Raw genomic sequence first — 532,919 nt, forward strand, 5'->3', positions numbered from 1 at the left:
TAAGAGTAGTAAACAGTAAACTTAACATGACTTGACGTGACAAATATTTAGTACAAGATGCCAGAGTCATCTCTTGAGGCAGGGGAGGTTACAAAACGTTAAAAGAGAGAAAATATCGCCCCTTCTTAGCCTAGGGCTGGCGCCGGTAACATATAAACCAATTTTCAGGAACCGAAAGCAAACTTGGAAGTGCCCACAAGAGAAGGGGTTGGTTCAAACTGTTGTTCTCCTTGGACTGCGTAACATTAAAAGTTCAATATGATACTTGTTAAACTTCTGATTCTGTCCTTAACTTTGTCAGCAGGTGAGTTTTTGTACTTGTTGTTTTTTTTAGTAGATTTGAATTTTTCAAATGTTTACATGCTTTAATATAATCAAGAGTATTCAAGCCGTAGGGTGCAAGAACAGTTAGATTTATCTGCTGCTTTCTTCTTTTTAGGCTAAAGGGAAAATAAGGCTAATTTATTTTTCCTTCTTTTAAACTGGAGCAGAACTTTTTTCTACATTTGGATTTAAATCCATTTTAGGAACATACTTGTTATATTATATCACAGTTTAAACAAAACAGTGTAAATGTCAACTGTATTAGATTTTTTTTTCTATAATTCTTTTTTCTAAACTTCTGATTCTGTTCTTAACTTTGTCAGCGGGTAAGTTTTTGTACTTTTTAGTAGCTTTAATTTCTATCAAATGTTTACATACTTTCATATAATCAAGAGTTTTAAAGAATTAGGGTGTAAGTTTGATTTGTCTGCTGCTTTCTTCTTTATGGGCTAAAGGGAAAATAATGCTAATTTATTTTGCTTCTTTTAAACTGGAGCAGTATTATTTTCTTCATCTGGATTTAAAGATACAAGATACTTGTATATTATACAGCAGTTTAAACAAAACAGTACCAATTTCAACTCTATTTGTTTTGTTTTTTCTTTTTTACTTCAGAATAATTCTTTACTTCTTACACTTCCGTGAAAGTTTAATAGCTGTGTTATAATTCTAAGCCTTGGTGAGCCTGTGGCTTCTTTTGAACACTTGCTCTGTCTTTGTAAAGCATGTGGATTGAGATGCTACTCATGCACAGCGGCCGACCCCAAATCCTGCATGGACACCAAAGCCTGTGCTGCCCTCTTCAACCGTTGTTTCTCACTCAGAACGGAGGGTAATTTGTAATTTTACTTATCACATGTTGTATATAGCTGCTGAGAAATCAAAGCTCACACACAGATGAAAGTAGAAACATAGACATATTTCTAAGTTATTTCACCAAACAAATGTCCTTGCTTGCAGGCTATGACATCGTCACCAAGGGCTGCCAAACCAGTGCATTGTGTGTTGGAGCCGTGAAATGCTGTGAAGGGGATCTGTGCAACAGCAGCGCACCACCTGGATCCAGTTCCCTTTTGATCATGCTGACTGCAGCTATGTTCATACTTTTCCTCTGAGAGCCTAAAATTTGAGATTTAAAATGTTTTTCATTGATATTTCAAAAAATTAAAAGAGAAATGGAGACATTTTTCAAGTGACCCATTCAAATGAAAATTAAGTTTTGGTGTTCTTAACATATTCTAGTCGCATGTTTTCATTATGGACAACATAAATAAAAGTATTTAAGATTACAATTGCTTTTCAGAGTAAATTTTATTCAATATGTGATGGATCAAGAGCTGATAAAAACCCCTTGTTTGAAAAAGCTCCCTTTTCTGAAGCAGTAACTGAAATAGGCGGGTGAAAGTGTATCAGCTCACCTTCAATTCTTATGCATCCACCTGCACAGAAATAGATCCCTCAACATCTTGAGTTTACTTGTCTTAGTTGGCATCTGATTCAGAACTGCACAACTGGATAGCTCCAATGTTGCTCACTATTTTTGTTTTGCTGGTAACGGTAGCTTGGGGTTGTAAAGGGCTGTAAGCTAGCGGAAGAGAGTGGAAACAAAGGCATGATGGGATATCAGCAGAGGCTTACTTTCCCATCAACAGACATGCCCACAACTCAGAGGGGAATTTCTGATGAACTCCTGCTGCACTGCATAAACTTTGCCCTAAAAAATTTGATTTTGCCTAAAACTTGCGTAATCATAATTAAAAGATATAATTGGACAGGGACTATAAATGTTTCAGCATAATCATCATCGTCGTCGTGGCTTCATACCGTTTTGGTGTTCTTTACATGTTCTAGTAGCATTTTGACAACATAAATTAAATAAATTTAAGATTACAATTGCTTCTCAGAGTACGGTATGTTTTATACAAACTGATGGATCAAGAGCTGATAAGAAACCCTTGTTTGAAAAAGCTCTCTTTTGTGAAGCAGTAACTGAAATGGGCTGGTGAAAGTCTACCTGCTCATCTTCAATTCTGATGCATCCACCTGCAGAGAAATAGATCCATCAACGTCTTGAGTTTACTTGTCTTAGTTGGCATCTGATTCAGAACTGCACAACTGGATAGCTCCAATGTTGCTCACTATTTTTGTTTTGCTGGTAACGGTAGCTTGGGGTTGTAAAGGGCTGTAAGCTAGCGGAAGAGAGTGGAAACAAAGGCATGATGGGATATCAGCAGAGGCTTACTTTCCCATCAACAGACATGCCCACAACTCAGAGGGGAATTTCTGATGAACTCCTGCTGCACTGCATAAACTTTGCCCTAAAAAATTTGATTTTTCCTAAAACTTGCGTAATCATAATTAAAAGATATAATTGGACAGGGACTATAAATGTTTCAGCATAATCATCATCGTCGTCGTGGCTTCATACCGTTTTGGTGTTCTTTACATGTTCTAGTAGCATTTTGACAACATAAATTAAAAAAATTTAAGATTACAATTGCTTCTCAGAGTCTTCTTTCTTCCACTTTCGGCTTCTCCCATCAGGGGTCGCCACAGCGAACAAGTCGCATGGTAAATTTGGCAATGTTTTACGCCGGATGCCCTTCCTGACGCAACCTTCTCAAACCGGGCTTGGGACCGGCACAGAGGTAGAGAAGGGAACAGGGAGCAGCCTGGAGTCGAACCCAGGTTTCACAGACGGAAGGCGCTGCAAACCAGCACGAGCTAAACCGGCTCTCACAATTGCTTCTCAGAGTACGGTATGTTTTATACAAACTGATGGATCAAGAGCTGATAAGAAACCCTTGTTTGAAAAAGCTCTCTTTTGTGAAGCAGTAACTGAAATGGGCTGGTGAAAGTCTACCTGCTCATCTTCAATTCTGATGCATCCACCTGCAGAGAAAGAGATCCATCAACGTCTTGAGTTTACTTGTCTTAGCTGGCATCTGATTCAGAACTGCACAACTGGATAGCTCCAATGTTGCTCACTATTTTTGTTTTGCTGGTAACGGTAGCTTGGGGTGTAAAGGGCTGTAAGCTAGCGGAAGAGAGTGGAAACAAAGGCATGATGGGATATCAGCAGAGGCTTACTTTCCCATCAACAGACATGCCCACAACTCAGAGGGGAATTTCTGATGAACTCCTGCTGCACTGCATAAACTTTGCCCTAGAAAATTTGATTTTGCCTAAAACTTGCGTAATCATAAATAAAAGATATAATTGGACAGGGACTTTAAATGTTTCAGCATAATCATCATCATCGTCGTGGCTTCAAACCCAGGCCGAGTCATACCAAAGCCTTTAAAACTGGGACCCATTGCCTCCCTGCTTGACACTCAGCATTAAGGGGTTGGATTGGGGGTCAAATGCGGAGAACAAATTTCCCCATTGTGGGATCAATAGAGTCAAGTCTTTTTTTTTTATTATTAGGATTTTGGAAAGATTTGCATTGTTCATTTTTATATTTCATAAAACATGTTCTTTAACATAATACACAGGAGGCTATGTGTAATTAGAGTATAAAAAGTTATTTTAAAACAAAACATTTATTTATCAATAAAAATTAGAATTTGACTCCTTCCCCCAATAATTAGTAAATGAAAAAATGTAATCTTTAATTTGCTATGACCTTTGCAAAATCTATTTTAAACATATTTTAAAATATACATCTGTTGTTTTGTTTTTTTGGTTCTATGATGAAACAGTTGTAAAATGAGTCATCAATGTGGCATTGTTTTTAAATCTCTGCAATGGTTCAGATTTTTCCCCCCGCTTTGAAATAATTTCATTTGTGAATCAAAAGATGCAGTGGGGGAAATGTGAAGTAAAAAAAAAAAGATGTATTTTTTTCAGGGCAGCTGTGATTCAGAGGTATAGCAGTTGATTTATGTGTTTATGACACATTTTTATCCAAACACAATGTGGCGCTCACAGGCAAAGGGTCGTAATGTGCAGCAGAACATGATGTGTTGTATTTTTTTTTTTGTCCCGTCCAACAGCTGAGCAAATAGAGTAGAGCTGAAGGCCTCTTGTGTTGGACAGATTGTTAAAACATGGGCTTCTGAATCTTCTGACACACAAGGTGTATATTTAAATAAACCCTTTAATTGCGAAACGATAATTAAGAAATAACTTTCTTCCATTAAACATACAACTAATTTTCAAAGACAGAGTTTGGTGTTACAAGTTAAGAAATCAGCTGAACTTCAAAAGCAGTGCATTTGTTCTACAAAACAGAAAATGTGCTTATCAATTTGTGCTGTGTATTTATGGAACGGATTGGTTGAAGGTTTTGGGTTTCCATTGACAAGTGTGAGAAGGTTTAAGTAGATAAAGTTTGTGTGTGTTTGGATGTGTGTGTCTGTGGACACATGCCCTTTTGGTAAACATCTAATGATAATCCTCCAGCCACTTGTTGCCTTTTCTTTTTATAATTTTCCGTTTTATTTTTTCTATAATCCTCCTCTTAACCACTTTAGCCCTCTTCTCTTCTTTTCTTTTACACTCAACTTCACTTACCCCACTCTCTCTCTCTTTTCTGTCTGGTCCATAAAAATGTGATAACGTTAGTATAAAGTTTGGCCTCTAACACCAAAAATGTCAAGTTAAATCAAATTTTATTCATAGGAGCGCTTTTCAATCCAGATTAACAAGCTCAGAGTGTTGTACGTAAAAGCAACTGGTAAAAACTTTATGGAACATAACAAACACTAAAAACGAAGCCATTCTTGTACACATGTCCCCACAATTCAGTGCCCACATGCCTGCACACGCTTAGTTTTACCAACCTCAGTCCCTCAAACTGAAGCTAAAGAAAAACTGTTGCTGTCAGAGAAATGTGGGACTTGGCTGTGCCTTGAGGAAAATCCCCTCAGCAAATCACTTGACACAAAAACATATTAAAGATCATAAGGACAATTAAAAAGGAAAATGAAATAATAAATAAATCATTACATTTTAAAAAATAAAAAAATATAGACAGCTAAAATGTGAAAGAAAAGAAAATTCAGAAAACAACTGTAATTCTGGGCAATTTCCACCACCTACAGATGAAGGAGCACACATTCTGTGTTAGCAAAATCCCATCAACTATGACTTAAATCACCAGGTGTTGAAATCAGCAAAGTCTCATCCATTTCTGTTATAAACACAAAGGCAAACCTTTCAAATGTTTGTCTTTATTGCCGTCTGGTAGACATACTAGAAAACGCAGAATATCTGTGTACATTCTCTGCCATGTCAAAATCAAATATTGCAAGATTTTTTCTAAAGTTGAAATATTCTTCAAACTTTTCTGTCAAAATAATAATAATTATGTTTTCTTCTAATCAGTTTTGTTTAAATTTATTTAATGATTTATTTACTGACATTTTTCTGTATTTTATAACTACACATCCTTGTTGACACTACCTGAGCTCTACAGTAGTTTGCAAATGTGTTTAAGGCGCAAAATAAAGATTTGTGTGCAGTATATAAAAAGTAAAAGTCTAATCACAGACAGACCCGCAGTTCTTGATGCCCCTGATAGATAAGTGTCCATCGGATTTCCACACAAACTACACTGTGATTGTTTAATTTCCTCATTTCTAACAGCCAGAATGTAGACAGGAAGTGAAGACTTATCATGTGAACAGCACTAAGGGGCTTCTTGTGCAGTCCACTAGATTTGGAGGGATGGGAAAAATGACAAATCCATACAGCAAATCAGCGTTTAACTGACTTAACCCTTACTTTACCCCTACGTGTAAGTGTTCACTATGACCCGTCACCCGCAGTATGCCCTTTGAAAAAATATGTGTACCTTTTCTCTTTACTGTCTGATCAGGCGGACAATGACTTTGATGTCTCATGCTGACCACCTGTGTGTCCAGTGTACAGTTACTGCCAGCAGATAGCTCATATCCCCCCTGTAAGGGCAGTTGTGTCTAAGGCTCTTGTAAAACTGAAGAATATATTTAGCCTATCATCCAGATGTCGCACCTTCTTGCCTTACAATCACTAATTTTGACCTTTTTTACATAAATCAAGCTTAGTAGAGCACCAAGGTTACTAATAGACTTTTACTTTTCGAAATGAGACCTGACAGTTAGTGTAAGACAAGATAAGAGAATGCTGAAAAGTATATGCAGGAGGCATATAAATTTGCAGCAGAAAACAGACAGGAAAACTCAGCAAAGGTGAAAAAGTACTACAATCAACATTTAAAAAGCATCCCTTTGCAACCAGGAGATCGAATACTGGTCAGGAACCTCTCAGAACGTGGGGGTCCTGGTAAACTGCGAGCATATTGAGAAAACTGTATCTACCGTATTGTTAAAAAGATATGAGATGGACCTGTGTATCAAGTACAAGCTGAGACCTGAGACCGTAATCTTCTAGTCTTCCACAGAATTCTTCTTCTGTCAGTAAATAACCTGGAGCTGGAACAATAACAAAGTCATAAAGAAAACCCGACTGGAAAAACACAAAGGAAAGATCAAATGTCACTTTAGGCAGCTGCTGGGCCAGAGTCTGAACAATCTGTCGAGGAGGAAGAAAACTCTTTTTACTGGCAACGGGTACCTGTGTATCAGTGGAGAACCACAGCTACTACTTATGTACCATGTCCCATTCCCTGTTGCCATCGCAACCTGTCATGTACTATTTGCCCACACCTGTGGGGACATGTTAAGAGTAGTAAACAGTAAACTTAACATGACTTGACGTGACAAATATTTAGTACAAGATGCCAGAGTCATCTCTTGAGGCAGGGGAGGTTACAAAACGTTAAAAGAGAGAAAATATCGCCCCTTCTTAGCCTAGGGCTGGCGCCGGTAACATATAAACCAATTTTCAGGAACCGAAAGCAAACTTGGAAGTGCCCACAAGAGAAGGGGTTGGTTCAAACTGTTGTTCTCCTTGGACTGCGTAACATTAAAAGTTCAATATGATACTTGTTAAACTTCTGATTCTGTCCTTAACTTTGTCAGCAGGTGAGTTTTTGTACTTGTTGTTTTTTTTAGTAGATTTGAATTTTTCAAATGTTTACATGCTTTAATATAATCAAGAGTATTCAAGCCGTAGGGTGCAAGAACAGTTAGATTTATCTGCTGCTTTCTTCTTTTTAGGCTAAAGGGAAAATAAGGCTAATTTATTTTTCCTTCTTTTAAACTGGAGCAGAACTTTTTTCTACATTTGGATTTAAATCCATTTTAGGAACATACTTGTTATATTATATCACAGTTTAAACAAAACAGTGTAAATGTCAACTGTATTAGATTTTTTTTTCTATAATTCTTTTTTCTAAACTTCTGATTCTGTTCTTAACTTTGTCAGCGGGTAAGTTTTTGTACTTTTTAGTAGCTTTAATTTCTATCAAATGTTTACATACTTTCATATAATCAAGAGTTTTAAAGAATTAGGGTGTAAGTTTGATTTGTCTGCTGCTTTCTTCTTTATGGGCTAAAGGGAAAATAATGCTAATTTATTTTGCTTCTTTTAAACTGGAGCAGAATTATTTTCTTCATCTGGATTTAAAGATACAAGATACTTGTATATTATACAGCAGTTTAAACAAAACAGTACCAATTTCAACTCTATTTGTTTTGTTTTTTCTTTTTTACTTCAGAATAATTCTTTACTTCTTACACTTCCGTGAAAGTTTAATAGCTGTGTTATAATTCTAAGCCTTGGTGAGCCTGTGGCTTCTTTTGAACACTTGCTCTGTCTTTGTAAAGCATGTGGATTGAGATGCTACTCATGCACAGCGGCCGACCCCAAATCCTGCATGGACACCAAAGCCTGTGCTGCCCTCTTCAACCGTTGTTTCTCACTCAGAACGGAGGGTAATTTGTAATTTTACTTATCACATGTTGTATATAGCTGCTGAGAAATCAAAGCTCACACACAGATGAAAGTAGAAACATAGACATATTTCTAAGTTATTTCACCAAACAAATGTCCTTGCTTGCAGGCTATGACATCGTCACCAAGGGCTGCCAAACCAGTGCATTGTGTTGGAGCCGTGAAATGCTGTGAAGGGGATCTGTGCAACAGCAGCGCACCACCTGGATCCAGTTCCCTTTTGATCATGCTGACTGCAGCTATGTTCATACTTTTCCTCTGAGAGCCTAAAATTTGAGATTTAAAATGTTTTTCATTGATATTTCAAAAAATTAAAAGAGAAATGGAGACATTTTTCAAGTGACCTATTCAAATGAAAATTAAGTTTTGGTGTTCTTAACATATTCTAGTCGCATGTTTTCATTATGGACAACATAAATAAAAGTATTTAAGATTACAATTGCTTTTCAGAGTAAATTTTATTCAATATGTGATGGATCAAGAGCTGATAAAAACCCCTTGTTTGAAAAAGCTCCCTTTTCTGAAGCAGTAACTGAAATAGGCGGGTGAAAGTGTATCAGCTCACCTTCAATTCTTATGCATCCACCTGCACAGAAATAGATCCCTCAACATCTTGAGTTTACTTGTCTTAGTTGGCATCTGATTCAGAACTGCACAACTGGATAGCTCCAATGTTGCTCACTATTTTTGTTTTGCTGGTAACGGTAGCTTGGGGTTGTAAAGGGCTGTAAGCTAGCGGAAGAGAGTGGAAACAAAGGCATGATGGGATATCAGCAGAGGCTTACTTTCCCATCAACAGACATGCCCACAACTCAGAGGGGAATTTCTGATGAACTCCTGCTGCACTGCATAAACTTTGCCCTAAAAAATTTGATTTTGCCTAAAACTTGCGTAATCATAATTAAAAGATATAATTGGACAGGGACTATAAATGTTTCAGCATAATCATCATCGTCGTCGTGGCTTCATACCGTTTTGGTGTTCTTTACATGTTCTAGTAGCATTTTGACAACATAAATTAAAAAAATTTAAGATTACAATTGCTTCTCAGAGTACGGTATGTTTTATACAAACTGATGGATCAAGAGCTGATAAGAAACCCTTGTTTGAAAAAGCTCTCTTTTGTGAAGCAGTAACTGAAATGGGCTGGTGAAAGTCTACCTGCTCATCTTCAATTCTGATGCATCCACCTGCACAGAAATAGATCCCTCAACGTCTTGAGTTTACTTGTCTTAGTTGGCATCTGATTCAGAACTGCACAACTGGATAGCTCCAATGTTGCTCACTATTTTTGTTTTGCTGGTAACGGTAGCTTGGGGTTGTAAAGGGCTGTAAGCTAGCGGAAGAGAGTGGAAACAAAGGCATGATGGGATATCAGCAGAGGCTTACTTTCCCATCAACAGACATGCCCACAACTCAGAGGGGAATTTCTGATGAACTCCTGCTGCACTGCATAAACTTTGCCCTAAAAAATTTGATTTTGCCTAAAACTTGCGTAATCATAATTAAAAGATATAATTGGACAGGGACTATAAATGTTTCAGCATAATCATCATCGTCGTCGTGGCTTCATACCGTTTTGGTGTTCTTTACATGTTCTAGTAGCATTTTGACAACATAAATTAAATAAATTTAAGATTACAATTGCTTCTCAGAGTACGGTATGTTTTATACAAACTGATGGATCAAGAGCTGATAAGAAACCCTTGTTTGAAAAAGCTCTCTTTTGTGAAGCAGTAACTGAAATGGGCTGGTGAAAGTCTACCTGCTCATCTTCAATTCTGATGCATCCACCTGCAGAGAAATAGATCCATCAACGTCTTGAGTTTACTTGTCTTAGTTGGCATCTGATTCAGAACTGCACAACTGGATAGCTCCAATGTTGCTCACTATTTTTGTTTTGCTGGTAACGGTAGCTTGGGGTTGTAAAGGGCTGTAAGCTAGCGAAAGAGAGTGGAAACAAAGGCATGATGGGATATCAGCAGAGGCTTACTTTCCCATCAACAGACATGCCCACAACTCAGAGGGGAATTTCTGATGAACTCCTGCTGCACTGCATAAACTTTGCCCTAAAAAATTTGATTTTGCCTAAAACTTCCGTAATCATAAATAAAAGATATAATTGGACAGGGACTATAAATGTTTCAGCATAATCATCATCGTCGTCGTGGCTTCATACCAAAGCCTTTAAAAATGGGACCCATGACAGTGAGTGTAAGACAAGATAAGAGAATGCTGAAAAGTATATGCAGGAGGCATATAAATTTGCAGCAGAAAACAGACAGGAAAACTCAGCAAAGGGGAAAAAGTACTACAATCAACATTTAAAAGGCATCCCTTTGCAACCAGGAGATCGAATACTGGTCAGGAACCTCTCAGAACGTGGGGGTCCTGGTAAACTGCGAGCATATTGAGAAAACTGTATCTACCGTATTGTTAAAAAGATATGAGATGGACCTGTGTATCAAGTACAAGCTGAGACCTGAGACCGTAATCTTCTAGTCTTCCACAGAATTCTTCTTTTGTCAGTAAATAACCTGGAACTGGAACAAGAACAAAGTCATAAAGAAAACCTGACTGGACAAACAAAGGAAAGATCAAATGTCACTTTAGGCAGCTGCTGGGCCAGAGTCTGAACAATCTGTCGAGGAGGAAGAAAACTCATTTTACTGGCAACGGGTACCTGTGTATCAGGGGGGAGAACCACCTCTTGAGGCAGGGGAGGTTACAAAACGTTAAAAGAGAGAAAATATCGCCCCTTCTTAGCCTAGGGCTGGCGCCGGTAACATATAAACCAGTTTTCAGGAACCGAAAGCAAACTTGGAAGTGCCCACAAGAGAAGGGGTTTGTTCAAACTGTTGTTCTCCTTGGACTGCTTAACATTAAAAGTTCAATATGATACTTGTTAAACTTCTGATTCTGTCCTTAACTTTGTCAGCAGGTGAGTTTTTGTACTTGTTGTTTTTTTTTAATAGATTTGAATTTTTCAAATGTTTACATGCTTTAATATAATCAAGAGTATTAAAGCCGTAGGGTGCAAGAACAGTTAGATTTATCTTGTGATTTCTTCTTTTTGGGCTAAAGGGAAACAGTTGACATTGACACAGTTTAAACAAAACAGTGTAAATGTCAACTGTATTAGATTTTTTTTTCTATACTTCTTTTTTCTAAACTTCTGATTCTGTTCTTAACTTTGTCAGCAGGTAAGTTTTTGTACTTTTTAGTAGCTTTAAATCTATCAAATGTTAACATGCTTTCATATAATCAAGAGTTTTAAAGAATTAGGGTGTAAGTTTGATTTGTCTGCTGCTTTCTTCTTTATGGGCTAAAGGGAAAATAATGCTAATTTATTTTTGCTTCTTTTAAAGTGGAGCAGAATTATTTTCTTCATCTGGATTTAAAGATACAAGATACTTGTACATTATACAGCAGTTTAAAGAAAACAGTATCAATTTCAACTCTATTTGTTTTGTTTTTTCTTTTTTACTTCAGAATAATTCTTTACTTCTTACACATCCGTGAAAGTTTAATAGCTGTGTTATAATTCTAAGCCTTGGTGAGCCTGTGGCTTCTTTTGAACACTTGCTCTGTCTTTGTAAAGCATGTGGATTGAGATGCTACTCATGCACAGCGGCCGACCCCAAATCCTGCATGGACACCAAAGCCTGTGCTGCCGTCTTCAACCGTTGTTTCTCACTCAGAACGGAGGGTAAGTTGTAATTTTAATTATCACAGGGTGTTTATAGTTGCTGAGAAATCAAAGCTCACAGACAGAAGAAAGTAGAAACATAGAGATATTTCTAAGTTATTTCACCAAACAAATGTCCTTGCTTGCAGGCTATGACATCGTCACCAAGGGCTGCCAAACCAGTGCATTGTGTGTTGGAGCCGTGAAATGCTGTGAAGGGGATCTGTGCAACAGCAGCACACCACCTGGATCCAATTCCCTTTTGATCATGCTGACTGCAGCTATGTTCATACTTTTCCTCTGAGAGCCTAAAATTTGAGATTTAAAATGTTTTTCATTGATATTTCAAAAAATTAAAAGAGAAATGGTGACATTTTTCAAGTGACCCATTCAAATGAAAATTAAGTTTTGGTGTTCTTAACATATTCTAGTCGCTTTTTTTCATAATGGACAACATAAATAAAAGATTACAATTGCTTTTCAGAGTATATTTTATTCAAACTGTGAAGGATCAAAAGCTGATAAAGAAGTGTTCACTTATTATCAGTTTGGTCAACCTTCTAATCAGTCATAGATGTCTACAGTAAACATGATGCTTACTTAAATATAGAAAAAACCTCCAAAACAATGTATGGAATGGTATTACACTGCCAAAGATTAAATAAAAAAGCCAAATCTTGAGTAGTAGCACAAATTGAAATTTCTGGTTAGAAATCATCTTCCTCTCCTTTCTGTCTTTTCCCTTTAAAATGTGATTGCATTAATATAAAGTTGAGCCTCTAACACCAAAGAGCTTTTTTAAAAATATCAAGTTAAATCAAATTTTATTTACAGGAGCGCTTATCAATCCAGATTGATTCAGAGCGTTGTACATTAAAGCAACTGACAAAACTCCATGAAACATGAAAAACACTAAAAACAAACCCATTTTTATACACTTGTCATCACAAATCAGTCCCCACATGCCAGCACACGCTTAGGTTCACCAACCTCAACACTCAACCCAAACCCAAAATAAAATGGTTTTTTTGTGTGACTTGGCTCTGCCTTGAGGACATTTATTTGACGGGAATCCACTGACTCCAGGGCCAGGCCTGACCACGGGAGGGATCTTCAGCTGTTGGGCTACAGTGTGAGACCCCAGCCGGCAGTAACACCTGTCCAACACTAGAGGTTTTCAACCCCAATTTGTTTGCTCAGCTGCTGAACCGACAAATTACTTATTTTTTTTAAAATAACTTAATTTAACAAACAACATGTATTGTGGCTGTTGTGTGAAAAAAATGTGTAGTCAGTAAATGTGTATATGTAGCTCAACATAGTGAATTTCTTTTGTGACAAAACAAAATTTCAAGCTTCCACAAAGGTGTTTTTGTGTTTACTTAAGTGCGGTGGGTAGATTTGATTTGTCTTTGGACTGTGGGAGGAAGTCAGAGTGATCGGAGAAGTTAAGGCCATTATGCTTGACCTTTTTAACATTTGTTTCTATCCACCCTTCCCTCTCTACAAATGTCTGCAAGCCCTTTGTGGGATATGAAGATTGTACTACAGTAATAAGTTCCAGCATCCCCAGAAAGACAGTTTACTTTCCCTCTTGGTAAGAACATAATTCTTTATCATACAGCTGAAGGTTTCTGTCATTCTTCTGGAACAGAGGAGATTATTTCTACATGCAGTTCTAGTATATATTATGTGCTTGTAAAATGCAAATAAATGAAGATGAAAAGTTTGACTGTGATCCTGAAACAAATGAAGGAAAATGTCTGAGATCAACTTGGAGTTTTTTTTCCACACAGGGATTCATCTTTTAAGTTACATTCCCAGAAACCTCACCCATTAGCTGTTAAAAGCTTCAGAACACGACTCCCAACATGACTTTTACACTGATGGCATTATGGTGAAATAAACAGCATAATTAACTATTTTGTGAATAATTCTATTTCAGTTGATCTCAATCTTAGATTCTTCTGGGACCAGTAAATATGCTGGCATTAAATATATGTCAGTATAACTGAATGTGTTTGTTTGCAAAAGTTGTATTCATCCTTTTTTTTCCAAAGAAATTCAGCAAGTCCTGCTTGAAACTTTTTAGAGCTTTATTATGCTTGTGCTTAATTATTGTTTTGTGACTGTGAAAGATATTGCAGCTACTAATTTTTACTGATGTCAACTTAGACTCTATATCTTCTTTTTATAAATTTCCTGGAAACATAATTGAGCTTTAACTCAGTTATGCTGTTTAAAAGAACATCTACAAAATGTTTCATCCATTCATATTCTAAAGCTTTCTAGTCCCGTTCAGAGTCACAGGGTCGTTGGAGCCTTCCCAGCTACTATTTGGTGAGGGCGGGGTACACCTTGCCGGGCCACATAGAGACATACAACCGGAACTTAAACAGAAAATTGACTTCTTAGGTTCTTCTATTATCAGACAGGGTTGTGTTTTTTCACAGATCTAGAGGTATTTTAAAAAAAATATTTTAGCAAACTCTTCAGATAAGCAGTCTTGTGCTTCATTCTCCTTTATTCTCATGTCAGCAGTCACAGTGCAGGAACATTCAAACTCATGCGCTCTGTAAATCATAACGTAGGAGAGGAAGTTTAGATTCATGAGGCGCACACTTCTTTGTTCATTCAAGACAAAAAAAATGAGGCAAAAAACATTCACAATGCAGCTGTGGAGGGCACACTAATGTATGACATTTTCACAGAAATATAAGTAGTGGTTCAATACATATTTACTTGTGCATAAAAATAATTTAAAATATTTATTTTTTCTGCCCTGAGCAATGCATTTTAACTTCAGCAGATGACAGACAGACAGACTGTTTACTTTGGCACTGACATAGAAAGATGGCACAGCAGGTCGACAATCATTGCATGAAAAATATTAGCAGCTATTTGTGCTCAGAACGCTGCTAAACACATGACCAAACATCCGTGCATTATTGTCGTTATTAAACTGAAATTCTAGCATAAGTAAAGTGCAGTTGAATGGTGCATTACTTCCATGGATTTGCCAGCTCAGTGCAGAAAACGCCAGAATGATGCTGATGTTCAGCTGTGTTTATCCAAATCTGTGCATATTTATTACTGGAGAGTCCCCAACCCCATTGGATTATGAGATTAATGTTATGGCACAGACATGTAATCCACCTGGACTGGAAAGATTAATTACTTCAGGCTCACAGAACACCTGACAGCCTAAAACTACAGAATTAAGGTGCCTCGTAAGGAGAAAGACAGCCTTGGTGATACAATCAGGGATCGGTTTTCCTTTTGGCTCTGAAAGGCACACGAGGATGAAAATTATTTGAAGGATGTAAAAGCAATCAGGTGTCGATCAAAGGAACCCATGTAAAGTAAGCAATTTCATTCAGATCCACAGGGTAATCAGTGAGGTACACAGGAGTTTTGTCAAAATGTTCCCCCTTGTAGCTTCTCCATTGTCCTGCAGGTAGATAGATATCTCTCTCTTGTTTTCCCGGTTCCAACACAGGAGCCACCATCAGGTCATCTCCGATCATAAACTGAGAGTCGATCTTATAGGCCACCTCGTCATCGTTAGCGATCCACCACAGCGGCCGTATGATCGGGTCTCCGGTTTTAAGGACTTCATTTGCCAGTTCTAAGACCCTCGGGGTCACCAGAGTTTCATGAAGTTCTGTGAACTTCTGGGCAATTTCCACCACCTACAGATGAGGGAGCACAAATTCTGTGTTGGCACAAACCCATCAACTATGGTTTAAATCACCAGGTGATGGAATCAGCAAAGTCTCATCCATTGCTGTTCAAAACACAACATCCATCACAGAAGCAAACCTTTCAAATGTTTTTCTTTACTGCACTCTGGTGGACATAACAAAAATGGACAATATCCACGTACAAATGAAGATTGTTTCTAAAGTTGAAATATTCTTCAAAAAATTTCTGTCTAATTGATGTTTCCTTCTAAATTTATTTAATGATTTATTTACTTACATTTTTCTGCTACACATCCTTGTTTACAGCACCTGAGCTCTATTCAGTAGTATGCAAAAGTGTTTTAGGCGCTAAAAAAATGTGTGTGCAGTATATTTAAAGTTAAAGTCTAATCACAGACAGACCCATGGTTCTTCATGCAATCAAATTACCGTATACCAAAAACCCAAAGGCGCATGCATTGTTAGATAGTACATGTCAAGACTAAAAGGCAAACTAAGATCCAGTGTGTTTGACCTCACTCCAGTGAGAATCCAAGCTGAACCAAATTTAAAGTAATGCCTAAATCTAAAATCTCTATAACTAAAGATTTGTCAGGACAACACCAAAAATTCAAAGCAGCTTAAAGAAACCAGTTGATTCATCAGAGTGGGTCGTTAAGGAGGTCAAGAAACCACTGTGCACGGAAGTGGATCCACTTCAGATTTGACAATTTCAAAAATGTTCAATTTTAAAAAAGGCAATTCAATTCAATTTTTCTTTTTTTTTCTTTTTCTTGTCCCTACTTCTATCCGTTTTACAGAACCCACCTCTTTGTCGTAGGCCCACGGTGGAATAGAGAACTGCATGACGGGCATAAAAGCAGACAACTCCAACCACCTGATGTACAGCTCTCTGTCTGGAAGAGCATCTTTTCCCTCTAAAGTAAAGGAAATATGTTGAAAAACAGACATTAGACCAACATGTACCTGCACAAAGACAAAAGTGAGAGTATGTGTCAGTCTGGCCTACCTGCAGTGCGGTTGGGATATGCATTCCCACCTATCATATCGGGTAAGACAAACTGGTAACCCAGAATGCTGATGGTAAGAACCGTGGGGATGATGGACTTGAGCCCGAGCTCATAACCCCACACTGAGTCTCTGTCAATGATCCTGTAGAAGCAAGAGACGTTTTGACTCTGGTATCCCACTCGCAGCTCAGCACGGTCGCTGAACGGCAGAGCCATCTCTGCATAGTGCCGGGTGAAGGAGGAGGGGTCGGACAGCGGCATCAGGGTGCTGAAATGTCGCGGGAGGTAGCTGGTCTCTCCGGCATCAAACTTAAAGGAAGCCACTTGGTAGCGAGCTTTGAGCGTGCTCAGGTGTGAGGAAAACCACTCTCTGGCCTCTGGGTTGGTAAAGTCCAAGATGCCTCCGACTCCGTTCCACCAGCGAACCAGAGCAGGCAGCTCACCGCTGGGCTCCCGGACAAACAGGCCTTTCTCCACCGCCACACCAAAATTGATGGAGTCGTAGTTGATGAAAGGATGTGTCCACAGTGTCACTTTAAACTGCTTTTTTCTGAGTTTTTCGAACATGCCGCTGGCATTTGGGAACTTCTGCGGGTCAAAGTCAAACTCTCCATAGTCAGAGGTGTAGCGGTCATCCAGCTCCAGATGGGAGCAGTTGAAGCCGTGCTTGGTGATGTCAGTGGCATAGCGCAGCAGCTTCTCCTGACTTACAGCCGTCTTGTAAAGAGCCCATGTGGACCACACTGGCTTTGCAAAAACCTCAGAAGAAGGGACTTTAATGGGTTTAGGGAAGTACCGCCGTACCTGTGTGACACACGTAAAGAGAACCCAGTGAAAAACACAACATGTCTGCAATAGCCTTAGTCCCATGCCCCTGTACTGGAATGAACCAGCTTTTAGCTTCGGTTTACTTCATTTAACATAAGCAATTTAAAGATAAAAGCAACAACAACCATGCACTACTGTTGAAAGTATTTTGAAACCAATGCAAAAGAAAGTCATATAGAGGAGCGGCTGCATCTTAAAGGGAGAGCAAGTGTGTCTTGCAGTTCCCTTGAGAATCGTACGGCCACCTCAAGATACGTCACAGAAAATGGAATGTGTGATTGTCATGCGTGTGATACATCTATTGTGAAGTATAAGGCAATTGTAAGTTGCATGCACTTATTATATTTTACAGTTCTGATGAGCCTGACGTCTGCATCACAGCTGGTTCCCGTTTCCCTGAAACCCATAACCTTCTTCAAGCAGATCATTAACTCAGTTTTTTGTTATGACTGAAAAAAGAAGAACATATTTAGCCTGTCATTCCAGGTGTCACACCTTCCTGCATTACATTTACTCAGCTTTTTGACCGTTTTTTACATGAAACAACCTTAAGTTAATCTGTTGGGTTGAGTTTGGAGCCATGTTTACTCAATCTAACTATTTTCCCTCTTCCTGTTAGGCTAACTAGCATTTTTCATCATATGAATCCTCTCCAAATCCCCCATGATGTTTATTTTCTATTATTTTTTTGTTTTTTAACTGAACAATCTTTCCTCCTTGGTGTCAGTCAGCAGATCCCCCAAAATGCCCTGATGTTTAATCAGGATTAGGCCTGCACAATAAATCGCAAATTTATCGTTATGGCGATATCAAGCATATAGCAATAATCAGCAAAAACTGCAATTAATGATGACCTTAAATGTGCTAAAACAATCTTATGGCAGCTTGAAGTATTTAATGAATCAAATAAATCCCTTTATGCATTTGACCAATCGGATGGACGCCTTTTATGTTAGATGTTTGCCTCCTATGTTGACGAGGGTCATTTGGAGTGTTTTTAAGTTGTGCAAACTCCTTTTTAAATAAAACTGTTGATGGAAATGGTAATTATGTTTTTGGTTGTTTTGCTGTTTGTTCATGTATCGCAAGTTATATCGTCATCGCAATATTGATCACTAATATTGCCAATCGCGAGTTTTCCTCATATCGTGCAGCCGTAATCAGCATGATGGCCCTTTTTCTAACCTTAACCTCAAAACACAGCTAATTAAAAAGCGTGCCAAATGGACAAGTGTTGAATAGGAGGATCTGAAAAATTATTTTCCATGACAGCTTTATTATCTGTATTTCATCTGCCAAACTAAAAAAAAAAAATATAAACTAAGAGATACTAGATTAGCTCAGGAAGTTCCATCTGTTTAACATCATCATAGGTGTTGCTAAAAATCCATGACGACACTCACCATATATTTGTGAATGGAGGCAACATTGGCCCCCACACAAACTCTGTAGCTGAGCTCAGGAAAGGCCCTCTGTCCTGCTGCTGGTCTGAAGGGAGAGTTCTGGTAGCGCGCCTCAAACCTGAGCGTTCTGTCCTTCTCTGACCAACCCAAATGAAACGGTACCGAATCGTTAATCTTGATCGCGGTTGCATTTGACGACAGCCAGTACCGCTCTAGTATTCCCCCAAAAGCTTTTCGGTTGGAATAGACATCACTGGTGACGAAGGGCTGTGGGTCCTGTTCCCCTTGGATCTTTATGGGCCAGTGTTGCTCTGCGGTTTCTGCCCCTCCATACCAGTGGGAACCGTTGTATGCCATGGCGTGTTCAATTGAGTGATTATTTTGCAGCTCCTCCCAGCGAACCCGGTAACACATCACAGTGTCTTTTGATCGGACCGTCTCGATAAAGAAGTTCAGGTTTCCTGAGTATGAGCGAGTGCAGCTGAGAATATTTTTCTCCTTAGAGCAGGAGTCCAGATCCAGATTGTCAGATCTGGAACAAAGTGTGGAAAGACAAGTTAGGGCCAAGCTCAACACAAATGGCCCAGTGTCAATGCTTCAGACCTCGAGGGTCGGCCTCCTGCTGGTTTTCCAGAAAGCCTGCCTCTTACCTGGATACCTGGATCAGGTGTGTTTAGCCAATAAGGAGCTTCAATGGCAGGTTGGTTGGAAAACATGTTGGACACCGACCCTCAAAGCCTGAATTCTGACACCCCAGCTTTAGACTTTTCTAACAATGGAAACTCATTTACGACAAAGAACGTTTCAGCCTCCAACCAGGGGCTCTTTTTCTGCTCAAGCGCTGACTATTTCTGTCCGTTGGAGCTGTGTGGGTCATTACTGAATCTGCCTCCCCTTAGGGTGCAAGCACGTGTCTGTCTCATCTGGTTTTCCATCAGCAAATACAGACAGGCATCTTGTTATATGGGTCAGCACGCAAAGAGGAACAGCTGTGTTCAGGAAAAGTTATCTCAGTGCAGCTGGCTCGCACAAAGAGCTTTGTTTTCACTGCAGCAAAATGAGATTCTTAATCTGGATTACAGAAGGTAATACAGTTCTAATCCCCATTTAATGTTATTTGCTTAAAAGTAAGAATTAGGTCTTTATAACTGCAGTGCAGATTTGTAATAAACTATCTTTAGATATTTTATAAATTGTAGGATCTCCAAACAAAAGTTAAAAATATATATATTTCTATACTATAGCAGCTGAAAGGAAAAAAAACTAAATGCATCCTTCAAATGCATTTTCTTGTACTTTTATGTAAAGTTTTCAAACTGGAAATCTAACTTATAACGTACACGAGTCTATGAACAGCTGACATGTTACCAAAGGAATCTTCTGACACAGGAAGTTTCAATGACACAAAAGAGGAAATTGCATTTATAAGATTAGAAAAAAAAGAAAGAAACATTGCCAAGATCCCTGCATGCTTTTGCCTTTTATTTAACCTAGAATTCTAAGTATAAAAATAGTAAGTCTTTTGTTTGTTTTTATGAACAAAACATTTGCATTTGGCATCCGGAGAAAACATAAAAACAAACAAAAGACTTACTACCATATCTAGAAAAAAAACTCAAGATTTTATTCATTAATACCTAATTTAACGGCTCACAATATAGATTTGTGTACGGTATTTTTCAGAATGTAAATCGCAGTTTTTTGCATGGCTTTACCATTGGTGAAACCTACGACGGAGTTTTAGGGCCACCCAAAATAAATAAATAAATAAATAAATAAATAAAATTATGAGATTTTAAGTCGTAGATTTACGAGAAAAAAACTCGTAAATTTACGAGTTTAAAGTCGAAGTGAGCATACAGTGCAGCAGCAGAGCAGACCGACTAAACTCAATTAAACAGGTGAGCTGAATGTTTATTGATAATGGAAGCTCATTTGTTTGATTTACGATTTATTAATGTTTTATTCATTGATTGTTAGTTTGCAGGATCTTTGTAGCCCGATGAAGCCATCGGTCTCCCTGCAGCTGTCCACCTGAATCCTTTCTTCATCCACCAAAGACAAGATCTCCACGTTTGTCTGACGCTTCCGTCTGAGGAGGAGCACTTTTTGGCATTTTCAGCGTTCAAATGCTAATATAACAGACTATTTTCATTCATCTTTACTGTTTTATGTTGAAACGGGACGTTTTATCTGGAGGAGTGGGCGCATGGAACACTGTTTACTTCCACATTGGTGTTCGGATGACAGGTTCATGACGTAAGGTGACAAATGAACATCAGGTTATGTGAATGAAAAGGAGAATAAAGGCTGCAGCGGTCCTCTACACCCAAACGTGTCTCTGAGCTCCTTATTTTACATATGAAACTCCGCTTTACTGACACCGAACTCCGGAGAGCCGGCTCCACTGAAAATAATCTGATTTTGAGTCGCCAATCTCTGTTTTCTTTAAACCTATCCGGAAGCTTCACAAAAGGCACCACATATTTCCTTTTCAACCGAGGCTCTGATAAACGGAAAACTTTGGTATTTTTTCCTCGTTAATCTATCACTTTTTTTTAAGTCGTAAATTTACGAGATAAAAACTCGTAAATCTACGAGAAAAAAAACTCGTAAATTCATGAGATTTACAACTTAAAAGTCGTAATTTAAAAAAAGTTTCTCTTTTGTAAACTGGCCCTAAAACTCTGTCGTAGCAACCTGTGTGTGATTTAAAATAATAATAAATAGGTTAATGTGTTTGTGATTTCCTCACTAAAAACCACTAGAGGGCACCGTGGGTGCGTGTATCAGTTTTTGTTCCAAAGCAACACAGAAGATGCAGAATTCAATAAATTTAGTGATTTAAAGTGACTTAAAGAGCTTAGTTGACTAGTTAGCATGTTCTTTAGGTTATGGTTATCTTAAAAATTGCTCAGTTGCTGCAATAATATACTAAACACACAATTTCTCCTGTTTCATGTTCAATTTGGTTACAGTCGTGAATTGTGCATTTAATCAGTGTATTTTTGTTATCTATTCCTCTATTAAATTTCTCCCAAAAGTGCAACTTATACATGATTTCTTCTTTATTATGCATTTTTTGGCGTCTGCAACTTACAGTACGAAAAATACGATAATTGATCTTATAGAAAAATCTGCAGATTTATCAACAATAACAACCTCATCAAACCCACCTGAAGGTCATGGTGAAGATAACGGTCCCTCCCTGGTTGTGTATGACAAAGCCATCTTTTCTCAGGTCAAGCGACTCGTTCTTCAGCAGCTGTGCTTTGCGTAGAGACATGTAGTAGTAGCACCATGCGATCACAGCAGCTAGGCCTAGCACACAGCCTAGAACACCAGATATGACCAATGGCCGCCTTTCACTGGAGCGCTTTTTCTTAAACGGCGAGCCGTGGGATCCTTCTGTGAAATGCTGCTCTACAGGCGTACCGGGGACAATCTGATACATGCTGAAGAATAGCAGGGAAGTCTGGGGAGGTTTTGGCACAAGAGGAGCAGTACGCTTCCTGTCTAACAGAACCTAAACACAAAAATTAAAAATAAATCCATACGCTGGCACCAGTGACGTTGGAGGGAGTGTTTAAATGCAAATCTTTGACATGTTTTCTTGTGGGAGGATAGGGCCCCAACCTGTAAGAGAAAACAGATATTATTAATATTAGGGGATTTTTTTTTTTTGTAATTTATTTTTTTGTTATAGTCCATTTGCTTCAGGCACAAGAGGGAGATGGGTCACCTTTTGCACCAGAGGAATGTTTTCTTGTTTTCACAGTAAATACTGTAGTTATTTTAGGGCTTTTTCATTGCTGCATGTGATAATCTAGGAAAAAACTGAAGATTTGAAGCAGAATGACTTTTTTGCTGTGTGGAAATATTTTATTTATCATCACTCCACCTTCCAAAGACCCTAGAATTGAGTGCTTTGTGTGTGTTTGTGTGTCAGGGTTTGTTGGCACACAGGGTTCAAACACACAACCACACCTTTTGTCTATATTTGTAACAAACTCCAAAACACGAGCCGGATAAAGGGTGCTATGACAAACATGGCACATAAAACACGTGTAAAGTTTCCACGTAACCACATTTTCCAGCATCAACGCAGTGCCACCAGCCGAGAGTGCTGTGCGTTTGTGTGAGTCGTCGTGGAAATCTGGGTTTAGGTTCAACAACCCCTTCATGACCGCGTCATGACGTTCACAATACACAGACGTTTTAGCTGTCGATCTTAACGGAGCGCACAAAAGGTGCTAATCGTCCCGGATTTGTTTTTCAGTCTCAAAAATTTTTTAAAGAACATTTTAGTACCTTATATTTCCTTTAGAGTTGCTGAGGTCAAGGCGTGCCAGTACACCACACAGCTGCGAGTGCGACTTTCCACTGCGCAGCTGCGCAAACTTTTACGACCAGAGCGGATTCGTCCATTTTACCCCTGCAGGGGGTTCTGGGAAATGTAGTTAAAATATTGCTACCAAAAAATGTGAACATATATTACACGGCAATAACAAAACAAATGAGCAAAAGTTAGTTATAGATAATTTTACATTAGGAATTACATCATATTGGCTTATTTTTTGTCTTTTTTTCAGACGAAATTAACCTTGAACAGCTTTTAAATGAATTTGCTTTTTTCAGGTTTTTGCTATGGCAATAGTTGCCAGTGGAGACGACTTCAATATCAATATTTCCAAAATGCCCTTGTTTTGATATAAATTTAAAATTATTTTCAGAATTGTAACTGCTAATCCATAATCTAGTATTAATTCAAAACATAAACAAAACAAAAAACACTTAAATACACACAAAAATTTTTTTTATTTTTTTTTAAATATCCTGAAGTGCACTGTGTGGTAAATTCATCAAGCACAGCCGCAAACAGAGGTAAGAACAAGTAGAGCTTTTAAAATGAAATGTTCTGCCACTGGGTGACAGCAATAAGCTAACTTGCATGTGGACTGTGTCCCAATAACATAAATTTATGTTTGACAAACAGATATTATAGTGTATTTTCTGTTTCCTGTTAAACTACTAATCTAGTTCTACTACAAAAGATAAACCACAAAATGTCTGTTTTTTTCCACGTTTTTATTTACAACATGCTTAATCTTTCTTCTATGTACATCAAAACCATATTTGCTATACAGTTTTATAACTTTACACTATAGTATCAGTATAGGTAGCAATGCTCTGTAAGGTTATCAGGTCGACTGTATTGTCAAATAATTTTCAGAGGAAATCATCAGAACCCAGAGTGACTCATCACGGCGGTGGAAAGCAGAGCAGAGATGTTGCTGATGCTGGTCTACCTGCTCTGCTTTATCCCTGCTGCTGAGACCTGTCTGCAATGTGAGCGCATCATCAGGTTCCTTCATGAAGACTTCATCCTCTCGACTGCAATAAAATATCAGATAGAGCTGAATATGATTTGTGACCACGCATATCAGAACTACAAGCAAACAAGTCGTCAAAGAAAGGGTGTCATTGGTAAGATCAAGGGGAGCTTTTTATATTTTGACAGTCTCATAATATTTTACCACTAAAATGTGTTTTTCTTAGATCCCACTACTCTGTATAGAGCAAGAACTGAGTACCAAAGTGAATTTAACCGCTTCTGGAACATAAATAAAAGTGGTGAGAACTTGAAAATGTTGATTTTACAACAACAGTGGTGTAACATTTACAAGAACTTTACAAATTGAAGTACCTTATAAACAAATCATCTCCTTTCTGAAGGGTTGATAACTTCTAAAACCATTCAGATCCTGGAGAAAGGCAATAGGATCTTGGAGAAACACTTGGACACGTTCATCCGTGATGGTAATCAACATGAGTCACAGTGCATTCTCTGCTCAGTGATAAGTAAAGAGTACTTTGGTAGGTCAGTGTTGTGAATTAGTTTCACATCATTTATCCATTTCTTTCCCAGGACTCTGCCCCAACAAGTGTGGTAAGTTCATTCAGTTTGATCCTATCATGTGTGCAAACACTGTCGACTATGTGTGAATGATTACATTTGTGCTTGCTTTTCAGGATTTCTTAATAGAAGAGTAATTGACTGCCTAACCTGCAAATTCAAGATGTACATCTGCCCCTCTCCATCCGGTCAGCACAACTGTGGTGGTGAGTTTTAGTATGACCTGTTTTCTAAACATATCACATGTGAAGAAAAGTGTTCTTAACCAAAGCGCAGCCACATGCTCACATGAACGTCAAATGAAAAAAGGGATTATTTGAGTAATCCAAATGCAAAGGCAAGATCTCTTGGTTCTTAATCTTGCCTGTTTTCCAGAAAACCCAGTGCGAGCTGAAGAGGGAGGCCAGGTGGTGTTGAACTGTTACCAACCATGGCATTTACTTATTTCAGGAAAACCAGAATACTACTACTCCTGGGCCCCAGGAGTGCCAAGAACTAAAAAGGTCTCCCGATGTTGCTCATAGCAACAAAAAAAAGCATGATTTGATCTACTGTAGCAGAAACAAGTCATTTTTTACATTGTTTTTATGACCTTGAAAGGCAAACATGGCATCATTTACCATTTTTGGCTGTACAGTACTCGCCCAATGTATTTATAGCTTTCACACCCAGTCATCTGTTTTTGTCTCTTCCCGAATTCTATAACCAGCTGAATGAAAGTGACTTTGTGCCCTTGGTGGTGACGCATGAATCCTCTGTGGTCTTAAATCAGCTACATCTGGATGAAGAGGGAACTTATCGCTGCTCCCTGCAGGAGGAAAACAAAACCATCTTTTACCAAGTTACCTTCCTCCTTACAGGTACAACAAACCTTCAGAGATATGTCTAAGGCTACGTTCACACTGCCGGCTGAAACGACCCAATTCCGATTTTTTTGCCCCATGCGACCCAATTCCGATTTTTTCATGACAGTCTAAATGGTCTCTGGAACAAAAAAATAATCTATTTACTATTTACCTTGCTCCTTTAGAGGAACGGGTTGCTAAAATTAAACTTGTTCAAACAGCCAAACTTAGATGAATAAAAAAGAAAGGAATGTAGTGGAACTGGTTCTGTTGCTATTGTTAGGGGATGCCTACACCAAGACTGACAAGAGAAGACTTGATTCTACTCTCACTGGCCTCTTTATTAGGTACACCCATCCAACTGCTTGTTAATGCAAATTTCTAATCCAATTTCTTCCAGCAGGACAAGGCGCCTTGTCATAAAGCTGGAATCATCTTAGACCGGTTTCTTGAACATGACAATAAGTTCACTGGCGCCAAATGGCCTCCGCAGTCACCAGATCTAAACCCAATAGATCATCTTTGGGATGTGGTGGAACAGACAATTGGCATCATGGATGTGCAGTTGACAAATCTACAGCAATCGTGTGATGCTATCTTATCAATATGGCCCAAATCTAAGGAATGTTTCCAGTACCTTGTTGAATCTTTTCCAGCAAGGATTAAGGCGGTTCTGAAGACAAAAGGGCGTCCAACCCTGTACTAGTATGGTGTACCTAATAAAGTGGCTGGTGAGAGTCCAGCAGAGGTGTCAGAAGCCTCGAGGCCTAACAGGTTTTCCAGCCAACCTGCTATTGAAGCTCCTTATTGGCTAAACACACCTGATCCAGGTAATCAGCAGCAGATAAGGGAAGAGTTTCTGTATACCAGCAGGAGGCCGGCCCTCGAGGCATAGAGTTTGACACCCCTAACGTACAGAAAAGTACATTAAGGCAGGGGAAAATTCTCTTTTTAAAGCGATCAATGGGGGGACGCTTTACTGTGAAAGAGAAAATACAAAAACACTATTTATAGTTTAATAAAAGGGAAACTCCATCAAGGAATAATTTTTTTAATTGTTTTTCTAAAAAACTTATTTCTGCTTTCTTGACTGTTTTTTTCTTTTGACACCTCCTTAACTGTTTTTGTTATACTTTGCACAAAGGTCAACGTTTTATTAAATTTAGGAACAATCCACCAAAGTAACTTATTTCAAGCTAAAGTCTGTAAAATCACAGTGTTTATTGAAACAGTTATTTATCATTGAATCTCCTTGATCCTTTCTTTTTATACAGTTGCTCCTTTGCCTTGCCAGACTCTCAGATCTTTTGTCACCCTGCCCTCCCTACCATATGGAGACAGCGACTCACCCTTTCGGCCCACAGAGGCCCGGCTGCTGCCAGTCATCGCCATGGTTGCTGCTCTGAGTCTGATCGTGAGCGTAGGCCTCATAGTTGTTTTAGGGTGAGACTGAGTGGGGGTAGGGGAAAAAAGTGGGGTGTGATGTCTACAGGAAGACTGGAGGTGTAAGAAGTGATGCAGAGCAGACTCAATGATGCAAGACAGTGAACCATGTGTTATATTTTTTTAATTTAATGGACTGGTTGAACGCAAATTTGTTTGATCAGTTTCAAGATATTTAAATTTATGCACACAGAAAGGCGAGCAAGAGGAAGTCATGGTTGGGTTATTTTAGCACATTTATTGTTTGTGTTTTTTTTTATATAGATTAATGATAACGCAGAAGAGAGAAGAAGTCAACAGTCTAAGAAGAAGAGGAGGAATATGAAGGAAAATACAGACAGCACTGCATGACAACTATATCACCTACAGTAAAAAATATTCCCTAATGACTAAAGAGTTTTCTCACAGTTTTTTCACTTCCGGTTGCACATATTGCTCTCTGGTAAAAATGAGTTTCCCTGCACGAGATGTTCTCGGAATTACAAGGAAGTGAACTCCGTCAGAGAAGTTAATTAGACTTCAGGAGTTGATAAGTTTTGTCAAAGTTAAAGTTGACTTTTGCCCCGCGAGAGGGACTAAAACGTCTCACTCAAGACAAAAAATAAAACCTGTAGTCCACTTGAAACATTGCCTTGCTTCTGAACAAAGACATATTCTGCCTGAATGAAGTGATGCCGCTGTCACATGGCTGATCAGGAGAGGATGCAGGGAGAGGGTAAACCTCACATAGATTAGTGTTTTTCAGAGATTTATGACCCCAGCCATCAAATTAATCCTGGATAATCCCCTCTATCGGGAGGGAGGGGCAGAAAAGCAAACGTTTTAATCAAAGCTTTTGCTGATGTTTACTTACATATATTTCTTCTTGTAACTCTGAAGTCAGTGGTCTTACATTTTGTTGATACAAAATGATTCTAACCTACTCATCAATTATTACAAGTCTGCATGTTAAAGTGGCGCAATTTATTTGACTCACTCAATGCGTTGCCTTATGTTCGGCTTACGGTAAAAAATGCAAATCGACAAGTTGAAGCATTATGTCACCAGAGTGATATTGAAACATTAAAAACTAAAAATGAAATTAAAGGTTTACACTGTGTGAGTCATCGTAGACAGGAAGTTACCATCATAAATCTTTTCTGGGGGTTTCTGACAAAGCCTTGAATCAGGGTGGTAGATGGGGTGTGAGCTGTAACAACAAAGGCTTTAAGACATATTGTGAGTGAAAGCTGTGGTCCACGTAGATGATGACAGGATGTGTGTGTGGTGCTGCTTCCTGTTTGCCGACATAGGGGAGAAACAAAAAAAAGAGTAGGGAAAAAAGACACCCACATGACAGTCAATACTTTATCTTCCAGCTCTAGAGAGTTTGGGCCTTCAACATGGGTTTAAATCAGCATGTTGGGGCTTTAAGTGAGGACTAAGTAGTTAGAGCATGCCCAGACACTCTTTTGGCAGACATGACAAACAGAGTATAAGCTGTATAATAATGCTGCGTCGGCAGGGAGAGGGAATGACTCCAAGTTGTGTGGCTGAAGAAAAGCGATACACAGCAGCGTAAAGTAGTAAGAAGGAAAGTTGGAGCATACTGAAAGTGGGAGTCAGAGGTTTGAGGTATGACATTAGTGGGAAAGCAGCGTGGCTTGAATGTGGGCTGAGAGGAAATGAGGACAAAGACGTCACATTACACGTCGTCATGTGAACTACCCCACACTGAACATGAAATACTGTTTTTAGAGTGGAAATACTCCCATCCCAGATGTTCAACTGGAACTGAAACCTGCATAAAAGATTTCTATCTAAAAGCAGTTAATGTATTATTGTAATACACACTTCATAATTCTTTGTGAAAAGTGTAGCAAAGTATTTCTTTTTCAATTGCAGAAGTTAACCAGTCAGCTATTTTAGTGTCTGTAAAAACAAACGAAAGGCTTCGTATTAGATTGAACTGGATTAAGCGTAAATGACTTAAGTTAAATAAATACACAGTTTTATAGGCTAAAATAGGCTTTTAACCTCAATCAAAAAACAATCAGATCAAAACAGATGAAATGTGCCAAAGGATTTCACATAAAATTGTTTTGTCTTTGCATTTTTTAAATTAGTGCAGGTTCAGCTTGAGTAGATGTTAAATTGTAAAGATTTAGAGGAGATTTATAGCAAATAACCTTAGAGGCCCAATGTATGTATGTATGTATGTATGTATGTATGTATGTATGTATGTATGTATGTATGTATGTATGTATGTATGTATGTATGTATGTATGTATGTATGTATGTATGTATGTATGTATGTATGTATGTATATATATATATAGATATATATATAAAACAAATATTGTTGTTTTAAGCTTGCAAAATTACCTAAAAAATACCAACACAATTGTTTTTCCTCTTTTTTGAAACCATCCCTAGTGGTCATTTGAAGAACTGCCACCTTTATTCTTAGAATCAGAATAACAATATGGCGGCCTTGAATGTAACCAGTCCTTATGCAGCAACTTGTTTGTACATTAAAATGTATAAATAAATAAAGTAATAAAATATGTGTTGAAAAATGATACATTTGAAGTCAGTGCCATTCAACAGACGTATTTGTTCTTTAATCAAATTTTCAATATAACTGGGCAACAACACGTTAGGATAATCAGTTATAAGAGGACTTTCATTTGAGTTTTAGAATACATTATTAATTAATTGTGCCCCATGAACACCTGTAGTGCTAAGTATTGCATTAATTTTAGATGGATTGGGGTCAATCAGGTGACAGTGCCAATAATAAGGTTATTTCACAGCTATTTTGAGAAGCTTCTTCTCACTCTACCATCCACGAATCTAAATTTCAAAATTATTTTTGAATTTTTTTTAATTCCAGTTGACATTAAACTTTAAATATATGAGCATAAATAAAGAAAACATTTTTTTTAAATAAAGTATTAATGTACTAGTTGAAATAAATAGGTAATTGATGTTTGATAAACATATTCTTGTTCATTATTTATTTTATTTTATTTTTTTAAATTCAAAAAACACATATAGTAGCACCAAAACCAAGGTAGGCCGTTAGGAGAGGGGATGGATTAGGTTGACCCAGACCGTTTCCTCTGTGGTCGCTTCAGGGCAGCGTGGGAGGCCTGTTTTCACCCGCAGCGTAACGTCCTCTGTCACCAAAACACCGGATTACCCCGAAGACCGGCAGAAAAGTCAAATCTGACGTCACTGCCCATATCTGGAGTGTCGAGCAGACCTTATTTGGTCGTTCCGCCTCTGATGTTGATACACGGAAAACAAGGAGGAGCCGCGTGGCTCCGCCCCCCGTGCAGCTGTTATCAATGAACAAGTGAAACTATGAATCTAAAGCGGATTTAAACTGAGCTGAAAGCTCGCCGTATACTTTACACACATGTTTATATAGAAATACGTCAAGTATTGTCCTTTGTTCGTTTCTTAAACTATCTTAATTTTATTTAGTCATTTGTTTTTCGCTTTTTCGTCATGATGTCAAATAGTGTTTTACTGGAAATTACTGGAAATGAGCTGGTCCACATACTCAGGACCCCCCAGGACCAGTACACCTCTGACGGGTGCGTGGTCCTGGACTGCCGACCCTTTCTGGACTTCTCTCTCACGAACATTTGCGAGTCCAGAAATGTCAACTGGAACTCTATGCTGCGCCGTCGATCCAAGAGCTCGGTGGTGGCCCTGGAGTGGCTCATCCCGGACAAGGCGCTGCTGGGCCGGCTCCGGGCCGGGCTGCTGTCCCCGGTGGTGGTGGTGGATGAGCGGAGCCGCTGCCTGTCCGACGTGAAGCCGGAGAGCGTGGCGCACATGCTGCTCAGCGCCCTGCAGAACGAAGTCCAGGCGCAGATCTGCTTCCTGCAAGGTAACCACTTCTTAGTTAAACCAACTGTTTAAAAAAAAAAATCTTACTGAACATTTCAAATGAGGATTAAAATGTTGCAGTTGAGTTAAATCAGTGTGATCTCCATTTAGGTGGATTTGAGGGATTTTCAGAGGCCTTTCCAGAGCTGTGCCACTGTTCTGCCAGCAGTCAGCTCTCTCTGATGGAGCCAGAGCCAGCAGTGACAGGCCGGAGCACTCCTGCATATGATCAGGTAAGACCCACAAACTGTCCTTAGAACAAAACAAACATTTTTTTTTGAGGTGAGCCAGACCCACTATGGGGTGCAAGTAGAATATCAGGGGTGTCCTATCCCTCCAATTACCTAAAATGCTCAGAAAACAATATTAACATTCAGTTCAGCTGTCCATTTGATGTCTTACAAGTTTTATGTTGAATGCTATTCCTGATGCAACCCTCTGCATTTACCGGGCTTGGGACGGGCAAATCATGTCTATATCCAGCCTTGTGACTGAAGATCTTCTGAGACCAAAAGCCACATTGTGCTTAACCTTTCTTGCATGTTGCAGGACGGTCCAGTGGAGCTGCTTCCCTTCCTGTTTCTGGGCAGCGCCGTCCACTCGTCCCGCAGAGAGATGCTGACGGCAGCCGGTATCACAGCAGTGCTCAACGTTTCCTCCACCTGCCCGAACCTGTACGAGGGGGAGTTCAAGTACCTGCGTCTGACAGTGGAGGACACGCTGGCTGCAGACATCAGAGCATGCTTCAATACAGCCATTGCTTTTATTGGTGAGTCTCTAGCATCCCTAACCGTTCAGAGAGCTTCAAACTACTCTGAACAAATTGGCGTCATAGGAAATGAAACACCTAGACAGTTTATGCTCCTTAATCCATTTTTAATCCCAGACTGATGGACAAATGGTAATAATCTGGTTACAAAATAGGATTACACGGTACAAGTTGCAAGGAAAATATTTTGACACCAGTTTTTCCTCTTTACCTTGAAGTGATAAAACCTGTCAAACTGTTTTAGCTCTGCATGATGGAAATGCTGACCTCCACCTTTCCACCTTTTCCCACAGACTCTGTGAAGCAGAGTGGTGGCAGGGTCCTGGTTCACTGTCAGGCGGGCATCTCGCGCTCAGCCACCATCTGCCTGGCCTACCTCATGCACACGCAGCGTGTCCGTCTGAACGAAGCTTTCGACTTTGTGAAGCAGAGGCGTAACGTCATCTCCCCCAACCTGGCTTTTATGGGACAGCTGCTGCAGTTTGAGACGGACATTCTCTGTCAGGGATGAAGACTCGGACTCTCTGAAAGCTCGTTAAAACGAACCTATTTCAAGAACGCTTTACTCTGCGGGTTTGGAGAAAAACATGTGTTGCTGGCATCACAAGACTGAATTTTATTTTATTTTTTTTAAACAAATCAAATGGTGAATTTGTTGCTGATGCAACAAAGAGCGATGGGCATTGCAAAGCCTCGTCATTAAAAACAGTTTATAAAAAGACTGACTGACTGAGCCAACAGGTTGGAATAGAAGCAAGGTGATTTCCCTGAAGTACTTTCTGAGGAGAAAGATGTTCCTGCTCGTCTTGATTGGTGTGTTTGTGCCTTTTTTACTGGCACAAGTTTCTTTTCTTTTTTCTTCCTTGTTTGTACTTAAGTGTTTTGAGTTACAACCACAGACGTCTCTGAGAGACTCTTACAGCAAGAAAAAAAACAATTTCGTGATTTATGCTGGATTTAGAATGCACTAATTCTGTCCTAGGAAGGAAAAGTGACACTTAAATTCATTTTTGTAAATAATTCTTATTTATTTTTTAGATTCACAAAACTGTAAATGGTACTGACATGTGCTGCACTTTATACCTGCAAGTTTTGACCTGTTTCTGCTGTTATTGTTTTTTTCCACGGAATTAAAACTTGCTGAAGAACACAGTCTGTTTACGTTGTAACGACACAGCAGAAGATTCCAGCTGGAAACTGGATCAGCAGGTAATTGCATATCTTGTCATTGGTAAAAAACATGAGAGCTCTGCATCACAAGTCTGAAGTGGTTTCCCAGAGTGAGTATACACATTTGATGACCTTTTATTTAACATCTTATTGAAGATGTTAAAGGCATTGTAAAGGATTGTAACAGAGTTACAATGTTGAATCAATTGCATATTAATTAGTTAAAACATGCAGGTAATCTAGATTTAAAGGCATTCATGGAGATAAGTTCCTTTTGCCGCATATTACATGAGGATGGAGTGGAGCAGGTAAAAAGTGCTTTTCTCAACTCATGGCTTTTATTTATTCCTTTTTTCCAATTCTGTTGCATTCTAAGATCACCCTCTATGAAATAGAAGTTTACATGGGCTTCTGAAACGTTTTATGCAGAGTTAAGAATGGAAACTCCTCCATGTAGGTTTGGCACAACTCTGTCTTGCTCCTGCCCAAATGTGCAAAATGCTTTTCCTTGGTAATAAGTTCCAAGTTTTGGTGTTAACCATCTTTCCAAAAACAGGCCTCCTTGTGTTAAATGGTCGTATGATTCTTTCATCTTAATTTCACTCACATCAGCGAAAGTTAAAAAAAAAAGCTCCTCTAATTATTAACAAATGTTATGCAATATTGACATTAGCGGAACTGACATGTTTGACTTTTCCATGGCTGTTCTATACAAAAATACCCTTTGGACTTCTTTATTTTATGTCTGATAAGCTTAATGGGAACTTGAGCTGAAAATTGTGTTTTTTTTTTTTAGCCGTAGGCAAAAATGTGAACTGTCGTATGACAGGGAGCTTGTGGGGGTGAATATTTCCGATGAGCTTAACCTTTAAGCTGCAGGGCGTTTACTTACAGCTGTTGAAATGTTTCCATTTCTAAAAGCAGAACCTTTTTTTTTTTCAAAGTCTAATCAAATATCTTAAGAATGATTCAAAGAACAGTATTTCGTTTGCTGTTTAGGCAAACTGGGGAAAAAATGGTTTAAAAAGAGATATTTAACAATAAATATAGTTGGACAATAGGAGCGCAAGATTCAAGATAGGTCATTAGTTCTTCACTTATTTTTGCTATTTGCTCATGATTTTACTTTATATAAATAATGAAGCAACTAATTTCCCAAGGTTAAAAAAGTCTGAGATAGATCTCATCAGACACAAAGCTTTGTTATTTTAAACTCCTATTAGTTGTTTTATTTTCCTTGCTGCTGAGGTTCCACCAAAGATCTACACTTAATGTTTACAATGAATGCAAAAATCAACTTGTAAAATAAAGGAGAGAGCAACATTTTTAAAAATTCGGTTTAAAATCATGAATTTCTTGCCTAAATTTTCCATTAAGCTTCACCAGGTTTGCATAAATCCATGAAGATTACAATAAAAAACAGTAAAAAGAAGAAACAAAGAAATGATTAATTTGCTTTTATGAATGTGAGGCAAATGCAAACGTCTCAGAGATCAATTTAAAAGATGGATTCTTTTCTTTGTTCTTTTGAAACTTGAAAATGACACTTAGATTTATCTTGTATATGGGAAACTTAGCAAAACATTTATTTTTTGTCTTAAAGTGCAAAAACTGAATGAATATTCATGACATGCAAAATGGAAAAGGTTAAAAATATTTGTAAAACAAAAAACAAAACTGTATTTATCCCAATATATATATATATATTTATAAAAAAGTAATCCCTCCTTTTGCAAACTAATTCATGTTTTAGTTCACAGTGGTGAAGGAATTTTATTAATTAAGAATTGTTTTATTTGAGGAATTTAGATTAAAAAAATGTTGCACAGACATAAAACATTATGTAGAGACAGAAATTACGAATAGCTTCAATGCAGATTAGTAACTTGTATTAATAATGATACGAATTGAAAGAATGCAGCCAAACAATAATTTTTCTTTGTCAAAATACTTTTATGTTAAAATTACAGAACTTAAGGTTTGAATTTATTATTAAATAAAGGACATACTTTATTGTAAAATTGATTATTTGAGTAAATAGGGTAAAAAATAAAATAAAACCACCTGTACAAACACAAATCCAAACAAATATCAAGAACAAGGTAAACAAATGAAACCAAAAAACAAAATTTTGGAATCACTCTTTTGTTAAATGAAAAGAAAGGACATGAAAGCGTTTGTTTTATCTCTTTTTATGTCAGTTGCACAACTATCTGTGCTGTGATCAGGAAACCATCGAATGTGGATGAGTTTGTGTTTAAATAGCGCCCTCTAGTGGGAGACACTAAAACCCTCAACCAGAAATGGCTAATAAAGTGTCCAGTAGATGGCGCCAAAAGTCTGTTTATCTTCTAATGATTTTGTACCCTTGTGCTATTCTAGGCACTTTCCCATTGGGTGTGGGGTCATCTAGACCCCAAAAGAACCTTTTTTCTTCAATGATTTGTGATCTTCACTGGTTTCCATGGATTACATGAAATCCTCTTCCCCTTTATACACCTTTGTCATGGTACGAATAACACGTCAGTGTAAGGGTGGGGTCATAGGATAGCACAAGGGTTACAAACAGAAAAAAAAAAAAAAACAGTTTTTACTACTTATCTGCACATAATGTATATATAATAATGTACACACTATTTTCCGTGCTGTTTCATCCTGGTGCCACCGAATCTGTCCATGTTTTCTGTTTTATGTTGTGATCATCTCATATTACACAAAACTGTCTGCCATCTGAGTTTCTCTTTCATTAAGTTTGTCACATGCAGTCCATCCTCAATCACTCAGATTCTTTAATAAAAACAGACTCAAACTATTAGTCACAGTCAGCGTTGAGATTAGACCACTGTCAGGATTGATTACATTAAGCCGTGACACCTGCTCATGACGTATACGTGTGTTTTGCACGCACACTTGTGTGTGTGTGCGTCCCATGAAGTGTGTAAGCTTTGTGACCACTGTCAGTCCTTGAATAAGAAGTGTTTTACCATTGAAGTTTACTGCTCCCACATGAGCACTTTGTCACATTAACAAGAAGTCCCAAGTGGAGAAAAGAAATGTGCAATGCCGTCAACTTGAAAATTACAATGTGTGCACACACACACACACGCACACACACCCAAACAACTAGTGGATTTAAGAATTGACCCTAAGGTCATTTAAGAACGCCTCTTGCATTACCAGTAGTTTGCTGGTAGAAAACCACAGAGGTCATAAGTGGTTCTATGTTGCTCAGTCAATCTGGGCGATAAAGTCATCCTTTGGGATAAATATTCTTTCTCTGGAGTTTCATTGCAGCCTTCTAACCTGATTCTGGATTGAATTGGTGTCTCTTATGTGTCAAATCTCCAAGTAGATTAGAAAGTGTACAGCTAGATAGCTCCAACTAATCTCAAAGCAAAAATCACTGGAAAGTAACAAAATGATCTGTCCATGCAGCAAGTCGCTTTTACTCAACAAGAAATCTAATTGTAAGATATCAAAAGCATTCAAAAAGGGAAAAATGAGCTAAAAAGCCAACTGTTAGATGGAATCACTTCAAGTTAAATGTTATACAGCCTAAAAGAAGTATATTTTTGTTAGTTCTAAGCAAATTGTTTGTTTTTTTGAGTCTTTTTGTGCCTAATTATAGTTCATTAAAAACATTTTAATGAGTAGATATTACTTATTTTAGAACAAAATGTCAACAAACTGACATTATGATCTCAGTAAAAGTTGGCCTATCTTAATAAATCTTCATATCTTTGTCCTCAAAACATCTGTGTGAAATGTTTAAAGCTGTCTGAGAGGATTTGATGAAGCTTCTCCATGTTATGAAGTAATTCTGAATACTAAAATCCATTTAAGCGTCTTATGAACATTTCTTAAAACTTTTCATTTTTAGTTTTTTAAGCCTCATATTGTTGAGTGCAGTGAAAGGATTTTGACTCATTTGAAGAATCATTTGTGTATAATTGTATTATTTATTTCTAGATCATAGCTCTTAAATAGAAACAAAAAATCTTGACTGTGTTGATTTTGAGAAAAGTTTGGAAAGGTAAAGAGCACAGAGAAGTTCAAACAAAGTTTTAAATCTTCGCAAGTATCAAATAGTTTGCAGAGCACGTCTTGTGTGTCTCTGTTGTAATCTCATCCAAGTTTTTAAAACTTGATTTTATGTGTTTTGAGCTGAAACTATTCAAGTGCTTCTCATTGTTTGGATTTCTTCTTCAAATCAGACTTTTCCATTCTCGTTGTAAATGTGGAGTTGTGATCCTGCATGTCTGATCCATGACAGCAGAATTTCGTATGGGTTTGTGTGCTCTGTGTGATTATGTGTAGGATACAAGTTCCTACACAACAAGCACTTGAAAAGCTGGAGCTCTGTGCGCTGAACGCTGCGAGCTGCCCGGCCCCTGTGACCCCTGTCATCGGTGACACACCCCTCACCTCTCGAATGCATTTTCAGCATGTCAAAGCGCCGTTCCCCCCACAGAAACAGACACACTTGATTAGAGAGCTCTCTCCAGCTAAAAGCTTGGTTTTCTCTTTATATTTAGAACGTGTCACAGGAGTGGAAAAATGTACACCAATTATTTGCTGCTGTTGCAGGTCATGCAAACGGCGCGCAGGCTTCCCAACTGTAATTCCACGAGTGGCTGGGTGGGCTCTCTGTCTCATTATAGCTGTTGTGTGTGGGGAGATGGAGATGCACAACAAAAACAAGTAAACATGGCCTGCTGCCCACACACCATTCATGAATCTGCATGTGTGTACAACTGGTTAAAGATCCATTCAAACGAAAATCCTGTTTTTGGTGTTTTTAACATGTTCTTGTGGCCTTTTTCTGATGATGGAAGAGATAGATTAAGAAAATTTGGAGTAAAATTGCATTTCCGAGTATTTCTTTATATAAATCACTTTGAATCAGGAGCAGACAAAAAATTGCAGTTAAAAAAATTGCATATTTAAGACATGAAAAAAAAAATGGGCTGGAAAGAATCACTGCAGACAAATAGATCCATGGATGTCTTGTTTCCTTCATCCGAGCTGACATTTGCCTCAAAAGTGGATAACTCGAACATTGCTCGCCATTTTTGTTGCACCGCTAATGTTGGGTTGGGGTTGTGAGGCTGTAAGCTAGCTGGAGAGCCAGTGAATGAAAGGATGTTGGCAAGTGGGGCTGGGTTTACTCCGCACCAACAGCCACAACTCAGAGGTGAATTTCTAATGAACTCCTGCCGTTCTACACAAACTATATCCTAGAAAATGACAGATTATTTGATTCAGGCTAAAAAAGTCATAATAATAATAATAATAATAATAATAATAACAACCAAAAGAGCACTGGTAGCACTTTTAGGATAGATTAAAAGTTGATCGGAGTGGGACTTTAATGCAGAGTGTTGTTAGTTTATAGAAAACCGTTGGCTTCAAACAGTGCAGCAGAAAGTCTCTGTTTGGTAAAGCAGCCAGAATGATGTTTGTAACCCCGGTGCTAACTATGACTCCACCCTTCCATTGACGTGTTCTCCCTACCATGATAAAGGTGGATAAATGTGGAAAGATTTCATGTAATCCATGGACACCAGTGAAAATCACAAATCATTGAAAAAAAAAGGTTCAGCGCACTGTCTAGTGGGTCTAGATGACCCAAGTTCCAATGCTAGAGGATAGCACAAGGGTTAACTTGATCTCAGATCCAACATGCTTCCAGGAAGCCAACGTGGACACACTGGTCAAGTCAAGATGTGATAGCCTGCAAATTCTTCACCCAAAGGTAGAGGGTAACCGTGCATTTACTCAGAGAGAGAAAATCTCTGGTTTCATAACCAAAGAATTAATTTTGCAGAACCCTTTATTTGATGGCTGTAATAACTGCAATCTTTTCAGAATAAGATTTCATGGGTAAAATGTAACTTCATGAAACTCTGCTCTGCCTAATCAAGAGGATGGACCACCTACGGTTTAATGTATTCATGATTTAGTACTCAGGGGGAGCTCAAACCTCCAAATAAACACCTTCATTTCAAATGAACTTCTCAACTTGTTTTCATTTTGCAACCTTAAAAGGACCTGATTGTTGCAATTGAACTGAGTGTGCCTTTGTGACTTATCTGTATGTTGGTTTTCTTCAGAGGTTTTCACTCCTGGTAAAACATTTAAATATGTGTACTTTCTTCTGGGGGGAAAAAAATTGCTGTGCGGTGTAAACTTTATATACACATCAGAAGAAATGAATCTCATCATTTTTTTCTTTCTTGCAAGAAGAAAAACACCAAAATTAACGTTTTCAATATCAAATGAATTTCAGTGACAAGAATTTTGTTTCTTAAAACAAGAATTCTTAGTAAGACAAGTTTTCTTATCACAATTGTGACTTCAGGAGCCTGTTTTGTAGTGGAAAAAAAACTTGTTTGAACCTTTTAAAAACAGGAAATGATAAGGAAATGATGATGAAGACTGATTATTTTTGCCAAAAGTACAAGTCCCTGAAACTAATTTTCGCTGTTATTCGGATGGTAACTATGAAAGCGATTATGTAGCATAAATAAAAAGCAAAGTCAAAACCATTTTCATTTTCAAAATGAAAAAGCATTTTTTGACTCAAAAATATAATGAAAAAGCAAACCACCAAAATGCTTTTTCATTTCCTTCCTCAACACAGCTTATTCTGTCACTTAATTAAAATTAAAATTAAAATGGTATTTGACATTTCATTTTCAAGACGTTCTCTGGTAAATGTGTAGCATAATTCATTTAGAAATGTCTAATTTGACATTCAAAATGGATTAATTGAAATGCTTTTTAATTTTCAAAATGAAGCTGCATTTTTTGACTCAAAATTAAAAAGAAAAAGCAATACTTCAAAATGCTTTATCATTTTATACTTCAACCCAGCTTTTTCTGTCACTTAATTAAAATGATAAATACAATGGTATTTGACATTTCATTTTCAAAAAGGTCCATGGTAAATGTGTAGCATAATTCATTTAGAAATGTCTAATTTGACAATAAAAATGGTTTAACAGAAATGCTTTTTAATTTTCAAAATGTAGCTGCATCAAATGACTCAAAATTCAAATGAAAAAGCAATATTTCAAAATGCTTTTTCATTTTATACCTAAAACCGCTTATTCTGTGTCATAATTCAAACGAAAATGCAAAGAGGGGATTGCATTTGCATTTTCACATCCACCCTGGGAAACTTGTAGCAATATTCATTTCGAAAAAGCATTAGCAGAGGGGAGGCGGGGCGATGACGTCACTGCTTTCTCCCTGTGTCCGGCTGCTGACTGACGCACACACACACACACCAGGAGCAGACTGTGTTAGCGGCAGAGACGAGGGTTTTATGATGGTTGTGAACTTCTGATGAGTTTCCACAGCTTCTCAGGACTACATAGCAGCATGTCCGCCTTCTGCGGTCCTCCTCCTGACGCACCGCGGACAAGCTTTTGTTCTTCGGACCGCCAGCTGCCTTCACATAGCGGAGCGCGAAGCTCCGACGATCGCTGAAGGCGGAAATGCTGCTGCGATCTGAGAAACCATCATATGAATTTGTGTTTCCAGTGGTGTCCAGAACAAAATAAAGACTGATGTAATTCCCAGATATTTACACATTTATCTGCAGCTTCGCGGTGAATTTACTGTTTGATGACACCTGGAGCTCCATCAACAGACAGCAGATTTCTCCATGCTAAACGTTGCTGGTTGGACCAAAAACACTCACTCAGCGCGAAGTTGCAGGAGACTATCTTCATAATGTGCTTTTATTACAGTTATGCTAATATTTTACGGCCTGCTCTGCTCGATCATATGTTTTTAAATCCGTGAGGTCAGACGACGCTAAAGTTGGCTTACGATTCACAGCTTCTGATTCGCGAGGGAGCTAAAGGAACATTCTGCTGCATTTTTCACATTAAGATTACGTAAAACCGGGTCTTGTTCACAAACCGCTGGACCTGGACTGCTCAAACCTGGATCTTAATAAATCAAACAGTAAATTCACCGCGAAGCTGCAGATAAATGTGTAAATATGTGGGAATCAGTCTTTATTTTGTTCTGGACACAGTCAGCAGCCGGACACAGGGAGAAAGCAGTGACGTCATCGCCCCGCCTCCCCTCTGCTAATGCTTATTCGAAATTAATATTGTGACAAGGTGCGCGGCGTGGATGTTAAAATGCAAATGCAATCCCCTCTTTGCATTTTCGTTTGAATTATGACACAGAATAAGCGGTTTTAGGTATAAAATGAAAAAGCATTTTGAAATATTGCTTTTTCATTTGAATTTTGAGTCATTTGATGCAGCTACATTTTGAAAATTAAAAAGCATTTCTGTTAATCCATTTTAATTGTCAAATTAGACATTTCTAAATGAATTATGCTACACATTTGCCAGGGACCTTTTTGAAAATGAAATGTCAAATACCATTTTCTTTATCATTTTAATTAAGTCACAGAAAAAGCTGTGTTGAAGTATAAAATGATAAAGCATTTTGAAGTATTGCTTTTTCTTTTTAATTTTGAGTCAAAAAATGCAGCTACATTTTGAAAATTAAAAAGCATTTCTATTAATCCATTGTAATTGTCAAATTAGACATTTCTAAATGAATTATGCTACACATTTACCAGAGAACGTCTTGAAAATGAAATGTCAAATACCATTTTAATTTTAATTTTAATTAAGTGACAGAATAAGCTGTGTTGAGGAAGGAAATGAAAAAAGCCTTTTGGTGGTTTGCTTTTTCATTATATTTTTGAGTCAAGAAATGCTTTTTCATTTTGAAAATGAAAAAGCATTTCTGGTTTTGACTTTGCTTTTTATTTATGCTACATAATCGCTTCCAAAGGTAACAGCCCCCAGCTGGACACCTCAGCATCCTGCGGAGTTAATTGACTGAAGCTGAGCCATCGAACAAGACATATAACTGCGATTCATGAGGGCTTGGGTTTAGATTTGAAGGGAGTGGGGGTGGCGTGCAGAGATGAAGAGAGCAAGGATCCCATGACGCTTCTCAGTGACATCAGCGGCTATGAAAGAAGCGCAAGAGGGAGATGGGAGGTACCCATCTTATTAAATTTGGTCAGAAGGTCCTATTGGCAAGACAAGATGCTGCTGCGCGACTGAGAGAAAGCGGTGCTTTGCGCGAGCGGAGCGCCTGAATCACGGCATCCCGTCAAAACTTCTTCTGCCTCAAGGACCAAACAATTTTCTCCGTCACTTTCAGACTTCAGACGATTAACGAGGATCATTTTAATGCTGCAAAGACGTTTTGGTGATACATTTGGCTTTGTGCGCAAAGGTTGGAGAGCTTAAAATTTACTTTGCGCTCTCATTTTTCGGAGCGGCATTGGCTCAGCAGGGTATCCTTTTTGGTAACTATTCTTTATTTTGTAAATTATTCTTTACAAATATACCTTGATGACATTTTCCTAAATAAATCAGTATAAATGCGGATGTATATCCATTTTACGCATCTCTCCAAACCAAAACGCACGGGGAGTGTCAACATTTCCCCTGACCCGACCAGCTATCTTCAAGCCGCCTCGCTGTAAATTATCCCTAATTAGATTATTAAAGATGAAAACCTCCCATTTTTGGAGGACTAAATAATTATTCAAAACAAAACAAAGTTTTCTGGGCTGTTTTTGCAGTACCGGTTGACGCATCTCGCGTCAAGACATGCTTAATCTGTTTCTCTTTTTACATTTTTTTTCATGGGAAACTGCTTTATGAAGTGGCAACGTTTTTTCCATTTCACATTTTTTAAATAAAATACTCGCTCTGCGTTTTGACGCACCTTCCTGGATTGTTTGTGTTTCGTAAAATGGACTTGGCCGAACCGACGCGGAGGGTGCAAGGAAGCAGTCATTTGAAGACAGCGCAGTGACAAAAAAAGAGAAAAAAAACAACAACATCCTGAGGTAAGTAAAGCACAAAACGAACTTTCTCTTTAATATTTTTATTCATATGGTGGGAAAATAGTTGTTTTAAATAGTTAATGTCAACATTTTTAAAAAATGGTGTTTCTCTAATTATTACATTCATTCTTTTTTGCTTTAATGTTTTTTTCTCTTTTGAATCAGAGTGGTGACCCCAGTATGGCGTCAGTTGTGGACAGCAGTTGCTCCATGGAGCTAACGGGCTGGAACAGCAGTAAGAGCAGCTCCGGAGCCTCTGCCCCCTGCAACCAGAGCATCCCATCGTCTGCTCCTTACTCCCCTGAAGCCACGGCGGCTTTTGCCACGGCCATAACTTTGATGGTTATCTTCACCATTGTGGGAAACATCATGGTCATCATTGCTGTCCTGACCAGCCGGTCTCTCCGGGGTCCTCAGAATCTGTTTCTGGTTTCACTGGCTGCTGCGGACATCTTAGTGGCCACGCTCATTATCCCCTTCTCCCTCGCCAATGAGCTCATGGGCTATTGGTACTTCAAGTCTCTGTGGTGTGAGATCTACCTGGCACTGGATGTGCTCTTCTGCACCTCATCCATCGTGCACCTGTGTGCCATCTCTTTAGACCGTTACCTGTCAATCTCCAGGGTTACTTACGGACGTCAACGGACTCCCAGACGCATCAAAGCTGCCATTGTGGTGGTGTGGCTCATCTCTTCCGTCATCTCTTTTCCTCCTCTGCTCTCACTCAACAAAAGTGAGAGCAACAAATCTGGGAATGAGAAGGGACCCCAGTGCCAACTGAATGACGAGCGCTGGTACATCCTGTACTCAACTGTGGGCTCCTTTTTTGCCCCATGCCTCATTATGATTCTAGTCTATGTGAGAATTTACCAAATAGCAAAACAGAGGACACGATGCCCCCCAGGTGAGCCCCGGAAGGACGGGATTGGCAGTGCAACTCCAAGTCAGCCCCCAAGACATTTGAAAGCCAATGGGAAGGATGAGGATGAGGATGACAGCACACCACCTTCAACCAAGAAAACCTCAAATGTTAGGCCTCCAACCCTCGCCGTAACCCCTTCTCCGTCCCTTGGAGACTCTCAAATTTCCCCAAATCCCACTGCCAACAATCTCCTGCAACCCCCATCTCCTTCTTCAGCCCTGTCCCCTGTCACCTCTGTGGAAACCTCACCCCACGGTCCTTCAAACCCCTTCCCTGCACCCCAGTCTGGCCCCATGACGAAGGAGGAAGCGAAGAAAGCTAAACGCCAGAAGGCGAAAAAGAATGACAATAATAACGGTGATAGCTCAAGCACAGACAGCGACATGGAGCACAGCCAAGGAGGAGGTCGAGGCAGCACCAGCATGCCGGGGTCGCCAGCTGGAGGCGGGATCCACTCCCCAGCTTCTTTTAAGCGCATCCTCGCTACTTCAAAGGGGGCTCGACTGGTACCAGGAAGAAAATCCAAACCAGAGAGCAACCCTGGAGCAGCAAGGCGCAAAGCGATGGTCAACAGAGAAAAACGTTTCACCTTCGTTCTGGCAGTGGTCATCGGTGTTTTTGTGCTGTGCTGGTTCCCGTTCTTCTTCTCTTACTCTTTACAGGCAGTGTGTCCAGAGACCTGCAATGTCCCTAAACCCCTCTTTACATTTTTCTTCTGGATTGGCTATTGCAACTCCTCTCTCAACCCAGTCATTTACACCATCTTCAACAAAGACTTCAGGAATGCCTTCAAGAAGATCCTGTGCAGTGGCACAAAGGGCACCTTTTTTTAGGAGATGCACATAGAGAAACAATCATTTACATTTCCCGCACACTCAAAGGGCTGTTTTTAACATACGTTAAACTGTGGAGATTTCTGCATGAAATCCACTCCTGAAAGAGTCTTTGCAGCCTGTGTGCAAAGTTACTCTTTGGACCTTAACAAAATATTCACTTGCAGCAGCTGATGGGTGCAGATTGTTGGCAGGTGTGAGAAGAAAACAGGCCACGTTAAGAGAGGACAAGCAGGGTAACTGCTTAGCAGTTCACTTCTACTGATAAGATTGTGAATGCAGCGTTTTATCTCCATATCAGCCTGACTAATGAATACTGCTTGGAATCAAAGTGGCACAGCATCACAGAGGAAATGTATGCACACTATAAACTTGCAGAACATCTACAAACAAGCAGGAAAAACAGTGAGATTATATATTTAATGTGAATAAAGACTTTTTATATAGATGCATATGATGTTTTTTTTTTAAATCAGTTAGGACTAATGGTTAAAGAAGGCAAGAGACCTCAGGTTTCTGTGAGCCTGAGGGCTTTTATTTATCAGCACAGAGCACAAAGAGGACACAAGGTTAGTGTTAATTTCTTACGTCCGCAGTCTTAATTTGTCCAGCTGCAGGGCAAACATGTGTTCCTCGATTTTAAAGTGCAACGACAAGAAAAGGTTTCTAACGATCTTAGATGTGATAGCACAAACAAGGGCACCCTTTCAGACTCAACCCGTGGACTCTTGAGTGGAAAGCCACCTAGTTCTTAGCTCTGCAGGAGTAAAAAAAAAAAAAAGGATCCTTTTTCTTTTTTGAACTGTAGACTTTAAACTGATTATTTGTAGATTTTGTGAAAAGCTACAGAAATGTAATTGATTTGTTGGAATGAGACCCCCTCCCTCCTCTCCATGGTTAGTTTGGGGCATTTAACTGGCCCAAACTTCTCCTCCACAAAGTGGCTTCATTTGAGGCGATAAAATAATCGAAACTGGATTGAGAAACTTTCCACAGCCCCGGTTCTTCTTGATTGACAGTATTAATAGGTAGACATCTACATGGACTCTGAAGGACAGATGAACAATGGAACACTGGATGTGTGATGTAACTGGCTGATTCACTCTCCTGAATTGGACCTCCATATTGGGACTTCTTTTGGTTTGCTGCTGAGAGGCAAGAGGGGATGCATGGTACATTCAATTTTCTCACCAAGACAAAAAAAAATAAAAAATACGAAGAAACAAAAAACGTATGACCATGACCAGCACACGGTCTTTCTGACTCTTTGGGACAAGGGCTGTCAGCAGCAGTGCATCAATTTGCTAACCTGTAATTCTGCTGACCTGTGTGAGTGTTAGCGCAGGTGTGCGTGCGTGCATGTTAATTTTATTGTTTCTGTAAAAAGGTGTCAGTTTCTCCTCTAGCTGCTATGTACGACAGATCTACTGTAATATTGATGTGAGCAGAGACCTGATTTGCTAGCATGGGCCTCACACTGCAGTCTGTCACATCAATGTTGCACGGAGTGAAGGGATCAGACGAATATCGCTACGATGAGATGCTCTTGTGGTTATCAGTAATACAGTGTACATGGCTTTTCAGTGACCGCCCTCAAGGGAACAAAAAGCCTTATGGGATACCAGCCTGACTCAGTGAAATCTGGCTCGGCTGTTTTCCTGAGATACCTGTTTTTCTTTTCTTTTTTCTAGTGTTTGTGAAACATGGCACAAATTGAAACCGTTGCTATTTATTTGAAATGAACCAGTGTTTTCTTTCTGACATGTATCTATAATTCAGTTACTGTGCTTTATTGCTACATATAAAGCAACCTGATGAAAGAGTGAGAACACTGCACAGACTTTATCCTCTGAAATAAGAACAAAATAGATTGGTTTTGCCATCAAGCTTTTGCTTTGTGAGACTGAACTATATTTAAAAGCTGACTTTGTGTTGAAATGAAGAAAAACCTTTCAGTATTGTGCATAATGCAACCTTAGTCATGTTATCATCCAGCCATGATAGAACCTTTCATCATATATACAAGCACATTCCTGGATGGACCATCTAGAACCCTTGTGCTATCTTAGATGACCCCACCCTTACATTGACGTGTTCTTCCTACCATGACAAAGGTGGATAAAGGTGGAAAGATTTCATGTAATCCATGGACACCAGTGAAGTTCATAAATCATTGAAGAAAAAAGGTTCAGAGCACTGTCTAGTGGGTCTAGATGACCCAACTCCCAATGTTAAAGTGCCTAGGATAGCACAAGGGTTACGTGAACAAAAAAAAAAAAACCTTTCCTTGCCGTTGCAGCAGTTGTCAAACTTCCCCTGGAACATTTATCGAGCAAAAAATAAATAAAATAAAAAAGAAATTATCAATAATACCTGCAGCCAATTTCAGCTGAATGAATTGCAGAACATAAAAGCTACAATCCATTTCACACAGAGCTGCTGGGAGATTTAAATAACTGATTAAATCATATATTTGTGAGCGAGAGCTCAGTTTAACCTTCCTGCACTCATTTGAAATGGTTATTTTCTTAAGAAATGCAAACAGATGTAGCTACAAAAATAAAATACAGCAAAAACAACCATAAAGGTCATGGGTTTTGTTTCCAATAAATATGAGCTGCAGTGATGCCTAAACACGCCGGTTTTAGCTTTGTGTGTTAAGACTGCTGCTTTGTTTGTTTTCCAAAGCTGAATTTATGACTTAAAGTTGACAGATGCAACAATTTGCCTCTTGATCACATCCCTTCCAGCTGAAACAGCCTAAACTGTCTTTTCCCCAACTGTGTTTGGACCAAACTTGATCTCAGCTCTGCAATCTTCCATCTGTCATCCGCCTCCTCCAGTTTGGAAATAAAGCAAGTTGGAAAAAACAAACACCAGTCATTCTGCAGTCCGTTTATTTCATGCATTTTCACGTAATGAGGCGTCACAGGAAAAGAAGGCACGATCATTTCCAGGAACATGCCCAGGAATGCGTGTTTGCAAATATGAAAGTTTAGTGTTTTTCCGCGAGTGCTTTTTGAAGCTAAGTGCAATATAAAGCAATTTGATGTTGTCATAAAGCAGCCCTGAATGACAACACAACTTCAGGAAATAGTCCATAACATTGCGGGCTGAAGGCTGTTCAGGATGTCACGGGGAAATCTCTTATCACAGTGGGAAATGAGAAGTAGGCTGCAGCAGAAACAGCCTAATGTTGCCCACCGCAAACAAATGCAGAGCAGACCTGTAAGGAATTAGCGTATGTTGCCAAATGTCATGAGAGCTGGATTCCATTCAGGAGAAGAGGTGCTTGTTGTGACAGCTATTTGTGCTCCAGGTCATCTGAGCTTTGATGAATTGTGATTGATTTATGCTGATGGGCAGTTCGGAGATTTCTCTGCACCAAGTTAGGTCACTCTGTCTCTGCTCTTCCTTCACAGCAAGCAGTTATTAAACATGTAACTGCAAAGTGGTGCCCCTCCTTTATCTCAAGACAGTTTAATTTCCATATTCATAGCAGTGTTTTCATTCAAGCTGCACGAGGAAGTGAACAGATAGGTTATCAGGGATAAATGCGGAAAGCAGGGAAGTCTAACCTACTTGGAACTATATTAAATATCTGATCTACAGAAAAAAAACCTTTAACTGTTATCTTAAATTAAAGACTAAAATGTCACAAAGCATTCATTTTTCAGCTGTGCAGGGTACTACATGCACAGTGATCTATATTCATATGGACAGTGTCTCTAAGCCCCTCATTCTCGGACTTCAACAAGAATACAAAGCAGTGCCGGTCAGGGCAACGGACACTCTGCCGTGAGGATGGATGGCCTGAGAAGCAGGTTACAAAACACTCACATTAACCTCTGCTGCACTTCAGATAGCAAAAATTCTGCACACTCCAAGTTCTTTGTAAGGAGAGGTGCCTCGAGCAAAGCCAAACATTAACACGTATTTATAAATTTATGATGGATGTGGCATTTTACCATATGAATATGCATGTGTTGACAGGGCATTCTGCCACTGAGCATTTCCCTTTTCCAGTCTCGTCAACGTTGTGAGGCCAGATACATTTTCCCCCTCTGTAATTTGGCTGTGGAAAACACCCAAGAGGCAGGATGAGAAATGAGAGTCGACGAGAGGGAGGCTTGCACTGTATTCAAGATGGAAACATTCAAATGCTCTTTTGCTTTTTGAAGTCTGTGATAAAAATGTCATTTTTAGGGGACACAGGCAATTATGATAAAAATCTTTGTGGCCGCTTGTGTGTGACTGTTTAACAGAGTAGCGCTCCATGCAGACGTGTGTGTGTATGAATGTCTGTTTTTCTGTATTGTATGGAGGGGACTGCAGCCTGATAGCACACTCAAGGTGTGGGAACAAAAAATGTTGTGGAGACCGAAATGCTGGTCCCTACCAAAATAACATTAAATTCAATATAAACATGGTCCAGGGAGGGAGTGTCCTGTCAATCCCTGTCAGGGGTTCTCCCACATTCCACAAAAACTAACTTAGTGTGTTTGGGTGTGTGTTGAGGAGATAACTCAGATCCGGACTCTATTGGTAGGTTATGGTACTACAGGAACACACACGAAGACAAACACCACATTCACAGTTTGGTGTCAATGTAGGGACATTTTGTTGGCTGTTTTATAATTACTGCTTTAATATATTGCAACTCTTTCTATTCATAATTGTTAACAAATCTTATTCCTGAACTGATTAGTGATCAAGATCTACCTGAATTTTGTCACCTATAGAAATTTTTTGTCCCTTGTTTTTAATAATCTGTAGTGTTGATAATATACTTAGAATGCTGAAAATATTATAAAAGATAAACATATGCCATTTGTGCTCATATGCACAAAAAAATTAATAAATTAGAATAAACCTGTTTATCTTGCATCTGCATGCTTTGTCTCTGCCTTAAAAATAGACAATAAAAAGACCCATCTTAAAAAAAGGGGGGGGGGGGAGTAAAATGATTATCTCATAGCACGTGTAAATATATAAATATGGTACAATTTATGTAGCTTAGAATTATGTTATTCGTCCAACTTGCTTTTAGTTTTGTGTTTGAAACATCTTGAATTCCGCCTTTTTGCCAATCAAAGCTTAGTTACTCAATCCTTGTGTGACTGTTGGTCAGCTATGCTCCGAGTAGAAGGTACAAAGTTTGTTACTTGCTCATACCCTATGCTTTGGCTTTGGTTAATGGTTGGATGCATTATCTGTATGTTGTTGTTTCCCTTTCGGCTTGTCCCATCAGGGGTCGCCACAGCGAACGCATTATCTGTATACTCTCTCTATAATCTGTATAAATTATTTCCTACATGAATTTTGTTCTACTTGATGGATTAAATGATAAATTGTTGCGTGTGATGACATAAATGGAGATCTATTTTTTGTTAAACTTGCAAAAGTTGGCTTTTACAGATGCAAGTGGCTGAGTAAATTTTCTGCGGGTGGGTTTCAGCCTGTGCCATTTTGTTCATATTATTATTACAGTATTTTTATTTATTTATGTTTTTTACATTTTTGTCAAGTTAATGTCAGTAGTCTTGTGTTACGACTCGTGGGGGGGACGGACGACTCAAACTAATAGTCGATTAAGGCCGTGAAGACTTCACACCAGATCCAGGTCAGTGGGTCCGGGATGCAGACCACAGAGATGGGGGGCTGCTGGCCAGGATCCTGCAGTGGCTTACGGTTCCCCTTTTTTGTGTGGAACTTTTGTGTTTGTTTTTTTTTTTTGTGATTTCAGTGTGTTGTGCACCCTTTGCGGATTTAAACATACGCTTTAAGCCATACAGACCCTACAGGCCCTGATAGGGTACCAAGAAAAGGGCTCGTGGCATGTGCCAAACAACGAGTTAGTACAGGTCTTCACAAACATTTCCACCTTGACACTGGAAGAACCCTTAATTCCAGCATGGCTAAAATTTGCCACCATCATCTTGGTCATTTTCAAGACCCCTGAATAAAACTTATTTTCAGTGATGAAATTAGTCAATGCGATAATAGATCATTTAATGCGGGGGTTCACAGGACAATCAGGAGAAGAGTGTGAGAGAAGGAGATTCTTGCTGTGAAGAAACACGATGTCGTTCATCACAAGTTGCATTCAAAAACAGAAATTGGTTGGTCCTTAAGTTATTTGTGAAGAATCACATCACAGCCCTCAAAAACAAGTTTTAGAATTGGAATTTAATTTTGTTGAAGCATATTTGCTGTTTTTTCTCTCTATCTTTTCTTCTAATTTGTGCCTTTTTTCTTGTTAATTGTGGCACAACTGGGAAAAAAACATAAGCAAGAAATGTTATTTTTCCTTTAAAGACCTATCTTTTGTCACACATGTGAAAAGGGCAATCTTAAATGGTTTTTACACAACAATCAAGTACTTTTTTTTTAGCATGGAGCATGTGCCAATTCAAGAGATTTTAATCTCCTTAGAACTCAAGTTAAATAAAAGCTGTTTTTTTTCTTAGTTACAAATTCCCGCGCTTTCGTCTCACCCTTTCTGGCAAATGGAAGATGATGTTTGAATAGACATAACATTTTACTTAGTTCCAGTATCACTGCTGGCTATTAATTACACTGGCATCAGCTTACCGTGGTAACTTGCAAAACCTGCTTTTTGGACTACCCCCCTGTTCTCATACAGGCAAAACAGTGGCCTGTCATCAATTCTGATGCTGGTTGATGTTATGATGTGGACTATGTTGAGATTAAATCTGGGTCATTTTTGCTGTGATTTTGTGTATCCTTCTGGTAAGAATAACTTTGTGCATTTTTGTGTGTTCAGGCAGACAAACAGGGTTTGGTCCAAGGTGTAAATGGAGATTATGGTCAAAAATGGGCGGCTTTTTTCAGAGGTTTGCTGGATTTCTTCTGTTTAGGTTTATTTTGGATTTCATTTAAGGACTTTTAGAGCCCCACAAGATCAGGCCCCTAATTAAATTTAAGCTTTTAGAATCTGCCTAACCTACACAATCTCTCAGAGTTTTTCTTTGTTGCACCCGTACATATTTTTAAACCCTTAGGGTCGATGCAAAGCTCTGTCTCACTGTTGTTGTTTTTTAGCTAGTGGCAAGAGAATGTGATTTTATGTTTTAATTTGATTTAATTTCATCTTTGATCGTAATTTTATGTGGCTCCTGCCTTCATTGTTAAATACAGTCATATTTTCTTTCTATAAAAAGGGCTTTCTGTATAGATAAACTCAATTTCTTAATAAATTTTGCAAGATCTTGCTGCCAATTTAATGAGGACCTAAGACCTATAATCAATGCATTTTCTCTGCATATTAATGGAATGCATTAACTAATTAATTAAAAACACTCTCCAACTAAACTTTTCAATATTTGAAAAAATTCTTTCTGTTACATTTACAATTCTACAATTATATAAAAAAACATCTTTTAGAATGCGTGTTTCAATGATAAAATTAAACTAAAGAAGATCCTGTTAAAATAATACATTTCCTACAAATCTGGGAAACAAAACCTTCTCTTTCTATCATGACTAATGAGTAAAAAATCAAATGTTTTTGTTCGGACCACATCAGAACTGTTTATATTTTTATATTTTGTAAAAACTTTCCCTTTCACAGTCATGGCTCACTAACAGATTATATCAAACTTTTTAAATTATTAGTGGTTCTTATAAATACGTGAAATATTTAGTATCACCATTTGGTCTGTCATCTGTGACATGAACTCCATTATTAGGACTGTGTGAAAAACAGGGCTACAATGTATGCTGAAGGTAATAATTTTATTTGGAGGTAAGTCAAATTTTGAAAAGTTTAAGAAGAAAAAAAAGCATAACAATATGTTGTTTAGACTAAAATGATCAGTAAACTGATCAAAAAATGCTCCAGAAACAGCTTTTTAATGTGTGTACTCTTATGCTCTCACTGGAGCGTTTATTTAGTTTTTTCACTTTCAGTTAGATGGAACCTAAAAGGAGCTTTATTTTTATTGCAATGCTGTTGATTTTACTTAGTTTGATGTTGGAGTTTTAGGGGGGTTTTGCAAAGTTTTATGAACACAGATGTGTCCCCGTGTGGGAGTTCAAATATACTGCGCTGCAAACAAAAGCTGCGCAGTTTTCCTGCTGGACTCATGACACTGCGGTGGAAGCCTCTGCATTAGGAATGAGGCTCATTTCTGCTTTCCCTGTGGACACAATTACTCCCATGTTTTTCACAGCTACATAAACACTGACGCATTATTGTGCCTCCTGGTGTTGATAAAGAAAGAGTGGAGAGGCAAAAGCGTCACATGGTTGTCATGGGCAGCATTGGCATCAGCTTAATGGCTCTATTGGAATTGTTCTCAACTGAACTCTGAGGAGACGGAGATCTTAAAAACTCAACAGAAGATATTTGCTGTGGTGTGAGACATACAAGAAAATGTGCCAAGTATAAAAAGGGAAGAATGACATAAGTCTTTTTTTAGCCGGGCCCTCTCGAAAAGGTCACAAATCTTGTTTTGACACACGCAAGTATCCTTTCTTGTGAACCCATTTTGAGATAAACACATACAAGTTGGGCCTTCCCCCAAAAAACAAAGAACACTGCAGCCCATCAAGCAAATGCTGACAAATGGACGTATTTTCTTTTCTGCTTTTGGTCCAAAAACCCAGCTTGACAAGTTCGACGATTTATCAGAACTCTTCCTTTTTCTCCCACAGTTTGCACATTTTGGCTGAAGTATTTGTTCTAAATTACTTTGCAATTTACTTATTCGTCCCAAAATATCACTGAATCATCAGTTTATTCTTTAAATTTATGGTTGGATAGTTTTGGACTCGGAAAAACCGGAATGATTGTGGTTCATAACGAATAGAAGGAGATGGAAGAACGGTGCCAACACAATAACCAAAATTTTACTGACATTCATACTGTTTGAGGTAGTGTGTGTGTGTGTGTGTGTGTGTGTGTGTGTGTGTGTGTGTGTGTGTGCATGTTTGTGTGTGTGTCACTTTTGGCTCAAGAATTAGGACAGGATGTTCTGTTTGGATGTGAAAGTGTCATGTCCTCTCTAAGCTATACAGTAGTATGTTAGTGTACACAACTCTTCATATTTTCCATTGCAAACACATACTAAGTGATAATTACTTAAAAAAATGAGTGTAATCCAGCAGGGCAGGACTGTAACCCTCACCATGTGCCAAATCTTTATCCATTTTCTACTCTAGATTTTACAAATTGACAGGGATCACTTTACATACATTAAATCATAAATGCAAAAGTCTTTTGGGAAAACGAATAAAAAGGAACACTTACTTTTTGGGAGGCAGATAACTTCTACAAATGAAGTTAGAGTGATCCATTTAAACACAAATGAGAGACATACAGTAATTAAGATGACTAAAGATGATTTGTTTCACCAGATTATCATGAACAAAAAGCTACTTTCTTTTTACAGTTCATAGCAAAGGGGTGCTGGTTTCTAATACAGCAATTAAACACTCAAGATGATCTACTTTGCAAAGGGACAAATGAGAAATGTAGAACGATTCTGAATCACCTCTGAATAGCACTAATGTTGGCAGCCAGTTGAACGTGGAAGACAAAAAAATCCTTCATACAAACCTCCCCAAGCAGTGAGGGATTAGTTTAATAAGTGCTTCAGATGCAGCAAATGTTCTCTAATCAGGACTTCCAAAAGCATACAGAGGAAGTGAGAGTTTTGGCACAAGTCCGGTTTGGAGACTCGGTCTCCCAGGAAGACAACAACCAGATCTTGTTTGTTGATTTATCAAAATAAGAGCCCTTTAATGCTTTCCCATTAAATTAGGTATCTCACATTAACTGTTCATGACAAAATAGACTGAGTGACCCCTTGCCCCTTGCATTCCAAACAGAAAGTACCCGCTGGCTCCAAGAAGCCCAAATCCCATGGACTTCTATTGAGAAGTAAACAGCTTTTAGTCATTTTATTTGTCAGAAAAACTATTCTTGCTTTGCTACCTTTTTTCACATGTTCTTGCTAATGCTAATTTTTTTGATGATTTATTATTTGTCTATTCAAGTTATGAACCAGCCAATCAGAGGCCCTAATAAAAGGTCCCACGGCGAACGTTAGAAGCATTTGACTGACACATTCTCCCGAGCCTTCTTTCAACTCCTGATTTGCAAGAGTGGCTGGTTGCCATAGAAATTACGACTCAGACCGACTTGGACCAATCACTGCTAACTGACATTTCTGGCTTAAACATGGAGACGTCCATATCTCAAAAAAATTGCGACTGAACCGACTTCATTTTGTTGGAACCGGAAGTAAGTCAATTTTCTACATGTGACGTCACACTCCCTTTCCATTTCAGAGTAAAAGCACACAGTTTCATAAATAAAGTTTTAATTGTTTGTCATAAGTCTCTGAAGCATGCAGGGACTTTATTGACACTTTAGTACACAGTTTAGGAAAATATTTAAATCGTTTATCAAAATCACAATGGCTCACTTCCATTTCACAGACAGTGGAGGCACACTATGACATTCCAATTCAACTTGTGGTTTTATAAAATCTTAATAGAGTTTCCTGGGGGAAAAAAGGAAACATTAGATTTTCTAAAAATATAATAGATTATTTAGTATCATCTTTGTATTTATTTTTTTTGTAAAAGTTTTGTGTAACAAGTTACTTTTTCACTATTATACACGACTTTTGTACTGTTTGAGCACGCTGGTGGAAAAAATATTCCTCTCTTGGGAGCAGTGAAGAGTTTATCAGCTGTTTTTTTTTTCTTTTCTTACATCACTAAGGAAAATTCAAGCATTACACAAACGGTGCTGCTGACCTTAGTTTCCCTGCATCTTTCCACTGCTTTGAAGACATCAACAGTGACTGATTTCAGTGGCTGACTCTTCATCACTGCTGTGGATTAAGGGCTACATGTGACTAACAGGAGCAGAGCATTCAGCACGGATGATACAAAGAGGCATTTACTTCTCAACACAGACCCAACATTCTATTCTTATTTAGGTCTTTGTATCAAGAGGTTCCTATTCTGCTTCAAGGACTGTTTTAGGCTTAGTCTCTTCTGCTTTTAATCCACTCTGAAGCTTAACAAAATGAGCTAGCTGACAAGAACTGCATGTTTTATCCTCCTGACTTCCATAGATAGATTAATATGCTTTAATTGTGATATAAATTTCAACGTTCTGAGATGATAAATGAGTGATGATGAACATCCTGATGTTCTGCTAAAATTCGTTTTTACAGCTTTGAAGTCTTGGTGAGAAAATACAGCTGATGTGTGGGAGCCCTTCTTTCTGCATGATGTCCTAAGATGGGCAATTTAAGTTTCTCAAAATAAATGTTTCCTATAAGAGCCCCACTGACATGTGGAAACACTATAAAACCGATCAAGAAAAAGGCCTTTCTTCCAGAATGTCAAAGTACACAAACAAGGATCCCATGCTAGTCATCTGTCAATGATGAATGTCAAATGTCAGGGCTCTTCTAAAAAAACACTGGAGAGATTTTCTGTAAAGCACAAACTGCACAGTGAAATCATACTCTAAAAGGGAAATAACTTGTGCATTTCCGGTCTAGTTTCTTCAGCCTTGGGCTTCATTGTACCTGATGGACAAGATTTTTCGAGTTCATTCCAGGAATTATCTTCTAAAAATGTTTCTTTGAATGTAACTCTAAGTCTGGACATATGCATAAGTCTGGACATATGCAAAAGTGCGACAATATAATTTAATGAGTCCCTTCAAGAAAAGACATACCACCTTATTGTTAAGTTAGGAAATATTTTTATTTACTGAGTGATGAAAACATCACAAACAAAGTAATCAAAACTGATTATTTTCGGTCAATAGGTCTTTATGTGAGCATGTTTGAGCGGTTCAGAATCTTTGGTTGGTTGAGAATCACGCAGTTTATGTGTATTTTACACAGTGTTCATGCAATTATTACATAAATCTTAAGCAATTGTGCGTGATTTTTGTGAGATGCATGTGCAAATTTGTGGCTTTTCATGACCGTTCCATGTATGTCGTATGTCTAACGGACTGTTCAAGCATGCACCACCAATTTATAACCTTTATTTTAGTCAGACAAGTCATGCAGTAGAAAAGCTTTATTTTTCCATGTATTCTTTTAGTTTGGCAACATTTTTTAATGTTCCATTCAGATACAATAAAATAAGATCTCCATGGAAAACTTTGGGTATTGAACTAACCCCAACGGAGCTCACAGGTGGATGCCAGTGAGGAGGGTGGGGCGACAGATGCAGCGCTCAAGCAAATGGATGACCGAAGGCGTAGAGCGAGCACACCTGGTTCCTTAAGTAGGTCATGAAACAGGTGAGTTAAATGGCTAAACCGTCACACTTCCCCATTTACACCTCCACGGGGAGGTGCAAACAGATAAACGCACTGCTGAGCTGCCTGCCTGAAATTCTTTCAAGGTCGTTCATATCGCTAATTGGTGCATGAATCCCCAATGAATTGCATATAAACAGCTCGATAATCATACATATTCATGTTCTATGTTGATTTATGTTCTTTGCGTGGTTTATTCGTACTTCTTCTGTGGTTTTAATGTGGTTCATTCGTAATACATCTGTGAAAATTTCACATAAAGACCACAACTTTTCTTACTTTTTCCACGTATATTCATGTATGACAGATTTTCATCTGTGCAATATGTGCTCAATGTAAGTAGTGGCTGTGTGACATGGCCTTGAATGATCTTTTACCATGGCTGGAGATTTCTTGTGAGCTGTGTGAAAAACATAAAAGTTTTGTCCTTTGCTCTGAGCTTCTGTAAGTGTCGCATTTTTCCATTTTATAGGCTGATTGACGTGAAGAAACCCCCACATCCAGCCAGTCACAGAAAGCCATGTAACTTAGTTTCATTCAAAGGAGATGAAAGGACCAGAGACGACAGCAGCCTTTCACTGTTAATTCATAATAGTGTTTATGTGGTACCTGTGTGGTACCTGATTGAAACGCCAAAAACCAAACAGAACTAAGTGGTTCTCGTTGTCAGCTCCCATGTTTTTCTTTTTAACATTTTCTGCTTTTGTTGGGCAGATGTTCTTGTTTTTTGCTCTTCGATAGCCCTTCTTCTGATAGGTAGTTCTTTTTTTTTTAACCATCCTGGTCAAAATTACTCTTCTCTTGATTGTCTTTATTTCCAGTTTAAACCTGAAATTTTGGCACCAAGCTAGTTAAGATCACTCATTTTTTAAAAGTTTCCTCCTACTGCCTTACATCTGACTCTTCAATTAAAGCCCGGATGTTGCACCCCACTTGACTTGCTGGGAAAAAATGAAGATGCCTGCAGAAAAGTGATTTTTATTGGGAATCATTAACAGTGTATGTCCATGTAACAGAAAAAGGAAACAGTTTATTGTGTGACTTATTGTCATCAGGAAAAACAAAAAAAGAACTTGTGTTAATTTCTGAATTCAAGTTTCTGTAGTTGCTGCATTTTTCTAGTACGAAAAATGAACTTCAGATGAGGATACTGCATAGATTTCCAACATAAAAACTCAAATAAATGGGACTGAATTAATGCCTTAGTCACAACTGCCCTTACTGGTGGATACAGGCTGTCTGCAGGGGAAAATGGGCAAATCTGTATGCAGAAGCCCTTCCCTGCTTGTCCAGTGTGAACACCATGGGCCATACCAAGAACGTATGTTTAGTGTGTCGCATGGCTGGTGTGTACATAATTTAGACAACAGGCAGAAGTAAGTGAGGGTAAAGTAGGTGAGATGCAGGTGTGTAGTACGGACTTTTATTTTTTTAACCCCCAAAACCTTGCAGAATGTCCATCAGTGTTGTTCAAGTGAAACAAAAGTGAAAGGTGCGCACCCCTTCTGGCCCCCTTGCATCCAGCCGGACTGTTAGAAATGTGGACACATTTGTTTGTGTGGGCTTCCTACAAGTATCACTGGCACATCTTGTGCGGCATTTTCAAATGGTCAGTAACGCGCCTGTGCACCTCACTAACTAAAACGTGCCATACCCAAAAGTCTTAAGTGTGTGTAACTTCCATTATCCGTACAAATACTTACATGATACACCTAACACACAACGCCCCTTGAGAAGGCCATATAATCCTCTAGGAAACAGCAGGACACACCTGCGCTCCCATTAAGATGCAGCTGCTTTGGGTTACCCCCCAGGAGCCCAGGTAACCCAAAAACCCGCAGCACTCGTATGGGTCAACTCCCCATATGGGTGCAAAGTCCTAAATTTGGAATCTGTAAAGTGCCTTATTCTGTTCCTTGTTTTTTAAATTAAATTACAGTTACACTTTGTATTCAAAATGGTAGTTGTTTACAAACTACCAAGGTTTCCAAGAGAAAAGAAATGATTTTCTTGAGCAAATCCTTCCTGTTTACACATGAGGGATTTGATGCCAGACTGTGCGCTCGAGAAGCACAGCCAACTGCAGAGCTTTCTATCCAAAAGCTGTTATGTGCAATAAGCATGTCCACGGTCCTCCTCCTCAAGAAATCTCACATTTATATTTTAGAGAAAAACACGGGGGTTGTTGCAGTGTATGATTGTTGAATGCAGATGTCCTCCTGTGGTTGTCAGTGTGTGCCAGATGACAAAAGCTGCGTGATTAGAGGTGTGAGGGGAGCCAAAAGAGAAGAGGGTAATTTGATTGGCATTGATGTTACTGACTGACAGCAGCAACATTCCCTAAATTGCTCATTGTGGCTGTTGAGTGTGGAATGAACAATAATGAATCATGACACATGGCTAACACAAAATTGGAATGTATTGGTGCTTAAGGCAGGGTGACTCTTTCACCCACCTACCTGTGAATGCATTTGTACCTCACACCCTCACAGGGACAAAGAACACAGCCACATTATGAATTTTAAGTACTCTCTCAGATGCTAAAGTAACTATGCAGGTCGCTTGCTAGCGCACTACTCTTCCAGTGGGCACAGTGATGCATACTGAGTTTCAAATCAACTCAGTGAATACAAAGCATGCAGTCAAATCTGGATATGGCCGGATGTTCCTGTTAACATGTCTTTGTCTCTCCACGATTTTTGCTCCTCTGACCGTCGCTGAAGTGATACCGTCTTAAAAAGGTGTTTCCTGCAATAAATGGGTAAATATTTGTGTGGTTTGCACAAATGCGTGAACCAAGTTTCTTCCTTACAAGGGAAAAAAATAATTTGTAGCACCTTATAATAACGGTCTGTTATTGCTAGTAACAAATCCTTAATAAATTGTTGATGAGATATTAATGACTACTTAAATGACAGTTAAGACTTTCCTAAAGGTTTACAGAAATGTGCCTCATAGATAGCCAAGATATATTTAAGTTGACTAAGTATAAAGGATCCAATTTGTGTTATATCAATAGTGCTAATAGGTTTGTATGCTGTCGTATATTGCTGTTCTGCCATGTGATGGCTCAGTATGTGTTTATGAAACATGTTGAAAACAATGTTCAGCTTTTCATTTGTGATGTTTCTTTGGTACAATACAGAACAAAGAATAGCCTATGGGTGGAATGAAGCCACATTAAAAAAAATATTGAAATGTATGTATAATAGATACAAACTATACCACATTAATGAAGCAGAGGAAAGGCCTCGCTCAAAATAGACCAATTAAACTGTTCAAAGCAAATATTATTGTAATTTCATCACCAAGAAAAAAACTTTTACCTTAAAATGTTTTTCAAATGTTTTCTGACAAATATGCAATTTGTTTTATTAGCACAGTATTTAAAAACACCTGCAACTGCAAGGATATGTTTCCATTTTGATAAGAGTATTGCTGTTGCTCGGGCAGTTTTTCAATACTTCTCACCATCTCGCCTTATGAAATAAGAAAAATAAGATAAGACGTTGCTGGAGAGGTTTAGATGGAAGCCATTATTTATTTTTTTGTAGACCATAACCTGTTCTTTTATTACCCTTCTGCCAATTACAGTTGGAGGAAAACAGACTCACAGCAAAATCTATCTGTCATGTTTTAGAAAATGCATCCATTCCTATATTTGCTTGGCACCGTGGACCTGAATGTGGTCCTTGGAGATTCCTACTTTTTATGGGTTTCATCTGATTAACAGGCAAACAAAGCTCGTTATTCATGGGTTTTTTTCAGTTTATGGTTTACCTCAAACTTCAAGTTCAAAAGTTAAGGAAAGTTTGTGTGAAAAGTGGCAGGAAATTTGCCATCTTGGTAAAGCCGAAGTTGCTGTGTGTGTGTGAAATTTTGCATTTCAGAGGATTTTTCCAAGGTAACGGTGTACCGTATGCAGTGCCATTATTCCCAAGAGGTCACTGCTGATCTTTGATGCTGGATCTAGATTTTGTTTGTCTTTTACTTTGTCAGTGGCACCCTACGTGATCTGTTGTCCCCGTAAGCCTTTCTGCTTTGAAACTGGAGCCCCCTGATGTGAAAACACCTGCACTTCCTCTGGGCTTCTCCAAGGGGAGCTGCTTTAATTTCTGCATCTATTCAGCCTCACAGCAATACCAGACTGCAGCACCTTGAGTCTCTGAGGGAAAGAGGAACAATTTGGACCTTTGGGGCTCAGTGCTTCTGGCACCACTGATTATCATACCTTCAGAAAAAGTGAGAGGGGTAATCAGGGAAGTTATTTTTGTGAACATCAAATCTTTCAGTGGTCAATCTGCTCCCAAGGAAGACAATAATCTCCTAAGTGACTCCAAAATAAGAGTTTTTTTCAAAAGACGAAGAGAGATTTTGCACTCAGTGAATCATACAGAGTAGCCCAGCTCTTCATTTCTCCGTCTTTTATAACTGACTCATTAATTCACTGCAGCACTGCATGTTTATAAATGCATACAATCCAGGCAAGATACAATCTACCAATTTTCCTCTTGGCATTTAAAGTTGTGGGGAGTTGTTGGCTCCACATAGTTGTGATTTAAAGGTTTCAGCACTTGTGGGTGAGATAAATCAAAAGTCTGTGTTGTTTCATCATATACTTCTACTGTCATCCTTTAGGATTTCTTTAGACAGGCTATAGAGAAGATGCCATGTCTCTATGATTGGCATGCTTCAGTTGACGTCAGACAAAAGTTGAAATGAACAGTAGACAAGCTGTGAGTTCATCAAAAGGCCTAACAAAGTCTCTTAACTCTGGACACTCTTGGTCTGCCGCAAAATTTGTTTCTCTTGAATTTTTTTGTGAATTCTCGTCTTAACCTCACAGAAAACCCTAAAAATTAAACTTTATTCAAACTGAACGTGATTCACGTGGCAGAGGCGTCCAGTTTTAATGTTAAGTCAACGTACAGATGCAATCTCAGGCCTGCAGCACGATTTTGATTAGTGCAGTGCATCCAGAGTTAAAAAATCTGAACTTTGGTGAAGAAGACAAATTGCAGGGACTCAGTGGTGGCCTCTGACATGTTCAATAATGCAATCAAGTTAGAGTTTAAGTTCACTTGCAAGTGAACCCTGGAGCTGATCGGCAACAAAGGGAAAGTAACTAGTGGATACAAATGAACCAAACACAGATAAATCATTTCTTAGTTGATGTACTTGAATCATGTTTTGTGTTCAGGTCATGATCTGTTGCTTTCAATTAGTCCTCAATATTTTTGAGCTCATGGTTATCAGTTGTTATCTGGTTTACCACCTTTTTGTTGTCCCTTGTTTCCTGTTCAAGCTTTATTGTTTCTGTGATCATTTCATTTATTTAGTAAATTTTGTTTACAGCAGCATAATTTTTGTAGGAGGTGGGGGGGCTGTAGTGTCCCGCTCCACAAATCATTGTGCACTTTTGCCTGCAACTCTCTGACCACAATAGCATGTTTTTTAGACTTAACTTTACAGGATATGATAAATATCCTTATATCCTTTATGAGCTGTGAGTGCTCTTAGTAGTAAAATGTTAAATGTCAAGGAAACATCTACAAACTGTATTTCTCCTTTTGAACTTTTTTGGTTAAAGGAAGGAAGAAGAAGATTGAGTTTTATATTTACTTTTAAATCTCTCTTTTAGATTAAAACAGACAAAACACGTTTTCCACAGGCTTGCTGAGTCTGAGACATAGATATTGAGAAAAATAGTTCAAGAAACCAAAAGTGGCATGAACAATGAATTTTTAAATAAAAACAAAGTACATACAAATACAATAAACACTCTTTAAAAGGCCCTAATGTGAGACCCTGTTTTTTCACTTCCTTTTATCATCCACATATTTTCAGAATGCAGCCCCAACCACTGCATTGTCTTTCACATTGTAGATTTATTGGCTTTTAGCATCACGACATAGTTCAGAGCTCCTGTGATTAATCAAACTGTAATAACAGGAAATGTACCCCTTGATACATTTGATATTTATCAAACCCCCTTACAGACACAGTGGAAGTAAATGGATTTCCCTGTACCAAGGCACACTGTCATAACTCTAAGGCAGAGTAGTTTCATAACTCATTAACTCTCATTTCGGTTCCAGAACAATTTTAAACCCACTGTGGTTTGTCTGTCTATAAAGTGTGTGCTATTGCTTATTAAAGTAATATAATATTTGATTTGTTCATGCAGACTTTGGATCTTTTACTTTTGTTGGTAAAAACATAAATCTGCTTCGTCAAGACAACAATTCCTGTTTTAACATTAACAATGTGCAGTAAACTTCTGTGCTAAAACACAGAAAATACACAATAAAGTTAATTTAATTTATTGCAATTATAAAGCGTCAATTAACAACTGATGAAAAGCAAGAAACAAGTTGTTTACATTTGTCATTATCCAACTTATTGAAATAAAAGTACAGAAATATTGGTGCCAGAAGGACTTCTGGTTCCTTTTCTGAAATTGTGATAGCTGATAAAATATTACCACTATATATATATATATATATATATATATATATATATATATATATATATATATATATATATATATATATATATATATATATATATATATATATATATATATATACTATAGTGATATAAATATATCACTACAGTAATTGGAAGTCTATCCAATTTAGAGAGTCTCACTAAGGGTGTATTCAGACTGGAAACATCCGTTGGATGAAGTCCACTTAATTTTGTTCAGGATGGAGTCCTTAACTTTGCATTTCGTCTGTATTCAGACTGCCATCAAGTGGATTTTCCTGCTTCAGACCAAAGCTTGTCAGGCCAATGACTGAAGGAATCACAAGGGCGGGGCAAAGTGACGAGAGAAAGAATAATGGAAGTCCTGCGCTTTGCAATTATAGTCGGGATAGTTAACTTATTCCAACTTTATATTTTGCAGACCAATTTTTAATGTCTGCATCAACGTCAGGTACAACACTTTTTCCATTGGTACAGCGGAGGTATGTTGCACGGTGGTTATTGAGGAGACGTCGGCTAAGAAGGTAAGCACGTGTTTATGACAATAGATTGTCCGAAAATCAGTGCAATGTGCATCATGTTAAAAGTTGTTTGAATGAGCCTTCATTCATCCGACCACATTTCAATGAGTTGCTGTGTCTCCTCTATGGTTGGTGGCACTTCAGTGTACTATCCATATGTCACCACCAAATTCAAGTCCCTAATTGGTCAAAGTTCGATCTGGTTTAACTTGCAAGGAATGTTCAATGGCTGTGCGTTTTGTACATAAAGCTCGAGAACGGTTGTAGAAACTTGCGTAGCTACATGTGAACACGAGAGTTTTGAACACAAAAACACTAAAGTACGCATTTACGCACGTTTACATTGACTTTTCATTGACAGTGATCGCTTAATCGTCGGTTGCTATGGCCGGTGTGAATGTAGCTTAATTGCGTATCAACATCTGCGTTGCTTGGTTTGGTTAAAGCAGACCACAGTTTCTTCCCTACATTAGTCCAGACCTGTCTGAAGAGGTGACCTCCATCTGCTTCCAAATGGATTTGATACAATGTGAACATGAACTGGCCCCAATCTGGCCCAACTATATTCGTCATCAGCGTTTTTGGTACTAAAACATAGCCGGGTGTAAGGGCAATAAACAGCCATGGCAGTGACATTAAAGTGGACAAACCTGAAAAGACAGAGCCACACAAAATGATGGCTGATTGAGAAAACCAAAAAAGTTGGTGGTATTGGTCACATTTAGCTAAACCATGAAAGAACATAGTTTTGAGCTCAAGCAGGAGTGGAAGATTCAGTGAAGAAAAGAAAAAATTGTCACGTAATGTACTTTTTTTTCTGCAGGTGGGATTGTTTATTCCAGAATTTGTCTATTCAATTATGATTTATCATCAATAAAGTAAAACAAACTAATTTAAATTCATTAGTGTCCATTATTAATCTATTATTATTTTTCTCCTTTTTGTTTGATGTGTCACGAAGATAAAATGCAGGATGACACTTCAATGCATTCATCTATTTCTTTGTTTGCCTTAGACTTCATTGGAGGCCGCTTATTTACTTCCAAGTTAGCATAATGATGTCAAAGCACCTTCACATTTACAATCTTCTCAACGGTTTAATATACTAGAAACCAGATAAAGCTGAAACAATTCCTAAAGCAGCACCATTAATAATGTGAGAGCACACACTGATGTGATAATGTCCATCCTCCACACAACAGCTTTACTGAGACCCAGATTGAACTCCGGTGACCCACTATAACATTATTTAGTGAAAAAGAATAAATCATGTGAATGCAGGTTCATGAAACTCTAAAGGGAAGATGATAAGAAAGAAATAATACTCTGCTTTGCGACTCGTAAAGTCTTTTGAGGTCAAATTCAGACAGTTGTACATTATAAACTCAAAATTTAGGAAAGCAAAAGAACCCACAAAGAGATTATTAAGCAACAAACTTTAAAATAGCTCAATCCAGCACTCAATGAAAAAAATGAACTCTTAAATACTTTTTAGGATATTTATAAAGCCAAAAATGCAGAAAGCATAACCCCAATCTTTTTTTTTTTATTTCCCTCTATTATAAAAAAATATTTCAAAACTGGCACAGATATGGTCCTCTTCCACCTGTGATTCCCTCATCATGTTTTAAATAGTATGAGTATCCCTTTGTCCTGTGCCAGTGTGTTTGGTCTTATCCTGTGCCACAGCAAAAGCCTTTATTTGAGATTAAACGCTCTAAACTCTGCATCCGAGTCCAGCCCTTAGTTCTGTCTTGACAATAAGATGTATTCTGTGTGACAATCTGGATAGTCACACAGGATGTTGTCTGGACAAGATGTTCTTCATTATTTACAGGCTAACTATAAAACTTCTAGAAATTATCAGTAAATCAAACTTAAAAAGTATTTTGATTATTTTACTTTGAGCACAGATTGAGATTTACATTTTTAAAATAGTTATTAATCTGGTCCTGAAGGAATTTTGAAAGGGTTTAAAACCTTTTTCTCCTGTATATTTTTCCCTCACTAAAAAAGATGTTCTGCGAAACAGATGCTACACTCGTACTTGTTTAGCAAAGTGCCAAACTTTTACGTGTACAGGTGCCTTGAAGCTCCACAGCAGGCAGGTGAATAGTTGTGTTGACCTCCAAGTTTGTGGATTTTTGTCCCTCTTTGGGTTTTTTATTGTTAAGCCTAACCCTCTTAAGGGGCTGCAGTACCTTGTTTTAAATTGTTTCAGAGTTAATTGAACACAGGGGCCTCAGTTATTAAGTCAACAACAGACAAAAAACAAAACAGAAATAAATAAGAGATTTTTTCCACATTCTAAAGTAAAAATTGATTGGTTGTTACAGACAAGAAAACATTTTAGGATAACTCATAACATGTATTTTTATTTTTTTCCAATCGGCATCGTGATAGCCTGCCAGTTTCCATAGCTACGTGTTGTTTTTGTTTTGCTATTTTCTTATTATTGACCCTTTTTTGACAGGCATGGACTTTTTCTTATATGTAATGAGTTCAGTGGCATGCCTGCTGCTCTGTTTTGGTTTTATTTTCCACCACTTCTGGGTCTGGGGCGGTCTGCAGGTGCATTGTTTACACAATCAGCTGTTGGCGCTTGGCAACAATAAAGAAGCGACCAGAGAGGCTTTGGAGACTGGGGTCCCTTGGAGTTTGCAAGACTTTTAAAGAGTATGATGGCTAGTTGCATCTGCCCTCTTCTACGACGTGAGCTGCTGGGGGGCAGATGCACTGACAGGAACAGGAAGAGGATCGAAAGAAAATGGTGAGGAGGCCTGGGTCCGTTCTGGGATGTCACCCAGAGTCTGTGATTGTGATCGTCGAGAAGAAAGTTCAGGTGAGCTTTCACAGCTGCCAAACTAAATGGGATGAAGAGGAATTGAACTCAAGTGCAAATCAAACCTGCAGTGTGAATGCACTCCCACTGGTATGTCATCAACAACAGAGTGGAGTTTGAGTTGATCTTCTGTATAAATAGTATAGAAATGTATGTGTATAAAATATTAAATTGAGTTTATATAGTTGGCACACAGCTGATAAATGTCACAGGAGATCGCACTTGTGGGATGGAGCATCTGCTTTGCTGGATTTGGAAGCATGGATGAAACGCGAGCGTGTAACCACCGCCCACGCGAAGGAAAGATGCAGCTGCCTGCTGCATAATTGGTGCTACATCCCTGTAACCCCAACAGGCAAACAGCTGATGAACTCAACACGTTTGCTGTAGGTTATACATCTCCCATCAGACATGGGAATTTGTTCAGAGTTTACCTTTGATGCTTGAAAACACCAAACAGAAAGAGAAAGTGTCCTTCAGTTCCTCAAAGGCGCTTTCAGCTGTCAGTATTCCATTAAAGCTTCAATCATTTTGATGATCTCCATGATCAGGTGAAACTGTTTGCAATTTTTTTACAACTCTTTTTTTAGACCTGTACTTCCTTTGAATATTCCATGTGCAATCATTCTGCATTAAAAAAGAGGTTACTTAATCCACTGACTTAATTTAAAATCCTATTCCTCCGTTTGTTTTTGAAATTGTCAGTTTTATGTGATTTTTCATTTACAGCCTAAACATAAAAACATGCATTAAATAAGCTCCTATCAGAAGTTTGTCCTCCTTGTGTTGCAGGTTCACTGTTGTTCCACTCCTTGTTTAGATAGTAAAAAATATTAGGTGGGTAGGTAGGTGGGTAGGCGGGTGGGTGGATGGATGGATGGTGTTACGGGAGAAAGGGAAGTACCCAGGCGCAGAGAGGAGAGGAGGCAGGAGAACGGGGTTTAATAACAAAACTAAAGACAAAACCAAAACCACTGCATACGGCAGGCAAAACTCGAAACACTAGAAAGACTCGAAACCAGGGAAATATACAATATGGACCAGCACAGGAGGAAGGGAAAGACAGCACTTAAATACATACAAGGCAACAAGACACAGGTGGAAACACTCAGGACTGATGGGGCAAGGTAAAACTCGAAACAACAACAAAACAGGAAATACTACAAAATAAAACAGGAAATCAAGGAACAAAACACAAAGTGACTGAAACCGTAACAGATGGATGGATGGATGGATGGATGGATGGATGGATGGATGGATGGATGGATGGATGGATGGATGGATAGATAGATAGATAGATAGATAGATAGATAGATAGATAGATAGATAGATAGATAGATAGATAGATAGATAGATAGATAGATAGATAGATAGATAGATAGATAGATAGATAGATAGATAGATAGATAGATAGATAGATAGATAGATAGATAGATAGATAGATAGATAGATAGATAGATAGAGGGCAGTGCATGGTCTGATGGAGGGATGGGTGGGCGGCCAGACGGACGGACAGATGGATGGATGGATGGACCTACCTTCCTTAACGTTAATAATCGTCATGGTTTTTAAGGGTCACTTTTATAGTTTTACATACATTTTTCTTTAAAAATTAAAAAGGACATTTTAGGTCACAGCTTGGGAAAAAATGAGTGCAAGACAGTAACAGTTGACAGGGCTTCAAACAACTGTCTATGCACACTGTGTCACCTAAATATTTATGCATGACATCAATGATGCTAAATAAACAGATTTTTTTTCATTTGATAATAAAAAAACATGATGATTTATTTATATATTTATATGTGTTGATCTGCAAGTTTAATGTTGTGTTTGATGAAGCCATTTTATTTCTCAACGTCACATGAATCTGAAGATATATTTTTATTTGTGAGGTTCAGAATTACAGGCAGCAATAAATTGTTGAAATAAACTTTTAAATGATTTGAAATTCTAAACTAGGCTCACTCAACTTTTATTTTTTCTTGAAGCATGTCTCATTTTTGTTTCCAATTTCTAAATCAGTTTTTTGGTATGAGCACACTCTTGTGCAATTACTGATACTAAACTTATTGATTCCGTGACGCTCGTGCTGTCCAGTACACACAGTATTCAGCTCAGGAAACCTGGGCCAAGTACCAGAAAAACAAGAAAGAAAAAAAAATCCACATCCAGGTTTCAGCACATTGCTTTCTGCCGAAAAGCCTTTTAGCCCAATTGATGAAAAATTCGATTCCTGTGACTGTGAGAGTTCACTTACGTAGGTATTAGACAGAATAATAACACTTCTTACGTCCTGTTTGAGCTCCACATCTGGAAGAATTATTCCTGAACAAGCCTTAAAACTGGAATGCAGTCGTACATATAGATGTACTCACACATAATCGCTGCTGTAACATCAAATCATCACGGCCTCTTTGTTTTTTTCCGCAGCCTAAAAATAAGATCTAAGCATCGAAAGTACTTCAGCTTTTGCATAGTGTAGTATTGTGCAATCATAATGTGGTCAGTTTCATAACTATACAGGCTATTTATATTACAGAACACCAGTTTTCAGGGCTTGATTTGTAGTCCACTTCATTTATCAACAAATTCAGATTAAATTAGTACCTTAATGTATTAAAATAGGCTGTGACAGCAGAGTTTGAAAGAAAGGCTGAAGTGTATATGTAGTACCTTCAACTTTTTAAATGCTTGGACTGATGTCATTTAAAGAACCACTCTGATAAAAAATTTTGCTTTTGGTGTTTTTCACTTCCACTTGTAGCATTTTTCTTCTGATGAAGCACATATATAAAGAAAATTAAGATTAAAACTGCATTTCTAAGTATTTCTTTATTCAAATTATAGTGAATCAGGAGCAGACAAAAAAATGCAGTTTCACAAAGATCGTAATTGTTACGTACAAACAATAATGGACAGGCACAACCTCCCTGCTCGGCTCCATTACGATACATCCACCTTTAGACAAATAGATCCATGTACGTCTTTGTTTTTCTCGTCTAGGCATCTGGCTCAAAACTGCACGGTTGGATAACTATGATACTGCTCGCTATTTTTGCTGTACCCCTAATGTTAGGTCGCCGTTGTGAGGGGCTGTAAGCTGGTGGGGGATAATGTAAACAAAGGCATGATGGGAAATGAGGGAAGTCTTCCTCTGCACCAACAGTCCCGCCCAAAACTCAGAAGCGAATGCTGATGAACTCCTGCCGCTCTACAGAAACTATAGCCTCGTTTGCACTGAGCGGTGTGAGTGTAAAATGGTCCACGCAATTCAGTTGGTGAACTGTCACAGTGCATGTGGGTGCATGCGGGTGTAGACCAATTGCGTTGCTTTGCGTCATAGAAGTGTGACTACAGCAACATCGAAGCTATCAACAATCCAGCAGCTTATTTTTTTCTGCTTAGCTTGATACTTTGTATATTCAAGTCATTTCATGTAGTTGTATAAAAGATTGCAGGTGGCACAGAGGAATAAAACCAAAAAGAAGGGTGGCTGGTTTGGCGCTTCCTTTTGTGATAATGACCTTCTGCCAATCTACGGGTTTCATTGTTTGATGACAGTAGCTCTGCCCTAATCGGCCCGTTCCAATTTTTTTGGGACCTACAACCAACGAGGGCCCAAAAATGGTATGAATCAGTATGATTTATTGGGTTCATTTTAAATGGGAATTGCTCAAATTACCGTACTACGGTGGCCCAGAAGGGTCACAACACAACACATTAACTTTATACACAACACACTAACTTTACACACAACACATTAACTTTACACACAACACATTAACTTTATACACAACACATTAACTTTACACACAACACATTAACTTTATACACAACACATTAACTTTACACACAACACATTAACTCACAACACAACACAATAGCTCACAACACAACACATTAACTCACAACACAACACAATAGCTCACAACACAACACATTAACTCACAACACAACACATTAACTCACAACACAACACAATAACTCACAACACAACACATTAACTCACAACACAACACAATAACTCACAACACAACACATTAACTCACAACACAACACATTAACTCATGGCCCAGAAGGGTCACAACACAACACATTAACTTACCTCACAACACATTAACTCACAACGGAAGTAAAGCAGCAATTGAAGTGCTTTTATTCTGAAATTTCTACTGGGCTGAGCAGCTAACTACCTAACAGAAAGTAATGTCACAGTGAGCTGTGGAGGGAGCATGTTATTGCTACAAGAGAAGCTAGCAGCAGTGTTGCCAGAAACTTTGTCTTTACTACGGTTCTCCTTCCTCTAAACACACACAATATGAACACACACTCCACCCTCCGCTCTGACACCCCCCTCTGTCGCTGCACGCGCGCTCCTCTCCTCTCCTTTTTTCCGCTCCGTCCTGTGTGTGCGTGTGTGTTGGGGACTGCACGTGCCTGTGTGAGAGGAGAGGAGCGCGCGTGCAGCTCCCTCCACAGCTCACTGTGACATTACTTTCTGTTAGGTAGTTAGCTGCTCAGCCCAATAGAAATTTCAGAATAAAAGCACTTCAATTGCTGCTTTACTTCCGTTGTGAGTTAATGTGTTGTGAGGTAAGTTAATGTGTTGTGTTGTGACCCTTCTGGGCCATGAGTTAATGTGTTGTGTTGTGAGTTAATGTGTTGTGTTGTGAGTTAATGTGTTGTGTTGTGAGTTATTGTGTTGTGTTGTGAGTTAATGTGTTGTGTTGTGAGTTATTGTGTTGTGTTGTGAGTTATTGTGTTGTGTTGTGAGTTAATGTGTTGTGTGTTAAGTTAATGTGTTGTGTGTAAAGTTAATGTGTTGTGTGTAAAGTTAATGTGTTGTGTGTAAAGTTAATCTGTTGTGTGTAAAGTTAGTGTGTTGTGTGTAAAGTTAGTGTGTTGTGTGTAAAGTTAGTGTGTTGTGTGTAAAGTTAATGTGTTGTGTGTAAAGTTAGTGTGCTGTGTATAAAGTTAATGTGTTGTGTTGTGACCCTTCTGGGCCACCGTACCGTACCACACGGTACTGCTCAGTTAAAACGTGGCTTACGCTCTAGAAAAACGACATAATCGTGATTAAAAGCCCACCGGGAACGCTTTTTCAATAGATCAAGAGGTGTTTGGAGTGGGACTTTAAAGATTATAGCTTTTTTTCTGGTTTCAGGGATTTCATCCAAAAATTAGAGGAATTAGCAGCGATTTGTTTCATTTTCACTAGTATATGTCTGGATGTTGTCTCTATGTGTGTTAGTTAAGGAGCTGGTTGGAATGGAGTTAAACACAAAGCCTTTTTAAACCTTCCACTGCTTATTTTTAGGCTCCGACAGGATCAGAGGTTTTTATGTCATTTCACTCTCCGATGGAGAGGAAAGCATGCAAAACCTGTTTGTGAGTGTCGTGTTGGTGCATGAGCTAATCCTCCAGGAGTGTCCGTTTGTGCAGCGACAGTTGGCAGAATGTAGACTTCAATGAAAGGAACTGAAACGTCAAGGCGCACTAGTTTTCTGTGTCACTGTGCGTAAATGAGTTCAGGCACAGTAAATCATTGTAGACGTGATGGATTTGTTCACAGCAATCAAATGAGCTCTGAATCATAGATTTTCTCTTGCGTCACATCTCATCCCTCTCCTCTCTTATTTGTCTTGGTTCGCTGCATTGATGTCTTCCCTATTACTACTGATTTGACTTGTCTGCTCGTGAATATCTAATCACTCTGAAGATGCAACAATTTCATTTCCTTAAGTGTTATTGCTTTGGTCCTTTCCTCTCATTTTATAGTCCAGGTGACAATTATTCATTCAACGTGTTGATTTAACTTATCACAGCTGCCGAAAAAAAAAAGTTTTTTGTGTGTCACGACCTTTGATCAAAACTGCTCTGCAGATGGACATGTGTGTTTTCATAAAAATGTAACAGGCTGAGAGGGACAGATATTTATAGTTTAAATTTGTAAATAAATTTGAAAATATTATTCAGTTATCTTTTCCAGGGAACTGTGCTGTGATAGCAAAATTTTAGAACATTTTATGCAAGTTCAAACTAAGTTTAATGTGTCGGTGCACCTTCATTGCTCAAACAGAAGCAGAGCCGGAGCTACAGGGGGCAATGGGGGGCAGCTGCTTTGATGTCCCCTAATGGGTACTATACTAAATAGTGTAAAATGTATTTAAAGGAACTATTTAGGGTAAGAAGCTGCTGATTTTTGATATTTTTGGCTAAAGGAAAAAAGTTTGATCAGCTAAGAAAAAAAGTTGTTTATAATCTACGTTTGCATCAAAATATTAGCCTCCTGTGGTAACTGATAAATAATATTGAATTGTATGAAAATAAAAAAACAGTGTTTAATGCCTTCCCTTTATAAGGGAAGTTTCTTCTTTTTATGTGCTAATGTTCCATTTTCTATCTTAAATAAATGTTGCAATACATAGAATAAACCTTTACTTTTGTTTGCTCCTTGCATAGTTTTAATGTTTGGCTAAATGTGGATTTTAATTACACCAGAAGATTAAAAAAAAAAGATTCTACATTTGGGGGATTTCCAGGCAAGGACCTCAGATGTTCATTTTGCAACTTACCAAAGAAATGACTGAATTGCTATGGAGCTCATAGCCATGACAACCAGACCCTGTCATCACTTTTATGTTTTTTGGTGCTGTTACATCTAAGTACATCTATGGAGTAGGGTAACTGAGATTGATTAATATTTTTAATTTTCTTCTTCTTATTTATGTGTGTCAGCAGCCAGTCTACATACAGCTGAACTACATACTTTGGACACAGACTTTGAATATGTCAGCTCTCTTTCTTTTTTAAGCCAGCTGGGATGTAGCCTATTTGATTTGCACGCAGTTCTTTGAAGTGCGGTGCCTTCTGAATGCCTTGTGTCAGGGGAATTTCAGCAGTTGTTCATGTTGTCTTTGTGATTCCATCTGCTTCTACTAGAGGTTCCAAAGGGATTTGCCACTCCTCCATGCTTGTGTGTTTGTTTGTCAATTCCTTTAAAACTATATCAATTTTCCACAATCTAACTATTATGAATTGTCGAAGGAGCATGTCAATTTCTGCAGGCGTGCTCCTCCTCGGGGTTTTCTGCCTCCTTCTGGGGGATCTTGAGATACTACAAGGCTGACCAGATAAAATATGTAAGTCCTCAGCATGTCCAGGGTCAGTCATGGGGTCTGCCCACCAGTTGGACATGAATAACAACATTCCAGTGGGAAGGCACCCAGCAGGCATACTAAAGTGGACGTTCATACAGCTTCCGATTCTTCCTTCTCTTGTAAATATGGGGGGATATTATCTTAATTTTTTATATAATTTTTTGCATTTTGTACTTCATCTCTCTTGGAGTGACAGGTGTAAAAGAAGGTAAAAAAGCAAGAAGTTTGAAGCTACGTTCACATCCCCCTCGACAAGCAGCCTCTTCCAATGAAAAGTCTATGCAAACGTGCCTGTGTGCGCGTTTCAGGCTTCAACATTCAAAGCTTTTGCATTCACACGTATCAAGTTCCTACACCGTTTTCAGGCTCTAAGAAAAAAACAAGCATCCATTAAACACGCATTCAAGTGAACCAGGTCAAACTTTGACCAATCAGGGATTGGGATATGATGTCTGCATAGCGTCCCTTTTAGCCTCTTGAGACCTGGCATCCACATACGAGGACATCACACTGTGGGTTTTATTACCACTGTAGTTCATTCTGATTACCTGAGGCCCTGTGACAACGAAATAAAAAAGGCATGTCAACCATGAGCTCGGGTCTCAAGAGATTAATTTACGGAAGTGCTAAATGTTTGAAAATTGATCATGGAGGAGAAATTAATAATTCTGGTTTGTGGCCGGCTGGAATTATATGACTCAAAGTCTTTCATATATCAGAACAGAGCTGCAAAAGGAAAAAGTCTGAAGCAAGTTTTATAAGATTTGAAAGATTCCTCCAGCTGTAGGTGGTGGACATGCACTAGTAAACAGTGGAAAAAGAAAAAGAGGTAGAAGCCCCTCCCTGCTTGTCCGGTTTGAACTGCCCTGGACGAGGCGCTGGACGACCCCGTTTGGCGCCTTCTGGTGTGTGGGTTGAATGTGAACGTAGCTTCCGATGCGGGTTTACTAAGCAGCTCCACCTTACTTGGCTTATCACTATCAGCCTTTAGGATTCAGGATTCTTAACTGTCATTTCACCACAGGGATAAAACGAAATTTGTGTCTCCGGTCCCAGGTCAGCCGTTTACAGTAAGAAAGACAGGAAGTAAGAAGTAAGTAGTCTATTGGTTCAGTTTTCATGTAGTCAATCCGTTCTTTGTAGGCAAACAAGACAAGCTATTGATGCTTTAAAACAGCTGAGTTCCAGATTAAGAAGTAGAATTTCTCATGCATTGTATTACCTATTTGTGTAGGTTTTATGTAGAAAAGTTTTCACAAAGATTATTTTGATAAATGTGCAGAAAACCTTTTTGCTTTGACATGTTAGACAAAGCAGCTAGTAATCCAAATCTGAAACAATAACAAGTTATTATCAGTACTCCAAGTACTTTGAAAAAGCAACTAGAGAAAAACAGGATAAACGTCTACTTAAATTGAAAATTACACTGATATTGTGTTTTGATGCATCATTGTTTTTTTTGTTTTTTAAGAAAACTGGCTCTTTAAAGCAGTGTCTTTCATTTGCGGCCCATGGCTCCCTTCATTCTCCATGTTTTCTGCGTTTTGCTAATCAAGACACACCTGAATTTAATGATAGTCATTATGGGGCCTCTGCAGCGCTTGATGATGAGTGAATTCAGTTGTGTTTGGGCAAAGAAGTGTAGACAACATCCAGAATCCGGGCACTGAGGACGGGGAATAGAAACTTCCAAAAGCCTCTACCTAACAGGGAATACTCTTGCTAAGTATTTTTCTAACTATTCTTTCATGGTTCTCACTGTTGCCAACATGTTGTTGTGAAGTTTGAATTGTGGCTAAACATGATTATCTAACAGATTATTTTCTTAGGTTGGAGGTAGAATTCACAAACTTCTTAGCAGTTTCAGCCCAGCTTCATACTTGGTTTTGTTTATGCTGCAGTTTTTGATCAAATGCCTTCAACAAACAGTTTCTCCTGGGCAAATTTTTGTCTTCAGGGAAGGAAGAAAAAGTTAAAAAAGAACCTGCTTCCTTTTGAAACCCAAAGTAGAAAAAATATATATAGATTGAACTTCTATACTGGATATGCTGACTTGAGCAAAATTGAAATCTATACTTTTCTGGTTTTTATCATGATAAAAGCATCAGGTAATAGACAATTAAAAATTGGTCCCGCCCACAACTCAGAGGTGAATTTCTGATGAACCACTGCCGCTCTGCAAAAACTGTCCTGAAAAAATGAAACGGGTTTTGTTGTTGGCTAAAAATGACGTAATAATAATTAAGACCACTGGGCACGCTTTTAAAATGGATCAGAAGATGAGAGTGGGACTCTGATCAAAAGCAAGAATTTTTGGGTAAAGAAATTCAATTGTGTTTTCATGTTTTGGGCTTTTACTGTAAGTCGGTGTACCAAGTTGAATCCAATGTTGCATCAGGAGAATTTTGTAAATATGAATTCCAATGTATTTAATAGTTTAAAAAATAAAAAAAACTATACTTTTTTACTTTAAGCCATAACTGTACCCATGCTTGTTTTTGTCTGACCCCAGTCAACTGACACCACCTTCCTTTTCCTCCCCAAGTGTCACTGACTGCAGAACCACAGGAACAGGCTGGAGGGGGATTGTCAGGATTCTATCCCTCTCTTCTCACTGTTAGCCTTGTTTGTGTCCTCAAGCATATGGTTTAGCACAAAGCTGGTATTCTCTTTCTTAACTGCTCATCGTGTCACACTTTAGCTTGCCAGGAGACAGATGGTGGGCATCTATGGTCTCGTGGGTGCTAAGTTATCTAGAAATATCTTTCTATCTTTTGCAGCTCCAACCACTACTTCCACCATCCACCACAGTCCAGCCCTTTTGCAAAACTGGTAAACAAAATCTTTAGTTTGGTATTGTAGAAGAATGGAGAGGGAAGAATGCACTCACAGTAATAAATATTGTAATGTCTGTGTTGCGGACACCACACACCTGGTCCTCAGACCTACAAAACCTACAGACTTTTTCAATGGCCTCTCAAAGTCCTCTCTGTATCGCACACAGGTGTGTCCATCACTCAGGTCAAGCAGCTTTTTGGAATGTAGAAATGTAGCCAGATCCTCCCAAGTCTGTTTTTCTATCTGAAAACACATTGTTGGCAGCACTTTTTAGCAGCATTCATAAAAGATGCTAGTGCTTTGTGTCAAAAGAAAGAAAAGTTAGTGCTGGACATTAATCGTTGAGGATAAGGGCAACATTTTTTGGCACGAGATGGGGTATTTTTTTGTGGCTGGTGTCCTTTTCACTTAGCATTTCTGAGCTGAATTAATGCTGTCCTGTAAATTACAAGGTTTGAGGCCAAACTGTGAGAAAATCATTTTAGTAGCAAAAGACTGAGTTGCATATTTAAAATCCTACTCTGATCCTCTTTTGAGCTATTTTAATGTTTCCAGTGGCATTTTTAATCACGATTATGCTGCTATTTGCTTAAAAAAAAAAAAAAAAAAACTCACCTCTGACTTGTGGGCGTGACCTTTGGCAGAGAGAAAGCTGCCCCCCTTTTCCCCTGTGTACTTGTGGCCCACCCAGTGAATTTTCTACATCACAATTAAGCTCATTACCTAATAGCCTTTTTTTATCTGCTCCTGATTTACAACAGTTTTAGGAAAGTAATTCTTAGAAACACAATTTTGATCTTATTTTTCCGACATTTTCTCAACCATCAGAAAAAAATGCAAAAACACAATTTTCCTCAGAGTGGGTCTTTAAATCATATGCGTTTTAGTGCACCTCCAATGTTCTTATGTTAATGCAGTGGCAAATAACGACTGAGAGACATGATGTGGGTGAACTTTTTGCAATAATTTGTACAGGTTTGTGAATGTCTGTTTGACTATCATGAGCTTTCTAAGTGGATTTAGGAAAAGTGAAATTAGCTGTGCGTCAGGAGCATGTTGACGTAAAATTCATTTCCACACTGGTGGCCTCAGTGTACCCAAGTGCTTTGTGGTGCTTTGTTTGTTTAAGCCACTCAACATTGTAGAGCACGCAACACCATCACATCCACACAATATGAAGAGGCTTGTGGAGTGTTTATTTGTTTCAATATTTCCCTGCAGGAGTCTGCTTTATAATACTACACTGGCTGCTTCATACTTCTATCAAATTAACACTCCAGTGATGTTTTTAAAATGTTTCTTATACCACCATGGTTTGCATTTTTAGTTGTACTCTCCCTCCCCAGTACAGCTCTCCTCCCATGTATCTATTTGTCTCTTTTTCTTTCATCTTGCACTCCTTTTCTGAAGAATTAAATTCTATTTCACCCCTTTGATCACCACACAGCGACTTGGGAGCTGGACTGCATCTGCAAAGTTCTTTTTTTAATGTCAGATACCTTTTTTTTTTTTGTTTGTTTTTTTTTGGGCTGATCATGAAAAATCAGTTTGTTCTCACAATGATTTAACTGAAAGTTTCCAGGTGTGCAAATATGTAATAATTTCTATAAGTTTTTTTGTTTTGTTTTTTTGTATTTGTGATGTTTTCAAAATGATGTGCATCATCCCTACTCGATGTTAAACAATTATTTGTTTGGGGGGACTTTTATCTCAAACTATGCTTTTTAGGCTGCGTTTTGTTTTCCGATCAGCCAGCTGTTTCTCCACCCATCCGTGTTAAAGTCCTGGGGTTGTCAGTTTGTTTTGGCTTGTCACAGTGACAAAGTAAGCTTTTCAATTGATTGCAATATGGTTAGTTGGCTGGTTAAATGAAGTTTCTGTCCACACTGTTTGGTCTCCTGCATTTAGATCCTCCACACCACCAACCCTTATTGTTTCAAATAAAATTTATTGTGGAGGGATAAAGCTTTAAAAATGTTTGAATAAACATGAGCAAACTGATAAGAAGTAAGATTGGAGTGTCTCGATATTGATATTTTAAAAAGCTTAGGATAAAACCCGTCTGGGCTTTAATTAGTATAAAAATAAAATGGTTTCAAATATTTGTTTGAACGGCTGGACCAGTTCGTGTCAATTTTGTAAAAAAGAAAAACATTCAAAATGTAAAACCATTAAGGACCCACTCCAATGAAAAATTGTTTTATGTGGTTTTAAACGTGCACTTTTAGTGTTTTTCTCACAGTGAAAGATGTAAAGAAATTTAAGCTCAAATCTGCATTTCTGAGTATTCATTTATTCAAAGCGTTATCAATCGAGGGCAGAAAATACGATTCTTCCTGCTCCGCTCCAGTCTGATGAATCTGCTTGTAGTAGATTCACGTCTTAGTTTTCCAAGTCAGAGCTAGAATCCGGCTCAAAACTGTCCGGCTGAACAGGGGGGTATTCCAGGAAGCATGTTTAAACTAGCCTGACTTTAAGCCTGAACTCTGGCTGAAATCCGCCTGAATTTGCTTACTTGGGGTATGTCAGTTCCAAAAGACCGGATATGAGTTGGCGTAATTACGCTCGACTTGGTAACCCTGGGTTAATGCTCGTGCACAGCAGGTACATAAAGACATTCTCAATAGATCGCCGATTTCTGGAGTCACCATGGAAACGCGTGGTGAAAAAAAAGAAAGCGGGACACTTGAGACGGAAGTGAGACGGATTCTGAGATTTAATGACGGTGGATACAGATTATACGTCCAGCAAAAAAGTAACACAGCTGCATCATCAAAAAAAAAAGAGTTTCTGCTTAGAGAAAAAGAACAAAGTTTCTGATCTTGTTTCCATTTTCCTTGTGACGCATATATAAACTTAAATAAATTTCTTCTATTAGTAACAAATAATTTAGTTAAATTTATTCAACCTAATTTCTTACGTCTATAAAACTCAAAAATTGTTAATACAACTCAAATTTACGTATTTCTCTAACTAAATGTCACATTACTCCATTAATGTTTTTTCAATCTTAATTAATTATATTTCTTGAACTCTCATATGTCTAAGTTTGAGCCGGCAGATATGCTCATTTTTATAACAATAAAAAGGACGGAAAAAAATGCACAGGGTTCAAATATTCATTGGCGAATTTTCCATCATTATCATTACATCCCAAATATGTAGGGGTGCTATAAAAACTCATCATCCTCTCCTTTACTCTCACTCATGGTGCAGAGACGTAAGCATAGTAGGACAAAATAACTCGGCAAAACACAGTAAAATAGCTATACAACTAAACACATTCTGTCAACAACCCACACTTAAACCCAAATCCGTCCAGACAGGCAAAGGGAATGATATCCCAGAATCCCTTGCGGTGCTGATCTAACGGCAGCACCAAAGTTACACCTACTTAGTTGAATTAATTTGAATGAAAGGAAAATAATTGTCTGAAAACTAAGTATTATTTTTAAGGTGACCTAAAAAAATGATTTATCTTAACTGAAGCAAATAATTAAGTTAGATCAATGTAAAAAAGTTTATTTTTCCAACATTCATACGTGGTCTTATCACCCTCTCATGTTGGAAAAAGTATTATCTGAACTTCTTCATCCACTAAATCATCTTCAAATGGACACGCCATGCTGCTTCACCTCTCTGTAAACAAACTAAGCTTCAACTAAACCTGCTCCGGACCAGGTTATGTTACGAGCATGAGTTGCCATGGCAACTTGACATACCCTGAAACATACCTCCATTTCTGGAACCGAAAGCTGAGGTTATCAACTTCCTTAGCCTCAAACTTATCGTGGGAGCTAGCATAACCTGCTTTCTGGAATACCCCCCAGCTCTGATGATGCTCACTGTTTTTATTGCAATGTTAGGTTGGTGGGTGTGAAGGGCTGTGAACTAGCAAGAGAGCATGTAAACAGCTGATGGGGAAGGGGGCGGGCTTACTCCATGCCAACAGTTACCCCCCCCACCACAACTCAGAATGTAGGGGAGTTAAATCCTCTGCTGAAACTGTCCTAGGAAACTAAAAAACATTCTTATTTGATGGGTTATTTTCAAATCTTATTTTCTGTTTGTGGTTTATCTTGCTTTGTTGTTTTTTAGGGCCCGAGCACGGAGTGCAAGGACCCTATTGTATCTGTTAGGTTTATTAGGGCCCGAGCACGGAGTGCAAGGACCCTATTGTATCTGTTAGGTTTATTATTATTAGGGCCCGAGCACGGAGTGCAAGGACCCTATTGTATCTGTTAGGTTTATTATTATTATTATTATTATTATTATTATTATTCCGACTTTTCCGTCGCCTTTTTGAGGCCTTTAACATACCCCAAAACTCACCAAATTTTGTATACACATCAGGAGTCGCGAAAAATTTCATATTTTATAGGAGAACGGCATAGGTAAACAAAAATGGCTCGATAGCGCCACCTGCAAAATTTGTTTTCGCGAGCACCTCCATATGCTTTATAGTACAAACCTGATTTTAACAGGGCATGTTCATCGGATAGAAACCTACAAAAAAGTCTCTTGGGACCAAGCTGTCAGTCGCACAGGAAGTCTGATATTTTGATGACAATATGTCATTTTTGCTGTATTTTGGTCATTCGCAGGCCTCGCTCTAGAACGAACTCCTCCTAGAGATTTGAGAGTAATGACTCCAAACTTTGGTTTTGTAAACTAGACACATGTCCGATGTTAAATTGCAAAGCTTTTAAGTTTTTATGGATGTTTGTGACCATGGCGGCGCGTCAAAATTGGAGGTCGTTTCGAAAACACGCCATGAAAAGAAAAATGGCCATTACTCAACCATGCATAATCCAATCTGATCCAAAATTGATGTGCATGGTTGTAGTCTGACTCTGAACACATCTGCAGTGAAAAAATCTGGAAAAAGTGTAGCGCCACCTGCTGGCAAGAGGAAATGACATGTTTTACTTGGAGCATCACTACTCCGAGTAGGATGAGCCGACACACCTGAAAATGACGTCCACCTGTTGAAAAGCCATTGAAGTTTACTCTGACAAAAAACCATAACTTTCAATGCGGGGGTGTGGTCGTGACAGAGCGGCAAAGTTGGGCATCTCGCTATGCACACAAAAGTTGCTCTCACGTGCACATTCCTTGTCCAATCTCACTGAAATTCAATGGATATGATGAAGCTTCTATTCTGAACCCATGGATATGACAATCTTGGACGAGCTCTATAGCGCCACCTAGTTATTGCATTGGGCACATTCTGCCCTGTATTTTCTCTTTGCTTTGTCCGATGTGCATGAAATTAAAACTGGAGATACTCAGAAGGGTCCTCTCTCATCATGTAAAGTTTCATGGGTGTACACCTGACGGTGCCTGCGTAACAGGAAGTGGTCGATTATGTGCACCCAAATAATAGAAATTTATTATAAATCAGCCGTTTGTCTCAGGAAGCTGAGATTTCAGAATTAGATGCCTTTAATAACCTCCAGCTTTGATATGTAACACTATAGGGTCTACGAGAAACTTCATCACTTGATTTTTTTAATGAAATTTTGGACTGAACAAAGATTTTTAGCATAAATTCTGTTTAGGTTATCAGCACCAAGAATTCAACTTTCATAGGCATTTATGTGCTACTGCTTCCTAAAAAAATTCAGAATTATTGAAGTTACAGGTGAACTTTTAGACATCATTTCATCCAAAAAGGTCCGAAAACGTCTTTTTAGGCAAAACTGCAAACACCTATTTTTTTGCATAACTTATCTTTCAAATATCAGCACAAAAAAATTAAAAACGGTAGGGATCTGTGTTTGCTGCCTTCCATATTTTTTTCAGACTTAAAAGTGTAACAGATGATTTATAAAAAATCCTTTTTCATCCAAAAACCTGTGTTAAATCTGTCTAGACTCCAAACAAACATTTTTTTATGGTAACTTATGTTTCAACAATCGACACCAATTTTCACAGACCTATAGCTAAACATGTCCCATAGCTACCTGAATATTTTCATAGATATAAAATGAACTGGTCATTCTAACATCTGGCATTCTAACATCTAACATCTTACATGTCAAAGCCTCTCTCAGCCTGGCTCTGCTGAAGGAGTCGTGTTACAACCCCGCCCCCTCCTGCTGGGACCCCTGCTTCTATGTAAATTAACAAGCAGTGAACAGAGAGATGAGGAGTAAGAATGGCCATTATTCAGGCATGCATAATCCAAAGACAGCCAGTTAAACACTGAAAGACATATTTTTTCGGTATGTCTTTCATACATCTTTAGTATTAAAAACTCTCCAAGATGAATGTGCCTGACTCCACCTGCAGGTGGATCACAGACTTCCTGACGGACAGACAGCAGTATGTGAGGCTGGGGAAGCTCGTCTCAGATACTCGGACCACAAGCACCGGATCCCCCCAGGGCTGTGTCCTTTCACCCCTGTTACTCTCCCTGTACACAAACAGCTGCACAGCTGGTCACCTGTCTGTCAATCTCCTGAAGTTTGCTGACGACACCACACTCATCGGCCTCATCTCTGACGGAGATGAGTCGGCCTACAGGAGTTAAATAGCCAGGCTGGTGTCATAGTGCAGCGCTAACAACCTGGAGCTTAATGCTCTGAAGACAGTGGAGATGACAGTGGACTTCAGGAAGGCCCCAGCCCCCCTCCCCCCTGTCATCCTCTGTGACTCCCCGGTGACCTCTGTGGAGTCCTTCTGCTTCCTGGGAACCATCATCAGCCAGGACCTCAAGTGGGAGCAGAACATCAGCTCCATCACTAAGAAGGTCCAGTAGAGGATGTACTTCCTGAGGCAGCTGAAGAAGTTTCACCTCCCTGAAAAGATGCTGGTAGACTTTTACACCGCCATCATCGAATCCACCCTCACGTCCTCCATCACAGTCTGGTTCGCTGCGGCCACGGCCAGAGACAAGGCCAAGCTGCAACGCGTCATCCACTCAGCAGAGAAGGTGATCGGCTGCCACCTCCCGTCTCTCCAGGAGCTGCACATCTCCAGGACCTGGAGGCGGGCAGCCAGGATTGTAGCCAACCCCTCTCATCCAGGACATAATCTCTTTCGGCCCCTCCCTTCTGGCAAGAGGCTCCGGTCCATCAGGACCAGGACCTCGCGCCACAAGAACAGCTTCTTCCCCACTGCAGCCAGCCTGCTGAACAGAACCCCAACTCCCCCAGGTGACCCCCCCCTCCCCCCCCCCCCCCGCCCACCAAAGGACTGTCGGTGCCACTTACAGGCCCCACCATCCCAGCCCATCTGTGCTCCCACTTTAATTCACCTTACTCTACTGTATATAGTGTGTTGTTGTTGTTAACTTAATTTTTAACTTATTCTTAATTGCACTATACACCAAGTCAAATTCCTCGTTTTGTAAAGTGCGCTCTACTGAACCTGGCAATAAAACTTTTTCTGATTTCTGATTCTATTAATCATTGTTTTTTATTCATTCAAAATGCAATTAAATCAATATTTTATTTTTTTTCTTTTCCTTTTTCTTTTTTTTTTATCTCTTATATCCTTTTTTATAATCAATGTTTGAACTTCTTTTCCTTTCTATTGTCATGGTTTCAGTTTGTTGTCTTGTTTTTCGCTTTAGTTCTTGTTCTGTCTTGTTTGGTTCTGTTTCCTGTTTTATTTTGAAAAGTTTCCTGTCTTGTCATGTTTCTTGAGTTTTACTTCCTTTGGTCCCCATCTGCCCTAATCTTGTTCACCTGTGTCTTGTCTGCCCTGTCTGTATATAAGTCTTGTCTCTGCCTTCCTCCTGTGCTGGTCCATTAACTTCTGCTCATGTTGATCACGTCTTCTTGTCTGGCGTCCATGTCCCTTGCCATGCCACAGTAAGTTTTTGTTTTTAGTTTTGTCATCCTGCTCTGCAGCGCTTTTTGTTAGTTAAATAAACCCACTTGCCCTGAACCCGTTTGCCTCCCGTCTCTGCGCCTGGGTCCTACCTGCTCTCGAGCCTCCCCCCCACACGACATCTATACATCCAATGAAATTAAACTACAAATCAACAAACACAACTGATAACAAATGTCTCTAAAAAATGATGTGTATATTTGCAGAACCTTAAAAACACCAAACAAATAACAAATGCTTCCCAATTAAAGCACAAAAAATGGAACACAAAATGTAAAACCCAAGTTAGAAATTGCAATTTGAAAAAGATACTTTTTTCAGCAGCTTTTCAAAATCAATCACCAATTCTACTCTTCTGTGGATGAAACAAAGAACTCCAGAACAATGAAGCCATTTCTCTAAGTCTCTCTCACCTTCAGTTTTAAACAAGGTCTGTGAAAATCCACCATACATTGGTCACATGAACTCAGAGACCTGCTAAAAGTGCACAATTGTAAAAGCTCTTTTATATAGACAACTGTTTGTTTGCTTAGAGCTCTAAATATAAAAAAAAAATGCTTTTCTATCACCTAGACACAGATGGAGAACCATATCAACTGGATTAATAACAGGGTGGCATGTTTAGACAACATGAAGCTGTCCATCACATTTTTGACCTAAACATGTAAACACATCCTTGGCTCTGCGGTTAGGAAATGGTATTTGGGAATCTCTTTATACCAGGAGCCAGCCTGGCCATTGGAACATCGCCACAGTGCCCATCCAGACTGGGACAGCAACGGGGTCCACTTCAGAGCCGTGAGCTGCTGTGTTTAACTCCAGCTGTCCCAGCAAGGGAGACAACTGCAGCAACATCCACTGACCAAGCTGACAAGCCCTGGCAGAAAAGATCCCCACAAGAAAAACACTGGCTAAGGCAGGCCTGGCAATAAAACTTTTTCTGATTTCTGATTCTGATTCTATTAATCATTGTTTTTTATCCATTCAAAATGCAATTAAATCAATATTTTATCTTTTTTCTTTTCCTTTTTCTTTTTTTTATCTCTTATATCCTTTTTTATAATCAATGTTTGAACTTCTTTTCCTTTCTATTGTCATGGTTTCAGTTTGTTGTCTTGTTTTTCGCTTTAGTTCTTGTTCTGTCTTGTTTGGTTCTGTTTCCTGTTTTATTTTGAAAGGTTTCCTGTCTTGTCATGTTTCTTGAGTTTTACTTCCTTTGGTCCCCATCTGCCCTAATCGTGTTCACCTGTGTCTTGTCTGCCCTGTCTGTATATAAGTCTTGTCTCTGCCTTCCTCCTGTGCTGGTCCATTAACTTCTGCTCATGTTGATCACGTCTTCTTGTCTGGCGTCCATGTCCCTTGCCATGCCACAGTAAGTTTTTGTTTTTAGTTTTGTCATCCTGCTCTGCAGCGCTTTTTGTTAGTTAAATAAACCCACTTGCCCTGAACCCGTTTGCCTCCCGTCTCTGCGCCTGGGTCCTACCTGCTCTCGAGCCTCCCCCCCACACGACATCTATACATCCAATGAAATTAAACTACAAATCAACAAACACAACTGATAACAAATGTCTCTAAAAAATGATGTGTATATTTGCAGAACCTTAAAAACACCAAACAAATAACAAATGCTTCCCAATTAAAGCACAAAAAATGGAACACAAAATGTAAAACCCAAGTTAGAAATTGCAATTTGAAAAAGATACTTTTTTCAGCAGCTTTTCAAAATCAATCACCAATTCTACTCTTCTGTGGATGAAACAAAGAACTCCAGAACAATGAAGCCATTTCTCTAAGTCTCTCTCACCTTCAGTTTTAAACAAGGTCTGTGAAAATCCACCATACATTGGTCACATGAACTCAGAGACCTGCTAAAAGTGCACAATTGTAAAAGCTCTTTTATATAGACAACTGTTTGTTTGCTTAGAGCTCTAAATATAAAAAAAAATGCTTTTCTATCACCTAGACACAGATGGAGAACCATATCAACTGGATTAATAACTGGGTGGCATGTTTAGGTTTAAACTTACATCAATAGACAACATGAAGCTGTCCATCACATTTTTGACCTAAACATGTAAACACATCCTTGGCTCTGCGGTTAGGAAATGGTATTTGGGAATCTCTTTATACCAGGAGCCAGCCTGGCCATTGGAACATCGCCACAGTGCCCATCCAGACTGGGACAGCAACGGGGTCCACTTCAGAGCCGTGAGCTGCTGTGTTTAACTCCAGCTGTCCCAGCAAGGGAGACAACTGCAGCAACATCCACTGACCAAGCTGACAAGCCCTGGCAGAAAAGATCCCCACAAGAAAAACACTGGCTAAGGCAGGCTGGTCAAAAAAAAATAGTTTTGCCATTGTCTTGCAGCTCGCAGATCAAGTGGTTTAGTTTTCCAGTAATGTCAGTCAAGAATGCAAGTTCAGATTCACAATGTTCATATTCACCATATTCAACAGACATATCCTCCAATAGCACCTTAAAAATCCTGTGCTGTTTTGCTTTGCATCTGAGGTTGTTTACGATTTTCAGAATAAGAGTCATTATATGTCCAGAGCCAATCACTTCTGCACATAAGGCCTGCTGGTGAATGACGCAGCAGTAATGCAGACATTTTGGAAAGTCTGGGTCAGCTTTACAGTGAGTGATGAAACCTGTTTGTCTATTGATCATAGCAGGAGTCCCATCTGCAGTCACTGCTACCAGCTTTTCTAATTGTACCTTTTTCTGCACAAAAACTCCTTCACCGTGTTATACATTTCAACTCCTCTTGTAGTTGTCTGTTAGGGCAGATGTGTCAGGAGTTCTTCTCTTGTGGAAACCAAAAGCTATGCTGTACTGTTGCCGTCCACAGACTCATCACACTGGACGTTAACCACCTGCACTTTGCAAGATCCCGGTCCAGCTAATTGGCCAAGTTATCAGACATAGCTGACACTCATCTAGACATTGTAGTGGAAATTGAATGAGTTCTATTGTTCTCATCCTTAGGGACAGTGATAGCAATTATCATCATTGCTTGAATTTTTTTCATGCTATATGCAAAAGTCTTTGTCCCTTAAGGCAACAGATTACAGCCCCCCCCCCCCCCCCCCAGGCTGCTGTCGTATTAACAATAGCTTGGAGCTCCAGAATGGACAAGAAAAAACGACGAGAATGGCTCGAGCAGGGCGTTGCTCACGGGGCGGTCGCCCGTGCCATGCGGTCGCACGTGCTCGGGCCCGCTAAATGCTACTTGTAGCTTTAATTATTATTATTATTATTATTCCGACTTTTCCGTCGCCTTTTTGAGGCCTTTAACATACCCCAAAACTCACCAAATTTTGTATACACATCAGGAGTCGCGAAAAATTTCATATTTTATAGGAGAACGGCATAGGTAAACAAAAATGGCTCGATAGCGCCACCTGCAAAATTTGTTTTCGCGAGCACCTCCATATGCTTTATAGTACAAACCTGATTTTAACAGGGCATGTTCATCGGATAAAAACCTACAAAAAAGTCTCTTGGGACCAAGCTGTCAGTCGCACAGGAAGTCTGATATTTTGATGACAATATGTCATTTTTGCTGTATTTTGGTCATTTGCAGGCCTCGCTCTAGAACGAACTCCTCCTAGAGATTTGAGAGTAATGACTCCAAACTTTGGTTTTGTAAACTAGACACATGTCCGATGTTAAATTGCAAAGCTTTTAAGTTTTTATGGATGTTTGTGACCATGGCGGCGCGTCAAAATTGGAGGTCGTTTCGAAAACACGCCATGAAAAGAAAAATGGCCATTACTCAGCCATGCATAATCCAATCTGATCCAAAATTGATGTGCATGATTGTAGTCTGACTCTGAACACATCTGCAGTGAAAAAATCTGGAAAAAGTGTAGCGCCACCTGCTGGCAAGAGGAAATGACATGTTTTACTTGGAGCATCACTACTCCGAGTAGGATGAGCCGACACACCTGAAAATGACGTCCACCTGTTGAAAAGCCATTGAAGTTTACTCTGACAAAAAACCATAACTTTCAATGCGGGGGTGTGGTCGTGACAGAGCGGCAAAGTTGGGCATCTCGCTATGCACACAAAAGTTGCTCTCACGTGCACATTCCTTGTCCAATCTCACTGAAATTCAATGGATATGATGAAGCTTCTATTCTGAACCCATGGATATGACAATCTTGGACGAGCTCTATAGCGCCACCTAGTTATTGCATTGGGCACATTCTGCCCTGTATTTTCTCTTTGCTTTGTCCGATGTGCATGAAATTAAAACTGGAGATACTCAGAAGGGTCCTCTCTCATCATGTAAAGTTTCATGGGTGTACACCTGACGGTGCCTGCGTAACAGGAAGTGGTCGATTATGTGCACCCAAATAATAGAAATTTATTATAAATCAGCCGTTTGTCTCAGGAAGCTGAGATTTCAGAATTAAATGCCTTTAATAACCTCCAGCTTTGATATGTAACACTATAGGGTCTACGAGAAACTTCATCACTTGATTTTTTTAATGAAATTTTGGACTGAACAAAGATTTTTAGCATAAATTCTGTTTAGGTTATCAGCACCAAGAATTCAACTTTCATAGGCATTTATGTGCTACTGCTTCCTAAAAAAATTCAGAATTATTGAAGTTACAGGTGAACTTTTAGACATCATTTCATCCAAAAAGGTCCGAAAACGTCTTTTTAGGCAAAACTGCAAACACCTATTTTTTTGCATAACTTATCTTTCAAATATCAGCACAAAAAAATTAAAAACGGTAGGGATCTGTGTTTGCTGCCTTCCATATTTTTTTCAGACTTAAAAGTGTAACAGATGATTTATAAAAAATCCTTTTTCATCCAAAAACCTGTGTTAAATCTGTCTAGACTCCAAACAAACATTTTTTTATGGTAACTTATGTTTCAACAATCGACACCAATTTTCACAGACCTATAGCTAAACATGTCCCATAGCTACCTGAATATTTTCATAGATATAAAATGAACTGGTCATTCTAACATCTGGCATTCTAACATCTAACATCTTACATGTCAAAGCCTCTCTCAGCCTGGCTCTGCTGAAGGAGTCGTGTTACAACCCCGCCCCCTCCTGCTGGGACCCCTGCTATGTAAATTAGCAAGCAGTGAACAGAGAGATGAGTAAGAATGACCATTATTCAGGCATGCATAATCCAAAGACAGCCAGTTAAACACTGAAAGACATATTTTTTCGGTATGTCTTTCATACATCTTTAGTATTAAAAACTCTCCAAGATGAATGTGCCTGACTCCACCTGCAGGTGGATCACAGACTTCCTGACGGACAGACAGCAGTATGTGAGGCTGGGGAAGCTCGTCTCAGATACTCGGACCACAAGCACCGGATCCCCCCAGGGCTGTGTCCTTTCACCCCTGTTACTCTCCCTGTACACAAACAGCTGCACAGCTGGTCACCTGTCTGTCAAACTCCTGAAGTTTGCTGACGACACCACACTCATCGGCCTCATCTCTGACGGAGATGAGTCGGCCTACAGGAGTGAAATAGCCAGGCTGGTGTCATAGTGCAGCGCTAACAACCTGGAGCTTAATGCTCTGAAGACAGTGGAGATGACAGTGGACTTCAGGAAGGCCCCAGCCCCCCTCCCCCCTGTCATCCTCTGTGACTCCCCGATGACCTCTGTGGAGTCCTTCTGCTTCCTGGGAACCATCATCAGCCAGGACCTCAAGTGGGAGCAGAACATCAGCTCCATCACTAAGAAGGTCCAGCAGAGGATGTACTTCCTGAGGCAGCTGAAGAAGTTTCACCTCCCTGAAAAGATGCTGGTAGACTTTTACACCGCCATCATCGAATCCACCCTCACGTCCTCCATCACAGTCTGGTTCGCTGCGGCCACGGCCAGAGACAAGGCCAAGCTGCAACGCGTCATCCACTCAGCAGAGAAGGTGATCGGCTGCCACCTCCCGTCTCTCCAGGAGCTGCACATCTCCAGGACCTGGAGGCGGGCAGCCAGGATTGTAGCCAACCCCTCTCATCCAGGACATAATCTCTTTCGGCCCCTCCCTTCTGGCAAGAGGCTCCGGTCCATCAGGACCAGGACCTCGCGCCACAAGAACAGCTTCTTCCCCACTGCAGCCAGCCTGCTGAACAGAACCCCAACTCCCCCAGGTGACCCCCCCCCCCCCCCCCCGCCCACCAAAGGACTGTCGGTGCCACTTACAGGCCCCACCATCCCAGCCCATCTGTGCTCCCACTTTAATTCACCTTACTCTACTGTATATAGTGTGTTGTTGTTGTTAACTTAATTTTTAACGTATTCTTAATTGCACTATACACCAAGTCAAATTCCTCGTTTTGTAAAGTGCGCTCTACTGAACCTGGCAATAAAACTTTTTCTGATTCCTGATTCTGATTCTGATTCTATTAATCATTGTTTTTTATTCATTCAAAATGCAATTAAATCAATATTTTATCTTTTTTCTTTTCCTTTTTCTTTTTTTTTTTATCTCTTATATCCTTTTTTATAATCAATGTTTGAACTTCTTTTCCTTTCTATTGTCATGGTTTCAGTTTGTTGTCTTTTTTTTCGCTTTAGTTCTTGTTCTGTCTTGTTTGGTTCTGTTTCCTGTTTTATTTTGAAAGGTTTCCTGTCTTGTCATGTTTCTTGAGTTTTACTTCCTTTGGTCCCCATCTGCCCTAATCGTGTTCACCTGTGTCTTGTCTGCCCTGTCTGTATATAAGTCTTGTCTCTGCCTTCCTCCTGTGCTGGTCCATTAACTTCTGCTCATGTTGATCACGTCTTCTTGTCTGGCGTCCATGTCCCTTGCCACAGTAAGTTTTTGTTTTTAGTTTTGTCATCCTGCTCTGCAGCGCTTTTTGTTAGTTAAATAAACCCACTTGCCCTGAACCCGTTTGCCTCCCGTCTCTGCGCCTGGGTCCTACCTGCTCTCGAGCCTCCCCCCCACACGACATCTATACATCCAATGAAATTAAACTACAAATCAACAAACACAACTGATAACAAATGTCTCTAAAAAATGATGTGTATATTTGCAGAACCTTAAAAACACCAAACAAATAACAAATGCTTCCCAATTAAAGCACAAAAAATGGAACACAAAATGTAAAACCCAAGTTAGAAATTGCAATTTGAAAAAGATACTTTTTTCAGCAGCTTTTCAAAATCAATCACCAATTCTACTCTTCTGTGGATGAAACAAAGAACTCCAGAACAATGAAGCCATTTCTCTAAGTCTCTCTCACCTTCAGTTTTAAACAAGGTCTGTGAAAATCCACCATACATTGGTCACATGAACTCAGAGACCTGCTAAAAGTGCACAATTGTAAAAGCTCTTTTATATAGACAACTGTTTGTTTGCTTAGAGCTCTAAATATAAAAAAAATGCTTTTCTATCACCTAGACACAGATGGAGAACCATATCAACTGGATTAATAACAGGGTGGCATGTTTAGACAACATGAAGCTGTCCATCACATTTTTGACCTAAACATGTAAACACATCCTTGGCTCTGCGGTTAGGAAATGGTATTTGGGAATCTCTTTATACCAGGAGCCAGCCTGGCCATTGGAACATCGCCACAGTGCCCATCCAGACTGGGACAGCAACGGGGTCCACTTCAGAGCCGTGAGCTGCTGTGTTTAACTCCAGCTGTCCCAGCAAGGGAGACAACTGCAGCAACATCCACTGACCAAGCTGACAAGCCCTGGCAGAAAAGATCCCCACAAGAAAAACACTGGCTAAGGCAGGCTGGTCAAAAAAAAATAGTTTTGCCATTGTCTTGCAGCTCGCAGATCAAGTGGTTTAGTTTTCCAGTAATGTCAGTCAAGAATGCAAGTTCAGATTCACAATGTTCATATTCACCATATTCAACAGACATCTCCTCCAATAGCACCTTAAAAATCCTGTGCTGTTTTGCTTTGCAGCTGAGGTTGTTTACGATTTTCAGAATAAGAGTCATTATATGTCCAGAGCCAATCACTTCTGCACATAAGGCCTGCTGGTGAATGACGCAGCAGTAAAGCAGACATTTTGGAAAGTCTGGGTCAGCTTTACAGTGAGTGATGAAACCTGTTTGTCTATTGATCATAGCAGGAGTCCCATCTGCAGTCACTGCTACCAGCTTTTCTAATTGTACCTTTTTCTGCACAAAAACTCCTTCACCGTGTTATACATTTCAACTCCTCTTGTAGTTGTCTGTTAGGGCAGATGTGTCAGGAGTTCTTCTCTTGTGGAAACCAAAAGCTATGCTGTACTGTTGCCGTCCACAGACTCATCACACTGGACGTTAACCACCTGCACTTTGCAAGATCCCGGTCCAGCTAATTGGCCAAGTTATCAGACATAGCTGACACTCATCTAGACATTGTAGTGGAAATTGAATGAGTTCTATTGTTCTCATCCTTAGGGACAGTGATAGCAATTATCATCATTGCTTGAATTTTTTTCATGCTATATGCAAAAGTCTATGTCCCTTAAGGCAACAGATTACAGCCCCCCCCCCCCCCCCCCCCCCCCCCCCAGGCTGCTGTCGTATTAACAATAGCTTGGAGCTCCAGAATGGACAAGAAAAAACGACGAGAATGGCTCGAGCAGGGCGTTGCTCACGGGGCGGTCGCTCGTGCCATGCGGTCGCACGTGCTCGGGCCCGCTAAATGCTACTTGTAGCTTTAATTATTATTATTATTCTTCCGACTTTTCCGTCGCCTTTTTGAGGCCTTTAACATACCCCAAAACTCACCAAATTTTGTATACACATCAGGAGTCGCGAAAAATTTCATATTTTATAGGAGAACGGCATAGGTAAACAAAAATGGCTCGATAGCGCCACCTGCAAAATTTGTTTTCGCGAGCACCTCCATATGCTTTATAGTACAAACCTGATTTTAACAGGGCATGTTCATCGGATAGAAACCTACAAAAAAGTCTCTTGGGACCAAGCTGTCAGTCGCACAGGAAGTCTGATATTTTGATGACAATATGTCATTTTTGCTGTATTTTGGTCATTTGCAGGCCTCGCTCTAGAACGAACTCCTCCTAGAGATTTGAGAGTAATGACTCCAAACTTTGGTTTTGTAAACTAGACACATGTCCGATGTTAAATTGCAAAGCTTTTAAGTTTTTATGGATGTTTGTGACCATGGCGGCGCGTCAAAATTGGAGGTCGTTTCGAAAACACGCCATGAAAAGAAAAATGGCCATTACTCAGCCATGCATAATCCAATCTGATCCAAAATTGATGTGCATGATTGTAGTCTGACTCTGAACACATCTGCAGTGAAAAAATCTGGAAAAAGTGTAGCGCCACCTGCTGGCAAGAGGAAATGACATGTTTTACTTGGAGCATCACTACTCCGAGTAGGATGAGCCGACACACCTGAAAATGACGTCCACCTGTTGAAAAGCCATTGAAGTTTACTCTGACAAAAAAACCATAACTTTCAATGCGGGGGTGTGGTCGTGACAGAGCGGCAAAGTTGGGCATCTCGCTATGCACACAAAAGTTGCTCTCACGTGCACATTCCTTGTCCAATCTCACTGAAATTCAATGGATATGATGAAGCTTCTATTCTGAACCCATGGATATGACAATCTTGGACGAGCTCTATAGCGCCACCTAGTTATTGCATTGGGCACATTCTGCCCTGTATTTTCTCTTTGCTTTGTCCGATGTGCATGAAATTAAAACTGGAGATACTCAGAAGGGTCCTCTCTCATCATGTAAAGTTTCATGGGTGTACACCTGACGGTGCCTGCGTAACAGGAAGTGGTCGATTATGTGCACCCAAATAATAGAAATTTATTATAAATCAGCCGTTTGTCTCAGGAAGCTGAGATTTCAGAATTAGATGCCTTTAATAACCTCCAGCTTTGATATGTAACACTATAGGGTCTACGAGAAACTTCATCACTTGATTTTTTTAATGAAATTTTGGACTGAACAAAGATTTTTAGCATAAATTCTGTTTAGGTTATCAGCACCAAGAATTCAACTTTCATAGGCATTTATGTGCTACTGCTTCCTAAAAAAATTCAGAATGATTGAAGTTACAGGTGAACTTTTAGACAACATTTCATCCAAAAAGGTCCGAAAACGTCTTTTTAGGCAAAACTACAAACACCTATTTTTTTTCATAACTTAATCATCATATATCAACACCATTTATTTTTTTAAATGTAGGGATCTGTGTTTGCTGCCTTCCATATTTTTTTCAGAAGTCCAGGTGAAACAGATGATTTTAAAAAAATCCTGATTCATCCCAAAACCTGTGCTTTTTCCGTCTGGACTCCAAACAAGTGTGTTTTAAAATTACTTATGCTTCAAATATCCACACCAAGTTTCACACGCATATAGCTGAACATGTCTAAATGCTTCTTGAATATTCTTTACAGATATAAAATGAACTGGTCAACTGTAGGATGTCATTTCCTCTTACATGCTTCAGTCTTTTCCTCATGCTGCAGCCTGCTCCTCAATCATCCCTGTTGCTGGAGTCAAATTCCCCCCCCCCCCCCCCCCCCCCCCACACACACACCAGCTGCCTGTTCATATGCTAACTAACCCAGAAGTGAGGTGACAATAGTTTAGACACAAGAGGGAGGGCAGACTGCTTTTTCATTTGTTTTGTATGTCTTTCATAGATTTTTATGAATAATCATTGCTTTTCTAGTCATGTAAAATGCAATTAACTTAATATTTTATCTTTTTTTTTTACAAACAAAACATATGAATGTGCTCCAAAACAAAACCCAACTCTCAGTACAGTTCTACAGATGTAACATAAGACTTAGACAGTAAATGTCTCTTTTATCCTTTTTTAATCAATGCTGCAACTTCTTTTCCTTAATATAAATCCAATGAAATTAAACTACAAAACCAAAAAACACAACCTATAGCAAATTTCTCTAAATAAATTATGTGTATATACAATATGTAGCACTTTTAAACAAAATAATAACAAATCCTTCCAATACAAGCACAGAAAAATGGAACACAAAATTTAAAACCCAAATTTGAAATGGCAATTTTAAAAAGATAATTTTTTCAGCCTGCTAAAAGTGCACAATTGTAAAAGCTCTTTTATATAGACAACTGTTTGGTTGCTTAGAGCTCTAAATATAAAAACAATGCCTTTATGGACGTGGCACGGATGGCACGGATGTTCAGCAGGGTAAACCCCAGGAAAGCGGCGGGACCTGATGGAGTTCCCGGAAAGGTTCTGCGGGCCTGCGCCGATCAACTCTCCCAGGTCTAAACAAAAATCTTCAACCTGTCGCTAGCTCAGGCTTTCATCCCTGCTTGCCTGAAGTCATCCACTATCATCCCGATACCCAAAAAGTCCTCATCCACAGCCTTCCTCACGGACTTCCGCCCAGTTGCACTCACTGCTGTCATCACAAAGTGTCTGGAGCGGCTGCTCCTGGGACACATCAAAGACTCCCTCCCTCCAATCTTCGTCCCCCACCAGTTTGCTTACAAAGCAAACAGATCAACGGATGATGCCATTTCCATCACCCTCCACACTGCGCTGAGCCACCTGGAACACAGAGACACCTACGCCAGGATGCTCTTTGTGGACTATAGCTCAGCCTTTAACACAATCATTCCTGACATTCTGGTCAACAAACTGTCTGAACTAGGACTCCACCCACTCACCTGCACGTGGATCAAGGACTTCCTGACAAACAGACCACAGACAGTCAAACTTGACCCCCACCTCTCCTCCACCCGGACGCTGAGCACAGGCTCCACACAGGGATGTGTGCTGAGTCCTCTGCTGTACACACTGTACACAGCAGCCTGCAGACCAGCCCACACCAGCAACACCGTGGTGAAGTTTGCAGACGACACTACTGTGGTGGGGCTGATCTCTGGGGACGACGAGACGGCCTACAGAGACGAAGTCCTGAAACTCTCAAGGTGGTGTCAGGCTAATAACCTCATTCTGAACACCACCAAGACCAAGGAGATCATCCTGGACTTCAGAAAAAACAGAACAGATCCACCCCCACTCTACATCGATGGAAACTGTGTGGAGAGGGTCCACAGCTTCACCCTCCTGGGCACCACCATCTCTGCTGACCTCACATGGTCTAACAACACCATGACTGTCATCAGGAAGGCCCAGCAACGCCTGCACTTCCTGAGAAAACTTAGGAGGAACGACGTCAGCCAGGAGCTGCTGGTAACGTTCTACCGCTCAACCATTGAGAGCATTCTGTCCTATGGCATCACAGTGTGGTTTTCCCACTGCACTGAAGCAGAACGGCAGAGTCTCCAGAGAGTGGTAAAGACAGCGCAGAGGATCATCGGCTGCCCCCTCCCCTCACTGAAGGACATTTACCAGTCTCGCTGCATCAGCAGAGTGACTAGCATCACCACTAACTCCACCCATTCTGCTTTCCCTCTGTTTGAACTGCTGCCCTCTGGAAGGAGGTACAGGTCCATCAGAACCAGGACAAACAGACTAAGAAACAGCTTTTTTCCATAGGCAATTATCATACGGAATGCACATACGTCCACCAACCACACCTCACTCTAATTTTACTACAATGCGTGCAATATCCTGACTGTCTAACCGGGTCACTGTGCAATAACTTGATATTTATTAAGCTGTTCCTCACAGCAACTCATGTAATTCCTTTCTATTTTATTCACAAATATTTAATATTTAACAGTTTCTGTCCATATTGTTCATTTTTTGTTAAGAGTTGTAAATACAGTATTTCTTTTTCTATTCTATTTTTATTTTTATTTTATGTAACTCCTTCACTCCAAGGCTGCTGCAATTTCATTGTATCCCCATGTACAATGACAATAAACGATTCTGATTCTGATTATATCACTTAGACACAGATGGAGAACCATATCAACTGGATTGGTAACAGCAACAACCACCGACCAAGCCGGCAAGCCCTGGCAGAAAAGATCCCCACAAGAAACACTGCAGGCTGTTCCATAAAAAATATAGTTTTACCATTGCCTTGCAGATCACAGTTGAAGTGGTTTAGTTTTCCTAAAAAAATTCAGAATGATTGAAGTTACAGGTGAACTTTTAGACAACATTTGATCCAAAAAGGTCCGAAAACGTCTTTTTAGGCAAAACTGCAAACACCTATTTTTTTGCATAACTTATCTTTCAAATATCAGCACAAAAAAATTAAAAACGGTAAGGATCTGTGTTTGCTGCCTTCCATATTTTTTTCAGACTTAAAAGTGTAACAGATGATTTATAAAAAATCCTTTTTCATCCAAAAACCTGTGTTAAATCTGTCTAGACTCCAAACAAACATTTTTTTATGGTAACTTATGTTTCAACAATCGACACCAATTTTCACACACCTATAGCTGAACATGTCCCATAGCTCCCTGAATATTTTCATAGATATAAAATGAACTGGTCATTCTAACATCTAGCATTCTAACATCTAACATCTTACATGTCAAAGCCTCTCTCAGCCTGGCTCTGCTGAAGGAGTCGTGTTACAACCCCGCCCCCTCCTGCTGGGACCCCTGCTATGTAAATTAGCAAGCAGTGAACAGAGAGATGAGGAGTAAGAATGGCCATTACTCAGGCATGCATAATCCAAAGACAGCCAGTTAAACACTGAAAGACATATTTTTTCGGTATGTCTTTCATACATCTTTAGTATTAAAAACTCTCCAAGATGAATGTGCCTGACTCCACCTGCAGGTGGATCACAGACTTCCTGACGGACAGACAGCAGTATGTGAGGCTGGGGAAGCTCGTCTCAGATACTCGGACCACAAGCACCGGATCCCCCCAGGGCTGTGTCCTTTCACCCCTGTTACTCTCCCTGTACACAAACAGCTGCACAGCTGGTCACCTGTCTGTCAAACTCCTGAAGTTTGCTGACGACACCACACTCATCGGCCTCATCTCTGACGGAGATGAGTCGGCCTACAGGAGTGAAATAGCCAGGCTGGTGTCATAGTGCAGCGCTAACAACCTGGAGCTTAATGCTCTGAAGACAGTGGAGATGACAGTGGACTTCAGGAAGGCCCCAGCCCCCCTCCCCCCTGTCATCCTCTGTGACTCCCCGGTGACCTCTGTGGAGTCCTTCTGCTTCCTAGGAACCATCATCAGCCAGGACCTCAAGTGGGAGCAGAACATCAGCTCCATCACTAAGAAGGTCCAGCAGAGGATGTACTTCCTGAGGCAGCTGAAGAAGTTTCACCTCCCTGAAAAGATGCTGGTAGACTTTTACACCGCCATCATCGAATCCACCCTCACGTCCTCCATCACAGTCTGGTTCGCTGCGGCCACGGCCAGAGACAAGGCCAAGCTGCAACGCGTCATCCACTCAGCAGAGAAGGTGATCGGCTGCCACCTCCCGTCTCTCCAGGAGCTGCACATCTCCAGGACCTGGAGGCGGGCAGCCAGGATTGTAGCCAACCCCTCTCATCCAGGACATAATCTCTTTCGGCCCCTCCCTTCTGGCAAGAGGCTCCGGTCCATCAGGACCAGGACCTCGCGCCACAAGAACAGCTTCTTCCCCACTGCAGTCAGCCTGCTGAACAGTACCCCAACTCCCCCAGGTGACCCCCCCCCCCCCCCGCCCACCAAAGGACTGTCGGTGCCACTTACAGGCCCCACCATCCCAGCCCATCTGTGCTCCCACTTTAATTCACCTTACTCTACTGTATATAGTGTGTTGTTGTTGTTAACTTAATTTTTACCTTATTCTTAATTGCACTATACACCAAGTCAAATTCCTCGTTTTGTAAAGTGCGCTCTACTGAACCTGGCAATAAAACTTTTTCTGATTTCTGATTCTATTAATCATTGTTTTTTATTCATTCAAAATGCAATTAAATCAATATTTTATCTTTTTTCTTTTCCTTTTTCTTTTTTTTTATCTCTTATATCCTTTTTTATAATCAATGTTTGAACTTCTTTTCCTTTCTATTGTCATGGTTTCAGTTTGTTGTCTTTTTTTTCGCTTTAGTTCTTGTTCTGTCTTGTTTGGTTCTGTTTCCTGTTTTATTTTGAAAGTTTTCCTGTCTTGTCATGTTGCTTGAGTTTTACTTCCTTTGGTCCCCATCTGCCCTAATCGTGTTCACCTGTGTCTTGTCTGCCCTGTCTGTATATAAGTCTTGTCTCTGCCTTCCTCCTGTGCTGGTCCATTAACTTCTGCTCATGTTGATCACGTCTTCTTGTCTGGCGTCCATGTCCCTTGCCATGCCACAGTAAGTTTTTGTTTTTAGTTTTGTCATCCTGCTCTGCAGCGCTTTGTGTTAGTTAAATAAACCCACTTGCCCTGAACCCGTTTGCCTCCCGTCTCTGCGCCTGGGTCCTACCTGCTCTCGAGCCTCCCCCCCACACGACATCTATACATCCAATGAAATTAAACTACAAATCAACAAACACAACTGATAACAAATGTCTTTAAAAAATGATGTGTATATTTGCAGAACCTTAAAAACACCAAACAAATAACAAATGCTTCCCAATTAAAGCACAAAAAATGGAACACAAAATGTAAAACCCAAGTTAGAAATTGCAATTTGAAAAAGATACTTTTTTCAGCAGCTTTTCAAAATCAATCACCAATTCTACTCTTCTGTGGATGAAACAAAGAACTCCAGAACAATGAAGCCATTTCTCTAAGTCTCTCTCACCTTCAGTTTTAAACAAGGTCTGTGAAAATCCACCATACATTGGTCACATGAACTCAGAGACCTGCTAAAAGTGCACAATTGTAAAAGCTCTTTTATATAGACAACTGTTTGTTTGCTTAGAGCTCTAAATATAAAAAAAAAATGCTTTTCTATCACCTAGACACAGATGGAGAACCATATCAACTGGAGTAATAACAGGGTGGCATGTTTAGACAACATGAAGCTGTCCATCACATTTTTGACCTAAACATGTAAACACATCCTTGGCTCTGCGGTTAGGAAATGGTATTTGGGAATCTCTTTATACCAGGAGCCAGCCTGAACATTAGAACATCACCACAGTGCCCATCCAGACTGGGACAGCAACGGGGTCCACTTCACAGCCGTGAGCTGCTGTGTTTAACTCCAGCTGTCCCAGCAAGGGAGACAACTGCAGCAACATCCACTGACCAAGCTGACAAGCCCTGGCAGAAAAGATCCCCACAAGAAAAACACTGGCTCAGGCAGGCTGGTCAAAAAAAAATAGTTTTGCCATTGTCTTGCAGCTCGCAGATCAAGTGGTTTAGTTTTCCAGTAATGTCAGTCAAGAATGCAAGTTCAGATTCACAATGTTCATATTCACCATATTCAACAGACATCTCCTCCAATAGCACCTTAAAAATCCTGTGCTGTTTTGCTTTGCAGCTGAGGTTGTTTACGATTTTCAGAATAAGAGTCATTATATGTCCAGAGCCAATCACTTCTGCACATAAGGCCTGCTGGTGAATGACGCAGCAGTAATGCAGACATTTTGGAAAGTCTGGGTCAGCTTTACAGTGAGTGATGAAACCTGTTTGTCTATTGATCATAGCAGGAGTCCCATCTGCAGTCACTGCTACCAGCTTTTCTAATTGTACCTTTTTCTGCACAAAAACTCCTTCACCGTGTTATACATTTCAACTCCTCTTGTAGTTGTCTGTTAGGGCAGATGTGTCAGGAGTTCTTCTCTTGTGGAAACCAAAAGCTATGCTGTACTGTTGCCGTCCACAGACTCATCACACTGGACGTTAACCACCTGCACTTTGTAAGATCCCGGTCCAGCTAATTGGCCAAGTTATCAGACATAGCTGACACTCATCTAGACATTGTAGTGGAAATTGAATGAGTTCTATTGTTCTCATCCTTAGGGACAGTGATAGCAATTATCATCATTGCTTGAATTTTTTTCATGCTATATGCAAAAGTCTTTGTCCCTTAAGGCAACAGATTACATCCCCCCCCCCAGGCTGCTGTCGTATTAACATTAGCTTGGAGCTCCAGAATGGACAAGAAAAAACGACGAGAATGGCTCGAGCAGGGCGTTGCTCACGGGGCGGTCGCTCGTGCCATGCGGTCGCAAGTGCTCGGGCCCGCTAAATGCTACTTGTAGCTTTAATTTTTTTTTGTTTTTTTTTTCTTTCTTGTTCGAGAAGAAATAAGATTAAATCAAATATGTTTTTTTCCCTCCCTTGTTTCTGAACTGCAGAGCAAAGTCATATTTGTGGAAAAATGAATGTTTTACAAACGCCACTAAAACTGCTTTAAATTTGTGGTACAGATCCTCACACTGTTTACATTCTTTCCTGGCATTTATCTAACAAAGGACTGTTTGCTGCCTTCAAACTGACATGTTAATGTTATTCTTCTATGGACATGTTGCTTTAATCCCATGACATTAATCAGCTGCTTTGTGAGACTCTCAGCTTTACCCTTGTGTTCATGCTTAACTGACATTAGTGAAGGAAATAATGACACTGTGTAGAGCCCCGCTCAAATGTTTTCATTTCTATTTGACTGACGGTTGTATTTTGAGCAAACAGTTTCTTTAAGGATGAAAATAATTTCCCATAAACCAAAAGCAGTAAATCTACAAATGCAAAATGTTTGGCATCGGACAATATTTGGGAATTATGAATTTGTGTTTTTCACATAAGGCGGCATGCACAAAAGACTATAAAAATGTAATTTGCTCTCCAAAACCTTCCATTAAGCTAGTGTTTTTCCAACGCACTGCCTTTGTTCTTCTTTCCTCTTGTTCCGATGTTAAAATTGGCTCAGAAATTTAATACCAGAAGTTTTATTTAATTTGGTTCTTTTGAGACAAGCTGTAGGCTAAAACCACTTTTCTTTCAAATAGCAAATTGATGATTGCTTTTGGCATTTTTCATCCCAATAATTTTTTTAAGCATCTAATGAAGGAGGCATGGTGCAGTTCAATTGCCCAAGGTAGCATTCTTTTTTCTTTTATATTGGTTTCTATTGATTTTTGTTGTACTGAAGCAATTGTAAAAAAAAAAAATGTGTAAAAAAAAAATGCTGGTTTACAGGATTTTCTCATTTAATTTTCTTTGACTTTCTTTTTAACGGTATGGATATTTCTGTTGGTATCCATGGGAATTCTTCGGTATTGATGCCAATAGTTTTAAAGAAAAATCCTTTTTAATGTGATTTAAGGAGAATGCATATGTGTGACATGGAGAGGTCAAAACTAAGATTTCTTCAGATGAAGGGGAGGAAGAAGCTGGCATGGCACCGATTTAGTGAGGATAGAAAGCTGTTAGAAGAGCATACTGACATTGAAATGGAGCATAAATCAGAGCTCTGAAGGGCTGAGAAATTGCTTAGCTGTTGGGACTCAGTGCAGAGACAGGGCGATGTTGATTCATGGGGGATCGGTGAGTCTGTTGTTTATCACTGGAGTTAAGATTCTGTTAAGTAGCCTTATGCTTTGGTGAAAAGGCAACAAGCCAGAGAGGGGGGGGTTGCAGATTCTGGTTGAGGGGAGAAATAAATACGATGATGTGGAGCTTGACAGCTAATAAGGTTTTGTTTTTTATAGTCATTATACAGAGATACGGTTATTCATCAGAATATCAAAGAAATCTTTTCTTATAACAATTGAGATGCTGTTTCTTTACCCTGAAAGATACTTTTACCTTGTTTTTCAGCTATTTTAGTTTAAATATCTGTATCATTGCCTTCTTTTTGTGTTATTTCCTTAGTGGTTCCATTTCCTGTCAACAATAATTTCAGGTCATCTTTGTCTGTAATAATGCAATATATTTGTCTTGCTTTTTCTTTTTGTTAGGCGGTTGTTTTTCTTCCTGCTTTGGATTTATCTGCAGGATCACGTGATCTATAACTGTTCTTTGAAACAGAATTAATGCAATTTAAGAATAATTTTAGAATATTACTTCCTTCCAGCAGCCCATAAAAGCAAGTTAGGTTTTTTTTTTTCAAGGAAATGCATGTTCCTTTTCTAAAAACAGCTGCATATTTACTCCGAAGATGTCCCCCCCCCCCCCCCCCCACACACACACACAAAATTAACGGTTTCTCGGAAAGTCCTCCCGTCCTATCAGGAAAGAGAAAAGACTGTCATGTCAGGCACAGTGGAAATCCTTTTTACATAAGAAATATATTTCATTTCAATTATCAGTGATAATATAAACACAGAAAAAACATAACTGCTGTTCTAAATATTTGTTACTAAAGTAGGGGCGTTTCCTTAGACTTTAGCTCTCTTTTTTTATTTGATTACAACAGTTTTTGTTGATTGTAGAAAGGTGGAAGTGGTTTGAGGACTTCTGTTATCTGGGTGTTTATCTGTAGAATAGATTCAACTTTTTAGTAGACAGTCTCTTAATATCAAACAGACCTTTAGCAAGCTCTTCCTTTCGATTATTGACACAATAAGTGTGTTGTTCATTGTGATGCAAAGAATTGAAGCTGTAAGGGAAAAATCCTGATGTTCTGCTAAAGACTCTTCTCAAATTCCAGAAGGCTGCTGCTCAAAAAGAATGTTGCATGAGTTTTAAATATAACATTACGCAGAACATGCTGACGCAATAATGGCAACTCTTAACTCGCATTCTTTTTCAGATTCACTCTGAGGCCCGTTGTCCGGAGGTTATTTCAAAAAATGCCATATTCTCCTCTTGAAACGTCTTTATTACTCCTGTCTGCTTTTATTTTGGAGCTTTCAAATATTTTGCACTAAATAATTTGTGGATGCGCCGCCACTTCTATTAGGATCCGGCGGTAGAAAAAAAGCTTTTCAACTGCTATTTTATTTCTAATCAGGGAAGTAAGTTACATAAGCAGCGCAGCGCAAATTATGTGAAGCACAAAGGACGTCCTGAAATCATCTAAAACCCAGGGAGGTTTTCTTATTGTTGGTTTTCCAATGAAACAGGTGCGAGAAGGGAAATAAGAGAACTCCATTCGCTTTAACAGTCACTCTGAAAAGTGAAGGAAAAGTCTTTGTTTCGTCTCCAGTAACGAGGAGTTTTCTTTAGTTATCACTGGATTCTGTTCTTTAATCAATCAATCAATCAAAATGTATTTATAAAGCACTTCTCATATAAAAGTATAACACAAAGTGCTTTACATTAAAACAAAACAAAATAATATAAAAACAAGCATGAAAATTAAAATAAACAATCACAAAAATTAATTACATAAAAATAAAAATAGGGCCCCCCTCCCCAGTACCTACACAATCCCCCCCCCCCCCCCCCCAAGGTCTTTCACAGTGATTGAATGATCTTCAAGATGTTTCGCTGCTCATCCATAGTTTCCTCAGTTCTTCATGTTGAACAGTTGCAGCAGCCTTTGTTATCATTAAATAAGTGGTTACAGCTACTGGATAATATATATTTATATACATTTACATTACAAGACAGTTAAATGGCCAAGGAGATCCTGTTGATAAAAATACTAAAATCAAACAAATGTAGACTTTAATCTTTTGAGTGATAGCTATATTTATTTATTTAAAAATACTTAAAAAAAACTTTTGGCACTTACCTGTAAGAATACTGAGGCAATTCCAGCAAAGCAACTTCTCTGTTGCTGAACTAATGAAGGTCTTTTTATTTGTAATCATTTGTGACGTTTGAGAAAATTGTGCATTTAAAAAAAAAGTGTTCTTTTCAACTTCTATTTTCCATGACTATGATGTTTTTCTTTTCATCAGTCAATGGTAATTATCAAGGACGATTTTGGGGCATTTCAGGGGTGATTGGAATTCCTAACATCTGAATTTAGATCCGTTACATTAGAGTGATGCAAACAAAGACTTTAGGACTTTTTTTTTTTTTTTTTTTTATGATAGTGTGGATTTTACAAATGCAATTTAATTTAACGTACCTATAAAATGAATGAAAAAGCGTGCATGAACCAGTCTGCTCTGAGTGGCAGTAAAACCGTGGAATTCAAACCCAAAGGAGTCACGATTCCTTTGTTAACCTGAAACTGTTTTAGTAAGCTGTTAATTGTTTTCTTTTCTTCGTTATCAAGATCTAAAATAGTTTATATGAAATATGATATAAATTTAACATAAACACACACACAAAGATCAATTAAACTAAGACATTTAGGTTAATTGCTTGCAGCAAAAGTTTGAATGTTTTTAATTTTTTATGTAGCCTCTTTCAATTAATGTGAGAGCAATTTGAACTATTTTTGTTAACTATTTTTGCACAAATATAATTATAACTACGCTTGATGACAATTTAACAGCTCACCTCAAATGACTTAAAATGTTTTCAGAACAAATTTTAGCCGAATTTTTACTTTTTTACAGAAACGGGTTCAGGTTAGAAAGCACCACAGCATTTAGGATACCTAGTGCGATTGCAATATTACATTTAATTAAACTGTACAAGCTTTTCTTAGCGCAAACATAGAAACGTAAAAGCAAATAAAAGCAGAAAACGAAGCTGTTAGAATTCATTTTAAGGGTCAGGAAAATGTTATCATTTTTTTCCTTTTCGGCTGCTCCCTTTAGGGGTCGCCACAGCAAATCACCCGTCTTCAACTAGCCGCATCCTCCTCGCTTACATTACTAGTGTTATTGTGGGTAATGATGTAATAAATACTAGGTTTGCTTAATTTGGCTACAGATGAATCTGTTATCTTTTGATGAATTGTGTGGTTTAAATTCTAAAATTCCATTAGCAGAGTGTTGATATAAATGGAGCATCTCTTGAAAGGGTTTTATTCACAAACAGCCCACTGTTTTCTCTGTTGGATTGTTTTCTGGTTCATCACTGTTCAGTCACAACATTAGATGAACATGATGTACAAAATCTGCTCTCCTAAAATACAGCCCTAATAGAGTTAAAATGGAAAACTACCAGTTATCACACTGACGCAGCTCCAGAAAAGACTCTGACCCCAAGTAGTCAGCCAAGAATTAGGCAGAATCTGTCAAAGCTGTTCTCCAAATCTGGGGAGTAAAAATAAAAAAGAAATCAATACAATATTGTAATCAGTGGGCTTAATTAAGGTTAGAAGACCTTAGAAATTTAATACAAACTTTTGGATTGGTCTATTTGAATTTTTTAATGGTTAAAATAGTTTATTTTTACTTTTTTGTTTGATTTTTTTGTTGTGACATTAAAATGTTTTGAACCCACGAACAGTCACCAGTTTGTATTTGCCTAACCGTTAAACCTTTTCTTTGTGTACGGTGTTGCAGCATCGTGGTGCTAAGGCTCATGGCTGCTTGGTGTTTTGTTTGTGGTCCAAGATTGCACTAATAGTTTTCTTAGAATCTAAAATTTGGACTTGAAAGACAACAAGAGCATGATTGAATACTAAGCAGTACAGAGAAAAAAGCAAGATGGATTTTTCTATCATCAATACAGATTGTCTTGCCACAGCATCTCCATGGTGTGGGCTAATTACAGTGTCCGTCTGTCAGTCAAGAGTATCCTTCATTTTGTATGCGTGTGTGTGACTGCTGTAGAGAATTTGCCAGGTCACACAAGAGCCTGTCAGAGGACTTTTTCTGTAATTAAAGACTGTGTGGTAGCAGCATGTTTCCCATTAGACAACCAGTATCACATCCCTGCCATGTGACTGAGCTTTGGCAGTCTGGCACTCTTGCCTTAATAGAGTTAAGTAGAAATGCTTAGGCTCATTTGTTTATGTAATTATTTGGGTTGTCATATCATAAAAAAGTCACAGTATTTTACTTAAAAAGAACAATATTACAGTTAGTTTAGCAAGAAAAAGCTGTAAAGCTTTCCACAAACCCCTTCACTCCCTAATAAACGTCTTTTTTGTTGGGTATCAATGCTTTATGGTCTTCTTGATTAGCCTTTCAGGTTTTCAGCAACACACTTTCTAAAATATTTCATTATTTTATTTTTATTGACACTGCAAGTGTTTAGCAAATACCATTAGTCCAGTCCCTTTAAACCACTTTTTCTTTTTTTTAGAATACATACAACATTTCTTAAATAGTAAAGCAGAGTTTTTACACTTGCAACTATTATGCATTTAAAAATAAAATCTGCATCTTAAGTGCAGTAAAAACTAAATATTTTAGCATTTTCTATATGCTTTACTGCACAGATAATCTCTGGTGTCACCTATAGGCAGAATGGATAGTTTTCATAAATAGCACTCAGGGAGTATCTTCGAAAGAATAAAACTCAAAAAAGATTTTAAAATATTTCACCCAAATAATTACTCAAAGTAATAAAAAGTAACTGTTGGGGAAAAAAAATCAAGTCTTGAACATTTCTGGTTTACACTCAACAATACAATAAATGTGATTGGGGATACAAAAAAATCACAAATATGCAAAAAAAAAAAGAGTTTCATTTCTTTCCTGTGTTTTTGCCAATATTCAGTTTATACAAGCATTTTTCTGAAAAAATAGCATTCGATACTAAACTATATTGAGCTTTATCTGTAAAATAAAATCCATGTTTCATATTTCTATTCATCCATCTATTCATGGTACCTGCTTTATATCTATTTTATTAGTGTGTATATATAATATACACACACACACACAGTGGGTAGAAAAAAGTGAAACGGATGATTATTCTGAATTCATTCACAACTAGGAATATGATTTTAAAGTTTTTGCGTCTCCTTGAAAAAGTTGAATTCCCTTGACTCACTCACTGACTGCATGTTTTCTAATACACTCTGTACTACTACTTTTGTCAAAGCTGCATCACTGCAGTCATTCACAGCTCAAGTTAACTCAGAAAAAAGTGACCTTGCAAGCTATATGGAGCAGGAGAAAAGATGTTGTAGCTCCTGAATGGAAAAGTGTTTTTCCTCTTTGGATTCTTTATTTTTAGTTTCTTTGTTTATTTCAAACGTAAATTCATTTATTCATTCATCTTCTTAACCCACTTTGCACCTTTCGGGGTCACAGGGCCGTTGGAGCCACTTGTGGGCGAAGGCGGGGGACATCCTGGACATGTCCCCAGCCTGACACAGGGCCACAATCACACACCCATACACTCTCACATTCACAACTAGGGACAATTTAGACTCATCGTAACCATTTAACCCATGAGGCATGTTTTATTTCAGATATATAAAAACAAATTCAGATAAATCAATGTCCTTACTGACAACATTAATCATCCATGCAGTCATGCAATTCTTTTCAGTTAAGGGGGAAAAAAGGAGACTCCACTAGATGGAACATAAGAAAAAATGCTTGAAAAGCTGTAGCTTATTACAGCCAACTCTTTAAGACCCATTCAGCCTTGACACAAAAAGTGTATTTCTGCATATTTATCAATCGCCAGCACATCATTATCGCTCTATAGATACCAGGCATTCATTTTTGGAAAGTAACACAACTAACTTTTAAATAGTTGTGGTAGATTAAAGATCATTGAAGGGGCAAATTTCTATTTTTCAATGTTTCTATGTTTATAGATGCAACTTTTTCTTATAAATATTAGAAGAACTTCAGTTTATCCATCTTAATGAATGTGTTAAATATAATAAAAAGATGAATATAGTAATTCCAGAATCCACAACAAATTTGACTTACGAAACATGTTTTGTCTGTGGAAATGTATTTTTTGTGTATCTGGAACACTGTCCTGCCGAGATCAAATTCGTCAGAATTATATTTATCGACATGACTGCTTCCTGCCTTTCAATACGGATGCCTGGAAGGCTCAAAGCGGGGAGAGCTGACCTCCCCACCCTTCCGTGTGCTTCACTGAATGATAAAACCAGGAAGCAAGAGTCTCTGTGTACAGAACAAGGCAGCATGGATATGAGTAAGATATTGATTAGCTCATGGACAGCATGCAGTGAGGGCTGGGGAAGAAGTGGGCTACAAAGTGCTGCAGAGGTTGGAGCAGCTTTCAGAGGGAAAAGCAGAAGTTTAAAGAGTTTAAAAAGGACACTTTTTTTTTTTTTTACGACCCGTCAGTTTAATGCTTTGAAGGAAATCAGCTGATCATCATTGGACGTTTGCTAACCTTGCAACTGGCAGCTGCTGTCAGGAGCGCTGAGCCTGATTCCCTGACCTGCCAGAACGCTTTGCTCAGTCTAATCTTTTTGAAACAATCAGAGTTTTTTTAAGATTTTAAACAAATTCCACTTTCAAAATATTGTTTAAGGGATTGCGCTGCTGAAAGGTTGGATCACAAGGTTTTGGCTGATATATCCTTCATATAAAGGCTTTGTCACACAGCCATTACGTACATTTTAGAAATGATTTTTTTTCGAGTGAAAAATAAATTGCACATATTTTTGATACTTTTGACACTTTATCTGCATATGCTATGAAGATTTGAGAAACGGTGTTCTGTCTGTTTTTTCTGATATAGTGTTATTTTTAACTATAGTCATGATTTTTCTAATGAATAGAATCTGCATGTATTTTAGATATCTGATCTGCATTTGCTATGTTGATTTCTAAAATAGTTGTCAATTTTTACATAATAATTAACTAATTCATCTTTGTCATGCGATGTATTGATACTTCAGTATTCTTAATTCTGTCTGATAAAATATTATGAACCGGATAATGATAAATCCTGTTATGAAAATGGTACAGTAGAACAGTGTTGGGATTATAAAAATTGGCTTCCTGCTACTCCCTTTTAAGCAATCTTTGATTTAACGTTGAATTGTTCTAAGTTCATACGTCTGTATGAATGTGTAACTGCTGATTGTATTGTTTTGTGCATTACTCTTGCTTTGATTGTTTGAAATAAACCATTTCAAAAATAAAATCAAAAAATTTGGTACATTTTCCATGTCTTTGTGACATACGTAATTCGTAAGTGTTTCTTGCGTTCGTCATTCGTCGATGTGCGCAAATGTCCATCGAGGTTTTCGGCCGCAAGGTCTTGAATTTGGTTTTGAGAATACTCAACTTATCCACATTACATGTAGTTTATACTTAAATCTTACCCACCTTTGGGGCTTTCCACAGCCATTCCACATATGTCCACATTTGTCTAATGGACTTCTCACACATGTAACACCGATGGATAGCTTTTACATATCACATCACGTTGAGATAATTGACGCACAAATGACTAAAGAATTGCAAATAAACAGTGCAATAACCACACATGGTTCATGTTCTATGTTGATTTACGTGTTCTTTGCATGCTTCTTCCTAGGTTTTAACATGGTGCATTCGTAATACATCTTTGAAAATATCACGTAAAGACCACAACTTTTCTCTTCCTTTTCCATGTATATTCACGTATGACCAATTTTCATCCATGCAATATGGGTAAAATGTACGTAGTGGCTGTGTGACACGGCCTTTAGGTGGTTTCTGATAGAAGTAGATGGTTACAAGTTTTAAATGACACGAGTTTTTTTCTTTTTAATAATGTTAGCAAATCACATTCACATTTAGAGGAAAGCAATGACAAAAATGTAAAAAAGCTTGAAGCGCCATTGAGAGATGGTCCATCTTACTCTGCAAAGGTGTCTTAGGCTATTTTATTTTAATAATTAAAATTGAGGAGTCTGCAAAGAACCTCAGTGATCTGGATATTATTACAGAAGATTCCCTGCGAGAATTAGAAAATGTAAAATAAAGGAAAGAGTGTGCTTCTTTTCTTAACTGACATTTTAGATGAGAGGACTTTAAAACATCCAAGGTAAAAATGTGATATTGGAAAAAGTTGAAAAAAAGATACTTAATAAATATCAGTTTTAATCATCGTTATTGGTTCAATTTCAGCCCCTTAACTTGGCCAAAAGCTCCATGTTGGATATGCAATGAATCCTTGCCTCTGACGATGCAGAGTTCTTCAATGGACAGAAATGACAGTTTTTGTCTCCTAGTTGAAACAGTGACAGCATACGTAAAATTGTCAGTGTGCACAGGGGGGGCACCTGCCTTTTCAAGACATGCAAAATACAAAAAAGAAAAAGCCTTAGGAGTCCTGCTGCATGGTTGCTAATTCCTTTTGTGTGCACTAGATGTATGCACATTCCGGAAACATGCTAAATGAATTCTGCACGCACAAATCTGCAGGTTCAACATTCACAGTCCGTTAGGTGAGCTCGCTGCCATGCTTGCAGTAGTTTTCTAAGCAGCCAAAACTCTATTGTAGATTCTGAAATGATCAAATAGATGACTTGGTTTTAGTAAAGTGACAAAATACAGATAACAAAGAGGCTGATTCAGACTGAGTGGTTTCAGGGAAGATTTTTAGTCAGGAAACAATAACTCAAATTCAAGACAGTTGAGAACATTCACCAACAATGCAGAGGACGCATTTAACCCAACCCAGCGTTCTGGATGCTTATAGTGAGATCTTTGAGACCAGCCACTCTGAGGTTTTTCTTTGTCTCTTCTTAATAGAAAAATGACATGCATGTAGTCATATTTAGTAGTGTCAAAGCATTTGGGGAACGGTAAGATGAGGAATGAGCACGAGTTGCTAAAACTGTCAGGATATTCTTTTCCACACGGATATTTTGCCCTTTCCCGAAGGGGCACAAAAGCCTGAAAGTGCAATGATTTGTAGCTGGAACACACGGCAGAGAGGTCGCTGAATGACTGCAGAATTACTCAGCTGCCATTCCTCATCTGTCCAAGCGAGCTGTAGTGAACGCTAGGTTAGGCATTTCCTGTTCGGCAGACTTGGTGCAAATGGATTAGAAGGAGAATTTTACTCATGTGTTTGTTTGGTTTTACTTGGATCAGACCACTCTGCCAAGAAAGGCTGTGGTTACAACTCCTGGCTGTTTCAGAGGTTAGTTATACCAGTCGTTTTCACATATATCAGAGTTGTGAGAGTTACTTCCTGATTATAATTTATTCCTTCTTTTTTTTTCCAAAAATAATCAATTTCCCTTAATAATTACTAAGATTAGTAATGTATGTCATTACTCCAGTATTACCTTTGGTTTTTTTCCTTGTAAGATCTATTCCAATCGTCTTTGGAGCTACTTTAAAAACATTTTCAGAGGTCTTTTAATCATGATTATGCCGGTTTTAAGCTAAATAAAAACATGCTCTAGAACATAGTTTCTTCATAGTAGCATGAGTTAATTAGAAATTTGTAGGAAGGGCCCTTGTGACTGAATAGGAGGGGCCAAAGTGACAGAATAATGACAGAAAACAGATTTGTGGCATTTCATCTTGTCTTCAATTCAATTCAATTCAATTCAATTTTATTTGTATAGCCCAAAATCACAACAACAGTCGTCTCGATGGGCTTCGAAGTAAAACATGAAATCAAAAGGATCACGAATACAAAGAGTTCAATAGAAAAATACTAAAATGAACTAACAAACTGACTAAGCTATACTGGCATCCCTGCCCTTAGACCCCCCTTCGCGGTAAGGAAAAACTCCCAAAAAAACCGGATTCCGGAAAAAACGAAGAAACCTCAGGGGTGCCCACATGAAGGAGGGATCCTCCCCCAGGACGGACAGGCGATTTACCAGAACTCTTAGAGAAGAATTAACTTATCTAAATCTACAACTACATATATAAAAACTGACGGACAAAGTCATATCTAGTATTCTTGTCATACTTTGCTGAAAAGTGCATGCCTTCAAGCATAGAGTAGAAATGCAATTTAATATGCGATCCTCCCTTTTGTTCCAAGCTGATTGGTTCGTGCTTGCTGTCTGTAGGAAGGGGGGGGCACATCTATGGACATGACCACGGGTCTGGATTACAAAAATGCAAATTAATAGAGGGGAAATTTGAAGCAGAGTAAAGAGGGGAGCATGTGGTACAGAAGTAGATCAGTCCCCTCTGATTGGAAGGTCATAGACTTGTTTCCTGTCCTGCTTGCCCATGTGTCAAAGTGTCCTTGAGCATGGCAGCAAAGCTAACATCAGTTTGTGAACGGGTGAATGAAACCATTGACAGTTGGGCCGCGTGGGCCTCAATAAGAGTAGAAAAGGCCATTCACCATATGGAATGTAGCATCTGCCTTTTGTAATGTGGATATTTTGCTTCTGAACAATTAGCCTCAATGTTAATCAGTGAATAACCAGTTTACTGTTACTGTAGGTGAGCAACATTTTGAAATAACTGTTTGTAGAGATTACATTTTCTTAGAAGGCATCCACTGTCTATGTTGGCGTGATCTACATTTTAATTATTTACATCATATTCTATTATATCATTGTAAATTATTTTCTTATTCTTGTTTGATTTTTTATTTTTGTTTAGTAATTTCTTATATTTATTGATTACATTTTTATTTATTATCAAACTGAGACCATTTAAGAGTCTTGCTGTTTCAATTCTCTAAGCATGTGTTAATTGATCTGGGCGTCACATTGGGTATTACCTGTGCTGCTAAGAAAAAAAGTTGCTAACAGTAAAAACTAGGAAGTTGTTTGTTTACGTTTTTTACTACATTCAACAAAATCTTACTTCATAGAATAGTTGCTTCCTCTTTGCGTATTGTATTTATATACAGTCAATGTTGTTTCTCTGCTGAGCAAATAGAGAGGAAATGTAGTGAACACCATGAAACATGCTCATGTCAGGATGCTGGATTAGTATTTATGCTTTATGTTGTTAAGATAACTGTTGTAGTCATAAAGAACAGAGCATGTGCACAGACGTTATTGATATGTGTAATCATGGAGAGCACCGCTCTAATGGAGGAACAGTCAATGCCTTTTAGGAAATGTGGCCTTTTGAAATGTCAGTCGCTTCAGAGGACTCTTTTTAAGAGATTTAAGCCTTTACTCCCAGAGTGTACTTTTTCCCCTTTTTCCTATTTAATGTTCTATCTTTTATAGTTCTCATTTTATTGTTCGTCTACTTTTTTGATTTATCAGTCCTTGAAGTTTGAAAGGGTAGGGCCACAAGCTTTTTGATTCAAGCACAAGTAATAGAGATCCGAACTGCACTGAAGTCAAAGATTTCGAATAGGTTTTCCAGTTTGAGTTTAAGCCTTACAAACCTGGTAAAGGATTTAATATTCATTTTTATCTTAGGAACTAGACACTGATTTTTCCTAAGATTTGTTTGAATTGTATAGAATCACCTTAAGACCACAAACTCTGCCACCTCTGTCAGAATGCACTGAACATCGTCTGCTTTTTAGATGACAGTTGCTTAAATTTGTTATTTTTAGAAAAAAAAACACTTTACATTGAGGCTCCCCATCTGGCAAAAATCATCTTCACTTGAAGGAGATTGATTGGTTTATTGATTGACTGATTTTACACTCAGTTCTGCTGCGTGGGTATAGGTCAAAAATAAGTCGACGAAGCTATTTGCGTTTGTGTGTACTCATTAGATGCAAAGTGTCAGCAGAATACAAAATGGGAGCAATGGAAAGTGTTTAAAAATATGCGTAGGCATTGAAAAAAAAAGTTTTTCTATCTAGAGTTCTAACAATATCATGCACAGAGCAGGAAAACAAGTTTTAAACGTTCTCAGCTCTCATTTTAACAGCAAATTATCACATTCAGAATGTGACCTTAAACTTCAGTGAGTTTCAAGTTTGTTGCTCGCAACTTGTTGCAATTAGCTGTGCAGATTGTTCTATATCGGATTAACAACAAAAACATAAATGTATGTTTCTGTTCCGTACCCTTTCCTTTGTTCACTCACTTTCACCACAGACAAATATTTAATTGATCCTGCTGTGCTAAGCTAACGGAATGTGTTTTCCGATGCTATCCTGACCTTTTTTTTTTCAAGATTGTTTGGTGTTTTCTGTTCACATAGAGTTTTTAACCATGTCATTGACCAACCTTAACAGGAAAGTGCAAGCAGATGTGATCAAATAAATCAAATAAGTTTGAGAAGTAACATTTCCACAAAAAAAACTAATGTATTTTAGGTAAGAATGTTAGGGTTAAAGAAATATTTTAATCATTTTAACAATGTAGATTTTTTTAATGCAATCTTTTAACGGTCATTTTGAAACCATTTTAAACACTGCTGCTCTTTTCAGACAGAGCATCGCTTGTAATATGTACTTTCCTTGGATAAATGCTGACATTCGTTCCTTCAGAAGACTATCGTAAAGTAGAAACTCTATAGAAAAAAACAAAACTGGAAGAGCACAGGCTGCATCTTAAAGAGCTGGTCTCCACCCTGCATGATATGATAAAGCAAGCTAGGTGAACATTTTTTCACAAGCATATTTTAATGAAGAAAAGAAACCCCAAAACTCTTTTTAACACCATGAATACGCTTGCATCACCCTCTCCCTCTCAACACGCCAATCTTTCCCAATCTGATTGTAGCACATTTCTTCAGGCCTTCTCAGCTAGGATCTCGGATGTTGGAGTTAATATCCCTCCTCTAGCCAGTGCTTGGCCAGCACCGTGCCCCCAATTTTCACAATCATGGTCTAACTTTTCTCCAGTCACAGTGGAGGAAATCCATTCTCTGCTCAATAAGATCAAGCCCTCTTCTTGCCCTCTCTATATAAGTCCAAAACCCATTTTTCTTAAAGTGTTTGAATGTATTTGTGCAACTCTAAATCTCTCTTTGATGTCTGGATCTGTACCTTCCTTTCTTAAGCAAGCTATGATAAATCCTGTTCTTAAAAAACTTAACCGAGGTCACTTTGATCCAAATGATTTCCGGCCCTTAAAACGTCATTTTATTGCTAAAATCTTGGAAAAGGCTGTAGAAGAGCATCTATGGGTCATTCTTAGATCAAAACATTATTTGTGACGTTTTCCAATCCGGCCTTAAAAGAACCACTCAGCTAAAACAGCTCTTTTAAAAATATTCAAATGATGTGCTATATGGTGGCAGATACTGGTCAGTATACTCTTAGACCTAAAATATGCATTTGATATTTCAAACCATGATAATATGAACGAGCGTCATCACAACGATTATGCTTTATCTAGGTCAGTCCTAAGCTTGTTTGTCTCCTGTTTCAATGGTAGATCCTATAAAGTCTGTGTTGACTCTTCATCTTCAGAAGCAAAAGTCCTGTCTACTAGTGTTCCCCAAGGTTCTAATCTGGGACCCATTTTATTAACTCTCTATAAATGATCCCCGTTGGGAGACTCATTAGCAAATGTTCCCACATTTCTTATCACCTATATGCTGATGACATTCAGCTTTAATGCTCCTTTGATGAAATAATTTCAAAAATCTTTTTTATATATACTTAGACTTTGTTACCACCATCAAAGTGTGGTTAAATGACAACCCTTTACTTCTAAACTCTAATAAGACAGAAACATCAATTTTTTCACATGATGATAAAATACCCACCATCAAAAGACACCTAAGCACCTCTGTCCAGTTCAGTCTCAGGATTCTTGTTGTCTGGTTTGACAAATCTGTCTCTTGAGACTCTCATTAAAGCTACTAGTTAAAAACTGTTTTTATCACCTAAGGAACGTGGCTAAACTAAAGACAATTTTATCTCAGTCTGATCTCGAGCTGATCATCCATGCTTTCATCTCTTCTCATTTAGATGTAATTCTCCTTTTAATTGTTTTATATTTCTAACCTCATAACTCCCAACACTCATCCACGTTCCGTGAGGTTCATTGATAAGAATCTTTTAAGTGTTCCAAAAACTTGTTTTAAAACTAGGAGAGACCTTGCCTGTCGGTCAGTCAGTCGCTCCCCGCCTTTGGAATGACCTTCCTCTGTCTCTGCGCCAGATTGACTCAGTCGAGTGTTTCAAAACTCAAGTTAAGAAGTTTTTAATTAGAAGAGCTTTTGGTTGACTTTTACTAGTGTTCCCTTTTGTTTTACCTGAATGCCTGAGTGTGAATTATTGGGTTTTACCTGCCATTCTGTGTTCTTTCTCTGATTTTATCTAGTTTTAACATTGTGAAGCACTTTGTGAGTCCCTCTCTCAAAAAAAGGGCTATGCAAATAAAGGTTTACTTACATGCCTATTTACTCCTCAGAGCAACACTGATCACAAATTTGTGAGGCATTCTCTAAAACCCATTTGACCACAAATACAGTGCATATAGTTCACCATTAAGTACCAAAGAGGCCCACCTGATATGAGTCTAATACACTTGACCTTAATATAAAGCTTTTAAACACTGGGAAAAGGGTCGAAAAGCTTTGCTTCATCAAAGGTCACTCCCACAGATTTCTCTCTCTGTTGCAGTGCTTGACAGCGAGACGGAGAAGGGCAAACACAGCAGGCAGTTACCAGATGACCTCAAGGCAAATGCAGTTGTAGATAAATATAACCTTGATCTCGCTTTACATTACAGCTTTAAGCTTTTAAGAGAACAGTAACCAATCTCAATTTGTGTCAGATGCCTGGTGTTTCCTTTTTAAGAGGGTGAGCTTTGACCTGGTTTCTGTTTTTCTCCCTTAATGTAAACCAAATAAGACAGTTTTCCGGTATGTTCAGAGCTAAATGCTTAACAGCTTTTAAAGTCCCACTCTGATCATCTTTTGATCTATTTTCAAAGGGTTTCCAATGATCTTTTGATATTAATTATGTTGTTTTAGCCAAAAGAAAAAACACTGTGTCATCCAGGACATGGATTCTGCAGAGCGTCAGGAATTAATCCTACCCAACCCTCATTTTTCCCTCATCTCTTTGTTTACATGCTCAACCGCAAGCTTACAGCCCCTCACAACCCCGAACTAAAAACAATACCGGTGCAGCCAAAATGGCGAGCATTATCAGATCTATACAGCTGTACAGTTCTGACTCAGATGCCAGCTCGGACGAGGAAAACAAAGACATACGTGGAAATAGTCGTCTACAAGTGGATGCGTCAGAATGGAGCGAAGCAGGAAGCTTGTGGTTTGCCGATTCTAGCTTCCACATCACAACCACAAGCTTTTTTTAACAGTATTTTTGTATCTGCTACTTATTCCAGATTTGAATGAAGAAATAATCAGAAATAAAATCTTAATTTTCTTTATACGTACCCTCCATCCGAAAAATGCCACGAGAACATGTTAACACCAAAAACAGGATTTTAATTTCAGTGTTTTAAACGTGTCACTAGAATTCAAAAGCAGCATTTCAAATAGGGTCAGTAAATAAATTTCAGTCTTTCTCATTAATTGGGAAATATTGCATCGTAACCCTTTAACATCGGAGCTGTTGCCATCATTTAAATGACAAAGGCTCTTTGACAAACGATCAACGTTTATGTTTATGCGATCAACGTGTTTCAGCTGATGCTGACGCAGAAAAAAGCGGCTTTGCATGTTGTCTTTGCACCAATATGCAACACATTAGTCATTATACCGTGTTGCATAATGGCGCAAAGCCACTTTTCTTTGATTGAGAATCGGCTGGATGTTTGTTAATTGCCTAAATGGTTGTAGAGTGACAGATGCACAAAGTATGTCAACACTGGAGCTACAGTCCCTGACAAAAGTCTTGTCGCTTATCCATTTTGTAGAAACAAAAGCGTATAACCTCACTTTTAATGAATCCATTGGTTTTAGAAATGTCTCATGTGAAAGCTAAAACCCTCCCAAATTATGTTTAATATACTAAAATAAAATTGCTTCACTGAAGAAAGATTGATCATTTAATGAACACAGAAAGGTCACATTTTGGCACATACGCTTTTGTTTCTACAAAATGGATAAGCGACAAGACTTTTGTCAGAGACTGTATGTTCTTAAAGGGTTAATTTCCCGCTTAAAAGAGTTTCCCAGTGGTCTTTTATTTATGATTGTACCATTATTAGCCCAAATTTATTTAAAAAAGAAAAAAACAGTCTTGTTTTCTAGGGCAAAATTGATGCAGAGCGGAAAGAGTTCATAAGAAATTTGAATTGTGGCTGAGACTATTGGTGGGGAGTAAGCCTGCAGTTTTATGGTTAATTTTTTATGTATGTCCTCCTTTAGAAAAATGCCAAAAGAAAATGTTAGAAACACAATTTTCATTAGTCTGTCTTTAAACCATAGAGTTCAGGATATTTTTTTCCTCTTCCCTCTAACCAATCAATGGAGACCTATGCAGCTGTTTTCCATCTTTGCGGGTTTGAAGGTGAAGATTAGATGCCAAGCAGGGTCAGTTTCTGAAACAGGTTTTGTTTTTAACATTGTGAACGAACTTAATTTCTCTGGCTGAACAAAGAATAAATCGTGTTTTTAATGTTATGGTTTAAGACACGGCCTCTGCATAAACATACCGTCAGTTTTGTTAATATCACAAGAAGTGCAGCAGAACACACTTGACAGTAAATAAAGATCCTTTTTCCAATAGATGATGGTGTAATTGTTTTGTTTTCCTTCATCAGCTGTGAAAATGGGAGCAACAAATATCTAATTTGCTGAACACCTCTTTAAAGAGTCGAAAAAGAACATTACCAGGTAAAAATGGCTCCTCTGTCATCGACTGTTGTCAAGGAAATGTTTGTGAAACCTCAAAAGCCAAGAGAGAAAAAAGCAACAAAATAGGAAAAAGTTGAAATGAAGACACATTTTATTAATCTTCTTTTAAAAGACATGTTGTCAATTGTAAGATCAAAAGCTTACAGCCTGCTCCCTACTTTGAGGCAGTCATCTATTTGTCTATATCTCTGGATTCTTTGTCTGCTGATGTAACTGATGACTCTTGATTAGCACAGCCAGAACAAAGTCATGTTTAGAATAATTTAGAATATTTGTATTTTTTCAGGCAGTTTGGCCCACTTTAGTCTGAGAGTGTGGGGTGTCAAAGCAAACCAGGAAAAAGTGTGATAGCATTCCCTGCTCAGGTAAAACAGAGTCAAAGTTATGATCTTTATGTGAAAGCACTCTAATGGCTTAGTCAAAACCTCTGTTACAGATGCAGGCTTCCCGTAGACAGAAAATGGGCAAACCTGTACAGGTCACAAAGATCATAGACCGCTCAGTAAACCAGCAGAGCGACAAGTCATAGAGAACGTTTTTACGTGCAAGGGATAGAAGGTGAGATGCAGGCATGTCATACTGATTTACCCCAAATCCTGCAGACAAATGCTGCACAAGTCAGTGCTTTTCACGTGCTAAGTTTACGCTCCTTGCATGTTCCGTACAGCTTTCACCTGCAGACGACCCGTATCAGTTGTGACTAATGCTTTACTAACTACTACAAAAAGGCACAAGGGCACCATGCAACAGCATCACCAGCATGTCAGAAGTGCGTGCACCTTAAATTACCCTAACGAATACCTCACAAAACACTTTTCACATCAATGTCTTTGACTTAAAACGAGCCTCAAGGGAACTACAAGACACACCTGCAGTCCCCAAGATGCAGGTGTGGGACTGGCACACAGGAAACCAGGGTTTGATCCCCAGAGTATGCAGCAATGGGCTTCATCTTGGGACCCTTCCCACCACTGCCCAACCATGTAGAGAGGGTCTATGTCTACGACCCCCTGTGCCGGCTCTGATAAGATACAGGTTTGTGTCAGGAAGGCCATCTGGGGTAAAGACTCTGACCAAACCACCTGTGGGGATGTTCAGAAAGGTGAACAACAACATTCAAATCCTATTTTTGTGGAACCAAATTTATGTAAAAATAAAAATAAATAAAAAACTAAACAGTAGGCCTTGAATCTAAATTCTATGAAAGCTTAATTTTTTAACTGAATTATGGCAATGAATTCACTTTTCCATTATATCGTTTTTTGGAAAGGGTCTATACTGCTGACAATTTTATTTTATTTTTTTGTCCAAATGATTTGAATCTATATTAAAGTATTGTCTTGAAATGAACTTGGAAAAATCCTACACACAATAGTGATTGGATGCTGTATGTTTCCCTTATTTTCTTCTGAATTAGATGTTTTCTTTTTATGCTACAATGATCAGCTCAATATTGAAATTATTCAAGCAGTCCAAACCACAAACATCCAGGTCAAACAAATATGAGCCCGTAAAATAACATTGTATACAATGTGCATGTGTTCTATTGGGACTCACAAATTCATTTAGCCTCTGGCCTGCTGGCCTTGGCGACTCTGCTTCTTCTGGTTTGCGACACATATATCCCCCAATGACCTGAATTGTGCCTGATGCTCTGTCTTTGATTGAACGGGGTGCACACTATGCCTCGGTTACATCACATCTCATTGCTCGCTTGTATGGTCTCCCAGATGGCGCAGTGTGGTGAGATGGAAGCACACAGAGTCACTGTTTACAAAAATGACAGCAAACCTGACATTTTGCTGTCCATCAGCTGCCCACATTAATTCACATTACCCCTGTTTCGACCGTTTGCTTGTCACTTTTGAGTCACATTCTCAAACATAACGTGCTTTTCATCTCTTCCATCTCAATTCCTGTTTCTGCACAGCTTTTAGATGTGAGGGCTTTGGCCATCCTTCTTTTTCAGCCCCCTATTTTATTTTAATCTTATTTTCCTTCACTCTTGTAAATCCTCATCATTGGGAAGTGGAAAGGAGGTTTTTGCTTCTTTAGTTGTGTCTCTTTCCAACAGCAACACATTTGTCTTTCTGTCTACCTGCTCCTGTCTATGAACTCAACTGTCTCTGCCTGCTTCTTTAATTCTGTTTCATCTTGTTTTGTTATTTGTCTCTTTAAAGTTTTTTCGCTCTCAAACTTGTCTGGTTCCTTTTTTTTAATCAGAAATTTTTTACTCTCGTGTGGCACAGTTTGCCAATAAAGTTTATTAAAGTTTACCATGACAAAGGTGGATAGAGGTGAAGAGGATTTCATGTAATCCATGGACACCAGTGAAAATCACAAATCATTGAAGAAAAAAGGTTCAGAGCACCGACTAGTGGGGTCTAGATGACCCAACTCCCAAGGGTTACAGATAAATTATTATGCAACAGAAAAGAGGAATTCTTTACACAGTCAAAACTGAATCTTAAAATAAAAATACCCTTTTTTTTCTAGAAAAAATGTTATTTTCTGTCTTTCAAAAAAATCTTATCAAAGTTTTTCCAATTGCAAAATAATCTGAGTTCAAAAATATTTTGTAGTGACTAGAAATAAGAATTCGTACGACTATTTTTCTTACCCGATTGGAAGATTTTTTTGCCTGTAGAAAGATTTTTCTTTTTTTGTTTTGTTTATAATTTTGTAGCTGTTTTGTAGCGTATTAACTATTCCAATTACTTCCAAGACCCTCCTGGTTCTGCATATATTTACCTGTACATTCATTTTTATTTAACTAGAGTTAAAAAAAAAATCAACAATTAAAATAAATGTAAAAACATCCAGTGTATTTTGACGTTAATCTAGATTACAGTTTAAAGAAGCTCACTATGAGAAACTTCATTTTTAATGTTCATTAGGTTGATGATGTTTGGATCATAGTTTAGTTTGCAGCAGAGTTGGATGTCTCTGATTTTTGCACAGAATTTTGTTTTTGTGCTAATTTAGAATAAGAACAGAAGTTCTTTTATATGATCAAGACGTGAAAGATTACACTCATTTCTTGTTCTGTTTGGGCATTAAAGGCAGCAGTGGGTGCAGTTTTTTGCCATGGAGTGGAGGGCAGGGCTCTATGGTGGAATAGTGGTTTGCGCTCTTGCCTTACAGTGAAAAGATCTAAAAAATAAAGACATGCTTCCTGGCAAGTTTTTTTTTTCACCGGCCACACTGGCAGCTGTTGTGCAGAGGTAGAGCGGTCTACCGCTGATCCTTGGGCAAGAAACCGAACCCCACATTGCTCCTGATGTTTACAGGTTGGTGCCAGTGTTTGGGAGCGGAGCTGCTGTCCGTGTGTGAATGGGTGAATGGAACTGTGACTGTAATGCACTTTTGGCCTTATAGAGAGGTAGAGAAGCACTGTCTAAGTATAGGTCATTTTTCAATTGTTATCTCTAAATTGCCCCTAGGAGTGCATGTGAGTGTTTGAAATTGTGTTGCCCTGAAACGTACTGGTGACCTGTTCAGAGTGAATCCCGTCTTTGCCAAACATTAGCTTCGGATGGATGGACCGACGGACGGCGTGGAAGTGAATAAAACTTATTGTGTTGCAAGATTTTACCTAAAACTGATTCTAAGATCAGGGAGTAAAGATACTAACATGCAAAAGGACTACTGAGAAACCAGCAAGCCCGGTTGAATTTACTGTGGGGATTGGGGCCTCTGTCACTTTAGTTGTCTTGGTTTATTTGCCGTTGTTTACAGTTTAAGTCGTGTTGTGCTTTCAGGTTCTCTGCAACAAAAACCGCGTGTTTTTTCTTTCGACAGGCAGGTCACAGGTTCCTTTTTAAAACGTGGTACTGCCTTAGCTGACCGCAGATGATCACAGATGAGATCATCTGTGTAAATGAGGGCCTTCATTTGCAAACCTTCCATATTAAATGAGTCATGACCATTTTGTTCCCACCGTAGAATCCAAAGTGTGCCTTGCAGCGCTCTGCAGCTGCTCTGGGAGCAGAGTCAACATCAGAAACATGAACAGAGGCTGGAGATTCTGCAGATTTAAACTATGGTTTTCTCCAAGCACATTTGTTGGTTAATGGGAGAGAAAGTCAGATTGAAATAGATGTGCTGCAGTACAATATTAAGGAGGTGAGGTCATTAAGGTACTTTGCATTTAGTTTTATGAAAATTGTCTCTTTTTACAGCTTCAGACTTTTGTTCATAATTAACCTTTGTCCTCCTACTTTCCTCTTCTTCTCTAGATGCTGAAAAACTCCACTGTTAACCTAGGTACTCATAACAATTAAGCAACTCCTCAAATCCGGAATATGTAATTATGCAAATACCACATCTGGTTGAATAATTAAAATGGGATGTGGTGTTCCCATCTCTCTAAAGAGCTCAGAAAGCTTTTTAAATTTCAGTAGCATGAGGTCTCTGTCATGAGTGCTGGCTGAGTTTTGATAGTACATCTTTTATGCAATACTGCGGCAATCCTATTATTGATTACTTTGTCATTTTTTGAAGAGGCACCAGTCTATTTCTGGATATTTCAGTTCTCTCTTTTTGTATACTGTTGAGCACAAAGATGAAATGTAACCAATAGAAATCAGTTGCAGAATGTTTCCGACCTTGTATGGTAACAGTTTTCCTATATAATATTGGTGGTTTTTGCATTATTTTGTGTTACACTCTTTGGATTTAGAGTAAAATCTTAAACTATTCTGAAGTTCATGTATGTTTTTTTTTATTGAAAAATATCACTTTACTTTCTCCTTTGAATTGTTCTGATCTATTAGCATATTTCTAGCCTTAATTTGTTTCCTGGGACACTGTTTAGATTTTTTTGGCTGCGTTTGACATTCTTTTTTTTTTAGATTTTTCAGTTTGTACATTTTTTTTCTTTCAACCCACATATTAGATACATTTAAAATAAAATTTTATAGTCTTCTTTTTGCAGTTTGTGGGACAACTGCATTCAAGCCTCATTATTTGAAATGATTAGATTTTTTTGCCTTAGTTTTTGCTTTTTTGTTTCAGTCATATTAGAGTTCTGCTTCCTGTTTTATTTTGAAGGTTTTATGCTTGTCTTTATTTTTGAGTTCTACTTTCTTGGTCCCAATCTCTCCTGATCGTTTTCTCTGCCTTCCTCTGTGCTGGTCCATACCATCGTTTCCCTGATTGGCTCTGCCCATGTCTGCCTGGTTTGGTTTGGTTTTGATTTGGTTTGGTTTCCCTGCTCAGCAGCGCTTTTTGTTTGGATATAAACCCCTTTGCCTTGGAGCCTTGTGCCAGCCTGTCTCTGCATTTTGGGTCCTTCATCAACCTTTGTACCTGACATTATTTTAAACGTTCTAGTCAAAAATCATTATGAACTGGAACTTTTTCCAGAGACTTTGTGAGCCACTCAGCAAAGCGGCCCAATCTTCCCAATTAAGACCGGGAGTGGCCCTCTTTTTTTGGTTGGGAGGTGTTGAAATAAATCAACTCGATCTCATCAATTAATTAGGCAAAAAAAATATTGTCATGTTTTAAATTATGCTTTAAAATTGTAGTCTTTCTTTACCAAAAATTAAAACCAACATTTGTGTAAAGAAAAAATATATAACTGTTTTTCTTGCGTAAGGCAAAAAGTGTAGAAATGGAAATAATGTTTTCTTCTAGTGAAAACGATTGCGTCTCTAGTTTGTGCCTCTTTCAGTGTGTAATTGTGCAAAAGATTTAACATTTGATTTTGAATCACACGGAGGCTTTGTAGTTTGAAATTACGTCATTTCAAGAAATCAGTGGTAATTTGTAACCTATTTGTAACCTATTTTGATAAAACGTCTTACTTACTGACAATTAAATGATATTTTTGATCAGAAAGACTATTAAAGACAACCAAAATATGAATTAAAATAATTCATTTAAGTAGTAAATGGGATAACAAAGTGTAATCCTTCCTGGTTAATAACTTTTCTGTAAAACATCTGGCTTTTTTTCTTTCTACAAGAAGCTTTCTGGACTCCCTGATAAAGTGGGAGTAAGGAAAATCCACAGGAATATATCAGCAAAGACCACTTGTGCAACTTTAATTCATTTTTCCCCCCATTGGATTTATTTGGTTTTATGTGTTTATATTTCTGACACACGCACCAAGATAAAAAGTAATCTCAAACCTCCTCAATCTAATCTTGGCAAAGGACCAACAGCAGCTATAATGAATAAATCCTAGCGGAGGTTTTTAATATTATTTTTACGTAAGAGATAATTATTGTAATTGTTTTAGCGAGATCTCAGTGGATTGGTGTCCTGCAATCAAAACCATAATCAAGTCCCAGCAATAAATGATGATCAGAGGAGGACTAAAGCTGAATTTGACTCATAACAAAATTATGCTTAAAAAAAAAAGAACATCCAAGAGCTCAAAAACAGTTCATATTGTCACTAAAGGGAGATGTGCATGAACGGTACAACCCAAAAGATAATTGGATCCGTTCAAAAAAGTAGAGACTCCATTTACTTTTGTATTTGTCTAAAATGAGAACATAAGATTAGGACAAATTAGGTAGTTGTTATTTGATGTGATTTCTTTTTTAAGTTTATCTTTTGATGCAATTAAATGATAGTTAATTGTTTATTCACAAGGATTTCTTTTGAGCCATCTAAGGTCGTCAACAAAGCAGTTCTGACAGAAAATTGAAACTGCAGCATAAAGAAGTCTTACAAACAGAGTGGGTTTCACTCTTAAAAAGCTTCAACAAATCTATTCATTTAAACGTTTGATTTAAAGGCTATGTCACACAGCCATTACATACATTTTGCGCATTTTCCACGTGTAAAATGTTGGTGATACGTGATACATGTGTGATATAAGTAATTCCTAAATGTTTCTTACATTTGTAATTAAACGATGTGCGCAGACGTCTGAGGGTCTCGGCCGACAAGTCTTTACGTGAATTCAGTTTTGAGCTGTTCAAAATTGTTGGTTGGTTGAGAATTACGCAGTTCACTTGTTTTTTAAGTACTTTTTACACAATTATTACGTAACTGTGTGTGATTTTTGCAAAATGCATTTGCATATTTGTGGCTTTTCCACAATCGTTCCATGTATGTGTAACAGACTTCTTTTTACGCATGTACAATCGATGTATAATTTTCATATTGCGCATCCGGCGCACATATCACATTCAAATTACGAATCACTAATGAATTGCATACAAACAACGGTCTGCTCTACAATGATTTACATGTTCTTTGCATGTTTTTTTTCTCATATTTCTTTTGTGGTTTCAACGTGGTTCATTTGTGATACATCTGAGAAAATTTCACATAAAGACCACATACTATCTTTTTTTTTCTCTCTTATATTCATGTTTGACCAAACTTAATCTGTGTAATATGCGCAAAATATACACACTGGTTGTGTGACATGGCTTTGAGAAGAGGTGGTTAGTTAATTATTCTCTGTGAACTATGTTGGACTATTCCAGAAGACATTTTCTGCTTTATCACATCTGTAGGAGGACACGCTCCAACAGTCTTTTTTTTCACAGCTCTGCTTTTCTTCACACGTTGTCATGTGCATCTCCTGAAACTAATTCAAACTGTAGAATTCAGATAATGTGTTGCAGGAAACAAAAATGATTTTTTGCAAATCAGTCGATGTTTCACTCTGAAAGTCTTTTCACAAGACCTGTACCAACACTGAGGACTAGAAAATCAGAGCTGTCCTTTTATCACAGTAGAATTATAGAAAATAATAATTACTCAATTATAACTAGATGAGTTGTGTTGACAAAATGTTGTTGTTGCTGCTAAAATGTGTGTCCAGATCCACTTCTATTCTTGATTGCATTGTCGTAAAGATTCAGCAGAACGCTCTGACAAGAGCGGTCGACCACTGATCAGAAGATCGCACCTTGTGCTGAAGTGTCCTTGAGCAAGACATCAAACTCCCACAATGTTCCAGTTAGTTATAGGTTGGGGCAAGTATAAGGCAACAAAGCTGCTGCAAGTGTGTGAATGTGTGTGCGCAAGCGAATGGGACAGTGACTGTGAAGCACTTTGGGCCTAAAGGAAATGGCATTTACCATTTACCTATATGCAAGTATTTCAAAGTGCTGAAATTGTTGCACTTAAGTGACTTCTGCCAGTTACCATAGCTCTGTGTTAGCCTTCTTGTTTTTGCGTGTTTGTGGAAGACCTTGTTCTTCCTGCTTGTTTAGATATGATCGGGACATTGTTATGAGGGGCGTTGGCAAAAGAGAAGAGACATTGTCGAACAATCCTGTTTTATGGCGCAGTAATGCAATGTCAGAAAATGTTTAACAGCAGCTACTCCAGAGCATTTGCCACAGTGAATTTTACACAACACAACTGGATGCGTCCATGAATGTGGCAACTTATTGTACAATTGGGCTACATTCACAAAGAAACTATCAATGAGGACATGCTACATGTGGGACAGATGTGTTGGCATCTGCACCGATGGCCCCAGGTTATGACCAGAAGACACGGGGGTGTGGTAACTCTTGCTACAAAGAGACCTGCCCATCTGAAACAGGTATTGAACGCCACAGGTAAAATGGTAAAGTTTGTTAAAGCCAGACGGTTCAACTCCCGATCATTTTCTGCGTTGTGCAATGAGACAAGAAAGAAGGAAAAACATGTTACATGTGAAGAATCTGGATTTTCTAGAAAGGACTGTATTAAATTTTAGGTTCGTACCCGTCAGTTTCTTGCACACAGAAATAAATGAATAACGACTCAGAGACAGTTACTTATCTTTTGTGGAGGTTTTACTTCGCACAAACACGAAGGGGACAGACATATGAACATGGTACATTCAAAGTCCGAACCAAAGAGTTCAGGGATGGGCATTGGTATAAAAACCCTGCATTTGCATATTCAGAAGATCGTCCAATGGACCTCGTGTGAAAATCACGCCCACAGGTTACTGGTGGAGAGAAGCTCCAAGGCTAAAGTGAAGATAAGTCTGAGGCCTGCTCAGCAGAAAACATGAACAGAAAAGAGGGAGTATGGGAAGAAACTGTTAGAACAATAGTTTGGCTGTGCTTTCTTCAAATGTAATATAATTTTGAGATGACAATACATGCTCAGTGAATTAAGTTTAAACCATTAGTGTAATAAAAGTTAAAGGCAGTTTCTAACTATTCTTCACATACCCCCCTGTTTGTCATATCAAAATTATATATGGAAAGTCAGCAGAACTCCTGTCATCATCAACCAAATACCATTTCACGAAGACTTTCAGTATAGGCAGCATATCGGCTCTGCATCGAAAACAAAAGTGTAGAGATATAGGTAAACACACAAGAACATTAAAATCAACGTGAATAAATGAGTATATCAGAGGTGGTAGGTGATACATGAGTGTTGATGCGAAAACCTCCAGGGCTAAACTTATACCATCTGTGTGAAACATTCAGTGAGCAGTCAGGGAGGGCAAAACTCATCAACGGCTCTGTGCCCCTCAGCAGCCATCACTAAGGATACGCATGCATCACCAGTCCAGACCTCGGCACAAAATCCTTAATTAAAGTTACATAGAACAAGCAACAAATTGAGAAATAAAGAAAATAAAAAAAATCAAATCAAACAAAAGAAAAACAATAAAATAAATCTGTAAAGACCAGTTTCAACCACGAGCGGATGCGAATCAGGTGAATTGTTGGCATAGTGCTGATAGAGTTGGCCTGACAGCGATAATTCATTTGACACATGGAATCCAACAGGTGACGAAAAGAAAAAAAGAAAAACAACACACAGAGGACCGGAGTGACTAGTTTTATCAGTACACTCCACCAGAAGTAAACCAATAAAGTGGGGACCCAGACCAGTAGGCGTCAGTCATCTGAGAAGAAATTTGTGACTTAAGGGCCTTGACCTCACTGATGATGTGAGTGAGATCTCCAGAGGAAGAGGGAATAAAAGTACAAGATGAAACCACGAGCAACAGCTGGACCCATGTTAGCTGGTTCGAAGCTCACTGTAGCTGGAAGAGAGCAGCGCTAGAGGAAACACACCAGGGAGCGCCCCTCGCCAGGAGTAGTGTCACACAGCGGCGGCTTCGTAGTTGGACTTCAACCAGGGATGTGTCTCAAAATGTCAGTCTCATAGGCTCTCAGCAATTTACAGTGGCTTACGTGAATCCAGGAGGGTCGTACAGCAATTCGTACTGCGGTTGGCATGGTGAGGAGAACCTTGAAGGGTCCTGTCCACTTCAGGTGTGACCAATCAGTCCGTTGGATGGCCTTCAAGTAAAGCAGGTCACCGACAGAGGCCTTCTGGTCGGGATGCAGAGTCTGTGGGGAGGAGAGAGCTGGAGGCAGACTCAATGTTTCCTTTGTTCTCACAGCTTTCTTCAAACAATCATGTAAATCATCAATGGTGTCAATAGAGTCACGCATGAGAGTAGAAAAAAAATCAGGAAAAAAATAAAATAAATAAAAATTAAAAAAAAAAAAAAATTGTGAAAAAACAGATTGAAAGTGAAACAGACAAGAACTGCGTCTCATTATAACAGCACGCACCATGAACAGGCCGATAACAGTTTGACTAATGGTAATGCTTGGACGGAAGGGAGTGGAGCATACTGCATGTGATTCTGGAGAATTCGCACAAGAGAATCACAGGTGACATTGTTTCAACTATCAGCCGCACAAGCAGCTGCAGCTTACAGCGAGTGAGTAAAGGTGGGGGGCTGATCAGATAAGGTGGTGAGGTCCGGGGAGAGAAATAATTTTGCTAGAAACGTCATCACGAAGCTGTTTTTCAGTTCGATTTTTCATTTGAGCTGTCAGTCGTTTACGGCTGATAGTAGAAGCTGTGGAGCACCACATCAAAGCACACTGAATCTCTGGATGATCATCCCCATTTTTCTTGCGGCCATGGCGCTGTCTGAGAGCAGACAGGAGGGCCTGCGTTTTCCCCGGATCCAACGTGCAGTCAAACCCAAAATCCTTAACCCATTTTTGCGCATACGTGAAAGGATCAATGCGAGACCCGTGTTCTTTATGTATAGCTTTGCGGACATGAGTAATATGTCGCCTTTCTTTCTTAGTGAGATTTTGTGAATGAGCCCCACCCATCTTTTTGAGGTTTTTGATCGACGATCAGCCACAACGTTCTCAGGAATTCATCGACCACGTCAGGCTTCTACAAAGGCTAGGCCCTTTGCGGACGTGGCTGTCCCGAGAACCAGCTTCTCAATTTCAATCACGAACCAGAGCTCCCACCCAAGTAACCCTTTTTATGGATTCTCCAGCACTGAATCTAATCAGCAGAAAAAGCTTGGAGAATCAGAAAAGAAACCTAATTATTTGTCAACTGAGTCTTTATGTCGTTTTAGAACGAGGCATTAATCAAAGTGAGCGCACGCCACAGAAGCTGTCGATGAAAGCACACTCGGACACAGGCTTGTACACACACACACCATCCGCGACGGTTTGAACCAACGACACCGCGTGTCAAAACAACTTCTTCTGAGTCCCACCGCGTGGGTAATTAATCCACAGCTCCGCGAGCTGGTTTATTCTCTCTCCCTCCGCGAGGGGTCAAACCAATGACACCGCGTGTCAAAATAACTTCATGTCCCACCGCGTGGGTACACCGCTCCGCGAGCGTATTTATTCTTTACTCTTCCGACGACACCGCGTGCCGTTAATATAACCTTATAACCCACCGCGTGGGGTAAGGTGAACACAGCTTCTGTAAGCTGCACTCTTTTTCTCTCCTCCTGCAAAGGAGGACACATGCACCCGCAGCTGTCTGGCTGCAGGCGCTCCTGTGTTCAACGTGCACGTGCAGCACCCTGACCGCTGCTCTACTGTTTCCCAAAAGATGATGCGCGCACACACGAGGACACAGATAAATTCAACATAACATCCTAACAAGTAAAGAGAGGACAGACTTTCTGTGTGGCATACTCACTTCAAGCAATGAACCTCGCTATACGATGAGGGTCCGACGTGGCCGAGGGCAAAACTGGATCCGGGGCGAGGGCCGCTGATCCTGAAGGCGGATGTGTCAATGCTGAGGCTGTGATCTCAGACCGCATGCGGTTTTCAGGCAACCCCCCCCAGGGGTTCCAGTGATGTCCAGGGCGTCAGTCATCCGGCTCGAAGGACCAAATGTGAAGAATCTGGATTTTCTAGAAAGGACTGTATTAAATTTTAGGTTCGTACCCGTCAGTTTCTTGCACACAGAAATAAATGAATAACGACTCAGAGACAGTTACTTATCTTTTGTGGAGGTTTTACTTCGCACAAACACGAAGGGGACAGACATATGAACATGGTACATTCAAAGTCCGAACCAAAGAGTTCAGGGATGGGCATTGGTATAAAAACCCTGCATTTGCATATTCAGAAGATCGTCCAATGGACCTCGTGTGAAAATCACGCCCACAGGTTACTGGTGGAGAGAAGCTCCAAGGCTAAAGTGAAGATAAGTCTGAGGCCTGCTCAGCAGAAAACATGAACAGAAAAGAGGGAGTATGGGAAGAAACTGTTAGAACAATAGTTTGGCTGTGCTTTCTTCAAATGTAATATAATTTTGAGATGACAATACATGCTCAGTGAATTAAGTTTAAACCATTAGTGTAATAAAAGTTAAAGGCAGTTTCTAACTATTCTTCACATTACACAAATAAGATTAACAGAAATCCATAAAAAACCAACAGAACAAAAGCAAATTAGCATTTAAATTAGTCCATTGCTTCCTCCCTTGTTAGATGGCGCTTGGCTGATATATTTATGGGCTGTGCTTCCTGGATTGCCTCTTTTGGCCTCCAGCAGAGCTCCAGGAGCAGAACCCCAACCAAACCCGCAGCGACCAGCATCCTCCAGCACTTATACCTTAAAAACAAATTAGTTATTGTTACAAGGCAAAGTATCTCAAATGTAACTAATTACTGATGACAAACTAAGTTAGGTAAACTGTGCAAAAATGTTCAAATTTCTGTGCAATAAATTAACATTATTGTTTTTTGAAAACACTCAATAGTAGGTATGGGTATCGTTAAGGTTTTAACGGTACTACTACTCTTAGTGATACTGCTTATCGATCCGGTATTTTAACGATAATCTTATCGATACTTTTGAGGACGAAAAATAAGTAAATAAATAACAAATTAAGAACATAAAGTGTTTTATTTCCTCATTATGCAACAATGTATTTTAAACAAAACATTTTACTTTATACATTTTTCCAACTTGAAAAGTAAAATGCATTAAAAGATAAGTTATTTAAAGAAAAAAAAGCAATGTTTTGACATATTGCTGTCATTATGTAAATATAAAACAAATTAAATAAATATTTGAGTTCATATGATCATCCCAGAGAGAGTCTCTGCTTCAACTCCCGCAGTGAAATCTGCATCTAAATCTGACGCCCGTGTTTCCATCTGACAGAGTTGAAGCCAAAGCCCCTCCCCCGCTTCTCTACCTGCTTTTCCTCTCTACCTGTTCACCTGTTCATATCCTCTGCAGCTGAGAGTTGTTTTCCCCCGCGCCCCTCCAGTGTGTTCTACACAGAGAGTGCAAAATACGGTCATCAAAGCAGTTGGTTGACACGATAGTTGGGGCACTCTGGCGCAGATTTAATTGATTTTACACGCGTTCTGCGTGCTGTCTGAACAACAGGCCAGATGTAGGCGAAGCTGCAGCGAGACTGAAGGACAACAGAAAGTTGGAGTTGTCCTTAACATTCAATTTATTTTTAAAATGCCTCTCCCCCTTAGTATGATCTGTGTTATTATATCCTTTATGTTTATGTTAATGTTTTGTAATGTATGTAGCCTTATTTTAATCAATAGGTATTTTAAATTATTTTAATTGATCACTCAACTACAAAAACTGTCAGGACACATTTCACACAATACATTGTTTTGTGGTCTATTGGCGGCTTGCAGTCAGTGCAGAGTTACATTTCCAGCTACGTTCGCGTTGGTTGGCTCCTTGCTCCCGCACCTTTCTGGTGATATTTTTGTGATGATTGACAGGTGATGTTGGAGCAAAAGCAAAAACATACGTCACACACCAGGTGATCTGCGCAGCGTTTCGTCCAACTGGGTGATCTCAAACACGCTTATTGTGCAAGTTGGCTGCACTTATTTGGTGTCGCCAACATGAATTTCCATCCGTTTTTTATAAAAAATATAGGAGTGGATGACCGGCTGCTCTACAATAACTTGTGACCAGGGTTTAAATGTGCAAAAAAGAAAATCCAACAATGGTTACTGAATTTTGTTTCTCCTTTACTGATTTGTGTTTTAAAAAATAAACCTAAAAAAAACATTCAACACAGACTCAAAATTGGGAGCACATACTCTCTGACTTCTCCACCTTCAATTTCATTAAGTACAAGTACAATCCAGATTTACAGACATTCATCTTCAAGCTACACTGAGGGTCTCAGCTGTATGGGAGGAAGTGCTGCCAAGTGTCCAGCAGTCAGAAGAAGACAAGAGAAGCCATGTTCAGAAGAATCCATTGATAGAGGTTACAGAATTGTAAAATTGGAGTCTTCTTTTGGGTTTAATAGTTATAATTCAACAGTGTTCACTGAACTGTGTTAATAAGGCGATTAAATTAGAAAACTGCAGATATAGAAGACTAATTAAACAGAAATGCATTACTGATTTATTTACTTTTTGATTTTTTTACTTACGTTTTTTATTTGAATGAGAATTTTATAAGTATTTTTTGTACAGAAAAAGGTTAATAATAGAGTATAGTTAACAGTATAGTACAGGTTCCATACAAATTTATTGGCTCTCAGACACTCACAAGTTCCGTGTATGTGTGTGCGTTGAAGTTGCGGCCCTCCCTCAGCTAGACCCTGCCTTCAGTGGCCCCAGGTAAATTGAGTTTGAGACCCCTGCCTTAAAGTAAGTTCTAAAGCCACAATGGTGGGATAAAAAAGCCGTGTGGCTCTGGAGCCTCAGTTTGCAGACCCCTAATGTAGAATTTGTAGTGAGGGGTTTTACAGCCTTAAAACATCTATAATCCGCTGATTTTACCTATCTTGGGTTATTTTAAAGCGTGTGTACCTCCACAATAAATGAGGGAATAATGAAGTTTTTGAAAAAACAAGGCAGAAATTGTAAAGTGTGCAGTCCAGTCTTGCCATTGGTACGGAAGGGAATTCCATCACAAGAGTCTATGGTGTTACCAAACGGTGGATTTGCACCCACAACCTCCCGGTCTCAAGGTGGACAAATGCATGCAAGCTGCTGTTCTTTGACTGACCTTTGTTAAGTTTAATGGTTTCTTACAGCAGGTCAACCTGACATTTGTTTCTTGCTGCTTTTGTCCAATTGTCTAAAAAACACACAAAAATATATTTTTTAATGTCTGTACTTTATCACAGTTGTGGCCCCAGGTGAGATGCATCAAATGACAAAAAAAAACACCCAGCCTGGGGACATTGTCACCCTACCAGCCATCACACTTTTCATGCAAATGACATCGATTTTTTTTTTCCAAAGTAAATAGAAATATTTATCATCTTTGAGCTGTAGAAGTGTTTCCATTTATCATGCAGCCTTCTACAGAATTATTCTTTTTGTAATACATTGGCAAACCTCCCTCTTGTCCTCAAGGGTGTCCCTAAAATGCTTAAGTGATTTAAAAAGTGCACTTTGCCTTTTAAATGTTTCAATTTTCTTCACGATAGCAAAAACACGCCTTGATTTTTCTTTCTGGCTAAGATTTACATTTTGTCATTTTTCAACCTGTTGTTGTTGTTTTTTTTCCCTTAACATCCACAGAATTTGCACATAGATCAAAGCTTAAATATGCTGTTAGCTTTTAAGAGCTTTCTTTTTCGTCCATGGACAAAGTTCTGCTCTTAAAGGAAGTGGAGAACTATAAGTGGAGAGCTATAAAAGACTCTTCGTCAACAGTTTTCTTGTTGAAGAAGAGGAGTTTTAGTTATGAATCAAATTAAAACCCCTATGAGAAATCATTAGCTAGTTAGTATTGTGCTCAAATGTAAACAGCAGATATTTGTCAGCAAAAGTTTGATCTTTCATTAATGGAAAAAGTGGGTTCATCAGGACTGTAGAGGAGAGCTACAGTGTTTAGTCCAGTTATTCCCTCAGAGAAAATTCCTGTAATGGTTCCTACAGCTGAGCCTTGGTGGCTTTATCTCCCAATAAATTGATTACGTAACCAAATATGTTTGAAATTAGAGTGACCTCATTACCATTTCCACTGTTCAAAATTGGATTTGCTTGTAATAACTATGAAGTTTAACCACTGAAGATAATCCTATTGAAATAAACCATTGTTTTTTTTTCTTTTTGAGAACCTCAGGGCCGTAGAGACTTTTAAAAAAAAGATTCAAGACCTACTTTTTTAATTTAGATTTTAGTGGAGTATACTTGATAAACTATTTTATGTATTCATCATTGTACTTATTTGATTTTTATTTATCTATTTATCTCTTTAATTCACTCTTAGTGATTTATATCAATCCATTACGGTTTATTTATCTGGTTATTAAAATGTGTTTATTACTTTCATGTATTTTAGTTTTTACATTTTGTTTTAACTCTTAAAAGAGTTTTCCTCAAAAGGATCCTCCTCATCAGTGATGAAGCCTTCTCAGTGAACGGGGTGTTGGAGTCAGTGTCCCCAAAATATCTTTTCCCCACTTAGATTTCAAGCCATGTGTCCATATTTACTTACATAAATCATGTATCAATGGATTTACATTAAATGTCAACAGCAAGGATAACTCCACATTTTAGGTGAATCTGTGAGAAACTCTTGCCCTTTTTATGACATAAAGGTCACAAGCCCAAATCCTCCTGTCCGCTTTGACTGGAATAATCAAAACATTTATCTTGTTTCTTAAAAACAAGGTCTTTTTTGAGATGACATTTTAGATTTTGGCCATCGAAGTGCACAATTATGCTCTGTGGGTGGGGGTCAAGGGGGTTGTGGGCATTGTGTGTGTGTGTTGTTTTTTTATCTTTTGTGTGAAGGTCTTTGTTTTGTTGTTTTTTTTTAATTAAAAAAATATTCTTACTATGTAAAGCACTTGAAAAGTGCAGCAACCAGGAAATGTGTGTTTTCCATAGATGAGCTGACTTGTTAGCACAGCATTAATATTTAATCTGAATTTGCCAAAGTTGCCTAAACTGTTGGCTGTTAAATGGGTTTTTTGTCAGAGGAAATCATTACTGTTTCTATTGCTCTTGATAGTAAGAGGCACTGTTGAAACATGTTCTCCTTTTTGTGATTAAAAGTAACTCTTGAGTTTTAAAATGGCTTTTTTTCCTATTATCTTTGTCTGTATCTTGTTGAAATAATTGTGGGAAGAAAAGCGAGCATGTCATGGTCCAGAGACAGAGATCAACTGTTCTGGCCTTTAAATCATGCTTGAAAAAGTTTCAAAAATGTTAAACACTCCAGACTAGTAAGCCTGTAAAACACTTCAGTTTGTAAATGTAGATGCAATGATGTGGTATAATTAAAGTTTCCCTTTTTTGCTGCAATAATGAAACCACATAAATCCCAAAAACTATACTTTATTGAAGAGACTAACTGAATGTATTTGTTCACTATATCTACTGTATGTATTGATGGTTTATTTTAAAGAAGTACTTTTCTCTTGCTTCTTCTTTTTGTTTTTCTTATCTTGTAAAATTTTTAGGGATTTATGTTTATATATATATATATATATATATATATATATATATATATATATATATATATATATATATATATATATATATATATATATATATATATATATATATATATAAATAAATATACACTTATTAAATATATAGACTTAATTAAATGTTAAATTCTTCCCTGTTATTTATCAAAGGATAGTGGAATTACTGAAAAAAAAAAACAAATTATTCATAAACAACAAATTCCTGTGAATTGTTAGCTTCATAATGCATAGTCATTATTGGTGGCATATGCTTCTGGCCACATGAGATGTAAGGAAATAATGGTGACAGTGGCTCAGATGGTTGTGCAGGTCAGCCAATGATCGGCGGTTCAATCCCCCGCTCCTTCAAGTCAACTTCTTTCTGTCCTCGGGCAAGACACTACACCCTCCCGGCCTCCAGCGTGGCACCACTGGTGTGTGAATGTATGTATGAATGATCGTAGGCGCGTACTGGCAGCCACGCTTCTGTCTGTCTGCCCCAGGGGAAGCTGTGGCTACATCAGTACCTCCCAATCACCATGTATGATTGAGGAATGAATGAAAAATGGAAACACATTATAAGGGCTTTTAGCGTCTGGAAAAGCCAAGAAAAATTCAATCCATAATTATTTATCTAAATGAGGGATTTCATTGATTTTTGCCGCCAATCCAGCATGAATTGAAAGCTGTCGACTTGCTGTGGCACAACCAGGAAGTTATTAGAAAAAAGGTTAAAACATTTTGCCAAAATGCAGTGTATCAGCAATGTTTATGAACTTTATTGAAATGTTTAGATTGTTTTAATATTTTATCATTTAACATGAATAGTCCTGCTGCTGGTTATATTCATATGACATGTGAAGCGTTGATATAGTTTGAAAATTTCCGTTTATATTCTAAGAATTTGAAGATTTTTTTTGTCTAAATATGAGTGTTTCTAAGACTTTTGCTGAAAACTAACATTATTTGCTTCATTTGTATTCAATCAAAGTTATTTTTTCTTACTAAGCAGTTGGCAAAATACAATAGGAAATAATAAACTAATCAGCATTACTATTTAGTTGTTTTTTGTTTAATTTCCACCAACGCAAAGTACACTGTATTTAGCAGAAAGAAGCACTTTAGCATCCGTGCTAAAACAGAATGGTTTGTTTTTGAGAAATGTTTAATCATTCAGTTCAATTTAATCTTTTTGTCAGCACAGTTAAGGTCAGAGGAGGTCTTGAAATGGATGGAATGGAAGTCCACAGATATAGATGTTTTTTACAAAACACTCCACAAACCACTCAGCAGGCCTTGTTTCCATGGTTCTCACATCCCATGCTTTCAACAATTAAATTGTTTGCGTTTGCCCTTTGAAAAATTCAATGAACCGAAATAAAACTGTACACTGGGGTTATTGTAGGGTCAACAAATGTAGTGGAAATTCTATTCGGAACGAGTCCACCCACTGTTTTTATTTTTGCATTTAATGTTTTATGATGTGCGATGTTTTAATGTCATGTTTTATTGATAAAAATGTATGCCATCAAACAAGAACAAATATGTTTAAAAACCCAAGCCAATGAAAATGTTGTTGTTGGTGTTTTTTATAATGATGGTCATGTATAAAGAATAGTAAACTTAAAATTGCAGGAGTAGATCCTGTTTAAAAAAGCCTGTAGTTGTTTAGTACAGACTGCAATCAACGGGGCACAAGCTCCGTGCTCCACTCTAATGCCTCCACTTGTAGACAAATGGCGTATACTTGTATAGCGCCTTTCTTCCTACAAGGACAAAGTGCTTTTACAGTCACAGACCCATTCACCCAGTAACACACACATTCACACACTGGTGGCGGCTCCGCTGCCAAACACAGGCGCCCGCCTACCACCAGAGGCAAGGTGAGGTTCAGTGTCTTGCCCAAGGACACTTCGACTCATGGGCGTGCAGGGCGGGAATCGAACCTGCAATCTTATGATCATGGGTCAGCCGCCCTACCGCTGCACCACGGCCGCCCACATATAAATAAATAGAAACAAATAGATTCACATACGTCTTTGTTTTCCTTTTTCTGAGCTGGAATCAAAATATTGTACAGCTGGATTCCTCCAGTATTGCTCGTCATTTATGCCGCACCCGTAATCTTAGGTTGGAGTTAAGTTCACTCTGCTGAAACTAGGTCCCAGAAAACGACAGACACAGGTTTCTTTTGATTTTACCTAAAAACTGCACAATCGGGATTAAAGGGCCACTGGGACCCTTTTCAAAATTGATCAAAATTTGATCTGAGTGGGACAAGGGGGAAAAAAGATTCTTTAATCAAATGTAGCAGTAGCTCAAACCTGCACAAGCGTGTGCAGATCCTGCCAAGAGGACCCAGCTGCAGACATCATTTGTCAGAACCAGAAGTCCTGGACCGGGACCGGAGGTCCCCTTATATCGCTCCAAAAAGCCTTTTTTTTAACTACCAACCCTAACAGTTACGTTTCTTCCGTTTTAGGCTATAATAAAAGTCTTCCTTACTTCTGGGTTAGGGTTAGAACTAGGGTCAGGGTTACAGTAAGTTACATCCTTTTTGATGATGATGATGATGATGTCAGCCGACATCTTCGCTGTCAGTGTTCTTCCTGTCTTTCTGTCAGACTGTTGGACTTGGAGGGGGGGGGGGGGGGGTTTACAGGAGGGTCTTTATGCATCCTCTAAGTATATTTTTGATCTGGGTGCCATCCTTCATTTTTAACCTGATCAACCTGGTGGACTGTCACATGTCCACTCCAAAACGGGGGATAATGATGTCTGCATTTTGATTTGTAGAACCATTTAGTCATCTTTACATATTCCATGCATCCTGTGTTTCCAGTCTCTCTTCAAATCCTGCACCTGTTTTGGTTAATTGTGCTCAATCTGTTGGCTGTTTGATGGATATTTTTTGTCTGAGGAAAGCATTCATGTTTCTATAGCCACTTGATAGAAAATGAGAGGTACTGTTGAATGTGTTTCATTTTTTGTGTGTTTTTTAAAACTAACTCTTTAGTTTTTAAATGGGCTTTTTTTCTATCACCTGTGTCAAAATGGGGTTGAAATAATTATGTGGGAAGAAAACTGAGCATGGCATGGTCCGGAGACAGAGATCAACAACTATTCTGGCTTTTTAATCATGCTTGAAAAGTTTCAAACGTGCTTTTTATTGTTATACACTCCAGATTAGTGAGCCTGTAAAACACTTGAGTTTAGAGGGAGAAAAAATGATGTAATATTAATAAAAATACAATTTGTTGTTTGCTGCTGTGACAACTAAAAATACAGCTAAATGGAAACAATTTTTTTTGTAGAGACTGGCTGAATGTATTCACTCACCATAACACATTTATGACTAAACCTACTTTCTTTTTTCTTCTTTTCCGTTTAATTTGAAAAAATACTTATTCCTTTACTACCTTTAGCTTTTTAGTGACATTTTTAAAAATATTAACCCTATTTTAGGTCAAAATTTTGTTTTAAAAGTACCATTTTCATTTTTGTACTGCAATAATACTTCATCCATTCCTCAAGCACAACTATTTCAATATTGATTTGTCTTATTTTGAAACAAATTTTTAACTGTATAGTTCAATTTGATTAACAACCTGCCTCAGATAAATCAATCATCCGTCTATCAAACATGATTAGTAAATTTAAACAGTTTTGTAATTATAAACAGGTGGTATTCAAAAAAAGACAGGGGTTAAACATTTACTTAATTAGCTTTAAGTTTTTTTTTCCTGTAATACATTAAAGGGAACTAGAATTAATGACAAAAATGACAAATTATTAATGAAAAGAATCAACTGAAGCATGTAAAATGTTAATTTAGAGGAATTTTCTTCTGTACTTTACCAGTTAATCATTACTCTGGGATTCAATTTTTTTCATTTTCTCTCTTAAAAGTAGTTTTATTGCACCCTTCTTTTAACTTTTACCTGTCCTTCTAAGCAAAATAATCTCTATCTAATCACTGGGTTTTAGTAACGTTTACTATTTATCCTACCGTTGCACAATAATGTAAGCCCATTATAAATATTGGCAGATGAATGCATAAAGAGCAGGGTCTTTATTGGCCAAAATTAAAAAATTGAGCTTTTGACATTGCAATCAAAAAAACGTCAATGGAACAAATTTCAGAACTAAGAAACAGATTAAACCCATGTTCCCCCCATTTAATTTCTCTAAAAATCAGGGAAGCCTCGTTGTTGCCAAAAAAGTTTCATATTTCCCACACAAATTTCCCACTTGAGGGATTAATAAAGTATTTCTGATTCAGATATTTAATTGATAAAAAAATATGGACCGGAATTGAAACTCCCATCTTTATGCCTGATTCCATTACATTTAGACAATTTTTAGGATTTTGTTCGAACTGATACTCAGCAGTTATCCAGTTACATTTTAAGTCTTGCAAACTTGTTTTTTGAGTTTGCTTAATTTCTCAAAGTTATGCTGCTTCATATTAAGTAAAAACGTGTTTTTTATGCTGTTTTGATATTTCACTCACACAGCAAACAAAACAATCCCAGGCAGACATCTGTCTCCATCTGATCACACCTTAGAGTGTGAGCTGAAGGCATTCATGAGTAACGCTTCCTCCTTTAACTTCATATTCCTTTTGCTGTAGAACAAAATGCAGTGAGAGGGCAAAGCTCTTTGGAAGAGTCTTCAGTAGGAGCTAAACCCTGGCAGTGGTTTCATAATAATTTTATAAATATCCACATGGAACAATTGAAGAGAGGCCGTTTCAAAAGATTCCCCATGATGGATGAAAAGTATATTCTAATATGCATGAAAGTATGCTGAAAGTATATCATAGATTACCACATCCTCCTTAACACATAAGCTTTTAGTGACCAGAGTCATCATTTTGTTTTTCTTCAAATATTTTTTAGTTTTTTCCAGTTGTTTGTATTCTTGCTCTGAGCTCTTCTTCTGAAAGTTTGAATGTAATTCCCAAAGATGTCTTAATAGGATTAAAGTCGGGCATTGTGAAGCTAATGTCTTATTCTGTGGTCATCATCTGAGAATTTGAAAAAAAATACTGATAAAACAGCTTGCAGAGAGAATACATTCAGTTTATCCACTGAAAATTGAGAAGCCAAAACATATGAATTTATTAATCACATGGCCTGGGGCGTGTTGAGGGTAAACAGGCCGGGACTGACGGTAGAAACGGTTTTTATTCGGCTGCTTGTCGTAATCAAGCATTGTTTGAAAAAGATCACGCATACTGTAACAGAAAAACTTTAGATTTTCTTAGGTGTCGTTTTAATTTTTTGATTTTTATTTGCAAAGCCAAATCACTTCAGTGAGATCTTCTTAGTCTTGAATTTACAGATCTATTTTTAACAGCTCAAATCAAACATATTTTGTAATAAAACAGTGTTTTAAGTCTTATAAATTGTGCTTGCAAATATGTTCACAAAATGTCCAGTCTACGAAGAAAAGGTGGAACATGGAACCCAAAACCAAAAACCTGCAGCAACCAAACGGGTTTTGGTCCGCCAATAAATTGCTACTTAAACAGCTGAAAACGTGTCTTCAAACGTGTTGACATCTTTACTTAGACATTTTTATGAAAAATAAATTTCAAAATTCTATTTAAATGTTTTACAATCATAACAAATGTAGAGTTATTAGAGTTCTCTTTTATGTTGGCACACAACTGAACCTAAAAATTAGAATATGCAGAACCAGAAATCCTCCTTTGAATAAAATGTTCTTTTTTAATATCCTGAAAAACAAAAAAAAGCTGTGAAAGTAGCGTTATTATCATAAAAATAAATCACACTAAATATGACAAACACTTAATTTGCCCTTTTGAACTTTTTTTCACATTCTGCAGGGAAGTGTAGCTTTTTGTGTGTTTTCTCTGTGTACCCCATCATGAACAGTGTTTTTGTGGAAATAAAAGTCCCAAATTTGATTAAAATAAAGTTGGGAACATGTCGATCATGATATGGTATGCCAGTGCTTTTACATTTCACTCCTCTTATACACAGAACACTGCAGGATGGATGATTTTAGCGCTGTAATTGGATTTAGAGCTGAATATTTAAAAGGCTTACTGTCGCTGCACACAGTTCAACACACTTTTTCCGTTGAACTCTGTGACCCTGCCTTAATTATGAGAAAATAAAATCTAAACTTGTTCAGCGAGTTCATGTATCAGTGCAGCCTCACATGGTTATTATAGCTGACTGACTCTGCCTCACTGCCTACCCTTTCTGCCTCTTCTTGGACTTTGCGACTTTATAGAGACACAACAGGAAGAGCAGGATTATGAATTGAGCCATTTCGTGCACATTAAGACACCTCACAGGCTGAATGATGAGATTTAAGTTTTCGTTTTAAGGAGCCCATTCCATTCTTGCTGATTTAACATAATTCACTGCGGTATGAACACATTCTGTGCTCCACATATTTAAATTTTAATTCATTCGTAAGCGTTTTTTTTGGGCAGTCATCTTAAAAATGTATGCGTCAGGTGTACCCATAATAAACATGTGGGAGACTACAGGGAGCAGGCTTTTCCCCTTGAAATTTAATTTTTTATCACCTTCACCAACCATCAATCCTCGTTCACTTCTCTTTTTTGCTCAACTCTGCAGCAGCCCTGACTGCAAGTGAAAACAGACACTATTAAGGAATGCATTTTACAAATGGTTACGCATTATAAACTGTCAAAAAGGTCTTTATAGTCTTTTTGCATGGTTTCAGAAAAACAGAAAGCAAAACATTTTTATTTATAAAATCAATAAAAACTACCAAATATAAACTTTATACAGCATGTGACATTATAGGTCAGAAAGGCTTTAGGAAAAGTAAAATGTTTGTGGCCTGTGACATTGTTCAGTTTAAAGGCAGAACCCTGCCAGTCCCAGTAGGGGGTAAAAGCTTTTAAAATGCCGTACATGGGACGCCTTGAAGAGAGAAGGCAAGAGGATGCAGGCTGGAGAGAAAAAAACAGCAAAATAAAAATGAATCCTTAAGGAAGGCTTGTGTTTCTCTTACTGCAGTATCTATATACAGTATGTCTTATTTTATATACTCTGCACCTCACTAGGGTCTGTCAGACTTAAAACATGATGTACCACATCAGACTGCATCCACTCCACTGGTCAACAGATTTATAGGAACCAGCGCATGCACTGATCTTAAATATGTGTGTGTGTTTCAGCGTGATAAAATATTGGTAGGACTTTGAATTTTTCATCCTGGTGGGTTGAAGTTGAATTCTTAACCATTTGTGGACAAAGAAGTTTGCTTTTCTGTTACAGAAAGTCCTCCTGTCTTGAGTCAAAACAGTTGTCTTTGTTCTGCTTGTGTTCTTTTTAAGCTTCAGTTTACTTTTTCATGAAAGTAAAAACTTGCAAAGGAGCATCTAAAGGTCTCCTAGTGTCTGCATAGAGACAACTGTAGCAGCATATATTGGCTTTCGTTCCCAAATTATTTTTTAATACTTTACAGATGAGTGAAAAAATGAGTGAAAAAATAAGTGACAAGTGTAAATGCACTTCAAAAACCCTTCAAATAATAATTCAAATTCACATGTTTAAATATTTAACTAGACGTAGAGGTTGAATAATATTATAATATAACGTAACAATAAATTGTGGGTCGTTTTCATCTCTGAATTCTAGCTCTCCTCGACCGTGGCCCAGTAAATACATTACCATGCTTAAAGGTAAAACATTGAAATTAAATGTATTTTTTTTTTAAATATGCATACTTTTAACTAACAGTTGTGTCATCTCAGATATGATTGTTACAATGTGGGTGACCAGGGGTTAAGCTGACTGATAAAGCTACTTGGATAAACATTTTGTTGCTTGTTGCGTATCCAAGCTACTTGGATAAGCATAAACAGATGTCACGACTCAACTTACATATGAATGACTAAGAGATTCAACCCCATGACTGCATTTAGTCATGTTTCTGTTGGATTTAACTTGTCTCAAATAAGATGATGTCACACCACAGCCCGTTTTGTCTTATTTGTGCCACTGGCTCAGGTGCTTGAGCAGGTCAGCCAATGATCAGAGTCAACTGTTCGTGTGTCCTTGCGCTAGAAACTTCACCCTCCCTGCCACCAGTGTGGCTCCACTGGTGTGTGAATGCGTGTGAACACGCCTCTGTCAGTCTGCCCCAGGGCAGCTGTGGCTACATCAGTAGTTACCATCACCAAGCATGAATTAGGAGTGAATAAATAATGAACACACTGTAAGCACTTTGAGCGTCTGACACAGTGCAGATAAATCGAATCCATTATTATTATTAATATTGTTATTGTTATTATTTCAGTAAAGTTTTATTGTGAATTAAGAGAACCGTTGTGGGTAAGAGCGGTTCACCCCACATTATTGTCTGGCAAGTATGGAGTTTAAAAAGCAACACAATTCAATCAATTGAAATGTGTCATTTAAATAAGTCTACCAAAAAACAACATCTGAATAAGAAAAAAATCAAGCATCAAATTATGAACTAAATGCTCACAGATTATTTCATGGCACCTCTGCCACCATGTATGTGAATGGGTAAATTGAACAGTGACTGTAAAGTGCTTTGGGCCTTAATGAGGGTAGAATGCTAAATAAAAGATGTACACCAAATATAATTTTTGTTAAAGTAATTTTTTCCAGACGTTTCCCAAAATATATTTTTTTTTGATCATTAAACCTTTGAAACCTATTGGTGCAAATACTCATCAACCTCCTCTGCTCCTAACGTACCCTGAATTTAGCATCTACTTAAAATCATAAACATGCATGCATTTTATTTTTATAGCTATAAATACATTCAGTGAGGTTGAGGCCTGTAGATAAAGAGGACCACATTTTGTTTCACTGAAAAATAAAATAAAAAAGGATGTTTTGAGCAAATATCAGGCTTCTGGAAATTCCTCGATGGGACTCCTCTCCATCTGGGTCGGCTGACATTCCAGCTGCTGTAGTCTCAGTGATGGCCTGCTCTGCCTGGGTGGTCCAGGGGTGTGTAGTTTCAGATGCGCCCTCAGGTTGCTGCATTGGCGCACACGGCTGCCTACACATGAAGAGGACGGAGCATTAGCATTTCCTCCTCGCTCATGTTTAACTGACTCAGAGGTGGGAGTGGGGATTCTGGGTCTTTTAATGTGCATCACTTCTGGATGGAAAAGCTCTTCTGAACACGTGTCAAACCACTAAGTCTCCAGCTGCTCATCTGTTGCGCTCATAACCATCAGTCCTGTGGTTTCCGTTATTTTGAATATCTGGCATCATAAAAGTAATATAATCGGATCAGCACTTGGAGTGCAAAAAATCTGCTTAAGTGCAGAGCCGGGGCATTTTCGATCTTTTCATCTGACCTTAAAATCACTACACTTCTTTGTAGAGATGGGGGAGGCTGGGTGAATGGCCTCCAAGGTCTCAACTTTTAGTTAAAATACCCACTCCAATGAACACCATGTTTTTGGTGTTTAAAACATGTTCTTGTGGCATTTTTCTGATGCCACAAATGCATGTTTTAAAATCAGACAATGTGATTTTCTTTTTCTCATTTTGTCTCTCATAGTTGAGGTACACCTATGATGACAATTAACAGTCACTCTCATCTTTTTAAGTGTGAGAACTTGCACAATTGGTGGCTGACTGAATACTTTTTTGCCATATTGCATATAAAGAACATTAATCTTAAAATTGCATTTCTATGTATCTATTTATTCAAATTGTTTTGAATCAAGAGCAGATAACAAACTGCAGTTTGAAAAATAGATTATTTGTAATAAGCTGAGGGGGACACAAGCTCCCTGCTCCCAAATCTCAGCAAAAAAGAAGCAGGGCGGGGTTAGTTAGCACCCGCCCACAACTCATGAATTACTAATGAACTAGGGCCGCTCTACAGAAACTATGTCCTAGAAAACTACACAGTTTTTAAAAAAATGTTGGTTAAAAAAGGCATACTCATTATTAGAAGACCACTGGGAACACTTTTACAACAGATCAAAAGACGATTAGAATGGGTCTTTAAAGCCCACAGCCCGTGTTGATTTCTAAATATATTGTTAAATAAAACAGTGCAGGGTGAACTACAAGAAAAAGCTCCACAGTAGCTCATGAATTTCTTTTATTTTTTTTAATTTTTTTATGAAAATTATATTTGTATGCAGTCCTTGTTGGACCGGACGGAAAAAAATAAACAAAAGAGGAGAAAAAGAAAGAGTGGGATGTCAGAGTTGGGGAATAAGGGGTTAGAGTGGGGGGTAGTCAATATCACAAAGTTAAAACATAAAAGTGTCGTAGGTAAATTAAATTATATAACTTAGTTCACACAGCAACAAAACAAAAACAAAAGAAAAAGAACAAATAGTCTGCACACAACTATTTACAGGTTAGAAGTATAATCATGCATCAATGATTAAAGATTTATCTGCCAGGATTTCTGCACATAGACAGGTACACACAGTAGTCGCGTTACCGATATTCATGAAGAAGGGTGTAGAAAAAGAGAAAGAAACAATACCCATGCCCGTATTTGTGCAAAGGTGAATAAGCGGGTGGGTTGAATGAGTGTGTGCTCTTGAATTTCTGACAAGAAATGGAGATAACAGTACTAAAGCTAAAAAAATTGGAGTTCAGGCCTCTAAGATAGGAGAGCTCATCCTGGACTTCAGAAGCAAATGGAGAGCTGAGCCTTTGCTGATCTACATTCATAGGAACCGTGTGAAGTGAGTGCACATCCTTAAATGCCGGGAAAGCTCGTCACTGATGACCTGTTCTTTATCTGTGAAGATCACTGCGCTGTTCAAGAAGACACAGCAGAAACTACCTGAAAATACTCAGGAAAAACAACTTGGACAAGATCGCAGCTCGTATCACTCAACCAGACAGCTGTGGAAAGCCTTATGACATACTTCATCTCAGAGTCACACTTGGGATGCATGGCAGCAGACAAAAGGGCTTGGTGGAGAATAATAAAGTCAGCACAGAGCATCGACAGTAAAACCCCTTCCCCCAGCTCCTCATGAGCCATTGCCTTCAGCAAAGACCCCATCACCTTCATTGAACCTTTGCACATACTTTAGCATCAGTGTCTTCACCATCAGTATGGATGGAATCCTCTTATGTATACAGCAATGCATTTTTCCCAAAGGACCATTTTTGACTGCTATTTTTGTTTTCTTTTTTTTTAATCCAGTTTTTTTGCCTCTTTTAAATAGACAAAGTGGAGCTGGCTTCCATATCTGAATGTAACGTTCCTATTTCCTCTCAAACCAATCCTAATTATCTTGTTCCCTTTCTTCTGTACGGCACAAAAAGCTAACAAAAACCGCTCTGTGCTTTGGTTCTTCTTTGTCTTGGCAAAAACAATTTGAATGCGCCAAGCTTTTGCTGCTGGTATAGTGCCAGGAACTATACTTTTCTTTTTTAAATTAAAAGTAGGAAATAAATTATCTATTCTTTTCTAAAAGGATCAAATTCAAACCCCCCTTTGTAAAATTTTCTCTGTGAGTGGGAGTATGCAGGTTTTTTCAGAGCAGACAGCCAGGCCTGTTCTCCAGGACAAAGTCTCATTTGCAGCCTTTGATTTTCACTCAGCTGCCTGTGCTGGCTGCACATAATTATTAAATTACTCCGCTAGGAAGATGTTGGAGAAATTCTCACATTATAAGTTTTAAATTAGATCTATTCAGTGAAATTATGCAGAATTTTCCACCCTGGAAGACCTCATTATTAGAGCATTGCTGAGTTCACACAAACAGAGGCTGCCATAAAAAACTCATTCAATATTGGAGCAACTGACAGCTGCCAAGTTTAGCTTGAAACATGTGTTTAAGAATATAGTTTTTAAATTATTTACCTTTTATAGCAGCAAGGGCAGATCTTAAACAACGTTTATGCAAATAACTCCCAAAGTGTTTTTTTCTGGATGAAAATCTCATAATGGAGGGAGGTCACACTACATACGTAATGTATATGTAAAGAAAAATACATAAAAAATATGTAGATTCTAAATATATTTATTCACACACAATAGCATTTAGAATTGTTTTATTTCAAATGATTAAAATGAAAAAAATCATATTAGCTGAAACAGACATAAAGAAGGTAAACAAAGGAAATGTTTCTCTATATCAAAATTAGGATAATTGGTCATTAATTATTTGGAAAATAAAAACAAAAAATAAATATTAAAAGAAGATAAACATATGAGGGGCTGCACAAGATATATATATATATATATATATATATATATATATATATATATATATATATATATATATATATATATATATATATATATATATATATATATATATATATATATATATATATATATATATATATATATATATATATATATATCATTTTGAACCATTTCCGTACTTATATTCTCACTCATACATAAATTCTCACCCGTGGGTGTGTGCGTGTGCGTGTATCCATATATATAAATATTTCTATACCTTTGTCTAAATCTGAATATATGTACATTTACATAGTACTGGGCTGGCACATTCATAATGATTCTCATAATGATTCATAATGATTCTAATAAAATATTGTAAAATTTAATAAGGTTACCAAATACAGACTTTCTCTAAGAAAACTAATCTGTCAAAAGTCAATGCAGGATCAACTGTTTGTTTGTTTAGGTTGCACATATTTATTTCAATGTTTGTAATTATGTGTTGTGGCATTTGTCGTTTCATAGTGGTGCATTTTACCACATTCATTTGACCTTTTAATTTTGTTTTTGGAAACAGATTAACAGAATCACTTTGGCTTGTTGTGTCATTTCTTTAAGAGATAGACCTAAACACTAATCACAAATTTAAACAAAAATTCATGCGAATTCTTTTTAATTGACAAACAAAACCCAGAGGCTTGGATCAAATTTTTTTATCTACTCCCTCATAAAAAAGGGATTGATGTTTAGAAATTAGAATTTAGTTGTTTAGCTTTTTGCATCATTCACTTCCTACTTCCATCTTCTTGTTTGAGTTTAACTGGACGCTCCTGTGTTGTATTTGTACTATCTAGAGGTAATTAGGGCTTGTCTACAAAAATCTACATTTGATTAATTAAGTTGTTTTTAGAAATTAAACAAAGGACAATTGCAAACACTCCAGGCTTTAATTTTCAATCAACTCAGTTGCTTCGGGTTTCTTGATTATAATTAGTATGCTTATACTTAAGCCTGTGTTTGATTAATCTTTTTACCTTTTTCCCCTTCTGACTTATTTTGGTTTGTTTGAGTTGTTTTTTCTAAGTTTCAGTTCATTATTTAAATTACTCTAGTAGCTGCCTCTTTTTTTACTTTGTTTTTGTCTTCCAACAAGCACCATTTCATCCTATTTAACTCTTGTTTTGTTTTCTACCTGAGGTAAAGTGTGAGCTCTTTTACATTTTAAATTAAACACTAACTTTGTGCAGCTTTAAGGTTTTAGTAAGAAAGGGTGATAAGTAAACCAAACAGAAATTGGGAAGTTGTTTTTGTTGACTTTTTATCCCAAAGTTTGGTCAGTGTATGGAGGAAATGCCTGCAATTCTATGTCCAAGTTGGGTGTCAAAGGGCCTCTCTTCTTATTTTTCATTCTTCTTTATCTTATGTCAGCAGCTGTCTTCTTCCCCTGTGTGCCCCACCTCCATGTGTTTTTTTCCCTTTAGGCTACCTGTAATGATGTCTGAAGCACAATGCAACCGCCAGTGAAGCATTTCGGGGGAAACCAGATTGAACCGGCTATATTTATTTGTTTACCAAGTTGATGATGGAGCCAACAAAGTTGAATTATAAGCATGACTAATAGGAAAAAGTTGGATCTTGTCTTATGTTTCAATTGCTGATTTTAAAAAAAGAGTCAATGTTGTCTTGTTTTATTTGCACATTTCTATTTGGATTATTTGATTTTTAGAATTTATGAATTTCAAACAGTGTCTAAAGGATCATTTTGGTTTTTGGAATGGAAATGCCAGTGAGCAATAGAGCCTAAATTTGTCAGAGGTTGGAGGGGATCACAGATTGTGAAAAATGTTAGTCACAACTGCCCTTACAGGTGGATACGGGATCGCAGGTGGCCTTCACAAAAAATTAAGGTCAGAGATCACTCACACCCCCCACGCCACCAATGACAAATCGCATTTTGTTTTTGTGTTTTAAACCTGTTTTGTGGCATTTTTGTGATGATGAAGGACATACTAAGAAACCAAAATTGAGTCAAAATGTTCATGCCAATTTTTTTCTACGTAACATGACAATTAGAAATGAGGTGAGGTAAGAAATAAGTGACTAACGGGCACTTATTTATCTCCTGCACACCCTGTGCATGCTGTATTTGCATTTGGTCAGTCATGGACTACTAAACGTACCTTATTAGCGACTTGAGTCTGGTGTAAGGGCATCGTGCAACAGTTGCACTCCTACGTCATAATTACGTACAGCTTTAAAAATGCTTCAGGATACACTTACCACAAACCTCAAAGGAACTGGAAATCACACCTGCAGTCCCCTTAAAGACAAATCGCATTTGGTTTTAAACATTTTTGTGGCATTTTTGTGATGATGGAGGACATACTAAGAAACCTAAACTCAAAATAACATTTCTGAGTATTTCTTAATTCAAATTGTTGTAAAATTGGATCAGATAAAAGAAAATCCTGTTTGAAGAAGAGAACATTTTTTACAGAGAAAACATCCTGATGCATCCACTTGTAGAATAACTAGATCCGTGTACGTATTGGTTTTCCTCATCTGAGCTGGCATCTGGCTGAAAACTGTAATGCTGCGTTTACATCGGCAGCGTGTGACGCGTTCAAGAACATGCTATACGCGGTTTCACAAACGCGCATTCAGCCGGTGGTGTTCACCCCGAACAAGCAGGAAGCTGAAGAGAGGGAGCTTCTTCTTCTTTTTATTTTTTTTATTTTTTAATGTTTACTAGCGCTTTTCCGCCACCTACAGTGGGATGAAGCTTGATGTAAGAAGTCAAAGCGGTGCAAATCCTGCTAATCTTGCTCCAGCCTTTTTTGCTTTCACACTTCTGTTCCTTTAAATAAATGCCTGTTCTGTACATAGAGCCCACAACTGGTCTTAATAATTTGCGTAGCGATGTGTGAATGCGAGCGTTCTGGGTGCAGAACTCAAAATTTGGGTTGGCGTGCATTTGTATAGACTTTTCATTGAAAGTGGCACGTTTTGACACACCCAACGGTCCTGCCCACATCTCGGAGGCAAATTTCTAATAAACTACTACCACCCTGCAGAAACTATGTCCTAGAAATATCTCTACAACCAACCATGGGCCTGGACAACCTAAAAACCTGCAATAACACCCTATACGGGTGCACGTGACCCAGACTTAAGCACTGGTTCTTAATCTTTGGCCAAATGCTCTTGCACTAACAGGTTAGATTATCCGTTTACAATTATTGCTGTTCCTCCATTAAAAAAGGGCTAGCAAAAACATCTCAGACAAGATTATTTTTCCTTTGATATTAAATTCACTAATTGACTTCACCGTTAAATTATTTTATTTTCTCTTTGTTTTACACAACTGTCCGCACAATGGTGTAAACTTGCCAAGTCGGATATCAGACACCATAACTGCCTCTTTGGCGGGGAACCGTATGTTTGGCAAATGTATAAAGTATGTGCTAAGCCTGATTAAAAATTGTGGGCCAGCATGAATAAGTTATGGGCACATCTGTTGTGTACAAAAATGAGTCTGACAGAGTTAGCAACCCTGCGCTTCTGTCATCGTTTTACCTTCCGTAAGGTCAGTCTTTAAATTAATCATGACCTCAATAACAAATTAAAAGTGTGAGGCACAAATGTTTGGCCCCAAAAAAGCAGTTTGCGTATTAGATGCAGACATAAAACATCAAATGACCTCAATTTAGTTAATGAGCTAAGGAGAAAAACAGTAAATTCTTTGACCTGAGAAAAAAGCACTTCCCTCTCTGATGGTCAGTTCTTAGTAGATTCTGCGTTCCTTAAAAAGAGGAAAGTTAATGTATTTTTTGGAAAATAAATGTATACTTATAAGCCACATAAAAACAAACAACCAAACTGACCTGTCTTTAACTGCTTCCATGTGTCTGAATGTGAGTCGATCGGTAGTTGTGTTACCTTCCTCATTGTTTCCGTGTCTTACAGGAACCTTCAACTCCTGGGGCTCCTGTTTGTGTGGAGTCTAACTTTGTAAACTTTGACAAGCAAATCTGCATCACAGACAAATAGCAAAGTCCTCTTGACAGCGCTGACCTTTGAAGAAATAGAGACGAGCCGGAAGCTGCAAAAGGCAGGAGGGTTTTTTTGTAGCCTGTCACGTGGGTTGGACTCCTTCTTGTAAGACTGCTCTGCTATAGAATAAAAAGATTGATAAAGCCGATTCGCTCACATTTCAGATGATTCCATGAATCGGTTCTGCCTTTTTTCACTCCTGTTTAATTTTGGAGGTTGCAGTTAGGTCCGGAATTAATTATGTAATTAAATGACATGCAGTCATGCGAAGAATATCTGGATGGAGTTGTATTAAAAGTAGAAGTGAAACCTGAGGCTGCTAAGATTCAAATAAGAATTGGATCCTCTAGTAAACCCTAAGATTTTTGGTTCACACAAATCAGTTAAACTCTCCTCAACAACTTGTCACTTAAATTGAAGACACTTGTTTTAACCAATCATCTATAGAAAAGACTCCGGTACACAGAATCAGTCCATGAGTCAGACCCCAAACTCTCCAACATGGGAAAGACTAAATGGCTTTCTGTGAGTTTAAAGGAGAAGATTGTAGACCTGCACAAGACTGGAATGGACTACAAAACCATCACCAAGAAGCTGGGGTTTGGCCTGACGCTCCAAACCACATGGGTTTCGTGGGGTTTCCATGATCACAAGAACAGGCAGTAGTTAATTAATGATATAATGCAGCTTGGACCACAGTCAACAAAAAAACAATTAGTAATGCTTTACGCCGCAATGGTTTAACATCTTGCAGTGCTCGCAAAGTAGCCCTGCTTAAGAATGTACCCGTTCAGGCCTACCTGAGGTTTGTCAATGAACACCATCATGATTTAGAGAGGGATTGGTAGATGGTGATGTGGTTAAACGAGAGCAAAACTGAGCCGTTTGGCATGAACTCTACCCATCGTGTCAGAAAGAAGAGAACTGCTGCATGTGACCCCAAAAACAGAGTTACCAAGCAACAACCACCAAATATGAATGATTTAGAAGTGATTTGCAAACAAGACTAAAATTCTTTCCGATGTGTGAACTACAATAAATGTCTGACCTCTGTGCTGCTAACAAGGGTTTTGCCACAAAGTACCGTACTAAATCTTTACGACAAGGGGTTTCAAATACTTATTTCCCTAAATGTAATACAAATACATTTATATAAATTATTTAAAGTGTATTTCTTGATTTTTTCTTTTATATCACTGTTCAAGTAAACATTGAAATGACAGACTGTCAATTCCATGTAAGTTGGCAAACCTACAAAATCAGCAAGAGATCAAATACTTTTTTTCTCCACTGTATATATTTTAGGGCAGGGGGCCTTATTTCATCTTCTGGTCAGCATTTGAGCATTATGTTGACATGCAAGTTTAAATGAGTAATGTACACATTTGTGATGTGAAGAGTTCACAAAAGGTGGTATAACTCCATGAATGCCTCAAGAAAGAGTGACCAATAGATCTAGTAGAACTTTTTAGCATGTAAAAGCTGATCTAGATTTATTTATTTATTTATTTATTTCCAGTTGTGTGTTTATTTCAAGGCCAATGGACTGTGGCATTCAGGGAAAACGTTAACTCTGATGGTGCAAACAGCAGATGAATACTTAATGAGTCTTGGGCAAACAGCAATGCAGACCTTCTCAATGGACCGCAAACTGGTGTTTGATGTTAACGCCTCTGTCTTGTCGCAAATATTTTCCCTCTTGAAAACATTTTTCCTTATTTTTTTTATGGACTACAATCACAAGTGCCTAAAGTAGATGTGATTCTTGAAACACCGAGGTGCTCTTTTTTGCCCTTCCATAGAATTCTTTGTAATTCCTCATTAGCAGCTCAAAGTGTTATGGAACTCACAGGTTTATGTCCCTCACGCCCCTATTTTTGCCAGCTCATTGACCCACAACAAAGCCATGGGGATTGTCAATATCTTTACTGCCAATCAAACTGCAGCACAGTTTGATTATTGCAAAAATAATCTTTTGGGAATAAGAAATTACCATAATAATGTGGCTAAACCTATTTTCCTTAGGCTCAAAGCGTTTTCTGAGTTCAGTTTTGGGTCATGTGAGCTTCAATTAAAATTGCCCTCTGTCCCACATTTAGCTTTATGATTAAATGCATTAAAAATGCACTAACCTCTGCATTTATATTGCATGTGTTTGCATAAAGTAAGCTCTGGAACGAAAACCACAAGCTCAACTGGAGAAGACATCTTTCTACAGTACATGAGGAACAGTGGTGGGCATCAATACACCCACTGCACTTCTCATCAAAGCCATCATCTCCAGTTTGACATTACTACTTTTGATTGATTGATGTTTTTTTTTTTGTTTTGTTTTTTTCTAAGATTTGACAGCTTTTCAAAGTTGTGAACAAATAAGTTTGTTAGATAGGAAAAAAGGAGGCATAGAAAGAGAGAGCTGGTGGGCGACAGATGGGAAGCAAAGACTCTGGCCCTGGCAAAATAAGCTGTTGCTGGCATTATTGGTCCAATCAATCTGAATGCGATCAGAGCTTGAGTTTTCCACATGCAGGAAGTAGGACTTGTTGACAGAACCTCAGAGACAAACAGCACACTTTTTTAAAATTACTTTTTATTTGACACGATTGAGACACAATTGTCCATTTTTTTCTATTTTTAGCAAATGCCTTATTGATGGGGTATTTGACTTTAAAAAAAACTTTATGGTGCAAAATTGTAGCTTTTATTAGATCACGAGCAAGTTGCACTTATTCTAAGGAGACGGCAATAAAACCGAAAATCAAATTTTCAGAGGGTACATCTTAAAGTTTAATAAAGATAAAAGTCAGCGTAGAACAGTTTGTTTTTAGTGATCTCAATAAAAAGTTTCAGTTGATATAGTTTGTATCCAAAGTTCACATACACACACATATATATAAAAAAAACCTTTATTGGAATATATTTAAGGTAAGTTCTGGAAACTTTGGCCAAATCTGAATTGCTTCCTTATCCCTCTGGCTTCTCCCTGTTGCTCCAGTTGTAGGAGCATTTGAAGCTGTAGTGGTGTCCAAAAGTGCTTTTTTAAGGGGAAGCCGTAGGGACTTAGGACTGTTGTTAAGGGACTTAGGACCTCCACGTTGCAGTGCGGTGCGGAGGATAAACACATTTCTTCACGCTGGTGTGCTCTTAAGCACAGAAGTTTGCATTTAAATGTAAGTAATGACTTTCTTAAAGTTCTAAAAAAATATTTTTATGTATTTTCTGAGCGCTGGTAGCTATGCGCTACCATTGATGACCAACGACCCCTGATGACATGAAAAAGTGTTAGTAACGGCTGAATTTAAAGACACTTTTTTTTTATATACCATGCAAAGTTTCTGAGCTTTTAATTGTATTATAATGTTAATTCCTCACGAAAAGAAACCCCACAGTGGTATTTTGATCCTTTAACGCATTTCTCAGTATTCCTCTAAAAAATTTGCTCTCTGAGCACCAGCCCATCCCAACCCACAAAAAAGAGCAGGTTCTCACATTGTAGCATAGACCAGTGAGAACAGCCCCTTCCAGGAAGAGTCTGCTCTGCCAGAACTGGCCCCAGGTTAACACACACTTTCTCTGCATAGCTAGCGGTGTTTGGCAAAAACGCTTTCCTTTTCTATGCACAATGTGCACCAACCATCTTTACAATAGTTTGGATGTTGTTTGTTTTTGTGGGTGAGATGCAGACCCGCTGCTGAGGCCGTCTCTAGGTTAACGTCATGAAATAGGCGGCACCCACAAAGAGCGAAAGGCTGAGCCTCAGAGATTGAGGAGTCTTACTTCTGGGTTGAAAAAGAGCTCAGAAAAATATCTAATATTTCATTTAAAAAATGTGTTCTGTGTGCCAAGGATAGTAAATTGTCATATGCAGGGATAATGCTTACTATACAAGGCTAAAGAATAGGATGGTATAGGCCCTTTAATGTTGATAATTGGACAAACCTATTTACATGCAGCACATGCAGCAACTTTTTACAATAACATTTTGTCTAAAGGGAATTACATAACATCTGTTTATTTAAAAATCAGAAGATTAGATTTCACACTGGATTTGTGAACGACAAGGCTCCTTAACAACAAAAAATATTTATTTTGTGTCTTTTATTTACAGTGCTAAATTTACTGCAGTTGCTTTAAATGTCTTTACCAGTGTGGATTAATTGGTCTTTTAGAAAGACTGACATTGGGTCAGCCATGACCTGGAGTCTATTGATTTAAAGAACGATAAATAAAGCGCGCTAAGAAAAAAGATTTGTCAACATTTCAATACCACTCTCGTGCATGTCAGCTCTTTCAAAGCAGCAGGAAGTTTCTTGCTGATGTTGATGCTGGTTATTTTTCAAGGCTATTTCATTGTGAGTCTTATTAGGGATCCTAAGAATAAATTTAAGAAATTATAGCCCGCTTATCACATAAATTGGCCTTTAAAATAGATTCTACTTTCTTGGCAGTGTGTGTTTGCAGGATTTTGTTTGCGCTTTCACAAAAGAGAGTCAGAAATGAGATCCGTCCAAGATAACTAGCCGACCCATTACTTACACCAACAGCACAGATAATGTAGGTGTTGTTCTTTATTACCGTCATCAGTTTTATTGGTGGTGTTAATACTATGGTTTGTTCCTCTGGCACTCTAATGCAGAAGAGATGAGTGGATCCATCATGGCTAGATTGGTTCCTGGAGGAGAAATAGGCAGCTTGTGGCACTGGAGTGAAGTGAGTGGCAGAAAGGGATTAAAAAAAGACAAAAAGTAAGGAGAAAATGACGTGAGAGATAAGGAAAATAACGCAGCAAAAAAATAGGGAGAGATGAGCTATTTGTCAAGTGAAAATAAATGACAAAGAAAAGGCAAAAGAGAAGGTTTGGCATTTGGATGTGCTTCACTGAAGGGCAAGAATGTGGTGAAAATAATGTGCAAATTGGCAAAGAGGGAAAATGTATGCATTTTGCAGACCTGACGAGTGGCAGTGTTAGACATAAATACTTTTGAGAGCAAAGGACATGTGTGCTTTATCGTTTTCCCAACAGTAAGAGAAAAGTGGTGTCAGCAGTAGAAAGAGCAAGCCCTGTCCAGGACTGACATTGACAGTCTCTGCATTTGTTTTCCTGATGGAGACCTTAGCAGACTGGAAAAAGTTTATACGTAGTTTCCCCTCCGCCTCCAATTGTTGTTCAGCCTGTTTTTTTAACAAATGGATTTTTGTCTGTTCACCTTAAAATAAAATTACTCCTGTAGAGAATAGAAACAAGCAGGAAAGTATTTAGATTTCAAACAAGTGGGTTAAAATATAGAGGCTTTGCATTCTAAAAAGTTCTGATTAATGTTAAGTCACAGCATTAAAAACAATAAAGTTATTGGAACGTTTTATGTCATTTTTCTTGGAAACATGTTTAATTAGTTTTGACTAAGGATATTTTGAACTTGTAAAACCTGCACACCAGGAAAAAAACAGCAAAAAACCCTCTTCACTTTAAAAGCATTCCTACTTGCCTTTAAATCAGGATTATGCTGTCAATTTCTAGGACATAGTTTCTGCAGAGTGGCAGGAGTTCATTAGAAATTCATCTCTGATGAACTCCTTGGGGATGGAGAGGAGCAACCCCGCCCCCTTTTCCCTCCCATTTGCTGAGAGCTTGGAGCAGGGAGCCCAGCGTATTCCTACAAACTCTTTTTCAAACAGCATGTTTTCATTTGCTCCTGATTCACAACTATTTGAATATTTGTCTTCCACCATCAGAAAAATGCCAAAGAACGGGTTAAAAACAACAAAAACACAAGATTCACTGGGGCATGTCTGTAACAGAGTTCAATATTTTTTAAACTAAGACTAATACTTAAAAAAACAGGAAGGGAAACCCCACTTCAAAAGCATTTAACATGGCATAATGTTGCCAAAAATTAAGAAGAATCGTAAAATCCTAATTAAAAATACAAATCTTGGTGAATTTGAATCGACATTGCTTTAATTTGGAAGCAATGTCAACTGAAACAAACAAATATTTTCTTTAGAAAGTCTTGAATTTTTTTAAATGCATCTTAAGTCCACCGGCAGCCTAGTGTTGAACTGAACCTCCCATTGCAGTACGTAAAACCTGTTCTTTAGCAGCTCTGGCTTTCTGTCAAATACAGAATTGACTTCCTGCTGTTGACTTTCAAAGTCCGCCACAACCTTCCGCCCCTCCAGACCTGTCCACTGCCCTTCACATTGGTGTTCCCCCCGCGCTCACTCAGCTCCTCATCCTCCCTCCATCTGACTCTTCCTCTTTCCCCTCCTCAGTACCACTGGGGGACAAAGCTTTCTCCTGCTCTGCTCCCAAACTTTGGAAGTCATTAAGGATCATGGACTTTTCTGGTTTTTAAATCAAAACCCATCTTGTTCAATTGGTCATTTTTATTGACTTTTGATTTTTCATTGTGATTTTTTTTAAAACCTGTGATGCTTTGTTCACTCTGGCTTTTATTGTTTGGTCGTTTTTTGTCTGTGCAGTACGGGTGCAGTGACCTTGAGTGACCAGAAAGGCACTTTAAATTAAATATCATTATTGTAATCCAACACCTTTCAAATGTAACCAAATATGTTTATCAATGATTTCATTTTATTAAAAAAGCAGAATTTTCTTGTTTTGTTTTTTTTGTTGTTGTTGTTGTCGCAAAATAAGACTTAACTTGGGCAAATTCTGGCACAAATTTTTATTAGAAATTTAAGATTAATCCCAAAGCAGTTTGAGTAAATCAATTGTGCTAATTTTATTTAAATAGGCTGCATTTTTTTCTGTTCAAAGCGCTTAAGATTTAGAGCCAGAATTTCTGTTGATGTCCTGATGATGGTATCTAACCTCTTTAATTAACGAGACGTTAAGAGTTTTGACCAAACTGGATTCTGTGTGCTGAGCTCATTTTTACTTTCAGGAGGTGATTTGTGTAAAATAATTTTGTTCATGTTCCATCTTGGTTTGATTTTCAGGTATTACAGGTTTTTTTTCCCATTTTCCCTTTGACTCAAAGTGGAAAACCTGCCACAGAGAAGCTTTGCTGGCCTGGTTTGTGTGTGAGACAGCATGGCCACTGTGCCATGAGGTGCTTACCAGCCAAAAAAATAAATTGGATTTGTTGGGACTTTGAGTGGGATGCATTTACTCACCAGGAAAGGGGAGAAAGCCCAAGTACAGATTTTTCAGTTTTAGATCAGCACGTTTCTAGTCAAAGCCTGTAGAGCTAGAAAATGGCAGATTTGAACGTTATTGGATATTTTTTACCTAAAAAAGTTCCAAAAATGTCATGGACTCAGTCAGGAATGATACATTTTAGATCCTGACTATTTTATTATAACATAAAGCTGAGATGAAACAAGATACGGACCAGGATTTTCGAATTGGATAAAAATAAAAATCACAACTGCAGCAACCAACTAGCCGCTTTTTCGAAGAATGAACGAGATTCTGCTTTAAAACAGTGGCTAAACTCCAGGAACACAAACCAACCATTTTATAAAGAAATGATAGAAAAGTTGACAAGAAAAACAAAGTAGATTACTGAGCCTGGACAAGTCAGCCAGCATTCTGGAGTATACCAGGACAATGAGTCTTACTGATGATGTAATAGGTGATAGTGCGATAGGCAGCAGATTCCAAAAGAAGAAAGGGAAGAGAGAGAAATATGCAAGTGCAAGATCTTGTACCAGCTGAACAAAGAGATGCCTGATAATTATGGGGCATTCCAGGGGCTTGAGAAATCTGCCCTGACAGAATCCAGACCATGTGACTCCATCACAAAAGGTTTATCATGCCAAGCAAGATTCCAGGTGCAAAAGGGGTCTTTAGCTGAGTGTAGGGTTAAGGCAACTCATATGAAACATCAAAACCCAAACGAGTGTGAGAATGTGATGCAACATTTCTGCATCTTTTACCTTCAAAGACCGTGATGTTAACCAACCAGCCAACTAATGGTGGTGTTAGTTCAAAACCCATGCAACATCCAGAAATATGTATGTAAAAAAGTTAGACCATTCTCTGTCCAGAAATACAGTTCAAGCAATGACATCAAAGACTAACAAACGCAATCTACCCTCAGTCTCTGGTTCAAGCTGTAGTCACAGGGGAGTTGACCCTTACAGGTGCATGTGACTCCTTTGGTTTTTTGGGTTACCTGTCTGTTTGTTACCTGTGGAGGTATACCTTGCAAGTTACCTTGAGGCTCATCCTTACAGGTGGATACAGGCTGACTGCAGGCGAAAAATGGGTAAACCTGTTTGATGCACGTACCTAGCCGTGAGGCAATTGTGTCAATAAAGCTACATACACGTATGTGTGGTGCATTCAAGAACGCGCTGAATGCTGATTTTTTTTTAATGCACTTTCAGCATATGGCATTCAAAGGTCTGACGCTACCTGATACTAGCGCATATACTCACAGTTGGAAGAGGCTTCGAGCAAAATGTTGAAACAGTGTGAATCTTGTAGAGCTTGCTCCAAACTTTTTTTCACAGCTCTATTCCAATATATGAAGGATTTGGTGTTATGGAATTCTAGCCCGGACACAAAGCCCTATTATTAATTTCTCCGTTTTGATCAATAGCTGCGTGTTTCGAACGAAGAGCCCCAAGACTGTCTTAAAAACCTGCGTAGAACACGAGAGTTTCAAACACGGAAACCCGAAATGCGCATGTGCGTGTTATAAACGGAAATGGGCGTTTCCGAGCTCGGTGTGAACGAAGCATCAGGCATAAGGGAGCCGGCTGGAACAGCTAGCCACACAGAAACACATTATGTTTACAGTCATTTGTCAAAAGCAGCAAACACACACTTACACAGAGGCTCAGCCTCCCTTTTCCAGAGTGGGAAGGGCAGTGGGGGGGGGATAAGGGAGGAGGGGTTGAGGGACGTGTTGGGTAAGGGTGGCTGTAGAGGGTAGTGTAGTGTGGGGGGAGGTAGGGGTGGAGCTGTGTTTGCGTTGTCACGAACCACAACGCGGTTGTGGTTGACTTGACTTTGGGCTGCCTGGGTCGGGCGCCGGGGCTGGCCTGTGGTGACGGGGCTACGGCTGGGTGGTGGGCTGCTCCTGGGTCCTCTGGTCCCTGGCCTCGTCCTTGGCCCGCATCTCGTTGTCCAGCACCCGGTAACCCCTTTTTGCAATAGTAAAACCTGTCCAACACAAAAGGCCTTTAGCGCTCATCTGTTTGCTCAGATGTTGGACAGAACAAGTTAGAAAGAAAAAAGAAATGTATATAAATGTCTATGGTGTGAATCAGCTGAATTTTTACACATTTTTTGTGCATTTTCTGTGGTGAATAAACGTGATGTTTTTCCGCATGTCTCCACTTTTACTGTAAGGGATCTCCATTTTAGATGAAAAATTCATAGACATTTTATTTAAAAAAGTTGTTTTACCTGAGGCATGCTAATTAAATACTCATTAGGTAATTTAAGGTTAATATGCATCAGCTTTTTCAAAGCTTTTTATGAGAAATTTTTGTAACATTAGGAGGTGCTTTAACTCAGTTTTGCACTGAGATTCATCTCTTGAAGTTCTTATTTTTATGAGTCTCACAATTGATTTTATGTAAACATAAATCTTAGCCTAAAGCAAGTCTTACCTTAGACATTTTAATGGTGACTCAAAAACCCAATCTGACTGGAAATTGTGTTTTTTGGTGTTTTTAACATGTTCTTGTGGCCTTTTCCTGATGATGGAGGACGTATATAAAGAAAATTAAACTCAGAATTGAATTTCTGACCATTTCTTCATTTAAATTGTTTTGAATCAGGACCAGACGAAAACATGCAGTTTCAAAAAAAGCTTATTTGTGATGTAGAAAAACTGTATGCTGGGCGGGACAGAGGCTCCCTGCTCCAAGCATTCTGCAATGGGGTGTGAAAGGAGGGAGGGGCTGCTCCATGCTAACAATCCCACCCACAACTCAGAGGCAAATTTCTAATGAACTACTGCCACTCTGCAGAAACCATGTCGCTCGTAAATGAAACAGGTTTTTGATTTTGGCTAAAAACAGCATAATCATAGTTTGAAGACCGCTGGGCACGCTGTGAAAAAAGATCAAAAGATGCAGTGCACCTAGGAGGTCGGCGCCTCGGGGGATTGGACCCCTGGGCTGAGGGGACCTGGGCCCTATGCTGGGTGGGGCTGTGGTACGGCTGTTTGACCACCGGGGGGGAGTCTACCAGCTGTCCCCGACTTACCCCTTCCTCATATAATTTCTTATTAGGGTGATGCCCCCCCCCCCCCCCCCCCCCTCGGCTTTATTTGCACCTAAGACATGTAGGGCCCTTGGAAGGGGTGGTGCTTGGACATCACTACCAGCAAGCAGCAGATGTCCTTTAGCGCCCTACCTGCCAATTTTAACTGCGCCGTAGACATTTAGGGCCCTTTGGTGGGGAGGGTGATTTGTCATCACTGTGAATAATCAGGAGATGTCCCCTCACTGCCCTACCCGCCAATTTTAACTGCACATCCTTAGGACACACACCCTTCACTCCTCAAAATATACATTCCAACATAAACACAAAAACATGCACACTCCCCCCCTTACAAACACACACACACGCATTTCACAAGGAAGGTGGGACCTAGGACCATCTGTCCCCTACCCCATCCCTGGTAGGGGGTACCAGGGCCTTGGCAACGGCGGCCGTGTTCCCTGGGTGCTGGCTTCCTGGGCCCGGCAGCCCTCTCTCCTCGTATGGAGAGGGATCCCTGAGCTTTCTGGCAAGTCCAAGAGCCAGGGATCACATCACACCTGAGCCGGGGGGGTGTCCGTGTACCTGTGGTGTGGATTCTACCCTGAGTGCTGGGCCTCGCCAAATTTTCAACTGTTGCCGAGCCTGGTCGGGGCCATGTTTACAACACCTCTTGTGGATCCCCTCTTCTCCTGGGTGCCCTCCTCCTGGGCGGGGGCGGCCGACCCCTGCCTTGCTCCTTCCTGGACCAACCTTGTGCCGGGTGGGTGGCTGCCTGGAGCGCGGGGCGGGTCTCCCTTGGGGGGTCCTGGCTCGTACCTGGGGTTGGGGCAGGGGGGTGGCCAGAACTCCTGGGTGGTGATGAGGTGCTCGTCTGGGGCTGTGGGCACTCTTCTGGGGCGGGGCCCTGCATTGGGCCCTCCCAGCGCGGCGGGGAGGCCGCTCTCCTGGTTGGGCTGGAGCTGCACTCTCTGTCCCCCCATGTCTCCCTGCTCTCTGGCTCTGGGGGCCCCGCGGCGGTCCTCCTGACCCTGGCCTGGGTGGCGGATGTGACCGCCCGGGGGGCGGTCTACCTGCTGCCGTGTGGCGTTGGGGGGTTCTGGCTGGGGTTCTTTTGTCTTGATGTGGGGATGACTGGGCACTCACCCTCCTTCCTTTTTACATTCCGTCATCCATTTTAGGAGAACATAAACACTCACTTGAGCACAGGTGTTAGTTCACCTTTGCAAAAATAGTTTGCGTGATTGAATGAAATGTTTCACACTAGTTGGTTTATATGCACAAGTTTATAACATTTGAGTGTGTGTGTGGACAGGCCCCGCCCCTTCTAGATTTGTATCCGGTCAAACACAAAGGATTTTCAAATGTGATTAAATGAATAAAGTTTGGCCTTGATTACAAAAGGGGTTTATTCAGACATACCTCTGGTTTGTCAGAAGATTCATAACCCCTGTTGTTCAAAAAAAATATGTCCAACACAAGAGGCCTTCAGCTCTCATCTGTATGCCCAGCTGTTGGACAGGACAAGTTAAAAAAAAAACACAGTGCAGTGTAATGCTTTACTCTGATAGTTATCATCTGAAGTTTGAGCTCTACAATTCAAATTTCAATTAACTGTTTAGAAAAGCTCAAACATGCGGATGTCATGGAGATTTTGCACATGTGTGACACCGGCCTCCAGTGGTCTCTAGGGAAACTGCAACTTCAGGCAATTCCAGGTTTGGGTCAAATTAGGGAACATATACAAAAACTGACAACAGAAAATAAGCTTCTTTAGCAGCTCATTGCTACCAAACAAGACGTGTATGGAACATCAATTTAACTGGGGGGGGGACAAAAAGCAACTTATTATAAAAAAAAAAGTTCTGTAAAAAAGTCATTAACAATGCATAGTTTTAGAATTAAAACGTTTCCTCCAATGCCTGACCTGGCAGGTTTTACACATTTAGCGGAGAACACACTTATAAACAGCCTAAGGCTTAAGTGAAATGTTCACCAAAAGTAATGGTACTTTTTGTGTTTTGTGAGAAATATTGAAATTAACGCTTTAAAGAAAAACAGAACTAATAATGTGTCAAAAAATGTATAAAGTTTATATAAAATAAATAAATTTGTATTGGCTGACTGAACCAAATTTACAGAAGTCCTCTGCTTTTCTTATTTGTACTTTCCTTGCTGTTCCATGAAACATTTACACACACATTTATGCAATATTTCTATTTATTAAACACGTTAATTCAAGATCATTTGTTTTTATGTGTTCGGGGTTTACTGCAGTCAGCGGATTTTACTAATGCAATTAAAAGCTAATTAAGGAAAGTGAATTTAGCACATGTGAGATTTTGACGACACTGAACAAATCTAACAAAGGGATGCAATAGCGTGTCCTTCACTGCAAAAAAACACTGCCCTAGTCATTGAATTTTTCTTTAAAGTTTGTCTAAAAACTGCCTTTGTCTCTTTAAGTCCTTTTTTTCCCGTAAGTATCACGAGTTGAGACGCAGTGCTGAACATTATGTAACCTGTGACTCTTATTCATTCACTCTCGTCAGCCCTGTGGGTAAATATATATTTTTATGCTTTTCCGCCTTCGACAACGAGGGAACAAACGATTTGCTCCTCCTCAGACGGTAATGACCACAACCATCAGCAATGCAGATCTATTAATGTTTCCTCCCATAATCTCCCCAGTCCACACACTGCATGTGTAAATGTGCCTACCAAACAGTGTGAGCTTCGCTGAGGCCATACGTTAAGCTTTGTGCTATTTCCACACCTCTTGTCAGATGGTTAAATAGCTTCACAAACCCCCTATTCCCACACCTTTCTAATGTCCGATTAGAAGCTGTCGGATTTGAACAAGTTCTGCAAGTGTACAGTTTCACATGCCTGACACAGTGGCTGGGCAGCTGTAGTATTCAAAAAATGGGCCGGTTTCTGCTGGTAACTACTGAAGACTCTTTCCACTGAACAGTAGGATTAGAATCACACGTAAAATAAAACACGGATTAATTCTTCAGAAATTCATTTGACTGTTTTTATAAAGAGACATCCCATAGCCAAAATTGTTGGACAAAGACAGCTATATTATAAATGTTTACAGGTGTAATTTTTATGATAAGACATTTTAAATTAATTATTACAATAGGAAGTCACAATATTAACAAAAACAACAAAAAAAACACCTTGGTGCTGTTTTTGTAGCTTTCATCAATAGAAACCTTCATTTGGAAAAAAATCCCATAAATCTGCTGTGGAATCAGGTGCCAAGATGCATATAAAATATTAAAATTAGGTTAAACTAAAAAGTCTTTTGTAGTTTTCTCACCATGGGTCATTTAAAAATGAATGTGACACATTAACACCATAACATTTGTTTCTAACACTTGACAATTTTTTCCATATTTCTTATTATTACTGTTGAAAGGTGTGCATTTGTTTTTTGGAGTACCGTAAGCGGTACATGTCAAAATAACAACCACACAGGTGCCAAAACAAATCTGTCTCTAGCAGAGCATGAGCACATTTTTAAGCAAACATGTCTACAAGTCAACTCTTGTTTTCATGCTGTTTTTTTACGTTGGTAAATCAACCATTTTCTCAAAAAGATTAAAGAACAGTGAATCTCTGAACTCTTTTTTTCAAGACATATTGGCTAATCTACATCCCCCCTTTTTACTGAATTAAAGTTTACCACTTTAATTGCTCAATAATCTGTTATTGGTCATATTAGTGTGAAGCTTAATCAAACTCATCAACAGAGTTCCTTGATTGCAATGAAACAGCTGTCTCACACATTAAAAGAATGCCATGTTGAGCAGTTCCACTTCTTATATTTCCTCCTTGATATTTTATTAAATGAATGGCAGCATGCCAAAGCAGAGAGCTGCAGCTATAAACACTACAAAGCCCTGGAGTCAAATTTGTTGTAATGATTTGTCTGCTGCAACAACAAATACAGCTAATTTCTGCTCTGCTGTTCTACTTTGACTTGTTTTCAGAAAAGTTTGGCTTTTAAATTTGCCTCCCTTTTCTTTTAATTTCATCATTTTGCCCTGTATATATATATATATTTTTACTTGAACTCAAATATTTGCGGATGATTTTCTTGTTTTAAAACTTTTAAATACGTTTTTTTTCTGTCTTTAAGGATATAAAAATTTCTCCCACAGTTTCCTGGCTTTTGAACTCAAAATGTATTTGTTAAATGTGAGCAGTCTGGCTTTAAATGAGATTTAAACAACATCTTCGTTGTTTTGAGGAGCAGCCTGAGAGGAAGCATGGGTATTTTTTCACACATACTTTCTTAAAAGGAAAACAGGGACGCCGTCTCATCATTTTCACCCGGGTCACATCACAGCCTCTTTGTTGAGCCCACCTAATGACCCTCACATGTCTCCATGTCTGCCGTGTAGCCACAATTTCATCAAGGCCCCATAATATTGGATTAATCTGTTTTTAAAGATGTGATCATGAGACTTTTGTCGAGGCTTTAAAAGCATTTGTCAGCATTGCATATGCTTTTATATGAAAAGGTTTTTGTCTGGCATTTGAATTTAATTTGGCACAAGAAGATGCGGAGTTTAAAGTCATTAAGGGCCAAAAACAGAGCTTAACAGATTTGTGATGGCGGTTTGTGATGGTTTTTCGTAAAGGTTTCAGAAACGGTTTGAAACAGGTAGAGGATTTGAACAAAGGTTGGTAATGTGAGGGTGTGTGGGATTAAGCTTTAAGATTAAGACAAAATTGTTCTCACAAATTTTAAAGGTGGGTCACTTTAGGCCTTAAACATCTTTTTTCTGATTTTTTTGCTATGGTGACTGTTGGCTGCTTGGGTCACATGTGACCAAAAGAGGCAGGGGTGGTTAGAGCTCCAGCAGGACAATGGTCATTGTTATCCAGTCCTCAGCAAAGCCAGCACTTTAAACCTGGAGACATCATCATGACTGTGGCCACCTCCTGCTGTTGCCTCTCTGATGTTGGTTCTCATCAACAACCCTACTTTTGACTTCATACAGAGAAGTTAAACCCGTTGGTTGACACGCAAAGGCAATCTTACACCACAGCAAGTGAAAAAAACGATATTTTTGCGTGACTGGCAGACTATTTTCTTTAAATATCCTACAAAGAAAAAAATTATTTAAGAAACTTGCATTTTTTCACAGACGCTCAAGCTGTATTTAAGCTTTATAGGTTTATTTCATGTGAGAAATGATAAACTGTGAAATTACTCAAGTTGATTCTTGATATGTATTAAGGCAGCTAGCAAAAGCAGTCTTGTAATTAAATATTCTAAAATAGGTCAACTCATATATAATAAACACCTTCTCAGGAAACTTAATATGCAGCCACTTCTTAGCTTCTCAGCTGTAAGTTTTACAACAAAACAGGAAGTTCAGGCTTTTCTGTGAATCAAAAGTTCAGGTGTAAGTAGAACATTTATATTAATTAATTTTTATGACATTTCGACCTCATATGTGATACAGGAAGATGACAAAGTTTGGAATAAAGATCTTTTTTATTTCGCGTTACATGGAGGATCCATGTCCGTCACATCTGGCAAGTCTTGTAAAGATTGCTCCAGAATCAGTTGTGAAATGTGAATGTCGAATGAACTCTTTGTTTTCTGGGACTGAGATGATGACAGCCCTATGGAAAGTAGTCCTGGGTTTATCCTTCCATCCACTGTGTGCCTCGGTGTGACTACCATCAATGTTGAAGATGAAGTAAGACGAGCTTTGGTTGTCACTCACATTCCCTCTAAATGTCCGCCTGGTCGGCTGTTTGTATCTGTGTCTCTCCGGTCCAAGGTTTTCCTCTGGTGTCATCCCTGGATCACAAAACCACTGCAAAGGAATATGTTTTTTGCTTGTCCTGAGTGTGCTCAATAGGTCTCTTATCAACGACCTGCTGATCTTCACCCACTTCCCATACCACGGCACCCCTGCTCTCATGTGTCTTTTGACTTTGTTTCAGGTCTCTCCGATTCGGGGGGGTAACACAGTCAAACTATTGTTTTTTTAAGATGGTTTATTTCATTCCACTACCCAAATTTGCCTCTTCCAAATAAACTGCTGAAGTTCTTGTTAATGATGTTTTCAAATTCATCGGGGTCCCTAGAGACATTGTACAATATATTGTAGATTGGGAGGGTTATGGACCTGAGGAACGGTCCTGGGTGCGATCTCGATTCATTCTTATTCCTGATTCATTCCTGATCTCATCTCTCGTTTTCACCGGGATCACCCCGGACAGCGGAGTCGGACCTTAGGAGGGGGGTACTGTCAAGATCTAGAGGCTTTTTTGGTCTTCGTGGATTGCCATATATGCTCAGCCTCCGGACTCCACTGATTGATCAGTCAGTGCAGCTGGATCCTGGTGTATTTGAGCTCCATCCCTTCACCTACACTCTGCTAGTTTATTGTGTTCTCTACCTTTGAGCAAGCCATATCAAGTTGACGTTTCTGCCTGCTGATGTTGATGTTCTGATTTTAAACGTTGAGTCAAGTCGGTCCCTTGTTGTTGTGTTGCCTTAGTTTGGATAGAATTTCATGTTCCTGACCCTGGACTGGATTGTTCACGGATTCTCTGGTGCTCCCAATTCCCCACGTTGATGTCTCCAGTGTGCATTTCTACACAGGAGGCTGTTTCCTGGAGGTGGAGAACTCCCGCCGGAGTATTGTTCTCAGAACCGAACAAACACTAACTCTTGTGTTTCTGTTACAGAGTCCCCTGTGCATCTGGGAGTATCATCGCTCCATTACCACCTGGGCTTCAATAAACTCCATTTATCTCACCCTCACTGTGCTCCTCCTTGGGTTGTCCGATACCTCCTCCTTCTGACAGATAGTCATATAAAGTTTATAAAAAATATAGTGTTTTACCTTCCTGAAAATTTAAAATGATCACAAATTTAACCTACATTTAGCAAAGATAAGTAGGAAAAGTGCTTCTGCATTGCAAGATCCTATTAAGGATGTTAGCTTGTTCTTTTTAAGATTAAAGTATTGGTGTGAATGTTAATGTACTTATTATATATTTTTTCTTATTTCAATATTATTGGATCAGGGCTGTCGTTATCTTTAATGCTTTCTAAAAAGAGTTAATTGAAATTGCTTTCTCTCTCTCTCTTATGGGACTATAGAAAATGGCTTGGATAATGTTTTTCTTTAACTTGTGAACATGTTTCACTGCTATGTTTACACTTATGTAGACCTACTCCGATAATATTTTGATCCATTGTAAAATTGTTTCCAGTGGTCTTTTAATTATGATGTGTGTTTTTTGGGGGGGCAAAATCAAAAAGCCTGTGTCGTTTACTAGGTTATAGTTTCTGCAGAGCGACATCCCTTTCTTTAAACTATCTCCAGCTAGGTTAAAACCCCTCACAACCCCACAACAAAAATGGTGAGCAACATCTGAGTTTTCCAGAAATTCCATTTTGAGCCAGATTGCAGCTCAGACAAGGAAAACAAAGAAGTGGACGAATGTGGTCGCCTGTGAGTGGATGCATCGGAATAGAGCAACGCAGAGACCTTGTGGCCCACCCATAGTAGATGTTCTTTAATAACTACAGGCTTTTTCAAACAGCTTTTTTCCATCTGCTCCGGATTCACAACAATTTGAACAACGAAATACTCATAAATGTAATTTTGAGCTTATTTTTTTTATACATGTCCTCCATCATCAAAAAATGTATGGAGGTAGAGCTAAAACATTTTTTATGGGAGGTCGGGAGGGGGCAGAAAACTTTGGTAAAACACCAGAGAGAAAGGCCAATACAAATTAAAGGATTACAAGTGAATAACTGTTTTATCATTATTATTGTTTTTGTTTCATTTAAAAATGTTTATTTTGTTATTTTTGCCATGCTTAAAGAACTGTGTATTGCTGATTTCTTCATCTTTGACAATAACAATACAAGTACATGTTAAAAACACCAATAACACAATTTTCAACTTAAAGGGTTTTGATGTTGGGATCATAGTTGTTACATAAGTGGCATAATGCCTGTATGATTTCTGTCTCTCTCAAACTTGAACCCTTATCAGCTTCACTGTCGTTGTTTTTTCTTTTTTTTTCAACCACTCTCATTAGAGAGACTGCATGCGGTCAGTTTGTTGGAACATCTGCTTCTACTACAAATAAATCATGTTTCCATTCAAGTCAACAAATGTTTCTGCTGTACACAGTTTTTTGCTGCGGGGAAATAAACATTCTGAGTGACACTTACCCTGAAACTCCATTTATTTGAAAACTTAAACCGCATGTATTTATAGCTGCTCAAATAGAATTAAAGGAGCCACATGCGTTGCAGAAGACTGAACTCCAACCCAGCTGTTTTTTCTTAGTTCAGCAAACTTGAGTTCCCATACTGTATCTTCTGTTTAGATTAGCTGAAGAGACCTTCTGTGTGAAAGACCCTTAATTCACAAAGGTCAGTTCCAAGTCTAGTCATTCAGAAGAAGGAAAAGTCTGCAGCTTGAATGTGATACAACTTTAGAAGAAAGAGCTTGCTTACGCAGCATTCTGCCTCCCTCTTTACACTCACCATGTAATGAATTGCATTCTGAAAGTGATTTACTGTGTGGGGAGAAGTGTCCAACACACATGTATAGCTTTATTACATAAAAATTCCCCCCTAAGGCTACCAAAGCCTCTAGAGATGCAATGGAATTTCACAGTTTCAGAATGTTTGGTAGATTTTTATACACTTTAGGACATAGTTTACGTTAGAATTTGTTCGATTTAAGTGCCTTCTGGCTGCACAACTTTATGTGGTCACGAGATTTTTATTACTTCTCCTTTTTCTGTGATCTTGGCTCCTGGCACTTGAATAATTTCCCTCACAAGCTCAATCTTGCTTGTTCTGCTGCTTTGAAAGGATTTCCTGTTTTACATGAAAAGTTGGGTCGTTTGAAATGAGCCTCGTGCAGGTCCGTAATTCTCCTTCTTTGTTGATTTAACATCCCTGTCAAATGTTTTCGTGTAGCATTACTATAACTCCTGCACCCATGAATAAAAATGCAGATCATTTTACACTGGTCTGTCAAACATTATTCATCAAGAGCTCTCACACACACACACACACACACACACACAGACAGAGGTTTTTCCTCCCTACACCTGAGACATCAAAAAATGAGATTGTATGCCCGGCACATCTTGGGTGAGCTGAAGCATCTGCAAAAGTAAGTCGCTGTACAGCATTTGCACACAGCTGTGTGACATTGTAAACATCTGTGTGATACACTGTGATCAATGCTTGGTCTTTAGGGATTACTGGTGCAGGAGTGCTGCTCTACAATTGGATGAGCTCTGAACACCCAGGTGAACCACTTTGTTGACTACATGTTTGAGTAATAAATCTGACATCGGTCTGTTTTGTGAAACTCATTCATAATAAGGAGCAAATTTCCAGATCTTTTTCTGCCAAGCCTGCTTCTTAAAAAACACATCCTATTTATTGAGAGAATGTTATTCAGTTATAGATAATCCTCACTCACTGGACACTTTATTAGGCACACCTCTCCAACTGCTCCTTTTTGCACATTTCTGATCAGCCAAATAACATGGCAGCAACTCATTACATTTAGGCGTGTAGACATGGTCAAGACAATCTGCTGCGGTTCAAATCAAGCATCAGAATGAGGAAGTAAGGTGATTGAAGAGACTTTGAAGGTGGCATGGTTGTTGGTGCCAGACGGGCTGGTCTGAGTATTTTAGAAAACTGGTAATTTACTGGGATTTTCATCCACAATCATCTCTAGAGTTTACAGAGAATGGTAGAAAAAAGAGAAAATACCCAGTGAAAGGCAGTTCTGTGTGTGGAAATTAGGTCAAAGGAGAATGGCCAGACTGGTTCTAGCTGATAGTAAGGCAACAGTAGGTCAAATAACCACTGGTTACAATCGAGGTCTACAGAAGAGCATCTGTAAATGCACATCACATCCAACCTTAAGGCAGATGGACTACAGCAGCAGAAGACCCCACCAGGTGCCTCTCCTGTTAGCTAAGAACAAGAAACTGAGGCTACACTTCACACAGACTCACCAAAACTAGACAAAAGAAGATGGAAAAACGTTGTCTGGTCTGATGAGTCTCCATTTCTGCTGAGACACTCGGATGGTAGGGTCGGCCTCCACAGTCACCAGATCTCAACCCAAGAGATCACCTTTGGGATGTGATGACATGAGAGATTGTCATTGTGGATGTGCAGCCGACAAATCTGCAGCAACTGTGTGATGCTATCATGTCAATTTCGAACAAACCCTCTGAAGAATATGTCCAGTACATTGTTGAATTGATGCCACCAAGGATTCAGGCAGCTCTAAAGGCAAAAGGGGATTTATTTATCTATCTCTTTGTATATTTTCGCAAATAGCCAATTAAGCCTATTAAAGGGTGACTATTTTTTCAGATGAGAAAAAGCTTTTTTCCATCGTCCAAATATTAACTCTTTATGGGTAAATAAGTTTAAACTGGTGTCCAGGGGGGTATTCCAAAAAGCATGTTTAAGCTACCCTGACTTTAACCCTGAACTCTGCCTGAAGTCCGCCTGAACTTGCTTACTCTGGGTATGTCGTTTTTTTTAAAAGACCGGATACGAGTTAGCGTAGTTAAGCTCGATCAGGTAACCCTGGGTGAATGCTCGTGCACAGCAAGTACATAAAGACATTCTCGATGGATCACTGATTTCCAGGGTCACCGTGGAAACGCGAGGAGAACAAAAGAGAGCGCTATACTTCAATGAGACGGAGTCTGAGATTTTAATGACGGCGTATGAAGATTATACGCCCATCAAAAAAGTAACAAAGACGGATCAGCAACAGAAAGATTTTCTGCTTAGAGAAAAATAACGGACAAAACAAGTAATTGAGTTAAATTTATTCGACCTAATTTCTTATGTCTATCCAACTCAATAATTGCTTATACAATTTAAATTTACATTTTTATCTAAGTAAATGTCATTTTACTCCAATTCAATTAAATACTTTCCCATCTTAATTTATTGTGCTTCTTGAACTCTCATATGTATGGGTTTGAGACCGCAGAGATATTTTCATTTTTATATCGTTAAAATGAATGACATAGTATGGTGTGGAAACACGTAGCGACTCAAGAGATAACATGACTTTAATTCAAATTTCGATTCTTACAATACATGTGAGCCCTAGAGGTGCTAAATAAACCCATCACCCTTTCCTTCCCTCTCACTCATGGTGCAGAAAGAATTCAACAAATCCGTCCACACAGGCAAAGGGAATGGTATCCCACAATTCCATGCACGGCCAATCTAACAGCAGCACCAACCAAGTAACACCTACCTAATTGAATTAATTTGAATGAAAGTAAAATAACTGTCTGACTGAACTCAAAATAATTAATCATCTTAACTGAAGCAAATAATTAAGTTAGATCAGTGTAAAGAAGTTTATCTTTCCAATGTCCATATGTGGTCTTATCACCCTCTCACGGTGGAAAAAGTATTATCTGAGCTTCTTCATCCACTAAATCATTTTCAAATGGACACGCCATGCTCCTCCACCTCTCTGAAAACATACTAACCTTCAACTAAATCTGCTCCAGACCAGGTTATGTTCAGAGCATGAGTTGCTATGGCAACTTGACATACCCAGAAACATACCTCCATTTCTGGAACCAAAAGCTGAGGTTATCCACTTCCTTAGCCTCAAACTTACCGTGGTAACTAGCATAACCTGCTTTCTGGAATACCCCCCAGGAGTAGAAAACTTCAGTTTTAATGATCAGAGCATGGAGGCCATTGTTCAGCTTTGTATTTTGCACATCTCATTCAAAGCCATTTCATTAAACCCATCCATTCATTCTGTACCCAAACAGCCAGTTGCATAATGCTTCATGTTGCATAATACTTGAGAATTCTCTAAATGTATTTTCCAAGGTTTGCATATGCTTTAGAACACTGGCTGTGCAAATGTGTTCATTGGTGCCCTCAGTTTACACGTTTGTGTCTTGCTTCCCGTTGTATTTTCCTCAGTCTGGTAGGTTGGCCCCATTGTTTCCCATGGTAGTTTAATAAAACGCCATAGCTTACAGTGAATGATAATTATATTTTTTCAAAGTGAGACAAAAAAAGGAAAAATGTGTTTGCTTAAAAATAAGTTAAATAGGAAGAGTTGATGTGTGTCTGGTGTTAAGTGTGTGCTATTTTTGTGAATCTAAGCGAAACAAAAACATTTTAATCTGACAAAGACAATCATAAAATTAACTGGTCATAGTAAATTTTATGATTGTCATCATCAGATAAAAAGGTTTGATTAAAATTACACAATGAAGCTCATCAGAGTCCAGCTTTTCCAAAACAACATTATTGGTTTTAAATACTTTTCTGTTTCTGTAATGTCCTCCTTTGGTATTTTATGGCTTTGAAGAGGGAGCTTTGACACTTTTTGGAAATTTCTGTCATTTAGATTTAAGTTGTTTATTCGTAATACACATCTTTTATTCAACTGTTTAGCCTCTAAGCCAAAAATTTAGGTAAGTTTTATATTTTTTGTTTGTAAGTGGATTCACCCAAAGATACAACAACATTTCTAATCCCCGAAAAAATGTGGGTCACTTAAAAATAAGAGGTTCCCACTTTATTTTCTTTCTATTCAGAACAAGGTTATCTTGTTCTTTATAAAATCCTTAACAGCATGAGCAATTCTGAAGTCTCCAGCTGCTCACTTATTTAAAAGGTTGCAAATACTTTCCCAGTTAGCAGGAAGAGTTCCCGACAAAGCTCGTCTCAATTGCACTGATTTCTAAACATCACACTTTAACCAAGTTTAAACTGTCATGTAACTCTTAACGTAAAGTCTATGTAAACACGAGCTGCTGCATTCAAAACCCTTGCGTTCACAACTCGCTACGCAGGTTTTTAAGACTGCTTTTGGGCTCCACAAACAAAACGAACAGCCATTAAGAATGAATGTGGTTAAACTAAATTGAACTTCGCCTGAGAAGGGACTCGGATTTGGTAGTTGGGTATGGATGGTGTTTCGTTTAATTAATGGAAATTGCAACCATTTGAAAATTGATCATGGAAGAGAAATTAATCATTGCAGTTTGTGCCCGCCTGGAATTGTGTGACATCAAGTCTTTCGTATATTGGAATAGAGCTGTGAAAGAAAAAACCTGAAGTAAAATTTGTAAGATTTGTACCACATTGACATTTCGCACCAAGCCTCTGCCAACTGTAGTTGGTGGACACGTGCTAGTAAACAACAGAAAAAGAAGAAGAAGAAAAAGGTCCTCCCTGCTCCCTGCATGCACGTTGAAGAATGTGCATTCTTGAACGCTCGTCAAATGCACATTGTAAATGTGGAGTTATTAACAATTGTTGAAGCACTATGGCACTTCTTCTAATTTATGATTTTGACAAAACAAAAAACAATCATCTTGGCACATTGCAAGGATGGTCAAGAACATGTGAGGGGCAAAACTGCAAAGCCTTAAAAAAAGGAAATTTAAATACGCTCAAATGTAAACTTTGGTGATCCTGTACTCCAAAGAACCCAAAATATCACAGTTGCATTGAAGGATTTTGCAATAAAATGAATTATTAAAATCAGCTGTTATGGTTAAAAATAAATTGATTAATATATATTTTATCAACTTTTGTGAAACTTTCATTGAAATCCTCAAACATAATCTGACCTCATGCAGATAGGAGAAGTTTTCAGAAATATAAAATCTGCTGATACACTAAAACATATACAATTACAAACAATTTATCTGCGACGTATTTTCCTGAATGCTTGATTGCTATTGTCAGACAATTTGATGCTGTCTGAATGGAAATATTTGTTACTGTCAACTCTGGAGCTCAGTAAGACAGAATAAAAGAAAATTATTCTTCACAAAATATCAAAGACTTAAAAATTGCATTGTAAGCATTTGATGCTTGCCTATGAATACATTCTAAATAAAGCTCCTATAGATAGATAGCCCAGCCATGCAAAAAGAGCTGCATCCAATCATTACAAATACGATTCGTTTCAGTAGTTGCATAAATCTTTTTTATCCATTTAAATTCATTCGTTGAGTGTCAGCATGTTTGTGTTAGGTTTTTCTGGATGTACTGTGCCACTGACATTAAAGGGGGAACTTTGCTGTTGCAGGAAGACAGAGAAGACTAAAGTTAGAGGAACCCCTTTGTTCTTGAAAATCAATAAAACTCTCTGCCTCCGTGATGCACAGCCACTGATTCACAGATTGATTTTCTCTGTGCGCGTGCAGTGAACCAGCGAGACGGCTGATGCATCCAGGTGCAACGTTGTGTGCTTTTACCACATTAGCATTCTTTTTAAACAGGCCAGTGTACTTGAAGTCTGTAAATATAAGCCCATTATATTATTGTCCCTGTGGTGTTTTCTATTTGCAGCCTCAGCAGAGTCCTCATTCTCTATTGATTTGTTTAAGAAGGATCATAGGCACATCAAAGATGAGCTGTTATTGCTGTTAATTTATTTTATCTGTAAATGCATAATGTTCCATTCCTTTTCTGTATCCCTTTCCTAGGATTAGGATTTCTTTTCTGTGAATTTACTCATTTTCTGCCATAAACAACTGTATATCAGGTTACCCGTAAGATGTCTTACAGCAAGTAATTACAATTAGTAAAGCTAATACTTGAGGAGAAACACTCATTAAATCGGCTTATAAAGATTCACAGTACTTCTCTGCATAAGAACTTTTTGTTCCTCTTTGGCTGCAAATAATGAATCTTTACTTTAGTTAGGACATTATGTATTCTCTGAGGTCATTAGAGAATCCATATTACAGGGCTCAAAGCAGTCTGGATAGGATTCATTTTTGTCCAAATATAGATATATGCATGTTTTTGAAGAGACATTAATCAACATATTTTGCATTAGCCCACTGATTGTTTCCAAAGTTTCCAATGGTTGTTTATTTTTTATTTTATTTTTTAAGTTGAAAGACATTTTTGTGCTTAATTATTTCAGTTCACAAATATTTATGATATGTATGCCATTTTTTTTTTTGAAGAACTTCTGTTTTTCTTCTAAACCACACAGAGCTCTTCTTATCTCTTGCAACACCAGAAAGTTCTGGATCTTTTTCATTTTCAAAGGCTGTTTTATTTCCTTTAATAATTAATTCCTTTCCTTTAAGTTAGCTTCTACAATTAAATACACTAAGCCATTTTTTGTCAAATCCCAACTCATCCTCTTTTTTTTAATTACTTTTACTTTGTAACCCTCCAGAATATAGTCATAATCATATCCTAATGTTCTGTCTTTAAGCTATTGGCAAGTGTTGTACCTGTTTATGAAAATCATGGTCCATATTGTGATCCAACCATGACTTGTAAGTTTAAATATTATGAGATATAGATTGTTAACAGAAGATTCCACGAGTCTGCTTCTGTCAAAAATAATTTTGATTAAAAACTTTTTTTTTAATGCTTCAGTTGCTCGTTCCCCGGTTTTAACAAAGTGCTTCATTTGATATGCTCAAAAAGAATCACCATTCAGCACTCTTTGGAATTGTTTCATTTCAAGCAATCAAGCAAAAAAATATTAAAGACAGACAAAGTGCAAAGAGGCGCCTGAAACAATCCAGCACATAACTGGCATGGAAAACAGATACATATTCATATACAATCACATAGTCAAGCAAATATTAACATTTGGGTCACATATACACAAACAGTGACCCTTTTTAAAAATTATTTTATACTTGCAAGAATACTCCTGAAGCAAGTTTTACATTAAAGATCAGAAATTTTTCCAGCAAAAACCAAAACCTGGCAAAATTTTCTCAATACTTTCATTTTACCTTTTGCAAAGTGAAAAGAAAAGAGAACTGGTAAAAAGAAGAGCTTTTAACCTCCTGTTTTTATGTGGGGAAAACATAATCCTGGAAACAAAGTTTTAATATTTTCTTTCTGCAGGTATATTAAAATATTGGCCGGGATAATAGGGAATTATTTTACAATTTAATTATTCCTACTTACATAAATAGCCATATCTATCTGTTGGTGCAGTTTGTGATGAAAATGCAGGCAAAAGGTTTTCTGGGTCTTTTGTCTTTTAACGATGATTGACAGGTCGTTGATGACGTCACTACAGATGGGCTTCGTTTTTGTTTTTGGCGGACATGAAGGTTTAACCTTTTAGAAGAACAGTTGCCCTGGTTGCTTGGGATTGTTTTTGTCCAGCCTAGACAAACCAGTGGGAGAAAAAGGTTTCAGCAGCTCCTGGCAAGTTCTCTTACTTGAATTTACTAGTGCTTTTTATTTTTTTACATACGGCTAGCATGTAGCTAAGCTAGCTTAGAGAAATGCTTCAAACTAATAACTTGTCAGTCAGTTCGTACTCTGATAATGTGTTTTATTCACGATAAATGTGTCTTTTGGTTTCTTCATATTAAAAAAAAGTCACGGAAATTTTGTTAATACTTTTATTTTTTACCCTTAAATTTCCCAAGCTAATTGTGCTCGGTTGGTTTGCAGAGGTGGCTAGCAATTTTGTTACTTGTAATTTTACTAAAGCATATTTGTATTGACGGGAAAATTGTATTTTTACTCCACTACTATATATCGTGCCATATTACTCAAATTATTTTATTTTCCGTTTGTACAACTTTGAAAGTCTTAGTTATTCTTGTCTAAGGGCCTGCTTAACTTAAGCCACAAAATGTTCATTTGCCATTGAAATACTTCTGGACTTTAGTGGCCTAACCTTCAGTCTGGCCCATAAATGTGAATGAAACTTCTCTAACAGCTTTCCGGTGCATTATTGTGGTGGTATTTTTTTTTAATACACTAATGGATGGAAGTTGCTGCCCAAACTGAACGCTGACATATCTTCCTACATCCCACTTTGAAGTTTTAAAAATAAGTTCCACCACCATTGTGAAAACCAGAGGAGACTGTGTGCACCCTGCTATATGATCCTTACTTTCAACTCCTGCCAGTCTGTGTTGAATTCAGACATACTCAAACACAACTGAATGTCTTAAAAATATTCCTTCACCAACCCACTCATGTGCCTGGCGTTTCAAAATACTCCAAAGCTTCCCCGCTGTAAACTGTGTGGCACTGAGCCAAAAGCGTTGGCTAAATCTAGAAAAACCACCTGCAGATCTCCATTTAACATTTTTGCTAATTAAATTTGATCCCACATAATGCTTGTATGTTAAAAAAAAACGCGAAAAGATAGAAAATCCAGGTTTTTTAATAGATGCATCAACAAGATTTTTGTTTTCCCCGGATTGTCGGAAAACCTCCAAGCTGAAGAAATTCTTATCTTCAGCATTCAAGAGGTAAGCTGGTCTAAACTGGCCTAAATTGGTTGAATCTCTCTCTTTTGGAGTAAAGATTACTCCTGCTCTTCTCCAGGACTTGGGTGCCATCCAAGTCCTTCATACCATTTAATGATGCTGTTGTGGCACATCTTCCATCTCTTCGTGGTTTGTTATATATGTTATGTTATGACCTACCATTCCATTTAGAAGGAATATCTAGTTAGTCTTGTGGTTTGAATGTGGTTATGACATCTGTTATTGAGGACTTATTTATTTAGTGCTGCATGAAAAATACAAATTTTAGATGAGAGCGCTTTTATTTTTGTCTAAAAACCTTGTTTCTTTTTAACGAAAATTTTTTGTTGCTTTAATGCTCTTTATCCTTTTTCAGGATTTTTATTTTGTTGTTTCAATGTTATATTTTAATGCATTTGTGTTTGATTTTAAGATACTTTTAACACTTTTTAAATGTCTTAATTGTCTTGCTGCTTCTTATTTATCCAATCTTTTATTAAAGTATGAACCCTCGTGGACCCTGAGATCCTCTGGCACTGGTCTGTTAACCATTCCGACTGTAAAAACAAAAACCTTCGGAGAATCTTTTTCACCTGGCTTTCAGCTAATTTTTTACTACCTTTATTTATTTATTTACTTATCCATTTTATCTTGTTTTATGAACTTACACTAGATTTAATATGTTATTTTAATTTTAATTTACCTTATTTCAATTTTTTATTGTTTATTGCTTTTATCAGTATGTTTACTTTTTCATTCTCATTTTTATTTCCGGTGCTTCCTCAGCTGGAACCTCTCCCTCTGGGTCGGCTGCTGTTCAGCCACTGCGGCTCTGGATGGGAACCTGCATCACTGCTTAGCTGTGGTGGAGTGGTCCCCGCCTATAATGCTGCATTTGACTGATTATGCAGCTGTTCACAGAGAGGGTGGTTCCAATTATTAGCGTTTCCAACATCTTGTCTTCATGCTCAGCCTATTTCTCATCGTCTTTCCCCATCAGTTAGGGGGTTAGGGGGTTGTGTGTAGGTACGGGGAGGGGTCCCTATTTTTAAATTTTCATTTTTGTGCTTGTTTATTTTAATTTTCATGATTGTTTTTATATTATTTATTTTGTTTTGTTTTAATGTAAAGCACTTTATGTTAGACTCTTATATGAAAAGTGCTTTATAAATAAAGTTTTGATTGATTGATTGATTGATTGATTGAGAAAATTGTGCTGCTGCTTAGAATTTGAGTGGTTTGCCTGTTTTTTCACTTAAGCAACTTTTACAACTTTACTTCTTTCAGAGTAATATTTTGAAGTGAAGCTGCTTTTACTTTATTGCTGTTTCTGGATAATTTACCAACTTCTGGTTGCTCGGCTGGTCTATGCTTGCACCCACCTTTGGCTAAATCCTTGTTAAATAATACAGAACTTTCCAAGGATGTTGTTTAAGGCTGTAGCTCTCGAATTGTTTCCATGTTTGCTGTGTGTGTATTCTGCCCTTGTACACCCTTCCAGAGTTAGGCTTTAGATGATAATCTCTCGCGCTAGTCCTTGACACAGAAGGTTACTACCCTTTGGGTCATTGAACAGTTCAAAGAATAGATGTGAAAACACCAACCATCGTCTCTGCCATTTTAAAATTCACTCTAATTTGACCTGTCACCTCGTAATGGTCTCTGATTTTTAATCACTTTTCAACCTGGGTCTACTTAAGCCTTTGCTATCATTCTAGCAAACTACTGCTTATTAATTAAAGACTGTAATTGGTCAATAACCAAGAGAGAGAACCTCACAAGCATGAGCAGTGTACAACAAAATCTGCAGCTCATATTTGAATACTGGTTCAGTCATTTGTTTTAACGGTTAAAGGTGGGTCATTTATTAATACACTTTACTCTATTGTGTCCTGCTGTTTATATACTTGTTAGACCGTTGTCTTGAACCATTTCCAGGTGGTATTTAGTTCCCCCTAGACTGGCTTATATAAGCCTATTAAAACCTTTGCTTGTTTTCTGACTTCTTTATTCAGTTTTACATCCTTTATTCCCATTTTACTGCCACGTCCTCACTATTACCCGCTGTACCTGAGCTCTGGGAACCTCCTATCAATGCATTTGTTCCCACTGGAGCTGGTAATGAATGTGGGAACGTGAAGCTAGCTGAAATGGAGCATCTCCCCATGGGTACGGCTTAAGTTTTAATTAGCAAAGTTAATGGGGCAGAGTTGGATCAGAGTGAGAGACGGTGATACTAAGGAAAGGTATCCTTGAGCCCTGTGAGACTTCTGTATTTGATGGATGTAGCCACAGCAAGATCCAATATATTTAAGGAGAGCTGATACCATCAGGGTAGGTAGGACTTCCTCTCTCTTCAGGAGAAAGTACCGGTAGTCATTATACCACCAGCAGGGAGTCTTGTCAGGATTGTGGGTTAAGATCTTTCCATGGGAACAGTGGGCCACTTATTGAGCTGAAGAAAATCTCACTTATTTATTAATCATTACTGTATTTACCTTTTTTTTTTCAGCTGTAACCCGTTGAATCTCGACCATTTGGTCTGTTGTCGATACAATAATGCATTTCAAAGTAGCTAAGGGACCAGCAGCAGTTATGCAATAGCTGTTCTCAGCTTACTGCTGTCACCTTTTAATGATTTATAGCTAAACAGTCTGTGCTTTGCTCCACATAAGTGTAGAGCAAAAACATTTAAGTTCCCTAATAACTTGCAAGAATTTTCCTTTTTAAAATTAAGTTCCTTGCAATGTCAGTAATTTTCTATTGCAGAAACTCTACAAAAACTACAGAGAAGCTGCTGATGTATTAGCTGTAGTTGTGCATTAGGTGATAGATTGGAGTGTTGCCTACACTCCTCAGCCAAATATTCGAAGCTGGAGGCAAGTTTCACAGAGGCGGAGAGTTTCTTTTCTTTAATTTGACTGGGACAGTCTTTTCTCTGAGCTCTTTGGGAAGCTTGATGAATTAGTCTGCCTTAAAACTAATAATCTGTTGTTTTTTTTAACATGCACATCATCGACTTCATTTTTCTCTTTTTTTTGTAGGTATCTGGATTTAGGTCTGCAGGGGTTTGTTTTGTTTCACCATGGTGCAGGAGAAGAATGATGGGATAAACAACAACAACATGAACCTTCTACGTCAACACAACAAACCTGCAGTAAGAACTCTGCTTGTATGCCTCTCTCCCACTGTCCTCTCACTCTGTGTGTACTAATCTCCTCTACTTTGTTCATTCATAATCGCTGACGAACATGCATGGCCCCATGTGCCTAAATCTGTTTGATGTTTACCAAACAGCACAGTATGATGACTCACTGAGACAGGCTGGATCATTACAAGGAAAAAATACAATTCTAGAATGTTCTAAGCATCACTAAATGAATGTTAAATTGTTCCCTACACACGTGACTTATTAGTTTCATTGTTTACTATTTTACGTCTATTTTTATTTTAATAAATGTAATTTACAATATAAGCTTTGTTTTGATTTTTTGGGGTGGTGGGCTTTTGGCTTAGTTTTTCTGTAATTTGTCATTATTCAGTGATTGATTTTTAGGAGATTTATCCCAACTAAGCATCAGGATCTTGTTTAATCCATAGCAATCTCATCACATTGAACCACAGCAGTACAACTGTAAAGCAAATGTGCACACAATGTTGAAGCTGTCATTAAGGAAAGCATTGTGTTGCCAGTCTAATACAAAGTCTGTCCTCAAATATACTGCAGTGTAAAGCAAAAAATAAAAATCGTACCTGGTGTTTATTGTATTGATTGAGGCGCAAAAGTCCAATTTGGTTTTTCTTTTTGACAAAACCAAAGATAATAAAAACAGCATCAATATAATAGAAAAAAACTTAGCAGCCCCAGGAACAGAAGCCTTTACGTTGGCCATGCTGTCATATTAACATCCTTAATGTCGTTTCAACTGAAGTTACAGCATTAGCACCTGCTAGAAGTTATTGCAGTGTTGATATGTACCTATAAACTGATGTTATCTCTGTCTTTATGACCATAGAAAATAATCTTTACCTTTCAGTTGTCATGGGAATTGAAAATCAAGAAAAAAGTGAGGACAATACCCAGCTTTCTAGGTAACTTCAGACCAGCTGTGGGGCAGTGCTGTCACCAGTGTACGCCGGACAGTTTGGTGAGTCTGTTGTCTTTTTTCTTTTTAACAAACAGAGAAACTCTTTGGTGTGTAGAAATCACAATGTAGATCTAATGAGACGGTTGCTCTCCAAAATTGATATCAGCTTCTCACCTGTTTGGGAACCGTACCACTGGACTGGCAGGCAGGAGTGATGGTTCCCCTTTTTAAGAAGGGGGGCCAGAGGGTGTCTTCCAACTACCAGGGAATCACATTCCTCAGCATCCCTGGGAAAGTCTGTGCCAGGGTACTGGAGAAGAGTCCTTCCGATAGTCAAACTTCAGATCCAGAACCCACAGCGGTCTGGTCATGGAATGGTGGACCAGCTCTACACCCTCTTCAGGGTGTTGGGGGGTTCTTGGGAGTTCTCTCTTCCAGTCCATATTTGTTTTGTGGATTTGGAGAAGGTTTTCGACCGTGTCCTCTGTGGTTTCTCTGTGGAGGATGATCTGGGAGTATGGGGTCCGGCGAGCCCCACTGAGGGCTGTCCGGTCTCTGTATGACCGGAGCAAGAGCTTGGTTCGCCTAGCCGGCAGTAAGCCAGACCTGTTCCCGGTGCATGTTGGACTCCGGCAGGGCTGCCCTTTATCACCGGCTCTGTTCATAATTTTGATGGGCAGAATTTCTAGGTGTAGCCAGGGGCCGGAAGGGGTCTGGTTTGGGGACCACAGGATTTCTTCTCTTCTCTTTGAAGATAATGTGCTCCTGTTGGCTTCATCGACCCTCACTGGGTGATGTTAATTCTGAGGCCATGGTTGTAGTTTACCATCTCTCGGTGGGTGGATACCCTGTCCTAGGTGGAGGAGTTTAAATATCTCGGGGTTTGTTCACAAGTGAGGGAAGACTGGAGAGTGACATTGACAGGCAGATTAGAGCAGCGTCCATAGTTATGTGGTCGATGTACCAGTCTGTTGTAGTGAAGAGAGAGCTGAGCCAGAAAGCAAAGCTCTCAATTAACCGGTTGGTCTTCGTTCCAGTACTCACCTATGGTCATGAGCTCTGGGTCATGACTGAAGGAACGAGGTCCCAGATACAAGCGGCTGAAATGAACTTCCTCCATAGGGTGGCAGGGTGCTCCCTTAGAGATAAGGCGAGAAGCTCTGTCACCCGCGGAGAGCTCGGAGAAGAACCGCTTCTCCTCCACATCGAGAGGAGCCAGTTGAGGTGGCTCGGGCATGTAGTCCATATCCCTCCTGGACGCCTTCCTGGGGAGGTGTTCTGGGCATGACCCACTGGGCGGAGGGCTCGGGGACATGCTGGAGAGACTACGTTTCACGGCTGGCCTAGAAAAATCTCGGGGTTCCCCCAAAGGAAGTGGAGGAAGTGGCCGGGGAGAGGGAAGTGTGGGCATCTTTGCTTAGACTGCTGCCCCTGCGACCCGGTCCCGGAGGAGCGGAAGAAAATGTTCAAGTGCAAAAAACTGAATTTTAAAAAGCTAAAAAGTCTAGTTTCAAGTATTGCTTTTGTCTTGCAAGAAAAATAATCTTATCAAGAAAGTTTTTATATTGCAAAAAAATCTCACTTTGAGAAAATGCTCTTAGTTCCTTTTTTTTTCTTATAATGAGAATTTTTGGTAAGACTATTTTTCTTACCTGATTTATGTGCTTATTTAAAGAAAATAAATTCTAATTTTAAAATCTTTGACTTATTTCTTGGATTGTTTTTGCAGTGTTTATAGTATAGTTTTGAAAAACAGTGGCCTAGGAGTTTAACTTTAAAAACTTCCAACATTTTTGTTTATTTGATTTTTCAATTGACTATACCCATGATGACTCTAAACCAACAAAGATGAAAAAGTTTACATTTTTAATTAAAAACAAATTTAAAAGCAGTTTATTATTAGCTTGACAACTATAAGAAACTTTTTTTTTTAAATAATGGATTGAAATAATCTGAATTTCCATTCTGAAATTTCGGATTTATTTAAACATTTTTATTAAAACCCAATTCTAGTAAAAGCCATTGAAAAAACCCAAGTATGCATGTAATGACTGAAAGAAGTAGGCATTTAGGCAGTAATTTAGACTTTTAAAATGAAATATTATCTAAATCAACAAGAAAACTATTGGTTAATCGTCCAGGCTGAAACCTCGATTAAAAAGGAGAACAAAAGGATGCAAAAACAAAAAAAATGTGGCATTGATTATGAGGCTCAGACTGCTGGCTGTGTGAAACGATGAAAGATGCACCTGCATATTTGGATGGCATTAGTTTTTGTTTTCTGTCATTAAGACTTGTTCTTGGTTTCCTGTGCAGAGGGAGATAATAAAGTAAGTATTGGATTTTCCTCAGGATTTAGAGACATCGACCTGCTGTTCTTGCTGTTGTCACTTAAATCTTTAAGAGGGTTTCATTCATTTAAAGACTTCCTCAGCAATAAAGCCTTAATATCTCAGAGTTTGTGGGAGTGCCATATGGCTGCCTCCTCCCACATAGTTTCATATGTTATTGAAGAGAACTTAAATGTAGATTTCTAAAATTTTTTGAATATTTCCTTGAATAAATTATCACAAACATTTATGGATTGTTGTTTGTAGGCTGATTTGGTCATTTTAGTGTTCAAGAATGTTCCCAATGTTGAATTTTCTGTTTTACATTTAAAATATCTCGTAAAAAATGCTGTTTTAAATTTAAATATTTTTAAGTGTCCATTTAAGTGTTTCTTTATTATTTCAATCATGATTTAGAGGAAGAATCTTGGAAAGAATTCTTTTCTCGGCTTCGACAACCTGCTGGACGTCAGTGAGACAAAAACCAGGTAGTGTTTTATTGATATCCAGAATATTCATACAAAGCCTTTTTCTGAGAATTCACCCACCTTCCTCTGAGTTCTGTGCTTGTTCATGTTGTAGGTATCGAGGCTGGCTAGTGCGGAGGTTGTGCTGTGCCCTGTTTGTGAGTGGGTTGAAGGTTTTTGGGAGTCCCGCTGGCGACAGGATGCAGAGAATCTGCCAGAGCAACAGGTAAGCACAAGAAAGGATGAGTGCTGGTGTAAAGATGCCAGGGAAAAGTAAATGAATGGAAAAAAAAAACTGACTTGAAGACCCTCATTGATCGTCTTTTCATCTATTGTAAAACCATTCCCAGTGATTTTTTTTGTATTATTATGATTATGCAGTTTTTAGCCAAAATAAATAAACCTGTCGTTTTCTAGGTAATAGTTGTTGTAGAGCGTCAGTAGTTCATTAGAAATTCACCTCTGAGTTGTAGGCAGGACCGTTGGTGCGAAGCAACCCAACCCCTCTTCCTTTCAGCTCTGTGTTTACGTGCTACCCTGCTAGCGTAAACCCCCTCGCAGCTCCAACCTAACAGAACTGGTGCAGCAAAAGCGGCGAACGATAATGGAGCGATAGCCGTACAGCTTTGAGGCCAGATACCAGCTCAAACGAGGAAAGCATGGATCTCATCGTATACCAGTGGATGCATCAGATGGGGCGTTGCTGGGAGCTTGTGGCCTGCCCAGTTTAATTTCTACATCATAAATATGCTCTATTTCAAACTGCATTTTTTTATCTGCTCATGATTCACAACAGCCTGCATAAAGAAATACTCAGAAATGCAATTTTAAGCTTAATTTTGTTAATATTGTTAATATATGTCCTCTATCTTGCGTCTTCTTGCCACAAGAAGACGTTAAAAACTCGATTTTTATTGGAGTGGGTCTTTAAAGCGATTAGAGACCTAAAGATACAAAAACGTCTAAATCAAGAATCTATGTAGGAAAGAGCTATGCGATAACTTGGGGTGCCTTCTCCGTCTGTCAGCTTTTATCTGATTTTGCGTCTTTGTGATTCAGTTTAAGCATTTGTGCAAAACTCAGGAAGGCTGATGTTCATGCAAGTCCAACACCATGAACTATTTAACCCGTCTTTGAATTTTAGGGTTAGGGAGGCGTTGGCAGCAGCAGCACATCCCGAGGGGGAAATCTGCCAGGAGAGGCTCAGTCGTCTCACTCCCTTCCTTCCTCTCATCAACACCTGCATTTCCTCTGCCCTCCTGAGGTTTGTGTGCAAACCCACTCTACAATAATCCAACATACTTTATTTGTTATCTTACTATTCTTACCTGTAATCCTTAATTTAGAAATTAAGAGGTTGTACACATGGAAACATGTATTTATTGATGTTAAAATAAAGCTTTTTTTCAGCAGTTCAGGTATTTGGGGCTCCTCCAGTTAAACTCTACAGATTCCCATGATAAAGTAACTTCAAACTATTAAACACTGTGTAATCAAAGCCTTGCATAATCTATTACTCTTTGCCATTAAGCTCTATTGCCATCCCAAAAACTATTAAAAGCACATTAATGAGCTACTGGCAGACACTTCTTTCATTTTAATGAACAAGGATGCCATTGAATAAATCACAAAGCATCTTTTCACCCTCAGCACTCAACAGAGTTCTGGATTTGTGCTGGACCCAAATACCCAAGGAATGCATGAAGCTTCAAGCCCATTATGGAGACAGAATAAAAGATAAACGAGACATTTTTAGAGAAACCTGAACTGACCTGTAACTGCTTTCTGTGTTTTTCAGTTCTTAATTGTTGATAGTCATGCAATGTTGTTGTAGTTTCTATGGAAATCAGGCCAGAAAATAGGTGGAGGAAAACAGAGCAAGACCATGTGCCCTACATTTGCAATAAAAAGCACATTTGCACCTGAACAGAACATCTCAGATTGAGCTTTTCTTTTTTCTTTTTTTTTATAAAAGGTTCTAATTTTTATATATTTGTGTATTTAAGATTATATTTATCCTTAGACATTAAAACTATTTTTTTCATAATATTACAATGTTAATCCTTAAAACTGCTCATTTAGTCTCACTGTTAGCCCACATAATCTGCAAAGGTTGAGAGTCCGGATCTTGAAATTTTAATGCAGAAAAACCTCCCTTTGCTTTCACTTTACTGTACTTTTTAACAACAAAGGAGCAGCAAAAATAAAAATTCAGCACACGTCTCTAATTTCTCCATTTGATGCCGTCGGCAATGGACAAATATATTATACATTGGTCAGATGTCTACGGTGTTGAGATCTACTTGCAGATGCATTACTATCAGTCATTCAGCATGCTCCTCAAGATGACTGACAGTTTTAGAGGCGTGCGTTTGATCATGGAAGGAAAGCAACCACTACATTTGCCCTGATGAAAAGATGACACTTGAAAATGAAAAACTGCTCAATGAATCTTTCAAGTTTTAAGAATCTGCTGCTACAGTCAGACATTTTGGAAATGTCTGATGAAATGCAGCTGAAACTTCACTCTTTTTTTTTTTCTTTTCTCCTTTATAAACTTGTTTTTCTCTTTGTCCATTCTTTTTAAAATACAGGTTTTATCTCCACCTACTTTTTCCTCATTTCTAGTCGTGTTCTTGTCTCATCTGCAGCCGTCAGCCTCTGACACCTTTCCTTTTTATCGCTTTCTAGTCTCTGCTCGTTCCTGTGTCATCATTCATCCCTGTTTTCCCTGCTCCGTCTCTCCCATCGATCTCATTTAAATGCTTTCACACCTATCTCCGCTAACTTTTATAAATAAAAAGTACTTGTTTTTTTTCTTTTTCTTTTTGAATCACATTTTTTTCTACTTTGTCTGCAGGGTGTACTTTACTGTGGTATTGTTGTATCCTTGTCTGTCCTGTGCCGATGATGCCTTTTTTCCTTCTTCAGAAATGTCTCATTCTGTCCCCTAACCAGATTCACGGGCTGGGCGATGCTGAAGATGTTTGCTTCTGTGTTTGGCAGTATTCAGGTTAACCTCAACCATCTGTCAGCTTTGCACAAAGCTTCACGAGAGGTATGAGGGTTTATAAATGCACTCTTTAAATATTTATGTGTTATTTGCTCATCCAGCCCCATTAGTTTTAAAACATGGTTTTGTTTTTCCCCTCACCTCCACTAAGTGCATTCTGTTTTAAATTCATCTATTGGATTGAAAAAACAATTACAACACACTTCTCTTTTTGTTTTTTAGAATGTTTTTATTTTTTTTGTGCTTTTTATTTCTCGGGTCACAAATGTTTTTGGAATAATTAGATTTTTACCCCCAAACCCTATATCTTTGCTTCACAACTTGCATTATTTGATCTAATTATCCATATAACAAACTCGTATTGTACATTTAGTGGCAAGTGTATGAGTTCTTTTGTTATCAAGCTGTCAAGCTAATCAGATTCAAAAGTAAATTTTATGCCATATCACTTCATTATCAAAGGATTTAAAACAGAAAGCTATTACTGTTTGTATTTTTTTTTTTCTTCACATTTAGGTTTAGTGTCTAAACTTGTGGTGTTTGATCGTAGAAAAGCAACCTCTGCACAACCAGCCTTTGTTTTCTATAATGAATCACAATGTGTGGAATTTTGTTTATCTGAATCTGCCTCTGTTCTCCAACTCAGGGCTCTCTGCTGGTTTATGTGTACTTGCGTCAGAGCTCCGTGGACTGTGCTCTCATCCCTCTCGTGCTCTTCTGTCACAACCTGAGAGTACCATACACTATCTGTCCTCTCCACGTTAACAGCCCCTTCCTGAGGTACGCTCTCACACACTCAAACCCACAAAAAAGGCTGCCGGGCAAGGCGAGCTGCACAGAGACGTTCCTCATCTTGTGTTTGTGTGAAATTAGATGCCACTCTTACAACCGTTCCTCCCAGGTTTGGAGAGCCAGAACTGGTTTAGGAGCAGAAATTCTCTGGGTTTTCAAGTCCTGCATATACTCCTCTTTTCCCCATAGATCGGTTCTGAATAAATTAGGAGTTGTCCTCCTGCCATCCTCTGTGTCAACTGAGCTGGATGCTGAAATGGAGACTTTATACTCTCCTGTCATGACCTCAGTAAGTCCATCTATTTATCCATTTAATTGCCTGTTAATTTGGTCACCTTTGACACTCTACATGTTGATTAATTGTCCACCATGGTGCCTCTGTCAGATACAGTCAGTGAGAGACATCGACCAGCTAATTTTAGGTTTAGGATCAATTCATGGTGTCAATATAATCAACTAATTTTTACGAATAGAAGTTTTTTCTCAGCCTTTTTTTAAATCCACTATTATAAAGAAAACATTATTTTCTTTTGAGTAATTTGCTAATTCATTTGGAGGTTTCTGCTCGCTTTGAGGCTATCTGCTTCAATGAGTCAAATGAATGCGATCCTTAAATATAACTTTTATTTTATTACATTTTAAAAGTGAAATGTCTGCTGTAGGTCCTCAAATGTACTGCGGAAAAGAGAACTTAAACTGCATAAAACCATTTGAAAAATCCTTGGAAGTAAAACACGCCTCAAAGGCTTTTCTGAGTAAGTTTACTTATTTTTAGTACTTTACAAGGTCTTCATCAGTTTTTATTTATAAGAATTTCGTCACTCAATTAAACTTAAAATTGAACTTACGAATTAAACGTATGTACTTGACTATGCATCAAAACTCTTTTGTTCCCTTTCAAAGGAATTAAAACTATCTGTGCAGTTTCTACTGATAGCCATAGATTTTTTTATTTAATTATTAGGTGTAGATTTAGGCAGAATCCATATTGTTACCTTAACCCCCCGGCTCCTCCCCATTGCTCCAGTTGTAGGGGTATTTGAAGCTATAGTGACGTCCCAAAGTGTTTTTTTAAGGAGGAGCCATAGCAAATTAGGGATGACTATCCCTCCGCAGGTAAGTGTTTCCACATCATGCTGTGGCGCAGAGGAGAAATTCATTTCTTCACGTGAGTGTGCTGTAAAGCATAGAAGTTTACTCTTAAATTTAAGTCTTGATTTTTTGTTTTTGCATGACTTTTTTAAAGTCATCAAACTGATGTCATGGTTTTTCAAAAGCTGGCAGCTATGCGCTATTGTAGCTCCAATTGACTATTGATGATGTCATCAAGGGGTAGTAATGTCTGAAATTGAAGACACTTTTCCATATCTCTCCACTTGGAGGGATAAATGTAAGGGGTAGGGGTAAGAAATCAATTTGGATATGACCTTATACTCCAGTTTTGTATTTGGCCGACTTTTAATTAGGTTACTATTGAGAAGTGGCGGCTTCTCTCTCTAAGTGCAACGATATACAGACGGAGCTAAGAATTGTTTCAGGTAAAACATTTTTACTATGCCTTAGACCTGCACAATAAATGGCAAATTTATCCTTATCAGATATCAAGCTGTGCAATATGCATATTGCAAAAGATGGTGAAAATTGCAATAAATGGTTACTTTAAATGAGAAGCAGCTTTCATGGAGCTTTGATAATAAATCAGTCCTCTTTGGATTAGATTTAACAAACAAACTTGGTTCAAATAAACTGCATCCACTGCTGCCTTTGCAACTAACCTCAGAACAATTTTGACTCTGATTTACATCTTTTAGACTTTTTTTTTTTAATATTTATATGAGAATATGTTTTCCAAACTCACTAAAAACCTTTAGGGGTCCTGGGGATGCTGGTGCCTAACCCAGCTACTGGACTGAAAATTGGCCTGAAAAACCATACAGGTTGTACTCTGCCTGGTTTTTCAGTCCAATACAGTTTACCTAAAAAAATGTAACTTTGTTTAAGGTCTAATTTAATGTTCCTTTTTCTGGATTTTCTTTATTGTGCTAAAGGAAGACGTGATCATCTGCCACAGGGGTTCCCTGTAAAATCTTAGGCATGTTTTTCATCCTCAACTTATAGTACTGTTAAGGCTTTACTGTGTTTCATGTTTAATTTGTTTGTAGCAGTTTAAAGATGAATGAATGTCACAAAATGACATTTTTCTCTTGAAATGCTTTTGCCAATTGACTTTGATTGGACTCTTAGCATCTGAGCCTCTGAAACGAGGGATCTATGCACAGACTCAAAGAGCTGAAAATACTCAAACATTTCTTCTCATTTGGGAGTTATTATGTTGAAGTAGGAGCTGAGAGTCATCAGTTTAAACCCCCGTTCACCACAGAAGTCAGGCCTGAATATTTCATTTACTCCCAAATAGCTAATTTGTGGAAATATTTAGGTATTTGTTGATCCTGGAAGGGAGCATACACAGAGCTCGGTTAGCCATTAGATGCAGGCTTCACCTTAAAATTACTTTTACTGCAGAAGAAAGAGGGAAGCAACAGATACACAGGCCGATTGACATTTCCATAATATTTCTAATATTCTGCATTGTCTTGGGAGGTAACAGATGCAACACAATGCCGTGTGAAACAAACAAGCCAGAAACCCTCACAATTTGGCTGCTCACTGAACCAAATCAAGTGTGTTTTCCAGTTTTTCTAGTGTGTAAGTGCACATCTCTGTAGTCTGCAGTCATCTCTGCCATTTTCCAAAAGGGAACGGCAGCGGTTCAACCCACACAACTGCTTCCACCAATATGGGGTCTCTTAACACATTATGCATAAAAACAGAGTGTGATTTCAACTTGCCACTCTGTCACCAACCAAAACACGGCATTTGTGTCAATCCTCATAATTAGCAGCGTTTGTGCAACCCAAAACGTTGGATAAACATAACCCTGCTCCAAAATTTTCCTGAAGAAGCGAGAGGGCAGGATGGAGCAGGTAATTACATAAAATTGCAAAGTAGGCAGTGGAAATGATGCCTCTCCTTATCATTTGGCTGTTTAGTTTATGAGCATTCAGGACTCATTCAATCACTGTCATTTTTACATTGCACTCCACGGAGAAGTGTTACAAACTCCTCAATCAGTACCAACCGTCTTTGCTGCTTCCCCTTTTTTCCCCCGCCTTGCTTCTCTTTCAAAGTTTCCCGGAGCTTAGGTTTTTGCTGCAGAGATTTAAAGTTTGCAGTTTTCCGAGGGCGTGAGGAACCTTAGTGTGAAGCAGAGCTGCATGAGCAGGTTTACTCTAATTAGAAGGCGTTGTTTGTTTGTTTTTTTTCTAGTTCCCATTGTTTGTTCTACTTTTCCCCCTGATCTTCTCATTTACATCTCAGTCGCCTTCCATACCCGTTCTTTTGTTTTTTCAGCAGTGATTAACTAGCCTTCACCAAAGATTTACCTACCGTCCTCAGTAATTAGCATCCTTTCATCAATAAAATCCATCTGAGTAGCTAGAACATAATTTACGGCGTCCAACATCATTCCTTAAATTAAATCAACTTTTGATTCAGAGCATCCCAGCTCTTCAATGATCAATACTGTATCGTACGACTCATTAGAAGTACCTTTAGAGTACAACCCAAACTGTACATCCAGTATTTAGTATTGATGCTCTTTTTTTTTTTCCTTTTAAACCGTGCAGACAGAGCAGGTCGATTTTATTTGAAAGGGTGCTTATCTTGATTTTATTTCAATGTTAACTGACCTTTATTGTTTTTAGTGTAGATCTGCCTTTAAGAGATTCCAGTTTTCTACTGCAAGGGAAAGAGTCAAAGAAGTATTTTTGCGTATGTTATGGTGTCTTCTGCTGTCTGTTATTTCTTTTTCTCCTGCTTATTGTATTTTAACTAGTCATTTTATTCATTTATTTTTGGCTGCTCCCTTATGCTCTGCATTTCTGTCTTTGCTCCCAGATGTGACGTCGTTCTTATCTGTTTTAATAAAATGATACAAAGCTAATTTCTCAAGACATGGATTTGTCTCTTCTCTCCTCCTCCTCCTCAGCTGATAGGTGAGCTGCTCCATGAGGGTCAGGCGTTAAGTGTTGGCGTGTCAGCTGTGTCTGGCCACGGGGGCCAGTGGCTAGCTCGCATCAGGCGTCTCATCAAAGATGGATCTGTCCCTGATGTCAGTCTGGTCCCGGTGGGCATCTCTTATGACTCTGTGACCAACACCAACCTGCAGGTGCTTACATGCAAACTCTCACAGAAGAGCAAACACGCAATCTGACACCCCTAAAGGGATGACGAAACAGATTTGACTTGGAACTGGGATTTTTTTCTAAAAACTCAGTGGAGCAAAAGCCGGCTGAGGACAAGAGAACTGCAAAAAAAAAACGTAGTTTAGTTTGGTAGATTTGCCCAAATATTGCATACATTTCTATAAAATTGTTGGTAATAAATTGGGGGAAGTTTTATATTTGACCTTTTTGAAATTAAGCTATGAAGTTTAAATAAAGCACTAAAAACATGTTTAACAAATGATTCTTCATTTACATTTTTTTTATTTTGACAGTTCACTGATTCATGAGTCATTGATGAATGTCTTTACACTTTTTCAATTTTCTGCAAGATTCATTTATGGCTTATATCATTGAATTTCTAAACTACTCATCGGTGCATTTTACATCATGCAGTGAACTGTATTTTCTGCTAGTAATAGTAAAGATAGTTAGCTAGTAAAAATGAAAAATCTGTTTTTCACGCCTGCATCTCTTTACTCTTATGTGTTGTTTTAGTGTTGACTACAACCTGTCGCTCTGCTGCGAGCGAAAGGGTCTATGACCTTAATATTTCTTGCAGGCCGCCACCTTATAGGTTTGTCCATTTTCCCCCTCAGGCAGCCCATAGCCACCCATAAGGGCCATTGTGACTAAGGCTGTACTGTAATCGGTGTCACATTTTTTATGTTTTTGATAACTCAAATGAAAACAAAATTTTCGAAACATAAATTTGTCAGAAAAGTCCGTTGTAAATTTGAAATAGATTTTTAGGATGTTTGCCTTCTGTGTCTGAATCAGCCATGGGGCTGTTTTTGGACTTATTGCACAGATTGAGTTGTCTCACAAGAGGCTCACATTGTTGATGGATATTGTCGTTCCTGCTGCTTATCTGGCTTTTAGAGGCTCTTTCAGCTTTGCTCTTTAATTCCTCGCTGCCCAGCATTAGTTGATTAGCTACAATTAATTTTCCCAAAGCATCTGTGATTTCTGTTGGCCTCCATTAATCCTGCCCTCTTTTATCTGCACTATGAGAATTCACTAAAGAGGGTGTTGCTTTCTGTTAACTGCGGTAATAAGGTCCTCGCCCCATCATTTAGTTCTGACATTTAGACATGAAGCACATTTCATCAGATCATTCGCTCTCACACAAACTGCTGCTGCTCATTACCCCTTATGTCTTCAAGCTGTAGGAATGTTCATCCTTATGACAAAAACATACTTGTGATTTACTGAAGTGTGTGCCTTGTATGTCTTAATATTTCAGGGATCCACACAGGTCTGCCTAAGATCTGCTCTTCAGTGGCTCTGGGACCTTTTCTGGAAGAAACCTGAAGGAAGTGTGAGGATTCATCTGGGTCAACCTTTCTCTCTGAAGGTGCACTGCTGAAAAATCAACCCAACCAAAATGTCCTTAAGCGGTTTCTTTTCATGAAACCTTTTGACGGAAAAGAATGAAGTGTAGAAATCAGTTTGTATTTTCACTCTGATTGCTTTCTCTTTTGGTCTTTTTCAAGATTGTTTTTCAATTCTGTTCTGAGCCAAGAGATTAATCCTTACTGTGCAAGAAGTTTTTAAATACCTGCTTTGACATGAATGTTCCTTTTCTTTAAACTGCAGATACCATTATCATATGATTGCGCAGACCTTTACGTCTTATTACCCCTTTAAAAGGTGACAGTTAAAGTTGTGATATTGCTGAAATTTTTCCCCAAGTCAAATAGTTTGAAGTGGTACAAAAACTCTATTATCTTTAATTGCTTAGATGTTATCGAGTGGGGAAAAAAATATTTCAGTCAGATTTCGCTAATTATCCCACTTAAAATATAATAGGTCTGTAATGTTCCTAATAGGTACACTTTAGCTGTTGAAGACAAAATGTAAGAAATGGTGAAAATATGCATTTAATTTCTATTAACAAGCAATAATTCAGTTTCTCACAAACCAGGTACTCCTTCAAGAAGCTTTTCTATTTGTAATGGCACCTGTATGAACTGGTTATCTGTATAAAAAGACACCCCTCCACACCCTTAAACAGCCAGACTGCAACCTCTTCCTCATGACCAAGACCAAAGAGCTGTCAAAGGACACCGGGGACGAGACTGTAGACCTAAACAAGACTGGAATGAACCAATCTACAAAAGGCAAAAGCAGCTTGCTGAGAAGAGATCAACAGTTGGAGCAAATATTAGAAAAATGGAAGAAGTACAAGACCACTGACAATCACCTTCCATCTGGAGCTTTATGAAAGTTCTCACTTGGTGGGGAACAAATGATCTTTAGAACAGTGAAGAAGTCCAGGACTATACAGGGGTATCTATCAAAGACCTGAAGGGAGCTGGGACCATAGAAACAAAGATTACTGTTGGTCCCCCTGCTTTTGTCAGCACATGTCCAGGTCCATCAAACATTGTTCTGATACTATCAGGTTGATCCAAAAAAGGATTGGGAGAATGAGACTAAAGTGGAATTCTTTGGTATAAATGCCACTCGCTGTGTTTGGAGAGAAAAGAATGCCGAGTTGCATCCCAAGAACACCACACCCACTGTGAAAAAAGATCATGCTTTGGGGCCGCTTTTCTGCAAAGGGACCAGGACGACTGATCTGTATTAAGGAAATTATGGATGAATGCATGAATGGGAAGATTTTGGGAAAAAATAGTTCTCAGTGAGAACATTGAGGATGAAACATGCCTGGATCTTACAGCAGAACAATAATCCCCAAAACATCGCCCGGGCAACCAAAGAGTGCCTAAAAATCCTTTCAAGGTTCTGGAGTAGTCTCCAGTCCTCTGTGCAATAGAGAATCTGTGGAAGGAGTTGAAAGTCCATATTTTCCTGCAACAGGCCCAAAACATGCATGGAAAAATGGACCATAATTGCAATTACAGTGCAAACCTGCTGAAGACCTACAAGAAATGTTTGGACTCATCTGCAAGGATTACAATTATAAAGTACTGTGATGAACTTTTGTTATTGACAAACATTTATTTTCTTTACCACAAAACAAATAAACTCTTTAAAAACCCAACCTAGATTCTATTTTTATAATTCTGTCTCACAGTTGAACTGTATCTGTGATGAACTTGACATACCTTTCCCATCTTTTTTAAGTGGAACAACTTATAGAATGAACGCATTACTTTTTGCCTCATTGTTACTTATCGGAAGCGTTCCACTCTTCTAAACTAAAGTTTACACAAGTTTTTATTTACAGCAACATGACGTTTTGGTTGTCTTTATAGCTTCTTAAGTGTATTTAGTCATTTAAGACTGTCAAAAAGAAACAAGAGATGCGAGTTTCCCTAAAAAAAAAAAAAGACTGTCCTAAGTTTCTCTTTTATTTTGATCTCTTGACCTTGAAATCAATCTTAAAGGGTGTTGATTTTTTTGTTTTCCTGCTCTGTGAATGTTGTTTTTGTTTGCAGGAGATGTGTGAGCCAGGAAGGTGCAGGGTAGATAAATGGCTCCCTCTGCAGAACCTGTTGCTGCCTGTCATCCTGAACAGCAGGTAATCAAACCCCTTCCGCGCATACCAGCATGCATAAAAATGTGCATTCAGAATGGGAACTGATATCAGAGAGATTTGGATTTAGTTTCTGTGTCATCTGCAATGTGATAAAGTTCCTTTATCTTCAGCTTTTTAGAAGTTTTCGCTAAACCCCAAATCTGGCACAAATACAGCACAGGCTTTGATACGAGTTCCCTCCTCTTAGTTGTGGTCCAATTAGCATCAACTTTATGCAGTCTGTCAGCTGAAAAGATAACTGAAAGAAAGCAGCATCCTGCTCGATCTTTGCTCGGAATCTAATGAGGAAACTTGTTTCTCTGTTTTGTATTCAATGTCTCTGAGTTTAAAGACGACTTTGTGATAAAGATTGAATTTTCATTCAGACGGATCAGGCGGTCTGTAAACACTCGAGTTTGCCACTGACATTTTTGTTGTGTAAAACCGTCATAAGTTTAGTTTTTGAAATACTTTAATAGTGATAAAGAATAAAAGACCACCATCTATAAAAATGTTTTTGCTGTTTTCAACATGCCCTTGTAGCCTTTTTTTTTTCAAGATGACATTTTTTCTAAAATAATTTAAGATTAAAACAGTGCTGAGTATTTTTTTTTTTTATTCAAACACGATGAACAAGCAGATGGAAAAATATGCCATTTGAAAAAGCTCACTGCTCCACTCCATTCTGATACATCCACTTGCAGATAAATAGATCCATGAAGGTCTTGATTTTATCATCCGAGGTGGCATCTGGTTTCAAACTGTACAGCTGGATAGCTCCGATATTGCTCACCATTTTTGTTGCCATGCTAATGTTATCTTGGGGTTGTGAGGGACTCTAAGCTAGCAGGAGATAACATTAACAAAGGGATGATGGAATTTCGGGAAAGGCTTGCTTCTGTGCCAGCAGTCCCACCACAACTCAGAGGTGAATTTCTGATGAAACTTTCTGCAGAAACTGTCCTAGAAAACGACACAAGTTTTTGGATTTTGGCTAAAAACAACATAATTAATAATAATTAAACATAATTAAAAGATCACTGGAAAACACTTTCATCAGGTCAAAATATGATTGGAGTGGGACTTAAATGACAGTTTATTTTAGAAGAGTTTTGACAGTTTATGCTTTTACATTTCTGAATATATCTGTCCTGGATGTTCAAACCATTTTAAGAATGCAAAAACTTTTCACTCTAAGCTAGAAGCTAGAAAAAAACAGACTTGTTTTAAAATGCAAGGTTATCAGAAAGGTTTTAGGCTTTTTTTCCCCCACAAGTTTTATAGTTTTAAAATATTAACTAAACTCAAAGCCACCCATCAGAGCCCAGCAAGTCCTTTAAAAAATGTGTAATAATAAAAGACATTATGGAACAGGTCTTAACAATTTTGTTCTGTCAGTGGATACTGTCCATCCTGGAGCAAAACGGAGTGCTGCTCTGTAACTTTTAGTCCCTGACCACATCGTCTGTCCTCCAGCTTGGGTGGACTCACAGCTTTTCTTTTTTCTTTTTGGATTGTGTAGTTTTTGTTGTATGACTGCAAAAGATGTGCTCAGCGAGCAGAGAGCAAAATTCTGCCTGTGAAAACATTTCAGAAAGTCTGTGTCTGAGACGGATTATTGTTGAAAAGATTTATAGTTAAAGAGCAATGTCTAATATTAACTAATGGCGTAAAGAAGACACCAATGCAGTGTCATTAAATGAGCACAAGTATTTGTGAATTCAAAAGATTCATAAACCAACAAGAATGATTCTTTTCAGACAAAATTATGCTTTATTGTCTGTCTTTTTTACTGTTTTTACCGACTCTGTAAAAGTTTACAAAGTAAGAACTTCCAACGTTCTAAAGTCCATCCTATGATACAGAAAAACAGTTAATTAGTGTCAATTTTGATTAAAATAGAAGTTATCTTGAATTAATTGTTAAAAATTCCAAAAGGTCTTTCAAGACCCACTGAAATAAGTAAATGTATTTTGAAAAAGAGTTTATTGGTGATGTCAAATACACTGGGTGAGCCACAAGTTCTGAGCCCTCAGATACGGGGAGGGGAAGGGGGGCGGGCTTACTCTGCACCAACAGTTCCACCCACAACTCTGACGAAAATTTCTAACGTACTCCTGCCGCTTTACGAAGGCTCAAAAGATTATCAGAGTGGGTGTTTCAGGACAGGGAGGCTGAATAAAAAATAGATCTAACAGAAGTTGCCTTAATATGTATTTATGCAGTTGGTAGAAATGTAACTCCACACAATACCTGAACATTTAACTGTTTGAAATTATGTTCATCAGAGGCACACTTAAAGTCTCCCCCAACCAGTACATTGACACTTGGATATTTAATTTTAAACTCTATTGCAACTTTTACAATTTCATCCAACAATAATCTGTTTGCCAGTCTGTTATATCCATATAAATTGCAAACAATCCAAGAAAATCCTTCAATATTTAAGTTGACCCCAACCCAACGTCCCTTTAAATCAACCTTCTATTCTATGTCATCTCATGCTAAGTCTTAAATTTGATTCAAATTGGCTATAAAAAGATTCCAAGTCTTCCATTTGTCATTTATAAATCTGCAGACCACCTGTGAGATGTGGTGGGTATTTTGAAATCGACCTAACGTTTCTATTGCGTGTCTAAGGGTTGATGACATGTATGGGAAGAGGCAGATGCTGTGGCTTCTGCCTTCATTTGAATGCACACCTGAACTAAGTCCTTCTGAAAAAGACGTGTGTGTCGCCATCATCCTTCACCTCATGTTCTGTAAGTCCAGCATTGTGTAATTGTTCCTCCTTGCATATCATTAATTAGAATAACGTAGAATTAAAATTGACTCATGGTTTGTTTGTGAATCTTTCTAGCTGCAGCTTCCTGCAAGGCTGTGATGTCCACCAGTATAGTGGCCAGTCTTTTGCTTCACAGATACCGCAAGGTAAACGCGTCATCCCTGTCTTGATGTGTTTTCTTCAGAAATTTCCACCTTGTTTTTGCTGCGATCTAACTTGCCTCCGGCCCTCTAAATAACCTTTAATTCTCCAAGAGGCTCATAAACAAAATGTGTTTTTAAGCTGGTTTAGTGGAGCACGACAATGTTTTTCTGAGTCATGCACACTGGTTCAAGTTAATGTCACCAGATGGTAAATGATCGTGCTGCTAATTTTGGTATTAAACTTTTGTTTTTTTGCCTCTGTTTTCCACAGGGCGTGAGCGCTTCCACCCTATGTCTCGACGTGGCTTGGCTCACTGAGGAACTCTTGTTCAGAAACAGAGACGTCGGCTTTGGGGGAAGTTTGGTGGAAGTCGTCCACTATTCTCTCTCTCTGCTATCTCCCCACATTATCATCGCTGCTGTACCATCCAGGTTAGTTTTTCCCTCAAAAAGAAGCCCAGCAGTCCTGCACCAAGTATAAAAATGAATGCAGAATGCTCTTGGTAATCAGGGGAAGCTTTGTCTCCTTTAGAGAAGACCCTCTGATCATGTCCCATCCATCTGCTGCTGCTGCACTTCATCTCTCCCACCTGGCCCAAACAGTGACGCATGCCTTTACACTAGAATGTGTCGGAGGTGAGTTACAGTAAATTAATGTGTGGTTGAGAGAACTTTCCATCAATGTTTTAGAATAGGTAACCTCTCTGCGTTCTTCAGGCTCCTCATATCTGGGGGAGGTCTTGGCTGCTGCTCTTCTTAATGTTCTGGTGTGGGTAAAAACTTTAAGAGGCAGCCTTTTCATAACTTTGAAAAATTAATATTATAGAGTGGGGGATCGAAAGTTCTGGCACCCCAGGTAAAACGCTATATTATTGTGCATAAAGAAGCCAAGGAAAAATGGAAAAATCTTTAAAAGGTATCAAATTACAGACGAGACATTCTTGTAATATGTCCAAAAAAATTGACAGATTATATTTTTAAAAATAATGTCTTATGCATTTCAACTGCTTTTTAGATAAGTGCATGTTTTAGCTATGGTTGTATTTAGTAACTTACAATTGAGCTTAAAACTTTTTTTATTTGATAAAATAGTTTTGTTCTGATAGTTTTCCAGTTTTTCCAACAAAAAAACAAACTGTGAAATAAAAAAGAGATCAATCTGAAAGTTAAAATTCATTTTCTGGTTTAAAGGCTTTTCCATCCAGTCAACCTCCTAATTATATTCTGTTTATGTTTTCAAAGATTATAATAAACAAGCCACACATGATAACATAAACTGCTGGACTGCATCAGCAGCAACAGATAATGTTGGGTTCAGCACCCTGGTCAGCAATAAACAGACATAGTGGGTTCCCTGCTAGCAACAAAAAAAAGTGTTATTTGGAAGGAAGATGTGTCTAATAAAGATAATAATAATTAACCCAGCCTGTGGGAAGTAGAGCGCTCCGGATATGTCAATCCACAGAACTATGCTGGGATCTCTAAGTGATCCTGTGGGGAAAAGGGCGATGGAGTGTCTCGTGGAGTTCAGCTTCTCCTCCACGTTTGCCGTCTGTGCCTGAACGTGTGCTCAAACAGGGAAGTTCATGGTCAGCAGTTGCCTTTGGGTAATGTTGTCAGTAGCATAATGCATGACCTGCTTAAGCAGTTTTCTTTTAGCAAAGAATTCATTCATTGCATGGCGTAAACCATTAAAAGCAAGATGTTTAAAAATTCAGGAGTGTTGCTTTTTGTAAGTACTTTTTGTGTTGTATAATAGAATACAGCTTTTTTGTTGTTTTTTTGTTTTACACATACCGTTGCCCTACTGCATTATATAGTAAATCAGAGCCACCACTGAGAGTTGTATAGAGAGTTCAGATATCTTCACTGATGTTTGTTCTTTTGCTTTTGCTGTTTTTTTTCTTTTTTCTCCAAAGTACAGGTTTCATTAGCTGGAGTTTCAATAATGCATAGGGATGTTTTATTTAATACACGTCTCTCCAGCAGAATCCGCAATATTTATCATTAATATATGCTAAGTATCTAATGGCAGTGTCCTAACCTTACCAGAGCTCTGTATTTACTCATCTTTTAGCCCAAAGCTATCTATCAGTTACATTATCATAGTGAAACACAGGCAGACAGAAGCCTTACCTACTGGTGGTTCGCAGCAGAGAAGAGGCTTTCCTTCCTCGAGTCATTAGGGTTGAATGATTCCCCTTCTCTGTTTTATAGGAACGTGGGCAGAGGGCTTTGTTCTGCTGAAAGCCCTGGTGTAATGTATTTACGCTCCGGTGCCAACCTCAACTTGTAACAATAAATTCACTTAATTCTCTCATCGTAATGTTTAAAGAACCGTGTAGTAAACGCCAATTAAACCGTTTTCGTGTGGCCTGATGCTAAATGCGTGCTGTTGTTTTACAAGGTTCTGTGCTTCACCAACATTTTTGAAAGACTCAAATTATTGAGTCAGGTGCACAAAGACGATGTAGGTCACCTTAAATACCCACTCCAATGAAAACTGTTTTAAACATTTTTTTTGAAAACGGAGGACATATATTAAGAAAACTAAGCTCAAAATTGCATTTTTGAGTATTTCTTTATTCAAATTATTGTGAATCAAGAGCAGACAAAACAATGCCATTTGGAAAAAGAGTGTATTTGTCGCTAGAAAATACGCTAAGCGGGCTACAAGCTCTTTGCTCCGCCCCTTTCTGATGCATCCTCTTGTAGACCAGTAGACGTATTTAAGTCTTTGTTATCCTCGCATGAGTTGGCACCTGGAACAAAAAAGTGGACGGCTGGTAGAGGTAAGATCTTAAGCCCGAGTCAGAACCCGACCGGGCACTAAATGACAATCATCACGTTCAGATCGGGTCGGGTCGGGCTTCTCTCTCGCTGACTTTTTTAATAAATATATTGTAATGGCGGCAAAGAAGCTCCTTAGGCGGCGGTTGTCAAACAGCTCTTTATTAACCCTTTATGTCAGAACGGTTACCGCACGAACCGAAAGGCACAGCCAGCTTCTTCTTAGAGTGAGAACATTCACCGAACGGACACACACTCACACACACACACAGGTAGACCCCGCCCCCTCTATCCCACCAGTCACCAGCCCACTGTTGATTGACACACACTGTGGTCCAGCAACTGGCAGAAAGAGGGGGGCGTCGGCCACCCGCAGCTCTGCGCATGAGTCGTGAATGTAATCTTCCCTCCGCAAGTCCGCATCTATTTTGTTTAGGTATCCCCGATATGGAGCAGCAAGAAGTCAAGGATAAACTTAAGGGGAACAGAGAAACTAAAAAGGCAAACAAGCACCGCCGCGGCTGCAGTATTTCTCTGCGTAGTTAAGCGAGTGCGCATCAAGATCTCTCTTTCACTCTCTTTGTCTGGCCTCTTATTCTGTGTTCCAGCGTTATTTCATTGTGCAAATGCATTTATCATGATCATAAAAATATGTAGATTATTTTAACCTTTCGGGTTTGGGTTTGCTTCGGGCTCGGGCCTGCAAATCAAGTTAATTGGTCAGGTTCTGGCCGGGTTCGGCTTTAATGCCCGCGGGCCTGTGTCGGGTCGGGCTGGATTTTTTAGGCCCGATCTTACCTCTAACGGCTGGATAGCTCATATATTGCTCACCAATTTTGTTGCACAGCTAATTTTATCTTTGGGTTGTAAGGGGCTGTAAGCTAGCGGGAGAGAGTGTAAACAAAGGGATGATGGGATATCAGCAGAGGCTTACTTCCACAACAGCAGTCCCGCCCACAACTCAGAAGGGAATTTCTATGTCCTAGAAAACCACATAGGTTTACTTGTGGGCTACATCTATATAGTATAAAGTAAAGACGGACAGCTCCATTCTTGCTTGTTTTCCAACAAACCGTGCTCTGACATGTTCTGATTGTCTGGAAACACCTTATCCAGGTAATAAGCTGTGAGCATCCATCCATCTTCAGAACCCTCTGATTCCCTTTTGGGATCACATCGCTGCTGGAGCCTACCTAGCTAGTGTTGGGTGGTGGTGGGGTACACCCTGAACAGGTCAACCAGTCTGTTGCAGGGCCACACACTCACTCACACACTCTTACAGGCACACCTAGGGGCAATTTAAAGACACCAATCAACCTAAAAAGCATGCGTTTCAACTTCAGGGAGGAAGCCGGAGTGCCCAGAGAAAACCCACCCATGCACAAGGAGAACATGCTAACCAGAATTTCAACACTTTGAGGCGAAAGCACCAACCACTACTCTGCCTTGCAGTCCACTTATAAAACCCTACTAATGCTTAGTTTGATTTACTCACAGTTTAATTTGCAACAGAAAATTGGAACCAATTCAACCTGGTGGAAAGAAAAGTAGGCGAGCAGCTCATCAGCCATCCTGTCCACTTGGTCAGCATTTTTTTTTCTTCACTTGGACATTTGATTTGATTTTTAAAAAGTAATACCCCTCAAAAATGCCTGTGACACTTTGGCTCAACATTTCTGATAGGAGTTTAAAGTGTGACAGTTAACAAAAATACCCAACTTTCCCAGCTGAGCTTTTGTCAAGAACCCAGGTCTGTAGGCTTTGTTTTCCTCTTGTAGCACTCTTTCATTGTGACATCTTTCTTTTAAAATAAAATAAGTTTCTTGTTTATCATTTGTCCGTGAAGCCGACAAAATCGGAGAAATGCTGCAATAAGGATGAGAGGTTTCCCATTACAGTTGAGCTGATGGAAGAGGTTAGCCTGGAGGGCTGTCTAAACGTGTTACTCTGTCAGACGAGGATTTGCTTTCAGCCTAAGACTTTATCAGGTGCTCTTTTTCCCAAATGCGCCTGAAGAACAAGAGCAAACAAGCGGGTGTGTTTGTTCTCAGCGTGTGCGGTGTCGGCCATGCTGCGCGAGGTGGTTTTCAGTGGCGTCAGCAGCAGGGTGAGGACTGAAGGCGTGGAGGGAGAAGAGGTCAAAGATGACATGGAGTTTGATGTGGTGCTCTGCCAGACCGAGCTGACGGAGAGAGCCTTGCAGCTTTGCCATCTCCTGCCTCCGGGCTCCATGCCAGTGAGTTTGTATTCATATCACACAAACACACACCCAGTGTGTCTCTTTCAATGGATGTTTAATGGAGCTGAACAGCCATTCATCCTGCTCTGCTGCCTGTATCTCAGGCAGAGAGGCTTTGGATCGTATTCGTGTGTGTATGTGTGTGCTTCATCACACTGACTTCAAGGGCTCAGAACCTGAGCCAGTAATACCTTTCCTTTCTGTTTACCCACCTTTCATTTCAGCAGCTACTTTTTCTTGTCTTCTTTGCTTAAAGCTTTGTTTCTAAACCCATTTCTCACCAAAAAATATCTCCCTCTGCCGGCTGGCTCTATGATCTGTGCGGCATCTCCACTGCACAGCTCATGTTCTCTGCCAGATGTATCCATCTGTACTTCAATGATAGGTGATGGACTGAAACCCTTTTAGCCTTTAATTGCATCGTACCTGAGCTTGTTTTTCGTCTCTGTGCAGCCCTGCCAGTCGTCTCAGAGTTTCGCTCTGGATGCCATCGACAGTCTGGTGCGCTGTGGTGTCCTGATCACAGAAGAAGTAAGACTTCAAAATATTCCAAACCTGTGCTTTTATTTTAAATTATTTAAAGCGGCCTTCACTTAGTGTATAAAGTCAAAAGATGCTTTCATTATTCAGAGAGGTTTTCTATACAAATGCATATTTAATGTACCCCCTACTCTGTATTTTCTGCGCTGCTGTTGATATTTTTTTGCCATAACGTGTTTGAAGTTGAATCAGTGTCAGTTGTGTCTGAGATAACGGATTGATTCTGAATTCAATCAGGGGTTTTTCAAAAGATTGAAATCGATGGTGTTTTGGGATTTGTGCTGCCGTCTGTGATTTTGGAAAAGTTCTTAATCCCCATGTGATTTTCAGCACACAAAGTAATAAAGGCGCATCTTCAGAGAAATACCACCAAAGCAGCTACAGTAATGCACCACATCATGTGCTCTAGCAAAAAAAGAAAGAAAATAAAAGAAGTGATGATTTCTAGAATCCTGCAGCTGCTCCTAAGTGCGACTTCTGGAAGAAGGAGAGTTCTCTGAAATGGACCACAACTGACGACCCGTACCACAGCGACTCCGACTGTGAGGAGCAGGACCTGTGGTCCTACAAGGTACAAAGAGCTTTTTGTTTAACTTCTGCTCCCTAAAAGGAGCATTATATTATGGGATGGAACAAAGTTTACCACACATCTACAATGTACTGTTAGTAAAAGAAAGGGATTGGGCCTTAGACTTGAAACTAACTTACATTTAAGTTTGGCTAAGACTTAACCTCTACAAGTAATACTTGAGCTTTAGCACTTATGAACACATCTCTTTTTTTTCCATTGTTTTATGTCCAACAACCTGTTTTTGAAGTTATTCTTGTCTAAATTGTGCTGGTGCAGAAACGCTCATGGCCTATTATTGTGTCTACTAGTTTTTAAAGTTACATTTTTTAATTGTGTTTTGTGACAATAAAATACTCATTAACTCAGATGTGAGCATTGACTGGACTCAGTGTGAAGTCACCCATAGAAAATGATTTCCAGCTCCAGCGAAATGAAGTCAATTCTCTCACCATTTTTTCATGATGCGTTCGCCGCCATGTTGGAGCCAGACAGTCAGAAAACAGAGATTGGACAGAATCGGTCTGAGTCATCATTTCTATGACAACCACTCTCACCTATTAGGAGTGAGCTTTTTATTTTTTTTTTTTTTTTACTTGCCATGTCCAACAGCTGAGCAAACAGATGAGAGGTGAAGGCCTCTTGTGTTGGACATATTTTACAGTTACAACATGAAGTTATGAATCTTCTGACACAAGGCCTATATTTGAATAAACCCCCTTTGTAATTTAGACCAAACTTTATTCATATTAATCGTAACCGTTTTTTGTGGGACCGGACAGAAAAGAAGAGTGGGGGGGGGGGGGTCGTATTGACTTAGACTTTCAAAAATTGATTTAGTGATTTCCTCTCAAATAGCTGCACTTAAAAACATGCCTTAACATTGAATAATTTTAAAATTGTGTTACACAGATGAATCCTACGTCCTGGATGTTAATGCAAAGTGTGAGGCTTTTCTGTCATTAATGCAACATCTTTTTTTTCTCCCCGAATTTATTTTTAATAATTGATTTGTATTTAATAATTGATTTGTTTTTAATCTTCTTTTAAATGCAACACCCCACAGCCAATGTTTTCTTAATGGGACTACCGGCTTGACACAACTGAGGTGTCTTTCATGAAGCAAAGTGGCTTTGAAATGACTCTCTCAGGATTATGATAGCATGAAACGTAACCTGTGAACACATTTCCATACCCACTCGGCCCCAGTTTGACTTTGTGGTACCTTTTCATGATTTACAGATCAGAACTTAATTAAAAATTCAATTAGCCCCTATAAAGTATTTAAAAAGGCTTGTTTTACCCAACCCCCACAGTCTGTTCCAAAACCTTAACCAACTTGAAGAGAACCAAAGATTGTTTCTTAAATGACCACTAGAGGCTGCTTCAAAAGAGAGCAATTTCCCTTCATTCAGTTTATTTATAGAGCGCCAACTTAGATCCTAACTCTGCAAAGGCGAGCATTTACTATAAGCAGTTGGGGAAAATAAAAGAGATAAAGGCACATAAATACCGATACATCAGCTATGGCACAAAAGTCTAGTAGGTTGGAAGAAGGAGGTGAGCACAAAATCAATGCAAGTACATTAGTTTACCTACCGGTACATGTTTCAAAAGTACAACTTTATACCAAAACAAACTCTTCTGCATTTTCAACTGTAGGGAGGTTTGTTTTTTATCTGTTGTTTATTTTTACTAGAGCTTTCATTTGTGCCAATTTCACTGTGAGTGATTAGATTGTTGTGTATTCACATTGGACAAAACATTGGACAAAATGGACTTTATCTGCTGATCATGGCTTTGTGAAAGTACAGAAATTCTGATGCTTTGTATCAAAAATCATTCCAGAACCTGATTTGCTCAAATATACGTGTAAAAAGAAAAAGGGGCTCCACCTAAAAACTTCAATTAAATGTAATTCAATTAGACTGTATTAGAACTGTAAGTTGAGTGTGATGAAACTTCACATGCAAATGATTTACGAGGATTGTCCGCTAAAAGCATAATACGAGCTCTCAATAAATGACTCGTGATGGTACATTTTGATCTCAGGTTTTTTTCTATATTGGAGGATTTTTGGATATGGATTAGTAAATGGACTGCAGCCGCACAGAGCCTTTTATCCTAAGCGTTTGCCTCCCACTCATCTATTTGTGCGCACACATACACACAATAGTGCTTTCATCACCTTAGTGGACTTCATATTTACCATTCCCCCCCCTGTAAAACTACCACTATGGGAGTGCTTCACTAAAAATTACCGTTGGCTCAGCCTGTTTTGGGTGGAGATGTTTAGGTGTAGGTGAGCTGAGAGTGTTTTGAAGCACTCTTATAACTTTACAAACTATAGTAGTGGACTATTTTTTTCATTGCATGTTTTGCTTTTTGTATTTTCCTTTTTTTGGTTCAGCAAAACACATCTAACAAATTTGAGAGGATGCACACATTTTCAACCCTATTGTACACGACATTTTGGGTTTACTTCATCTAGTTTTGTGTAACATTTTAAACCTATGCAGGTTCAATACATTTGCAGTCTTGTTGATTTCATCACCAGCGCCACAGTACTGGTTGCCCACAGTAGTCCAGTAAAAAACACCCACGCTGTTGTACCTCAGCTTTGTCTGTGAAACAGAGAGCCTTGCCAAAGTTTATACAACATTTCTTTCTCAACTCTCTGCATCCAGTGCACCCACTCATCATCTCCCTACACCCCTTCTCTCTTGCCATTGGGTTAGGTGTTAAATAAGGACAGAAAACACCTCCATACCAAGCAGAAAGGAAAATATTTCCTAACAGTTCCTTTACAGTTTTGCCTCAAACATTCAGTGTGCACAGGCTGCTACAAAAAAAATCTGCTGCAGATGAGGCTCAGAGATTTCTAATCCCCAAAAGAACATTATTTTAGATTAATACATTATACTTGTCCCAAAAAAAGAGCTAATTAGATTTTGTGTAGGGACAAACCCATTTAAGACCCACCCCAATGAAAATCCCATTTCTGGTGTTTATGTGTTTTTCTTTATTCAAATCGTTGGGAATCAGGAGCAGACAAAAAAAATCTCAGGTGTTACATTTAAAATTTACATTCAGCAAGCCAGAAGCTCTTGCTCTGCTCTGCCCTGCTCTGCTCTGCTCCACTCCAGTGCATCTACTTGCAGGAAAGCAGATCCATGTATGTTCTTGTTTTCCTTGTATGAGCTGACATTTAGCTGTAAACTTTACGGCTGGATATCTCTGATACTGCTCGCCATTTCTGTTGCACCACTGAAGTTAGGTTGGGGTTGTGAGGGGCTGTGAGCTAGTGGAAGAGGGCGTAAACAAAGGGATGATTGGAAATTGGGGCTGGCTTACTCTGTGCTATCAGTCCTGCCCTCAACTCTGTGGCAAATTTCTCATGAACTACTAAGTTTTTTTTAATTTTGTCTAAAAACAGCATAATCATAATTAAATTACCACTGCAAATGCTCGATAACAGATCAAAAGATGATCGGAATGGGACTTTAAATCTGTTGTTGTTAGAACTGTTTAGCATGACTTCATTGTTCTACAGAACGCACTGACCTTCTATCATATCCACGATATTAACAGAAATGCGTTTGTAAATTCACATCTCTTTGTTCTTGTTTATTCATTTAATATCCAGCTTCACGTGTCAAAAGCAACACACAGATTGTCACACATCAATCTACTGCAAGTTTTCTCTAGAAGACCACAGGAACCTGGTGCCTGAAGTCATGGTTCATGTTTCCTAGAATTATCATTAGTAGTATTGTTAAAAGGTAGAGGTTGTTTTTTGTTTTTATTTCAAATCACCTGTATCATTGTGCAACCCGACTACTGCAATATTTAATATCATGGCGCGACAGCCGAACAGAGTCAAAGAAATGACAGAACATTGTTATTTTAAAAAGTGAAGGTCGTGAGTTCAGTACATTTTTTTCAAACGAAGTCACTCTGAACATCAAACACCATGATGATGCAACCGTCTTTCAAGTGGTCCATCTCGGGAGAGATATACCAAGAGTTCTCTTTGCCGCAGATTAGACCTCTTCTGTGCTTCCCAGAGTTCAAATACCAGACAGATCTTGACATTGTGTGTTTGGAGTAGACTAGTGAATGAGGCTCTCTTGATCAAACTGGTGCACACTGAAGAAAAAAATAGGAGGATGGAAAACCAAAGAAAACATGGAAAATAACCATTGAAAGTGCGTGGCCTAGATACAAATTTTAGTTTCAGTTTATGGGGAAACGGGTTACAGGTCAGCTGTGGTTGGAAGACCCAAAGACGCTATAAAGGCCAGAGATGGTGGGAGGAGCCTGTGTGCTGGTAATCTTGTTGGACTTTTATACAGAATTAGGAGCAAAGTCAACGAACCTCGGATATGACCGGTGAACGTGTAAGCAGGAAAATTCAGATTTTCTCAGATCAGATATAAGTCGGATATGTGCATTTGCGTGTGCCATGTAAGCAGACAAATCAGATATTCCCCAGTAAATGCGAGTTGTATGTAGTCCTGAGAAGCTGTGTATCATCAGGAGTGCACAACCATCACAAAGCCCTCTCCTCTGCAGCTAACACGAGGCTACAAGCCTGGCCGCACTGCTCCTAGCATGTCAGGGTCAGAACATCTACGTTTGGTAGTTTCAGCATTGTATAGTGTAAATGCAAAAATCGGATATGTGTCACTTTTAAACGATGATGTAAGCGGGTCGTCAAAAAAATCGGATATAGTCAGAAAATCGGTTTTGGGCATCAAAACCTGAAGCGAAAATGCAGCCATAGAGAGGAGAGTGCAGGTGTGTCTTGCATTTTCTTTGAGACTTGTACGGTCATCCCAAGGGACGTCATAAAAATGCCATATGGGTGATACCGACGCACAGTGCCCTCTCACCACATTCAAGTCAATGGTGAGGTACGCGTACTGGCCCCTTACTAATGCTGCACACACAGGGTGTGCACGTGATACATAGGATGCCCACACAAACTACACTATGATTGATATCCTAATTTCTAACTGTCAGGCTGCACACAAGGAGCGCACACTTATAACATAAACTCCACTAACAAGCCCCTTGCACAGTTCACCGGATTTGGGGAGGGGGGTTACAAAATTATATGTACGACACGTATGCGTCTCACCTACATCCTCTTTCCCCTTACTTACCCTTGCATGTTGTATAAGTGTTTACTACGACGTGTTGCTTGTAGAGTGCCTGTAGAAAAATGTGCATGTACATTTTCACTCTACGGGCTTGCAGAGCGGCCTACAACTTTGATATTTTGTGTGAGTCACCTGTGTTCTTGTTACAGGTTTCACCATCTTTCACCCATAGACAGCCCGTATTCACCCATATGGGCAGTTGTGACTAAGGCTTGAGGCCAAGCTTATTTACAATGTTTAATTTTATAGAGTTGTAGATGCCAACAGACTTTATTTTTAATCACAGTCATACATTGTTTCAGTAGTTTAGTCTGCCTCTCATGTAAAAGTGAGGAGCTGTTGGAAAAAGTTGTATTCAAATAATTGTTTTTAGTTTTTTGCTGCAGAAGAAAACAGTTATTTATTTTTAAAAGTCTTCCATAAAAATGAGATAATCTTAAGATGCCATGTTGTAATGCCTCTCTGTACATTCAGCATGTCTTTACGTTACATTATCCCTCCAGTTAGAGTAAGAAGTATCTTCAAAGTAACTGCTTACCTCACTTTATTTCCAAGTACATAAATGTTCTTCTCCGTATTTGCGGATTCTGCATATTCACAGGTGTCTCTGGTCCCTAAGCTCAGGAAATACTGTAATAGTATTGCAGAAAATGCTGCTGGATCGTTGTAAATCTAGCAAAAAGAAAACACTCTCGCTCCTACAGTCCCATGTTGTGACCCATGCTTTTCATTCTGTCTGCTTTTTCAGATAAGCCAGCCAAGCCGGTGTCCAGACATGCTTTTCTTCCTCTGCAGCATGCTGGCTGGACATCTGAGGACCCTGTGCTGGACCACCATGGCCCTGGACATCGTGGACACCCCTCTGGCTGGTACGAGTTCTGCACTTTGGAAGGAAATCAATCTTGACGTTTATCTGTGTGGTTGAAGTACACCACATTTTATCAGATGAAATAGAAACAAGTAGGGGATGTTGTTCTTTTTGATCTAGTTTGCAATTGAAAGATTTACATTTATGATGATGGGAGATGGCTTTTGAGTAATGATCAATTAATGTTCTCTTCAGGGCCGATATTGATTATTAGTTGTTGATGCAGTCAATAAATTATATTTGTTGCCAATATTTGTTTGCAATAAAAGTAATGGCAACTGAATCTTTATTAACACAAACTCACTTTGTTTAAAAGCTGTAAATGTGCTTTAAAAAACAACCAAAGCAGTTAAAAAATCACTGAAGGAACTATATCTTGTAATGTTGAATTGCCTCCTAAAATGTTCTTCAGTAAAAAAAGGAAAACCTCCAACAAAAACCACAAAATGACTTTAAGTTCAAACAGAAACTAAAGAGGCAGAGTTCTAAGATTCAGTTTAGATCCATCCATCTGCAAGCAAAGTTTGGAAAACAGAACAGTTTAAAATGGAAATGTGTTCATCATGTATGACAGCGTTTGGGGCTTGTAGTCTATTATCTCTGAAGTCATGAATTATCCTGCCTCTATTTACACCAAACTGTCACAGACAGCTTCAGTTCACCCTTAATCTTCAATTATGAATTTTTTGAATTCGCACAAAAGACAACAGACTGACCATTACTTCAGTGCCTCGCTGTCCTGTAGCTTCTTATATTCTATATCGTGTAACTTTAGTGTGCTTCCTGTAATAAAAAATCAAGGCAGATTTGAGGTCTTTATTCTCTCTTGACAGTGACTACAAACTGTTTTTATATCTGTATAGACCCCGTCATTGTTTTCAATGGGAGATGCTACAAGCTGCCGTAAGATGCTACCGTAAATATTTACAGTATGATGATGCGGTTTTCTTCTCCCAGAATGTATTGCTTCTTGTAGTTGTGACAAAATATTCTATTTTTTAGAGTTTTTATTGTGTTTACGTACCTTAAACTGGTGACAAGCAACTGCTTTACGTTCCGTCTCCAAGCTAAAAACCTTTCTACTCTTAATGCCTTAGTTACATGCACTCATTTGGGGGGGGTTGGACCTGTACGAGGGCTGCTGGTTTTTGGTCTCAAGGGAGCGCAGTTCCCTTGAGACTTGTCCGGCTACTTAAAGGGACGTTATGAAAATGGAACGTACCGTTGTCGTAAGAACAATGTAAGTTACATATAATTATGACAAACAGTTGTACTATGTCTATACCAGTCATTAGTGAGGTGCACACACTGACTTCTAACTGACCACACCTGGGTGTGCACATGATACATTAGTGCCCGTAACATGTCCACGCAAACTGAACTCTGATGGTCTCATTTCCATCAAAGTCGAGAAATTGGCTTGAACAGCACTAGCGGTCCTTTGCAAACTGCGCAGGTTTGGGGGGTATTAAAAAAAACACCCGTGCGATGTGCCTACGTCTCACCTACTTACTTCACCCTTAAATCCCCTCACGCGTTGTATAAGTGTTCGCAACAACCTGACGCCTACAGCAAAAATGTGCACAGAGCCGTCTACGACTTTGATATTACCTGCAGACCACCTGCGTGTCCCATAAAGGTTTGCCCATTTTTCCCCTTCAGACAGCTCGTATGCTGCTGTAAGGGAAGTTGTGACTAAGGTTTAGGTGTGTTAACACCTCATGTCCCTACTTTTAATCATTTGGTCTTTGATTCGGACTGGGTCTTTGGTTTGTGGAACCAATCACATGGCGCCGTGGGCGTGATGATGATGAAGACGCAGTATCTGAGCCGAAAAAGAGAGTTTTAGCTTGACCTCATAGCGGCTCATTGCTTTAATAAAAAACAGTTCAATACGTCTATATACGTCAAAACACAGATTTCAGCCGACTGCTTCAGAGTTCTTGATTTGGTTAATCAAGAGTGAGAGGATCTCTGTGGAATGGAGAACTTTAGTGGTGCAAAATTATGAGATAACAGTAAGAAAGGGGAGAAAATGTATTTGCTCTTAAGTTAAAGTGGAGCTGGAAGCTTCGAGCTGCAGTTATTTTTCACCTTAAGCACAAACATACAAGAAAGCAGCATGTCGCTGAAGCAGCAAATACTCCAGCCACTATCTCAGCAGACTGACTTTGCTTTGCTTTTTTTTTTTCTTTCTTTTTCTTTGCTGCAGAGGCTGAGTTTGTGCGACAGATCCACTCCCATCTGTGGAACACAGCAAATCAGAAGAAGCAGTATTACGGTGAGGTCAGCATGACATCCCCTCCCAAAAACACAGACTCGCACAAAGATCCTCCATTTCTTTGTGTCATAACTTTAAAAGCTTGTCACCTTGTCTTTTCCCAATGAATTTGTGCTGTAGCACAGATCAGTCTCCATAGTTGCAAGTTGCTGATATGAAACCTCAGAGAGTTGGAATCTGCTTAAAATGATGCCCTTTAATAATACACCGTCTGAAAATTACCATCCCACTGGTAGAGGCTTTGTTCTGTTATCCCGACCTGGTTTTCTATAATGGATATTTGCCTGTTCTTTTCATTCATGTGTGTCTTTGTGCTGTGTTTCACAGAGAGTTGCTCGGAGGAGGCGGCACACACTGCTGTTAGAACACTAATAGACCTCGGGGTGGGTGACAGCCTATAAATGTGTGTGTGTCCCAGTTCACCCGATTACAAGCACAAATGTCAGAACTAAAACTCTGCAGCTTTTGCTGGAATACAACTATGAGGCCCCACTTCAGCACGGACAGGAACCTGGGCTGGTTTTGATGTCACAGGACAGAAGAAAATTGGGTTTCATGCACTAATGTCGGCCTACAAGAGAATTCATGAGGCCACGGGCGCCGGAGATGAAACATTTAGAGATCAAAGCTTTTGAGGTTTAAAATAAAATGTTTTAGAAGTAATCTTTCCCTTTTATTTAACAGAAATGCAAATTGAATTTAAATCAAATGTATCCAAAACATTAATTTTATTGTCATTTAACCCTTAAGAGTCTGGAACTTTATACTGTTTTTTTACTACTTTACAATTTGCCCTAAAAAATTGCAATTATTTGTAGCTTTTTTAAGGATATTCTTTTCAAAATATTACATGATTTAACAAAAAACCTGAAACTTTACAGAAAATGTAATTCTAAGTAGAATAAAAACTTCAAGGATTTATTTCAAGGGCTGTCATAGACATATCACTCATAATTATCAGAATCGATTTAATTTGTGACTTTCTCGGTTCTTTCGATCCGATTCGATTTTGAATTTACACGGTTTGCACATTTAGACATATTTGTATAGATATACATTAATAATCTGTATATATTTTGAAGATATTTATATGAATCTGATACAGTTTAATTTTCAGTTCGATTCAATTTTATTTGTATAGCCCAAATTCACAACAACAGTCTCGATGGGCTTCGAATCAGTAATTGTAAATGTAAAACATAGACATAAAACAAGGATCATAATTACATAGAATTCAATAGGAAAATACTAAATTGAACTAACGAACTGACTAGACTAAACTAAACGGTCATCCCTGCCCCTCAGACCCCCCTTCACGGTAAGGAAAAACTCCTAAAAAAACGAATTCCGGAAAGAACGAAGAAACCTCAGGGGTGCCCACATGAAGGAGGGATGCTCCCCCAGCGCGAACAGGCGATTTACCAGAACTCATTGAGAAGAATTCACTTATCTAACTCTACAACTACATATTTAAATGGAGTTGGGGGGACGGCCGAGGACGCGAGTCGAGCCAGGACCCTTACTGTAAAATTATTGAAAGGAGAAGCTCCAACAAAAATGTGCGGATCATGATGTTCCGCCTCTCCTGGAGGGCGTTTTAGCTTGGCTACTAGGTGGCGCTAGCATTACACTATATTCCAGAAAATTTGAGCAAAAATAACGTGCTTTAGACTACAAATGGTTAAAAATGTTTTCTCGAAAGAGTTTGGGAAATTCCTGCCTGTGAGTATATGAAGCTGTTTATTTAGTCAACAATGTACGTTTAGGTCGAACGAGCTTTAGCATTAGCCGTTCTGGGGGAAATTCCTTTATACGTTCGCATCAATTTGGCGGACTTTGGTTTTACCGATGTTGTGGGTTAAGTCACTGGAAAAGGAAAGGCATTAAAGATCTATCTCTACTTTTTTGGATTGATTACTGATTTATCAAGCTTGAAATTGATTGAGATCAATTTTATTAATCCAGCCCTAGTCATAACTCCTCTTAAGTATGTTCTACAACCAATTATTTTTAAGCTAATAACTTTTTTTAGCCTTCAGGTTAAATTTTGAATAAAATCTAGACTAATGGGGGGTCAGCATCATTCTTACATCATTGTAAACGATCATGTTAAAGTAATGTAACATATTAACCTGATGACTTGGTTTACCTAAACTTTTCATAGGTTTTTTATATCTATAAGTTTGAGTTTTTAAGCTAGCATATGGGTACTTTTGCCTAAAAACAAATGGATCAATTTTCCAGAGAAAATGTTTTAATTAAAAAGTAATTTTATTGGTAACACCCCCAAAATAATTTGTGTATTGGTCTACAGGTATTGGGAAAAGAAAGTCAAATGTTTTCTTTCCAACTCTCTTCGTGACGATAAAGTCTGCTCTCACTCCACAAACTAAGTGCAAACATTGATGAGAGCAGTTAGTTTGCATTTTTATCATCTCGCTGCGACAGTTTTAAAGTCTGAACGTTGTTTTTCATGCAGCATAAAGCACAAAGATGATCTGATTTGTCCTGTGGCGAAGAAAATCAGCATCTGCCGTCTCCGTCTGCAGACTCTGCAAAGAACAATAAAGAGGAGGGGCAGCATGGCTGACTGGCATCCGATTTAACTCCCATTAGATCTGAAAAAAGATTGAAATAAAATACTTTTTATGGGTCAATATTAGTCCACCAATTTTCCACTGAAATAGTTTAGCGCTCAAGCTTTCAGAGGTTTGATTTTCTCAGGTCGATGAAAACTTCCATTTTAAATTTAGGCATTCATTAACCCATATATAGATATATGTGCTAAAGTCTCCTGTGGCAGTCAGATTTTATGATTTGAGGTAGATTTGGCAATTATCCTCTTGTGCCCCAATTGTGTTTTTTTGCTTTTTTTTTTTTTTGTAGAAAAGTGACGTAAAAGAAGACAAACCGAGCTCCCACACTGTTAAAGTAAAAGTGAACAAAAAAACCCTGATTACTGTCTGTTAACGCTGTGGCTGTGTTGATTTTAATTCAGGTCCTCTTGGAGGAGCGTCAGACAGGAGGTGTCTTCCTGGGTGTCAGTCCTTTGTTCCAGTTGTCAGAGAACAGACAGAAGCTGCATTGCTTCATCACACAGTATCTCTACAGTTAATGTTCTCCAGCTTTGTTCAGCTGCAGAATCTCATCCTTTTGTTAGGGAAGCCTCTGTTCATTTAAAAGCTCTCATTTAAAAAGCTTGTATTTTCAAGTAAATTGCTTATATATATATATATATTTTTTTTTACAACTCTGTGAAAGAGACATTTCTTGCAGTGGTTTTTTTTTCTAAGGTTGGTTGCAAAGAAATAGCAGTAGATTTTTGATGGAGTTCCGGTAATCCACTGTGAAATCGCCGTTTTGGCGTTTGTAATTAAAGCTGCTCCTGTTTTGTGCTTATGTAAAGTCGATAGATAATAAAAGTCCTTTTTTTGTGTTGTACACAGCAAGTCATCTCCTGTGTTTTAACAGAAAAGACCCAAAGCCCTCATTGTGAGTGGTTCTCCTGCTAAACGTGGATGGGCGTGCTGAGTCAGGCCTCTGGAGCTCCTCTGACACGGACCTTTGGACGAGGAGATGAATCGATGTTTGACTTTATTGGGAACTGTGGCATTTTACGGCTGTCTGTGCGGTCGTAAGTCAGGGCAGCTGCTCCGCATCCTCAGCTCCAGCCACTCTGAGTCTTTACTGCCACCTAGTGTTGAAACCAAACAGTAAAAAAAAAAACACAAAAGGAGCAAAACTTCTGCACTCAGGCTTCCAGTTAACGGGGAGAATATTTTTTTTTGTGTGTGCGCCTTAACCTGCTATGTTGCGAAATAATCATAACTATGCTACCCATTTGTATGATTTCTTGCTGCCTTTTAGTGACAGGCAGAAATCCCATCATGCTTCAGCTGATTCATTTATGTTAAACAACAAATAGGCTGATTATGATGACCACTCCAAGATAAATGGTGTTTTTAACATGTTCTAGTATCTTACTGATGACGTAGGTAAGAAAGTTTAGCTCAAAATTGCATTTGAGTATTTCCGTTTAAAATATTCTAAATCAGGAGCAGTTTGGGGGGGGGGGGGGGGGGGGGGCACGGAAAAAGCTTGTGTGATGTACTGGTAATGTTAGGTTGGGGGTGTGAGGGGTTGTAAGCTAACCAGAAGTGTATGTGAACAAAGGGATGATGGGAAATGGAGAGGATTACTCTGCACCAACAGTCCGGCGCACAACTTCTAATGAAGTGCCGCTCTACAGAAACTGTTCTAGAAAACGACAGTTTTTGGCTAAAAACGTCACAATTAAGACCACCAGGAACACTTTTACAATAGATTAAAAGATAATTAGAGAGAGACTTTAAGATCTTTACTCTAAAAATTACTTTTAGCAACCTTTCAGTGGATAAAAAAGACAAAAACAGTAAAACTCAATTAATTATTTATGAAATTTCCGGATTTATTCCAACTTGTCTCTCATATGCAAACCCCATACCTCAGAAAGTTGCTGCTTTCACCTAAATAACAGAACAAACCAGCTTCATGGTTCTGATTGGTTCAAAACATCAGAGCTTTTATTTTTACCCGTTAAAATAAGTCAAGAGGTTCACGGGTTCTGCTGTATAGCGAGTAGGAGGCAGCGGATGGACACTTTTACAACCGCTGATCACAGTGATTCATTATGTTGAGTCACATAATTGCAGACTTCCATGTAGTAAAAAAAAAACCCAATGCATTTTCAATCCTCGCTTTTGTTGAAGTGTCCAGAATAAACACTCATCAGGGACGCGGTGCTAAAGTTAGCTGCTGGTGATTGAACAGGGGCTCTGTCTGATCAAAGGTGGCATCTAACTGAACTGCTGGCATTCCTGGAGGTTCAGATGACTCTGTTGATTATGGAGCCTAACTGGTCTATCTGGCACTCCACCACGTCTCCTTTCTGAAAAAGAGCGGAAAAAAGGATAAAATTCACAAACGGCCCTCTCCACATTTAGGGTTAAAGGTCTGGATCCCTTCATTGTTTCTATTTGTTAAAAAAAAGACAAATTTAACTCAATTTAACTTATAACGTTGACATCTTGTTTCTTCAGATAAAAGGAAAACTTTGGCATTTCATTTTAGGCATTAGGTTATACCTCCTTTCAGCAATATCAAAGTCAGGCAGCACTAACTGCTAAAATCTGAGAACCTTTCAGTCTTTTTGACATTTCTAGGTCACTTTGTCCACAATGTGGCACAGAGTTTATTTTGAGTTGCACAAGCCGTGCTCCTTTTTTTTTCCATCTCTAATTGATTCAGCTTACAAAATGTCCTGTCAGCAAAAGATCATTTTCTCTTCTTTTTCTCCAAGAGACACTTTTTGTTTTTGAGCCAAATGTTTCCAAACTGCATCTTATCCGTTTTAGACCTCCACTAACAAACCTCTGATAACAGATTTAGTGTGGACGGCGCTGGAAAGATGCTCGGCTTTAGGGAGCAGTCTCTCTAAAGTCTGCTAATTGGTCTTTTGCGGTATTTAAAAAAAAGTCTTTAATTTGCCGTTTTAAGCGTAAAGGCTTTTTAGGGCTTCAATTATCAGATATATTTGGAGGTACTTCAGAGTGCAAGTGGCTGCTGCTGATGCTTGTTGAGAGAAGTTTTGAAGCGTCTGCTTAACCAAACAAATATGAAGTATTCCAGGTCGGGATTCTGTTCTTCCCTAAAAGTTGATCTGGAAGACGGTTGGGTCGATCCTTGCAGTCTCTTTAGACTGCTTCAGAGATGTTAAAAATGTGTAGATGCCGTGAGAACAGATGCAAATGTCAACCAGCCAGTGATTAGCAGAACAGTTGGCTGACGTCCTGTTCCTGGCGGGGTAATTATGCCCCGCCGCCGTCCTGGACTGTCAGGAACCAGATTGTTTTTATCAAATCTTCTGTCTTCCTTTGCCTATCAGGGAAAATTTAGCCCCCGCCACTTATATAAAACAACTCAACAAAATTTGCAAACACCTTGTGTGATGTTAATGCATGATGAGGACAACCAACCCGAAAAATGATGACATGGTCGCGGGCTAAACCGTCTAAAAAGGACCAATTGGGCCAAAATGTCAAAATCCACCAACGAAAGCAAACCACACGTGTCGGGATATCCAAAGCAAATAATTATGGGATTTTTTTTATTTTTTACTATTTAAACATTTCAAACAGCTGTCAGAAACTGTCACTTTTCGCGCGTGAACCTGAGATGGAATTAAGTTGGAAAGCTGGTTTAGACTTGATGAAAAGGAGGAGGTTTGTTCTGGCCTGCAGGTGTCAGGACGTTTTAAACTTCTGAAGTAGTTCACGTGCAAACTTCTCAGGAGGTCTTCCTTCCGCAGCACAGGTCATGAATGTGAATTTCTACAGCAGCAGTACAGAAAAAGGCTGTTTTTGAGAGAAAGTTTGTTGTTTCCATAAGGAAATAAATCCTGGATAACAAGCATTTGAACCAGCACCCCTAAACAAGCCTGTCATTATTTTGTCTTCCTATAGAATTCTTACTTTATTTGAAGCAACTAATAAAATATTAAATGCATATGTCTACTGGCTGTAGGGAAGCAACAGAGTTGCCAACTGTTCTCCTTTTGCAGGTTTCTCACCAACTCTTCATGAAAAAGATGCCAAGTGTTGTTGAGGTCAGGAAGAACATTGATGTTCTGCTGTTCTCTTCAGATTTCATTCCTTTACAAATCCACAGCAGCAATCAACAGTTTAAATTTCAAAATAAAGATCCAAGCCAAACAGCAGCAGTTTTAAGACGGAATTGTTTGGATTTTTTAAGGAGCTCGACTTTTAATAAGCCATTTATAATCCCTTTTTTGGATCTTTGTCACATAATAGAAAAAACATATGGTAATATTTCACAAAAAATATTTTAAAAGTCAATTAAAATATTTGTTTTAGTCAAGAAAAGCTTTTCAAACTGTCTGGATTCCAAAATTTAAAACATGTTCTCTTATTTTTGAGAATCCTATCAAATCTAGGGAACAGCGGGTATAGTGAAAGGAAATGACCAGAGTCATGCATGGTGGTGTTAGTGTGATGGTCTGGGGCTACTTTGGAGTTTTAGGACTTGGGTAATTTGCCATAATTGCAAACAAACCTTTACTTTCCATTACAATGTTTAAATAAAAGATGCTTGGTCATCAGAACAGTTATAGCCTTTCAAAAAGAGAATTAAAAACTAAATGAAATGAAATGAATAGTCTTTCATACATACCATGATGCATACAAGAAAAATAACCAGTAAATGTAGAAACAACTTTGTTTTTCAAAATGAAGTTTTTCCAGCACTCTTTCACAGAACTGCCTTGAATAAATGTGTGGTTCTGGTTCTGTACAGCTGTGGGTGAGACTGAATCCTACAAAAATGCAGTGAAGGACACTTTGATCAAAGTCCCGTTTCTTTAATTTGTTCTGTTGAATTTATACTTTTACAGCCAAACACCCTTAAAAATGGATGTATTTCTTTGTGTTGAACACTCTCTTTCCCTTTTTACTTACTAAAAGGACACTTTAGGTGAGATGACGCTCAGTGCTTTTTAGGGTTTGAAGGGTGTTTAAAGTGCAGCGTGTCACGCCTGTGAGAACCACATCTGCTCTGCCATCTGTGTCATGCACCATCACCTTAAGAAAGACGGGCGGTTTCCTGAACACGCCCACACCTGGAGGGGTGCCTGTCAGGAACACGTCTCCTGGAGTTAGCGTCACAAACCTGAGAAAAATAAAATAAAAAATAATATGAAACGCGTAAGCTTTAAGCATTAAGTCGTGATTCTGTATTAACAATCATCATTCCTATGGAGGATTAGTGAAAGAACTGCATAATGTCCAAAAACTATAATTAAGTCTATAAACTATGCTAAATGTGCTGTGTGCAGCAAGTAGTAGTCCCAAAAACAACAGCTTTGTCTGTAGTGATTCAGCTTGGCAGGCAGAGGCTTTATCAATGAATGACTAGTTTAACATAAAGAGTGTCAGTCGGGATAGATAAGTCTCGGCTGAGGCCTGCAGTTTTTGCACCGTCAGATGAACAGAGGAACCTCCCTTGTGTGGTGATGCTTCATGCGCTCATTCCAATCCTGACATGATTTGATAAGAAAACGTTCCAAAAGCAGAAACTACTTACGGCCCGTGTTAGTGGGGAAAAAAAACAGAGAACATTTGGAATGTTTTATGCAAATCAAGGCAGATGGTGTCGGAGTGAAGCTCCCGTGAGTGATGAGAACACTGGAGTTACTTTGAAACCCATGAAACCAGCTCTGCTGTCTTGAAGATCATCTGATCAGTGCAGCTGCTTTGGACGACATCTCCATTGACCAGACAGCGGATACCCAAGTTATGAGGATCTGGAGGAGACGCACAACAGTCAGGGAGTCCATTTTGAAGATCACAACCAGATGATGATATTTCAGCTTTTATCAAAACGTGTTCTCTTCTAAAAACAAACTCAACTGTGGTCGATTCTTCAGGATGTCTATTAAAAGTGAGAACAGAAACCCCGAGAAAGAGGTTCTGGTCAAATAGCCTGAATGTTCTATATAATTGTGATGTCCTAAATGCCATTTTGCTCTACCATGGACATGTCACTATCTCTTTAAATGGTCTGTCTTGCTTATCTTTGCTTGATACAGACCGAATACGTGTTGATAAATCATTTTATTCTTCATTTATCAAATAACTTGTAAGTTGATATGCATTTAATGATCAGAGTAAATGGTAGATATTTCTTTCATCAAAACGATCTTGGAAATTGCACGTGGACTTTGTTTCCTTCAAACAAACTTTAGCTGTAAAGAGGTGAACCTTCTCTCTAAAGTGTTGCTTTGTATCCCTTAGCTCGACGCTTACCTGCTTCCTGACACCTGAACCACACAACAGCCCTGGACTAAATACACACTCAACTGTCAAACATCAATAATGCATGGACAAAATCCCCACTTACACTTCCTTTTAAACTGTCATTTTATGCACACTGGTAATACCTGCCAGAAGTATTCATCACACAATGTTCATTTGTATATAGATTTATCTGCTAAAGCATTCTGGATGGATTCAAACTGCAGCTCGTTGTTGTGCATTTGAGACGTGCAATGACAGTAAAGGTGAGTTCTATTCTATAAACCACTTTCCTCCACTGGTTAGTCCTCATTCATCACCTGCAGCAGAGCAACCAGCAGGTTCTGTAGCTGTCATTTTAACAATGCGTCACACAGCGTATCAAAGAGTCCGCTTTTGTAAAATATGATTGAATCGTTAAAAAAAACAACATTAAAAAGTACTCATGTGGGTAATTGATTTATTTCTTACGTAAGTGACCATGCAGATTAACACCCTTCAATCGCATTGGACGGTTCACACCTCTGCATTGTCCTTTTATCGTGGACCAGTGCATCGTAACATTTTACTGTTGCCATACCTACAGCTTCTAAACAGAATAAAGCAAGACTCTGCCTTAAAACTGCATACAGCTAACTCTTAATACTCCTTAAAGAAGTTCTTTTTTGTTCATTTAACTTGTTGTTTTACCCTCTTTCCAGTACGGGTATAACCTAAATAATACCCCTCATCAATCAAGCGGCATCATGGGTAATGAAGTTTTCACACAAACACAATCTGATGATTTTAAACTAATTTCTGCATCACTTTTTTTTTTTTTTACTCGTGATATAGTAGACATTTGAAGTTCTTTTGCATTTTTCTTACAAAGATTAACTTTCTATTTTTCAATGATATAAAAACGAAATGTAAGAATGTCACAATAACGGAAATTTAATCTGAAGTGAAACAGTTTTGTGGACTACAGGCCTGCAAACAAAATTCAACGGCCAAATTAAAAAAAAATAAAATTACTTTTTGTGTACACAACATTGCTTCACACTTGGAGCTCAACACCTTTAGAGTATTTTTCTCAATTCTAAAAACTGTTTTTGTCTTAATTGTTGGGATTCTTATTCAGTCCTGCAAAATGTTCACCTCTATCAAACCAAAGCACATCCTCTCTGTTTTCAATCATATTAATGATCTTTAATAAAGTTGGTTCTCGCTGGTTTGTGGCACAAAGCTGGCAGCTATTCTTCCCCATCGAGCAATCTTTCAGCCTGCCGCAGAACCTCTGGTGATCGCCGCTGTGCCAAGTCAGGCTGTAAAGTATTAAACTGTCAGTGAGTTAATTTAAGGAAAGATGAGCACTTCAGCTTAGATTAGCGATGCTGCGACTTCTTATGTGGCTCCTAACTGCAGCGGCAGCCATGCCTCCACTGATTCTCAATTACTCGCTGAATCAAAATGTTCCTTTCATTTGTGGACCTTAATGACGTCTTTCTGTGGCATTTTTAAGTAGCTAGGGAGAGGCCTGAAAGGGAGAGACAATCTTTCATTCTGCAGCTGTGAAAGTTCTTCATTTTCAAATTCACCTGAGTCCTTGAAGACCCACTTTGATGAAAATTTTATTTTTTGGTGTTTTTAACATGTTCTTATGTCATTTATTTATGATGGAGGACATGCATTAAGAAAATTAAGCTTAAAATGGTATTTTTAAGTATTACTTTATTCAAATTGTTGTAAATTGGAAGCAGACAAATAGAATTCTGTTTGAAAAAGAGTGCAATGTTAATATAGAAAATACCCTGAGCCCTTCACTCTGATGCATCCACTTGTAGACAAATAGATCCATGTACGCATTTGCTTTCCTCATTCCAGCTGGTATCTGGCTCAAAACTGTACGGCTGGATAGCTCCAATATTTTTTCTGCACCAGTACAAAAGGTTGTGGGTGTGAGAGGCTGTAAGCTAGCAGGAAACTGCAAAATCAGAGAGGTCCCAGCAATGGTTGCTCTGTGCCAACAGTCCCACACACAACTCTGAGGTGGATTTCAAATAAACTACTGCAAAAACTGCCCAATTGATAAACAAAGGAAACACTGGGACTGCTTTTAAAACGGCTTCAGAGATAATTGAAGTGGGACTTGAAAGATTGTGAATTAATCGTCTACACAAGATCTTCATCTTGCTAACCTTTTTTTGTTTGGCCTATTTCAGAATGCCTCCTCCCATGCTGGCTTACATCTAAAGTCATTCTAATAAAAGCATCTCAGTATGAGCTTTTCAGGGATGTTTAATGATGGTCTTTGTTTCCTTTCTCACATTTAGCATGTAATCGCAGATCCACGCCTCCGATTCACAGATTTGGAGCCTGTTAACTCCGTTTGCTGCCGACATCCAAAATCACAGATAATTACATGATTTGCCAGATTGACTCTAATTTCCCTCGTCTGCCGTGTTCTTCCTGCTCTGGCTCCTCATTAGCGCTCACCTTTCACAGCGTCCGAGGTCACCAGGGCTGGGCCGAGAGGACAGAAGCTGTCAAACGTTTTTCCCAGCAGCCACTGCTTCCCATTGCGTTTCATCTGCCAGTCACGGGCGCTGACGTCGTTGGCCACAGTGAACCCGGCTACATAGGAGAGAGCGTCTTCCACCTGGAAAACAGGAGTGGAAGTAGAGTCCCGGTGGAAGTGTGGCAGGTGAGATGTGATCGCCCGATGCTCACCTTGATGTGCTTTCCTTTGCGTCCAATCACAAAAGCCAGCTCCACTTCCCAGTCCACTTCCTTTAAGTTCAAAGGACAAATGACTAAAAATGAAGACTTGTGTCCCAGTTTGTATAGACCCACTTCTTTTGATCAAGTGTTCCCGGTGTTTTTTTTAATGATGATAATAACCAAAATCAAAAAAAACCTGTGTCGTTTTCTAAGACAAATCTGCAGAGCAGCAGGAGTTCATCAGAAATTCGCCTATGAGTTGTGGGGGAGCCTGTTGGCATGGAACAACCCCACCCCCTTACCCTCCTTTTGCTGAGAGCTCTCCGTTTACACACTCTCACACCCCCCCAACCTAAAATGACCAGTGCTACAAAAATGAGCAACGTTGGAGCCATCCAGCCGTACAGTTCTAAACCAGATAACGGCTTTTTTTGGTCAGCTCCTGATTCACAACGATTTGAATAAAGAAATAGAGTGTTTCTTGCTATATCGCAGTTCACCTTTCACGGTCCCATGGTTTAGCATGCACATTGCGTGCAAACAAGGGAACACTTACATTAGAAATACTATTTTAAGCTTAATTTTGTTAATATATGTCTTCCATCATGAGAACAAATGCCACGAGAACATGTTAAAAACACCAAAAATAATGTTTTTAATTGGATTAAGCCTTTTTAGGAGTTTTTCTGGTTTGGAGACTTAATACATAATGTCACATTTTTAAAATGGTAACATCAGATTATTATAAAACATCAGCAATTCATATGAAGCCTTCTGCAAAAAGTATGTTTGCCTTTATTGAGAGCTGCCCATGAGAATGAACAGTACTGTATAAAAGATAGAATCTATGCTGCAGGAAGAAGGAAGATTCATAACTAATGGATGATGGAGAAGTAGAGGGAATCAATAATCCTGTACTTCCTCTCATCCTTTTTAATCAGGTTTAGTATTTTCTTTCCCACGTATTTGTTGTGACATGCTTATCCACACTGACCACACAGTTTAACTGCATGTTGGCATCAGTGCTCCATCGGAAACACACATCCATTCTGACCCACAACTCCACCTGTGCGTCAATAAGCTGGAAGGCATCGCTCAGCAAAAACCCATCTGTCCCACTTCAGTCTGGCAGCGTGAAGGGACCTTGTGCTATCCGTTTGCAGATGTTTTTGATCGTTCCTCCATTCACTTCAGCCAGATGGAAAATGTCTGGGGGGGTCCTCAGAGGGGCTGTTTGTCAAAAACATGTACAACCTTGTAGTACAATTCCAGACACTTCTCTGTTCACTCTCAATCATCTTTGAGTCACTCCATTGATTTTTTTTTTGTTGTGTTATTTTGACAGATGAACCGACTTCCTGTTGACTTCAGGCTCTTTTGATCATTTCCTAACCGTCTGTTAAATAACAGAACTCTGTTTAACACACGCGTGACATAGTGCCTGTCACAAGACCTCGAAGCCTTTCCCAGGCTTTAAGCCTCGTGGGAAGAAATAAATGCTGCAATTCCTCAAACGGCCACTAGAGGCTAGTTTTAGAACTTATCTGCTAATTTTTGTATTAATATGTCCAACTTAAAGCCAAAATGTATTTTCTGTAGAGTTTTTCTGTTGTTTGTTGCCTATTTTCTGTTTTCTAATATAAATACATTTTAGCAGTGAGTCTTTTTGATTGACAGATGTCTTGTCACATAATGTTTTGCAGTAAACTGTAAATGCTGGCTGATCGTATAGGCCTTATTACTTGCTAAAGTGCTCCAGTGTGCTAGCATCTATAAGCTTTAGTAAAATCTTGTATGAGAGAGTGAAGCCAATAAAACTCTGACTCCACTTTGTAAGAAAAAAGTTGGTGTTGCCTTTCACGTTATCAGTCCCATTTGTTGTCACACCAGGGAGGTACTGGGTCCCATGTTCAGAGTCTTTATTGCGACTCATGGATTTGAAGCTACGATCTTTCTGTCTCAAGGCAGACACTCTCCCACTAGCCCGTCTAGTATTTCTACTGGACATCCGGTTGTTTAAAAAAATGTTCGAAATCTTTAGTTGAATAAGAAAAAGCGCTCAACACATGGAGGCGTTGGATTTTTGGAGGCGAAAAAAGGTTTTAGAATGCAATTTTTGATTTTCTAAGTAAACATTACAAATGTATGAATTTGCTAACACAAACATTGCACTGAAATTGGGATACCATATGTGATTTAATGCATTAGAACCTTTTATTCAAATCTTTTTCAAAGCAGTTTCAATTGGATGTGAACATCCAAATATTTTTTTTACAAAATACCTATATTATGCAATTAGTGCAATTAAACCACACATTACAGTAATGTACAAAGCAAATCCAGTTGGGGTTAAACAGATGCAGTCTTTGGCTCATTAGATTCTTTCATTTCTCCATCAATTTATAGCTTTTCTATCCAGTTATTCAATTCAATTTTATTTATATAGCCCAATATTACAACGATAGTTGTCTCAATGGGCTTCATGCAGCTAAAGCTTCTTTTCAAAGTTTTTCACTGATCTCCTCCACAACAGTGTGGAGGAATCACTGCCTTTCTTTGTGCTTTCAACTCCAGTTGGAAAAAAGTAAACTACTCAGGGTTCAGTAGATTTGTATTCATGCACGTGCTCTGTGTTCACTCTTTAACCAATGGAAATACAGAGTTGAATGCTCCAAACCACAGGCCCTGTTTGTCAGAGACTGCTGTTCCATCCCTGAGAAGAACAACACCATGTGAATACTGTTGGAGGATTTTAGCCCCACATTCTCACAGTCTCTTCCATGAATTACAATGACAGGCTGAGCTCTCTGGGCTTGAGCGTCCCTGGAATCAAAGATGGATTTCCACGCAGACCTCAGACAGTTTGAACCCACGTCTCCTCCAACCCGCTGATCGACAGCAGAGTCCCAGAACTGCATGAACAGCCCTCCCCAGCTCCCCGTGAACGCATGACGGCGAATAAAATGAGCCCAGCTGGAAAGTTTGGATTGTTGTCAATGAGATTATAAAGAGAAAGTAAAAATAATTCATGTTTATACATCTGTGACTTTTGTAAAATGGGGTTAAACTCACCATGACAGGGATTTCCTTTGATTTTATATTTCTTTTAACTTCCTAAATGCACAACAAGTAATATTTAAAATTTAATATACATTTTCTTTTTTTAAGCAAAATGTGATTGGGCATTTTTCAGTTCATCCGCGGGTCTAAAGCAGTGATCTGTCAGTCAGGAGGGTTTTTCTCTGATAGAAATGCTGCTCAGCCACCGGCCTGTGTGGTTAATACGCCACCCATCTCACCCTCAGCCCCAGTGTCTGATCTCATGAAAGTCATGTAGGCAGCTTTTAGATTTTCCTTCACAAACTTTATCTTCAGTTGAGAAGATGTACTGACACACTCACAGGATTTACAGACCGGCTATCACTTTTTCTACTGACAGAATAAAACATGAACAAGACCTCTTGTTCTGGAGAAACTCTCTGGTCTGACAAGAGTCATAAATTAAGTGTTGAACCCCAAAAACCTCATGATGACCTTTCAGAACATCCTGGCAGCAAAGTTCAACACCAAGATGAAAAGCCAAAAAGAAGGATTTTTTTTTTCCATTTTCTTTCCAAGAGTGTTGGGAGCCACTGGTTACTTTAGATAATGGATCACCATGGAAACCGAGCATTTACACCTCATATGGACACAGAGTCTATATTTTTTTCCCTCCTCCACAGATCGTACAAAACAACCACTCATAGGCCTAACCACTATTCTCGATGACAATGAGCCGACCGACCACACACGAAGAAGAGATTTCCTTTCTGAGATGGAAACTGATGATTCTCAAATTCAAATGAACTATTTTTTCAGTACAACAAAACCTACATCGATTTTAAATACTCTTTTTGAATTAAAATAGAAAACTGAAGGAAAATCATTGGAAATATTGAAATCAAGAAAAAAAACTAAAGTGAGACACGTTGTACAGAACATAATTTGACACAAAATATATATTGTAATTATCTATGTAGTGTTTTGTTTAGTTTTTGTTTAGTTTGTCCTGATTTTGTAGTATTGATGTACTTATCTGTACTTTTCACATTACTACTAATAATAATAGATTTGATTTGTAAAGCGCTTTAAATGGCACACAAAGATGCTTTACAACATGTGAGTAAAAACAGTCAATAAAAACACTGTTATGAGAAAATACATTGTCATTTCTCATTAAAAAATTTGATTACACTGTTACTGACCAAGATGTAACATCAGTGTTTCTGACCATGTCATAACATTCTTCCTATTCTGTATTTCTGAAGAAAGCATTTTTACAGGAGGCTTTCTTCGGGTCGGTGAGTAGCTGACATCGCTGCAGACCCCTTGCTCCCATTGTACCTGGGCCCGTCCCCGTACGGGATGGTCGGAGCACACTGGGAACAATGCGTCCCGGTGCTGCAAGTGGGAGGCGCTACCGGGAGAATCCTGGTTAGTTTCATGTCCTCCACTTAGTATTATGCTTAAATTCAACGGGTCATCCTCCAAAAAACAAAACAATAAGCAGTTCTGCCAGATAATGTGGAAAAAGTGTGAAGTTCATGCTACCATTAACTTTGAATAAACTACAAGATCAACCTAGACGTTCACTATTGTGAGAGTAAACTCACTCAGATCTTCCTAAAATGTTTCTAGGAATTTCCCTTTATTAGCTGACAGTAATAATTTACTTCTGAAAAAGTCACATTCTTGTTTTTCCAGCTCTGTTTATAGAACTTGACAGTCAGCCGGCATCTGGCCCTTTCCAATATGGCGTCCAACTTACAAGCTAGCATAGCGACTCTAGCCTGTATAGCTCATTAGTACCACCCACAACAAGTGTCACAGTTTTTTTTTTATTTTGCCTAAAAACAGCATACCATAATCATAATTAAAAGACCACTGGGAACGCTTGGATAATGGATCAAAAGATGCTCGCAGAGAGATTTTAAGAGACAATGTTTCCACCCCATTTCTACCCAGATGGTGAATTTTTAACTGAACTATTTTTTCAGTCAGTGTTACTGTTGGATAATAACACTGTGCAGCTGTTAATGTCTGGGTTTTAGGCTACATGACAGTAATTACTGTGGTGTTACAAGTCTGACAGAAGGAAGACAAACGGAAAATCCATTGAGGTTTTTTTTCCAGTTGGAGTTTCAGTGATTCCTAAGATGCAGTTGCAGATACAAATAGTGTCACAAAGGCAGCTGTTCAGGTTTGTTTATAAGCTGATGTTTCTGATTGTTTAACCCAGGATTCCTCATATCTGGATATTGGGACAAATAATGAAATCAGAGGACATAGAAAGACATTTACTTTTACAAACTTTAAAGGAAATTTCATAATAGGTTTATGGCATCGAAACTATAAAAAAAATGTTTAAAAGTTTTTTTATTCTGAACATAACCTCTGGCCTTTGTGGAGTTTAAGTGTGACATCATTAAAAAACTGTTTTATATTAAACTAATGAAATTATTCATGTGGATTACATCTACAAACTTTAAGTTCATTACTTTTTTAAACATAAAAAGTCATTGCATTTTTCATATTTATTTAGATGTTGCTTCTTTTCCTAATAAAACAGTAAAGATTCAGGTTGAAGAAATTGAGATATAATAAGGATGGATAAATAGCTCCCTCTGGTGGTGAAAGAATAAAACTACTTTCTCAATATGTGAGTGAAAGATTCTTCAAATAAATTTAAAAACTAAATAAAAACCCATTTTTACTTTCAAACTAACACACACCCCAGAATGCCCTGACAAGTACAGACAAAGTCAGGTTTGAGCACAAATCAGGTGGAATATCAGCTCCACCAAATTTAAATCATCACCAAAAAATGAAGTGAGAGAGTTTGATCAAAGAACACAGAGCTGAACAGTCGAATAAATAAACGTTTAAACTGAAACCGACAATATTCTAAGAGATTTTAAAGTGTCACCAAAAAGACACAAACAACCTGCTTCACATACTTAGGCCATGTCTGAATTCTCTCACTACATCCCAGTTAGTGTAATATATCGAGCATTTGTCATTTGTTTGGGGCGTCCATATCTACAATTCTAAAGGCCAGTGCCTTGGAAATTTCCCAGAAGTCTCTAAAACTAGTGTGCATCCATGCTCAACAGATTCTAGAATATAGACCATTGCATCCAATTTGTCATTTGAAAAAACTTTATGTAAATATATTTTTTATCATCCAAATTTACATCATCAGAACCTGGTGGATTCATAAAAAGTCTGTGTAAAATGTTCTTATTTATTAGGTTTTTACTTTGGGAAACGGATGACATCATTTTTTTTTTATTAAACAAAACATAGTGAGTGTGTGTCTGAACTGAATTAAAATCTTGAGGACTGGTTAGTCCCGCTCTATAAAGTCTTTTAGGGGTTAAAGTGTAGTGAGGGGAATTCAAGTATAACATGGGTTGATTCACAGGACACAATAAATAATTAAAGAGAGTATAAAAGCAGAAAACTGAAGTGATTGTTGAGTTAAACTTTAGACAACATTTAATTATGAAAAATGCACCAAAAAAAATTTTTTTTAATCAAACTACAGAGTCTATGCTGCAGGACACAGAAGAGAGTGAACCTTTGTCCTCACTGCAGTTTAGTACGTGAACTCTGACTTGCTTCACAAACCTTATTGACTAGTCGCTCAACTGAAAGCAGAACTTCTCTCTATACTATGATCACTCAATAGCACTAGTCTTGTGTCGTTGCTGTGTTTCCCTGATGTCCCACGTCTGTGATATTTACTCCTTTTTTTTAACAACTACAGTTCTTCTGGGTTCAAACTAGAAGGATCACTTTCAAAAAATTTCTGCTGTTTTGCAGGAATATTTGCTTTTTTTTTAAACCACTAAAGTGGAGCCAGTTATTTAAATATTTGTGCATTTTGTCATACAGGCGCCAAATTTGGCATGGATTGTACCCTTCTTTCAGAAAAGCACACTAGCCACGAAAAATCCTATATTTAAAAAAAGATATATATATATATATATATATATATATATGTATACAATCACACACTCACATGCACACACACCCACACACGCACAGACACACATAATTGTTTTCTGTGGTGCCCCTCACCTTTAGAGACTACATTTTACTAGGACAAGTAAATATTGAATATTTTTGTAACAATTGAGTGTATGGCCGCCATCTTTACAAATTGCTGCCATTTTGGATTTTTCTTGTGGGGTTGACGTGCTTTTTTGCAAGAGGGGATCCTAAGGTACATTCATGCCAAATTTGGCGATTGCACCACAAAATGATGATGCTGAAACATCGACCTAGCCAGCTCAGCTACCAAACCTGGCAAGTTTTTCTTATTTTTATGGCTGCAGCAGTCTCTGTCTGACTGACTGCAAAGTCCAGATTGTTTTTACTTAATGTGCCTTTGAGCAAAAACTACACTCCTGCCACATCCTTAAAAACTCATCTGGTGTTTAATTTCTTTTGACACGGCTTCGCCTTAAAGCCATGTTAGTTCAACATTTGACAGCTCAAGATGGGTTTCATTAAGTTATTTTACAGCCGGTTGGTCGTGCCGGCGGCTTGCACCCACCTGGCTCTCTGAGGGCAGAATGATGTCGTCATACGGCCCAGTGATGGCGCTGGGGAACTTGCTAAAGATGATGGGTTCTGTGGGAATGGGGGCGTTCTGCTCCGTACAGTGGTCCCGATAGTTCATACCCACACATACCACCTTCTCTGGGCCCAAAACGGGTGACAGCAGCTGAACGTGTTCTCGATTCACCACGCACTGACCTGATGCTAATGCTCTGGGGAAGAAAAAAAGATGGTGTCTGAAAATTAAATATCAAAACGAGATGGATAATCACCAATATTTGGTGGAAAAACTGTTGGCACACCTCTGTGCACACTCTAGTCCTTTGTCCCCCATCTCCAGCAGCTCTCTCATGGTAGATGGCATGGAGGGGTCAAAGGCCTTCAGGTCCACTACACTGAGCCCCTCGCCCTCCTCCACCCCCACTCGGATGTCTCCTCCATCCCCATGGCGACAGAACTGAACCAGCCGCATCGCTGCTCCGCTCAAGCCTCGTCTTTGTGCAGCAGCTGCTGGTCTCTGACAGATGAACGTCTTCAAGATGGACAATGTGTGAGAAGCAAATCTCATCTGCGGAAGAGCAGGAGGAAATGAAGACGATGGGTCAGCATATTCCAGGGGTCTAGAATAAGACTTTGCTGCTCCTAGTAGGTTATGATCAGTAAAGAAACAGGCCCAAATGGCTTCTTTAGTATTGGTTCATACCGTCTCTTTTTGCCATTTTCTAGTACAATTGAGTGAAAATAGTTTTACAATGGTTCAATATCTGTCTGCATCATAAAAAATATTATTTAAAAAATTTAGAGCACATTTCTCAAATGTTTGTTTTTATTTCTCTTGACATTTATCTAATAGTTTATGTCTTAAATAAAACCCTCTAACACACGGGGGGCAAAATTCTCCACTGAAATCTGAGGATCTGTTTGAGCAACATGAGCAGTTAACCAAGAAGCAGAAGCTGCCAAAACTGATCAGATGCAAATCAGCAGGTGTGCAATAATAACTAAGCGGAAATAAATGTCAGCGCGTGCTACTTTTCAATAATAACACAGACTACAGCCATTCTCCAAGAACTGTCAAACTCTGCCAGCCTACCCGCTTCCCGACACTTCACATACACGAACGCCTTTCAAAACCACGCAGCGCTCCAACACACAAGTTAAGCGACCAAATCCACAGCCTCTGCTGTCTTGTACTTTGTACTCAGGTATGGAGTGATCATACTCAGGCGCTCAATATCCCCACTCACCTCTACAATTTAGCAAAATACCAAAAACCCCAATCATTTCAACTACTTCCGGTTTACGTTTGTAGTCGAAAGTGTGCAAAAGCAAGAAAACGATGCAACGAACAACAACGATTATGACACATTTTTTACCTTTTATTGTAAGCTTATTAAATAAACTATAGTGTAGATTTTGTTTTAGGTGAAGGTTTCTTTGTAGATTTTCTTTATAAACTACAAACCCCAACAATGTCCGGACGTGTGCGCTTCAGGAAAGTGTGTAAATCTCCCCTTAAAATAAAAATCACCAGGTTAGCAAAACATACATATTTCCATGCAAAAGAACAAAGTATACTTTTATATTATTAGTTACTGTTGAATTAATGTACAAAATGTCTCGCTAGCATGTTAGCTTGGCTTTGTGTGGATGAGTTGTGGCAATTACGGTCCAGTGAAAGTCAGTGAAGGCAACACCGGAGTGGTTTATCAGATCACGTGACTTCAATGTGGAGCAGCATAGAAAGGAGCTGTTGTCTTCCTCTGTGCGCCGTCTCTTTCACCGAGAAGACACCGGAGGAGGACTGCAGCGATGTGCACCAGGTTTGAGTTCAAAAGAGGATTTTCTTTTCTAAATTAAACTATAATCAGACAAGAAGATTTGCTGCATAAGTCCTTTTTGTTAGTAAATACCCCATTTTTCTTTACCAATTTGCAAATTTAATCTATTTTTTATAGAATTTGGGGGCATTTCTTTTTTAGTATTTGGTAACTAAGGTGTTTATTTTTAAAGTAAAGTGATCATCTCATGTTGCTTTGTACATATAAAGTCAGTTTCCGCTTTAAACAGTAAAGAAGGTCATTCTAGTTTTTCTGCAGATCTTTGCAAGTTTCACTTTTACTCCACTTCCTTGATGGTGTCATGTGATACCAAAAAAAACTGTGGCTGGTATGAAATACATCCAGCTTTTCACATCAAACACTGTAATTAGATATAATTGTATAATTTTAGCTTCTATCTGAATTTTTTTTGGGTACATTTTTCTCTGTAAATGCAGCATTCTGAAAACAAAAATCTAGTTTAAAGACCCCACAGGAATCTTATCTGTCACATGGTTTCTTGCCTGCAAGTGTCAAAGGTCGTGCAGGGTGTCATATCATTTAGCCTTGCAAAATCTGCCTAAAGAGTCTGATTTCACTCAGTTAAACGATGTTGTTTATGTCTCTGTGCAGCGTTCAGCCCACCGAGTGGACCAGTGATCTCAAGAATCAGAAGTGAGTATCAGGAGGAACGCCACACATTATCTTTGACTTTCTGTTAGTTTTTATTGCAGGTACAGAAGGTAACTGTGTGCTTTCTCTAGTTTTGATGGCATCGTCTTGGTGGCACAGAGCCACGAGTCCCTCCCCACTAAGCTGGAGTCCCTGAAGGCCCCTCTGCAGGACTACAACTCTGTTAGTGTCTTTTGGCACCAGAACATTCTAGTTTGACATTTTAGGGAGATTTTTTATTCATTATCATCTGCTTCTAGGTGGACTCTGGCTTGGCAGAGGACGTGGTGATCCTCAAGGTTCCTGGTCTCCCTGGTAACCGCCTCGTGTATTCCTCCACCGGCCCTGTGAACCGCGACTATGATGACGCCAGACGTTTCAGCGACGCAGCATTTAACGGCATCAAGCGGTCAGTGACGGGAAGCTGTCCCTGGCTCGCTTCCCTCGGTTGCTGCTTTGTAATCATCTTTCACTGCTGCTTTTCTCCCTTTTCCTCAGAGCCCTGAAAGCTGGCATGCAGCGGCCTCTGCTTGTGTGTCCCCCACACCGGGATTACAGCAGCAGCCCCTTGGTGGCTGCTCTGGGGGCTCTTCATGCTCTATACATGGTGAGATAAGAACCACATTTAACCTGTGAAACCTCTTTACTCATTTAGAGTTTATTCTTCTTTAAAGTCGCACTTCAATCATCTTTTGATCTATTTTCATAGCCTTCCCAGTGGTCTTTTAATTGAAAAAATAGCCAATTTTTTTGTCATTTTGTAGGACAAAGTTTCTGCAGAGCAACAGGAGTTTTTTTGTAATTTGCCTCTGAGTTGTGGGCGGTACCGTTAGCAAGGAGTGGGTCTTCTCCCCTTCCCTTCATCCATCTGTTTACACTCTCTCCCGCTAGCTTACAGCTTCTAGCACCCCCAGCCCAGCATTACCGGTGCAACAAAATATCAGAACTATCCAGCTGTTCAGTTTTGAGCCAGATGCCATTGATTTTCTTCATAAATGTCCTCCCTCATGAGAAAACATGTTAAAAGCTCCAAAAACACATCTTAGTGGGTCTTTAATCTTTTGATATATATATTAAAGGTAACCTAAACATGGCTCTATATATATGTTAATATAGTTGTTTTTTTGTAAAACTGATGATTTAAAAGTGGCTCACGCTTTACTCTATTTGTTCCAAAAAGCCACTCGAGTTGCGGGAGACAAAGATCAACGCATCGCAGTACAAGGTGTGCGTCCTGGGGCTGTGGGCCGAGCAGGAGGCCGAGGGAAAGAGGCTGGTGGAGCTGGCGAATGCTCTGGAGAGCGGGAGGTGAGTCTAAAATCTTTTCGCCTTGTCCCTCAACCGTCCTTGGCGTTCAGCTGCTCAGCAGACGACGTGATTTCTTCTCAGACTGGCTTACCGCGACATTGGCGGCTCGGACCCCGAACGCATGGCTGCTCCTCGCGCGGCTGAATATGTGCAGGAGCTGTTCAAGAACAGCCCTGTGAAGGTGCAGAGGAACATTTAACATTAAAAAAAACACAAATGCACAATCTAGTTGGGAAGCAGTGGCTTTAAATCACCTTGTGCACCTTTAGGTGGAGGTGGTAAGTGACCTGAAGACATTGGAGAAAGAGTATCCATGCCTGGCTGCAGTTAACCGCTGTGCAAACAGTAAGATGCCTGATTAAAACTCACACATTTAGAGATGCTGCCTTATGAAATGTGTGTCTGTGCGCTAATTGCTCTCCTTTAGTCGTGCCTCGTCACCAGGCCCGAGTCATCAAGCTGCAGTACTGTGGGGAGGGACCGGTCCAGAAGACGCTCATGCTGGTTGGAAAGGTGAGATGCAGATTTGTGTGCAAAGGAACACAAACAGAGAAACCTGGCCAGATATTATAATGATTTTATTTCTCAGTGTAAATTAAAAGAATCATATGCAATGAACCAGAATTAGCCTTGAGCCTATTTCTCTGCTGTTGTACACAGATGTTTAAATGGTCTACCTAAAAAGCTAAAAACTACAATTAAAAATATAAATAAAAAAGGATATACAATGACAATTTAATTATGAGCAAATCAATTAAAATACCCATTGATAAAAACACAAAACTTAAATATAGCCTCGCAATGTTCATGTTCCTCAGAATTATTGAAACTTTTCTCTTCCACTGATGTTTCTAGATGAATCTCCATCAGATCCATGTCAGATGCTGTAGCTCAAAAGCTTTGACTGCGGGTCTGAAGAATCCAGTCAGCTGATCTTTATGTTGTTGTTTTATTATAAATGTCTGTTATGAAACACTCCAGGGCATCACTTACGACACAGGAGGAGCAGACATCAAGGCTGGAGGCTTCATGGCCGGGATGCACAGGGACAAGTGTGGAGCTGCAGCTGTTGCTGGGTTCTTCCAGGTAAAATTCTGAAAGATGCATCTTATTTTGTCCAGTACTTTTGCCTCTTAACTGCATATATATATATGCTCTTTAGATTTTAGCTCACCTGCAGCCAAAGCATCTGAAGGTTGTTGGCTCGATGGCCATGGTGAGGAACAGTGTGGGTGCAGGTCAGTGAGGATCCTTTAAACTTGTCATCTTTTTTTCTTCTCTGAACTCATCCCAGCTGCCTGTGTGTTTTCTCAGACTGCTATGTGGCTGATGAGCTGGTGGTGTCCCGCGCTGGTCGCAGAGTGAGGGTGGGAAACACCGATGCGGAGGGACGCATGGTGATGGTGGACCTGCTCTGCGAGATGAAAGAGAAGGTGCAAAAGGGTTCATTAAAGTCCCATGTTGTCCCACTGGACTTCAGTTTTGTTGTTTCTCGTTGCATCATTTGTCTCTTTAGGCCCCGCGGGAGATCTCCCCTCACCTGTTCACGATTGCCACTCTGACCGGTCACGCAATCCGAGCCATGGGGCCCAACTACTCTGTAAGTCCTGCAGCGAAATTAACCATATGTGAATAATTATAGCCCAAACTACCGAATGTGGAGATGTAATCTCTTCAAACGGGATGTTTCAGATCATCATGGATAATGGGCCAGCTCATCGCAGTGGGAACGCCGCTCAGTGGCAAAAAGGTGAATCAAATCTTCACAGTTATAAATCTTCCCAAATTTTTTCACCACTTTTATATTTTCACTATTTTTCAACACTTGAAGTGGCAAAAAAAAAATTATTGCCACATTTCTGGGTGGAGTTTTGTGTCTGAAACTGTGCTGTGAATCATACTATTTGGTTTATTGATCGTAAAATTGTCTTATTTTTTTCTCCTTTAAATGTTTAGAGTTCATTTTGCTTAGCAGGAAAGACAACGCATTTGAAGACTTTTAGTCTTTGATGTTATAAATGTACTTTATTACAATAATAAATCTATTAAAATGTAATACATTTACATACTAAATCTGGTTGGATCTGTCAGTGCTTCCTGGAGTAAAATTATGGATCAGACAGAACTTGAACTGCAGAAATTGACAGTTTTAAAATCTTTTGGCGTGCAATTTCCAGGTTATCCAGCAGAGGGCGCTTGTGTAACTTTTTCAGAGTTAACAATAGAGAGAAAGGGAGAAATGCTCAGTGCTCACGTGTTGTGTGATTTTATGGAGCAATGAGTTGTATAAGCTAGAGACGCTACACCAGCCTGTTACCATCGTCCAATGTACGTAAAGATTGACACCATATTGGAAAGGGCAGTAAACAGTGGCACACACTTAGCAGATGAACATGGCATGCTTAATTTTGGTCCGACTGATCATCACAAAAATAAAAAACAGGGTGTGGTATTAATGTTTTTGTGCAAGGTGCAACAGATGAACGACATTTCAAACGTTTTCATTATTAAAAGCGTTCTATAGGAAACGCAGAGTATACGTTTACAGATCTTTGTTCTTCTTCCCACAGCTGGAGAGGTTCTAGGTGATGTGTTTGAGGTCTCCACGATCAGACGGGAGGACTATGAGTTCCACAAGGGCAAGTCTGAGTATGAGGACATTCTGCAGGCCAACAACCTGCCATCCTCCGCTACGCCTAGAGGACATCAGAGCCCCGCTGCTTTCCTCATCATGGCCTCGGGACTAGACAAGGTGCTCATATGCTACCAGGAAGCAAAAACGTCTTGGTATGGTGAAGAAAATGCATCAGTAAGTCTAACTTCTGATTTTCTCCCACAGCATGGTGTAGATTCTGACACCCCTCTGCCATACTCCCACATTGACATTGCTGGGTCCAGTGGTCCTTTCCCGGGTGTTCCAACAGGGGCTCCTGTGCTTGCCATGACAACCAACTACATCCTTAAAGATGGTCTGAATTAAAAATCTGAAAAGGCAAAGTTGTATTTTCCAAGTACAGTATTACAAAAAAAAAAACTATCTTTAACATCACAAATGGTTATTTCTCCTCCTTTGTTTACAACTTTAAGCTCTCTTCCTGTCAAAAGCCTGTTGGTTTGCTTAAATGGGTTATATACTCAGGGGTTGCTTACAAAAACATTTCATTTTGTGAGCATTAAAAGTATTTGGAAAAAGCTTCTTTTTTTTTTAAACTTCCTGTTGTTCGTGTCACATCAAGAACTGCACATTGCCTAATAAAGGTTTTTACAGCAACTTTATTGTTCAGATTGGTTTATTTTGAAGAGTAGTGTCACTAATTTTGGAACAACTCTTGTATGAGGAAGCACAGATAAATATATATAAAAATGGCAGCTCAGAAGCTGAACCAGTGACCTCAAGAATGTTTGAGGTGTTTTTACTTTCATTAAAACAGCACTGAGACAATGCCAAAGAAAATACTGGTGAAGAAATTACATTTCCTGAGTGTAATTTTATATATAAAATTAGTTTTGAATCTGTGTGTCAGCTTTTCTTATTTATTAAAATGCAAATTCCACATAAAACATCAAGCAATCATTGACAACATCCATGAGGTTAAAGTAGTAAAAAGAAACTTGATGCTCCATACATTTAAACTAGTCATAATCGGTGTTAACAAAGTCTGTATTGTTCAGTAAGATGTTGGAGTCAGTGGAAAGTAAAATTGATACTTTCCACTGTAAAGGTTTGCATCTTTAAGACTCAGGAGCAGAAGGTGTAAAAAAAGGGGCAGAATATTTGCTCCAGTGATAATATTAAAAATTAAGCAAATAAAATAAATGTGAAGATGAAGTTTTACTGATGTTTTGGATATACTTGATTAAAAAAATTTTTTTAACTTTTCTTACTCAGCAAAATTCTATTCTTCTCAATATATTCTCATCAATATAAACATAAAAAGAAAACTGGAAAGGATAATCAGCTGTGTCATAGAAAATCATTCAATTTCACTCTTTTGGTCTAATTGGTCTAAAAAAAACATTTACAATTGCCAGAATATCAGCTCTGCTTTCATCCAAACATGAAATATGAAAAATCATACAAAAAATTTGTCTTCGTGTTTATTTGATTCTTATTCAAGACTCTTTGATGAGAATGCGTATTGTTAATGCAGTCGAAAGAGTTTTAGTGTGTGTGTGAGTGATGGTGGTGTGCCTTGGGATTTTGATAAGAGGACTTTGGCCCGAGACAGTCTGAATATTATGCATTATGCTTTAGTAACATCATTTAAACGTTTATCTTTTTGTTTTGTACATTTGTAAATGATGCAATTTTCTTAAAACAAACATATGTGTAAAACATGAGACAAATTAATATTATTCAGGCATTCAATGTTACAAATGTACAACAACTCCATATATTGATCAACATTAGGAGCTTATTTCCTCAGATTTAATTAATATAGTAACTAGTGTCATTTTTGCAGGACATCTGATGACTTAAGAAAACTCTTCTCACTTTATTTTAAGAGTATTATAATCTACCACACCAAACAAGAGAAAACATTTATTTAACCAGTGTTTTGTTAAGAATGAGGTCACTTTCTTTTAAAAACAAAAACAATTAGACCTTTTAATTTCATTCTAAAATATTTTTGTAATATTTTTAAAAGTCAGAAATATTCCCAATTTGTATTAAAAACTACGGGAATATGTTTTACATGCCCAAAATGTGAAAATAATTCTTTTCAACAAGCAGATTCCTTTTTAAATCTCTAAACAAAAATGTTTTTGCAGATTTGCATCCAGCTTCCGTTTTATTGACGGAAGTGTGTCACACGTCCGGAAATGACGCAACGACGCAGCGTTATTAAACAACAGGCGTTTGCGCGGGCTTCCAGCTCAAATCTTGTGGTTGTTGTAGAAGACGCGTCTGTAGCCCGCGTGCCACACAAAGACTGAACTGCCAAAGCCGCTTTGTCATCGCCTACGTCGTGATTACTCCTCACTGCAGCCTCCTTTTACCGGAGCAGCGCTGAAAACCTCCACCAACCTTTGCCTTCTTTTTCGATCTACGCAACCCTCCACAGAATAACCATGTTTGAGGCTCGCCTGGTCCAGGGCTCCATCCTGAAAAAGGTCCTGGAAGCCCTGAAGGATTTGATCACAGAAGCCTGCTGGGACGTCAGTTCGTCCGGCATCTCTCTGCAGAGCATGGACTCGTCTCACGTATCCCTGGTGCAGCTCACTCTCCGGCACGACGGCTTCGACTCTTACCGCTGCGACAGAAACCTCGCCATGGGAGTCAACCTTAGCAGGTGACGGGGAGAAAAACAACAAAGTTTAATAAGAGGGAAGCTTCGTGTATAATCTGCATGTCATGTGTTCTGCCTATTAAATGTATTTAAAGTGATTATCAGGGGCTGACTTCAAGTTCAGACATTTACGAATTGTTCATGGTAATCGTGTGTGGCGCCAAAATCATCTTGGACGAGTGAAACGTCGATCGTTGTGAGGCCGACAAAGGAGGCCATCTTGCTGGAGAAGCCCGGGCATGTCTCCCTGCTCGGTTAACTCTTTACTGTCCACTCGCTGATTTCAACCAGCAAAAAAACAAAACGTCTAAAACGTTGACATGTGCAAATATGTCTTTGCGCTGTCACAGAGCCGCACTTGCTGCGGTACTTTAGCGCCAAAACTCTTGCCGGCAGTGTTGGCGGGAATCCTCAAAACCCGGGAACTTGCACTTCCGCTTACGTCACTCTTTCATAAGAGTTTCCGGAATTAGATTAGCATGTTGATACAAATACTTGGATCATTTTTTTTAAACATACCACGTTATCGTTTTTAAAATAAATTTACTTCAAACATAGTACTTTATACTTATAGATTAAAAGGTGACATTAATAAAAGCTAAATTTTTGCTATTCAAATAAAAGCTCAAATGTTTTACTGCTTTTCTCAGTATGTCCAAAATCCTGAAGTGTGCGGGAAATGAGGACATCATCACCCTCAGAGCGGAGGACGCCGCTGACACTCTGGCTCTTGTGTTTGAGACCATCAGTAAGTTTCTAACTGTTCGTCATACGGAAACTGTTCATCTGATGAAAATCCTCCAAAGTCTTTATGCTCCTTTTCACTTTTCTGTGTTCCTGCAGACCAAGAAAAAGTTTCAGATTATGAAATGAAGCTGATGGACCTGGATGTGGAGCAGCTGGGCATTCCAGTAGGTATTTTTTAATTACCTCTTCTGCAGTATTTCCCAGCATTCCCTGATCTTCACTTTCTTTGCTCCTGTCAGGAACAAGAGTACAGCTGCGTGGTGAAGATGCCCTCCGGGGAGTTCGCCCGTATTTGCCGTGACCTGTCGCAGATCGGCGACGCCGTCATGATCTCCTGTGCCAAAGACGGTGTTAAATTCTCCGCTTCGGGAGAGCTGGGCACGGGAAACATCAAGCTGTCCCAGACCAGCAATGTGGACAAAGAAGAAGAGGCCGTAAGTATGAGGGGTGGATCTGTCCTGCAGAGGAAAATCGGTTTGTTTTGACATCGTTTTGTAACTTCCCGCTTTCCTTCAGGTCACCATTGAGATGAATGAACCCGTCCAGCTGATTTTTGCTCTCAACTATCTGAACTTCTTCACCAAGGCCACTCCGCTGTCAAAGACTGTAACCCTTAGCATGTCTGCTGATATCCCCCTTGGTAAGGTGGCTTACGTTGTGTGTCCGTCATCACACCTGCTGAAGCTCGACCTCATCACATTTATCTGTTCACAGTGGTGGAGTACAAGATTGCCGATATGGGACACATCAAATACTACTTGGCCCCGAAGATCGATGAGGAAGCTTCTTAAGTTGGAAGCACAGACCGAAAAGGGGGGAGAATGCAGGTGATGGATGACTGGGACTCCTCCTGAAGGACTGAAGGGATCTTACTGTGGTGAACTGTGGTCACTCTGAGGTTCCTGGGCTCAAAATGAAGTCCAGGGACGCTCAGAGTAGCTGGCAGACACATCTGTCGTAGTTTCCAGCAATTGTTTTAGGCCTGTTCTCTCCCTCTTTTTATCCCGTTTGTTTGCAGGTATCCATTCTGTTGTAGATAACACCTCTGTAAATAATTCCTGTGGCGTCACACTGCAAGCTCCAAATGTTTTGTACTCATAAATTCAATCGGAAATAAAGGATTCAAGTTGTTAAAAAACGTTGTTTGCTGTCCACTTTATAGTTTCACTAGCAAACCTTTAATAAGTGCACATGTGTGTGGGTCAAACTTCAGATATTTTTGTTATTTTTCATCTGTTGGTATGCAATTCAAATAGATTTTATTTTTTGCTCCTGTCCCAGAGGAAAAGATGTGTAACCAGAAAACGCCCATTGGGTGGTGCTATTCCCCCTTTTTAAGGTAGAAGAGGTTTCAACGTGACCAAAAAATCAGCTTTTCAGCATGAGATATTCCAGGTTATCCACAGTGTTAGGTTGAGCTTTACAGTACAGTGAACAAAAAAGCAGCTCACTTTGATGGTCTGATTGGGATTTAACCACATAATCTGAGTTCTGAGCCTGCTTTCAGAGAAATTACATCCCACAGCATTATTAAAGTGGACCACCTTCAAATGAAACAAAGATAATCTACATATTCATGCAAATACATCAGACTGTGGGTCTGTTAAGTTCTGTTAGTTTTGCCTTGAATCTGCGTGAATATTTTAATGACATGCTGTTTTTGACGCGCAAATCAATTTCCTTTGCATGTTTTATTGCTTGTTTTAATTATAACAATCTTAACCCTTTATACTATTTCCATCTTTCTTTGTTGAAACATATTAACCAAAATAAAATTACTTCACCAAGAAAGACTTGACACTGGTGCCAAAAAAATGCTATTATTGTGAAAAACACAGGATATAGAAAAATTATTAAAGGTTGTGTAGTTTAACCCCTTCATGCCTGAGTTTATTTTCAATTCTTCTTCCACTTTCGGCTTCTCCCATCAGGGGTCGCCACAGCGAACAAGTCGCATGGTAAATTTGGCAATGTTTTACGCCGGATGCCCTTCCTGGCGCAACCTTCTCTAACCGGGCTTGGAACCGGCAGAGGTAGAGAAGGGAACAGGGAGCAGCCTGGAGTCGAACCCGGGTTTCACGGACGGAAGGCGCCGCAAACCAGCACGTTTATTGTGATGCCAATTTAAGTGTAATTTGATTAAATGGTATGTGCTGAATTAGTGACACAGCATGAAGGTTTAACCTAAAATAAAGGTATTTCAACTTAGACATCTTATATCTGTGAAGAATTCTGAGTTTGATAAAAATGTTAAAAATATCTTACAGTGAAACATTGACTCTGAATATAAATGACTGTAGCTAACTATGATAAACATGTTTTGGACAAAAAGAAATAAAATAAAACATTTCACCTAGTTCTTCAAAAATACCAAGGCTTTTGAAAGTAATAGAAAGTGAGAAGAAAGTAAAAAAGTAAATGCAGATTTTTTTTCAAATACCTTTTAGAGAAAATTCCAAATCCTTGATTAATTCATTAAAAAGTAAAGGCAAAAATCAATAGGTCTGTTTTATTTACCTTTTAATTGCCTTGCAGGGATGAGGTGAGTTTATTCAAAAGCAACAAAATTCACATCATGCCAAAGCAGTTTTGATACTTCTGCCTGTTCTAAGTCTGAAACTAAAACTGTACGTTTTAAAAGAACAGCTGTTGCTTGGCAACAAGCCTTAAGTATGTTTCAGTCCTCCGACAAATTGTTTTTTTATGTTTCAGTTTCTGACAGGATTAAAGAAGATGCCACAAGTTAATTAGGGTAGATTTGAAGGTGCTTTTAGAGGGATTTTCTCATTTCTGGACGATGTCAGGGTGCAGCCTTGTGGCTTCTCCTGCGACTGTCTAAAGCAGCAAATATTTAAAATAATTTTCCTCATTTGCAGCGTTCCTTTAATAAGGAATATTCTGATACAGTTCAGAAGCAGGGAGAGGAGTGGACCTCTTGTCTCTGTTATCCCAGAAAATCCAAATTCTATCTAGTAAAAAAGGGGATTTCCTGTCTTTGGATTTATTTCTGTTGCATTCAAAAAACAAATGTTCTTTACAAAGCCTACCACTGTCATGAATGATCTAAATTGACCAAAACTCTTACAGCTTCTTCTGTGTACTAAAATATCTGCTTGGATGTATTTCTGCCCCTTAAACATGTGCACTCTTTTAGATAAGGAGCGGAGTCTGTCTGCAAAAGAAGAAGAGCCGAGTGAGATTAGAACGTCAATTAAAGAAGTGACCGATAAAGCAAAGGCACATTGAATCAATTTAAGCTGCCTCAATATTTAATTAACTGTCACCGTCCAGGTTAAGACTAATCACAAACTGAAGCACAGCCAAGTTCTTTCAAGCTGACTGGGGGCTTCCACTTTTTAATTGGCCATTTTAAGCCTCAGTCAGGCCTCATAAAAAGCATCACAGCTGTAATTTTTACTGAACACTTGGAGGAAGTTGTGACAAAACCAGGTCAGGAAGGCAGTCTGTCTCTGAGCTGAAGGAAAGCTTGTCGAAACTCACATTAACCCTACATAACCATTGGTATCATTTTTGATGCATGCATTTTGGAGACCCCTATCTCAATAGCTTGAGCCAAACTTTCCTGAAAAATCAATTTTCAGAACTTGATACATGTTTTCTGACCTGTAGTTCACCGTGATTCCACTAGAGGCAGTAGAAGTGGTTTCCTTGTTCATGACTCTCAGGACACACCCCTTTCCCTACCTGCAGGCGGCCTTGCCAGGTAAATCTTTTGATCAGTTTCAGCTGTGTCGCAGCCTTTACAGCAAGCACTGCCCAGCTGATCAGTGGCAGAAAGTCTCCAGTTACTGGAATGTTTGCGACTTTGGACCAAACGTTGCTGCTGTTTGGGTCACCTGCTTCCTTTTTTAGTTTTCAATGCAGTGACATTGTTCAGACTCTGTTTTCTTCTATTTAGATTTTGAGCATGAACTGTTTGGATTCTACTCAATTTTGAGCAAAGTTCATTTGGGTTGCCCTGCTGTGCCTCTCCCTCTCTCCTCCTCTGGATGTCTTCAGTGCACATTCTTGGATCCACAACATTCCTCCTCGTGACAGAAGTGAGTGAACCCACTGACATCAGTTTTCACACAAGTCTTCCTTACCTGGGAACAACCTTTTTTCCTTTTGTCACAGTCCTAATGACACGTCCTGGTGGACTAACTAAGGAGCAATTAATTTATACCCACAGAGAATCTTCTTTTGCCCTGTGGAACTATGTTTTTTTTTTTTTTTTTTTTTTTTTTACATTCTTATTTCTGAGCAGTCTGCATCTTTTGGGTCCATTGAACTCCCTTCCTGACAATCTCAGAAGTACGGGCTGATGAGGTCATTTGAACCAACTTCCATCGATACGGTGATAAATCATTTGGCGATACTTTTATCAATTTAACTGAGCCTCTGACAATTGTTTTCCCCTAAACACATGAACGCTAGTTAGTGGCACCGCACACTGAGACGCTTTAAGCAGCTCTACAGCGCAAAAAACAACTAAAAGATCCAGTTTGTGTGAAATATTCAGTCAGCCCCGTGGCTTTTGTCGTTATGAGACATACATTCAACAAAACTGGATTGGTTAAGGCACATCCATTCTGTTGGGTTTTTTTTCTTATACTGAAAAATATTTTGTGTAAATCAGACAATGTTCCCTTTAAGAACCAATTTCCTAACTTACCAAAGTAAAAGCACTGAGTTCGCCTGGATAAAAGCAACTTGTATGAGAAACGGCTGCCTTTTACAATTTATTACAAAGTAAGGCATATTGATATTCAGGTAGTCTTTTTCTATGTCATGAAAATACACTGGAAAAAGGGTTCTGGTATTGCCAGACTCTTGCAAATACACACACCTACTTAAGTCTTTTTCTTTTAAAAAATGACAGCGCACCTTGTAAAGGGATTAATTCTGGTTGTGCTTAATGATGAAGTAAATCGGAGAGGTACAGGGTGCTCTATCAAAATGTCTTATTTATTTATTTTTTTCTTATTTTAAGTTGCAAACCAGGTGGGGTGTTGCGTTAAAGCATCAAACATCTGGCGGTGTTGGACTGTCTTTATGTGTTAAACAAAGTTGGGAGTTGCATAGTCCAAGTCCAAGACCAAGAGTCACCTCTGCTGCTGAGGATAAGTTTATCCGATCAGCCTCAGAAATGGCAGGTTAACAGCAGCTCAGATTAGAGAGCAGGTCAATGCACACAGAGTTCTAGCAGCAGACACATCTCTACTACTGTTAAAAGGAGACCGTGTGAATCAGGCCTTCATGGTAGAATATCTGCTAGGAAACCACTGCAAGCAGAAGAGACTTGTTTGGGCTAAAGAACACAAGGAATAGACATGAGACCAGTGGAAATCTGTGCCTTGGTCTGATGAGTCCAAATTGGAGATTTTTGGTTCCATCCACCGTGTCTTTGGGCCACGCAGAAAAATAATAATTGTATTTATATGGCGCCTTTCTGGACACTCAAGGTCACCTCACAGTTCAAAAATATGTAAGAGCATAAAAATACAACAATAAAACACAAAACAAGTTAACAGTTAAAACAGCAGTTTAAATATTGTGTGCTGAATGCATGACGAAAAGGTGAACAGATGGACTCTACATACCTGGTTCCCACCATGAAGCATGGAGGAGGAGGTGTGATGGTGTGGGGGGTGCTTTGCTGGTGACACTGTTGGGGATTTATTCCAAATTGAAGGCATACTGAACCAGCATGGCTACCACAGCATCTTGCAGCGATATGCTATTCCATCCGGTTTGCGTTCAGTTGGACCATCATTTATTTTTCAACAGGACAACGACCCCAAACACACCTTCAGGCTGTGTAAGGGCTATTTGACCAAGGAGAGTGATTGGATGCTGCACCAGATAACCTGGCCTCCACAGTCACCGGACCTGAACCCAATGGAGATGGTTTGGGGTGAGCTGGACTGCAGAGTGAAAGCAAAAGGGCCAACAAGTGCTAAGCTTCTCTGGAAACTCCTTCAAGACTGTTGGAAGACCATTCCAGGTGACTGCCTCTTGAAGCTCATCAGGAGAATGCCAAGAGTGTGCAAAGCAGTAATCGTATCAAAAGGTGGCTACTATGAAGAACCTAAAATATGACATATTTTCATCTGTTTCACACTTTTTTGTTATGTATATAATTCCACATGTTAATTCACAGTTATGATGCCTTCAGTGTGAATCTACAATTTTCATGTGAAAATAAAGTAAAACTCTTTTAATGAAAAGATGTGTCCAAACTTTTGGTCTGTACTGTATTTGTGCTTCATATACACGAATCATTGAATCCATCAAATATGAAGTTTCTGAAAAAGAGTTTAATAAACTTTTAAAAAGGAGTGGGAGGCAGAAAACCATTTGAAAATATTTATTTCAGGAAACTCCTCATTATTTTTGGATCTTAAACTAACATTGTTCTTTACCAAAACTTAACAAATCACCCAATATATCCCAATCGATACCATTTTTCATAAAAATAGAATGGCAATTGTTTTGTGGATTTAAAAATATCTTAAATTTGTCAATTTATTTTGATGTAGAGGGCTTTATTAGGTTGAGCATTTTATTTATGATTTTGAATGATTCAAAATGGTTATTTTGTTTTTTGTCAAATAACTGAGGAACTATCTGCGTAAAATGTATTGATCTTAAATGTCACTTGAGAGAGAATGTGTGCACGAAGCTGTATATTTAAAGTCTGAAGCTTTATCACGAGCTTGCATTCCTGTATCTGCGAACCCTTCTCTCCTGTCTCCCTGGCCTTTAAATTGCTTTCTGGAGGCAGGGGATTTTGGCCGAGGAGATAAGGAGGGAGGGATGAAACATTCGGGCTGCCTGTCCATGTCAGTGTCCCTCCGAGAGGCACGAGAAGTCCTGCTTTCCTGAGACCACGGCAGCAGCTCCTATTTGGCTCAGGCCTCCGATCAGCAGGGTTGAGGAGATGCTGCCAGCAAAATTCCCCACCAGTTCAAGCCGCCATCGACCTTATCAGCGGCTCAACAAATGCTCTGTGATTGGCAGTCGCTGTTGTCGTACAATAGAGATGCAGCAGCTTTTTTATTTTCTTCCAGTCATCAGGTCTGGATCAGTCAATCCCCCACCCCCAAGCTCAGACCTGACTCTTATATAAGCCTTTAGTTCTCTGCTGTCTCCCCACATGATCAGGTTGCATGGATTATTGATGCAAGGGAGGCCACACATGGCGAGGACACGCAGCACATGCTCCCACTAAGAATATATCGCTTATTTTTTTTTCTCTGCTTCTGCTGTTCAAAAGGCAGAATGATGCATTTTTGTTGTTGGGGATTCCCTTTCTACAAACCCAACTCTTCTGTTTTTTATGCTCATCGTGTCAGCGTCATATCCACTATACTTCCTCCACCTCTTCTCTTTTAATTTTGCAAAGCTTGCCTCACAGATGACACGCATGTTCGTCTGGATCTGCTCTGTGTGCTGGAGTCATTCTGCCACGGATTAGCATATTAATGGGATGTCCTCTTTGTCCCTGTTTTCTGTAACTCAGATTTCACAGGCAGGGAGGAAGATGGAGGAGCATGGCGGTGCTCGGGAGACTGCTCTGTTTCACTTCAAAGATGCTGCACAGCCCACCTTTTTCCAAGTCCCCCACCCCTCCAAAAAAAACTTTCCAACCTTTAGGGTGCAGGGGAGACGATGCTAAAGAGTGTTCTTATAATCCAGACCAGATTTACCTCTAAACCTCCAGGATTCAAGTCCCAAAAAGGTCAAATGTTTACCAAAACTAATAAATCCTCTTTATAAAATACAAACAAATGTATTTATTGGTCAATGTTCATGCCAACTTAACTATGCATGCAAGACATTTCAAAATAAAAGGAGCCATGAATAACAGGAGTCAGACAGAAGAAAATGATCCTGTTTTATACCATGGTCCAGGTGCTGGAAAATGATAATTCACTGTAATAATGCATACTTAAAAAGCAAACTTCCGGTCCCATAGGCTGTTGTTTTTGTCCACCTCTTGGCATATCTCTTCAGGGGTCGCCACGACAAATCAGCTTTCACTGATTCGCGCAGGTGGTTTGGCAGAGACTTTAAGCTGGATGCCTTTCCTGACACAACCCTGTGTTTTACATCAAAGAACTGACAGTAAATCCTTTTTTTAAATTTTTTTTATTAAGATATGTTTAAAACTCTCTAAAGTCCACGAAAATAAAAAAAAATTGCCAATTTCCTTTTAAAAAAGTCCTATTGCATCAATTAGTATATGTTTGATGTTTCACAACTCCACACTGTATGTCTGTCCGAAAATTTTTAAATTATATTTTCTCTCATCTTAAACGGGGATTGAATTGTGTTTCGCAGAATTTTCAAATTGACTTTTAGCATTATTAACACAATTTGCTACCGTATATCTGGAAATGTAAGCAAATGTAAATGTAACCTATTGATATTCATCAAATCAAATATTCAAGCATGATAGGGCACAATAACCTTAAAGAAAAAACAACAATTTAAGAAATAAGAACTTTTTTTACTTCTATTTTAGTTTCTTACATAAATATTTAATCTCCATAAATGCTAAGAGATGCAGCCATTTTATTATGTTTCCGACTCATTCCATTTGGTTCCCTTTCATGAACAATTTATCAAAAAATGTAGTATAAAAAGCTTTTATTGTGATTGTTTTGGAAGTATTTTAGAAAGGCTCTAATTTTTTAATTTGCCCTAGATTTTTTTCATTCACCTCAGTTATGTTGCATGATAGTTTTTGGAAAAACTCACCATATTTTATAAAAGAAGGGAATAAATTACAATCTTTTCACATAACATGGAAAGATGTAAAAGGACTTTGATAGTTTGAAGGTAAACAGAAAGTGGAAGTCACTAAAGGCACTTTGGTGCGTTTTTGTTTTTTAACATATTGTGCATCTTCTGCATCACTCCAGAAGTAAACTTTCTGGAAAAATAGTTATTTTTAGTTTTTTTGCTAATTGCTTCATTCACAATATATATTTGTCCCCGTTTATGCCTTAGTTTGCTACTTAGCAACAGTTTCCACGGCTACAAAGTTGCCCCCCTACCACCCCACATACTCGCACAACTCGCCTCCACAATAAGTCTGTGGTGTTCCTGAGCTGCTATGGGTCCACTTTGCTGGAGCTTGTTAATGAACCGAGCGAGTTATCAGGGTTGTCGCTGATCACTTGTCTGGTCGTCTCAGTTTTAGATGTTTGAGGTTTTGTATCAAACTTGAGTGTTTGAAAAGATGTTCATATCTCTCAATATTTGAGTTTTTAGTAACCAAAAATAGCAAAAATCTTCTTTAAAAAAAAATTCCAATTTCTTGCTGTTTCTCCTCTCAGTAGGCCTTACATTTATTTTTACATTTTGTGATGGTCAGGGGAGAGCAAACTTTACGCAATGAATGAACTAAAGCTCCTTAAGAAAACCCAACACCGCAAAGACTGTTGGGTTTATTCAGACATGATTCAAAGCCTTGGAGCTACAGAAAAGATCTATTTTTAGCATTTCTAAAAATAGAAATTCTTCTCCATAGAAACATGAAATCCAGAGGGGCAAATTACGCTCAAGCTGCCGCCATCGTGTTTCTGTTTGTAAGTTTTTGAGCTATTCTTTTTATTTATTTCTTTATTTTTTTTGCATATGTGATTACTGAGGCTGCCGTAGCGCTCCAGCTGTAAAGCTCTGTCTTGGGAACCTCCGCCTGCAGCAGACGAGGATTTACATTTCTTTGATGATCTACCCACATCCACCACCATCCCGCCTTTTTAAGCTGCTGTGTGTGCATGAGGGGCTCCTAGTAATCGGTGCTGCAAAAAGAAAAGGGATCCCTGAGAATCTGTGCCTGACCCATTATGAGTAAGTGGTTGCAGATAGGAGGAACTCAAAATACATTAATCAAAATACATTAATCAAAATACATTATACTGTCTGATTCAAAGGGAAGTATTTAAATAAATAAGTATTTTCTGCAGTTTACTGTCAAACAACTTTACTGGGGCTGGTTTAGCTCGTGCTGGTTTGCGGCGCCTTCCGTCTGTGTAACTTAGGTTCAATTCCGGGCTGCTCCCTATTCCCTTCTCTGCTGCTGTGCCAGTCCCAAGCCCGGTTGGAATTGAGAGGGTTGCGTTAGGAAGGGCATGTGGCGTAAAATATTGCCAAGTTAACCATGCAACTCATCCTCGAGGGAGGGTTGTTTCGCTGTGGTGACCCCTGATGGGAAAAGCCGAAAGAGAAAGAAGACTGTCAAATAACTTTACTCATCCTAATATAAGTAGAAATTTTATTATTATTAAAAGTAATTTATATTGGCAGATGTATTTTTATTTATTTTTTTCAAATTTCTTTTGGTAACATTTTTTACATTTTTGCTTCAAGCAAGTCGTTTTGTCTCGGTGAAATGTTAAGTCGCACTGTCTTACATCAAATTAAATAAGTTTATTTGACAAGAAATTGGATAAAAATATTTCAAAATAAAAGTTTTGTTTGAGCTGATTGTAAATAAACAGTATCACTCTAATGCAGATTTGAGAGTAATCAGTTAAACTGTTCTCAGCCATTAAGTTAAAAACTGTTTGTGTTGGAAAATAGACAACAGAGGCATTTAGGTGACATTTAAAATTGGACTAAAGTTGATGAAGAACACATTTTCCAAAGCTGCATTTAAGTTCAGTTTATTATGATTGGCAGGAAAGTTTGTAATTTGACAGAAGTTGCTGTCTTTTTAAAAAAAAAAACTTTGATTAGGACCAGCTGCAGGGGATTTTAGCATATCTGCTCAGTTTTATCTGATAGTTTTGGATGGAAAGGATGCAGCTATGAATTGAAAAGTCGATCTTGTCCTCGGAGTAACGGTAGTGTCCGTTTGTAGTGTCACTTTATTCAAATTGTCGTGAATCAGGAGCAAACAAGACATGCCCTTTGAAAAAGATTGTATTTGCTAGATTTCCATTCCGATGCATCCACCTGTAGACAAATAGATCCATGTTCGCCTTTGTTTTCCTTGTCTGAGCTGTCATCTAGGACAATACTGTACAGCTGGATAGCTTTAAAATGGCATTTTTTTTGCACCGATAACGTTAGTTGCGGTTGTGATGGGCCGTAAACTAGTGGGGGGGGCCCCCGACAATAATGAAATAAACAAAAAAAATCAGTAAGTCATTAACCAATATATAACCACAAAGATTCTATTTTCAATGTCATGATAACAGTAAATATATATTTTTTTTCTTTTGGTGAAAATTCTTTTGATGGGGCCCAAAATCCCCAACGCCTGCAAACAGCCTGATCCATCTGTTCTATAAACTTTCTAATTCAGGGGAGAACGTCACTTTATCAGACATTTCACTGGTAGAACTTCAGTTACAGAATTTTTACTTTTTTTCTCATCCTATGTGATTTAAAATTGGTTTTAGACATCCTTGAAGTATCTCCTGTTGTGAAGAATATTTCTGCAAAAGTGGCATCTGAAAGTGTAGAGATGTGTAACCTTTGACTGACAGTAAGTGGGATTGACTCTGATGAAAAGAAGAAAAAATGTGTTGCTTTGAGAAAATGGCTTAGAGTTTGTAAAGTCGGCTGCAATCGTCCCCCCCCCCCCCTGTTTTTCAGGAGGGTGTTTGTTTTCTGGAAACAAACAAATCTATCTGAAAATAGCAGATACATATGTTGTTTCCAAAAACAGGGGTTTTCTGCACGCCACAAAAGGGTTTTGAAACAATCTGACCAGAATTTGCATGAACTTCAGTTAGAATGATCTTTAGCTATCCCTATGAAAGCGGTTCTGTTTCAAAAGCTATGAGAATTTTTGTTCTACCAAAGTCCACCAGAGCCATTTCTAAGTTCCTTAAATGCCCTCTGGAGGTTGGGTTCGAAACGGAGCAATTTTGAATAAAGTTTAACGTTGAAGAAGTAAAATTTTATAGGATCAGTATGAATTCCATTTCTGTTTAATTTGATGCAAATCTGAAAGTTTCTGTAGGAAATCATGGATTTGTAAAGTGTTGGGACCTTGACATTAAACTATTTCTAACAAATTTAAGTAATATTTGAAAATGTTTTTTATGCTGTAAATTAATGAAGAAGAGGGTTCACTGATAGACCTACAGTGCTGCAAATCCTATTTTTACAAGCTGGATTAAGATAAGCAAAAAAAAAAAAGCATTTCAGATCACAGGCTGTTCAACCCCACAGCTGTGCAGGACGTTAAAGGGAGCAACCTTGCTTCTCTGGATGAGAGGAATACTGTAACATTTCACAAAGCTATTGGAAAGTAAAACCTAAAAACTGCAACTGCTCCTTGAATTAAAGATAAAGTGACAACCCCATGCACAAAAACGTAAAATATCAACAAAAGAAGAATCTGTCTTGAGTAAATTCCTGGAAATCCTCAGTATTTTTAATGACAGCAGGAATTGTAAAGACTCAAACTGAGAAAAAATTGCCTCCCAGCTGTAGAAAGCTCATGAAAACGCACAGAAACATGTTTTTGGTGACTAATAGGTGTGTGTTTTAATTAGACAGATGGCCTTCCCTAATGAGTCCCACAGGCTGTTTACATTTCTAGCTGTTGGTTATGCAATCAGCTGGAAGTGTACGGATTCTTGACCTGGCTTGATTGCTGTTTAAAATGTTGCTGCAGTCACTTCCTCAGTGGCTCTGGGCAGCTTCATCGAAAGACAATCTTCCAAAGATTCATTAAGTTCCTCACAGAGAGTCCATGGGTTCTCCAGCAGGACTTTAATTGCATTTCTGGACCAATAACTCGCCTGACAATCATGCAGCGCGTGTACAAACAAAGGATCCAAGAGAGAACCTGGACATGTTTATCTGACTTCCAGAGTCATTAGAGAGAAGGAATTGGAGGCAAAGAATGTAAATTGGTCAATTTTTTTGTCCTGTTTTTTTGGCAAACTATGCGTTGGGGGATCTCACATTTGTGGTTATATTGCATTTACCGAAAAATCCAGTTATTTTAAAATGATATTAGCATGCAAATCCATGAGATGATGCTCAGAGACACTGAAATACAAGCTGCTGATTTCTGTGTTTAAGATGAAACTTGAATCCATACTGAAAAACAAGAGGTAAAGTCTTTACTTTTATTGAATCTATCTGCTGCAAACAAATTATTTTTTAATCATGTCCGGAATATTTTCATTCAATACACAAATGAGACATTTAAACTTACTTTCATTTGCAAATTTTGCAAGATTTGATAAACTAACTGCATTTTTAGGTCAACATGAGTTTTTTTTTTTCATTTATGATCATGAAACGACTAGAAATGAAGTTTTATTATAAACAGCCACAACCACAGCTGTAATTTCTTAATAGACCTGTTCCACTCACTAATTTATAGCGATTTATCATTTAAAACAATTACAGGTTGATGTGCTAACTTAACACATTTTATATGATCTCAGCTGTGGCACAACTTTAATTATTCATGCGGAATTTATGCATCACTGTAACGCTCATTGCTGATTTCTCTCTGCTTAAAAATGCATGAATATGTGCTTAAAACGCTGCAAATTACCTGCATTAGCTAAATATTTACATGCAGCTATAATGTGGAACAAGACACTTTTTTATAGGTATTTTCTTTATCAAATGAACAGGTTTTAGTTGTCGATGTTTATTTTTACCTTAAGCCCCAAAAGAAAAAGAAAAAAAGGAGCCTGCTCCCAAACAGATGACAGAGACCTACCATGTAAAGACAACTGTAAAGTAAATGTCCTCTGGACTGTACCTGCTCTACAGAGATTCTGCAGAGAGCTGGTGACTCTGTAATAAACATGCAAACTCAGATTACAGAGGAAGCCCAAACGGAACCAAGCTGGGGTCAGGAGTGGATTAGTCTGGGGGATTTCAGCTGCAAAAGGCTAAAACAGTAAAAACAGACCATCAGAAATAAAAACACACGGTGAGCAAAAGAAATGTTCATTTAAAAACTCTCCCTCGTCAGATTTCTTTGGATCTTTATTGTCTTGTCACTACAACGTGAAGCAAAATTTATGTCTCTGGTCCCAGGCCAGACAATTACAGAGAAATATAAATATGGTTTTAAAAAAAATTAAGTTAAATTTACAAGAAAAATAGAATAGGTTGAAAAAAACAACGGTTTAATTAATAACACTATGCAGTGGGGGCTGGTAGAGGGATCCTCCTAACAGTCCTACAGCTTCCAGGAAGAAGAAACTGTTGGTCCTGGTCTTTATGCTCTGTAGCCTTTTGCCTGAGGGGAAAAGGGAACATAAAGCATGTGAGGGGGGAGTGGGGTCCTTTAGGGTCCAGGAGGCCCGTTTCCCTGACCCCATCCCAAACAAATTTGATCAGTTATTCAGAATCACCAGAAACTGCTACTTGCGTTACATGCGCACCCAAAAAGCATCTTCAGAAAGAGACCTCAAAGGAATCTGCAAAAGATTGAATGTGTGTGTGTGTGGGGGGGGGGGTTTAGTCGAATGTTTCTGTGATGTTTTTGTTCATGCTTTGTTGAGTCTGTCACTCACACCAGGTTCACGTTCACAAGTATCTCAGCTGTTTTCCTTTCTATTAAAATCACCATCAGTATATTCAAGTGTATGGTTTTCAGTTTCTTGTCATCTGCGTTGTCTCCTGTTTGTTTTGGCAAGGATTTTTTTGTTCCATGTTAAATTTCAGTTATTAAATGTTTGGTTTTCTCCTACTAAGCCTGGTCTCCTGTATATTCTGCCCTACACCCCCAGTTTCTGATATGACCTGACCACCTTGGACGCAAGAGAATCTTTGTTGTCATGCCACGGCCACACCATGTTAGTTGAAAGATTTTCTGCAGCCCCATGCCAAATCCAGCCCATCTGTTCTTGAGGGGGATAGCCAGAAACATGGTTCTTCATGCGTCCTGTTCCGAATTAGGGTATCCGGGACTGCTCCTCTTCATGTTCCCTGTCCTTGAGTGAATGGTCACTGTTCACCCCCATCTGCCATGTTTTCTATTCCAGAGGAAATTCGCTGGGGCTGCACCTCTTCATGTGTCTCCTCCTGAAGAGGGTCATTAGAGCCACTCCTCTTCATGTTACCTGTCTGTGAGGATGGTGGCCGTTCATTCACCCATGGCCATTTTTCCAGTCTCAAAGGTCAGTTGGGCTGCTCCTCTTCATGTTCCCTGTCCTCAAGGATGTTTGCCTTTCATCCCCCTTGGCCAAATTTTGTGTCACTGGGGCATCTTCTGTTCATTTGTCTATTACTATAAGGAGGGACCGCTCCTCTTCATGTTCCCTGAGAATGGTTGCTGTTCACCCTCCTTGACCATGTTTTCTGTCCTAGAGAATGGTCATGTTCCCCGTACCTCTGGTTGGTTGCCATTCATTCTCCTTTCCTCCATGTTCTGTTCCAGAGGAGGGTCACCGGGGTCACACCTCTTGTTCCCTGTCCCTCAGTCTGGTCGTCGTTTATACTCCTTGGCCATGTTTCCTCTAGGTCTTGTGCCAAGTTCCCCTGTGTCACCTATAACAGTGTGCCCATCTGATGCCGTAACAGTCATGGTGTCCAACATTTGAGTTGAAGGAATCATTAGTGGACGTCTCTAAGACGCAGCACATTAACCTCCAATCTCAGAGTTTGAGAAACGCTGAAGATGGTTTCAAACTTTAACATCAAGGACCTTCTCTAGTGTTGAGATTCTTATTTGAAGAAGAAGCTCTTGGATGAAGATAGACACATTTCGCACAACATCAGCAGGAGAAATGCCTGGAACCCTGCAGTCGTCTCAGTGATTGCTGAATTTTAAACTATTTTTATTCTTAAGGGTTAGAATTTATTATTCCAGCTATTAGTCACAGTGTTACACTTATTCTGTGCATTTGTGTGTAAATAAAACATGCAGATTCAGGGAAAATTCAGTGCAAACAAGAAAACATTTATGGTCAAATGGGAAGAAATAAAAAGTCAGAAACACTGTTGGGCCTGATAAAATGAAGCGCTTTTTAATTGTTGAAGTGGTTCAACACCACACACAGATTTTCAAGCCTTTTTAAGGTAGTTAACTAATTACACTCAACAACTGTGAATTATTGTCAGATGTTCGAGTCTTTAATAAGCCATTAGATAGAGTTCATTAAATGACATCACAAATTGGCACTTCCGAGTCATTCAAATTTGATTTTAAAGCTGCTAACGAGGATGAGGACGAGCCAAATTAAGCAACAGATATATTTATAACGCGCAAAGCCGAGAGCGTCTCATCCTAGAGGTGTGAAATTGACAGTTCTCCTAAATTTGTCCACACTTTTTCAAATGACATCTTGCTGTTGGATTGTGTAACGTGGATTTCCACTTGTTTCCACCTCCCGCGTCACCCTGTCCCTGTGCGCGTGTGGACGTGAGCGCGCGCATTCCTTCGCATCCACAGGCGCGGTAGTGGCGCGGTAGTTGGAGGCTGAGGGTTCGCGCAGAGAGGACGCCCTCTGCTCAGATCCGCCGGAACACCACAGACTAACATGATGCAGGTAGGACAGAAATGTTGCCAGAGAACTGAAAACATATTGGCTGTTGCGCGCTGAGAAGCGACTTTTGATTTTAAAATAACGTCTGGCTCGGATGTGCTCGCAAGCCTACTTGTTGGATCCTTTGGTTTGGCGATCCTCGTCTTGCGCTCGACCGCGAACCCCGTCGCCACTTTGGTGGAAAGCTGAGTTTTGGGAGTGAAGTTACGTAACCGCAGCTCTGCGGGAAGCTGCTCTGCTCCCTGGATGAGACGCGTCGCCTTCAGCGCGCAGCAGAAATCCTCAGGACAGACGGCGAGTTTCACTCAACACCGTCAGGTGCAGCTTTCCGGAGAGTTCTTTTTTTTGGCTTATCATTTTAAAGGCGTGGATTTGCACAATTCTCCTCAAATCTTTCCGCTGTTTGTGTGTCCTGGCTTATGAGACTGTTCAGAGGATTAGTCCTCCATGCCTTCATGTCATGCACAGAGCCTGAATCTCATCAGACTTCAGAGTCTTTGCATCCACAGAGTGATGGAGCACATGATGCCTCTGCTGCTGGGACATCTGCCCTGCTCCTCTAATTCTCTTCTCTGGCTTTGAGACAAGAACAACCTGTTACAACATGCAAACTCAGTCATTTTGGGATGCAGAGCTGTCCCAGAAAACAGCAGTGCACATGTCTGCCACACAAATGTGGAAACATTCTTGAAAAGCATATGGTTTTCCATCTCCCTTTCCAATTAGCATATTTTCTTGATTTTCTCAAAAGTTTTTGTCTCATTTGTGATCATTTGTTTTATTTTCATTCTTAGTTATTGTCTTTGTGTAAACGACTTTGGAGCTTCTTGGTGCTATTTAGTGTCTTTTCATTCTTCAGTGTCAATCCGGGTGCAATTCATTTCTTGGAAAACCACATTTTCAAATGCTTATGATTTTCTCAGGAAATTTTGGACATAATTGTTGTTTTTTTCAGATTAGTTTAATGCTCCCCTAAATATCAGAGCACACTTTTGGGGATTTAAATTAATAATGTAAGTTCTACATCTTTTATGTCTTAGTTATCATTTGAGGAATTTATAAGTCGTCTTACATTTCTGATATGTCCCTTGTTTTTGTTCCACATGTATGTTTATGTAACGATGGTCTCTTGGCTCCGTGTTTCTGTTCTCTGCAGATCTGTTTAGTCACTGGTCTGTGCAAATATTTCACCTCTGTGTGTTCAAGTAGAGTCCACAGCGTAAAGATGAGGCTCCCACTGTCAGCAGGAGTGTAAAGATGAGGCTTCACTAAACTGACACGCCTTCCCTTCAATCGTTTAGCAGATTAATTAGTCTGTCTGTAAATTCTGGTCCAACATGAGGCATAATTAGAGTGGATTCGCAATGACTTTACATTTGTCAGCTCTTCTTTCGTGTGTCCTTTGAGGCTCGATGCTAAATGTGCAGAAGCATTTTCGCTGTTTCAAATGGCTAATTCATGAACGTTATTTAAGGCAAAGCGTCCCTTGGTTTTTTAATTATAACTATACAGCCTTTAGCCAAAATCAAAAACCAGTGTCGTGTTTTCTAGAACGTAGTTTCTGTAGAGTGGCATGAGTTATGGGCGGGGCCGTAAGTATGGAGATACCCCACCCCCTTTTACCGTTGCCCATTACTGAGAGCGCCCTGTTTACATTCTCTCCCGCAAGCGTACAGCCCCCACCTCCAACCCAACACTACCAGGGACACAAAAATGGCGAGCAATATTGGAGCTATCCAATATTATACATACAATATACAGACGATTTGAGTAAAGAAATACTAAGAAATGCAATTTAAGCTTAGCTTTCTTAACATATGTCCTCCATCATCAGAAAAATATGATGGTCGAAGGGAAAATCTCATCAACAATCACTCGATGCTAAAATTTTATGATGATGATGTTCGTCCATCATTAAGACCAGATGTTATTATTCCTGAAGTGATACTGGATATCATCTTTCCAATCAGTCAGTGATGTCGCATAGTACCAACCTTTTCTGTTTTCTTATTTTGTTTCTTTTTTTAATATTTCATTTTGATTTCTGGAAATTATTTTTGTTTTCCGAAACATTTAATTTTTATTTTGTTTTAACTTTTGTGTTTGGTTTTTATTTCTAATATATAACGTTTTTTTATTTTTCATTTTGCTCTTTTAATTGTCACTATGATCTTTAATATGTTATTTTTCTATAATGACGTAGAAAAACGCAACAAGATCATGTTAAAAACACCAAAGGTTTCTCAATTTTTATCAATGGGTCTTTAACTTTTTGTCACTCAAGTTGGATAAAGAACATTTTCAATGCTTCATTTAAAAAAAAACAATTCTAGCACAAAAATTTCAAAAGAAAAGCTATAATATTATTGAATATTTAAGAATGAAACTGAACTTTTTTGTTTAATTATCAGGAGAGATCTGCAGTCAAAATTCTGCGTATGTGTTAACATTGGTACAAACCCAAACCGGGGTTAAACAGAACATTTTAGCTTTGAAGTGAGCAGAATCAGTCTCCTGCCTCACACCAGGTCCTGTGGTGCCTTTCCTCCCCAAAAATTTACATTTTTATTTTCCCTCCAACCTTTTTTCAAACTCTTCTTTCATCAAGCCTCTGCCAATCTTTTCTTCTGCCTAGCTGGGTTGTGTGGATGTGAATAACGGAGGACCATTTCTTTCCACCCTGGTCAAACATCAATGCTCGCTTTAAGGGGATAACAGTGGGAAGAGAGCGGCGTTGGGAACATGTCAGCTGATCCTGCAATCACGTCCTGCCGTTTTAGGTTCACACTAATGCAGAGGTGATCAAGTGTTTGGTCTGAATGAAGCACTGAAAAGGGAACAGTGCAGTTTTCACTGGGAAACAGAATTAGATCATTCAAATAATTTTAAATTATAACTACGATAGCAGCATGTAAAAACTAGATTTTTCCAAATTTATTTTATAATATGTGTCAGTAGAGGACATTTGTATTTCTAGTGCTTGTGTCAAAGAACTCAACAAAGTTTAATTGTTCGCCCATTTCATGAAATGAATTAAATATATATAACTGAGCATTTGTATTATGAATTTTTGTTCAGAAACTGTTGGAAATCCTCAAATGAACCTCATTTAGTGGAAGATCCTTCACAACAACGAGAACCCGGACGGTAAAAAGGTTCAATTAAACGATCGGATGTCACACTGTATTTATAGGTCTCAATATGATATGCAGTTTCCTCACATTCTGAAAGTAAAGCTGTTTACCTGACTGAGGTCTGCTTCTCTTTAGACAAAAAAGGAGGAAACTGGTGGTTTAACTCTTAACTGAGTGGACAACAATAAGAGTAAAAAGGCCTCTAATGTAAAACCTTTAGGCTCATATCGAGCAAATAACTGTAGTCTGACTTCAGCATTAGTGCTATCACGGTGCTGCTTGGTAAAAACGTTGACTTTTATTTGTTCTATTTAATAGAATACTGTAACTCTATTGTTGTTGTTTTAGTTTATTATTCTTCTGTGGATTAAAGCTTCTGCTAAAGGGATTCTTTTTTCTGGTTATATAATGGTAATAAAAGATTAGATTATACTTTCTAAAATAGTTGCAGACTTTATAAGCTCCTCGATGTCAGATGGATCAGGTCAGTGGCAGAGCCGGAACATTTTATTTGGAGGTGCAGGAGACTTTGGAAGGGTGGCAAATGAAAATGTTTTAATGTAATGTTGATTTAATTTAAAGTTATTTTTATTTTCATTGTTTTTTGTGAAACACACAATAATTGGTTCTAAAATTGGAGGCAAATGGGGGGGATAAGCTTTTTTCCGTAGCTCCGCCCTTGAATCGCGTGCAAAAAACTGATTCTTACAAATTCTGTAAGGAAACGCTAGTGTTCTGAAGATTGTGACTGTTTTTGCTCAGTTTTCTTCTTTATTTACATGATAAATCCCACCAGTAATCCTACTGCAGTCCCTCGAACTCACATGACCAATAAAAAGGGAGGAGTTTGCCTTTCGAACTATCAGTCTAATGTTGCAGGTTTCCTCAGGGCAGCACGTCAATCAGAGCCGTCGCACACAGTCAGCCTGCACAGATCAATGACCCACACAGCAGACACACACACAATGCTTCACTCTGCACCGGATATTGTTTTCTTGTGAACTCACCTTTTAAACAGGTGGCGTGACTGGTTGATTTATCCTTAAATAATTTAACAGTTTCGGTAATACTATCCTTTTTCATAGGAAAAAGGATGGCTGGTCTCTTCTGATGACAATACTGCAGAAAAACACAAAAAATTGAGTCACAAAAATCAGTAAGTTGTGCTTGACCCTTCAATTCAAGCATTATGTATTCTTAAGGGCTGGCTTTAAAAACAAACAGGATTTTCTGTTCTTTTAAGTGATTTTTTTCCATAGTATCCAATTTAGCACAAATGGACCACATTCTTAAATTCAGTTTCTTTATAGTTGCTTAATAAAATGTTAATTCATTTTTAAGACTTTAATAAAAAGTGTGTTTTCGACATGTTCTTGTAGCAATTTTCTCATGATTGAGGACATATATAAAGAAGATTAAGACTGAATTGCATTTCAGATTATTCATTTATTCAAATTGTTGTGAATCAAGAGCAGACACACAAAAAAAAATGCTGTTTGAAAAAGATTGTAGTTGTTACGTTCAAACTACAATAAGTAGGCCCTAAGCTCCCTGCTCTGCTCCATTCTGATGCATCCACTTTAGACGACTAGATCCATGAACGTCTTTGTTTTCCTTGTCTGAGCTGGTATCTGGATCAAAACTGTACGTCTGGATTGCTGTAATATTGCTCACCGTTTTTGTTGCTCCGGTAATGTTAGCAAGCTTTCAGTTATGGGTAACTGGGAAGTGGGGGTGGGGTTGCTCCACGGCAACGGTCACGCAACACCTCAGAGGCAAATTTTTGATGAACTCCTGCCGCTCTGCAGAAATTATGTCCTTAAAAAACAATATATTTGTCATAATTAACAGACCACTGGACGTACTTTTAAAAAAGATCAAAAGATAATCATAGAGGGACTTTAAGCTAAGGTTTTGGACCTTTTGTTGGTTCTTTCAAGATCTACCAGGAAAAACCTATAGTACCATTTGTGGTACCATGTACTACCAAGTACCATCCAGGAATCTAAATAATAATAATAATAATGGATTAGATTTATCTGCGCTTTTCCAGATGCTCAAAGCGCTTACAATGTGTCCATTATTCATTCACTCCTCATTCATACTTGGTGATGGTAAGCTATGGTTGTAGCCACAGCTGCCCTGGGGCAGACTGACAGAGGCGTGGCTGCCAGTTCGCGCCTACCATCATTCATGCACATTCACACACTAGTGGAGCCACACTGGAGGCAAGGAGGGTGAAGTGTCTTGCCCAAGGACACAACGACAGTTGGCTGGGGGGAGCGGGGATCGAACCGCTGACCCTTCGATCATTGGACAACCTGCTCAATCGCCTGAGCTACTGCCGCCCAATACCAATAGCAATATACATATTTTCTATCTACATGCTTAACACATTTTCACATGGTTGTAAATTGGTTTAAAAAGCAACAAAATGCAATTTAATGTAGTTTATTTTGGTTTGCCAAAAGCACCAGCTCAAAATAAAAAGTAATTTCATTTAAAGAAATAAAAAAAATAAAAACAGAGAAAAGGAACAGGAAAACAAATACCACTAAAAAGGTAATGCCATTGCTTTACACAAAAGAAAGACATGGAAAAAGGATAAATAAGCCATATTATTTTGCGTGAGATGTAGGATGAGGAGAAGTTGTTAGCTAAAGTGCATTTTCTCCCTCTTGTTGAAAGCCTCCCTGGGGCATTAATTCTGTCTCCACATGAAAACTCCAGCATCAATATAATTTACACTCTTTCTCTCACTCTTGCACACAAACACACACACAGCATGCAGTCCATATGGATGTGCTATCCTCCCACAGACACAGTGATTAGCACTGACAGCCATACTGAGAGGCTCAAGCGCTCGGGACACAAATAGTATCAGCTTTCGACCATCAGCCTGGTCACATTGCCTCCATCATACAGTTGAGGACTCATACACAGACGCAGTAAGTCGTGTCACTGGAACGCCTAACAATGCTTACGTTTCAGCTTACAGCAACCGTTGAGTTTTTATTCCGAGGCAGACGGCCAAAACCAAATGATGGCCGGGCCACCGGGCAGCACCTGTGGGCTGGTCTGCGTCCAGCTGACTGTTTTGGGTTTTCTTTGCTGCGCTTCTTTTGTTCTGGTTTACCAATTCTCATCTGTTGACATGACAACACCATCTGTTCTTTCTAAGAGCATTTTTTTATGAAGGGGGGGCTTTTAAATGTTTTGTGATTCATAATCTTTTTGATTGACTTTTGCCAAATTTTGACAAAATTGGTCAAAATCATAAAAGTTGCAATGCAATGGAAAAAAATGACAATGGTCATCCAAAAAAAAAAAAATGGACAAAATGTGGTTGTCATTACTCAATAACAACTCTTGGGAAAAGTGTGAATGACATAAGAAATTGTGTTTAAAGACCCACTCTGATGAAAATTGGGTTTTTTAGTGTTTTAACATGTTCTTATGGTGTTTTTCTGATGATGGAGGACATATATTGAGAAAATTAACCATTTCTGAGTATCTCTTTTTCAAGTTGTTGTGAATCAGGAGCAGATGAAAAGATGCTAAAGAACTTTTTAAACTTAGAAAATACACTGGTCTTCCTGCTCTGCTCCATCTATATGGAGTTAATTCAGTCTCAATAATCAGAAATGCACACAACCTGTTTCACAAATACACACGCTCTGATTTACAAATGTCATTTTATGCTATGGATCCCTAAAAATGCAGCTAAAAACAAATGGACACAAATGGACAGAAAGACAGTTTATGTAAACAAATAAAATAAAAAAAACAATAAGAATTAACCTGCAGGAGAGTCAAACAGGAGTTCTCCTGAAAAAGCAGAAACAACGTCACACAGAACAGAATTATCTTAAGATTAGGCATGGGCGAAAAATCGATTTAATGAATTAATTCGAATTTTTGTTACAGGCGAATTAAAAAATAACTAAATCGAGTTTTTGTATAATGGTGCATTTTTGGCGACTCCTGCTGCTTCATCACCGAAGCGGTCGCTTTGCATATCGCCAAAGACATGGTACCTGTTGAGAAGACTGGGTTTATCAATTTAATTAAAACCTTCGACCCCAGATATGAGCTGTATTGTTAATCCTTTAGAAAATGGTGCAGACTACAAAGTGTGACTTAAAACACATCTGGGACTTTGATTCCAAGAGTGTGTTCATTTATTTATTATTCATCCCAGAAATGGGGGTTACATTTGTCTTGCGTTTGATTAAATAAAAGCAAAATTTGTTTTAAGTTGTCTGCCGTTTGTACTTATTGCTTTCTTTCAGTAGGGGGGGGATCAGAAATCGAATAAAAAAATAAAAAAATCTCCGATTTTATTTTTAGACCATATCGCCCAGCCCTACTTTAGATGATGAAATTAAAGTTAAAATCATGAATCATCATTTATTAAAATGGCAGAGCTTTTGTTTTGAGTGTACCAGTAGTTATTAAAATGTGCAGAAAGGGTTATTTGAAGACATTCTTTACTTGTTTTTTGTTAGTTTTTAGTTATGGATTAAATGCCCAGATGTAGTTTGTTGTTTTAAAATCTCATTAAGTCACTAAGACATATTTTCTTAAACTAAGATCATTTTGCTGTTGAAAAACTTTATTGATAAGAAACAATTTCTTGCAAGACACATTTGCCTGAAGAAGGGGTCTTTTTAGTTTATTAGGATTCGGTTTTTGCTGTGTTCATTTGATATCTTTAGAGTTTGTTATAAATCCAGATCACCTACACGTACAGGCAAGTGTCGTTTATGAACACACCAAACAAAAAGAATATAAAGAACGCTTCCTGTAAGTGTAATTCTGTGTATGGAAAAGATCTGGAAGCCCCTCAGTCCTCTGGAAATGATGTGTAAAGGTTTTCCTATCTGAAAATGGAGTGCTCTCTTTTCCTTTGTGCTGTCAGTGCCTGTCACTGCACTCCTCCCTTTGCCTTTCTTCTCATTTGTCTCCAAACACCAGAGATTGTGGGGGAAGAGTCTCCCTGAGCAGATCCCAGTTGGAAGCGCTGCCTCACCTGGAGAGCAGCCTGGTGACAGGTGACATTATGAGCGGAGAGGCGGCTGAGGAGCTCGAGAGGAAGTGATTGACGGGGAAATAAATTGGGAGGAATAAGGGGACGGCGAGGCGAAGCAACCGAGTACAGACTTTAGCAGACAACCAAGGCGATGAGACACAATAAATATTTATGGGAGCGACTAATGACAGGGACGCTGCTTCCCATCACACGTGTGCATTATTTTTGTGTGGGTAACATGTATTGTGTCACTCTCACTGTGTTATTTCTGTTCCTTGCACATCAGTTGCATCAGTGAATTTGTTGAAGAATAAACGATGAGAAGAAAAACTTTGACACAGAGCTTTGGTTGTCATTATATGATTGGCAACAAAACTTTTTTTTTTCTCATTAAATTCTATCTTAATAATTGTAGAAACTGTAGAAATGATTATTTTTATTTGTTGCTTTCATTTATGCAGTAAACCACAGTGTCCACACTAAAAATGATAAAGGGTTTTAAGTAATTTTTAACGCAAAAATCTGGTTTTATTTTTATTATTTTTTTGTATGTTTCTTCTGAAGCAACCAAACATATGAAAAAATATAATAATTAGTTTTACCAATCAATCAAATTAACTTACAGGTTTGCGTTTAAAAAGAACGAAAGGTATACAAAAAATTAGGTAAGTCAAAGTTTTAGCCTGAACATAATTGATTTGGATGTTTTAATAATTATACATTTAATTAAACTGACATGAGAACAAGCAGGAGCAAAATGTTTAAAAAATGCTTTAAAACAATCTAGACTAAAACAAAACGTCAGTTTTGTAAACAACCGTGTCCGGACACAGAGAAATTAACAAACAAAAGGTATTTTTAATAAATATTTCACCCCATCTGTCTAGGAGAAGGCTGCTTTCTATTGAAGCCTCGAAGCCAGAAGGTTCCTGTTTGGGGTCTCTGTCCAGATAAGTTTGATGCGAGTCAGATTTGAGTAAAAGTCCCTCTCTGATCATCTTTTGATCTATTTTCAAAACGTTCCCAGTGGTCTTTTAATTTTGATTATCATTTTTAGGTAAAATAAATTGTTTTCTAGGACATCGTTTCTAGGGTTAGCCTCTGAGTTGTGGGTTGAACTGTTGGGAAAGAGTACCCCTTTACTTAAATAAAATATAAACTTTCTCTTGATTGGTTTGTCATTTGACTTGGTGAAGGGCAGGTGACTGTTATCACGTGTTCCCTTGAACACAGGTCAACACCCATGAACCACATAAATCTATTTAAATTGCAAACCATCAGCTTCACCTGATTTGTTCAATTGATTCATCAGTTCTGGGGATAAACTTGTTTACCAACCCGGAGGGGCTTTGTGAGCACAGTATCTCTACGCTGCAGCCGCCGTAGGTGGGTGGTTCTTAAACACAGACCTAAGAAATGTATGTGTGTTTATGTTGGCGACCTATATAGTCTGTGCAGTCGGGCTTATTTTGTTTTTGTTCTTGGATTCATGTGTCACAAGCATGTGTTTTTTTTTTCTGTCCTCATAAATGATGAGATTTCATTATCGATGCAGTAGCTCTGACTCTAAATAACCTCAATTAAAGCAGATAATGATAGAAACAGAGATACAATTTTTTTTAGAACTGCTATTTGGTAACATCTGTCTGAAGTGGCAGCAAAGGACTAAGATTCATGAACGATAGATGTTTTCTAGTATTCCATAAACCCATATTTTATGCTTTCAAACTTTTCTTAACGTCTAACCTTAACCGACCAGCAACAACTGGGCAAGTGGAAAGATGGAAGAATGAGGGGAAACATTTTACAGGTCATCCTGCATATAAGCAAACAAACTCATCAAGATTCAAGGCAATTGTTGCGTATCAGATGAATCTAATTAAACGTGATAATGGGCCCCGTCAGCGCAGACTGGTTCACATTGCTTTTTCGAAAGTGTTTTAATATCTAAGACAGAAAACTGCTGCAAATGTTTATTTCATGAATCAATAAAAAAATCATTGTACAGTTGTCTTTACAGATCCCTGGAGCAGGGGCGGAACTAGAGGGGGAAAGAAGGGCAGCTTCCCCCCAGAAAAAAAGCTTTGCCTCACACTTGCCCCCCAGTTTTGGAGTCAATATTGTCATTATCATTGGCAAAGTTTAAGAAATATAAGTTTCTATAAGCACTGCAGAAATAACAAAAGCAATAGTTTTTAATGAAATAAAAACAACAATAATATAAAACCGTTAGAAATATGTAATTTTTGAACCTTTCATCTGTAATGGCCATCCACTCTGGTACCAAGAAGACTTTAGAAGATTTATAACAGGCTATAGCTTCACCCTGCCCCGGAGAACCACTTGGCTACTGTTTTATAGTTGTTTTTTTAATTCAAAAAATTAACTTTTACATTTTTTAATTTCTTTTACTTTTTGGCTGCTAGTCATTGCTGCTTCTCCAAAATGAATAAAGAAAAAATACATTGTTAAATTAACTTCAGATGAAAACTTGTTCTTGGGTTCTCAGGGAAAGATGTGCAGAGAGGGCTTTCAGAGTGGGCCGCTGCCATGCTCTCCTTTCACGGTGCTCTCCTTTCTGGCTAAGCTCAAGTTATCCAGTCAGTTTTTTTAGAAAGGATTATAAAGCTCCATGCAGTTTTGCAAGCATTTATGTAGAGGGCTTGATCTCATGATGCAAGCCGCCCAGAATCCTCAGATCTTCAGTGGGGGGGGGGGGGGGGGGGGGGGGGATTATTCAAATATTAATAATCATCCTTTGTTTATGGCCCTTGCTCATTGAAGAGTCTCACTGAGGATCTGAGGGTGAAAGTTACTATAAAAATGATCACAAATAAACTTCAAACTTTTTTATTAGCTTTTTATTTGGTCGAATATTTATTGTTTTACTTTGTTTACTAAATTAGCTTTAGAAATATCAATTCATAAATATTATTTTAATAAGCGGTTAAGCGAACTGTCTTTAATTTTACTTATACAATTATAAACCAAAAGTTTTTTTTCACGTTACATCATTTTTTTTTCGTGTTGAACTTATTGTAGCCCATTATGTGTTAATTAGTCTTTAATATCCTTTTACTGCCGCCATTGTTTCCTCTACTAAACCCCTTCATTCCTGAACTCATTTCCAATTATGTAAAGTATATTTCTTGAGTTGTATTTTTTATTTTTTTTGCACAATATTATGCTAAATTAAGTGGAGTCCTAGATTAATAGTAGGTTGTGAATTACAGCGTGAAGGGATTTAAGTGTTTCCTTGTTTCTGTTCCTGACTTCATTCATGTTAATACGGGAGTTTATGTTGTCGTTCTCCTCATGTCCATTAAGTAAAAATGGGATGACAGTGTGTGGAGTGACAGGATTATTATCATTTCAGTGAAGGAGGCAAGAAAAAGGTTTTCTATAACGGAAAAGACCAAAGCTGTAAGCAGTGGGACTTGCTAGGAAAAAAAAACATCATTATGTTCCAGTAGTTTTGTTGAAAACTGAAGCTTTGATTGTGTTGAGGAAAAAAAGAGAAAAACCTCCACGTAAGACATAGAGGCAAAGCAATAGAAAATGACACTTGAGATGCTTGCATCTCTGGGGTGACCAGGTAATCATTGAATACTAAATAATAGAGACCCTCTTCCTCTAAGACTAAATTACTCGACTGTGTGCCTGGTAGTTTCCATTCCTCTCCATGACTGCTTTCAAATGCTCACTGACGTGCTTTTTCTGAGGTTCGCTTTTTAAATTATGAAGAGCAGTGATGCAGCACAAATGCAATGATTAGTTCACTTGATTTTTGTGCCAAACTCATAATCAAAATGAATGCATAAATGCTTGTAATGTTTAAATGATCAGTTTTAAAAAAATTCCTCATATTGTTGAACAAAAAGCATGACCTCATGACCTGCTATTTTAAAGACCCACCCTGATTATCTTTTGAGTTATTTTAAAAGCGTTCCCAGTGGAATTTTAGTAATGATTTGCTGCAGGGTTTTTCTTTTATCCAAAAACCTGTGTTATTCTTTAGGACATAGTTTCTGCAGAGCGGCAGGAGTTCATTAGATATTCACCTCTGAGTTGTGGGCAGGACCCAAACTAATACCGGTGCAACAAAATTTAAATAAAGAAACACCTAAAAAAAAAAAGAGCAATTTTGAGCTTAATTTTCTTATTGCATGTCCTTTATAATAATAAAAATGCTACAAGAGCATGTCAACACAATGTCAACACTATTTTCCTCAGCTGGTAATTTACTTTTTGTGCACCATCTTGCAAATTCATTTAGTTTCTCTACCAGCCCATACAACCAACCTTTTATTTCCTGTCAGAGAGGTCTGTAGCCTCTTCCAACAGTTTTCAGATAACATCACAAGGCTGCAGACATCTTCTCTTTAGGGTGAAAATGCATGTTTTTTGGTCTAAATGTGAATGGACAATCTATGGGATTGTAGGAGTTTAACCCAGAAGAACCCATGGTGGCATCAGTGTAATAGAAAAAGATCAAAAATGGATTCTGTGGTGCACTTGGTTCGTGGTAAAATACACAATTTTATTTTTAAGAAAAAATGGATCTGGGTTCTTATGGGTTAATTCCGTTTATGATTTTAACACCAGCCCACATTCAGCACATGCCATCCCATTTATATTCCTCCCACAGACGTACAAAAAAAAAGATTTAAAATACATAGCTTAAAGAAATTAAAGCTGTTAAAAAGGAGGTTTTGCATTCAGGATTTTCCAAAAAAAAAGAATTTTGTGTTTTTGTGTCACTAGGTTTTAAACCACTTCACCAAGTTTTAGGTTTAGCTGATTGCAGTCGATCTAAAATGCACTTTCTCATGTTTTTTTTCCCGCGGTGCTCCCTCAGGGTCTGACATATAGCTCCTCTTTCCAGGCATTGTCATTGTTTCCTCACAGCAAATATAGAATTTCGCATGTATCTCAGACCGTTGGGTTTGCTGGAATTTGGGTTGTGGTTGAAAAAAGAATCTGTCTGTCTTTGCGGAGACGGTTTTGGATAATGCCCCCTGTTGCTGGCAGATTTCTCCTTTGAAGTCTATTTCTGTCTTAGGGGTTGCCAGGTTTGTCGCTCTCCATCAGGATCAATTGACATGTTGATGTTAGAGTCTTCCTCCTCCTCACGTGATCTCCTCCATTTTATGTTTTTTGTATTTCTTCTCTTCTGAGCTGCCTTGGAGCTCACTGCACATGTTGTGGTTGATGTTTTTTTAAACTTTATTTTAACAGGAAGGAAAATCCCTTTTTCAAGAGAGACCTACCAGGCCAAGAGGCACTGCCACACATAAAAACATTAAATGACTAATAAAATTTCAGAATTGATGAGGAAGCAAACAACATCTTTTACAAATATAAGTAAGATTAATAAAGTTTGGCCTAAATTACAAAGGGGGTTAATCCATATATACATCTGGTATGTCAAAAGAATCACAACCCCTATTGTCACAGTAAAACACGTCTTTCATCTGTTTGCTCAGCTGTTGGACAGGACAAGTTAAAAAAAAAGAAGCAGAGGACACTGTATGGAGAGAAAGTTGTTTTACTGGATTTGCCTTTGCGTAATACTTGAGTTTTAGCTCATAAAGTACATTTTGTTCGTAGTTGTGTGTACTTGCAATTGTGTTTTCGCATGCACATTCAAAGAGCAAAAACTTACAAACACAAAATACAAGTTGCGCACACACAGCTTAAATTACGGGATCTTAGAACAATGTAAAAATTCAAAACGACTCCTATGTATACAGATCTTTAAATAGTATGCACCTAACACACACAACAACATTTACGCACAGATCAGAGCTACAAGTGCACAAGGGGTTCTGAGACTCCATTCATGTCTTCAGATTTGTGAGTAGATGATGCGTTTTAAGTGCTGCTAGAATGCTTGGTCATCAGAGTTTTCGTATCAGCCGCTTTGAACTTAGATTTTAAAGAATGTCTAATAATAATGTGTCACTTTTTTCCACTTTGTCTAACAGATATGTCCTGAAAATTAAGGGGAAAAGGAAGTCTAACGTCATGGATAGGGTCAATCAGGTCTCTCCATAGTGCGTCCTTGCATCGATTTGATTAACTCCCCTGGTTATCAAGAGGGACCTGTCGCTGCCTGCTATTGCCGGGATTGGGGACCAAAGCAATGTGGGGTTCCGTGTTATGGGCGCTATAGCGGAAATCAAACATGCGATCTTTCAATCAGATGTCACCCGCTCTATATCTGCACCATGGCCGCCCTGCAGCTGTGCAGAAGTTGGTGCGTAGATTATATTTCACATTTGTAATTTTTCAAAAATATTTTACTGTACATGTGAATATAAAATTGCAAGTACACACAGTTGCAAACAAAATGTGTTGTATAAGTTACAAATCAAGTATATATACACAAACAGGCACAAATGACCAATTTAAGCATTTCACACACGCATACACAAATCCAGTGAGTCTATTTTCACTCCATAGCACTTTGATAAACTGTTTTTCCCAGCCATGGAGGGCTGACAAGGCAGCGTTCATGTACAGAACGACTCTTTCATCCAGAACTAGGAGGAAGTTGGTCTGAACCAGTGTGTTTTTTTACACCAGGGTTCAGACAGTGTCTGTTTCTGTAATAAACGGCCAGCAGAGCCGTTTTTTTACTACAGCAGATGTTTAATGTGAGATGGAAAGGACAGTTTACCATCAGTCCACTCCCCCAAATGTTTTAAAGAAGAGACTCCTTCAGTTGGCACTGCCTCCAATGTTTGTGCAGCCTGATGAATCTGCGTCTCTTGTTAAGACATTTACTGTGACTAGTTTACATTTTGGGTGAAGCGGGATTCAGTGAAGCAGCAACAGTGACGGATATTTAAAAATTTATGGCTGGGCTCAGTAGTGTGTGTGTGTGTGTGTGTGTGTGTGTGTGTGTGTGTGTGTGTGTGGAGTGCTGCCTCAGGTTAAAGCCAACTGAAGCGTTAAGGAGCAGGAGATATGGTTAAAAATGTTTGTGCGAGTCGTCGTCAATACGTGTCCAGCAGTCCGTAAATAAACAACTAATGCAGCTTCGGCTTCTTTTTTTTTGTTTACTCTGCATGTGTCTGCATTGGATATCCTGTGGCCCTCTCTTCCTAGCTTCTTCCAATAAGTCTGCATCCATTTATCCTTTATAGAGGAACTGCCACTCTGTGCTTTTAAATCACTGCTCTCAGCTGTTGCTTCCTTGATATGATGAGATAGGGTTTGGAGTAAATGGCTTTTTTCCCGTCATTTCCTTTCATTTCGATGAGCTGTCATTGTATTAAGCCTCGCATCAGCTCTTTTTTTTTTTTTTTAGTCTAGCATTGATGCACATGTTCTACTTTTATTGTCTTTGCTGTTTCATCTTCTGCCTTTTCCTATTTCTCTGTGGAAGCTGCACCTCAAATTTATTCCCCTCAAAGGGCTTTCCTATATTCAACCCTTCCATCTTTCTTTCTCCATCCATCTGTCCTCTGGCCGTCCTTTGCTCCTCCTCTCAGACAGGCTCTGATTCAGTATGCTAATTGACTTCAGCTCTTCCAGGAACCTAATCGGCCCTTGTTCTCCTTTCATATTATCTTTTCTCCTTCTCTTATATTAGCTAAAAACCTGGTTGAGCTTCTGTATTTGCCTGATCAGGCTCCCATGGGATCAACTCACCCTAAAAAAAGGCAAACCCAGAGTGGATCTCTCTCACTGCATGATCCCATCCCTTCCTCCCTTTCTAACAGAACAAACAGAGCTGCTGTTTGTTCTTTTATCTCCACCGCTACACATATTTGCGAGTGCATGATGCATGCACCCAGCAGTTGCAGCTTAATAGAGCTTTTGGGGAGTTTAAGAAAACTCATTCTCTATAAATTCGATCACATCAGATCAAATCAGTGCTTCCTGGAAGGTGATGGGAAAACGTGAAGGCAAGATATTGAAAAATATGCATGAGGGCAGGAAAGTTGTTTTTTTCCACACAAAAGGGGCACAAAAGCTGAATGTGAATGAGTTGGAGGGGGCTGGTTTCGCATAGTAACAGTTACTCAGGTAAATTGGGGCTGAATATGAAAGCAAAGAGGCTCTGGCTCCCAAATTATCCAGGAATAAATTATAAGTGTGAAAACGTGATTCTTCCAGTCCAAATTTGGGAGATGACGCTGGTTGTGTCTTTGTATTGCACCAAAAAAAAAAAATAAACTCACTTTGCTGTTACTTCAAGTGCTAAAACCGTTTTTTCTACGTATCTGTTTTCTTTACATCCCTACTATTTAAAAAACCTTGTACCAGTTTTTTAATTTGCATTTTCACCAGACTAGAACATATTAGTAAAACCCATTAAGCCCCCAACCTTTAGTGGAAGTGTATTTTTGCAGAATTGCCAATTGACTACAAGGTCAATTAACAAAAGTCAATTAAGAAAACAAGCCTCTCTTTGTGATTTCTACACTTTCAAAATGTTACGTTGAGTTTGTACAATCCTGTAAGTTTTTTTATTCTATTGAGACGGTCTTGCACTTTTTATTTTAAGGTTAATTGATTGTTTCAAGTTCCATATCTAGGACAGGTTCTGAAAGCTGCCTTGCCTTAGAAAGGGGTTACTTAGCTGATAGTTATCTCTGAGAGTAAAAAAAAGGTCGACAACCTCTGTTCTACTCAATATTTCTTGTTTGTTTGTTAGTCGACTGATTTTTGTAAAAATGTTTAAAGCAGTTGGTGAGTGTTCTTCTTTCACGTCAGTCTTTTCTTTTTCTCCAATCACTAAATAACAGATTAAATGACTCTGAGTCAGATTTTTTTCTTTAGTGAGTAATAATTCACAACATTTTATTTACTTTGTGTTGTCGTTTTCTCTACAACCTTAATTTTATTTTCCATCCCCTCATTCAGCAAGCATCTGCCTTCTTCTTTACTTTTAATATTTTAAGATACTTGGCACTAAACATATTTTTAACTGTGAATTTTCTTGTTGAGTAACTCATTCTGCCTGAGGGCTTAATCCCCCCACATTCATAATAATCCGTCTTCCTCCCCCCTCCAGGCCGACGGTAAGATGGTCGACGGCAGCCTGCTGGGGGATGCCAACGGCGTGGAGCCAGCACCAGGCAGATTGAAGGACTCTGGGAAGTGGCAAAGGCCGAGATTCTCCAGAAAAGCTCTGATGAAGTGCTGCCTGGTGAAATGGATTATTACCAGCAAGCAGGCACAAGACAAAGGTGAGGGGAGGGGTGCAAGCAGGTCAGGAGGGGGTGACAGGTGCTGTCTGCCGCCACTGTCTCAGGTGTAAAAGGACTGATGGCTGACTAGACCGGATGAAGCACGCCCGGCCTGTGAAGCTCGACTGGCTCATTGTTTTGGGCAGGTGACCTCAGGGTCAATTACCCAGAGATCATTGGACCAAATGCACTCATTTATCAAACATGTCAGCTCCTACAGGTCAGCAGTCCTGGCCTGTCCTCTTTTGTGGTTCATTTGACCTTCTTAGTCATTATTTCAGCTTTGACCAAGGACATTCTCTCATTTTCTGTCCTGATTAATAAAGAAAAGAAAAACATATTTGGAGAGCATTGGATATTAATCAGTCTTTACGTTTTGTTCTTACAGTTAACAGTTTTGACCAATATGGGAAAAGAAAACTTTATTTGAGCAATCTTCACAAAATTTCACCCACACGCCACCAAGTTTGGTCGACAACCATGATCAATGTTTCATTGACCTTTGACCTTGGGAAATCTTTAAGAAAAAAAGACATTTAGTACCTTCTACAAATTTAAACTCGTCCTAGGGATTTCGGTCTACGGGGAAAAGAATGTGGGAAAGAAAGTTTGGAGATTTTGAACAGTGTTTGCATAGCAAGCTTGCAAAAGGGGCATTCTCTTGTCGCTTGCATACTTTTTACCTTGAGATTATGGAAATGTAATACATAAATTGGGTGGCTCAAGCTGAACGAAATAATATGACATATGATATGAATATATTAGGAATGGGAACTTGGTTAACAACAAAACCTCTGTTGCCATGGGAACCCGAAAGTTTACTTTCACCGATTCTTCTGATAGTTACAAAGATCTGTTTGTCACCGTCAGTCAACCAAAAAATGAAAAATGGTTTCCATGGAGAAAAAAAGCAACAGAACAAGCTGCCATTTTGAAAAAAAGTTTTTTTTTTCTGGATTTGTCATGTGCAGTTCTGGCCCGGGTGGCAGGGACAGATGGGAATGGTGAGGGGTATGTAGCAGCTGCTTGGCCAGTGAGAGTGGGTCAAAAGAGGGCTGCAGGGGCAAGTAGCGCTTGCGGGCCAAACAACGCCGCTAGCAGTTTTGACTAACATGTTGTTTCTTGATTATTTAAAGAAAATAGGTAGTTTGTGTTCATGTTTTCATCATTTACATCTACTGCAGAGATCAACATGCATCCAAGGATAAATAATCTCTTTATTCTTATTTGGCTGCTTGCTGTGTTTTAGAGCAACCGACCTTTTTTTCCGTGCTCAGGCCGGGCTGCAGTCCTGGTGTGTTAGACTCAAGTCTTGATGCTCCATCCAGTGGTCCAGATGAGACCCTGCATCATTACACTTCTGTATGCAACCAGCAGAACTTCCTTAAGTTACAGACGCCTGCAGCTTAACCACATCATTTTACTTTTTGACTGAAACTTGTATCTCCAGTCATCCTTTATCCTATTGTCCCTCACTCTTTCCTGCCTATCTGGTTTCTATTGCTGTCATCCTTTGATATTTTGTTGTTCTTTTTCCTTCTCTTCCAACTTTGTTTTTAGATTTTTCACACTTCCCCTTTTTATTCTTTAATTCTTTTGTACATTTCTTGCTTTTATCCCAGATGTTTACTCTAAAAATATACAACAGTGCTCAGTAGAGGGATTTGTGGCTTAAATCCGTTGTAAAGTTACCTATCAGGTATAACCGTAGCTCAGGAAGCAGAGGAGTTGACCATTAGGGTTGATAGTTTGATTACTGGCCTCTGAAGGTGAATGTGTACTTGAGCAAAAGGCTGAAATTTACATGATCCCTTTGATCCCTCCTGTCTGTGACTGTGACAAAAATAAGAACTTTTCACTGTAAATACAGAGAAATGTACTTTAAAAGTTCTCTGCATAATCATCTGGAATGAAAAAAATTAATAAATACAGTCTGATGAGGACATTAGGATTGAAATTAGTGTTTTTCCTCACAGTTTCACTGAAAGGCTTTGGCTCTCACAAGTAGAACAATCTGTGGACCAGTTTAAAGGATGAAGACTGTGTTGTTCAAACTGCTCACATAAAATAAGTGAAGGCTGGAAGCTGTAGAGAAGTTTTGGAATCATTGGTTTAGAGCAGATTCCAACATTGATCTGCAGGATTTTTCACCGGATGGAATTCTTGTTTTTGCTTGATTTACAGAGTGTTAGTGGGCAAAAGACGCCGTTTTTCAGCAATAAATATGTCTAAAAGAAGACCCAGAGCACTTCAAGAAGACGAGATCTTGGGAATGGGAATAATAAAGATTCATTTGTGATACAAAATGTTCATGACATAGTCCATAGTCTTTTGGCAGTTAGGCTCTGGGTAGATGACATCTTGGACCATAGATGCATAAACCTCAGAGCAGAGGCTCATCGTGGTCAAGGCCAGTCCACGGTATAGAATTGGTGCAGGTGGAGAAAGGGGCGAAGGGGGGCCGGCAAAACTTTCTAGAATTTAGAGAGATAAACACCCATGAATTAAAAGCAGAACTATGATTGTGATTGGATGGAAAAAATAAGGTGGGGGAATTAGAGTGCGAGCTTAATTGATGAATGGCTTGTACGTAGAGTGAGTTACAAAATACCAGCTTACCCAGGAGTAAGGAAGATCTTCCTTATTGAAACTGTGCCAAAGCTTTACTTCAGTCCCACACAGATGGCAAGTCGGCTGCTTTACACTGGCACCAACAAGATACGGTTCAGTGTCTTTCCCATGGACACTTCAAGGCGGGAACTGAACCTGCGACTTTCTGATCAGAGGTTGACCGCTCTACCTCTGCGCCAAGGTCTATAAATAAACACATACATTCTTCAGGCAATCTATTTCAACCATTTTATGCCACTTTTAGCTTTGGAGCTTTGCCAGCAAAGAACATGAAAAGAAAATGGTGATAAAGACAATTATTTCATTTGGCCTCTTTGCATCTTTATCAAGAACAACAAAAGTAAACAACTTTCTCAGCAATAAAAGAAGCTGCTCATAATTTCTGATATTGCTAAAGCACAAACATTACATAGAAAGGAATAAAGATTTTTAATAAAAAATGGATAACTCAGTGATTCTTAACATCTCAGCTTATCCTCCCAAATTGATAATAACAGAGACTTTTGAAATTATGTTTTTTGGAAATCTTAATGCTAATTTGCTTTTGCAAAATGTATTTTTAGTCAAAAATAGACCAAAAAATGTTTGGTTTAGCTGGTTTTCTGGAAACAGCTGCAGTAATTTATTTCCCTCCTCTTTTTCATCAAGACATTATAGGTGAAGTTAAATGATTTTTATTTATCGCTGACCTCTTTAGAAATACAGGATCCTTATATCTTACAGTGACTGTTTGTATGTTTTTATTGATTAGCAAACTGTATTTTGTGCAAACTCTCTTGGCTGCAGAGTGAAACACGAGAAGGATGAGTAAAAGTAAAATAAACCACAGGGGTAGAAGGAAGAAATGCCTGTAATAGGATCTGCTTCATCTCAGCAGTCTAGAGGAAACAGAGATTGAGCATCGGTAAAAGGCAAACCCTCACCTCCATAATAGCTGCCATCTAAAAATAGCAGCACGGGGAAGGAGTCGTGTGTGTGAGGGGACGGGTGGTGGTGATGGAGGGTGGTTAGGATGTCAAGAGGTTGAGACAGTAGTGGGCGAATAACTGGCAGAGCACTGAATGAGAAACACTACAGGAGAGTAAAGAAGAAACCATAGGGAAAACCGAGGAAGCTGCATCTATAGATCAAAATGTTTATGATTTTCTGACCTTCTATGTAGTTAAAAATAGCCTGATCGGTCCGTTTACTTCACATTCATCACCTGTCATGGTTTTAGTTCTTATCTTGGTCTTATATTTCTAAATGTATCAAATATATTTGGATTGATTTGTAAATTATGTTTACAAAAAGTAGTTTTAGTGATAATTCAGTGTTTCGATAAAATACAACTACATATATTGATAATTACTTTGAATGATAGCTTTCCGTATATTGTAACTTTATTAAAAAGTGAAATATTTTGTTGTGTATAATATTGTTGAATATTATGATGGATCATTGGTTTCTCAATGTGAGAAAGAAACTTTTGTGAATTTCTAAAGCTTTTGTAGGCCTTTTTTTCAGGCAACTTGGAGGATGATGGGAAATTATGTTTGATGTTGAGTGTGGCTTAAAGTCAAAGTTGCCTCTCTTCTTATAAAACTTGGTAAACTAATGCCTGTTCATTAGGATTCATCTATGAAGATTATTTCACACGGTTTTATTGTCTTCTGATTGCATTTGAAGAAAATTGTTTTTGTCGACGAAAATCGTATTTTTGGATGACTAGATCCATGTACATCTTGGTTTTCCTCACCTGAGCTGGAATCTGTCTTAAAACTGTATAGGTTGGGGTGTGATGGGCTGTAGGCTAGCAGGAGAGAGTATAAACAGATGGGTGATAAGAAGTGGGGGCGGGCTCGGCCTGTGCCAGCCGTTTTGCCCACAACTCAGAGGGGAAATTCTAATTTGGACATTTTTTTTCATTTCTAATCCTCAAATAAAAAAAGTCAGGGTTTTAGTCATGCAGATTAAATAAAATCTCCAAATGTCACATCTGTAGATTCTAACATTTTTCTTCTGTTCACACAAACTAGATTTGAAGCAAAAATGTAAGTTGTGTTGGTTGGAAATATGTCTGCCATATGTAAATATGGCAGACATATCACTGGGCTGAAGGTATTTCCTCATTGATTCATGCTTCTTAGTGTCCTGTTTTCTTAAACAAACTTGTCCACAATGATAGACTTTGTGTGTCTTCAGCAATAACTTTGAGTCACAACATTTTATTCCTTAAATGAAGTTTCTGCTTTGAATATTTCTGTTCTTTGCGATTCTTCTTATACATAATTGCTTTTGTTTTTATGGCAGTAATTTTATACATGTTCTATAATAAAGGCATGTACTTAATGAAAGAAAGATAGCTGGTTAGTTTAAAATATTGCGACTATTTTTGAAAGAAAACCAGTGACTTCTGGGAGTAAAGTTCAATAAAGGTCCCTCCTCTAATTCCTTTCTGCATTCACACTGAAGGAGCTCCCCCTTGCTGGCAGTAATGGCCGTCCATGCTCTTCCAGTGACCTGCTAATTTCTTATGGCTGCTGCTGTAAGTGGAAGAAGCTTTTAGCAGTTATTTTCACCTCTCTGCGACCCTGTTGCTGTCCTTCGAGTGTCTCTTTAAAGTGGCAATGCAAGGTGAGATTTTGTTACTTCGAGATTTGATGTTTTTGGGGGAAATTTAAAGAAAAACATTTTCTCGTCGACTATCTTTGGCTCTTTGGTCTGAAATGTCACTGTTGCTATGCAGAATCCAAGTGGGAACAGGAAAACTCAGCCTCTGGATACCATTAGTGGCTCTACGGTGTTGTGTTACGTTCCCCGTTCTGTCACAGAACTATAGTGCAGGGATCCACACTTCAGGGTCTTCTACTCCTAAATTAATTTCAAGATTCAAGATTCAAGATTCAAGAGGTTTTTATTGCCATATTCTGTGTAGCTACACAGAGTAGGAATTTGTTTCGGTGCAAATGTGCAACATAAAACAGAAGAACAGTAAGCAACAAAATTTTTACACAATGGACATAACAAAAAATATAAATAGAGTCAGTAGTGCAAGGAGTGTCAAAACAGTGCAACTGAGAATGTTCAAGGTGCAGGTAGTGGGCTGGTGACTGGTTGGACATTGACGTGAAATTTAGGGGGGGGTTACAGGGCGTTTAAGAGTCTGACTGCAGAGGGAAAGAAACTGTTCTTGTGTCTGGAGGTTCTGGTCCTGATGGACCTTAGCCTCCTGCCTGAAGGGAGTAGTTTCAGTAGGGAATGTCCAGGGTGGGAAGGGTCGGCAGCTATCCGGCCTGCACGTCCCCGGGTTCTGTGTCAACTTCACCTAAAAAAAAGTTTAACTTCCTGAACATTTCAGTTCAGCTCTGTAATTATTTGTTCATGAGTCTGTAAGTAGAACAGGTTATTATTAAATTTTTTATTGAACATTTTCTATGATGATTAAAAAAAACAGTTTGATGGCGGGTTCTACCATAGAATGTGTTATAAAAAGATGTCAGAGTGAATCCACTAAATCCACACACTGTAGCAGCTCTGCGAAGCACTTAAACTGCTTCTTTTTTGCAACAATTAAAAGCTTAGTTCAGAGTAAAAACAAAAAAAACTCGCCTAAGAAGACAAAAAAAATGCCACAACTACAGCTATGTCAGTATTAAAATCTATGGGTATGCATTAGGCACACTTGTTGCCATGGTGACGCATGATGTTGGGAAAATCATTTGTCCAAAAATACTTGAAAATCGAACGTTTGTGGAGTAAAACCTTCAACATTTGGTCACATTTTGTGGACATTTGCTTTTAGAATAATTTCAATAATCTTTCAAAAATGTAAAAATATTCTCTGACTATCCCATCACCAAGAAGACTGAACTAAATCTACAGAGAGAAGGCTTATGTTGGATTGCGAGAAAGTAATGAAGGGTTTGATAAAAGAATTAGAAGAAACTTTTTGTCTGCAAATTCAGAATATTTGGATACAATTTTGGGGGGTTTCGATATCAGAACTTTGACACTTTTGAGATTTGCCAGTGAGGTGAAAGGAGGACTGTTGTTCTTACTTAACCCTTGTGCTATCTTAGATGACCCCACCCTTACATTGATGTGTTCTCCCTACCATGACAAAGGTGGATAAAGGTGGAAAGATTTCATGTAATCCATGGACACCAGCGAAGATCACAAATCATTGAAGAAAAAAGGTTCAGTGCACAGTCTAGTGGGTCTAGATGACCCAACTCCCCACGTTAAAGTGCCTAGGATAGCACAAGGGTTAAAGAAGTTTACCTGCGTTGACTGGAAACACATGATTTTATCCCATAAATTAAGTTTTTGCTTTAAATTTTTCCGTTAAGTTCATTGCAGTTTCCTTGGACAGAATAGTTTTTGGCAGGCATTTTACATAAAAAGCATCAATTTAACCTCCTAATTAGCAGCAATGCAATTTGTCTTTTTTTTTTAGAATGTCTCCCAACTACTGAATCAACTCCTTTCAGTATCTTCTTAGGACATTTGGGGCTTTTCAATTAGTCCAAATGTTAAAAGGTGGGGAATTCTGTAGTTTTTGGTGGATTTAAAAAAAACATTCTGCTAAGAGTTATAGTTATAGATAGAAAGAGTTAAATGTGTAAAATGTGATATTTTTTTGTTTAAAGGAAACCAGTGGGTCTGCTTTAAAACAAGAGGGCTCAGAGATCGAAACACAGTTTATGTAAAACTAAATATTTCTGTTAAAATTAATTAATTAATTAAATTTAAAGATTGAGACCAAACTTTATTTGTCTTTCAATCGATGGCACTTAGTTTCTAAAATAAAACAGATGACTGACATTCAGATTTGCATCAAATTAACTGCTTTTAATAACCGCTTTGTCCTTCTGTTCATCATTGATTGGAGGCAAGTCTGTCCTCTGCTCTTCTTTCTCACCCTCTCTTCCAATTAAGGAGCTGCAGTGAGCCAAGAACCACATCAGCTTCAGCTTTTAGTCTGGACGTAGATAACGGAAGCAAGTTGTTCATCGAAGCTGACAAAAACAGTTTCAAGGAAGGATAGAAACAAGAAAAAGACTTTTCATTTGAAATTTAAGTGTTATCTCTGCACAGTCTCTACTGTCTTCATGAATGAAAGTAAGCAGCCTTTACAGCTTCAAGCATGATGATGAACAGCGCCCCTAAGTGGATGAAGATGGTATAACAGCCAACATAAAAAAGGTTGCAAATGCTGTTTTGATTGACACAACCCAAACAGAAACAAGTTGAGCATTACATTAAAAAAATCTGTAAAATTAACACACACAAAACAAAATGAATAACAATTAAAAATAATATGATTTAATAAAATGACTGTATGTTACTTTTAGTTTAAAATCTAGTGTTAAAGTGTATAGTTTTTGCTTATTTTCATCGCAGAATTCTCAGACGTTTTCTCCCTGCTAATGTACAATAATTACTTTAACATGAGCATCCATTTACTTGTAAACAACAACAATGGCTTATGAAACTCCCAGGAGAGTTAAAGAAAAAAGAGATCAGAAATTTTTCTTGTGTTTTAAGTAATAATTCTAGTGGTTATTTTCTAAATTTAACTTATTTGTTGTAAATATGGGATCATTTAATCAAGCATGCTTGTTTCTGGTGTGGTCTCGATGATGTTTGAAGGTCTCACTGCAGGCTGTTAGTTCCTGTGCGTGTATGTAGTAAAAAAACAAAAAAGAGGTCATTATGCTGTTAGGATATCATTAAAAATAACATTTTAAGTCAGTTACCCTTTTTAAAATCAATAAAGTTGTATTCGATTTTACCCAAAAGTAAAAGCAAATATTGCTATGTGTAGTTTTATAGAGCACCATGATGACAGTTAAAATACATTTTTCTTAAAAAAGTTTTACATGTGCTGCATTGATTAATAACCTCTGTGTGTTTTGATTGATTGATTGATTGATTGATTGATTGATTGATTGATTGATTGATTGATTGATTGATTGATTGATTGATTGATTGATTGATTGATTGATTGATTGATTGAAAGCCATTTAAAAAAGGGGGGAAAAAAGACAATAAAATAAAAATCTGATATATCAAGTCTATTTGAGATATTAAGTTATAAATCGATCAGGAAATGAATAAATGAAAATCAAGATATGTTTTTGACATAATTGTTTTAAATCATAAATAGACACATTTGCACGTATACACACATTACACAAGTTTGTCACTGAATCCATTGAATGTAATGATTGTCCAATCAAATTTGTTGTTTGCTTGAATCGAATTTATGAATACCTCATATATGATCATTTGCCTATCCCGCACAAGTGGCCGGGATAGGCTTCGGCAACCCCGTGACCCCGAAAGGGAAAAACGGTAAAGAAGATGAATGAATGAATGAATGAATGAATGATCATTTCTTTAACATAGTTGTCATAATCCGGTTCTTAACATCTGTTTAAAGTATTAACACGTTTTCAGTACATGGCATTTACCAAATAACAAAGGTAAAGCTCTTATTGATTATCTTAAAAAAGATATAATACACTTTTGAACAAATGATTATTCCACATCACACAGAATGTGATGCTGGGGGTGCTGGGGATGAGTTGTGCTTGTGCTGCATAGATGCTGACACCCCGGCCAAAGGAGGACAGGGTGGACGGCACCTTCTGGGTTCTCTTTTCTTTAGCTCTGTCATTTCTCTTTTACTTGTGCTTGTTTTTGTGTATTTTGTTATGAGGGGCTTATTTAATTATTTTATTACATGTGTGGGGATTGGTTATACTGTGTACTTGTTTGTTTTTATGGAAAGCACCTTGAGCTGTCTGTTTGACATGAAAAGTGCTTCATAAATAAAATTAATTTGAATTTGAATTTGAAAAAATTAGTTTTTATTGGTTATTATCAAATAACAAAACGGAGTGCTTAATACTTGAAAATAACCAATAAATGTTCCCTTTTTGTCTAAAAACTAAAATTGGAGTGATGAATGTTTATTTTTGCTCCCTGACATATAATATATGAAACATATAATTAAAAATATTGCTTAGTGTTTATAGTTAGGGCAATTTTGATCCAAAAACTAACAGGAGAGGTTGCAAAATGTACCAAATGCAGGAAATTGTCAATGTAAAGCCAAACCTGTTGTTTTAGTAAATTTGATGGCGTGTGTATGTAGGAGTTCCAGTGACGTCCGCACTGATCAGGGGGGAGAAAAGGGGTGGGACAGACAGAAGAAGAAAGGCGTGTGGAGGTGTGGGGAGTGAAAGGTCAAAAAGCTCCAGAGTCCTGTTTGATCCCCGGCTCTTTTTCATCTTCTGTCTCTCACACCGGTGTCACAAACTCAAACGGATTCACAAATGCTGTCCTGAACACACAAAGACACACACAGACACACAAACTGTGGAGCTCTGACCCACACCTGTCAGCACTTCTCTGTTCTGCTCCGTGAGGCTCAGACCTTCACGTTCCTCTCGTCGCTCTCATTTCAGATCTTCCGTTTTTAACATTTGTACATCTAATCAAGCTTTCACATTGACCGTGTAAAGCGCCCCACCTCGTTGAACCTGTCGGATCTCTTGTGACAGCACAGCTGCATGATGGGAGCTATGATGGCAGCTCTTTCCGTGGAGGCCAGGAGGCGCCTCTCACGACCCAGCTGCCTCTCTCACTGCGGTCACAGCGCAGCCAGGTACCATCGCTCAGGTAGGCTCCGCAGGTTTAGGCCAGTCTTCCCCAAAAACGTTACATTTGTTACTTTTTTTTTTACTTAGTACTGACTCTTGGGCAATTTATAATAATGATCTCACAAATGCTTAAGAAAATCTTAAATGATCAGTTTTATTGTGGTGTTCTAAACACTCAGGATCAGATGATTTCTAAAAAAAAAAAAAAAAAAGGATAACAGATTTGATTCAAGGAGGAATGCTGTGGCGCTCTGGAGGCTGAGGTGTTGACCGAGTGGGTCTTCCCGTCAGTCAAGGTCTTTGCTGATGTGTTTGAGAGCAAAGCGTCTGGGCGCTTTTCCGTTTGCAGACTGCCGTGTCAGCACAGAGCACCTTTTAAAACCCTGTTAGTGTTCTAATGGCTTTGCAGATGAAAAACACAGACGCACAACAAAAGCCACACATGCTGGACAGTATAAATATCCAGAAGAATGAATGGAAGCAGAGAGTAAACAGAAAGTTGACATTTGACTAAAACAGATCAAATGTATGCTTCTAAAATGTGACTTTTATTGAGAATAAACTCTATGCCTGGAGAGATGGATGTTTTTAATACACACTTTTTGCAGAGTGTAAAAGAAATATGGGAAAATGAAGTTATTGATCTTTCTTACTTGGGTTTCTCATCGACGTCTTCTACCAAGTCAATTAACACAAATTCACATATTCTGTTTCTTTTAGAACGGCTGATCCATCAGTTTTCTTCTTCTGACCTGCTTAACACAAACTCATATTTGTCAGAGCTGAACACAATGATGCAGTGGGTCAAGGAAAATACTCTGTAAATGCATTCAGTTAAAAAAATGGAATATTTTCTACCAAATTATTGATATTGCACTATACTTCATTAATCAATGTGAGCATTTTGTTCAACATGTATAAAATAATTCTTACAAATACCTGAAAGTTTTCTGGTCATTTCATTTGTTTTTTAGTTCTGCCTACCTCAGAGGTGTTCAAACTTTTTTCATAGAGGGCCAGATTTGTCGAGGTAAAAAGTGACCAGAATTCTTTGAACCCTTAAAATAACATTAAATGCAAATGAGCTGTTTAACTAAAATGTCATTGCTATTGGATACTTTTCAGTCCTTCACTTAAAACAGAACATATCTAAAAATGTTTTTGCCCAAATTTAAGTGAATTTCATATTTGAAAACCAGAAATAATAAATAATTGATTTTCTGACAGGCGCCTGCGAGCCGGTGGAAATTTGAATTCTGGCGGCATATGGCCCACATTCTTTGAACATGTCAGTTTTACCTGGTGGTCTCCATTTAGGTTCTATTTTGTTGTTTAAAAGAGCGGGTTTTTAAGCTATGATAACATAGAGGTGTTAATATTGACAGAGAAAAAAAAACGTGATCATATTTATTTTTTTCCTTTTTTAATAACTCAACTTTTAGATTGTAACTGAGTTCAGTTTTCCTGACTGGATTGTTATTATTATTATTATTATTATTATAGATTAAGCATTCACACATAGAAAAAAATGTATATTACTATATAAAATTAGTTAGAGTTGCCAAGTTTGTGTTATTCGGCTGATTTTTTTACCATCACCTTCAGAAAAGGTGTTCACAAAACCTGGGTGGGTTCAGGGGGGAAAAACGATAGTCATCAGAGTGGATAAACATTTTAGAGGATAAAATTACTTTGAATGGGTCCACTGTTTTAGGAATATAAACACTGCTGTTACAGTTTGCGTTTCACAGAGACAGGAGGGCCTGAATGCAGGATGTGTTCAGTTGTTGCTTTAATGTTGTTATTCTCTAACAAAGCTGAAGGAATTAGCTTTGTATCACTTTAGCTCCACTTCAACATCAAGTTCTGGACTTTTCTGCATATTTATTTGATATTAAAGACAGAAGTAGCAGTGAAGTCGGGTTTCTTACTTTGAACACGAAATGCATCGAAGCAAAGGCAAATGTTGTATTTCCTGTCGAAGAAGCAATAAAAAACCCAACAAATTCTGAAAGGCTAGAGAGTATAAAAATTAAAAAAGTTATAAATATTCTCAAAATAAACATATTAACAATATATCTTCATAACTTTTAACTACTAAAAAAACCTTCTATGATTCCTTTGCAGCGTGTTCTGTGCTCAAAAATGCTAATTTCTAGAGCTTTTCTAGAATAAAGTGTAAGGTAGCTTAAACATTTATAGCTTTACTTTTGAAGCAAATATTATGGTTAAATATTTGACACTTAAATTATTCTTTTTGGAAAACAGGTTTGCTAGACTTAATTTGACCACTAAAAAGGTGAAGAAAAAACTCTTAAAACCATTTAAATCAAAACATTCAAACTTTCATAACACGAAGCTTTAAGCATTAGCATCTTTTATTGATTTGTTGACTGGAATTGTTATTTTCCTTTCCTCGTGTCCTCCAGTGTTTTCTTTTAATGCAGAAGCGTTGTTGGATTTAGTGGGACGGGAGACAGAAAGGAGCGTCACGGACATGATGGGCCAAAGTTACGAGAGAGGAGAGGAAAAGGGCCAGAGGAGGAGGAGGGGTTAAGCAGTTTGATGCAGATCAAGCAGAAAAAAGGTGAAGGAGGAGGAGTGTGGGGGAGTCCACACAGACCAGGAGAAGGGCATGGGTGAGCCGCCTCAGGTGGAGAACGCACTTCAGTCTCAAAGCTCAGCGGGACTGCTGACCAAACCAAAAGAGGAGCTGGAAATACATGCAGGCGGGGATAAAAGGAAGAAGAGAAGAACATCAGGGTAGGATGTTTCTCACAGATCCTCGCAGCCTCTCAGGATTTCCCTCCTTGCTCAGTTTTCATATCTGAATAGTCGGACAAAAAACATAAGCTGAGGACTGTCGAGTAAAATCAGTAGGACTTCCCTGAGGATTGCAGGGCTCCGTAGAAGAAATACACCAAAACAAATTGGGATGATCAGTCAACAGTTTTCTGTCTGCTCATTTATTTTGTGTGGACATCGAGGAGCAACATGTCATCTTCTAGTGGCGGATGTTCCCAACTGTAGTTGTTCTCAATTCTTGTTCACTTTTTTAAAGCTGTGATAAGTGGTTATTGCTCACATTGAGGTGGTTTGTTCTTTGTGTTGCCATGTTTGTTGGCTTTTAAAGGTGCAGTTCCCCCCCTGCAGTGGGATCCACAGTATGAAAATGGACACCAGGTCATCATTTCTGCTTTTCCTTTGTTATATATTTTTATATGACACTAAAGTAGAATGTTTCAGCAGAAAGTGTGAAGTGAGGATTGAAAGTAGCTAATAAAGAGGCTCCCATTTGCTCTGGGAAAAAAAAACTATAAGGTGATTTTTACTGCACTTTGAAAAAAAAGGCTCATCATCCAGACTCTATTTTCCCTGGCGGGTTCACGGGAGTTTTTCCATTTCTATCGATTTCTGCCTATTTTTCACTTTAACACCATCCAGGTGTTCAGCCGTCTTCCACCTGGATGGCCCGTTTCTCGTGCTTCTTTTTGAGCCTGAAGGCTCATGTCCTGAAGCTCACCACTTTTAAAAACTCTTTTTGACTCAACCTTGTGAGACTCTGGCTCTCAGGGGTCTCGGTTGTTCACCCCCGCAGGGGTCTGAACTGTGAGACTAAGATCCCCCAAGTAACTTGAAAATCATGGGCATCCAAGACATGGAGCTGCTGGCCATCGGAGTGGTCGTCATTCTTTTCATGGCTGTTCTCAAGCAGTTTGGCATCCTGGAGCCCATTTCCTCATTTGAAGGTAAGGGCCAACATACCTGAACTTTGCCTATGTCTAAATCCTGGTCATAGGTTGGGGGAAAATTGGAGTTTAGGCAATTTATGTATTCTTAGGTTCCTCAAATATTAAAATAGAATGAATTTGTAGTAAATATTTATATCTAATTATATGAGTTGTCGTCATCAGACTCCATACAGATATTACATCAGCCTGTTAAAACTCTTCTTCCCCCTGAATTCATATTTGTTAATATAAGGACAGATGGATGTTTGGATTTGCTCAGATGAATTGGTAAATACTCAAATGCCTTTCATAAATACTTCATAGTTGGTGTTTACGTGACAAAGTTTGCTGTTAAGGCTTCATAGTACAGTTTTTTTTTTGGTACAAAAATAAACAAAATGCTTATCTACATATACTGTGGTTATATTTTCATGTTGCTTGATAAAGTTAAAGGTGATTTGCATGCATCACCAACACCTGGTTTTGAAAAGTTAGATTCATAATTAAGCAAGAAGGCAGCAAATTATGTTTTATTTTTGCATTTTTTAGATTACATCTGTTTTTTAATCTTATATATACAGTATATATATATATATATATAGATTTTTTTCATGGATGCATTAACCACTAAACCCATTTATCTGTAATTTGACGTTAAGTGCATAGTTCCTGCTTCTGTAACAGGCTTTTTTTTCAAATGGTGTTTGTATGGGTAAAAATGCTTACATCACATCTGTTATTTATTTGGTAATTGTCAAAATTAACCTTAAAGATTTTCAGGAAAAACAACTTGCAATTATTGTCAATTTTTTTTCGTCCTTTTAAATATTACAATGATCAATAAAATTTAATTGAAAGCATTTGAATCGTGTTTGGCAAAAAATATAAAATTTGATTCATAGTACTGGCCCATAGGAAAAATCTGTTGCTCATATGTTGCTTGATCTCGTCTCTTGAGATCAGTTTGAGCGTCTCATATTCGTATCATTCTGTGATCATATGCTTCTTAACTCTTGCTCCTAAGGGTCCCTTAGGAGCAAGAGTTAAGCTATAATGAGAAAAGACATCACTGAGACAAATGAGGTTGAGTTGAGATAACGGTTTGAGCAATAATTAAGAAGTGGGAGAGACGAACCTAAGACGCTCATGAGACAAATCTGAGAAGAATGAGTCCTAAAAGAGATCTCATCGTTGTCTGTCTGATGTCTCTTTCATGTCTTAATCATTTCTCTTGAATGTCTAACCAAAGCCGTTAATGAGAATGATATTTGAGATATATTTGAGAAAGAAAAGAGAATTTATTTTTATAGCAATGGTCGCCAATCCTGGTCCTCAAGGGCCACCATCCTGCAGGGTTTAGATGTTTCTTTGCTCCCCAGATGTGAATCAACAGGTGATTAACCACCTCCTGCAGAACTTGAGGAGGCAATTCAACCACTGCAGCAGATCTGTTGGAGCAGGAAAACAGCTAAAACATCCAGAACAGTGACCTTCAAGGACCAGGATGGGAGACCACTGATATACAGTAACAGTAAAAACAATACTAGAAATGTAAATGCTTTACACTTTATTTGGGCAGCACCATCATCAGTACAGTATTTGAATTGTGGTAGCAGTATTAGACAGTTTCTAAAATATTAAATGCATTAAGTACATGAACCGTGGCATACTCAATCTGGTTGACATGCTGGTCATGAATACTTCCAGATTTTAAACAACACACTGAAAAAAAACAACATTATAAAAACAAACATAAAAACATTCTCTGAAACTTGCAGACTATCAAATCCATGAACCAATTTGAGAACCAAATTAAGATTAAAAATAAGAAAAAAGATGGAAGAGAAACCAGTCCGCATACTGTAGATCATAGCAGTGGCCTTAGAACCTGCTCTGCCCTACATTTGCTGACAAAGGCTTTCTTGAGCTTGGCCTCTTCAATTTGTTCCCAACCAGGTAGAGTGGCACATCTTAGGACATCAGCTGTAAGACAAGAACATTAAAATCTGGCATGAGTAAATTGATAATAGACCGCACATAAACAAAGATAACACTTCAAGCTAGAAGCAAACTGTAGTTTTATAAAAGCAGCTGCATAATGCTACCATAAGATTACGTTTCTGTCATCCCTAAAAGCAGCCACACGTCGCTAGAGAGGACATCTGTTTCAGTTAAAAGAATTGAAATGCAGCATACTATGGGCATTAACTATTTAACAAATAAGGTTCAAATCTGTTTCATTTCATTTTTCATGATACAGTCCAGATCAAACATTTAAGAAATTATCAAAAGTCACATTTTGCATGGTTGGCTCTTAAGGGAAAAATAATACCCTTGTCCTAATTGGGACGCTGAGGGCTGATCGTGTCAGACGGCAAACTGTGGAATAAGATATTTCAACGAATATATATTATGCTATGATTAAGAATTTTGTGGTCAATATTTTTTGGATTGTTCAGAATATTTCCATTAGTTTTTTAAAGTAGAGCACTTTGGCTTAGGTCTTTGTTCTGTTTGAGACTGAAGAATTATCCCTTAGTGGTACAAAAGTAAAGATTGGAAAAAAGTCTGTTATACTTAGAAAACTTCATAAAGCCACCCTTTAAATTGTATTTTATTTCTTTTAATGTGACACAATCTTGCTATTTAAATCAAATTACCCCAAAATAAGGATTTTCAAAGCTAAATTTTAGGTTAGCCAGGGCTGCTCATTCCTGGTCCTTGGGATCTATCCCCCTGCCTGTTTTCTAGATCTCCAAGCCCTGCTAGCTGTTGATCAGCTCAACCAGACGTCTCCACATTCTGACTGGATGAACACACCTGGTCCAGCTAATCAGCATCAAGCAATTCGGGGAGAGTTGGAAAACAAGCAGGCTGGTAGATCTCAAGGACCAGGGATGAGCAGCCCTGAGTTAGATTAATAAAAGATTAATTAGAATAATTAACTGCAGGTCATGATTAACTAACCACACCCAAAAATGAATCGCATGACAGCACTCATGAATATGTACCTTTGCAGAAACTCCAGGGTTGAAGCCAGCTCAGTTGGATAATGACTGTTAAAGCAGAAGTAGCTTCTGAACATCAGGCACAGTGCTGCAATGTTGTTGTGTACGATGGAGCGGTTCCAAATAAGCATGAACCTCCTTGGGGAAAAGCAAGACTGTCCTAAAGACAGAACAATGGATAAAGTAAACATGTCACTCATGTACAGTGTACAAAGACAAAACCTTTAGAATAATTTAACACTGGAAACTAATAACAGTTGGAGTCAACGGCACCTGCTGCAGCTGGACCTCGTCTGCATCTTCTACAAGAACATGGCATCCTCCTCATTAAAGTAGCAGAGCAGAAGAAAGCGCATCTCTTTAACATCTCATCTCTTACTAGCAGCCACTCTGCTCTCCCTGCATCATCTGCAGCCTTTTAGAGTTTGGAAAAACGTCTTGCTTTCATCATTTCTGCAAAAAGAGTGCAAACCATTTCCTTCCTTAGTCTTGGGCCAGGTCTCTTTCCCCTCTGCACAAATTCCTCAGAAAACTTACTCCATGGAATTTCAAAGCTGTCCTCCCAGTCAATGTATGTACAGTCCTTGGCTTCTGGAAGATGTGGATGACAAACTTCTCGGTGACTATAACAAAAGTGATGATGATTGTGTTGGTGAGGTCTCAACAGATGACGATGTGCTGTTCTCTGGCGTTTGGTCTGCAACAAAAAACAAACAAACAGTATAAGTGTATTAAGTTTATACTGTACTGTCAGTGTGTTACCATTCATATTCATATCCACTTCCGTGCATTACAAAAACTCATTTGTAATGTTTGACACTCACATTTCAATTTCCAAAAAGCAAGACGTATCCGGGCTTGAACAGGTCTCAAAGCTGGCAGCAAGTCAGCCTCTTCTATGAATCGTAGATCGTCATACAACTCCATTTATTCCAATGGACTGCAAGTGTTCTTCCAGGATGTCGTGTGGCTCTGGTAGGACCTCCATAATGGCAGTGTGGAGGAACATGGGTTCTGATTCACTCATTTTCACGTGTAGAATTTAGATCACCTTGAAGCAGAGAGGGGGAAAAAAACATGATGTACACACATTTTATACAGCACAAAGTAAGATCTGGAAAGGTTTTTAAATATGATTTATGATTCACTAAAATCCTCGTACATATCAGTGTTGACATTTGTTGGCTTAGCTACATCTGTACTCTCTAAACATCTCCTCCACTGACAGAGGGCTGAGAACATGTTTCCCTAATATGCATACTTAAATTTTCAGATTATGCTTTCTAGACATGTGAGCAGTTAATGATGACTTTATTTAAACACATGTCCATAACCAGTTTCAAAAGATGACATGCCAGGCCAAACGTCTGCAAGAAGATGATATTTTAAACAAGATAAAAGCTTATACAGCGTAAAAATTGAACATACAGTGAAACTGCACATTTTGAAGTTTGCAATAATGGAAATGGTCTGTGGTGTCGTCACACTGTGAATGGGATGAACCCTGCAGACCCTTAACTGAAGAGCAAAATGTCTTCCAACAGTTACTTAGCACTCACGCGTTTGGAAAAATATCGAGGCTCATTCCTGTAAACTCTGCACTGCAAATAACTCTTCAATGTCTCTATTTTTTATTACAAAAAGCACAAGTAAACCTTTATAAAATTTAATAATTACTTATACAGCCAAAGCCACCGCGAGTAGCCCAGACGTCTGCATTACTGGCAGAGCTAGCTTAAACACCTTTAGCATTCAACTGAGTTCAGAGTTGGAGGAAAGAAATCGCAAACTTACCGTGCAAACTTCAAAGATTTTATTTGAATCTTTTCCAGACAAGCAAAAAAAATGTTGGAGATTCATCCCACGGATTGTTAAAACGCAGAAAAAATACGACAAACGGTCGTCAAAAGTCTCTCGTTCTCTGCACTTCTCCCGCTTGCAGATTCCGGCCCGTTGGTGACGTCAACCACAGAGTTTTCCCTCCCACCGTGATCAACCAATCAGAAATCTGTGTCAAGTGAGGCTGTGATACAGCTTAAAATTCAAATCGGGTTACTCCAGGCTTCTGTTAGTTCAATATGATGCAGACTAAAATCAAGAAAACAGAAAATATTTTCAGCTTGTAAGGCTGCATGAAGGGGGATTTTTAAAGACAAAGATAAAGTAACTCAAACTGAACCCCATAAATCTGTACCACCCTAAAGTTGATTTATTTCTTTGATTATTTTTATTTGTGTATTTTATTTGTTTCAAATGTAAGATCTATTTTTTGTTCACTTTAAGGTGATCCAAATATGATCCCAAATGTCCTTTATTTAGTTCAGACATCAATGTGTTAAATGTTTTATACCCACCAACATATAAGTGTGCGTATATGCACTTATGAGTGTATGCATGTGTGCCAGTGCATGCGTGTGTTTGTGTTTAACTAAACCTAGCACCATTAACCCAACATACATTCTTGTTCATTTATGTTTATCTAAGCAGTCAAAAAAAAGTTTATTAAATCGACACTGCAACGTTGTCTTGAAATTTCATGTTTTTTAAAAAGTTTCAAAAATATGTCTTTTGAGGACATGACCGTCTTAATGATTTAACTTTTTTTTCTTGAAATTGTAATTAAGTTATATAAATATGTAAGCAATAAACAACTTTTTTAAGTTGAACATAAATAAAATAAAAAATATTTTCTCGAGATGAACTGTAATGGTGTCATCATGAGACTCATTTTAGGGCTTGTACTACTCTCATTTTTCTTTTTGCTGAGACAATAAAAAAATAGGCTAAAACAAGATCTAAGTTATTGAGCAACGAGAGACAGAACCATTTATGTCTTTCACTGAGACGTAACTGAGATAGGGATTTGAAGTAAGGATATCAAATTGAGACAAACTTGAGCGCAACATAATATGGCTCATTTTTCTCTCAATTGAGATCTGGAGAAGAGACAGTTGTGAGAGAATTTTGAGATCTCAAACAGTGCTCACTGTGAGACTTATTTCTCAGGAGAAATGTTTGAGAAGAATGAGAAAAGCAGTTTAGTCTCAAACAGTTCTCATTTATGTCTAGGAGACGTAAATGTGACAGAAACGAGATCTCATCTTCAGTTTTGCTTTGCTATGGGGGTAATTGATTACATGAAGAGATTGTCAAATTTAGAGAAACTCATTTTCTTTTCAATAAATGTAATTGCTTTTGCTATACATTTAAGCTAAGCTGAAACTGGAGTTTTGGAGTAGTTTTAAATCATTTTGACATTTACAAGACATTGACTGTATCTAAAAACTGGACTGAGACACTGTGACGCCACTCATTGAAAAGGGCTTACCGGTACTTCCAGCTCTAACAAAACAAAGTCAATTCAGTCGCCATTTTTACACAATGCAGACGCCGCCATGTTGGAACTAGAAATCATGAGTAAGCAGTGATTGGTCCTAGTCAATGTCTCTACGGCAACCATTTTAGCCAATCAGAAGTGAGCGTGTTGGAAAGTCCACACCCGTACCACTTCTAAAGTGGGCTTTGTCAAACATTTCAAACGTGAGACGTGAGACCACAGACTTTTATTGTGGCCTCTGATTGGCCACCTTATAATTTGAATAACTTGCACTGCAGGTAAAAAAACATCAGGAAAATTATTCAAGATTAGTAAGAAGATGTATCGGAGCAAGAATGGTTATTCTGACAAATATGATGACTAAATAATAGCTGTTTATTTCTTGTTAGAGGTCTATGAGATTTTAGCTTTTTGGGACTACCAGATGCTTCCCGTGTGGAACGCCAAGGGGGAGGAGTCACTCAGTCTAGGTGTCATGTACAGTCAGTGCACTGGAAAAAGGCTGAGCTATTGTTTTTTATTGACCAACATCATGAAGACTTGGATCTCCGGTGTTGAATTGGAGAGATTGACAGAGAAATCAGTTCCTTTGATTTCTGTGCAAGGTTCCCTCTGATTCGGGTTTCAGGCTGACGGCCAGCGAGTCAAAGTGCCCTGCAGTCAGGATGCCAAGGCAATTAAAGCAGGAAGGCTCCACTCGGCGCATTAGTGCGTCCCAGTTGGCCCCGATTCACAAAGTAATAAATTCAACAAAAACACCAGTAATACCCTTTCATAATTTATCAATCCTTTCAATCTGCTCAATCTTCAGTAGCTCCCTCCTCCCTCATTGTTTCTCCATTGCAGGCCCAATACCCAGGGTTAGCATTACGCCCCATTAATTATACATGCGCTATTGAACAGGCCCTCTCCGAGGCCACCTAAATATGGAGTGTGGAATCATCGTGGACCGTGAAGGACACCGGCTTTCCAAAATTCTCATCCCACTTTTTTTTTTCTTCATTGTCAGCCACTGCAGCACTACAGGCTCCCTCTGGGGTTCATTTATTTGCTGCAGGGTGTCTATCCTGCTGGATGACTGTCTGTAATTAACTGGAGGATCCAGTGGAAAGACAGTTAAAAACAGCTGATCCTGTAAATCCAGTTAATCTCATCAGATTGTTTGCTGACTGTTTGAAACCCACACTCTTTCTTTGGCACCACCTCCCTTTCTGGAAGTAATGTGCTCCAGAAGTAACTGTAAGTGCTTCATATTACTTTAACTTTTGCTTCAATGCGTTTTTAATTGACTTGATTTGGGGCGTCAGATAATAATGCTTTTTTCATTGTCAGTTTTCAGTATAGTTCTATTTGTTTTTATTTATCGTAATATTTTATACATTCTACGAGTTTGTCTTTTTACTCAGGACATTAAGTCCTTCTGAAAAAAAAAACAACCTAAAATTAACATTTTTATTCAACAAATGTCACTGAACATGTAACATGCATGCTATTGTGGCAACAATGTTTTTCTTGGATAAATCTGTATTTCTATAGATGCATTCTGTGGAAAATGTATGTAAAAGTGACACAAAAAAGTGTGCATTTTGTTGAGAAAATGGTAAAATCACTAAATAAGCAAACTTATTCTCGTATATGTATTTCAATTGATTTTTATTTTTTATTTTGAAGTGATTCTGGAAAATTGAATCTTTTACTTTTCTAAAAGTATAGTTTTGATTGATCTAGTCTCAGTCTGTTGTTGAATACACTGCAGTGTTATTGCTCTGTTATATTTTTGTTTTTGTGTAAAATTCTTTTTATTTTTACAGTTTATTAGTTTTAGTAAAATCTGATTGTTTGTCATTTCCTGAAGAGTAAATAAGAGCCTGTATCTGTTAAATTCAGCAGAGGCTGATACTTAAGGTTTATTCAATTATAATAACTTTTTGAAATAGTTTTTTCCTCTTAGTAGTTAAGCTGAACCAATTTTTACTTTCACTTGAAGGACTTTATATAGTCAAAGCCAAAGTCCTACCAAATTAGAGAGGAATTTAATAATAATCTGGAATATTTGTTGTTTAACATTCATCCCTTTTGTTCTGTTGATACACAACAGTCTTGGCATGACATCTAAAAAATTTTTTTTTACAAAATGTTTGTTTTCGATTTCAAAGTTTAAAATGAAAACAGCATTTTTAGCAAAAAAAAAAATATATATATAGAACAAATGTTCTATAATTAAAACATATACAAAAAAACTATATGTGTAAATTAAGTTGTCAGTTTATGGATGCAAATGTGAAATATTGTTTCATAATGCTGGTTTACCTAATGTGTGTTTTTCTTATATTAACTCAACAAGGTATTTTTAGCTTTTTAAGGATTTTTAGCTTTTTTTTAGCACAGTAACAAATCTTTATGATACAATGGTAATTATCAAGGATGTATTGAACATAATGTTAACTACTTTATTTTTCATAAAACGGATAAAATACTAAAAAATACATAAATTCTGCACCGTTTCTTTGAAGAAGAAAAAACGCTAGAGTATCTCCATTTTAATGGTTTCATTGAAATTACTTTTTTCTTTTCAAGACTATAAAACAGAATTTAATTCTAATGTAATTTTTAATGTTTTATTTTGTATAAATGAACAGATTTTACACTTTTTGTAATTTCACCATCTAAAGCTTTTGTGTTCTGTCGTGTTTCATCAGTTGTTTCAGGGTTTTTCACTAGATGGAGGCAGAGCGTGAAGCGAGTGTTGCTCAAGTGTCACAGGACTTGAGGGAGCGTTCAGCGTCTCTTTTGAATTAACCTGCTGTTAAATCTGTGCTTCCAACACCAGAGAGACGTAGTGAGAAAGTGGATCACTAAGCTGGAGTGGAAAATTGAGATTCGGGGTGTCCATCCACGTTTTACACGAACCTTTGTGGAAAACTGTTTTCCTAATAGTTAAACATTTAGAAACAATTATCTGACATTTTTGTGATTATACCAAAAGATGTGAATTTTTAGTTGATGAAAATAATTTTTATGTTACTCCTCAAACAATCTTGGGTAAATTCTACGTTTCTAGTCCTATATTTTATCCCTGCTGTCGCTATTTTATGAAAGAAAAAAACGTTTTTTTTTTCTATTAAAAGCAAAATGTAAATAACTAGATTTTTCAAAGGAGTATTTGTCTTTTTTTGGGGGAAATTCTCTAAATAACTTGAGCAAAGTTTTAATTGTGGAAGTCTTTAACAGACTGCTATGAGCATAAAAGAGCAAAGAGAATGAGTTTTAAAAAAAAAGGCTGAAGGGGAGGGCTTCAAGGAAAATTAGAACCATCAGGATAAAAATAAGCGTTGAGGAGTGAAACTCACTCAGAGACGAGGGGATGAAGGAGGAACACGAGAAGACACACTAATTTAAAAAAAAGTTGAGTTATGTGGGACAAATAAACCAAAAGACCATAAAAGGGATAAAAGAAGAAATATGAGTGTAAGATGGGAGACGGAGGGACTCCAGACTGTCGGCATCGTCTGCCTGGTGATCATGTTCCTCAAGCTGATGCACCTGCTCGGCCTGATCGACATCACTGAGACCGGTGAGGAAACGCGGGTCGGGGGCTTTGAGGAGGACAGGAGGATGCTGGACAGATCAATGCACCTCAAGATAGCTGTGAATTCCAACCAGACTGAGACATTCTGTTTGCAATTTATTGGCACAAAAAAAGAAAAAATTCCAAAGAATTTTGGATACAATCATGTAGGGGTGTAACAATTCATTTTTATAACGATTCAATTTGTATCATCATTTTAGGATACTGATATGATTTATAGCCAATATTGGTTCATTTTGAACTGTGAATCCGATTTTATCCGATTCACTGACCTAAAGTGGATCCAGGACGTCTTTAGCCAAAAATTCAACCAGTGGTACTCGGATAAATACTGAACAGTGCAGGAGATGTTTTCCAGATTCCTTTTATGTCTTGCAAGTGCAAATTAAATATGTGTACAAACAAGTATTTTAGTTTCCTGAAGTTCAGCTCACTGTTGTTTTTCCACATCAAAATTATCCAAATATTAGAACATTCTAGCACACTGTATTGCTAAATTCAAAGTGTTTCCACACATTTGATTGATCATTTTTGGTGCCAAAACTTGTGTGTCGTCCCTGTAAAATCTGTCACTGTAAAATCTAAATACCACATCTCACTCCAAATGGTATTTTCCAATTTATTTATTTCATTTTGAAATTATTTTTTAATGGTAATTGATGGTAGTTGATTGGATTCGAATAACAACTTACCTTAGATTAATCTGATTGACATTTATAGGAATATAAATTGATTCATCGATTAAGTTGATTAATCATTACACCCCTACAACCAATTTAAAAATCTCAAACAAAAACACTAAGCGGTGAAGAAAATGCCCTAATTTGTTTTTATTTGAATTCAACCAATACTTCATTTGCTGTAGACTTCATGTGGTTTCTTTTCCTTAAATGCTAAATGTGCGACCTCAATGACTATCAATGATATTCAATTTTTACTTTTGGTTTCTGTGCTAAAGCTCCTCTGATGCACAGGACAGGTTTATCTGCAGAAGCTGGATGGATGGATCTTAGCAATAATTAATCAACAATGACTTTAGTCTTTGAGTTTCACATCAATACCAACATTTAAAAAAAATGCACTCAACATCATTAAAACAAAGCAAAGGGAAAAGATTTTAAAATAATCAGAAAATATTTTGTGATAAAAATAAGTGCTGATTACACAATCTTCAGTATTTATTAAATAGAGTTTGTAAGTTTTTTGCATACTTTCACATTTCCAATCATACATACACAAACAAAAACATGCACAATATTCTGCATAATTAATACTAAATTGTGAAAATGTGTTTTAATCTTTTGAAATTTTAAGATGTTGAAAACTTTACCAAAAGGTCAAATTTAAGATCCTGACTTGTTCATGTGATGTTACTAACTTCCAGAGGTTTGTGACTCAGGCCTATTTTCATTATGAGGTTGAGGCAACAGACTGATGTAACACATGACTGGATCACCTTTGGCTTTCTTCTTTTTGGTTTCTGTTCATGTTTTTGATTTTCTGCCAAGTGTTTGAACTGGATTTATTTCCTCTGGACTGTTCAGCTCCTGTGGTGTAACCTTTCTTAACTTGTTTTTTTGTTGTTTTTTCCTCCTCTTACTGTCGCTCCCCCACTGTTCTCCATTTACTCTTTTTCACTCCATCTTGGTGTTAACCTTCCCCGCCTCTCTTTCTCTTTTTCAATAGATGGTAAGTATGAAAAAGCTTAAAAATCTGCTTAACCTGGAAGAGAATAAAGCAGTTGTGCAGAGCTTCCTCGTAGCATATGTGAACTGGTGATCAGTGGCACGCAGACATTAACTTGTGTGTTCAAATTAAAATTTTATTTAAGATTCAATTTTTTTTAGGATTTAAGGCTTTGGTAACTTTACAGAAAGTACTTCCTGTTCAATTCTTCTTTTTTTTTACTCCTTTATTCGTGACTCTTCACTTCCCTCCTTTTCACTGGCATGTTTTCCTCACCTGCCTTCCTGTTGAATGCATAAACTCATTCCCCTCCTTCTTCCCCTTCAATTGTTGGACTATTTCCACTCACTCCAATTGCTGTCCCATTCTTCTTTCTTTCCCCTCATCACCTGTCCTCGTCCTCCTCTTTCTCTTCTCCCTTCCTGTCTGTGGATCCATCCCCTTCTCTCTGTTTTGCTCCCACAGACAGCAGCGACAGCGACCTGGAGCTGTCCACGGTGCGCCACCAGCCGGAGGGGCTGGACCAGCTGCAGGCTCAGACCAAGTTCACCAGGAAGGAACTGCAGTCGTTGTATCGAGGCTTTAAGAACGTGCGTTTAGGTGCTCACTGCATGTTTCCAGACATGAAGTGAAAGGTTTCACTATATTTCTCTTTTTTTTTCTGTCTTGTGCAGGAGTGTCCCAGTGGACTGGTTGATGAGGAGACATTCAAGTCCATCTATTCTCAGTTCTTTCCCCAGGGAGGTTAGACAATTAGTCCATTATCTCCTCCATTTTCCTTCCACATACTCTCTTAAAAGTGTCATGAAGGATTTTAACAATTCCGCTACTTTTATCATCTAAGATGAGCAGGAATTTAATGCAATTTGTTTTAATACAGACTTTTTTTATTAAAACTGTATAAAATGTTTTAAATCTCCTAAGTAAAATTCTTGATTTTTAATGCAACAATATAACTTTATACTAATTTACTTGGATGAGAATGTTGAATTATATTTTTGTTTTACTTCTGTCATGTTTTTGTGTTTTATGTGTTTTCTCCTGCCTTTAACAAACTATATTGTTATTTATTTCCAGTACCTGTTTTTTCTTGTTAGACAAAGTCTTTACTTTAATATCACATATATTAGCTCAGATTCTAATTATTCTTTATTGAAAAAAATGATCTTTTTATTTAAAAAAATGATGTTTAGGAACATATTTTGTTAATTTATTACCAGTCATTTCAAATACATACTGTGTTACATCATGTTTAGCGACAAAGTCAGAGAAGCCAGACTGAGATGGTTTGGACATGTTCAGAGGAGGGATAGTGGATTTATTGGTAGAAGGACGTTGGAGATGGAGCTGCCTGGCAGGAGGGCAAGAGGACGGCCAAAGAGGAGATATATGGATGTCTTAACAGAGGACATGAAGTTGGCTAATGTTAGGGTAGAAGATGTCCATGATAGAGTGAGGTGGAAAAGGATGACTCGCTGATGGGAAAAGCCAAAAGAGAAAGAAGACTGTATTACATCATGCAGTCCAACTTCTCTAGTTTTTTCATCAACCCTTGATGCAAATATGCTTTAAACTACTTCGGCTAAAAAATTACCTAAAAGCAAAAACAGAAGTGATTTTTTTTTTTTTTTTTAATAGCTGGAATTGAACTCAGGCATCCAGGGGTTAAAACAACAGGAAACACATTTAATAAGCTCTATATTACACACATATGTTCACAACTTAAATAGTAACACATATTCACCAGCTTATGAAGCTTCTTTTTTTTCTTTGATATTTATGACCAATAAACACTGACAAAGTTTTTTTTAAAATCCCACAATTCCTCAAAAATTGATAAAAATAGTTAAGTCAGGCACCTCTTAAACCATTTGAACCCAATTAAATACCATAACTCCAATAGGCTTACTAGATATGAGTCTTGGACTTGAAAAATCAGTTTTTATGTAAATAAGCTTAATCTGCTGTGTGTCATGACATCTAAAGCATCTTGCTTGGCTTTTTTCTTCTTTTACTTTTTTGGGTTACAGCTCATTGGGTCATCTTAAAAGAGGTCATGCTGAGACTTCGTGCCAATAAATGTTCAACTGGATAGCAAAAAATCCAGATGTTTTCATGTGTACCCTGTTGAAATGCTGTAATTTCCTACTCTGAGTCATGTCTGTTTAAATAAGGTCAAAGACATTTAAATAAAATAAAAAACAAACAAATCTTTGTTAACTTTTACAAAGCTTACATCCACATTTTTTTCCATAACATTTTGTGTCACAAAGAATAATGACAACCATTTTTTTCATCTTGAACATTTAGGAATGTAACCCAAACATATTTCATAATATGGGGCTCAAAGTCTGAACCATCCTCTTCCAATATGTCGTAATGACTCTCCAGGATGCTTTTTTTAGTACTAGGAATTTTGTCTAACTTGTTAAAAATTAACTTAAATCTCTAGAAACTCAACTGATTACTTTTTTAAACATAAAACCTGCACTTTAGATTGATATTGACTAGTTTGGAAAATAAATTGATCAAAGTGTTTAAAGAAAGGACTTCTGTAGTAAAAGATGCATGTTCTGAATTTACTTTAACTTGTTTTTAATGCTTTTTTTTATACGTTGGCAGCTGACTTTAGGTATTTGTTATACATCAAACCTTGAGTCAACACCCACAGGGTCTGTGGTATTCATGTAACGATGTAGCGGCTTTATAACGTCAGCGTAAGCCGCCGTCACTGTTTCGATCCAATATAAACATGACAGCATTCCCATTGTTACCTCTGTGAAGGATGTGTGTTTTAGCGCTCAACGTTACTGTCAAAAAAAGAATCAAAGAATCTTTTGTCCACAGATGCTTCCACCTACGCTCACTTCCTGTTCAATGCGTTCGACCTTGACAGAAACGGCTCCATCCGCTTTGAGGACTTTGTCATTGGCCTCTCAGTGCTGCTGAGAGGATCTGTCACCGAGAAGCTCAACTGGGCGTTCAACCTCTACGACATCAACAAGGACGGCTACATCACCAAAGAGGTGAGTGTTGTGACTCACAACTTTATCATCTTGACATTTGAACTCTTTTGATTCTTATTATAAAGGAGACATGTTTCACTCATGCAGCTCTGACTTTACAGCTAGAGTCATCACAGTCAAAATGTTACAACATATTTTTTTAATCCCTGACCTTTTGGGATTTCTAGTAAATTTTAGTTTCTTCACAAAGCAGAAAGGTTTCTAAAGTTGAATATTGCATGATGGCAGCGAGAAGCCCCGTGTTAAAATCCCGGGTGGGACCTTTCTGTGTGGAATTTGCATATCCTCCCTGTGTGTGCCTGGGTTTTCCCCAGGAACTCTGGCTGCTTCTCACAGTCCAAAAATATACTTCATTGGATGATTGATGATTAAAATGTGTCCCCTAGGTGTGAATGTGAGTGTGTGGCCCTGCGACAAACTGGCAACTTGTCCAGGGTGTACCTTGCCTTAACCCAACAGCACCTCGGATAGGCTCCAGCAACCCCAAAGCGATTCAGCGGGTTCTGAAGATGGATAGATGAAGAATTGCATGAGGTGCACAACCCTCTTTGTACATTAAGAAACATGAAAATTTCCTTAAACATTGTTAGTGCTGCAATCTGAAACACTGATCTCTTCTAAAGATCCATCCTTCTTCTACAAAACAACTCTCCAGTGACTTCATCAGCTTTTACTTGTATTGACAGACAGGGACTAGAGCAGCATGGTCTGGTCCCCTCAATCCAAGCCAACCGGAGAGGCCAGAGTTTCTTTCATAGCCAAACATCAAACACCTACTCACAGAGCAAAAGAGATGCTCTAAAAAAAAAAACGGCTTACTTGTTTTCTTACTTTTTTTCCTTATTATTTGATTTGGTTAAAAAAAAGTTTTTGCACTATATAGTTTGATGTTTATATCAGAATCAGAATAACTTTATTGATCCCACACGTGGGAAATTTTATATACATGGTATAGTTTGATATGATGTTTTTTTAAGATTAGTCCATATTTGTCATTGGTATTGCGGTATTTTTGTCTATAATTAGGATTTAACTGGCCTAGTAAACTTAGCCCATTTCTGCCCAGATTTTCTCAGAGTTGTAAGGCATGTCATTTTATCATCCGAGTCCCCCTGAATCATGTCATCTATTTATATTTTATATTTTGTTCTTTGTTTTAAAAGAAATATAATTTTTATGATTAGCTAGTATTGTGGCCAGTCGGCACACCACTTGTCTTTTAACCAAATATTAGAGATTTATTAATAATGTAATAACAATGTAGTTATAATCAATTTAAAAAAATGGTGAAGCATCACCAAATAATTTGAACTGGCTCTGTTATTCTCATTTTTATACTTAAAACTTTAACAAACAGTTTTATCTGAACCACTGAAACACATGTTGCTTTCCATACATCCCTCATACGTTCATGTTCCACTTAATGTGGTATTTCTCGAAGCACACCACATGTAGTGGCACATCACACTTTACACACACAAATGATGTGCGTCCACCCCAGTTCTTGCGGCACTTGTACCTGCTACCAGTGTTGCAGGGCTAGTGGTAGAAACTACCAAACCTGGTGGAATTTGTTAGTGCTGGTAGGTATTGGCCCTGTTATGGTAAACACTTGATTTTTTGAAAGGTTTATTTCAACCAATTTAAATTTTATAATTAGTATAAATATTATGATTGCAAGTTATGTTGATTAAATTTGATTACATATTTTAAGCGTTAAAACCAGGCACTTCTTCACCTGCCTCCTTTGACTTCCCAATTGTATTCTCCCTGAACTTAGTGGTCAGTGAACCTTTAAAAAAGTCCTCTACTGAGCAGAATTTCCCGGTTTAGATTAATCATTTTACTAAAGGAATGAGATCATGAGGAGGACAAGCAAAAAACACAGGGTTTTCTATGTGTTCACGTATTTGATAGACGTTTTCAAGAACTGTGAATCAAATTTGTGTAAGACAAGCTAGGCAAATGCTGCATGATGTGAAGTGGAAGATTTGAACCATAAAATCTGGAAAATTGGAAACCGTTACTAGGTGACTGGTGGCTCCAAAGACACTGACAGGATTGTTGTTTTTGAGTTATTAGTGACATAACTGTTTGTCCCTTCTTTGTTATTCATTTCATTTTTACGCTCAGATAATTCACAAAGATTTTAACTTTTCAAAATCGTAAGGGGAATTTCCAACAGTTGGATTTTAGGTCAAATGGAGCAGAGAAAATGTTTTGAATCCTCCCTGCTGAGTTTTTCAAAAGAAGCTCCATGCAGGTTAGAAGTTTCTGAATATATAGCCGAGATGTTTTGATTGAAATGTGATCTATTTGATGTTTTTCTCCACAGGAGATGCTGGCCATCATGAAATCGATCTATGACATGATGGGGAGGTACACCTACCCCTGTGTGCGGGACGAAGCCCCCTCTGAGCACGTTGACAAGTTTTTTCAGGTTCACAATGCAGAAAGTTGATTAAAATATTTTTTGAAGGGCCTCAGATTTATGTTTCCCTCTTTCTAACTATTTTTTTTTCTATTTTCAAAAGAAAATGGACAGAAACCGGGATGGCGTGGTGACGATTGAAGAATTCATTGAGACCTGCCAGAAGGTGAATCATGCACTACCCCTTACAAAATGATTGCTCCAAAAACAAAAAGTACCTCAGAGTTACTCATCAATATAAAAACAGCACAAAGGTTTCTGACTCAGTGACAACATCATGTTATTAGTTGACCATGAACTGAGATCATAGCTTTGCGGAGTCCAGAACAAAACACACCTTTCAAACGTCAGCTTTCACAGCTAAACCTTTCGAAAGCCTAAAACCTTAAAGCTTAACCTAAAATAGCTCGATTGACTCTGAAAGGTTGTCAGTGTGCTGTCGCTATTAAATTTGAAGTAGAAACAGGGAAGACTCGACTCTTCATTCGCTTTTCTCTCCTTTCCTTCATCTCTATTCATGCAGCAGCTTCAAAAACTGTAGAAAAGGAGACAATCGTGCTTTTGCTGTCTTTTATTTTTTTATAACAAGCCAATTACTGTCACAAAAAGGATGTTAAAATGAAAAAATATAAACATATATTACATGGTGAATAAACTTCTGCATGTACCCGAAAGGATTCAGGAATAATATCTCTTTAACTTGGATTTCTTTTTACAAGAAATTAGGTTTTGGGTGGGGCTATTGGAGGGAAAAACTTAACGCATGGACAGCAGTGGTAAAGTGTCAGAACCTTAGAATAGTATTTCAGGTTTTAAAAGAAATCAAATCATTGTAAATATACAATAACAAGCTTTTGAATTTTGCATTAACAAAAATTGGTTACTTGTGTTCCATAGTTCAAACTAACCTTCATATCTGTGATTACTTTAGTTGCAATGTCTATTTTAAAGTCATGCTTATCATGTTATACCTTTATGTTGATTTTAGGAAAAGAAAATTACAAGAATTGCAGTAGTGAAGCACAACACCAGGTATGGTTAGGGTTAAATCAGGATGACGGAATGCCTCGTATTTGACATAAGCGTAGATTTAGACCTTAATAACAGGCTTCAAGTGAGTAAATTAAAGCAGAGTTTAGAAAAAGGAGTCATTGTTGTGCTTCTTATATCTCAATGTGCAATGCTAAAACAAAACCTAACTATTATTTATCAGTCAAAAACTTCAGTGGTTGCCCTCATTTGTTTAATTCATTTACTTTTTTGCTTTTTTCTCAGGATGAAAACATCATGAACTCCATGCAGCTGTTTGAAAATGTAATATAGAGGATTTGGATGAATTTCCTTTATCAGCTCAGTTTGCAAACGAACATCAAGTCCAGCTTGTCTGTCCTCGAAATTCCCACAGAAGTGTAGGTACTGTACAAATACGGAAATAGCTGTAGATGTGTTTTTATACTTCCACCTAAACTTCTTCTGCTGTGTCCTGTAAATGTGTCTGGACTTAAGAAAGACTGTTACGGAAGCACAGGCACATTCCTGGTGAGAAAAATGAATAAATAAACGGGCTGAGACGTTCACCATTATCATTAGAGGAAGGGAAAACAGAGCACTAAGTTCACATGGATACAGACTCTGATAAAATAATTACACCTTTAAACTGGCTGTTTATTTTTTTATATTAGATATTATAAATGAATAAAAAAAAGAGAATGACAGCATGCTTACCTGTAAAATGTGTGATGAGGAATCAACTTGCTTCACAGTTTTATGATATCAGCACTTGGTTAAGGATGAACATTATTGGTTATGTATTTAAGCAGGCGTATGTATATATGTATAGGTAATAGTTCTACAGTAAATTGTGTTGGACTTAACTTTGCTGCACCGTGTAATAAAACAATTGTTTTAATTATTTTTAATTAAATTAAATGAGTTAATATCTAATACGTTAAATGGAGTAGTCAAGATTTTCTTCCACGTTTTTTTTTTTTTTGGGGGGGGGGGGGGGGGTTGTGTTAACTGGTCATCATAAACTGTGCAGTACAACGGGGGAATGACATGACTGCTGCAAGTGTGTCTTCATGCTGAATTTCAGCTTTAACATGATGGTTCAGTGAATGACAGCATGCTTTCTATGAATACCGCAACAGTGGACGACAGTTGGACCTTTGTGATCTCAGTTCAATAAAAAAAAGTGCAACCAGTCTGGAGTGCTTCTGTCTGATTTTGACATTTTTCTGACAGCATGCACTAACCTGCACTGGCGGTGTGTGAAAACAAAATCAAAGGAGAACCACTTTTTGACTGAAAATGTCAAATCTTCATTAACACTTATTATTTATGTCAGGTTTTATGGCTGTATTTCACAAGTGGTTTTTCTATTCAACAAACAATCTATATAGGACCTATTCAGTTTTTATGAATCTTCAACAACAACTGTCAATACTAAATGTTTCCATGATACTTTAATGTCCCAGTTTTCTCATTTCTGAAATATTTTAAGACAAAACATACATGAAATCAATTTTTTTCAACACAAACTTTAAATTGAGTTGATCAAAACTTTTGTACCGATAGTAGATCTCAATAGTAATTTTTCTAAAAGGTTCAATAAAATTACACAACCTGCAGAATCCAGTAGGCCTACAGACTGTTTTAACATGCAAGTTTTTACTATCACATCTAAAATGAAAAATTTAAACAAGCAGACATCAGAGTGCACTTAACAGTGCCTTCTTTTGATTATCTACAGGTTCGTGTTTACAAGTTTACAACCAACTTAATGATAAAAAAAAATTCAAGAAACAAAAGTGTGACTCAGAAAAGGACCTGTAAGGGTTCTGTGGTTTAGATTGAAACAGAAAAAAGAAATATTATTTATGCAACAACATTCTTGAATAAGCTTGTTTTTACACTTTCCACATGTAACATGCTGTTGGGTGCAGGCTCAGTCTTGTTATCCAAACGTCTTGTTACAACACTGTTTAAAGCATGAAAAAGTGCGCCTAAAAAGAGAAATGTGCATAAAAGAAACCTGTAGATGGCAGTAAATCAAAATAACGAGGCCAAAAGGCTTAAAGCTTTGATGGGGCTCTTTTAGTTTATAGGATGCAGGTGGTGCTGTTGTTGGGAAAAAAACCCACAAAGATAAAAAAATATATTTATAAATCGTATGCAAGAAAGGTTATTTAGAATACATATATAAAAAATACACCGTCCTCCCGCTGCACGCGGAGGAGGTGCTGTGTCACCAAGCAGCGGTTTCCGATTGTGTCGCCCGAAAGGCGGGGCGGAAGGTGTGGTCTCGTGACGACACATGCGGACATGCGTGCTGATGACGATCTCCAACTGCCGTGGCTTTATGAAAGCCGATGTCCGCACACGGGAGGCGCTCTTGGCAGCTGTTTCACAACGGTTTTCTGAGGTTATATAGGCAGAGAGCGCGCGCCGGTCTCTGAAGAACCGAGCCATCGACCGTGGCCCTCTCCTCCACTCTGTCCGCTCTGAGGGTTACCCTACCATCCTCCTCGAGGAGACTGTTAGCACCGCTCCACCACCACCAACCAGGGGACCGAGCCGCGCTAGTGGCTGTGGGGGGAAGTGGGCTTCGTCTTGTCTTTCAGTCAGGCAGGTGAGTCGCATTTCGTAACAGTTATATAGACATGCTGGACGCACGTGCTGGTTTGACCTCGCTGAGCGCGTAGAAACGTGTGTTCTGGAGGCCGTCAAAGCTTCCCCACAGCCGGTGTTGAGGCTGACACAGGCGGCGGGATGTGAGAGTTCCTCCTCCGGATCAAAGAGACCCCGTCAGCCGGCGCGACCACATGCCCACTGATGCTGCGGTGTTACTAGGGGGGGGGGAATCAAGGTCCAGTCAGTCAACCTGTCATGCCCAGAACGGCCTTCGCCCTTATCTTTTTACCCTTTAACACAAAATACTCTACCAATTAGTGCGCTTTTAGCTCGGAACTGCGTGTATGTTTTGGAGGCCTGATGCCTGAAGGTTTCCAGATAACGTCACACTTCAGGAAAAAAATAATAAAATAAAAGAAAAGAAAAAGAAAAAGGCGCCCGTGCGATGAATTAAGGCACGTTGCTGAAAGACACGTGAACAGGTAGAGCTGCTAAGGAACCATTGCTTCCAGGCAACATCAGTGAGGACACTCAGGCTCACTCACCCATTAAGATTTATTGCGTCACACTAATGCTGGTGTCCTGGAGACCCGAGATTGATCCCGAAAAGGAAAAATAATCTTGAAGGTTGGCAAGATTACATAACTTCTGATCAATTCAGACTGGATTAGCATCAGTTTGGATAGAAAAGGCTTCAGTTGTTTCCTGGGTATAAAGCAATTCCCATGCATTCGATGAACAGGTAGTTTGATGAAATAAGTTGAGGTTTTTACTTCAAGACCCACTCCGATCAACCTTTGATCTATTTTCAAAACGTTCCCAGTGATCCTTTTTAATTATGAATATACAATTTTTACCCCAAATCATAAAACCTTTGTCGTTTTCTAGGATATATAGTTGCTGCAGAGCAGCAGTAGGTCCATTAGAAATTTGCCTCTGAGCTGTGGGCGGGACTATTGGCATGGAGTAAGCCTGCTCCCACTTCCCATCATCCATCCGTTTATGGTCTCTCCTGCTAGCTTTTACTGGTGCAACAAAAATGGCGAGCATATCTGAGTTATCCGGTCATACAGTTTTGAGGCAGATGCCAGCTTAAATGAGGAAAACAAAGACGTACATGGATCTTGTTGTTTATAAGTAGACGCATCAAAATGAGCAGTGGGAAGCCGCGGTAGCTACAAGATTTTTCCAACGGTAATGCAGTTTTAAGCTTCATTCTCTTTTTTAAATATGTCCTCCATCATCAGAAAACTCACTTCAATATGTTAAAAACCCAATTTTCAGTGAAGTGGGCTTCAAAATTGGTGGTCTTCAAACGTCCATTAATGCCTCTTTTAAAGTACAGTTTTTTATTTTGAAACCGAAAATGAGTATTTGCTTTACTGTTCCCCACACTGCAGGAAAACAGGGCGCAACTATGGTTCAATTCCTTCGTTTTTGTGTTCAACTGTTCTCTATTTCAATGATCCATCCTCACCTGTCTAACAGGACTGTTCTTTTTTTGGTTTATCAAGATTGTGAGCCTTTTAGAGCAAACCCAAGATTCTATAGGCATGTCCTTACTTATCCTTTTTATTTTGTATTGTTGATCAAGGAGCATCTCTCTGACCCTTAAACATAATCTTGCCTGATACGGATCCACACAGAACCAACATCTTGAGATGTTAACAATAATAGATACCTCTAAAAATATTTGCAATAATGGCAAAGTTCTTTTTAACGTTGACAAAAATTAAAATAAGTCACGAATCAGGACTGCACGATCGTTATTATGTGCGCCTTATTTGCATGTGCAAAGTCGTTACAGTGTTACAGATTTGCACTTCATTATCTTCCCTTTCACCTGAGCAGGTCAGTATCTTGAACTTCTCACCACAATCTCTTGCATCTGACCCTTGTGTGGCTTTCTAAACTGAAGGAATCTATTTCTATTAAGAATACAACAGCACCACAATTTAGTGGAAACCCCAATTTTTTTTTTCATTCAATATGTGATGTGTTATTACAAAACGACAACAAAAAAAACCTAAAGATTCAGCAAAACGTCTTTATTTGATTGCTAAAAGGCAAGTAACAAGGACCAAAACCTTTCAGAACCTGGTGTAAGTTATAAAACGATTAATTATAAATCTGTCTCGCACTCCTTTGACACTTTAAACATACTGGCATGCAGTCGGGATGCAGCAATTCACTTTCCCCATGATTCGGTTCAATGGTGTAACATGCTGGTTGGTTTTCAACCAATGATTGTGGCATCCCTCATTTCTTTCACTTCTTCTATTTGATTTTTCACCTGCAGTTATTCTATCAGAAAAACGTCTCAAAAAAGTCGATAGGTTTTGCGAGGGTTTCTTTTTCATAAACTTGCAACTGATATCCTGTTTTGTTTGAGCACCACAGGGAAATGAAATTAGCTTTTCTTTCAGACAAAATAAACACTTCTGCTGCCGGAAAACCCTGGATTTGGAGAGACGATATTGAAAACTCTTAGCTGTTTGGCAATAATGTAATCTTTAGAAATGTCATAATCTATACACTTCAATTAATCACATACACTCAAGTCTTCTCTTTTCATTTCCAGGGGTAAACGTTAGACCACCCTGCTTTCACTGCTGATATTACATCCCATATAGCTCCTGTAAGATTTAAAGCAAATCGAAAGGCTTTATGATTGTGCTCTGTGCGTTTTTTAAGGGACAGCTCTGATCACAAAAAGTTTAATCGGACTGTCAACAAAGTCTCTTTAGAAATCTTGAATGAAATTGTTTTGTTGCTGCTGTTACATACCTCCTCTGACCCATTGGAGGATTGTAAACGGTGCACTTTTACTTCCGTTTTTCTCTTCATTATTCCCCCTCCATCACCGGTGTTATCACTGCTTTTGTCACCGTGGCTCAACAATGCAGCCTGACTCTCCTCACTGGCTGACGGGTTTGCTTGAGGTCAACAGGGCAGCAGAAATGGTTACTTGGCCCAGTTAACCGAAAGCAGCATGTGACCAAGATTACACTGGAGTTCTGGGTCATGCTAGGCTTCCCACTCTGCTTTGTATAGGTGTGTTTGTTAAAGTAGACATTTTGGGGCCTGCACCATATTTAACAGATGGTTACAGACTGCTGGGTGAAGGAATGAGGCTTTCCACTGTTGGTCAGTGTCCCTCGGTGTGATTGGGGGCGGGGGGGGTGAAATGACACCATATGATCCTTATGCAACTAGCGAGGCCATCTGGAATAACCTCGTAATTAAACCAAACTCCATCATCATCAAATGTAGGTTGTTCTCCTGAGAATGGGCATCTGCTGCTGTGAGCTGTTCCTCTGAATGATGCTCTTCTCCTAACTCAGCCCTCCACTGCAGAAGTTAGTTTTTTCTTTTTCTTTTAATAGTTAAACCAATAAGGCTGTAATGTGTTGCTCAATTTTGAAAATTAAATAAGAGGTTATGTTCCAGGATGTGACCTAATGTACTGATTTGAGTGGGTAAAACTGGCATTTAAAATGTATTTTATTAAGTCCTTCATCTTTTTTGTTTGTTTTTTTTATTCCACACCTCAGAGGTGAATTTCTAATGAACTACTGCTGCTCTGCAGAAAATGTCATAGAGAACAACATATTTATTTTTTTATTTTGGCTAAAAATGGCAAAATCATAATTAAGAGAGCACTGAAAACAAAGATCAAAGGATGATCAGACCGGGACGTCAATAATTTTGTAACAGCTGTGTTTAAAAACCAATTGCAGCTTCATAAATGATAGCAAAATAAAACCTGCATGTTCATAATTTTTTAGGTCAGTTTTAAAAACACCTCAGTGACTCACATTAAACTCAGCTTTCATTAGAATCTTAACAGTTGCTGAATGAAGTGTTGGTGGCTTACAGAAGAATACCCTTTGACCTGCATGGTCTTTTATCTGAAATGGGTCACGGCTTTTATTGTACATCTGCACTGTTTCTTTTTTTCTTTTTTACAATGTCTAGAAATAAGAATTTACATGTGAAGCTGAACTTTGGGCTGTTATAAAAAGTTTAACTTAGATTCGTCTTATTTTTTATTTCTATCAACAGCCTTTAGGATAAAAATGATAAGTTATTGGCAATAGCAACTTCAAATCATAAAGTAATTTATATTTACAAAAATTCCCTTTTTTTTCTCCCAGGCACAACAGATGTATAAATAACTCTTATCTAAATTGTCCTTTTGACAGTTTTTTTTTTTTTTAGGTTAGGTTTAGTTGGTCACTGTGAGGAGTCTCCACCGCTGATGGCCTTCAGGATTAGTGGAGCTTTACCTTATCTTTACAAACCTTGTTTGTGTAGTCACTCCTGCCTTCTTAACACCTCCACACAGAAGCTCTCTGAGCAGATTTGTTTTAGCAGTAAGCATGTTCTGAATGGCTTTGCCAGTCTGTAACATAACAGGACAACATGATACTCGGCTGAGACAGTGAGGCTGTTTCTATGCTTTCAGATTGTGATTGGACCCACATACTTCTCATTGGTCATGTCACTGCTTACAGTGTTTGATGAAAGTAGCCTATTCATCTGTTTTCTAAACCCGCTTAGTCCCTTATGGGGTTGCTGGAGTCTTTCCCAGCTACTATTGGGTGAAGCCGTGGTACATCCTTGACAGGTTGCCACTTGGTTGCTCGGCCACACCATCACATACACACACTTACACCTTGGGACAACTTATAACTATCAATCAACCTTTGAAGCATGTTTTTGGACACAGATTAAACACACAAAAAGGAGTCAGCCGGGATTTAAACCTGGGAGGTGAGAGTTATCCACTACACCACAGTGTAGCCTGACAAAAGGTAAATGAATGTTTTCAGAATGAATAAACAAGTAACTAGTGTTTGCTTATTTCAACATTTTCAACATTTTGTTTTATTATGCAATAAGGGATCATTTCAAGAATGAGTTCCCCATATTTTAATGCATGAGGTGCATTTATTTCCTCATAATAAATGTTATTTCCCCAAGACATTTGCTGTTATTGACCATCTTTACATTGTTATCCATCAAAGCATCATGTTAGCCTCTGATTCACTCTCACATATGGAAAATATGCAAATTCTTTAGTTGGTTTTGTGCAACTGATTCCTTCCATGTTGGCTGATTTGAATAAACAACAAACAAGATAAAATTCAGCTTGTACTTCTTCAGCTTTGATATAATGCAACCTAAAATTGGTTTAAAATCTAAATAAACTGTTACTTGAGCCCCTTAAAGATTGGTCATAACTTGAAAAAAGAGATTCAACTTAAAAAACGCTGAAAAGGTTTACCATTGGTTAAACGTTTTTAGCAGTTTTCTTTTTTTACTTGTAAACTAAATACTGGGAAAAATCCAAGCTTTAACTAAATGCTGAATATTTACATCTTCTACACAAAGTAAAGGAACTAAATGTTCTGTTTTTACACTGAGTTTAAACTAAAACCGCATGGAATGAAGTTATGTTTTTTTCTCTCCTTCAGTCTGGGCCTTTAACTCTGCTTTGAACCTGATTTATGATAACGTTTTTTAGTGTTAAACATGTGCAGACAAAGATGTTAAAGTCCTTCTAAACCTGTTTATGCATCATTATAGCTAAGCCTTGGTACAGTGATCATTAGAGTGAAAAGGATAATTCCTATGATTTCTGTTCAAACAAGCAACGCTGATTGTATCTGCAGGAAAAGTGTGGCTCATGAAGGCCTAAAGGATTACATGAACTTCTAACATCAAAGTAGCTCTGATTTATTCCCCGTCTGGGAACAAAGTTTCTGAAATGCCTCTGGCTCAACAACCTTTAAGCGTTCCGTTACCAAACACATTTATTAATGGGTTTTTACAGCGTCCAGAAGGAATTTGTTGAGTCATGGTTAAGAAAAGGAAGCAGAGATGCACAAATAGGAGGCAGCACCTCCAGTAGAAGCCAAAAATGTATTTATTTGGTCGTTTTCTTTCAGTTTCAGTTTCTATAGTTTAATTTTGCCAATATGAGTTTGAGATGGTCATCAGGGATGTGATCTAGCTGAATAACCACAGAAGATCTCTTCATGCACTTTCACATTTCCATTAGTCTGACGTTAGAACTCATTAAAATCCCACTCAACTATATATTTGTCTAATGTAAAAGTGTTTAGGTGCAGTTCTCATCAGAAATCAAAAAGACATTTTCTGCACATTGGCAGGAGCTCATTAGAATTCACCTGCGTTGAGGGTGGGAATGTTGGCGCGGAAGTTGATCTTCGCTAATTTCCCATCAACCCTTAGTTTACACTCTCTCCCGCTAGCTTATTGCACCTCACAAGCCCAAGCTAACATTAGTGTGGCAAAAAAACAACTGTGAGCAATATTGGAGCTACGCAGCCGTACAGTTTGAGCCGGGTGGTTGCTCAGAAATTGAAGACATTTATGTATCTATTAGTCTGCAAGTGGATGCATCAGAGTTGGAGTGGAGAAGGGAGACTTTGACCTGCCCATCACCGCTGCTGTGTCAAAAATCTGAGCTTTTTCAAACCATGTTTTCATCAGCTCCTGATCCAACATGATTTTGATAGAGAAATATTCAGAAACAGTTTTTAAATTATTTTATATATTCCCTCCATCATGAAAAAAAAAACTACAAGACCATGGTAAAAACACCATTTTCATTGGAGTGGCGCTTTAAGAGCTTGGTGAGTTTGTTGTTGATTATATTTTTCTTATTACAGAAATCGGATACGACACACAAAACTGTTGGTTTTTCCTAAATTTTAGGTCTAGATGGGACTAAATGGAAAAATCATGACGATTGGTAATTTATCTTAAAGATGTCCTTTTTTTTGTTTATTTACAGCAAATCTGTTCGCGCAAAAGGTATTCTTAAATTAACTGTACAGGTATTTAAGTGTAAAAAAAAACACAAAAAAGTATTATATGTTGCATAAGGTGCATTTAATAGATTAGAACTATATGTCAATGCTAAAACATGATTACTTGGAGCATTCAAAACATCAAATGGTTTATGAACCTTTAACAGCCTAAATTTGATCACACAGACACACACATAGACATCTATTATGTTGAGTAAATTCTCTGTTCAATCAGAGTTTATTGTGTTCCTGTCTGTCTGAGGGCTTTGTTCTTTTAGTAACACTAAGGGGGGAATGATTTATACTTGCTTTGAATATTTGGACATTGGTTACCATGACTATAGCCAAAGCAATCAAATCAACAGGCCAAATGAAAGGTTGAACTGTGCTCTTTTGTTTCAGTAGCCTTTGACATCCTTCAGGCGGTTTTCATAGCACAGATTGTCAGAATCATTGACCAACTTTAGTTTTGTAAAGTTATTTTTCTGGCGTAAAGTTCTCTCTCACATTTATCTGTTGGCCTTGTACACCAGGGATTTACTGAAGTCATGAAAGATTTCAGCACCACCCTTATCAGCTGTTTTTAAAACCCCTGGAAGTTGTCAGGTCAAGGAGACGGGTTTGGATTCTTATCCTCTGCTTGGGCTTTCCTGTCACTTTTGCTCAGACGTCTGCTGTCACGAAAACAAAATAGCATCTCTGTTGCCCTTGCTCCACAGACGGGATGTTCATTAGTGTAAACACGACCTTGAAAGGCGACCTGCTCACATGTAAGTCCGTCATATAAGCGCCTCATGGGTCTTTGTCTTACGTGACAGCCACATGCACAACATGTTTTACCACATTTCTGTGACGCTTATAAACTATATGGTTTTTGTCAAAGGTTGGACGAACCATGAAAATCGATGTGCTGCTGAGACTAAAGACATAAAGAAGCTCCTGAAGTTCAGTGAAAACATATTTCATTTAAAAAATCTGATTTCTTTTGGTACAACCTCAGATAAACGGATCAAACTAAGCTAAAGTTTTAGTGGTGAGACCATGTGGCGTCCCCATGCCGACAGTTTAGTTGGTTTAGTGTAAAATGAATGTAAGGGAAGTGGAACAGACTTTTGGTCTCACAAACGCTTAAAGATAATTTGGTCTTCAGATGTCAACACGTGAACAAATGGATTTACTGAAGAAAAATGGATTTGCTTGGTTTAAATCTGTTAGCACGACATTAAAAACCAATCCATTTGTTCACCATTGAGAAAATTTCCCTTTGAGGAGCTGAACTGTAGAGAATTTTTGTTCCTGATCACGCTCTCATTTAGCCTGTGACCCATTACTGCTGTAAGTTTTTCATTTTGCCTTTTTTTGGCACAACCTATTGACACTTATTAGAATATTGCAGAGGATAGAATTGGGCCAAAAAAAGAAAGTTTTTAAACCTAAGTTTAAAACCTGAATAACTGCAGAGAGAATATTAAAAAAAAATTTGCAATACAGAAATGGATTTAGCGAAGACGAAATGTCTGTAGTTACTTTTTTTTCTTTTTTAGAAAATCTGAATAACTTGTGTGCAAACCAAATTATTGTTATGAACTTCTGTTCAAGTTCTTGAACAGTTCAGCACTGTCCACCTCAGTAAATGAGTAACAAGAAGAATGTGGAAGTGACAAATGTAAATATATTTATATTTTCTCTTTGTCTTTGATCAAATAAAAGATATTTTACTATAATAAGTTCCACCTTTGTTGAGTTTAAATCATCATTGATGAATTTTACTGACTGAAATAGTGAACTGTGTATCCGTGTCAATGACAGGAAATGATGCTGCACAGCCATTAAATTGTTTATTTACTGCTCCGTGTGTGTCCGCTCACATATCTGTTGTTTCTGTCACTCTGTGGCTGTTATAATACTCGTGTCTGCTCATTAATCCATTTTTCACTCCACAAACAAGCATGAGGCCCAAATGGAGGCAGAAGTTTAACAGCACAGTGACATCAGACGTAGCAGCAGGAGAAAAGTCAAAGGACATTTTTGGGGTTTTTATGATGAAAGAATCAAACTGAACTGGTTTATCAATTATTTTTCATAAACAAGTATATGTGATTGTATTGTTTTTGTCTGAGTTTAAACTTCTCATTTCAAGGCTACATAAGAAAATAACTGAAATGTTTTAAAAGTTCTTAGACCTGAGGATGATATAAAAATATATTTTCAGAAAATATTCAACTAAAAAGGGTTTTTATTTTTTAACTGTTGAGATGGGCGGCACGGTGGTGCAGTGGTTAGCACACTTGCTTTTTAAAGACAGCTGTGACTTTTAGCTGTATGTGGGTTTTTTATGCTTTTCATGTGGTTTTTATGGATACAAAAAATGATCTTAATCAAATGACATTTGGAACAAACTGGCAGTTCTGGATCCATCAACAGAAATTTAGCAGAGGACTGCCACATCTTTGATGCGAGTATGTTCCTGACAAAGACTTGTTTCTGCTTTCAGTCCTTTCACTGATGTCTGTTCAGAACAGAGACCCTGACTTTGCTTTCCAAATTCTACAAGAGTCTGTAACAAATTAAGGAGACGAGAGAGTATGATTGTTTGGTCTTCTTTTGAACAGGTTTTTTAAGGCATGTTTTGTTTGACGACTAACAATTCTGCTAGGTTTTCTCATTGTTTCCCTTCTTTCTTTTCTGGTTTCATTTGAAGGTTGACTCATTTTCTTCATTTTGTTGTGGAACTTTCTGGTTTTCACCACTGTGTAAATGCATAGGAGTTTACCACCAACATCCTGAAGGTCAGTCATGTGGTGTTTTATGCTGGAAGCTCTCGCATGGAAACGCAGAGGGCATGAACGCTCGCTCACTGTTTTTAATGCTGGGTGACAGATGTAACCCAATCATCTGGTGCACATGGTGCACAGATGCGGTCACCATGGTTTTACATCCAGACTGAAGGCATGTTAAAATGAATTTGCCATTTATCTTTGTTCCTCTTGAATGACTTCCTTTTTTAAATCTTTGTTCTGTGCCTCCTTTTGTAACTTCTATAACTTTCTGTTGCACAACTGCAGATATGTTGCGTAAGCAGCTCTGCTGCCAGTTTGTGTGTATGTGATGGTACTCCCTGTCAGCACCAGCAGACACACAGCCCAGAGGAATCGGTCGGGGTGTCAAGTCTCTTGGGCGATGGTGACGTTGGGGCCCTGCAGGGATGCTCTGCATAAAACATGCCACGGGTCGGTTACGTTCAGGTCCGAGTGCTGGAAACACAAACTTGAGAAAAATAAAGTGTTTAATTTACCGTAGATTATTTGACCGGTCAGTTTGTTTTTTCTCCTTTCTCATGTTGTTTTCCATGTATTCAGGACACAAATCTTGTTTAGATGATTTTTGTTTTCTGGCATAACTTAAAAATTTAGGGTTTGTGTATTTTTGGTGAGAATACATTTGACTGCAATTGCCACCTGAAGCGAGTTAGTGTGACGTCACCGATAGAAATGGCTAATTTTCGGCTCCAACCAAATGAAGTCAGCTCGCTCGCCATTATTTCGCCCTCAATAGGGAAATGTTGGAGTCCTTCTGTGTTTTTGCAGCTTTGTCCTGATGAAGAACCGTTATTTCTCTTACGTCTCACCGGGAGAGAGTTTTAAATTTCCTATGATTTTTTTTTTTTGTTTGACTAATAAGAAAAATGTAGTAGTGTCGTCCTAAACCTAAAAAATTACATCTTAACTTGTATTAATCACCTGAAAAACGTAAAGTAGATCTTCAGAAGTTTTCCAAGTTGCACTTGGGTCAAAACTCACTGTCATGGATCCCAGGTTGATCTTCTCAGGCTCTATTTCACCGCATAGTCAGAGTTCTAATCAGTTCATCAGAGTGTTTGTGAAATGCTAATTGTAAAATTAACTCATGTCTCGCCTCCCTCCTCCTCCTCCCTGACCCTTGTGTGTTCCTCCTATGTACCCCCCCCCACCCCCTCTTCTCTGAACTCAAGCCTCTTCTTTTCGTCCTCCTCCTCCTCTTCTTCCTTTCCTTCTCGCTCCTTCCACACAGATGCTCCCAGCCGCCCCGCTTGACAGGAGTGATGGGATGTGTCAACTAGGTATTACACCTATCCCAACATTTTACACTGCAAGCCGGGATAGTGGCTTGGGAGGGGGGGTCAGTACTAGAAAAACTGTTTATAGTCTGGGACAAAACGGGATTTAAAAAGGAACAACAACCCTAAATTGATGACAAATTGGACTGTATGAAAACACGAGTTCTTCTATTTCTGCTTGTATTTCTTGCAGTTTTGTCCTCAGAACTGCTGATATTTGTGATTCTGCAGAATCTAATAGTATTTAGGCATATAGATAATCTGTTTTATTGTAATTCTCATCAATATATGACAGCAGTAGTTAGTGTTTAATTTGTTTATCTTTTAATTGCTCTGGTAATCAGCATATGCTTTAAATGTGTCCTTTGCAGTTATTTAGATCACAGCTCCATACAAATACGTGTTTTTTTTAGATAGACGGCATACTTTTAGAGAAAATATGGGCTCAAATCAGGAGTTTTATCCTCTAACTTTGAAAAGTTTCAACAATAATGCAGACAGACTCAGACTGGCATATGGCTTCCTCTACATCACTGGAAGTCGAGAGCATGAATTTTTTTTCTTATTATTGAATGTGGGTTGTGATTAAAAACACTGAAGTCCTATCTATGTGCCACGCCTCCATTGGTGAGTGGGATAAAGACAATAAAGCAAATCTTCACTGGAGTTAAGTTGGAAAAGTCAACTGGATCGATATAAAGCTTTAATATTTGAAGGCTTGGATCGATATTTAATTGAAGCTCTTAAGGAGAGTTTCAACCTTCAGGGTCTGTGTGAAGGTTTCTGTTCTCTGCTCTCTTGTTTTTATTGGTGAGTCTTGAACACTCAGTAATGCATCTGGGTTAAGCAGCCAGCCTTCAAAATAAAGCAAACTAACCTTAACTTTTTAATTAAAGGATTCTAATTTGAAGGTTTTTTTTTTTTTTTTACAAATTTTTACTACAGTTTTTTTCTTTAAATATGTGACTGAAACAATGGCGCTCAGACATGCCACGTTAATTTAAATAATTTGTCTAACGAACAATACTCTATTTTAGTGTTTACTTTTGTTAAAGCCCCTGCCCGTCTAGTTTGACTACTTTAATACGATTTTAGAATCGTTGAGTTTTCCAGGAACTTGGAAGCATCGCCTCCTTTCCCGTTTTTGTTTTCATTTATGAAGCTAACGAGAAAACATGACTAGTGACTGGAATTGTTGCGTGCACCAAAAGCATTTGTCAGTCACGCAAACTCCAAACGACACAATACTGAGAATTAGAGGCACCTGTTCTCGCCGTACGGGACAAACCATCATCCCTGCCTCTGCTGCTCTTTCACCATCATCTCTCTGCTCTGATTATCCTCTCCCTCATCTTTCAGAGATGCCTCTTTAGTTCGCCCTCTCCCTTACAACCCCCCCCCCCCCTCCCCCATTTCCTCCTCTCTTCTCCATCAATGACCTGACACATTCAGCAATTTATTTTTCCTTTAATCATCCGTTATATCTTTATTTGTCTTTATCTGATTTTCAAAAAACAGTCTTTTTTTTTTAAAATTATCAGCCCACAAAAACAGTAAAACAGGAAATCCTCTTTAATCCTTTTTCTCTTTTTTCTTTAGAAAATTCTCGTGCGGCTGCCCAAATCCAGAAATACTGCATTCTATTTATGCATAAAGCTTCTTACTCACATGTAGTCATTTTATTTTTCATCTCAAATTGGTACTAAATGCATTCTCATCATGTGACCTGAGTTTCCTCAGTTCTTTGGAGGTAACAATAAATGTTAAGTCTTGAATTAATTCAAAAATGGTTCATTTATGTCTATTTTTGTGTTGGTTTTTCTTCTTCTCTAAGCAGATGACGCACTCCTGGATAATGTCATCGGACTGAGAGATTCATCTGCAGTCTGCTCACTAGAAGAAGACACGGGAGGGACTGAGGAAGAGGAGGGAAAGGACTGTGAAGACGCCAGGATGGGTGTGGGGAAGAACACCTCAAAGTCCTTGGATAGCAGCAGTGACGGCGGAAAATATGAAGACGACAGAAAGCATGGAGTCGATTTCTACCCCATTCCGGTACAAAACTCCATTTCACTCTTAAAGAAAGTTATCAAGTAAAACCGCAGAAGCTCACAAGCGGCGAAGACGAGATGTTTTAAATGTATTGTCATTTGCCTTCCTTCCCATCGTTGCTCTTCTTCTCTCACAATCACATTTGTATTGATTTTTATTGCTCTTTCATGGATCCTGTTTGTTTGAGTGAACAGCCTCACCCTGACAGACCGCTGCATGCTCTCTTAGATCCCTGTTTCCTTTCTTTGTCCTCCTGGCTCATGGAGAGCGAACAAAGGCACTCAAATCCATTTAAGTAATCTCAAAACCAGTAGAAACAGATTATTTGTAATGTCGAGAGCACAAACCAATAAAGGCCAGACCATAAGGTGTTTGTAAAACCCTCTGAAGTCAGAAAGCTCATGAGACTCAGGCTAGATGTTAAAAGAAAGCAAGTTTTATCTCCATCTTTAATTATACACAGAGTGTCAGTCCTCTTGAAGGTGAGAACGGAGTTCTAGAGTTTCATTTCTTTTTTTATCTTTTAAAGCTCTTTACTTTTCTTTTTTTTTTTTTTTTGCTCCTTCAGTTTCCTCATTTGAGTCCATGTCTCCACACCATAAAGTGGCAGATGTGAGGAAGCTTACAAAACAGAACCACCATGAGATGTTTTTTTATTTTTGTTTTTTTCAAATATCTGATCCTGAAACTTCCCAGAGATGAGCTTCATTCCATCCTTTCTTTTTCTTTCTTTTCCAGGCTTTGCTCAGACACACATTTCTGAACTTCAAACTCTTTCTGTCGTGAAATGTTTTGGCTGATTTTTAACCTGCTCTTCTGCAGGCTTTAGCTTGGCACCTTTTAGGTTTTGCATTTTTCCTGATGGTGTAAAGTTGCCTGGTGTGAATGCGTATGAATGTCCCGGTGATGGTCAGAGCGGCCGTAGGCGCGTACTGGCAGCCAGGCATCTGTCAGTCTGCTCCTGTGGCCACACCAAGAGCTAACCATCATCACCAAGTATGAATGAGGAGTGAATCAATTATGGATAGACATTGTAAGGGCTTTGTGGGTCTGGAAAAGCTTAATATCATTTGTCTTATTATTATTATTATAACATTTTTGCTCACAGTAAAAATTGGAGCCCTTTAAAGACATATTCCAGAGGCGCCATCACATGTCCTGCAGGTGGACCTACACCATGGAAGGGATGTGCCTCCATAACTCAACATTTTCCCTCTTCAGGAAGCTCATCCATGTCGAGGATCCTATGTTTGACCCATTTCAGTGCACGCTTTGCATCATTTACATGATTTTGTCAGCAAACCAACGACATCCATGTTGGAGCTCTCATTCCCTCCACCAGCTTGTCCGGACACGCTGGGTTGTGCCAGTTCAAGTCGAAAGCGCTGACGTCATAACTGAAAGTGCTTGTGTGTTTAGGTGGTGGTTAATGGAGTGGGTGGTGCCAGTGGGGACCAGGACACCGAGAACACAGAGCTGATGTCCATCTACACTAAAGATAATCAAGGAGCAGAGAAGGTATCTGCCCTTAAAAACGGTTTCCCATTTTTATTTTCTTTTTTTAAGTTTCTGAAAAACAGAAGGGTTGCACAGTGGTGTAGTGGTTAGCACTCTTGCCTGGGGATGTGTTTCGTTGAGCTATTATCAATACCACTCCTCCTATTCATACTGCTTTTTTATCCAGTATTTTATGAGGTGGCACAGTACCAAACAATACCGGTTTCTGAACCGCATCCCTACTCTTGCCTCACAGTGAGAAGACTCTGGCTCAAATCCTGGCTTTCTATGTGCAGTTTGCATGTTGTCCCCGTCCATGCGTGAATTTTCTCCAGCCACTCCTCCCACAGTACAAAATGTTTCATACGTTATCTCCAAATCACCCCTATGTGTGTATGTGAGTGTGCGGCCCTGCAACAGACTGGCGACACGTTTAGGGTGTGCCTCGCCTTCGTCCAACAGTTGCTGGGACAGGCTCCAGCAACCCCGTGACTATGAAAAGGATTCAGCAGGTTCTGAAGATGGATGGATGAAAACTGAAGAGACTCCGTCACATGGTCAAAAAGTGTACTGACATAGTCACATAATTGATGACTTTGTCATTTCCAAACACCTAGGTAGCATCCCATTTTAGGCATTTTCTCTTGAATTGGTTTTCTGAGGACAGTGATCGCTCACACCAAAATCTTCTTGTCTCAAATGCGACATCTGCAAACATTTCACGGGAGAACAAAACTGATTCACAAATGAAAACTAAAGAACAGTGGAAAATGGCTCATTTGGCATAAAATCCATGGTAGTTTCTGGTTCTGTATTAAACGCTGACAAGAAAAGGGGAACCTTTCTGTTATTTTTCACTTCTACTTTTTTGTCCCTCAGTAAGTAGTTTTTCCATTTGATTAGACGTCAGGTTTTTTTTCCTCACGAAGCCTCTTGACATCTGTTCAGACATGCTGATCCATCATATTGATTTGACACGGAACAGCTGCTTTTGCGTACTTTTCCATAAATCTCACCGACCAGATGCAAAGACTTCCGGCTTATTCCCGTTGTTCTCTTTGTTTTTCTTTAGAGCTCAATGTCTGAGACGCTTGACAGCACCGGCAGCACAGATGCACGGAGGATGGATATGATCTATACCATTGAAGACACCCCACCCTGGTATCTGTGCGTGTTCCTAGGCTTACAGGTGACTCAAACACCACCTACACATTTTCTGTTCACTCTGCCAGTATTTTTCCTCTGACTTGCATTGTTCATGACACAGCAGGAAACCATACCAACAGATAGGATAACATTCTGCATCGTCACTGCAGTGGTTCACGAGGTTCATGTTCTCATCGTGCACGTGTCTCACACTGAAACTTTTGTCTTGTCATCTTCTATTAGTCACTCCTGGTAGAAGCTCGTAACTATCACTGTTCACAGTAAATACTTTCAGTGCATCGAGATTGATAAGACAACAGAACTGTTTTTATTCAAACACGAATGCTAATTAGTCACGGTCACAGTGCAAACCATTTCAATTTAATGGCTAAAAAGAAAACTAAAATCATTTTTTGTTCAATTTCAGCACAAATCAAGGCTTGAATTTTGCCCAGATTGGATCTCTTGAGTTAGGAACTGCTTAGAACTTCTTTCTGGCATTGTTATTGTGTTTTTAAGGGTCATGTCATGGCTAATATGATGTGAAGTTATATCTAGTGAGTCACGGTATGATTTTAAGAACTCAGCTTCTTCCTTCAGCGAGCTTGTCAGGTCACATAAAAATTCGGAGACGGATGTCGGAGGTGAGATCAACTCTGTCTGGGTCAGTCCGTCTGAACAAAAAGTCCCGGTTAGTTTTTGCATTGCTGCTACAGAACTCCTAGCATGAATTCTTACTTCAGACGATTTTGCATCGATGTGAAGACCGTCTTGCTTTTTAGTGGAGGTTAGATCTTTGGTAGTAAACCCATCTGTGACCTTGATGCCTCATACATCGTTCATTCAAAATACAGCCTCACACTGTGAACCGCAGTAATTCTGTTGACGGAGGAAAAACTACTGATGCATGAAACCGCTGAGTATTCTAAGAGGAAAATGACCTCACCTGTTCCCAGGTGAGTTATAGTCATTCTGGTAGTTTTCCAATGGGGCGCGCTCACCTGATTCTTTTGTTGGAGAGACGAAAGAGCTACAATCACACCTGAAAGGATTTTTTTTCCTTACAAACAAAAAATATATATTTTTTTTTTTTTATGATTCTGACCTCATTCATCAATTTTGGATATTCAAGTCTTCTGCCACATTTTTTCTTCTATTTTTATATTATGCAGTGAAATGCATAACATCCTCCTTTATCCCACAGACCTTTTTAAAGATCCACTATGAGGAAAATGGTGGTTTTTACATGTTATTGTGGCTTTTTTCTGATGGACACGTATAAAGAAAATTAATAGTAAAATTACATTTCTTAGTATATCTTTTTTAAAACATTGTGAATCAGAAGCAGATGAACAAAACAGTTTGAATAAGATCAAATTTCTTACACAGAAAGTATGCCTGGCGGGCCACAAGCTCCCTGCTCTACTTGTAGACGACTAGATTCATGTACGTCTTTGTTTTCCTCGTCCCCATCTGGCTCAAAACTGCACGGCTGGATAGCTCCAACATTACTTGCTATTTTTGTTGCACCGGTTATCTTAGGTTAGGCATGTGAGGGGCTGTAAGCTAGCAGGAGAGCCCCCGCATAGACATCAGAGGTTAAAATTCTAATGAACTACTTCTCTGCAGAAACTATGTCCTCAAAAATGATGCAGGCATAATTGCAATTAAAAGATTACTGGGAACTCTTTGAAAATAGATAATTGGATTGAGATGATTGGAGTGGGTCTTTAAATAATATTTTGTTTTCTTGAATCTCAGAAATCTTCTGCTATGACACGTGAAAACTCATTTATGATGCAAATGTGCTCAGTAACCGGGTTTCACCGTTTCTTTGCAGCACTACCTGACTTGCTTCAGTGGAACTATTGCGGTGCCGTTCCTCCTCGCTGAGGCCATGTGCGTGGGCTCCGATCAGTGGGCCACCAGCCAGCTCATTGGGACCATTTTCTTCTGCGTGGGGATCACCACCCTGCTGCAGACCACGTTTGGCTGCAGGTATATGCTGCCCTGTCTCACAACGTTCCACTACTGGTGCCTCTGGTTGTGCATTGTTTATCATCTTCCTTGTTAACTTTCTATTTTTTACCATTCAGAATCAAACTAAAATACTTTTAACATGTTTCTGCTCTTCTTCCAATCCTTGATGAAAATCTGTGCAACTTTGTAACACCGGAAATGTCACCAGCGACACCTAAATAACGTGAATCAGCTGATTCAGATGTGAAGAAAACTGCCTTTTGTGTCTTAGCACAGATATGCAACACATTACTAAATTAGTGTTGTAGTGCGGCGCAAAGCCGCTTTTCTCCGCTTAGAATCCACTGTAATTAATTACATTGTAGTAGGTTTAGGGGATGTCATCTGGACTTGGTTTTAAAGTCCAGAACTCGAACTTTAAAACCAAGTCCAGATGACATCCCCTAAACCTACTACAATGGAACCAACTTGGATGAATGAGAGTCTTCATAGACATGTAATTAATTACGTTAATTGCACAAACGGTTGGAGAGTTTATGGTTGTTAAAAGAAGGTAAACACTAGAGCTAAAGCTTCGGTGCTAAAGGGTTACCTGCAATTTTGTTATATGAAGTGGTTTATAGGAGGAAAAACTGCAGATCCAAAATAACTGAGGACGTTTATTACTGAGGAGGGAAGTTTATGCGTTGCATCATTCCAGTGCAAGAGCCAAAATTAAGCTGGTAGACCTACTTTCACAAATGCCAGTACAAACATGTCAGAAAGAAATGCTTTGACCTACTTCTCACAAGCTCTTCAGTTTTTTTCTTGTGGTACATAACTGTGGCAGCTCGCATTCCCCGAATGCAAATATCTCCTCTTGCTCCCTCCTCATCTTGTCTGACCCCCCGTGTCCTCGCAGGACCTCCTCACCCCCCCTGGGCAGTGAACTCCCCTCTCTCACAGTAAAGTGGCTCCGACCAAATGGGATTGTTTATTTTGTAACCAGCCTTTCCTTTTTTTTTTATTGTTCTTGTTCTTACCTACTTATGCTGTCATGAAGAGGGGATGTTATAATCAAAACCTTAAAAGTTCTTTTACTCTCATAAAAGTTCAGTTCAGTGCAGGCGATTGCCTCACCTCCATTCAGCCTTTCTCTTTTTTTTACGTGTCATTTTCCCAGAACTGACAAATGTGATTCACTGATCCAAAAAATGAACTTTTTCATCACATTTTTTAAAGTTTTACTTTAGTAATCTGTTTTTCTTTCAATTTTTTTTAGAGAAATATCAACAGGTAACAGATTGAGCTCATAATAATCTAGTCTTCATTACTTACATTTTCTCTTACTTAATTTCTCGTCTCTGTTGACATTTAACACACAAAACTTTGAGCTCAAAAGACTATTAATGTTCTTGTAAATCCCTAAAAGAAAAATACAAAGTTATGATCTGTCTTTTTCTAATAACTAATTTTGTACTTTATGTAATATATCCATTTAAATGGTTTAAACAGTGGATTTAGGAATCAAGAATGTTTTTTCTGACAAATACAACGACCGAGTAATAGCTGTTTATTTCTCAATAGAAGTCGTTAGGATTTTGACCTCTTGGAACCAACACGTACTTCCTGTTTGGAGCTTTAGGGGAAGGTGGTCACTGTCTATTTCTCATGTAGTCAGTGGATCTTGCCTCCATGTCGCAGCACTAACCCTCTCCGTCTCTGTAGATGACCATCTCCAGAGAAGTGTAATGAAAGGGGACAACTGAGGGTGGAGGAGGGAAGGATGCGGTCAGAGCAGATCTTTATGTCCAGACAGGCTCTCTGAATATTTGTTACAGATGTTTTATGTAAACGTGAAGCTTGGAATGAACATAACAATCACATGCCAAGTCCTGGCTTTAAATGGAGCCTGCTGACATCAGAATGACTGTGAGACAAATGGTCTGTTTAATGAATCCCAAGTGTCTGAACTGAGAGTTCTAGAGGATTCTGTTTGTGGATTCTATTAGGAAATGTCACCGATTTATGTTCTGATCGTTTCCTCTGAGTACATGTATCATCATGCAGCACTGATACTTTTTTTTTTCTTATTCAATCTATTTAGGCATCAAAATGAATTAAATTTGTGACAGGTTCACGATTCAATGTGAAATTCTAACCCCCTCATTCCTGACTTTATGTCAAAGTTTATAAAAAGAATATTCATTGTTTTTTTTTTCTTCATTGATGGTCCTGCTAAATTAGGTGAAGTGTTGGATTTAATTGTATGCTGCAAATTAGTCACATGAAGAACACTTTCACACAGTTAAAGACTAAAACTGAGTTTTATTATAATCCTGACACTAAAAACTGTTATTTTGCTTTAAAAAAATGCATTACCCCTAAGAATTTAATGTATTGATAACTTCAAAGATGCTTTCACTTCAAGATTGGTTATTTGTTTAAAAAGCAAAGTTTCACGCTTTGAAAAAGTTTGATTATCTAACCCAGCAGCAGGATTACGCAGGAAAACTCACAAAAGATCAAACATTCAGAATCGGTGTAGAGTCGACTGCAATTAAATAAAATTGCAATTAAATTGTCCTGTGTTTAATTTGCTTTTGCTGTCTAAACATTTATGCTTAATGAGTCTTTGTGTCACAAAAAGACTTTTGTGCGTTTCTGTCAGAATCTGCGGCTGTCAGACAGACAAATCCTTTAGAGGTTTATTTTTTTAAGATTTATTCACAAGAGATTTCCTGATCAGTTTCTGCTCAAGATTGAACTCCTTATTCCTGCTTTATAGATTTTTCAGGGGCACTTTTACAACATGTCTGTCTGTTCCAGTGGAAGTACAGGTTTTCAAGAATAGTAGAACCCTTTATTCTAGGTTTTTTTGATTCCACAGAGCATCCAACTCTTTTGCAGAGCATTCCTGACTGCTGATTTCTTGTGTTTAGGTTGCCTTTGTTCCAGGCCAGCGCCTTTGCTTTCCTTGCACCAGCCAAAGCCATCTTGTCACTGGATAAGTGGAAGTGCAACAACACAGGTAAATCCAGTGATTTAAAACTGTGGTGGGTTTACTTCTGACTCAGCTGCACATGCTCACATTGCTGGAGGCTGCAAAGACACCAAAACAGAGAATGACTTAAATAAGATCAGATTGTTTGTCTCTTCGCTTCTGTTTAATAGGAATGCCTTCTGGCTTTTCTTATCCTTTTGCTTGAGCAGAGTTTCCGGGGCTGAACGGGACGGAGCTCCTTCATACCGAGCACATCTGGCACCCAAGGATACGGGAGGTGAGACTACATTGGAGATCCCAGGGATTTATGTGGAATAACACACGTGAGCGACCATTATGAAAGGTTGCAGTCTGCCATGTAATCGTGTACAAGCAAGTTTGCTGTAAAAAATGTGCGTGACATTTCTCTCAACCCAACATTAATAGCTGCTCTCATAAGAGTTTACACAACCTCCTTAAATATTTGCTCTGTCCTAATTCAATAGTTTAAAACAAATTATAGTGTTGTTGTTTTTTTCCAAGAACGGGGGGGATCTGCAGGCTTTGTGCCACAGCCGTAAAATATGTTGGTTTCTTATTTTTGTTTATTCAGTTTGTGTGAATGAATGAACCAAACACTGACGTTTTCGCTGCCTTTCATAATCTCTGATTCTGGTGTTATTTAACAAATTGTTTGCACAAAGGTTGGGGGGGGGGGGGGGGGGGAGTGCTGGTTATGTGTGGGCTTTTCTTGGACTGGATGACTTATAGAGTCAGAAAGTGCTGATTCACAGCTGCACCGCTAATGAGGAGTATGAGGAATGAGCTGAAATCTCCTAAACCGGTTCCTAGAGGGGTTAATGTGACAATTCTCCTTACTTACCGGTAATAAGATTTTAGAGTATTGGGGCCCACTCACTTTCCCACTTTTTAATATTAAAAAAGAAGTACACCATCCCATTCAAATGTTTGCCAAACCACAGAAAGTCCCACTCCGATCATCTTTAGATCTATTCTAAAAGCATTCCCAGTGGTCTTTTTTTTTGTCAATATGTCGTTTTTAGACGAAATGCAAGAAGAAATTCACAAACTCATTTTCTAGGACACAGTTTCTGGAGTAGTTCATCAAAAATTCACTTCTGAGTTGTGTGTGTGGAACTGTTGGTGCAGGGTAACCTCCTGTGATTTCCCAGCATGCACCTGTTACATGCTTTCCTTCTACCCTACAGCCCCTTATAACCCCAACCTAGTATTATCGATCCAACAAAAATGGCCAACAATATCGGAGCTATCCAGCTGAACTGTTTTGATCCAGATGCCGGCATAAAATAAGGAAAACGAAGATGTTAATGGTTGTATTTGTTTGCAAGTGGATGGATGCAGGGAGATTGTGGGCTGCAGAATTTAGCACCTACGTCTACTGCCTACTAGCTTTTTCCAACGGCAATTTTTTCATCTGCTCCTGTTGAACTATTAATGATGGGTCATGTTAAAATCACCAAAAGCTCCTTCATGTGGAGTGGGTCTTAAAAACAAACGGTGACAGAATGGTCCTCTATTGGTGAATTTATGGTTGTGAACCTTTCACACTAAGTATTCATTAAAGTGTAAGAGGTGTTATGACAAAGCCAAAAAGGATTTGGAACTGCAGCAACAGGGCGGCAAAGTATTGGGTAACAGAAACCTTCAGTATGGTCATCGAATGCTGAGCAGCATCATGGTCACCAGCCTTCTGCAGAATGAATCACCTCCAGACTTCATGTCAGAATAGCTCATGGAGAGATTTGTGGATTGTGTTTGGGAATAAGCCGACCATCTACGGTCCATCCAAACCTCAGCATAACGGAAATAATCCTGCTCCTCCGTCTGCTGATCTGATGGATGAATCTGGGTTTGGCTATTGCCAAGTGTGGGGTTGTTTTTCAGGAACTGAGTTTGGTCCCTCATTTCCTGCAAAATAAACTGACATGTCTTCTTTTAGTGTGGAAAAACTTGACCGACCCACACAGAGTTCTGACCTCAACCCAATAAGACACCTTAGCAGGTCCTCCCATTCAAAATCAGTGTGTGAGCTCTGGAAGACCAAAGACTCCTAAACCTGTGGAAAAGCTGTTGCAGATGCTAAGAAGATGGGATTTTTTTAAACATTGATTTATAAGAGTTGATGTTCAGTGTTTAATGAAGCCACATCGACCTGTTTACAAAACTGTTTTAATTCCTTCTGATGTGATTTTGATTATTTTTTTTCTGCAGCATTAAAGGTTTCTCTTATTTCAGCATTCAGCCTCTTTTAGGATCATTATTCTGCTTTGGTTGAGAAATGTTCTGATATTTAGATGCACAGGTTTAAACGATCCTCTGTGCCCTCAGATCCAGGGGGCCATCATCGTGTCCTGCCTCATCGAGGTGTGCATCGGATTGCTGGGTCTGCCTGGGATGCTGCTGAAGTACATTGGACCTCTGACCATCACCCCCACCGTGGCCCTCATCGGGCTGTCGGGCTTCCAGGCTGCAGGGGAGAGGGCAGGAAAACACTGGGGCATCGCCATGCTGTAAGTCTGAACTCAGTCACTGACCTGCTCATTTGTTTGGACGTCTGGGGCTTCCACGGCTAGAACTGAATTATTTTGGTCCTTTTACGTAACCATAACAACTGCCTGACAGCTTTCCTCTGCTTTTTCTTTCTAAAGAAACTTTTGTTTTGAACTTCATCGCATGTTGGTTAGGAGTGATTTTAACCCTTTTTCCACAAAAAAGACTAGCGAAATTGATTTATTATAAATGTAAAAAAGAGAGACTTTTGTCGGTTGACATTAAAGCTGCTCTCATATGAGGGGGCGTGTGTAGGATGAAGGCGTCGTGACTTCAGCTCCTGCTGCGTCATTGCTGTTTGCTCCAGGCCCTCTCGTCTGGCTCTAGAGGATGTCTGCCTGTAATTGCCATTGCTTTCTCAGGCAGTTGGGGTAATTGATTGGCTCTGACGCCCTGGAGTCCCTATCTGACATGGAACCAGCTTAAATGGAACATGCTGGCTGGTACTGAAATAGTTCTCCAAACAGGGGAATAGAGAGGACGGTTAATAATCCGACTGAGAGCCACACTAATGAAAAGGGCCGCTTTGTGTCTGCAGGACCATCTTCCTGGTGCTGCTCTTCTCACAATATGCCAGGAACGTCCACTTCCCCCTGCCGATCTACAAAGCCAAGAAGGGCTGGACCTCCTACAGGCTGCAGGTCTTCAAAATGTTTCCTGTAAGCATCAGCTTTTATAGAACTTGTATTCAGACTTGTTGGTTTTGTCCTCTCCTCTGCACAGACTTTAACAGCTGCATGTCCTCATAAGTCACATTATTCAACAGAACTAATGTCCTTTTGGTATCAGTCTGTACTTTTCTACCCTCTGCTGGTCAAATCATTAAAATCACTGCAACTGCCTGCTGGTTTGACATTTCTGCTGCTGATTTCTTTTTGAAATGTAAAACACTTTGAAATCAAACTTCAAACCAAACTATGACCATTTTCTGTGGAAAAAAAACATTTGTTTGAAGTCTGTCTTCTGTTGAAAAATGTTTATTGATGCTTGGAGTCAAATACGTACTTGTTCTGTTTGATTAAAGGGTGACTTAAAGGATGACTTTAAGTCACCCTTTAATTTGTTTTCTAGGTTTTTCACATTCTTTTTATTTTTCACTGTTTAATGAGACTTTTATGAAGGTATTGAAGTTGATGAAGATCTTAAAGACCTTCTCTCTTCCATTTTGTGTCAGTTGGTAACTTCACATCTGAGCCAAGAAAGATTACATGTGGAGTTCCCCAAGGCTCCATCCTGGAACTACTTCTATTGAAGATCTACATGCTCCCACTGAACCAGCTTATTGATTGATTGATTGATTGATTGATTGATTGATTGATTGATTGATTTGATTTCAAGCACAAATTGTACTCCATACAATAAAAAAAATACACAGATTTATCAAACCCATTACAGAATTGTTGAAATGCATAGAGAAAACAGGAAAGAAAACAGACATAATTAAGTCACACTTGCTTAATGAAATATAGAGATCTTGAACTAAAATCATGCAGAGCTTGATTTATTGCTTGAAAAGTAGTGGGAAGAAGCGAGCTTTTATAATCGCACCCCTAGGGAGTTGATTCATTTTATAGTTTTACATAGTTTCTGTAATCCGGTTATAAAGAACAACATTATTTACCGTAACCACACATATATTTCAATGACATCAGGAGACCGAGGCTCTGTACAGACTCTTGGTACAGTAATGAATAGATCTGCTACAACTTACTTCAGTTAAACAAGAACAAAAGTGAGGTTTTTGTCTTTGGGGCTACAGAGAAACAGTTGGAGGTCCCTACAGAGCTTCAACCTATTCATCTACTAAAACAACCAACCAGGCCAGAAACCTGGGTGTAGTGATGGACCTACATTTAACAGAATCTGCAATGATTAGAGATCTGATGTGATTTTACAGGACTACCAAAAAAATCAATCAATCTGCAACTTATTCACAGCTCTACAAAGTAGATCACATCAGTCCAGTTCTGTAGTCTTTACAATGGCTTCCTGTCTGCCAGAGGATAAACTTGAACACTTTGTTGTTGGTTTTTAAAGCTTCGAATGGTTTAGCATTAAAATACATCCTTGACCTCTTGACCCAGCATGAACATACCAGATGTCTCCAGTCATCTGGATCCAGTCTTGTCAATTCAAGTCAAAACCAAACATGGAGAAGCTGCATTCAGCTTCTATGCTCCACCGATCTGGAAGACACTTCTAGAAAGCTTTAGATCCGCTGAAACACTCAGTTTATTTTAATCCGGGTTAAAGACCCACCTGTTCTCAGCTGTATTTGAACAGTTTTTCTTCAAAAAGTTTACATCTGCACTATTACTTTAAGCTTACTTTAAATTAATTTCTTTTTACTTTTCTTTACGTTTTTATTTCAATGATCACTCTTTCTTTTGTTTTATGTTAGCACATTTTTTCTTTAAATGAAATGCTGCTTAAATGAGCCTTTTTTTTTTTGTTTTTTTGCACACAGATCATTATGGCCATCCTGGTGTCGTGGCTGTTGTGTTTCATTTTTACTGTGACCGACGTTTTCCCACCGGAGAAGGACAAGTATGGTTTCTACGCGCGCACAGACGCACGTCAGGGCATCCTCACAGCCGCTCCGTGGTTCAAAGTCCCCTATCCCCGTAAGTGTATCAAACAATTTCTGCCCGCCGTTCTCACTCCGAATATTTGGACGCCGCCAGGTCCAGAACTTGAACTGCCATCCTCCTCTGAGTGCTGATAGAAGTGGGTTAACGGGGAAAATACTGAGCTTTGGGTCTGTGTCCGCTCACTCCCACAGTCCAGTGGGGTATGCCCACCGTGACGGCCGCAGGCGTGATCGGCATGATGAGCGCTGTGGTGGCCAGCATCATCGAATCCATTGGGGACTACTATGCCTGTGCACGCCTGTCCTGTGCTCCTCCGCCTCCCATCCACGCCATCAACAGGTTATTGCACTGATCTCAGCACTGTCAGGTGGTTTTAAGGACGTCTAGCAGGCCTCTTCTTTTTAAATCATGACAACATCTTGTCGTTTCTGCAGAGGGATTTTTGTTGAGGGCATTTCCTGCGTTCTGGATGGACTTTTCGGAACAGGAAATGGCTCCACCTCCTCCAGCCCCAATATAGGTGTTCTGGGAATCACAAAGGTAATCCCTGCAGCCTTCGTTCCTCCTTCTCATCCTGAAATGTTGAAGACCCGGGAAAAAGTCCTCCCTGTATGAGCACAGGTCATTTGATCGATTTTAAAATAAGCAGCTGTCCAGCAGGAAGGCCCAACACAGATATTATAATAAATGTTTTGGTCTTAAAAAGAAAATATGAAAGAAACCGATTAAGCTGAGCAACTTTTCAAAAAAATTAAAGGAGTTTTAAAGTTGAACTTATTCTGTCACTTTGTTGTCTCAGGTGGGCAGCAGGCGTGTAATCCAGTACGGTGCTGCCATGATGCTGCTGCTGGGACTTGTGGGGAAATTCAGCGCCCTGTTTGCCTCTCTGCCCGACCCGGTTCTGGGAGCTCTGTTCTGCACCCTGTTCGGGATGATCACCGCAGTGGGACTGTCCAACCTGCAGTTTGTTGACCTGAATTCCTCCAGAAACCTCTTCGTCTTGGGTTTCTCCATCTTCTTCGGTCTGATGCTGCCGAGCTACCTCAAGCAGAACCCGCTGGTCACCGGTGAGTGGGAAGCCGCTCGAGCTGTCCTGTTTGTATACAAATGTCAGATTCCTTTATGGTGACAAATACTCTTTGCTTTTCTCCTTCAGGCATAGTGGAAATTGACCAAGTGTTGAACGTTCTCCTCACCACTGCTATGTTTGTCGGAGGCTCTGTTGCTTTTATTTTGGATAATACCATCCCCGGTAAGGTGTTCTCTTCAGTTTTGTTTTGATCCTTGTAATTTTCTAATTGTCTTTGGATGGGCGGTAAGACGATTACAGTGTTAGCTCAATGGCCGTTTCAGATAATGTAAGCACTTTTCAAAGTAAAACGCTGATAACAAAGGTGGCTGTGACTGCTGAGCAGGTACGGGTTTGCGTAGGAAGGCAGAGCATGTGGAGGACATCCATCTGGGAGGGCTGGAAGGCGCGTCTGGGAGGAGATGGAGTGAGATTAAACCAGATATCACCCAGAGAGGCGACCGAGGATTGACGCACATCTGTGGCTCCACCCTTTTTCTTTTATTTTACTTTTAGTTTCTTTTCCAATTGCAATCTTAACTTGAGATCTAAGTACCTACAGAAAACACAAAAGTTTTATAGTTCTCATCTTTAAGATGCGATAAGATTGCTTTATAAAACAGTATAATAGAAAACTAAAAAACGTCCCTCATCCATAAAGGCTGAAAACTTTATATTTAGGTTCTGTTACTGGAAAAAAAATGTTGTCATTGGCTTTATGATTAATAACCATTAACTGTATATCAGAACTGGACTGAGTGAGTGTGACATCACCCATAGAAAACGCCTTACTTCCAGCTCCAGTGAAGTGAAGCCAATTGATTCGCCTTTTTTTTTTTTTCTCAATATGCTCCATGTTGGAGCTAGATCGTAGTAAAATGTGATTGGTCTGAGTCTACGTTTCTATGGCAACCACTCTTCCCAATCAGGTCTGAGCTTGTTGGAAGTCCACACCCCTTACCACTTGAAACCGGGTTAAACAAAATTTGTCTAGCAATTTAAAAACATTGGATGTGGGGTCTAGCAGTTCCACCTACTTTTATTGAGATGTCTGATTTGCCAGTTTATAACTTGAATAACTGGCACTACAGAAAAAGAAATATGAAAAAATAACGATGATCGGCAAAAACGTGTTAAAAAGGGTAGCAGATCAAGAATGGTTGTTCTGACAATAATAAAGACAGAGTTATAGCTGTTTATTTCTCAGTAGAGCCGGCGGGCACTTCCTGTCACTCAGTCCAGTTTTCATATAGTTTCAGTGTTGATGGCCTACACGGATTGGAAGATTTAAGCAAGACTTAAATATAAAATTAAAAAACAAGACATGGAAAAGAGCCATTTTAAACATTTGCATTTTTTTGCCGTACATTTTTTATATCAATTTTACTTCAACAAACTGCTTTTTCTTTCACCTTTAGGTTTCAAACCTGTACTTAGGAGCACAGATGCAGGAGATTTTTTTTTCTTAATCCAGGATTTAAGAAATACTTGTCAAACAGGACGGTCTTTAGAAAAAAACAGATTGACTTTAATAATCAAACGTGAACAGAATGAAGTTTTTATTGACTGTACTTTGCACCACAATCACTGCAGCCACATCTGGTTGGAGTAGTTGGATGAATTTTGACACTTCTCTCTTGCCTTAACTCCAGGGTCCCTGGAAGAACGAGGCATCAGAAAGCTGAAGCGTGGTTCTGGCCTCAGCGCTGCGGAGCTGGAAGGAATGAATTCCTACGACCTGCCTTTCGGAATGGACTTCATCCGCAGACACTCTATCTTCAAACACATCCCCATCAGCCCCACCTTCACGGGCTACCACTGGGGGAGGCGAAAGGACTCCATCAAGAGCAGAAAGGGACACGGGGACGCAGTGAAGGGAGGGGAGGGAGGCTCAGCTTCAGGGGAGAGCGGGGTATAGCCGCCGGCCCGAATCCATCTTTAGAGTGTCCGAATATAAGAGGAATGAACGGTACACTAAAGAAAATGATGGGAGATTGGAGCACAAACGCAGCGCAGGATTGTGTGGAAGAAAATATGTTGCACCTGCCCCCCACCCCCACCCCCCTCAGCAGTATGTCTTTCCTTAAGCCTCTTAGGCTAGGTTTTTAAGCATGCTATAGCAAGTCACTGCACACTGTTGTCCCCAGGTAGAGGTCTGTTGGTGTGCATCCATGTGTGCATTAAGCAGGGGGGAAAAACAGCCGTCGCGCTTTGATCATCTTCCACAATGCGACAGCCGGACATCCAACTCGGTTGATGATCCACAGAATTTGCAGTCGCGCCCATTCCCCAACTCATCTGAAAGCATTCTCCTAAAAACTAGCAGTGCTGTAGTGTCAATCGAGGACCACGTTCCGACTTATTTGCCTCCAAACTTTATGCAACCGCATTTTGAGATGCACGCACACACCGACAGCCTCCGTGGAACTCGTTTGTGCTGCAGTGCAGACTGATGGAAGTAGCTTGTCGGATGCTCTTAGCCATGTGATTGTGAGTTGTTTTTTTTTCTTCTTTTTTCTTTTTGCACTGTCTGCCTCCTGAGTTCAAAAGTAGAATGTCACTGCACAGCCCCAGAACTCTCTCCTCTTCCTCAGAGATCCACACATCTGCATCATCTGCTCACCTCCCACACTAAACTCTCAGCTCCACAGCTTCACATCTTTGACATCCAAGTTTACATCCCCTCTCCCTGTCAGTATTATACACCGGTTAGTAATCCAAACTTCCTGACATAATTCCCAAAATATTTTATTCCACACAGTAAGCTTTTAAAAAATATTTTATACATTATACTAAAGATGGATGAATACATTTATTTGCTTTACATGTTTGCTCTTTTCTATTGGAGCGAGCTATGAAACCGTCATGGTGACACGAGTGCATTTATGAACGCTACAGTGTTCAAACACACACAGCTATAGACGCAGGGCCTTGTCTGGAGAATGAGGAGCAGCAGGAAAAATGTATAACTTTTAATCCGAGTGCAGGGATTACTAATCTCCTGTGGATTGGTCATCACAACTGTTCTGAAAAACAAGGATATGTTGGTGAGAAGTCAGGCTTTTCTTTCATTCACCCATCTGAATCTAGATTTGTGCAGTTATTTTTTTTTAAATTTTGCTCTGTCACCCCAAACATCCGACCAATCTGCATTCTTGAGCTGCTTCCAACAGCTAACAAAGAAAACAGTTTAAAAAGGATGAAGAATATGGAACTCCTCTGGTGTTTTACCAAAGCAAGATGCTGAAATCTCTCATTTTACTTCTGCTGTTATGTCATTTTTGGTTTTTGTTGCTACTGAAAAAAATGTACTTTTTTTTTTTTTTTTTTTTTTTTTTTTTTTACATGTTTTATAAGTAACATGCTAAATGCTTTCACGGAGAAGGATTTTATTTTGTATGTTCCATTGTGGGAAAGTGCTGAATCTAATTAGTTAGTTTTACATGTTTACATTTAACCTGATGAGGTGGTTTCTACTGTTTATGTCTATCGTTTCTTGCTTTTATTCCATTCCATATGTAATGTATTATATTTATAAGCAAGATGGAGACACTTTAAGACGTAAAACCTGAAAACTAGGTGGTGGTTTTTTTTTTGAAGCTTTGTTTCTGTAAACGCCGTTTGCACGAGAAACGATGCCAAAATCAGAGGTCCGAGAGTCCGATTTACGCACCTGAAAACTTAGAACTGAAATCTTCTTATAAACATATCTACTATTCAATAATCAGACAGTTTAACATTAACATTAATTGTAAGCCCAGAGTTCATGCACTGAAGATTTTGACGCTCTCCTCCACTGAAGAGTTTTTGGTGATGAAGTAGATTTGGGAAAAGTCGCAGCATCTTCTTTGGTTTTTTTTTCAATACCATTGCATCGGTCCATCATCATGCAGCCTATAATGAACTCTCCTTTGATACCATCCTCCCTGTCCTGCTATGAAAATGTACTGATGTCCTGTCATGTGCAGTCTACCTGGTTTTTCTCTCCAGGAGTTCCACCTGTTCATATTTCTGGATACAGGAGGGGACGCTTGCTGAAAGCCTGTTCATTGGCAGCCTTTTTTCATTTCAGATGAACGTCGGTTGTCTTTGTGCCTGAAAAGTATTTTTATCTTTAACAAATTTGTTACACAAGTGGTCCATTTAGAATAAAAAAGTTATATTTCTGGCTTCTTAAGAAAGTGACCAGAGGGATTTAAAAACAAAGATATTCATCCCTTTCAGTTATTTTGAAGGGGGTGCTACCTGAAGATTATACTTGTTTTTTTTTCTTGTTTTTTCTTTTAAAATGTTTTTTATACATCGTTTTGTTTTGCAAGCAAATATTTGTATGGAAAAAAAAATCCCAACTTTTAACCTTAATTCATCATGGAAAGCGCACTGTCTTGTACTTTTAATCTAAAAAGTAAATGCATTTGGATCCTATTTTGAATTGGTGATTTATTTTTCTTTTAAGGCATTTAATTTTTTTATGTCTATACAATAAATTGCCAGTTTAAATCAAAGATCAAGCAAAGTGGCTTTAAATGGTTAACACGCAAAATATATTTAATGTTTGCAAAAAATTCTGTCAGAGTTGTGTAAACTAATTGTAGCATCAAAATGTTTTATTCTTGTTCCTAAAACTTTAATATGATGTTACAGAATGAATTCAGTCTTGTGTCCTTTTTTTTTAAAGCGTACTTGTTAGTATTTTTTTTGTTTTTTTTTAACCCTTGTGCTATCCTAGGTACTTTAACATTGGGAGTTGGGTCATCTAGACCCACTAGACAGTGCGCTGAACCTTTTTTCTTCAATGATTTTTGATCTTCACTGGTGTCCATGGATTACATGAAATCGTTCCACCTTTGTCATGGTAGGGAGAAGACGTCAATGTAAAGGTGGGGTCATCTAAAATAGCACAAGGGTTAAATCTTATGTGGGTGAAAAAACGCAGTACAACAAATGGCCAGTAGGGGGAAACGTGCTAATCTACACGTTTAAAACGTCTAAAACGTGGAAATCTACCACCCTGTGGAGATTCTCTTTAATCACCTTTACCTGCTTCTTTTAGAGGTTGCCACAGAAAATCTCCATCCTATCCCAAATTCTACATTCTCCTCCTTCACAATAACCTGTCCTGCATAACATCCATGAACTTCCTCTTTGGTTTTCTTCCAGGCATCTTTTTCTTTGTAGTTCCATCCTCTGTATCATTTTACCAACATCAGCACTGTTCTTCCTCTCTATGTATCTAAACCATCTCGGTCTGCTTCCCTGCATTTGTCCTCAAACATTTACCATGAACTGTTTCTCTGATGGATTCATTCATGGTCCTATCCATCCTGGTCATGGCCAAGGAGAACCTCTGCATCTTCATCTCTGCCTCCTGTCTCTTTTTCGGAGCCTCATGGGGGCCCAAATCCAGGCCTGGAGGCCCGGCCTCCTGCTGGTTTTCCAGAAACCCTGCCTTATCTGCTGTTGATTACCTGGATCAGGTGTGTTTAGCCAATAATTAGCTTCAATGGAAGGATGGTTGAAAAACATGTAGGTCACCGGCCCTCTAGGCCTGGATTCTGGCAGTCCTGCATGGCTGCTCTCCCCACATTCTTCTACACGTCCTTTCATTCTTACTCACACGTTGCACCTAAATCCGTCGTCCACCTCTCATTTGCTCACATAGATGCTGTCTTGCTGCAGCACATGTTCATTCTCATTTTCAGAGCAAACTTCCACCCCTATAAAGGTTCCTCCACCCGCTCCCTGCTCTCCCAGTGTCGTCTGAGAACATCATTGTCCACAGAGATGCCTGTCTAGCCTCATCTGTCAGTCTGTTCGTCACCACAGCAAACAAGGAGCTCAAAGCTGATCCTTGGTACAGTCCCACCTCTGCCTTCAACTCCTCGAACACATCTACAGAACATTTCTATCTGATCTCCCAATGCTTATTTAAACTCCTCCCTAAAAACCACTTCCAGCACTTGCTCCTCCCATGGTCCTCTTCTTCTGTCTCACCACCACAGTCATCCTCACACCACCATCTTCTTTCCATCATGTCACCAACTCTCTGTTTGCCCTGTCAGAGTTTCTACATTCAGAGTTTCTCCTACAGTCCTGCATTTCCTTTTTTGTTTACAAAAACATCTTCCTCCTCTCCTTCCTCAACTAACAGAAGTTTAGTTTCTTCCTGGACAGGACAATTCCAATCTGTCTGTCTTCAAACCTGCTAAATCCCTTCCATTGGGTGAAGGTGGGGTACACCCTGAATAGGTCTCCAGTCTGTTGTAGGGCCACAATTATTAGGATTTAAATAATTTCATCTCTATTTTACACCATTAATGTTTATATGTTGATCACACAGACATAAATGTTACACTTTGAGTTCTATTTGAAATTCCTTTTTATTTATCAAACTTCAACCTAAGACGTTTTTAATGTGATGCGATAGCTGTGGCCCTTCGGGTCACTGCCGTTGCAGGTCTCTTCGCGGGCAGTGTTTGGGGCGACGGATTACAAAGTAACGAAATACTGTTCCAATTTCAGTAAATAAATTGCAATTATTTGTTTATTTTGCCATTTAATTTATTTACCATTTTCTCTGTTAATTAGACGAAACAGAGAAGGCTGGCTCGTGCGCGAACGACACGAGCCAACTCCTTCCTGGGAGCCGTTCTACATACTCTCACCACTGAGCAGAAGAGGGAGGAGCTTTAGTTCGCTACACAGATTCACAGGAACCATGCACCTGCATGAGGAAGAGACTGATGCAACAAGAAGTTGTTTCACTTTGAATTTATTTAAAAGGAAAAAAAGCTTCATCATAAAAAGAAAAAAGTTGAAATTTAAATAGTTGTTTTTAATATTTCATAATTATTTTTTCCATAAATAGAAACACATTTTTACATTAGTCATTCAGTTTGTGCATAATTGTTTCCTATTGTTGTTGATAATGAAGGAATTTAAGGAATAAAATGACCCGAAGAGCCACTTAAGAACCGAAAGAGCCGGTTCTAGCCCCGCCCCTCCAGTCAGAATGACTTTATCTTTTTCCCCACATCTCACTTTGAGCAGTGAACTTTCTTTTGTGTCATTTTTCACACTGTTGACTGAATTATAATAAACCCAGGTTTTGTCTTGAACCACGTTTATTGCACGAGGCCATTGCTTTAAAAATAAAGTTAAATGAGAGATGAAAGGATCTAGTTTGTGCTGTTTTTCCCTTGAGAATTTGTATGAACAAAAAGTAATGTAAAGTAACGAGTGAATTACTTTTCAAATGGGTAAATGTGTCTCTGCCGTGGGTCTTTCCGCCTCCGTTAACAAAAAAATAGAAAAAGCCTTAAAGCAAATCTAAACTACTGTATCAGTGCTTAGCCAGTTTTACTATACTCGAGTAATTTGGTGTGGTTGGGTCCAATAACTTAAATGCTATTGACCAAAAAAAAAAAAAACTCGATAATTTGTTGACAGTCCCCAGAGGCGGTCCAAACCATCCACCCTGAATCTGTATAGGCTAGTTGTTCAACAGGTTACCAAAATGTCTAGTTTATATGACCTTTCAGCCCCTTTGTAGTTTTACTTTAAGTCTTCTTTACTTTTTACCTTAACTTTTCAAATTATTTGGATTATCACATTTCTAAAGAGCATATAAACGCGTGAGAGATGATTTTTGCAGTTTACAGACATTTGTAGTCATTAAAAGCATGGTAACTGTTATTGTAAAGTAATATATTACGTCTAAACAATAGTAACAAGTCCGTCATTGGGATTCCAGTGACTTGCACGCCGATTAAGAGTTTGCGCATGCTCGCTTCTCCCATTGTTGTCATGTTTTCATTCAGCAACGCACGCGGAGCGAACAAAAGACGCGCCGGTCTCGCCTTCCGATTGGCTCGCGGCCGAACCCCCGCGAGGTCGACCACAGCAGATGGAGCTCGCGCTCCCCTCCTCTCGTTTTTTTTAGTTTAAAATCCCACTTTTACAAGCTCGTCTGCACGCGCCCGTCTGAGTGTTTCAGACGGCGGACGCGGAAAGCTGACAGTTAACGGAAGGTTTTCCATCAAAGGAAGACGAAGAAGCACATCAGAGGCGCCGCAGCTCAACCGAAAGAGGACCTCCGAAAGTCGGTAGGAATAAGATTCAGAGTCGGCGCGGGGTTGCTAAGTCCCACAGTCAGTAATATTACAAGTGCGGGGAAATGTATGTTCGAGTCACGCATTTTTCTTTACAGAAACTCCCAACAAAAATCCGCAATCTTTCATGTTGTAATTTACATGCAGAGCCGCGCTTGATTTCACAGCCAGCAGCCAAAATAAAAGAAGGGGAAACAGCTTTTTCTAAGCATTCACGACCAGCGGCCGTTATATAATAGGCGAAATTCATCACTGCTGTGACAGCTACAGGGAGGCAGGAGGCTTTTAAAAAAACATTCACTGCCCGGTCTCTACAGCTTAATGAAATACCTAAGAGTTTGATTCATGGTTTTGTCAAAAAGGTTACAGAAGTGTTACAGAAAGCTGCAGCCTGTATCCTTTAAAACACAACTAAAGGGAACAAGTAAAGCTGAGATTTCCATTGTTGGACAATCCTTTGTCATACAAACGAGAGAAGAGTTCAGTTAAATGTCTGGTTGGACATCTGAGCCATCTTTATTTCTTTGTTTTTTGGATAGAAGTTGTGCTGCTAGGAAGCAAGGATACTGAGAAGAGGCTGGGTGTGCTGTTTTCTGGAGCACAGTTGTTTTCTGGCGTTGCTATGACAATGGTGACAATAGTGAGGCAGAGCAGGAGTTATGTGGAGGCTGAAAGGCAATGGGAGGTGGTGTCGGTGGTGCTAAGAAAGGACAGGCAAAAGATTTGGAGCTCCTCATTCACCACATCTGCCAGGAGGAGCATTGATGGAGAGGAGGAGACAACAAGGGAGCATGTGTGCAGAGAAATGCTGAGGAGGCAGCACAGGGAGTCTTGAATTTTAATAGCACGCTGTGCACCAGATTTCTTTAAATTCCCCCTCCAATCATCTTTTGATCTATTTTCAATGCATTCCCAGAGGTATGTCATTATGATTTATGCGATTTTTAGCCTAAATTTAAAAAATCTGTCTCGTTTTCTAGGACCTAGTTTCTGCAGAGCGGCAGGGGTTCATCCAAAATTCATCGGAGACTTTTGACACGCAGTGAGCCTGCCCTCATTTTCCATCATCCTTTTGTTTGCACTGTCTCTAGCTAGCTTACAGCTCCTCATATCCTCAACCTAACATTACCGGTGCAGCAAACGTGGCGAGCAATATCAGAGCTATCCAGCCGTACAGTTTAGATCCATCTCAGACAAGGATCTGTTTGTCTGCAGGTGAATCAGAAAGAAGTGAAGCAGAGAGCTTGTGACACACCAACTGTACAAGCCTTTTTCCGACTGCATTTTTTCAATTTGAATAAAGAAATACTCAGACATGCAGATTTCATCTTGTTGTTCTTTATTTTATGTCCTCCATTATGAGGAAAAAATGCCTCAAAAACGTGTTTAAAACTCCAAAAGACACAATATTCATTGGAGTGGGTCTTTAATGTGATTCCAAACAACAATGCAGTGAAGGCGTCTGAGACATTCGAGGACTGGAGCGTCTGAGGTCGTAACGAGACTCATGGGAATTTTTGGCAGTCAATGAGGTCTACATTTGGACTGCCTGCCAGCACAGAGATCCAAAACAACTGGAGCAACACATGCAGATGTTGGCTCAGTTACTCGCTACTTTATGCAGAGGATTTAAACCAGGCCAATCGCAAATCGTCATCACAACATCAACCGGTGCAATACGCGTTTTACAATAACAGTAAATGTTCACTACATCAATGTTAGGGCAGCTTTTTATTATTTAGCAGTCTAATTTGAGCCTTTTACGCATTTGACCAATCGGATGGACCCTTTTATGTTAAAAGCCTGCCTCCATAGGCAGAAGTCAGTTTAAGTTATTTATTTAAAAAAATTGTAGTGCAATGGAAAGGAGGCATTATTCACTTCACTATTTGTTCATATCGACAGTCATAGGGATCACAAATATGGCACATTGTGAGTTTTCTTTATGTCGTGTTGCCCTAATTCATTCTTAAAGTTGCCTAAAACAATATTCTTTTGGTAAATGTTATTCCGATGTCTATTCCTCTCTGTAAGTCTAAATATACAGCCAATTTCAACGTTTTTCTCAATTCAATAATTTTTAATAACCGTAGCTGCAATTTGGTGCTAGCATTGGTAAAAATGATAAAACAATCCGGAAAGCTAAGCTTAAATGTTGTCTTGGCAATCAAAAAACAAAAAAGAATAATAGAAACCAGGAAATATATGAACACTTGAGGTTTTTTTTTTTTTTTTTAACTTTCTGTCTAGTTCAGGGGTGGGCATTGCAAACTACAACCTGTTAAATTATTTAATCTGGCCCACCAAACTGGAATAAATGATAATGACAATCCTTATTAAAGTTTTATTTTACGTTTAATTCTGATGTCTTCCCATTGATGCTGCTCTACACATAAATTGCCCGTCAGTAAGTTATTCTGCATTCATGAGCCGTCTGAAGATTTGTTGTTTTTCTGATGGTCACGTGTCATTTTGTGTTTTTCCCTGAAGGACACAAACCTATCAGTGCAATTGGCTGTGAACAAAAGCCAAAGTTTTGAAAAAAAAACTCCTAAATGTTGTGTTTTAAAATATGTATAGTTTTTCCCCATATGTTACCAAAGCACTCTGCATCTGCTTGTGGTCCGGCCCATCTGTCAAATTTTAGAACCCTTTATGGCCCACGAGGTAAAACGTTGGCCCACCTCCGGTCTAGTTGATGTGAAGTTGACGTCATTCCTGTGACTTGACACCACATCTGAGCGTTGTTCAGGTTCAGCAGCTGGCCACATGTCAGTTTCAGAGCACCGGCTTCAGCTGTTGGAAAGTCTTCAAGCACAGCCGCCTTCAGACGATGATATTAAAGGCTAATGGCCGCCATTGTGTGGGTCAATGGAGAGCTGTCGGGTGAACGCCAGACTTAATATGAGTGCTGAATTATTGATGAGCTTGGCATGGCTGGTGGTTGTTTTATTCGGACGCATTCATATCAGAGATTGACAGCCGTCGTTTTGAACAAACACGCTTAGCCGTGTGTCTGCTGGCCGTCACATGTTCAGTAGTTAGAACACAGGAAATCTTCTCTGCTGTTTGAATTGAGGAAGCTCCGGCCCGTGGATTTGGTGATGTTAGTTTCCTGTGTGACTGACTGAGCTAAGGAGGAAGCTGTTTGACGGAAGGGGAGCACTCACTTCCTTTAAACACCCTTTGCTATTTAGGTTTCTTTTTTTTGCTACAATTTGTTTGCTGTCACGCTCCAAAGACCCACTTTCTGGCTCTTTGACACAGATACATGATAAGGTACCACCAGGGATTGACAGAAAGTCGACCTGCTTAATCATTTATTGCGCCTTCACGCTGACGGCGCCATCTCTCAGGAGACTCCACAGGAATCGACAGTCATCACGGTACGATCACTTTGCTCGTAGAATATTATATTTAGTCTGGGTTTTAAAAACCATTCATTTCACATTGAAGCAAATGTCTGGAGCCGAAACGACCACATGTGCATTTCTAGTATTTTTTGGCGTAAAGGCTGTAGTTCCTGTCAGTAAAAATGCATTTGTTTCTGTCATGTCAGTGTTGAATGCATAGTGATGAATGTTCAAGCAGCTGAAATAATTCCAACCTGGGGGTGGCCCATATGTCCCACACCTGTCCATCTCTTTCTGAAGACGCTCTTCCTGCCAAACCCCCACCACAGTGATGGCTGAGAGCCATTTTTGGCAGCTGTATGGATGAAAATGCAGCGTTCATTTCTAAAGATTTGGCAACAGCCAGTTTTCTTTGCTGTGTGCAGAGAGGCCCACTTTTCGAAATCTTGAAAGAAAAAGTTTGACAGGAAAGAAGATAGGATCTGTTGTTTCTGTCTACAGTCCGGAGGTGGACCTCCTCCTCCTCTTCTTCCTGCAGTCTGTTCCTCCTCTTCAGCCCAGCTTCTTTGTGATTTTCGTTGCTTGTCATGAGGAGTCATGGGACCAAGTCAGACGGACGAGCTTTAACTCTGTGGGCTTTTTGTTTGCCAGCTCCCCCCATGCTGACGGAGAATGGATGAGACGGAGAACGAGGTTCAGATCGGAGAGAACAAGTTTGTCAGCAAGTAAGCGAAGTCTTCCTGCCATTTCACACCTAAACATGCACAGTTCACCATTGTGCTATCCTAGGCACTTTAACATTGGGAGTTGGGTCATCTAGACCCACTAGACTGTGCTCTGAACCTTTTTTCTTCAATGATTTGTGATCTTCACTGGTGTCCATGGATTACATGAAATCTTTCCACCTTTATCCACCTTAGTCATGGTAGGAAGAACACGTCAATGTAAGGGTGGGGTCATCTAAGACAGCACAAGGGTTACACGTGTGTCAGCAGCCACGTTATCCGCCGTCCTGCATGTGTTTAAACTGTTGGTTTGTGAAATAGAACGGTAGTCTCACAGACTCTCTCAGAAGTCGCTGTTCCTCATTTCTGAGGCAAACGAACAGCCTTCAGTTTGCTGAGTCACAATAAGACGTTTTACGTTCATCATGAACTTCATTAACCGTTTAAGAAAGAAGTCAAATGATTAGAATATTTTGTTTTGAAGGCCCTTTGCACTTAGACTCTATTTTTAAAATAATGCTTATTCGTTTTATTCAAGCAAAAGTCATTTCAGCGAGTGCTTCAATTTATTGGTGCATTAAGAGGCTTTAAATATTTTCCTTTATCATTACATTTAAAGTCAGTAAATCAATATTTCAGACTAGTTTGCCTCCAGACCTTTGCTTTCCCTGCTGGTTGTTATATTTTTTATCCCACGGTAAGGATTGAATGCATGTTACAATAATTATATTGAAGCATGGTCATGCCTGATACTAAATATGGTCAACAATAATAACCAAGATATAACTAATCTAATGTACGATAAAAGCAAGCATTATCGTCTTATATGTTTTGCTGCTTGTTTATGTACTGCAGAATTCAAAAATTTGCTTTAAATGACCGCAAACAAAGATTCAAATTAAGTTTTTAGATTAAAAAAGTGCTTTTACAGTTTATTGTTTGTATTAGTTCTTCTTCTAAACTGTTTAAAAAATGTATTTACTCTCACAATAATCTTCTCTGTATTTGTAGTCAGAGTAATATGTTTTATTTTGCAATAAAACCATTTTTTATCACAAAGAAAAGTTTTGTTTCCACAATTGACATTTTTGTAATAATGCTGTTTGAATTGGCGGTTATAGGTAATTGCCAGTAATGTTCATAATTCAATAATTACTGGTTTTGTGTTCATTATTACTGAATGTTAAACACAGAATTGATTAATAAACTGTACAAGCCAAAAGCATCACCACCCCGTTTTGTCTTAAAGTGGGCGGGTTCACAACAGGATAAGCTATTATGATTGGCTAAAGCAGTGTCATGTTTCATGGTAGCCAATCAGAGCCAATGTTGTTTTGATGCATAGTTTGCGTTTTTCTTGGTGGAGATATTAGAACCACATCCAGACTTTTATCTCAAGTTGTGAGAGTTTGAAGTTTTTAATAAGCTACAGTTTCTGCAAGAATATTTTATGATTCAACTGATTACCGCTGGAGAAAATAACAACTGTTGTTAACCCAAACAGCTTTCTGAGATTTTATATTTGAGTTATTTAATTTAACAACAGAGTTAAAGGCACTTTATGTCATTTGAATATTTATTTTTGTTGCAAACCAAACACTTTGTTGTCCAGGTTTTTTCATTTTTTAGTTGTCAGAGGTGGATTTATTTTGTAATAGAGTTAAACACGTTTTAGAATCGCTGCTGTGTACTTATACTTTAAGTATACTTCAATGTACTCATACTTTAAACCTTTAGCTGTCTGTTGATATGCAATACATATTGATACTTTTATTTATTTCTATTGACTTAAAAACTAATCAGAAAAATGATCATTTTGACATAAAGCAACTTTATTTAACAAATAGTTACTTTACCCGATGACTTGTTACTTTTATTCTATACTTGTATTACTTCTGGATTAAGTATCTGATCACGTTCCCAGCACTGACAGATTGGAATGAATAGATGTAGATGTAGTCAAAACGAAGAGCTGTTGCTCTAAAGATTAGGTTCAAAGGTGTTGTTTTCCAGCAGACTGTACATTAATTACACTAGAGAGGTCAAATGATGGCTGCTAAAGTTTCAAATGTTTGAACACCTCAGCTTTGCAGTTCTTTTTCCAGTTGGAGCACCGTTTCATTCTGCATTGTTTGTCTGACAGTGCTCTACGATGACATGTTAGCTTCTGCAGAGGCTTGGTTTACCCTTATCTCCACCACGTCGTGTAAAACGGTTAGAATGGCTGTGTTTACGCAGCTACAGCTAAAATTAGCGGCGTGCTCTTCAGTCAACAGCATTTCCTCCTGAGTGATTCATCTCCTGTGTTTTTTAGGGCAACGGTGCTCTCTCATCTTAAAACATACAACCTGTATTACGATGGGCAGAATCTACAGTTACGGCACAGAGAGGTGAGGACTGCATGTTTTGCTCATTATATTACATTTCAGCAGAACGGTCGCTCTGTCCAAACTCTTCACTCATCTTCAGTCATTTGTAATCGAATCCGTCCCCCGTCCCCCACTCTGAGTGCATGTGTGTGTTCTTACGCATTGATTTGTCTCCACAGGAAGAAGGGGAGCTGATCATTGAGGGCTTGCTAAATATCTTTTGGGGCCTGCGGCGACCAATCAGGCTTCAGATGCAGGACGACCACGAGCGAATTCGGCCACCCCCATCATCCACGTCCTGGCACTCCGGCTGCAATCTGGACAGTCAGGGGTAAACAGTGCAGACGGATCCAGTTACACCAGTAGTGGTGCTTCACTGGACAGATGAGACGTCAGGGGGCACAGAAGGTTTTTAGAAGAGAAGATCCTTAGATTGTGTCTCCTTTTTCAACATTTAAATCTATCATCTGTAACAAAGAAATAGTTTGATCGTTAACTAAGTCCCAGCTGGTAACCAACAACAATATTAGTGCTAAAAAATTAGACATGTTGGATCAAAATGGACGTACTTTTTTCTGACCTATTTTTATTTCTGTGTGTTTTTCTTTTTCTTTTTCTTTTTTTCATGTATTATTTTATTATTTATTTTTATCCACCTGCTAAGAACGTTTTAAAAGTTGCTAAAATACTCAAATTCAAAACAGTAGCTGCTGAAACGTAGCAATGTCGGATATATTTTTTTTAAAACTCGCTCCACTGTGGTCTTGAGAGTTTTTTGTGAGTATATTTATTATTATTATCACCCTTGTTTTTAATAACTTTGAACACTCTTTTCTAATAGTAATGTCTTGATTTTTAATGACTGACGCATCTTTTAAATGTAATTTTTATTTACTTGTATTTTTTTAATGAATGATGCACAGACCTAAGAGCACCTTTAAGTTTTGTTATCCATTCATGAATGAATAAATGAACAATACTTCAGTGACATTTTTATTAATAACCAACAGTTTTATCCACAATTTTAAAAATGTTTTCTTTGGTTGTATTGTTATTCTTAGTCCTCCTGGCAGCTCAGAGGGCCAGCAGACACCACCTCAGGTGGAGATAACCCCACCGGAAAACCAGCCCGAGGATAATGGCGAGATGGAGGAGCAGACGGACGGTGAGGAACCTCATAACCTTTCAGTAAAGACATCAGCGTGAGGAGCTGAGAAAAACCAAAGCTCACTTCTTTATTCTATCACAAGGTTTAGGATAAAAATCTAAGGTCAAAATAAACAAAGAATTTCAACCCTGGATACTTTTTAATGATTAATATTATAAGTAACTCTGAAATCATTTATTAATTCATTGTTAAACATCAGCTTTTCAATTTTTAGTGATTTAAATTTATAAAAGCATTTTTTATTTAGGATTAAAAATATATATGTATTTAAACCAAAATAAAAGGATCTGCTACATGTGACCACACCAAACTCTTTCGTATCGATTGTTGAGCGAGCAGAGGACAGTGAAAGCTCCGCCCAGCTCCTCCGGACGAAGAGCGATGCCGGGGTCTTGAGGCGGGGTCAGCGAAGGTCACCAAGTAACCAAAGAAAAATCCGACGCCATCGATTCTCCATCAACGGACATTTCTACAACCATAAGGTGGAGTTAACACATTTACAGAAAATGCCTTCATTTACTTTCTGTCCATTAGTTTTCGTTCAGCAGGATAAAAAAACACATATGAATACATCATCTGTAAAACAAATGCCTGATAACACACTGTTGGTTTGCTTTCCTGTTTCAGACTGCAGTTTTCACACCTGCTTATGGCTCGGTCACCAATGTTCGGATCAACAGCTGCATGACCACGCCTCAGGTGCTGCGAGTTCTCCTCAACAAGTTCAAGATTGAAAACAGCCCGGACGATTTTGCGCTCTATCTCGTTCATGCAAGTGGAGGTGAGCTGGAGGTCTTTCCGTCTGGAAGGAGGTTGAGCCCTAAAAAAAGTTAGAGGAGTCTCTGGTCCAATAAAACAATTTAAAGCTACAATTCTTTACCAGTTGTCCTTTTCTAGGTGACATGTCATCTTTTATTTTTTCAATCTCAGGTTCTCATGTATTTGAAAACAGTGGTTTAAGTTGTAAAAATAACCTGCAAGAGGTGAAATCCTCAAAGTACCCAGCTTTATTTTTAACAATTGTTTATAGATGTTTTCAGGCTGCACTTTCTACACTTTTCTCAGACAGAGAAAAGACATTTCTCTCTTGTTTAAACTCTCAAAGTAAAAATATTTGTAGAAATAAAAATTCAGTATTAGCGAAAGAATATAAAAATTGCTCGTGGTGGAAGATTTATGCAGATTTGGAACGCTGGACGCAGTCTTAAAGCAGACACGGCACAGAGGAGATTGATTGACAGTGGTCTACAGCCAATCGGGACGCAGAACACAATGTGCTGGGAGGGGGAAACAAAATTTCACTGGGGAAAAAAAATCCACCAAACAATGAGACGGCACACTGTAAACTGAACCAGAGATCTGCAAATTCTTGGGGATTAAAGTGAACAAAAAATGCTGAACTTTATGAATGTGTACATGAACAGTGCAACATAATTAAGCTGTTTATATTACATGATGATGTGATTTAATTTGTACTGGACAGTTCACAATCAAGGCATTTCAAAGTACTTTAATGGAAAAGAGGAGCCAAAAGTACTGAGACAAACATCAATCACCATCATGACGGCAACAGTTACATTTACACTAAATTACAAATGACTTCAATCATAAATGAATCCATGAGAAAATCTTCATCTGTCAGACATCGAGCTAAGGGGATGGTTTTTAGTCCAAAGCGTTTTAACAGCACAAGAGAAACAGCTCCAGATTTCAGCTGCATGAACCTCTCCATCTGTGGTCCTGATGAAAAATGTTAGTATATTTATGAAACCATGTGACATAAGGATGACGAGATACTTCACTCCCTCTGTTACATTTGCTTTTCTGTGTTATGGTTTCAGAACGTGTGAAACTCAAGCGGACAGACTTTCCTCTGGTGCTGAGGATCATTCAGGGTCCATGTGAGCAGGTCTGCAAAGTCTTCCTCATGGAAGAAGACTTGGGTGAAGAAGTCACGTATGATGTACGTCCATTTTTCCTTTGACACTGGGGGAGGGGGGGGGTCGTGCATCACAGTCCAACACTTCCTCTTTCATCTTTGTATCAGCGTGAATATCCTCGTCCTCTGAGACTCTTCAACTAAAAGAAAAGAGTCTTTCTTTCCACCAGGTGGCGCAGTATATCAAGTTTGAGATGCCTGTTCTGCAGAGTTTCATCATCAAGCTGAAGGAGGAGGAGGACAGAGAAGTGCAGAAACTCCAGAGGAGGTAGCAGAAACTTTGAACTTCCTTTTTCTTTTTTCCAGTTAATATCCTATTGTAGGCCACATATTTTTTAATATTTAGTTACATACACTTTTTATACTTACTTGTTATGTATGTGACAGAGAGAAACACTGAATTTGAAACAAAAAATAACATGTAAGAACTGTTTTAAACTTGAAGAATACAGGCAAACTTAAAAGAAATATTGAAAATGTGAAAACAATGGACATTCCATAAAAAGTATAATATAATCTGAAGAAAAACTGAAAACCAACCTCTGCAGTGAAATGACCAGCAATCGGACGCCAAAATTCTGAACCGTATGTTACACCGCTAAAGCGTGTCGTGTTGGAAGTGAGTCCATGCATCTCTACTGCATACAGGTTGGAAAATGTCAAACATGTGTTGTGCTAAATTGAAGAAGGATTTATAATGGAAGGTTTTTCTTCATTATTACGTGCTTATCAGCAGATAAAAAGTGATTTTCTGAATTTTTAGTCTTTTGTGGCCCAATGAGGTTTAAACTGAAGCATGGGGAAAGTGAATGGTTGCATCCATACTGACTGCTGTTTGTGTCTGTATTTGCAGGTATAATTACCTTCGGTATATCATTGAAAAGCAGCTTCGCTGTCTTCCAGAGGAAGCAAAGTGTATTTGATCTTCTCCAACATCCAAATCCGTCCCGCTCTGACCCAGAGTCAGCTGCTTCTCATCCTCGTCCTGCACATTAGTCCACCCACATGTTTACCCAGCCGAGCTAAGCACACGCCAGGGACAGCTGGCCCAGAGGGATTTCAACCGTTTTCAATGATTGTCCTTCCCTCTAGACGAAAACAGAATCTATTTAGAGAGCGAACTCAAATGTAAATAGATAAAGAAAGTGCCTGCTTGACGGTGTCTCTAAGCACAAAACAATATTGAGGATTTATGTTTTATTTTGTGTAAAGGTTCTAAGTAAATTCTCAAAGGTCAGAAAGGAAGTTAGGAGGATAGAGGGTCAGTCCCACGCTGCACCAGATACTTCCATATTCCTGTAACAGTAAATCTGTTTTTTCTGCAGTTCAGAAGCCGACTGCAGACACTAGAGATGTCAAATATATTTGAATGTGTTTGTTTGTGGTTCTGGAACACTGAACCACAACAGGATCGACAAATAGTTGTAAAATGTCGAGCATTTGGGGAAATGTTGCTTTCTTTTGTAACGCTGAACACATTGGTTTATGTAACAAGCATGGACTAAGACCAGAAACAGCCAGAAACATGCAGCACCTAAAGGCTCACTGATTACCGACTTCATCTCATTAACACGTTTGCCCCACCTGTTAGGATCTGCAGGAAGCCAAATGTAAAGATTACACTCCTCCTTGTTGAGGGCATAACAGGGCTTTTCTAAATTACTCTTGATTTAGGTTTTTTTGTTTCTGTTTTTTCAGAATTTCTTTTTTTTTATAAAAATGAAACAGTTTGTAGATTGTTTGCTGAGCCGCTGTTTGTTGTTGCTGTGGTTTCAGACTGGTTCCAGCCTTCTCCTTAACCTCCAAGCATGACGTTCAAGCATTTCACCCCTAAAGTGGAGCTTTTTACTCAAAAAAAGTACTATTTTAATTTAAATTATTTCAAAAAGTACTTTTTCTTTATTTAAATAATTCAAAACAGGACTTTTCTTCATGTAAATGACTAAAACAAGTTTTTTTTCCATTTAAATAATTCATAAAAAGGCTTTTTTAAATTTAAAAAAAAGTTTTCATTTAAATAACTAAAAAAAGGCCTTTTCTTCATATAGATAAGTCATTAGGGACTTTTACTTCATTTAAATGATTAAAAAAGTACTTTTTCCTTTGTTTAAATAACAAAAAAGTACTTATTAAACATGTTATCACTCAAAAAGGTACATTCTTTAACTGTTAAGATGATGAAGGTGGCCTCATCTTTCTCACACTAAGCACAACAGTGACAGCACAACCTCAAAAGACTTCTCCTGAAAAGCCTTTTTCAAGAGAACTCTTTCTAAATGAATGATGGTATTGAAGCGGTGTGGCTTCCCGCCACACGCACAGCACTTTTCACATGTGCGCCTCCGTCCGTGTGCACCAGCCTTTTCGTTTTCTGCGAGCGGGACTCAGGACTGAAGGATTCAAACCCTGACGTCTGTCATAATGTGCATGAGCAGCTTTTTGGTGAATTCTGACATCGTCCTGCTTTTGTATTTCTCTGAAGACATTTTAGGCCTAAAATGTGAAAAACCAAGTCAAATAGAACAAAAATGTTTTCATGTATTTGTTATTTAATAAAAAATGTCTCGAGATCTTTTGTGGTTTAATCAAAAGGATCCTGAAGGTGGAAAAAGAAGAAATAAGAAGCTTGATGAGAAGCCGGTTAAGGGCTGTTCTGGTCTTTTCCGTCCCACCAGGCGGGTTAAATAATTCACACAAAATTAGAAATGTGGCCTATGACCCCTGCAGGTATTTAGGCGCGCTGTGGCTTCAGCAGCTTACCAGTTAGTCAGCCAATGACCGTCTGTGGAAACCTGACGGAGATCAGGTGGAGGACAACAAGCTGACCCAAACGTTACAGCGGACAGCCACAGGCGTCCACAGGAGATATTTACACCCGTTTCCATTCTGCTGGAACCGGGAGCATCCACTCGACAGGTGAGATAGTTCTTTTGCTGAAGAAATGTTGTTTTCTGCATCATTTCTCTTTGAAATGAGAACATTTTTATTTTATTCCTGGAATAAGCAACAATGCCTATAATCATCATTTTGTTTATGTGAAAGTAGTCTCACAAAGTGTTGTCTATTTGTATGAAGTAATTCAGAACACAATCGGCTGTTTGTACCTTTGGGAATCTGGGCTGCAGTGTCTGTAATCTGTGAGCTCCTGGATTATGACACCAGTATAATTATAGCGCAGATTACAGGGTCAGACTGGGACGGTGGGTCTGAAATGTTTCCTTTTTGGTGAATGCTGCCGCTGCCAAAGAAGAAGGAATCTTTCTACGATTAAAATGTCGCATTAAACTTTAATTAAAGTGAAAAAGCTGCAGAATAGAAAAGAATGATGAGGAACCAGAACATATAGTAACATTTTAGATCTTCTATTACATCTTTGGTTTTGTTATTCAATTTTATTTTTCCTATTTATGTTTGCGTCAGTCGCACTCTTAGTCATAAATAAACAAATCACTAAATTTAGTCATTTTTCTAAATCAACTTTTGTGAATTGGAATTAAGTAATTGTAAAAATATTAAATGATGTAGGTTTTTAAATACGTTTTTGTGATATCTATTTCAAAAATATACTTTGTAGTTTACATTTTTTGTACTTTTTAGTATTCTAAAAATGAATAAAATTATGAAACTTGGAATTAATCAAGCAATCAAACAAAAAACAAACCAAAGACAACCAAGAGAAATATATAACTATACATGGATGTATCAAATGTGGGCTGTCACTGATTGATTGGAAAAAAAGCAAATTATTATATAGTCGTGGTTACAAATACATAAACATCTCAAAATACACACAAATACATCACTCCTAATTTATACTTTACCAGTCCAAATGCAAATCAATTATCAAATCCATAAGCAGCAATAATATCAAATGACAAAGATGAAGTGCTCATTGATCACAAAATAAGATATTATTTTAGAAATCCTTATAACAAAGTGGATCAGTTATTTATTATGATCAGACTGGATTGTCATTACTTTTTGCATCTATTAAATTCTTTGTATTTCTCTTTTGTTTGGGTTAAACGTTCTTGTCAAACTAAGGAGAAACCTTGATTCAAGTTATTGTCCCGTCAGGCTTCTCCTTAGATCTAAAAAAAAGGTTCAGTCTGATCCAAGTTACAACAGACAGGAGATTACTGAAGTGATCTGATGTTGGCGTCATTGTTTGAGTAATCTGCTCTGCTCCATGTTTCAAATCTGGACTAAAAGCTCTCCAGAGCTCTTACATAGCTACACCAGCAATGCAGAAATATCCAGAAGACGAACGCTCAGCACATCTCATTAGTCTGTTTGTGTGAGAAATGTGTCTGCAGAGAACCTGACAGAGACTTGAAACTGCTGGTTGGGTTTAAATTAAAACCAGCCGCTGGGATGTCATCAAATCTCTGATTAAGGTGAAAAAGAAAAGCAAGGGGAGATTCAAATCCAAACACACATGCAGGCAGACAACTGTAAGGCTAGAAATATTTATAGAGAAGGCTGAATAAATCCAATTTATTTAGTTATTGTTTTTAAAAGACAATTGAAACTGTGGCTTCAAAAATCTCATAAATATGATGACATTTGACTACTTTAAACCTTATATTTGGTTTGAGTTTGTATTTTTTATGCTGTTTTCTACTTGTGTTTTATATTTATGTGTGTAGCTTTTACCTCTTAAAATCAGTTTTAATTTTTTAAAACAACATCCACAGGACTGCAGATGGAAAGAAAATTACAGTTCAAATCTGACATAATTACATAAAATGTTTATCATTATATTTTTGTGTTATTAAATCAATGTTCTAATGAGATACTAACTGAAGATTGTTTATGTAAAATGAAACTGTTGTTCAAATTCACTGTTTGTTGTTAGGCTAATATTTATACAAAACTAACTGATGTTTTCTGCTGTTTGGATCTCAGGTCATGTTGGGCTTCTGGAAACTTCCGGTCGCCGTTGCCCTCTGTGGGCTTCTTCTTGCCACGCTGTTGCCCAGCTCTGAGGCCCGACGCGGCCGTGGAGGTGGTGGTGGCTTCAGCCGCGGGGGAGGTGGTGGTGGCTACAGCCGAGGGGTGGGAGGAGGTGGCTACGGCCGTGGATGGGGCGGCCAGTCCTACAGGCCCCCTCAAAGCAGTGGCCCCAGTGCAGGGAAGATAGCAGGGGCCGCGGCTGCTGGAGCAGTGGGAGGAGCCATGCTTGGGTCTGCCCTCAGCCGTCCTGGGTACGGGGGTTATGGAGGATACGGAGGTTATGGGGGTTATGGAGGATATGGCGGTGGGTATGGATACCCACGGTATGGAGGCGGTTATGGCCCAAGACCGGGCTACGAGCCTGAGGGCTCTGGAGACTTTGACTACTACTCTGGAGCCTCCAGCAGCGCCATCTACAACAGCATCATCGTTGTCATCGGCTCTCTGGTGTCTCTGCTCATGGGGCCCTGGATGGCAGTCATGTGAAAGTGGAGAGAGAGCCTCACCGAAGAGGACGACCCTAAGGTCACATGATGTCCAGAACGCCACCACAGCTACAAGACTTGATCCCATCTGTGTTTAGCAGAGAAACTAATAGATCCTACATTTTAAGAAGCCTGTTTTCTTTTATTGTGGCCACTTTTTTATACTTTAAAGTACGGCTGCACGATATGAGGAAAACTCACGATTTGCGATATTGGTGATCAATACTGCGAAGACGATATAACTTGCAGAACATAAACAAATAACAAAACACCCAAAACATTTCCATTTTACTGCAACTGTTTAATTTAAATTAAATTCAAAATACCTTAAATTATACTCCAAATGATGGGAGGCCAGCATCTAACATAAAAGCTCCATCCGATTGGTCAAATGCATAAAGGGGTTTATACGATTCGTTAAAAACTTCAAGCTGCCATAATATTGTTTTAGCAAATTAAAGGTTTAGCTTTTATCGCGATTTTTGCCGACTTTTGTGATATGGATATTGCACAGCTTGAAATCGTGATAACAATAAAATTTGGGGTTTATTGTGCAGGTCTACTTCATAGAAAATGTTGCGTCTTGATGATAAGAAAAATAAAAAAAATTTAAAAAAAGCTAAAATATTTGCTGAAAAGCACTTTCTTCTCTAGATGAGGACAACTCACACCTGACCTATAGAAGCGAGTCTACCTCAAAAATCCTCTTAGGATAAAAAAATACTTACTTGTATATCAGTTTTTTTGTCTATCATTTTTTTTAGCTATTTGTTTACATATCGCTTACATGCAGACAGGTTTAACAAACCACCATTTCATGCCATTTTGTAGGTTTTTATATAAAACAAATGCCTCTGTATGAACTGTTGAAATAAAAAAAATGAAACCGTCAGTGTTTGTGGAAATCTTATTTTTATAATATTTTGAGAAATGAGATTTTGTGGCTTCATATTTTTGGATTAGATATTTTTCTGCATGGACTGTTTCCTTTCTCTGTGAACTGAAAGCTGTTTTCAGTTTATTTTCAGTCAAACTCTCAGGTTTATACTTCAAACATCCAAAACAAAGACAACCCCCATTTTTTACTGGTCATGTTTGTACAGTAAATTAATGCTTTCAAATAAGCATTGACTTATTCACATCGTTGAATTTTCTTCGCAACACAAAAAGTAAATCAAGTAATAAAAACCATGAAATGAAAATGTTACTCCTACAGGTGTTTGTGCCTCTTTTGAGCCTAAATAGTATCAATTCCTAATGAAACTTGGAACACATCAAATATTATTATTTGTTAAGATTTAGACACAGACAGTGATATGTTGCATATGCTGGAACAGATGGAGTTGACATTCTAGGAGCACTTCTGCAATCACACCATTGAAATTAGCTATTTTTAAATTGTATTTTTAATTTTTAAAATTTTTTAATAATTAAATCAATAATCCATTTATTGTTTTTTAGTTGTATTTATTTTTAAAGCTATTTTCAGCAGAGATGGATCTGCAGTCTCTAAACTCCATGAAAACGCTGCACACAACGGGGAAGGGTAACAGTTAGGTTCTTTTATGGCTAAAGTCCAGTTGGGTTGATAAATACCAGTAAAGATTCATTGATAATTGTCAAAATTAAAGTCTTAATTTGCTTTAAGAACACCTAATGAGCCATTCTGCTTTTCAGAATAAAACTTCCTGATTTCATACTGTCCCTGAAGTTGCTCAAGCTGCTGCAAACTTATTTTTAATGAGACAAAAAGATGAAGACACATTAGGTCTTAAAAAATAAACAATAAAAAATCATAAAGGACAAGATCTACGGTAATAATTCACAGTAACATGGTCTTTTTTTTTTTTACCTTTTTCTAAATTCTAGTCATTTATGTTGCATTTTTTAACTAAAAGAAATTTGTCAATATTTATCTTCTTTATACAGAACAAATATATTGTTTAGTGCTTCAATTGTTTAATCATTCACAGATTTTCTTCCTGTGAATCAAATCATAAAATGTGAAACATTATAGAAAATGATTTTGTTTCTAACTTTTCCAGTTAGCTTTTCTGCCGAAGCGATTACAACTTCAGAAGAAACAAGAGGCAAATTTAAACTTTTTCCTCATAATTTCAGGATTTTATTCTCTTTTTATTTGCTCTCATGGTGGTCCTTATGATTCGCCGTAGTGCCTAAATTAAATGGGAAGGGAAAAAAATCATTGTACTTTTTAAAAGAGGATGTCCCGTCAGCAGGAATCTGGATTTTTCGGAGCAGTTGCTCATCGAAGATTTCATTCTAACATCACTTTAACTTTCATGATTTCTAGTTTTGCAAATATTTGGCAAAGAAACTGAAATTCAAGAAAAAAACAAGAAATACAAGAAAAAACCATTTTAGGCAACAAAAATAAAAAATACAACATATTGATGAGTTAAACATAATTTAAGATGTTAGTAAAGCAACATATAGGATCCCCTAAAGGCCAAAAACACGAGACAAAACTCTAAAAATGATATTATTTTCACAGAGAGCTTAGTCGTGTCTGTTTTCTGTGGAACATCTTTGCTTCACATGACTTGTCTCGCAGGTGACTCCACCTAGACGATGGGGAACCTCCATCAACATAAGTGTTTACTGAAAACTGATGGAAAATCTTTGAGACTGTCAACACAACCTTGGCGGTGAGTAATGACTCCAGCCCCGTATTGCAGTAAATCTGATCAGTGGAGCAGCTTCAAAGCTGTCAGTATCGTGGCCAGGAGCACGGCTGAAACGCCCTGAAAGCGCGAACTCAGCGCTGTGGCTCCTCCTCCAGACTCCAGAGACATGTACATCTCCAAGCATCTTCTCCCCTTCACTTGCTGGATCAGAGCTGGGTAACCGATCTCCATGATGCTGACTGTATCAGCATCATCTTCTGCGCTGTTGATTGGCGCTGAAGAGTCGGGTGCTAAACTGGCTTGTTGTGGATTTGAAAGGGGTGGAGTCACGGGGAAAGAGGACGATGATCCTTCTACTGCGCTCATGTTGGTCTTCTTCTTGTTTGCCGTTTGGCCGGTCACTGAGGCAGCAACAGCTGGTTTTGGCTTCTCCGCTGGAAACAGGTCGCTCCTCTCCATGCACAAGTCCATGTATCTGCTGTAGTCCTGCGGTGGGGGCCTGAACTGTTCTCTGTTGTGGTGTTTAGTGTCAGAAGGCCGCTCTTTGGATTTCCTGTGATTGTAATGGTTGTAGTAATACTCCTCCTGTCGGTTGCGAAGCTGGAAATGGGGAGATGGAAATCTTCCTAAGCCGTAGCCAAACGCCATTCCCGCCACAGCCCCCCCAGCTGCTGCCATCACCGCTTTGCGTCCAAATCCTCTGGATCTGGCATCTGGGGTCATCCCCCTTACTTGCTGGTAAAACGGAGACCTGTCCTGGGTGTCGTACCCCCTATAGCCAAAGCTACCGCTGTAGTGAGGGCTCCGGATTTTGTTTTCTGGATTAATTTGTATACGTGGGTAACTGCCATAACTCCCCTCAAACCTTCCTCCTGGATACTGCTGTTTGGGGTAACCACCTCCCCCCATCTGTGGGGGATTGTGATGCACGGGCTGGTGTGAATATTTTTCCTGAGTGCCGGTGCTCTTTCTTTTGTAGCCCGTATTGCTTTTACTAGAGTGGGATTTCCTTCCGAACCCTCCTCTACCTCCTCCACCTCCCCTCTTGGGCTGTGAAAACGGGGTGTGAAACAGAAGAAGGGACAGACACAGAATATAGGATGAAGTCAGCTTCATCTTCGCCCTGTATTTGAGGAGAGTATAGGTCAATATTGTGCAGCACAATTTTACAGAGCAAATCAAAATTAAACATAAGATTTTTGCGTGGTGATAAATGTCAAAAACATCAATTATTTTCCTTTAGTTTTCCTTTTCCTTCATTACATTTAGTTTTTCTAGCTTGGTCTTTATGTTTAAGCAAGTAAAAATGAACATAAATAGGAAGTTCTCTGGAAAAAGAGCTTTTTGCTCTAAGAAAAATGTTGAACCTTTAGTGTGTTTACACATTACAACAGGGAGTGTATTTTATCATAAAGTCACATTTATTACAAGAACTATTAAACCGTTGTGCTATCTTAGATGACCCCACCCTTACATTGAGGTGTTCTCCCTACCATGACAAAGGTGGATAAAGGTGGAAAGATTTCATGGAATCCATGGACACCAGAAGATCACAAATCATTGAAGAAAAAAGGTTCAGCAAGGTAAAACAGTAGTTTTTAACAATCAGCTATTTCTTTTAGTTTCCATTATGCCTTTAAGGGTCCTAGATCCTCTAAATTGATATTTTTACACCATGTATTTGACTCCAATCCTCTTTCTTATTCCATTTCTTTTGTGTAACAAAAGACAAAACAAACCAACCCACAAAAGCTAAAATGTACATAAAGTCTTAGTCATCCAAAATAAATCAGAAGTTCACAGTCACTTCAACTCCAGATCTATTTTTCCATCCACAAGTAAACAAAATTCAAATCAAATAAAGGTATCCTCTCACCCCAAAGTCGATGGTCCAGACCAGAGCAAACAGAAAGTAAATCCAAACGAAAACCGATAGCTGGGGCGATTGATAAGCTTTCAGGCTTTTATCCTCTCTGTCTTCAGGTCCCTCGCAGACACCCTGAAGTGCGCTTCTTGACAGGAGGCCCTCTCTCTCTTACGATCAAGTCAGTCTCAGTACGTCAGTCACATGACCTACGGTCGCAAAACAAAACATGTGAGATAACACACAATACTTCAGTCAACCATATGACCCTTGTGGAGAAATAAGGTTTCATTTGCAATGCCATGAGGAAAGTATGCATTTGACAGAATTTATTATGTCAACCTTTTCTTTGTATTCAAATTTATTTTTTTCATTTCTTCTCTTTTCTTTAAAACAACAAAAACGAAAGATATCCCTCAAGTTTGTAACCCTTGTGCTATCCTAGGCAATTTAACATTGGGAGTTGGGTCATCTAGACCCACTAGACAGTGTGCTGAACCTTTTTTCTTCAATGATTTGTGATCTTCTGGTGTCCATGGATTACATGAAATCTTTCCACCTTTATCTACCTTTGTCATGGTAGGGAAAACACGTCAGTGCAAGGGTGGGGTCATCTAAGATAACACAAGGGTTAAGACAAAGGAATGAAAGTGAACAGAAAAAGAAAACCTGTTTTTCTGCCCCGTTTACATTCGTTGGTTAAACTTGTGGAGGATCTTTTATTTTTGTTTTTTTATCCGTCTATTTTAAACTTTTCATTTTGTGTATGAAATAAAAATAAAAAACATGTTTTTTTTAAGGTGATGTTTTTGTTGAATTCTTCTGTTGCTACAAGTTCGGAAGTAATGTTTGTAGCCTGAGTGAAGATCACCAATCGAAGGATAAAGAGGGAATGCCAGCCACTTTGCTTTCAAAGATAAAATGTGACGAGTGCTTTTTCCTGCTCCGTTGCGTCTGTTTTTAGTAGATGCTTTATCAATCATCCATCCATTTTCATGACCGGCTTATTCCCTTTCCAGGATCATGGGATCACTGGAGCAGATCCAAGCCACTGTGTGGCAAAGGCAAACAACCCCCCTGGAGGGTTTGCCAATCCATCACAGGCCCACAGCGAGGCTTCCAACCACACACTTTTACACCGAGAGACAATTACAACAACCAATTAACCAAACAAGCATGAAATTGATCAGAGATTGATCAATCAATACACAAAAAATGCTTCATGATGCAATTGAAACATTTCCTTTAAAAAAAAAAAAGGAATGCCTACTTTCATCTCTGTATTACATATTGTTTGATTGATTTGATTTCAATTATTAATTCATTTCAAGCATTAATAATAATTGAATGCATCAATAAAAATGTCATCAGTGTTTATGCAGAATCAAAATAGAGGAGTTATTGATTATCCTCAGAAAACATATCATTTCACTAAAATTACATATTACACAACTATAAACAGAAAAACAGTCCTCATTGATTATTATCTGAAAACATTCACTTCAAACATCCTTTTGTATGAACATCCAAGTCTCTCATCTCCATATTGAGAAACAAAAGGATCATTATACATTTTCTTGAATTTATAGATATTTGAACACTTGTCAATTGACAGATCACCACAGTTCACCAGGCAACCATGTTTAATCCTTTTCAGAAACTACAAAAAGAGCAAACAACTCAGAGAATGGCTGACTTTTTTTATTTGTCATCTACACTCAGCAAACAAAACGGTGAGTCATTATTAGTTTTAGGTATATTTAATATCCTGTTTTGTTTGAGGACTGACTGCACTATTACAGCTCAGCAGGACATAACGAGTCCAGAATTTCCTTTTAAAATGTCACTTTTATGGATTTATTTCTTAAAATTATATATTATTCTTTTTTTTGTGTATATTGTGGCAAATGGACCTTAAGTCTGTTTTCTTTAATTAATGAACATTACAGAACAAACAAGGTAATCCAATAATTGCAACCAGAAAAACAGATACAGAACAACTTAAATGGAATAAACACAAACAACAATGGAATAAACACAGTTTTGTAGTGCAACGCTTATCTTATTTATTATTTTTATTTATTTATTTTTAAGGTTATATCAGGAAAATTTTTACTTTAAATACCTTTCATTCACATACTTCAATGAATAAAAGGAGAATAAAGGCAAGTAGAAACAAAACAAATCGTAGAAATGTTAACATTAATTTTAAAGAACTAGACACTACAGCGCCTAGTTCATGGGTGTGGTCGCTCATTATCACAAAACTTTTCTTCTAGCATTTAAGATAAAAAAAAAACCGATAGAACCATCATTTTAGCAAACTCCAAGTTATTTTTCTGTCTTTGAAATGTATTTATTTTAAACTAAGCTTATAAAAGCAATGCCGCATGTGCGTAAACTATGATTTGCTTTTAAACAAATGTGTTAAATAAAGTTTTACCTTGAATAATCACGTGCTGTCTCCATCCCTTTTTAAATAAACTTCTGAAGCTTTATTTAAAAGAGTCCTCTTCCTCGGAGCATCGTCCAGAAAGAACTTCTTCACCGCGCGAGGATGATCTGAAGGAAGGGGGCGGAGCCTGACCGGACCTCAGCACCTTTCAGTGACGACACAAACAGCTGAATTCTGTTTTTCATCATAATCTGTGTATGTTTGACGTTGCAATGCACTGAATTTTAATGAACAAGAAATTATCATTTTAATTTTTCAAAAATATTTAGAAGAATGTAAATGAATTATATAAACATTACAATATTTATAATGTATTATCTTATATTATGTTGAAAGTGCTGAAAGTATGATCTCATTTTTAAAATCATTTATTACATATCACAGCCCTAATGTAGCATTCATTTAATTGTAATAAAAAAAATGTTGAAAAATGGCAGTTACATTGTAAACAAAGTGGACCTCTAAGCCATTTGTGTGGAACCAACGCTTCCTCTGACATACATAGAGTTTCACATAGTCTTGGTTAGAAAAACACTGTGATTAACAATTTAAAATATCAATTTTTACTGTATTTATTTTTGTTGTTTTTATGTATATTCTAAGGTATCGATAACGTTTGTCAGATTTATGTACATCTGTTTGAGGCAAAAAAGTTGTTTATTTGTATACATTTAGGTAAGGAAGCACCCTTTAAATGTATATATACTTTTTGTCCATATGTCACCATATTTTTGTAGCTGCTACAATTTAATACTCAAGAAAAAAAATGGCTTTCTAAAAGTTCAATGTGAAGAAATTTGATTTATATATTTTTTTGAGGTGCTGTGAGCAGAAAAAAAATTAATTTAAAGGATTTGAATTATTAACATTTTTATTTTATAGTTAAAATCAATTTTATGTCAGAAAGAATCCCAACACAAAATTTAAGTTTGAGGCGACAAAAAAAAGCTTTATTAATAAAATACTTTCATTCAGTTTTACCAAAATAACACATCTGGTATTTAAACTATGGTTTTAACATTATTATTTTTGTTTTAGTTGCATTGTGATATGTTAATAATTGATGACAATAACGGCCTACAGTCCAAACTTTTTGAAAACATTGCGACAACAAAGGAAATGAAGTAAACATACAGCAATTAGTTTTAACTGTACACCTATGGGGCAACTACACAATAAAACCCAACAGAATCAGGTACATTTTTGTTTTGGACACAACAATATTTTTTGTGGATGCAAAACAAACACCATCAGCAAAAAGGACTTTTTTGTTTTTTTTGCCTCCCTTCTTTGTTTGAGTGTTTGCTTCCTTGAAAAGTACAGCAATTATCTACTTTCAGCTTGTTTTCACAAAGCTATTTTACAACCATTGTTTATTTTGTATACACACATTTGTGTTTTCAGTTGGTGCAACCTCCACAACATGTAGTGGTTTGGGCGCAACCTAGTGGCCTTTTAAATTTCCTTTTATCTAAATCAGGGGCGTCAAACTTATTTTCACAGAGGGCCACATCAGCATAGTGTCTGTCCTCAAAGGGCCAGATATAACTAATACATGTAACTAAATGTAATAAAAAAATAAATGTAACTACTCCTTAATGTTAAATTACTCATTTATTTATTTATTTATTATAACTTTTTAAAGTGACAATTACAGTTGCATAGAAAACACATGTTTGCTTGGTACTCTACCATGAATCCTTATAAATTTGATTCTGTCAGGTCAGGTTTTATGGACAGTGTTTAAGTCCTAATGTATAGTTGGCCAATCCGATATTTCAAGTCCAATTCCCCCCAGATATGAATAAATACACACCAATTTTTATTTTTTATTTTAAGAAATGAAAAACATTTATGCTCTCGTGGGCCGCATAAAATAACATGGAGGGCCACATTTTGACAGATGTGATCTAATGGGACATGAATTTGGACATGAACAGTCCAGTCCGTACAATTATCAGCAGAATGACCACTTTTGACTTGCTTTTGATCACTATTAATACTATTAAAGATTTTCACACAGATGATGCTCAAAACACCAGAACTTAGAGCCTTTGGTACTTAGAAGAACTGTAGTTTCTCTAAAAGTTGATTTCACCTTTTGTCAAACCCAATTTACTTATAGTTATTCATAAAGCCTCATATTTTACAACAAAAGTTAAATGTTCAAAAAAAGCCCTTTATTTGAACAACAAAATAAGGCAAACTAATCTCCCTTTCTTGTTTCCATATGTAAAAATTCAACATTTCAAACCATCTCGTAAGTTTTTTTGGGTAAACCTCTAATTATTTTCACAGGAAAAAGATTTAGATCCTTTAACACAAAATCCAGAAGCTGTTTGGTTTTCTTTTGTTGATGTTTATAAGTTGCATTCATTGGAAAGTTTGTTGGAGGCAGTCTTAATTTTTTGTGGTTTTTAAGCTAATCAAACATACATATTTCAAATTTATATATTGCTTTCACAAATTCAGCCGTACTAACGTATCCTGAATTCTTGTTCATTTAGAGCTGTAAAGTGCCAGATGATGTAGAAGTCCATCCACCGGTGGAAATTAGATTTTGGGGGACAAATTGACTTCCTGAATCTCTGTTGCAGGAAACAAACACTACTGCAGCAGTGCTGATAAACTGCCATGCAGGAGTGACAATACCACACTGGTGAATAGAAACAGGAGTCCAGAAGAACCCGTCTGCAGTCTCTGCGCTCCGTTTCCAGCTGCACGGTTCTGGGTTTTCTTCTGGTACTTTTCAGTGTAGACTATATAAAGCTCTGTGCACCTTTTGATCTTCATTTGTTTGATCAGTGCTGGGTAACCAATCTCCACAATGCTAACTGTATCATCCTCATCATCGTCGTCACTCTGAAGAACCTGTGGAGCTTCAGGGGCAGGACTGACCTTTGACCTGTTGGCAGTGGGGAGGACTGTAGGTGAAGCAGATGAGGGCTTTGCAGCCACAGTGCTGTTAACTGTTGGGTTGCTGTTGTTGCCAGTTATTGGTGTGGGGACGGAGGTAGGCGTGTTTACAGCCACCGTGGTCGTTTTAGTTGCAGTTGCTACCCCCTTGTGGTAGGACTTTGGATTTTCCTGATGCAGAAGGTCTGTTCTCTTCATGCAGGAGCTCATGAACTTGTCAAAAGTGTCAGGTGGAGGTGGACTGTCCCTGTATCTTTTACTGTAGTCGTTGGCCTCTGCAGACTTCATGCCATATTTCCTGTACATGTAGTGGTTGTAATAGTATTCCTCCTGGGGGCTGTGGAAATGGAAATGGGGACGAGGGAACTGTCCCAACCCATATCCAAGGGCCATTCCCGCCACGGCGCCCCCAGCTGCCGCCATCACTGCACTGCGCCCAAATCCTCTGGATTTATCAGATGGACCGATTCCCATTGATTGAAGCGAGTTAGAAAAAGGAGAGCCCCCTCCACCTTGGTGGGCCCCGTATCCAAAGCTCCCGCCATAGTGAGGACTCAGGATTCTATTGTTTGGGTTAGAGTGGATGTAATGACCTCCATAAGGGTAACCTGGAGCTGGATAGCCTCCTGCTGAGTTCCCTGGGTACTGAGGGTAGCCTGGTTGGTTGGGGTAACCTCCTGGTCTACTAGGGTACTGGGGATAACCTCCTCCCGGTTGCTGTGGGTAACCTCCTGGTTGCTGAGGGTAACCTCCTGGTCTACCAGGGTACTGGGGATAACCTCCTCCCGGTTGCTGTGGGTAACCTCCTGGTTGCTGAGGGTAACCTCCTGGTCTACCAGGGTACTGGGGATAACCTCCTCCCGGTTGCTGTGGGTAACCTCCCGGTTGCTGTGGGTAACCTCCTGGTTGCTGAGGGTAACCTCCTGCTCTACCAGGGTACTGGGGATAACCTCCTCCTGGTTGCTGTGGGTAACCTCCAGGTTGCTGTGGGTAACCTCCTTGGTTGAACTGTGTGGATTGTTTTTTAGCCGAGTCTTTAGTCTTACTGTTCAGATTGGGTTTGTTTTTAGAAGGTTTTTTAAAAAGATTGGTTATTTTCCCCAATCCTCCTTTTTTCGTTGCCAGGGAATCATTAAAGTAAAGGAAAAAAAGTGACCAACACAAGACGGCATTTACGGTCAGCTTCATCCCTAATCTGCAGAGAAGAAGAAGAGAACGTTTCAGTCAGACTAAGTTGAGTTTCATGTGGTGTTAAATATTCTGAATCCCTATTTACTGTTCATTTTTGGGAATTTGCTTTAACAATGACATTTTCTAAAAATCCAGTTGAGATCAGCTTCTTCCTGATCTTAAGATAAAAATTAAAAACAGACATTTACATATAACTATTTCCACATTTTTAATAGAATGGACATCAAAGGAAAAAACAAACTGCTTGAACTACAACACACTGTCACGTGTAAGAGCTCCACATGTCGGCACAGGGATCCGACAGGACTAAAATAGCACTGGAGGCTCTGCTGTTTGCTGTTGTTAAAGCTCAAACCATTTTCTTGAAGGACTTAAAACAAACACAAAATGCTCTGCATTGACATGAAAACTCACAAAACATTAGACCTCTTGATAAACTGATAATAAGTCTTGTTTTCGAAAAGTAGAAACACTAAAAAAGAAAACTTTCAAAAAAACAGCAAACAGAACTTAAACACACACTTTCAGACGAAAGGATGTACATTTCGATTTAAATTCTCCGTAAAGCAGCACTGCAGATAGAAGCACACATACTGACCTTTAGCTTTCAGAGCGTCCAACACTGCTGAAACTCTTCCTCTGTCCTCAGCGCCTCTTTGAGGGTGAAATTTCAGCCCCTCCTGCTCCCAACAGTCCTTCAATCTAAACTTTGTTTATCTAAACTCAGTTACATCCACTTATTTTATTTAAAGATTAGCCTTTATGAGTTGAGATAGGAATTAAAAGCGTTATTAATCAAACTTTAATCAGTTTAATTTATTGACTAAAGCAGTCTTTCACAACCAGTTTAGTCCCAATGTGCTACCCAAAGAAAGCAGCAACAATAATAAAAAAAGTGCTTTTCTAATCCAACTCATTTTAAATTTTTGGTCCACGTCATGTAAGAAAAAAAGGGAAAATTGTTTCTAAACATTAAAATAGTGGACACAAGTGGCTGATCCATCATATCTGAGAGTAACTGATGTAATGACATCATACTGAGCGAAAAAACTTAATCTAAAGGGAGAATCAAAAAGCAGAACGACAGCTGGAATAAATGTCAGATTCAGATTCAATTCAGATCAGGAAGCATACACTTTTTTTTTTTTTTTGCCGTAACCCTTGTGCTATCCTAGGCACTTTAACATTGGGAGTTGGGTCATCTAGACCCACTAGACAGTGCACTAAACCTCTTTTCTTCAATGATTTGTGAACCTCACTGGTGTCCATGGATTACATGAAATCTTTCCACCTTTGTCATGGTAGGGAGAACACGTCAATGTAAAGGTGGGGTCATCTAAGATAGCACAAGGGTTAAGGCTAGACTGAAACTTATTGACGAAGTCTGCAGTTAAACTTTGACCCGGTGTCTTTTTTTTCTGTCCTCTCATGGTTGTGGCTTACAGTTTTTCTTTCAGGATAAGGAAAAGCCGAGAAATGTATCTAACCATTAGTCTCGGGTCATTGCTTGACACTTCAGAATAAATGTTTGACTCCTCAGTTAAAATATTAAAGCATCAAGACTAACCAGCTGTCTCTTTCACCTTTTTGTCACAGCTGCAGTTCTTTCTTTTCATAAAGAAAAATACATAAAATGATAGACATCTTTATTCAAAAACCAATATAAAACATGAATACATTTGGTTTGTGTGATGAGACAACAACTTGACGCAACTTTAAAATTTCTTTTTAAACTGATGGTAAATTACATTACAGACATTCTTGGATAATGAAGTATAAAAGAAAGATGATCTTCAGATGACGTGGAACTGAATGTCCTGTTGTCATCAACAGCTCCTCGTGCCAGACATCAAAGTTTAATTTGAAAGTTTAGAACAGGGGACATTGTTTGTGGCACGAAGTGGCAATTCCAAATTTTCTCCATAACAACGGTGCCATCCCCAACTATAATGCAAACTCTAATACAAAGAAATACCAAAACATTTACAATATATCTCAAATGTTATTTAATTCACAAACAGAACCCTGGTCTAAATCAAATAGCTTTCAGCAACCTGCAGCTCCAGAGTAACATAGGACTCTTTTACCCTTCCATTCTCTCTCTGGTTAAAGAAAATTGTTTAGATTTATCAAGTACGTCAATAGTTAAGTTGAAAAAGTAAACTGACTCAAACATGCAGCGTGAACCACAGAGAATCACCTACTGCTGCTACTACTACTACTACTACAACTACTACTACTGCACTGAGAGAATCTCATGACACAGGGTCTTTTATTTTGAAAGGAAGCCATGTAAATCTGAAGTATACTTTGAAAGAAAAATCTATTTACTCGTTATTTGTTTTATTTATGCGACGGCTGTTAAGTGTTGAAGGTTGCAGACTCCTGGTCTAGACGGTCTCCTTTAAGGTGAAGTGAGAACAAAGTCACTGACACATTTCTGAAGGGGTTCATTGTTTTAATCGCCAGAGTACTTGTTTTCCATCACAGCGTTCCCTGGAGGAGCGAGGCACAGATTTAGTGCAACAGAACTGTAACACAGGAGGAGGCGGTTCTGTGAAAAAAAAAGATCTTTTTCTACAGATCGATGAGATGACACAAGAATGCTGATCCACTTTAAACACAGTACATCTGAACAGTAAGGACACCTATATTTAATGCTACGGAGCTGCAGGTTAACCAACCTCTGGTCTCAGGTGCATTAAAACACCTGTCAGAAGTGGACGACAGAAAACAGTCATTTCAACCAAACAAAGATCCCTCCTTCAAAGAATAGAATATCCTTGCATATTTATCATCTGCTTTACACAATTTAGCGGAGACAAATAAGAGAAAGCTGCAAAAATATAAAATATTCTCATTGATAAACATTGTGACTGCAACACTGCTCAAATAGGGGTTCTCCTCTAGGAAAATATACATCACTCTAAAGAAAAAGTACACTTCAGACAGAAAGGTGACCGTTTAAAATCACTCCTAAAGCAACATTAACTAAACTGTCTCTTTTCAATTAGTTTATGCTCTTTGATTTATTGCACCTCTATAAAGGTACACAAGAAAAGGCCGGCAATGTTAGATGTGGACAACAGAATTAGAGTTTCAAAGTCTCTAATTAGAAAAATAAACTCATTTGTAATCTTTTAGGACCATCTTTTTGGAGCTTAATTACACATATTTCAGTTTTATTGCCGATCTCATCTGTGGGATAATAAAGACTTAAGTGTCCTAGTGTTAAAAAAAAAAAACTCTGTGTGATCAAATAAATTCTGCATCTTTTTCTCTCCAGAAAATCCATTCTGGGTCTACAAACAGACAGCCGGCTGCGTTTAACCAACTCCTATTAGATTAAAGCAGTGAGCCTGTTCGTTCCACAGGACCAGTCTTCATTTGCCAATTACAGCAGCTGTAAACGACATAAGCCCCGCCCCCACTCAAACCTGAGGCAGACCCAAACGCCTTTAAAACATTTCATCCAGGGGCAGACCCCAACGTGTCTGCTTTCAGCTCATCAGTGCAAGCAAGCCGTTTATTCTATGATGAACTTTGACATTTCTGCAAATAATAAAAAAAACACGTTGGCTTTTTGGATAGCAAACTGTACAAAGCTGCTGCTTCTGTGATTTAAGACAGTCATTTACATATTTACACATTTACAGAGGGAGGAGAAGACCTGCTGGATGTCAGGAGAACCACACACCCGACCACGGAGGCCGAATCGAGCCTGAACATCCCTGACAAGAGGTCCAAGGTGCACGTCCTAGGAGGCTTCCCAGGCTAGAAAATATGGAAGTTACAAAACTACAGACTCAATGGGAGCATAAAGGGTTATTGATGCCAAAATGACTTAAGAGCTTTCTGGTAGGTAACGGAAAGACGGGATGAAGTTCCAGAAGGGAGAAGAGCGAGGCTTCTGGAGGAGGTGATATTTTACAACAGCTGGGAGGTTAACCGACACCGGCATCTCCATGACGACAACGGGCAACGCAGGTCAGAAGATCCGGTTCTCTTACACGCCGTTAGCACTCATCTTGCTCTTCTGGGTCACCTCTGTTGCTGCTTTAGCCTGTGAAAGATAAACACATTCAATACGCCGCAGATCTTTTCTCTAACTTCACACGTCGCTTAGACAAACTTTTTCTGTTTAATCCTTTTCTTTGAAGTGGGTTGCTGTGAAAAAGCTCCAAAGAAGTCTGCAGCGAGGCTTAAAAACTGAGCGCAAAGACATCCGAGTGATGCTCACTTAAGAGGCTCATTTAGAGGTGCTACAAAAATCCCACTGTGTGTTTCAGCTACTGTGCTGGTTTGAACTTTGAAGGTCAAAGACGTTGAGTTCTGGCGCTGCTGCTAGACTGATTAGTCTGTGTCTGTACGTTGACTTAACATTGAAACTGGACGCCACTGATGCACGAATGGCGCTCAGTGAAAAAGCAGCCGTCATGTGACCTTGAAAATGTTTTTTTTGTTGTTATAACATTTAAATTGTAAATTGTGAAAAGATTCACTAATTTTCTTATCTGTCAATAGATAACCTCCAGTTAGGTCAGCCATGACTAAAGTGTGATTTTTAATAACCCTAATACAGTTTAATGTCAAGTCAACAGCTTTTACAGCCAAACTTCACTAAATCTTCTTTTTTTTATATATTTTTTTTAACTCTCAGAGGAGCGGTTTATTGAAGAACTGCTGTTAAGCCTCTGAGGATGCTGCTGTGGAGGCTCACCTGCAGCACCTCTGCAGGGCTCAGAGGCTTGTCCGTCACCGCAGGCGCCGTGTCCCTCATCTCCTCAGCCTACGGTAGAGACAAATACAACTTCACATCTTCTCACAGATTTCCAAACTGACTTCCTCAAAATGTTCAAAATTATAGTCGGCTGATTTTAAATAAGCAAGCTAAATCTTTTTTGGGTTCCCAAACAACTAATCTCCCTATTATTACTTCCTATTTTGGATTAGGCTGATTTCGTTTACTTCAATGCGATGCTGAAACAAGTGCTGGGAAGCTGTACGAAGGCTCTTTCTACTTCATCACCGCTAATGTCACACATTTCACCAAAATACGAACCGGCCCGTCTTTGATGACACCTGCTGTGTCTGTCAGCCGGTCAGGACCGCCAGAAGCTGAACTGGCTTCTGTGTTCTCCAGAGCAGGAGCAGCAGCCTTCTGCAAAGAGAAAAACAAATCTTTGCTTAACGATCACCTTCACACATGGATGAGGGTGTGGCAGTCAGAGGAACAGGTCTGACCTCTAGCTTGGGTACTGGGGGGATGACGGGGGCTTTGGGTTTGAGGTCTGTCAGGTACATGGCTCTGGAGAGAAGCAGCAGCGATGGAGGAACGTTCTCTTTCAGGTGCAAGTCCAGCCACTGCACACAGAGACAGTTATCAAGAAAGACCTTTTTTTACTGCCCTCACTTTACTACAAAGTTTTTATTAAGGCTCAGGCAAATCTGAATGTAAAAAAAAACTAATAAAAGCAATGAAGTTTCAGCTTCCTTGAGTTTCTGACCTGTTGCAGCTGCTGACGCAGCTGATCTGTGGTAAGACCCAAAGAGCGCATCCCACGGCTACGGCATGCTGCTTGTAACTCTGAGACGCTCAAAGCTGCCACGCCCTCTGCTGAAATCATCTGTGACAAAGAGGAGAGGAAGTGGAACATTCCCTCAGATGAGGAGGAACTACAACTGTTCCCACGGTCACCAAGGGTCTATGACATAAACATCTATTCCTTCTCTTGAATAAACTGCAGAGTTTTAAAATCTTCAACCTTCAAGAAGAATTGTGAACTTTGTTACAAAGGTTTGAGGATCGGATACTTCAGAAGTTTAGTCAACTTTCCTATTTGTTACTTTTCTTAATTGTCTAATTTGGATGGAATTGAATGAAACTCAATCTATGCCAGGTAATAGGAAGGATCAGCTCTCACCTCATCATCTGATCGGATACCTCTGAGTTTCATCATGAGCTGAAAACGCAGCAGGTTGTTCGTGCCGATGGGCTGCAGCTCCAAAAGTTTACACAGGGCAACCAGTTGGGGGCGCTCCAGGTGCTCCAGGGTCAACTCATCCTCAAACAGCTTTGAAAAGCGGACAATGTCTTTCGTGGTGGGCTGTTCGCCTGTGCCGCGCACCTGAAACAAGGAAAACGGAGACATGCGTAGATTTAATCGTCTACAGGTGGATGCATCAGAGTGGAGCGGAGCAGAAAACTTGATTTTCATTAGTGTGGGTCTTTACCACCAGAGCTTTAGCTCCAAGTGTTGTTGTACTTTGAATTGCTGCAACTCTTCAACCGTTTACACTGTGATTTTAACAGATTCTGAGGCAGAGAAATGCAGCTTTAGAGTGTTTATGCAGTTACGGTAAACCAGCTTATTCTGACAGAGAAAAACTGCTTTTCTCCATGTCGGCATGTTTTATTTTGTGTCGCCAGTGTCGGCTCTTGGATTTCTGAAACTGAAGCAAACATTTGTGTGCCGTCAATCTAATACCTATAACTAAAACTGGATGAGCTTAACTCAACTTTAAAAACTGAACAAGAAAGAAAGAAATGTGGACACAAACGTGGTGACAGTCATTTACCTCCTGAACATATTTGGAGAAGCGCTGCGTCTCGTCTTCAGTCTGGGCCTTGGCTCGGTTTCTGAGAGCCATCTCAGAGATGGTTTCCTGTAGAAACTTGGCCAGTTCCAGCTTGGCAGCCAAACCCTTCTTCTGCTTCTCCTCCTGCGTGAAGACAGAGGACACTGCTCAGCTTATCACACAAACCGCTGCAGTCTGACGCGCCGTCATCACCCACTGGGTTACAATGGGCTTAGAAGAACCGTGTAGCTCCTACTGCTGTGCTTTATCAAGAAAATTACTTTCTTTAAAAAACAACAACAAACTCTGTAGCCCTTGACTGAAATTTACAATCATCACTTGTTTCTCTGCTTGTGTTTGGTGACATTGTCAGTCAGATACCCTGACAGAACTGAGAGGTATTATAATTACTGAAAACTATGATTTAAGATCAGCCAGCTAATTTGTGTACTCGTGTGTGTGTGTGTGTGTGTGTGTGTGTGTGTGTGTCTTAGTGCACAACGCTTGCCTTTTTGGACTCAGTCTCAAATGTGGAAGGCAGCATTTCAGGGAAAAGCTTTAGGAAGACGGGAAGCAGGAACTCCATGAAGGGGACGATGATAAACACTATGAATGGGACCAGGCGGAAGAGGTCAGCGCACGTCCTCAATAGCTGCAGACACAGAGAAAGCCATTGTGCACGAGTCAACAACAACAACAAAAACAACAAAAAAAACACAGTGCACGAGAGTGAGCACTGCTCAGGCCGTTTTTAGCCGGGTGTCTTTGCTGGCATGTCGGCCGGTAAGATCAGTTACGCGTGCCTCGACTGAAATAGCAGGAATAGAGTTTAGTCGTGTATGTGCACGGCTCAGCTCTCTCCAACACAGTTTTCAGAAATCAACGATCAGAGAATTCCGTTTGGATTCCATTTTATCGTATTTTCCTAGATCAGAAATCCGTCTCAATTTATGGAATTAGTGCCTTTTCTGACATGAATCCCTGTGAGTTTCTTATACAACTACATCAGTAGCAGTACTTTCAAAGTCAAGACACTGGATTAGACTAAATAGGGGTGATTTGAATCAAGACAAAGTAATATGTAGATATAATTTCATTATTACAACAGAAAAAGTTGCAGGGATGTTTGTGGAATCAAAAATTTTCATGCAAAAAAAAAAAAAAAAAAGATTCACATTTTTTGTTGTTGAGTGGTTTAATGTCCACATTTTTTTTTAAAAGACCTGCACTGTGGTGCAGTGGTTAGAGTTCGGGTTCAAGTCCCAGCTGGGAGACCTGACGGCAGCCCCGTGAAGCCGAAAGGGACAAACACGGCTTCAGAAGAAGAAGATGAATGAAATATAATGAAATATTTAAAAGAATATTAAAATATTTAAAAAATATAAAGAGATTTTAAAAACTGTCAACAGAAAAGTGCTTGCAGGAATACTTGAATCCTAAAAAACATGACATAAAAGAAGAATGGGAGTATTTTCAATAGACTTTACCTCATAATACACATACATACTACATGAAAACATGTTGTTTAACAACTAATTAGCAAATTAATGTTTCTAGAATGGGAGGTTTGCATTTTTTAAAGCATAAACTGAAGTTCTGAAGCCAAAACAATAAGTCTGGTTGATCTGACAACGTCCCGCACACAGACTGTGGTTTAAGTAGGTCACTGAGACAAACCAACACGAACTGATAACGCTCATTTTTCAGCCTGCTTTTCTGGGCAAAAGATCAATGAAAAGGTAAGGAGAGACCCCTTTTCATTTCAACATTTCAGAAGCAAAGAAGCTAATGGACAGCATTTCTCTGATTGTGATGTAGGAATAAAATCTTGGATAAACTGAACTTTTTAGAGGCAGCGTCACTTTGGAAACCACTCGTTCAGTGAGCGGTTCAACTATAAGGTCAAGTAAGGTCGGTTGCCTTTTTAGTGTACAGCTGAACCTTAGGATGAGTCGTGTGAGTTGAATCAAAATGAACTGCATAATGTAAATTTGTATCTGTAATCTTCAAAAGTTTAACTTCACACTTTAAAAAAAAAAAAACAAGAATCCGGAAGTGTTCAGATCAGAAATGTCAACGTCAATCCAGACAATTGAAAATATATATTTTTATCTCGTCATTATTTTGAACATTGGTAATAACCTTTCAATCATTACTTTCCAACTTCCAAGATAAGCAGTAAATTTAATCAAACTCTAGAGCAGTTTATTGATCACACACTTGTTCATTACTTTAGCTCCTCCCCCTTTGGTGCTGTAATATCGATAACCATATGAATAAAACTAACTCCTCAGCATCCAATTTATGTGATGTTTCTAAACCCAAATGTGTGAAAAACAAGAGTGTAGACGAGGAAACCTTCATCTGTTCTTACCCTCCTCCTCTCCCTGCGCGTTAGCAGCTGTCCGTGCAGCAGCCTCCACACCATCCTGCCCGCGATCTTTATGTCGATGCCAAGTAACCGGAAGCCGTTGTAGTAATGCTTCAACTCATCCACAACCCTCTGATACAGAGACTTCTTCACAACTGCTTTCTCCTGCACAGGAGAAACGGCAGCTGCTGCAGCGGTGGCGGAAGCTGGAGCAAGTGGAGACTGAAGAGCAGCCGCCCCAGAATCCAACTTTTCGTCTTTAGAATCATTTGGGGAGGGAACTGGGGGCGTTTTGGTGTCCTGCTGTAGATCCTGGAGCCAGACACTGGAGCCGTGCAAAGAGCGGGCGAGCAGAGCCGAGCTGTGGCCACGACCAAGGGCTTGACCCCGGAAACAGTGGGGGGAGATGTAACGGGAGTGCCTGAGAGGGAGTGCGGACGAGGGTTGGCCAGGAACTTCTACATGGAGGAAGGCCTTAGAACGCAGGGAAGAGCAGCTCTGCTTCTTGGACAACAAATATGTCCCCCTGATGATGGACAAAAGAAAAAAATAAAGTTTCCGGTATGCAATTTGTGTCATAACACGAGACACTGTTGAGCTAATATACTACAAAAAAGATCAAAACAGTGTTGAATTCTGGGTATGTGGACAATGCCTCCATCCAAATAAAGCTCTAGAACCTACCATTTTATATATATCCTGTGTGTAACGTCTAATTTCATTGCGACACAAAATAGTGTTTTTTTCTAAATTATGCAATAAGATCAGAAAACCTCTATTATTGTTTTTTCTTTAATTAATAAAACAATGAATTATTTATTAGAAGGGCACAGCTACTGATATGTACATTTATTAGGACAGAGGTTCAGCTTGTATTTTAAAAAATCAATACTACACATCAGAATAACATTATTAACACTTCAATCAGAAAACTAGTTTGTCTTCACAATTTTTCTAAAATACAATTAAAAAACATAATACAATATTTTATTCAAGTTTTCAATGCATAAATAAGAAGGAAAACAGAAGAAATGCTTTATTATTATAATAGTGTAAGGATGAAAGACAGGATTACCAGGTCCTTAGTTTAGCATGTTGGAAGAAAACTGATATTTCCGTCTCTGTATCTTCTTACACGTCTATGTTCATCACACCAAGACTATATGAAAGTTCACATCCAGGGCACAGTGACACACCGAATAACACGCAGATGTATTTGGTCTTCTGTGTGCAGGCAGCATCATGACTTCTGATTGTATTTTTCACCTCCGTGAGTCGGGGCCGATGATATCCTGGGCCAAACCTGACCTCAAAGATTACTTTAGTGACTCCTCTGCATTTTACAGTTCCAACTGGGTCTTCCTCTTGCGTGCTGGTATTTATCAGAGCAAAAGCTTTGTAGAGGAGGGGTGTAGTGAGGTGCCACATGCAGATCTTCCACAGCTCCCTCATTTTGCTGCATCCTGACCCTCATCATCCTGACTTTATTGATCTTTGCCATCATCAGCTCCTACGTCACTTCTTTTTCTTTTTTTGGCAGTCAATCATCATCACTGTTGTCACTACACATCACAGAAGATGGATGGAGTTTTCTGGACTACTCTGTTAGCTTCCTTATTCTTTGCTGGCTTTGAATTCTACAAATTATAATTAAACAATTATAATAGTAACTCAAACTACAGCTAATCTGCCACAATAGCGTGCATTTGAAATGCATAGCTTTAAATAGCTCCACGTAGCTATAAATGTAATGATTATACACTGACCAAAACAGTAAAAAGACAGTGAAGAAATCCCTGATTTGTGTAATGGAGATATTGGGTGATGCATGATGACCACTTCATTTGACACATAGTTAATCACAATTTTCTACATATTGTACATGAAAAAAATCATAACCCAAACAGATATTATCCTTCTCTAGGTGTATCATATTTTTTTATGTAGACGGTTTGACAGGATGTGCAAGCAGTGGTCAAAATACTAATAAACAGTCTTCTTCCTCTTTTGGCTTTTCCCATCAGGGGTCGCCACAGCGAACAAGTCACATGGTAAACTTGGCAATGTTTTACGCCAGATGCCCTGCCTGACGCAACCTTCTCAAAGCAACCGGGCTCGGGACCGGCACAGAGGTAGAGAAGGGAACAGGGAGCAGCCCGGATTCGAACCCTGGTTTCACGGACGGAAGGCGCCGCAAACCAGCACGAGCTAAACCGGCTCCCCAAAATACCAATAAACAGTATTTTAAGTAATTTACTTGCAGTTACACTCAATGACCACTGAATTGAACTCAATGGATTATGGCAGCAGAGTGCACTCTAGTGACTGGTATGCAGCTCCTCTACAGAAACCAATGCATTCAAGAGCCTTTCCAATGAAATCTTTTTTTGTGTGTGTGTTTTTCACATGTTCTTGTAGGGTTTTTCTCATGATGGAGGACATATACAAAAGAATTAATACTGTGCCTTTGAATAATTATTCAACTAGTGATGGATCGGGAGCAGCTGTTTGAAAAAGATAAGCTAGAGTTTGTGATGCAGAAACTGTGATGGGCGGCCTAAAGACTCCCTGCTCCGCTCCATTCTGATGCAGGGGAAAAGATCCATGAACATATTCATTTTCCTCGTCTGAGTTGGCATCTGGCTCAAAACTGTACGGCTGGATAGCTCGCCGTTTTTTGGTTGTTATTTTTTGTGCCACGCCAACATTAGCTTGGGGTTGTGAGAGTCTGTAAGCTAGCGGGAGAAAGTGTAAACAGTGAAAATCAGCGTGGGGTTACTTCCACGCCAACAATCCAAGCCACAACTCTGAGCCGAATTTCTAATGAATTCCTGCTGCTCTGCAGAAAACAAGTCTTAAAAAAACAAAACAAATAAACCTTTAGATTTTGGCCACAGGGTTTGATTATATTATAGATGAGTAGTTGGAGTTGGGCTTTTCACTTTTTAGTTTAGACCGCTATGTACCAGAGGGTAAATAGATCTAAAGGTGATCGGAATGGGGCTTTACTACTCTCCTATAGTGATCAAAAATCACACTTTTAAGTGTAGAGACACTAAGCTGCATCTGTCAGTGTACATGGAGAGAAACAGCAGGTTGGCTTTGTTTACCTTGGTAATTGCTACCCTCTACTTCCTCCTCACCTCGAACACCAGCTGCTTGCTTACCTTGATCTTGTGACTCCAAGGAGCACCTGGTGACTGAAAACGGCCATTGCAGGGGCAAAACACGAGGTTCTGTGAGAAGTTCACGTAGAAAACAAAACAAACTGGAGTCAAGATATATTTAACAAAGGCAAAAGAACACAAGAAAAAAAGCTAAAGAGCATTTTTCCCCAACTTACTAACTGACGAATAAAACTTTTTACAGAGTATGACTGTGAAAATAATGGTAAGCTCGGTATCTATTATAACATAATAACAAACAGCTTCACACAGACAATATATCATTTAAAAGATAAGTCACTTTTCTTGTTTAAAATAATCATATTTTCAAAAATACGGGTGTATAAATCTAATAATAAAGGTACCTTAATCTTAGTGATTATTCACTTTTTACTTACGAGGACCCAACTGATTAAAACGTCAACATTTTGTTTTATTATTAATGTTAAATAAATTATTTGAAAAATACCTAGTTAAAAGCAGTCGGGTATGAGAAAATTTACACATTCTGTTAGTTACATTTAAAAAAGAAAACATAATACTTTTACGCTAGCTTAGCCGGTGGGTTGGTTAGCTAGCTGGCTAGCTTAGCTCCGCCGGTTGACGGAGCTAAGTTTACTGGAAAAAAACCTCCTAACCTCCGGCGTCAGTGACCGAGCTATGGCTGCCGCAGTTAGCTGGGCGTTGTAAGTCTTGTCGGTGCGTCGAGAACGAGACAATCCATCCAAAATGGTCGATCGATGAGAACGAATGTGGCGAAACTAACGTCTGATGTAGTGATAAACCCATTTACGGTGGGTTTATGTTGTTTAAATCTCCCCCAGCGTCCGTATCGTTCCCGAGCCCAACTGTGTGTGCAGCAGTGAAGGAGCTGCACTCAGAGGTCACACTGTACGTGCGTGGACCCTGCGTGAGCATCCTGAAGATCGTTTATGTTGGCAAGATGTGTCACTCAGAGACGATATTTGAAAGAAAACAAGATCAGTATTTAAAAGGGCATGTAAAGTGTGTTTTTATTAAAACACAACTGTTATTTAGCCCTTTCTGTTTCCTTTTTCATGCTCAATTCATTCTTTCATGAATAGGATTGGGATTAAAATTTGCCTAATTGATACTGAATTTGTATTTTAAGAAAATCAAGTTTTATTCGTCAAATCAATCCCTTGGTTTTCATTCGTGTACATTTTCAGGCAAAAACTGCTTTAGATTTTATGTTCTTTAGAATAATTCATATTTTATTAATGAAAATTCTGTCTTCGGTGATATAGATTACAAGTTATGTGAATAGTGTATTTTCTACAAACTTTTTTGTCTTTTGGCTGCTCCTTTTAGGGGTCGCTACAGCAAAACATCTGCATCTATCCAGGGGTGTCCAATTCCAGGCCTTGAGGTCAGGTGTCCTACATGTTTTCCAACCAACCCGCCATTGATTTGGGTCTTCTGATTGACCTAGCATATCTGATCCAGGTGTTTGAAAAACCAGCTCAGAGCCGGCCCTCGAGAGCTGGATTTGGATACCCCAAGCTGGATTCATTCCTGGTTCTATCCATCCTGGTCACTCTGAGAGAGAACATCAACATCTTCATCTCTGCTACTTCTATCTGTCCTCCTCAGAGTCTCTAAACCATGGGTGCCCAATCCAGACCTTGAGGGCCAACCTCCTGCTGGTTTTCCAGAAATCCTGCCTTGTCTGCCGCTGATTACCTGGATCAGGTGTGTTTAGCCAATAAGGAGCTTCAATGTCAGGTTGGTTGGAAAACTGGTAGGACACCGGCCCTCGAGGCCTGGATTTGGGCATCTCTGCTCTAAACCAACAACATGGCCGCTCTCACCACAGTCTTCTACACCTATCCTTTCATTCTTGCTGACACTTTTTGGTGACACGTCACAACAGAAATCTTCATCCATTCGTTCCAGTCTGTTTGCACACCCCTTTTCACCTCAGTGTTGTGGACTGTTGACCCAGAGCTAGTTACAGTCCTCCACCTTTTTCACTTCTGCTCCCTGTAACATCTTTGTTCCACTTGAGTTCCTCTCATTTAAACACAGATTTTCAGTCTTGCTGCAGCTGATGCTGCCTGCTCTCACAACAGATGACAATGTCATCTGCAAACATCATGGTCCACAGAGATTCCTGTCTAACCTGTCAGTCTGTTCATCACCACAGCAAACAAGATAAAGCTCAAAGCCGATTCTTGGTGGAGTCCCACCTCCACCTGGAACGCCACCATCACAACTACAGCACATCTCACCACTGTCTTCAATTCCAACATATTTTTTTTGCCATTCCAGACTTCTTTGTCCAAACCAAAGCTCCCTTTTATTTATTCTGCAATAGATTTCAGTCAGATTTACAAAGACAGAAAGCAGGTATGGGCGCTCCACTGACCATATCCTTTTCTTTCTTGTTTTCCTGTTGAAGCTTGAGCGTTGTGAACTACGCATCCCGGGGTGCCCCTGTTGACCCCTGCAGCTCATTTCCTTTCTTGTACTAATCAAGTTCTTCTTCCAACTAGATAAGGAATTTGTAATAGCTTACTGGCCCTAACCTATGTTGTTGGATGCTTGTGTTGGATATAGGAGGTTTGTTTTTGACCAATCTTTAACTTTGCAAGCAGTGTGACTTCATGGTTGTCCTTTTACCTGGGTCTTTTACTTCTGCCATCTTTGCAGCTTCTGCTGCTCTCATCAAGTATTCTGAAATATTGCTCCAAAATCACAATACCTCAAAACCCATGGATAGTTTTACCAATGGGCCTGTAATGAAGCTCTTTTGGGGTTGCTTGAGACCAGAATCTTTGCCTATAATTGTCATGGTTTACTCAGAATTAGCATCGTCAATGTTTTTTTTCTTTTTGTACATTTGCAGCCATTTGCAGGTTTACCAGTTAGTAATGGAATGAGGTTAAAAAATGTTTTTTTCTTCACTGTTACGGACAATCCTGCTCAAATGTCATCTAATAATATAAGTAAATGTTTCCAATCGGCGCTCAAACACGTACATCAAAAACACGTTTGTCATTTAAACAACTTCTTGTGGGTAAGCTAATATTATTCAAGTTTTATTTATAGCATATGTGTTTTTTCCATTAGCATTACATAATTAATTCATTCATTCAATGAAATGAAAAAGATGAATGGATGACAGTGAATGAATGAAAATATATAATGCAATAAATAAACAGAGAGCTAGTTTTTAAAAGCTATTTTTAATTCCTGACCACAATCCAAAAAAACATAAGGACCAGAAAGTCTAGTCAGAGTGAGAGGTCACTTTTTTTTTACACATCTTTCCAGCTGCAGATCAGGCAAGCAGATCTGTAAAAGCTAATGAGTGACGCAGCTGTAGACGTAGCTACTGTATTTGTCTGGGGTGTCACCTAAAATAGATCGAAATAATTATTGAAAGATCGTTTAATTATTCTTGTTTAAGTATTAGCAAAGTATTGAGGTATTTTTTCAAAATCATACCCGGTTTATTTTTCCTTCCCCCAGTGTTTTTTTAATTAATATTCTTTAAGTGCTCCTAATGCCGCTCTGCTGCCCGTCTCGTTTTCTTTCTTGTTTTCCTGTTGAAGTTTTTGCGCTGTGAACTACACATCCCGGAGTGCCTCTGTTGACCCCTGCAGCTCATTTTGGCGCTGATCTGAGAGGAGCGCGAGGGCCTAAAAAACGAGCAGAGCGAAACCAAAAGACGAGGAAGCTGGAGGCGAACATTCACGAGACAGGAAGGGACGGAGATAGGAAGGGTGCAGACTAATTGCTGGGGTTCTCATATTGACGGAGAGCCAGGCTGTCGGATTGGGTAGTGACCCGATAGCGTAACACTCCCCCCTTCTTCGTCGTCGTCCTCCCCCTCTGTTGAGAATTGCGTTAAATCGAAAAGGAAAGGCCTAGGCTTTGTCAACATTACAGGATATACACCATTTATTTTTTTTATTTTTATTCCCATCCCTTGTCTATAGATTAAACGAGGATCCGTCGCTGGCTGGTGTATGTGCTTAGAATGGGACACGCTGAAGGTACTGACATCTTTTCGTTTCCCTGCATCTTTTGACTCCGTATCAAAATCTCTGTGATGCTCCTTTCCTCTCCTCCGGAGCTTGGCTTTTATTAAAAATCTCTGCATGTAGCTAGCCGTCCCTCCCGCATCTACACGGATAGGTTTTTGCTCGTCTTTAATGCTTATCCGGTGCACATTTTTCTCCAAACCGCCAGTGATGGAGGTTTAATCACGGCAGAAAATTTGATTTAAAGGGGCACAGGCAGCCATATTGGCAATGGATGCTAGCTTAGCTACATTAGCTTCTTTCATCTTTTCCCAAGTGTGCTTCGCTTATATTGTCAGCCGGGAGCATTTAGCGTCGTACCTGGTAGATTTCTATAACAATAATTGTTTTTTCACTTATTTATTTGGCAGCTTAAATTGCCATTTCATTCCCTAATTGGGCTCTTTAGATGCAAGGTAGCTTGATGCTAGAACCGCAGGAAGCTACATCAGTCTGTAAAATATTTGTCTGCGCAGTCCTGTTTTTTTTTTTTTAGCTAAAACCTCCCAGCTGTAGCCAGATGTTTCAGTTTATTTAAACCACATATTAATTGACAAAAAAAGAAAAATACAAAAAAAAAATGTGTTGAACCCACCAAAACGGACCCCTCATGGATGTTTACAATGATCCTGTGCTCACAAACCACGATGATGAGAGTGGATCATCAACTCGCACGCGAATAATTCCTCGTTAAAGACGATAAATGTGAGAAATAAACAAAGAAAAAACGGTGTTCAGCTCCTATGTCCCTGACAGAAATCCAGCATGTTTGTGTTGATGTGATTTAAAACAATTCATCAGAGAGCACACCGCTAGACATCCAGGAATTAACCTCTGACATCCGCTAATAAAGTGTTTTAGGCTGATATTTATTCCACAAATCCACTTTTTCGTTTAATCTTTTTTCAAAACAAACTGCAGATTTTGTGCATCCACCTGCTTAATAGTGTTTTATTACATTCTGGTTATTATCTTTAAATGAAACAAAGAAAACTGGGGTTTATGTGACCCTTTTTGTCACATTGCAAAAGTTTCTAAAGGTAGAATTCATTAACAAATTAATATAGAAATACTTTTTATGTGGTGAATAGTTATTATGTTTCTATCACAAGAATTTGTTGCATCAAAGTGAAGAAGGAAAAAGGAAAAACATAAAAATTTGGAGTTTGAAGTGCAGCTTATTTTCTTTCCAAACAGTATTAAAGAAAACCTTATTTTTAAATTATTTTTTAATGCTTGGTTTAACAGGTATTTGCCATAGTTGCATGTGGTTGCATGTTCCTTTAAAGACCCACTTCAGGGACATTTGTGTTTTTAACATATTCTTGTGGCATTTTTCTCATGTATCCGGAAAATAACCAGAAAATGTGATTTCTTTATTCAAATTGTTGTGAATGGGGGCAGATGGGAAAAAAAGTTCCATTGGAACCGCCTCTGATGTTTTCACTTTCAGACAAGTGGATCCATGTCTGTCTTCGTTTTCCTCATTCAAGCTGGCGTTTGGCTCACAACTGTACGGCTGGATCGATCCGATATTTGTCACAATTTTTGTTGCAGCGGTAATGTTAGATTGAGATGTGAGGGGGGGGCTGTAAAATAGCTGGAGAGAGTGTAAACAAAGGGATGATGGGTAGTGTTGGCAGGCAGGGATGATGGGTAGTGTTGGCAGGCTTTCATTGCGCCAACAATCCTGCCCACAAGTTGGAGGCCAATTTCTAATGACCTCCTGCCTCTCTGCAAAAACTAGATCCTAGAAAACAACAATTTAAAAAAAAATTTGGCTCCAAAAAACAAAATCATAATTAAAAGACCGCTGGTAAGACTTTTATAAAAGTTGATTGGCGTGTGATGTTAACTTATGTTGGTATAGATGTCAGAGGCAGATGTTTGCATGTTCCTTTAAAGCTGCAAACAAATCCCCAGATTTGCCACGGCTGTCAAAAATCACATGTGAGAGCTTTATGTTTCATGTTTTGACCTCAGCGCGGTCAGGGTAAGTCTGAGGTTTCCGAGTGCCAGGCTGAAATGTTATGACATTCCTGCATGTGGTCTGCAGTGTTCACTGTATCGGTTAAATGTTTATGGATTTTACTTTTGGGTCTGCACTTCGAAAACTCTCCGTCCGGGCCGGGTGGATTCCTGGTTGGAGTAATTGTTGGATTGAGGTTATGTCAATCAGACAGAGGGCAGCTTTGATTCTGCACTGCATGACGCTCCCCCAGACAGTAGCGATCACACAAACAGAATAGTTTTGATCGCTGCATCCACGCTAGCTTAAACTAATGACTCAAGTCACCGGCTGTGCTGTTTCTTTTTTGACTTGACAGTATTTAGCAAATTGTTACTCTTTTGTGCTCACTTTTATTCTGTGAATTTTTAGTCATGTAATAAATCTTGATCCCTCTGACAAACGGCTCAAACGTCGGATGATGAGGTAGAGGCCAACCACGGTTGCTGCTCATTTGGTGGTTTGCTACGTGAAATGTTAATATGGTCTCTTTAAATCTCTCCGAAGGATAAATCTGCTTCAGTCTAATCTGAGTCCCGCTGTGTGTCATCAACAGGTCCAGTCAAAGAAAAAGACAGTTAAGGATGCAGGAGCCCAACAATGGATTTCTCCTTCTCTTTCATGCAAGGGATCATGGGAAATACAATTCAGCAACCCCCTCAGCTCATTGACTCAGCCAACATCAGACAGGACGGCACCTGTGACACCGGCAGTGACCCGGGTGAGGATTCTGGTCCCTCCTACGATGCTTCCTTGGATGCAGAGTTCCCGTATCCTCCGTCGGCCTCGGAGGTCATGCCGCAGCTTCCCAATGGCTACCCGCCGAGTCTGGGCTTGTACGAACCACAAACCAAGTTCATGTACTCTCAGTTCCCCAACGGTTCTGCTAATGGCTACGGAGCCCTTCGGAGCTACGGGGAACACGGCCTTCTGCCAGGGGAGGGGACGGTCCTGAGGGGCCCCGGCCTCCAGGAGAGACCCCTTTCTCCTGTGTCTCCTCCGCTCCCCACACATCACCCACACCTCCATCCTCACCACCTCCATCCCCATCATCACTCCTTCCAGTCCAACCCGCCCCATATACAGACCCACTCTCACCCCCACAGTCCTCCACCGCTGCCTTTACCCTCGCAGCATCACCTGCTACAGACGCCTCACATCATGACCCACAACCTCCCGCCTCCTCCCCCTTTACACCTTCCCTCTTCGAGCCCCCCTCCCTCCCTCGTGGACAGCACCCCTTCTTCCCAGCCGGCACATATCCCATCTAACACCCCCGGTGGGGTGTTGAAGAAAACCAGCTCTCCTGAGATTAAACTGAAAATCATCAAAACATATCAGAATGGAAAAGAGCTGTTTGAATCTGCGCTGTGTGGAGATCTGCAGGAGCTGCAGGTAAACACTGGCACACGCCAAACATGCAGGGTTTTTACCTTTACTTTTATTTTGCAAACATGTAAAAACACCTTTTTAGTTTTGTAAATGAACGTGGATGAAAGCGCAGCAAAACCACGACACGACAAAGGGTTTCCCCTGACATTTCTTTGAAATTCTCACCTTTTGGCCTAATTATCATCAAACACAATTTCACAGTTTATATCAATAGAAACAAAAATCAGCTTTAAAAGTAAAATAAAAAACTATAAAACTTTCTGCAACTTGAAAATTGCTTGCAGATAAAAACAATGACATTTAAGTTATAAAAGAGGAAAAATTGCTCCATCCACCGGCGCAACGGGGACGAAGTGCTCCTCCTTGAAGCCGCCCTGGCCAGAGGTGTCGGAGTCGATAGGCAGGGGAGACAAGGAGCGCGCGGGGCGGGAGCGGAGCGCAGAGGCGTCCGCGGAGTGCAGAGGCTTCTGAATTCTGACGCACGCGCCCCACTGAGGCGCGCGTATCACGCTGAGGCGCGCGCTTTTCAGTCGCCGCTGCTTTATTTTACCTGTGTGTTTTTTAACCAGCCCTGTTACTCCCATAACGCTGCTGCGACACAAGCGGAAGGAGAGCTGTACCCGTTCACCCCTCCATGCACTGCTGATACTTGCTCATTCTTAAACACGTACAACAGAATGGCGAGCCGGGCATTGGCCCCGCCTTTAGCCCCTAAGACTCATGGGAAATGTGGAATCGCGGATGTAAATTTCCTCATCATAACTGAGGGATGTAATGTTGATTATATGGTTACTGTTTGTAATTTTATGTATGATACCTAGATTGTCAATAAGTAAAAAAAAATGAAATAAAAACACCATAACTGAGGAACTTGTGAACAGAATAGAGGTCCATGCTTTTTGACCGATGTCGATACACTCAAATACATGAGCCAGAGGCAAAGCTGGCACCACCCACAATGTGCTAATGAATTGCACTCACTTTGGGATGCTGGCCGTGATCTGTCAGGATGACAATATCGCCTAACACATGCGCGGCTTGTACTCTGACGCGGCTTGTGTATGTATAAAGCTAATTAAACACGTGAAAATGGGTGGGTGCGGCTTGTAATCGGGTGCGCGTTGTAGTCCGGAATTTACGGTAATTTAATGAATCTATTTTAAAGTTTATTCTGACTTTCTTTGTAAACATGTATTTGTAAAACAGATGATTCAGAACTTTGCTCTGATAGTTTAGCAATAAAAGGATTTATTTTAAAGACGTTTACGATGAACACATTTTGAAATGACTGCGTGTGTCATCGCATTTCCAGAAGGAGTCTCAGAAGAACGAGGCGGTTCTGAAGCAGCGACGACACGAGAGGAAGAAGGAGAAGAGGAAAAGGAGTGCGAGACTGCAAGCCCAGGAACTGAAGCAGGATCCGAGCCCAGCGCCGCCAGGTACGACCGAGCAACCCGAGGAGGAACAAGTCCAGCTCCAGCAGAAAGAAACTCCTCTGATCCAGACAGAGAAGCCTCAGAAGACCGTCATCGAAACAGAACCAAAGACGCCAAAGGTAAGCCCATGAAGTGAGGAAGAATGAGATTTCTTGGGTTTATGAGACGGACCTGTGACTCGCCTGTTTCCACCTGAGGTTTCAAAGGTCCATCATCCATCAGTGATCCAAGAGACAGGCATTTGTAAGGAGTTTGTCATTGGAGACCTGGTGTGGTCTAAGGTCGGCACATACCCCTGGTGGCCCTGCATGGTCTCCTCAGATCCACAGATGAAGGTCCACACTCGCATCAACACCAGAGGTAAAACCCACCAGGCAACCCCGATGTACACGGTCAGCCCACGGGAGCCACAGCTGTTTTCTTTGTCTGCTGCTGCACAGGTCACCGGGAGTATCACGTTCAGTTCTTCGGCAGCGTCGCCGAGAGAGCGTGGATCCACGAGAAAAGGATCGTGGTGTACCAGGGCAAACAGCAGTTCGACGAGCTTCAGGCGGAGACTCTGCGCAAAGCAACAAACCCAGTCGAGAGGCAAAAAGTATGGACACCTTATCCAGTATTTGCACTCGGAAAGCAAAATAATCCACCGTCATCGTAAACTGGGTTTTTCCATGAGTATTTCTGATAGCAGAACTTTACGCAGAACCTGGAAAGAAAGTCACGGACACCCCTCATGTTTTACACTTTACTTCTAAGTAGCCAGATTTTCTCTTAAAGTGGTTTTTAACAGTTACAGAGAATTTAAAACACTTTCTTTAAAATATTTTTTTCGTTTTGCGTTGACTGAACTTTGGCAAAAACCCAAAGTTAGCCAAGATTTCTATCTTATAAAATCTATATGTTAAAAACAACAAGTAGATGAGTGGCAGAATTTTGTATTTTTTGTGGAACTCAACCCTATGGTCGTTTAAAAAAATGTCTGGGTCCTTAAAGATGTCCTGATCTGATTACATGATTGGAAATTGGACCCAATCGCCTGGTTTCAGACTCAAACAGGATCAGATGTTGTATCCCGATCAGGGATGGGATATTTATTTTATTCTCATTATTATAATCATCCCTACATATTTCAAGTTTTTTATTTCAAATAGATCCCTAGTGGAAGTCTGCGTGTCATAAACAGATCTCGACCAATTGTTGCCGTTAAACGCACAAGAATACAATACAGCACCAATATGTGCAGGAGGCTCACAAAAACAGTTCGGCAAATGTATTCAAAGATTCAATAACTCTTAATAAACGTTTAACACTGACAGGAAGTGTCTCTATTGGTGTGTCTTAACCCAAACCAAGCGCTACAAAGGCAAAAAATAAAACGTTTTAATCGGTTTAATGAGCATCAAATAGAGAAACATCAGTGAGACGGCCGCCCAAGGGAGCGTCTACAAAGTGCAAGCCCCAGGAAAAAGTGATTTAAAAGAATCACATAGGGGACAACCTGCATCTGTTTATAATTTTTTTCAGATTGGGACTCTGTTGCAGCAGCAATTCATAATCAAACGACTCAGAATTGAATCAGGGTAAAAAAAAAATGTGATCAAGGCTTCCTGCAAAAATTACAGCAATAAGTGATTTATTTAGACCAATAGAACAAAACAAAAAAACTCTTAAAAGGCTGTGTTGAGAGAGGAAAAAGCAAAGTTTGTTAACTTTTTGAAAACTGTTACTTTTAAATAACTATAAATAATGAAACATTTAAATGTTCTGAATACTAATAAATATTTTAAGGCTTTTTTAAAAATTTTTGTTTCTTTTTTAGCTTTTGAAGCCCATTCCTCAAAGGGAGCGATCCCAATGGGAGGTGGGTGTGGGCCACGCTGAGGACGCGTTCCTCATGACACGTCAGGAGCGGATCGACAACTACACCTTCATCTACGTTGACCCAGACCCAAATGAAGCCCAGCAGAGCAAGAAGCCCAGCATCAGACCGGAGAAACGGAATCGGCGCTCTAGCGGCTCGGTTACTAAAAAGGAGGACAGATGTGTGAAGTCGCCGGACAGAGAGCAGCAGCAGCCGCAGCAGCAGCCGCAGCCGCCGAGGAGGCAGCAGCCGCGGAGACGCTGCAGTGTCACCAATACAGAGGACAGCTCCCAGGCCTCCACTGAAGAGAGGAGCCAGAAGGCAGACCAACGCAAGGCGAGCTCACCGAGACTCAACGCTGGTTGCGAAACACAATTACAGCAGGACTCGTCTCCTCCAGTCAGAGCTTGGAAAACGGCAGCTGCCAGAAAGCTGCTGCCTCTCTCCATCACCATGAAGAGGCTGAACGTGGAAATCACAAAGTGCGACTGGCCTCTCCTGCAGAAGAAAACCTCTCTGTCGCCCAAGAGGGCCAACGCAGAAGAAAAGGAGGAGAGAGGGGAGAGGGAGGCCAGGCAGCCCGACTTGGGTTACTGTTCACCTGAGGTTGGTGTCACTTCATGCACACGGCGGAGAGAGGAGCAAAGGTAAACCCACAAGGTCATATCCAACTGTTGCTCTCAGCAGGACAGCAGAGCTAAACCCGAGCCCAGTCCGGAGGAAGAGGAGGACGCAGATGAAGGGGAGGAAGAAGGGGATGAAAGGAGAGGCTCTCCTGCCAGCCAGAGAAGTGAGGAGGGAGGAAACCAGCAACCCTCATCTCCTGGATCTCAGGACAGCAGTCCACAAGGTGGGTAAACGGAACAGATCTGCAGGTCAATTATATCACCAAACGACTCTTTGAGTTGGCACGAGATCCAGATTATTATTACTATTTATTTATTATTTTTGCAATCTTTCAGGTTCTCAGGAGAGGAAGCTGCAGCGCCGGTCAATCAGAAGCAAATCAGAGTCGGAGAGAGGCACCGATCCAGTTCCCAAGAAGAAAACCAAAAAGGAACAGGTATCCGTCCCCCCTCGGCAGAGCCACTGCTGCCAGGAAAAACAAAAGCTTCTGTTTTAGCTTTATCATCTCTGTGCTTTAAGCCAGTGGTCCCCAATCTCACCTTACAGGGGGGTCCATGAAAATATAGTCTGAGATTAAACCGGTCTGTGGCCCGAAAAAGGTGATCACTGATATAAGCTATTTAAGAAAGAGCTAAAAAACAAACTAGAAGTTCTCCTCAGTTTATCTCCGGTAACATATGAAAGTTCATAAGCTGCCAAAATGCTGTTAATTCTAATAAAATGCAACCAAAAAGTCTTTAAATATCTTGATTTTGTTTCTCCCAGTTTTGTTTGGGTGAAATGACTCCAAAACTGCGATCTCGTTTACGTTTCAGGCTGAGATGGCTCCAGAGACGACGTTAAAGACGGGCTCCCAGAAAGGTACGGGATCCTTCCTCCTGCCCGCCGATTTGATCATGGCTGTGCAGAAACATCGAGCATGTTTGTGTTTTCCAGGAGCCAGTGAGATCTCAGACGCCTGCAAGCCTCTGAAGAAGAGGAGCAGAGCCTCAACTGATGTTGAGATGGCTTCGTCTCAGTACAGAGACACCTCGGATTCCGACTCCAGAGGCCTCAGTGACCCCCAGGTCAGTTTCTCCAACATTTCATTTGTGGTTCAAACCTTTTTCTAAACCAAATCACTCTGGTTTTCCTTCCCATTTTATTTCTGTGTAGCAGTGGGCATTTATTTTCTTGGAACTCGGTACTCTCATATTAATCACAATTTTCTAAAGACTTCTCTGGATAAAAATAAAGGAAATTAGTAAAAAAAAAACTAGAGACGGAGCACTTTTTTAAGGAGAGGAAGCGTCAGTTAAAGAACAATCATCAAAGCAGGTAATGACACAGAAAACACATCAAAACATGATGTTCCAGAAATGTGGAAAAACAAACTTTGACCTCACAACAAACTCAATTCAGCCATTTTTTAAGAGAAATCTTTTACTCGTTTGTCCTGTAGGGCGTTTGTTATGCGAGGTACGGCAGCATTTCTTCATTTGAATTTGCAGCACTGTGCCTTGGTGTCTCATCAGGGCTTATTTGGAAAGAGTCTCGACAGTCCAGCGGCGGCGGACGCAGATGCTTCAGATACTCAGTCCGTGGACTCGGGTTTGTCCCGTCAGGACAGCAGCAATGAGAAAAGAGACACCGTTTGCCAGGTCATTTCTCATTGATCTATGAAGAGAATTTTTTTTTCTCCCCCTCAAAAAGGCTCACATGCCATCAGCAGCTTTATGACATAACCAGCACTCTGTGTTTTTAGATCTGCGAGGCGTATGGAGAAGGTCTGATGGTGTGTGAGGGCGACTGCAGCAGACAGTTTCACCCGGAATGTCTCGGCTTGTCTGCGCCCCCTGACGGCAGATTCACCTGCTTGGAATGTAAAAATAGTGAGTATTTAAGTCCCGCCCACCACTTTTACAGTCTGAGTTTTCCTATTTTAGAGTCGCCGGGTTTTTCTTTTCCTTCTTCTTTTAGGCAACCATCCGTGTTTCAGCTGTAAAACGACAGGTCAGGAGGTGAGCCGCTGCTCCGCTCCGGGATGCAGCTGTTACTACCATGAGGATTGTGTGTGGAAACATCCGGGCACCACCAGCAGTCCTGGAGGAGGCTTCTGCTGCCCTCAGCACAGCTGCTCAACCTGCTGCCTGGAGAGAGACCTGCAGAGAGCCAGTAAAGGTGGAGCATTTAATGACCCGCCTTACTGTTTGAGTCAGACGTCTGCAGGAGAACACAAAGCAAGAATACCAAAGAAAGGTCAATTATCTTAATGTGTATGACAGAAGAGTGCGTTTTTGGTTTCCTTTTTGGGTGAACCAAGCTTGAAAAAGAGAAGTGGTGCTTGGCTTTTCCACTTCTGTCCTTTAACTGAAACTGTCCAGCTTTGGTGCAGATCAGGTGGCGCTGCTGGAAGGTGAGGAAAACAAGGGAATTGCTGTTTCCCTGGAAGTGTTTTCAGACGATCTGTTGGAAATATTCCATCTGAAACAGACTGTCTGTGGGAATTCTGAATGGAAGTGAGCAGGAAGCCGTTTCACAAGTGAAAACGATGAAGCATCTTTGATTTATTTCGTCAGTGCAATGTGTGACTACATACAAATGAAAGACAGTGGTCCCTTGTTTATCGCAGGAGTTACTTTCTAAAAATATCCCGCAGCACGTGAAATACTCAAAGTAGGATTACAGATGTGTTAAGGGCCCCTAACTTTACACTTGAAACACTTTTCTCAGACAGACGTGAACATTTTCACGTTTCTCTCTGGTATAAACTCTCAAAGTTCAAACCTTCATAGAAAATATGTACAGCAGACATTGCATGGAGATCGACTGACAAGGCCAACAGCCAATCAGGACGCAGAACACAATGTGTTGTGGGGAAAAAAAGTATGTACGCAAATAATATCTGCAAAACTGTGAGACCCCATAGTAAAAAAAAAATGTTTCCATGTGAGAGGAAACTGCTTTGATTCGTGTGCTGGTTTGACTTAGTTAAGTTCTAGTAATATTCAGATCATTTTTTTCTTCTGAGAATTATTTTGCTCTCCCTATAGTGACAAGCTGTGAATTTATAAAATTACATCACTTTTATTTAAATGGCGCCTTAATCAAACAAGGCGCCATACATTACAAGCTCCAAACAACTAAAAGGTAAAGTAAAATGTAAAAAAACAAGTGGCAAAATAAAATAACACCAATAAAAGCTTAAGTGAAAATCAAATAAAGCACACCAGCAGACAAGAGGCTCATGCTGTGTCGAAAGCCTGGCAATAAAAAGGATTTAAGATGTTTTTTAAAAATAGACTGGATTCTGGATGAACTTCACAGCTTCAGTGCACAGATTGAAAACGCTTCTTCTTGGACCGTTGTACCTTCAGGAGATAATGAGGCACCAGGTTGGGATGTAGGGAGAAAGAAGCTCAGTGAGGTCCGACTTTTAGTCATATGACAAAAGCTGTTATGCAAAGAGGCTCTTTAATGAGACTCATAACAAAGTTTTTAGTCAAATTAAAGACGGTTAAGCTTTTTAGGAAAAGAAAAAAAAAGTCTCCTCTGCAAGAAATATCAAGAAGTAGATATTAATTCATTTGCTTGATTCAAAAAATCAAACTCATGTATTTGATTTAGGAACCACGAAGCAAATAAGTTGACTTTTGGCTTTGAGGTTGTTTTATGGACTGAACTGTTTGTATCTGAGGGGATCTTTAGTGAGCTGACCTTTCTGTTCATGCACCTCTCTGCGGGTAAATCTTATGGCCCAGCCCGTTTGATGTACTGAGTCCCAGTAACAGTACAACTCAACTTTGATTTCAGAAACCGCGTCCTCTTTTCCAGGTCGTCTGATTCACTGCATCCGCTGTCCGACGGCTTATCACACCAGCGACGTCTGTATGGCGGCGGGCAGCGTCATCCTCACCCATCACATCATGATCTGCAGCAACCACGGCAGCACCAAGAAGAACGGCCTCCTCTCCTCCCCCGTCAATGTAGGATGGTGCTTTTTGTGCGCGAGAGGTGAGCTTTCATCAGCTGTCTTGACCTCGCCCCCCCCCTCCCTTCGTCACCAGAGCCGCCGCTCTGCAGTAAAATACTGTTCCTTTTTTTTTTTTTTAATGTGTGCTTCATCAAGCCACCCTCCATGACTGTAGCTCACTCATCTCTTTTGAAAGAGCGTAGCGCTTTGATGCCGTGACGGCTGCAGTAACGCGTCACGGTAAAGTCTGTGTTTCCACGTGCAGCATCGTCCTTTTACGACGAGCGCCGTGAATGTTCGCCATCACAGTACTAACACGATAATCCACCCAGGCTGCCGCACTGCACTCCACTTAGACCAATCCGCGCTGTCCTGAAAGCTCATCAGGAAGCTTTTTGGCCACTTTAAAAAAAAAAAAAAACCCAAAAAGATTGTTCATCAAGTTTGGATCCCGTAAGTTGAGTGCACTGATCGGCCTCTTAGTGTTGGGGACCGTTTTATTTACCTTTTTTTTTATTCATAGATTTTTTTTGTCACAGCTTTTGTGTTGCGTGTGAGGCTGTGCATATGTTTCTCTTTTTTGTGAAATTGGGTAATTTTGGAGTTTGACTGCGGCTCACCCCCGTCTCTTCCTGTGTGTCTTGTGTAGGGCTGTTAGTGCAAGACCTTACTGACACCATATTAAGTTCATATGCCTATAAGTCCCACTACCTTCTGACTGAGTCAAATCGTGCTGAGTTGAAATTACCTATGATTCCCTCTCCTTCGTCAGCTACCAAAAAGAATGTTGGGAAAGGTAACTGAACAGTTTTTCTCTTTCTCCTTTGTCCCACTGGTTTGTGTTTGTGTTGTGCCTGCTCCCGTTTTGATTTAGTTTCCTTCTTTGCAAACATCTTTCATTTCAAAGCCTTCAGGTGCAAAGTTAATGAACTCAGTAAGAAATTAAAAGCAGAGTGGCACAACAGCAGGCCTCATGCAAGAACACCTTTGTAGATTATTGAGGAAGTTGCTTAGATTTTGACACCAAAACATTTACTAATGTTAGTTTCTATTACTTAAATAAGATGCTTCACTCTTCAGTCAGCTGCAGTCTTGTTTTTTGAAGCAAAACAAAAAAGCAGTGTCAATAAGCTCACATGTCGTCTATTTTTGACATCAATAAAGCTTTCTGCTCTCAGACTCACGTCTGCATCAAACGCTGAGATTGAATCCATTTGTCTCGTTTTGGGAGGAAGTTCAAAAAATTTAGTAGGAATTTTTTTTAAACCTACTTCATTGCTTTTCTTTTCAAAAATCTAATAAAGCTAACTTCCCCTTGGGAATTGATTGAAAATGTCAAATAATTTTGTTTTAGTTTGAATCATTTGTTGACTACTTTGGTTTGAATAATTCACCACAAACAGAATCTGCTTCAAATGTAGGATGGAATTTCATTTATTTCTAAAGATCGGCATTGGCCATAACGAAAATACAATAGGTGACCTAATTTATGTGGAACAAATCTGAGGATTTGTAAGCCTTTTATTTTGAAATTTACAAGGAAAACTAAACGGGAAGATTTTTTTATACCAGTAAATGCAAGTAAAGTTGCCAGCAGAGAGCTGTGGGACCCCAAAAAAGAAGGACTATGCTTTTGAAATCTTTTTTTTTATTAGTGTAGTTTTGCACTACTCCCTTATAGTGAACTCAATCTCATTTGTAATTCATGCTAAATTTGGTGTGACCACAAAAAGTCGACATTTACCACAAGATTTAAGCCTTTTTGGCAAAAATTAACTTCAAGCATTTTCCATAAAAGACCCACTCTGATGAAAATGGTGCTTTCGTGTTTTTATCGTGCATTTCTCTGATGGAGGACATATATAAAGAAAATTAACCTTAAAACTGCATTTCTGACTATTTCTTTATTCAAATCATTGTGAATCAGGAGCAGATAAATGCCGTTTGGAAAAAAAAAGCTTATCTGTGATGTAGAAAATATGCTGGGCGGGCCACAAGCTCCCTGCTCAAAGCTCTAAGTAACAGGGATGGGAAGGGGGGCGGGGTTGCTCCGCACCAATGGTCCCGCCCACAGCTCTGAGGCGAATTTCTAATGAACAAGTGCTGCTCTGCAGAAACTCTGTCTTAGAAAATGACAAACTAACAAAGTATTTTCCGGAGTATAAGTCGCACCAGCCTAAAAATCCATTATAAAGTAGAAAAAAACACAGATAAGTCGCACTGGACTATAAGTCACATTTTGACAGGAAATTTATTTGACAAAATCTGAGACCAAGAACTAATAACTTGCACAACCTCATATGACACAATCATAGCAGACTGTTTATCTCATAATTTCACAGTAAGTCTTTCTCATACTTATTTATTTATTCTTTTCATGAAGCATCATTGGCCAACTAATACTCTGTTTTCATCCTGTATTTGTAGAAACAGTTGTCATTTTTATTGCATTTCTGAATCTATGAAATCATTGGAAAATAGAATATTATGTTGTTAGCCTTCAAGATCTTACTGTAAAAAACGGTTTGCTGATTCTCTGAGTCACTTAACATACTCTTAACACTTAACATACCTCATACATCAAATTGACCCAGGAACATCATCTCTGTTCCTCACAAATGAACATAACAGGAGGGTTAACAATGTTTTTATTTCAATTTATTTCTAATATAAGTCGCTGCGGAGTAAAAGTCGCACCCCTTGCCAAACTATGAAAAAAAGGGCGACTTACAGTCCGGAAAATACGGGTAAAGCTTTTGTAGTTTGTACTTTCAGGCGGTGAGGAGCTAATAATGTTAGAACATTACATTTAGTTTCTGAGTCATTTCTGTCAAACGTTTCACAATATTATCCAATATAAACAATAATTAGCTCATTCAGACGGATCATATGGGGGGAGATTCTTGCATGAGGCCTGCTCTGATATCGGCTGATCTCGAGTCAAAGTGGGTAAAGACTTTTCTGATTGACCATCAGGCATCTGGTATCTCTGCGTGAGGCCTCGATGCTGGATGTTTGGGGTTAGCTCAGGTTGTTGTTAATGGAGCTTTTCACTGCTGGAGGTGCACTGCTTTTCTGCTTCAGCACACCTTTTATTTGTAAGGCTTTGTGTCGACTCCTGCTGAGTTTTTTTTTTTTCTTTTTTCTGTTTTTGCTTTTGTCAGTTTGGTTCTCCTCGTTTTCAGAAGCTTTGACCTGTCTTGAATGGAATGTGTACATTTACCTACGGATGCAGACGGAAAGCAGTGCAACGACTCCCTTGTGTTAGATCGCAATGAAAAAAAGCTTTATTGTAAATCTGAGATTCCATGCAAGCTGGTCTGCGCAGGATGTGATGTGCAACGGGAAAGTTTTTTTTTTTTTTTTTTTTGCTACACTGGCATGTTGGCTTATTGCAATAATAACGTGTTGGTGTTTAAACGGAACAATTTCTAACTTGCTGGCTGACTTTAATCCTGTGCTACTGCATGAGTTTCCCCATGGCTTGGTCTTGGTACAGAACTCTGAATCTGATTGTCAGACATCTGGTGATGCAGAAGCTATGACCAACCAGAGTTCTACCTACAGCTGCCTCCAATTGTAGTGATCCAAGAGCGATTTCTCAAATCAAAAACCGCTTTAGGCATCAGTTAAAGAAGGAGTAGAATCTCCAGATGCAAATAGTTTCTCTGTTATGTTTTATCTCAGGCAAAACGTGAAGTGAATTCTCGCTTTCGTCTGCAAATGAGATTCAGAGTTTGTCCAGGTGTTAAGATGCATCACCTAATCATGCACTCCTCCTCTCTTTGCATACCCATGCATGCCCCACACATGCTCACATACACACACACACTTACATGCACGCACATGTCTACATTCATCCAAATGTAGGAGGCAAGTTGCTGTGCTGCGACTCATGCCCAGCTTCCTTCCACCCGGAGTGTCTGGAGATGGACATGCCAGAGGGTGCATGGTCCTGCAGCGATTGCAGGGCAGGGAAGAAGCCACACTACAAACAGATTGTCTGGGTGAAGCTGGGAAACTACAGGTAGGCAGAGAATATACTGCAACGCTTTTGCTTTTGTCATTTTCTGTCTGGTCACAACAAAAAGAAACATTTATCTTTATTCCTTTCGTGTGTGGAAGATTTTTGGTGAGGCACTCGCATAAAAAAACAGCCTGCAGGAAAAAAAAACATCAGCTAAATGCACAGCTGAAGAGCTTAAGAGATGCAAACGTGCATCATGTTGTTGTTTTTTTCTCCACACCGACCGCACAAACATCAGAGCAACTTTTAGGATCAGTACAACAAATATGCTTCTCACTTCTCTCAAAAGCAGAATGTGGTATTTTTTTGTAGATGCGAGAAGTCGGATAATTTAGAGCGACGCAGAGATTTAACACGCGCTCCTCTCTGCAGCATCTGAGAGCTTCATAGGCTATATGATGCTTCCATCTACCTGTGCTGGTTATTTCACTAAAATAGGCTCTACCTCCAGCTGCTTTCAATCTGTAGGGATTTGACTTTACAGGTTATGTCTTTGTTAATATTTAAACTCATTTCATAACTTTAGTCAGTTTTAGCAGAAGAAAAATATCAGAGGGATGTCATTTCTGTTTACAGAGCTTGGCTAAAAATCCTCAATTAGAAAATACTTTTAGAAGTTGATTTATTTGCTTTAAAGCAAAAACAACAACTTTTGTGTTTTAATGCTCATAATACAAACAGGAAAGTTTCACCTTTAAGTCTTAAACCACCAGTTAATTGAAAATTTATTTTTATTTATAACACCAAAAAAAAGGTTTTGGAGAATTTTTTTTTAATAAATTGTGTTTTACTCACTGGTTTTTACTGAACTTGGAAATAACATCGACCGTTTTCTTTTCTTTTCTGGCTGTTTCCCCCAGTCCTACTGTGTTTATGTTTCACACAAGATTATTTGTTTTAACCCTGGAACACTGTCGCCGGGTGATTTTCAAAACTATTTACATGAATTTCAATATGTCGCGTGTCAAAGAGTCTGTGCCTTCACTAGGGAAGTCTCACATGTCCCAGGAATGGGTGGACCAAAGACCAAGTTTCTAGTATTTTATTATTTTTTAGGAATTTTTGGTTCTCAAATTCCTAATTTTTCAGTAAATTTTCAGCATGTTTTTAAGAACTCACTAAGTTCTTCTTTATCTTTTGGTTTACACTAGGGCTGCACGATATGAGGAAAACTCGCGATATGCGATATTGGTGATTAATATCGCGATAACGATATAATTTGCGGTATATAAACAAATAGCCAAACAACCAAAAACATAATTTCCATTTCATTGCAACAGTATAAAAATTATACTCCAAATGACCCTTGTCGACATAGGAGGCAAACATCAAACATAAAAGGGCTCATCTGATTGATCAAAAACGTAAACGGGTCCTTCCGATTGGTTAAATGCATAAAGGGATTAATTTCATTTGTTCACCATTTCAGGCTGCCATGAGTTTGTTTTTGCACATTTGAGGTAACCATTTATTGCGATTTTTGCCGTCTTTTGCGGTATGCATATTGCACAGCTTGATGTCGCGATAACGACAAATTTGCGGTATATTGTGCATGCCTAGTTTACACATACCACAGCTGAAAATATTAGAAAACCACTCTAATTTATCATGTGTTGTCATGTTTTGATCAATTTTTTTATGACAGGTACTTTTTGTTGGGTATGTTATATCGGGTAAAAAAAGTGACTTCTATTTCAGTGTCATTTTCACACCATTGGTTTTGGTATGATACTAATTCCCGATTTAATACTTGATTCTTTATCCAATTGCACATATTCTCAGAAGCTTCTCTTGGATTAATCAGAAGAAAAACATAATTGGAATCTGTCACTCGCACTTGTCTTCTCTCTATTTATGCGGCCTCTCGTTCCCTGGCAGGTGGTGGCCTGCAGAGATCTGCAACCCTCGCTTGGTGCCGTCAAACATTCAGAGTCTTCGTCACGATATCGGCGACTTCCCCGTCTTCTTCTTTGGCTCCCACGATTACTACTGGATCAACCAGGGCAGGGTCTTCCCTTACGTGGAGAACGACAAGAACTTTGTCACGGGCCAGATCAACATCAACAAAACGTTCAAGAACGGTAACGCCGAGGATCTGCTTCTTGTTGGAAACTCGTATGAAGATTGATACGAGATGCTCTTCATGTTTCAGCTCTTGAAGAAGCAGCACGGCGATTTCAGGAGCTCAAGGCACAGAGGGAGAGCAGGGAGGCCCTAGAACAGGAGCGCAATTCTCGCAAACCTCCACCATACAAAGTTATCAAGGTAATCATTGCGTAATATAGATCAGAGTCCTTCAAAATAGTACATTTATTGAACTTTTTTTTGTTTTTTCTTGCTCTTCTTGTGTCTACCTGTTTCAAAAAAGTCCAACAAACCTGTGGGGAAAGTTCAGATGCACGTAGCTGACCTGTCGGAAATCCCACGGTGTAACTGCAAACCCGTAGATGAGCATCCGTGCAGCATCGACTCCCAGTGTCTGAACCGCATGCTGCAGTACGAGTGTCATCCACAGGTCTGCGCATCTTTTGTCCTTGGAGTGGCAAAGCATCAATATCCGTGGGAGAAGTTGTTGAATCAAACCTCCTGAACTGCCTTTCCTGTATGTTTTTGTTGTTGGTGTCAGGTGTGTCCTGCAGGAGACAACTGTGAGAACCAAAACTTCACCAAGCGCTTGTACGCAGAAACCGAGGTGGTGAAGACGGAGGGCCGGGGCTGGGGGCTCCAGACAAACCAGGCGCTCAGGAAGGTGCGTTCTCTGTTTAGACTTTTGCCTCAGAGCATCAACTCTTCTAAATACAATGTTTACTATCATTTAAAACTGGAGGTTTTTATGGTAATGTTTGGGCTACCTGGAGTTCTATAGATGAAAAATTAAAGTCATTCAATATATACATTTACACGAAATATCTGAGTGAGGAGGAGAAGGAAAACTTTGACCGGAAGTATGTAAATAAAAGTACAGAAAAAATTATATATCACAAAAGTCATCACAATAATAGGATATGGACAATATCCAGGAGGATTACACATTACAAAGCAAATGTTACATGTTTTTTAGGCATTTTTTGTTACAATTTATAGGATTCTGCTTTTTCCTATGTGGGGAAAAAAAAAGTTTTGCAGCCCTAAATCGTATTGAAAACTGTGTTTTAAGCTTCTCCGGCATGTACCCTTAAAGTTGTGGAAAAAGCAGAAATGGTTGTGAAATGTCTTTTAGGTGATGAAGATGCAGATTACAGTTCTGTTTAGAATATGAAGGTCTTTTCCTTGTATTTGTTTATTTCCTCCCCTGTGCTTCTTTCAGCTCAAGTCTTTTCTTCTGTGCTAATTTAATGCAGAACATGTGACGAGAACTTTAACTGAGGAAGACTTTTAATTCTTTTACGTTTTGCAAAAAAACTGTACTTCCTAAAATGAACCCAAAGCTGGGTTTGAGTTTTTTTTATACACAAGTTTTTACAAAAACATTTGTGATTAGGCCCATTGGTATCATCCCACAACATAATTACTTATGTTAAATAAACATCTTATTTCATATAATATACCCTATAGCACAGTCTGTGCCTGACTTCTAACTTTAATGATGTGATATTTTATTTCAAAAATGTCAAATAAAATAGGTTTAAGCTTAAAAAAGCCACTAAAAAGTAAGTTTGCCAAACTTTTGTTACTTTATTACAGAGTTTGACTTTTCCCAACTGTTTTGTAAATCATGAATTTAAGTTGTCAGGAGTTGCACCACATCTCAAAACACTTTATAGGAAGAAAGCTTTACACAAGACATTATTTAGCATCAAATAATAATAATAATAATAAAAACAGATTTATCCACATACACGGTCAAAAGCACAAAAATGTAAATGTTTTTATTGTTAATTCGATATAGCAGAGCAATAACACAATTACAAATAATTAAAAGCTATTTCTCTTGTTTTTGGCTGAAACTTTGAGTTTTTCTGAATCAGAATCTGATCGTTTTGCTCACATCCAACGTCTCCTCTAGGCTTCCTCAAGTAATGGCGTCTTATCGGGGAGGCGGTTTTGTTGATGCCTGCAGGTGTCCGTGTGATGCGTAAAACACGGTGAATGTGAAACGCCTTTGTCTCCAGGGGGATTTTGTGGCCGAGTATGTCGGAGAGGTGATCGACTCGGAGGAGTGCCAGCAGCGAATCAAACGAGCGCATGAAAACCATGTGACCAACTTCTACATGCTCACCCTCACCAAGGTAACATCGCTAACGTGGCCGCCTGCAGGGTTAGCCGTAAAGTCCAGGGTCACAAAAAGTCCTAAATTCACAAATTTACAATAAATACACTGGAAATGTATAAAAAAATGACTTTTATTCTGATTAATCAGTTTTTTAATATTTCTTTTTGTGTCCAAGCTACAGTTAAAGAAAGATCAGCTTGATCTGTTTCTCAATTCACATGTTTTTTTGAAAGGTATCACAAATATTTAACAAAAGAAGAAGACAGTCTACGGTTAACAAAGTGCTCATGAGCCTCAGGAGGAAATTTAACACAACCCAGTTTGAAAGAAGTTTTTTTTTTCTCTGGTAGGGTTGACTCCAGTGAAGGAGGACATGTTTACTGACTGAATCTGTTGAAATAGGCGTTGTACTCAGTTTGAAGTGACCTTAAGAGGGTCCTAAAAGAACGGGGTCAAATGGGATCAGCTTCAAGTGAATGGAAAAACCAGATTGTAAAATAAAAGATTTTTGAGACAAAAACAGGCCCCTTAAGTCAAAAATTCTCGTCCCATTGGCACATTTTCTTTATAGAAGCAAAAAAATACATGTGAGTAAATCAACAAACAGGGTAAGAAAAATGGTCTTACCAAGAATTCTAATTTTAAAAAACATTTTTAGACTTTAAGACGTGTTTTCTTATTTTTATTCTGCTTTCTTAATACAATTGTTTTTCTTGCAAGACAGAAAATAGGACAATTTTCTTTTACATCTGTGTAGCCCAGTCGAAAATTTGAAAGAAAGAAAAAAGAAATAAATCTTAGACTAGGCCACTGAAAGATTAAAATTTATTTTTTGAAAAAAAAAAAAGTTCAATGGCCACTTGTTTGGGTTTGTTTAACAAGTTTTCTTATTCCATTGGGAATGAAGTTATTTTGGTTTTGTATGTTGTAAAAATTGATTTTGCCCCACAGCCTAACCTGTATGTATTTTTTGTTAAGTCTGAAATTTGATTTGTTATGTTACCTGTCCGTATAATGAGCCATCCATTCAGAGATAAGTGGGTGTGTCTAAGAGGTGCAATCGAAAACAAACGTTTCACTAACGGGCAGAGACAGTCAGACCTTGGTGAGGAGCGGAGCTGACGCTGAAGGCTACGATTTTTTCAAGTTCGACGCAGAGTCAACTTTCTGTTAAAATTGTGGACACTGTTTGTCATACGAGTCTTTTTTGGACCCTGTGGAAGACTGAGCACCTGTGGAAGACTGAGCACCCGTGGAAGATCGAGCACACCCTGCCGGTCGTCTGAGCGATTCCAACCCCCAGGCCTCAGAGATTCCCGCCTCCGCTGTCCTGCTGTGCAGCTGGATGACGCTGAGTTTGCCTGCAGAGCATTTTCGCCCGCCAACAGTTGCCCTAACCATCCGATAAGTGAGTACGTGCACGTTTTTTTTTTCTGCTTGCTTAGCAAGTGAAAGGGCCCTCTTCAGTTTTTGGCCACAACGCACCCGAGCATCGATCAGGCCTGCAACAGAAAAAAAAAAAGTAAAAAGGGGACTATACCAATATTTTGTTGCTGTGTTTTCAGTGTAAGGAACTGATTTTTTTCTTTTTCTTTTTCCCACCTCTTCTTAATTAACGTAAACTGTATTTTTTATTTATTTTAACTGTGTGTGGGGGTTAATTTAAAATAAAGGAAAAAAATAATAAAATAAGGTTGTAATGTTTAAATTCAAATTATTCTTAGTAGGAAAATTCTAATGTTAAATTCCTGTTAAGTGGAGGCACCGCCGATTTCCAGTATTGTTTTTTGTATTAAATTAAGTGATTTTTGTATTTCCTGTTACCCCTAACTAAATCAAATTAGACGAATCCAGGACACCGCCCTTAGTAATACGACTTAATAACAGAGGGTTATTCGTCTAGTTACATGGGATAGGTGTTACACAATTGGAGGCACCGCTGGGATTCAAATAATAAAATTTATATGTCATTGGCTCTTTTGAAAACAAAACAATGGCTTTTAAACAAAATCACAGTGTTCCAAATGTAAGCAACTGGTGTAGAGGTGAAGGTGTGGATACGTCACATGCTCTAATGGCAATGGGTATTTCTGAAGAAACTCCGGTTGACACTGTTGAACTTGCACTCGAAACCATAAAAGCTATTGGCAAAGTGAGAGTACGAGACAAAATGTTTGATCCAGATAGCAACACAGTAACTGTGCTTTGCGAATGCCGAGAAGAAATAGATTCAACTAAGGTTCCTACCGAACTGGTTGTCGATGAAGGTGTTAAGTGGACTTTAGTTACTGTTGAACGAGAACAGAGTTCTGGCTTATTCTCAGAAAAACTGGTCAAGTTTCTCCAAGATGAAGGAAAATCTCTTGATGATGTAACTCAGCTATGTAGTCCCGTTCTTTCTGCGAACCAAAATGCTGAATCTGTCATTCGTGCATTGAATGATTTAGCACAGTCACCCAAAAACAATGAACATAGTTCCTACAGGCGTCTAAGAACATTTTCTGGAGTCCATCCTACTCCACCTGGAGAAGATAACTTGGATAACTGGATGGAACAAGCTAAGTTCATGGTGGATGAATATGAGTACACAGACAGGGAGAAAAAACGAAGAATCGTTGAAAGTCTCAAAGGACCAGCTTTGGAGATCATCCAAGCTGTGCGCATGTCAAATCCTGACGCAACTCATATGGATTACATTGAAGTCCTCGAGAGTACTTTTGGAACTGTAGAGTCAGGTGAAGAACTGTATTTTACATTCAAAGCTCTTCACCAAAAGCCGAATGAGTGCCTGTCAGATTTCTTGCTCAGATTAGAACGAACATTGAATAAGGTTGTGAAAAGGGGAGGCCTAAACGTCCATGAAGTCAATAAAGCTAGACTAGAGCAACTCATTAAGGGTGCCACTGAGTCTGATATAATGCTACTTAATCTAAATCTTAGAGAGAGGCGAAGTGCCCCCCCATCATTTCTCAGTTTACTCAAAGAGATTCGTGAAGAAGAGGAGCATGAATTAGCCAGACAAAAGCTCAAAAAGCCATCAAAACAGTATGTTCGCAGTGTACAAACCACTGAGTCGGAGCATAAAAAAAATGAGTCAGCTGATCTTCAAACAGAAGTTCAAGAACTTAAGGAAAAATTAAAAGCACTAAATAAACAGTCAACAGCAAGCAAACAAGGGTCCAAAAAAGAAAAAAAATGCAAAGCAGAATCCGATGAAGTGCAAAAACTGAAAAGGGAAGTTAAAGCTCTCCAAAATCAGATAAATGTAATGTCAGTAAAGCCAAAAACATATACAACAGACACGGGTTACTACCCCAGATACAAGACTGAGTGCAGTGCTAAACCTGCTCAGTCAAAACCAAATAATACCAAAGAGTCTGATTATTTTTGTTATCATTGCGGAGAAAACGGACACATTGCTCCAAAATGTACGGCTCCGGAAAACTCGCAAAAAGTGATACAAAAACTCATAAGACAAGCCCGACGTGGTACTGATGCCCCTAGAGAAAGAAAGAAGGATCAAAAAGAGCATATTGCTCATGTCAATAAAACCAGCGTACCCATTCATAACTCAGACATCCCTCCGGGTCTGATTGGTCCATCTTCTATTGCCGAAATCAAAGTCAACAACATTTCCTGCAAAGGTCTTATGGATTCCGGGTCCACAGTGACCATTATCTTTGAGGATTGGTATAAGAGAAATATCTCACACATACCTCTCCAACCAATTTCCAGTCTCGCGATCTGGGGTTTATCTGCAGAGTCATATCCCTACTGTGGCTACGTAGTCGTGGAAATGGAATTTCCTGAAGATGTGACTGGTGTTAAAGGGCCAGTTACTGTTTTAGCCCTCATCTGTCCTGAACCTCCTCAAGGTCATGAAACTCCAGTTGTTGTGGGCACAAATGCTTTTCTTTTCCGCAGGCTCTTTCAGATTTGCAAGGAAAATGACAGTGAATGTAAAATCAGCTCTATGAGAGTTAAAGCTGTTTACGATCAAATAAAAGTTCAGCCACCGCAGTCAAATACAGAAGAAAAACCAATCGGACAAGTTAAATGGCCGGGACCAGGTCCACTTACTCTAGCTCCCGGTGAAAAGTTTAAGGCTACGTGCACCATCGAGCATAGAGCTACAAACTCGCAAGATGTAGTACTGGTTGAAGCTCCATTTGTTTCTCAACTTCCCTCTGGTGTGTTAGTACAACCAGGTGTTCTTCTGGAGAGTGATATTGATGAGAACAGTTTCACTGTGCTTTTGCAAAATGAGTCAGAGAAGCCCACCTGCATTCAGGTTGGGACTGTTGTTGCAGAAATGCACACTGTTGACATTGTCACAAATCCACAAGCCCTGGAGTCAAAGCATACTGCTTTAGACGCCAACCTTTTTGATTTTGGTGATTCTCCTGTCTCGGAAGAATGGAAAAACAGACTAAGACAAAAGTTAATGGCACGACGCAATGTTTTTTCCCTTGATGAATGGGATGTGGGACTAGCAAAAGATGTTGAACACAAAATCCGATTAAGTGACTCAACCCCTTTCCGAGAAAGGTCGCGACGTTTAGCTCCAGCTGACATTGACGATGTGAGAAAACACTTGCAGCAGTTGATAAAGCCAGGTGTTATCAAAGAGTCTCGCAGCCAATACGCATCACCAATAGTAGTTGTGCGTAAAAAGAACGGTTCGATCAGAATTTGCATTGACTACAGAACCCTAAACAGTCGGACTATACCTGATCAATACACCATTCCGCGTGTAGATGACGCCTTGGATTGCCTTACTGGTAGTAAATGGTTCTCCGTTTTGGATCTCCGAAGTGGTTATTATCAAATAGCCATGTCGGAAGAAGACAAGGAAAAAACTGCATTTATCTGCCCCCTCGGATTTTACCAGTTTGAGCGCATGCCTCAAGGAATTACCGGAGCTCCAGCTACTTTTCAACGGCTGATGGAGAAAGCTGTTGGTGATATGCACCTGCTCCAAGTCATCGTGTATCTGGATGACATCATCGTGTTTGGCAAAACGCTCGAAGAACACGAGCAACGTCTCCTAAAAGTATTAGATCGACTCGAAGAGTATGGTCTCAAAGTGTCCATTGACAAATGTCAGTTTTGTCAGTCTCAAGTAAAATATGTCGGACACATAGTGTCAGAAAAAGGCATTGCGACTGATCCCGAAAAAGTTGCGGTAGTTACAAACTGGCCTGAACCAACAGATCTCAAGACCCTAAGATCTTTTCTTGGTTTCTGCGGGTACTACCGCAGATTTATAGCCAACTACTCAAGCATAGTCCGTCCCCTAACTGAACTCACCAAAGGCTATCCACCTACGCAGAAAAATAAGAAAAACAAACCAAAAGATTCCTCCAAGAGTTATTTCAAACCATCTGAGCCATTCAAAGAACGCTGGGATGAGCCTTGTCACAAAGCGTTCGAAACAATAATCCACCATTTGACAAATGCCCCGGTGTTGGCCTTCGCGGATCCCACCAAACCTTATATTTTGCACGTAGACGCGAGCATGAATGGTTTAGGTGCTGTCCTTAACCAAGAGCACCCTGAAGGTCTTAAACCAGTCGCATTTGCTAGCAGAAAACTAAGCGACTCTGAGCGAAACTACCCGGTACATCAACTTGAATTTTTGGCTTTGAAATGGTCCGTTGTCGATAAATTTCATGATTACCTCTATGGTGCAAAATTCACCGTCAGAACAGACAACAATCCGCTGACTTACGTACTGACAACGGCCAAACTAAATGCAGTTGGACATCGCTGGCTTGCAGCATTAGCCACGTATGATTTTAACATCCAATATCGGCCCGGTCGTCACAACATCGACGCCGACCTCTTATCACGTCAGTATAGTGATACAAACCAATGGACAGATGTGCCTAAATCAGCAATAAAAGCTATTTGTAAAAAAGAAACCTCAGCCAACTCATCCAGATTTGCTGATCAATTGGGTGTCCCCCCAGCAGCGATCCCAGAAGCTTATGCTTTTCCAGTTAGTTTGAGCGCACAGTTTATTGATCAACTGTCACCCAAAGAGCTCCAAGTTGCTCAAGATCTTGACTTAGTCATTGGTCCTGTCAAACAAGCCATTCATTCAGGCAAACAGGCTGTCGTAACCAAGACGGATTCCCCTGACATAACATTATTATGGCGTGAAAGACCCCGCCTCAAGTTAAACGAAGGACTGCTGTACCGATTGAGAAAAATACCAAACGGTACAGAAAACAAACAGTTGCTTTTGCCAGAACGATATCGAACTAGTGTTATGAAATCACTACATGATGATTGTGGACATCTTGGAGTAGAAAAAACCTCAGAACTGCTCAAAGATCGATTTTATTGGCCACGCATGAATGCAGATGTGGATCAATACATTAAGACATGTGGACGCTGTATTTCACGAAAAACTCTTCCACAACGTTCCTCACCTCTTAATCAAATCACGAGCAATGGTCCATTAGATCTTGTTTGTATTGATTTTCTCCAAATTGAGCCAGACAACAAAGGTATTCAAAATGTGCTTGTAGTAACTGATCATTTCACTCGTTACGCACAGGCGTTTCCAACTAAAGACCAGAAGTCAGTTACTGTCGCAAAAGTACTGTGGGAAAAGTATTTTGTCCACTATGGATTGCCCGCCAGAATACATTCAGATCAAGGTAGAGATTTTGAGAGCCGACTCATTAAAGAGCTACTCTCTATGCTCGGCATTCGAAAATCCCGCACATCTCCTTATCATCCCCAAGGCGATGCGCAACCTGAACGGTTCAACAGAACACTTCTTTCAATGCTGGGAACACTGGAAAACATAAAGAAACATAACTGGAGTCAACATATTGGTCAGTTAGTACATGCGTACAACTGTTCAAAAAATGAATCAACCGGATATTCGCCATACTTTTTAATGTTCGGTCGAAACGCCAGATTGCCCATCGACATCTGTTTTGATGCAGCGTTTGAGAAAAACACAGAAAACTCCCATTTACAATACGTTGAAAAAATGAAAAAAGAACTGAAACATGCCTATCATCTAGCAACAGAGAGTGCAACTAAAAACCATCTTAGAAACAAATCTAGATATGATCAACGTGTGATAGACCAACCACTACAAGAAGGTGACAGAGTTCTTATTAGAAATGTTGGCCTTACTGGAAAACACAAGCTGCAAGACAGATGGAAGCCAATCCCGTACGTTGTAGTAAGAAAACTACCAAATCTACCCGTCTATAAAGTCGAACCTGAACAAGGACCAGGAAGTGTCAAAACTTTGCATAGAGATCATCTTCTTCCTATTGGTTACCTTGTCAGGATTCCAGAAATTTCAAAAGCAATCAAAAGTGTCAACCCTCCGATCACAAGACAGAGACAAAAATATCGTCAAAGTGAAAGTTACTCCCACTCTGGGATGAGCAACTCTTCTTCAGACTCAGAGTATGCGTGCGAGTACCCCAAAAAGGACCAAGTTCAAAGATTAGTCCAAAGATCTCTAGGATCAGTGTCCGACAAATCAAACTGTGACAAGTCCTCCTCTGGGGGTGAACCAGAACATGAAACAAATGAAAATAATCATAATGAAAGTGAACATTCAGACTTTGAACCTGAAACGAATGAAGAAGAAACAGACACAGACACAAATGTTGAGAGTTCAAAACACAGGAAATCAACTCGAGAAGTGAAGCCAGTCATTCGATTGAGTTATGACAAACCTGGAAAACAAACTGAGGAACCTGTAACCATAGTTCATCATGGTATGGTTATTCAGTTGAACCTTAGTTCGCATGACAATCTTCCCAAACCTAAGAAACACCTTAAATCTTTGTATAGATATTGACATTAGATGAGGACATCTAAACCTTTTAGAACGGGGAGAGTGTAGCCCAGTCGAAAATTTGAAAGAAAGAAAAAAGAAATAAATCTTAGACTAGGCCACTGAAAGATTAAAATTTATTTTTTGAAAAAAAAAAAAGTTCAATGGCCACTTGTTTGGGTTTGTTTAACAAGTTTTCTTATTCCATTGGGAATGAAGTTATTTTGGTTTTGTATGTTGTAAAAATTGATTTTGCCCCACAGCCTAACCTGTATGTATTTTTTGTTAAGTCTGAAATTTGATTTGTTATGTTACCTGTCCGTATAATGAGCCATCCATTCAGAGATAAGTGGGTGTGTCTAAGAGGTGCAATCGAAAACAAACGTTTCACTAACGGGCAGAGACAGTCAGACCTTGGTGAGGAGCGGAGCTGACGCTGAAGGCTACGATTTTTTCAAGTTCGACGCAAAGTCAACTTTCTGTTAAAATTGTGGACACTGTTTGTCATACGAGTCTTTTTTGGACCCTGTGGAAGACTGAGCACCTGTGGAAGACTGAGCACCCGTGGAAGATCGAGCACACCCTGCCGGTCGTCTGAGCGATTCCAACCCCCAGGCCTCAGAGATTCCCGCCTCCGCTGTCCTGCTGTGCAGCTGGATGACGCTGAGTTTGCCTGCAGAGCATTTTCGCCCGCCAACAGTTGCCCTAACCATCCGATAAGTGAGTACGTGCACGGTTTTTTTTTCTGCTTGCTTAGCAAGTGAAAGGGCCCTCTTCAGTTTTTGGCCACAACGCACCCGAGCATCGATCAGGCCTGCAACAGAAAAAAAAAAAAGTAAAAAGGGGACTATACCAATATTTTGTTGCTGTGTTTTCAGTGTAAGGAACTGATTTTTTTCTTTTTCTTTTTCCCACCTCTTCTTAATTAACGTAAACTGTATTTTTTATTTATTTTAACTGTGTGTGGGGGTTAATTTAAAATAAAGGAAAAAAATAATAAAATAAGGTTGTAATGTTTAAATTCAAATTATTCTTAGTAGGAAAATTCTAATGTTAAATTCCTGTTAAGTGGAGGCACCGCCGATTTCCAGTATTGTTTTTTGTATTAAATTAAGTGATTTTTGTATTTCCTGTTACCCCTAACTAAATCAAATTAGACGAATCCAGGACACCGCCCTTAGTAATACGACTTAATAACAGAGGGTTATTCGTCTAGTTACATGGGATAGGTGTTACATCTGTAAAAAAATAAAGGCGACTTTAAATAACTTAATTTGGTCGGAGCTGGAAGTAACGTCACATTCACTCAATCCAGTCCTCTTGTACAGTTAATGGGATGGCCAAGAGCCAAACTTGAAAATACAAAACAGCAGCTGTGAGCAACAGTTTTAAATTTATAGTTTATTTATTCAAGTTTTCAGTAGTTCCTCAATTTTTTCCCCTCAAATTTTCTGCATTTCTTTTAAGTTTGCAGTGTTTACTTTGAGTTAAAAACTGTTTTAATTTATTAATTTTTCCAATTGAGTCTATTTTTTTCAATTCACTTTAAGCTGATCCTGATTTGACCCCATTTAAAAGTTTTACTTTTAAGTTGTGGAAACTCTGAGTAAACAAAACCCGGAAGCACCATTCATAGAAGAGCGTCTTTGACCGGTCCTTATGTCCACCCCTCCCTCTAGGATCGGGTAATAGATGCTGGTCCAAAAGGAAACTCGGCCCGTTTCATCAACCACAGCTGCAACCCAAACTGTGAAACTCAGAAGTGGACCGTAAACGGCGACGTCCGCATCGGAATCTTTGCCCTCTGTGACATAGAGGCTGGTGGGTTCCCAGATATGCTCTGTGTGCTCAGAACCCAGCTTGGATTTATCGTTTGTTCTCCGTTTCCTGGTGTTTCTACAGGCACAGAGTTGACGTTCAACTACAACTTGCACTGTGTGGGGAACCGGAGAACGTCCTGTCACTGTGGGTCAGAGAACTGCTCCGGCTTCCTCGGGGTCCAGCCGACGGTGAGGCCATCAGGCGTCATCGGCAGCGTGAGCTCTGCGACTGGATTTGACACGCCTCCTTGCCGTTTCTTCCAGAGCGCTCTGGTGATGGAAAAGGAAGAGAAGGCCAGGAACGCCAAGCTGAAGCCGAAGAAACGGAAGCTGCGGCTGGAGGGCAAACACACGCACGAGTACTTCTGTTTCTGCTGTGGAGACGGAGGAGAGCTGGTGATGTGCGACAGGAAGGACTGTCCCAAAGCATATCACCTCCTGTGTCTCAACCTCACCAAGCCTCCATACGGTACCAGCTGAAGGAGCTCTGATCTTTCTTTTCCTCTACAGGCATCAAAATTCAGGAGGAAGTCTGAAGTATTTGTGAGACGGTTACCTCTGTGCTCACTTACTACCAAAAGCTTTTGAAACTGTGTTGCATTTTTTTTTTTTTTTTGCTATAAGCCAACATTTTATTTTGCTAATTCAAGTTTTTTTTTTGTTATTTTGTTATTCGTCATGGGACTCAAATAAAAAGCTTTGGCATATCACTCAAAAAATATGAATTTGAAACCTTGATTTTTTTTGGGATTTTGATTTCGATTTTATTGATTTATTTCAAGCATTGTAGTCAAAGCAATAAAGAATTTACACATATTTATCAAACTCATTACAGAAATTATGAAATGCATAGATTAAAAAGACAGAAAACAAAACAAAAATGTCACTTAAATCATATATGCTTAATTAAATACAGTGATCATTAACTGAGGTTTAAGTAGAGTTTGATTTATTGCTTGAAAAGGAGTGGGAAGAAGCAAGCTTATATAATCCCACCCCTACTGAGTTCATTCATTTGTTAGTTTAACAGTGTTTTTAAATCCAGTTCTGATCAGATAGATTCTTTTCAAGAAACAAAATCCAGTGCCTAGACTTGATTGAGTTCATTAGCTTGATTTTTTTTGAGAGAAAGTAAAAACGTTAGTTGATTTATGATTTTAAAGAAAACTTTTGTCATTTGCATGATGGGAATAAATATTCCTTTTCCTGCGTTTTCCTGTGATCCTCTTAAACCTCCTGCCTGTCTGAAGAGTGACCCCTCCTCCTCCTGTCTGCAGGACGCTGGGAATGCCCGTGGCACGACTGCAGCGTTTGCGGCTCCCCGGCCTCGTCTCACTGTGACTTCTGTCCCCGCTCTTTCTGCACGGATCACGAGGCGGGGGCACTCACCCCCTCCTCTCTGGACGAGCGCCCCTGCTGCTCCAGCCACAACCCGCTCAGTCCGCTCGGCTCCTCCGGTTCCAGCCAGCGGCACAGCTCCACTCTGAGCCCGGTCAGGGTCAAAGAGGAGCCGGAGGGGGAGCAGGCGGCCGCAGAGTGATGTCTCAACTCCCACAATACCTCATTCCCAACAAAGTATGCCCTGATCTCCAGCTGCGCACTCCACAAGGGAATTCCAGTGCTTTTTTCTGACTAATGCCGTGGCCGCCGCTCAGAGCCGCCGTGCTGTTTTGCGGCTGGAGCTGAGCGATGGGAGTGATGAGAGGGGCAGAGACCACAGAGAAGCGTGCGCTGTTTCCTCTCCTCCTTTGCCATAAAACACTCTGCAGCTCAACTGTGCCCATCGGGGGGGGGCAGAACATCACCTCATTGTGTTTTCTTACTATTGTTATTATTTCGCAGCTGTGGAATTCTTAAGTGTTGTCTCGTCGTGACCCTCCTCAGTGAACGAGGAGGAGGAGGAGGAGGGCCGCTCCTCTTCTCGTTGAAAGCGCTGCGGTCGGCTCCTCCAAGTCGGGACGGCTTTAACATCGAGACGAGCCGGCGTTTCTTCACCCGTCATCCAGCGAAGGAGCAGCTGGGTGAATACAGCCCGTTTTTGTGCAATTTGTTTTCTTTTTCAGGACCACACTACATTCCAACCATGGTTTTATTATACTTATGGATATAGATGAATATAATTATATACAGTATCTATGTTTGTTAATGTTTACAGACAGATTCTCTCACTTCATCTCGGTGAGTGGTGTATTATGTTTGTTTAGGTGTTGAACATTAAGCAAACCTTGTGAAAATAGTCTTATTAAGGTGAAATATAATGGTATATAGTGTCATGGTATGACATTACAGAAGTACTTGTGATTTCATATTACCAGTCTCACTTGCCATTGTGTACATAATTGGCTCACAATATTGTAAAGTACTTAAAGGTCATGGGGGCAAAGCCTTGTGTCTCTTGTTGCTCCCAGAAGAATGAAAAAGCTTTTCTAAACCAACAGGTATCTGTCATTTTCTTTTCTTTTTTAGAGTTTCCGCTGTCACGCGTCCTCCAGGTAGTCCTTTGTAAAGTTCGACTGAGGGGGCCCAGCTTTTGTGATCCCCGGTGCTGTCTTAAAACTGTTGTCCTACAAGCCTTAAGTTCAGTTTTTCAGCTCATCCGGCCCAGATACAGTGCAGTTACTTTTTTTTTTTTTGCCAAACTTCTCTGATAAGCACTTTCACACTGCTACACCTCATAGCTCGGGTAGAAATCATAAAAAACAAGTGTTTCAAAAAGTAAAAAAAAATTCTTCTTATGTAATAACATAGGAAATCATGCTGTTAGTTTTTTATTTTTTATTCAGAAATGTTTGGAGTGCTGGGCCTTTTTCTGTTAGCTTTGTTTTGATGGGCATTTTTTTATTTATTGTTTTGGACCCCCTTTCCTTTAAAAAAAAAAAAAAAAAGCCCTGGTGTCCTGCAGGGGTACTTTTCTGTTCTCACCTGGAGGATGAAATCCTCATTGCTGGGCTTCAGAGAAACATTAATGGTGTAACGGTAGTCCAGTATAAAGTTCAAGCACCAACTCCTGTACAGTGTTTTTAATCACTCATCTATTCAATCAACATTTTTTGTATTTAGTGAACCACATTTGATACAAATTTAATTTTTTCAAACACCAGTGAAGTGATTAGTCTCTTTTCTCACTGTGTAAAATGAAAAAGGCAAAAATGGAGAGAAAAATAACTTTTTTCTTTTTTTCTTTTCTTTTTTACTTGTCATATCCAATCATTTGCACACATTTAAGTGTAATGATTCCACATCTGGAAACAGCAGCTGCTCTTTTGTTTCAGAGCAGATTTGACCAGAACACGAGTGATGATCACCAGAGGAAGCTTTGTTTTTTTGTTTTCATCCAAAACCTTTTTTTTGTTGTTGTTTCCTTCTTGTTTCATATAAAGTTGTGTCAAAAGTTGATCCGCAGGGGGAAACGATGCCAGTGTTGCCAAATCCTTGTCTGTTCGTTAAAGGTGTGGTTGAATCCCGAGAACATTTCCTCTTTTAAGATAAATATCTGTACTTTGGAATCTGAAGGTGCAATTAGTTCTGTTTCGTGTAACATTTTTTTGAATACCTGATGTATTATCTGTCATAGGCACACAAATTCTGAAGCATCCCAAATAGGAATAAAACCTCAAATCATTTAAGATTAACAGGGGGTTTACTTAAAACTTGATGCGTTTCCTGCCTTAATTTGTAAAAATGTGATTCTTTAAGAAATTAGTTATGAGGTTGACAGCTTAATAAAAAAAAATAAAAAAACACAGGGAGACTCCCTAATCCTTTATCTGTTCTTTTTCAAGAACTTAATTTGTTTTAGTTTTCAAATCCTGTTTAAACAATAGAAAATGTTCCTGTGAAATTTAAATTTTCTCAATAGTTGTTGCATATTCTACCTAACGGTGAATTTTGGTTTCTGTTTAAATTGAAACGGTTTTAAAAGCCTTTTTGTGTGAGGCTTTGAATAAAACTACAAAAACGACAATTATAAATTTGTGTCCGATTGTTAAACACTGAGTAGGAAGGATAAATGCAGCAGAAATGTTCATTTTGATTTGTCTGCTTACAAAATTTCCTCTTTTTTTCTTTAATCTTTGATACTTGTGGATGCTTTTACATGCACACCATCACTGCTTCCACTTTTTTTTTTTTTTTTTTTACAATTTCAACCTTTATTTTCCAAGCCTGTGCAACACAACTTGAATTTGTGACTTTATTTTTGATATAGAATTAGTTGGACTGTGTTTCATTTTATGCACCCTTGACTGTGCTTCAGAAAAAAAAGTTTGCTGCTGATTTGTTGAGTTATTCCTGTTCGCAAGCCTTTTTTAAGTGAATGTTTTTTAGCTTAAGTGCATGCTTCCATCATGAAAAGATGTATTTTTGTTTCTTTTTCCCCCTTTCATATTGCACAGAGATTCTGCAAAACCAAACAGTCCTTATTTGTCTGGGCACCTGCAGAGAGCACAATCACCATCCTTTCTTTGTGCCAGTTTGCCGAGCTCACACAGCAGCAGTATTACAAATTAAGATGTCCATGCTTTCACCTTCATGATGTGATGGTGGTTCTTTTTTTTTTTATTTAAAGACAGCATGTTTATTCTCATTTGTGTCTCTTGAATTTGGCTGAGGAGGATTTTTCACTTCAATTTAGGCGAGGCCACCCAGTTTGTGTCGTCAAAGGGCATATTTCAGTTCACTGTGACGTTTGGTTTTCTTGTGCAGTGTCGATGACTGTCGATAAGTTTTTACTTGACATGCTGTCAAATATTGTTGAATACAAAAATAAATTCACATGCATAAGCACTCATCTCTTCACTTGTAGTAAATTGCTTTCAGTAACCAACTGGACTCATGAATATCTCTCTCTCCGTGTTGCTTCGATGAAACCGTGGATGAACACAAAAGACCATGTTACTTACTGTTCAACCTGTGTTACTGTATACTACATATTGTTGAGGAACTTGTAAATAGTTTGCATTGAAATTGCATAGACTCATGTTACCGTTGCGTGCTCTTTTTGCCTGTACAATTCTGCTTCTAAATGTGTTTGACTGTTGAGACGACACTCCTTTTGTACATGACTGTCTTTTTATTTGAGAATATTGATTCTGTCCTTTTTCATTCTAAAGTTGGGTTTGAAGAGTTCAGACATGCCTGAAGTTTGACTTTAATAAAGCTGTACTCTGTCTCAGTGAAGTGCTACTCCCTGATGATTCAGTTTGGTCCAAATTAAACATGAATCTGCTCAGATCCACTTGTATAAACATTTTATTTTATTGATGTATGATGTGCAATCCCTGTTGTTAAAGAAAAATGACAAAGCCAAAATATTCAAGTTTTAATAGAAGTGTGTACTTTTTTGGCCTCTAGATGGCGCCATGGTATTGATCTGTTTTGGTTAACGCTACGTAGCTCCTCGCATCCAATCATCAAGGTGGATTAAATAAATCCCTGTTACTTCCGGTTTAGAAACTTTTTTTTTTTAAAGTGCAACTATAAAAAATGTCATATGAAACTTATTTTAAAGTAATATTCCTTCGAAAGAATTTAAACAAACTGAGAAATTTACATTTCAGGTAAATCCCCCCCCGCCGCCGCATTTTTTTAAATAAATATCTTACTACAAAAAGTTTTTTTCGTTTAGTTTTTGATTTATGTGTATATATGCATACACTTACACATTTATTTTCTGACTAACGTTTGGACTTTAATTTTAAAAATCTGAACCGGAAGTAGCTATGACACCCACTAGCTTAACGTGGCTCTACTGTAACATCCCTGTTTCCTTGTATTGAATTTCCCCGTAGCTCATAATAGAGGATGACTGGGAGAGGCTATCGATAACTGCACTTCTTTATTGGAGAAATGGGAGTTTAAATATGGCACGCTAAAGGTCAGTATTACACGTAAAATCGTGTTTTGATTGCACGGAAATGAGCCAGATGTCTTGTTTGACAGATGTTGCTAACTAGCTTTAGCAGACTTTACCAAGGGAATGGTTTGATTTATGCGGCTTCTGACCTGGTTAATCTTGTTTTAGACTAGAGATTTATTACAGAAAAGGGAAATTCTAAAATGTTGTTTTACCTGAGCGTGTGGCCTTCAGGTGCAGCTTGTTGGCTTTAATGTGATTTTCAAATCAAACCTTTTTTATTTTCATTTATGATAAAACTCCAGCTGAGCATAGCACGAAACCTGAGGAAATTTGAATGTTATAGATGTTTTAACAAAGCTTCTCAGCATTTCCTGGTTATTGTATGTAAGCGTTTCTTAAAAATGAATAATCTAGGTTTAAACACCTTTTTTGTAGCTCTTTTTTTATCCACAGTTTTTTCATTTTTAAGTGACTTTTAATGTAATTTTTGTAATTTTTTATTTTTACAGATTTATTAGATATTTTTGTCTGTGGTCTTTTGAGTTTCCTTGCCTTGTTTATGAATTAGCTTTACAAGTAAACCTATAAATAATCCAAATTAATCCTAGCAATAATCCTGCAAAACCTGTAGAACAGCACTAATATGAAACCTAGGTGCTCTCTGGGGGAGGAAATGGTATTCTTTTTACTTCTTTGCCTTACTTAATCAAAGACGATATTGTTTTGTAGATTGTATTTGGGGGGGCAGCTCAAATCACTTCTTTTTATTCAAATTATAACAAATCTTCTCATTGAAATTACTTTAGTTCATGTTTTTGTAGTGGTCATAAAATTTAATCCATAGTAATTTTTAAGTTTTTGATGCTAAACCTTGTAAATAAACCTTATTTAACTGTTGCACTTTGTAGAAAATCAGAAAATGGAATCATCAGTTTTAAGACGACAAAAACTTTTCTTAATTAACTTAAAAGAAGAAATATGTGTCACATACTAAATTAAGTCAACCTAAAAAATGTTCCTCCTTTCTTTTTCAGCTAATTTTGAATAACTTTTTTTTTTCTCCTTCAAATATATTCAAACAGAGGTGGAGTGAGCATGTTTGATGTTGACTAAAGTCCAATCCCAAAACCAAGATGAAGATGAAGAGGAAGCTGCTGCGTGGGTTGTTGTCAGAGGTTTCCGTCCGGCTGGTGTTGTTCTTGGTGTTCCTGTACGTTGTGCGCTCTCACCTGCACGTTCAGTGTTGCTGTATGAGCCCATTATCTAAAATGCAAATGCTCTCATCTTGTGCTCAGAGTGACAGAGCAGCTTCCTCCTTTCTACCGGGAAATCCAGCCAGAGGAGATGTGGCTGTATAAATTCCGTCGTGTGGAGAGAGACCACGTGCCTACGTCTCTTATGTTTGTAAGTGTGTGCTTGCATTGATCTGAAACTGGTGGCTTTTGTTTGAATGCTAACTCTATTATTGTTGGTTCTTGTGTTTGTGTGTCAGAGTGTCGCTGTTTTCACCCCTCTGATTGTAATCCTGGCTTTCACCTTTCTGAATAAATCGGAACGCGGCGATCTAAAGGAAGCCTCCCTGGGTAAAAAAAAAAACACCTTTTATCGTATTTTACTCCCGTTTGTTGCTGAACTCTTCAAGTTCACTTGTCTTTTTCATGATTCAGTTGTGTTTCCTCCTGTGATCCAGCTATGACTCTGACTCTGGTTCTTAATGGCGTTTTCACCAACGTCATCAAACTTGCTGTCGGCAGGTACGCTGTATGCGTCTCGTTGTTGCATGAGATTGTCCTGGTGCATTGAATCCTAAACGTGTCCTTTGCCTCGCCGCGTCTTCCTTCAGGCCCAGACCAGACTTCTTCTACCGTTGTTTCCCAGACGGTCAGATGAACGTGGACCTGCGCTGCAGCGGTGACCCAGATACTGTCATGGAAGGCAGAAAGAGCTTTCCCAGCGGCCATTCTTCCTGTAAGAGCCCATTATGGCCAACTTTCCTTTCAGTGTTTCAAAGATGTACCAAGTGATGCAGAAGGGCTTAGGTTTAAAAATACATGTAGAAAATTGAAATGTATACAAAGAAGAACCTTCAGTGTTACTGTATGGTGCATCCTCTGCTCTCTGGTCCTTACTTCCTGGTTAAAATATCTGATGCCTCTTATCGTCCTCTCTGCTTTGTCTCAGTTGCCTTTGCAGGTTTGGGTTTCACCTCTTTGTATATTGCGGGGAAGCTGCGGTGCTTCAGTGCAGCAGGTCAGGGCAGAGCGTGGCGGCTGTGTACCTTCCTTACCCCGTTGCTGGTTGCGACTGTAATCGCTCTCTCTAGAACCTGCGACTACAAACATCACTGGCAAGGTATGAAGCTAAAGTGATTTGAAAAAAGATGCACAGACATAAAAAGACAGATCAGGTGGAGAACAGATTGTAATTCAAACAACGTGATTAAAAATGATGAACAAATAAGGCAAGACGAGTGTATTTTGTATAGCACAATTCATCCTCAAGATAATTCAAGATTCTTTATAGAAAAATACAAATTAAATACACATAGATCAGGTCAACAAATGTCAAATGACAAAATTTTTTAGGTGAAACAGTAAATTTACTAAGCTGACATAAAGAGAAGAATTAAGGAAAGAGCTTCATCTGACGAACACTCAGCTGAAAGAATCATTTTAGTCTGAACTTGAGTGGAGGCTTATCCATCCTGTTTCAGGTTTTAGCTGCATTAAACTGAAAGTCATGTTTAGTCCTGAAATCATTTGATCTTTTCTTTATTGCTAACATCAACTTTTCATTCATATTCCTCTGTGTGGTTTCCTCCTCAATAGCTTCTGAAGGATGAACAACAATCACTGGATCGGTTTATAGGTTACATTGAAGCAAAAGGAACAAATGAGACAAGAAAGATACAAAGATTCAGTACATCAAATACATATATACATCAAACCTATTTAGAATATTCACAGAGTTATTGGAAAATAAAGGAAAAAAAATATGCTACATTCTTAAAATTAAATTATTCCTAATCAGAAATGGACATATTTGCACTTATACAAGTACAGTACACATATTTGTATTTATTGATTTACATGCATTACAAGCATTCCAAATGATGGAATAAGATGACAACATAGATTTAGCAAACCTAATTCAGATATGCTAATTAATTATCCTCTGAAAGCAGTTTTGCATTATTTCATTAAACTTTAATGCAGATTTTCATCATGTATTAGATGTATAATGTCTGCTGATTATCATCAGAATACATCTTCACAATATTCCAGTAATAGCTGCTAGTACTTGCTACATATTGCTGATCAAGCAATGAAAATCAATTGCTTATAGATTTGAATCAGAATTGATTAAATCCATGAAATCCCATGATTGTCAATGAATTTTGTTTTGTTGTAATTAACAAAAGTACTTAAAGTCAACGTGCAGAACATAGTCTGGATTGTTTCCGAAACAAAGAGTTCCCTCTCCTCTCCATGCAGATGTGTTGGTGGGCTCTCTGCTGGGTCTGGCCTCCGCCTGGCTCTGCTACAGACAGCACTTCCCTCCTCTTCAGGACGCCGACTGCCACAGACCTCTCAGACACAGGGACACGGTTCCCGCTGCACAAGACCGCAAGCTGGCCAACTCCAGCTACATCCTACCCTTATAGAAGACTTGGCATTACTCTCGACTGCTGTTATTTTCAATGGGGTACAATGTAAATTCCTGGTTTGCACCTTTAGGACCCTTCGTTTTATGTGTAGAACAACAATCTTCCGTCATCAAGCTGCATAGTTAAGGAGATCGTCTGAAATGACAAACGTGTTAGCACACAGTCCAGCTCCGCAAAGATCTAAACTGGTAACCATGACAACAAACCACAGCACAAATATTTTAGGACTCCTCTGCTGATCCCGATGCTACTACTAGCAGATGAGCGTCTCAGCTTCTTCACCAAAGGTCCACTGCTCCTCACTCTCTATCAGCTGTTGCTCAGTTAGAGACCAATTTTGTAATTTTCTTTTTTCTTTTCCCCAACAATCAAATGTGAGACGTTAAAGAATCTGCCTGAATATTATGTTGGATTTGTGTTGACAGTATAAACAAGCTGAAAGAAATGGTCGTAGAAGATGGGATAGTTTCACAAATTTTACTACTAGTTAGTTTTATGTTCATGTGACTCAAACTTGTATAAATAATCTGGAATACAGTTAAAAAATCTAAGCCTCAGAAATAGTTTTCCCATAAAAAAAACAGACTACTTCATTTATAAATGACTTTTTCTTAGAAATTATATTTGAACAACTCCGTTAGCATGAATTTGTAATTGCTGCCTATGTTTTGACTGCTTTAAGTCTTTTAGTCTTCCTATAGCATATTTTGAATGTTTCTATTGCCAGATTTCTTTCATCTGGAATAGCCTTTTTCTGTCTAAATCACAGCATAACATTCGGATGTAGCATTCTTACTTTTGGCTTTTCCTTTAGTGCCTGCTGTGCTCCACTGATAATCACATGCCAGATTTAGCTGAAAAGCACACCTTAGAGGGATTAAGAAAGTCGAGTCTTGTTTTTTTTATGACACACCTGCTTAAGCGAGCCTGTTTGTGGTTAAAATGTGTGCACATGTAGGTTTTTGGAGGAAGGACGGATCTGTAAGACGTTCCTCAGTTGGTCAGGTGATGAATGTCGCCTCTCAGTCCTGCTGGTCAGGTTTTCTTTGCTGTGAATGGTTAAAATGTTCTTTTCAATTTAGGAGTTTCTTTTTAAAAAAAATGTCAAATGTTAAGATCATTCCTGTTTGCTAGATTTGACATTTACACTGCTGTTATTGTTTTTTTTTCCCAGGTAAATCTCCTGTTTCTGTTTTTTCACTTGAACCGGGTCAGAGTTTTACAGGGCCAGAGCACTTTCTTCAGTTTCTTGTTTTTGTCTCTTCCAGAAGAAGAAAACAAAAGAATGGAAAATGTTGTGCCTTCATTCACCACTTTAGTCACGTCAATAATTGAATCAGGATCGATGCTATTTGTCTTTGTTGTAAATCACCGTCTTTTTATTGTCCTCACCTGACATTGACAGAAAACACTTCATTTAAAGTGGCATGCAGCGTGTAACTCTCAAAAAACTTGAACTTCTTCTCATAAATGTTTTTTTAAGTGAAAATACTGAGAATATAATCTGCATCATGTGGACGGAGGAGTCTGGAAACCCTAAAGACAAATGTTTACTCAGTCTGTTACTTCAGATGAATTGTGCAAAAGTATTTGAACTGGAAGCATGTTAATTTATTTGAACTCTGGCTTCTTTGTTCTGTGAAAAGTGTGTTGATAGAATTATGTTTCACAACAGTCTGGTTTTACTTTACAGCATTTTGATGCATGCTTGACTGCTGAACTCAGACAAACTCTTCCCATTGCTCTGATCTATTCTTTGAACTTTAACCCTTCAATACATGTATGTTGGAAACAGGTTACTCATTTTTTTTTTTTAAATCTTTTGTCATTACAAACGCCTGCTATGTTGTAAAACTGAGACAGCATCACGGTTACATGTTGCGATGCTTTTGATGAAACTTGTTGGTGACTCTTAACTGTGTTTTGGAATAATTCTGCAATGCTGCCTGTTCTTTGCACTTTTTCTTTTGGGTCCATTCATGCTTTGGAGTTGAGAATAACAAGCGAGATGATTGACTTCGTGCTAAAGCTAGCCAAAAATCAGTTCAGTATGGTTCTGTATGTTAGTGTTAGGAGTAATTTTAAGAAGTCAAATTGAAGATTAAAACTGTCTTGAGATAAACTGACTTTTGACTTGTTTTGTCCAATTTAATTTATTTTAGCGATACAATAAATGAAATGAGCGATCTTTTTTAGGGGTCAGAATGAATGATTTAGTCATTGGCTCATTTTAAAAGATAGAAAAAAGATTTTTTCTAAAGCTGTTTGCTATAATGCGTTAAAATTTCTAGAAAACGTCTTTCTTTTTTGTTTTTGTTGACATTTGAGACTTTTGCAATCCCATCAAAAAACAAAAGCACTCTATAGTCACTTACTTTCGAAACAGTATCACATTAATATTTATTGAAAACTGGCTATGTCAAATGTGGCTTTTATTTTATTTTTTTACAATTCCCGAACAACTTTATAAACCAACAAAATATAAACAACAGCGTATCTATGAGTATCTTTGATTTATTATTTTGAGTCAATCACTGCAATGAAATAATTTTACGATTAGACCTCTGCACCTGTACACAGGTATTTGGGTCTTGTAGTGGTTTGAGTGAAAGACTCCAACTGATTCAGGTTTCACTACAGAGGGGAGCACCAGAATTTTGTTAGTTTTATTTGATTTTTTTAATTTAAAATGGGTTATTTCAAGCAATCAAATAAGAATAGTACACAAAAACAATACAATCATCAGTTATAGATTCATACAATGACGAATTAAACTTAGGAGAATTAGACATATTAATAAATATTGCTTGAAAGGGAGTGGAAGGAAGGGAACTTATATAATCCCACACCTGTTCTACCGTAACCATGATTTATCAACATCCGGTTCATAAATTTTATCAGACAGAATTCAGAATCCTTAGGTATCAATAAAGCACATGACAAAAATGAATTACTTAAACTATCATGTACAAATAACAATTTTAGAAATCAACATGGCAAAAGCAGATCATTTATCCAAAATATATGCAGATTATGTTACTTATTAAAGTCATTTATATGATTAAAAAAATAATACTATATCAGTAAAATAGACATAACACTGTTTCAAAAATCATCATAACAATAATTTTATAAATTTTATAAAAATCCAAACCCCCACTCAACAACACTCATAACAAAACAACAAAATTAATGATAATTAATTTCTCAAGTGAAAGTAACAGTTAAAATATGTGCAAAATTATGTTACATAAGAAAAATCATGAGTCAATTTTTTTTATTTTAGTTAATTTTAAAAGCAAATTCTTAATCAAATAATACATAAATAATTACTACCTCTCAACCTACAGGTAGTCTAAATAAAAGTACTATTGAATTTTAACTACACATTTTTGCAATGGGTCTTTTTGTAGTGAGAAATATTTCAATTTGCTTTGAAACTATAGCAGTTTTGTAAAATTTGAATTATTCTACATTAGTCATAATTAAGCTTTTTTATTTGATTTATAGTTCAGTAAAATGACAAAATAACACACAACCTTTAAAATAACAATTATGGGTGGAATTTTATGTATTTTAAAATGCAGAATTTTACAAAGAGACATTTTAAAGCAAAATTAAATATCTTTTGGTTCAAAAAAAGTTATACATGTTTATTTTGTTTGTTTATGTTTAATAATTTATCAAGAATTGAAATTAAATTAAATGTATTTATGCGCTGAACGGAGGGCAGTGTGACGCCATATTGTTTTCAGATGAGTGGGCGTGTTGTGATTCCAGTGACGTCTACAATTTTGTACCAAGTGATTGGTTCACAGGTTTGGCGCCACAATTCTAACCGGAACATTTCCTACTCCACTGTGAGAGCGCAGAGCTTGACAGCTAACAAAAACAAATCCCCGTCAAATACATTTTATGTTGGTTTTAACGCTCTGGTGTAATCTGGAACTTTTATATTTGATATTGCAACATGTTTATCACAGATATTAAAAAGGATTTTTATGAAGTTGTTGCCAACCAAGTAAGTTTTTAGGTCTAATTTTGTGAATTTGTTTGCTAGCAAGCTAATATATGAAGTATTGTAGTGTTCAAGTACAAGCGCTCGGTTCAGTTGTACATTTGAGACATTAACATCTCGTCATAATATCGTATGTCTGAACTTTAGAGAGTTGCACTTCTGGTTGCTGGGGACATCGACGCTCTTTGTGCCTGTAAAATCCTGCAGGTAAGAAGATAAGCCAACTTAAGAAACTACTCTGTTTAACTTTTATCCTCAGAAAAGCGGTTATTTGCGGTAGTTTTGTAAACACTCTTTAAATATTTGAGTAATTAAATATTCTGAGTTTTACAGAGCCGTATAGATAGACGCAGAATTCAACCAACCTACACATCTGAAGCAATTTAATATAAGTCCTAAAATTGTAATTTTGACTTGATCAATATTTGAAAATTAATTGCAAGTTAATGTATGTAAAAACAAATGCGATTTTTACAAATAAATTGATATTTATAGTTGTATTTCTGCCTTTTTATTGCTTTATGTTTAGGAAAAATGCTTTTAAACTTTATTTAATTAAGTGTATTGTTACTGTTATAAACTGCATGTTAGTTATACATTATAGATTGATTATATATACATGTTGGAACGTCAGACATGCCTGTTTAAGAGCAATATGGTTTGTTTTTCTATTTAGTCAGTTATTTTACATGGATTTAAACTACCTTTTTAGTCTCTAAAAGAAGACATTCGGTGCTGATAAAATATTTGTTTTCAAATCAGTGATGAAAGTCTTCCGGGAATTCCCGGAAATCCGGGTTTTTGAGCAAACCGAACGTACTTTCCGGGAAATAAAGACCTGATCTCTACGGACAAATCGCTTTCCGGATGAAAAAATGGTCTGTAATCGGCAAATTTTAGCTTTATTTTCTATATTTTTCCGCGGATCGCTTCCTCTATGGGCGCGGCCATCTCTCGTCTTCCCGGCCTATTGACCAATGACGGGACGTTTTAGTTGCTTTCGGATGCGTCGACGGGTCTGATTGGCTCTGTCTGCACCACGTGGTCAGCGTGACTTGCTTCCCTAGAGACCAAAACCGGCGGACCGACGCTAAACTTTCACAAACACATCTGAAGAGTTTGTGATCAAATTTGTGTTAAAATAATGGCGGGCATCGTCATTATTGAGCGTGGTCACGACCTCAGTTGTGAGAAGACGATAAAAAACAAATTGAAGTGGTCTTGGCTGGAAGAAAAATATTTTTAAGGTCAAATGCTTTTTGTGTAAAATAATCTCAAAACCAAATTCAGAAATAATTTCTCTTTTAGTTTTGAGTTTCAGTTTTTATTTTGAATACATTTCTCTATCTAATTTATTTGTATTTCCTAATTACCATGATTTAGTTCAGTATAATTGACATTAATTATAAGTATTTGGTGGTTTGGACCCAGACTCCCTTAAAAAATAATGTTTACAATGTTTAGCTTAGTTTGTATGTTTGTTTTGATATTTCCCAGATTACTTAGTATTGGTGTTAAAGAATTGATGTATTATGTTATAGAATTATAGTTTAAAGCAGATCCCATATTTTGATGTAATTATAGTTTGAGAAAACAGTGCAAGTGGATGTTGTACATCAGTCATTTCTAAAGCAGAAATAATGTACAAATAAATGAGGTATTTTCATAGAATATCATAGTTACTGGTGTTCTTTTTGCCATTTGGGGCTTTGATGTTACTATATTTTAGCAATTGTATCTTTTGCAGATTTTAGGAAAAGCTTAGATTGTAGGATTGTTATACTATGAGCAATGATCCAAATTCTTTTTTAGGACCAGCAAGTCCTTAATGTTAAGTCAAACTAGGGGTTTGAATGACAAATCATGATGCTCCTATTAGTCTTAGTTTCTTGATTAAGAAGTGAATAACGAGCTGCCAGAATGCACCAGAATGCATCTAAGACTATGTATTTTTCAAAAATTTCTCTCTGCGCCGCCATATCGCTCAAAGAAAAGTTCAGGGATTTTTTCCTTGCCTGACTTTCATCACTGTCAAATCTAATTTAATTCTTTGTTTTGGAAGTGTTGGAAAAATGGCTGATTTTCCTATTTGCTTTTATTTCTAGGCGTTGTTTCACTGTGACCACATCCAGTATACACTTGTTCCAGTGACAGGCTGGCAGGAACTTGGCACAGCCTTCCTTGAACACAAAGAGCAGGTAAACTTATTTTTAAAAAAAGTGTCACTCCTATGTTTGACTTGAAGTTGATAATGTTAAAAAAAAAATCTTTCCTTAATGATTATTTTGATTTTGTTTTAGTTTCGTTATTTTGTTCTCATCAACTGTGGGGCAAATGTTGACCTGCTGGAAATGCTGCAGCCCGATGATGACTCCATCTTCTTCATCTGTGATACTCATCGGCCTGTTGATGTTGTCAATGTTTACAATGACACCCAGGTGATGCATCATGATCTGCTTTTTTCACGTTTAGGAGTAGTAAACTCTTGAACAACAAATAAAACACAAACTCTTCAGCTATTTTCTGATTCAGAACATCTTGTTTATCAATGAGCTTTTTTTGTTCTTACTTTTGCTGCAAATATGAAAACCACGTGGAAACCACTTCTGTTCATTTCCCCACAGATCAAACTCCTGATCAAACAGGACGATGACCTGGCTGTGCCTTCTTACGATGAAATCTTCAGAGATGAAGATGAGGAGAATGAAGATGACTCTGGAAATGAGAGCGATGAAGGCTCCGAGCCATCTGGGAAGCGAAGAAGATTTGATGAAGTGAGCTGAAAGAGTAGGCCTAACGGTACGGTAGAACTGACGATAACACAGGCATGTCTTTGTGGCTTCATTGAAGGGGGCCGTGGAGAGGAGAATAGAAAGACAGCGAGTGAGAAGAGAATGGGAGGCTCGAAGGTGATTTACTGCTGTTGGAGTTTCCATTAGTGTGTGCATTTGTTTAATTCTAGCTGTTTCCATTTGGCAGAAAGGAAATCTTGTTTGACTATGAGCAGTATGAATACCACGGGACATCTGTGAGTATTTATTTTTACAATTTTTAAAAGTTTCTGCCCAGTGAACCTACACTTTTGTTTTTTCTGTGCTGCACTCATCAGGCTGCTATGATGGTTTTTGAACTCGCCTGGGTTTTGACTAAAGACACCAAAGACATGCTCTGGTGAGCTTTCTCGTGGAGTTTCAGTCAGTGAAATAGTATGTTTCAGTGTCTGCTACATACGTTGATTTTTCGTTTCAGGTGGGCCATTGTCGGCCTGACAGATCAGTGGGTTCATGATAAAATTACACAGTAAGAACATTATCAGCTCATGTTTCATAACAAAGTGTCTTTATCAGGGTGCTCACGCGGTGACTCCATGTGACTTTCCTTTAGCATGAAGTATGTGACGGATGTCGCTACAATGCAGCGACATGTTTCCCGGCACAGTCACCGTAACGAAGACGAGGAGAACTCACTGTCCATCGACTGTATGAGGATCTCTTTTGAATACGAGTAAGCCCAACTCCTTTAATTATTTCATTTCTAGTCACTTTTACATAATTTAAATCGGTGTCTCCAACCTTTTTCGGGCCCTGGAATCAATTTCATGTCAGACAATATTTTCATGAGCCGGTGTTGTGCTAAAGTGGGCATCAAATTTATTATTAATTTCTTTTTTTTTAGCCTCAAGTTTCCCAATAAATTTGAGGGTAAAGTCTATCCTTATTAAAATGTCTGCGGCTGCTTTAGACTTTATTTGTACTCTAGAGTTTGGGTAGGAAAATGTGTTTTAGGTTTTCCCTTAACTCATACTTGTCAGAGTGAAAGCTTAAAAAAAAAAGGATGCAGATTTTAGCCTCGACTGGCTTTCAAGGTACGATAGATTTAAAAAAAAAAAAAGTTCTTTTCTAAATATTCACCATTAGAGCAACTTTATGAGCAGCATCCTTATCAGTAGCCAGTTGCTGAATATTTAACATTATTTTTTATAGTTGTGTGGGATCAACTGTTGCAATAAATCTGTATTTTTAAGTAAAGACTCTTGATTTTTCTCTATGAAATGGAGCTGTATTTTATTTTGAAGTCGAAGGCTCTTCTTCTGTTTCCTCTCTGGATCTTGTTAACTTTGCTAGCTTGGGGATTTCAAATTGGTAATCAGCACAGCTGCTTTAAATAAAAGTAGCTGATGGAGTTTCGACACGTAACCGAGCGACTTGACATCATTGACTGTCAGGGTTTGACATGCCTAAAGAATGAGCCGGATGTGTTGGAGAATCCTGCAGTTTTCCAAAATAAAACTACCTTCAAAATGAGGTTATGAATAAAACGGGAAAAATGTAGGATGTTTTGTTTTTTCTCTGTGGCCCGATACCAAAAACCGGTATCGGTCTATGGTTCAGGGGTTGGAGGCCACTGCTTCATATGAAATGTTTTCAGTTTCAGCAGTGACCAAATCTTTCTTCTTCTTCTTCTTCAACCTTGTGCCTCAGCTTGCGCCTGACGCTTTACCAGCACTGGTCTCTGTATGAGAGCATCTGTAACTCCTGCTACACCTGCTGCCACTTCAAGCTTTGGACCCTAAATGGCCAAAAGAAACTCCAGGAGTATTTGGCTGATATGGGGTATGCTACTGTGATTAACTGATTTTTAGCTAGCAGTCCATGAACGATAATAATGTGTGTTTCTGTTTTACCAGGCTACCCTTGAAACAGGTGAAACAGAAATTTAACTCCATGGACATGTCCATTAAGGAAAACCTAAGAGAGGTTATTGAGGAGTCCTCTAACAAATACGGGTGGGGGTTTGGCTTTAAAATACTTGTCTTGCTGGCTTTAAAAAAAGAAAGAAAAGATGGAATGCTTTATTTTCTTGGTTTCAGTATCAAGGACATCCGCATCCAGACATTTGGGGCTCAGTTTGGCTTCAAGAACCGTTTCCTGGCGAGTGACATGGTGCACGCTGCTGCTGCCTTGCTAGAAAGCACTGAAAAAGATGAAAGCGACACAGATAACTTCATTAAGGCCCTTGATTCACTTTCAAGGTCAAAACTTTACTTTTTTTTTCTCATAAAAAATCTTTTTGCATCAGATTACAGAAACACCTTATCTGTGTTTTCTGGTTTTGTACAGAAGTAACCTGAACCGCCTCCTGTCTGGCATCGATCTGGCCAAGAAGAAGCTCATTGCCATCCAGCAGACTGTAGCCAGCTGTATTTGTACCAACCTCATCCTGTCACAGGGACCTTTCCTGTACTGTTACCTCATGGAGGTACAGGCCTCCGCCTGCAGTTCCCGACAGCAGTCAGTCTTTCTTCTGTTTTTCAGTCCTCTTATTTTTCATTTCTTCAGGGAACTCCTGACGTGAAGCTGTTTTCAAAGCCCATGGCCTTGAGTCTGCTCTGCAAATACCTGCTGAAGGCCTTTGTCCACTCGGTATTTATTTAAACAAAATATGCTGCTGAATTTGACATTTTTTATAGCTCTTTTTAAACATTTTTTTGTTGTCTAGACGAGGAACAAACGCTGTAAGTTACTGCCTCTCGTCATGGCTGCTCCCAAAGATGTGGAGAAGGGAACCATCATTGTTGTGGGAATCCCGCCTGAGTCGGAGACATCTGACAAAAAGAAGTGAGTCATGTGCCTCTGGTCTTCTTTTTAGCAAAATGCTATGTTTTTTGCTCCTTTAATCTGTATTTTCACTTAATAGCAATAAAAAAAAAAAGCTTTAACGCAGCCCTGCTGGACGAAATTTGATTTTTCAATTACAAATTCACCTAAAAGTAGAGCTAATAAGTTATGAAATTGTTCGGCCTTCCCTTTCACCTTTTAATAAGGGAGACAAAACCTCATTGAGCTTTTTAAAACTTTTTCTGCTATAAAAATGATCCTGAATAAACAAGTTTTCACAGATTCACCTTACAATAACATTATATTTACTTTAGAGAACAATATAACAATTTGTGATTTTGTCTGTGGTAAACTCTCCCTGAACCGTGTAAATATAGGTCATGTGTTTAATCTTTTTTTTATTTTTCATTGTGACTATAACCATAAAAGGAACTCTTACAGATGTAATGTGTCTGTTAGGGAAAAGTGAAGATGAGTATTTTTTAAACCTTGTTTGCCTGCATTATTTTTTTATTTCTTCAGAGGATTAACATTAAGGATGAAACTAAAAAAAGAATTCTTGAACTTTGTGCAGATATAAAGAATAATCTGTTCTGAAAAAACAGAATACTAAAATTCTTTCTCCAGCCTTTTCTTACATTATAATTTTATCTTCAAAACCATGTGATAAAAAACTATTAAAGTTTGTTTTAGAGGTAAATCAGCTGAAATCTTGTCAAGAATCCAACTTATTTCAACTAATTGGTTGAATTCCGAATTCTTTCTGATATTTGTACAACTCCATAACTTCTTCGCCCTGACAGTTTCTTTGGTCGAGCGTTTGAAAAGGCTGCAGAGAGCACCGGCTCCCGGACTCTTCATGACCACTTCGACACCTCAGGTGAGCCATGAATGTTGGGTGTAGGTCATTTTTTTGAACACTTGGTGGTAGCGTTGCCTCACTTTGACATGCACCTTTGATCAGCTCTTTGAAAAGCATCATTAACTATATATCTTCCATTTTATTTAGTGTTACAAGACATGAAAACTGGATTTTCAAACATTTGTTTCCAGAGATGTTATTATCATACATTTTCTTTTTGGAATTCTTTCTTTTACTTTGACGTCTCTCTGGGTTTACAAAGGCGCTAAAGTCTGCTGCGTTGTCTTTGCAGTCATCGAGCTGAAGACGGAGGACAGGATAAAGTTTCTGGATGCACTCATCACACTGCTGTCATGAACGAGTCGGCAGACGAAGGAATCAGCCGTGTTCTTTGTTTTTATTTTCTGAAGCTTTTCTTTAGTGTTTTGTGAGTAAATTGTACAGTTTTTTTTCCTTATAAATGTTTGTCCATGTTTTTGAAATTCTCTCCCATTTTAAATAAATCAAATGAGAACTGTGGACTGCGTCAGATGCTTTTTCATCAAATGTTCTGAAATTAAATCTGCGTGAGTCCATTTAGGCCTTTGGGGAGCTGATTTCCCTTTTAATATGTAGCCACACGAGGGCCCTAATCTGGGTTCCCATGTACCTGTCCCCAGCCCGGAAAAAACACATGGTTGTGTCAGGAAGGGCATCCGGCGTAAAATCTCTGCCAAACCAGCTGTGCAACTCGGTGAAAGCTGATTCACCTGAAGGAATATGCTGAAAGGTGAACAACATTTCCCTTTTAATATCATATATGGTTGAATATTTTTGAATGGAGATGCTGGAATGAATGGAAACAGGAATAAAGGATTTAAGTTGAACTACACGAATCATTCTGTTGTTGTAAACTAAACATTTCTCTAGAAAACTTGAAACATTTTGAAATCAATTATTGATTTAGCATGCATGCATGTAAAGAGCATATTTTGTTTTGCAAATTTTCACTTACAATCAGAAAATAATGTTTACTAGTACTCCACGTGGTTTTCTATTCAGTTTGATAATACTGAAGCTCTAAACATGAGACGGGGGTTTTGGATCTGGCGCTTCCTAGTGAGATGTTTTTAAAGAGCTACACTAAGATTTAGAGGTTTTATGCTGTGTTGCCACGGCTGCATCTTTTTCTGCTCTGATTTTAAGTGCTGGAGATGCAGTTTTAACATTAACTGTTGACGTGAACGTTAGGAAAGAAACTAGTTTAAATGCAGAACCAAATTAAACCCCTCAAAGTAGGACAGGATGTCAACATTTTCAAAAACCTTTTTGTTTTATTTGGACAAATATTGTTGTTTCAGCGAGGTTAAATGCAAAATCATCTTTGAAATAGTTTCTCCAAAGATATAAAGTATTTTTACTCCTTTGGAGTTGATTCGTAATGAAGTTAACACCTGGTTTGTAGAGCAAAGGTTCATGTAAAGTCGGCCGAACCTCCTGTGAAGGAGATGCCGGAAGCTGCTCTCTGCGGGACACTTAAGATCTTTATCAGGCCTGGTTCAGGATGAAATCCTGAAGGTTTGTCTGGTTCTTTATGGAAACTACCAGATTGTTGGTTAAAGCAAGACTGTGATGACCTGCAGACCACTGAAAAATCCATGTTTTCTATACTGTTGCTCGAATATCCTCCTCTTTTACTTTGCTGAATTGTTGACTTCTTTGATGGCATTGTTTACAGTTTCTGCAGGAAAGAATAATCCCAGAATCCTGCAGAGGAAACTGTCATTAACTATTTGAGACAAAATCACAAATTACTTTAAATGAGCTTTTAACAGGATCTCATTTTCTTTTTTTGGTCTCCCATCGTCCTGAGAAGACCTTCTGAAATGTTCATTTCACACACCACAGCTTCCAAAGATCAGAGATTAAAAACATTTCTGAGAAACTACACATTTTTGTGAGAAGAAAGCTTTAAAATGTGATTTAAAAATAAATTAACATCTAAAACTGCTTGTGTTTAGGCTTTAATCTCCTAAATGTTACCTGGATGTGTTATATTTTAAAAATTTTAGTCTAGACTAAGACAATAACATCCAATTTCAGAACAGAATCGACTTTCTGTAGGATCTTTTTTCCCGGCCCATGGCGTCAGCTTTGAATTTAGCATTTCCGTTTCTATCAGAAGGCATCTGTGTTCTTTGAGATGAAAACCTCAGAAATAAGCAGCAGAAAGGAGGTGTTTGGTCAGGTGCTTCCTCTGCCTTTACGCCGACAGGAAGAGACGTCCTTTCGACTATTAGGATCACACTGGCTGCTTTGAGGTTGATTACTTTGCTGTAATTTGCAGGATGTGCTGATGTTTGTTTATGCAACATCTCTGTCACGCACTGACATGAAGTCCTAGGCATACAGTACTCACAGTAAGTTTGGATATAGTATAGTGTTTGTTTCACTTTACAGATTTTCAGGACAGGGAGGCAATCGTATTGGGGTGATAGACACATCTCATTTTGTGCGTCTTCATGTCATCATTCAAACAGCCACAAACACACAACATCTCTTAACGGATGAGCAGCTCCACCTGGCCATAGAGCACCTGAATCTCAAAGTTTCATCTGCAGCAACAAGACACAGAACTACTGACAGACTTTGTGACAGACCCAGGAATGGACACAAACCGCAACCATGAACAGTACCTAAAGATCTCTGCGCTCAGACGTGGTTTAGCAAACGCCGCACAGCTGCAGGCCCGTTTACCAGATGTGAGAGGTACTGGGGTTCCCAGACAAACCATTCATAACCAACTCACCACAAGACCATGTGACCAGGACAATGCAGCAGTGGTCTACTGTCCTGGTCATTGGTGAGTGTTGGGTCACCTAGCACAGAAATGATGGTCGCTTTGGTGGAGGAGGTGCAACAGTCCGGGCAGGCATCAAAACCAAAACCAGTTTGATTGTAGATGGTCCAGTCACTGCACGAGACATCACACCGGCAACACTTCCAACTTCCTGTTCATGGGTGATAAAGCTCCACTACATGCAGCCAGAATTGTCTCAGCCGGACTTCAGCCGGTGGGAGTCCCTCATATGGCCAGCAATGACCCCTTGATAGAGCGCCAGCTGAAGCAGAGACGGGATGATCGTACCCCGCTCACAAGTGCCCTGGTAGAACTGCATGTAGCACAGAACAGAACAACATCATGAAGCCAGTGAGGAGCACGAGACGTTGCTGTCAAGTCATTGGAATAAATGTTGGAAATACTCGCTATTGACATGATCCATTTTTGTTATTTATGGTAAACCTTAATTTTTGTCTTTATTGTTGAGGTAATAAATTTTAAACTAAAAAAAATGTTTCTTCTTCTCTTTCCTTTTCAGTGATATCAAAGGGAATGTTTACGCTTTTGATAAAAATTCAGACCAATTAGGAGAAGCACTCAGGTAACAGTATCTCTAACTTATAGAGCGTAGTGTATATGTCTGAAGTCTGTAACCACAAACCCTGAAACAGCAAAACCATAAGAGGAACAGAAGGAATTTCTGAACTAAATTTCTCGTTTTTAGAGGTTTTTCTTCTGTCAGGATGGTTTTTATGAAGTCTTTGATCTTGTTACAGCTTGGTAATTGCTTTTTCAAGCGGCTATTGTTTTGTCATTTTCACGCCTCCCTGACAGAAACCCGATCGGAAACAGTGGGACATCCACCTGTTCATCTTTGTCCCCGTCGCCCATCAATCACTTTCCAACCCCCCTCCTGCACCTCTGGTGAAGTGAGGCCACGGCATTGTACGCCTCCCTGCATCTGAGGAATGCACCATGCAACATACCCAAAACACACACACACACACACAGAGGAGAACCATCCCTCCATGCAGTGGGAGGGTCACACAGGCGGTTTGGAGATGTGTGGAGCTCTATTTTCAACGTTCACACTCAAATAGTTGTGTTTCCTCAACAGGGCTGAGCTGCTCAGTGAGGCATCAGTGATGTGCACCACAGAAACCACTGTAACAACCCCTGAACTTCTGACAGACAAAGGATTATGGGAAAAAAACAGAAATCTATTTATGTAGGTCTGCTTTTGTTTTTTCAACTTTGAAAGTAAATTCACGTCATATTTTACACTGATTGGTGGTTCTTCTAACTTGTCCTTTTTATAAACAAACATATTTTATTTTTTGTAAAGTTTAAATATTTGCTTTAAAGCGAACAGAAAAGTTCACAAAGGAGGACCTGTGGTTGAAGAAGAATTTAAAAGGGAGGATAAATTCCTCATCCCTGTAAGCCGGTAGGCAGCTGTTTACCTGTTCCTGCTGTGTCTCTAACAATCCCAAATTCCAGATGGGATTAGCATGACTGGACTGCTTGGGACAAACAAATACAGCTGTCTGTTTGCCCCGCTGCCGTCTCCGTCATCACGTTGTGAAGGAAGGATCCCTCTCACATAAAGACTAACGTGTCTGTGATGTCTGAGCAGCCATGAAAGCATCTCAGAGGTCCTCGTTTCTTCTGGAAAGCTTTGTTTTCTTGCTTTTGCGTCTTTGAGCCTGCCAGTCATCACGTTCCCTCAGTGATCCCCAAACCTCGTCACCTTTAACCTCTGCAGCTCAGCTGGAGGCGAAAGGCTCCAAACCTTTCCTCTAAGTCGTCATAAATAGCAGATTTTCCTCTTTAATCAACATCGTGTGCCCTTTTGTGTAAGCTCCATAGCTGATCTCAAAATCTTACTCCTCAATCCTGACAAAACCAGTCTAATGATTTTCCCTGATAAACAATCCCCGTAACTACTGTTGAAAAACAGTTGTTTTTAAGAGTAAACAATCACCCTATAAAGCATGGTTTTGTGGCTGTTGGAGGAAGCTGGAGGAAACCCGCACATGCACAGGGAGAACGTGCAAACTCCACACAGAAACCAGGGCCTTCTCACTGCACTAACCACTGTGCCACCATGCAGCCCTCATAATTTGAGCATCACTTCGAATTACATTTCTAAAATCCTGATGATCAAAAATAATTATCGTCTCATCTTCTGCCTATTTCTTCGCAATCTTGTGTTGGTTTTAGTGTAGTTGTGAGGATAGATGCACTTGGGAGTGTAGTTTTTTTGTTTGTTTTTAATTTATAAACATAAAGTTTTAAATTTTGTCCCATACACCATCACATATATATCAATGTGTCTTTTATAATTATTATTTTTTACAGAAAAGTCTTCTCTTTTATATTTTTTCTTTTTGTGTACTTTTATGGGAACTAAGATTTCATTTTGACCCGTGGTTTTCTTTTAGTTTCTCATCTTGTGTCTCCTTTGTTAGAACTGACAACTTCACTACCACCAATAAACTATTAACTATTAGTTTGCAACACGTTCCCCGTTATCTGATCATCTACTAGGCATCTAATAATTATCAACCTATCATTAGTTTCCTTACCAAATTCATCAAAAAGTAATGATTAATTAAAGGCTGGTTACAGCTTGTTCTTCTCTGTCCCTTGTGGACATTGTTGCCAAGTATTACCCTTAAAACTCCTACTTATGCAAAGAATGGCTAAAAATGTTTGCTCTTAATTCTACTTTATGATAATCTCTTACTGTTTTACTTTATAACTTTATACTTGTTTCACATGATGGTTAAATACCACAAATGTTCCTCTGAGGTTTCAGGAAGCTCCTCAAAGCTTTATAAACAGTTTTTTTATTTGTATTTCCTAAAGTCACAGGCGTCATTTGATGGTTGTGGTCGCGTCCGGCCGCCATCTTAACATAAACTCACAGAAGGGACATATCCCGTGAGCTTGACTTTCTCTTTGTAACGGAGTTTGCCCACTGGGATGCCAGGAGGAGAAAAAAACGTTGCAGGGCGGCTCCAAATACTCCATCTGCAGTGGGGTGTGATGAGGGTGTCTTTTCTGTGGGTTTCTGTGGTGGGCAGCTCGGTCATGCAGGACCCCCTTTTGCACAGATAACAAGTTTCCTTCTTTTACACACGCTGTGGTCCCCTGCACAAGGCTTGAGAAACAGCTCATGTCTGTCTAGATAAAGGTCATTATTTTATTAAAAGTCTCGCACAGTTTTGTTTTTCCTCTGCAATGAAAAAACGTGAAAGCTTGGTGTAATTACCTGTCCATGAAGCAAGTCATTTTTACTTTACAAGAAATCTGATAAAAAGATAACAGAAAGGAGTTCCACACAAGAATGGAAAAATAAGCTAAAAAACACTGTTAGAATTACTTAAAATTAAAGGCTTTATATCCCAATAACATTTTTTTTCTAGTTCTAAGCAAATGGTTTGTTTTTTAGGAGTTCATGTGTACCTAATTGTAGTCCATCTTGATTACAGTGACAGAATGTAAAAACTAGAAATTACTCATTTTTGATCAAAATGTAAACAAACAATCGAGCATCTTAGTAAAAGTTGGCCCATCTTTATAAATCCTTAAAAAATCTAAAACTAGCACTAATTCTTATTTTTTGTTACCAAAATGATAACAATGAATGCCAGTCTAATTTTTCAGCATTTACTGAACTATTTAAAATAACATCCTTAAAATTTGAATTAATTCTACTCAACTGTCACAGTGGGGATCGAAAGTTTGTGACGTTCTATTATTGTGCATTAGAGCTGGCCAACCCTGGTCCTCAAGAGACACAACCCTGCCTGTTTTCCAACTCTCCCTGAGCTGCTTGATGCACAATGACTTCCTAAATCAGGTGTGTTCAGTCAGTCAGGATATGGAATCACCTGAGGCAGCTAATCTGGAGACAGCTGGGCAGCGAGAGCTGTAACCCTTTAAATAACACTGGGAGTTGGGTCATCTAGACCCACTAGACAGTGCGCTGAAACTTTTTTCTTCAATGATTTGTGATCTTCACTGGTGTCCATAGATTACATGAAATCTTTCCACCTTTATCCACCTTTGTCATGGAAGGGAGAACACGTCAAGTATGTCAAGTACAATGTAAGGGTGGGGTCATCTGAGATAGCACAAGGGTTAAAACAGGCAGGGCTGAGGCTCTTGAAGACCAGGGTTGGCCGGCCCTGTTGAGCATGAAGAAACCAAGGAAAGATGGAAAAATCTTTAAAAGACATCAGATTACAGATAAGGCATTCTTGTAATCTGTAAAAAAAAATAAGAGGCTTTTTTCAATCTTTTACCCTTTCACATAATGGCATGTGCAAAGGTTTGGGCTCCCTGAAGAACTTATAGCATGCACCGCCCCCTTTAAAAAAGCTGAGAGCTGACAGTGTCAGGAATTGTTTACGATCATCGTTTACAAAGACCATGTGATTTCATTTTAATTCTGTCTGATAGAAGTTATGAACCGGATAATGATAAATCATCTAAAGAAAATGGTATGGCAGAACAGGGGTGGGATTATATAAATTTGCTTCCTTCCACTCCCTTTCAAGCAATCTTTGATTTAATGTATAATTATCCTAAGTTTGATATATATTTGTATGAATGTATAACTTTTGATTGTATTGTTTTGTTCATTATTCTTGCTTTGATTGCCTGAAATAAACCACTTCAAATCAAAATCAAATCAAATTTCATTGATCTTGAATAAAAACTATGAAAAACATGTACGTATACTTACATGTACTTTAAACATCTAAAATTACTTTTTAAGCAAACCACACTTATTTTATAACCTGTTCTCAGCCTTATGTCAATGCATTTTTGACCTAATTCACTTGACTTTTCACGACCCATTTAGTTAAAGACGCTGCAGAATTTTTCCAAGTTGAACGCTGGCATTGTTTCCTTCTGGGTTTATTCTAGATTACATCGACAAATCCAAATAGTTTGAGCATCGCTTAGTTTTAAGCACTCACACTCATTCATCTCTGTGTTTAAGAAATCCAGAGAGCTCAGAAGCACATGCTCTCCTCCTCCTCCTCCTCCTCTTCACACCCTCCCTGTTCCGTCCTGTTTCTTGTTCCGTTGTCCTTCACACAGGAAGTCTGGTTGTGCTATGGGTTTAGGACAAAAAAAAACCTGTGAGTCATCAAGCATGTAGACTTTGTGGACATGCTGGAGAACACAAGATGGTGGATTTTTTTCTCTCCTTAACACCCCCCTCCTCCCTGATCTTTAAGCATGCTGCTCACTCATTGTTTCTCAAACAAACGGCTCATGGGGTCTTTAACTCTTTGCACAAAGCCACATTTGTCCTCCACATTTAACCACCTGCAGACTCTTGGCTTTACTGTCTTTGACTAAGCTCCCTTCAGCTGAGAAGTCTGCAGACTGGTTACTGGTTACACCTGCCAGCTGACTAAGTCTGAGTCAACCTAGATGGATCCTGAAGCCTCCCTGATTTCAGAAAGGATCTTTACTTCTTCTGATGCGGCGGTTTCACGTTACATCACTGCCATAAATCCTTACAGTTCCCGTTATTAAGTTTTGTTTGCTATAGGAGGGGGGGGGGGTCAGGGTCTGACAAGATGATGCCTCATCAGTGCAGGGAGGTGGCTTATCAGATTCTCAGAGTTTAACAGGAAAAGAAACTCCCCGTTCTCCTCAGAGTGATGACTGCAGACATCCGACATCGGGTCAGGTTTTAAGGCCCGTCAGTGAGTCAACTTCTGGAAAACAGGCAGCAAAAAGGTGCTGCTGTTTGTTTGTTTGTAGTCATGTCTCAACATTTGATTCGGTGATGTTCCCTGTAAACACAAGACAAATGCTGTCACAGCAGTTTGCAGTAGCTATTAGAAGCTTTCAGCAAATCCTTCTTCAGCCCTGCAGACTGCTCTTCATGTGTGCGTTGGTGTGAGTCTGTGCGTGTGTTTGTGTTTATGCTCGTATGTCTGCTGGCCAGGCCTTTTATTAGACTCATCCATACCACCACATTAAAGGCACCCGTAGCCAGGCAACTGCAGGTCCTGCTGGTTACCATGACGAGTGCCTATTGAATGACGTGACTGGCCCTATTTGCCTTCTTCTTACTGGAATGAGGGCTTTTTTAAAAGCAACCCCCCGCCCCAGGCCACTCACCCCCAGTCAGTTCCCTCACTTACACATAGAGATGCTCATATTGTTAGCTTTTCATCACAGTGGGTGACCAAAAAGAGTGTAACTAAAAATCAAACAAAAAAATACTTATTTCCTTTGTTTACTCACACAAACACTATTTTCTCTGATTTACTTAAAACCTGGTGAGCAGGACTGATGCCAAAATGCTAAATCCATGGGATTAAAATCACAATCTTACATCAATTTATGATTCATATCTCTGTTCCAAACCCAATTTTATTTGCTTCAGACTAGCTTCACATAAAGTCAGAATTCCCATAGATGTCACGTACCTAGCTGTGTGAAATGTCTTCTCCGCAATTGGTGAGCTGCAGACAAAGCCGTGTTTAGAACCATTTGGTGGTTAAACCCCCCATAGTCCAACCCCTCAACGCTGAGTGTCAAGCAAGGAGGCACTGGGTCCCATTTTTAGAGTCGTTGGTGAATTTAAACTTACGACATTCCAGTCTCAGGGCGGACACTCTACCACAAAGCCACTGAGCTGGTCTAATATACACCAATAAAATGATTAAATATTACATAGAAAATTAAAATAAAAACTCAAAAATGACAGTGTTTACATGTCTTCACCACTGCAAACTCTTCGTCTATACTAAATGTTTGACCTTAGATTGGTGATCAAATCACCGCAACCAGGTCAGAGATCAGATTTAGAAATAGGGAAACTCAAAATCTATATTCTAATTTATGGTTGACGTTAGTCAATGTTTTTTCAATCTTTTGAAACTGTGATTTCTCCAGCTAGAGGAAAACGCCAGAACAACCGGCTGGAGCTTAACAGTTCAAATGTTTTCAAAGGCTTTGGCAACCCTGTTTTTCTGAGCTTCTGCAGCCACAGAACTCCAGTGAATGGACCAACCTCTTCTGACAGGTCTCAGGTCAAAGCTCAAGGAAGTGAGCCTTTTTGTGCCTTTTTTGTACTTCAAAGCCGTGGAACAGCTTGGAGTGGAGCAGAACTTCTTCTTAACATGTTTGGCATTTGGCTGTACAGTACCTGCGCTTTAATTTGTTATTTTTCACTTGACTGCTTTTCTAATCTTGTTTTTGTGACACTTACTTGTTTTTTAATGTACATTCCTTCAAATTGTAGTTTAGCATTTCTAAGCCATTTGAAAATGTTTGAAACTTTTTTAGTTCTCATTTAAGTCTGAATTCACTCTGTAAAAATGATATTTAGAGCAAAACAACTTTGCATTTAAGTGCTTTTATCAAAAGTTTGCTAAATCAACTTTATATTTTTTTTCTGTTTTGAGTAGAAATATAACCAAATGAGGTTACTGAAATTATATATCCAAGCTCAAAGTCCACTTATTATTTTTCAGTCATGTTCTCCTCAAATAAAATCTCCTGCTATCAACATTTAAAGTTTTACATGTTCTTACACTCAACAGTGGTAAGCAGAACTGTACAGTGTTGACATAAAATCCTGTAAAAATGGTTGGAATGCACAGATGGACCAGCCTGACTGTATGGAAACTTTTTTTTTTTTTTGTAGTTTAAATGTTGAGGAGACCATATGACCTGCTAAGATTCTTAAGTCACCGAACAAAACAAGTATGGATAAGCTCTTGTAATCCAGTCACAGTTTTAAATCAGGTTGCTGTTGAACCGAGTCATGTTTTTCATCTTTATGGAATAAAAAGGTGCTGAAACTCATGGGTCTCTGTGTCATTCCCGGTGTTTGGATGCCCATAACGGTGCGTGAAAATGGCAGTCATTCCACGCTGAAATGAGCTGAAGTTTTATGCATGAATGGAATGACTTACAATAAGACGATTCCAGCAGCTTCTCCACAGCTCTCATTTAAACGCCTTTCACTGGCTGCGGGTGAGGAGAGGAGGGGCGGGCGGGCGGGCGTGAGTTTCTGAGCTGAACAGCAGTCCCACTCAAGCTGAAAGGGCATTGTCATCTGGATTTCTATGGATCACCAAAATACTTTTTTTCCCCGCCGGTGGGGGTGGGTTTGTGGTGGGAACAGCATGTTTTACGCACTGGGACTTGTTTTTGTTTCAAGAAGACACTTTATCTAAACTCTTTAGACAATATATTCAGTTTAATCTTAATACAAACAAACATTATTTCATCTTCTTATACAAGTATGTGAAATTATTACATCAAACATCAGCATGACAGAAGAAAACGCCTTTTTTCCGAAAAAGCAAAGCACTTCGGGTTTAAAAAAAAAGGGGGGGGGGGGTGCCAAAAACTTTGCAGATGCTCTTTATGGCGTGTTCATTGTCCAAACCAGACTCTGCATCCGACTGTGCAAAAAAATGACATCAAATTGAAAGGAATCCTAATCTACACATAATATCTCTCTGGGATTTGTGTATTTTGTGAAATTATGTATTTGCTCCTCCTTTTATGGTATTTGAAGGTGTGGAAGCGCAGAACTCTCGGTTACAGTACAACTTGCTGACAGTGCATATTTAGAAAAAAAAGCTTAAACAGATCTGTACATAAAAATGAGGCAAAAACAACACAAACAATTCAAAACAAGCTGCTACGAACTTCTTTGATGAGTTTTTAAAGTAGGAAAAAAATCGTCCTTGTCTTTTGTTTAAAAAAAGGACCCTTGAATATGTGGAATAAGAAAAACCTTGTGTAAAAACAGTAACAAAAAAGCTTCCTCTGATTTTCAAAGTAAAAAAAAAAGATCAAAAGTTTCAAGTTCAAAAAGAGAGCCCGTTACAAAAAAGTTTTCCAAAAAGCTGCATGTTGTTTTTACGCACGGCAGCCGTGCGCCACAGCTACACATAATTCCTTTTGTCATAGTCTCCGTTCTGCGCGGCTCTCTTGGTCGGTGCGTATTTCACCGAGTATCCCGAGCTGCCACCGGATGGACAGGAGCAGCACAGCAGCGTGCCTCCGATCAGGAGTAGCGCTGTGGCGGCCCAGCCGATGTAGAGCGCGGCGCCGATTTCCCTCTTCTGAGATGGAAGCACCTGTGGATTATAAAAGTCCGATATGATGTTGTTGGCCATCCAGCAGATGGGCACCAGCACGAATAGACCACTGGTGATGAAGATCACACCCCCGGCGTTTACCACCCGGGCTTTGATATTCTCCGTGCGGATGCAGTTGGTGCATTGCGCCCCCGCTATCACCACCATAAGACCCAGCACTCCCATCACAGAGGAGATGACGGTGAGCGCTCTGGCCGCCTGCAGGTCGTGGCTGAGCGCGAGGACGGAGTCGTGCACCTTGCACTGCATCTGTCCCGTGCTCTGCACCACGCATGTCATCCACAGACCGTCCCAGATGTTCTGAGCCACCACAATGTTGGCCTCGATGAAAGCCGACACCTTCCACATGGGAAGCCCGCACGCCATCATCACCAAGATCGATCCAATTACGCACATCGAAAGCCCCAGGATCTCCAATCCCGCCGACACCATTTTGGCTCCTGATGTTCCGTCTCTTTTGCCTGAAGTTGTTCAAAATCTCTTTGGTGTTTTCTTCCCTCTAGGCAGCAGACGTAGTCTCACCCGTCGAAGCGCGCCCGTTACTTGTGCATCACCCGCAGGATGTGAGGCAGCAGTCCCTGGTCCCGCTTTCACTGAGCGTGGATGCGAAAACAACTGGAATCAAAGCAGTACAGCACGGTGGATAACTGTGAGGTGGGGGGTGTGTGGACTCCTGGAGAAACTTTCCTCCAATCCGCTACCGCTGCATCCTCATGGGACCAATGGAATTGCAGGGAAGTTGTGCGACTGAATAAAGCGGTCCAGAGCGCATTGTGCGTTTGAGCAGTTATTTACAATGTAGAGGGGTGAGGGCTTTTGTGTGGAGGAGGAGTTGGGGGATGTTTCAAAATTATTGAGCCGCTGTGAGAGTGGATCGGGGCGCTTGTTATTGATTTTTCAGACATGGGAGCTAATGCTGGCTGTCTGGGCCATACCTTGCCATTTCACACCTTTTATCAGATGTAAAAAAGTTCTTGTATGCTTGTTTTCAAACAAGACCAAAGAAAATAAATGTAACTTTAAATCAACTTTAATTGCTTTATATTTATACTCCAAAGACCAGAGCAACACAATTTTACATTTAAAAAAGGGTTTTAGAGGCCCACGATTCAAGAAAAAATGTGTTGGAACAACGTCAGTTGTGCAGTTTGATATGTAATTTATAGTGGATTTGGAAAAATGATTATCATGAAATAATTGAATACAAAAACAATCTTTAGAATTGATAATACCCAAATTAAAAGCAAAAAGCCACTACTTTAATGGACCTTGTCTGAAAATACACATAAATAGGATATATTTTGACGCACAGCAAAAGGATTGTGTCTTTTTAATTAAAGGAGGCTTGGTCTAATTATTGGATGAGTTTGATAGGTAAATACCAAGCCAACCACCAAAGCTAATTTTCAATAATTGGTACCACTCTTTTCAAAAACTGTGTTAATTATTGGTCTGAAATCAGCATAATAGATGTTGTTTCTGAACACAGAAAAGTTTTGCAACACAGTCATATTCAAACTTCAGACTGTAGTTACACCCAGACAGCAAACTGGAACACAATTTCATCATAAAAATGTATGTCCAAAAGAGACTTCAAAGTTGTTTAATACTTTAGGTTTTTTTTAAAGATGTTTCAATTAAACATTTTTAAGATATGTTTATAACAATTTCCTTTTAAAGAGAATGACAAAGAAATTCAGAATAGATGTTATCTCAATATGAATAAATGAACAAATGGGAAACATGTGGGGTCAGGACAGATCCAAACTTACATTTTTTACCAAAAGAAGATAAGAAATCAGTGAAAAATAACTACAGAAGGATTTCTACAAACGCAACACATCGTTCACCATGCATGGAGCAAGGGCTGTTTTATTGTTATTAAGGCAAATTATCAAAGGATTATAATCAAGTTAACTTCTTTAGAGAAAGACTCTTTGATTGTGTAAAGTTAAATAAAGTTTTTGTGTGATTACATCCAATAAGTACACAAATAAACTAAAATGAATTATTGTTCCTTCTTCACAAAGTACAATTATATCTTGACAAAATAGACATAGTGATGATGACGCATGTTTGCTATATTGTTTTTTGTTGTTGTAAAAAACACAATTATAATATCACAACAGTTATTGACTGTTCTACTTAACCTAAAGGCACAATGCAAGTGATTATTCATGTATGTTTGTAGTTAAATTATTTTTTTTAATTTGACAAGAGTCTGATGTATTTAAATGCTTGAAATTACTTGAATTCCCAGTTTTATAACTTTATGTAGTCTGCTTGCCTCCATTTATTTTCTGATGGCACACAACTTAAATTGCATTTCATTTTATTTTATTTATTTTTTTACATTTTTTTTGTCATTAAATAAATATTATTTGGGGCGAACTAATTTTTGCAGAAGCTTTCGACTTTTTTGCATTTATAAAAATAAGAATAAAAATAAATAAACATTTCCCTTAGTTTTAAACAGTCAGTTCGGCACAAAGCAGATTTCATGAGTGAAACTATAACACACAAGCAGCCATTTTGGTTCCATCCTTCATTGGTTTGCGTTGCGTACCTTCCAGACCGCGAACCGTAATGGCGTCAGTGACGCCGCGCGGTGGCCGAGGGCGGTTTCAAGGAAGCGACTTCCGGGTTTCACCTTCCTGGTGTTTGACCATTTACTGTTTGACAGAAACGACGCACAGGGTTCCAGTTGAATAACTATATTCCAAAGTTACGCAGAGGTAAGATGTCGCTCGACTGTTTAAAGTGAATTTAATCCAAACTGTTGTGCGGATCAGGAATTTGTGGAGGCGGACATACCGGGGAGTTTGTTGAAGCCGAGCTGGTAACTTGACACCAGTCGAGGGACCAAGTCACCAACAACTGTTGCATGCTAAAGTTCGGCATGTTATGTAAACTCAGTGTTGTTGCTTTTTTGTCGTAAGGAAAAGTTACAGTCGGGAACCAAATGTGACAGTTGGCGTATTTCACAAATCGGATTTCCCTTAAAAAAAACTTTATTGTCCCGAATTAAGGTTACATGTCAGTCAGGCAGGCAGGGTGTGGTGGGCATCCTCTGTCAGACACACGGGCCTCAAACACGATTTAAACGTCCCAATTTACTAATACAGTCAACTATGATGTTTACTCACAACCTTTCTGATAGAAAACTTTAATTTCCAAAACATACATTAGGCCTCAATCACTTTTTTGGAGGGGAAACTTTTGAATTTCCTGTAAGGCCTTCAGTTTGTGAAATCTGAAGCTGCTTTTTCTGAGATTCTCACTTGACCTTTTGATCACATCCTCAACTAGCCTTCAGATTTATTCTAAAGCATCGATTGAAACTTTATCTTCTATCTTTTCTCCTTTTTTTGGCCCTGTTAATAGTTAAAAAAAGCAAATGAACTGTAATCTTAGGACAGCAGCTGCTTTTAACTTCAGGAACCAATGTAGACTGAATTCAAGAGTTTTTGTTCAGCACGCCTTTTACCAGTTTGACAGCTTTCACTAATTTGGCATTTAAATAATTGTTTCTCCCTACAAACGCCCACCCCATGTATGAGTCTGTGTCCTCACTGTGCAGCTCCTTCAGCGTCAGACTGAGACATCCTAAGTGTCTGAAGGAGCGACACCGCAGGTCGTTTCTACCTTCTGCCATCAGACTTTACAACCTTAGCTGCTCCCAGTGAACCCCGTTAAACAACATCATCGGCTCTGTCTCATTTATCTTACCCTGTGCAACTGATTATATGGTCATCCTGTGCAATGTTTTGGAAATGTGTGTAGATTGTGTATATATGTGTTTATACTGACTCCATAGTTTTGTTTCTTTTATATATTGCTCTCTGTTCCTGTACTGCTGCCGCAATAAGGGTTTTTGTTTGTTGTTATAATTTTTTTTAACTTGTAAAAGCTAATTTCAAGTATTAAACCATTTTAAACTATTTCTCTAAAGGCTTTCCTTTTGTCCACTTTTTAAAATCAAATTCCTGTGTGTAGACCATTGACTCCATGTGAGAACTGGACAGAGTGACCTTTCCTACCTGGCATTCCAAACAGGAAGTACCCAAATTCCCATAGACCTTTATTGTGAATTAAACAGCTGTTTTCTCCTTTGGTTGGAGCCGGAGGTAAGTCATTTTCTATGCGTGATGTCACAGTCACTCTTTCCAGTTCTCACAATAGGTTTAGAATACTTTTTTTCTTCAGTAGTAACATAAACTTTTGTTTTTTTACTGTCTTGCCTCTTGACTTTTTTGGCTCCTCCTCAATTAAGACAAGTACTTCTGGTTTAATGGAAGGAAATAAAAGGACTGTGATCCACATAATCTCAGTTCATAGAAGCACTGATCCTCCTTAGATGTTTTTCTCACACACTAGGTCACTTTTAGTGGCAATCAAAATAGCCGTTGACTCTCATATGTAATTCTCAAGCTTTTTAACTGGGGCACAGACTTGGTGGAAGTGGTATCGGGAGTATATTTTGCTACTCTTCCTCATGGAACTTCTGCTCTTCTCATCATAAACAGCCCTTCCTGTACTTTACTTTACTTTTCAGAGTTCTTGATCTGTTCATCATGATCCTGTCTTTATCACTGATTCTTCCCCCAACTACAAACGTTGGGTGTTTACTTTCTGTAACAGTGAAGCTCTGCTTTATTATGATTTTCATTAGTGAGGTTTTAGTTGTGATTTGCTGCGAGCCCATTTCTTTTTAAATGGAATGAACCAAAACTGCATCTTGTAAGATTTTCGCATCTGTTTCCAGCCTGTCCATAAAGTACTTCATTTAGGCAGGTGTTCGGGCGCTTGGTGCAGCTTTGTCAGGGATGTAGTTCTGCATCTACAGCCCCTTTGCAGCTGCACTCCAGCTAATAAATCAACTGCAAACTTGCGTTTCGTGCCAAGAACTGTGGCTTTTCTAATGTGGCGTTTTTCCTTTTTGCTCAAAAGTGTTTAATCTCCCACAAGTCAGTCCCATTGATGGCTACGAGTGTAAGCAGCTCAGCAGTCTGGACCATTAAACGGCCATTATTAAGAGAGCATTATTGAAGTGTGCCTCCTGCCTGTCTGTCCTGTCGTGTTGTCTTTGTGAGATTACAACTGCGTTATTGGAGCAGTTTTAATTAATCTGCTGTCGGACCAACGTCGGTTCCCACAGAGCTGGAAGACGAATGGAATAACATGTGGTATGTGTGTGTGGGTTTGTTGCACATGAATAGTCTCGTGTGGGCTGTGGCTTTACCCTGAAGTCCATTAACAATGAAAACACTTCATTGTGTTTGATGTGTTTTTAGGCCTGAACCCAACGGTTGAGCAGCAGTAGTACCAGGCAGTGAGTCGGCTGGTCAGCACACCGCTCCGTTTGGGCTTCGGAACCAAACTCTTCCTCCACCTTCTGAGCAGAATTCAATTATCCTGAGATTTTGTGAAGCCACAAAACTCAATGTTGTTGATCTGTTGTTATTGGGGTAAAAGGAAAGCATGAAATAAAATTAGTTGTTAAGAAAATCAGAAAAATGGATTTAGACTTAAGTGTAACCACAAAAATCTCCTTGGATGAATGGAGTTCATAAATTTTGTTGATAATTTCCCCTTAGCAGTTGCTCCTAAAGGTTATAACTCATGTTAGTGGCGTCTCTATTGTTGTTTGGTGGTTGCTGACAGCACCTCATAGACTTTCCAGTATTTTTTGATAGGCTGCCCATTTGCTTTGGCCTTTTTGAACTCTCAATTATTTGTGTGTCCTCTTGACGTCCTGCATGTGGTTGGTCTTGAAATATAGTCAGGAGCGAGGCGCGTGTTCTTCCTCCTCCCTAATCTGAGCTCCCCTATATAGGAAAGTCTTCAGGAACCAAAAGGATAAACAGCCATTGTTCTCTGTGCGGTTCCCAGTGAAATCATCCTGCCAGTCTGAGGGATCCCTGGCCACTTTTATTTAAACGCAAAGCCGTCCCTCTAATCACTTTATTCTAAGGTAAAGAGTGGCAAAAATTGCCCCAAGCATCCATGATGGTGTCTTTCCACGTTAGAAAATGATCACATCAGGTTCCCATGTCACCTTTTCCCCCAGCAGTCATGATATAATCATAGTGCATCTGCGTTTGGCACCTCACTGCGCCTCCTTCATATTCTTATCACACTCCTGTTGTCAAGCGCCACTGTGATGGCGTTATAATGGAGCCAGCTCTTCCTGTTCACTCGTCATGTCAGGAATTCATCCATCAAGCTTTTTTTATGGCCAGCCCAGCCGTGGTCATAGTGCGGCGCTCGAATTCAGAAATCATTTAGTGGAAAAGTGAACTCTCCGGAGCCTTTTCTCCTTGTTGTGGAGAAAAAGATTTTTTTAGCCATCAGTAGCTTCGGTGTTCGTCATCTTTTTACCTCTTGGGAGTTGTAGACTGCATGATATATATTTTTTATGTTTATTTATTATTCTTTTTTTATACGCAATGAGTCTAATTGTCCAAGAATAATCCCAAAAGTCTCCCTCTGAGCTCAGACCACCAAGCCCAAGCCTGAAATACTGTAGTGTCTAGAAGTCTGTGTTGCAGCATTTCTATAGCTATTATCACATTAAGTATTACTGAAACTTTTCATCCACAAGGATTGACTACATTTGTTAAAGGGCCTAAAACATGTATTTCTTAAGCTTTTTATAGTAAACAATATCCATGTATAAATTACCTTTGCCACACAAAATAATTAAGTCTTTATTAAATATTAGTTATTTTCCTGAGCTCTTTTCCAACCCAGAAGTAAGACGACTCGGATCTCTGAGGCACCGCCTTTCGCTCCGCTATACACTTTGGTCTTCACTAGCTGAATGCCCCTCACCCCCCAACCTAATATTACAGGGTCAACAAAACTGCAGAGCAACACTGGAGCTATCTAGCCAAATAGTCTAAACTAGCTGGGATGAAGGAAACAAAGACGTTTATGGATCTTTTTGTCTACTATTGGATGCATCAGAATACAGCTTGTGGCCCACCAATAATATTTGCAACATCAAAACTACAGCATTTAGTTTGTCTGCTCCTGATTCACAGTGATTGGAATAAAGAATTACTCAGAACTGGAATTTTGAACTCAAACATCTATTGTATTTTTTCCTCCATCAGGAGAATGCCTCAAGAATGCGTTAAAAACACCAAAATTCTAATACTCCCTGTATTTGGTCATTATGTTAAATCTTGTTGTTTTTTTTTCATCTGCAGGATTGTCAGACATCCTGTAAACAGAAGTGATGTCTCAGTCTGGAGAAAAAGGGAAGGTGAGTGACAGTTTGTCTCTGGGATGAGATCATTTAGGAAAGCTCTCTTACAAAACACTACTGTTATAAAACATACAGTATTTTCAGTCTCACTCTGTCATATTTCTGGAGACTTTTTCTTACTTTCCCATTTTCATGCGGCTACAAAGGCCTAAGCATCAATTTAAAAACATTATCAGGAACATTTTGAGACAAGAAAATCTGCTAAATATTTGAAGTATTCTCTCATATTTCAGGAACTTCATGTCTTCATAACAGACATTTTTTAAATGTAATAGCTCGAGGATAATGTATTTTCTTTTTTGTGCCACAGTTACCAGATGCTTCAGGTTATGTAGGTTTTGCAAACCTCCCAAACCAAGTGCATCGAAAGTCGGTGAAAAAAGGCTTTGAGTTTACTTTAATGGTTGTAGGTAAGTGATGACTTTTCTTTGTTTTCGTAACTTTTGTTGAAAAATGGCAAATATTCCTCTGTTTTCTTGTGTTTCAGGAGAGTCTGGTTTAGGCAAATCAACCCTCATAAACAGCCTGTTCCTTACTGATCTGTACCCTGAACGCTACATCCCTGGAGCTGCAGGTACGCTGTAATAATGGAGAAATGTCTCCAGCAGAGCATTGTTTCCAAAGGGGAAATGCTGGGAATGCTGTAAACTCCAAATATGACCCTGTCTTCTTATGACTTTACAAAAGATTGGGATTTATCCAGGATTAAAAAAGCAATCATGTGAGGCCTCTCTGGTCATTTATTATAAAAAGAAAAACACACATCCCTTTTTATATGACGCAGTTTATAATTTAACAACTTTAATTTAAATCCACCCATGTGAGGTATTTCACTGCCAAACATCAGTGCTCTGTCTAACCTGTCTAGTTAGCCCAAGAATGTCATGCAATATCTTTGTAAAGCCAAATGTGTTGACGTCGTCTCGTGTTTTGAATCCGCAGAAAAGATAGAGAGAACCGTGCAGATTGAGGCGTCGACTGTGGAGATTGAGGAGAGAGGAGTGAAGCTCCGCCTCACTGTGGTCGACACTCCTGGCTACGGGGACGCCATCAACAGTCAGGACTGGTGCGTTGATGCCATGTGGTGGAGACACAACCTGTCTATTATTCTTTCTTTTCCTCTCAGGTTATATCTTAAATCCCAATTTAGTGTAGGTACTAAAAGTAAAAGACAAGTAACTGTTGCTGATATAACCCTTTAACACTAGAGATGGAGCAATGGTGTTGACCCTCTTTGAATTACCATAATTCTTTGACTACCCGTGCATTTAATGTTATTCAGATGCAAAAGCAGCTTTGTGTTGATATGCAGCACTTTACTGCAGTAAAGTGGAATCTTTGATAAAAAAAGTCAAGGAGTTGCAGTAATTCAAAGAAATTTTGATCTATTTTCAAAGCGTTCCCAGTGGTCTTTAAACTTTGATTATGCCGTTTTTAGCCATAATAAAAAAAACGTTTCATTTTCCAGAGCATAGTATCTCCACAGCAGCAGTAGTTCATCATAAATGGGCCTGAGTTGTGTGCAATTCACAACAATTTAACATAGAGATGCTCAGCAATTCTGCTCAGAATTGCCTTCTCCTGTGTTTTTTCTTAAAAGAATTGATGCTGAACCTATCCTTGCTCTTATAAAACCTGAGTTTTTTTATCTTAGTCTATTTGCACGCACAACTATTTGACTCTTTTGAAAGCCCAGGCAGCTTTAAAAAATCTGTTTCAATTTTCAACTTGCAGCTTCCTGTTTGCATGACTTGTTAAACCAGCTTTGAGCGACATGTCATTGTGTTTGTATTCATATACAGCTATTTGATTGCTGTTACTCTGTAATTTTGTGTTGTAGCTTCAAGACAATCATTCAGTACATTGACAATCAGTTTGAGCGCTACCTCCATGACGAAAGTGGGCTGAACCGGAGGCACATAGTGGACAACAGGGTGCACTGCTGCTTTTATTTCATTTCTCCATTTGGACACGGGTAATAACACACTTTAATAAAAGTAAAATAACCCTGATTTTCTTTTTTCCTCTTTTTGTGCTTTAGAGCAATTTCGCATCCTTTTAAAAATATTTTTACAGCGCATTGTGTTCTGCATCCTGATTGGTTGTAGACCATGATCATCTGGATGGATGACCCAATACTTTTGGTTATATAATGTATATATATTTTCACGTCTGTTTGAGACAAGTGTATAAATTGTGTAGTGAGGTGTTTTACTGCCCTAACTACAATAAATGTAAACTATAAAGATGAAAACTTCCTTTCGTAGGTTACTTTTAGAACGCAACTCCAGCAATAAGCAAAGGAACATTTATGTATTTATTGTCATTAACTGTAATTGGTTTTATGTTTTTTCTCACAGTCTGACACCTCTGGATGTGGAGTTTATGAAGGCAATCCACAGCAAAGTCAATATAGTTCCTGTCATTGCCAAGGCCGACACGCTGACGCTAAAGGAGAGGGATCGCCTGAAGAGAAGGGTTGGTTTGACATGCACACACACTAAAACCTGTCATGTGCTGAGACGTTTCTTTTCTTCGTTTTCATCTTCTTTAAGCTTGTTTTAATGGCTGGTGCAAGGTTAAACCTCTGCACATACTCCATGACAATAGCAGCTACAGTATCTGTGCTTATTAGGCGTCTGCGTGGTCATGTGAGGAAGCACATGTTCTTAACTGCACTGATGTGCTGCTTCATTTACTTGGTGTTTTTTTTTTTTAAATGTCACTAACACATTGTTGGAGAGGTCGCGAAAGGGCAGCAGAACAGAGGAAATGGTAGGAGGTGAGATGTAGGAAAAGTCTGTTGAACACAATAAAGATGAAACGCACCTGATCCTGTCTTTACCCATCCCAGACACTTCCTGTTGGAAGCGGTCCAAGTGTCTGTTAGGCTGCACGCTCCTCAGCTTCCAGCTTTCCAGAGAGGAAAAGACAGAGTATCACCTCTCATTATAAACACTTAACAGCACTGTGTTGACCCGATAACCTCACTGCTGCATGTTTAGTCATCCTTTTCCCTTTTTTTTTATCTTTTCAACTGCCCTTCTTTCTGTTTACTTTTACTTTTAATTTAGCTCTACAACTGATAACTATCACTGTAGTGTGACTAACAGTTTTTTTTGGATATTGTAAAGATTTTTTGACAATTGGTAACAAAAAAATCTAATATATTAAATAACTTAAGTCTCTGAAATAGGTCTCAGGTCTTATTTTTTTTTCTCACATTTTTACAATCAAAACTATTCATTTAAATTGGAAATAGGTGACTGGAAGATAAAGACATAACCACTGGTTACAGTTCTTGTTCAGAAGCACGTGTCCATTGATCGAGGCTTAACCTACAAACATCTTTTTTTCCCCCCTCTCAGCTTTTCACACTGTCTTAATTGGAAATGTCCACCTTCTGTGCATGCCCAGACCTCCTGCTTGCCTTTCATTCAGGTCTTGGAGCCAGCGGTCTGGCAGGCGACAGTCGGCTGATGAGGGGCTGGGTTTGCCCGGTGCTCTTCACTTTTTCTCTTTGCTTTAAATCTGCGATGCTGCGTCTTTAAAAGGTCACTCTGGACACATTCTTAGCTTTAAAATCTTGATATTGTTTTCAATAAACTATGGCTTTTATTGGAGCACGTTTCTGTGCATTCACTGATGCATGTCGTTTGTATAACAAAGGAGAAATTCCTCTCCTGTTTCCTTCAAGGACCAACACTTTGATTGCACTCAACGTTTTTTTTTTTTTTTTTATGTTGTGACTTCCCTTGAAATGTCTACGTGTTCCTCTGGCACAAAACATCAGCAACACTGTGTTTCTTTGTGGGTTTTTTAATCCAACTGGCAGCTTTCCTAAGACTACCAGCTTCACTTTTTAATTTTTTTTTTATCCTTTTGTGAATTTACTGTAAATATATGGCCAGTAGCTGCACAATCATTTCAGTGTGATAACCCCCAGGAATGAAAATATTTACCCTGAGCTGACCTCTTTTAGGCTTATATGTCAGCAACACCATCTATTACACAGTTTCTTTTCCATTTTTCCCTAACTATTCCATTAAAAGACATTTCCTATTGTATACTAAGCAGCAATTAGCCAGAGACATCAGCAGAGCTCACTCACTACTGCACACACATCCATATACAAATCCATTACATCCGGGGCAGAAAAGCATTTCCCTCCAACAGAAAAATTGGTAGTTTGAAAATGTTTAGCATCTGACAAAGGCAACTCTCTCTGAATGACTGTTTTCCAGAATTGCAGAGAGTTGGTTGAGCGATCCGGACTTAAATGTCTCATCCTGAAGTGAAGAAGTTGTTTTGGAATTGGTTTATTTAAAGCAATCAAAACCAAAACAATGGAAGAAGACAAAAAAATTAGTCTTTATTTAGATAAATCAGACTTGGAAAATTAGCCATGAATTGATTGGAAAATAACAAATTTGAAGTGCTGCGTTTTTTTTTTTTTTTGTGTGTTTTACCAAAAACAGAAAATCTTGTGGCATTTTTCTAATGATTGAGGAGGTGTATAAGGAAAATTGAGCTTAAAATTGCGTTTTTGAGTATTTCTTTATGCAAATTGTTGTGAATCAGGGGCAGACGAAGAATGCAGTTTGAACAAGAGCTTATTTGGGAGGTAGAAACTACATGGGGAGGGCCACAAGCTTCCTCCTCTGCAGCGGGGAGGGGAAAGGGGATGGGGTACCTCCACGCCAACGGTCCTGCCCACAACTCGACGTGAATTTCTAATGAATGGCTGTCGCTCTGTAGAAACTATGTCCTAGAAAACGACAGTTTTTTTTTTTACTTTGGCTAAAAACAGACTACCGGTAATCATATTTAAAAGACCACTAGAAACGCTTCTACAACAAATCAAAAGATGATCGCAGTGGGACATTTAAAAAGAAAAAAAAATACAGACATACACACGCACATATAAATATGTGCACATACATATTATTGACAGAAGGACAGGAGGTTAGAAAGTTTTTACCAGGAAAACATCAGATCCTCCCGTTTCTCCTCCTTGTTAATTATGATCCCTCTTGTGTTGCATTTGCGTGATGAACAATCCATTAGTCCTTTTGTGGTTAACGGCATGTTTACAGATATGACGGACATTTATGAATAATAAGTAAAATAGTAATAAAGGTTAACCTCGTGGGTATTTTAAGATCATAGTACCATTTTATAAAAAATATGATATTTTTATTGGCTTCTAAATGAATAAACCTCACAAACTTGTTATCCTGCCAATCAGGAAAAGGCATAAAATCACATGTTTTATTAGTGTGGTCTTCACTTTATCTCTTGTACAATCAGACATGGACAATAAAGGCTCAAAAAAGTGTTTACTTATTAAATTGAACAGCTATTACAATAGATGAAGGGATTTTTCGATTTTAGGGAGTGTGGGGTGTAGCACAGATCAGTAGCCGTTTTCTATAAGATGAGGGGGAGCATGAGAATACCGTGTTCTCTAGAACATGACATGACTTTTTTTAACCATCAATTTGCCTCTATGCATACATGGAAACACTGATGCAGCATCACAGAAACGACAATCTTCATATGATGTCGCAGAGAAGCTGGCGCTGGCGTTCGTGGCTTTGATCTGGGCGGTTGAAGTGGCTTTTGGGTTTACGTGCCTGATCCTTGTTTCACAGAGCCATTTGCTGAAGTGTGGCTCCAGGATTTTCCTTTGGAGCTCAGAGCACCAGCAGCCAAAAAGCTGCCAGAAAGCACAGCGTCGAAGGATGATGTATAACTCTCTGCAGTGTTTTTCCTTCACAATTTATAAGTTTGTATTGTGCAGGAAACTTTCTCACAGCTAAGAGCCATTCATCTCCCTGAATTCCCCCCTCCTCACACACACACCTCTTCCTCAAGGCTTGTTCATTCCTTTCTTTTATTATTAGGAGGAAGCAGCTTTTATACAACAATATACACTTCCTGCAATGTGTCAATACTGTTTTATTGTCATGACTCTTGCGTCTCGCTCAGGTCTTCCTCTCCAGCAGTAACTGTTTACACGTCCACCTCACGTTGTCTTTGTCTTGTTCTTGCTTCATATTACATGTGCTTTGATGCTAATTTCCTTTCCTTGGGGTGCTGGTCTCTCTGGGTCAAAAGTTGCCCTGAGGAGGGTATATTGAGGGGCTGATCCTCTTAGTGTGGGACCTTACAGTCATATCCTGTACGGCCCTTTAATCTCGACCCTCTTTATTAGTTTTTCGTGGTTCGGAAACAGAGCGGTCGACTGCACAGCTGCTTTTAACTCAAATTGTGATACAAGCCATGAAGGTAAAGATGTCTGACTAAATCCAAAGCAACACTAAAAAATATCTTGTTTCTAATTTTCCCAGCGCAAAAACATCGTTATCATTCATTTTATCAGGAAACCCACAGAATCTCTGTAAACAACATATTGAACTGCTCTTATTTTAAACTAAACTAATAAGCCATTTTATATTTAAGAGTTTTTTTTGTCCTTTTTGTGTGAAGATTAAACATGATCCTCCAGACAGTCTTTGTCTCTCACTGACTACATGAGAACTGGATCAAGTGAGTGTCATGTCCCAGATAGAAAAGTCCAGATTTTATTTATTTCCATCAGTTCCTGTCTTTGTTTTGGAGAACTCAGAAGTCCAGCACTCTTACCTTCAAGAGTAAAATACTTTAAAATATATAGATTGAAACATTTGAAAGCTGAAGTTGAACCAGCAAAGTTTTAACAGTTAATTTGTTCGGTTTATAATAAACTCTTTCAGTCAGCGGCAGACTTGGTCTTTCTGAAGAAGGCTGAATGGCGATGACCTCACTTCTTATTGCCCCTCTGTGAGGGACTGAGTCCTCAGCCCGGCTGTGCCCAGCTCTTTTCCTCTCAAACACGCGGCTATATTTATTTTTCTGCCCCTCTGCAGTCATTGTACCAGGGCAAGTTTCAAGTCTCTCCTGATTTTAAAACAATAAATATTCATTTTCCTCTCATGGGGCAAGCAGCGCCAGGATCTCACAACCTTCTGTTCTCAAGGAAAGAAAGCGCAGCTTCACTGTTAAATACCAGATTACGACAGTTCAATAGTTTTCCTGTGCTCTTTGATCAGAGAGGTGGGTGGTCCTGACTGTACTAATACCTCACAGAAACAATGGGACTGTGGGGGGGGTTGTGAGGATCATTGTTGCTCTTGCAGGGCCTTCACGTCACCATGGTTGAAGGACTTAAAAAGTGCATCTGCCTTGGTTTAAATGGATCTAGAAAGTGCGCTCATGATAGACTTTGACTTGAGGTTCAGTGCAGATCGTCTGAAGTCGTGAGTGGTCTCATGACCTCCTTTGATGGGTTGTTCTCCGTCTTCGGTCATTTCCAAACCTCTTGTCCTCGTAAAGCCAGATTATGACAGTTTAGAAAGTATGTGAAAGCATTTGTGCAGGAGGGTTGGTGTGAGCTCTAAAGCATCATTGTTGGGGCTCCATCCCTCCTGTCAGGGTCCCTCCAGGCGGCGCTGAGCCTTTTGGTTTGAGAGGTGTTCACTGACAAGACAGAAGTATTTTTTTCAGAGGGGCAATTTAAAAACTCTGCGATATGGCACAAAGTCTTTCCTTTTTTCTTTTCATTATTATTATAATTTCCCAGAAACCTCCGATTTCTTTCATAGTCCAATTGGTTTAGTTATCTTGAGTTATTACTTAGAAAATTTCAATATTTAACATTATCCATCCAATCTGTAGTGTTTGTCAATAAACATCGATCTAAATTTGACTGGATTTAGAAGTTAAAATGTTAATCGTCATTTAAAACCTTTTTTTTTTTGTTTATTTTACTTGGAGGTTAATAAAATATGACAACATCAGTAGTGAGTGTATTAGTCATTTTTAAAGCATTCATTGTGTTTGTTCATAAATTATTGTTTTCCTTCATAAGTTATGGACAGCTTTCTAAATTTCTTCTAAATTTATCGTGCGACTGTACGGAAACAAAGAAAACTGCAAACAAAAAATCAGGTTTATGACCTGAAGTTCAGCTCTGATGATCCTGAACTTTAAGATATTTCAGCATTTATAACTATGTTTAAAACAGTTACGGTTTAAAGCTTTCAATGTGGCACATTGAACTCTGTAATAACATCTGTCGATTCTTCTTTTTGCTTTTTTTTAAATAGATTTTCATGTTAAGGTAAATGTATGGAAAGAAAGTTGCAGTTTGGCTTTACAGGGATTTATTAAGATCAGAGCAATCACTGTGACTTTAATAAATTCTTCAGCCATGGAAAAAAAAGGCCCCTTTTTATGAACCGCATACTTTCCACGTTATGTGACTCAAATATTTGTTTACTTTTAATTTGAATCATCATCATTTTAACCCCCCCATGCCTGAATTTTTTCCCAATTATAATAATAAAAAATTCTTCATATTCATTCTTTTTCATTTTAGGGAATACTAAATGGACTCCTGGATTACATAATTTGTTTCGAATTTGCGACATTAGGCGTGAACGGGTTAAAGTAAATTAAAAAAAAAAGGATCCCAGCTATAAAATGATAATGATAATAAATAATAAAAAGACTTATTGAGGAGTATAAATATTAGCTGAATTATTTAGTCTCAAAAAGCAACTCCATGCTAATATAATTCAGACTTCTTATGGTCATTTCATTCTTTAAAGCTGCTCAGTACGATTTTTCTGTTTTTAATCGTTTTTTTTTTGTGACCGCCTGCTTTTAGTTGTTTTCTTTTGAGTCATACGATAGAGCTTTCTGACATGTTTTTGTTGGACTCTATGTCTTTTCTTTGTGCGGCTTGTTTGTTGCCCTGTCATCGTGTCTGTTTTGCACATAGTGAAATTGTTCAGCAGGTGTTTGGAGTCACTCATTTTTTTGTGGGTTTGCTTACGAAAAGGTACAAATCCTGAAAATATTGTTCTCTCAGCAGGTCGACGCGGTGAAAACCATAAGTCCTCTAATGACTGGTTTTCCCCTCGACTCATTATGATTGGATGTTTTGGTTCAAATAGCTGCTCATTTGCAGGGAGAAACTGCTTAGCCACCTTTCTTACTGCATCACCTGTGTCATTACGCCTATGTTTAGGCCTACAGGTGTGCTATTTTAGTCCACTCAAAACCATATTTCTATTCCCAGAACTGGGTAAGTCGGACTCCCTCAGAGGAGTCCGACTTACCCAGTGATATATGACCCATTTTCTACCACCTTCTTTCCCCCACATCTGTTTTAACTGCCTGATTCGAGGCAGAACTCTTTGGTTTCGTCCACTGAGCCCCGTGGCAGGTGTGGTACCGCAGAACCCGACAGCATTCGGCCAACGATAACAGCGCAGATAGATGTCGGGCGTATAATGGCCTCACAGGATGGTCATAAAACCAAAACGACTTGTACTGCACACATTCCAGTGCCAACTAAAATATACAATCATGTCGAGGAGAGTCTGATGTAACATTAGGAATTAAAGCCTGCATTGTGTACAGTAGATCAGGAGGAGACAACAGGGATTTGGAGCAGGCGGTGATTCTGACATCTCACGATCCCGGAGAGGTCTTGATTATAGGTGTCAGGCCATACTAAGCACATGGTATGGGGCCGAATCATTGCGGTAAACACCCATTTTGGATTAGCCGGGTCTGGAAATAGATGGTTCAGACAAAGGACTTGTGTGTCTGCAACAACCCGATGAAGGTTCGGGATATTTTAATGGTAGTTTGCTTGGAGAAACTGCCCTTTTCCATCATCATAACCTTCTCCTTACACAGGCTGCTTATCACTTTTCAGTCAAACTCTTCCTGTTTGATCGCATTTTTGAATTTATTTCTATGTTATCTGTGGATTTGTTGTTTGTCTCATTTTTTCCTGTCATTGTGCTGCACGTATTTATTTTCCCACTGTGTGTACAGTTTCCCAAAATTCTTTCATACGTCACCCCGCCGCAGTTCTGTTTACCCAGCGACCATGTTGGAAGCTCCTGTATGCCGGAGTGCTTTAGAGGTCCGGCGTCACGCTCCCCACCAAGTCCTGTATAAAGCCTGTTTGTTTTTAGATCCGCACCACAACAATACCAGAGTCTCTCCGCACACACCCTGAGCGCAGAGCTCACTGAGAAAACAAGCAACAGCCGTAACAAGGCGTCAAACAGGAGCTGCGCTCCGTAGGAAAGCCTTCACGCACTTCCCAAACTACCGGCTGACTCATTACTGTGCCATTAGTGCACATGAAATTCTCCAAAAACACTGGATAGTCTTTGGCTGCATTACATAAGAATTTACGTGTTAAGAAAAAAGTGTTCTCTGGAAAACAAAAGGTAAAATGCAGCTTTGAAGTTTAGAAAAATAAATCCTGACATATTTCCCCAAGGCACAAAAGAAGAAAGCCCCTTTGTTTCACCTTGTTTTTATAATGACCAGAAAAGGAACAAATAAAAAATGGAGGACCAGAATTCTTGCTTCGGACTTTGTCAGAACTGTTATTTTTCACCTGCTCCTCGTCTCACTCCCCGGGGAACTTTAATTAAATGTGTTGCTGCAACAACAGGCGCTCACTCACAGCCTACTGTTACTGTATGCAGCGACCAGCCTTTGCTTCGGGGTCAGACCGGCTTTTTCTGCCCTTATTCTGAGGAAACATGGACTGTTTTATGAATGTGATGAGATGATCCTGAAAGTGTATATTTAAACAATTGGATTGTGAGGATATTAACAGCGTTGATTTTTAACAGTTTGTGCTCGAAGCCGTTGGAATCTTTTGCGTGTTATTGTTTCTTCAAAACACAAAGAAAGCCTGGAATTAACCAGGCACCAAACTTTGAAGAGACACTACTAGCCATAAATGAATCCTAATAGCGGCAGCTGCTGTGTGGAGTGCAACAACATGTATGTTTTGTCTCGCATCTCAAATATTGCATTATTTTTTTAACCATTTCCTGTTCTTTAGAGATGCAGATTCCTTCAAAATTTAGTATCAGAAACACGGAAGAACTTCTTTTGTTTTCTTAAACCTAAAGAATAACCTGACGTATCCTCTCAAAGCTGTTTTCCTTTATTCCACAAAGTTCTACAGATGAGGTCAAAGATTACACTTTTGATTTTTCAGACGTATTATGTGATATTTTATATGCTTTATTATATGAGGTGGCCTATATAACCATAGCAGTCAGAGAAACCATGTAGTTTCATTCAATTTTGCAGTCTTAAATATTCCCTAATCTAACGATGATGATCATTTTAGACCCCCATATTGTTTCTAGCATTATTTATTATGTTTGATCATGTTTGTAAGGCAGTTTTGTTCTGACATAAACATGTGACACTGGCCAGACAGACAGCAGTTGTGTTCCAATTCACTTCCCATTTTTCAACTTGACGTCACCCATTTGCCGAATTAAAAACTGAACAAATATGGACATTTTACAAAGATAATTCATGAATACTGATGGTAAAAATGTTAATGATTTCTAATAATTATATACTTGCATACATTTTTTTAAATGACCATTTGTTTAAACGCAATGGATTGTGGTCTATAGTCTCTAATCTAGTGAGCGTTGATGCACACTAGTTTTTTGCAGAGACTTTTGGGAAAATTCCAAGGCCCTGGATCTTAGGATTGTAGATTTGGACGCCCTGAAATATGGTGAACGCCCCTAACGGCGTGAATAGTGGAGGAATTCAGACGGCGGGAAAGAGTCCCGTATGCTAAAGCAGCTTGACTGCTGCTTGAACCTCTGATTGGTCATTGCAACAATATATATTTATATATAGGGAATAAACTTGTATCTCAAAATTATATATAGCCTTGAAAACTAATTCCAAATTGATTTTTTTATTTAGGAACAGATCTGGGGCAAAATGTTTCCTAATTATCAGGTTTTTTTGTTTGTTTTTTGTCTTCAACTCTTAAAATGACACGCGCTCTTTACAGAATGTTCTCCTGCTTTCTTCTCTTAGATCCTGGATGAGATCGCTGAGCACGGCATCAAAATCTACCAGCTTCCAGATGCAGACTCTGATGAAGATGAAGAGTTCAAGGAGCAGACAAGAGTACTCAAGGTGAAATATTTATCCATATTTATGTGTCTTTAGATTTCTCTGATTCTTACATTTCCCATAATTTCATTTCCCTCTTCTTCTCCCTCTTTGTGGACACCTCTGGTTTGTAATTCTCCTCCAAGGCAAGTATTCCCTTCGCTGTGATTGGCTCCAACCAGCTGATCGAGGTGAAGGGGAAGAAGATCCGAGGTCGTCTTTACCCATGGGGAGTTGTAGAGGTTGAGAATCCTGAACACAATGACTTCCTCAAATTACGCACCATGCTTGTGTGAGTCTCTTTGGTATTTAAGGCTCTTAAATTAAAGGATTTTTTTACAAGGTTTTTGAAGAAACACTATAAAGAAAAGATGCAAAGCATGCTTCTGCTGCCCTCTAGTGTGTGAAGCTCTGACATGATGAGTGATTCTTTTAGGACTCATATGCAAGACCTCCAGGAGGTAACTCAAGACCTGCATTACGAGAACTTCCGATCTGAGAGGTTGAAGAAGGCGGGCCGGTGAGACTCTGCATATTATTCAATACTGGGGGGTCTTTGTATTAGGGAAGGTTGATCAGTAATTCCTGTTTGTTTCCCCTGCAGAGCCGTGGATGAGGACGTTATGGACAAAGACCAGATTCTGTTGCAGAAGGAGTTGGAGGTAAGAACCCGAAGTCACAATGACATTATAGAAACTTTATTTCCTTTATTTCCCTGATTTTACTTTAAATCTCAACCGTCATATGATCTATATTTGCAAATCAGTCAACTTAAAAAAAGAAAAAGTTACTTTTTTCCCCACAAAGGGACCAGGCTGGGAGTCTCATGTCATTGAGCTATAACTTGTTTCCTGGCTGATTTTGGCCGTCGTGTACTATCAAGATTGCATGTTTAATTTGCAGTTGTTTATAAACAACTCGACAGGATATGACATCACTTCCTGTTTGAATGTCCTGGTTTTATGCTAGGAATGATCTCAGTAACGTGTTTTTGCACTGAGGAACGCCTTTTTAGTCATTTTATCTCCCTATAATGTTGCCAATAGTTTCCTTAGGTAAAAAAAAACAGATTTATATCTATGTTTATTCTAAATTAATAGAAGCAATTTTTGTTAGTCATTAAGTTCTCTAATCAACATTAAATACATATTGTTTGTAAGCACGATTCACGTTGATAAAACTGTGCTGGACCAAATCAGCTGTTGTAGACTTGATCTTTTAAAAATTGAAATAAGAAAAAAACTAAGACGATCTCAAAATGTAAGTCTATTAAAGAAGACCATTCCTCTGAATGCTCAGATGCAGTTATAAATATAAAAAAGTATTGCACATTCAAAATATTCATATTTACATAACTCCAGAAAATTTAAATTTCCCTGTTTTTTTTAGTCATAAGTAAAATAAAAGTTTAGAAAAATCAATTTAAAGTTTCTGGAAAATCTCCTAATGAAATTGAGGCACAAAAATGTGATGGATACTTCGTTAAGACAGTTAAAATACATGAGATTTATTAGTTTTTTAGATGATAATGAGTCAAAATAAGTTGTTACAACATATTTATGGAGGATCACTTCCTCACAAGTTATTTATTTTATTATTATTATTTTATGATTATCATTCAATATGTCAATTGTTCATTCAGCAAGAATGTCCCAAATCTATTTTCTTTGCCTGTTTTTAGAATTTTTGTTATCATCTATGGTTTAATTTGATTTAAAAAATAATAATAAACTGTTTTTTATTCTGTCAAATAACAAACATTGAAATATGAGCTTTTACCTCCATGAACCTTTTAATTTTTACCAAAGAAAATCAATTCATGAATTTACATGTATAGCCACTAGATGGCGCTAGATATTCAAGAACTTCAAGGGAAATTCCATATTTAGGGGCAGCTGTCAAGTCTCTACATTTCAACTTAATCAATTGTGAATAATGCAAAAAAGTTACTCTGTTCGCCTTTATCTGTTCAGTTTTAAATGCTTCTGATTAGCATTTCAATAGTTACTGTTGATATAACAATTATTCTGTCACACGTGCACAAAAAATCTTTTCTTTCTTAGTGCAGTGACTTTGCCTGACTTCAGAAACAACTCCTTACATCATCTGTTCTGTTATTTTGATGTATATTTTTTAATTTATTTATTAATTTATTTATAATTTTGGGGATCACCTCTTGAATTTTCTTTCCTCTCTGCAGTTGAGGCGCATGCAAGAGATGATTGCTCAGATGCAGGCACAGATGAAGATGAAGTCAGACGAGTGAAAGAGTCTGAGCCACATGGGAGTGTGGTGATCTCTGTCACCCAACACATTCACATTTCTACAATATAATCATGCACAAAGACACACTCCTGGTCATAGTCCCTCCTGTGGTCAATTGGGAAGCCCACTTTTCCTGATCACATGTTTATCTGCGCAGAGCCACTCCCGTTCCCAAATCTCCACCCGTCAGCTGTCATTCTTCACTCAGAGCTCCACAAACTAGTCAAACAGGACCAGATACAGGTTTTACATGAAATACTATTGGGGTTTGATGGCTATTTATGTACTTTATGTCAGGTGATTTTCATTATTGCCAGTAATAACGGTACGAATAGGATTTGCCATCTTTATAGTTTGCAAAAATAAGTGTGAACAGCCACTTATGTTGAGGTTACAGGTCAGAAGATCCCAATTTTTATATATATATATACTTTGGTTTTACTAATATCTTGCTTGACTAATTTTACAGCCCATAATATTTACCTCTGGATATCATGAGTGCCTGTTTGCTTCAATCTGAGTAAATAACAGTTTGCAAATGTTTAAATCTAGAAGGACTAAGCCACTTTTTCTATTTTTATGTGGTTGTTTGTATTTGACCAATTGCTGAACTTCTCCAGTTCCTTTTTTCTGTTTAGAGCAAACTATAATATTGGTGCCAAACTGCAAAGTGAACTAATGTTTGCTTCATTTAGGTGCTATAATCAGTTTTTGTGGGCTAAGTACTTTACATGTGGAGTTTTTTTCAACATACTGTTGTTTTTTTTCACATTTTTAAAATGGTTTAGAAAACAAATGGCCTGTAATAAATAGATCCCTTCCACTTTTTGAGAATAGTTGACTTAACAACTTTACTAAGTTGTACTGATAATCCACTGATATTATTTAGTTTTGGTCTTTTAAAAAAAAAAAGGATTTCTTATCCATGTCAGTAAAAGGTTTTGGAAATAAAATTTGTTATTAAAAGCTGACAATTCTTTATTGTCTTTTTTAAAGTGTGGTTGGGGGTGTCATTCGGATTTATGTCTAATTAAAAAATAATGGTCTGTTTGAAATTATGGTTTTCCATGAAAAGTTGTTTTTCACTTTATTTTGTGATAAAATGTATGGAAGGATTTTTTATTTAACTTTTATTTACCCAGAAAATGTCCCATTGAGATACAGTATCTCTTTTTTAAGGGAGTCCTGGTTGGGAGGAAACGGTAAATTACATTTATAATAAAAATGTAAACATTTAAAAATATGAAATAAATAGAAATGATAGCATATGTAAAACCGTTACTGATAAAAGTGAATTTTCCCTCCATTCTCAATCGGGATTTAAAAATATTCAGAGGAAGGAGTTCTTTTAATTAGCAGCTTTTTTTGTAGAGTGTTCCATGTGGAGGGCGCAGAAAACACAAAAGGCCTTTTTCCCAGGTCTGTACGGGCAGATGGAACGGCGAGCAGCAGATGGTCATTGGAACGCAGTCCATATGATTCTACAGTCTTCAGCTTGATCCAGCAGCATATGTAGGAAGGTAAAAGTCCAAGAGGAGATTAATAAATAAAAATGCAACAGTGTGTGAACCTCGTGGTGGACAGAGAAGACAATCTAACTCGAGAAATTACAAAACTAATCTTTTTCTGTTCCACCCTGTAGAGGTGTCAATTGTCTGAGGAAAGTGGCTTTAGTTGGACATCGTCAGACAATTCAATGACAACTGGTACCTCTACTAACTTAGTATTTACCTGTTTAGCAAGCCGCCTAAACTCTTTATTATGCACTAATTAACAGGGAGGTTCTGCTTTGTCTGACTGCAGAGGAGGAGAAAAAATGTATGTTAAAAATGTGTTAAAGTATGCAAACTCAATAGGGAGGACAAACATCCTCCTGTATCCACACACACACACAAACACTGGGTAGAGCTGAAAAACACCCGGTAATCGGTTTGAAATCGGTTCATATTTCAGTCAACGAAATGCTTTTATTTATAGATTAGAATAGAAAATCAATTTAAATCTAAGACAATTTCATTATCGGTCATTTTATTTGTAGGGCATCTTTCATTAACATGCGTAGAACACAAGGGGCTTGACTCAAATGTATATTAACAGGTTAAAACAATAAAAAAAATCATAAAGGACAAACGGCTTAAAACTAAAATAATCAAAAGACGAATATAAAATGGAAGAAAATGCTGAGGTCAATAGTTTGAAAAGACACTGTATAGATTAAGACAGGGTAAAAAAATAAGGGCTTTAACAATTCATTTTAACAATGCATATCATAATTTATGGTTGCTTATATGATTCATGGTCAATCTTGGTTTATTTTGATCCATCAGAAATGGAGGACATCTTTAGCCAAAAACTTCAACCAGCGCGACTCAGATAAATACCTGAATACTGAACAGTGCAGGTGCAGGAAGTTTTCCACACAGTAGCGGTTTTAGGCACGGGCCATACGGGCGATCGCCCGGGGCGGAAAAATGACGGAGGGGCGGCGCCAGCGGCTCAGCTCTTGTAAAATACTTTATGCATCACTATTGGTTTACTTATATCACAGAGTTTGTAACAGCCTGAAACCTGGCGGCGCCCCCGCCCCGCAGCTGCGCTCCCTGCTGTCTTTGAGAAGTAGACGCAAATGTGTGTGAGAAGGAGAAGGGAGGGGGCGCGGGGTGAAGGGTGCAGGCTGAGGTGAGCACGGAGCACAAAACGCATGCGCAAACCTGGCTGGATCTTCTTCCAGGGGGGCAACGGTCGCGGGCCGCGGCTCAGTGCTTGATGAAAAAATAAAAATAAAAATTGCGCCGCCATGTAGCGAATTAGCGCCCCTGGGTGCAGCTGCACGCGCTCCTGCTGGAAATGTTTGACGAACGGGAGGGGGGGGGGGGGGGGGGGGGGGGCTGCGGGTATAAAAAAAGTATAAAAAAATCATGCTTTTTTGGTTATTTCAAATAAAAAATGGGAAAACAAAAAAAAATTCTTCACTTAGATGACAGTTGGTTTAGTCGACAGACTTGATACCTATGTCAGGACATTTATGCTAAATGCAAAAACATCTGAAATATGGAGAAAAAAGGTCAAAGCTGGTGCCCAATTTAGAAAGAAAAGAGAAGAAGAGGAGAAAAGAGACAAAGAAAAGGGTAATATCACATAGCTAGATGCACGTTTTCTAAATTCGAATGCTACCTGCCCTACAACAACAACAACGTTGCAGAGGAAAAATCTCTTGTTTGGTCTATCATGACCAAAACTGAAGTAGGCCCAAATATTGCAAATAACGTCATTTTTAAGATATTTATTCTTAAATGTTTGCTCTGCCTTAACTTGTAACATTAGTTATGATTCGTGTGTCTGTCTGCTCTGCTGTAACACAAAGTTTTTGTTGTGTTTTATTGTTGTATATTAGTTCATAATGTTAAATAAGCTGTGATGGTAGCATGCTGCTGCTGCTGCTGCTGCTGCTGCTGCTGCTGCTGCTGCTGCTGCTGCTGCTGCTGCTGCTGCTGCTGCTGCTGCTGCTGCTGCTGCTGCTGCTGCTGCTGCTGCTGCTGCTGCTGCTGCTGCTGCTGCTGCTGCTGCTGCTGCTGCTGTTAGCTTTTCAAAACTCCAGTTGATCAAGTCATACCTGAGATCACCAATGTCTCAGGAGCAACTCACTAACCTGCTGTTGTTAGTATCAATCATTCAGGGGGGGAGCAGATTTCATATGATGACGTTATTGACAAGCTTCCATCAGGAAGGCCACAAAGGTTAGGTTTTAGTTAGTGTTTTCTCTTCTTAGTGCTGCAGTTACATTTATTCTAGTGTATTATTAGTGTGATTTGTAGTTTATAATATTTATTTCAGATTGTTTGTGTTTATTAAATATTTCCTAACTGTATTTTCAGTTACAATAAATGGACAAAGTGACTCTATGGGGGGGGGGGGGGGGGGGGGGGGGGCGCTAGAGGAGGCCTCGCCCGGGGAGTAATTCAGGGTAGAACCGCCACTGTTTCCACATTCCTTCTATTTCTTGCAAGGTAGTCAAGTGTAAATAAAACATGCGTGTAAACAAAAATTAATGTCAAATCCATTTACATTTCAGTTTGTAATGTTCACCCCACTGTGGTTTTTCCACATCAAAATAATCCAAAGGGAACATGATTAGAACATTCTAGCACACTGTATGGTCACATTTCTATGCTAATTTCAAAATATTTCCACTTAATGGTCTGGAATGATGGACTGGTCATGTTTTGCTGTCATCACACGTGTGTTGTCTGCTGTGATGGAACTTTTTAAGTAAAATAACCGTGCCTCAATCTAAACAGTATTTTCCAATAGAAATCCATTCAATGATTAAGTCAATTAATCGTTACACTTTTAGTAAAATGTACAAATGATAAACCATAAAACCATGAAATGCTTTAAAGCCAATTAAAAAAATAATGCCAATTCTAAAATAAAATTAATCTTGAATTTACATTTAAATATTTAAAATTCAAATGTGGGTTAACCTTGATCATAACATTTTGCACATTGTCATCTAAAACATACCTTTAGCATGAGTTAGTTAAGTAGAAAAGGTGACACGTGCGCATTTAAGGAGGTTGGATGATCAATCGTTCGCTCCTCAGAAGTGGGTGAGGTAGCTCTCATCCTGCAGGAATCCTGCTTGTAGAAGTCTCCGTCGTGATTGGCTGAAGGGGATCAGTGGGCGTGGCTTGGATGTGTCAGCTGGGCCCCGCCTCCTCCCTCCCTCCCTGCCTCCGTCGGTCCGGGCTCTGAAGGAGAGGCGAGCTTGCGCCGTCGCTTCGCTGAAATCGAGGGCGGATCGCGGTCGAACATGACGGCTAACATCAGGTACAAAAGCCGGATCCCGGTCAAAACAGGTGAGCGAGTTTCCGGGGATCGATTTGTGACCTTCCGGGGGCGGGAGGGGGGGGTTTCCAGCAGTAAACGGTCTCATCTTTGCTGTCTTTTCTGGGCGTCGCTGCTCATCATCCCTGCACCTGCGTCTCCTCCTCATTCATTCTGGGATGACCAACAGAGGACAGCACCGAGGTAAGATAGCATCACTACTGCTTCTAAACGTAGGTCTGGGTTCACACTGAACTGCAAGGCCAGAAAATCATAGAAATAATCATTTGGGGCAGTTGTTACAGTGTCAGATACATTTCAAACAGGCCTTTCTCGGCTTCCATACTCTCTTAGGAAGGTGCACACAGAGGAGGTGCCTTTCATATATAAACGCTTATGTGGAGCAGGTCGAGGCCATGGGGGATCAAGCAGTATAGCAGCATCCTCCGTCCTCTCCATCTTTACTGCCTGCAGAGTCATCAGTCAGATTCAGATGAAGGATTGACCTAAATGTGCACTTTACGTCAAAACAATTCATTAATGGGGCCAGCTGCTGCTGCTGTTTTAGGTGACTACCCTCCTGACCATTGTTCACTTGAAAACCCTTGCAGCCACACATGCCTGCAGGGGAGGTCAGGTCTCTGGTAACCCATCCTCCTCTTCCTCCTCCTCCTCTTCGTGGTGTGTTGATGACAGGGAATGAGGGAGGGGTGTGTGCCGTTCAGATTCTGAGTCTGATAATAGACATCAAGCTAATACATTATTTGAGGGATTTAAATCCACATGGCAAAATAATTTGTGAAGTTGCAAAGTTTATAAATAAATGTATAAAATACGCTTTCTTGCTTCCTCCCAAAGTCCCAATCATAAATTTATGATTATTGCCAAAATACTGCAGCATCCGAGGATGTGCAGAACTGATCTTTGTGGATTTTTTGTTCCTTTCAAATGAGTGACCCTCTAAATGCGTGAATATTTAGGTTTGTCTGATATTTTATTTGATTTTTGTTATAAATCTCCTTTTCAGGGCCATAAACTAAAGAGTTTGTGTCTCAACATAACAGTTTTAGGTGAAATGAGTGATTTAATGTTCCATTTCACACACAAAAATAGGACTGAGCACAGATAAGTGTGAGTGAAAAGCAGAAGCTCTGGCAATTCTACAGGGAACGGAAGAAATTACATTATTGAAATAAAAATGATCACAAGGGATTCAGTTTTAGTCTGCAAGCCAGTCACAATGACTCTTCTTTAAATTTTATCGAGCAAAACATTTTCAAACGCAAAGATAAACGTTGCTTCTTCATTTTGTTAAATTTTATTAATGACACATGTGAAATCAGTTTTTTTCTGTATATCTAAGGTTTAATTTAGCCAATATTAAGCTTTAAATGATCATATATTGTTATAAGCTTATTTCTATAGCTGCTAAGAGTTTGACGTTAAGTCAGAGATGGGGAGCAGTGAGCTGCAGACACAGGGAACCAACCCAACCCCTTCATGCTGAGTTTCAAGCAGTGATCCCATTTTTAGAGTCTTTTGTATGACTCGGCCTGGATTTGAACTCACAACCTTCCAGTCACAAAGTGGACACTCTACCACAAGGCCATTTAGCTGGTGATTTAGGATAAAGTGGTAAAATGATCTTGTGGCATCAAACATCTGAGTGCACATTTTTATTTGTGTTGCATTCAAGGCTTAAGAAATGAAAAAAAAAAAGTTATTCATGTAGGCTGTGTCCGAATCCCTTCACTACTCACCGCATAGTGCACTTTATAGTGCGTTCGCCATTTTGTAGTGCTGTCTGAATCTACAATTCCAACATCGAGTGCCCCTAGAAATTTCCCAGAAGTCTCTGAGAAAAACCAGTATGGATCGATGCTCACTAGATTGGTGAATATAGACCACAATGCATTGCGTTTGAACAATTTTGGTGAAAAATTGGATTTAAATGTTTTTTTTAATAAACCATGAACTTTTTCATCTTCAGAACTCCGTGGATTCATAAACGGTCGTCGTAAAACACTCAGGTCAATTAGAGTTTCACTTCAAGAAATCAATGACGCCATAAATAAAGTAGTGAGCGCGGTGATTTAGGTGGAATTCGGATGTAGCCGTGAAATATAGAATAAACATGATAAATTAGGGAAACCTTTTGGATCAACCTTTTGAGTCCAGTTTTCTTGAAGAACAGAATCCTGTGGATTTCGCTGATGGCGTTTTAACCTTTTGAGCTCTGCTGTTGTCTCTCAAAAACACTTAATCTGCAAAATTCAGGATGAAGATTGACGACAATCTAGAAAACAGACTTTATGAAATCATAATCACACTTTTATTTCTCCTCTTTTCACTCCTCCCTTGACTACACCCAAATCCTTCCCATCATTTCCTTAATCATTCTTCGCCTTTTTAAAAAATCTATTTTCAGCACTTGTGTAGCATCAAGAAGAGGCAGCTTGGCTTGACCTGCCCACAATCCAGCGTGATGACTACTCCATGTGTGGGAGGATTAGCTGAACATTTTCTGTTAAAGGAGGAAGAAAAAAAGTCATCAGTTAAAGCAGCAGATGCTGCTCTGCTAGAAATAAAGGGGAATCAGGCTTTGAAAATAATGTAGGCACCATTAGATAGACAAAAAAAACTGTTTATTATCCTGAGCAAGTACACATATTAAGTAATACGCATAAATAATTACAAGGTTTAGACGAGTGTTGCAGCAAACCTTTGCATTAAATTTGAATCTTATATTTCATTCCAGTCACACATTAATAGCATCACCTGGTCACGTGTTCACCAACTTGTCTTCCTTCAATTCTGCTCCATAAACCTCAGCTGATCCAGACCTCTCCTGCCCACATCATCACTTAAACTTCCTACAGAAAGAGGAAAAGCACACTAATCTATAGAAGAAAGTCACTAAAAGTAGTAAAAAAAACTGTCCATGCAGCAAGTCCTTATTTAACAAGAAATATTACAAAATGTCAAAATCTAGCATTCAAAAAGGGAAAAATAAGCTTTAAAAAGTTAAATGTTAGAGAGAATTATTTCAAATTGAATGCTTTACAGCCTAATAAGTATTTTTTTTGCCAGTTCTATGCAAATGGTTTTTTTTTATTGCAGTGACAAAAAAACAAATGTTATAAGTGGAAATGTCTTATTTCAGAACAAAAAGAGAATCTAGTACAAGTTGGTCCATCTTAACAGAACCTCATAGAATCTAAAACCGACACTTATTCTTAAAACAAGAACCTTTATTTATTTATTTATTTATTTTATTTTTTAATAATGACAATGAATGTTAGCATTTATGTAAGGGTTAATGGCCGACAAAGTGTGGATTATCACTTTTTAACGCACGCTGTGGAAGCCTTAACTGTTCTCCGTTGCTTCCGCGTAGTGCGTTAAAAAAGTGATGCTGCACACTTCGAAGGCCATTAACCCGCTTATACCATGGTCACTTACAAAAGAAATAAATATTAAACAGTTTTCAGTCCTTAATTCTTTTTTTTTCCGATTTGGATAGCTTTTTTTCACAAAAGTGGACTGGTTTTTACGTGGTGCGGCGTGACAAGGCGCCGCACCACCGCTACAGTCAAGATTCAGCAATATATAAATGCTGATCGTCCCGTTAAAATTTTAAATAAAAACAAAGTCTAAATGCCTAAATACCAATCTGCCTATTGGGTAAGAAAGACTATCTTACCAAAAATGGTTTTTTTTCTACTCATTTAGACATGTTATCTTAATTTTTCTATCGAAAAGTTACCTTGATAAGAGAATTTTTCTGAATGAAATTCTAAAATGTTCTAGTTTAACTGTGTAAATGTTACCAGAAAATATCAGCTTTGAGCTTACTGAATTGAAAACATTGAAGTGAGCGGAGAAAAAAAAAAGGTTTTGGAGCAGAATTTTGTTAAGGCCCCGGTTGTAGGTCGTTTCTTCCCCTCACAGTTTACTAAACACTTTGAGACACAATCTTAACTCGATTTCTGTCGACCAAACTGAGCTTTGGTTTTTTTTCTTTCTGACCATTTTTCAATTTCCCTCCTGTGTCTGGACATCCAGGTGCATTTTATATTAAAATATCAGGGATCAATCAGAAATAATTCAGAGAAATCCGTAATTTGTCCAAAAGTAGGAATAATCTGCAGGTGGTGTAGTGGTTAGCGCCTTTGCCTCACAGCGAGAGGGGCCTGTTTTAAATCCCGACTGGGACCTTTTTGTGTGGAGCTTGAGTGTGCTTGCAAGGGTTTTCTCTGGACTCTAAATGACCCCTTGGTGGGCATGTAAGTGTGTGGCCCTGCTACAGACTGCTGACCTGTTCAAGGTCACCAAGGTCACAGCAGCTGGGTTTGCTCCAGCACCCCCATGACCCAAAAGGGATTCAGTGGGTTCTGAAGATGGATGGATGGATGGATGGATGGAATCATCTGCTGGTCTGTGTGTTGTGAGGAAAATAATTTACATTATCTCCTGGCTCCCTTTGACTTTTCATCGTCATATTTTTCATGTTTTTATGCATGTTGTCAAGTTTTATGTGTGAATTTGACTTAATAAAACAAGCAACTGTAGTGACAGATTCATAATAATTATGACGTACATTATTAATCTTTATGTCAGTCATTTTGAACTCATTTTTATCAGAGATGTTGTGGCACTTTATGGAGAAAACAACAATTTTATTGACACAGTTTATCAGTAAAAAGCTGGATTAGAATCAGAAAAAAATATGTTTGTTTTGTTTCGGATTTATTAAACTTCATACACCAAACACCTTCACATCATTTCTCAACATGCAGCAATTGTTTTTTGTCACAACAAAAACACCGAGATGCAATTTTGAGCTTCATTTTCTTCATATATGTCCGTCATCATGAGAAAAATGCCACAAGAACATGTTAATTACACCAATTTTCATAGTTGTGGGTCTTTAAACCCAAAGAAGAGTAAAAGCATAATTCCCAATTAAAATATTTAAAATACTCATTAGGTCTTTCAGAAAGTTTGCCTTTTAGACTTTAATCACATTAATTATTGATTGTAACAACAGGAACTAAACAGAAATGAAAGGGGGTTGGGATCATAACGATGGACATCTACTTTGTTTCATAGAAACTTAATTTTGTTATGTTTTGTTTGAAAAAGGACACCAATGCTTTGCAGTTCCTATCACACACTTCCTGCTGCAGATGGGACCGAAAGAGGACCATCTGCAGAGCGGGGACATCCCGGGGGGTTGGGTAGAAAACAAAAACTGAGATTTTGAGCCCCCCCGATGGAGCTCCTGAGGGGCTGCTCCTCTGCGATCAAGTTTTAATGTGTAAGCAATCTTTTTGATCTGATTTTTGGCACGTGGAAAATATTTCTGTTCATAAAACCACCTGACTTAATGGTTCAAACACATGATTCCCATGCAGTTCACTGAAGTAGCCTTAAACCTGAGTGTCGGTAAAACAGCTTTGTAAAAATAGTTTCAATTTGCTGAACTAATTTTCCATATTTGTGGGTAAAATTGTGACTGAAATAGTGGATTTTCCTCTGATTTTTTGTTTTGTTTTGTTCGGCTAACACACCTTAGCCTGCAATTTCCTGGAGAGGTGAAAAACTTGTTTTGGTGCCTCCGAGATTTTGTTCCCACGGTAACAGCAAGCATCTTTAAGCAGCTTTGGGGTTGTTTATATAACTTCCAAAATGCTGACAATGTTTTTTGGTCTGTTTTTCTTTATTTTGATTTGGGACAAAAGCCCAAATAATCTGAAGGTAACTTGTTTAGAATTCCAGCATAGATTAGTCCATTTACATCAATGCTGGAGTCCTCTCTATTGTGACATATGTCTCAGGTGTTTGGTTAGTTTGTCTATTGTGTTTTTTGGCCACCTAAGTGTGTTTTTTTTTTCCATGCTCCAAACATGCAGATAATGACAACAATCCGGTTGTGTGTGTTTAGTTTCACATATCTGAAACGGCTCACATCCTGGGTCTCCCTTCATTCTCACACCAGGTTTCACTAAGTGGAACCAGTCAACCAGAGTCTCAGAGAAATCTGCTTTAAAATGCTTGGATTTATTTGTCAATAAACATTCTCTTTAAATAACATATAGCTCCCAAAAAATGTCAGATATTTTATCCTCCTTTAATTTACTAAATCAAATTTCTTTCCGGTATTGTGGCACAAAGCTGTTAAATTATTTTAATTATTTGACTAGCTTAAAAGCATTAAGTAAAATCAAATTATTATTATTATTATTGTTATTGAAAAATGTAAAGTCATGTGTGCAAAAATAAGTGTAATAAAATAGAAACGGCTTTTACTAAGCTAGGATAATTGTTTCCATTTAATTTGTTTACCTTTGTGTTTTAAATTTCTTCCTTTTATTTTCTATTTAAAATGCTTTTTTTTTTTTTAGGGTGTGACCATGTAAAAAGAACCCAGACAGGTTTCTGTCACGCACCATTGCATCGTTTAATTTTATGTTAGATTTTCCTTGTTGTACATAAATGTTTTAGTTTATGCATAAATAAATCAAACAAATAAGGATCAATAGTTCAAGCAGTGAAGCCTCTATTTTTTTCATTAATTTCTTTTTTGCGGCTTTATTAAATATCCTTTTTAAATAAAAAATAAAATGTTTTTCACAGAAACAGTTTTTGTTTTCTGTTTTTTTCTTGGATTTTAGTGTTTTGGGTCTCCAAATTTCCAAAACATCCTGTCATATTTACACAAAGTCCAACTTTGCTTTGAGATGTGATGAAACAGCAAAATAGAAAAGATTAGACTGGAGCGGAAGACTTGCTAAATTCCCACAGGATTATGAGGTAGTAATCCTCAAAAACAGCACAAATGTATTTATGTCCTGAGCCCAAAAACATTTCAAGATAACTTTTTTCTCATATGTATATATAAAAAATATATACAAAAAAATATATATATATTTGTCAGTTTGTTTGGATCCCACGGCCAAGCTTCCACAAACATCCCTATAAATAGCAGATGCTATAAATAGGTCAACAATTGCCCTTTAGTGCAGCATTTTCATTGGTGCCTCTGCAATTACATGCTGCCAGATTAGCATGTTAAAGAGTCACATGACAGCAGGCATTTGCGTTTTCGCCGAGCCAAAAAAAAGGAGAGGGGAGTGGTTTTGTTGATTTTTCCTTCTCGTCTAATTCCGTCTGTCCTCTTTCCCGACCCAGCATCAGAGCAACAGCTCCGAGGAATCCTTCAAGGCTTCCTGGGTAAGATGGTTGGCAGAAGACAAGGAGGAGTTTTAGGAAAAGGTCAGATGTGTTGCTCGCTGTCTGGTTGGCCAAACAGTATTTTTACAGATGCTGCATGACCTCAAACCATTGACTGTATAAGAGACCTGGACGAAGTGAGTTTGAGGTCATCCATAGAAAATGGCTCACTTCCAGCTCCAACAAAATTAAATCAATTCAGTTGCCATTATCTTTTAGCACGGACGCCGCCATGTTGGAGCCAGACGACATCAGTAAAGAGTGACTGGTCCGAGTCGGTCAAATGGTGACCACTCCAACCACTTAGAAAGGTGCTTGCTGGGAGTCAAATCAGTGCCAATTCAAAGTGGGTCACACAAAGGCCGAATCCGAATTTCATTCCTTACCTCTACAGCTTTTCCCTACCCCTACATTTAGCCCTTCAAGCGGAGACATATGAAAAAATAGTGTCTTTAAATTCGGATCTTACTAGCGATCGATGAAGTCACGAATAGTCGCCAGCCATCTATGTTAGCGTGTAGCTACCAGCGCTCGGGAAATACATTACATCAGTTTGATCACTTTGAAAAGTCACGCAAAAGCCAAAAGTCTGTAATTACATCCAAATGTAAACGTTTGTGCATCAGAGCACAGCCACGTGAAGAATTTCTCCTCCATGACACAAGCGTGGCGCAGATCACGCCACCGGCAGAGGGATACCCAGCCGTAGGTCGCCACGGCTACCCCTTAAAAGAGCCATTTCCTAACCCCTACATTTGGAGCTATAGGGAGGAACCAGAACGGTAGGGAATGAATTCAGATTCAGCTAAAATCTGTCATTTTATACTGTTAAAACGTGGGGGCCAGGGGGTCCACTTTGGGGCATCTGATTGGCCAGTTTATAACTTGAATAACTTGCACTACAAAAAATATATTGTGAAAAGAATTTGGATTAGCAAGAACATGCCAAAAAGGTATTAGAGCAAGAAAAGGTATTCTGATAAATATAACGACAGAGTAATAGCTGTTTGTTTCTCTTGAGAAATCTATGGGATTTTGGCTTTTTGGAACCAGCGGGTACTTCTGGGAACGCCTGGGGGCGGGGTCACTCAGTCCAGTTCTCATATACGGTCTATACTTCAAAGACAAACCACAATACTTTCTGATTGTTAGTCCTCATAACTTTTTTTTCATTTTTACGGATATGCATGCTATGAAAAATTAGCCAGCCGTTCTCTCTGTCTGATTCTTTAGTCTATGTCTTTAAAAAAAAATTATTATACGTTGCTAAAGTGTGTACTTTCAGTTGTCACCAAATGCATCATTTGCCACAGTTTCACCTTCATGCATGTGGTGAAAACTCTAGAACTCCTTACTTGCGGTTGTTCAAATTAGTCGGCAAACAGTACCATTCAGTCAGACCTCAACAGCAACTGACGAGTTCAATCTTCATCCGACAGCATGTCTTTACAGTTTCAGGTGAGTTTTTGACTGGAGAGGTATTTGAAGTAGTTCTATAAAAAGTTCATTCATGTTAGATTGCCTGGTAATTAAAAATAAACGCTGCTTTCTTGCTCTTTAATTCTGTTTTACATTTCCATTTGTTATTTGTGTTGACTGTTCATATTAAGTTAAAAAAAACATCAAATTCAAATTATTTTATTTGAAAAATGCTAAAACTGGCCTTTTTTTCCCCTGTTGGACAAACAGCTGGGTGGCTGGCCTAGTGCGGTTCTGCACATGCGGAGACCTTTTTATTTAATTTTGATTTCTTTTTGACATATTTCAAAATACAATAAACAAATTGCGCATAAATACATTTATTATCTTAAATCCAAACATATCACAATGTAACAAAGTTTAACAATATCTTTTTACAAAAACAAGGAAATGAAATAACAAAATGATGAACAAAATTAAGATTTTAAATATTACTCAGTCATTGTTTTGGTCAGAATAACCATTCTTGCCCAGAAATCTTTTTCATAACTTTTTCTTGCCAATCCTAATTTTTTTCATGATATTTTTTTCTTTATTGTTTGTTATTCAAGCTATGAACTGGCCAATCAGATGCCTCAGTAAAAGCATGTGGTGCCTGCTGGCCCGCACAGTAAACTTTTGATTTGACAGAACTCGCTTTCAGTGGAAGGTGTATGGACTTCCAACATGCTCACTCCTGATCTGTGACAGTTGTTGCCATAGAAACGTTGACTCAGACCGACTTAGGCCAATAGACCTTTTTCACACTTCCGCATTTTTCGACCGGAAATACGTCAATGACGTGTAAAACAACTTCCTGTTAGCGTAGCAGCAGATATGAAGAATGGCAGAGTCGAAGAGTTGCAGTCTCTGTTGCGTTCCAGGCTGTTCGTCTTCCAACCAAAAACAGCCTTACCTTTCATTTCATTATTTTCCTGTGGATCCAAACCTGAAACCCAAATGGATATAGGCGATCCGAAGAGATGAAGGGCATAGTTTTAATGTAAACACAGGTAGCACCCTCTGCTGCCGGCACTTACTAACTTCGCTCCGGGATTGTGGTGCGGCTGCGTCGTTCGTCGCCTGAAGAGTGGTGTTGCCCCGAGTATTTTCCCTTGGAACAACTTTACTGATCCTTTGAGAAGGGAGTCAGAATATGACAGAACCTCAAACGTCAGGCTATGCAGCTAAGCTGTGAAGATACTAGCGACATGGTGGCTAAGCTAAGACAGTAAAGATGGATCACGACTACGTGACACACCCACCTGCAGGTAAGGTTGTTCATAATGTGTTTGGTTAACGTTAGTCAACTATGTGTACCGTTATTGGATACATGCATTTCTACCTGAACAAATTAATATTTATAATAAAAGATGTTCATGCTCTCACCTATTTTAATTACATGTATTTAATCACTTTTGAGCATTTTGTCATTTTGTAATTTCCTTAACAAAAATAAATGAAATGTATTTGTAATTAAATACTTAACATACTTTTCAAAACATGATTACTGTGTTGTGTTGAAAGGTAGCATTAATATATTAAGACTGATTTTTAATTTCTTTATCTTCACAGGTGCTCTGGATGAGGCTTTGGATTACATCCATGACTTAGAAGCCAAGTTCCTTTGCTGGAGCCAGGAGACGATGTCATGGCGGACAAAAGTTCCTCGTTCAAGACCTCCTAACTGACATTGGATCTAAGATCATCATTCCACCTTTTAAGCTTTCAGCTCAATTCAGCAAGGAGGAAACAGAACAAACCGCAGCCATCACCCGCCTCAGAATTATGGTGGAGTGATGAGGATAAAGTCCTTTCACATCAGGAACTCTCTGTGCCGCTCACACTGATGGGCAGTGTGAATCAGATCTGGCTTAACCGCCGTGTTTTGGCAAATTATCATGGACTTTTTTGTTTTGAAGAGTGAATTAATGTTTGGTATGTAAATAATGTATAATGTGCAAATAGTATGGAAAAATTTAGTGTTTCCACATATTCTTAAAATCTAATTAAATATAATTGTTATATTCGTAATATTTTTCTGTTGAAATGTGACTGACTACACAAAAAAATTAGATGAACAAATAAAACAATTTTGGTCAAAATTGTGCCTCGTTTAATTTTTTGGTATGCAAATAACATCAAACATTTACAATAAAAAATAACATTACAGATCAACAGTAAGACAGAAGGCTGAACTGATTGTTAAAGACAAGATAAGTGTAATTTAAGGTATGCATTCATGCATTTGCCACAATATATATCCAAGTTCTCTTTCATTCCATCTCAGAAACCCATCCAACACAACCATGAGAGGTTGGGGCTGCACCTGGCATAATCTGCTTCCAGATGCCATCATATGGATCTGGCTGTGGTCCTACACAAGAGAAACACAACACACAAAAGTTAGACATAAGTGCATAACTACATTTCAATTTAATTCATTATATCTGCTGTAACCATAATTTGGTTAGTCATAAGATTAAAAAAAAAAAAACTTAACTTGCTCACAAAGCAACAAAAAGTTAATCACCTGTATGCCTTGTACAGTGTGGACCTCTGACCGTCCCTGCCAACTGTTTTGGGTTTTTGCACCATCAGCTCACTAACCGGTTCAGGATGGATTCCCTTATAAGTAAAAGGCAGAAAGCAATTAAAGTCTGTAGTAACTACTTGGGGTGTTTTTATAATAATTTAGAGTTGTTATGGATACACATACGTTCTTAAAAAATGACAATATGATCACAAACCCACCTGTGCCATCTTTGCAAGCCACTCGTGCAGGCCAGGGGGGTGGAGCAGCCTGCAGACCCAGCTGTGAATAATGTGCGGTCTGGAACAGGATGGCAACTATGTGATTGCAAAATCTTTTAGCAGCCACACAACTGCAGACGAAAGCTTTCAGGTTGGCACTTTCTGCGTCCAGTGATATCTAGACACAATAAATTATATAGGTTAAAATTAGGACATACTTATGTTACTACATCAATGTTCAGAATGACATGAAACTATAACTGTCAATAGGGTGACCAGATTTGAGTTTGTAAAAAAGAGGAGTGAAGTGAGTTTGTGAGATATTTCATCGAGAGTAATTGGTGTTCAGAGCTGCATACATGAAGCAAATATAATTACATTTCATCTATGTTCAATGTTATTTTATTATATAAGTATCAAAAGAGAGGACATGTCCAGGAAAAGAGGACTTCTGCTCACCATACTTTCAGAAAAATAATACTAGTAAGTGAAGAAAGTGCCGCAACCGCAGCAAAATGAACACGCATACGGGCAACTTAACATTTCTTATTTACAGCTTCACCAAATTTTTGGGTGTTATGTTAATCTCATGCCTTTTCACTTAAACATACACACAACATATTCACTGCGATGCCTTATATTACAAATTAATAACACCAGGATTTACAGTTGACGTAAACACACAGAGTTACCGGTGATGCGGCTATGGCTAAAGCTAGCTGAAGCTTACCTTGGTAATGGTGGATAAACTCTTCGTGGACGAATTTATATCCCATGTCCAATTTGTTTCCTTTAGTGGACGATTGCATCTTCACACTCTTCATCACATCGGTGCTGGTGAACTTCGGAACACAACTCAGGCTCTTCGAAAACACTCTAGGCTCTGCCATTCCTCCGCCAGCGAAGCACAAACCGGAACTAGGTTTACACGTTGATGACGTACTTCCGGTTTTTGCGAAAAAGGTCTATTACTGTCTTCTGGCTCCAGCATTTTTCTGCCTGTATCGCAGAAAAATGGCGACTGAATTGATTTCATTTTGCTGGAGCCGGAAGGAAAGCATTTTCCATGGGTGATGTCACATGTACAATTATTTCTGCTCCTAATTACTTAATTGGTAATTTGAGCTAATATCTAGTGAGCTGTAAATGTACATTCACTTGTCTTTTTTCTTTGAGCTGCTATGATGAGTGAATTTCTCCCTGTGAGATAAATAAAGTTGAATTCAATTGAATTTAAAGCTGTGCAGGGTAAACAACAGCTTTTTTGTTTTGGTATGTTTCTTCTCAGCTCCAAAACTGTTTTTTGCAAGATTTTCGTTTTATTCTTTTTCAAATCAAAGCTGTTTGTCTGCGTAGTTTTCTTGGACTGTTTGAACATTATCAGTGGGGCGTGATGCTTTTAGAGACAGACTGCTCTTGTGCTCCTTCTGGCACTGAACTCGAGTGCTGTGACACTAAGAGGGTTGCTTCCTAAAAGGACAACTTTGAATGAGCGAGAGGAAGAATCTGAGAGCTGCCTGCTGCTGACTGACCGACTGATCGATGCTGTTTCTGCGGGAAGAAAAAAAAAAGCAGTCAGCCTGAGAAACAAGAACCGTTTTATCCACTTTGAAGGAAAAAAAGAGCATTTTTATCAAGACATTTTTAATTGTATACATCCAATGAGATCATTTAAAAGTAGCAGGGCTCAGAAAGCGGAATTGATTTGTTATTTGCAGAGAAAAAAAGCATCCACTTCAGGCTTTAGAGTTAAAAAAATTGTACTTTGAATCTATAGTCAAGATGAACTTTCATTTTCATGTCTGCAGAAATATTCTTTAATTATACGTTGAATTAGTTTTAAAGCCATTTTCTCCTTTTATATATGTTCACACCAGCCTGTGATTTTCAGTAAGCAATAAAAAAAATTTAAAAAGTGGTGAATAGACCAGCTGAGTATTTTGGGTAACTTTAGACCAAAATGAGTTGACGTGCAATAGCGGGTTTCTGTCACCGACACTTTCACTTTCCAACATTGATAGCTCCTTAATGTTGGGCCTTTCCTTCCCCTCAAAACAGCTGGCACTAAGCTCTTTTAACCCTATGACCTTTAGAACAAGGCGGAGGATATAAAGGACAGACTCTAAATCAAGGAATCTGTAAAGACCCATTCCGATCATCTATTGATCTATTTTAAAAGCGTTCTGAGTGTTTTTTTTTCATTACGATTAGTTTTTTTAGCCTAAATCAACCCCCCCTTTCCCTCCCTGTTGTTGAGAGCTCTCTGTTTACAGTCTTACCTGCTAGCTTACAGCACCTCACACCCCCAACCCAACTTTAACAGGGCAGTAAAAATAGCGAGCAATACTGGAGCAATCCAGCCGTACAGTTTTGAGCCAGAAGCCACCTCAGACGAGGAAAACAAAGACGTACAGGGATCTACCCGTCTACAACTGGATGCATCAGAATGGAGCGGAGCAGGAAGCTTGTGGCCCACCCTGCGTATTTACTGGCTCTTTTTCAGACTGCTTTTTTCCTCTGCTCCTGATTCTCAAAGATTTGAACAAAGAAATATTAAGAAACGAAATTATGAGCTTAATTTTTTTGACACATGTCCTACATCATTAATAAAATGCCACAAGAACATGTTAAAAACAACAAAAACAAAACTTTCATCAGAGTGAGTCTTTAAAACTGAAAGTTTCTCAGAAGGTTTAATCTGTTTTAGAACAGAGACATAAAATGTTAATTCCTCTTTATTTATTATCTTGCACATTTGTTACTTAATGAAAAGTTGAAGAAAATGAGAAAATGAAAGAAAATGTGTCCTTCCTAGATTCTTTTAAATAAATGTAAAATGTTGAGTGTCACATCGAGGGCGTGTCATTGGTAGAGGTTGACAGCTGGACACTGAGAGGAGGTGTCAGTGGGGGGTTTAGCCAGCGAGCTATTGTAAAACCATCTTAAGACATCTGCTCTTCTCTTCTATTATTCAAACACACCCTCCCTCCTCTCTCCCATTAATCTCTAACCCAGTGTCTCCACGCTTTGTCATGCATCCTGCATCTTTTTCTCCCAACACCGCACATCTCTGGGACTTTGTGTCTTTGTTTGAGCTTGAAAAATATTTGTTTTGTCCAGGCTTCTGAAATCTCAAACCCTAAAGTTTTCAGAGCTCTGTCTCCCTCGTGTGGTGTTGGGCGAGCCACTCGTCCTCCAGCACCACACAGCGTCCGCTGGAGGGAAGAGAAACTTCTTCTTTTTCAGAGAACGTTTCAATTCTGCTGCCCACATTGTGCGTTTAGTCAGACACACCCATCGTGTCCACACACAGACACGCACACACACCACCGCCACTGTCACATCTGGAATCAATTGGTTGCAGCCTCTGTCATGAAATTCCTCTGGTACCTCCACGCACACACACACACACACACACGCTCCTAAAGTGTCCGGGGGAGACGAGCATTGTGGCCCGTTTCCTTTGCATCATTTTCAGTCTAGACCTGCTGTTTCAGCCGCAGCCAGATTACTGCTGCCCACACAACACGCACGCCTGCATTTCTTTCAGCGCGAACCGCAGCTCAATATTCAAAAGGTCTCAAGAATTTACAAAACATCATAATAATGGATTGATAAAGCGTAAAAACAGCTTTTCCACTAGCAGACAGCAGCAGCACTGCAGAAGCCAGGATGTCAATAAACCGGGATTAACCCAGAGATTAGATTAATTATTCAAAATGGATTAAACGTGAAGAAAAATCTGCTTTAGACCTGCAGATTAAATTCAGATGTGAATTAAAATGCATGAATTTTAGCTAATTTCACAACTTTCCATTAATTTATTGTTATTAATTTTTGCAAATGGTACCCAGAAACAATGCTTTCGAGGTTTATTTTGCACTTTCACTTTAATTTGAAACCTGTTTTCTCACTTTCAGCTCATTTGACAATGATGCAGAAATACAAAGCCCTTTCTGGGCCTAAAATGTTGTGATTTGTCAGGCTGAAGTTTTTCCTACTGCTGGAAAAACCTAGAAGATGCATGGAGGGAAAAATGTGGAAAACCTCCACAGACCTTCCCACAGCAAAGTATAATGTCCCAACCTCATGAACTCATTATCTCTACTGTAAAATACTTTAGATGCTTTGCAAATGAGTGGCACAAGGGAAGCAAAGAGTTTACACTGAGAGAAGTCCAGTGAAAAGATTCCAGGGTCTAGTCTGCTTTAAGTGTTGTGTCAGCAGAAGGCTGCCTCTGCAGATGTGCAGCTCTCTGTGCAGCAGAAGGTGGCAGTAAACTGGTAGCATGTGTTCTGACGGCTGACGCAAAGGTTTTTATTCAAATTTGAAACCATGATGGGTTTGGAATGTGACGAAACTCTATGTCAACTTCAGGTTGCTGTTCGCTGACAGAGCATTGATCTGGTTTCATTAAACTGTATTAACCAGAGAAATCCAATGCTGTGAAATCTCTTCTGCAGCAATAGGTCATGTGATCCCCTCACATCACATCCAGAGAGTTCAGTTGGAGGAGAACTTCCAGATGTTTGTCCCAAACAGTTCATATCTGAGTTTGTGTGGCTGATTTTAGGGTCTTCACAGAACGGAATGATAGAAATCCAAACATCAAAATTATCATTTTTTATGTGGCTTTTTATTTGTGCAAATCTTCTAAAGGCAGGAGGAAACCATGCTTGTAGGAAAATTTTGAAAAAGAATGACTTTACAAGGTCTGTTTACTATGATGGCATGTTTGGTGCCTCTATTTGTACCTTTTTTGGTTTTTGTGATCTCAATTCTTTTGTTCCAAGTACATTAACTTTTAGGGAACTTCTAGGTGACTTTTCTTCAATCTAGTCTAAATAAAATTAAAATAAATTAACCAGAGCCAAACTATAAATGACATAGACTGGTAGCTTAAAAGTTTCTTTCTGACATTTCTGCGTTTTGAGTTCAAAATTGACTTAAAAATATACATTTAGCTTTTAACTTAAAAAGCCAAGAACAATTTTCCTCTGTGCTTTTAAAGTTAAATTAACACTATTTTGTTAGTTTGTTTACTTTTGGTAGCAACAGCAGCCAAAAAATGAAAATAAAAAATTGAAATACATAATAAAATAATTTTATTTTAGGCTTAATCCTTATCCCAGGATGTCATTTTAAAAGAGTAAAGCGTCCCACTTTGTTGAGTTTTACACTTAAAAACCGGCCTCCTAGAAAAAATTCTTCAATTTGGAAAACTTCTTTAAATAAGCAAAATATTCAAGAAACCCCTGCTAGAGGTAGTAGGAACAATTTGCCAATGGGATAAGAAAACAGTCTTTTAGCAAGATTTTTTTTTTTATATATAATTGTAGTCACTATATTTTCTTAAAGAAAGTTAATTTTCCTTTTGAAAAACTTTCTGGATAAGATTATTTTTTGTTTAAGACAGAAAAAAGGACAATTTTTCTTGACACAAGGATCTTTTTTACTTTTTAAGATACAGATGTTGCAGTGATTATGTGTGCGAGTGCTCCAAATTGAGACATTTGACCTATAAAATTCTATATTTTGGTGTAAAAGTTACAATTTTTCATCTTCCTGACAAAAATAAGCTCTATATGAGTCCAAAAAAAATCATCGTTCAGACTCATATTTATCTTTTTTAGTAAGAACCCCCTCCAATAAAAAATGTTTTTTAACATGTTCTTGTTACATTTTTCTGAAGATGGGGGACACATATAAAGAAAATTATGACTAAAACTGTACGGCTGGATATCTCCAATATTGCTCGCCATTTTTGCTGCACCGGTAATGTTAGGTTGGGGTTTAAAGAGCTGTTTGGGAGGTGACTGGAAAGTTTTACTTGGAGTTGTTTGGTCATCTGCGTTGTGCACTTTTACCTGCGGTTTTCAGTAAAAACAGAAAGCTGGTGTCACCTTCAAGCCACAGGTCAGCTCACACAATAACTCGCCGGCGTCTTGACAGACGACTTTGTTAACTGGAGTCCCTGTCAGCCTCCCTGCATCTGTCCACACTTGTAGTGTCTGCCTATCACGTTTGTTTGCACAGTCAAGTTCGAGCAAGTTATTATCTGTTTCTCTAACAAAGAAAAGCATCTCCTTTTTGTGTCTGTCAGGCTTTCCCTGTGAGCCAGCAGTCATTTGTCTGAGAGTACAGATTTATTTTTTTAAGCGACTGAGCTGGGGGAGGGAGCACAAGTCCGATGAATGACTTTCTTTTAGACCATGGCCTCCTCCATCCCTCCCTTGTTTCCTCCCTCAAATTGCCATCTCTCTCTGCCCTTGCCTCCCTTCCCCTCACAGTGAGAATTCATCCGTACCTGTCTGAACAGGGAGAGCCGGGTTGCTTCAGGGCAGAAGAAGGAGAGAATAAAGAAAGAAGTTGGGTAACAAAGGAAAAAAAGAGGGAGTGTGTGAGGAACGTATTTAAAGAGAGCAGGCAGGAAAGGAGTGTGGTGTAAACGAGTTTATTGAGGTCTGGAGTCGTCAGATCTGCTTTTTCCCCCGGTCGCTTCTGGGCTGCTCCTAAACTTTCTGGAAGCTGGGGCTATTTCGGTCCTCCAGAGTTGGAGCGGTTTAGGATGGATGCCATCATGCTGCAAGAGAAACTGGTGGAGCGGCTCCTGTGCCCACGAGTGAGAACCGCCAGGCAGAAGGTAAAGAGTTTGATTTGGGGACAGAAATGTGTGCAGACTTAAAGAACTTTGGGAGCTTAAACAGAAATCCTAATTAATAAGTGGATTACCGCATGTGATTAGCATTAAAGTGAAGCTGTTTGGACTCTTCTGCAGGGTGAGAGTCGCTGCAAAATGCAGTTTTTTTTCTGCTTTCACTTTTTTATGAGCCTGAATGCTGTGTGTGTTTTTAACGTTCCCACTAGGGCGCTGTCAGAAAATCTCCCGACAAGTTATGACAACATGAGAGGACCCCTCGCTGTGTGTTTTGGGAATGAAAAAGAGCTTTTCAGGGCTGCTGAATGAGGCTTCTGTCTGTGTGTGAATGCTCTCCATGAGACTGGAGTGTGTGTGTTTGTGTGAGCACATGTCAGCGTGCAGCTCTGTGGGGCAAAGATGACACTCTGCTCGATGCAGGAGTGAAGGCTACTGTACCACATCTGAATGGGAGGCTGGTATCCTGTGGTCCCCTTTGTGTTTGTGAGGTTTAGTGGAAAGTCTGGGGTTCTGCTTGTTCTCAGCTGCACCCAGAGAGGAATGCTGTGCATGTGTTTGTCCATGCATGCTACACTTGTATTATCTAACCTTCACTTTCCCACATGCTTTTACCTAAAACAGGGGTCTCCAGCCTGCAGAGGCTCCTGTGACTCTCTTACCCTTCCACTGTTGCTCTCTGGTTAAAAAAAGAATTTAAAAAAGATTTCAATTTTAAAAGCAACTAGGAAGTAAAAAGTAGGTAAGTAGTAAAATTAAAAAAGTACACTAACTCAAACTTTATTCTAGTGATTTACAAACATTTGACAGTAGATTTTTATGTCCCACAGAGACTCAATCGGAGGTCAATAAGCACAACCAGAATTATTTCTAAAGGGCGCCCCATATTATTAGATTAATTTTCTATATTTGAACAAATTCAAGGATTTTCAGTGTGCCTCATGGTTAGAAAAATACGGTAAGGGTCACTTATTTAGCCCCGATTTATTTTTAGTTTGACAGATTTGTGAATTTCTGGCTGAGATGCACCACAAATGGTAAAATAAACAGTGTCTTTTAAAATCATTATTACTGCTGACATTACACTACCTCTTACTACATTTCCTGCAGTTGAGATGTGACCCAGCATGTCTTTTATTTTGAAAGGAAGTCATGTGAACGTCTGTCAAAAGTTATAAACTATTTGATACTTAAACAATATGCAATTTCCTCTATTCGTGTTTAAGTTTAACTTGTGCATTAAAAAATGTCATTTATTTTTATCATAATTGTAACAAGATACGAACTAATCAGTGTCTTATTTTTCTAAACGTGGAAGTAAGAATTTGTGGCTCCTACTGGGTTTTGGTCAGTAAGAAATCGACCTGGATGGCTCTTTAAGGGCTTAAGGTTGCAGACCCCTGACCTAAAGGATCAATAACAAGTGAAATGAGCCAAACATTGATTTCAAATACATTTCCATGTCATCTTAACTATTATTTTAGAATATCTTATCAAAAATGGTGCATTTAATCTCACATACATCCAAGAAGGCAGGTATAACTACATTTAGGCTGCCCATTTTTTCAAGATTTTTTACTGTTTCTTTTATGTTTTTATATCAATCAGCCGATTAACTTCTCTCACAAAAATGGATTGTTCCCAAAACTCATTTTCTTTTTGTTTTCTTCTGGAATTTGATGTTATCTTCACTTTAAACTTTATTTGCAAAACACTGCAATCAATTTATTGAAAAAAAACAAACCGAATGGAAATAATTGATTTGCATAAACTCTGTCAACTTTTCTACTGATTAGTTCTGTTTCTGGGTTTTTTAAGCCAATTTTCTTTCCTGAATATAAAACTTTGATGCATGGAGAAGGTCTGGATCTGTCGATATTTAATTTAACAAGACACAAGCTGCACATTAGTTTCAAGGACACTTAAGCACACGTTAACTGTTCGTCAGTTTTTATAATGGGAGTAAATGAAACATTCTGGCTCCTGATATTGACTTGATCTGCTAGTTTGTGCAACTTTTGCCAAAAAATCCCCACAACTTTCTGCCAAAATAAAGACACCTGAGAATAAAGGACAGCAGTGTGAAACCAGGCCCATATCATAAAAATCATTTTAAATAAATTAGTGGATATTTTTTTTAGGTCAAATGATTCAAAATCCGGAGTATAAACGCATACAAGTGATTCACCAATGAGTTGTATTTACCAAAGTCTGGAAACATTATTAACTTTTCATAACAAAACCTTTTAATTTAAAACTTTTTATGCTAAATATTGTTTGTCTTAAAAGGAGGTGGCTATTTATTTAAGTAAAGAAAAACATAATTTCTGAATAATTTAATTACATTCTTGCAATCTGTGTGTATATATATATATATATATATATATATATATATATATACACATATTTCTCTCTCAATTGACTCTTTCAATTGGCTTTATCTGTTTCCTTTGCAGTTGTGCGAAGCCTTGAATTATTATTGCAAGAAAAAGTTCTGATAATTGTTCCTTTGTGTCTTCTTTGTTTGTGCAGGAGAAACAGTATGTTGGTTTTGCAACTCTGCCCAATCAGGTTCACAGAAAGTCTGTGAAGAAGGGATTTGATTTCACGTTGATGGTGGCAGGTCAGTTCCTGTTTGATTGTGCCCTCTTGAAAAAAATCTCAAACTTTCTGCTGAAAGTTGCTGCACAGTTTCAACCTGAGTCATGGACGTCGTGATGTTCAGCTCTGGTTGTCTTGCAGAATTTGTCAAATAATTTTTGCCAATAAAGTTTTAAAACTTTGTTGTTCTGAAGGAGAGTCTGGGATGGGAAAGTCCACTCTGGTCAACAGCCTCTTTCTCACAGACCTCTACAAAGACAGGAAGTTACTGAATGCTGAGGGTGAGTCAGAAACTCCTTTATTATCTTCATCATGACATTGTCATCTGTTTCATCGTTTTGCTCTCAGATGAAGTATTTCTATTCAGGGAGTCTGTAGCTGCAAACTAATGTCAGATGTTTTTGTTTTTATAGTTGAGGGAGAGTTGTGTTAAAATCTTGTCATTCTCTGTTTTTGCTTGTGTGGACGCTTTGCAGAACGCATCAATCAGACCGTTGAGATCATCAAACACACGGTGGACATCGAGGAAAAAGGAGTGAAGCTCAAGCTGACCATAGTGGACACGCCGGGGTTCGGTGACGCCGTGAACAACAACGAGTGGTGAGCCTCAGCTGATCTCAGGAGAACCTTGATGAAGACGATGCTCATGTGTAATGCGGCTGATGTGTGTTTGTCAGCTGGAAGCCCATCACAGACTACATAGATCAGCAGTTCGAGCAGTATTTCCGGGACGAGAGTGGACTGAACAGGAAGAACATCCAAGACAACCGAGTCCACTGTTGTCTGTATTTCATTCCTCCTTTTGGACATGGGTAATCTGTCACATTTGCACATATTTATGAACATACAAGTATGGTAGAGTGAGGCATTTCCTGTCTGGAAGCAGAGTCAAAGGTCTGCAGAATTTCAGTGTTTTCCCGCTGCATGTGTGTCTGCAGGCTGCGTCCTGTTGATGTGGAGTTCATGAAGGCTCTTCATGAAAAGGTTAACATCATTCCTCTCATTGCAAAAGCTGACTGCCTCACTCCCAACGAGATAAAGAAGCTGAAAGACAGAGTGAGTCAGAAGCCTAAAACTAGCTAATTTCTTTCTGCAGACTATATACTGACCTCCTTGTGTGTTTGCGTGTGTTTGTGTGACTCTGCTTTCAGATAAGAGAGGAAATAGACAAATTTGGGATCAAAGTGTACCAGTTTCCCGAGTGCGACTCGGATGAGGATGAAGAGTTCAAACAGCTCGACAAAGAACTTAAGGTAAATTTAGACGAGTGAAGTTTGGGTAATTTATGCCGACTGGCTTTTCTGATAAAAAAAAAAAAACATCACTTCAAATGATTCCTTACATTTTCCTTACATTCTTAATTTGTACCTTATGAATAAGTTGATTGATTGATGAAACCAGAAATTATTGATAAAACTAGTGTCATTTTAGTTATTGAATGGGATTATACAAACTCACTTCTTCCCACTCCTTTTCAAGCAATAAATCAAGCTCTACTTGACTTTAGTTAATGACCACTATATTTATGTGACTTAAGTGTCCCTTTGTTTTGTTGTTTGTTTTTTTGTGTCTGCATTTCATCATTTCTGTAATGAGTTTGATAAATCTCTGTGAACTTTTTATTGTATTGACTACAATTAATGCTTAAATAGAAAAAAACATCAAGTCAAATAAAAAAACCTATTCCCCTTTTCATTACTCTTTTAGTCACATTTATGACACAAATGCACATACATAAAAAAACTGCACCTTTTTTAAACTGTTATCTAAAAAAATCAAACTTTTTTAAAAAGAATTTAAATTAAAAATTCACAAGACCAGTCATTTGATTGCATTCTACATGTTATTTGCAGGGCTAAATACATTAAAAAACATTTTATTTTAATAAAATGTGTTATTTTTTGTAAACAATTGCCTAGGAGTATTTTTTCCTATTTACAATTGTTCATAGCCTGAAAGATGTAGTTGATGCTGTTGTAAACTTTTTTTTTCTTTTATGTATACTGACAGGAAAAAAAACAATAATTCATTCATTTTTTTGTTTTACTTGTTTTGTTTTGTTTCTCTAATTTTGTATATTCGTTTTTTGGTCACTCTTAGTTGCTGCTAATCAAAATTAACAAATGAGTAAAGAAGTAAATACATAAATGTCAAATTCACTACAGAATAAAATTGCTCTTGGGCTCGACTTTAACCCTTTCAAAACCTTTCAACTGGCTTTGAATGATTTTGGTGTTTTACCTCTTCTTTTATTTATGGGAAATGTAAATACTCCTGAGTAATAAAACCTTACAAATAATTTTCAGATGTTAAATAAGGGGCCTGGAGTGTTGCTGCTAATTAAAGTTTTGGATTAGTCAAAAATTATACAACTTTCATTGAATGTTAACCAAGCAAAAATACTTCATCTGCACATCTTGGCTAAAAAGAAGGCTCTTTGACCTCCATTAAAACCACTTTTTTAAAATCTGGCTGTCATTAAAACCAGTCATGATGTAAAGACAGAAAAAGAACAAAACTATTTATTTAAACCAGGTCATTTTCTTGGTCTGAGGATGACATTTGCTCTGTTTTTCTTGCAGATTAATCACACATTTGCCCCCTAATTCAGAGGATTATTGAGCACGTTGTTCTCAGTTTTGAAGCCTTGCAGCTGAAAGAATAGAACATTGTTGTTGAGGCAGCTCATGTGTTGCATGTAGAAGCACATATTTTCTGTTTTACACAGCAAGAATTTGCCTGCTCTGCACTGAGGTGGAGCGATAAGATTCAAATGAATGTGGTTTTTATCCTTAAAGCCTCTGAAGAAATAAATTCAATCAGGAAAGCTACATGTCTAGATAATCCACAAAGTTCCTCACAAAGGGCCATTTCATGTGGTAGTAAGTGCTTATTCTGAAGGAAAAAAAACACTTCTTAAAAAGAGTGTAATGGCAGACATGGAGCAGTCTCAGTGGAAATTGTTTTCTGCAGTGCAAAAACAGGCTTCCAATAGATCAAAAATGCATAAAATTAAAAAATATTTCTTTAAAAAAGCTAATTAAAATCTGCCAAAGGGGAAGGAGAAATAATCTTACCAAGAAATCCTATTTTAAGAAAAAAATTCTATCTACTAAAACATGTTTTCGTAAACTAAGATTATTTTTGCTGTAAAAAAACTTTATTGATAAAGGTTTTTTTTCAAAATCGTTTTTCTTAAAATGAAATATTTGAGTGTGGAGCTCACTTTTTAGTGGTATCGTTGTGTAAAAAACAAATCTTCACATTTAGATAAAAGAATTATTTAAAACAAAAGGACTTGCAGGTGTAGCATAAAAAGGGTCTAATAATAAACTTCAAAAACTTTTTTACTTTAAAAAAAACTTCTCCAAGTAGTTTCTTAGCACCATATTTTACGAGATTACTGAAAGAAAAATGTTACTGATCAACATTTTAGTTGATCAGTAACATTTTTATTGTCAGTAATCATAGTTGTTGTCATCACACTTGCAAGAAGATTTTAACAAGTTTAAATAAATTCATTTGAAATATATTTTTAGAAACAAAAATAACTGAATGACAATGTCCACTTTTCATTTTTTGTATCTGATACTTCCTGAATGAAGACATATAGATGCTTAAAGGTCATAAATGGATGTGTTTTCGTTCCATCTCCTGAGAGATGATGGCTGTGCAGTCGCAGCATGAATTGCTCACCTCACCTGCACCACCTTTGCGCTTGTCTCAACATTTGCGGACATTCTTCTCTTGAGCTGCTCTGTGTCATTGAAAAAAACAACCTGCCCTATTGTGTGTGCAGGAGTGCACGCCATTCGCTGTGATTGGCAGCAACACGGTGGTGGAGGCACGAGGACAGAGGGTCAGAGGGAGACTGTACCCCTGGGGGATTGTTGAAGGTATGTGAACTGGTCTGAACACAAATGGCTTCCAGCATCAACAGCCTGGGATTTTACTGAACAAACAACTTTTTCTCCTCAGTGGAAAATCAGTCGCACTGTGACTTTGTAAAACTGAGAAACATGCTGATTCGTTCTCATATGCACGACCTCAAAGATGTGACCTGCGACGTGCACTATGAAAACTACAGAGCGCAGTGCATCCAGGAGATGACCAGGTCAGAGAGTGTGAGAGGAGAAGTGTGAGAACGAGAAGCTTTTTGTTTTCTAAACATCTTGGCTGCTTATGCTTGCAAAATGTCACTCAGAGAACGTCCTTCTCGTTTTTCCCCACGTCGTTTCTGCAGCAAACTGGCGCAAGACAACCGGATGGAGAGTCCCATCCCCATCCTGCCGCTGTCCACTCCAGACGTGGAAACTGAAAAGCTCATAAAAATGAAAGACGAGGAGGTATGGCGCATCGTCTTTCGCCGTCCTCAGTATTTTTATGCTGAGCTCCCATCATTAAACGCCTGGAATAAAAAACTGTAGCGCTGAGCAGAGAGTCAGAGTCCTACTGTTTTCTTTTAAGTGTCCAGAAAATATTACCTGTTTGGTATTTCAAAAAGGAGTCAAAGTGAACAGAATGCCAGGAAATATATGCAGGTTTGAACTTCACTTTAGTCATACCAGAACAGAGAAATCAGACTCAGGAAGAGTGATGCCCACTGCCAGGTTGAAAGAGTGTAAGAGTGAAGACACAGATGACATGATGGATCAAGGTAACTCTCACTAAAATGATGGAGAGAAAGATTTGTTTAAATTCGCCATTCATTCATTTATTTAAAATGAATGACGAACGACAGTAGAAATACTGACTATTTGTTGGGCAAGGTCAAAATTTTCAAAATGGGGCTCAAAGGTGTGAAGTTGGTACGACTCATGAGTAGATATTGACTTGTGATGATGTCTAAGTACAGAAGGAGAGAAATGAGCCTTTATGCATGAAGGATTGGCTCTGACCTTCTTATCTTAGGCTCATAAATGAGGTCAGGAAAGAATCTCCGTGTTTGCAGATGATGTTGTGATTGGTAAGGACAATGGGAAACAAGAGAAAAGAACAACCTGAACAATATTTAAGTGAAGGAGGGAAACTAAATCAACTTGCGGCCAAGACAAAGTTCATTTGTGACATAACATTGAACAGAAAAGGAGTAAAGGAAGTATTTGATCTTGGCTGTAAAAAGCAGTGGGAAATGTAAGTAAGTTTTATTTACGTTACGCCTTTCACAGATAAAATCACAAAGCGCTGAACAATAAAACAACACAACACAATAAAAACACAGAAACAATCAATTTAAAATTATGTAAAACAAAACTAAATAGAATAAAATAAACGTAGAATAGAGATAACAATAATACCAGTGAGCTAAAAGCATTTTTGAATGAAAGTGTCTTTAATCGACTTTCCAAAGAATCGACAGTGACATAACATGTTGGAAATAACTTGCAGAAACCTCGTTACTTATAGATGAAAGGCACTTCATCAAGTGGTAAATGGTGTGTATATATATATATATACATATATACACAAGAGGCAAGGTGGGGTTGGGCATCTTGCTGAAGACACTATGACACATGGGTGGGAATCGAACCTGCAATCTTCCGATCAGAGGTCAACCACCCTACCACTGCATCACGGCCGCCCCACGGTCTATTATTAAAGCGTTCCCAGTGTTATTTTAATGATGATTACCGGTATGTTGTTTGAAGGTAAAATCCCCCAGAAACTGTCATTTGACAGTTTCTGCAGATTTGCAGTAGTTCATTTGAAATTTTGTCTCCAAGTTGTGAGTAGGATCATTGGTGCGGAGCAACCCCCTTCCCCTCCCCGTTGCTGGGAGGGAGCTCAGAGCAGAGAATTTCCTATGTCATAAATGATCTATTTATCAAACAGCATCTTTTTTACTATTGAATTCAGATTCACAACGGTTTCAACAAAGAAATACTCATGAATGCAATTTTGAGCTTAATTCAACAGAAAAAAGCTACAAAGAAAATGTGAAAAACAACAAAAAAACACAATTTTCATCAGAATGGGTCTTTAGCAAGTTGATCCATATTTATTTCAAAGTAAAATGGCTCCACTTTTCAATAAAATAAACAAAAATAAATGGAGGTTTAAACATTTAGTCTAGAAAACTCAAGTGACTGTTAGGGTCTTTTGATTGACAGGTGACCATCAATCCTCATCTTTACGTAACTCGGCGTGGTTTAAGAATTGTCAAAGTTTTTTGTGTCACCTATTTGACCGTTGTTGTTTTACCGACTATTTATTGAATTTTAAGTAACTGTTGAAGACTTTCTATGTTGTGTGGTTTAGAGACTAACAAACAGACACTTTGGCTGTTGAACCAGTGATGCCCAATCCTGGTCCTCAAGATCTACCACCCTGTGTTGTTTTTCAGCTCTCCCTGCTGCTGATTACCTAGATGAGGTGTGTTGAGTCAATCAGAAGGGGAGACATCTGAGTCAGCTCATCAGCAGAAAGCAGTGCAGAGAGAACTGTACAGGGTGGTAGATGTCCTGGACCAGCATTGGAAATCCCTAGATTAGTTAGAAAAAAAATGTTAAATGAAGGCCTCAGATTGGATCCTCTGGGAAATAAATCCAGAGAACCAGGATAGATGGTGTAGACATGAGGAAAAAAATGGACTGGAGCTGCCAAATTGGATAAGAAAAAGGATTATAGATTTTTGAATATCCATGAAAACTGCATGAAGAAACAGCAAAAAGAGGAGTTAGGAAACGAAAGGTTTATTGACAGTTATAACTATATTGGTGTTTTCCTTTTAGATATGTTTATAGGAACTCACTGAAACCTGCTGTTATGGTATCATTTCCCTAAATGGTTCTGCTGTTGTAGTTCAACGTCCACAACCTTTATGTGTATCTGCAGCTGAAGAGGATGCAGGAGATGCTGAACAAGATGCAGCAGCAGATGCACGAAAAGGACCAGTGATTTCCCCCTGGGGCAGAGCTGCTCTGCGGGGCCACCTGCTGTCCGTCCCATGAACAACAGTGAAGTCCTCAGATTTGGTTTTAAAGTGTCTTTGAAATTGCTGAGTCCATTACTCTTCAGTTTGGTGCTTTGGTTTGTCTGTTTATCTGGAGATTCTTCTCTTAGCTTCTCATGTTTAGGCCCTCGCTGTGACCCCGGCATAAATAATATGAAAGCCTAATTTAAGTACGTGCTCAGTGTATCTAATTTTATAAAGCATTGCTAAACCCTTGGGGTATAAAATCAGGATTTGTGCTGCGATATGTTTTGTATGGAAATATTTTGTGATTTGTTGTTGATGGATGTTGTTTTGTAATATGCAACTCTGGGCGTATGAGCGAATGCTAGCAAATGTCCTTTGAACTTGAGGTGTCCGTCCAGTTTCCATTTGCCTTCATGACTGTAAACTTCTTTTTATCAAAGTCCAATTTTCCTTTTCTTTCTTTTCCTTTTTTTTAATATTCAGTGTTTTTACAGAAACAACCAGGCAAACCAGCACCTCCCAGCATTTTAATGAGCTGGCTGAGTTGAGAAATGCACTTATTGCCAGTGGCTTACTGTAGGTGCAGACCTTCAAGAGTCTGTGGAGAACAGGGTGCATGTGCAAGCATGCTGCCATTACTCACATCTGCTGATCGCTGTGGGCCTATTTTTACTGTTTTATAGCAGAGTCCCTGTGCTTGTACAAAATGCATCTTGACGTGCTGTTTGCTTCAACGCCACTAACGAGGAGCTGATATTTTATCTGACATATCAAGAGAGAGCGCTCTTTGGGGGTGTTTGTGCATATCCTCATGATTTGTTTGTACTTTGCTTGAAGGCTCAGTTTGTGTGGCCTGTCTGCAAAGGTGTGACAAATAAACTCCTTGTCTTGTCGCTTCGGCTTTGTCACTGCAATCGTATCGAACATCTGTCACTCCCACATGGCAGAAATGTAGCTGCAGGATCTGCAGCTGGAGCTGCTGCATGGACACAATCTGCTGACTCACATTTATCTCCTGCAGCCAGTTTTCCTCTCGGATGCATAGGATTCTGTCTGTCAGAATAAAAATAAAACAGACATTCTTTGTTTTTTATAAAAAAGGCTAAATTTTGCAGAACAGTAAAAATAAATAGGCGTGTATCTATGTTTATCATGCTGAAAAACAAAAAACAAACAGTTTTACAAATGATGAGATTAATCGGACTCTGCAAAGTACCTCATTTATTTTATTTTTATTGAACCTTTATCCATCCAGGCAGGATAGTTTAAGAATTTATTTATTTCAGCTGTGGTCTGGCAGAGAAAGCCATAATTTGTAAATTAACTAAACTGTAATCACATACTTTTTTTTTCTTAAACAACACCTAAAACTTCCAGATCTTTGCCAGTTCTGCCTGCTGAGATAATTGATGCAACTTGTCTCCAAAAACTGAATCTTAAAAAGTAAAAAGATCTTATCAGTAAAGTTTTTGAATAGTAAAATGACTTCATATTAAGACAATTTGTGTTAAGAATTTTTTTCTTAAAATAAGAATCCTTGTTAGACCATCTTTTTATCCCCTTGGTTGATTTTTTTTTGCATAATTAACTAATTTTATTATAATAAGAATTTTTATGTATTTCTAGAAAGCCTGTTTTTGCAATGATCTGATGTATCATTGTTTTTTTTTAAATCAATAGTTCTGAAATTGGAATTGTGTGCGTGTTTTCAAACCAGAAATCAAACCATAACTTTTCGATCTCTGATTGGTCTCAAAACATCTCTTTAAAAAATGTTTTTGAGTATTTAAAACCTTCAAAACAAAGAGCTACTGATATCCCTACGTGGCGGTGTGCGTCAATAAGCAGATATGTTTGTGTGTGCTCATAACTTGACAGCAACGTTTATCAGTAAAAGCCAGCTGGCAGTAAAACACTCTTCCTCTCCACACTCTAAGACGCATAGAGGACTTGCAGAGAAAACAGTAAGTCACTTCTTTCATACTTTATGTCAACATAGCTAGAGTTAAACAATTATTAGAAATGTGAAGTATGATTTATCTCTTAATTTTTTAAATATGAAAGATGTTTGTTTGATCTTAACCAGCTCAGATGGACTAATGTGTAACATAATTTAGCCTACAAGCAAAAATGTTGCAAACAAATTTTCTTTCCAGACACTGACAGCATCCAATTTTGCTTTAAAAAATGTTTTCATGACCATTTTCTTCATCTGCTTCAAAGGACTAATTTGTATTTATTTTGACAGGGTTTTGCAGTTTGAAAGCAGGGTTTATACCCTTTTAAAGTCAAATCCTCTTGCATTTTTGGTTCAGATGCTTTAATAAAAAATATGTTTTTGATATATAATATTTTATTTCCAAGTTTGTACATTGAAAATAGAAGAAAGATTTTAGGATACACCCTTAACCGGATATCTTCCATATTTGCAGCAAAGATTATTCCTTATCTCCTCTTTTTGTTTCCCTTTTTTTCAAGGGAAAAATTATTCTGCTACAGGATTCATTCCTACATAAATCAATTTGTTATAAGTTCAGCAACTTTCTTTTCCTGCTTAATAAAAAACTGCTAATGATCGAAAATACCTGTATAGTCCAGATTTTAGGTTTTCCTGTCTTAGATAAGATCACATTGTTTATGCGTAAAGCTTGGCGATAAAAAAATCTTTTTCTATAAACTTAGATGATAACACATCTAAGTTTTTCTCTGACCACAGATCTACTCACAGCTAATCTGAGTTGTTTTTCCTCAGTTTGGTAACCATGGCCAGATTTCTGCTCCTATATTCCCTCCTCCTGTTTGGAGGTCAGAGGTCATCAGCATGTCCAGAGCCCTGCTCTTGTCGTGGTGGTCGGGTGGACTGCAGCAGCAGGTCTCTCACCTCGTCCTCCATGCCCACCAGCTTCCCTGCAGGAGCCACAGAGTTGCTTCTCCACGACAACCTGATCACCACCCTCCCCAACGGGCTCCTGGATGGCCTGAGCTCCCTTCACTCCGTTTCCCTTCAGGGTAACCCCTGGCTGTGCGACTGCGGCGTCCTCTACTTACGGGCCTGGCTGCGGCGTCACAGCGCTGACCTCATGGCACACGTGGGGGTGAACTGCAGCTCCCCCCCCAGCCTGAAAGGGAGGCTTGTGGCATATTTAACGGAGGAGGAGGTGCTGGACTCGTGTCAGTACTGGTACTGCAACCTGGCCTTCGCCTCCTTCATCTGTCTGTTTGTGTTCGTGGCGGCACAAGCAGCTCTGCTGGTAGCTCTCATCATTTTCCTCAAAAGGTTTGAGAGGCTGTCCAAAGAGGCCAGACGGACCACCGAGGAGATCTTGGCAGTCGGAGAAAGCCCAAGAGAGAACGAATATGAGCATTTGAAGGACAGTAGCATCTGAAACATACCCTTTTACCTAAGGCTTTCATGATTTTTTAACGTTAATTTGGCTCTTAAACATTGTAAATAAATCTTTTGCAACATATTGACACTTTTTATACTAAACAAAACAGCGTAACCTACCTTTACTATATAATTTCTACCTATGTATTACTTAAAACTTACAGTAACTGCAAATATACAAAGATCAAACAAGTTTTTTTTTAGTTAATAAACACTTTATTTCTGTTCACTTTCTTATTTTAAAAACCTATTTTCAACATTGTCATTTAATCATTGTTTTGTATTGTGTCAACGCAAAGCAGCAAAAACAAGAACATTGTCCTTTTTTCACACAGCTATTCATCAAACGTAAACATTTTCCCACTTTATGCACATTTATTATCATAGATTCAATGAAATCAATCTATTGTTTAAAAAAAAAGTCCAGTGAAGTCATTTACATGATCACCCATTTTGAAAAACGTGTTTTTTTGTTGTTGATACAGAATAAAAAATAAATCAGTCAATAGGCTCAACGGATTTACACAAGTTACTCAAAGCACAGGCAGAATGTACGATTTTATCCAAGGTAATGGCACCGCATGATGCATCTGTATAAGTGAGTGCGGTTTCTACAGGGCCATTAAGAATAGTGTATTTCTGTTGAACCATTCCAGTAAGTCTTTCCACATGCATGCATACTGAAGCCATCTTTTGGGTTTCTTTAGTTGTTGCCAAATCTTTCCTACTCAGCTGAATTTGTTCTTCTGTGAAAGCAGGAAGCTCCAACTGGACTCCATGGACCACAACCGACTCGTGAATGTTAAAGCCTCTCTCAGCGAACACGATATCGCCAGGCAGCATGTTTTGAAGGAAACCAGTGTTTTCCATTAGGTGACGGTCACTAACGCCGCCACCCCAGCCCTTTGATTTAACCCTTGTGCTATCTTAGATGACCCCACCCTTACATTGATGTGTTCTCCCTACCATGACAAAGGTGGATAAAGGTGGAAAGATTTCATGTAATCCATGGACACCAGTGAAGATCACAAATCATTGAAGAAAAAAGGTTCAGAGCACTGTCTAGTGGGTCTAGATGACCCAACTCCCAATGTTAAAGTGCCTAGGATAGCACAAGGGATAAAGGTGATGACACTGTGTGGCGCTACTCCGACGAGATATTTCACTGTATTTCTTAAAGTGTTCGCTGAGCGTGTCTGTGCTGTGGCCTCCTGGTCACTCGATTGCTCAAGCGGCACTTCAAAACAGTCAGTGATCGCAGCACATTTTGGATAGGTTGTCATGAAAGTCATGGGCAAAGTCTTCCTCAGCGCCTCTCTATGTGGCCAGACAACAGCAGTGGGAACCAGAGTTAAGTACAATAAATCGACTATGTGCCTGAATGTTCTTGAAATTGTAGATGCATCTACACCAAACCTGTGGGCCAAATCCTGATTTGTCAAATTAAGCCGCATTTTCATGAGTGTTAGCACTAGTTGCTGAAACTTTGACAGTTTCTCTACTTTGATTTGAGAGTGAATCACCCAAATAATTGTGTTCAGTGTTTTAAAATTTGGCAATCCCGTATAAAACCTAACTATATTGTCATCCGTCTCAAAAGACTTTTCTGTAATAGATAATGCATCTACTTGACCTTTCAGCATGCTCACTTCAAGTCTGAGGGCGTTGCATTCCATTGCATAGTCAGGTTGCTGATTGCAACTGTCAGATGTAGGTGCTCAACCACTGGATTTTGGTCTTGAGCATCGGACACAGCGTCTGTTGTTGCAGAATTGACTGGGTGAATGCTTTGAAGTTCAAGCAGAGCAGCTGCAACATCCGTCCTCTTCTCTTGTTCTTGTCGCTTGCTCCTTATTAGTTCTCGTCTCCGCTCAAAGTTTGCAAGCTCGGCAAGATGTTTTCTCTTTTCCAGAGATGGGGCATGCTTGAACACTGATGGAATATAATCGGGGGAAAACTGGTTTTTGCTCTGTTTACCTGAAGAAACAGAAAAGAAGGAAAAAGATGTTGAGGAAATGTTTGTAAGGGGTATACTTGTTTCGCCTGTGGAATGAGCGGTAGCCAGAGTGAAAGTGTTTATATTCCTTTTTTGTCATATTTGGGACACTGCAGATTCCACATGGTACATTTGCAGATTTGTGCCATTAACCTCAACAAATATATTAAAGTATATTCGGTCGCTTTTTTCTAATAATGGTCTGAGTCGGTCTGAGTCATTAACTGTAAATGAGAAACTATGAAACGGACCAATCGGATGCCTCAACATAATCTTTGAACGTCAAACGGTCGAATTGTTTGATTGACGGATTTTGTGTACCCAGCTTTTAAGTGGTAGGGGCGTGGACTTCCAACAAGCTCACTCCTGATTGGTGAAAGTGGTTGTCATAGAAGTGTTGACTCAGACCCACTTGGACCAATCACTGCTTACTGACACTTTTTTTTTTTTTTTTTTTTTTTTTTTTTTTTTTTTTTTTTTTTTTTTTTTTTTTTTTTTTTTTTTAACTTGTCCTGTCCAACAGCTGGGCAGACAGACGAGAGCTGAGGGCCTCTTGTGTTGGACATATTTTGCTTTAACAAGAGGGGTTATTAATCTTCTGACAAACCAAAGGTATGTCTGAATAAACCCCTTTTGTAATTGAGGCCAAACTTTATTAATTTCAATCATGTCTGAAAATCTTTGGTGTTGGACCGGACGGAAAAGGAAAGAGGGGAAGAAGAGAGAGGGACGCTAGAGAGAGGGGGGGTAGGGGGTGATAATAGGAGTGGAAGGGGGATAAGACCATGAAGCAGCATACAGCAACAAGTTTACTGGTTGTTAATCATTATGGTAAGGTTCAAATGCAGTACAAAAAGGGCGGGGCCCGTCCACACACACACTCAAATGTTATAAACACACCTGCTAGCTGCAAAAATGTCCACCTGTCGGCATGTACACAAAACAGATAGTGTTCACACACGCATACTTATGCCTTAAAACCAACTAGTGTGAAACATTTCAGTCATTCAGTCATGCAAGCTATTAGTGCAAAGGTGAGCTAACACCAGTGCTCAGGTGAGGTTTTATGTTCTTCTAAAATGGATGGTGGAACGTGAAAAGAAGGAGGGAGAGTGCCCAGCCATCCCCACCCCAAGACCCCCACCGCAGCAGCAGCGGCAGCCGGAATCCCCCCAACGCCACACGGGAACCGGCAGGGAACAACCGCCGCCCGGGCGACCAAGCCCGCCACCCAGGCCAGGGCCAGCAGGGCCGCCGCAAGGCCCCCAGAGCCAGAGGCCAGGGAAGCACGGAGGGAAAGAGAGCGCCGCCCCAGCCCAACCAGGAGAGCAGCCCCCCCGCCGCGCCGGGAGAACCCAACGCAGAGCCCCACCGGAGAAGGACGCCCACAGCCCCAAACGAGCACCCCACCACCACCCAGGAGTTCCGGGCATCCCCCCGCCCCAACCCCAGGTACGAGCCAGGACCCCCCAAGGGAGACCCGCTCCGCACTCCAGGCAGCCATCCGCCCGGCCCACGGTTGGTCCAGGGAGGAGCGAGGCAGGGGGCCCGCCGCCCCCGCCCAGGAGGGGGGAACCCCGGGGAAAAAAAAGAGGGCCCACAAGGGGTGTTATAAATATGGCCCGACCAGGCTCGGCCACAGTTGGAAATTTGGCGGGGCCCAGCACTCAGGAGCAAGGACCAGAACCCACCCCCCAGGGACCAGACACCCCCGGCTCAGATGTAATGTGAACTCCCCCACCGCGCGGAGAGAGCACCGCCGGGCCCAGGAAGCCGGCACCCCGGGGACACGGCCGCCGTTGCAAAGGGGCCCGCACCCCCCACCAGGGAAGAGGCAGGGGACAGATGGACCCAGGTCCCACCTTCCTTGCAAAATGTGTGTGCGTGTATGTGTGTTTGAGATGGTGTGTGTGTGCATGTGTGTGTGTTTATGTTGGGATGTATATATTGAGGGGGGAGGAGTGTGTGTACTAAGGGGGGTGCAGTTAAAATTGGCGGGTAGGGCGCTAAGGGGACATCTCCTGATTACTCACAGTGACGTCCCCTCACCCTCCCCACCAAGGGGCCCTAAATGTCTAAGGTGCGGTTAAAATTGGCGGGTAGGGTGCTAGGAGGACATCCGCTGCTTGCTGGCAGTGATGTCCAAGCACGCCCCCTACCAAGGGCCCTACATGTCTAAGGTGCAAGTAAAACCGAAAGAGGGGGGGCCCACTCCATACGGCAACCATAGGAGGGGGGCCACTGCCTAGTAAACCCCCCCCCCAAGGCTCATCGCAGGCTAAGCCCCCCACCCCCTCACCCTATTATGAGGTTATATGAGGAAGGGGGTAAGTTGGGGACAACTGATAGACTGTCCCCCGGTGGTCAAACAGCTGTCCCCCGCCCCCCCCCCCAGCAAGGGGGCCAGGCCCACCCAGCCCAGGGGCCCCACCCCCGGAGGCGCCGACACCCCAGGCCCAGCACCACCCCCCCCACACAGAGAGAGAGGAGCCAGAAAGCGCCGGCCCCCCCCGGAGCAAGCCCAGGCCCCCACCCCCAAACGCCGGCCCTAGAAGAGCTCTGGTCAGGCCTCGACGGGACCAAGGCAGCCAACCGGCCGGGGAAACCGCCGATGGCCTCAGCCGAGACCCCGACCCGTCAACCCCCCCTGCCCCGTACCAATAGTGGACCCCCCCCCCCTCCCCCAGAATGCCCCCCCACAGGTCAGGGCCGACAAGACCCCCCACCCCACCCCCCCCAAGACCCCGCAGCCGAAGCGGAGGACACCCAGAGCGACCGGGGGCCCCAAGAGGGTTGTCCCGTCCCGCCCCAGAGCCAGGGAAGGGCCGATCCCAGCCCCAGGCGTAGATGGGAAGCCCATCCAGCGCCGCTGCCCCCCCCCCCCCCCCCCCGAGCAGCGCCCCCCGCCAACCCCCCCCAGCACAGGCAAAGGGACCACCCCCCCAAGCCAGGCCAGACCACCACCCCACCCCCCCACCACGCACCCCCACACCCAAGCCCAAAGGACCACGCAGCGCCCCAGCCCGCCCCACCCAGGCGCCGGACCCGATCCCCCGACCAACGGAGCCCCCAACAACCCCCGCCAGGCACCGGAGGCCCCGACCCCCACCCCGGCCCACGGCAGAAGGGCAAGGAGCAGCGACGACCAGGCCCCCCCCACCCCCTAAGTCACGGAGTTAGCTATGGGAGACCAGAGAGACCGAATTCTTTCGAAGTTACTTGAACTTTGGGCTGACATTTTTTCCAAGCTGATATGATCAAGCAGCAGATTTATGTGTTGACTTATATTTATATTTTTTTTGCTTTTCCAATTTATTAAAATAGTTTTTTTAGCAATGCAAAGAGTTATGAAAATGATAGAGCCTAATCCTCCTTCTACATCGATGGCACTCATGTCACCAAGCACACAAAGTGACGGTGAAGCTGTGATTGAAACCTTAAGCCAGACTGATAGATCGGCACATACCTGCCGCCAGAGAGCCTGGACAGGCGTGCAGAACCATAGTGCATGCATGTAATTGTCGGGTAGATTACTGTCACAGTGCTGACAAATGTCTGAGTTACTGAGACCCATCTTGAACATCCTCTGTCCAGTGTAGTAAATTCTGTGAAGAGTTTTGAAATGGATTAGCTGCAGATTTGGACTTTTTGTCATTTTAAAGGTGTTTAGACAAAGTTCTGACCAAAAACTTTCATCTGTGCTGATGCTCAAATCCGCATCCCATTTTGTTGTCGGAAGTGAAATATTGTTATCTAAATTGCATACTTATGCTTACTGACAATTTCTGGCTCCAACATGGCAACATCTATATTGCAAAAGAATGGAGAATGAATTGACTTCATTTGGTTGAAGCTGGAAGTACACCATTTTTTTATGGGTAACGTCACATTTACTCGGGCCAGTTCTCACAGGTTGTGTTTGAATTCATTCACTACTCACCACTTATTGCACTACAGGAATACAGAGCTTTTGACCTTTTTTTTTTTTAAGAGCTGTCCAAATGTATCCAAAACCCAGTACAGTAATCTAGAATTTCCCAGAAGTCTCTGAGAAAAACTATCAAGCATTGCTGCTCACTAAATTTAATACAGAAAGATAATTGAAAGATTTTTAATGAGATAAAAAGTTATTAATTGTATTGGAACGACACATCCGGGACACAGTCGGGACATCACTGTGGTGGGACCACAATAGTCAGGCTGATCAATAATTGGCTTCATATAAAGAGCTGTCCATACTCCATGCACAGCACGACCCCGGAAAGTCTCAAGAAGAAATTAACAGGAAAATATCCACAAATCCATATTCAGCAATAAACCCAATTACTCAAGCACAGGATAAACAGCCCAAACAGCATGGATGTGACTTATGCTTCCAGCTCTCTCACTCAAGGTTTTCACACCAAGACTGCCCACTTCTCATGAATCTTGGGGGCTGAAGGCGGGGCTAACCCCCAGGTCGCTACAGTTATTTTTATAAGTCAGTTTATAACTTGAATAACTTGCCCGTCAGAAAAATATGAAAAGGTTAGGATTAATACGATTTTTTTTTTTAAATGAATCACTTTTGAGACAAATAAAATGTGCGACTGTAGACCCACCTGACACAAAATGTTCACTGCAGAGTCTGCTGGCATCTGTGGACTGCCACCCTGCCCGTTTGACTGCCGCAATCCATCGTTGTTTTCTGTCTTTATCCCGCGGAAATCGGTAAAACGACAGGCGTGAATCTGGAGTTTTTCTGTTGTGGCAGCCAACAGCAACGCATGTATGTACCATGGTGAGATCTGGTGGCTATTTCAGTTACACCAAGTCGCCGATTTTTCCTGGCGAATGGATCAAAACAAAAACATGTGTTTGACTCTCAAAATGGCGCGTGCGACGTAACTACAATGATTCCGGACCGGAACCCTTTTAGGGTAACTTACGTTGCTGCGGCGGAATCATTTAAGCGGCGGACCCACAGTGTTTACACGTGTTTTTTGCTTGAGGGATGTTTATAAACTCATGGTCACATTTGAAACGACATATATGAAATTGCAATTAAACGCAAAAGGTGGGTTTTTACAAAGAATAGACATTTGGTGCCTAAACACTGTTTACATCGTAACGCTAATGTTAGCTGGTTAGCTCGTCGTCATGGAGTCAATGGAGCTCACAGACTGATTATGAGTCTGTTTACACATTTTGGTTTAATTCATATTTTGTAGCTTGTTGTTATCCAGACCTGCAGCCAGAATGGGAAAACTGAGGAAGAAACACAACTGGAAAGGAAGACAGCAGAGTGAGCCTGAAAAAGTAGAAGATGGAAAAACACAGGTTATAGTTGAATTAGAAGGTAAACCATATTTCTGTGAATAAAAAAGTCCCCGATTATTTTATTGTCTATTATTAGGATTTAACTGATCTACTTTTGTGGGTTTTTTTTTGATTCAGATGGAGGCAGACTGAAAGGTGTGGATGAAAGCAATGCTTTAGTCCTTCCAGCCAGTAAAGCTAAGAAAAACAAGAACTCTTCACAAAAAGTTGTTTCTAGGAAAAGGCCTTTGACTAAGAAGCAGAAGAAAGAGCTACAGAAGGTGTTGGAGCGAAAGGAGAAGAAAGCTCAGGTACGAAAGTTTGACGTTTTCAAAATTCTACAAGAAACATGTCAATGTTTATGGTTTATTTTTAATCTATTAAGTGGCTTTTTTTTGCAGTAACTTTCTAATAGCTTTTCTCTTTCTTTTGGTTCATGATAAGTTTTTATAATAATGTACGATAATTCATATTTGTAAAGTTTGATCACATATTTAACAAAGTAAAGGAAATTGGATTTTTTTATTTAACAAGATGGTCAAAATAAGTTTTCAGATTTAACTTTTTGTATTGATGTTTTTTTTATTTCAATGTTTGAAAAAAAATGTTAAACTCAAATCAATTCATTATTCCTACCTCCAACGAAAAGGAAGAATAACTTCCAGTACGTTTTTTTTTTTAAATGTTTGTCTTAGTTGGTAAACATCTTCAATGTTGGCTTAGATTTAGTAAAATAGGTTTGATTGTCTGCTTGTTTTTTTATTTTTATTATTCATATGACTGCCCCTAAATTAACTAACAATGAAGTTTTACCATCAGATTTTTAAAATGTCATCGATAGAAGAGGGCCAATCAATTAATCACTTCAGATTCAAGACGTTCTTTTACAGAGAAGATCTGTATTATGCTCAAGTCTAAAAATGTTCCTTTCAAGGTTTTCTTATCTGTTTAGAGAGCAGAAATCCTGAGCAAACTGGCTGAGGTGCAGCTTCCAGAGTCTGAGCTGAAGCTTCTGTACACAACGTCCAAACTGGGAACAGGAGACAAGCTCTACCAGAGTAAACTGTGAGTAAAAATAATAACTAAAAAGGAAGTTCGGCGAATGGTGGAAATGGGTTTCTTATCCAATCTTGATAATATTTCTGAACAAAACTGGACCAAAGCACGTTTTAGAAAGACTTTGTATTTTCAGTGTTTTACAAAAATATGTTCAATTTATGTCCATTTATTACATCATAGTAACTTTAAAAATAAGGTCTTCATTCAGATGATCTGAGCTGACTCATTTCAGCAGTTTGGTTACCATGATGAGATTTCTGCTTCACTATTCTCTCAAACTTTAAATTCCTAAATCAGGCCAAGTGTCATTTAAACAATAAAAATGCAGATGGTGGATCAAGCTTGGAAGAGTAATTTTTTTGTTTTGTTTTTGTTTTGAGGTCATCGGATGAGCTGAAAGATGGAGAAGTGGCTCCTAAGGTCAGCAGCATCAGTGGTGCAAACAGAAAGAGAAAATGGAAAGAAGAGGAGGAGGAAGAGGACGATGAACAGCAAAAATCTGAAGAAAGTAGTGATTTGGACACTTCGTCTGAGGAGGAGGAGGAGGAGGAGGATGGAGTGAAGGTCACCACAGAGACGAGTGAACCTAAAGAAACCAACCCGTCTTGTGAGGAGACAAAGCCCAAGAACGAAGTGACAGCAGAGAAGAACGAGAAGGACATTTCCGAAAAGAAAAAGCTTTCAGAGCCAGCGGTTTTTGTTCCTGTTGACAGATCACCAGAAGTCCAGGTTTGTGCCATGCTTCACACGATGGAACCTAAATAAATGCATAGGTTTAAGGAGGTGTTTTTTCTGTTGCTGTAGGAGGCTCGTCTAAAGCTGCCCATACTGGCAGAAGAGCAGGTGATCATGGAGGCCGTGAGGGAAAACCCCTGCACGGTGATCTGTGGAGAAACTGGGAGTGGAAAGACCACACAAGTCCCTCAGTTCCTCTATGAAGCTGGCTATGCCAGGTGGGTTAGAATCCTATTGCGCTGCTGTTTTGTACTTTATTAAAGGTGTGAAGTGTATCTACGCTGTTGTCATCTTTCTACTGTTTCCTCCTCCAGCAGCAGTGGGACGATCGGCATCACCGAGCCGAGGAGAGTCGCAGCGGTCAGCATGTCTCACAGAGTGGCCAAAGAGATGAACCTGCCCACACGGTAACACCCATTTATTCATTCTCTGTGGGGTTTTATATCCATGTTTACCATTCAGATGTTTTTTTTTTTCCTCTACCTGCAGGGTGGTATCATACCAGATCCGATATGAAGGCAACGTGACAAGTGACACGAAGATCAAGTTCATGACAGATGGGGTCCTGCTGAAGGAGATCCAGAAGGTATTTTACCCACTGAGCTGTGATGAAAGGGTGTTGGTGTGATTAAAAACTCACTTAATGTCAAAGTAAGCCTCTTTTCTCATTTGTCCTGAAGGCAACATGCTTAGAAAATCCTCAAAATGATAAACAATGTTGGGACTTTTCCCCAAAGCTAGAAACAAAACCATTTATAGTATAGATTATGAGATGATATAAATAATTTTGATCCCTAATTTATTTTTTTTTTTTAACTTTTCTAAAGTGGGATACTTTAAATGTAATATAAAAATAAATCCTAATAGATAAAAACAACATTTTTACCAAAATAATGTTGTTTTCCTTTGAAAAAGGATAATGAAAAAAAACACAAATATTGGAAGAAATTTTCTGTTGTGGGTTTGAAAACATTTGACTATTTCTTCCACCCTTCAGGACTTTCTACTCCAGAAGTACAGTGTGATCATCATCGACGAGGCGCACGAAAGGAGCGTCTACACGGACATCCTCATCGGATTACTGTCGCGTATCGTACCGCTCAGAAACAAGGTGGGAGCCGGGAAAAAGTTTGAGAGTTTTAACAATTTCTGATTGCTAAAAAGTTTACAAACAAAAGGGTCATCTGAACTTCACCAAATGTCTTCAACTTAAACAATTAAATCCAGATGACCTTTTTCAAAGTCCTGGATCCTGGATAACTTTCACAGAAACGTTTCTTTTGTGATTCTCCCCCTAGAAAGGGATGCCCATGAAGCTGATGGTCATGTCCGCCACTCTGCGAGTTGAGGACTTCACAGAAAACCAGAAACTGTTTCGCAACCCCCCGCCTGTGGTCAAGGTCGACGCTCGTCAGTTCCCGGTCACCGTCCATTTCAACAAACGCACGCCACTGGAGGATTATACCGGAGAGGCCTTCCACAAGACCTGCAAAATCCACCGCATGCTGCCTCCAGGTTCTCTTTCACACAAGCGTTTGTCTCTGAGACGCTGGTTTTGATTGTAACTTTATCAAAAGTGAGTTTATCTTAAGCGGCTTAACCACCTTTTGCTTTTCAGGAGGTATCCTGGTGTTCCTGACAGGTCAGGCTGAGGTCCACGGTCTCTGCAGGAGACTCAGGAAAGCTTTTCCCTACAGGAGGGGGAACACAGGTGTGTCCACTGGGAACAAATCTCCTTCATTCTTAAAACAGAGGGGGAAAAATTTTTTTCCCATGTAAAAAAAAAAAAAAAAAAATCTGCCAATGGAACTAGCTTGTGGCCCACCCAGCGTATTTTGTCAGAAAAATACGCTCTTTTTTAAACAGCATTTTTTTCCGTCTGATATAGAAATAGAGTCCTAAGCCTAATTTTCTTTTATATGTCCTCCATTATCAGAAAAATGCCACCAGAACATGTTAAAAACACCAAAAATATGAGTTTCATTGGAGTGGGTGTTTAACAGGCATTAATAATGTGTTTATTAGCCTTTTCAGGACATTTATAAGATGCTAATTAGCATTTAAAGATGCCTAACTAATGCCTTATAAGGGTCAAAATGCTTCTTATAAAGACATTTATTAGCAAAATTAGAGGTTTTACAAACTACAAACAAATGGAGAAGGATTTTTCCATGCTTTTCTAAGCTTTTCAAAGTAAATGAAACAACATCACCCGTGTCTTCCATGCATTGTAAATGAGATATACAGTCAAGGCTTTCATGCAGCAAAGAGGCTAAAACGTCAGGCGGTAGCTCCCCCCACACGCATCTGAAGCGTCTGGTTCATTTTTTGAGAAACGTTCAACAGCACTTTCACACCCAAACTTCCCTCCTTGCCATTTTCTCCCACGCCCTCTTTACCGAAGTCACACAACCACATTAGGCGCACCGTATGTTTTGGAGAAAATTTAAGACTTTTAAGTGTGCCTTATAGTCAAGAAAATACGGTATATAGAAAATATGATAAGAGGCATAATTGGATGTGTGTGTTTGCCTGGGGGCGGTGCTGCCAGCGCAGACTCTTCCTGGAAATGGCATTTCCTTACTTTATAATGTCACAATGTGAGGACCCACTTGTTTTTGTGGATTGGGAGGGGCTGGTGCTTCAGAGAGCAGGTTTTAAGAGCAATACTCAGAAATGTGTGAATGGATCAAAATTCTACTTTGGGCTTTCTTTTGGTGAGTAATGAACATTCAAATACGCCTTAATCATGCTCAATCAATTTTTTGAGCTTTTAAGTGTATTTTGGTGAGTAATGAACATTTAAATACACTTAAAAGCTCAAAGAATTGATTGATTTAGCATGATTTAGGTGCCAGTGGCTCAGGCAGTTGAGCAGGTCGTCCAGTGATCGAAGGGTTTGTGGTTCAACCCCCGCTCCCCCTCAGTCATGTCGTTGTCCTTGGGCAAGACACTTCACAGCCACGCCTCTGTCAGTCTGCCCCAGGGCAGCTGTGGTTACATCAGTAGTAACCATCACCATGTATGAATGAGGGGTGAATAAATAATCAACACATTTTAAGCGCTTTGAGCATCTGGAAAAGTGCAGATAAATCTAATCCATTATTATTATTATTATTATTATTATTTTAGGCCCTATAATAGTTCATTGCAGCCTCTTAATCTAAAGTGTGGGCTATTTCTATCCACAAAGAACGACAACGTAAAAATAAAATTATGTTTTATATCAATGTTAATGTCTGGGGAGCCAGTTTGGCTCGTGCTGGTTTGCGGTGCCTTCCATCTGTGAAACCAGGGTTCGACTCCGGGCTGCTCCCTGTTCCCTTCTCTACCTCTGCCGGTTCCAAGCCCGGTTTGAGAAGGTTGCGTCAGGAAGGGCATCCGGCGTAAAACATTGCCAAATTTACCATGCGACTTGTTCGCTGTGGCGACCCCTGATGGGAGAAGCCGGAAGAAGAAGAAGATCAATGTTAATGTCTAATAACTAGATTATTAAAGGGATCTTATTATAAAACGTTAACTTTTTTTTGTTAATATAGCTGAACGTGAGGATGGAGACACAGCCGACGACATGAAGAAGTTCAAGAAAACCAAACACAAGGAGACTGTGGTGCGTTACATTTTTATGTCCTTAAAATCAGTCCGTTACATAATTTCTCAAGTTGCGTCACTTCTCCCTTTTTTTGTTAAGGTATATTTTTAAAATCGTTTACCACTTGTCACAAACGCCTAAGATTATAAATCCATCCTGGTGTAAAACAGTTAATACTTTGAGGTGCGTCTCTATCTGCACTCATGGCATCTTCTGGGTGAATACTAGATTCTGATTGGCTGCTGGGTTCCCACTAAAAAGTGATATTTGTGCTCTAGAAAAGAAAATTATTGCACTGGCTAAAATGCCAGTTGATAACCGGAACAACTGGAAGCATAGGGTTATAAATATTTCTTATTAATTAGTGAAAGAAATTTATTTGTTGACATGCATATAATGATGGATATTTCTTGCACTAAAAGCGATCTAGGAAACAACTTGTGAACTTTTTTGCTTGGAACGCTTCATTATCTGGAAAAACACATGCGGTAAAAGAGGTAAACCTTCCCTCTGAAGTGATGCTTCGTATCACTTAGCATGGCATTTAGCATTCATACCACTTTTCTCCTCTGGTTATTCCTAATAAACCAGCTGAAGCAGAGCGAGAGGCAGGTTACCATGACAACAGATACCAGACAGTCTTGGGAAAAAACATTTAAACATTAAAAATGAGAAGATTGAAGTACTAATAGTTGATATAATGTTTATTCCCTTGTAAGTCGCAGTGGTATAAGCAGGAAAATGATCTTTGAAGTGTCCATTATCAGTTATTTATAGATTTGGTTGAAGCAACTGCTGCATACTCTTGACTCTACATTTCTTTTCCACTTCAGTCTCTTCCCCGAATCGACTTGGATAACTACTCTGCTCTGCCTCTGGATGAGGGAGACGAGGACAGGGAGGCGGGCATCGGGGATGAAGAGGACGGCGACTCGGACCTCGACCTTGGAGACGATCCCGTCGGGACAGGTGAGCGGGTGTGAAGAAATGTCTCCTTATCCTTGGTGTCATGCAGGCGCTGAACTATATTTGTGTTTTTGTAGAGGATAAATGTGACCCATCCATCCCTCTTTATGTCCTCCCACTCTACTCCCTGTTGGCTCCGGATCAGCAGGCGAAGGTGAGACGAGAAGTGATTCTGGTTGGGACTCCATGTTTGTTGGAGCTTCCTTTTCAGTGTGTGTGTGCCGCCCGCAGGTGTTCAGGCCTCCTCCGCCCGGTACACGTCTCTGTGTGGTCGCCACCAACGTAGCCGAGACATCTCTGACCATTCCAGGCATCAAATACGTGGTCGACTGCGGTCGAGTCAAGAAACGATTCTATGACCGAGTCACAGGAGTGTCGTCCTTTAAAGTGACGTGGACCTCGCAGGCGTCGGCCAATCAGAGAGCAGGAAGAGCGGGGCGAACGGAGCCAGGGCATTGCTACAGGTGAGACTGAGCCGCTTCAGGATTCTCCTTGATGGAGGAGCATCTCTTCATTGGTTTGGTCTCCTGTTTCTGCAGGTTGTATTCCTCTGCTGTGTTTGGAGACTTCAGCCTGTTCTCAGAGGCAGAGATCACTCGCAGACCCGTTGAAGACCTGGTTCTACAGATGAAAGACCTCAACATAGACAAGGTCAATAAAGAATCGCAAAGATGACATGTAAAATTCTTGACAAAATGGGTAACTGAACCCTGTAATATGTGGACTTGCAGGTGATCAACTTTCCTTTTCCAACGCCTCCTTCCTTTGAGGCTCTTGTTGCAGCAGAGGAGCTACTGATCTCTTTAGGAGCTTTGGAGGAGCCGCCGCGCTCAGGGAGGTCTGCTGCTTTTTAAATAACGCTTATTGATTAAAAAAAGGATGTTTAATGAAACCCTAATGTCACAGAAAAAGTGCATTTGAATAATTTTTGTGTTTTCTATAAGCAACAGCAATCATTGGACCATAACATATCTCATATTTAGGACAAAAAAACCTCAGTTTGTTTGCTTCCTATCATTCTAATGTAGACTAAAAAACGTATTCATGCTAAAAACTCAGTTTTGCTCTTTTGTGCCCTTTTGGTAAATAAAACAGTCCCACTGCTCTTGTTTAAGCTCGTTCTAAAGTTAGTCATAGGCAGGGTCTGAAATTAACTCTGACCAGTCACTAATTGCGAGCATTTTTTTTATGTTTGGCTAGTAAAAGTTAGACATCTATTTGCCGTATGGCGAGGAAATCCTCTTCTTTTACTTTCGGCATTTCCCGTCAGGGACGAATCAGCTTCCTCCATCTAACCCCGTCTCTGTTTGCACAGAGTGATTCATGTTTGAAAGCCCTCTTTTTGGTGATTTTTTTTCCTGCTCCTCCTCTGCCATCCGCACGTGAAGTTCACAAGAGTGCATTTCACGAGAACGTCACTTCCGTTAATTCACGTCCATGTCGCGTTTGACTGATGAAGCGGTGAGACGTGACCCCGTTTTTGCCAGAGCTGGAGGATAAAACCGCTGGACTTACAGCAGCAATAAAAAAGTGTTAATTTGGAGATGGTGGTGTTGTTAGACACAGATATGACCCTGAAACCGTGCTAATGAGCTGTTCCGTGTGTCGCCAGTATTCGACCACAGAACGGTTTAATGTCAAATGGACCGGACTTTAAGACGTGGCAGATAAATACAACAAAACTGAATAGGAGCTGCAGATTTTCTGTATTTCTTTTTCTTTAAGCATTAAACCGAGAGTAAATTTTCTTAGATGTGTTCTCTGAGAAAGATTTTTTATCCGTCTTGAATTTTTGGCAGACATTACATTTTGTTCAGAAGTAGTTTGATATGTTTTTTCTGAATTCATTTTCCTTATTTTCTTCTTGATGTTAACACCTTTTATTTTACAGTGCTCTGCACGTCCAATCATAACAATTGGGATCCTTTTTAACATCTATTTGTTGCTTTTCAAAATAAAACAAAGATAACGATACGTGTTGGTCCACTAGGTTGAAGAGAAATTCAGAGCTTGAAAATGTGACTTGTAAAACCTTTTTCCTGCCCGTCAGAGTGAAGGAGATGCAGCAGGCGAGGCTGAGCTGTCCCATCACGCCACTGGGTCGGGCTATGGCTTCCTTCCCCGTCTCACCTCGCTACGCAAAGATGTTATCCCTCGGGAAGCAGCAGGACTGCCTGCCGTACGTCATCGCTGTGGTGGCAGCCATGACTGTTCGGGAGCTTTTTGAAGACCTCGACAGGTGAACTTTTTTTTTTTTTTCTTCTTACTCTTGTGTTTTAAAATAAGAGCCAAAAGGGGGGAAAGCAGGGGATTTTTGCCTTTGTTTTGCAGTGAAAATGTTTTTGTTTTTGTTTTAATTGTCCTCAGACCTGCAGGAAGTGAAGACGAAAGCTCCAAGCTGGCCCAGCGTCGAGCTCGACTCACCCAAATGAGGAGGTTGTGGGCGGGGCAAGGAGCCTCGCTTCTTCTGGGTGACCTCATGGTTATGTTGGGTGAGTTTGCTGAAGCAGAAAACAGGAAATTGCTAAGTTAAATTTAAATTTAGGCCTTTTTAGGATCAGTTCTCACTCACATTTTTATCCTTACTTTTGTCCCCTATCAGTCTGAATTTGGTCTCACGTGTTGTAATTTAATTATCTCACAATGTCTGATTTTGAATTTGAAATAATGGAACAGATTTGACTTCGACTCTGTGACGACTTTAAGATTTAAGATTTATATTGTTAATTTTTGGAGCACTTTAAAAATTCTAGTAATTGTATGTAACTTTTTCTCATATTTGTTTGTTTGATCCTACTAAGACATTTTTTCATCAAATGGAATTCCGACCCCTCTGAAAAAAAGAAAAAAAAAACTAAGCAAATTTGACAGCTACTTGTCAATCAAAACCAATTTTAGAGAACTTTAATCTCATTTAATGAAAACGTTAAAGTTAATAAAAGGTCAATCCTAATAAAGTTGTCATTAATACTAAATCCAATAACAAAATCAAACTGTTCTTTTAAAACCCAAATTTTATGTTTCTGTTTAAACATGTGTTTTTTTTAACATGTTTTTAACATTTTGCTCATGACAAGATATATATGATTATAAAATTAAGCTCCAAATTGAATATCTGAGTGTTTTTTTATTGAAGTCATAATGAATTAGGATCAGACAAAAAAATGTTGCGGAAAAAATTACTTATATATGACATTGGAAATATGCTTGGGGGGCCACAAGGTCCCTCCTCTACTTAAATAAAGAGCTTTCAGCAATGGGGAGAGGAAGGGGGGGGTCGAGGTTGCTTCACACTATCAGTCCTGCTCGCAATTTCTAATGTACTCCTGCCGCCCTGCAGAAACTATGTCCCTAAAAAAACACTTAAAAAAATATTTGGCTAAAAGCATCATGACTTGAATACTTGAGCCAACAACATGAAATGGTACGGGCTCTTCGAGCTACCATGAGTCTTGAAACATTTATTTAATTAACATAATTTCAATAGATTCTGAAGTGCAGAAATGTAGATTTGCTCTGAGATTCATCCATCCATCCATCCATCCATCTTCCTCCGCTTATCCGGGACCGGGTCGCGGGGGCAGCAGACTGAGCAGAGATGCCCAGACTTCCCCCACCCCAGCCACTTCCTCCAGCTCCTCTGGGGGGACCCCGAGACGTTCCCAGGCCAGCCGAGAGACGTAGTCTCTCCAGCGTGTCCTGGGTCTTCCCCGGGGCCTCCGCCCAGTGGGACATGCCCGGAACACCTCTCCAGGGAGGCGTCCAGGAGGCATCCGAACTAGATGCCCGAGCCACCTCAACTGGCTCCTTTCGATGTGGAGGAGAAGCGGTTCTACTCCGAGCTCTCCGCGGGTGACCGAGCTTCTCACCCTATCTCTAAGGGAGCGCCCAGCCACCCTGCGGAGGAAGCTCATTTCAGCCGCTTGTATTCGGGACCTCGTTCTTTCGGTCATGACCCATAGCTCATGACCATAGGTGAGTACTGGAACGTAGATCGACCGGTAAATTGAGAGCTTTGCTTTTCGGCTCAGCTCTCTCTTCACCACGACGGACCGATAGAGCGACCGCATAACTACGGACGCTGCTCCGATCCGCCTGTCAATCTCACGCTCCGATTTTCCCTCACTCGTGAACAAGACCCCAAGATATTTAAACTCCTCCACCTGGGGCAAGGACACTCCACCGACCGAGAGATGGCAAACTACCTTTCTCCGGTCAAGGACCATGGCCTCAGATTTAGCGGTGCTGACCCTCATCCCAGCCGCTTCACACTCGGCCGCAAACCGCCCCAATGCACGCTGGAGGTCCCGGTTCGATGAAGCCAACAGGACAACATCATCTGCAAAAAGCAGAGAGGAAATCCTGTGGTCCCCAAACCAGATCCCTTCCGGCCCCTGGCTGCGCCTAGAAATTCTGTCCATAAAAACTATGAACAGAACCGGTGATAGAGGGCAGCCCTGCCGGAGTCCAACGTGGGATTCTGAGATTCAACACTTTATTATCAAGTGTTGCGTAAAGTGGTTCAAAGATCATCAACGCCGGTGTTAAAAGGTAAAAATTTAGGACAAGTTCACATTTTTGTGGATAAGGACTGGTTTAAATTGGCTGTAAGTTACCTGGAGGTGACTTTGGGAACTGACCCGCCTGCAGCTTCTTCCATTTTTAAATGTCTTTTAAACTGGAAGCCACAAGGGTTAAAAGAAAAAAAAACTCTGGAATATGAAAAAATGCTTTTGCTCTGCAGCTTGTTGATTCTTGTTTTTGTTTTCTGCAGGTGCTGTCGGTGCTTGTGAATTTGCTGGCTGCTCTCCGAAGTTTTGTGAGGACAATGGACTGAGGTACAAGGCCATGGTGGAGATCAGGAGACTTCGAGGTCAACTCACCAACGCCGGTAAGCAACACGCTGGCCACCAAACACTTCACTGCTGCAGAAGAAAGAAAAGAAACTCCCATCTTCTCCCCTCTTCTAGTCAACGCCGTGTGTCCAGAGGTGGGCGTGTTTGTAGATCCTAAGATGACTCCTCCCACAGAACATCAGGTGGTTTGTTTGAGGCAGATTGTCCTGGCGGGACTTGGTGATCATCTTGCAAGGCGTGTCCAAGAAGAAGAACTGCTGGACCCTAAATGGAAGAATGGGTACAAAGTAAGATCTTTTGTCAAATCTGTCTGCTTAATGCACTTTATACTTCTTCTGTTTCACCTCTTGCTTCTACCTTCCTCTCCCAGACTCCTCTTTTGGATGATCCAGTGTTTATTCATCCCAGTTCTGCCCTGTTCAAGAAGCTGCCAGAGTTTGTGGTCTACCAGGAGATTACGGAGACGTCTAAAATGTACATGAGAGGTAAAAGTGTCCGTGCTAAAGCTTTCTCATAGTTTTAATTTAACTTATATTGTCTGTATTCTTTGCTTTCTGTATGGTGGCCCTGAAGTACAAATCACATCAACAAATCACTCAATGCAAAAACATATTAAAGATCGCAACGACAAGTTAAAAACGGCAAAATAAAAAAGCAAAATTTTCTTTTTTGGAAATCAAAACACAATTCCAAAAACACAATTAACCCAAAAAAGGAAAGAAAGCAAACTAAAAAGGAAACGTTTTGGAAAACAAAAGTAATTTCCAAAAAATGTATGTGAAATGTTAAAAAATGAAACAACATAATAAGAAACCGGCAAGAAACCCACCTTTGCCGGTTTCTTATTTTATTTCATTTTGATTTCTTTAAATTACCTTTTACTTTTACTAAATGTTTTTTTTTCCGGAATTTTGTTTTGAATTCTAAAATGTAATGTTGCTTTTTTCTTATTTGTTTTTCTTATTTAATGGTCTTTATCTTTCTTATGTATTTGCGTTGAGTGATTTATTTATGTTATTTGCACTTGATGGCCACCGAATGTTTGAGATGGTTTATAATTATTTTGCCCAACTTTTGCAATTTAGACAATCTAAAAAGAAATAAGGTCAAGAAATTTGAATAAACGAATGAAACTTTATTTTCTTAGTACTTTACAATGCTATCAGGGCGCCCAAGGGCTTTACAATGAAAAGTAAATGAAAACAAAAATTTACATTGACCACATAACTTTATATCCCTTCAGGGGTCGCCACAGCGAATCAGCTTTCAGGGATTTGCACAGGTGGTTTGGGAGAGATTTTTACGCTGTATGCCCTTCCTGACACAACCCTGTATTTTATCCCGCTGGGGACGGGCACAGGGGGACCCAGACTTGGGCACCCTTGTGGCGACACAAAGTCGTTAGGGAGTAGCGCAAAGGGTCTCATGAAGCTCATTGAGCCCCATGGGAATCGAACCCTGATTTCCCATGTGCCAGTCCTACACGCAGCACTGACCAAACTAAGAACACAAATTCAGAAAACAGCAGCATAAAAATTACAACAGGCAATAAAATACGTAAGCAATAGATACGAAGTCAATAAACCAGTAATAGAAAATAAGAGGCCACAACTACTGCCTGTTAAAAGCCTTTCTAAAGAGGAAGGTCTTTAGTTGACATTTACAACTGTTTAGGTCTGAACTCATGCACAGTTCTGGTGGAAAATTATTCCATAACTGGGGGCCAGCAGTGGAAAAAGCATGATCACGCCAGTGTTATTAAACCTTTTTGTGTGCACAAATTTACAGCATGGGTAGATTTTTCCAACGGATTTGAGGGACGTTTCCAGAATGTTTGCGATTATATTTGCAGTATAATGTATAATCTGGTGGATTGCATTTCTTTCAGGGGTTTCAGCCGTTGAGGCAGAGTGGGTCCCACAGCTTCTGCCTCAGTACTGCCACTTTGGGGCTCCTTTAGAGTCTCCTCTGCCCTGGTTCTGCTCCTCCTCTGGCACCGTCCGTTGTCACTGCCCGAGCACATTTTGTAAGTTCTCTGCCCATGAGCATCGGTGGTGGGGGTATTTTCTGCTGATATTTTGCCCTTTCTGCCTCTCTTCTCCAGTCCGTGTGGGTTGGCAGCTGCCTGCTGTGGAGATGGAGTATCCAGAGGGGCTGGAGCGATACAAACTGTTTGCTAGGTTCTTTCTTGAGGGACAGGTACAGCATATTATTGCATAGTTTTGCATATTATTTTATATTGGAGTGGACGCATTTGTATTTTTAGCTTCTGTTTGGAAAAGAACGATGTCTATACAAACTGCAGAAGAACTGATTTTTAGAAAAAAAACAACAACATTGTTTTGCTTTTAACAGGTTAGTCCCAAACTGAAGAAACACTGTGATTATCTTCTTTCCAACCACTCCATCATGTTGAAAACGTGGGCAAAGTAAGTTAGGCCTCTAATTTAGGACTATTCCTCTATCTTTTTTCTACTAAATCACCCGGCCTTAAAGGAAGAATACAGTGGTCTCTGGCTAAATCGGCGTTCAGCTTTTACTGGTTGGCAGATTTTTTAGTGCATTTTGACATGTTTTTACTAAGTACACTGTTCTGTGTCCTTATTGGCTGTTGATCTCTTTTGTGCAGTGTCTCCTGTACAGAGTGCGTTCAGTTTTGAAACTTCACATAAATTGCCAGCAGATCTTTTATTTATTTATTTTTTTTAGGTTTGAGCTTTACACAATTATCTATGATAATTATCTATGATAATTGTAAAAGGATAAAACGTTTACCTATCATGGGTTAGATGTGTCCCTTGCTTTATGTAGCACAGCAAAGTATGTCTGATATGCATGCACCCTTTCAGGAACCAAGATCCCATTTAAAAAAAATAAAAATCTCTGAGTTATTTATTTATGATTGATGCAGGTTAAGAAAAAATGAAGGACAAACAAATGTGCTGACAGTGTTTATCTTTGTTGCAGATTGCAACCCAGAACAGAAGCTTTACTGGGCCCTTTGGTGTCAAAGAAGGTCGACTGCAGGGATGCTCTCCTTTCCATCTGGAAGACTGACGATAAATGTTAGACTTTAATGTTTGGTTGCTTCTGGTTTTATTAATCCTATTTTCTTATTGTGGCTCATCTTTTGTTTTTTTCTTTCTACAGTTCTGTTGTCTGCCTACTGTCAGTGGTTACCTGAATCTGTTCACCAGGAAGTTGCAAATACTTGGCCTCCTGCATAGATACAAACGTCAGACGAGCAAAGAACAACATGAATGAACGCCTGTTGATTGACGTCTGTAAGATCTATTTCCCTCAACTTCTGTAGTCTTTCAAAGAGAAACTCCTAAACAAAGACGGCAACCTTTGTCTTTTTTGTATTTTCTTAACATCCAAAATAATTTTCATCTTGTTTTCTGTTGTGACTGTTTTTAACTCTGTGCTGCTAACATTTAGCTGTATCAAAGACTTGTAAAAAATGTACGCATCTGAATGCAAATAAAACTATTATACCTTTGAAATTGTGTCACATATTTTTATTCTTTGGAAAATAGTAATGCTCCTTAAATATGATTCAAATCAAATGTATGATATTTACAAACAAAAAGAAATCCCATGCCGTTTTACTGTAGATGAGGCTGTTAGTGAACATTTATCAAAAGTATCATTTTTAGGTTTATTGGTGAAAAAGTAAAAAACATCACTCATGTAAAATATAAAATGTCAAAAAATCCGTTTTGTTCCAAAAGGTAAGAAAGAAAAGGGATTAAAGAAATCATACAAGCATGTGAAAAAACTATTTGTAGATAAAATAAAATAAAAAAAACATTAAATCATTAAACATCTTTTTTTTTGGAACAAAAAGGGATTTAAATATTTTAGATTTAGACTTATGTTATTGTTATAAATGTTTCTTTTTCGTTAATATTATAGTTTTTTTCGTTGTCATTATTATCGATCAATTTGTTATTATCACTGAAACTTTATGATAAAATTTGCCCCAAAGCGGTGACCTTTGACCTCCGTGGTGGGAAAAACGAAAGCTTTGTTTGGAAATGATCTAGATTGGCGAGAGTATCAAAGATTCACGAGAAGACCCTAGTTAAGAAGTTTTTGTACACGGCCACTCCTTTCTGGGTCTTTCCAACCGTACAAGTAGATTTTTATCTCCAAATGAAGATGGAGGTTAGAAAAAGGAAGGGAAACTGGGATGAAATTGCAGC

General features: G+C 39.0%; 23 protein-coding genes, 3 long non-coding RNA genes and 1 other non-coding gene across 84 annotated transcripts; 19 read left to right on the plus strand and 8 right to left on the minus strand.

Moving 5' to 3' along the window:
- Window positions 1–7,132: 7,132 nt before the first annotated feature.
- LOC144994615 (uncharacterized) lies at window positions 7,133–8,605 on the plus strand. Its single transcript, XR_013658202.1, has 3 exons — window positions 7,133–7,295; window positions 8,040–8,147; window positions 8,276–8,605. It is a non-coding gene; the product is annotated as an uncharacterized LOC144994615 (long non-coding RNA).
- Window positions 8,606–10,944: 2,339 nt separating this feature from the next.
- On the plus strand, window positions 10,945–12,159 carry LOC101155773 (uncharacterized). The gene is made up of 3 exons (XR_013658203.1): window positions 10,945–11,107; window positions 11,768–11,875; window positions 12,004–12,159. It is a non-coding gene; the product is annotated as an uncharacterized LOC101155773 (transcript).
- Window positions 12,160–14,360: 2,201 nt separating this feature from the next.
- LOC101157703 (myogenesis-regulating glycosidase) lies at window positions 14,361–26,342 on the minus strand. 2 transcript variants are annotated; one of them, XM_078953203.1, is made up of 6 exons: window positions 26,199–26,342; window positions 21,976–22,435; window positions 18,800–19,331; window positions 16,568–17,372; window positions 16,366–16,475; window positions 14,361–15,546 (listed from the first exon to the last, which is right to left on the minus strand). In XM_078953203.1, the coding sequence occupies exons 2-6, from the start codon at window positions 22,251–22,253 to the stop codon at window positions 15,187–15,189; spliced, it is 2,085 nt and encodes a 694-aa protein (XP_078809329.1). In that variant the 5' UTR covers window positions 22,254–22,435; window positions 26,199–26,342; the 3' UTR covers window positions 14,361–15,186. The 2 variants fall into 2 exon arrangements, with proteins under 2 accessions (XP_078809329.1, XP_004072328.1); XM_004072280.4 differs by lacking the exon at window positions 26,199–26,342 and adding an exon at window positions 23,111–23,482.
- On the plus strand, window positions 23,523–27,398 carry izumo1 (izumo sperm-oocyte fusion 1). 3 transcript variants are annotated; one of them, XM_020705774.3, is made up of 10 exons: window positions 23,523–23,683; window positions 24,033–24,286; window positions 24,359–24,433; window positions 24,536–24,619; window positions 24,729–24,749; window positions 24,833–24,922; window positions 25,092–25,219; window positions 25,426–25,576; window positions 26,836–27,004; window positions 27,269–27,398. In XM_020705774.3, exons 2-10 carry the CDS (start codon window positions 24,088–24,090, stop codon window positions 27,327–27,329), a joined length of 978 nt encoding a protein of 325 aa, XP_020561433.1. In that variant the 5' UTR covers window positions 23,523–23,683; window positions 24,033–24,087; the 3' UTR covers window positions 27,330–27,398. The 3 variants fall into 3 exon arrangements, with proteins under 3 accessions (XP_020561433.1, XP_020561432.1, XP_078809331.1); XM_020705773.3 differs by having other exon boundaries at window positions 26,856–27,004; XM_078953205.1 differs by having other exon boundaries at window positions 25,167–25,219; window positions 26,856–27,004.
- A 2,925-nt stretch (window positions 27,399–30,323) lies between these two features.
- dusp2 (dual specificity phosphatase 2) lies at window positions 30,324–32,807 on the plus strand. Its single transcript, XM_004072279.5, has 4 exons — window positions 30,324–30,887; window positions 30,998–31,119; window positions 31,436–31,655; window positions 31,949–32,807. Exons 1-4 carry the CDS (start codon window positions 30,500–30,502, stop codon window positions 32,164–32,166), a joined length of 948 nt encoding a protein of 315 aa, XP_004072327.1. The 5' UTR covers window positions 30,324–30,499; the 3' UTR covers window positions 32,167–32,807.
- A 9,014-nt stretch (window positions 32,808–41,821) lies between these two features.
- adra2b (adrenoceptor alpha 2B) lies at window positions 41,822–46,776 on the plus strand. Its single transcript, XM_011478922.4, has 2 exons — window positions 41,822–42,729; window positions 42,892–46,776. Exon 2 carries the CDS (start codon window positions 42,907–42,909, stop codon window positions 44,479–44,481), a length of 1,575 nt encoding a protein of 524 aa, XP_011477224.1. The 5' UTR covers window positions 41,822–42,729; window positions 42,892–42,906; the 3' UTR covers window positions 44,482–46,776.
- A 133,086-nt stretch (window positions 46,777–179,862) lies between these two features.
- On the plus strand, window positions 179,863–220,358 carry gpat2 (glycerol-3-phosphate acyltransferase 2, mitochondrial). Of its 3 annotated transcripts, none has more exons than XM_011478920.4 (23): window positions 179,863–180,017; window positions 184,123–184,235; window positions 185,116–185,226; window positions 187,914–187,984; window positions 188,079–188,189; window positions 189,108–189,227; window positions 190,922–191,021; window positions 191,623–191,756; window positions 191,958–192,057; window positions 195,817–195,996; window positions 197,298–197,408; window positions 199,459–199,541; window positions 202,179–202,300; window positions 202,399–202,469; window positions 202,738–202,898; window positions 202,999–203,102; window positions 207,308–207,492; window positions 207,949–208,026; window positions 208,484–208,606; window positions 214,517–214,637; window positions 216,849–216,922; window positions 217,245–217,300; window positions 219,916–220,358. In XM_011478920.4, the coding sequence occupies exons 2-22, from the start codon at window positions 184,164–184,166 to the stop codon at window positions 217,287–217,289; spliced, it is 2,277 nt and encodes a 758-aa protein (XP_011477222.1). In that variant the 5' UTR covers window positions 179,863–180,017; window positions 184,123–184,163; the 3' UTR covers window positions 217,290–217,300; window positions 219,916–220,358. The 3 variants fall into 3 exon arrangements, with proteins under 3 accessions (XP_011477222.1, XP_011477221.1, XP_020561430.1); XM_011478919.4 differs by having other exon boundaries at window positions 216,849–216,917; XM_020705771.3 differs by lacking the exons at window positions 214,517–214,637; window positions 216,849–216,922; window positions 217,245–217,300; window positions 219,916–220,358 and having other exon boundaries at window positions 208,366–208,485.
- Window positions 220,359–221,343: 985 nt separating this feature from the next.
- fahd2a (fumarylacetoacetate hydrolase domain containing 2A) lies at window positions 221,344–237,568 on the minus strand. Of its 4 annotated transcripts, none has more exons than XM_011478917.4 (8): window positions 237,445–237,568; window positions 236,371–236,636; window positions 236,064–236,280; window positions 228,473–228,532; window positions 228,239–228,401; window positions 225,165–225,273; window positions 224,552–224,639; window positions 221,344–221,844 (listed from the first exon to the last, which is right to left on the minus strand). In XM_011478917.4, exons 2-8 carry the CDS (start codon window positions 236,634–236,636, stop codon window positions 221,782–221,784), a joined length of 966 nt encoding a protein of 321 aa, XP_011477219.1. In that variant the 5' UTR covers window positions 237,445–237,568; the 3' UTR covers window positions 221,344–221,781. The 4 variants fall into 4 exon arrangements, with proteins under 4 accessions (XP_011477219.1, XP_004072236.1, XP_011477218.1 ...); XM_004072188.5 differs by having other exon boundaries at window positions 237,316–237,450; XM_011478916.3 differs by lacking the exon at window positions 237,445–237,568 and adding an exon at window positions 237,162–237,319.
- Window positions 237,569–237,752: 184 nt separating this feature from the next.
- LOC101154783 (putative aminopeptidase W07G4.4) lies at window positions 237,753–243,139 on the plus strand. 2 transcript variants are annotated; one of them, XM_004072186.5, is made up of 16 exons: window positions 237,753–237,891; window positions 238,522–238,563; window positions 238,653–238,743; window positions 238,821–238,969; window positions 239,059–239,167; window positions 239,741–239,868; window positions 239,950–240,049; window positions 240,138–240,213; window positions 240,296–240,381; window positions 240,850–240,954; window positions 241,031–241,106; window positions 241,183–241,301; window positions 241,385–241,468; window positions 241,561–241,618; window positions 242,439–242,620; window positions 242,708–243,139. In XM_004072186.5, exons 1-16 carry the CDS (start codon window positions 237,881–237,883, stop codon window positions 242,846–242,848), a joined length of 1,557 nt encoding a protein of 518 aa, XP_004072234.1. In that variant the 5' UTR covers window positions 237,753–237,880; the 3' UTR covers window positions 242,849–243,139. The 2 variants fall into 2 exon arrangements, with proteins under 2 accessions (XP_004072234.1, XP_011477217.2); XM_011478915.2 differs by lacking the exon at window positions 237,753–237,891 and having other exon boundaries at window positions 238,484–238,563.
- A 1,554-nt stretch (window positions 243,140–244,693) lies between these two features.
- On the plus strand, window positions 244,694–247,044 carry pcna (proliferating cell nuclear antigen). Its single transcript, XM_004072187.5, has 6 exons — window positions 244,694–245,162; window positions 245,810–245,907; window positions 246,003–246,070; window positions 246,146–246,340; window positions 246,423–246,546; window positions 246,621–247,044. The coding sequence occupies exons 1-6, from the start codon at window positions 244,942–244,944 to the stop codon at window positions 246,695–246,697; spliced, it is 783 nt and encodes a 260-aa protein (XP_004072235.1). The 5' UTR covers window positions 244,694–244,941; the 3' UTR covers window positions 246,698–247,044.
- Window positions 247,045–249,779: 2,735 nt separating this feature from the next.
- Window positions 249,780–313,063, plus strand: kcnip3b (Kv channel interacting protein 3b, calsenilin). 9 transcript variants are annotated; one of them, XM_078953209.1, is made up of 8 exons: window positions 249,780–249,967; window positions 279,594–279,768; window positions 305,868–305,992; window positions 306,077–306,146; window positions 308,250–308,428; window positions 310,764–310,868; window positions 310,963–311,025; window positions 312,135–313,063. In XM_078953209.1, exons 1-8 carry the CDS (start codon window positions 249,917–249,919, stop codon window positions 312,180–312,182), a joined length of 816 nt encoding a protein of 271 aa, XP_078809335.1. In that variant the 5' UTR covers window positions 249,780–249,916; the 3' UTR covers window positions 312,183–313,063. The 9 variants fall into 9 exon arrangements, with proteins under 9 accessions (XP_078809335.1, XP_078809337.1, XP_011477216.1 ...); XM_078953211.1 differs by lacking the exon at window positions 249,780–249,967 and adding an exon at window positions 255,750–255,770; XM_011478914.4 differs by lacking the exon at window positions 249,780–249,967 and adding an exon at window positions 262,260–262,402.
- Window positions 295,335–298,760, minus strand: LOC111947879 (uncharacterized). Its single transcript, XR_002873833.2, has 6 exons — window positions 298,585–298,760; window positions 297,615–297,841; window positions 297,328–297,487; window positions 297,064–297,243; window positions 296,794–296,950; window positions 295,335–295,765 (listed from the first exon to the last, which is right to left on the minus strand). It is a non-coding gene; the product is annotated as an uncharacterized LOC111947879 (long non-coding RNA).
- A 1,104-nt stretch (window positions 313,064–314,167) lies between the features above and the next one.
- Window positions 314,168–345,969, plus strand: slc23a2 (solute carrier family 23 member 2). 7 transcript variants are annotated; one of them, XM_011478906.4, is made up of 16 exons: window positions 314,188–314,490; window positions 325,326–325,433; window positions 327,265–327,485; window positions 328,902–329,000; window positions 330,052–330,168; window positions 331,966–332,123; window positions 335,027–335,115; window positions 335,298–335,365; window positions 337,438–337,619; window positions 338,198–338,318; window positions 340,127–340,283; window positions 340,442–340,589; window positions 340,685–340,790; window positions 341,050–341,317; window positions 341,407–341,502; window positions 342,972–345,969. In XM_011478906.4, the coding sequence occupies exons 2-16, from the start codon at window positions 325,385–325,387 to the stop codon at window positions 343,235–343,237; spliced, it is 2,145 nt and encodes a 714-aa protein (XP_011477208.1). In that variant the 5' UTR covers window positions 314,188–314,490; window positions 325,326–325,384; the 3' UTR covers window positions 343,238–345,969. The 7 variants fall into 7 exon arrangements, with proteins under 7 accessions (XP_004072324.1, XP_011477208.1, XP_011477210.1 ...); XM_011478912.4 differs by having other exon boundaries at window positions 314,213–314,490; window positions 325,385–325,433; XM_011478907.4 differs by having other exon boundaries at window positions 314,221–314,490; window positions 327,268–327,485.
- Window positions 345,970–349,119: 3,150 nt separating this feature from the next.
- On the plus strand, window positions 349,120–361,554 carry rassf2b (Ras association domain family member 2b). 3 transcript variants are annotated; one of them, XM_011478905.4, is made up of 11 exons: window positions 349,120–349,424; window positions 352,698–352,816; window positions 353,435–353,508; window positions 355,823–355,898; window positions 356,057–356,208; window positions 356,939–357,042; window positions 357,385–357,527; window positions 357,673–357,826; window positions 358,887–359,008; window positions 359,155–359,252; window positions 359,838–361,554. In XM_011478905.4, the coding sequence occupies exons 3-11, from the start codon at window positions 353,456–353,458 to the stop codon at window positions 359,905–359,907; spliced, it is 972 nt and encodes a 323-aa protein (XP_011477207.1). In that variant the 5' UTR covers window positions 349,120–349,424; window positions 352,698–352,816; window positions 353,435–353,455; the 3' UTR covers window positions 359,908–361,554. The 3 variants fall into 3 exon arrangements, with proteins under 3 accessions (XP_011477207.1, XP_011477205.1, XP_078809332.1); XM_011478903.4 differs by lacking the exon at window positions 352,698–352,816 and having other exon boundaries at window positions 349,126–349,424; XM_078953206.1 differs by lacking the exon at window positions 349,120–349,424 and having other exon boundaries at window positions 352,677–352,816.
- Window positions 361,555–361,742: 188 nt separating this feature from the next.
- Window positions 361,743–365,317, plus strand: LOC105354694 (shadow of prion protein 2). The gene is made up of 2 exons (XM_078953216.1): window positions 361,743–361,900; window positions 363,893–365,317. The coding sequence occupies exon 2, from the start codon at window positions 363,896–363,898 to the stop codon at window positions 364,424–364,426; it is 531 nt and encodes a 176-aa protein (XP_078809342.1). The 5' UTR covers window positions 361,743–361,900; window positions 363,893–363,895; the 3' UTR covers window positions 364,427–365,317.
- Window positions 365,318–366,520: 1,203 nt separating this feature from the next.
- LOC101156501 (uncharacterized) lies at window positions 366,521–371,518 on the minus strand. Its single transcript, XM_004072275.5, has 3 exons — window positions 371,381–371,518; window positions 368,950–369,146; window positions 366,521–368,196 (listed from the first exon to the last, which is right to left on the minus strand). The coding sequence occupies exon 3, from the start codon at window positions 368,187–368,189 to the stop codon at window positions 367,134–367,136; it is 1,056 nt and encodes a 351-aa protein (XP_004072323.1). The 5' UTR covers window positions 368,190–368,196; window positions 368,950–369,146; window positions 371,381–371,518; the 3' UTR covers window positions 366,521–367,133.
- Window positions 371,519–372,320: 802 nt separating this feature from the next.
- prnpb (prion protein b) lies at window positions 372,321–376,187 on the minus strand. Of its 3 annotated transcripts, none has more exons than XM_020705752.2 (3): window positions 376,098–376,187; window positions 375,229–375,503; window positions 372,321–375,186 (listed from the first exon to the last, which is right to left on the minus strand). In XM_020705752.2, the coding sequence occupies exons 2-3, from the start codon at window positions 375,494–375,496 to the stop codon at window positions 374,000–374,002; spliced, it is 1,455 nt and encodes a 484-aa protein (XP_020561411.1). In that variant the 5' UTR covers window positions 375,497–375,503; window positions 376,098–376,187; the 3' UTR covers window positions 372,321–373,999. The 3 variants fall into 3 exon arrangements, with proteins under 3 accessions (XP_020561411.1, XP_078809344.1, XP_004072322.1); XM_078953218.1 differs by having other exon boundaries at window positions 372,321–375,132; window positions 375,187–375,503; XM_004072274.4 differs by having other exon boundaries at window positions 372,321–375,503.
- A 1,749-nt stretch (window positions 376,188–377,936) lies between these two features.
- Window positions 377,937–388,567, minus strand: letm2 (leucine zipper-EF-hand containing transmembrane protein 2). The gene is made up of 11 exons (XM_004072181.5): window positions 388,252–388,567; window positions 387,617–387,685; window positions 384,453–384,975; window positions 382,587–382,730; window positions 382,079–382,222; window positions 381,424–381,627; window positions 381,007–381,126; window positions 380,744–380,863; window positions 380,562–380,660; window positions 380,220–380,288; window positions 377,937–379,562 (listed from the first exon to the last, which is right to left on the minus strand). The coding sequence occupies exons 2-11, from the start codon at window positions 387,661–387,663 to the stop codon at window positions 379,506–379,508; spliced, it is 1,527 nt and encodes a 508-aa protein (XP_004072229.1). The 5' UTR covers window positions 387,664–387,685; window positions 388,252–388,567; the 3' UTR covers window positions 377,937–379,505.
- Window positions 388,568–390,958: 2,391 nt separating this feature from the next.
- nsd3 (nuclear receptor binding SET domain protein 3) lies at window positions 390,959–426,043 on the plus strand. Of its 6 annotated transcripts, none has more exons than XM_011478896.4 (25): window positions 390,959–391,635; window positions 394,227–395,065; window positions 396,375–396,617; window positions 396,696–396,858; window positions 396,939–397,093; window positions 398,315–398,962; window positions 399,041–399,206; window positions 399,319–399,419; window positions 399,799–399,844; window positions 399,920–400,050; window positions 400,498–400,623; window positions 400,728–400,854; window positions 400,943–401,143; window positions 402,797–402,976; window positions 403,585–403,731; window positions 406,806–406,962; window positions 408,841–409,043; window positions 409,115–409,227; window positions 409,331–409,477; window positions 409,589–409,711; window positions 411,075–411,191; window positions 420,671–420,812; window positions 420,894–421,000; window positions 421,076–421,280; window positions 422,089–426,043. In XM_011478896.4, exons 2-25 carry the CDS (start codon window positions 394,271–394,273, stop codon window positions 422,349–422,351), a joined length of 4,806 nt encoding a protein of 1,601 aa, XP_011477198.1. In that variant the 5' UTR covers window positions 390,959–391,635; window positions 394,227–394,270; the 3' UTR covers window positions 422,352–426,043. The 6 variants fall into 6 exon arrangements, with proteins under 6 accessions (XP_011477198.1, XP_011477200.1, XP_011477199.1 ...); XM_011478898.4 differs by having other exon boundaries at window positions 403,708–403,731; XM_011478897.4 differs by having other exon boundaries at window positions 399,044–399,206.
- A 460-nt stretch (window positions 426,044–426,503) lies between these two features.
- On the plus strand, window positions 426,504–432,457 carry plpp5 (phospholipid phosphatase 5). Of its 2 annotated transcripts, none has more exons than XM_004072180.5 (8): window positions 426,504–426,686; window positions 427,751–427,878; window positions 427,964–428,072; window positions 428,161–428,251; window positions 428,359–428,422; window positions 428,512–428,636; window positions 428,850–429,020; window positions 430,163–432,457. In XM_004072180.5, exons 2-8 carry the CDS (start codon window positions 427,802–427,804, stop codon window positions 430,330–430,332), a joined length of 807 nt encoding a protein of 268 aa, XP_004072228.1. In that variant the 5' UTR covers window positions 426,504–426,686; window positions 427,751–427,801; the 3' UTR covers window positions 430,333–432,457. The 2 variants fall into 2 exon arrangements, with proteins under 2 accessions (XP_004072228.1, XP_078809348.1); XM_078953222.1 differs by lacking the exon at window positions 426,504–426,686 and adding an exon at window positions 426,693–427,052.
- A 1,654-nt stretch (window positions 432,458–434,111) lies between these two features.
- Window positions 434,112–441,352, plus strand: cdc45 (CDC45 cell division cycle 45 homolog (S. cerevisiae)). Its single transcript, XM_004072178.5, has 18 exons — window positions 434,112–434,356; window positions 434,501–434,560; window positions 436,459–436,551; window positions 436,654–436,791; window positions 436,978–437,127; window positions 437,204–437,262; window positions 437,333–437,381; window positions 437,463–437,524; window positions 437,603–437,653; window positions 437,738–437,857; window positions 438,835–438,966; window positions 439,041–439,139; window positions 439,224–439,385; window positions 439,474–439,612; window positions 439,693–439,776; window positions 439,853–439,971; window positions 440,775–440,851; window positions 441,126–441,352. The coding sequence occupies exons 1-18, from the start codon at window positions 434,306–434,308 to the stop codon at window positions 441,188–441,190; spliced, it is 1,710 nt and encodes a 569-aa protein (XP_004072226.1). The 5' UTR covers window positions 434,112–434,305; the 3' UTR covers window positions 441,191–441,352.
- A 10,531-nt stretch (window positions 441,353–451,883) lies between these two features.
- On the minus strand, window positions 451,884–453,586 carry cldn5a (claudin 5a). The gene has a single exon (XM_004072177.5). The coding sequence runs from the start codon at window positions 453,245–453,247 to the stop codon at window positions 452,600–452,602; it is 648 nt and encodes a 215-aa protein (XP_004072225.1). The 5' UTR covers window positions 453,248–453,586; the 3' UTR covers window positions 451,884–452,599.
- Window positions 453,587–455,345: 1,759 nt separating this feature from the next.
- On the plus strand, window positions 455,346–475,345 carry zgc:63587 (septin-2). Of its 2 annotated transcripts, XM_078953224.1 has the most exons (13): window positions 455,435–455,550; window positions 458,110–458,147; window positions 460,030–460,085; window positions 460,399–460,498; window positions 460,576–460,662; window positions 461,031–461,154; window positions 461,929–462,063; window positions 462,449–462,566; window positions 472,029–472,130; window positions 472,253–472,398; window positions 472,543–472,626; window positions 472,711–472,768; window positions 474,307–475,345. In XM_078953224.1, exons 3-13 carry the CDS (start codon window positions 460,059–460,061, stop codon window positions 474,370–474,372), a joined length of 1,047 nt encoding a protein of 348 aa, XP_078809350.1. In that variant the 5' UTR covers window positions 455,435–455,550; window positions 458,110–458,147; window positions 460,030–460,058; the 3' UTR covers window positions 474,373–475,345. The 2 variants fall into 2 exon arrangements, with proteins under 2 accessions (XP_020561409.1, XP_078809350.1); XM_020705750.3 differs by lacking the exon at window positions 458,110–458,147 and having other exon boundaries at window positions 455,346–455,550.
- Window positions 475,346–479,088: 3,743 nt separating this feature from the next.
- septin5a (septin 5a) lies at window positions 479,089–507,714 on the plus strand. 13 transcript variants are annotated; one of them, XM_078953242.1, is made up of 13 exons: window positions 479,109–479,230; window positions 479,389–479,402; window positions 486,393–486,476; window positions 499,834–499,924; window positions 500,097–500,183; window positions 500,379–500,502; window positions 500,580–500,714; window positions 500,841–500,958; window positions 501,054–501,155; window positions 503,702–503,798; window positions 503,881–504,016; window positions 504,146–504,248; window positions 506,737–507,714. In XM_078953242.1, exons 4-13 carry the CDS (start codon window positions 499,915–499,917, stop codon window positions 506,797–506,799), a joined length of 975 nt encoding a protein of 324 aa, XP_078809368.1. In that variant the 5' UTR covers window positions 479,109–479,230; window positions 479,389–479,402; window positions 486,393–486,476; window positions 499,834–499,914; the 3' UTR covers window positions 506,800–507,714. The 13 variants fall into 13 exon arrangements, with proteins under 13 accessions (XP_078809364.1, XP_023814045.1, XP_078809362.1 ...); XM_078953238.1 differs by lacking the exon at window positions 486,393–486,476 and having other exon boundaries at window positions 479,089–479,230; XM_023958279.2 differs by lacking the exon at window positions 506,737–507,714 and having other exon boundaries at window positions 503,881–504,040; window positions 504,146–504,342.
- On the minus strand, window positions 489,986–491,517 carry LOC144994617 (uncharacterized). Of its 2 annotated transcripts, XR_013658206.1 has the most exons (4): window positions 491,377–491,517; window positions 490,647–490,725; window positions 490,426–490,520; window positions 489,986–490,269 (listed from the first exon to the last, which is right to left on the minus strand). It is a non-coding gene; the product is annotated as an uncharacterized LOC144994617 (long non-coding RNA). The 2 variants fall into 2 exon arrangements; XR_013658205.1 differs by lacking the exon at window positions 491,377–491,517 and having other exon boundaries at window positions 490,647–490,797.
- Window positions 507,715–508,548: 834 nt separating the features above from the next.
- Window positions 508,549–510,438, plus strand: gp1bb (glycoprotein Ib platelet subunit beta). The gene is made up of 2 exons (XM_023958281.2): window positions 508,549–508,785; window positions 509,574–510,438. The coding sequence occupies exon 2, from the start codon at window positions 509,584–509,586 to the stop codon at window positions 510,205–510,207; it is 624 nt and encodes a 207-aa protein (XP_023814049.1). The 5' UTR covers window positions 508,549–508,785; window positions 509,574–509,583; the 3' UTR covers window positions 510,208–510,438.
- Window positions 510,439–516,822: 6,384 nt separating this feature from the next.
- Window positions 516,823–532,217, plus strand: dhx37 (DEAH (Asp-Glu-Ala-His) box polypeptide 37). Of its 11 annotated transcripts, none has more exons than XM_078953225.1 (27): window positions 516,823–516,985; window positions 517,416–517,543; window positions 517,642–517,814; window positions 518,456–518,568; window positions 518,943–519,291; window positions 519,367–519,515; window positions 519,612–519,704; window positions 519,787–519,883; window positions 520,295–520,408; window positions 520,596–520,812; window positions 520,916–521,008; window positions 522,837–522,907; window positions 523,723–523,858; window positions 523,933–524,009; window positions 524,087–524,319; window positions 524,395–524,506; window positions 524,587–524,693; window positions 525,906–526,094; window positions 526,223–526,347; window positions 528,630–528,746; window positions 528,826–528,998; window positions 529,082–529,196; window positions 530,600–530,737; window positions 530,816–530,910; window positions 531,067–531,140; window positions 531,679–531,776; window positions 531,862–532,217. In XM_078953225.1, the coding sequence occupies exons 1-27, from the start codon at window positions 516,972–516,974 to the stop codon at window positions 531,936–531,938; spliced, it is 3,477 nt and encodes a 1,158-aa protein (XP_078809351.1). In that variant the 5' UTR covers window positions 516,823–516,971; the 3' UTR covers window positions 531,939–532,217. The 11 variants fall into 11 exon arrangements, with proteins under 11 accessions (XP_078809351.1, XP_078809352.1, XP_078809353.1 ...); XM_078953226.1 differs by having other exon boundaries at window positions 519,615–519,704; XM_078953227.1 differs by having other exon boundaries at window positions 516,823–516,973.
- Window positions 532,218–532,919: the final 702 nt, after the last annotated feature.

Source organism: Oryzias latipes, chromosome 9, assembly GCF_053564925.1.
Source record: "Oryzias latipes strain Hd-rR chromosome 9, Olatipes_Hd-rR_3.1".
Lineage (NCBI taxonomy): Eukaryota > Metazoa > Chordata > Actinopteri > Beloniformes > Adrianichthyidae > Oryzias > Oryzias latipes.

What these genes read in the sequence shown, in the direction of transcription:
- fahd2a (XM_011478917.4), bottom strand. Translation starts at nt 236,636, where the DNA reads ATGAGATTTGCTTCTCACACATTGTCCATCTTGAAGACGTTCATCTGT. An exon ending in TTCTGCCCTCAGAGAGCCAG is followed by an intron (nt 228,533 to 236,063) that starts GTGGGTGCAAGC and finishes TTGAACTTAAAG; the next exon opens with GAAGTGGACTGGGAAGTGGA. An exon ending in AACCGCCCGTCTTTCTTAAG is followed by an intron (nt 221,845 to 224,551) that starts GTGATGGTGCAT and finishes GCTCTTTTTCAG; the next exon opens with AAAGGAGACGTGGTGGAGTG.
- dusp2 (XM_004072279.5), top strand. Translation starts at nt 30,500, where the DNA reads ATGATGTCAAATAGTGTTTTACTGGAAATTACTGGAAATGAGCTGGTC. An exon ending in GCACTCCTGCATATGATCAG is followed by an intron (nt 31,120 to 31,435) that starts GTAAGACCCACA and finishes TGCATGTTGCAG; the next exon opens with GACGGTCCAGTGGAGCTGCT. An exon ending in TACAGCCATTGCTTTTATTG is followed by an intron (nt 31,656 to 31,948) that starts GTGAGTCTCTAG and finishes CTTTTCCCACAG; the next exon opens with ACTCTGTGAAGCAGAGTGGT.
- nsd3 (XM_011478896.4), top strand. Translation starts at nt 394,271, where the DNA reads ATGGATTTCTCCTTCTCTTTCATGCAAGGGATCATGGGAAATACAATT. An exon ending in AAAGAGACACCGTTTGCCAG is followed by an intron (nt 400,624 to 400,727) that starts GTCATTTCTCAT and finishes CTGTGTTTTTAG; the next exon opens with ATCTGCGAGGCGTATGGAGA. An exon ending in CAAAAAGAATGTTGGGAAAG is followed by an intron (nt 403,732 to 406,805) that starts GTAACTGAACAG and finishes ATCCAAATGTAG; the next exon opens with GAGGCAAGTTGCTGTGCTGC.
- dhx37 (XM_078953225.1), top strand. An exon ending in GAGCCAGGGCATTGCTACAG is followed by an intron (nt 524,320 to 524,394) that starts GTGAGACTGAGC and finishes CTGTTTCTGCAG; the next exon opens with GTTGTATTCCTCTGCTGTGT. An exon ending in CTTTTTGAAGACCTCGACAG is followed by an intron (nt 526,095 to 526,222) that starts GTGAACTTTTTT and finishes AATTGTCCTCAG; the next exon opens with ACCTGCAGGAAGTGAAGACG.
- LOC101156501 (XM_004072275.5), bottom strand. Translation starts at nt 368,189, where the DNA reads ATGAAGCTGACTTCATCCTATATTCTGTGTCTGTCCCTTCTTCTGTTT.
- zgc:63587 (XM_020705750.3), top strand. Translation starts at nt 460,059, where the DNA reads ATGTCTCAGTCTGGAGAAAAAGGGAAG. An exon ending in AGTCTGGAGAAAAAGGGAAG is followed by an intron (nt 460,086 to 460,398) that starts GTGAGTGACAGT and finishes TTTGTGCCACAG; the next exon opens with TTACCAGATGCTTCAGGTTA. An exon ending in TGTTGCAGAAGGAGTTGGAG is followed by an intron (nt 472,769 to 474,306) that starts GTAAGAACCCGA and finishes TCCTCTCTGCAG; the next exon opens with TTGAGGCGCATGCAAGAGAT.
- septin5a (XM_023958275.2), top strand. Translation starts at nt 497,215, where the DNA reads ATGGATGCCATCATGCTGCAAGAGAAACTGGTGGAGCGGCTCCTGTGC. An exon ending in GCCGTGAACAACAACGAGTG is followed by an intron (nt 500,503 to 500,579) that starts GTGAGCCTCAGC and finishes TGTGTTTGTCAG; the next exon opens with CTGGAAGCCCATCACAGACT. An exon ending in ATTCCTCCTTTTGGACATGG is followed by an intron (nt 500,715 to 500,840) that starts GTAATCTGTCAC and finishes GTGTGTCTGCAG; the next exon opens with GCTGCGTCCTGTTGATGTGG.
- rassf2b (XM_011478905.4), top strand. Translation starts at nt 353,456, where the DNA reads ATGGATGAGACGGAGAACGAGGTTCAGATCGGAGAGAACAAGTTTGTC. An exon ending in GACATTTCTACAACCATAAG is followed by an intron (nt 357,528 to 357,672) that starts GTGGAGTTAACA and finishes TTCCTGTTTCAG; the next exon opens with ACTGCAGTTTTCACACCTGC. An exon ending in GTGCAGAAACTCCAGAGGAG is followed by an intron (nt 359,253 to 359,837) that starts GTAGCAGAAACT and finishes CTGTATTTGCAG; the next exon opens with GTATAATTACCTTCGGTATA.
- slc23a2 (XM_011478906.4), top strand. Translation starts at nt 325,385, where the DNA reads ATGCTCCCAGCCGCCCCGCTTGACAGGAGTGATGGGATGTGTCAACTA. An exon ending in AGGTCTTCAAAATGTTTCCT is followed by an intron (nt 338,319 to 340,126) that starts GTAAGCATCAGC and finishes TTTTGCACACAG; the next exon opens with ATCATTATGGCCATCCTGGT. An exon ending in GTGTTCTGGGAATCACAAAG is followed by an intron (nt 340,791 to 341,049) that starts GTAATCCCTGCA and finishes TTGTTGTCTCAG; the next exon opens with GTGGGCAGCAGGCGTGTAAT.
- gp1bb (XM_023958281.2), top strand. Translation starts at nt 509,584, where the DNA reads ATGGCCAGATTTCTGCTCCTATATTCCCTCCTCCTGTTTGGAGGTCAG.
- izumo1 (XM_020705773.3), top strand. Translation starts at nt 24,088, where the DNA reads ATGTTGCTGATGCTGGTCTACCTGCTCTGCTTTATCCCTGCTGCTGAG. An exon ending in TCAAAGAAAGGGTGTCATTG is followed by an intron (nt 24,287 to 24,358) that starts GTAAGATCAAGG and finishes TGTTTTTCTTAG; the next exon opens with ATCCCACTACTCTGTATAGA. An exon ending in GGCCTCATAGTTGTTTTAGG is followed by an intron (nt 27,005 to 27,268) that starts GTGAGACTGAGT and finishes TTTTTTATATAG; the next exon opens with ATTAATGATAACGCAGAAGA.
- gpat2 (XM_011478919.4), top strand. Translation starts at nt 184,164, where the DNA reads ATGGTGCAGGAGAAGAATGATGGGATAAACAACAACAACATGAACCTT. An exon ending in GTCAGTGAGACAAAAACCAG is followed by an intron (nt 187,985 to 188,078) that starts GTAGTGTTTTAT and finishes TTCATGTTGTAG; the next exon opens with GTATCGAGGCTGGCTAGTGC. An exon ending in CCTGTCATCCTGAACAGCAG is followed by an intron (nt 199,542 to 202,178) that starts GTAATCAAACCC and finishes TGCGTGTCTAAG; the next exon opens with GGTTGATGACATGTATGGGA.
- letm2 (XM_004072181.5), bottom strand. Translation starts at nt 387,663, where the DNA reads ATGGCCGTTTTCAGTCACCAGGTGCTCCTTGGAGTCACAAGATCAAG. An exon ending in CTTGGAGTCACAAGATCAAG is followed by an intron (nt 384,976 to 387,616) that starts GTAAGCAAGCAG and finishes GTCCATCATCAG; the next exon opens with GGGGACATATTTGTTGTCCA. An exon ending in TTGAGACTGAGTCCAAAAAG is followed by an intron (nt 382,223 to 382,586) that starts GCAAGCGTTGTG and finishes GTCTTCACGCAG; the next exon opens with GAGGAGAAGCAGAAGAAGGG.
- LOC101154783 (XM_011478915.2), top strand. Translation starts at nt 238,499, where the DNA reads ATGTTGTTTATGTCTCTGTGCAGCGTTCAGCCCACCGAGTGGACCAGT. An exon ending in TCTGCGAGATGAAAGAGAAG is followed by an intron (nt 241,302 to 241,384) that starts GTGCAAAAGGGT and finishes TTGTCTCTTTAG; the next exon opens with GCCCCGCGGGAGATCTCCCC. An exon ending in CGCCGCTCAGTGGCAAAAAG is followed by an intron (nt 241,619 to 242,438) that starts GTGAATCAAATC and finishes TTCTTCCCACAG; the next exon opens with CTGGAGAGGTTCTAGGTGAT.
- LOC101157703 (XM_078953203.1), bottom strand. Translation starts at nt 22,253, where the DNA reads ATGTATCAGATTGTCCCCGGTACGCCTGTAGAGCAGCATTTCACAGAA. An exon ending in CCTCCATTCACAAATATATG is followed by an intron (nt 17,373 to 18,799) that starts GTGAGTGTCGTC and finishes TGTGTCACACAG; the next exon opens with GTACGGCGGTACTTCCCTAA. An exon ending in ATATCCCAACCGCACTGCAG is followed by an intron (nt 16,476 to 16,567) that starts GTAGGCCAGACT and finishes CCTTTACTTTAG; the next exon opens with AGGGAAAAGATGCTCTTCCA.
- adra2b (XM_011478922.4), top strand. Translation starts at nt 42,907, where the DNA reads ATGGCGTCAGTTGTGGACAGCAGTTGCTCCATGGAGCTAACGGGCTGG.
- cldn5a (XM_004072177.5), bottom strand. Translation starts at nt 453,247, where the DNA reads ATGGTGTCGGCGGGATTGGAGATCCTGGGGCTTTCGATGTGCGTAATT.
- kcnip3b (XM_020705763.3), top strand. Translation starts at nt 262,646, where the DNA reads ATGAGACGCGTCGCCTTCAGCGCGCAGCAGAAATCCTCAGGACAGACG. An exon ending in CAAGCAGGCACAAGACAAAG is followed by an intron (nt 279,769 to 305,867) that starts GTGAGGGGAGGG and finishes TTGCTCCCACAG; the next exon opens with ACAGCAGCGACAGCGACCTG. An exon ending in ACGTTGACAAGTTTTTTCAG is followed by an intron (nt 310,869 to 310,962) that starts GTTCACAATGCA and finishes TATTTTCAAAAG; the next exon opens with AAAATGGACAGAAACCGGGA.
- pcna (XM_004072187.5), top strand. Translation starts at nt 244,942, where the DNA reads ATGTTTGAGGCTCGCCTGGTCCAGGGCTCCATCCTGAAAAAGGTCCTG. An exon ending in TCTTGTGTTTGAGACCATCA is followed by an intron (nt 245,908 to 246,002) that starts GTAAGTTTCTAA and finishes GTGTTCCTGCAG; the next exon opens with ACCAAGAAAAAGTTTCAGAT. An exon ending in GTCTGCTGATATCCCCCTTG is followed by an intron (nt 246,547 to 246,620) that starts GTAAGGTGGCTT and finishes ATCTGTTCACAG; the next exon opens with TGGTGGAGTACAAGATTGCC.
- prnpb (XM_004072274.4), bottom strand. Translation starts at nt 375,496, where the DNA reads ATGAAGCTGACCGTAAATGCCGTCTTGTGTTGGTCACTTTTTTTCCTT.
- LOC105354694 (XM_078953216.1), top strand. Translation starts at nt 363,896, where the DNA reads ATGTTGGGCTTCTGGAAACTTCCGGTCGCCGTTGCCCTCTGTGGGCTT.
- cdc45 (XM_004072178.5), top strand. Translation starts at nt 434,306, where the DNA reads ATGTTTATCACAGATATTAAAAAGGATTTTTATGAAGTTGTTGCCAAC. An exon ending in ATGAATACCACGGGACATCT is followed by an intron (nt 437,382 to 437,462) that starts GTGAGTATTTAT and finishes TGCACTCATCAG; the next exon opens with GCTGCTATGATGGTTTTTGA. An exon ending in GAGACATCTGACAAAAAGAA is followed by an intron (nt 439,972 to 440,774) that starts GTGAGTCATGTG and finishes TCGCCCTGACAG; the next exon opens with TTTCTTTGGTCGAGCGTTTG.
- plpp5 (XM_004072180.5), top strand. Translation starts at nt 427,802, where the DNA reads ATGAAGATGAAGAGGAAGCTGCTGCGTGGGTTGTTGTCAGAGGTTTCC. An exon ending in ATCAAACTTGCTGTCGGCAG is followed by an intron (nt 428,423 to 428,511) that starts GTACGCTGTATG and finishes GTCTTCCTTCAG; the next exon opens with GCCCAGACCAGACTTCTTCT. An exon ending in CTACAAACATCACTGGCAAG is followed by an intron (nt 429,021 to 430,162) that starts GTATGAAGCTAA and finishes CTCTCCATGCAG; the next exon opens with ATGTGTTGGTGGGCTCTCTG.